At 44.4% G+C, this 440745-nt stretch overlaps 2 protein-coding genes across 4 annotated transcripts; one reads left to right on the forward strand and one right to left on the reverse strand.

Moving 5' to 3' along the window:
* Positions 1-84245: 84245 nt before the first annotated feature.
* LOC141127191 (uncharacterized) lies at positions 84246-96567 on the reverse strand. The gene is made up of 5 exons (XM_073613432.1): positions 93744-96567; positions 90781-91830; positions 89732-89887; positions 88723-88815; positions 84246-84686 (listed from the first exon to the last, which is right to left on the reverse strand). Exons 2-5 carry the CDS (start codon positions 90937-90939, stop codon positions 84384-84386), a joined length of 711 nt encoding a protein of 236 aa, XP_073469533.1. The 5' UTR covers positions 90940-91830; positions 93744-96567; the 3' UTR covers positions 84246-84383.
* A 14144-nt stretch (positions 96568-110711) lies between these two features.
* Positions 110712-347226, forward strand: MIPEP (mitochondrial intermediate peptidase). 3 transcript variants are annotated; one of them, XM_073613434.1, is made up of 19 exons: positions 110712-110908; positions 141768-141941; positions 148555-148643; positions 150179-150265; positions 154809-154872; positions 156022-156204; positions 166660-166816; positions 176609-176657; positions 177450-177510; positions 187833-187885; positions 208552-208705; positions 210786-210863; positions 220660-220864; positions 240617-240726; positions 242072-242146; positions 243788-243907; positions 297867-297988; positions 307231-307304; positions 346871-347226. In XM_073613434.1, the coding sequence occupies exons 1-19, from the start codon at positions 110879-110881 to the stop codon at positions 346966-346968; spliced, it is 1983 nt and encodes a 660-aa protein (XP_073469535.1). In that variant the 5' UTR covers positions 110712-110878; the 3' UTR covers positions 346969-347226. The 3 variants fall into 3 exon arrangements, 2 of the variants coding, with proteins under 2 accessions (XP_073469535.1, XP_073469534.1); XM_073613433.1 differs by lacking the exon at positions 110712-110908 and adding an exon at positions 127425-127694; XR_012241497.1 differs by lacking the exons at positions 110712-110908; positions 297867-297988; positions 307231-307304; positions 346871-347226 and adding exons at positions 127424-127694; positions 251035-251137; positions 251243-252193.
* Positions 347227-440745: the final 93519 nt, after the last annotated feature.

A 440745-nucleotide genomic window follows, 5' to 3' on the forward strand; every position in this document is an offset into this window, starting at 1 on the left:
GGAATGGGGTCTGGACCATCGCTCTCAGAACCAACCGCGCTCAGAGAGGTCTTCATTGCCGCAGTGACACTGAACCTCCCCGAGATGGATCATCACCTCAGTGTCACTGAACTTTCCCAATGGCTCTACAAATGTTTTTACAGGGCTGGTTTGCTGTCCCAGCACCCAACCCTCCTCTTTTTGCAGCACGGGCTTGGGACCGGCCATGGCAGAGTTAAAAAAAATTCAAGCGCACTGGTAAGCAGTCTTCCAGTTTCGGAAGGGAGCACAGAGTTCCCCTGCACTTTACGTGTGCTTGCACACAACCTTCACGCGCAACCTTTGGACCAGCTCTATACCGCAATGAGCATCTTCCAAGTGTTATGGAATGGGGTCTGGACCATCGCTCTCAGAACCAACCGCGCTCAGAGAGGTCTTCATTGCTGCAGTGACACTGAACCTCCCCGAGATGGATCATCACCTCAGTCTCACTGAACTTTCCCAATGGCTCTACAAATGTTTTTACAGGGCTGGTTTGCTGTCCCAGCACCCAACCCTCCTCTTTTCGCAGCACGGGCTTGGGACCGGCCATGGCAGAGTTAAAAAAAATTCAAGCGCACTGGTAAGCAGTCTTCCAGTTTCGGAAGGGAGCACAGAGTTCCCCTGCACTTTACGTGTGCTTGCACACAACCTTCACGCGCAACCTTTGGACCAGCTCTATACCGCAATGAGCATCTTCCAAGTGTTATGGAATGGGGTCTGGGCCATCGCTCTCAGAACCAACCGCGCTCAGAGAGGTCTTCTTTGCCGCAGTGACACTGAACCTCCCCGAGATGGATCATCACCTCAGTCTCACTGAACTTTCCCAATGGCTCTACAAATGTTTTTACAGGGCTGGTTTGCTGTCCCAGCACCCAACCCTCCTCTTTTCGCAGCACGGGCTTGGGACCGGCCATGGCAGAGTTAAAAAAAATTCAAGCGCACTGGTAAGCAGTCTTCCAGTTTCGGAAGGGAGCACAGAGTTCCCCTGCACTTTACGTGTGCTTGCACACAACCTTCACGCGCAACCTTTGGACCAGCTCTATACCGCAATGAGCATCTTCCAAGTGTTATGGAATGGGGTCTGGACCATCGCTCTCAGAACCAACCGCGCTCAGAGAGGTCTTCATTGCCGCAGTGACACTGAACCTCCCCGAGATGGATCATCACCTCAGTGTCACTGAACTTTCCCAATGGCTCTACAAATGTTTTTACAGGGCTGGTTTGCTGTCCCAGCACCCAACCCTCCTCTTTTCGCAGCACGGGCTTGGGACCGGCCATGGCAGAGTTAAAAAAAATTCAAGCGCACTGGTAAGCAGTCTTCCAGTTTCGGAAGGGAGCACAGAGTTCCCCTGCACTTTACGTGTGCTTGCACACAACCTTCACGCGCAACCTTTGGACCAGCTCTATACCACAATGAGCATCTTCCAAGTGTTATGGAATGGGGTCTGGACCATCGCTCTCAGAACCAACCGCGCTCAGAGAGGTCTTCATTGCTGCAGTGACACTGAACCTCCCCGAGATGGATCATCACCTCAGTGTCACTGAACTTTCCCAATGGCTCTACAAATGTTTTTACAGGGCTGGTTTGCTGTCCCAGCACCCAACCCTCCTCTTTTCGCAGTACGGGCTTGGGACCGGCCATGGCAGAGTTAAAAAAAATTCAAGCGCACTGGTAAGCAGTCTTCCAGTTTCGGAAGGGAGCACAGAGTTCCCCTGCACTTTACGTGTGCTTGCACACAACCTTCACGCGCAACCTTTGGACCAGCTCTATACCGCAATGAGCATCTTCCAAGTGTTATGGAATGGGGTCTGGGCCATCGCTCTCAGAACCAACCGCGCTCAGAGAGGTCTTCATTGCCGCAGTGACACTGAACCTCCCCGAGATGGATCATCACCTCAGTGTCACTGAACTTTCCCAATGGCTCTACAAATGTTTTTACAGGGCTGGTTTGCTGTCCCAGCACCCAACCCTCCTCTTTTTGCAGCACGGGCTTGGGACCGGCCATGGCAGAGTTAAAAAAAATTCAAGCGCACTGGTAAGCAGTCTTCCAGTTTCGGAAGGGAGCACAGAGTTCCCCTGCACTTTACGTGTGCTTGCACACAACCTTCACGCGCAACCTTTGGACCAGCTCTATACCGCAATGAGCATCGTCCAAGTGTTATGGAATGGGGTCTGGACCATCGCTCTCAGAACCAACCGCGCTCAGAGAGGTCTTCATTGCCGCAGTGACACTGAACCTCCCCGAGATGGATCATCACCTCAGTGTCACTGAACTTTCCCAATGGCTCTACAAATGTTTTTACAGGGCTGGTTTGCTGTCCCAGCACCCAACCCTCCTCTTTTTGCAGCACGGGCTTGGGACCGGCCATGGCAGAGTTAAAAAAAATTCAAGCGCACTGGTAAGCAGTCTTCCAGTTTCGGAAGGGAGCACAGAGTTCCCCTGCACTTTACGTGTGCTTGCACACAACCTTCACGCGCAACCTTTGGACCAGCTCTATACCGCAATGAGCATCGTCCAAGTGTTATGGAATGGGGTCTGGACCATCGCTCTCAGAACCAACCGCGCTCAGAGAGGTCTTCATTGCCGCAGTGACACTGAACCTCCCCGAGATGGATCATCACCTCAGTGTCACTGAACTTTCCCAATGGCTCTACAAATGTTTTTACAGGGCTGGTTTGCTGTCCCAGCACCCAACCCTCCTCTTTTCGCAGCACGGGCTTGGGACCAGCCATGGCAGAGTTAAAAAAAATTCAAGCGCACTGGTAAGCAGTCTTCCAGTTTCGGAAGGGAGCACAGAGTTCCCCTGCACTTTACGTGTGCTTGCACACAACCTTCACGCGCAACCTTTGGACCAGCTCTATACCGCAATGAGCATCTTCCAAGTGTTATGGAATGGGGTCTGGACCATCGCTCTCAGAACCAACCGCGCTCAGAGAGGTCTTCATTGCTGCAGTGACACTGAACCTCCCCGTGATGGATCATCACCTCAGTGTCACTGAACTTTCCCAATGGCTCTACAAATGTTTTTACAGGGCTGGTTTGCTGTCCCAGCACCCAACCCTCCTCTTTTCGCAGCACGGGCTTGGGACCGGCCATGGCAGAGTTAAAAAAAAATTCAAGCGCACTGGTAAGCAGTCTTCCAGTTTCGGAAGGGAGCACAGAGTTCCCCTGCACTTTACGTGTGCTTGCACACAACCTTCACGCGCAACCTTTGGACCAGCTCTATACCGCAATGAGCATCTTCCAAGTGTTATGGAATGGGGTCTGGGCCATCGCTCTCAGAACCAACCGCGCTCAGAGAGGTCTTCATTGCCGCAGTGACACTGAACCTCCCCGAGATGGATCATCACCTCAGTCTCACTGAACTTTCCCAATGGCTCTACAAATGTTTTTACAGGGCTGGTTTGCTGTCCCAGCACCCAACCCTCCTCTTTTCGCAGCACGGGCTTGGGACCGGCCATGGCAGAGTTAAAAAAAATTCAAGCGCACTGGTAAGCAGTCTTCCAGTTTCGGAAGGGAGCACAGAGTTCCCCTGCACTTTACGTGTGCTTGCACACAACCTTCACGCGCAACCTTTGGACCAGCTCTATACCGCAATGAGCATCTTCCAAGTGTTATGGAATGGGGTCTGGACCATCGCTCTCAGAACCAACCGCGCTCAGAGAGGTCTTCATTGCCGCAGTGACACTGAACCTCCCCGAGATGGATCATCACCTCAGTGTCACTGAACTTTCCCAATGGCTCTACAAATGTTTTTACAGGGCTGGTTTGCTGTCCCAGCACCCAACCCTCCTCTTTTCGCAGCACGGGCTTGGGACCGGCCATGGCAGAGTTAAAAAAAATTCAAGCGCACTGGTAAGCAGTCTTCCAGTTTCGGAAGGGAGCACAGAGTTCCCCTGCACTTTACATGTGCTTGCACACAACCTTCACGCGCAACCTTTGGACCAGCTCTATACCGCAATGAGCATCTTCCAAGTGTTATGGAATGGGGTCTGGACCATCACTCTCAGAACCAACCGCGCTCAGAGAGGTCTTCATTGCTGCAGTGACACTGAACCTCCCCGAGATGGATCATCACCTCAGTGTCACTGAACTTTCCCAATGGCTCTACAAATGTTTTTACAGGGCTGGTTTGCTGTCCCAGCACCCAACCCTCCTCTTTTCGCAGCACGGGCTTGGGACCGGCCATGGCAGAGTTAAAAAAAATTCAAGCGCACTGGTAAGCAGTCTTCCAGTTTCGGAAGGGAGCACAGAGTTCCCCTGCACTTTACGTGTGCTTGCACACAACCTTCACGCGCAACCTTTGGACCAGCTCTATACCGCAATGAGCATCTTCCAAGTGTTATGGAATGGGGTCTGGGCCATCGCTCTCAGAACCAACCACGCTCAGAGAGGTCTTCATTGCCGCAGTGACACTGAACCTCCCCGAGATGGATCATCACCTCAGTCTCACTGAACTTTCCCAATGGCTCTACAAATGTTTTTACAGGGCTGGTTTGCTGTCCCAGCACCCAACCCTCCTCTTTTCGCAGCACGGGCTTGGGACCGGCCATGGCAGAGTTAAAAAAAATTCAAGCACACTGGTAAGCAGTCTTCCAGTTTCGGAAGGGAGCACAGAGTTCCCCTGCACTTTACGTGTGCTTGCACACAACCTTCACGCGCAACCTTTGGACCAGCTCTATACCGCAATGAGCATCTTCCAAGTGTTATGGAATGGGGTCTGGACCATCGCTCTCAGAACCAACCGCGCTCAGAGAGGTCTTCATTGCCGCAGTGACACTGAACCTCCCCGAGATGGATCATCACCTCAGTGTCACTGAACTTTCCCAATGGCTCTACAAATGTTTTTACAGGGCTGGTTTGCTGTCCCAACACCCAACCCTCCTCCTTTTGCAGCACGGGCTTGGGACCGGCCATGGCAGAGTTAAAAAAAATTCAAGCGCACTGGTAAGCAGTCTTCCAGTTTCGGAAGGGAGCACAGAGTTCCCCTGCACTTTACGTGTGCTTGCACACAACCTTCACGCGCAACCTTTGGACCAGCTCTATACCGCAATGAGCATCTTCCAAGTGTTATGGAATGGGGTCTGGACCATCGCTCTCAGAACCAACCGCGCTCAGAGAGGTCTTCATTGCTGCAGTGACACTGAACCTCCCCGAGATGGATCATCACCTCAGTGTCACTGAACTTTCCCAATGGCTCTACAAATGTTTTTACAGGGCTGGTTTGCTGTCCCAGCACCCAACCCTCCTCTTTTCGCAGCACGGGCTTGGGACCGGCCATGGCAGAGTTAAAAAAAATTCAAGCGCACTGGTAAGCAGTCTTCCAGTTTCGGAAGGGAGCACAGAGTTCCCCTGCACTTTACGTGTGCTTGCACACAACCTTCACGCGCAACCTTTGGACCAGCTCTATACCGCAATGAGCATCTTCCAAGTGTTATGGAATGGGGTCTGGGCCATCGCTCTCAGAACCAACCGCGCTCAGAGAGGTCTTCATTGCCGCAGTGACACTGAACCTCCCCGAGATGGATCATCACCTCAGTCTCACTGAACTTTCCCAATGGCTCTACAAATGTTTTTACAGGGCTGGTTTGCTGTCCCAGCACCCAACCCGCCTCTTTTCACAGCACGGGCTTGGGACCGGCCATGGCAGAGTTAAAAAAAATTCAAGCGCACTGGTAAGCAGTCTTCCAGTTTCGGAAGGGAGCACAGAGTTCCCCTGCACTTTACGTGTGCTTGCACACAACCTTCACGCGCAACCTTTGGACCAGCTCTATACCGCAATGAGCATCTTCCAAGTGTTATGGAATGGGGTCTGGACCATCGCTCTCAGAACCAACCGCGCTCAGAGAGGTCTTCATTGCTGCAGTGACACTGAACCTCCCCGAGATGGATCATCACCTCAGTGTCACTGAACTTTCCCAATGGCTCTACAAATGTTTTTACAGGGCTGGTTTGCTGTCCCAGCACCCAACCCTCCTCTTTTCGCAGCACGGGCTTGGGACCGGCCATGGCAGAGTTAAAAAAAATTCAAGCGCACTGGTAAGCAGTCTTCCAGTTTCGGAAGGGAGCACAGAGTTCCCCTGCACTTTACGTGTGCTTGCACACAACCTTCACGCGCAACCTTTGGACCAGCTCTATACCGCAATGAGCATCTTCCAAGTGTTATGGAATGGGGTCTGGGCCATCGCTCTCAGAACCAACCGCGCTCAGAGAGGTCTTCATTGCCGCAGTGACACTGAACCTCCCCGAGATGGATCATCACCTCAGTGTCACTGAACTTTCCCAATGGCTCTACAAATGTTTTTACAGGGCTGGTTTGCTGTCCCAGCACCCAACCCTCCTCTTTTTGCAGCACGGGCTTGGGACCGGCCATGGCAGAGTTAAAAAAAATTCAAGCGCACTGGTAAGCAGTCTTCCAGTTTCGGAAGGGAGCACAGAGTTCCCCTGCACTTTACGTGTGCTTGCACACAACCTTCACGCGCAACCTTTGGACCAGCTCTATACCGCAATGAGCATCTTCCAAGTGTTATGGAATGGGGTCTGGACCATCGCTCTCAGAACCAACCGCGCTCAGAGAGGTCTTCATTGCCGCAGTGACACTGAACCTCCCCGAGATGGATCATCACCTCAGTGTCACTGAACTTTCCCAATGGCTCTACAAATGTTTTTACAGGGCTGGTTTGCTGTCCCAGCACCCAACCTTCCTCTTTTCACAGCACGGGCTTGGGACCGGCCATGGCAGAGTTAAAAAAAATTCAAGCGCACTGGTAAGCAGTCTTCTAGTTTCGGAAGGGAGCACAGAGTTCCCCTGCACTTTACGTGTGCTTGCACACAACCTTCACGCGCAACCTTTGGACCAGCTCTATACCGCAATGAGCATCTTCCAAGTGTTATGGAATGGGGTCTGGACCATCGCTCTCAGAACCAACCGCGCTCAGAGAGGTCTTCATTGCCGCAGTGACACTGAACCTCCCCGAGATGGATCATCACCTCAGTGTCACTGAACTTTCCCAATGGCTCTACAAATGTTTTTACAGGGCTGGTTTGCTGTCCCAGCACCCAACCCTCCTCTTTTCGCAGCACGGGCTTGGGACCGGCCATGGCAGAGTTAAAAAAAATTCAAGCGCACTGGTAAGCAGTCTTCCAGTTTCGGAAGGGAGCACAGAGTTCCCCTGCACTTTACGTGTGCTTGCACACAACCTTCACGCGCAACCTTTGGACCAGCTCTATACCGCAATGAGCATCTTCCAAGTGTTATGGAATGGGGTCTGGGCCATCGCTCTCAGAACCAACCGCGCTCAGAGAGGTCTTCATTGCCGCAGTGACACTGAACCTCCCCGAGATGGATCATCACCTCAGTCTCACTGAACTTTCCCAATGGCTCTACAAATGTTTTTACAGGGCTGGTTTGCTGTCCCAGCACCCAACCCTCCTCTTTTCGCAGCACGGGCTTGGGACCGGCCATGGCAGAGTTAAAAAAAATTCAAGCGCACTGGTAAGCAGTCTTCCAGTTTCGGAAGGGAGCACAGAGTTCCCCTGCACTTTACGTGTGCTTGCACACAACCTTCACGCGCAACCTTTGGACCAGCTCTATACCGCAATGAGCATCTTCCAAGTGTTATGGAATGGGGTCTGGACCATCGCTCTCAGAACCAACCGCGCTCAGAGAGGTCTTCATTGCCGCAGTGACACTGAACCTCCCCGAGATGGATCATCACCTCAGTGTCACTGAACTTTCCCAATGGCTCTACAAATGTTTTTACAGGGCTGGTTTGCTGTCCCAGCACCCAACCCTCCTCTTTTCGCAGCACGGGCTTGGGACCGGCCATGGCAGAGTTAAAAAAAATTCAAGCGCACTGGTAAGCAGTCTTCCAGTTTCGGAAGGGAGCACAGAGTTCCCCTGCACTTTACGTGTGCTTGCACACAACCTTCACGCGCAACCTTTGGACCAGCTCTATACCGCAATGAGCATCTTCCAAGTGTTATGGAATGGGGTCTGGACCATCGCTCTCAGAACCAACCGCGCTCAGAGAGGTCTTCATTGCTGCAGTGACACTGAACCTCCCCGAGATGGATCATCACCTCAGTGTCACTGAACTTTCCCAATGGCTCTACAAATGTTTTTACAGGGCTGGTTTGCTGTCCCAGCACCCAACCCTCCTCTTTTCGCAGCACGGGCTTGGGACCGGCCATGGCAGAGTTAAAAAAAATTCAAGCGCACTGGTAAGCAGTCTTCCAGTTTCGGAAGGGAGCACAGAGTTCCCCTGCACTTTACGTGTGCTTGCACACAACCTTCACGCGCAACCTTTGGACCAGCTCTATACCGCAATGAGCATCTTCCAAGTGTTATGGAATGGGGTCTGGGCCATCGCTCTCAGAACCAACCGCGCTCAGAGAGGTCTTCATTGCCGCAGTGACACTGAACCTCCCCGAGATGGATCATCACCTCAGTGTCACTGAACTTTCCCAATGGCTCTACAAATGTTTTTACAGGGCTGGTTTGCTGTCCCAGCACCCAACCCTCCTCTTTTTGCAGCACGGGCTTGGGACCGGCCATGGCAGAGTTAAAAAAAATTCAAGCGCACTGGTAAGCAGTCTTCCAGTTTCGGAAGGGAGCACAGAGTTCCCCTGCACTTTACGTGTGCTTGCACACAACCTTCACGCGCAACCTTTGGACCAGCTCTATACCGCAATGAGCATCGTCCAAGTGTTATGGAATGGGGTCTGGACCATCGCTCTCAGAACCAACCGCGCTCAGAGAGGTCTTCATTGCCGCAGTGACACTGAACCTCCCCGAGATGGATCATCACCTCAGTGTCACTGAACTTTCCCAATGGCTCTACAAATGTTTTTACAGGGCTGGTTTGCTGTCCCAGCACCCAACCCTCCTCTTTTCGCAGCACGGGCTTGGGACCAGCCATGGCAGAGTTAAAAAAAATTCAAGCGCACTGGTAAGCAGTCTTCCAGTTTCGGAAGGGAGCACAGAGTTCCCCTGCACTTTACGTGTGCTTGCACACAACCTTCACGCGCAACCTTTGGACCAGCTCTATACCGCAATGAGCATCTTCCAAGTGTTATGGAATGGGGTCTGGGCCATCGCTCTCAGAACCAACCGCGCTCAGAGAGGTCTTCATTGCCGCAGTGACACTGAACCTCCCCGAGATGGATCATCACCTCAGTGTCACTGAACTTTCCCAATGGCTCTACAAATGTTTTTACAGGGCTGGTTTGCTGTCCCAGCACCCAACCCTCCTCTTTTTGCAGCACGGGTTTGGGACCGGCCATGGCAGAGTTAAAAAAAATTCAAGCGCACTGGTAAGCAGTCTTCCAGTTTCGGAAGGGAGCACAGAGTTCCCCTGCACTTTACGTGTGCTTGCACACAACCTTCACGCGCAACCTTTGGACCAGCTCTATACCGCAATGAGCATCGTCCAAGTGTTATGGAATGGGGTCTGGACCATCGCTCTCAGAACCAACCGCGCTCAGAGAGGTCTTCATTGCCGCAGTGACACTGAACCTCCCCGAGATGGATCATCACCTCAGTGTCACTGAACTTTCCCAATGGCTCTACAAATGTTTTTACAGGGCTGGTTTGCTGTCCCAGCACCCAACCCTCCTCTTTTCGCAGCACGGGCTTGGGACCAGCCATGGCAGAGTTAAAAAAAATTCAAGCGCACTGGTAAGCAGTCTTCCAGTTTCGGAAGGGAGCACAGAGTTCCCCTGCACTTTACGTGTGCTTGCACACAACCTTCACGCGCAACCTTTGGACCAGCTCTATACCGCAATGAGCATCTTCCAAGTGTTATGGAATGGGGTCTGGACCATCGCTCTCAGAACCAACCGCGCTCAGAGAGGTCTTCATTGCTGCAGTGACACTGAACCTCCCCGTGATGGATCATCACCTCAGTGTCACTGAACTTTCCCAATGGCTCTACAAATGTTTTTACAGGGCTGGTTTGCTGTCCCAGCACCCAACCCTCCTCTTTTCGCAGCACGGGCTTGGGACCGGCCATGGCAGAGTTAAAAAAAATTCAAGCGCACTGGTAAGCAGTCTTCCAGTTTCGGAAGGGAGCACAGAGTTCCCCTGCACTTTACGTGTGCTTGCACACAACCTTCACGCGCAACCTTTGGACCAGCTCTATACCGCAATGAGCATCTTCCAAGTGTTATGGAATGGGGTCTGGGCCATCACTCTCAGAACCAACCGCGCTCAGAGAGGTCTTCATTGCCGCAGTGACACTGAACCTCCCCGAGATGGATCATCACCTCAGTCTCACTGAACTTTCCCAATGGCTCTACAAATGTTTTTACAGGGCTGGTTTGCTGTCCCAGCACCCAACCCTCCTCTTTTCGCAGCACGGGCTTGGGACCGGCCATGGCAGAGTTAAAAAAAATTCAAGCGCACTGGTAAGCAGTCTTCCAGTTTCGGAAGGGAGCACAGAGTTCCCCTGCACTTTACGTGTGCTTGCACACAACCTTCACGCGCAACCTTTGGACCAGCTCTATACCGCAATGAGCATCTTCCAAGTGTTATGGAATGGGGTCTGGACCATCGCTCTCAGAACCAACCGCGCTCAGAGAGGTCTTCATTGCCGCAGTGACACTGAACCTCCCCGAGATGGATCATCACCTCAGTGTCACTGAACTTTCCCAATGGCTCTACAAATGTTTTTACAGGGCTGGTTTGCTGTCCCAGCACCCAACCCTCCTCTTTTCGCAGCACGGGCTTGGGACCGGCCATGGCAGAGTTAAAAAAAATTCAAGCGCACTGGTAAGCAGTCTTCCAGTTTCGGAAGGGAGCACAGAGTTCCCCTGCACTTTACGTGTGCTTGCACACAACCTTCACGCGCAACCTTTGGACCAGCTCTATACCGCAATGAGCATCTTCCAAGTGTTATGGAATGGGGTCTGGACCATCGCTCTCAGAACCAACCGCGCTCAGAGAGGTCTTCATTGCTGCAGTGACACTGAACCTCCCCGAGATGGATCATCACCTCAGTGTCACTGAACTTTCCCAATGGCTCTACAAATGTTTTTACAGGGCTGGTTTGCTGTCCCAGCACCCAATCCTCCTCTTTTCGCAGCACGGGCTTGGGACCGGCCATGGCAGAGTTAAAAAAAATTCAAGCGCACTGGTAAGCAGTCTTCCAGTTTCGGAAGGGAGCACAGAGTTCCCCTGCACTTTACGTGTGCTTGCACACAACCTTCACGCGCAACCTTTGGACCAGCTCTATACCGCAATGAGCATCTTCCAAGTGTTATGGAATGGGGTCTGGGCCATCGCTCTCAGAACCAACCGCGCTCAGAGAGGTCTTCATTGCCGCAGTGACACTGAACCTCCCCGAGATGGATCATCACCTCAGTGTCACTGAACTTTCCCAATGGCTCTACAAATGTTTTTACAGGGCTGGTTTGCTGTCCCAGCACCCAACCCTCCTCTTTTTGCAGCACGGGCTTGGGACCGGCCATGGCAGAGTTAAAAAAAATTCAAGCGCACTGGTAAGCAGTCTTCCAGTTTCGGAAGGGAGCACAGAGTTCCCCTGCACTTTACGTGTGCTTGCACACAACCTTCACGCGCAACCTTTGGACCAGCTCTATACCGCAATGAGCATCGTCCAAGTGTTATGGAATGGGGTCTGGACCATCGCTCTCAGAACCAACCGCGCTCAGAGAGGTCTTCATTGCCGCAGTGACACTGAACCTCCCCGAGATGGATCATCACCTCAGTGTCACTGAACTTTCCCAATGGCTCTACAAATGTTTTTACAGGGCTGGTTTGCTGTCCCAGCACCCAACCCTCCTCTTTTCGCAGCACGGGCTTGGGACCAGCCATGGCAGAGTTAAAAAAAATTCAAGCGCACTGGTAAGCAGTCTTCCAGTTTCGGAAGGGAGCACAGAGTTCCCCTGCACTTTACGTGTGCTTGCACACAACCTTCACGCGCAACCTTTGGACCAGCTCTATACCGCAATGAGCATCTTCCAAGTGTTATGGAATGGGGTCTGGACCATCGCTCTCAGAACCAACCGCGCTCAGAGAGGTCTTCATTGCTGCAGTGACACTGAACCTCCCCGTGATGGATCATCACCTCAGTGTCACTGAACTTTCCCAATGGCTCTACAAATGTTTTTACAGGGCTGGTTTGCTGTCCCAGCACCCAACCCTCCTCTTTTCGCAGCACGGGCTTGGGACCGGCCATGGCAGAGTTAAAAAAAATTCAAGCGCACTGGTAAGCAGTCTTCCAGTTTCGGAAGGGAGCACAGAGTTCCCCTGCACTTTACGTGTGCTTGCACACAACCTTCACGCGCAACCTTTGGACCAGCTCTATACCGCAATGAGCATCTTCCAAGTGTTATGGAATGGGGTCTGGGCCATCGCTCTCAGAACCAACCGCGCTCAGAGAGGTCTTCATTGCCGCAGTGACACTGAACCTCCCCGAGATGGATCATCACCTCAGTCTCACTGAACTTTCCCAATGGCTCTACAAATGTTTTTACAGGGCTGGTTTGCTGTCCCAGCACCCAACCCTCCTCTTTTCGCAGCACGGGCTTGGGACCGGCCATGGCAGAGTTAAAAAAAATTCAAGCGCACTGGTAAGCAGTCTTCCAGTTTCGGAAGGGAGCACAGAGTTCCCCTGCACTTTACGTGTGCTTGCACACAACCTTCACGCGCAACCTTTGGACCAGCTCTATACCGCAATGAGCATCTTCCAAGTGTTATGGAATGGGGTCTGGACCATCGCTCTCAGAACCAACCGCGCTCAGAGAGGTCTTCATTGCCGCAGTGACACTGAACCTCCCCGAGATGGATCATCACCTCAGTGTCACTGAACTTTCCCAATGGCTCTACAAATGTTTTTACAGGGCTGGTTTGCTGTCCCAGCACCCAACCCTCCTCTTTTCGCAGCACGGGCTTGGGACCGGCCATGGCAGAGTTAAAAAAAATTCAAGCGCACTGGTAAGCAGTCTTCCAGTTTCGGAAGGGAGCACAGAGTTCCCCTGCACTTTACGTGTGCTTGCACACAACCTTCACGCGCAACCTTTGGACCAGCTCTATACCGCAATGAGCATCTTCCAAGTGTTATGGAATGGGGTCTGGACCATCGCTCTCAGAACCAACCGCGCTCAGAGAGGTCTTCATTGCCGCAGTGACACTGAACCTCCCCGAGATGGATCATCACCTCAGTCTCACTGAACTTTCCCAATGGCTCTACAAATGTTTTTACAGGGCTGGTTTGCTGTCCCAGCACCCAACCCTCCTCTTTTCGCAGCACGGGCTTGGGACCGGCCATGGCAGAGTTAAAAAAAATTCAAGCGCACTGGTAAGCAGTCTTCCAGTTTCGGAAGGGAGCACAGAGTTCCCCTGCACTTTACGTGTGCTTGCACACAACCTTCACGCGCAACCTTTGCACCAGCTCTATACCGCAATGAGCATCTTCCAAGTGTTATGGAATGGGGTCTGGACCATCGCTCTCAGAACCAACCGCGCTCAGAGAGGTCTTCATTGCCGCAGTGACACTGAACCTCCCCGAGATGGATCATCACCTCAGTGTCACTGAACTTTCCCAATGGCTCTACAAATGTTTTTACAGGGCTGGTTTGCTGTCCCAACACCCAACCCTCCTCTTTTTGCAGCACGGGCTTGGGACCGGCCATGGCAGAGTTAAAAAAAATTCAAGCGCACTGGTAAGCAGTCTTCCAGTTTCGGAAGGGAGCACAGAGTTCCCCTGCACTTTACGTGTGCTTGCACACAACCTTCACGCGCAACCTTTGGACCAGCTCTATACCGCAATGAGCATCTTCCAAGTGTTATGGAATGGGGTCTGGACCATCGCTCTCAGAACCAACCGCGCTCAGAGAGGTCTTCATTGCCGCAGTGACACTGAACCTCCCCGAGATGGATCATCACCTCAGTGTCACTGAACTTTCCCAATGGCTCTACAAATGTTTTTACAGGGCTGGTTTGCTGTCCCAGCACCCAACCCTCCTCTTTTCGCAGCACGGGCTTGGGACCGGCCATGGCAGAGTTAAAAAAAATTCAAGCGCACTGGTAAGCAGTCTTCCAGTTTCGGAAGGGAGCACAGAGTTCCCCTGCACTTTACGTGTGCTTGCACACAACCTTCACGCGCAACCTTTGGACCAGCTCTATACCGCAATGAGCATCTTCCAAGTGTTATGGAATGGGGTCTGGACCATCGCTCTCAGAACCAACCGCGCTCAGAGAGGTCTTCATTGCTGCAGTGACACTGAACCTCCCCGAGATGGATCATCACCTCAGTGTCACTGAACTTTCCCAATGGCTCTACAAATGTTTTTACAGGGCTGGTTTGCTGTCCCAGCACCCAACCCTCCTCTTTTCGCAGCACGGGCTTGGGACCGGCCATGGCAGAGTTAAAAAAAATTCAAGCGCACTGGTAAGCAGTCTTCCAGTTTCGGAAGGGAGCACAGAGTTCCCCTGCACTTTACGTGTGCTTGCACACAACCTTCACGCGCAACCTTTGGACCAGCTCTATACCGCAATGAGCATCTTCCAAGTGTTATGGAATGGGGTCTGGGCCATCGCTCTCAGAACCAACCGCGCTCAGAGAGGTCTTCATTGCCGCAGTGACACTGAACCTCCCCGAGATGGATCATCACCTCAGTGTCATTGAACTTTCCCAATGGCTCTACAAATGTTTTTACAGGGCTGGTTTGCTGTCCCAGCACCCAACCCTCCTCTTTTCGCAGCACGGGCTTGGGACCGGCCATGGCAGAGTTAAAAAAAATTCAAGCGCACTGGTAAGCAGTCTTCCAGTTTCGGAAGGGAGCAAAGAGTTCCCCTGCACTTTACGTGTGCTTGCACACAACCTTCACGCGCAACCTTTGGACCAGCTCTATACCGCAATGAGCATCTTCCAAGTGTTATGGAATGGGGTCTGGACCATCGCTCTCAGAACCAACCGCGCTCAGAGAGGTCTTCATTGCCGCAGTGACACTGAACCTCCCCGAGATGGATCATCACCTCAGTGTCACTGAACTTTCCCAATGGCTCTACAAATGTTTTTACAGGGCTGGTTTGCTGTCCCAGCACCCAACCCTCCTCTTTTTGCAGCACGGGCTTGGGACCGGCCATGGCAGAGTTAAAAAAAATTCAAGCGCACTGGTAAGCAGTCTTCCAGTTTCGGAAGGGAGCACAGAGTTCCCCTGCACTTTACGTGTGCTTGCACACAACCTTCACGCGCAACCTTTGGACCAGCTCTATACCGCAATGAGCATCTTCTAAGTGTTATGGAATGGGGTCTGGACCATCGCTCTCAGAACCAACCGCGCTCAGAGAGGTCTTCATTGCCGCAGTGACACTGAACCTCCCCGAGATGGATCATCACCTCAGTGTCACTGAACTTTCCCAATGGCTCTACAAATGTTTTTACAGGGCTGGTTTGCTGTCCCAGCACCCAACCCTCCTCTTTTCGCAGCACGGGCTTGGGACCGGCCATGGCAGAGTTAAAAAAAATTCAAGCGCACTGGTAAGCAGTCTTCCAGTTTCGGAAGGGAGCACAGAGTTCCCCTGCACTTTACGTGTGCTTGCACACAACCTTCACGCGCAACCTTTGGACCAGCTCTATACCGCAATGAGCATCTTCCAAGTGTTATGGAATGGGGTCTGGGCCATCGCTCTCAGAACCAACCGCGCTCAGAGAGGTCTTCATTGCCGCAGTGACACTGAACCTCCCCGAGATGGATCATCACCTCAGTGTCACTGAACTTTCCCAATGGCTCTACAAATGTTTTTACAGGGCTGGTTTGCTGTCCCAGCACCCAACCCTCCTCTTTTCGCAGCACGGGCTTGGGACCGGCCATGGCAGAGTTAAAAAAAATTCAAGCGCACTGGTAAGCAGTCTTCCAGTTTCGGAAGGGAGCACAGAGTTCCCCTGCACTTTACGTGTGCTTGCACACAACCTTCACGCGCAACCTTTGGACCAGCTCTATACCGCAATGAGCATCTTCCAAGTGTTATGGAATGGGGTCTGGACCATCGCTCTCAGAACCAACCGCGCTCAGAGAGGTCTTCATTGCCGCAGTGACACTGAACCTCCCCGAGATGGATCATCACCTCAGTGTCACTGAACTTTCCCAATGGCTCTACAAATGTTTTTACAGGGCTGGTTTGCTGTCCCAGCACCCAACCCTCCTCTTTTCGCAGCACGGGCTTGGGACCGGCCATGGCAGAGTTAAAAAAAATTCAAGCGCACTGGTAAGCAGTCTTCCAGTTTCGGAAGGGAGCACAGAGTTCCCCTGCACTTTACGTGTGCTTGCACACAACCTTCACGCGCAACCTTTGGACCAGCTCTATACCGCAATGAGCATCTTCCAAGTGTTATGGAATGGGGTCTGGGCCATCGCTCTCAGAACCAACCGCGCTCAGAGAGGTCTTCATTGCCGCAGTGACACTGAACCTCCCCGAGATGGATCATCACCTCAGTGTCACTGAACTTTCCCAATGGCTCTACAAATGTTTTTACAGGGCTGGTTTGCTGTCCCAGCACCCAACCCTCTTCTTTTTGCAGCACGGGCTTGGGACCGGCCATGGTAGAGATAAAAAAAATTCAAGCGCACTGGTAAGCAGTCTTCCAGTTTCGGAAGGGAGCACAGAGTTCCCCTGCACTTTACGTGTGCTTGCACACAACCTTCACGCGCAACCTTTGGACCAGCTCTATACCGCAATGAGCATCTTCCAAGTGTTATGGAATGGGGTCTGGACCATCGCTCTCAGAACCAACCGCGCTCAGAGAGGTCTTCATTGCTGCAGTGACACTGAACCTCCCCGAGATGGATCATCACCTCAGTGTCACTGAACTTTCCCAACAGCTCTACAAATGTTTTTACAGGGATGGTTTGCTGTCCCAGCACCCAACCCTCCTCTTTTCACAGCACGGGCTTGGGACCGGCCATGGCAGAGTTAAAAAAAATTCAAGCGCACTGGTAAGCAGTCTTCTAGTTTCGGAAGGGAGCACAGAGTTCCCCTGCACTTTACGTGTGCTTGCACACAACCTTCACGCGCAACCTTTGGACCAGCTCTATACCGCAATGAGCATCTTCCAAGTGTTATGGAATGGGGTCTGGACCATCGCTCTCAGAACCAACCGCGCTCAGAGAGGTCTTCATTGCCGCAGTGACACTGAACCTCCCCGAGATGGATCATCACCTCAGTGTCACTGAACTTTCCCAATGGCTCTACAAATGTTTTTACAGGGCTGGTTTGCTGTCCCAGCACCCAACCCTCCTCTTTTCGCAGCACGGGCTTGGGACCGGCCATGGCAGAGTTAAAAAAAATTCAAGCGCACTGGTAAGCAGTCTTCCAGTTTCGGAAGGGAGCACAGAGTTCCCCTGCACTTTACGTGTGCTTGCACACAACCTTCACGCGCAACCTTTGGACCAGCTCTATACCGCAATGAGCATCTTCCAAGTGTTATGGAATGGGGTCTGGGCCATCGCTCTCAGAACCAACCGCGCTCAGAGAGGTCTTCATTGCCGCAGTGACACTGAACCTCCCCGAGATGGATCATCACCTCAGTCTCACTGAACTTTCCCAATGGCTCTACAAATGTTTTTACAGGGCTGGTTTGCTGTCCCAGCACCCAACCCTCCTCTTTTCGCAGCACGGGCTTGGGACCGGCCATGGCAGAGTTAAAAAAAATTCAAGCGCACTGGTAAGCAGTCTTCCAGTTTCGGAAGGGAGCACAGAGTTCCCCTGCACTTTACGTGTGCTTGCACACAACCTTCACGCGCAACCTTTGGACCAGCTCTATACCGCAATGAGCATCTTCCAAGTGTTATGGAATGGGGTCTGGACCATCGCTCTCAGAACCAACCGCGCTCAGAGAGGTCTTCATTGCCGCAGTGACACTGAACCTCCCCGAGATGGATCATCACCTCAGTGTCACTGAACTTTCCCAATGGCTCTACAAATGTTTTTACAGGGCTGGTTTGCTGTCCCAGCACCCAACCCTCCTCTTTTCGCAGCACGGGCTTGGGACCGGCCATGGCAGAGTTAAAAAAAATTCAAGCGCACTGGTAAGCAGTCTTCCAGTTTCGGAAGGGAGCACAGAGTTCCCCTGCACTTTACGTGTGCTTGCACACAACCTTCACGCGCAACCTTTGGACCAGCTCTATACCGCAATGAGCATCTTCCAAGTGTTATGGAATGGGGTCTGGACCATCGCTCTCAGAACCAACCGCGCTCAGAGAGGTCTTCATTGCTGCAGTGACACTGAACCTCCCCGAGATGGATCATCACCTCAGTGTCACTGAACTTTCCCAATGGCTCTACAAATGTTTTTACAGGGCTGGTTTGCTGTCCCAGCACCCAACCCTCCTCTTTTCGCAGCACGGGCTTGGGACCGGCCATGGCAGAATTAAAAAAAATTCAAGCGCACTGGTAAGCAGTCTTCCAGTTTCGGAAGGGAGCACAGAGTTCCCCTGCACTTTATGTGTGCTTGCACACAACCTTCACGCGCAACCTTTGGACCAGCTCTATACCGCAATGAGCATCTTCCAAGTGTTATGGAATGGGGTCTGGACCATCGCTCTCAGAACCAACCGTGCTCAGAGAGGTCTTCATTGCTGCAGTGACACTGAACCTCCCCGAGATGGATCATCACCTCAGTGTCACTGAACTTTCCCAATGGCTCTACAAATGTTTTTACAGGGCTGGTTTGCTGTCCCAGCACCCAACCCTCCTCTTTTCGCAGCACGGGCTTGGGACCGGCCATGGCAGAGTTAAAAAAAATTCAAGCGCACTGGTAAGCAGTCTTCCAGTTTCGGAAGGGAGCACAGAGTTCCCCTGCACTTTACGTGTGCTTGCACACAACCTTCACGCGCAACCTTTGGACCAGCTCTATACCGCAATGAGCATCTTCCAAGTGTTATGGAATGGGGTCTGGGCCATCGCTCTCAGAACCAACCGTGCTCAGAGAGGTCTTCATTGCCGCAGTGACACTGAACCTCCCCGAGATGGATCATCACCTTAGTCTCACTGAACTTTCCCAATGGCTCTACAAATGTTTTTACAGGGCTGGTTTGCTGTCCCAGCACCCAACCCTCCTCTTTTCGCAGCACGGGCTTGGGACCGGCCATGGCAGAGTTAAAAAAAATTCAAGCGCACTGGTAAGCAGTCTTCCAGTTTCGGAAGGGAGCACAGAGTTCCCCTGCACTTTACGTGTGCTTGCACACAACCTTCACGCGCAACCTTTGGACCAGCTCTATACCGCAATGAGCATCTTCCAAGTGTTATGGAATGGGGTCTGGACCATCGCTCTCAGAACCAACCGCGCTCAGAGAGGTCTTCATTGCTGCAGTGACACTGAACCTCCCCGAGATGGATCATCACCTCAGTGTCACTGAACTTTCCCAATGGCTCTACAAATGTTTTTACAGGGCTGGTTTGCTGTCCCAGCACCAAACCCTCCTCTTTTCGCAGCACGGGCTTGGGACCGGCCATGGCAGAGTTAAAAAAAATTCAAGCGCACTGGTAAGCAGTCTTCCAGTTTCGGAAGGGAGCACAGAGTTCCCCTGCACTTTACGTGTGCTTGCACACAACCTTCACGCGCAACCTTTGGACCAGCTCTATACCGCAATGAGCATCTTCCAAGTGTTATGGAATGGGGTCTGGACCATCGCTCTCAGAACCAACCGCGCTCAGAGAGGTCTTCATTGCTGCAGTGACACTGAACCTCCCCGAGATGGATCATTACCTCAGTGTCACTGAACTTTCCCAATGGCTCTACAAATGTTTTTACAGGGCTGGTTTGCTGTCCCAGCACCCAACCCTCCTCTTTTCGCAGCACGGGCTTGGGACCGGCTATGGCAGAGTTAAAAAAAATTCAAGCGCACTGGTAAGCAGTCTTCCAGTTTCGGAAGGGAGCACAGAGTTCCCCTGCACTTTACGTGTGCTTGCACACAACCTTCACGCGCAACCTTTGGACCAGCTCTATACCGCAATGAGCATCTTCCAAGTGTTATGGAATGGGGTCTGGGCCATCGCTCTCAGAACCAACCGTGCTCAGAGAGGTCTTCATTGCCGCAGTGACACTGAACCTCCCCGAGATGGATCATCACCTCAGTGTCACTGAACTTTCCCAATGGCTCTACAAATGTTTTTACAGGGCTGGTTTGCTGTCCCAGCATCAAACCCTCCTCTTTTCGCAGCACGGGCTTGGGACCGGCCATGGCAGAGTTAAAAAAAATTCAAGCGCACTGGTAAGCAGTCTTCCAGTTTCGGAAGGGAGCACAGAGTTCCCCTGCACTTTACGTGTGCTTGCACACAACCTTCACGCGCAACCTTTGGACCAGCTCTATACCGCAATGAGCATCTTCCAAGTGTTATGGAATGGGGTCTGGACCATCGCTCTCAGAACCAACCGCGCTCAGAGAGGTCTTCATTGCTGCAGTGACACTGAACCTCCCCGAGATGGATCATTACCTCAGTGTCACTGAACTTTCCCAATGGCTCTACAAATGTTTTTACAGGGCTGGTTTGCTGTCCCAGCACCCAACCCTCCTCTTTTCGCAGCACGGGCTTGGGACCGGCTATGGCAGAGTTAAAAAAAATTCAAGCACACTGGTAAGCAGTCTTCCAGTTTCGGAAGGGAGCACAGAGTTCCCCTGCACTTTACGTGTGCTTGCACACAACCTTCACGCGCAACCTTTGGACCAGCTCTATACCGCAATGAGCATCTTCCAAGTGTTATGGAATGGGGTCTGGGCGATCGCTCTCAGAACCAACCGTGCTCAGAGAGGTCTTCATTGCCGCAGTGACACTGAACCTCCCCGAGATGGATCATCACCTCAGTCTCACTGAACTTTCCCAATGGCTCTACAAATGTTTTTACAGGGCTGGTTTGCTGTCCCAGCACCCAACCCTCCTCTTTTCGCAGCACGGGCTTGGGACCGGCCATGGCAGAGTTAAAAAAAATTCAAGCGCACTGGTAAGCAGTCTTCCAGTTTCGGAAGGGAGCACAGAGTTCCCCTGCACTTTACGTGTGCTTGCACACAACCTTCACGCGCAACCTTTGGACCAGCTCTATACCGCAATGAGCATCTTCCAAGTGTTATGGAATGGGGTCTGGACCATCGCTCTCAGAACCAACCGCGCTCAGAGAGGTCTTCATTGCCGCAGTGACACTGAACCTCCCCGAGATGGATCATCACCTCAGTGTCACTGAACTTTCCCAATGGCTCTACAAATGTTTTTACAGGGCTGGTTTGCTGTCCCAGCACCCAACCCTCCTCTTTTCGCAGCACGGGCTTGGGACCGGCCATGGCAGAGTTAAAAAAAATTCAAGCGCACTGGTAAGCAGTCTTCCAGTTTCGGAAGGGAGCACAGAGTTCCCCTGCACTTTACGTGTGCTTGCACACAACCTTCACGCGCAACCTTTGGACCAGCTCTATACCGCAATGAGCATCTTCCAAGTGTTATGGAATGGGGTCTGGACCATCGCTCTCAGAACCAACCGCGCTCAGAGAAGTCTTCATTGCTGCAGTGACACTGAACCTCCCCGAGATGGATCATCACCTCAGTGTCACTGAACTTTCCCAATGGCTCTACAAATGTTTTTACAGGGCTGGTTTGCTGTCCCAGCACCCAACCCTCCTCTTTTCGCAGCACGGGCTTAGGACCGGCCATGGCAGAGTTAAAAAAAATTCAAGCGCACTGGTAAGCAGTCTTCCAGTTTCGGAAGGGAGCACAGAGTTCCCCTGCACTTTACGTGTGCTTGCACACAACCTTCACGCGCAACCTTTGGACCAGCTCTATACCGCAATGAGCATCTTCCAAGTGTTATGGAATGGGGTCTGGGCCATCGCTCTCAGAACCAACCGTGCTCAGAGAGGTCTTCATTGCCGCAGTGACACTGAACCTCCCCGAGATGGATCATCACCTCAGTGTCACTGAACTTTCCCAATGGCTCTACAAATGTTTTTACAGGGCTGGTTTGCTGTCCCAGCACCCAACCCTCCTCTTTTCGCAGCACGGGCTTGGGACCGGCCATGGCAGAGTTAAAAAAAATTCAAGCGCACTGGTAAGCAGTCTTCCAGTTTCGGAAGGGAGCACAGAGTTCCCCTGCACTTTACGTGTGCTTGCACACAACCTTCACGCGCAACCTTTGGACCAGCTCTATACCGCAATGAGCATCTTCCAAGTGTTATGGAATGGGGTCTGGACCATCGCTCTCAGAACCAACCGCGCTCAGAGAGGTCTTCATTGCCGCAGTGACACTGAACCTCCCCGAGATGGATCATCACCTCAGTGTCACTGAACTTTCCCAATGGCTCTACAAATGTTTTTACAGGGCTGGTTTGCTGTCCCAGCACCCAACCCTCCTCTTTTCGCAGCACGGGCTTGGGACCGGCCATGGCAGAGTTAAAAAAAATTCAAGCGCACTGGTAAGCAGTCTTCCAGTTTCGGAAGGGAGCACAGAGTTCCCCTGCACTTTACGTGTGCTTGCACACAACCTTCACGCGCAACCTTTGGACCAGCTCTATACCGCAATGAGCATCTTCCAAGTGTTATGGAATGGGGTCTGGGCCATCGCTCTCAGAACCAACCGCGCTCAGAGAGGTCTTCATTGCCGCAGTGACACTGAACCTCCCCGAGATGGATCATCACCTCAGTCTCACTGAACTTTCCCAATGGCTCTACAAATGTTTTTACAGGGCTGGTTTGCTGTCCCAGCACCCAACCCTCCTCTTTTCGCAGCACGGGCTTGGGACCGGCCATGGCAGAGTTAAAAAAAATTCAAGCGCACTGGTAAGCAGTCTTCCAGTTTCGGAAGGGAGCACAGAGTTCCCCTGCACTTTACGTGTGCTTGCACACAACCTTCACGCGCAACCTTTGGACCAGCTCTATACCGCAATGAGCATCTTCCAAGTGTTATGGAATGGGGTCTGGACCATCGCTCTCAGAACCAACCGCGCTCAGAGAGGTCTTCATTGCCGCAGTGACACTGAACCTCCCCGAGATGGATCATCACCTCAGTGTCACTGAACTTTCCCAATGGCTCTACAAATGTTTTTACAGGGCTGGTTTGCTGTCCCAGCACCCAACCCTCTTCTTTTTGCAGCACGGGCTTGGGACCGGCCATGGTAGAGATAAAAAAAATTCAAGCGCACTGGTAAGCAGTCTTCCAGTTTCGGAAGGGAGCACAGAGTTCCCCTGCACTTTACGTGTGCTTGCACACAACCTTCACGCGCAACCTTTGGACCAGCTCTATACCGCAATGAGCATCTTCCAAGTGTTATGGAATGGGGTCTGGACCATCGCTCTCAGAACCAACCGCGCTCAGAGAGGTCTTCATTGCTGCAGTGACACTGAACCTCCCCGAGATGGATCATCACCTCAGTGTCACTGAACTTTCCCAACAGCTCTACAAATGTTTTTACAGGGATGGTTTGCTGTCCCAGCACCCAACCCTCCTCTTTTCACAGCACGGGCTTGGGACCGGCCATGGCAGAGTTAAAAAAAATTCAAGCGCACTGGTAAGCAGTCTTCTAGTTTCGGAAGGGAGCACAGAGTTCCCCTGCACTTTACGTGTGCTTGCACACAACCTTCACGCGCAACCTTTGGACCAGCTCTATACCGCAATGAGCATCTTCCAAGTGTTATGGAATGGGGTCTGGACCATCGCTCTCAGAACCAACCGCGCTCAGAGAGGTCTTCATTGCCGCAGTGACACTGAACCTCCCCGAGATGGATCATCACCTCAGTGTCACTGAACTTTCCCAATGGCTCTACAAATGTTTTTACAGGGCTGGTTTGCTGTCCCAGCACCCAACCCTCCTCTTTTCGCAGCACGGGCTTGGGACCGGCCATGGCAGAGTTAAAAAAAATTCAAGCGCACTGGTAAGCAGTCTTCCAGTTTCGGAAGGGAGCACAGAGTTCCCCTGCACTTTACGTGTGCTTGCACACAACCTTCACGCGCAACCTTTGGACCAGCTCTATACCGCAATGAGCATCTTCCAAGTGTTATGGAATGGGGTCTGGGCCATCGCTCTCAGAACCAACCGCGCTCAGAGAGGTCTTCATTGCCGCAGTGACACTGAACCTCCCCGAGATGGATCATCACCTCAGTCTCACTGAACTTTCCCAATGGCTCTACAAATGTTTTTACAGGGCTGGTTTGCTGTCCCAGCACCCAACCCTCCTCTTTTCGCAGCACGGGCTTGGGACCGGCCATGGCAGAGTTAAAAAAAATTCAAGCGCACTGGTAAGCAGTCTTCCAGTTTCGGAAGGGAGCACAGAGTTCCCCTGCACTTTACGTGTGCTTGCACACAACCTTCACGCGCAACCTTTGGACCAGCTCTATACCGCAATGAGCATCTTCCAAGTGTTATGGAATGGGGTCTGGACCATCGCTCTCAGAACCAACCGCGCTCAGAGAGGTCTTCATTGCCGCAGTGACACTGAACCTCCCCGAGATGGATCATCACCTCAGTGTCACTGAACTTTCCCAATGGCTCTACAAATGTTTTTACAGGGCTGGTTTGCTGTCCCAGCACCCAACCCTCCTCTTTTCGCAGCACGGGCTTGGGACCGGCCATGGCAGAGTTAAAAAAAATTCAAGCGCACTGGTAAGCAGTCTTCCAGTTTCGGAAGGGAGCACAGAGTTCCCCTGCACTTTACGTGTGCTTGCACACAACCTTCACGCGCAACCTTTGGACCAGCTCTATACCGCAATGAGCATCTTCCAAGTGTTATGGAATGGGGTCTGGACCATCGCTCTCAGAACCAACCGCGCTCAGAGAGGTCTTCATTGCTGCAGTGACACTGAACCTCCCCGAGATGGATCATCACCTCAGTGTCACTGAACTTTCCCAATGGCTCTACAAATGTTTTTACAGGGCTGGTTTGCTGTCCCAGCACCCAACCCTCCTCTTTTCGCAGCACGGGCTTGGGACCGGCCATGGCAGAATTAAAAAAAATTCAAGCGCACTGGTAAGCAGTCTTCCAGTTTCGGAAGGGAGCACAGAGTTCCCCTGCACTTTACGTGTGCTTGCACACAACCTTCACGCGCAACCTTTGGACCAGCTCTATACCGCAATGAGCATCTTCCAAGTGTTATGGAATGGGGTCTGGACCATCGCTCTCAGAACCAACCGCGCTCAGAGAGGTCTTCATTGCTGCAGTGACACTGAACCTCCCCGAGATGGATCATCACCTCAGTGTCACTGAACTTTCCCAATGGCTCTACAAATGTTTTTACAGGGCTGGTTTGCTGTCCCAGCACCCAACCCTCCTCTTTTCGCAGCACGGGCTTGGGACCGGCCATGGCAGAGTTAAAAAAAATTCAAGCGCACTGGTAAGCAGTCTTCCAGTTTCGGAAGGGAGCACAGAGTTCCCCTGCACTTTACGTGTGCTTGCACACAACCTTCACGCGCAACCTTTGGACCAGCTCTATACCGCAATGAGCATCTTCCAAGTGTTATGGAATGGGGTCTGGGCCATCGCTCTCAGAACCAACCGTGCTCAGAGAGGTCTTCATTGCCGCAGTGACACTGAACCTCCCCGAGATGGATCATCACCTTAGTCTCACTGAACTTTCCCAATGGCTCTACAAATGTTTTTACAGGGCTGGTTTGCTGTCCCAGCACCCAACCCTCCTCTTTTCGCAGCACGGGCTTGGGACCGGCCATGGCAGAGTTAAAAAAAATTCAAGCGCACTGGTAAGCAGTCTTCCAGTTTCGGAAGGGAGCACAGAGTTCCCCTGCACTTTACGTGTGCTTGCACACAACCTTCACGCGCAACCTTTGGACCAGCTCTATACCGCAATGAGCATCTTCCAAGTGTTATGGAATGGGGTCTGGACCATCGCTCTCAGAACCAACCGCGCTCAGAGAGGTCTTCATTGCTGCAGTGACACTGAACCTCCCCGAGATGGATCATCACCTCAGTGTCACTGAACTTTCCCAATGGCTCTACAAATGTTTTTACAGGGCTGGTTTGCTGTCCCAGCACCAAACCCTCCTCTTTTCGCAGCACGGGCTTGGGACCGGCCATGGCAGAGTTAAAAAAAATTCAAGCGCACTGGTAAGCAGTCTTCCAGTTTCGGAAGGGAGCACAGAGTTCCCCTGCACTTTACGTGTGCTTGCACACAACCTTCACGCGCAACCTTTGGACCAGCTCTATACCGCAATGAGCATCTTCCAAGTGTTATGGAATGGGGTCTGGACCATCGCTCTCAGAACCAACCGCGCTCAGAGAGGTCTTCATTGCTGCAGTGACACTGAACCTCCCCGAGATGGATCATCACCTCAGTGTCACTGAACTTTCCCAATGGCTCTACAAATGTTTTTACAGGGCTGGTTTGCTGTCCCAGCACCAAACCCTCCTCTTTTCGCAGCACGGGCTTGGGACCGGCCATGGCAGAGTTAAAAAAAATTCAAGCGCACTGGTAAGCAGTCTTCCAGTTTCGGAAGGGAGCACAGAGTTCCCCTGCACTTTACGTGTGCTTGCACACAACCTTCACGCGCAACCTTTGGACCAGCTCTATACCGCAATGAGCATCTTCCAAGTGTTATGGAATGGGGTCTGGACCATCGCTCTCAGAACCAACCGCGCTCAGAGAGGTCTTCATTGCTGCAGTGACACTGAACCTCCCCGAGATGGATCATTACCTCAGTGTCACTGAACTTTCCCAATGGCTCTACAAATGTTTTTACAGGGCTGGTTTGCTGTCCCAGCACCCAACCCTCCTCTTTTCGCAGCACGGGCTTGGGACCGGCTATGGCAGAGTTAAAAAAAATTCAAGCGCACTGGTAAGCAGTCTTCCAGTTTCGGAAGGGAGCACAGAGTTCCCCTGCACTTTACGTGTGCTTGCACACAACCTTCACGCGCAACCTTTGGACCAGCTCTATACCGCAATGAGCATCTTCCAAGTGTTATGAAATGGGGTCTGGGCCATCGCTCTCAGAACCAACCGTGCTCAGAGAGGTCTTCATTGCCGCAGTGACACTGAACCTCCCCGAGATGGATCATCACCTCAGTGTCACTGAACTTTCCCAATGGCTCTACAAATGTTTTTACAGGGCTGGTTTGCTGTCCCAGCACCAAACCCTCCTCTTTTCGCAGCACGGGCTTGGGACCGGCCATGGCAGAGTTAAAAAAAATTCAAGCGCACTGGTAAGCAGTCTTCCAGTTTCGGAAGGGAGCACAGAGTTCCCCTGCACTTTACGTGTGCTTGCACACAACCTTCACGCGCAACCTTTGGACCAGCTCTATACCGCAATGAGCATCTTCCAAGTGTTATGGAATGGGGTCTGGACCATCGCTCTCAGAACCAACCGCGCTCAGAGAGGTCTTCATTGCTGCAGTGACACTGAACCTCCCCGAGATGGATCATTACCTCAGTGTCACTGAACTTTCCCAATGGCTCTACAAATGTTTTTACAGGGCTGGTTTGCTGTCCCAGCACCCAACCCTCCTCTTTTCGCAGCACGGGCTTGGGACCGGCTATGGCAGAGTTAAAAAAAATTCAAGCACACTGGTAAGCAGTCTTCCAGTTTCGGAAGGGAGCACAGAGTTCCCCTGCACTTTACGTGTGCTTGCACACAACCTTCACGCGCAACCTTTGGACCAGCTCTATACCGCAATGAGCATCTTCCAAGTGTTATGGAATGGGGTCTGGGCCATCGCTCTCAGAACCAACCGTGCTCAGAGAGGTCTTCATTGCCGCAGTGACACTGAACCTCCCCGAGATGGATCATCACCTCAGTCTCACTGAACTTTCCCAATGGCTCTACAAATGTTTTTACAGGGCTGGTTTGCTGTCCCAGCACCCAACCCTCCTCTTTTCGCAGCACGGGCTTGGGACCGGCCATGGCAGAGTTAAAAAAAATTCAAGCGCACTGGTAAGCAGTCTTCCAGTTTCGGAAGGGAGCACAGAGTTCCCCTGCACTTTACGTGTGCTTGCACACAACCTTCACGCGCAACCTTTGGACCAGCTCTATACCGCAATGAGCATCTTCCAAGTGTTATGGAATGGGGTCTGGACCATCGCTCTCAGAACCAACCGCGCTCAGAGAGGTCTTCATTGCCGCAGTGACACTGAACCTCCCCGAGATGGATCATCACCTCAGTGTCACTGAACTTTCCCAATGGCTCTACAAATGTTTTTACAGGGCTGGTTTGCTGTCCCAGCACCCAACCCTCCTCTTTTCGCAGCACGGGCTTGGGACCGGCCATGGCAGAGTTAAAAAAAATTCAAGCGCACTGGTAAGCAGTCTTCCAGTTTCGGAAGGGAGCACAGAGTTCCCCTGCACTTTACGTGTGCTTGCACACAACCTTCACGCGCAACCTTTGGACCAGCTCTATACCGCAATGAGCATCTTCCAAGTGTTATGGAATGGGGTCTGGACCATCGCTCTCAGAACCAACCGCGCTCAGAGAAGTCTTCATTGCTGCAGTGACACTGAACCTCCCCGAGATGGATCATCACCTCAGTGTCACTGAACTTTCCCAATGGCTCTACAAATGTTTTTACAGGGCTGGTTTGCTGTCCCAGCACCCAACCCTCCTCTTTTCGCAGCACGGGCTTAGGACCGGCCATGGCAGAGTTAAAAAAAATTCAAGCGCACTGGTAAGCAGTCTTCCAGTTTCGGAAGGGAGCACAGAGTTCCCCTGCACTTTACGTGTGCTTGCACACAACCTTCACGCGCAACCTTTGGACCAGCTCTATACCGCAATGAGCATCTTCCAAGTGTTATGGAATGGGGTCTGGGCCATCGCTCTCAGAACCAACCGTGCTCAGAGAGGTCTTCATTGCCGCAGTGACACTGAACCTCCCCGAGATGGATCATCACCTCAGTCTCACTGAACTTTCCCAATGGCTCTACAAATGTTTTTACAGGGCTGGTTTGCTGTCCCAGCACCCAACCCTCCTCTTTTCGCAGCACGGGCTTGGGACCGGCCATGGCAGAGTTAAAAAAAATTCAAGCGCACTGGTAAGCAGTCTTACAGTTTCGGAAGGGAGCACAGAGTTCCCCTGCACTTTATGTGTGCTTGCACACAACCTTCACGCGCAACCTTTGGACCAGCTCTATACCGCAATGAGCATCTTCCAAGTGTTATGGAATGGGGTCTGGGCCATCGCTCTCAGAACCAACCACGCTCAGAGAGGTCTTCATTGCCGCAGTGACACTGAACCTCCCCGCGATGGATCATCACCTCAGTCTCACTGAACGTTCCCAATGGCTCTACAAATGTTTTTACAGGGCTGGTTTGCTGTCCCAGCACCCAACCCTCCTCTTTTCGCAGCACGGGCTTGGGACCGGCCATGGCAGAGTTAAAAAAAATTCAAGCGCACTGGTAAGCAGTCTTCCAGTTTCGGAAGGGAGCACAGAGTTCCCCTGCACTTTACGTGTGCTTGCACACAACCTTCACGCGCAACCTTTGGACCAGCTCTATACCGCAATGAGCATCTTCCAAGTGTTATGGAATGGGGTCTGGACCATCGCTCTCAGAACCAACCGCGCTCAGAGAGGTCTTCATTGCCGCAGTGACACTGAACCTCCCCGAGATGGATCATCACCTCAGTGTCACTGAACTTTCCCAATGGCTCTACAAATGTTTTTACAGGGCTGGTTTGCTGTCCCAGCACCCAACCCTCCTCTTTTCGCAGCACGGGCTTGGGACCGGCCATGGCAGAGTTAAAAAAAATTCAAGCGCACTGGTAAGCAGTCTTCCAGTTTCGGAAGGGAGCACAGAGTTCCCCTGCACTTTACGTGTGCTTGCACACAACCTTCACGCGCAACCTTTGGACCAGCTCTATACCGCAATGAGCATCTTCCAAGTGTTATGGAATGGGGTCTGGACCATCGCTCTCAGAACCAACCGCGCTCAGAGAGGTCTTCATTGCTGCAGTGACACTGAACCTCCCCGAGATGGATCATCACCTCAGTGTCACTGAACTTTCCCAACAGCTCTACAAATGTTTTTACAGGGATGGTTTGCTGTCCCAGCACCCAACCCTCCTCTTTTCACAGCACGGGCTTGGGACCGGCCATGGCAGAGTTAAAAAAAATTCAAGCGCACTGGTAAGCAGTCTTCTAGTTTCGGAAGGGAGCACAGAGTTCCCCTGCACTTTACGTGTGCTTGCACACAACCTTCACGCGCAACCTTTGGACCAGCTCTATACCGCAATGAGCATCTTCCAAGTGTTATGGAATGGGGTCTGGACCATCGCTCTCAGAACCAACCGCGCTCAGAGAGGTCTTCATTGCCGCAGTGACACTGAACCTCCCCGAGATGGATCATCACCTCAGTGTCACTGAACTTTCCCAATGGCTCTACAAATGTTTTTACAGGGCTGGTTTGCTGTCCCAGCACCCAACCCTCCTCTTTTCGCAGCACGGGCTTGGGACCGGCCATGGCAGAGTTAAAAAAAATTCAAGCGCACTGGTAAGCAGTCTTCCAGTTTCGGAAGGGAGCACAGAGTTCCCCTGCACTTTACGTGTGCTTGCACACAACCTTCACGCGCAACCTTTGGACCAGCTCTAAACCGCAATGAGCATCTTCCAAGTGTTATGGAATGGGGTCTGGGCCATCGCTCTCAGAACCAACCGTGCTCAGAGAGGTCTTCATTGCCGCAGTGACACTGAACCTCCCCGAGATGGATCATCACCTCAGTCTCACTGAACTTTCCCAATGGCTCTACAAATGTTTTTACAGGGCTGGTTTGCTGTCCCAGCACCCAACCCTCCTCTTTTCGCAGCACGGGCTTGGGACCGGCCATGGCAGAATTAAAAAAAATTCAAGCGCACTGGTAAGCAGTCTTCCAGTTTCGGAAGGGAGCACAGAGTTCCCCTGCACTTTACGTGTGCTTGCACACAACCTTCACGCGCAACCTTTGGACCAGCTCTATACTGCAATGAGCATCTTCCAAGTGTTATGGAATGGGGTCTGGACCATCGCTCTCAGAACCAACCGCGCTCAGAGAGGTCTTCATTGCCGCAGTGACACTGAACCTCCCCGAGATGGATCATCACCTCAGTGTCACTGAACTTTCCCAATGGCTCTACAAATGTTTTTACAGGGCTGGTTTGCTGTCCCAGCACCCAACCCTCCTCTTTTTGCAGCACGGGCTTGGGACCGGCCATGGCAGAGTTAAAAAAAATTCAAGCGCACTGGTAAGCAGTCTTCCAGTTTCGGAAGGGAGCACAGAGTTCCCCTGCACTTTACGTGTGCTTGCACACAACCTTCACGCGCAACCTTTGGACCAGCTCTATACCGCAATGAGCATCTTCCAAGTGTTATGGAATGGGGTCTGGACCATCGCTCTCAGAACCAACCGCGCTCAGAGAGGTCTTCATTGCTGCAGTGACACTGAACCTCCCCGAGATGGATCATCACCTCAGTGTCACTGAACTTTCCCAATGGCTCTACAAATGTTTTTACAGGGCTGGTTTGCTGTCCCAGCACCCAACCCTCCTCTTTTCGCAGCACGGGCTTAGGACCGGCCATGGCAGAGTTAAAAAAAATTCAAGCGCACTGATAAGCAGTCTTCCAGTTTCGGAAGGGAGCACAGAGTTCCCCTGCACTTTACGTGTGCTTGCACACAACCTTCACGCGCAACCTTTGGACCAGCTCTATACCGCAATGAGCATCTTCCAAGTGTTATGGAATGGGGTCTGGGCCATCGCTCTCAGAACCAACCGCGCTCAGAGAGGTCTTCATTGCCGCAGTGACACTGAACCTCCCCGAGATGGATCATCACCTCAGTGTCACTGAACTTTCCCAATGGCTCTACAAATGTTTTTACAGGGCTGGTTTGCTGTCCCAGCACCCAACCCTCCTCTTTTCGCAGCACGGGCTTGGGACCGGCCATGGCAGAGTTAAAAAAAATTCAAGCGCACTGGTAAGCAGTCTTCCAGTTTCGGAAGGGAGCACAGAGTTCCCCTGCACTTTACGTGTGCTTGCACACAACCTTCACGCGCAACCTTTGGACCAGCTCTATACCGCAATGAGCATCTTCCAAGTGTTATGGAATGGGGTCTGGGCCATCGCTCTCAGAACCAACCACGCTCAGAGAGGTCTTCATTGCCGCAGTGACACTGAACCTCCCCGAGATGGATCATCACCTCAGTCTCACTGAACTTTCCCAATGGCTCTACAAATGTTTTTACAGGGCTGGTTTGCTGTCCCAGCACCCAACCCTCCTCTTTTCGCAGCACGGGCTTGGGACCGGCCATGGCAGAGTTAAAAAAAATTCAAGCGCACTGGTAAGCAGTCTTCCAGTTTCGGAAGGGAGCACAGAGTTCCCCTGCACTTTACGTGTGCTTGCACACAACCTTCACGCGCAACCTTTGGACCAGCTCTATACCGCAATGAGCATCTTCCAAGTGTTATGGAATGGGGTCTGGACCATCGCTCTCAGAACCAACCGCGCTCAGAGAGGTCTTCATTGCCGCAGTGACACTGAACCTCCCCGAGATGGATCATCACCTCAGTGTCACTGAACTTTCCCAATGGCTCTACAAATGTTTTTACAGGGCTGGTTTGCTGTCCCAGCACCCAACCCTCCTCTTTTCGCAGCACGGGCTTGGGACCGGCCATGGCAGAGTTAAAAAAAATTCAAGCGCACTGGTAAGCAGTCTTCCAGTTTCGGAAGGGAGCACAGAGTTCCCCTGCACTTTACGTGTGCTTGCACACAACCTTCACGCGCAACCTTTGGACCAGCTCTATACCGCAATGAGCATCTTCCAAGTGTTATGGAATGGGGTCTGGACCATCGCTCTCAGAACCAACCGCGCTCAGAGAGGTCTTCATTGCTGCAGTGACACTGAACCTCCCCGAGATGGATCATCACCTCAGTGTCACTGAACTTTCCCAACAGCTCTACAAATGTTTTTACAGGGATGGTTTGCTGTCCCAGCACCCAACCCTCCTCTTTTCACAGCACGGGCTTGGGACCGGCCATGGCAGAGTTAAAAAAAATTCAAGCGCACTGGTAAGCAGTCTTCTAGTTTCGGAAGGGAGCACAGAGTTCCCCTGCACTTTACGTGTGCTTGCACACAACCTTCACGCGCAACCTTTGGACCAGCTCTATACCACAATGAGCATCTTCCAAGTGTTATGGAATGGGGTCTGGACCATCGCTCTCAGAACCAACCGCGCTCAGAGAGGTCTTCATTGCCGCAGTGACACTGAACCTCCCCGAGATGGATCATCACCTCAGTGTCACTGAACTTTCCCAATGGCTCTACAAATGTTTTTACAGGGCTGGTTTGCTGTCCCAACACCCAACCCTCCTCTTTTCGCAGCACGGGCTTGGGACCGGCCATGGCAGAGTTAAAAAAAATTCAAGCGCACTGGTAAGCAGTCTTCCAGTTTCGGAAGGGAGCACAGAGTTCCCCTGCACTTTACGTGTGCTTGCACACAACCTTCACGCGCAACCTTTGGACCAGCTCTATACCGCAATGAGCATCTTCCAAGTGTTATGGAATGGGGTCTGGGCCATCGCTCTCAGAACCAACCGCGCTCAGAGAGGTCTTCATTGCCGCAGTGACACTGAACCTCCCCGAGATGGATCATCACCTCAGTCTCACTGAACTTTCCCAATGGCTCTACAAATGTTTTTACAGGGCTGGTTTGCTGTCCCAGCACCCAACCCTCCTCTTTTCGCAGCACGGGCTTGGGACCGGCCATGGCAGAGTTAAAAAAAATTCAAGCGCACTGGTAAGCAGTCTTCCAGTTTCGGAAGGGAGCACAGAGTTCCCCTGCACTTTACGTGTGCTTGCACACAACCTTCACGCGCAACCTTTGGACCAGCTCTATACCGCAATGAGCATCTTCCAAGTGTTATGGAATGGGGTCTGGACCATCGCTCTCAGAACCAACCGCGCTCAGAGAGGTCTTCATTGCCGCAGTGACACTGAACCTCCCCGAGATGGATCATCACCTCAGTCTCACTGAACTTTCCCAATGGCTCTACAAATGTTTTTACAGGGCTGGTTTGCTGTCCCAGCACCCAACCCTCCTCTTTTCGCAGCACGGGCTTGGGACCGGCCATGGCAGAGTTAAAAAAAATTCAAGCGCACTGGTAAGCAGTCTTCCAGTTTCGGAAGGGAGCACAGAGTTCCCCTGCACTTTACGTGTGCTTGCACACAACCTTCACGCGCAACCTTTGGACCAGCTCTATACCGCAATGAGCATCTTCCAAGTGTTATGGAATGGGGTCTGGACCATCGCTCTCAGAACCAACCGCGCTCAGAGAGGTCTTCATTGCCGCAGTGACACTGAACCTCCCCGAGATGGATCATCACCTCAGTGTCACTGAACTTTCCCAATGGCTCTACAAATGTTTTTACAGGGCTGGTTTGCTGTCCCAGCACCCAACCCTCCTCTTTTCGCAGCACGGGCTTGGGACCGGCCATGGCAGAGTTAAAAAAAATTCAAGCGCACTGGTAAGCAGTCTTCCAGTTTCGGAAGGGAGCACAGAGTTCCCCTGCACTTTACGTGTGCTTGCACACAACCTTCACGCGCAATCTTTGGACCAGCTCTAAACCGCAATGAGCATCTTCCAAGTGTTATGGAATGGGGTCTGGGCCATCGCTCTCAGAACCAACCGTGCTCAGAGAGGTCTTCATTGCCGCAGTGACACTGAACCTCCCCGAGATGGATCATCACCTCAGTGTCACTGAACTTTCCCAATGGCTCTACAAATGTTTTTACAGGGCTGGTTTGCTGTCCCAGCACCCAACCCTCTTCTTTTTGCAGCACGGGCTTGGGACCGGCCATGGTAGAGATAAAAAAAATTCAAGCGCACTGGTAAGCAGTCTTCCAGTTTCGGAAGGGAGCACAGAGTTCCCCTGCACTTTACGTGTGCTTGCACACAACCTTCACGCGCAACCTTTGGACCAGCTCTATACCGCAATGAGCATCTTCCAAGTGTTATGGAATGGGGTCTGGACCATCGCTCTCAGAACCAACCGCGCTCAGAGAGGTCTTCATTGCTGCAGTGACACTGAACCTCCCCGAGATGGATCATCACCTCAGTGTCACTGAACTTTCCCAACAGCTCTACAAATGTTTTTACAGGGATGGTTTGCTGTCCCAGCACCCAACCCTCCTCTTTTCACAGCACGGGCTTGGGACCGGCCATGGCAGAGTTAAAAAAAATTCAAGCGCACTGGTAAGCAGTCTTCTAGTTTCGGAAGGGAGCACAGAGTTCCCCTGCACTTTACGTGTGCTTGCACACAACCTTCACGCGCAACCTTTGGACCAGCTCTATACCGCAATGAGCATCTTCCAAGTGTTATGGAATGGGGTCTGGACCATCGCTCTCAGAACCAACCGCGCTCAGAGAGGTCTTCATTGCCGCAGTGACACTGAACCTCCCCGAGATGGATCATCACCTCAGTGTCACTGAACTTTCCCAATGGCTCTACAAATGTTTTTACAGGGCTGGTTTGCTGTCCCAGCACCCAACCCTCCTCTTTTCGCAGCACGGGCTTGGGACCGGCCATGGCAGAGTTAAAAAAAATTCAAGCGCACTGGTAAGCAGTCTTCCAGTTTCGGAAGGGAGCACAGAGTTCCCCTGCACTTTACGTGTGCTTGCACACAACCTTCACGCGCAACCTTTGGACCAGCTCTATACCGCAATGAGCATCTTCCAAGTGTTATGGAATGGGGTCTGGGCCATCGCTCTCAGAACCAACCGCGCTCAGAGAGGTCTTCATTGCCGCAGTGACACTGAACCTCCCCGAGATGGATCATCACCTCAGTCTCACTGAACTTTCCCAATGGCTCTACAAATGTTTTTACAGGGCTGGTTTGCTGTCCCAGCACCCAACCCTCCTCTTTTCGCAGCACGGGCTTGGGACCGGCCATGGCAGAGTTAAAAAAAATTCAAGCGCACTGGTAAGCAGTCTTCCAGTTTCGGAAGGGAGCACAGAGTTCCCCTGCACTTTACGTGTGCTTGCACACAACCTTCACGCGCAACCTTTGGACCAGCTCTATACCGCAATGAGCATCTTCCAAGTGTTATGGAATGGGGTCTGGACCATCGCTCTCAGAACCAACCGCGCTCAGAGAGGTCTTCATTGCCGCAGTGACACTGAACCTCCCCGAGATGGATCATCACCTCAGTGTCACTGAACTTTCCCAATGGCTCTACAAATGTTTTTACAGGGCTGGTTTGCTGTCCCAGCACCCAACCCTCCTCTTTTCGCAGCACGGGCTTGGGACCGGCCATGGCAGAGTTAAAAAAAATTCAAGCGCACTGGTAAGCAGTCTTCCAGTTTCGGAAGGGAGCACAGAGTTCCCCTGCACTTTACGTGTGCTTGCACACAACCTTCACGCGCAACCTTTGGACCAGCTCTATACCGCAATGAGCATCTTCCAAGTGTTATGGAATGGGGTCTGGACCATCGCTCTCAGAACCAACCGCGCTCAGAGAGGTCTTCATTGCTGCAGTGACACTGAACCTCCCCGAGATGGATCATCACCTCAGTGTCACTGAACTTTCCCAATGGCTCTACAAATGTTTTTACAGGGCTGGTTTGCTGTCCCAGCACCCAACCCTCCTCTTTTCGCAGCACGGGCTTGGGACCGGCCATGGCAGAATTAAAAAAAATTCAAGCGCACTGGTAAGCAGTCTTCCAGTTTCGGAAGGGAGCACAGAGTTCCCCTGCACTTTATGTGTGCTTGCACACAACCTTCACGCGCAACCTTTGGACCAGCTCTATACCGCAATGAGCATCTTCCAAGTGTTATGGAATGGGGTCTGGACCATCGCTCTCAGAACCAACCGTGCTCAGAGAGGTCTTCATTGCTGCAGTGACACTGAACCTCCCCGAGATGGATCATCACCTCAGTGTCACTGAACTTTCCCAATGGCTCTACAAATGTTTTTACAGGGCTGGTTTGCTGTCCCAGCACCCAACCCTCCTCTTTTCGCAGCACGGGCTTGGGACCGGCCATGGCAGAGTTAAAAAAAATTCAAGCGCACTGGTAAGCAGTCTTCCAGTTTCGGAAGGGAGCACAGAGTTCCCCTGCACTTTACGTGTGCTTGCACACAACCTTCACGCGCAACCTTTGGACCAGCTCTATACCGCAATGAGCATCTTCCAAGTGTTATGGAATGGGGTCTGGGCCATCGCTCTCAGAACCAACCGTGCTCAGAGAGGTCTTCATTGCCGCAGTGACACTGAACCTCCCCGAGATGGATCATCACCTTAGTCTCACTGAACTTTCCCAATGGCTCTACAAATGTTTTTACAGGGCTGGTTTGCTGTCCCAGCACCCAACCCTCCTCTTTTCGCAGCACGGGCTTGGGACCGGCCATGGCAGAGTTAAAAAAAATTCAAGCGCACTGGTAAGCAGTCTTCCAGTTTCGGAAGGGAGCACAGAGTTCCCCTGCACTTTACGTGTGCTTGCACACAACCTTCACGCGCAACCTTTGGACCAGCTCTATACCGCAATGAGCATCTTCCAAGTGTTATGGAATGGGGTCTGGACCATCGCTCTCAGAACCAACCGCGCTCAGAGAGGTCTTCATTGCTGCAGTGACACTGAACCTCCCCGAGATGGATCATCACCTCAGTGTCACTGAACTTTCCCAATGGCTCTACAAATGTTTTTACAGGGCTGGTTTGCTGTCCCAGCACCAAACCCTCCTCTTTTCGCAGCACGGGCTTGGGACCGGCCATGGCAGAGTTAAAAAAAATTCAAGCGCACTGGTAAGCAGTCTTCCAGTTTCGGAAGGGAGCACAGAGTTCCCCTGCACTTTACGTGTGCTTGCACACAACCTTCACGCGCAACCTTTGGACCAGCTCTATACCGCAATGAGCATCTTCCAAGTGTTATGGAATGGGGTCTGGACCATCGCTCTCAGAACCAACCGCGCTCAGAGAGGTCTTCATTGCTGCAGTGACACTGAACCTCCCCGAGATGGATCATTACCTCAGTGTCACTGAACTTTCCCAATGGCTCTACAAATGTTTTTACAGGGCTGGTTTGCTGTCCCAGCACCCAACCCTCCTCTTTTCGCAGCACGGGCTTGGGACCGGCTATGGCAGAGTTAAAAAAAATTCAAGCGCACTGGTAAGCAGTCTTCCAGTTTCGGAAGGGAGCACAGAGTTCCCCTGCACTTTACGTGTGCTTGCACACAACCTTCACGCGCAACCTTTGGACCAGCTCTATACCGCAATGAGCATCTTCCAAGTGTTATGGAATGGGGTCTGGGCCATCGCTCTCAGAACCAACCGTGCTCAGAGAGGTCTTCATTGCCGCAGTGACACTGAACCTCCCCGAGATGGATCATCACCTTAGTCTCACTGAACTTTCCCAATGGCTCTACAAATGTTTTTACAGGGCTGGTTTGCTGTCCCAGCACCCAACCCTCCTCTTTTCGCAGCACGGGCTTGGGACCGGCCATGGCAGAGTTAAAAAAAATTCAAGCGCACTGGTAAGCAGTCTTCCAGTTTCGGAAGGGAGCACAGAGTTCCCCTGCACTTTACGTGTGCTTGCACACAACCTTCACGCGCAACCTTTGGACCAGCTCTATACCGCAATGAGCATCTTCCAAGTGTTATGGAATGGGGTCTGGACCATCGCTCTCAGAACCAACCGCGCTCAGAGAGGTCTTCATTGCTGCAGTGACACTGAACCTCCCCGAGATGGATCATCACCTCAGTGTCACTGAACTTTCCCAATGGCTCTACAAATGTTTTTACAGGGCTGGTTTGCTGTCCCAGCACCAAACCCTCCTCTTTTCGCAGCACGGGCTTGGGACCGGCCATGGCAGAGTTAAAAAAAATTCAAGCGCACTGGTAAGCAGTCTTCCAGTTTCGGAAGGGAGCACAGAGTTCCCCTGCACTTTACGTGTGCTTGCACACAACCTTCACGCGCAACCTTTGGACCAGCTCTATACCGCAATGAGCATCTTCCAAGTGTTATGGAATGGGGTCTGGACCATCGCTCTCAGAACCAACCGCGCTCAGAGAGGTCTTCATTGCTGCAGTGACACTGAACCTCCCCGAGATGGATCATTACCTCAGTGTCACTGAACTTTCCCAATGGCTCTACAAATGTTTTTACAGGGCTGGTTTGCTGTCCCAGCACCCAACCCTCCTCTTTTCGCAGCACGGGCTTGGGACCGGCTATGGCAGAGTTAAAAAAAATTCAAGCGCACTGGTAAGCAGTCTTCCAGTTTCGGAAGGGAGCACAGAGTTCCCCTGCACTTTACGTGTGCTTGCACACAACCTTCACGCGCAACCTTTGGACCAGCTCTATACCGCAATGAGCATCTTCCAAGTGTTATGGAATGGGGTCTGGGCCATCGCTCTCAGAACCAACCGTGCTCAGAGAGGTCTTCATTGCCGCAGTGACACTGAACCTCCCCGAGATGGATCATCACCTCAGTGTCACTGAACTTTCCCAATGGCTCTACAAATGTTTTTACAGGGCTGGTTTGCTGTCCCAGCATCAAACCCTCCTCTTTTCGCAGCACGGGCTTGGGACCGGCCATGGCAGAGTTAAAAAAAATTCAAGCGCACTGGTAAGCAGTCTTCCAGTTTCGGAAGGGAGCACAGAGTTCCCCTGCACTTTACGTGTGCTTGCACACAACCTTCACGCGCAACCTTTGGACCAGCTCTATACCGCAATGAGCATCTTCCAAGTGTTATGGAATGGGGTCTGGACCATCGCTCTCAGAACCAACCGCGCTCAGAGAGGTCTTCATTGCTGCAGTGACACTGAACCTCCCCGAGATGGATCATTACCTCAGTGTCACTGAACTTTCCCAATGGCTCTACAAATGTTTTTACAGGGCTGGTTTGCTGTCCCAGCACCCAACCCTCCTCTTTTCGCAGCACGGGCTTGGGACCGGCTATGGCAGAGTTAAAAAAAATTCAAGCACACTGGTAAGCAGTCTTCCAGTTTCGGAAGGGAGCACAGAGTTCCCCTGCACTTTACGTGTGCTTGCACACAACCTTCACGCGCAACCTTTGGACCAGCTCTATACCGCAATGAGCATCTTCCAAGTGTTATGGAATGGGGTCTGGGCCATCGCTCTCAGAACCAACCGTGCTCAGAGAGGTCTTCATTGCCGCAGTGACACTGAACCTCCCCGAGATGGATCATCACCTCAGTCTCACTGAACTTTCCCAATGGCTCTACAAATGTTTTTACAGGGCTGGTTTGCTGTCCCAGCACCCAACCCTCCTCTTTTCGCAGCACGGGCTTGGGACCGGCCATGGCAGAGTTAAAAAAAATTCAAGCGCACTGGTAAGCAGTCTTCCAGTTTCGGAAGGGAGCACAGAGTTCCCCTGCACTTTACGTGTGCTTGCACACAACCTTCACGCGCAACCTTTGGACCAGCTCTATACCGCAATGAGCATCTTCCAAGTGTTATGGAATGGGGTCTGGACCATCGCTCTCAGAACCAACCGCGCTCAGAGAGGTCTTCATTGCCGCAGTGACACTGAACCTCCCCGAGATGGATCATCACCTCAGTGTCACTGAACTTTCCCAATGGCTCTACAAATGTTTTTACAGGGCTGGTTTGCTGTCCCAGCACCCAACCCTCCTCTTTTCGCAGCACGGGCTTGGGACCGGCCATGGCAGAGTTAAAAAAAATTCAAGCGCACTGGTAAGCAGTCTTCCAGTTTCGGAAGGGAGCACAGAGTTCCCCTGCACTTTACGTGTGCTTGCACACAACCTTCACGCGCAACCTTTGGACCAGCTCTATACCGCAATGAGCATCTTCCAAGTGTTATGGAATGGGGTCTGGACCATCGCTCTCAGAACCAACCGCGCTCAGAGAAGTCTTCATTGCTGCAGTGACACTGAACCTCCCCGAGATGGATCATCACCTCAGTGTCACTGAACTTTCCCAATGGCTCTACAAATGTTTTTACAGGGCTGGTTTGCTGTCCCAGCACCCAACCCTCCTCTTTTCGCAGCACGGGCTTAGGACCGGCCATGGCAGAGTTAAAAAAAATTCAAGCGCACTGGTAAGCAGTCTTCCAGTTTCGGAAGGGAGCACAGAGTTCCCCTGCACTTTACGTGTGCTTGCACACAACCTTCACGCGCAACCTTTGGACCAGCTCTATACCGCAATGAGCATCTTCCAAGTGTTATGGAATGGGGTCTGGGCCATCGCTCTCAGAACCAACCGTGCTCAGAGAGGTCTTCATTGCCGCAGTGACACTGAACCTCCCCGAGATGGATCATCACCTCAGTGTCACTGAACTTTCCCAATGGCTCTACAAATGTTTTTACAGGGCTGGTTTGCTGTCCCAGCACCCAACCCTCCTCTTTTCGCAGCACGGGCTTGGGACCGGCCATGGCAGAGTTAAAAAAAATTCAAGCGCACTGGTAAGCAGTCTTCCAGTTTCGGAAGGGAGCACAGAGTTCCCCTGCACTTTACGTGTGCTTGCACACAACCTTCACGCGCAACCTTTGGACCAGCTCTATACCGCAATGAGCATCTTCCAAGTGTTATGGAATGGGGTCTGGACCATCGCTCTCAGAACCAACCGCGCTCAGAGAGGTCTTCATTGCCGCAGTGACACTGAACCTCCCCGAGATGGATCATCACCTCAGTGTCACTGAACTTTCCCAATGGCTCTACAAATGTTTTTACAGGGCTGGTTTGCTGTCCCAGCACCCAACCCTCCTCTTTTCGCAGCACGGGCTTGGGACCGGCCATGGCAGAGTTAAAAAAAATTCAAGCGCACTGGTAAGCAGTCTTCCAGTTTCGGAAGGGAGCACAGAGTTCCCCTGCACTTTACGTGTGCTTGCACACAACCTTCACGCGCAACCTTTGGACCAGCTCTATACCGCAATGAGCATCTTCCAAGTGTTATGGAATGGGGTCTGGGCCATCGCTCTCAGAACCAACCGCGCTCAGAGAGGTCTTCATTGCCGCAGTGACACTGAACCTCCCCGAGATGGATCATCACCTCAGTCTCACTGAACTTTCCCAATGGCTCTACAAATGTTTTTACAGGGCTGGTTTGCTGTCCCAGCACCCAACCCTCCTCTTTTCGCAGCACGGGCTTGGGACCGGCCATGGCAGAGTTAAAAAAAATTCAAGCGCACTGGTAAGCAGTCTTCCAGTTTCGGAAGGGAGCACAGAGTTCCCCTGCACTTTACGTGTGCTTGCACACAACCTTCACGCGCAACCTTTGGACCAGCTCTATACCGCAATGAGCATCTTCCAAGTGTTATGGAATGGGGTCTGGACCATCGCTCTCAGAACCAACCGCGCTCAGAGAGGTCTTCATTGCCGCAGTGACACTGAACCTCCCCGAGATGGATCATCACCTCAGTGTCACTGAACTTTCCCAATGGCTCTACAAATGTTTTTACAGGGCTGGTTTGCTGTCCCAGCACCCAACCCTCTTCTTTTTGCAGCACGGGCTTGGGACCGGCCATGGTAGAGATAAAAAAAATTCAAGCGCACTGGTAAGCAGTCTTCCAGTTTCGGAAGGGAGCACAGAGTTCCCCTGCACTTTACGTGTGCTTGCACACAACCTTCACGCGCAACCTTTGGACCAGCTCTATACCGCAATGAGCATCTTCCAAGTGTTATGGAATGGGGTCTGGACCATCGCTCTCAGAACCAACCGCGCTCAGAGAGGTCTTCATTGCTGCAGTGACACTGAACCTCCCCGAGATGGATCATCACCTCAGTGTCACTGAACTTTCCCAACAGCTCTACAAATGTTTTTACAGGGATGGTTTGCTGTCCCAGCACCCAACCCTCCTCTTTTCACAGCACGGGCTTGGGACCGGCCATGGCAGAGTTAAAAAAAATTCAAGCGCACTGGTAAGCAGTCTTCTAGTTTCGGAAGGGAGCACAGAGTTCCCCTGCACTTTACGTGTGCTTGCACACAACCTTCACGCGCAACCTTTGGACCAGCTCTATACCGCAATGAGCATCTTCCAAGTGTTATGGAATGGGGTCTGGACCATCGCTCTCAGAACCAACCGCGCTCAGAGAGGTCTTCATTGCCGCAGTGACACTGAACCTCCCCGAGATGGATCATCACCTCAGTGTCACTGAACTTTCCCAATGGCTCTACAAATGTTTTTACAGGGCTGGTTTGCTGTCCCAGCACCCAACCCTCCTCTTTTCGCAGCACGGGCTTGGGACCGGCCATGGCAGAGTTAAAAAAAATTCAAGCGCACTGGTAAGCAGTCTTCCAGTTTCGGAAGGGAGCACAGAGTTCCCCTGCACTTTACGTGTGCTTGCACACAACCTTCACGCGCAACCTTTGGACCAGCTCTATACCGCAATGAGCATCTTCCAAGTGTTATGGAATGGGGTCTGGGCCATCGCTCTCAGAACCAACCGCGCTCAGAGAGGTCTTCATTGCCGCAGTGACACTGAACCTCCCCGAGATGGATCATCACCTCAGTCTCACTGAACTTTCCCAATGGCTCTACAAATGTTTTTACAGGGCTGGTTTGCTGTCCCAGCACCCAACCCTCCTCTTTTCGCAGCACGGGCTTGGGACCGGCCATGGCAGAGTTAAAAAAAATTCAAGCGCACTGGTAAGCAGTCTTCCAGTTTCGGAAGGGAGCACAGAGTTCCCCTGCACTTTACGTGTGCTTGCACACAACCTTCACGCGCAACCTTTGGACCAGCTCTATACCGCAATGAGCATCTTCCAAGTGTTATGGAATGGGGTCTGGACCATCGCTCTCAGAACCAACCGCGCTCAGAGAGGTCTTCATTGCCGCAGTGACACTGAACCTCCCCGAGATGGATCATCACCTCAGTGTCACTGAACTTTCCCAATGGCTCTACAAATGTTTTTACAGGGCTGGTTTGCTGTCCCAGCACCCAACCCTCCTCTTTTCGCAGCACGGGCTTGGGACCGGCCATGGCAGAGTTAAAAAAAATTCAAGCGCACTGGTAAGCAGTCTTCCAGTTTCGGAAGGGAGCACAGAGTTCCCCTGCACTTTACGTGTGCTTGCACACAACCTTCACGCGCAACCTTTGGACCAGCTCTATACCGCAATGAGCATCTTCCAAGTGTTATGGAATGGGGTCTGGACCATCGCTCTCAGAACCAACCGCGCTCAGAGAGGTCTTCATTGCTGCAGTGACACTGAACCTCCCCGAGATGGATCATCACCTCAGTGTCACTGAACTTTCCCAATGGCTCTACAAATGTTTTTACAGGGCTGGTTTGCTGTCCCAGCACCCAACCCTCCTCTTTTCGCAGCACGGGCTTGGGACCGGCCATGGCAGAATTAAAAAAAATTCAAGCGCACTGGTAAGCAGTCTTCCAGTTTCGGAAGGGAGCACAGAGTTCCCCTGCACTTTACGTGTGCTTGCACACAACCTTCACGCGCAACCTTTGGACCAGCTCTATACCGCAATGAGCATCTTCCAAGTGTTATGGAATGGGGTCTGGACCATCGCTCTCAGAACCAACCGCGCTCAGAGAGGTCTTCATTGCTGCAGTGACACTGAACCTCCCCGAGATGGATCATCACCTCAGTGTCACTGAACTTTCCCAATGGCTCTACAAATGTTTTTACAGGGCTGGTTTGCTGTCCCAGCACCCAACCCTCCTCTTTTCGCAGCACGGGCTTGGGACCGGCCATGGCAGAGTTAAAAAAAATTCAAGCGCACTGGTAAGCAGTCTTCCAGTTTCGGAAGGGAGCACAGAGTTCCCCTGCACTTTACGTGTGCTTGCACACAACCTTCACGCGCAACCTTTGGACCAGCTCTATACCGCAATGAGCATCTTCCAAGTGTTATGGAATGGGGTCTGGGCCATCGCTCTCAGAACCAACCGTGCTCAGAGAGGTCTTCATTGCCGCAGTGACACTGAACCTCCCCGAGATGGATCATCACCTTAGTCTCACTGAACTTTCCCAATGGCTCTACAAATGTTTTTACAGGGCTGGTTTGCTGTCCCAGCACCCAACCCTCCTCTTTTCGCAGCACGGGCTTGGGACCGGCCATGGCAGAGTTAAAAAAAATTCAAGCGCACTGGTAAGCAGTCTTCCAGTTTCGGAAGGGAGCACAGAGTTCCCCTGCACTTTACGTGTGCTTGCACACAACCTTCACGCGCAACCTTTGGACCAGCTCTATACCGCAATGAGCATCTTCCAAGTGTTATGGAATGGGGTCTGGACCATCGCTCTCAGAACCAACCGCGCTCAGAGAGGTCTTCATTGCTGCAGTGACACTGAACCTCCCCGAGATGGATCATCACCTCAGTGTCACTGAACTTTCCCAATGGCTCTACAAATGTTTTTACAGGGCTGGTTTGCTGTCCCAGCACCAAACCCTCCTCTTTTCGCAGCACGGGCTTGGGACCGGCCATGGCAGAGTTAAAAAAAATTCAAGCGCACTGGTAAGCAGTCTTCCAGTTTCGGAAGGGAGCACAGAGTTCCCCTGCACTTTACGTGTGCTTGCACACAACCTTCACGCGCAACCTTTGGACCAGCTCTATACCGCAATGAGCATCTTCCAAGTGTTATGGAATGGGGTCTGGACCATCGCTCTCAGAACCAACCGCGCTCAGAGAGGTCTTCATTGCTGCAGTGACACTGAACCTCCCCGAGATGGATCATCACCTCAGTGTCACTGAACTTTCCCAATGGCTCTACAAATGTTTTTACAGGGCTGGTTTGCTGTCCCAGCACCAAACCCTCCTCTTTTCGCAGCACGGGCTTGGGACCGGCCATGGCAGAGTTAAAAAAAATTCAAGCGCACTGGTAAGCAGTCTTCCAGTTTCGGAAGGGAGCACAGAGTTCCCCTGCACTTTACGTGTGCTTGCACACAACCTTCACGCGCAACCTTTGGACCAGCTCTATACCGCAATGAGCATCTTCCAAGTGTTATGGAATGGGGTCTGGACCATCGCTCTCAGAACCAACCGCGCTCAGAGAGGTCTTCATTGCTGCAGTGACACTGAACCTCCCCGAGATGGATCATTACCTCAGTGTCACTGAACTTTCCCAATGGCTCTACAAATGTTTTTACAGGGCTGGTTTGCTGTCCCAGCACCCAACCCTCCTCTTTTCGCAGCACGGGCTTGGGACCGGCTATGGCAGAGTTAAAAAAAATTCAAGCGCACTGGTAAGCAGTCTTCCAGTTTCGGAAGGGAGCACAGAGTTCCCCTGCACTTTACGTGTGCTTGCACACAACCTTCACGCGCAACCTTTGGACCAGCTCTATACCGCAATGAGCATCTTCCAAGTGTTATGAAATGGGGTCTGGGCCATCGCTCTCAGAACCAACCGTGCTCAGAGAGGTCTTCATTGCCGCAGTGACACTGAACCTCCCCGAGATGGATCATCACCTCAGTGTCACTGAACTTTCCCAATGGCTCTACAAATGTTTTTACAGGGCTGGTTTGCTGTCCCAGCACCAAACCCTCCTCTTTTCGCAGCACGGGCTTGGGACCGGCCATGGCAGAGTTAAAAAAAATTCAAGCGCACTGGTAAGCAGTCTTCCAGTTTCGGAAGGGAGCACAGAGTTCCCCTGCACTTTACGTGTGCTTGCACACAACCTTCACGCGCAACCTTTGGACCAGCTCTATACCGCAATGAGCATCTTCCAAGTGTTATGGAATGGGGTCTGGACCATCGCTCTCAGAACCAACCGCGCTCAGAGAGGTCTTCATTGCTGCAGTGACACTGAACCTCCCCGAGATGGATCATTACCTCAGTGTCACTGAACTTTCCCAATGGCTCTACAAATGTTTTTACAGGGCTGGTTTGCTGTCCCAGCACCCAACCCTCCTCTTTTCGCAGCACGGGCTTGGGACCGGCTATGGCAGAGTTAAAAAAAATTCAAGCACACTGGTAAGCAGTCTTCCAGTTTCGGAAGGGAGCACAGAGTTCCCCTGCACTTTACGTGTGCTTGCACACAACCTTCACGCGCAACCTTTGGACCAGCTCTATACCGCAATGAGCATCTTCCAAGTGTTATGGAATGGGGTCTGGGCCATCGCTCTCAGAACCAACCGTGCTCAGAGAGGTCTTCATTGCCGCAGTGACACTGAACCTCCCCGAGATGGATCATCACCTCAGTCTCACTGAACTTTCCCAATGGCTCTACAAATGTTTTTACAGGGCTGGTTTGCTGTCCCAGCACCCAACCCTCCTCTTTTCGCAGCACGGGCTTGGGACCGGCCATGGCAGAGTTAAAAAAAATTCAAGCGCACTGGTAAGCAGTCTTCCAGTTTCGGAAGGGAGCACAGAGTTCCCCTGCACTTTACGTGTGCTTGCACACAACCTTCACGCGCAACCTTTGGACCAGCTCTATACCGCAATGAGCATCTTCCAAGTGTTATGGAATGGGGTCTGGACCATCGCTCTCAGAACCAACCGCGCTCAGAGAGGTCTTCATTGCCGCAGTGACACTGAACCTCCCCGAGATGGATCATCACCTCAGTGTCACTGAACTTTCCCAATGGCTCTACAAATGTTTTTACAGGGCTGGTTTGCTGTCCCAGCACCCAACCCTCCTCTTTTCGCAGCACGGGCTTGGGACCGGCCATGGCAGAGTTAAAAAAAATTCAAGCGCACTGGTAAGCAGTCTTCCAGTTTCGGAAGGGAGCACAGAGTTCCCCTGCACTTTACGTGTGCTTGCACACAACCTTCACGCGCAACCTTTGGACCAGCTCTATACCGCAATGAGCATCTTCCAAGTGTTATGGAATGGGGTCTGGACCATCGCTCTCAGAACCAACCGCGCTCAGAGAAGTCTTCATTGCTGCAGTGACACTGAACCTCCCCGAGATGGATCATCACCTCAGTGTCACTGAACTTTCCCAATGGCTCTACAAATGTTTTTACAGGGCTGGTTTGCTGTCCCAGCACCCAACCCTCCTCTTTTCGCAGCACGGGCTTAGGACCGGCCATGGCAGAGTTAAAAAAAATTCAAGCGCACTGGTAAGCAGTCTTCCAGTTTCGGAAGGGAGCACAGAGTTCCCCTGCACTTTACGTGTGCTTGCACACAACCTTCACGCGCAACCTTTGGACCAGCTCTATACCGCAATGAGCATCTTCCAAGTGTTATGGAATGGGGTCTGGGCCATCGCTCTCAGAACCAACCGTGCTCAGAGAGGTCTTCATTGCCGCAGTGACACTGAACCTCCCCGAGATGGATCATCACCTCAGTCTCACTGAACTTTCCCAATGGCTCTACAAATGTTTTTACAGGGCTGGTTTGCTGTCCCAGCACCCAACCCTCCTCTTTTCGCAGCACGGGCTTGGGACCGGCCATGGCAGAGTTAAAAAAAATTCAAGCGCACTGGTAAGCAGTCTTACAGTTTCGGAAGGGAGCACAGAGTTCCCCTGCACTTTATGTGTGCTTGCACACAACCTTCACGCGCAACCTTTGGACCAGCTCTATACCGCAATGAGCATCTTCCAAGTGTTATGGAATGGGGTCTGGGCCATCGCTCTCAGAACCAACCACGCTCAGAGAGGTCTTCATTGCCGCAGTGACACTGAACCTCCCCGCGATGGATCATCACCTCAGTCTCACTGAACGTTCCCAATGGCTCTACAAATGTTTTTACAGGGCTGGTTTGCTGTCCCAGCACCCAACCCTCCTCTTTTCGCAGCACGGGCTTGGGACCGGCCATGGCAGAGTTAAAAAAAATTCAAGCGCACTGGTAAGCAGTCTTCCAGTTTCGGAAGGGAGCACAGAGTTCCCCTGCACTTTACGTGTGCTTGCACACAACCTTCACGCGCAACCTTTGGACCAGCTCTATACCGCAATGAGCATCTTCCAAGTGTTATGGAATGGGGTCTGGACCATCGCTCTCAGAACCAACCGCGCTCAGAGAGGTCTTCATTGCCGCAGTGACACTGAACCTCCCCGAGATGGATCATCACCTCAGTGTCACTGAACTTTCCCAATGGCTCTACAAATGTTTTTACAGGGCTGGTTTGCTGTCCCAGCACCCAACCCTCCTCTTTTCGCAGCACGGGCTTGGGACCGGCCATGGCAGAGTTAAAAAAAATTCAAGCGCACTGGTAAGCAGTCTTCCAGTTTCGGAAGGGAGCACAGAGTTCCCCTGCACTTTACGTGTGCTTGCACACAACCTTCACGCGCAACCTTTGGACCAGCTCTATACCGCAATGAGCATCTTCCAAGTGTTATGGAATGGGGTCTGGACCATCGCTCTCAGAACCAACCGCGCTCAGAGAGGTCTTCATTGCTGCAGTGACACTGAACCTCCCCGAGATGGATCATCACCTCAGTGTCACTGAACTTTCCCAACAGCTCTACAAATGTTTTTACAGGGATGGTTTGCTGTCCCAGCACCCAACCCTCCTCTTTTCACAGCACGGGCTTGGGACCGGCCATGGCAGAGTTAAAAAAAATTCAAGCGCACTGGTAAGCAGTCTTCTAGTTTCGGAAGGGAGCACAGAGTTCCCCTGCACTTTACGTGTGCTTGCACACAACCTTCACGCGCAACCTTTGGACCAGCTCTATACCGCAATGAGCATCTTCCAAGTGTTATGGAATGGGGTCTGGACCATCGCTCTCAGAACCAACCGCGCTCAGAGAGGTCTTCATTGCCGCAGTGACACTGAACCTCCCCGAGATGGATCATCACCTCAGTGTCACTGAACTTTCCCAATGGCTCTACAAATGTTTTTACAGGGCTGGTTTGCTGTCCCAGCACCCAACCCTCCTCTTTTCGCAGCACGGGCTTGGGACCGGCCATGGCAGAGTTAAAAAAAATTCAAGCGCACTGGTAAGCAGTCTTCCAGTTTCGGAAGGGAGCACAGAGTTCCCCTGCACTTTACGTGTGCTTGCACACAACCTTCACGCGCAACCTTTGGACCAGCTCTAAACCGCAATGAGCATCTTCCAAGTGTTATGGAATGGGGTCTGGGCCATCGCTCTCAGAACCAACCGTGCTCAGAGAGGTCTTCATTGCCGCAGTGACACTGAACCTCCCCGAGATGGATCATCACCTCAGTCTCACTGAACTTTCCCAATGGCTCTACAAATGTTTTTACAGGGCTGGTTTGCTGTCCCAGCACCCAACCCTCCTCTTTTCGCAGCACGGGCTTGGGACCGGCCATGGCAGAATTAAAAAAAATTCAAGCGCACTGGTAAGCAGTCTTCCAGTTTCGGAAGGGAGCACAGAGTTCCCCTGCACTTTACGTGTGCTTGCACACAACCTTCACGCGCAACCTTTGGACCAGCTCTATACTGCAATGAGCATCTTCCAAGTGTTATGGAATGGGGTCTGGACCATCGCTCTCAGAACCAACCGCGCTCAGAGAGGTCTTCATTGCCGCAGTGACACTGAACCTCCCCGAGATGGATCATCACCTCAGTGTCACTGAACTTTCCCAATGGCTCTACAAATGTTTTTACAGGGCTGGTTTGCTGTCCCAGCACCCAACCCTCCTCTTTTTGCAGCACGGGCTTGGGACCGGCCATGGCAGAGTTAAAAAAAATTCAAGCGCACTGGTAAGCAGTCTTCCAGTTTCGGAAGGGAGCACAGAGTTCCCCTGCACTTTACGTGTGCTTGCACACAACCTTCACGCGCAACCTTTGGACCAGCTCTATACCGCAATGAGCATCTTCCAAGTGTTATGGAATGGGGTCTGGACCATCGCTCTCAGAACCAACCGCGCTCAGAGAGGTCTTCATTGCTGCAGTGACACTGAACCTCCCCGAGATGGATCATCACCTCAGTGTCACTGAACTTTCCCAATGGCTCTACAAATGTTTTTACAGGGCTGGTTTGCTGTCCCAGCACCCAACCCTCCTCTTTTCGCAGCACGGGCTTAGGACCGGCCATGGCAGAGTTAAAAAAAATTCAAGCGCACTGATAAGCAGTCTTCCAGTTTCGGAAGGGAGCACAGAGTTCCCCTGCACTTTACGTGTGCTTGCACACAACCTTCACGCGCAACCTTTGGACCAGCTCTATACCGCAATGAGCATCTTCCAAGTGTTATGGAATGGGGTCTGGGCCATCGCTCTCAGAACCAACCGCGCTCAGAGAGGTCTTCATTGCCGCAGTGACACTGAACCTCCCCGAGATGGATCATCACCTCAGTGTCACTGAACTTTCCCAATGGCTCTACAAATGTTTTTACAGGGCTGGTTTGCTGTCCCAGCACCCAACCCTCCTCTTTTCGCAGCACGGGCTTGGGACCGGCCATGGCAGAGTTAAAAAAAATTCAAGCGCACTGGTAAGCAGTCTTCCAGTTTCGGAAGGGAGCACAGAGTTCCCCTGCACTTTACGTGTGCTTGCACACAACCTTCACGCGCAACCTTTGGACCAGCTCTATACCGCAATGAGCATCTTCCAAGTGTTATGGAATGGGGTCTGGGCCATCGCTCTCAGAACCAACCACGCTCAGAGAGGTCTTCATTGCCGCAGTGACACTGAACCTCCCCGAGATGGATCATCACCTCAGTCTCACTGAACTTTCCCAATGGCTCTACAAATGTTTTTACAGGGCTGGTTTGCTGTCCCAGCACCCAACCCTCCTCTTTTCGCAGCACGGGCTTGGGACCGGCCATGGCAGAGTTAAAAAAAATTCAAGCGCACTGGTAAGCAGTCTTCCAGTTTCGGAAGGGAGCACAGAGTTCCCCTGCACTTTACGTGTGCTTGCACACAACCTTCACGCGCAACCTTTGGACCAGCTCTATACCGCAATGAGCATCTTCCAAGTGTTATGGAATGGGGTCTGGACCATCGCTCTCAGAACCAACCGCGCTCAGAGAGGTCTTCATTGCCGCAGTGACACTGAACCTCCCCGAGATGGATCATCACCTCAGTGTCACTGAACTTTCCCAATGGCTCTACAAATGTTTTTACAGGGCTGGTTTGCTGTCCCAGCACCCAACCCTCCTCTTTTCGCAGCACGGGCTTGGGACCGGCCATGGCAGAGTTAAAAAAAATTCAAGCGCACTGGTAAGCAGTCTTCCAGTTTCGGAAGGGAGCACAGAGTTCCCCTGCACTTTACGTGTGCTTGCACACAACCTTCACGCGCAACCTTTGGACCAGCTCTATACCGCAATGAGCATCTTCCAAGTGTTATGGAATGGGGTCTGGACCATCGCTCTCAGAACCAACCGCGCTCAGAGAGGTCTTCATTGCTGCAGTGACACTGAACCTCCCCGAGATGGATCATCACCTCAGTGTCACTGAACTTTCCCAACAGCTCTACAAATGTTTTTACAGGGATGGTTTGCTGTCCCAGCACCCAACCCTCCTCTTTTCACAGCACGGGCTTGGGACCGGCCATGGCAGAGTTAAAAAAAATTCAAGCGCACTGGTAAGCAGTCTTCTAGTTTCGGAAGGGAGCACAGAGTTCCCCTGCACTTTACGTGTGCTTGCACACAACCTTCACGCGCAACCTTTGGACCAGCTCTATACCACAATGAGCATCTTCCAAGTGTTATGGAATGGGGTCTGGACCATCGCTCTCAGAACCAACCGCGCTCAGAGAGGTCTTCATTGCCGCAGTGACACTGAACCTCCCCGAGATGGATCATCACCTCAGTGTCACTGAACTTTCCCAATGGCTCTACAAATGTTTTTACAGGGCTGGTTTGCTGTCCCAACACCCAACCCTCCTCTTTTCGCAGCACGGGCTTGGGACCGGCCATGGCAGAGTTAAAAAAAATTCAAGCGCACTGGTAAGCAGTCTTCCAGTTTCGGAAGGGAGCACAGAGTTCCCCTGCACTTTACGTGTGCTTGCACACAACCTTCACGCGCAACCTTTGGACCAGCTCTATACCGCAATGAGCATCTTCCAAGTGTTATGGAATGGGGTCTGGGCCATCGCTCTCAGAACCAACCGCGCTCAGAGAGGTCTTCATTGCCGCAGTGACACTGAACCTCCCCGAGATGGATCATCACCTCAGTCTCACTGAACTTTCCCAATGGCTCTACAAATGTTTTTACAGGGCTGGTTTGCTGTCCCAGCACCCAACCCTCCTCTTTTCGCAGCACGGGCTTGGGACCGGCCATGGCAGAGTTAAAAAAAATTCAAGCGCACTGGTAAGCAGTCTTCCAGTTTCGGAAGGGAGCACAGAGTTCCCCTGCACTTTACGTGTGCTTGCACACAACCTTCACGCGCAACCTTTGGACCAGCTCTATACCGCAATGAGCATCTTCCAAGTGTTATGGAATGGGGTCTGGACCATCGCTCTCAGAACCAACCGCGCTCAGAGAGGTCTTCATTGCCGCAGTGACACTGAACCTCCCCGAGATGGATCATCACCTCAGTCTCACTGAACTTTCCCAATGGCTCTACAAATGTTTTTACAGGGCTGGTTTGCTGTCCCAGCACCCAACCCTCCTCTTTTCGCAGCACGGGCTTGGGACCGGCCATGGCAGAGTTAAAAAAAATTCAAGCGCACTGGTAAGCAGTCTTCCAGTTTCGGAAGGGAGCACAGAGTTCCCCTGCACTTTACGTGTGCTTGCACACAACCTTCACGCGCAACCTTTGGACCAGCTCTATACCGCAATGAGCATCTTCCAAGTGTTATGGAATGGGGTCTGGACCATCGCTCTCAGAACCAACCGCGCTCAGAGAGGTCTTCATTGCCGCAGTGACACTGAACCTCCCCGAGATGGATCATCACCTCAGTGTCACTGAACTTTCCCAATGGCTCTACAAATGTTTTTACAGGGCTGGTTTGCTGTCCCAGCACCCAACCCTCCTCTTTTCGCAGCACGGGCTTGGGACCGGCCATGGCAGAGTTAAAAAAAATTCAAGCGCACTGGTAAGCAGTCTTCCAGTTTCGGAAGGGAGCACAGAGTTCCCCTGCACTTTACGTGTGCTTGCACACAACCTTCACGCGCAATCTTTGGACCAGCTCTAAACCGCAATGAGCATCTTCCAAGTGTTATGGAATGGGGTCTGGGCCATCGCTCTCAGAACCAACCGTGCTCAGAGAGGTCTTCATTGCCGCAGTGACACTGAACCTCCCCGAGATGGATCATCACCTCAGTGTCACTGAACTTTCCCAATGGCTCTACAAATGTTTTTACAGGGCTGGTTTGCTGTCCCAGCACCCAACCCTCCTCTTTTCGCAGCACGGGCTTGGGACCGGCCATGGCAGAGTTAAAAAAAATTCAAGCGCACTGGTAAGCAGTCTTCCAGTTTCGGAAGGGAGCACAGAGCTCCCCTGCACTTTATGTGTGCTTGCACACAACCTTCACGCGCAACCTTTGGACCAGCTCTATACCGCAATGAGCATCTTCCAAGTGTTATGGAATGGGGTCTGGGCCATCGCTCTCAGAACCAACCGCGCTCAGAGAGGTCTTCATTGCCGCAGTGACACTGAACCTCCCCGAGATGGATCATCACCTCAGTCTCACTGAACTTTCCCAATGGCTCTACAAATGTTTTTACAGGGCTGGTTTGCTGTCCCAGCACCCAACCCTCCTCTTTTCGCAGCACGGGCTTGGGACCGGCCATGGCAGAGTTAAAAAAAATTCAAGCGCACTGGTAAGCAGTCTTCCAGTTTCGGAAGGGAGCACAGAGTTCCCCTGCACTTTACGTGTGCTTGCACACAACCTTCACGCGCAACCTTTGGACCAGCTCTATACCGCAATGAGCATCTTCCAAGTGTTATGGAATGGGGTCTGGACCATCGCTCTCAGAACCAACCGCGCTCAGAGAGGTCTTCATTGCCGCAGTGACACTGAACCTCCCCGAGATGGATCATCACCTCAGTGTCACTGAACTTTCCCAATGGCTCTACAAATGTTTTTTACAGGGCTGGTTTGCTGTCCCAGCACCCAACCCTCCTCTTTTCGCAGCACGGGCTTGGGACCGGCCATGGCAGAGTTAAAAAAAATTCAAGCGCACTGGTAAGCAGTCTTCCAGTTTCGGAAGGGAGCACAGAGTTCCCCTGCACTTTACGTGTGCTTGCACACAACCTTCACGCGCAACCTTTGGACCAGCTCTATACCGCAATGAGCATCTTCCAAGTGTTATGGAATGGGGTCTGGACCATCGCTCTCAGAACCAACCGCGCTCAGAGAGGTCTTCATTGCTGCAGTGACACTGAACCTCCCCGAGATGGATCATCACCTCAGTGTCACTGAACTTTCCCAATGGCTCTACAAATGTTTTTACAGGGCTGGTTTGCTGTCCCAGCACCCAACCCTCCTCTTTTCGCAGCACGGGCTTGGGACCGGCCATGGCAGAGTTAAAAAAAATTCAAGCGCACTGGTAAGCAGTCTTCCAGTTTCGGAAGGGAGCACAGAGTTCCCCTGCACTTTACGTGTGCTTGCACACAACCTTCACGCGCAACCTTTGGACCAGCTCTATACCGCAATGAGCATCTTCCAAGTGTTATGGAATGGGGTCTGGGCCATCGCTCTCAGAACCAACCGCGCTCAGAGAGGTCTTCATTGCAATGAGCATCTTCCAAGTGTTATGGAATGGGGTCTGGGCCATCGCTCTCAGAACCAACCGCGCTCAGAGAGGTCTTCATTGCTGCAGTGACACTGAACCTCCCCGAGATGGATCATCACCTCAGTGTCACTGAACTTTCCCAATGGCTCTACAAATGTTTTTACAGGGCTGGTTTGCTGTCCCAGCACCCAACCCTCCTCTTTTCGCAGCACGGGCTTGGGACCGGCCATGGCAGAGTTAAAAAAAATTCAAGCGCACTGGTAAGCAGTCTTCCAGTTTCGGAAGGGAGCACAGAGTTCCCCTGCACTTTACGTGTGCTTGCACACAACCTTCACGCGCAACCTTTGGACCAGCTCTATACCGCAATGAGCATCTTCCAAGTGTTATGGAATGGGGTCTGGGCCATCGCTCTCAGAACCAACCGCGCTCAGAGAGGTCTTCATTGCCGCAGTGACACTGAACCTCCCCGAGATGGATCATCACCTCAGTCTCACTGAACTTTCCCAATGGCTCTACAAATGTTTTTACAGGGCTGGTTTGCTGTCCCAGCACCCAACCCTCCTCTTTTTGCAGCACGGGCTTGGGACCGGCCATGGCAGAGTTAAAAAAAATTCAAGCGCACTGGTAAGCAGTCTTCCAGTTTCGGAAGGGAGCACAGAGTTCCCCTGCACTTTACGTGTGCTTGCACACAACCTTCACGCGCAACCTTTGGACCAGCTCTATACCGCAATGAGCATCTTCCAAGTGTTATGGAATGGGGTCTGGACCATCGCTCTCAGAACCAACCGCGCTCAGAGAGGTCTTCATTGCCGCAGTGACACTGAACCTCCCCGAGATGGATCATCACCTCAGTGTCACTGAACTTTCCCAATGGCTCTACAAATGTTTTTACAGGGCTGGTTTGCTGTCCCAGCACCCAACCCTCCTCTTTTTGCAGCACGGGCTTGGGACCGGCCATGGCAGAGTTAAAAAAAATTCAAGCGCACTGGTAAGCAGTCTTCCAGTTTCGGAAGGGAGCACAGAGTTCCCCTGCACTTTACGTGTGCTTGCACACAACCTTCACGCGCAACCTTTGGACCAGCTCTATACCGCAATGAGCATCTTCCAAGTGTTATGGAATGGGGTCTGGACCATCGCTCTCAGAACCAACCGCGCTCAGAGAGGTCTTCATTGCCGCAGTGACACTGAACCTCCCCGAGATGGATCATCACCTCAGTGTCACTGAACTTTCCCAATGGCTCTACAAATGTTTTTACAGGGCTGGTTTGCTGTCCCAGCACCCAACCCTCCTCTTTTCGCAGCACGGGCTTGGGACCGGCCATGGCAGAGTTAAAAAAAATTCAAGCGCACTGGTAAGCAGTCTTCCAGTTTCGGAAGGGAGCACAGAGTTCCCCTGCACTTTACGTGTGCTTGCACACAACCTTCACGCGCAACCTTTGGACCAGCTCTATACCGCAATGAGCATCTTCCAAGTGTTATGGAATGGGGTCTGGGCCATCGCTCTCAGAACCAACCGCGCTCAGAGAGGTCTTCATTGCCGCAGTGACACTGAACCTCCCCGAGATGGATCATCACCTCAGTCTCACTGAACTTTCCCAATGGCTCTACAAATGTTTTTACAGGGCTGGTTTGCTGTCCCAGCACCCAACCCTCCTCTTTTCGCAGCACGGGCTTGGGACCGGCCATGGCAGAGTTAAAAAAAATTCAAGCGCACTGGTAAGCAGTCTTCCAGTTTCGGAAGGGAGCACAGAGTTCCCCTGCACTTTACGTGTGCTTGCACACAACCTTCACGCGCAACCTTTGGACCAGCTCTATACCGCAATGAGCATCTTCCAAGTGTTATGGAATGGGGTCTGGACCATCGCTCTCAGAACCAACCGCGCTCAGAGAGGTCTTCATTGCCACAGTGACACTGAACCTCCCCGAGATGGATCATCACCTCAGTGTCACTGAACTTTCCCAATGGCTCTACAAATGTTTTTACAGGGCTGGTTTGCTGTCCCAGCACCCAACCCTCCTCTTTTCGCAGCACGGGCTTGGGACCGGCCATGGCAGAGTTAAAAAAAATTCAAGCGCACTGGTAAGCAGTCTTCCAGTTTCGGAAGGGAGCACAGAGTTCCCCTGCACTTTACGTGTGCTTGCACACAACCTTCACGCGCAACCTTTGGACCAGCTCTATACCGCAATGAGCATCTTCCAAGTGTTATGGAATGGGGTCTGGACCATCGCTCTCAGAACCAACCGCGCTCAGAGAGGTCTTCATTGCTGCAGTGACACTGAACCTCCCCGAGATGGATCATCACCTCAGTGTCACTGAACTTTCCCAATGGCTCTACAAATGTTTTTACAGGGCTGGTTTGCTGTCCCAGCACCCAACCCTCCTCTTAACGCAGCACGGGCTTGGGACCGGCCATGGCAGAGTTAAAAAAAATTCAAGCGCACTGGTAAGCAGTCTTCCAGTTTCGGAAGGGAGCACAGAGTTCCCCTGCACTTTACGTGTGCTTGCACACAACCTTCACGCGCAACCTTTGGACCAGCTCTATACCGCAATGAGCATCTTCCAAGTGTTATGGAATGGGGTCTGGGCCATCGCTCTCAGAACCAACCGCGCTCAGAGAGGTCTTCATTGCCGCAGTGACACTGAACCTCCCCGAGATGGATCATCACCTCAGTGTCACTGAACTTTCCCAATGGCTCTACAAATGTTTTTACAGGGCTGGTTTGCTGTCCCAGCACCCAACCCTCCTCTTTTCGCAGCACGGGCTTGGGACCGGCCATGGCAGAGTTAAAAAAAATTCAAGCGCACTGGTAAGCAGTCTTCCAGTTTCGGAAGGGAGCACAGAGTTCCCCTGCACTTTACGTGTGCTTGCACACAACCTTCACGCGCAACCTTTGGACCAGCTCTATACCGCAATGAGCATCTTCCAAGTGTTATGGAATGGGGTCTGGACCATCGCTCTCAGAACCAACCGCGCTCAGAGAGGTCTTCATTGCCGCAGTGACACTGAACCTCCCCGAGATGGATCATCACCTCAGTGTCACTGAACTTTCCCAATGGCTCTACAAATGTTTTTACAGGGCTGGTTTGCTGTCCCAGCACCCAACCTTCCTCTTTTCACAGCACGGGCTTGGGACCGGCCATGGCAGAGTTAAAAAAAATTCAAGCGCACTGGTAAGCAGTCTTCTAGTTTCGGAAGGGAGCACAGAGTTCCCCTGCACTTTACGTGTGCTTGCACACAACCTTCACGCGCAACCTTTGGACCAGCTCTATACCGCAATGAGCATCTTCCAAGTGTTATGGAATGGGGTCTGGACCATCGCTCTCAGAACCAACCGCGCTCAGAGAGGTCTTCATTGCCGCAGTGACACTGAACCTCCCCGAGATGGATCATCACCTCAGTGTCACTGAACTTTCCCAATGGCTCTACAAATGTTTTTACAGGGCTGGTTTGCTGTCCCAGCACCCAACCCTCCTCTTTTCGCAGCACGGGCTTGGGACCGGCCATGGCAGAGTTAAAAAAAATTCAAGCGCACTGGTAAGCAGTCTTCCAGTTTCGGAAGGGAGCACAGAGTTCCCCTGCACTTTACGTGTGCTTGCACACAACCTTCACGCGCAACCTTTGGACCAGCTCTATACCGCAATGAGCATCTTCCAAGTGTTATGGAATGGGGTCTGGGCCATCGCTCTCAGAACCAACCGCGCTCAGAGAGGTCTTCATTGCCGCAGTGACACTGAACCTCCCCGAGATGGATCATCACCTCAGTCTCACTGAACTTTCCCAATGGCTCTACAAATGTTTTTACAGGGCTGGTTTGCTGTCCCAGCACCCAACCCTCCTCTTTTCGCAGCACGGGCTTGGGACCGGCCATGGCAGAGTTAAAAAAAATTCAAGCGCACTGGTAAGCAGTCTTCCAGTTTCGGAAGGGAGCACAGAGTTCCCCTGCACTTTACGTGTGCTTGCACACAACCTTCACGCGCAACCTTTGGACCAGCTCTATACCGCAATGAGCATCTTCCAAGTGTTATGGAATGGGGTCTGGACCATCGCTCTCAGAACCAACCGCGCTCAGAGAGGTCTTCATTGCCGCAGTGACACTGAACCTCCCCGAGATGGATCATCACCTCAGTGTCACTGAACTTTCCCAATGGCTCTACAAATGTTTTTACAGGGCTGGTTTGCTGTCCCAGCACCCAACCCTCCTCTTTTCGCAGCACGGGCTTGGGACCGGCCATGGCAGAGTTAAAAAAAATTCAAGCGCACTGGTAAGCAGTCTTCCAGTTTCGGAAGGGAGCACAGAGTTCCCCTGCACTTTACGTGTGCTTGCACACAACCTTCACGCGCAACCTTTGGACCAGCTCTATACCGCAATGAGCATCTTCCAAGTGTTATGGAATGGGGTCTGGACCATCGCTCTCAGAACCAACCGCGCTCAGAGAGGTCTTCATTGCCGCAGTGACACTGAACCTCCCCGAGATGGATCATCACCTCAGTCTCACTGAACTTTCCCAATGGCTCTACAAATGTTTTTACAGGGCTGGTTTGCTGTCCCAGCACCCAACCCTCCTCTTTTCGCAGCACGGGCTTGGGACCGGCCATGGCAGAGTTAAAAAAAATTCAAGCGCACTGGTAAGCAGTCTTCCAGTTTCGGAAGGGAGCACAGAGTTCCCCTGCACTTTACGTGTGCTTGCACACAACCTTCACGCGCAACCTTTGGACCAGCTCTATACCGCAATGAGCATCTTCCAAGTGTTATGGAATGGGGTCTGGACCATCGCTCTCAGAACCAACCGCGCTCAGAGAGGTCTTCATTGCCGCAGTGACACTGAACCTCCCCGAGATGGATCATCACCTCAGTGTCACTGAACTTTCCCAATGGCTCTACAAATGTTTTTACAGGGCTGGTTTGCTGTCCCAGCACCCAACCCTCCTCTTTTCGCAGCACGGGCTTGGGACCGGCCATGGCAGAGTTAAAAAAAATTCAAGCGCACTGGTAAGCAGTCTTCCAGTTTTGGAAGGGAGCACAGAGTTCCCCTGCACTTTACGTGTGCTTGCACACAACCTTCACGCGCAACCTTTGGACCAGCTCTATACCGCAATGAGCATCTTCCAAGTGTTATGGAATGGGGTCTGGACCATCGCTCTCAGAACCAACCGCGCTCAGAGAGGTCTTCATTGCTGCAGTGACACTGAACCTCCCCGAGATGGATCATCACCTCAGTGTCACTGAACTTTCCCAATGGCTCTACAAATGTTTTTACAGGGCTGGTTTGCTGTCCCAGCACCCAACCCTCCTCTTTTCGCAGCACGGGCTTGGGACTGGCCATGGCAGAGTTAAAAAAAATTCAAGCGCACTGGTAAGCAGTCTTCCAGTTTCGGAAGGGAGCACAGAGTTCCCCTGCACTTTACGTGTGCTTGCACACAACCTTCACGCGCAACCTTTGGACCAGCTCTATACCGCAATGAGCATCTTCCAAGTGTTATGGAATGGGGTCTGGACCATCGCTCTCAGAACCAACCGCGCTCAGAGAGGTCTTCATTGCTGCAGTGACACTGAACCTCCCCGAGATGGATCATCACCTCAGTGTCACTGAACTTTCCCAATGGCTCTACAAATGTTTTTACAGGGCTGGTTTGCTGTCCCAGCACCCAACCCTCCTCTTTTCGCAGCACGGGCTTGGGACCGGCCATGGCAGAGTTAAAAAAAATTCAAGCGCACTGGTAAGCAGTCTTCCAGTTTCGGAAGGGAGCACAGAGTTCCCCTGCACTTTACGTGTGCTTGCACACAACCTTCACGCGCAACCTTTGGACCAGCTCTATACCGCAATGAGCATCTTCCAAGTGTTATGGAATGGGGTCTGGACCATCGCTCTCAGAACCAACCGCGCTCAGAGAGGTCTTCATTGCTGCAGTGACACTGGACCTCCCCGAGATGGATCATCACCTCAGTGTCACTGAACTTTCCCAATGGCTCTACAAATGTTTTTACAGGGCTGGTTTGCTGTCCCAGCACCCAACCCTCCTCTTTTCGCAGCACGGGCTTGGGACCGGCCATGGCAGAGTTAAAAAAAATTCAAGCGCACTGGTAAGCAGTCTTCCAGTTTCGGAAGGGAGCACAGAGTTCCCCTGCACTTTACGTGTGCTTGCACACAACCTTCACGCGCAACCTTAGGACCAGCTCTATACCGCAATGAGCATCTTCCAAGTGTTATGGAATGGGGTCTGGACCATCGCTCTCAGAACCAACCGCGCTCAGAGAGGTCTTCATTGCTGCAGTGACACTGAACCTCCCCGAGATGGATCATCACCTCTGTGTCACTGAACTTTCCCAATGGCTCTTCAAATGTTTTTACAGGGCTGGGTTGCTGTCCCAGCACCCAACCCTCCTCTTTTCGCAGCACGGGCTTGGGACCGGCTATGGCAGAGTTAAAAAAAATTCAAGCGCACTGGTAAGCAGTCTTCCAGTTTCGGAAGGGAGCACAGAGTTCCCCTGCACTTTACGTGTGCTTGCACACAACCTTCACGCGCAACCTTTGGACCAGCTCTATACCGCAATGAGCATCTTCCAAGTGTTATGGAATGGGGTCTGGGCCATCGCTCTCAGAACCAACCGTGCTCAGAGAGGTCTTCATTGCCGCAGTGACACTGAACCTCCCCGAGATGGATCATCACCTCAGTCTCACTGAACTTTCCCAATGGCTCTACAAATGTTTTTACAGGGCTGGTTTGCTGTCCCAGCACCCAACCCTCCTCTTTTCGCAGCACGGGCTTGGGACCGGCCATGGCAGAGTTAAAAAAAATTCAAGCGCACTGGTAAGCAGTCTTACAGTTTCGGAAGGGAGCACAGAGTTCCCCTGCACTTTACGTGTGCTTGCACACAACCTTCACGCGCAACCTTTGGACCAGCTCTATACCGCAATGAGCATCTTCCAAGTGTTATGGAATGGGGTCTGGACCATCGCTCTCAGAACCAACCGCGCTCAGAGAGGTCTTCATTGCTGCAGTGACACTGAACCTCCCCGAGATGGATCATCACCTCAGTGTCACTGAACTTTCCCAATGGCTCTACAAATGTTTTTACAGGGCTGGTTTGCTGTCCCATCACCCAACCCTCCTCTTTTCGCAGCACGGGCTTAGGACCGGCCATGGCAGAGTTAAAAAAAATTCAAGCGCACTGGTAAGCAGTCTTCCAGTTTCGGAAGGGAGCACAGAGTTCCCCTGCACTTTACGTGTGCTTGCACACAACCTTCACGCGCAACCTTTGGACCAGCTCTATACCGCAATGAGCATCTTCCAAGTGTTATGGAATGGGGTCTGGGCCATCGCTCTCAGAACCAACCGCGCTCAGAGAGGTCTTCATTGCCGCAGTGACACTGAACCTCCCCGAGATGGATCATCACCTCAGTGTCACTGAACTTTCCCAATGGCTCTACAAATGTTTTTACAGGGCTGGTTTGCTGTCCCAGCACCCAACCCTCCTCTTTTCGCAGCACGGGCTTGGGACCGGCCATGGCAGAGTTAAAAAAAATTCAAGCGCACTGGTAAGCAGTCTTCCAGTTTCGGAAGGGAGCACAGAGTTCCCCTGCACTTTACGTGTGCTTGCACACAACCTTCACGCGCAACCTTTGGACCAGCTCTATACCGCAATGAGCATCTTCCAAGTGTTATGGAATGGGGTCTGGGCCATCGCTCTAAGAACCAACCACGCTCAGAGAGGTCTTCATTGCCGCAGTGACACTGAACCTCCCCGCGATGGATCATCACCTCAGTCTCACTGAACTTTCCCAATGGCTCTACAAATGTTTTTACAGGGCTGGTTTGCTGTCCCAGCACCCAACCCTCCTCTTTTCGCAGCACGGGCTTGGGACCGGCCATGGCAGAGTTAAAACAAATTCAAGCGCACTGGTAAGCAGTCTTCCAGTTTCGGAAGGGAGCACAGAGTTCCCCTGCACTTTACGTGTGCTTGCACACAACCTTCACGCGCAACCTTTGGACCAGCTCTATACCGCAATGAGCATCTTCCAAGTGTTATGGAATGGGGTCTGGACCATCGCTCTCAGAACCAACCGCGCTCAGAGAGGTCTTCATTGCCGCAGTGACACTGAACCTCCCCGAGATGGATCATCACCTCAGTGTCACTGAACTTTCCCAATGGCTCTACAAATGTTTTTACAGGGCTGGTTTGCTGTCCCAGCACCCAACCCTCCTCTTTTCGCAGCACGGGCTTGGGACCGGCCATGGCAGAGTTAAAAAAAATTCAAGCGCACTGGTAAGCAGTCTTCCAGTTTCGGAAGGGAGCACAGAGTTCCCCTGCACTTTACGTGTGCTTGCACACAACCTTCACGCGCAACCTTTGGACCAGCTCTATACCGCAATGAGCATCTTCCAAGTGTTATGGAATGGGGTCTGGACCATCGCTCTCAGAACCAACCGCGCTCAGAGAGGTCTTCATTGCTGCAGTGACACTGAACCTCCCCGAGATGGATCATCACCTCAGTGTCACTGAACTTTCCCAACAGCTCTACAAATGTTTTTACAGGGATGGTTTGCTGTCCCAGCACCCAACCCTCCTCTTTTCACAGCACGGGCTTGGGACCGGCCATGGCAGAGTTAAAAAAAATTCAAGCGCACTGGTAAGCAGTCTTCTAGTTTCGGAAGGGAGCACAGAGTTCCCCTGCACTTTACGTGTGCTTGCACACAACCTTCACGCGCAACCTTTGGACCAGCTCTATACCGCAATGAGCATCTTCCAAGTGTTATGGAATGGGGTCTGGACCATCGCTCTCAGAACCAACCGCGCTCAGAGAGGTCTTCATTGCCGCAGTGACACTGAACCTCCCCGAGATGGATCATCACCTCAGTGTCACTGAACTTTCCCAATGGCTCTACAAATGTTTTTACAGGGCTGGTTTGCTGTCCCAGCACCCAACCCTCCTCTTTTCGCAGCACGGGCTTAGGACCGGCCATGGCAGAGTTAAAAAAAATTCAAGCGCACTGGTAAGCAGTCTTCCAGTTTCGGAAGGGAGCACAGAGTTCCCCTGCACTTTACGTGTGCTTGCACACAACCTTCACGCGCAACCTTTGGACCAGCTCTATACCGCAATGAGCATCTTCCAAGTGTTATGGAATGGGGTCTGGGCCATCGCTCTCAGAACCAACCGCGCTCAGAGAGGTCTTCATTGCCGCAGTGACACTGAACCTCCCCGAGATGGATCATCACCTCAGTGTCACTGAACTTTCCCAATGGCTCTACAAATGTTTTTACAGGGCTGGTTTGCTGTCCCAGCACCCAACCCTCCTCTTTTCGCAGCACGGGCTTGGGACCGGCCATGGCAGAGTTAAAAAAAATTCAAGCGCACTGGTAAGCAGTCTTCCAGTTTCGGAAGGGAGCACAGAGTTCCCCTGCACTTTACGTGTGCTTGCACACAACCTTCACGCGCAACCTTTGGACCAGCTCTATACCGCAATGAGCATCTTCCAAGTGTTATGGAATGGGGTCTGGGCCATCGCTCTCAGAACCAACCACGCTCAGAGAGGTCTTCATTGCCGCAGTGACACTGAACCTCCCCGAGATGGATCATCACCTCAGTCTCACTGAACTTTCCCAATGGCTCTACAAATGTTTTTACAGGGCTGGTTTGCTGTCCCAGCACCCAACCCTCCTCTTTTCGCAGCACGGGCTTGGGACCGGCCATGGCAGAGTTAAAAAAAATTCAAGCGCACTGGTAAGCAGTCTTCCAGTTTCGGAAGGGAGCACAGAGTTCCCCTGCACTTTACGTGTGCTTGCACACAACCTTCACGCGCAACCTTTGGACCAGCTCTATACCGCAATGAGCATCTTCCAAGTGTTATGGAATGGGGTCTGGACCATCGCTCTCAGAACCAACCGCGCTCAGAGAGGTCTTCATTGCCGCAGTGACACTGAACCTCCCCGAGATGGATCATCACCTCAGTGTCACTGAACTTTCCCAATGGCTCTACAAATGTTTTTACAGGGCTGGTTTGCTGTCCCAGCACCCAACCCTCCTCTATTCGCAGCACGGGCTTGGGACCGGCCATGGCAGAGTTAAAAAAAATTCAAGCGCACTGGTAAGCAGTCTTCCAGTTTCGGAAGGGAGCACAGAGTTCCCCTGCACTTTACGTGTGCTTGCACACAACCTTCACGCGCAACCTTTGGACCAGCTCTATACCGCAATGAGCATCTTCCAAGTGTTATGGAATGGGGTCTGGACCATCGCTCTCAGAACCAACCGCGCTCAGAGAGGTCTTCATTGCTGCAGTGACACTGAACCTCCCCGAGATGGATCATCACCTCAGTGTCACTGAACTTTCCCAACAGCTCTACAAATGTTTTTACAGGGATGGTTTGCTGTCCCAGCACCCAACCCTCCTCTTTTCACAGCACGGGCTTGGGACCGGCCATGGCAGAGTTAAAAAAAATTCAAGCGCACTGGTAAGCAGTCTTCTAGTTTCGGAAGGGAGCACAGAGTTCCCCTGCACTTTACGTGTGCTTGCACACAACCTTCACGCGCAACCTTTGGACCAGCTCTATACCACAATGAGCATCTTCCAAGTGTTATGGAATGGGGTCTGGACCATCGCTCTCAGAACCAACCGCGCTCAGAGAGGTCTTCATTGCCGCAGTGACACTGAACCTCCCCGAGATGGATCATCACCTCAGTGTCACTGAACTTTCCCAATGGCTCTACAAATGTTTTTACAGGGCTGGTTTGCTGTCCCAGCACCCAACCCTCCTCTTTTCGCAGCACGGGCTTGGGACCGGCCATGGCAGAGTTAAAAAAAATTCAAGCGCACTGGTAAGCAGTCTTCCAGTTTCGGAAGGGAGCACAGAGTTCCCCTGCACTTTACGTGTGCTTGCACACAACCTTCACGCGCAACCTTTGGACCAGCTCTATACCGCAATGAGCATCTTCCAAGTGTTATGGAATGGGGTCTGGGCCATCGCTCTCAGAACCAACCGCGCTCAGAGAGGTCTTCATTGCCGCAGTGACACTGAACCTCCCCGAGATGGATCATCACCTCAGTCTCACTGAACTTTCCCAATGGCTCTACAAATGTTTTTACAGGGCTGGTTTGCTGTCCCAGCACCCAACCCTCCTCTTTTCGCAGCACGGGCTTGGGACCGGCCATGGCAGAGTTAAAAAAAATTCAAGCGCACTGGTAAGCAGTCTTCCAGTTTCGGAAGGGAGCACAGAGTTCCCCTGCACTTTACGTGTGCTTGCACACAACCTTCACGCGCAACCTTTGGACCAGCTCTATACCGCAATGAGCATCTTCCAAGTGTTATGGAATGGGGTCTGGACCATCGCTCTCAGAACCAACCGCGCTCAGAGAGGTCTTCATTGCCGCAGTGACACTGAACCTCCCCGAGATGGATCATCACCTCAGTGTCACTGAACTTTCCCAATGGCTCTACAAATGTTTTTACAGGGCTGGTTTGCTGTCCCAGCACCCAACCCTCCTCTTTTCGCAGCACGGGCTTGGGACCGGCCATGGCAGAGTTAAAAAAAATTCAAGCGCACTGGTAAGCAGTCTTCCAGTTTCGGAAGGGAGCACAGAGTTCCCCTGCACTTTACGTGTGCTTGCACACAACCTTCACGCGCAACCTTTGGACCAGCTCTATACCACAATGAGCATCTTCCAAGTGTTATGGAATGGGGTCTGGACCATCGCTCTCAGAACCAACCGCGCTCAGAGAGGTCTTCATTGCCGCAGTGACACTGAACCTCCCCGAGATGGATCATCACCTCAGTGTCACTGAACTTTCCCAATGGCTCTACAAATGTTTTTACAGGGCTGGTTTGCTGTCCCAGCACCCAACCCTCCTCTTTTCGCAGCACGGGCTTGGGACCGGCCATGGCAGAGTTAAAAAAAATTCAAGCGCACTGGTAAGCAGTCTTCCAGTTTCGGAAGGGAGCACAGAGTTCCCCTACACTTTACGTGTGCTTGCACACAACCTTCACGCGCAACCTTTGGACCAGCTCTATACCGCAAGGAGCATCTTCCAAGTGTTATGGAATGGGGTCTGGACCATCGCTCTCAGCACAGAGTTCCCCTGCACTTTACGTGTGCTTGCACACAACCTTCACGCGCAACCGTTGGACCAGCTCTATACCACAATGAGCATCTTCCAAGTGTTATGCAATGGGGTCTGGGCCATCGCTCTCTGAACCACGTTTAGAGAGGTCTTCATCACCTCTTTCCATGCTGAGCTGATCTGATGTCCTATGTATAACGCTGAGGGTGTCAATGTATACTCCTTTCTAAATAGGATTTTGGTGTTCATACAATATGTCTCTGGTGTAATTTTTCGTTTGTCCTAATTATTACCCAAGCCTCGTACACGGTCGGATTTTCTGATGGGAATTGTGTGAAGACAGGCTGTTGGCGGAAAATCCAACCGTTTGTACGCTCCATCAGACAATTGCTGGCCAACTTTCCATGGACAAATGTTGGATGGTAGGTTTATAAATTTTCCACGGACAACGGTGTGTTGTCGGATTTTCAGAGTGTGTACACAAGTTCGTCGGACAAAAGTCCAATGTACAAACACGCATGCTCGGAATCAATGCTCACCAAACACAACATTAGCAGAAGGTGCCCAAAGGGTGGTGCTAAAGAGATGAAAAACCACATAGTACTTCACTACGTTTGTGTTTGTTGGCCAACAATTGTGTGCCGTTTGTATGCAAGACAAAAGTTCTTGACCAACGCCCTTCCTGCGGAAAATCTGAACGTGTCTCAGGCTTTGCCCTGCAACTTTGGTCCAACGTTGATCCGACTTCCATGTGACTTTAATGAATGGGATCTGATTTTGATCCAACTGAGAAAATAAAAAATGGCATGGGGGTTCCCCCCAAAATCCATACTAGACTCCTAATCTGAGCATGCAGCCTAGCAGGCCAGGAAAGAGTGAAACAAGCGAACGCCCCCCTCCTCCTGAACCATACCAGCCTCCCATGGTAGCTCCAAAATCAATCACGATGTCAGCTGCTGAGTCCATTAACCCTTTCACTGCCAGGTTCGTACGCTATACAGACCTACAGAAGTGCCTGCAGGTACAGCCCTCTTTTCTACCTCTCCTATAAGCTCATGGTCACTTCAATTATTTCAAACTTATATCAGAATTGTTCAGCAGACTCTGCTGAACAATTCTATAACTCTGATTAGCGGATTACAATCTGCTGATCAAAGTTATTAACCTCATGTGACCACTGCCATGCTGCCGCTTCCATGTTCCCAACCTCTCCACTCCCTCTACTCTCCTTTCCTATCCCCTTCACCCCAGCACTGATTACCTCCCCCCTCCACACCCGCAAACCCAATCTTTTGCAGCTACCATCATAAGCCGGCATCCCTCCTCTGCCACTCTTGCCACCTTCAGGTGCTGCATGGGGCTTGGGGGGACCCAGACATGTCCCCCCGCCAGTCAGATCACCCTCCCGGTACTGCTTCTGCACCCTGATCCAATCCTGGTGAAAGCGGCATCCCTCATGCTGCCTGCAGCTGCTGCCCACACTGAACTCCAGCAATCTGTCATGCTGAGAGCTCAGGGGAGGAGGGTGGGGGTGAAGTTGGGGCTTGGTAAACGCACTCAGCCTCTCCACGGTGATGCTCCCCATCCCGCACTCAACTCCTCCATGGTGATGATCTTACCCCACACTCACCCATCCTCAGCTTCTCCTTCCGGCCAACCTGATCAACCTCCTGTCCTGGTTGGCCAGGAGGAGAAGCCAGAAGACAATAGCGAATATTAATTCACTATTGTTACAAGTGGGTGCAATGCTCTGCACCTCAAGCCCAACCATTTTCAAGCCAATTAGAGTCTCAGGCTCTAATCATGTGGCATGTGCAGGGGGGCAGCACCCATAATGGGCCGGCCGCTCCTGGTAAGACCTGAGGCATTAAATCTCACTGGCTTTGCTGGGGCTTCCGGGAGCCACTGGCTCCCAGTGCTGTCAATCAAAGTCAGTGACGAGAGAGTGGGGGCGGGGCAGAGTCCCGCTGTCTGTGTCAGAGTCAATGGATTCAGCGGCAGGGCTCGGATGCGAGCACACACAAGTGCCCCCATTGAAAGCGGCAGCGCCGGTGGGGGACCCGAAAGGAGGAGGAGGAGGTTCTCTTGAGTCTGTCTCCTTATTGGCTGTGATACAGCTGTGGGAGCTATTAGCTGTCAATCACAGCCGGTGGGTGGGTGGGGCTGAGCTACACTCTGTGTGTCCCATAGACACACACAGGTAGCTCGGAAGTGAGCACATATGACTGCCCTCAGAGGGGCCAGAAGCACCACCAGAGGACCTGAGAAGAGGAGGATCGGGGCTGCTATGTGCAAAGCCATTGCACAGAGGACGGAAGTAATGTTTGACGTTGCTTCCGCCATCCAATATGTGGAGCCGAGCGGGGGCCATCTGTCCCTCACTTGGCATCCAGCCTGTGAAGGGAGAGGACCACCGTAAACAATAAAACCCCTCACTCTTTTTGTACTATAAAGGGCTATTTTTTATTTATTTTTTTAACTCATTATGTTATTAAACATCTTAGGCCTGGTTCACGCCTATGTGTTTTTTGCAGAAACGCACTACAGTTCATTTAACGGTCACATCTATGCTTTTTTCAGCTGCTGCATATTAGGAAAGGGTCAGGGACTTTTTTCATTGCAAACACTGTGCTTTTTTGGTTCAATATACTTCAATAGAAAAGATGCAGAAAAGCATGTAATGAGTTTTTTGCAGCAATTTGTGTTTTTTTTTAATCTGCCCAACAAATTGGCCAAAAAAAGTCATACAAAAATGCAAAAACGCAAATCGCCGCAAAATCACGTGCGCAAAAAATCAAAAAGCACAGCAAAAAGCACTGCAGAAACAGATCAAAAGCAAACTGCATAGGTGTGTACCGAGCTTTATGCTGGCCACATCGATCAATTTTCAGATGAAAATATTCACACGAAAAATCTTTTTACATTTGCTGAATGAAAGAATGTTGTTTGAAATTTTCACTTGCTTTTAACATTCTGTTTTAAAATGAATGTAATTTCTGTATGTAACCACATACACTGTCTGAAAATTCCTTTGACCAAGAAGTTTTTTATTATTCCTAAATTTTTCCGTCACTGTGGTTGAAAACAAACGTCGATTTGACCCCACTAACGATTAGAAAATCAAAAGAACGTTCTTAAAATGAATTTTTTTTGAAGGAAGACATTGCTTTTGTATGGCCAGCATATAATATATTACTAAATTACTGTTCTGTTTGAAAATCTGCAAAAAACATTCTGACTTTTTTTTTCTTTTAAATAAAAAAATTGATCTGAGTCTGATGATATTTACTAGATTCAACCTCCAATAGTATATACAGTATACTTTCTCTAATAGTATATCTCTTCTAATAATGCATATACAGTATATCTCTTCTAATAGTGTATATACAGTATTTATCTTCTGCCCGTTATTCTCAGAGTGGATTAAATTTTACTCCCTAACCATATAGTTGGTTATTTATATTTACCACTGCATAGAGATATTTAAGAATAAATTGCCTTTTTTTTTTTAAACTTTACATATTACAAAAATTATACACCACACTTTAAGGTTATTAACCGATTAATCTAAACAATAATCGGACAATTAATGGATTATGAAAATAATCATTACTTGCAGCCCTAGCAGTGTGTTTCTGAAAAACTGAAAACGCACTAAAAAATGCATAGCTGTGAACCAGGCCTTAAAGCGCACTGCATCGTGTGTCGAAGACAAATATTAGCACATCAGCAGAACAATGTGGTAGAGAAAGGAAGATGAGTGTATATATAGCTGGGGAGAAGGAAGGGGGTCATTCAAGCATAAGCAAAGTCATCAAACCGAAATTAAGCCAAGGCCCCATCCCCTTCTCAAGTTACTGTACATTAAATTTTAACTTTTAAAAAAATTTTAAAAACCTTTTTATTTTAAACGTTCACTCACCTGACCATTTTGATCGCTTTCTTCCTACTTTTCCCTATTGTATGGCCGGTAGCAGCTCAATGGCATCATCACAGATTGCACCTGTGCTGGGGACCACAACTCCTTGCACCTCTAGCTGCAAGATGCATCTCACACTTCTTCCTTTGGGTGTGACTAGCACTGCCATTAATGCCATTGGCCTGCCTATACAAAATGTTGATACAGCGAATACGAATGCAAGTTGGTGGATTTTTTTTACCAGAATTTAATATCATTTTAAAGAGGTTATTCAGCCTAAGCCAGCTCTCTTTAGCCCATGGCACAGTACTATGCTACATTCGCTTACACGCTCCCTCATAATGCTGGATAGAGATGAGCTTGGGCATCCTCTGAACCCATCTCTAGCCACACTCATTCTCCTTTTTTTGCTCCAACGAGCTGCAGGCTGGGTCATTCTCACAGCAAAGAGGTGGGCTGTGAATCAGGAATGACCCGACTCGCCACTCAGAGTAATAAAGAGCAAGTTTGGCTAGAGATGACTTCAGGAGATGCCGTGATCGATTGATTACCTGGGAAGAACTCCCTAGATTATGGGTCGGTACTTGTCACTTCCAATAATATATGCCTAGTAATCAAGCATAACGTGAAAGCTAGTGTAACTGTTTGAAAACATAATTGACTATGCAGAGTCCATACATATAGAATAAGAACACAACATCCATACAACAAATGCAAACACTCCCATAAAAAGTAGATCTGGAAAAGTCCTACCATTCGTAGAGGATCACCGTCTTCCTTGCTTGAGCTGAGCAGATTCATCCAGCTTTTCTGAGGGAACATCCCACCTTTAACTCCAGGCTCTAAAGGAAGGTTTACTGGTTCCCTGGAGTGTGTTGGCCTCCCCTCCTGAACGTCTTTGAGTATTAATGGTTTGAACTTGTACACAGAGAAAAGGTGCAGAGCTTCATCTCAGATTTTCCACACGTAGCTCACCCGAAGTGTGACACTGCTCTGGTTGGCCAGGTGCCGACCGAGACTCCCTCAGTGTGACATGCAGATTTATACTGCCCTCCCACTACGAAGTATCAATGCCGTGCTGCTCAGCAAATCAGATGCCAGCATGCAGCCCCACTTGTCAGAGCCAGACGTGCCCCCTCAGTCCTGTTTGTTTATCGGTTGCAAGTGTGCAACTTCTAGCCAAAGCTGCCTCGCTCATGCAATTTAGTTGTTTATCAGGTATGGGAGCATGATCCTGCCTCTCGTAGACGTGGCCCCCTATTTATCCCAAGAACTGACCCCTTCGGTCCTATCTTCCATCCGTGATTGTAGAATATATAAAGATGGTGGGAGGATTCAATAAAACTGCTGCATCACTTTTGTGATAGATTGATGAAGCATAAGTTCAATCATGGCCAGTGAGAAGGTAGCAGGGGCGGGGCTAATCCATGCTCTGTATGTCCCATACACACAGAGCTGAGCATGTGGAAAACAGGTCCATCTCCGCTCACGGTGCAGAGATGGACCTGTCAGAGTCCCGCTCTCCTCTATGGGGAGATCGCAAGAAAACAGACTGCCTGTCCGTTTTCATCCGTTCCGGGAGACGGATAGAAAATAGGGTCACCATCCACCTGGATTTGCCGGACAGGATCGAATATCAGCGGGTGTCAGCGGACATATCCCTGCTGACATCCGTTACCCCATCGGGTTGAATGGAGTGCAGTGGCAGCTGGTGCTCATAATTTTTGGGGTGGCGCAAACAAATTGAAAAGAAAACCCCATCAAATGCAGCCACTGTGCCCATTAATTGCCGCCACTGTGCCATCAAACGCACCCACTGTGCCCATACATTGCCACCACTGTACCATCAAACGCAGCCACTGTGCCAAACGCAGCCACTGTGCCCATTAATCCAATTCCTTCACCCCTCAGATCAGTCCCAATTCCTGCCCCATTAAACATCAAATCCTGGTATATAGCATTTCTCACAAATCCTGGTACTGTATATAGAGTCAGGTCCTTAAATATTGGGACATTGACACAATTTTAATCTTTTTGGCTCTATACACCACCACAATGGATTTAAAATGAAACCAACAAGATGTGCTTTAACTGCAAACTTTCAGCTTTAATTTGAGGGTATTTACATCCAAATCAGGTGAACGGTGTAGGATTTAAAACAGTTTGTATATGTGCCTCCCGCTTTTTAAGGGACCAAAAGTAATGGGACAATTGGCCGCTCAGCTGTTCCATGGCCAGGTGTGTGTTATTCCCTCATTATCCCATTTACAGGGAGCAGATAAAAGGTCCAGAGTTCATTTCAAGTGTGCTATTTGCATTTGGAATCTGTTGCTATCAAGTCTCAATATGAGATCCAAAGAGCTGTCACTATCAGTGAAGCAATCCATCAATAGGCTGAAAAAAATAAAATAAACCCATCAGAGAGATAGCAAAAACATTAGGTGTGGCCAAATCAACTGTTTGTAACATCCTTAAAAAGAAAGAACGAATCGGTGAGCTCAGCAACACCAAAATACCCGCAAGACCATGGAAAACAACTGTGGTGGATGAACGAAGAATTCTTTCCCTGATGACGAAAACACCCTTCATAACAGTTGGCCAGATCAAGAACACTCTCCAGGAGGTAGGTGTATGTGTGTCAAAGTCAACAATCAAGAGAAGACTTCACCAGAGTGAATACAGAGGGTTCACCACAAGATGTAATACACTGGTGAGCCTCAAACAGGAAGGACAGATTAGAGTTTGCCAAACAACATCTAAAAAAGCCTTCATAGTTCTGGAACAACATCCTATGGACAGATGAGACCAAGATCAACTTGTACCAGAGTGATGGGAAGAGAAGAGTATGGAGAAGGAAAGGAACTGCTCATGATCCAAAGCATACCACCTCATCAGTGAAGCATGGTGGTGGTAGTGTCATGGCGTGGGCATGTATGGCTGCCAATGGAACTGGTTCTCTTGTATATATTGATGATGTGACTGCTGACAAAAGCAGCAGGATGAATTCTGAAGTGTTTCAGGCAATATTATCTGTTCATATTCAGCAAAATGCTTTAGAACTCATTGGACGGCGCTTCACAGTGCAGACGGACAATGACCCGAAGCATACTGCGAAAGCAACCAAAGAGTTTTTTAAGGGAAAGAAGTGTAATGTTATACAATGGCCAAGTCAATCACCTGACCTGAATCCGACTGAGCATGCATTTCACTTGCTGAAGACAAAACTGAAGGGAAAATGCCCTAAGAACAAGCAGGAACTGAAGACAGTTGCAGTAGAGGCCTGACAGAGCATCACCAGGGATGAAACCCAGCGTCTGGTGATGTCTATGCGTTCCAGACTTCAGGCTGTAATTGACTGCAAAGGATTTGCAACCAAGTATTAAAAAGTGAAAGTTTGATGGATGTTTGTTAATCTGTCCCATTACTTTTGGTGGGTATTTGGTATATAGCATTTCGCACAAAGCCTGGTATATAGCATTTCTCACAAAGCCTGGTATATAGCATTTCTCACAAAGCCTGGTATATAGCATTTCGCACAAAGCCTGGTATATAGCATTTCGCACAAAGCCTGGTATATAGCATTTCGCACAAAGCCTGGTATATAGCATTTCGCACAAAGCCTGGTATATAGCATGTGTCACAAAGCCTGGTATATAGCATGTGTCACAAAGCCTGGTATATAGCATTTTGCACAAAGCCTGGTATATAGCATTTCTCACAAATCCTGGTATATAGCATTATGCACAAAGCCTGGTATATAGCATAGCATTTCTCACAAAGCCTGGTATATAGCATTTCTCACAAAGCCTGGTATATAGCATTTCGCACAAAGCCTGGTATATAGCATTTCGCACAAAGCCTGGTATATAGCATTTCGCACAAAGCCTGGTATATAGCATTATGCACAAAGCCTGGTATATAGCATAGCATTTCTCACAAAGCCTGGTATATAGCATTTCGCACAAAGCCTGGTATATAGCATTTCGCACAAAGCCTGGTATATAGCATTTCGCACAAAGCCTGGTATATAGCATTTCGCACAAAGCCTGGTATATAGAATTTCTCACGTCTGGTATATAGCATTTCTCACAACGCCTGGTATATAGCATGTCTCACAAAGCCTGGTATATAGCATGTCTCACAAAGCCTGGTATATAGCATTTTGCACAAAGCCTGGTATATAGCATAGCATTTCACACAAAGCCTGGTATATAGCATAGCATTTCACACAAAGCCTGGTATATAGCATGTCTCACAAAGCCTGGTATATAGCATTTCACGCAAAGCCTGGTATATAGCATTTCACGCAAAGCCTGGTATATAGCATGTCTCGCAAAGCCTGGTATATAGCATGTCTCATAAATCCTGCACAATTACCCCCCACCCCAGGCTGCACAATTACCCCCCCCAGTCTGCACAATTACCACCCCCGGTCTGCACAATTACCACCCCCGGTCTGCACAATTACCACTCCCGGTCTGCACAATTACCACCCCCGGTCTGCACAATTACCACCCCCCTTTGCATAATTACCACCCCCCATCTGCACAATTACCCCCCCATCTGCACAATTACCCCCCCATCTGCACAATTACCCCCCCATCTGCACCCCCATCATCAGCACAGACCCCCCTGTCACTCACTGAGTGAGTAGAGAGAATGAGAGGGGGCAGAGCACTGCAGAGAAGCACAGGGAAGGGAACCAACTGACAGTGAGGAAAGGGGCAAAGGATTTGCAACCAAATATTAAAAAAGCTGAGTTAGACTTACCGGTAACTCCTTTTCTGAGGGTCTTCCAGGACAGCCCATGAGACCTTGGGCTCCTCCTACCAGGACAGGAAACACGTCACCCCCACCAGATAAAAGGGCGGTCCTCCAGGCCCATGTCAGTATTCTCAAGAACCGTAGGACCCTGCAAAACATATGCATAATACACATAACTTCAGACAATACCGGGTGGGAATCCGGCTGTCCTGGAAGACTCTCAGAAAAGGAGTTACCGGTAAGTCTAACTCAGCTTTTCTCCAAGCGTCTTCCAGGACAGCCCATGAGAGGATGAGCCAGAACTTACCAGTCTAGGGAGGGACAACTGCCTGAAGGACCTTACGACCAAACGCCTGCTCCTGAGCTGATAGGAGATCCAGGCGATAATGTTTAATGAAGGTCGAGTAACTGGACCAAGTGGCAGCCCTGCAAATTTGTTCCGGTGAGGCACCAGCCCTCTCAGCCCAAGACGTAGACAAGGCTCTAGTTGAGTGCGCAGTAACAAAAGGTGTAGGGACCTCCCTAATTGTGTAAGCTTCCAAGATGGCTTGCTTTATCCATCTAGCCAATGTGGCTTTAGATGCACTATTCCCCTTGTGAACTCCAGAAAAGAGGACAAACAAGGCATCAGTTTTCCTAAAGGTCTTCGTGACCTCAAGATAGACCAAGAGAATCCTTCTTACATCTAGAAAACTAAATTTTCTTTCTAAGTCACCCTGTGGCGAACTACAAAAGGTTGGCAATACAATGTTTTGAGATCGGTGGAATGTACTTGCCACCTTGGGCAAAAAACCTGGATCGGTTCGTAACACAACTCGATCCTCAAAAATCGTGAGGAAGGGCTCCCTAACTGATAGGGCCTGCAACTCACTTACCCTACGAGCTGAGGTAACAGCTATAAGGAACACAGTTTTTAATGTAAGTAATTTAACTGACATACTTTCCAGAGGTTCAAACGGAAATTCTACCAGAGTTTAAAGTACTAGGGACAGATCCCACGTTGGACAACTTCTCACTACTACTGGTCTGGCCTTAGAGATAGATTTGAAAAATCTGGCTATAGTGGGATTTTCCAGGAGAGAAAACTGGAGGAACACACTAATAGCTGCCGCCTGTACCTTTAGGGTACTAACAGAAAGACCTTTGTCGACACCCTCTTGGAAAAATTCCAAAATAGACGGAATATCATGAGTTAATCTATCATTTTCAGATAACCATGAGTTAAACCTTTTCCAAACTTTGGAATATATGGCTCTAGTAACTGGCTTCCTGCAATTAACTAGAGTCCTGACTACTTTGTCAGAGAACCCTTGGGCGCTCAGTATCTTTTCTTCAGATACCAGGCCGTCAAGTTTAAGGAAACCACCTGAGGGTGTGATGCTGGACCCTGCAATAATAGGTCTTCCCTTTTCGGAAGACTCCACGGAGGCTCTGAAACCAGAGACTGTAGCAGGGAAAACCATGGCCTCTTGGGCCAAAACGGGGCAATTAGAATCAGATCTGTCTCTTCCAGCCGAAACTTCCGGAGGACTTCTGGAATCAGCCTGATTGGCGGAAAGGCATAACATAGGCCTGGAGGCCATGGGTTCGCCAGAGCATCGATCCCCAAGGCTTGGTCTGCCGGGTTCATGGAAAAGAATATCTCCGTCTTGCGGTTGTTTCGGTTTGCGAACAAATCCGCTACCGGATAACCCCATCTCTTGGTGAGGTCTGCAAAGACTTCGGGATGAAGGGACCAGTTGTCTCGGTCTATCCTGTGACGGCTGAGATAATCTGCCAGGCAATTGTTTTTCCCCTTCAGGTGTACAGCAGAAATGGAGGCTAGATTCCCCTCTGCCCATGAAAGGATCTCCTGGGCAATGGACTGAAGCCACCGGCTTCTCGTGCCTCCCTGCTTGTTGATATACGCGACTGTCGCTATATTGTCTGACAGGATTTGGAGGTTGTGACCCCTGATCTCCATCTGAAAAGACTGGAGGGCTCTCTGGACTGCAAGCAGCTCTCTTTGATTGGATGAGGCCCTTGCCTCCTCTGGGGACCACTCTCCTTGTGCTACTGCATTGCTGAGGTGGGCCCCCCATCCCCTGGAACTCGCATCCGTGGTAATCCTTCGGGAAATGGGAAAGGACCATGGGAGACCTCCTGCTAGGTGCTGACCAGCTCTCCACCACCACAGGCTTCTTTTTATCCTGTCGGGAAGCCAGATCCTTGACTCCAGGGACCTTACGTCCCCGTCCCAGTTTCTTAAAAGAAACCTTTGAAACGGACGCTGACGGAGTCTCGCCCATGGTACTGCGGGAAAACATGAGGTCATAAGACCCACTGCCCTCGACACCTGTCTCAGAGAGACCGACTGGTTGGTCTGCAATGTAGACATAGTCTGGAACACTTTGGTAATCTTCTCCTGAGGAAGAAAAACTTTTTGGTTCACGGAGCAAAAATCGTAACCCAGATAAGTTACTTTCTGGGCCGGAATCAAGGACGATTTTTCTTTGTTTATTAGCCAGCCTAGGGACTGTAAGAAGTCCTGTACAGCCTGGAGATCTTCCAACAGCCTTTGGTATGATTTTGCCACTATCAGGAGGTCGTCTAAGTAAGGGATAACCGTTATTGCCTTTAATCTTAGAGGAGCCAGCACTTCCCCCAACACCTTCGTAAAGATGCGTGGGGCTGAGGAAAGACCGAAGGGGAGGGCCTGAAATTGAAAATGTCGGGTCCCCATACCCGTCTTCACTGCCAATCTCAAAAACTTTTGGAAGGCTGGATGGATAGGGATGTGAAGATAAGCATCCCTTAAGTCCAACGTGGCCATAAAGCAGTTTGGGTATAGTAGGTTTTTGATTGTAAAAACCGTCTCCATACGGAAATGTTTGTATCTGATGGACTTGTTTAAGGTCCGGAGATTCAGGATAAGTCTAAACTTTCCTGCTGGCTTTCTGACCACAAATACATGGGAATACAATCCCTTGCCCCGCTCCGATCGAGGAACAGGAATCAGGACTTTTTGATCTAATAAGTCTCCGATCTGGAGACCCAGGGCCCTTGCTTTCTCCCGATCTTGTGGAGGAAATGTGACCAACAAACGTTCTGGTGGTTGGTGAACAAACTCCAGCCTGTACCCGTTGGTCACTAGGTCCAGGACGAAGGGGCTCAGAGTGACTGCTGCCCACTGTGGGATGAAGGTCCTCAATCTCCCTCCCACCGGGGAACACAAGTCACTGCGGCTTGGCGGGCTGTTGAGGAGGGTTAAATAGCACTCCCCCTTTGCCTCTGCCTTTGTGCCCAGTCCAATGCTTTTTCGGCCTGCTGTCCTTTTCTCTAGGACTCTGTTGCCTGTTTTGGCCACGAAAAAATTTTCTGGCTGTCTGAACTCTCTTTTTCTCTGGAAACGCCTTTTTCTTATCAGCCGTGCGTTCCAGTGCCTCCTGTAGACCTGGGCCAAATAAATGATCGCCAGTTAAAGGAAAGCCACAAAGGCGCAACTTGGAGGCCGAGTCCCCTGACCAGGTCTTAAGCCAAAGGCTTCTCCTGGCCGAGTTCACTAGAGCCGAAGTCCTGGCTGACATTCTTACCGACTCAGCGGAAGAATCTGCCAAAAAACCCACTGCCTGAAATAGGAGAGGAAAAGACTTTAAAATTTGCTCTCTGGAGGTACCTGCTGACAGATGTGACTGAATCTGAGTCAACCAAACCTCCAGATTTCTGGCTACACAAGTGGAAGCCAAAGCTGGTTTCAGGTTTCCAACTGCTGAGTCCCAGGCTCTGTGGAGAAGGATATCCCCCCTCTTGTCCATCGGATCCTTAAGCGTACCCATATCATCAAACGCCAGGTCCGAGTTTTTTGAAACCTTTGAAAGAGGTGCGTCTAACTTGGGATTCTTATTCCATGGCTGCGCAGTGTCCTCATCAAAAGGAAACCTCCTTTTTAGGTTACTGGAGAAGAATGGTTTTCTCTCAGGATTATCCCATTCCAGTTTAATAGTATCAACCAAAGAACTATGAACTGGAAACACTCTTGATTTTCTCTTATGTAATCCTTTATACATAAGATCATGTTTGGATAACTGAACCTCTTCCTCTTTTAATTCAAGGGTAGTATAGATAGCCTTTAATAAGTCATCTACATCCTCCACAGATAACTTAAATCTTGAGCCTCGAGTGGATTCTCTATCTCTGGGCTCTGTATCTGACCCTGATTCTTCCAGAGAAGAACGGGTAGATCTGACCTCAGCCTCAGAGTCTTCACTCTCTGCCTGCTGCGGAGTGCTTACTGACGCCTTCAGTGAAGACGGACTCTCTGCTGGAGTCTGGAGCTTGTCAATAAGCGTTCTAAAGGAACTGAAGGTGGACGCAAGCTCATCCCTAACAGAAGTAAGCATCTTCTGGCAAGAGGCAACTGGGTCATTCTTTACTAGGCCTTCTATACAGGTGCGACAAACTGCTTTGCTCCATGAGGAGCTCAATTTGTTTGCGCAAACCGCACATTTCCTTTTAAGTGGCTGCGCTTGGGCCTTATCCTGAGTCTTGGTCTGCAAGACAAAATAAATGCCCCACAATGTAATTAAAGCCACACAATCACTCCGTAACACCACGTGCAGGAGGGAGGAAATGTGTCTCCTTACACCCACTACTACAGAGGGGGGAGGGGGAGGGAACACTCACAGGGATAGTAAGGTGGTGACAGAACACCCCAGGCTTACCTGTGAGGTGCTGGTGTTGGGAACTGCATCCGCTGCCTGTGCAGGTACTGCAGGAGGATCCATTCTGCCCCTCTTGGTCATCCGCAGCCTGGCTGCTTAACACCAAGAAACACCAGCAGCCAGCGTTCTCTGTTCGCGCCGTTTATGAAGACTGGAACCTCGTCTCCGGCGCCCGATGATGATGTCATATGCCCCGGAAGTAACCCTCTCCAGGCACTTCCTGTGGGCCAGCTTGGAGCGCAATAGCTCCGCCCCCTCGAACGCTGCGGCTTCCTCCATTCCTTGCTCAGATCAGCCAGGCTGTCGGCAGGGAAGGACAACCGAAGCTCAGCTGAGCTAGAGTGCAATGCACTGCGCTAGGGGCACAACCTCACACCGATCCTGGCCCTCTCCAGGCACTGAGGACAGAGAACAGCAACACAGCCAACCTCCCCAGCGGTGTGCTGCTTCTGGCAGAGGAAGAGGTAAGTGATATGCCCCAGAAAAAGGCCATACAAAGCCCCTGCTTATAAGGCCTATGGGAGCAGGTTCCATGAACATGTTACCCCCGTCCGGAGGAAACACAAATAACTGACATGGGCCTGGAGGACCGCCCTTTTATCTGGTGGGGGTGACGTGTTTCCTGTCCTGGTAGGAGGAGCCCAAGGTCTCATGGGCTGTCCTGGAAGACGCTTGGAGAAAGTGAAAGTTTGATGGATGTTTGTTAATCTGTCCCATTACTTTTGGTCCCCTAAAAAGTGGGAGGCACATATACAAACTTTTGTAATTCCTACACCGTTCACCTGATTTGGATGTAAATACCCTCAAATAAAGCTGAAAGTCTGCAGTTAAAGCACATCTTGTTCGTTTCATTTCAAATCCATTGTGATGGTGTATAGAGCCAAAAAGATTAGAATTGTGTCAATGTCCCAATATTTATGGACCTGACTGTAGCATTTCTCACAAAGCCTGGTATATAGCATTTCGCACAAAGCCTGGTATATAGCATGTCTCACAAAGCCTGGTATATAGCATTTTGCACAAAGCCTGGTATATAGCATTTTGCACAAAGCCTGGTATATAGCATACACTCTAAAAACTAATGCCTTGGCTCAACAAAAAAAATTAACGCAACAGTTTGCATCAAGCTTTTTAAGTTATGACAATGTCAGGTAAAATTAAGTGGAAGCAACAACCTACATTGTGTTGAGGTAATTACCTTTTCTGCTAGATATAAATGCATTTTTATTTACCACCCACTTAATTACTTGCATTATAAACACATGTTTTTAAGTTGAGTACTCAAAAATATTAAGTTGCTCCAATTAGTTTTCCCAGTTTCTACAAGACATTTTTAAGTCACATGTACTTAATTGCTACAATTATGAGCTTACTTTCTTTAGGTTAATAAACAGCTAAAATCAAGTTGGTCCAAAGTTATTTTTCTGTATTAGTGTTTAGCTTTGTTCTTATACTAGCTTTCACAAATAAATTCATTCAACAACGCAATTGTTAAACAATTAACTTTATTACACAAAACAGTTGTGTTTTTCAACATAAATATTAAAGTCAACATAAATAGAAAATAAGTTTCAAACATAAAGATCTGTATGTATCAGGCCTAATATATTTAAAACCACAGTGCCAAATTGACTTAGGGCCAGCTCACACCGGGAATTGCACAGGAATGCTCTGTATGTTCACATGCGATTCACATGCCGTTCTTTGTGGTGCGATTTCAGCCCATTCATTTTGGATGGGTTGAAATTGCACTGCACTAAGGGCCCTTTCACACTGGGGCGGTTTGCAGGCGCTATTGCGCTAACAATAGCGCCTGCAAACCGACCTGAAACAGCCGCTGCTGTCTCTCCAGTGTGAAAGCCCCGAGGGCTTCCACACTGGAGCGGTGCACTAGCAGGACGGGAAAAAAAATCCTGCTAGCAGCATCTTCGGAGCGGTGAAGGAGCAGAGTATATACCGCTCCTTCACCGCTCCTGCCCATCGAAATCAATGGGACGGCACTTTGCGGTGGTTTTTAACCCTTTCTCGGCTGCTAGCGGGGGTAAAACCGCCCCGCTAGCGGACGAATACCGGCGGTAAAGCTCCGCTTACAATAGCGGCGCTTTACCATCTACGCCGCCCCCGCCCCAGTGTGAAAGGGCCCTAAAAATAGTGTATCTACAATTGAAAACTCACTGCAACCGGATCACATGGTACATCTGTACCATGCGATCCAGTGCGGGCAAACACACTGTGTTTGTGATCTACATTTGGGGTGTCATTAGCTTAATATTGACACCCACTGCAGAACACAGCTTCAGTGCATTTTGAACACGGTGTGGGAAATGCTCATGGAACGTGGGTTTCCTGCACTGCATTCTGGTGTGAACTGGCCCCAAAAGTACATCATTTTTAATTTTTTTGTAATCTTTATTTTTTTTTGTCAGTATACAAACAATAAAATAATATTATCAACATATACATTTCCAAGGCTACTTTCACACTTTTTTTTTCGCACTTTGCAGGTGCTATAGCGCTAAAAATAGCACCTGCAAAGCGCCCTGAAAGAGCCGCTCAATTCACTCCAATGTGAAAGCCCGAGGGCTTTCACACTGGAGCAGTGCGTTGGCAGGACGGTAAAAAACGTCTTGCTAGCGGCATCTTTGAGGCGCTGTAGGAGCGGTGTATACACCGCTCCTACAGTGCCCCTGCCCATTGAAATCAATGGGCAACGGCGATTTGCAGGCAGTTTTAACCCTTTTTCGGCCTCTAGTGGGGGTTAAATGTGCACCCACTAATGGGGCCGAATAGCGCCGCAAAAACAACGTTAAAGCACCACTAAAAATACGCCTCAGTGTGAAAGCGGCCTTAGGGTAAGTAGGAAGAGGAAGCTGAAAAGGAGGAAGAGCATCAAACAAAAAAAAAAAAAAAAGAGACAAATACAAATACCACAATAGTGGCCATAGGCTGGAGGGGAGAAAGGAAAACAGTCCCTCTGACTCCAAGGAAAGAAGACAATAAACAATCAGACTATGGGGTTTATTTACTAAAGGCAAATCACCTTTGAACTGAAAGTTCACTTGGAAGGGCAGTCGCTGTAGATCTGAGGGAAAGATCTGAAATGAGGGGAAGCTCTGCTGATTTTATCATCCAATCATGTACAAACAAAATTGCTGTTTTTTTATTTTCCTTGCATGTCCCCCTCAGATCTACAGCAACTGCACTTGCAGTGCAAAGTGGGTTTGACTTTAGTAAATAAACCCCCGTTTACTGCAAACACAGGGGGTTATTTTTCTAAAGGCAAATCCACTTTGCACTGCAAGTGCAGTTGCTGTAGATCCGAGGGGGACATGCAAGGAAAATAAAAAAACAGCAATTTTGTTTGTACATGATTGGATGATAAAATCAGCAGAGCTTCCCCTTATTTCAGGTCTTCCCCTCAGATTTACAGCGACTGCCCTTCCAAGTGTATATGTGCAAAAATCCTTATTTTGACTGAAAAAAAAACATTTCAAATACAAAATGCCATCAGAGAACAATATGACAATGGAATGGCTGTGGAATGCATAGGTTCTTCAGAAAATACTATGCTTGAGACTCATTACTTTAGAACAGGCTTTCATTCCATCAAGTTCAAGAAACAGTTTCTGAAAAACTTCAAACGTGTATTTAAGTTCCTTGGGATAGCAGAGATTCAGAGCATATATTATGCCCATCAGCATAGCACAGCATCTTGAGATGTTATATCTCTCCAGGATTTTGGTTCCCTCAACCAGAATTGTTGCTGTCTTGTAGTCATATACTGAGGTGGGCTGGTTACGGATGATAGCAATTTTCATAATTTGCATGTCTAGCTCTGCTTCAAACATTTCCAAGTCCTTGTAAAAGGAATTAAAGCAAAGGTTAGCTTGGATATTGTATAATTACTGCTGACTTTTTAGACTGTTTCTTTAAATGACAAGTTGTTCAAATGAAACACCCGTTATTCTATTGTAAGTCTTAAGCCAGCCATAGAAAGTTCAAATCTTGTCCAGTTTAGCAGGAACTGGCTGAGAATCTATGGATCTATGAATCTATGGACAGGCTGAATTTACCAAAGACAATCCTTCGATCGACCTGAGTACAACCAGCATGTTGGATTTTTACATGCGATTACTGCCAGCAGCTTTAGCCACTACCAATAATCAGCAGGGACGGTTCGATATATATGTGGGGAAAAAACTGTAACACAAACTTCAGCTGAGTTGGGGTTGATTTACTAAAACCTGGTGCAGCTCCTCATAGAAACCAATCAGCTTCTATTTTTTTTTTAATCAAAGCTTAATTGAACAAGCTGAAGTTAGAAGCTGATTGACTACCATGCACAGCTGCACAAGATTCTGCCCTCTCCAGTAAATCGACCCCACAAAACTGGATACACACTGATCAAGTGAATGCTAACTCAGTTTAGTGAATAAGGTGAAGCTGGGCTCATTTTCTATACCCAATCATGTGCCAGTGAAATTAAAAATGTACAATTTATGCCTGCCTATGATCGTAGTGAGCACAGCTCACACTTCGGTATTAGTAAATCAACCCCAATGTGCTTAAGCTAATATAGCACAAACAATTATACATTTTCCTTCATTGAACACTCCCACTAAACAGTCAAAGGTGAAAAAGTAAGTGAACCCTTCAATCATCTAATAACTAGTTAAAGCCACCTTGGCATTATTTACGTTAAACAATTTCTTCCAGTATCTGAGGACCAGACCTGCATATTGTTTAGGAAGACCATTTTTCCTCACAAAGCAGCTTTAGGTCAGCCATATTCTTAGGATGTCTGTTGTCAATTGCTCCTTGAAGCCCCTGGAATGCCACAGCTTCTCAGTTGGATATTAGCTTAAGCACATTGTGTTTGTCTATACTTGTGACTAAAGCATCGTTCGTACACACAATCAGATTTTTCGCAGGCAAAGCGTCAGACTTTTGTCCGAAGGACCTTGGCCAGGAACTTGTCTTGCATACAAACGGCACACAATTGTTGGCCAACAAAGACGAACGTAGTGACGTACAACGTGGGTTTTCAGCTCTTTAGTACCACCCTTTGGGCACCTTCTGCTAATGTTGTGTTTGGTGAGCATTGCTTCTGAGCATGCGTGTTTGTACTTTGGACTTTTGTCTGACGGACTTGTGTACACACGATAGGAAAATCCTACAACAGACCGCTGTCCGCAGAAAATGTATAAGCCTGCCATCCAATATTTGTCGGCCGAAAGTTGGACAACAATTGTCTGATGGAGCGTACAAACGGTCAGATTTTAGGCCAACAGTCTGTCATCACACAATTCCCATCAAAAAATCCGATCATGTGTATGAGGCTTTAGAATAGATGAAGATTGTATTACATTATATGACCTATTTTTGTAGAAAACCAAGCCATTCCAAATGGTTCTTAACTGCTTGCCGACCGCCGCCTGTACATTTACGTCGCCAGAATGGCATGGCTGCGCAAATGGGCGTACCTGTACGTGCCTTTAAATTTGCCGCCGTACAATCGCATGCCCGCCGCAAGCTCCGTGAGTAGGATCACGGGTCCCACGGACTCAATGTCCGCGGGGATACCCACGATCGTCTCACGGAGAGGAAGAAGAGGGAGAAGCTAATGTAAACAAGCATCTCCCCATTCTGCCTAGTAACACTGTCACTAATCACAGCTCCCTGTGATCGGGAGCGGTGATCAGTGATGTGTCACTCGTAGCCCCCTAACAGTTAGAATCACTCCCTAGGACACACTTAACCCCTTCCTAGCCAGCTAGTGGTTAACACCTTCACTGCCAGTGTCATTTTTACAGTAATCAGTGCAATTTTATAGCACTGATCGCTGTAAAAATGACAATGGTCCCAAAAATGTGTCAAAATTGCCCGATGTGTCCGCCATAATGTCGCAGTCCCTATAAAAATTGCAGATCGCCGCCATTACTAGTAAAAAAAAAAAATATTTAATAAAAATATTAATAAAAAAACTATCCCCTATTTTGTAGATGCTATAACTTTTGCGCAAACCAATCAATAAATGCTTATTGCGATTTTTTTTTACCAAAAATATGTAGAAGAATACGTATTGGCCTAAACTGAGGAAAAAAAATTTTTTTTAAATATTTTTTGGGGATGTTTATTATAGCAAAAAGTAAAAAATAATGCATTTTTTCAAAATTGTCGCTCTTTTTTTGTTTGTAGCGCAAAAAATAAAAACAGCAGAGGTGATCAAATACCACCAAAAGAAAGCTCTATTTGTGGGGAAAAAAGGACATCAATTCTGTTTGGGAGCCATGTCGCACGACCGCGCAATTGTCAGTTAAAGCGACGCAGGGCCGAATCGCAAAAAGTGCTCTGGTCTTTGGCTAGCCAAATGGTCCGGGGCTGAAGTAGTTAAGCCCCATACACACTATTAGAGTTTCTGCAGATTTTTGTTTTCAGATTTGGCAAAACCATGTAGTGGAAGGGCTGGCCTGATTACATACAAATTGAAACTCTTAAGGTTTGACCTCATATTATATGGTTTTGGGAAATCTAAAGACAAAAATCTAATAGTGTGTATGGGGTCTCACTTTTTCTTTTGACTGTATATACTGTGTTTTGAGGGTTAATGCCTATAATTTACTCTGCTGACAAGTTCATATCTAAAGCACATTTGCATTCAATGGAATTTATTAAATTACCCTGTTGTCCATCTTATCAGGCACATTTAAAAATATTAAAAAGGGTCTGCTCAGACACTGGTTGATAGCGGCAAGATTGGTTATTCCACGATATTGGCGATCACCACAATCTCCATCAGTGAATAAATGGGTAGTGGAAATGGACTTTATTGAGAGGATGGAGACCCTCCTGGCACATGAATTGGATATAAATGAACAATGCCGTCAGACATGGGCTCCCTGGAGGATCTTCAGGGAATCAATAGGAAACTAGTAGGTTTAATGGGAACCAGAGTAGAACCTAAATGCAACATAATAAGGTTTTAATATATGATGTCTATGTGTTGTCATCTTTTGCCATCTCCCCCCCCCCCCCCCTTTTTTTTGTTGTTGTTTGTTTGATGTTTTGGTTATATTAGTTTAATGTATTTGTAAGATGTTTTGATGGTATGATAATACCATTAAAGTATGTATATTTGTCTATTTGTACAATAATTCTCCAAGAAAGCTGAGATTGAAGAGGAAATGGAATTGATGGTTTATCCCAAAGTCTTAGTTTTGAAGTTTTGCCCATAATTATCTTTGGTTGCCAAAAAGTACTCAGGCAACTAAGGGGTCTTCTGAGGTGAAGGGTAACGGGGACAAAGGTATCCCAAGACTGGGTGGATGCTGCCTTCCTCAGATGGGGTGATCCGATGTAAACTATGAAAAAGACAAGAATGGAAGGCACGCACACCTAGTGCATTACCAATGACAATTTAATTCATAAAAATCCATAAAAAGTGGGTACTCACAAAGCACAAATCTCAAATGAGCCATAAAACCACACACAGTGTGTAGACATGTGCAGGAACACAACACAGGGTATATCTGACACGTTTCGGGGGCACACCCCTTTCCTCAGAGCTAGGCCTGAGGAAGGGGGAGTGCCCCTTAAACGCGTCAGCACATGTCTACACACTGTGTTTTTTATGGCTCAATTGAGATTTGTGCTTTGTGAGTACCCACTTTTTATGGATTTTTATCAATTAAATTGTCATTGGTAATGCACTAGGTGTGCGTGCCTTCCATTTTTGTCTTTTTCATAACTAAAAAAAAAATTTAATTTAAATAATCAATCAATAATTATCAGCTTAAGTTCAATAACTGAATATTTGAATAGATACAGAGACTACCGGGAGCGGTTCTTATACAGCATGTTTCAGTGTTTTCGCTATATGTTCTGTTTACTTACGTTAAACTCCTTGAAAAGGTCTTCCTCCCTCTCTCCAAGGTACACGATAAGGCAGCGGATGGCTACTTCTCTGCGTGTTTCAATTGTATTGTGCTAATAAAGAAAAATGGTGTAAAAAGAATCAGGGGGAAATCCCTTAAAGTAATTAGACAGCTAAAATGTTTACATTTTTAAAATGCTGTAACAAACATTTTATACTTACCTGCTCTGTACAATGGTTTTGCATAGAGTAGCCCCAATCCTCCTCCTCTTCTAGGGTCCCCAGCTGGAGCTACCGGCTCCCCCCTTCTGAATTCCCCCATAGTAAAACCACTAGCTATGGGGGCACTCATGTGGGCTCACTCCCAAGCCGGGCTCTGTGCGTCCATTGACACATGATTCGGCCCTGTCCCCAGTCTCTTCTCACTGGCTGTGATTGACAGCAGTGGCAGCCAATGGCTCCCGCTGCTATCACGGAGCCAGTGAAGAGAGAGATAGAGAGAAGCCATGCTGCTCTCACACACAGTGCTGAATTGGGCCGAGGTAAGTATTTGGGGGGGGGGGCTGGAGAAGGGATCTCATGCATAGAAGGTTCTTTTGTGTCTTAATGCAGACAATGCAGTAAGGTGAAAAAACCTTCTGCCTTTAAAACCACTTTAATCAATATAAACTGAATGGGTGACAACCAACAACCTTGAAGTAGTAAAGACTATGAAAAAAAAAGTTTCCCCCTGCAAGGCAATATCAAAATGTGCTAGTATGTACTGAATACTAGCACATTATGAAAGACCCTCCAGCGATGTGCTATCAATGCTGCAAATGCTTCTATCTTCACCCGGTCTTCCTTCCTGGTTCGCAAACCCCAACCGTCTGATTGGCATGCCGCAATGGTATCACTCCCATGCATGTTTAGGAGATATTCATTTTACCTATAGGTAAGCTTTATTATAAGCCTACTTGTAGGTAAAAATAAACAACAAGCATTTACTATCACTTTTATTTAAGAGATAAATCTAAACATTTGTCATACCAGAAGAAGCATGTCTTTGATCTGCTTAATTCTCATTCCAGCAGCTCCTCCTCGTGATGATACTACGTTCATCAGTTTTGGGGTGCAATAGTCAAGTTTTGCCATAAAGGTGGACTCAAGGCTTGTGGCCGTAATTCTCTTGAATTCCTCATTTATCTGTTGGGTACAAAAGAGGATTAATTAAATGTTTCAGATCATTAGCTGTACACCACTAATTCATATCACAGCACAAGAGCTAAGGAGAAACAGCCCATAAAGTGTTACTAAACTCTTTTTTAAAATTATTATTAAAATAACAAACGTGTTATACTTACCTGCTCTCTGCAGTCATATTGCTCAGCGTGGCCCTTGTCCTCCTCTTCTGGGGTCCCCGGCATCAATCTTGGCTCCTCCTCTTTTTCTGCGGGACTACCATAGCCAGCCGCTGGCTATGGGGAGAGGTAGTCCCCACGCTCCACTTCCTCTGATTGACAGCAGCAAGAGCCAATGGCTCCTGCTGCTGCTCTATTGCAGTGTGAAGAGGAAGTAAGAGGAGAAAAGATGCAGCCGTGCACAGAACTGATCTCTTATCCCCTCTCTTCCTCTTCACACAGGGAAGGGGGGCACAGGGAAACTGAAAACATTTTTTACCTTAATGCAAGCAAGGCATTAAGGTTAAAAAATATTTTTAGGTTTAGTAATAGTTTAAATCTGTGTAAGCTCTCACACTGTCTAAGTAGGGGACCAAAATTACTCCTTGTTATTGCCTGGCGAAGAGGTCAACACAGACTTTGACCTATAACCATTTAATTTAAATCTATGTATGCTGAAATATCATTACTTGCATGTATGAGGATTGTTATTACAAAACAAAGAATTATTACAGAACAAATGAAAAAATAAAGACATTAAGTAAATTTGTAAACATTTACTGTGATGAATTACTTATCTGTATGTTTGGGTAATTCCAAGCTAATTTTTAATAAGTCTCATTGTGTAAACAATGACTGCCTACAGATGTGGAAATCAATATCAAATTTTAACTTAAAAACAGCAGAACTTTTATTTACCTGGGTAGCATCAAATAATGCAGGCCAGCGTTCCTTGAAATCCTTGATGGCAGGGGCCTCACAAATGACTTCTTGTCTGCGAAGAGATAAAGTCTTGGCCATCTTCTCAGCAACCAACTGGCAATTATCTTTTTTTGTCACTTCATGTAGGAGGTCCATTCTCTCTCTTTCCAAACTATCAGTGGTTTCTCCTTTTTGGATGAGGAGGTAGGTAGTTCACTTCAGCCTTTCTAGGTTTTTTAACATTCTTGGCAGGTGTTCGGTCATGTGCTTGTTTTCTCTTGAGTGAGTTCACCTCAATTTCTGGGAAGCCAAGGCCCCGAAGTTTGGACCTGAAGTTGTTCATTTTGTATTTGAGTCTCTGTATCCATCCATAACATCCATTAAAAGATCCTGGTTCTTTAAGGCAGGGATGTGTTTTGACCAAAGCCTCTGCTACTTGGCTTGGTTGAGCACTTGAAGGATAGGCAGTGTACTCATAAATTACCTCAGCTAATCTTCCAAGAATGTCTGGCAGTAGTGATATGAGATCTTTGATGCTAAAAAGAGTCCCAGACTCACTAAAGTTTTCATTGCCAGACTGAAGTAGCATCTCTGTACTGTGAGAGAAACGGGGAATTGTAAATTCTAAGGGCCAACCCTTTAACCGCTGGGCTAGGTTTTCTTTCATTGGTTCTGGAGAAAGAATCAAAGTATCATTGGAGGACACCACTGAGCAGCTATCATCAGAAGCCCGAAGAGAATCCCCAATAATGCTTGAGAAGGAGTCATCTAATACTGTCAAAGTTACTGTAGAGGGTGGCTGGATATACACAACCTTGACAGTGTCCTTATTCTTGATGTCAGTGGTTGAGAGCAAGGAGAAAAAGTCATTACCAAAATCTGCATCCTTAAAATGCAAACAGAAATCGGCAGTAAGTCCAAATGTGTTTTGAACCACTAATTGAAGTTCTCCAACTGTCTCAGGAATTCCAGATGGTAATGTCAGTTTCTGGACATCATGGTCCGAAAGTATTACTCGTCGATGGGCTGGCTGTGACATTGATCAAGCTGTAATGAACAAAATGTTCAAAATATTTTAGTGAGTATCATAACTACAAATGTTGGTAAACCATGCAGAGAAGTATTGACAAGTCAAGAATATGTTCACAATCTATGGAACATAAATGAAGTGTTTTAGGGTTACTATGCTTTTTCCACCAACAGTATATGGTGTTAAAGGTAATATATCTGACAGTTCTGTGGGATCTAGAACTTTCACTGTGCGCATTTTCTCTAGGACATAGATCCTGAGATGCTCAACTGACCAAGCACTTAAGCATTTCACAATGAATGCAAGAGAACCCTTCACAACAACAATTTGGATCAACTCTCCAAACTCTGTCAGACCACCTGTTGAGCCATTAGCCAAAATCATTCCAACTGCATACTTTGTGCCATTGTAATACACATTGTTGGCTATTTGAATACTTTTCTGTTCAGGGAATTTAGCTTGCAGGCCTTCCTGGATGTCTTCTGTTAACAGAGTAACATCAACAGTAGACAGTTTTGAGGACTGCTATACAGGTTTCACAACACTGGGGCCATGCTGGTGATATGCAAGCATCAGCTGATGCTTTGTGGAAAGTGAAAGCAGAATATTTCGAAAGCTGTGAGTATGCCTAACAACACGCTTAAAAAAACTGTGTTTGGCTTCAAACCGCATTGTCCACAGTAACACCAAGGGACCAAAAGCTCTGATGAGTTGTGGATAATGTTCCAGATAATGATGTTTAGGGATAAGTTTTTCCTGAGGAAAAACCTGGAGAAATCTGTACCTGTGTTCTGAGATTTTACTGTCGAGGTAGCAAATAGTCTCCTCTGTGTGAACATGACTTACAACAAGCTCAACAATGTCTTTAAGGACTAGAAGCAGTTCCCATGCTGGTTCACCTTCTGGGATCTTTGTTCCGATTAAGAGGGGCAAGAATCGCAGCAGTGACCAGTTTTCATGAGCATTCCCTCCAATACTTTTCCGTGCTGCAAAATTCAAAGGGACTTGTGGAGCATCTGTCTTGTCTGACCATTTATATGGGAATGTTTTGATGCATTTGTTGAGCTCATCAAGGGTAAAGTATTTACTCTTGATAAACATTTGAAGACACAGGGCCAATTCAAGGGGCACAATACCTTCAAACAGATCATGCAGTACATCAGGTGGGTAACCTGACAAAACATTGAAATATTTCAGCTTTTTTGTAAGTGCACACTGCTTCTTGACTCCACAGACATGAGTCAAAGCAGTATTTTGCTGCACGGCTTGGATATGCATGTCATGCTGTTCTTTGGTTCTGCATTGGAAAGCTCCTGATCTCACTTCTTTTACCTGAAACTCTGAATGCTCACCCTGACAAAATCTACACACATGAGAACTGGAGAAGCTTTCAACAAACCCACCGAGAGAATGGGCCCCAAGATTATCTGCAACAACACTAAAGACTGTTCCTTTCACCTTTTTGCCTAATGTGGGGACATACAGGCCCTCCTCCTCCAAGCTCACAAGATCTTTAAGCAGTGGCTCCAGTACAGTACTGTAACCAAATCTTTTCACATCCTCTGCCCTGCAGAGTATTGCTAAGAAGATGGATGTAAGTGAAGATCTGAGCAGTGCAGGAACATCAGCCAACACCCAGTACACAGCTGTGATTTTGTGTTTTTTCCTGGATGTGCCCAGAGGATTGCATATCTCAAAGTCATCAACATAGAGAATGAGAGCAATTGTAGGATCACTTCCGGAAAACAATGTATTTGTTTTATAATAAAAGCCATCAGAAAATGCCCTATACTGAGTTTCACCATTTTTTTGAGCTACCCTCTCGTGCAATATAAAATCAAGGATCTCTTTCTGGTTTAAAACCTGAAGAAGTGACTTCAGGATAGGGACATACTGGAAGTTTCTGTCTTCTTCCTTACTGAGTACATACCCTACTGGTTCCACCACAGCAAACTGTTCCTTAAAGTAAGCCCTTCTCTTGTAGGCAGAAGAAAGTGGTCCACCACTGTTCAAGGCAGAGGTAAATGGATTGCCATCACAAAGATTTGTCACTATGTCTGACACAACAGCCTCATCGATCTCACAGTTATGCCTTTTCAAACAGGACTGTAGAATATCTTTAATGATGGGACCTGCTGCTGAATGAGAGATAAAATTTAATTCTTCAACCACCTCATCAATGCACCTGTTTGACACATTAAACATACTCTCCAGTTTTAAAAATAACAAAGCCAAGTTTTTTTCAATGAGATTTGGTAGATCTCTCACATCATTATCATCTTGATCATCATCAGCAGATAGTTGACAATCCTGAACATCCTTATCACTGCAATCATCTATATTTGAAGAACCTATATACCTTTTTAGAAGTTCTTCTTTAAAATCTTGCAGTGAGTGAGGAGTATGCTTTCTACTTCTGTGGGAGGCAAATGTTCCATAAATATTAGTGCTAAAATTGCAGTTCTTAAAAACACAGATGACAGTCTCATTTTTTTTCAAATGTTGACCAAGGTGTTCAAAGAACTCTCTTTCTGTTAATATTGTGCTTGCACCACAACACTTGCAAGTGAAAGAGAGAATTTCAGCAGATTGGACTCTTTCCATACTTTCCTGAGAATGATTTCTGGATAGATGTGATCTAAGACTACCCCATGTTTTGAAGGAAGAAAAGCAGTCATAGTAAAGACAGGGCAAAGGTTGCCCACCATGATTATGGTGCAACCTGTAATGTTTTAGAAGCACTGCTTTTGTAGGAGTTGTAAATGTACATATTTTGCAGCCCCAGCGCATGCTGCTGAATAACAGGACTATTAAAAACCTCTAATCAGACATATCCTCTAAGTGCAGATACATGTAGGGCTGGGAAATCCAATTATATGATATCATAATTCATACCTTCTCCTGTAGCAGTTTTTTTGTCACAAAAGCAACACTGGAGAAACTAACAAGAGATCTGTGGAAAAATAATTGACAGTTATTTTATGCATTACACAGATATGTCCAAAAATACTATTGATTTAGTAAAGGCAAATCCACTCTGCACTACAAGTGCACTTGGAAGTGCAGTCGGTGCAGTTCTGAGGGGAAGCTCTGCTGATTTTATCATCCAATCATGTGCAAGCTAAAATGCTGTTTTTTTTTTTTTTCTTGCATGTCCCCCTCAGATCTACAGCGACTGCACTTCCAAGTACACTTGCAGTGCAAAGTGGATTTGCCTTTAGTAAATAACCCCCTTTGTCTAAATTTGAAAATATGGTAATCTATGTGAATAACAGCAAATTTTAAACAAACATGAAGTCTTGAATGCAGTTTGCCATATAGAAGCTAAAATCTATACACTGATTCCCCTGGCACAAAAAAACAAAAAAAAAAAAACTTTTAAGCTTAGCAGATTTCACAAACGGCACACTATCAATCCTATCCACTGACATGAGGCAATCTTGGTTAGTTCACAAGGCTAAATACAACCAGCACTATATTAGGTCAACATTTGTTTGTTTGTGTTGCCTTTTAACCCTTAGTTCTCTACCTATAGGCTATCAGGGATCACAAATAGTAATAGTTCCAAATTTCTTTGTAAAGCAAATTATTCTCACCTTTAAAAATGTATTTTATATCTCATGTGCAGCAGATCTTCCTTCCAACATGCCTTGACTTGATCTGTGTTATGTTGGTGGGGGTGGAGACTTGCAATAATGCACTCAAGGTAGAACAAAATTGAGTTACCAAGTCCATTTTATTAAGTTACCACAACTTAAATTTCTTTTTACATCAATGAATGCAGAAAGGGTACTGTGCATGACACACAAAATTAAGTTGCTTTAATTTCCAACATTATAATATCCACACAACTTATTAAAATAGGTTTTCAATGTAAAAAGTTTATTTAAAACAATAAATTAGAATTTTTATCTTGGAAATATGCATTTAATTAAGTGGTGGCAACAGGTCTCTCGAATTACTTTTTAGAGTGTAGCATTTGTCACAAAGCCTGGTACAGGGGGTCCCCGGGTTACAAACAAGATAGGGACTTTAGGTTTGTTCTTAAGTTGAATCTGTTTGTAAGTCGGAACAAGTACATTTTTTAAGTGTAGCTCCAGCCAAAAAATCTATTTTTAAGTTTTGTAGATAGCATAGGGAAGGGTTATCACCCCTGTAACATTTGTTTTGCTGTCTGTGCCCCTGTTCAGAAGATTTCACCTCACTTTCTGTCCCAATGACAATTGGATTTTGAAAATTTGGGGTTATTAGGGAAATAAGGATAGGTGATAAAGCATCAGTGGAGACATCTTTTTCCCATATTAACACTTAGAGGAGTGAATTTCCCTTCCTAGGGGTAGATTTCCTCTCACTTCCTGTTGTCTCCCTCCGTTTGTAAGTAGGAGTCGTTTGTAAGTCGGATGTTTGTAAGTAGGGGATCACCTGTATATAGCATTTGTCACAAAGCCTGGTATATAGCATGTCTCACAACGCCTGGTATATAGCATGTCTCACACAGCCTGGTATATAGCATTTAGCACAAAGCCTGGTATATAGCATAGCATTTGTCACAAAACCTGGTATATAGCATTTCGCACAAAGCCTGGTATATAGCATGTCTCACAAAGCCTGGTATATAGCATTTCACGCAAAGCCTGGTATATAGCATTTCACGCAAAGCCTGGTATATAGCATGTCTCGCAAAGCCTGGTATATAGCATTTCTCACAAATCAGGGAATATAGCATGTCTCATAAATCCTGCACAATTACCCCCCACCCCAGTCTGCACAATTACCCCCCTCAGTCTGCACAATTACCCCCCTCAGTCTGCACAATTACCCCCCTCAGTCTGCACAATTACCCCCCTCAGTCTGCACAATTACCCCCCCCAGTCTGCACAATTACCCCCCCCAGTCTGCACAATTACCCCCCCAGTCTGCACAATTACCCCCCCCAGTCTGCACAATTATCCCCCATCTGCATAATTACCACCCCCCGTCTGCACAATTACCCCCCCCAGTCTGCACCCCCATCATCAGCACAGACCCCCGTGTCACTCACTGAGTGAGTGGAGAGAATGAGAGGGGGCAGAGCACTGCAGAGAAGCACAGGGAAGGGAACCAACTGACAGTGAGGAAAGGGTCCACGGTCCAGGCCTCCACAGCCTCCAGGGATTAGTGTGTACGGAGCAGAGAGGCAGCTCGCTTGCCACAGCCACATACAAACTGACTGAGTCAGTCAGCTAGAAGCTAGCTAGGAGAGGGGGAGAGAGAGACACAGTCTGTGACAACAGACGGCCCGCGATGGTTTATATACCTTAGAAGCCGCCAGCAAAGCTCAGGAGTCCATCAGGCTTTCTACACTCCAGTCACCACGCGCCGCCAAACACAGTGAGCCAGAAACTGGAAGTGACGCAGTGCCGCGAAAAGCACCGCCCACCGTCCTCCACGCTCGGCCATTAAAATAAAAGAACAGGAGCTGCAATTGCAAATCACTGGAGATTTGAAAAAATATATAATTAATTCCCCGCTTAGGATAAAGAGGTATGCAGCCTCCCCTAATTACACCCCCTAAAAGGAGGGTAAAAATGAAATAGAAAAAAATAAGGGGTAATTGGCGTTCTCTAAAATAATGTGGGTGGAACCCTAAATAAACCAAATTACACCTGTGTGTGTCATGCTATAAACCACCTAAGGTGATAAGGTGACAACATATATATGATTAGGGATATATGTTTTAATATCACAGTGCCACATATAAGTGAATGTGCGTATAAATATCCCAATAGACGTATATAAGTGAATATGTATAAAAATTCCTGGTATTGCAAATTTATATATTTTAACACTACCTATGATATAAACAATACATTGGGAAATAGCCAAGATGTTCCCCTGCTAGCGCCAAATATTAGCAGTCAGAAAATAACCATGATATAGCAAAAATACTGAAAAATAAATGAATACAATAAAATAACAAAAATGATAGTCCAAGTGATAGGTGCTCAACTCAGTAAAAAACAACAATGTGAAAAATCAAGCAAATTGATGTTCTAAGTGATAATATGAAAAAACGAAAAAAAAGGATAAAAACAAAAATAGAATCAAGTGAAGCTCCAAAATGCTGATTGGACACAGCCGCCCTGTCTTTTCCTATGAGGATGTGACTACAAGGAGCCGATGTAAACTTTTTCCCAGACACGATGCTGGAGGCTGTGGTGAATAGAGGATCAAGGTGGACGCACTGACCGGATACAGGAGGCCATCTACCTTTACTGATACATGCCTGTCACCCCTGTAGGGGTACCAAGAGCTGGTGAGTGGGGACCCTTAAGGGGGATCACAGAAGTCACTAGATTTTGATGAAGCACAAGAGTCACATTCCTGTATGAACATTTTGCCATTTTGGAGCTTCTCTTCATTCTATTTTAATTTTTATCCTTTTGTTCGTTTTTTCATATTATCACTTACAACATCAATTTTCTTGATTTTTCACATTGTTGTTGTTTACTGAGTTGAAAACCTATCACTTGGACTATCATTTTTGTTATTTTATTGTATTCATTTATTTTTCTTTTTTTTTTGCTATATCACGGTTATTTTCTGGCTGCTAATATTTGGCGCTAGCAGGGAAACATCTTGGCTGTTTCCCCATGTATTGTTTATATCATGGCTAGTGTTAATATATATTAACTGCAATACCAGGAATTTTTATATATATTCACTTATATACGTCAACTGGGATATTTATACGCACATCCACTTATATGTGGCACTGTGATATTTATACGTATATCCCTAATCATATATATGCTGTCACCTTATCACCTCAGGTGGTTTATAGCACGACACACACAGGTGTAATTTGGTTTATTTAGGGTTCCACCCACATTATTTTAGGGAGCGCCAATTACCCCTTATCTTTTTCTATTTCACTGGAGATTTGAGAATAGGGGAGTGTTTGCGGGTGCATCACTTGCACCCCTGACACTCCCGAAACGTGGGCAAATCAACTTTCCAGCTTGCAATCAGCTGATTGCAGGCTGGGAAGATTCCCATAGACTGCCGCATGTCCGGCGCTCGGTCACTCTTAAAGTGACAATTTTTTTTTTTTTTTTTACACATGGGGTGGGGGTGTTTTAAAAAACATTTTTGGGATGTTTATTATAGCAAAAAAAAAAAAAATTTTTTTCAAAATTGTCGCTTTTTTTTTTGTTTATAGCACAAAAAATAAAAACCGCAGAGGTGATCAAATACCACCGGTCTTCCAGTCCTTAAAGCAGAGTTCAACCCAAAAATGGAACTTCCACTTTAAGTTCTGGTGACCCCCTGACATGCCATATTTGGCATGTCATTTTTTTGAGGGGGAGCGGGTACCCTGTTTTTCCAGGCACCCAGCTCCCACTTGCTCCCCTAACGTCACAGCGCCGGAAGGAAGATCACCTCTCCCCCCTCCCTCCCTGCAATCTTCTGGGACACGTCACAAGTCCCAGAAGATTGCCCGGCCATTCATGGCTCACGCCCACAGTTTGAATGCTGGCGCTGCGAAGAAGGGCGGGAGAGGAGTGGAGCTTCATACGCCCCCATCGCTGGACTGTGGGACAGGTGAGTGTCTGATTATTAAAAGTCAGCAGCTACATTTTTTGTAGCTGCTGACTTTTAAATGGGTGGAACTCCGCTTTAAGCGGTTAATATACAGTAACATGCTGACGATTGGAAGATGCCAATAATAATTAGATGGATGCTAATAATAGTATAAATACATAATTATAAACATAATTGTAATCTATTATGATTCGCTTCTATTACTATTTATCAATATCTTCTATTATTATCATTTGTTATTAGCCAGTCTTATATTGATCATTATTATTAGAGAATACAGATAATGACAGGGCCTCTTTCATGGTGAATATATAAATGATCAGATTGGGGAGTTACCTCTCTTCACTGTCAGTGACACATGGACTTTGTTTTTTTCTTACACTGTTGACATCGGTGGGTGGCACAGCCGGTGATCTGTCGGTTGGTGCCCGATATCGAGAAGTGCCCGGGTTGTACGGCGCATGCGCCGTACGGGGCAGCACAACAGCTGATTTTACGATCAGCTTTTGTGACGGCGCATGCGCACAAAAGCCATGGTTTCCTCCAATCCCCCAGTAAAAATGTCCGACTCGGCTTCAGTAAATGCCACGCCCCTCTCTCTCTAAATCCCCTAGTGACAATCTCCGCCCTCTTAGAGTCCAGCTGTGATTCTGTAGGAAGACATTAAAGTGGGCGTGACAGAGAACAGCCAAATCGTAGGCCTCCTCTAGCTGGGCGATTGCAGACTGATCCTCCGAGTGACGCAGTAAGGTAATGCCCTTCCGCCGCGAGCTCGCACTTGATTGGCTATCTCTTTCACTGTCTTTAGAGCAGGCTCCGCCCCCTCAACCCAGCTATCAGCTCTGCTATTGGTAAGTAGGCGTGGCCTGTATACTCTTGATTGACAGCTTCAACATCCCCGGCTCCCCCCCACATTCTCCAGCCGGAGATAGTCACAGTACCTACATGTAAGCCTTATTATAGGATTACCTGTAGGTATATATGTAAAGCGCTGCGTAAATTCACGGCGCTATATAAGTACCTGAAATAATAATAATAATAATAATAATAAATGGGTAAAACGCCGTTTATAACCACTTTAATAGAGAATACAGATAATGACAGGGCCTTGCCCATGTTGAATATTACATATAAATGATTAGATTGGGGGAGTTACCTCTTTTCCCTACACTGGTGACATCGGTGGGTGGCGCAGCTAGTCTAGAACCGCCCATAATTACCTCGGATCCTGTAATAAAAATGTCTGACTCGGCTTCAGGAAATGCCCGCCCCTCTCTCTCTCTAGTGACAATCTCCGCCCTCTTAGCGTGCAGCTGTTATTCTGTAGGAAGACATTAAGGTGGGCTTGATGGAGAACAACCAAATCGTACGCCTCCTCAGGCTGGGCGATCGCAGACTGATCCTCCCACCGAGTGACGTAGCAAAGTAATGCCCTTCCGCCGTGCGCTCGCACTTGATTGGCTGTCTCTAGAGCAGGCTCCGCCCCCTCAATCCAGCTATCAGCTCGCGGCTCTGCTATTGGTCAGTAGCCGTGGCCTGTATATCATGATTGACAGCTTCGGCATTCCCGGCTCCTCCCCCACATTCTCCAGCCGGAGATATTTACAGTACCTACATGTAAGCCTTATTATAGGATTACCTGTAGGTATAAATGGGTAAAACACAGTTTACAACCACTTTAACCACTTGCCGACCGCCTAACGTATATATACGTCGGCAGAATGGCACGGGCAGGCAGAATCACGTACCTGTACGTGATCTGCCTCCCGCGGGCGGGGGGTCCGATCGGACCCCCCCCCGGTGCCATCGGCGGTCGGCATCTGACTGGGAGCGTCGGGAGGCGAGGGGGAGACCATCCGATCGTGGCCCCCCCCTCGCGATCGCTCCCAGCCAATGGGAATCCTCCTCTGCCTGTGTGTAGTTTCACACAGGCAGAGGATGTGATGTCATCTCTCCTCGGTCTGGCAGTTTCCGTCCAGCGCCGAGGAGAGAAGACATGTAAGTGCACACAACACAAACACACACAGTAGAACATGCCAGGCATACCTTACACCCCCGATCCCCCCCCGATCGCCCCCCGATCCCCCCCCAATCACCCCCCCCCCCCGTCACAAACTGACATTAGCAGTATTTTTTTTTTTTTTTTTTTTTTTTTTTCTGATTACTGCATAATGTCAGTTTGTGACAGTTACAGTGTTGGGACAGTGAGTATTACCCCCCTTTAGGTCTAGGATACCCCCCTAACCCCCCCTAATAAAGTTTTAACCCCTTGATCACCCCCTGTCACCAGTGTCACTAAGCGATCATTTTTCTGATCGCTGTATTAGTGTCGCTGGTGACGCTAGTTAGAGACGTAAATATTTAGGTTCGCCGTCAGCGTTTTATAGCGACAGGGACCCCCATATACTATCTAATAAATGTTTTAACCCCTTGATTGCCCCCTAGTTAACCCTTTCACCACTGATCACCATATAAGTGTTACGGGTGACGCTGGTTAGTTTGTTTATTTTTTATAGTGTCAGGGCACCCGCCGTTTATTACCTAATAAAGGTTTAGCCCCCTGATCGCCCCGCGGTGATATGCGTCGCCCCAGGCAGCGTCAGATTAGCGCCAGTACCGCTAACACCCTCGCACGCAGCATACGCCTCCCTTAGTGGTATAGTATCTGTACGGATCAATATCTGATCCGATCAGATCTATACTAGCGTCCCCAGCAGTTTAGGGTTCCCGAAAACGCAGTGTTAGCGGGATCAGCCCAGATACCTGCTAGCACCTGCGTTTTGCCCCTCTGCCCGGCCCACCCAAGTGCAGTATCGATCGATCACTGTCACTTACAAAACACTAAACGCATAACTGCAGCGTTCGCATAGTCAGGCCTGATCCCTGCGATCGCTAACAGTTTTTTTGGTAGCGTTTTGGTGAACTGGCAAGCACCAGCCCCAGGCAGCGTCAGATTAGCGCCAGTACCGCTAACACCCACGCACGCACCGTACACCTCCCTTAGTGGTATAGTATCTGATCGGATCAATATCTGATCTGATCAGATCTATACTAGCGTCCCCAGCAGTTTAGGGTTCCCACAAACGCAGTGTTAGCGGGATCAGCCCAGATACCTGCTAGCACCTGCGTTTTGCCCCTCCGCCCGGCCCAGCCCAGCCCACCCAAGTGCAGTATCGATCGATCACTGACACTTACAAAACACTAAACGCATAACTGCAGCGTTCGCAGAGTCAGGCCTGATCCCTGCGATCGCTAACAGTTTTTCTGGTAGCGTTTTGGTGAACTGGCAAGCACCAGCCCCAGGCAGCGTCAGGTTAGCGCCAGTACCGCTAACACCCACGCACGCAGCATACGCCTCCCTTAGTGGTATAGTATCTGATCGGATCAATATCTGATCCGATCAGATCTATACTAGCGTCCCCAGCAGTTTAGGGTTCCCACAAACGCAGTGTTAGCGGGATCAGCCCAGATACCTGCTAGCACCTGCGTTTTGCCCCTCCGCCCGGCCCAGCCCACCCAAGTGCAGTATCGATCGATCACTGTCACTTACAAAACACTAAACGCATAACTGCAGCGTTCGCAGAGTCAGGCCTGATCCCTGCGATCGCTAACAGTTTTTTTGGTAGCGTTTTGGTGAACTGGCAAGCACCAGCGGCCTAGTACAGCCCGGTCGTAGTCAAACCAGCACTGCAGTAACACTTGGTGACGTGGCGAGTCCCATAAGTGCAGTTCAAGCTGGTGAGGTGGCAAGCACAAGTAGTGTCCCGCTGCCACCAAGAAGACGAACACAGGCCCGTCGTGCCCATAGTGCCCTTCCTGCTGCATTCGCCAATCCTAATTGGGAACCCACCACTTCTGCAGCGCCCGTACTTCCCCCATTCACATCCCCAACCAAATGCAGTCGGCTGCATGAGAGGCATTTTCTTTATGTCCTCCCGAGTACCCCTACCCAACGAACCCCCCAAAAAAGATGTCGTGTCTACAGCAAGCGCGGATATAGACGTGACACCCGCTATTATTGTCCCTCCTGTCCTGACAATCCTGGTCTTTGCATTGGTGAATATTTTGAACGCTACCATGCACTAGTTGAGTATTAGCGTAGGGTACAGCATTCCACAGACTAGGCACACTTTCACAGGGTCTCCCAAAATGCCATCGCATTTTGAGAGACCCGAACCTGGAACCGGTTACAGTTATAAAAGTTAGTTACAAAAAAAAGTGTAAAAAAAAAAAAAAAACACATACAAAAATATAAAATAAAAAAAAAATAGTTGTCGTTTTATTGTTCTTTCTCTCTCTATTCTCTCTCTCTATTGTTCTGTTCTTTTTTACTGTATTATATTCTGCAATGTTTTATTGTTATTATGTTTTATCATGTTTGCTTTTCAGGTATGCAATTTTTTATACCTTACCGTTTACTGTGCTTTATTGTTAACCATTTTTTTGTCTTCAGGTACGCCATTCACGACTTTGAGTGGTTATACCAGAATGATGCCTGCAGGTTTAGGTATCATCTTGGTATCATTCTTTTCAGCCAGCGGTCGGCTTTCATGTAAAAGCAATCCTAGCGGCTAATTAGCCTCTAGACTGCTTTTACAAGCAGTGGGAGGGAATGCCCCTCCCCCCCCAACGTCTTCCGTGTTTTTCTCTGGCTCTCCTGTCTCAACAGGGAACCTGAAAATGCAGCCGGTGATTCAGCCAGCTGACCATAGAGCTGATCAGAGACCAGAGTGGCTCCAAACATCTCTATGGCCTAAGAAACCGGAAGCTACGAGCATTTTATGACTTAGATTTCGCCGGATGTAAACAGCGCCATTGGGAAATTGGGAAAGCATTTTATCACACCGATCTTGGTGTGGTCAGATGCTTTGAGGGCAGAGGAGAAATCTAGGGTCTAATAGACCCCAATTTTTGCAAAAAAGAGTACCTGTCACTACCTATTGCTATCATAGGGGATATTTACATTCCCTGAGATAACAATAAAAATGATTAAAAAAAAAAAAAAAACGAAAGGAACAGTTTAAAAATAAGATAAAAAAATAATAATAATAAAGAAAAAAAAAAAAAAAAGCACCCCTGTCCCCCCTGCTCTCGCGCTAAGGCGAACGCAAGCGTCGGTCTGGCGTCAAATGTAAACAGCAATTGCACCATGCATGTGAGGTATCGCCGCGAAGGTCAGATCGAGGGCAGTAAGTTTAGCAGTAGACCTCCTCTGTAAATCTAAAGTGGTAACCTGTAAAGGCTTTTAAAGGCTTTTAAAAATGTATTTAGTTTGTCGCCACTGCACGTTTGTGCGCAATTTTAAAGCATGTCATGTTTGGTATCCATGTACTCGGCCTAAGATCATCTTTTTTATTTCATCAAACATTTGGGCAATATAGTGTGTTTTAGTGCATTAAAATGTAAAAAAGTGTGTTTTTTCCCCAAAAAATGCGTTTGAAAAATCGCTGCGCAAATACTGTGTGAAAAAAAAAAATGAAACACCCACCATTTTAATCTGTAGGGCATTTGCTTTAAAAAAAATATATAATGTTTGGGGGTTCAAAGTAATTTTCTTGCAAAAAAAATTATTTTTTTATGTAAACAATAAGTGTCAGAAAGGGCTTTGTCTTCAAGTGGTTAGAAGTGTGGGTGATGTGTGACATAAGCTTCTAGATGTTGTGCATAAAATGCCAGGACAGTTCAAAACCCCCCAAATGACCCCATTTTGGAAAGTAGACACCCCAAGCTATTTGCTGAGAGTCATGTTGAGTCCATGGAATAATTTATATTGTGACACAAGTTGCGGGAAAGAGACAATTTTTTATTTTTTTTATTTTTTTTTGCGCAAAGTTGTCACTAAATGATATATTGCTCAAACATGCCATGGGAATATGTGAAATTACACCCCAAAATACTTTCTGCTGCTTCTCCTGAGTACGGGGATACCACATGTGTGAGACTTTTTGGGAGCCTAGCCGCGTACGGGACCCCGAAAACCAAGCACCGCCTTCAGGCTTTCTAAGGCCGTAAATTTTTGATTTCACTCTTCACTGCCTATCACAGTTTCGGAGGCCATGGAATGCCCAGGTGGCAAAAAAACCCCCCAAATGACCCCATTTTGGAAAGTAGACACCCCAAGCTATTTGATGAGAGGTATAGTGAGTATTTTGCAGACCTCACTTTTTGTCACAAAGTTTTGAAAATTGAAAAAAGAAAAAAAAAATTTTTTTTTCTCGTCTTTCTTTATTTTCAAAAACAAATGAGAGCTGCAAAATACTCACCATGCCTCTCAGCAAATAGCTTGGGGTGTCTACTTTCCAAAATGGGGTCATTTGGGGGGGGTTTGTGCCACCTGGGCATTCCATGGCCTCCGAAACTGTGATAGGCAGTGAGGAGTAAAATCAAAAATGTACGCCCTTAGAAATCCTGAAGGCGGTGCTTGGTTTTCGGGGCCCCGTACGCGGCTAGGCTCCCAAAAAGTCCCACACATGTGGTATCCCCATACTCAGGAGAAGCAGCTAAATGTATTTTGGGGTGCAATTCCACATATGCCCATGGCCTGTGTGAGCAATATATCATTTAGTGACAACTTTGTGCAAAAAAAAAAAAAAAAAAAAAAAATTTGTCACTTTCCCGCAACTTGTGTCAAAATATAAAACATTCCATGGACTCAACATGCCTCAAAGCAAATAGCTTGGGGTGTCTACTTTCCAAAATGGGGTCATTTGGGGGGGTTTTATGTCATCTGGGCATTTTATGGCCTTCAAAACTGTGATAGGTAGTGAGGAGTAAAATCAAAAATGTACGCCCTTAGAAATCCTGAAGGCAGTGATTGGTTTTCGGGGCCCCGTACGCGGCTAGGCTCCCAAAAAGTCTCACACATGTGGTATCCCCATACTCAGGAGAAGCAGCTAAATGTATTTTGGGGTGCAATTCCACATATGCCCATGGCCTGTGTGAGCAATATATCATTTAGTGACAACTTTTTGTAATTTTTTTTTTTTTTTTTTTTTTTTGTCATTGTTCAATCACTTGGGACAAAAAAAATGAATATTCAATGGGCTCAACATGCCTCTCAGCAAATTCCTTGGGGTGTCTACTTTCCAAAATGGGGTCATTTGGGGGGGTTTTGTACTGCCCTGCCATTTTAGCACCTCAAGAAACGACATAGGCAGTCATAAATTAAAGGCTGTGTAAATTCCAGAAAATGTACCCTAGTTTGTAGACGCTATAACTTTTGCGCAAACCAATAAATATACACTTATTGACATTTTTTTTACCAAAGACATGTGGCCGAATACATTTTGGCCTAAATGTATGACTAAAATTGAGTTTATTGGATTTTTTTTAGAACAAAAAGTAGAAAATATCATTTTTTTTCAAAATTTTCGGTCTTTTTCCGTGTATAGCGCAAAAAATAAAAACGGCAGAGGTGATCAAATACTATCAAAAGAAAGCTCTATTTGTGGGAAGAAAAGGACGCAAATTTCGTTTGGGTACAGCATTGCATGACCGCGCAATTAGCAGTTAAAGCGACGCAGTGCCGAATTGTAAAAAGTGCTCTGGTCAGGAAGGGGGTAAAACCTTCCGGGGCTGAAGTGGTTAATAGAGAATACATATAATGACAGGGCCTCCTCCATGGTGAATATTACATATAAATGATTAGATTGGGGGAGTTACCTCTTTTCTCTATATTGGTGACATCGGTGGGTGGCGCAGCTAGTCTAGAACCGCCCATAGTTACCTCCGAGCCTGTACTAAAAATGTCCGACTCGGCTTCAGGAAATGCCCGCCCCTCTCTCTCTCTCTAGTGACAATCTCCGCCCTCTTAGCGTGCAGCTTTTATTCTGTAGGAAGACATTAAGGTGGGCGTGACGGAGAACAGCCGAATCGTACGCCTCCTCAGGCTGGGCGATCGCAGACTGATCCTCCCACCGAGTGACGCAGCATTGTAATGCCCTTCCGCCGCGCGCTCGCACTTGATTGGCTGTCTCTCTCACTGTCTCTAGAGCAGGCTCTGCCCCCTCAATCCAGCTATCAGCTCGCGGCTCTGCTATTGGTCAGTAGCCGTGGCCTGTATATCATGATTGACAGCTTCGGCATCCAGTAGCCATGGCCTGTATATCATGATTGACAGCTTCGGCATTCCCGGCTCCTCCCCCGCATTCTCCAGTCGGAGATAGTCACAATACCTACAGGTAAGCCTTATTATAGGATTACCTGTAGGTATAAATGGGTAAAACACAGTTTACAACCACTTTAATAGAGAATACATATAATGACAGGGCCTCCTCCATGGTGAATATTACATATAAATGATTAGATTGGGGGAGTTACCTCTTTCCTCTATACTGGTGACATCGGTGGGTGGCGCAGCTAGTCTAGAACTGCCCATAGTTACCTCCGAGCCTGTACTAAAAATGTCCGACTCGGCTTCAGGAAATGCCCGCCCCTCTCTCTCTCTCTCTCTCTAGTGACAATCTCCGCCCTCTTAGCGTGCAGCTGTTATTCTGTAGGAAGACATTAAGGTGGGTGTGACGGAGAACAGCCGAATCGTACGCCTCTAGCTGGGCGATCGCAGACTGATCCTCCCACCGAGTGACGCAGCAGAGTAATGCCCTTCCGCCGCGCGCTCGCACTTGATTGGCTGTCTCTCTCACTGTCTCTAGAGCAGGCTCCGCCCCCTCAATCCAGCTATCAGCTCTGCTATTGGTCAGTAGCCGTGGCCTGTATATCATGATTGACAGCTTCGGCATCCAATAGCCGTGGCCTGTATATCATGATTGACAGCTTCGGCATCCCCGGCTCCTCCCCCACATTCTCCAGCCGGAGATAGTCACAATACCTACAGGTAAGCCTTATTATAGGATTTCCTGTAAGTATAAATGGGTAAAACACAGTTTACAACCACTTTAATAGAGAATACATATAATGACAGGGCCTCCTCCATGGTGAATATTACATATAAATGATTAGATTGGGGGAGTTACCTCTTTTCTCTATACTGGTGACATCGGTGGGTGGCGCAGCTAGTCTAGAACCGCCCATAGTTAACTCCGAGCCTGTACTAAAAATGTCCGACTCGGCTTTAGGAAATGCCCGCCCCTCTCTCTCTCTCTAGTGACAATCTCCGCCCTCTTAGCGTGCAGCTGTTATACTGTAGGAAGACATTAAGGTGGGCGTGACGGATAACAGCCGAATCGTACGCCTCCTCAGGCTGGGAGATCGCAGACTGATCCTCCCACGGAGTGACGCAGCAGAGTAATGCCCTTCCGCCGCGCGCTCGCACTTGATTGGCTCTCTCACTGTCTCTAGAGCAGGCTCCGCCCCCTCAATCCAGCTATCAGCTCGCGGCTCTGCTATTGGTCAGTAGCCGTGGCCTGTATATCATGATTGACAGCTTCGGCATCCAGTAGCCGTGGCCTGTATATCATGATTGACAGCTTCGGCATCCCTGGCTCCTCCCCCGCATTCTTAAGTCGGAGATAGTCACAGTACCTACATGTAAGCCTTATTATAGGATTACCTGTAGGTATAAATGGGTAAAACACAGTTTACAACCACTTTAATAGAGAATACATATAATGACAGGGCCTCCTCCATGGTGAATATTACATATAAATGATTGGATTGGGGGAGTTACCTCTTTTCTCTATACTGGTGACATCGGTGGGTGGCGCAGCTAGTCTAGAACTGCCCATAGTTACCTCCGAGCCTGTACTAAAAATGTCCGACTCGGCTTCAGGAAATGCCCGCCCCTCTCTCTCTCTAGTGACAATCTCCGCCCTCTTAGCGTGCAGCTGTTATTCTGTAGGAAGACATTAAGGTGGGTGTGACGGAGAACAGCCGAATCGTATGCCTCTAGCTGGGCGATCGCAGACTGATCCTCCCACCGAGTGACGCAGCAGCGTAATGCCCTTCCGCCGCGCGCTCGCACTTGATTGGCTGTCTCTAGAGCAGGCTCCGCCCCCTCAATCCAGCTATCAGCTCTACTATTGGTCAGTAGCCGTGGCCTGTATATCATGATTGACAGCTTCGGCATCCAATAGCCGTGGCCTGTATATCATGATTGACAGCTTCGGCATCCCCGGCTCCTCCCCCACATTCTCCAGCTGGAGATAGTCACAATACCTACAGGCAAGCCTTATTATAGGATTTCCTGTAAGTATAAATGGGTAAAACACAGTTTACAACCACTTTAATAGAGAATACATATAATGACAGGGCCTCCTCCATGGTGAATATTACATATAAATGATTAGATTGGGGGAGTTACCTCTTTTCTCTATACTGGTGACATCGGTGGGTGGCGCAGCTAGTCTAGAACCGCCCATAGTTAACTCCGAGCCTGTACTAAAAATGTCCGACTCGGCTTTAGGAAATGCCCGCCCCTCTCTCTCTCTCTAGTGACAATCTCCGTCCTCTTAGCGTGCAGCTGTTATTCTGTAAGAAGACATTAAGATGGGCGTGACGGATAACAGCCGAATCGTACGCCTCCTCAGGCTGGGAGATCGCAGACTGATCCTCCCACCGAGTGACGCAGCAGAGTAATGCCCTTCCGCCGCGCGCTCGCACTTGATTGGCTGTCTCTCTAGCAGGCTCCGCCCCCTCAATCCAGCTATCAGCTCGCGGCTCTGCTATTGGTCAGTAGCCGTGGCCTGTATATCATGATTGACAGCTTCGGCATCCAGTAGCCGTGGCCCGTATATCATGATTGACAGCTTCGGCATCCCCGGCTCCTCCCCCGCATTCTCCAGTCGGAGATAGTCACAATACCTACAGGTAAGCCTTATTATAGGATTACCTGTAGGTATAAATAGGTAAAACACAGTTTACAACCACTTTAATAGAGAATACATATAATGACAGGGCCTCCTCCATGGTGAATATTACATATAAATGATTAGATTGGGGGAGTTACCTCTTTTCTCTATACTGGTGACATAGGTGGGTGGCGCAGCTAGTCTAGAACTGCCCATAGTTACCTCCGAGCCTGTACTAAAAATGTCCGACTCGGCTTCAGGAAATGCCCGCCCCTCTCTCTCTCTAGTGACAATCTCCGCCCTCTTAGCGTGCAGCTGTTATTCTGTAGGAAGACATTAAGGTGGGCGTGACGGAGAACAGCCGAATCGTACGCCTCTAGCTGGGCGATCGCAGACTGATCCTCCCACCGAGTGACGCAGAAAGGTAATGCCCTTCGGCCGCGCGCTCGCACTTGATTGGCTGTCTCTCTCACTGTCTCCAGAGCAGGCTCCGCCCCCTCAAACCAGCTATCAGCTCGCGGCTCTGCTATTGGTAAGTAGGCGTGGCCTGTGTACTCTTGATTTGTTGCCCTGGCTCCTCCCTTCACACTCTCCGATCAGGACACCGGCACGGCTTCGTAATAAATGCAGAGCTTCTCAATCTCTTTCTGATGTCCTCATTCACTCCGCTTCTAGGGAAGACAGCACTACAGCTGCGTCTTGTATCCCCCTCTACTGGACCTGTGTCCTCCAGGCGATGTGCCTCTCCTCCTCGGGCGGCTGCCGGGTGAGTAGTATGTCGTTTACTGAGCCAGGCTTCCCTTCCCCCTCACCTCTGATAACTTTCCGTAAGTGTATATGCTGCTGCAGAAATTAGAGGGGGAGGGGCGGGTGTGCTGGGTGCTGTAGTGCAGGGCAGTGTTTGGCAGATGTGGGATTCCCAAATACCCCCCTCCCCTTCTCCACCCGAAATAATACCCTCCTCTCCACCCTCAACACTAACCCCCGTGTTTAATAATGGGGCAGTATGGTAGAGGGGGTCCTGTGCAATTATGGGGGGGGGGGGAACTATTTAATAATGGGGATAGCATGGGAGGGGGAGGGAGGGAGGGAGGGGGGGGGGGGGGACCGGTGTAATGATAGTAGGGATGCTGAAATTAATTGATGCATCACGATTTGGGTGTCCCCGATGAGGCATCGATGCATAAGGACCAGAAAATCAATTTTAATAAATGCTGTGTTACAATGGATGATGTGCTCCGCTGTATGTGCTTTTTAAAAAAGCTGTCACTTCATACCGAATTTCACAGTAGTACGATCTATCCCGCTCATGTGACTCCCGCTCTCTCCGCTCTCCTGAGGCCTGACGTCAGCGGGGAATTCTCAGTCCCGCCTGCCTCTTTTGATATGATATCTATAGTTAGCGGGCGGGGCTGAGAATTCCCCGCTGACGTCAGGACTCAGGAGACGTGAGAGGGAAGGGCGTCACATAAGCGGGATATATCGTACTACTGTGAAATTCGGTATGAAGTGACATGGTTTCTTAAAAAGCACATACAGTACAGTGGGGCACATCATCCATTGTAACACAGCAGTTATTACAAGAACTTAATTTTAACAGTAAGAGCACGAATGTGTTTGTACTCTACTTACACCTCTCGCTCCATGCTGACAGGTCCCTGGCTATCCTGTGCACATTCCACTGTTAACTCCTAGTGTGCTGGAAGGTGCAAACAGGAATGCCAAGGAACTGTCAGCACCAGTGGTGGCCCGTGCATTGTGGTCGGGTGTTGGCGAAGTGATGGCTGCGTTTGACGGGCACAGGTGGCTGCGTTTGACGGGCAGTCGGGCACAGGTGGCTGTGTTTGGGCACAGTGAAGCTGCATTTGATGGGGGAGGTTCAGTATTTTTCAGTTTGTTTGGGCCCCCCCAAAAAATTTTGAGCACCAGCTGCCACTGGTCAGCAATAAAGAAAAAAAGAAAGGAAGGGGACCTATGGCTCATCCAATTTAGCGCAAATCCGTTGGGGTAAAGATATTGGCCTAGAAGTTGCCTACCTGATTCAGAGATCTGTTTACACAGTCAGCCTGAGGTATGTAGCACAATGGGTTAAACCTCAAGGGGTGGTAGTCCTCTGAATTATAAGTCATGCATACAAAAAAAAATCGGAAAGGCCCAACAGTAATTCATCAGAGAGGACAAACCGGTGAAAGCTAAATGTCTTTATTGATAATCCAAGTTCAAATAAACAATATAGAAATCTACACCCACCTCCAACACATGGTTAAAATTAAGACTAACGTCTTAATAGGACACAGGTGGCCACCACACCCAATTCAAACGCCTCATACTCGTCTCACACAAACAAAAGTATCCTAGAGCCAGATCTGGAAATAAATACATAGTGAACTTTCAACGATCGATCATTTATGTGAATAATAAATGAAAAAAAATCCTATGATAAAGATGTTGGAGCGCTCAGATAAGTATTCCAATAGGGATGTATAGTCAATTACTCTTTAACAACTTGAATATTTAAGTACGGACCCTGAATGACTGCGCATGCTCTGAGGAAGCTTGGATTCAAGCGAAACGCGTAAGCATAACACCGTCACGTTGTTTGTGGTGAGGACACAGTGATCTCCATCATACACCATGATCCACCTCCATTAACCTCAAACCGCCACACAGCTCTACCAGCTGGCGTGAATTACTTGCAACGCTACTCTGGTCTGTGGTTCCTCAAACAGCCTTGCGATACTGGAAGCCTGGGTGCCTTGGACTTTACCATCCATCATCAATTTCGGTTGGAATCCACTCCGAGCTGACAGTCACGACCTGGCCTCCAGTGCGGTCTTCAATACGGTGGGGTTAACGCTACAGGGATCAGACTTCTTGGGGCAAAGACTTCATACACAAGACGTCAAACGGTGAGCTGTATCCTGCCCCAAGCATTTGAAGGGGAGCATCACACATAGCATATCCCATTTGTTTTCCTTGTGCAATGTCGCCCCAATGTCTACCTGTCTTCTACCCTTGATCCCCACCGGCATCCCTTTTTTGACATACATTCTGCTGGCTTAGAACCACGTTATCATCAGTTTCTATATTTGAGGGAATTCTCATATCTCAAGAAGCTCAAGCACTTTCTCTATACATCCCTATTGGAATGCTTACCTGAGCGCTCCAACATCTTTATCCTAGGAATTTTTTTCATTTATTCACATAGTGAACTTTCAAAGATCAATCATTTATGTATTTATTTCCAGGTCTGGCTCTAGGATACATTTTTTGTTTTTGTGTGAGACAAGTATGAGGCGTTTGAATTGGGTGTGGTGGCCACCTGTGTCCTATTAAGACGTTAGTTTTAATTTTAACCATGTGTTGGAGGTGGGTGTAGATTTCTATATTGTTTATTTATTTGAACTTGGATTATCAATAAAGACATTTAGCTTTCACCGGTTTGTCCTCTCTGATGAATTACTGTTGAGCCTTTCCTATTTTTTTTTTTTTTTTTTTTTTTTTTTTTTTTTTTTGTATTCCACTGGTCAGTACAGGGAACTTCGCAGGGCCGCTTGTCATCTGTGGATTGTAATCCCTTCTGACCTCCAAGCAGCAATGTGTGTGAATGCCTGTACCCTGTAGTGCACCAGATTAGTGCACTTTTTAAGGGAGTGAGGTTATTTTTAATTCAAAACGGAGTTCCAGTCAATTTTTTGTTTATTAAAAGTCAGCAGCTACAAAAAAAGTGTGTCTTCTGACTTTTTAATAAAGACACTCACCTGTCCCACAATCCAGCGACGTGGCCACCCAAACCCTCCCTTCTCTCCCTTCTCTACACAGCGCTGGCAATACTTCTGTGGGCATCCGGCTGTGACAGCTCGCAGCTTCACAGCCGGGTGCGCATGTCTCACTGTGCTTTCCTGCATAGCTGGGCAATCTTTTGGGAACTGTGATGTGTCCCAGAAGATTGCAGGGTGGAAGGGCTGCCTGGGCGGCCCAAGCGGAAGTGGGAGCTTGTCGGTAATGGTGATGCATCGCGGAATCGAATCGTTGACCAGATAATCGTAATCGAATCGCGAGACCAGTGAAGATGTGCACCCCTAAATGATAGGGGGGCCAAATTAGACAGAGGGCCTAATAAAATGTCTTTCCAGGGTCCAATCAATATTAAAGATGTCCCTAGCTGCGCCTGTCACGAAGTGCATACAGCACCCAGGGGCGGATTGAGCATTCAGTGGTCAGTGAGGGGCCCCATGAGAGGTTCCTGTTGGCGGTTGATGCATTGGCCCTGGGAGAGGAGGAAGGACTTGTGCTGGCTGGGATGAGAGGGATGGTGGAACCATGCGAATGAGAGCAACCGTTCCTGTAACTTCTCCACCTGAATGGCTCTACAGACGCACACCGCCTACTGTCCCCCTCTGTGTTCATGGAGGGCCACAGTCCACATCTGCGCTGTGGGGAACAGCAAGTCGATGCCAAGAAGAGAGCCGGACGTGGCAAAGTGTACAGAGCAGCAGTCTGCCTTGTGTGGAGCTCCGTGATCTCCCTCAGCTTAGTGTGTGCTTCATTCTAGAACAGGCTCAGTGTGACAGTGACTGATCATGTAATACGTGTTATAACCTATACATAACACTGATCTCTATACACTGAGTGCTATTACCCATCTCAGTGTACAGATACCATTGTTGCATACAGTCAGGTCCATAAATATTGGGGCAACGACACAATTCTAATATTTTTGGCTCCATACACCACCATAATGGATTTGAAATGAAACAAACAAGATGTGCTTTAACTGCAGACTTTCAGCTTGATTTGAGGGTATTTACATCCAAATCGGGTGAACGGTGTAGGAACTAAAACAGTTTGCATATGTGCCTCCCACTTTTAAGGGACCAAAAGTAATGGGACAGATTAACAATCATGTGGTATGCATAAACATCACCAGACGCTGGGTTTCATCCCTGGTGATGCTCTGCCAAGCCTCTACTACAACTGTCTTCAGTTCCTGCTTGTTCTTGGGGCAGCTTTGTCTTCAGTAAGTGACATGCATGCTCAATCAGATTCAGGTCAGGTGATTGACTTGGCCATTGCATAACATTCCACTTCTTCTTTCCCTTAAACTCTTTGGTTGCTTTCGCAGTATGCTTCGGGTCATTGTCCATCTGCACTGTAAAGCGCCGTCCAATGAGTTCTGAAGCATTTTGCTGAATATGAGCAGATAATATTGCCCGAAACACTTCAGAATTCATCCTGCTGCTTTTGTCAGAATTCATCCTGCTGCTTTTGTCAGCAGTCACATCAATAAATACAAGAGAACCAGTTCCATTGGCAGCCATACATGCCCACGCCATGACACTACCACCACCATGCTTCACTGATGAGGTGGTATGCTTTGGATCATGAGCAGTTCCTTTCCTTCTCCATACTCTTCTCTTCCCATCACTCTGATACAAGTTGATCTTGGTCTCATCTGTCCATAGGATGTTGTTCCAGAATTGTGAAGGCTTTTTTTTAGATGTTTGGCAAACGCAATGTTTTACATCTGGGGGTGAACCCTCTGTATTCACTCTGGTGAAGTCTTCTCTTGATTGTTGAGTTTGACACACATACACCTACCTCCTGAAGAGTGTTTTTGATCTGGCCAACTGTTGTGAAGGGTGTTTTCTACACCAGGGAAAGAATTCTTCCGTCATCCACCACAGTTGTTTTCCGTGGTCTTCTGGGTCTTTTGGTGTTGCTGAGCTCACCAGTGCGTTCTTTCTTTTTAAGGATGTTCCAAACAGTTGATTTGGCCACACCTAATGTTTTTGCTATCTCTCTGATGGGTTTGTTTTTTCAGCCTAATGATGGCTTGCTTCACTGATAGTGACAGCTCTTTGGATCTCATTGAGAGTTGACAGCAACAGATTCCAAATGCAAATACCACACTTGAAATTAACTCTGGACCTTTTTATCTGCTTTTTGTAAATGGGATAATGAGGGAATTGCACACACCTGGCCATGGAACAGCTGAGCAGCCAATTGTGCAATTACTTTTGGTCCCTTAAAAAGTGGGAGGCACATATACAAACTGTTGTAATTCCTAAATGCCCTCAAATTAAAGCTGAAAGTCTGCAGTTAAAGCACATCATGTTTATTTCATTTCAGATCCATTGTGGTGGTATATACAGCCAAAAAGATTAGAATTGTGTCGGATGTCCCAATATTTATGGACCTGATTGTATAGGGAATAGCACTCGGTGTATAGATATCCGTAATATATGAACGCCCCACTTCTGTTCTACACATAATACCCACCGCTATACACTCTATACTCCTCTCCTGCATATACTACCCACCTCCATACTCCTCTCCTGCACATACTCCGCACTCCTCTCCTGCACATACTACCCACCTCCCATACACTCCTGCACCCCCCGATCCGTTCCTGGTGAGAGCAGCATCCCTCCCGCTGCCTGCAGCTGCTGGCCGCACTTAACTCCAGCAATCTGTCATGCTGAGAGCTCGGGGGGGGGGGGGGGTGAAGTTGGGGCTTGGTAAATGCACTCAGCCTCTCCACGGTGACGCTCCCCCTCCAGCAATCACCCCTCCACGGTGATGGTTTTACCCCGCACTCACCCCTCCCGGACTTCTCCTTCCAGGCAACCTGATCAACCTCCTGTCCTGGTTGGTCGGGAGGAGAAGCCGGAAAACGATAGCAAATTTTAATTCGCTATTGTCACAAGTGGGTGGGTTCAGAGCGCAATGCTCTGTGCCTCGAGCCAACCTTTTTCAAGCCAATTAGAGTCTCCGGCTCTAATCATGTGGCATGTGCAGGGGGGCGGCATCCCTAATTGACCGGCTGCTCCTGGTAAGACCTGAGTCTTTGAGTCTCGCTGGCGCACCCAGGAGCCACTGTCAAAGTCAGTGGCGAGAGAGTGGGGGGGGGGGGGGCGGGGCCGAGTCCCGCTGTGTGTGTCAGTCAATGGATGCAGGGCTCGGATGCGAGCATGCACAAGTGCCCCCATTGGAAGCGGCACTGGATGGAGGGGAGGGGCCAGCAGCGCCAATGGGGGAACCGAAAGGAGGAAGAGGTTTGCCTGAGTCTGTCTCCTCATTGGGAGCCATTAGCTGTCAATCACAGCCTGTGGGTGGGGCTGAGCTACACTCTGTGTGTCCCATAGACACACACACAGGTAGCTCGGGAGTGAGCACACATGACTGCCCTCAGGAGGGGCCAGAAGCACCACCAGAAGACCTGAGGAGAGGCAGATCGGGGCTGTTCTGTGAGTAGGTAAGTATGACGTGTGTTTGTGGGTTTTTTTTTTTTTTTTTTTTTTTTTTTTTTTTCTTCTTATAACAAAGCTGAACTTTTTATAACCACTTTCAGTTCTCCACCTCTGCTCACTATCAACAGGCATAAGGGTATGCAGAATAAAATAAGAGGGCCCATTGCATAAAACCACAAAGATTTAACATTATAATTATAAAAAAAACATCTGCAAGTATGCATACTCAAATTTTTATATGCTTCCACAAAACCAGCACAACTAACACTAACTTTATCATGTACAAAGAACTTCCGCTTTCTGGTCCAGTCGAACGCACACCAGCTCCTTGCAGATCATGGCGGCAGTGTTCTTAGTACATGATTAGGTTTGTGTTACTTTGAGCTTGGCATTTAAAAACCATGTCACATGCTATAAGGCCTGGTTCACACCTATGCAGGTTGCAGTTTGCATATTCCAGGTCCATTTTGCATTTTCAATATACGTTTTTGGACCTTAGAAGTCTATGGAACCAAAAGCCAGAAAAAAGTCCCTGGCCCTTTCCATAAAATGTAGAGATGTGAACGTGATCCATAGGAAACCATGTTAAATGGACTGTAGTGTGTAGGCCTGAAACAACTAATCGATTATGAAAATAGTAAATCAATTCATTTCATAATCGATTACTCAGCCAGTAACATAATGGGGTTAAAAAAAAAAAAAAAAAAATTGGCCCTTTAGAGTACAAAAAGAGCAAATAATTGCTACTGTAAAGATTACTTTCACTGTTGCACAGTAAAAAAAAATAAACCCTTTATAGGAGCGCAGGAGCGATTATTTGCTCTTTTTGTACTATAAAGGGCTATCCTCTAGGTTTTTTTTTTTTTTTTTTTTTTTTTTTTTAACCCCATTATGTTACTAAACGTCTTAGGCCTGTGGTTAACACCTATGTGTTTTTTGGTGCTTTTTGCAGAAACTCACTACAGTTCATTTAACGTTCGCATCTATGCTTTTTTTCAGCTGCTGTGTATTGGGAAAGGGTCAGGGACTCTTTTCATTGTAAAAACTGCTTCTTTTGGTTCAAAATACTTCAATGGACAAGCTGCAGAAAAGCATTTAATGCGTTTTTTGCAGCAATTTGTTTTTTTTTTTTTTTTTAATCTGCCCAACAAAAAATTGGCCAAAAAAAGCATACAAGAATGCAAAAACGCAAATCGCCGCAAAATCAAGACGCACTGCAGAAACAGATCAAAAGCAAACTGCATCCTGGCCACATGGATCAATTTTCAGACAAAAATATGCATACAAAAAAAAATCTTTGTACATTCGCTAAGAGAATGTTGTTTGAAATTTTCACTTGCTTTTAACATTCTGTTTTTAAAATGAATGTCATTTCTGAACGAAAACCACATACACTGTCTGAAAATTCCGTTGACCAAGAAGTTTTCTATTTCTAAATTTTTCCGTCACTGTTAGAAATTGGAACGAACGTCCTTTTAATTAAAATTTTTTTTTTTTTTTTTTTTTTTTTTTTTTTTCTCCAGTGAGCTGCAGGCTGGGTCATTCTCACAGCAAAGAGGTGGGCTGTGGATCAGGAATGACCCGACTCGCCACTCAAAGTAATAAAGAGCAAGTTTGGCTAGAGATGACTTCAGGGGATGCTGTGATCAATTGATTACTTGGGAAGAAGTGAATTTACTCCCTAGATTATGGGTCGGTACTTGTCCTTTCCAATAATATATGTCTAGTACACTAGCTTTCATGTTATGCTTGATTAACTGATGGCAAACATAATTGACTATGCAGAGTCCATACACATAGAATAAGAACACAACATCCATACAACAAATGCAAACACTCCCATAAAAAGTAGATCTGGTCCTACCATTCGTAGAGGATTGCCTTCTTCCTTGCTTGAGCTGAGCAGATTCATCCAGCTTTTCTGAGGGAACATCCCACCTTCAACTCCAGGCTCTAAAGGAAGGTTTACTGGGTCCCTGGAGTGTGTTGGCCTCCCCTCCTGAACGTCTTTGAGTATTAATGGTTTGAAGTTGTACACAGAGAAGAGGTGCAGAGCTTCATCTCAGATTTTCTACACATAGCTCACTTGAAGTGTGACACTGCTCTGGTTGGCTAGGTGCCGACTGAGGCTCCCTCAGTGTGACATGCAGATTTATACTGCCCTCCCACTATGAAGTACCAATGCCACACTGCTCAGCAAATCGGATGCCAGCATGCAGCTCCACTTGTCAGAGCCAGACATGCCCACTCAGTCCTGATTGTTTATCGGTTACAAGTCTGCAACTTCTAGCCAAAGCTGCCCTGCTCATGCAATTTAGTTATCAGGTATGGGAGCATGATCCTGCCTCTCGTAGACCTGGCCCCCTATTTATCACAAGAACTGACCCCTTCAGTCCTATCTTCCGTCTGTGACTGTAGAATATATAAAGATAGTGGGAGGATTCAATAAAACTGCTGCACCACTTTTGTGATAGATTGATGAAGCATTTGTGACCCTTTTGGTTCTGACAGTGACTCTTGCCACAAATTCAGGTCATTGTGAAATGCTTCACTTTTACATTGTGACGCAAGGAATATGCCAAATTAAAATACAGACCGTATGAAAGTGGAGCTAATTTACACTAATGCTTCTGGCATACAGAGAGAAACTGGCTCAGACAGATTTTGCTAAAGTGTCTGGTGCATTGTAAAAGTGGCGCAGTACAAGTTCTAGACGGGTAGAAGAATTTTGCATCACTTTTAGAACACATAAGGGACAGTTTTGCAAAATCAGTGTCCTGACAGAGAACAAGAAGACCACATGGGTGTTGTCTGAATGTGATGTCTAACATCAGCTCTTCTCTCCCAATCCCTTTATTTAACTACTTAAGGATCGTACCCATGTTTCAGATTTGGTGTTTACAAGTTAAAATCTGGGGGGGGTTTTGCTAGAAAATTACATAGAACCCCCAAACATTATTATACAGGCGTTCCCCGGGTTACAAACAAGATAGGGACATAGGTTCTGTAGGTTTGTTTTTAAGTCGGAACAAGTAAATTTTTTTTTTTTTGAAGTTTAGTTACAGCCAAAAAAATGATTTGTAAGCTTTTTGGATAGCATAGAGAAGGGTTAACACCCCTGTAACACTTGTTTTCCTGACTGTGCCCCTGTTCAGAAGATTTCACCTCACTTTCTGTCCCAATGACAACTGGAATTTAAAAAATTTTGGGTTGTTGTGGAAACAACCCATGGTGATAAAGCTTCAGTGAAGGTACTTCCCTCCTCTCTCCCCCCCCCCCCCCCCCCCCCCCCCCATAATAACTCTTACAGGAGTGAATTTCCTTTCCTGTGGGTAGATTTACTCTCTCTTAAATTTAGTCTCCCTCCGTTTGTAAGTAGGAGTCGTTTGTAACTAGGGGAGCGTGCGTGTGTGTATAAAAAATATATATATTAAATTTTTTTTATTTTTTTTTTTTTTTCAGGCACCCTAGAGAATAAAGTGGTGGTCGTTGCAATACTTCGTATCTGTGCAGGGGTCTTACAAGCAAATTTTTTGGGCAAATAATACCCTTTATTTGAATTAACAAATAGGTAAAGTTAGCCCTTTTTATTTTCTGAAAGATAATGTTACGCCGAGTAAATTGGTACCCAACATGTAACGCTTCGATATTGTGCCCGCTCCATAGGCGACTTTTAAAAATTTCTACAGGTTACCAGTTTTGAGTTAGAGGTCTTTTGCTAGAATTATTGCTCTCAAGGATCGCGGCGATGCCTCACATGTGGGGTTTAAACACTGTTTTCATATGCAGGCGCTTTAAAAATATTTTTTTATTTTACTTTTTTACACTGTCCTTTTTTAAAAATAAATTTTGGGTCACTTTTATTCCTATTACAAGGAATGTAAACATCCCTTGTATTAGGAAAAAAAGCATGACAGGACCTCCTTAATGTAAGAGCTGGGGTCACTTCCGCCATCCAATGGTGTGGAGCCGAGCGGGAGCCATCTTTTCCTCACTAGGCATCCAGCCTGTGAGGGGAGAGGACCACCCTAAACAAAACACCCCTCACCCCCTCTCCACCCTAAACAATAACACACCTCACCACCTTTCCATCCTACACAATAATCCCCCTCTCCACCCTAAACAATAACACACCTCACCACCTTTCCATCCTACACAATAATCCCCCTCTCCACCCTAAACAATAACACACCTCACCACCTTTCCATCCTACACAATAATCCCCCTCTCCACCCTAAACAATAACACACCTCTCCATAAGTGTCGCCTCATCAGCGCACATCAGTAAAGGAGAAAAATTTACTGACAGAAACTAAAACACTTGTATTTGTTTTCAATATTTTCAGTCCTTTTTTTTTTTTTTTTAAATTTTTTAGTAAAAAAACCCAGCAGTGATTAAATACTACTAAAAGCTTTTTGTGTGAAGAAAATAATAAAAATTTCACATGGTTACAGTGTGGCATGACTGCGTAATTGTCATTCAAAGTGTGACAGTGCTGAAAAATGGCCTGGGCAGGAAGGGGGTGTAAGTGCCATGTATTGAGGTGGTTAATGGGAGTGGACACTGAACAAACAATCTGAAGTTTCCCCTCACCCCCTTTTTACCTGAGCCCTCATTTGATCCAGCGCAGTGCACGTCTGCAGCTCTTCTCTCCCCTCACTTCTGAGTCTCACTGGCTTTGCTGTGGCCCTGGGAGCCATTGGCTTCCGCTGCTGTCAATCAAAGAAAAGTGACTAGGGGCTGGGCTGTGTCCCGCTGTCTGTGTCAGTGGATGCAGTAGCGGGGCTAGGTAGCGAACATGCATTAGTGAACCCAGGGGACGCGGCTTCCTGTGGGGGACACTGGACGGAGGGGCGGAGCCAAGAGCGCTGGCAGGGGACCCGAGAAGAGGTTTGCAGCCACGCCACGCCACGCCACGCCACTCAATTGTATAGACTTGTTTCTAATCTTAAAATTTAAGAAAAAAAATCTTTGTCAATGCAAATAATTTTCCTTCAAATAAAATACAACGTGCAAAAAAACAAGTGCTTAATGTCCTATAAATAAAGTGCAAACATGCAAAAAATGAACAGTATCTGTGTCTTTTGTTCTTCAATATCCTCCAGATGATAAATAATGTGCAACTGTACCAAAAAAGTGCCAAACATTTAGTGCAAACTGATTATCTTCAAAAGACAGTTCTTCAGGCAATTAAAATACTAATTGCACTCCTTCACCAATATTTAAGTGCTTCCCATGATAAAGTGCCAGGTACTCATTCCACCCCCTAGGCTAGAATGACTTACAAAAATTAAGGACCTCTTTGATTAGAAAAAGGTCTATAAGCGCTTAGGAATGTGATCTGTTATCAGCCTTCAAGTGGTTTGAAAGGCTGTAGATTGTTTTTTTTTTTTTTTTTTTTTTTTTTTAAAATCTAACACCTTTAGAGTGCAGCCCCGCCCCCTAATACTTGCCTGAGCCAGTGATGTGCACGAGGGTGGAGGCTCTCTTGAGTCTCTCCTCATTGGCTCAGACACAGCAGCGGGAGCCATTGGCCCTACTGTCAACCACAGCCAGGGAGCAGGGGGCGGGGCTCAGCCATGCTCTGTTTGTCCCATACACACAGAGCTGAGCATGTGGATGATAGGTCTGTCTCTGACAGGTCCATCTCTGCACCGTGAGCAGAGTCCTGCTCTCCTCTATGGGGAGATTGATGAAAACAGACTGCCTGTCTGTTTTCATCAGTTTCGGAAAACGGATGGAAAATAGGGTCACCATCCGCCTGGATTTGGCGGACAGGCTCGGATGTCAGCGGACATGTCACCGCTGCCCCATAGGGGTGAATGGAGTGCAGTGGCGGTTGGTGCTCAAAATTTTTTTGGGGGGGTGCAAACTGTAAAATTTATGAAAACAAAACCTATCAATTGCAGCCTCACTGTACCATCAAACGCAGCCACTGTGCCCATCAATCCAATTCCTGGCCCTTTGCCCCTCAGATCAGTCCCAATTCCTGCCCCATCAGACCTCAAAGCCTGGTACATAGCATGTCTCACAAAGCCTGGTACATAGCATGTCTCACAAAGCCTGGTATATAACATTTCTCACAAATCGGGGTATATAGCATGTCTCACAAATCCTGCACAATTACCCCACCATCTGCACAATTACCCCCCCCCCCCCCCCAGTCTGCACCCCCCCATCATCAGCACAGACCCCCCCTGTCGCTCACTAAGTGAGTGGAGAGAATGAGAGGGGGGCAGAGCACTGCAGAGAAGCACAGGGAAGGGAACCAACTGACAGTGAGGAAAGGGTCCACGGTCCAGGCCTCCACAGCCTCCAGGGATTAGTGTGTACGGAGCAGAGAGGCAGCTCGCCTGCTGCGGCCACATACAAACTGACTGAGTCAGTCAGCTAGGAGGAGAGAGAGTGAGACACCGTCTGTGACAACAGATGGCACGCGGAGGTTTACATACCTTAGAAGCCGCCAGCGAAGCTCAGGAGTCAATCAGGCTTTCTTTACTCCAGTCACCACGCACTACCAAACACAATAAGCCAGAAACCGGAAGTAACGCAGTGCCGTGAAAAGCACCGCCCACCATCCTCCGCTCTCGGCCATTAAAATAAAAGAACAGAAGCTGCAATGGCAAATCACTGGAGATTTAAGAATGGGGGAGTGTTTGCGGGCGCATCACTAAACATGGGCAAATCAACTTCCCAGCTTGCAATCAGCTGATTGCAGGCTGGGAAGATTCCCATAGACCGGCGCTCGGTCACTCTTAAAGTGATAATTTTTTCTTTTACAGATTGGGGGGGGGGCGCCCCCTATGGACGGGCCGCCACTGATGGAGTGTCCACTCAGGTCTGCCTGAAAGACTGACAGGCAGACCTGATCAGAAAGCCCTGTGAAAGGGCCCTTAGTAACGTGGTACCAAAGCTGAGCTTATCCTTGAGGGAGCATACAGTCTAAAGGCCTTGCCTTACATATATACATGCACACACACTGACTCAAAGGGTAGAGCTCCACCTGCCCTCACAAACAGGGAAGGTGAGGGTGTAGAGACACTGACAGTGGCTGCTGTGCAATTGAAGGATTTGGGGCTACCATCACACCACTCAGTACACTTATTGCGATTTTTTATTTTTTTATTTTTTTTTTTTTACCAAAAATATGTAGAAGAATAAATATTGGCCTAAACTGATGAAGAAATTTGTTTTTTTAAAACATTTATGGGGATGTTTATTATAGGAAAAAGTTAAAAAAAAATCAAAATTGTCGCTCTTTTTTTGTTTATAGCGTAAAACATAAAAAACGCAGAGGTGATCAAATACCACCAAAAGAAAGCTCTATTTGTGGGGAAAAAAATGGCCTGGTCATTCAGCAGGAAAATCTTCTGGTCCTTAAAGCAGAGTTCCACCCAAAAATGGAACTTCCACTTTAAGCTCTGGTGACCCCCTGACATGCCATATTTGGCATGTCATTTTTTTGGGGGGGGGGAGCGGGTACCCTGTTTTAACAGGCACCCCAGCTCCCACTTGCTCCCCTAACGTCACAGCGCCAGAAGGAAGATCACCTCTCCCCCCTCCCTCCCTGCAATCTTCTGGGACACGTCACAGGTCCCAGAAGATTTCCCGGCCATTCATGGCTCACGCCCACAGTTAGAATGCTGGCGCTGCGGAGAAGGGGGGGAGAGGAGCGGAGCTTCATACGCCCCCATCGCTGGACTGTGGGACAGGTGAGTGTCTGATTATTAAAAGTCAGCAGCTACACTTTTTGTAGCTGCTGACTTTTAAAATGGGTGGAACTCCGCTTTAAGTGGTTAATATACAGTAACATGCTGACGATTGGAAGATGGCAATAATAATTAGATGGATGCTAATAATATAAATACAGAATTATAAACATAATTGTAATCTATTATTATTCGCTTCTATTATTATTTATCAATATCTTCTATTATTATCATTTGTTATTAGCCAGTCTTATATTGATCATTATTAATAGAGAATACAGGTAATGACAGGGCCTCTTTCATGGTGAATATATAAATGATCAGATTGGGGGAGTTACCTCTCTTCACTGTCAGTGACACATGGACTTTGTTTTTTTCTTACACTGGTGACATCAGTGGGTGGCACAGCCGGTGATCTGTCGGATAGTGCCCGCTATCGAGAAGTGCCCAGGATGTACTGCGCATGCGCCGTACGGAACAGCTGTTGTGACGGTGCCTGCGCACAATACCCGAAGGAAGAAATGTTTCTGTCAGATTGTGCCTGGCGCTGGCGAGGCGTGTTCATGTCGGTGAGGGGCGGATTTGTACATGTTGGGTGCAGATTTTTAAAAGATGGGCACGTCCTGCAAGCGTCCAGGAAAAATAGCAGAATAAAATTTGTTCTACAGCACTGCCCATCATTTAAAAATCCGCCCCCAACATGTACAAATCCGCCCCTCACTGACATGAACACGCCTCACCAGGTACAATCTGACATAAAAATGTCTTCCATTGGCCATTGTGCGCAGGCGCTGTCACAACAGCTGATCGTAAAATCAGCTGTTGTGCTGTTTCATACTGCGCATGCGCTGTACATCTCGGGCACTATCTGACAGAGCACCTGCCTAGACCCACCCAGGCTTTCCTCCAATCCTTTAGTAAAAATATCAGACTCGGCTTCAGTAAATGCCCGCCCCTGTAACGACATATTCGGCGACCCATCGCAGTTTGTTACGGAAGTGACGTTCCGTCGCCGCCATCTTGCTACACCCCAAACTCGTCCACAGTAAGGATACACTAAGAAAGGGGAAAGTGGACATGTTGTTACACCCACCGGAGTTTTGCATTTTACACGTATTTATAACAGTAAAATCAGTTTATATAGTGAAATACAGTATTTACAACTCCTTCTGACTACTTAGATCTTGAATTTTAAAAGCAGCGGATCATCTCACAGGTTTGCTAATCTGACAGAAGTTTGCTGCTTTTAAAATGCAACATCTAAGCAGTCAGACGGAGTTCTAAGTACTGTATTTCACTATATAAACACACTTTACTGTTAGAAATACGTGTAAAATGAAAAACTCCAGTGGGTGTAACAACATGTCCGCTTTCCTCCCTTCTTAGTGTATCCTTACTGTGGACGAGTTTGGGGTGTAGCACGATGGCGGCGACGGAACGTCACTTCCGTAGCAAACTTTGATGGGTCGCCGAATATGTCGGTACACCACTCTCGCTCTAAATCCCCTAGTGACAATCTCCGCCCTCTTGGCGTGCAGCTGTGATTCTGTAGGAAGACATTAAGGTGGGCGGGACGGAGAACAGCCGAATCGTACGCCTCCTCTATCTGGGCTATCACAGACTGATCCTCCCAGCGAGTGACGCAGTAAGGTATTGCCCTTCCGCCGTGCGCTCGCACTTGATTGGCTGTCTCTCACAAACTCCGCCCCCTCAACCCAGCTATCTCCTCGCGGCTCTGCTATTGGTGGCTTGGCTTGGCGTGGCTTGTGTACTCCTAATTGACAGCTTCGGCATCCCCGGCTCCTCCCCCACATTCTCCAGCCGGAGATAGTCACAGTACCTACATGTAAGCCTTATTATAGGATTACCTGTAGGTATAAATGGGTAAAACACAGTTTACAACCACTTTAATAGAGAATACATATAATGACAGGGCCTCCTCCATGGTGAATATTACATATAAATGATCAGATTGGGGGGAGCTACCTTTTTTCACTACACTGGTGACATCGGTGGGTGGCGCAGCTGGTCTTAGACCCGCCCATGGTTTCCTCCGATCCATAGTAGTAAAAATGTCCGAATCGGCTACAGAAAATGCCCGCCCCTCTCTCTCTAATTCGTCTAGTGACAATCCCTGCCCTCTTAGCGTGCAGCTGTGATTCTGTAGGAAGACATTAAGGTGGGCGTGACGAACAGCTTGATTGGCTGTCTCCAGAGCAGGCTCCGCCCCCTCAACCCAGCTTTCAGCTCGCGGCTCTGCTATTGGTCAATGGGCGTGGCCTGTGTACTCTTGATTTGAATGTCAACTCTATGCACCACCCCCGTGTCTTCTCCCTCTCCACACACATTCGTCATTCCCGCCCTCTCTCCGGAGGTCACATGACCGCGTTTCCACCTCCTCTCTAGCGGGTCACCCAGAGCCGGGTGTCATTAGGCAACATGCTGTCCTTGCGGCGCCTTCTCTACAGCCTGTCCCTACAAGTCCGGGGGGGATCCGGGCATCGCTCTGTCAGTACCGGCTGGGCTCCTGTCGGTGCCGCTTTCAATGTGAAGCAACAGAGGAGGCTGGATGTGTTCGGGAAGAGGACGGTGAGAGGCGGCCGGGGGGTGTGAGCTGTGCCTGGTGCTGATCCATGACCCCACATCTTCTGACCCCAGCCCTCGTCTCCTAATGCTGACCTATGACCCCAGTCCTCGTCTCCTAATGCTGACCTATGACCCCGCATCTCCTGACCCCAGCCCTCGTCTCCTAATGGTGACCTATGACCTTATATCTCCTGACCCCAGCCCTCGTCTCCTAATGCTGACCTATGACCCCAGCCCTCGTCTCCTAATGCTGACCTATGACCCCAGCCCTCGTCTCCTAATGCTGACCTATGACCCCAGCCCTCGTCTCCTAATGCTGACCTATGACCCCAGCCCTCGTCTCCTAATGCTGACCTATGACCCCAGCCCTCGTCTCCTAATGCTGACCTATGACCCCGCATCTCCTGACCCCAGCCCTCGTCTCCTAATGGTGACCTATGACCTTACATCTCCTGACCCCAGCCCTCGTCTCCTAATGCTGACCTATGACCCCAGCCCTCGTCTCCTAATGCTGACCTATGACCCCAGCCCTCGTCTCCTAATGCTGACCTATGACCCCAGCCCTCGTCTCCTAATGCTGACCTATGACCCCACATCTCCTGACCCCAGCCCTCGTCTCCTAATACTGACCTATGACCCCGCATCTCCTGACCCCAGCCCTCGTCTCCTAATGGTGACCTATGACCTCAACCCTCGTTTCCTAATGGTGACCTATGACCTCAGCCCTCTCCTAATGGTGACCTATGACCCCGGCCCTCGTCTCCTAATGGTGACCTATGACCCCGGCCCTCGTCTCCTAATGGTGACCTATGACCCCGGCCCTCGTCTCCTAATGTTGACCTATGACCCCGGCCCTCGTCTCCTAATGTTGACCTATGACCCCGGCCCTCGTCTCCTAATGTTGACCTATGACCCCGGCCCTCGTCTCCTAATGTTGACCTATGACCCCGGCCCTCGTCTCCTAATGGTGACCTATGACCCCGGCCCTCGTCTCCTAATGGTGACCTATGACCCCCTATTCTGACTCCACGCCTCTGGACCCTCATTTCCCACATCTTCTGGCACTGACCCATGTCTCCCAGCACCAACTCTTGTCTTCCAGCTCTGACCTGTAAACCCCTGCTCTGACCCCACATCTCCGGACCCTGACACTCATCTCCTGATGCTTGTCTGCTGACCTGTGACCCCTCGATCTTGCCCTCATCTCTTGACCCCAGCCCTCATCTCCTGATGCTTGTCTCCTACCCCGTCCCTCATCTCCAGATGCTGACCCGTGACCCCTAATCTTGCCCTCATTTCTTGATGCTCATCTCTTGACCCCAGCCCTTGTCTCCAAATACTGACCTGTGACCCCCCCTGCTCTGACCCTCGTCCCCAGATGCTGACCTAACCCCTGTTCTCACTCTTATCCCTCAGTCTCCTAGGCACTGTCTTTCTTTTCCTGACCAGTGTCTGCCAGTGCCAAACCTCATCTCCTGGCACTGCCCTTCATCTCCCACCCTTATCTATAAATCCCAGCACCAATTCACGTCTCCCTTTGCTGACCCTTGTCACCTAGTGCTGACCTGTGACCCTCTGCACTGACCCTCATCCTTAAGGCCCCATTAACACTTGAGCATTTTGTAGCTTGAAGCCACGAAACGCTGGAGGGGAAAAAGAGAGATCAATTATTCACTATGGAGATGGTTTACATCTCCACTCCAAAACGCCTGATGCTCAAACAGGTTCTGGGACTTTTTTTAGGTAGATTTGGGCGTTTTTCTGCTTTTTACATTTGGAGACCTTTTGACCTGTACAAAATCGCACAACTTTCTGCCTGCAAACGCTACGCTCAGGTGTGAATAGGGCCTCGATTTTCTTGGCACTGCCCCTCATCTCCCAGCCTTGACTGTCTTCTCCCGACCCTTCTGGTGCCGATTCCTCATACCCCAATCCATGTCTTCCCTATGCCAACCTTTGTCTCCTGGTGCTGACCTGTGACCCCCTGCTTTGACCCTCATCCCCAGATCTCCCAGCTTTGACCCTCATCTCCCAGCACAACTCTCTTCTCTTGACCCACGTCTCCCAGGACTATCCTGGTCTTCCAGCTCTGACCCCCTGCTTTGACCCTTGTCTCTCGACCCTGGCCCTCATTTCCCAACACTGACCCACATTCCCAGATCTCTCGGCACTGACCCTGTGTCTACCTGCTCTAACCCACTTTGCCATTTCTTCTGCCGCTGACTCTTGTCTCCTGGCACTGAACCACAATCCCATGTCCCCCTGGGCTGACACACTTAAACCCCTTTCACACTGGGGGGGTTTTCAGGCGCTTTAGCGTTAAAAAAAGCGCCTGAAAAAATTCTCATCTACAATTGCAATGTGAAACCCCGAGTGCTTTCACACTGGGCTGCTGCGCTGGCAGGGCGTCAAAAAAAGTCCTGCAAGTAGCTTCTTTGCAGCGCTTTCGTGTTTTTGCCACCAGGCTGGGTGCGCTGATGGCCCGAGACCTTTCACACTGCCAGTGCCCGAAAAACGTCCCAATGTGAAAAGGGTCTTAAGCGGCGCTTTACCAGCGTTTTTCGGGTGCTGGCAGTGTGAAAGGGCTCGGGCTTTTACAGTGGGATCACAGATGAGGCTTCTTTCAGGCGCTTTACAAGCGCTTTTTTTAACGCTAAGGCGCCTGAAAAATGCCCCAGTGTGAAAGGGGTCTTACCGGTTTCTTCCAGCACCCCCTTCTCTGGCCCATGTTCCCTTGTCTCCCACCACTGGACGGTCTGTTTCCTTGCATCCCCCAGCACTGACCCACATCCTATTGCCCTGACCTGAGCACCCGGGGCTTACCCACTTTGCAGTGTTCCCCCAATGATGACCCACTTTTATGCACTCTTCATTTCCGGCCCACTTCCCTACATCCCCCGCCACCAACCTGCATAACCTGTAACTGCACAGTCACTGCCATGTAGACTTTAGTTCAGATTTAAAGATCGGTTGACACTTGGGCAGTGAGTTGTGGTATGATCACACATGTTGTGCTGAGGCAGAGTCTGTTCTTTTGAATAGTCTGCCTAACACACCCCAGTGGACCTATAATCCTACCTCCTGCATTTTCTGTATCTTAGTGTGGATGTGTTCAACACACATAATGCGAGTGACCATGGCACAAAGGTGTAAACGGGCCCTAAGTAATAAAATCTATACATTGCAAATTACAGGTAAACACAGAACCTGACTATTGATAGAAAATGCAAGATTCTGCAGTTCTCTAAATGATCACCCCAGCATAAATCTGAATGATGGATGCAGTAACTGTTTGGGGTGAGAACTGATGTACTAGAGATATAAATAAGCCTAATACACCAATTTTCAGTGAAGCAGCATGTTATACATGGAAACTGTCATTCCCCTCCAAAATAATCGGGAATAATAAAAAAAAATCTCCCAAGCCAACATTAATGATTGAAGCATGTGATGAAACCGGTATGTACATTTCTTCAGTATGAAAGCAGCAAAATCACACTTTTCCCTCTAATGTTTATTCATGGAGGGAAAAAAAAGTGGTTCAGGAAAATACCAAATCTTTACCACTAGATGGTGCTGAAGATCATCATAAATAAGTATACATGGTGCCATCCAGTATTTTTCCGAGCCACTGGTTTTTCCTTGAATGGGGAAACATTCGACCTGTAGATGGAATAGCCTGATAACATTTGGGGTTTGCCCCATTCACACTGAACAAATGTACCTGCCAGTCTCACCAGACCAATAGCTATGCATTTTTTTTTTTTTTTTTCAATAAATAGACCCCCCTGGAGTCAGGCCTTCTAGCATTACTTAGCAATACTTATGCTGTAAGGCTAATTTGGAGCATTGTAAACCCAAGTTTCCAATTTTTTTTTTAAATTTTTTTCTGAAATCTGTAGATCAGCCTTTCTCAACACGAGGAACCCTTGATATAACTTTCCAGTCTCAGGGAACCCCTGCTAATAATTACTATAGCTACAACTCATGATACATTAGTTCAGTGGTTCTTAACTCCTGTCCTCAGGATCCACTAACATGTCAGGTTTGAATGATAACTGAAATACATCACTGGTGATGTCATTTGCTGCTAAGTGATTGCAGTATTCGGCCTCATGCACACTGGACGTTAAAATAACGTTATAAAAACGCCAGTAGCTTTGCAGTGAGTTTTTCAACTTTTTTCAACGTTTTTGCAATTTGTAGCGTTTATTAGTGTTTTTCCACGTTTAGCGGTTTTTTGGGGGGGAAAATTTTTTTTTTTTTCAATAGATTAAAAATGTTAAACGCTGGTGAGCGACGTTTTTGAGCGTTTATCAGCGTTAGATCGTTTTTACAGCTGAAAAACGTCTCTCAGCACCTACTAGTTTTGTGTGTTTTTTTTTTTTTTTTTTTTTTTTACTGCTCAAAAACGTTACTGCCCAAAACTGCTGATAACAGCCTATGTGTGCATGGACACATAGAATAACATGATGGAGAGTTTAATGACTAGAAAAAAACGTCTACAGCCAAAAACAGCTGCTGTAAAAATGTCCAAAAACGTCCAGTGTGCATGAGGCCTTCTAGTATGCATCTCCCCAAAGTAAGTCCTCATGCACACAGACGTTTTTACAGCTGCTTTTTTGAGCTTTTTTGCAGCTTAAAAAGGCCTGTCTATGTTAGTCTATGGCTTCATGCCCACCTAGGCGTTTTTGAGCTGCAAGTGGCATAGGCGTTTTTAAGCTGTAAAAAAAACCCAGGTCCAGTGGGTTCTGAGAGACGTTTTTCAGCTGTAAAAACGCTCTAACGCTGAAACGCTCAAAAACGTCATTCACCAATGTTTTTTAGCGTTTTTGATCCATTGGAAAAAAAAAAAAAACATTTGAAAAAAAAAACGCTCAAAAACGCTAACGCGGAAAAACGCTCAAAAACGCTATTGCAAAAACGCTGAAAAACGCTGAAAAAAGTTTAAAAAAAGCACTGCAAAGATACTGGCGTTTTCATAACGTTTTTTTAACAGCCTATGTGCATGAGGGCTAATACTTAAAATCTGGCCTGTTAGTGGGTCCTGAGGACAGGAGTTGAGAACCACTGCATTAGTGTGATGGTCAGTGGGAAGAATGCTCCTTAAACTTGTAGTCACTGGGAAATTTACCCCTTTACAGATAGCTAAAAAGATCATTGGTGCCAGTGGGAACTTACCTAAGGGGCAGAATTTGGTAATTGCTGAGGGAACCCCTAGCCACCTCTGGAGGAACCCTAGGGTTATATGTAACCCCGACTGAGAAACCCTGCTGTAGAGGATATATGAGTTAAAGTGCTTGTAAACCCTATAAACATATACCCAGTGAAGTGACTGGCCTCAGGTGATACACAGAGATGAAACCAATCCTCCTACATAAGTTGTACCTGTTTATCTGCTATCATCTCTACATCCGTTCAAAGTGCTGAATTTATAAAGCTTGTCTGAGAGCTCAAAAAAAAGGAGGGTGAAGAGCTGAAGTTACACCCTGCTGAGCTCAGTGAGGAGAGAGCTGATTGGAGGGAAGGGACGCAGCCCTCCTTCACACAGGAACATAGCTGAGGCTAGCAATCAGCTAGAGGTCCCTCCCCTGGCACCATTTTTCTCTTGGTGTCAGGAAAACTTGTCAGAAGTGATTTATGAAGATAAGAGAGGAAGAAAGCAGGAGACAGAAATGACACTTAGTGCTCTTAAGTGAGACAAGTACACACTATAGAGCAGTGATGGCAAACCTTGGCACCCCAGATGTTTTGGAACTACATTTCCCATGATGCTTAACTACACTGCAGAGTGCATGAGCATCATGGGAAATGTAGTTCCAAAACATCTGGGGTGCCAAGGTTCGCCATCACTGCTATAGAGGGATATGCTTTGTTTACATTTCATGTCTGAGGTTTACAACCACTTTAAGATGTCACTTTCATTTAATGGAAGTACAGGGAGAGTGGCTCTGACAGTTGCGGTCTGCAGTGTTATATACCGCCCTTTCTCCCCTTTCCCATTCACAGAAGGCTTTGTATTCCAGCAATGGGTTCATAGTAAACAAAGGATCCTGTGAATGGGCAAGCGGCCAGGCAATAAAAGTGAAAATATTACAGTAACATACACATATTAACACTAAGGGCCCTTTCACACTGGGGCGGGGGCGGCGTCGGCGGTAAAACGCTGCTATTATTAGCGGCGTTTTACCGTCGGTATTCGGCCGCTAGCGGGGCGGTTTTATCCCCCGCTAGCGGCCGAGAAAGGGTTAAATACCACCGCAAAGCGCCTCTGCAGAGGCGCTTTGCTGGCGGTATAGCCGCGCCGTCCCATTGATTTCAATGGGCAGGAGCAGTGACGCTCCTTCACCGCTCCAAAGATGCTGCTAGCAGGACTTTTTTTACCGTCCTGCTAGCGTACCGCTCCAGTGTGAAAGCCCTGGGGGCTTTCACAATAGATACAAAGCAGTGGCACTTTCGGGTCGGTTTGCAGGCGCTATTAGCGCAATAGCGCCTGCAAACCGCCCCAGTGTGAAAGGGCTCTTAAAGCCTAAGTTTAGGTAAATGAAAAAAAGCACAAGGGATAGCACTTACATGTAGGCTCCATTCACACCTGGGCGTCCTGGAATCGTGGGCAGAATTGGGCGATTCTCCCTGCGATTCCAGAATCACAGCAAAACACGTGATGTGTTTGCGATGTCATTACTTCTTAATGGCACCCCTTTCACAGTGCAATTTTGGTGTGCGAAGCTTGTCGCTCAAAAAGGAGCCAGAGTTTTATCCAGGTGACAGCGTCGCGCGTTGCACTTTGCCACGATTGCAGCATGATTTATCGCTCCACAACAGTGGCAAAGTCGCACCTCGATTGGGGTGACATTACAATGTCCCGCGTTTTGCCACGTTTCTGGAATCATGGGCAGAATCGCCCAATTCTGCCCACGATTCCGGAACGCCCAGGTGTGAATGGAGCTTAAAGTGGATGTAAACCCGATTCATGAAATCTGATTTAGGCACATACATTATCTCACAAAAGTGAGTACCTCCCTCACATTTATATTAAAAATATTTTATTACACCTTTTCATGTGACAGCACTGAAGAAATTACAGGTTGCTACAATGTAAAGTAGTGAGTGTACAGCTTGTATAACAGTGTAAATTTGCTGTCCCCTCAAAATAACTCAAAACACACCAATTAATGTCTAAACCACTGGCAACAAAAATGAGTACAACCCTAAGTGAAAATGTCCAAATTGGGCCCAATTACCAATTTTCCCTCCACGGTGTCATGTGACTCGTTAGTGTTACAAGGTCTCAGGTGTGAATGGGGAGCAGGTGTGTTAAATTTGGTGTCATTGCTCTCACTCTCATGCTGGTCACTGGAAGTTCAACTTGGCACCTCATGGCAAAGAACTCTCTGAGGATCAGAAAAAAAGAATTGTTGCTCTACATAAAGATGGCCTAGGCTATAAGAAGATTGCCAAGATCCTGAAACTGAGCTGCAGCACGGTGGTCAAGACTATACAGTGGTTTAACAGGACAGGTTCCACTCAGAACAGGCCTCGCCATTGTCGACCAAAGGCGTTGAGTGCCCATGCTCAGCATCATATCCAGAGGTTGTCCTTGAGAAATAGACGTATGAGTGCTGCCAGCATTGCTGCAAAGGTTGAAGGGGTGGGGGGTCAGCCTGTATCAAATTGGTCTGCATGGCTGTCGTCCCAGAAGGATGCCTCTTCTAAAGATGATGCACAAGAAAGCCTGCGAACAGTTTGCTGAAGACAAGCAGACTAAGGACGTGGATTACTGGAACCATGTCCTGTGGTCTAATGAGACCAAGATAAACGTATTTGGTTCAGATGGTGTCAAGTGTGTGTGGCGGCAACCAGGTGAGGAGTACAAAGACGCATCTTTGGGGCTCCTCAAACGGAAGGTGGAGGAGCACAAGGTCTCTAACATCCACCAGCTCCGTGATGTCATGGAGGAGTTGAAGAGGACTCCAGTGGCAACCCGTGATGCTCTGGTGAACTCCATGCCCAAGAGGTTTAAGGCAGTGCTGGAAAATAATGGTGGCCACACAAAATATTGACACTTTTTGGGCCCAATTTGGACAATTTCACTTAGGGGTGTACTGACTTTTATTACCAGCGATTTAGACATGAATGGTTGTGTGTTGAGTTAGTTTGAGGGGACAGCAAATTTACACTTATACAAGCTGTACACTCACTACTTCACATTTCGTGAGATACTGTTATCTGTATTGTTTACTTCTCTCTCGTGTGTTTCTGCTGTTTTGTTTCTCTGTGATCAGCATGATAACTTCTGACAAGTTCTCAGAGATGGGAGATAAAAGCAGCTGAAAATGTGTGTCAGGGTGGGTGCTATAAATAGATTTGCAGAGAGCTTGTCTTGTCACAGCACAGCTCTGAAAGTATCTTCATTTTTCTGCCTGTGTGGAGGGGGTGTGTGTGCCTTTTCTCCAATCAGCTGTCACACAGTTTAAGCCAAGAATAAACTCCCAGTGCTGAATGAGAAAGTGAAAATTCTAACACGATGTAAGAATTCTAAAAAATATAGCAAGCTAAAGACAGCAGATATACATGTAAAACTTATGTAGGGAGATTTGTTTAATCTCTGTGTATCATCTGAGGCTCTTCACTTCACTGGGTATAGGAGAGCGTTTATATCCACTTTAAATGAGAAATTTCTTGTGTTGGTTCCAGCTGGTCTGAAGTCCTCTGCCCCACAACCGCCTCCACATACCCCCCACAGTTGCGATCTTCCAGTGCTGAGGGGGTTAAAAAAAATTCCAGGTATGGATATTTCACACATGGCTACATTAGTCCAGCTTGTAATAATGTAACAGTATATACCATACCTTTAGGGCTTGACAAATTTGCTTTTAACTAACAAAGCTTACAGGTGGAACATGTTACATGTGCCGTTTATACAGCGATCAGTGCATTTTTAAAGCAATGATCACTGTATTGGTCTCACTGGTCACCAAAAAGTGTCACTTGGGGTCAGATTTGTCCGCCGTAATGTCGCAGTCCCACTAAAAATCGCCACCATTGCTAGTAAAAACAATAGAAAAAATAAAAAGTCCCTAAAATCTTTCCCCTATTTTGTAAATGCTATAACTTCAATCAATATACGCTTATTGCGATTTTTTTTTTTTTTTTTTTATGTAGTCTTTAACCACCTCAATACAGGGCACTTACACCCCCTTCCTGCCCAAGCCATTTTTCAGTTTTCAGCGCTGTCGCACTTTGAATGACAATTGCGCGGTCATGTTTCACTGCACCTTAATTACATTTTTATCATTTTTTTTCCCCACAAATAGAGCTTTCTTTTGGTGGTATTTGATCACCTCTGCGGTTTTTATTTATTGCGCTATAAACAAAAGAAGAGGGACAATTTTGAAAAAACACAATATTTTTTACTTTTTGCTATAATAAATATCCAATTTTTTTTTTTAACAAATTTTTTCCTCAGTTTAGGCCGATACGTATTCTTCTACATATTTTTGGTAAAAAAAAATTGCGATAAGCGTATATTGATTGGTTTGCGCAAAAGTTATAGCGTCTACAAAATAGGGGATAGATTTATAGCATTTTTATTATTTATTTATTTTTTACTAGTAATGGCGGCGATCTGCAATTTTTATTGTGACTACGATATTGCGGCGGACACATCGGACACTTTTGACACATTTTTGGGACCATTCACATTTATACAGCGATCAATGCTATAAAATTGCATTGATTACTGTGTAAATGTGACTGGCAGGGAAGGGGTTAACACTAGGGGGCGCTCGAGGGGTTAATGTATGACCTAAGGAGGTGATTCTAACTGTGGGGGGAGGGGACTGACTGGGGGAGGTGACCGATCGCTGTCCCTATGTACAAGGGACACGCCATCGGTCTCCTCTCCTCTCTGACAGGACGTGGATCTGTGTTTACATGCACAGATCCACGCTCCTGCTCTGTTACCCGGCAGTCGCGGGTGCCCGGCGGACATCGCGGCCGCCGGGCACGCGGACTGGGTCCCGAGTGACGCAGCGGGCACGCGCGCGCCCCCTAGTGGCTCGGGAGGGCGAGGACGTCATATGACGTCCTCCCAGAACAACAGAAGCCTCGTCCAGCCGTCATACGACGGTGGGCGGTGGCTTAGCGGTTAATATGTAGCAGAATATATATTGGCCTAAACTGATGGATGAATTCATTTTTTAAATTTTTTGCATATGTATTTATAGCAGAAAGTAAAAAATATTGTTGCTCCTTTTTTTTATAGCGCAAAAAATAAAAACCGCAGAGGTGACCAAATACCACCAAAAAGCTCTATTTGTGGGGGAAAAAAAGGACGTCAATTTTGTTTGGGTACAACATCGCACGACCGCGCAATTGTGCCGTAGTGCCGTATCACAAAAAATGGCCTGGTCATTAAAGTGGTGTTCCGGCCGAAATTATAGTTTTTAAATAAAAATACCCCCATAATACACAAGCTTAATGTGTTCTAGTAAAGTTAGTCTGTAAACTAAGGTCTGTTTTGTTAGTTTATGGCAGTAGTTTGTTATTTTATAAACTTACAGCAGGCCGTGGCCATCTTAAGTGTGGGCATCTGAAGCCAGACTGTATTTCTTCCTGGATCTCATCCTTGCAGATCTCGCACATGCTCAGTGCAGCACAAGCAGTGTAATAAGTTTCAGGTCAGGTTTCCTTAGCAACAACAGTGTCAGAGGAAGTTTCCGCCCCTTCCCAGAAGGCATTGCAAACAGGAAATGATGCGATGGGCCGCGGCCAGGGAGGAGGAAGTGAAAAATGAATACAGCAGATATACAGTAAGTGCTGAGAAAAAAAAATTAAAAATATCCAATTCGTTTACGGTGAACAGTTTAGTGAGGGATGCTGAAGAGTTGTAAAAGTGGGTGGAACTCCACTTTAACCACTTTGCGCCCGCGCTATAGCCGAAAGACGGCTACAGCGCGGACTCCAATTGCCGGGAGGGCATCCCTGAATGTCCTCCTGTTTACTTCCGTGATGCGCGCTCCAGCGGGCGCGCATCAGGGAAATTCTGTGCCGGCCGTGTCCCTTGGACACAGCCAGTCACAGATCGCTGTAAATGGCCAATCACAGCGGCCGTTTACAGTGCGATCGGAGCTTCCAATGAGAGGTGATCTCATATGTAAACATATGAGATCATCTCCCATTACCAGCTCTCCCTCGTCACACAGAGACAGCGTGTGAGGAGGGAGAGTGAACGGCTGCATCGGTGAGTGTAAAAAAAAAAACGGAAAATAAAGTGACCACACTGCCATTTGTCGTCAGTGCCATCTGTCCCCAGTGCCACGTATAAGTGCCATCTGTCAGTGCCACATATTAGTGCTATCTGTCATCAGTGCCAAGTATCAGTTCCATTTGTCATTAGTGCCACCTGTCAGTGTCACGTGCCATCTGTTATCAGTGTCATGTGTCATTAGTGCCGTCTGTCATCAGTGCCACGTATTAGTGTCATCAGTGCCATGTATTAGTGCCATCTGTCATCAGTGCCACATATTAGCGCCATCTATCATCAGTGTCACGTGTCATCAGTGCCACGTATTAGTGTCATCAGTGTCACGTGTCATCAGTGTCACGTGTCATCAGTGCCACGTGTCATCAGCGCCACATATTAGTGCCATCTGTCATCAGTGTCACGTGTCATCAGCGCCACGTATTAGTGCCATCTGTCATCAGTGCCACGTGTCATCAGTGCCACGTCAGTGTCACGTGTCATTGTCCTGGTGCTCTAGGGCCTTCAAAAGTGTAATAGGTAGTCAACAATTTAGATGTGTAATTTATGCTCCTAGAACACGTAATGGTGCTCCCTGCATGTTGGGCCTCTCTATGTGGCTAGGCTGTGAAAAAGTCCCACACATGTGGTGTCGTAATACTCCAGGAGGAGTAGCAGACTGTATTTTGATGTGTCATTTGTGGTATACACTTGCCATGTGAGAGAAATAACCTATTACAATGACAATTTTGTGGGGGAAGAAAAAAATCTTCTTTTTGCAAAGAATTGTGGGAAAAAATTACAACATCAAAAAGCTAACCATGCATCTTACTAAATACCTTGGAATGTCTACTTTCCAAAAAGGGGTCATTTGGGGGGTATTTGTACTTTCCTGGCTTGTTCGGGTCGCAAGAAATGAGATAGGCCACCAGTACATCAGGTGTGATCAATTTTTTATGATTTGCACCATAACTTGTAGACTCTCTAACTTTCCCACAGACCAAATAATACCCATTAATTTGGGTTATTTTTACCAAAGATATGTAGCCGTATAAATTGTGGCCACAATTTCTGAAGAAAAATTAATAATTTTCTAAATTTTATCACAGAAACTAAGAAAATTGGGTTTAGTTTTTTTCAAAATTTTCGGTCTTTTTTTCATTTATAGCGCAAAAAATAAAAAACCCAGAGATGATCAAATACCACCAAAATGAAAAAAAAAAAAAAAAAAATTAATTTGGGTACAGTATTGCATGACTGAGTAATTGTCATTCAAAATGTGAGAGCGCTGAAAATTGGTCTGGGCAGGAGGGGGTTTAAGTGCCCAGTTGTCAAGTGGTTAAAGCGGAGTTCCACCCATAAAATTTACTTTACAGAAATAAGCATCATAATCCTTCAGCAACAACAATTGGACTTTTTTTTATTTCTTGCCCCTTCTTCATTGTTGCTATGGGGTCCCATGTATTCTGCCTCTTTTAGCTCCACGGTGATTTAGGTAATTTCCCTCGGTGCCTGTGCTCGTTAGGGCTCCTGGGAGATGTGTGTCATTTTTTCCCAGGAGTCAGTGGGCAGCACGAGGGCTCTCATTGATGCGATGTGTGCTTACTGTGTATGCACGAGAATGGGCAGTGCATGCTGGTCATTCAGCAGCACCGTAAACCAGGAAGTTTATGCTTGTGGGCTTCGCCTGCCCATAAGCAAGATGGGAATGCCCGAGCAGGAGGAATATAAGGTATGTTTTTTTAATAGAATACTAACAAAAGTGGCGCTAGTTATCAGCCTAACGAATACAACATTAGCATAATATGATAGTAACAGATGGATTAAAAAAAAAAAAAATCATATATGTGGTTGGAACTCTGCTTTAAGGGGGTAAATCTTTCTGGGGCTGAAGTGGTTAATGCTTTTCACTGCTAGAGCTGTTCTTGTGATAATTTTAGACCTGAAAATTACAAAAAAAAAACAAAACATTTAATATTTTCTGAAAGCAGACACCCTAGAGAATAAAATATTGGTAGCCCCAATTTTTTATGTCACACGATATTACCACAGTGGTCTAGGAAACACATAATTTCAGCACTAAAATGCAATAAATTACCCAATTTTTAAAAATTTATCAAAGCCATGGTTGCAACGAGTAAATAGATACCCAACATGACAAACCCTAAATTTGCGTGTGCCCGTGAAATGGCGACAAACTTCAGCACCCTATATTTTCCATAGGCGACCCTTTAAAATTCCCCTATAGGTCATATAGGAGCCCGGGATATATAAGGGGGGGGGGGGTATGAAAGCATTTGGGCGGCAGCCCAGGCGCCAGGAAGCAATTTCTTGTTGCCATGGCAAACTGGCGCCTGGGATTCATCAAGCCCCATACCTGCACGGTGCCCCTGGAAGTTGGCCATTACTGTAGTAGACACCGCTACTTCAGTGATTTCCACTTGCCTCTGGGTTCCATGTTGAGCTGCTGCCCTGATGTATTTTGAACACAGGAGGCTGACTGCATGGCATCGGTGCCAATGAGAGATTGTTTTGCATTTTCTGAATGGCAAATCGTTCTGATTGGATGTGGTGGAGAGGTGGGGCGTATTATTATAATCTCCACCTCATCCAATCAGAGAATGATGTGCATTCATTCGGAGCATGCAAAACATTCTCTGAATGGCGCCCGTTCCAAGCAGCTGACCTGTATTCAAAATGCAGCAAGGCAGCTGCTTGGTGCAGCACAAGGATGTTATTGGATGGATGTTATTTATAAAGACTGCAGCTGTGATCATTATGTGAGGCCGCCTTCAACAGTCTTTTAACGTTACTTGTATTGTCTACCACAGGGCCTGTTTGGAGTTCCTGAGTTAAGTTCTCCAGAAGGATTCCAGTTAGTTCAAGATAATGCCTTAAGAAATTCGGAGTCCCTAGTGGAGAAAGTGTGTACTGCTCCTCCAAGTGCTGAGACCGTGAAGCTTTTTGACCAGCTAAGTGATGAGCTGTGTAAAGTTGCTGATCTGGTGAGAACAAAAGCATGCATTCCATGTCCTGTCTAGGCTATGTGTACAGGGGACAGAGGATGCAAGATGGTGAGGGATTTTGGCATAATGATTTGTATGCCCTACTGAAATAAGAGTGAATTTAAAAAAAACATTCCAACTAGACATAATTGGTAAAACCAGTAGATAAACCCAAGGCTCTGTTGTACAGTTGTGCTTATTTCTTATAGGGCACCAAAGCAATTAAAATGGAACTAATGTCATGTATAAGAAAAATTGCTAGCAGGAAGGGTTTTATGGCAGTGAATACTCTGTATATCTCTTCTGTCATAGAAGCTGTTTTTTCTGGGCTGCACATGCATGGCATGCTGTAGGTACCAGAAAATAATTAACCCTGTGTGCACTTGTTGGAGTTATATCTTCCCTGGAGTTGGCTGGAGGCTCCAGATCCGGTGAATATGACGGCAAGAGTGATGATGGTTTTGCATCATTGGATTTTTCCACGTTGGAATGTAAGTGTGCCATAATATGCAAATATACCATTACTTGAACATTATGGCAAGAGCCCTGAGGGAATCAAGTATAATATTAATTTTTGTTTTGTAGAACTGCTGGAGTCTTGGATTTAGTTTTCTCCAAAGACTAGAGTTGTGTGAAGTTTTGTGTTTTCCCTTGTTAACATTGGTTTCCTGGAATGCTTTGGTGGCAATCCATGCAAAACAGTGTAATATGCACTACATCTATACTAGGGTTGTCCCGATACCACTTTTTTAGGACCGAGTACAAATACCGATACTTTTTTCAAGTACTCGCCGATACCGATACTTTTTTTTTTTTTTTTATGTCACGTGAGAGTTTTTTTTTTTTTTTTAACAGGGTTTTTTTTTTTGTTGTTGGGGGGGGGGGGGGGGGGGGTGAATGGTGTATGTGTGTGTGTGTGTGTTTTTTTTTTTTAATTTACAATTTTTAACAATAATTTTTTTTTATTCTTTATTGCAATATATATATATATATATATATATATATATATATATATATATATATATATATATATATATATATATATATATATATATTATATAAAAATTATTTATTTTTTTTTTTTTATCAGCCCTCTTGGGGGGCTTTGGTGAGATATCAGGGGTCTTAACAGACCACTGATATCTCCCCCTTGAGACAGAGGATAGAGATTCCCCAGTCCCTTTCTCTGCAGCCTCAGCTGCACTGAGAATGAATGGAGAGAAGACAGCGGCTCCTCTCCATTCATAAACTGAGACATCGTAATCACAGGAGATTACAATGTTTCAGTTATGTGAATGGACAGAGTCAGCTGACTCTGTCCATTCACAAAGGAAGGAGGAGGAGGACGGCGGAACGGAGGGGGACAGAGAAGGAGAGGGTAACGGAGGGGACAGCGGAGAGGCACAGAGAAGGAGAGGGGAACGGAGGGGAACGGAGGGGACAGCGGAGAGGCACAGGGAAGGAGAGAGGAACGGAGGGGACAGCGGAGAGACACAGAGAAGGAGAGAGGAACGGAGGGGACAGCGGAGGGGAACAGAAAAGAAGAGAGGAACGGAGGGGGACAGAGGAAAGGAGGGGGCATGGTGGAGGATGCAGTGACATACAGCGGTGAGCGATCACCGCTGTATGTCACTAAAGCAGCTGAAAGCCGCTGGGGGAGAATCTTGTAACTACCCCATGCACCGATCACAGCTGACTTCTAGGTATCGGGGGAAGCATCGGGAGCATTTGCCCGAGTACAAGTACTTGGGCAAATGCTAGGTATCGGTGCCGATACCGATACTAGTATCGGTATCGGGACAACCCTAATCTATACAATACATGCATGATTCCCTGTGATTATCCCTGCTGACCTGTAAGAAATGCACGTTTCTCCCGAATCCCGTTGTGGGCTGACAGCACATAGCATTTTTACGGTTGGGGCTGTCAGCCCTGCCTAGTTTTTTGCTCAACTACTGAATCACATCCCTTCTGATCCTTGTGAAATAAGGACTACCCATACACTATATTACCAAAAGTACTGGGACGCCTGCCTTTACACGCACATGAACTTTCATGGCATCCCAGTCTTAGTCCACAGGGTTCAATACTTAGTTGGCCCACCTTTTCGGCATTAACAGCTTCAACTCTATTGGGAAGGCTGTTCACAAGGTTTAGGAATGTGTCTATGGGAATGCTTGACTGTTATTCCAGAAACGCATTTGTGAGGTCAGGCACTGGCTCGCAGTCTCTGCTTTATTTCAACCCAAAGGTGTTCTATTGGGTTTAGGACTCTGTGCAGGCCAATCATGTTCCTCCAGCCAAACACGCTCATCTATGTCTTTATGGACCTTGCTTTGTGCACTGGTGTACAGTCATGTTGGAACAGGAAGGGGCCATCCCCAAATTGTTCCCACAAAGTTGGGAGCATGAAATTGTCCAAAATGTTTTGGTATGCTGATGCCTTAAGAGTTCCCTCCACTGGAACTAAGGGGTCAAGCCCAACCCCTGAAAAACAACCCCACACCATAATCCCCCCTCCACCAAATGATTTGGACCAGTGCACGAAGCAAGGTCCATAATACATGGATGAGTGAGTCTGGGGTGGAGGAACTTGACCCGATAGAACACCTTTGGTATGAATTAGAGCGGAGACTGCGAGCCAGGCCTTCTCGTCCACATCAGGGCCTGACCGAACAAATGGGCTTCTGGAAGAATGATCAAACATTCCCATAGACACACTCCTAAACCTTGCGGGAAGATAAAGTTTACATATATATAAGTGGATTTTAGTCAAACAGTCTTATTTCATATACAGCGGGGACGGAAAGTATTCAGACCCCCTTAAATTTTTCACTCTTTGTTATATTGCAGCCATTTGCTAAAATCATTTAAGTTCATTTTTTTCCTCATTAATGTACACACAACACCCCATATTGACAGAAAAACACAGAGATGTTGACATTTTTGCAGATTTATTAAAAAAGAAAAACTGAAATATCACATGGTCCTAAGTATTCAGACCCTTTGCTCAGTATTTAGTAGAAGCACCCTTTTGATATAATGCAGCCATGAGTCTTTTTGGGAAAGATGCAACAAGTTTTTCACACCTGGATTTGGGGATCCTCTGCCATTCCTCCTTGCAGATCCTCTCCAGTTCTGTCAGGTTGGATGGTAAACCTTGGTGGATAGCCATTTTTAGGTCTCTCCAGAGATGCTCAATTGGGTTTAAGTCAGGGCTCTGGCTGAGCCATTCAAGAACAGTCACGAAGTTGTTGTGAAGCCACTCCTTCGTTATTTTAGCTTTGTGCTTAGGGTCATTGTCTTGTTGGAAGGTAAACCTTCGGCCCAGTCTGAGGTCCTGAGCACTCTGGAGAAGGTTTTCGTCCAGGATATCCCTGTACTTGGCCGCATTCATCTTTCCCTCGATTGCAACCAGTCGTCCTGTCCCTGCAGCTGAAAAACACCCCCACAGCATGATGCTTCCACCACCATGCTTCACTGTTGGGACTGTATTGGACAGGTGCATGGTTTTCTCCACACATACCGCTTAGAATGAGGGCCAAAAAGTTCTATCTTGGTCTCATCAGACCAGAGAATCTTATTTCTCACCATCTTGGAGTCCTTCAGATGTCTTTTTAGCAAACTCCATGCGGGCTTTCATGTGTCTTGCACTGAGGAGAGGCTTCCGTCGGGCCACTCTGCCATAGATCCCCGACTGGTGGAGGGCTGCAGTGATGGTTGACTTTGTACAACTTTCTCCCATCTCCATCTCTGGAGCTCAGCCACAGTGATCTTTGGGTTCTTCTTTACCTCTCTCACCAAGTCTCTTCTCCCCCGATAGCTGAGTTTGGCCGGATGACCAGCTCTAGGAAGGGTTCTGGTCATCCCAAACGTCTTCCATTTAAGGATTATGGAGTTCACTGTGCTCTTAGGAACCTTAAGTGCAGCAGAAATTTTTTTGTAACCTTGGCCAGATCTGTGCCTTGCCACAATTCTGTCTCTGAGCTCTTCAGGCAGTTCCTTTTGACCTCATGATTCTCATTTTCTCTGACATGCACTGTGAGCTGTAAGGTCTTATATAGACAGGTGTGTGGCTTTCCTAATCAAATCCAATCAGTATAATCAAACACAGCTGGACTCAAATGAAGGCGTAGAACCATCTCAAGGATGATCAGAAGAAATGGACAGCACCTGAGTTAAATATATGAGTGTCACAGCAAAGGGTCTGAATACTTAGGACCATGAGATATTTTAGTTTTTCTTTTTTAATAAATCTGCAAAAAATGTCAACAATTCTGTGTTTTTCTGTCAATATGGGCTGCTGTGTGTACATTAATGAGAAAAAAAATGAACTTAAATGATTTTAGCAAATGGCTGCAATATAACAAAGAGTGAAAAAGTTAAGGGGGTCTGAATACTTTCCTTCCCCACTGTATGTGTAAATGTGAATTATTCAGTATTCTCTGTAAAACTTTGTGGAATATGTCAGTGCTTCACAGGAAATAAATACAATCTAATTTCAAACATCCATACGTTCCTATATAGGTAATAGCTGTGTATTCAAAAGATTTTAATTGGCTATAGGTGGGCACCTGTAGTTCATTGTATCAGTTCTTGCCACTGCATTGTGTGAAGAATGGGATGCAGCTTTACTGTATACAATGTGCTGATTTTGTACGTTTGCCCACTGACAAGGAAATGATCGCTTTATAATTTTAATGGTAGGTTTATTTTAACAGTGAGAGACAGAATAACCACAAAAATATCCAAAAAAACACATTTAAAAAAAGTTATAAATTGATTTGCATTTTAATGAGTGAAATAAATATTTGACCCCCTATCAATCCACAAGATTTCTGGCTCCCAGGTGTCTTCTATACAGGTAACAAGCTGGGATTAGGGGCACTCTATTAAAGGGAGTGCTCGTATCTCAGCTTGCTACCTGTATAAAAGACACCTGTCCACAGAAGCAATCAATCAGATTCCAATCTAGCAAAGACCAAAGAGCTGTCCAAGGATGTCAGGGACAAGATTGTAGACCTACACAAAGCTGGAATGGGCTACAAGACAGCCAGCAAGAAGCTTGGTGAGAGGGTAACAACAGAAACACAAAATAACTGTCAATCTCCCTCGGTCTGGGGCTTCATGCAGGATCTCATCTCGTGGAGTTTCAGTGCTCATAAGAAAGGGGAGAAATCGACCCAGAACAACACGGGAGAATCTTTTCAATGACCTCAAGGCAACTGGGACCATAGTCGCTAAGAAAACAATTGGTAACACACTAAGGACTGAAATCCTGCAGCGCCCGCAAGGTCCCCCTGCTCAAGAAAGCACATGTACAGGCCCCATCTGAAGTTTGCTAATTTGCTAATGAGCATCTGAATGATTCAGAGAACTGGGTGAAAGTGTTGTGGTCAGATGAGACCAAAATCAAGCTCTTTGGCATCAACTAAACTCAGCCGTGTTTGGAGGAGAAGGAGGAATGCTGCCTATGACCCCAAGAACACCATCCCCCACCGTCAAACATGGAGGTGGAAACATGCTTGGGGGGTATTTTTCTGCTAAGGGGACAACTTCACCGCATCAAAGGGATGATGGATGGGGCCATCGAATCTTGGGTGAGAACCTCCTTCCCTCTAGCAGGGCATTGAAAATGGGTCGTGGATGGGTATTCCAGCATGACAATGACCCAAAGCACACAGCCAAGGAAACAAAGGAGTGGCTCAAGAAGAAGCACTTTGAGCTCCTTGAGTGGCCTAGCCAGTCTCCAGACCTTAATCCCATAGAAGCTGAAGGTTCGAATTGCCAAACCTTAATGACTTGTAGAGGATCTGCAAAGATGAGTGCAACAAAATCCCCTCCTGAGGCAGTGGGGGCAGTAGCTAGTTTTAGCGGCGCTTTACCACTGTTTAAGCGGCGCGCTTTTAAACCCCCCCCCAAAGGGGTTTAAAGCACAGCTGCCGAAGGCGCTTTGCAGGCACTTCGGCAGCGCTGCCCATTGATTTCAATGGGCAGGGCCGGTTTAGGAGCGGTGTATACAACACTCCCACACCGCCCCAGAGATGCTGCTTGCAGGACTTTTTTTCTCCTCCTGCAAGCGCACCGCTCCAGTGTGAAAGCACTCGGGCTCTCACACTGGGGCTGCAGGTGAGGCAGTTTTCAGGCGCTATTTTTAGCGCTAAAGTGCCTGAAAAACGCCTCTTTGTGAAAGTGGCCTAAACGTCTGACCTCTGTGATTGCCAACAAGGATTTTGGCCACCAAGTACTATGTCATGTTTTGCGAAGGGGTCAAATACTTATTTCACTCATGAGAATGCAAATTGAATTTATAACTTTTTTTGAAATGCTTTTTTCTGGATTTTTTATTTTATTCTGTCTCTCACTGTTAAAATAAATCTGCCATTAAAATTTCTTTGTCAGTGGGCAAACATAAAAAATCAGCAGGGGATCAAATACTTTTTTCCCTTACTGTATTAGTGAAATGGTAGTGATGCAGTTACTGTAGACTGGTGCTCTGTTTATTACATTCTAATTGAAATTTTTTTTTTTTTCTTGCGTCCTCCATTTTAATAGATCTGTTTTTTATGTTTTAGTTTCTTTCATGACTAATAAGATGTTCTGATCTCTGCAGGCTGACTTTGTCAAGGCCGCTCACCCTGACTCCTCATTCAGAGATGCAGCTGAGGAAGCCTGTAGGAACATAGGTACCATGGTGGAGAAGTATGTCACCTATGTCTCTGCCACATTTTGCTCTTTAGTCTGCTATGCATTGTAACTACTGCTTTGACTGGGTGCCAGTGGTTCTGTTCTAACAGATTGCTTCAGCTTTCAGTACCATTCTCATCTTTTGAAAGTTGCTTAGAATGTCTTTAACTGCTGTGAATAGAAAACTCAGTTTGCAGTATGTGATTTATATCCTTAACACTTGTACATTTATTAATGTTAGCTTTTGAAGTTTAGTTTAGAAAGCATCAGATTCCGCACGTTTTTTGGAAAGCATTTAATAAGCTTAAAGCTGCTGTATTTAAGCCCTTTAGGGACTCTTGAGGTCCAGGCTAGAACTACCTAATAGAGGTTTTAAAGAGGAAGTAAACCCTGATTTCTTCCTTTCTTTTTCCCTGCAAAATGAAAGCATAATGTGCTAGTATGTATCACATACTAGCACATTATGTGACGCTTACCTGCAAACAAGGCCCGCGCCGTCCCTGCTGCAGGCCGCATCCATCTTCACCCCTCTTCCTGCCGGGGCCGCGGACTCTGGCTCTGTGACTGGCCGGAGCCACATGATGTCACTTGCGTGCGGGAGCCGCCAGTCACGGCACTCGCTCCTGAATAAACAGCACAGGAGGCCATTTCTACACAGCGCATGCGCCAATGACGTCATTGGCGCAGTATACAGTAAATATCTTCAAAACTGTGCACGTTCAGGAGATATTTACAGTACCTATAGTTAAGCCTTATTCTAGGCTTACCTATAGGTACAACTTGCACAGAGCGGTGATTGTAAACCTTTTACATAAAGCCAGTGAGGTGACTGGACTTAGGTGATACACAGAGGAAACAAATCCTCTTACACAAGTTGTACCTGTTTTACTTGCAGTCTTCTCTTCTCTACATCTGTTCAGAGTTTAAAATCTTGTCTGAGCTGTCAGAAAATAGGGGGTGGAGAGCTGAAAGTAAAGTCTGCAGAGGTGTAGAGCTCTCTCAGCTGATTGGAGGGAAAAGACCCCCCCCCCCCCCCCTTCCCCTTTACAGCACATAGGAACAGACCTGAGGCTGACAATCTGCTGGAGCTCCCTCCCCTGTCACCTATTTTCTCTTGGTGTCATGAAAACTTGATAGCCATTGCTGACCCTTTTCTTCTAAAACTGCTAGTTTCCTGGCCATATACTGATCCATTGATTTTAATACTGAAGACCTCCTGTGTTTACTATGCAACAGGGTAGGTGCTTTGCATGAGACCTGGAAGCTAGCAGTGATCACTGTAGTAACAATGCTTAACAGTGATCAGCTCGTTTGTGCTCAGACTCTGGTCTGAACCCACATTTGCAAGCAGGCTAGAAAGCTATCGGTCATACGGGCCAGTCATCTGCAGCTAGAACATTCGCCGCGCGCCGCAGTCAAAAAGAACATAGCCCCAATTCCAAAAAAGTTGGGATGCTGGTTTTGGGAAACCATTAAATCAATGGGTTTTGGTTGCCCTTTAGGTTTTGAAGAAAATATTTATTTCAGATGTTGCTTTTATTCTGTTGAAGGTTGAACACCAATGTGGAATTATGTCAAAGTTTGAGAGAACTTCTGCAAAACAAAGCTCTTATGGATTCTCTGGATCCTGAGACCAGGTATATTGTATATATTATATCACCCTATAGAGTGGTTGTAAACGTGTGTTTGTTTTTTTTTTATTTTTTTTTTTTTTTTTATCTTTTTTATTAAACTAACAATCCTGGTATACTTCCCTCCTCCGTGTAGTAGTTTTGCTCAGAGTGGGCCAAAACCTCTTTTGGGGTCCCCTGCTGGCACTGTCCGCTCCCCCTTTTCTGTGTCTGCCCCCCCCCTCCCCCCCCGGCAAGCCTCTTGCTAGGGGGGCAGACATCCAGACTCGCTCCCAAGCCGGGCTGTGTGCATCCCTTTTCACACACAGCGAGATTTGGCTCCCTCCTCGTGATATGCCTGACATCAGTAAGAACAACAAGTCTGTGGGGGAAGAGAAATGATAACTGAAGCTAGGCACAGTGCTGGATCCATACAGGGCTATGGTAAATGTTTAACCACTTCAGCCCCAGAAGGTTTTACCCCCTTAATGATCAGAGCATTTTTTGCAATACAGCACTGCATCAATTTAACTGAAAATTGCGCGGTCGTGCGACGCTGTACCCAAACAAAATTTAACTTCCTTTTTTTTCCACAAATGGAGCTTTCTTTTGGTGCTATTTGATCACCTCTATGGGTTTTATTTTTTGCGCTATAAACAAAAAAAAAAGAGCGTCAATTTTGAAAAAAAAACTTATTTTTTTTACTTTCTGCTATAATACATATATATATATAAAAAAAAAATTGCAATAGGCATATATTGATTGGTTTGCACAAAAGTTATCGTGTCTACAAAATAGGGGTTAGATTTAGAGACTTTTATTTATTTTTTATTGTTTTTACTGGTAATTGCGGCGATCTGTGTTTTTTTAGTGGGATTGCGGCGGACAAATCTGACCCAAAATTACACTTTTTGGGGACCAGTGACATTATTACATTGATCAGTGCTATAAAAATGCACTGATCAATGTAAAAATTACACTGGCAGGGAAGGGGTTAACACTAGGGGGCGATCAAGGGGTTAAGTGAGTTCCCTCAGTGTGTTCTGATTGTAGGGGGATGGGCTCACTACAACATGACAGATCACTGGGAACGGTAGATCCCGGTCATGTCACTAGGCAGAACGGGGAAATGCCTTTTTTACATAGTTCCCCGTTCTGCCGCGATCGCGGGTCACCAGCGGACATCAAGTCCACGAGACCCTCAGGCACGCTCCCACGTGTTCGCTATCCTGCTTTTACGGACTGACTTACAGGTACGTCAGTTTGCGCAGAAGAGCCATTCTGCCTACATATATCGACGTGAGCCGGTCGGCAAGTGGTTAAGGGGGCTGGTAGGGGCACTGCTATTGTAAGTGTTTTGTTATTTTCTTTACCATTAATGCAGATAATGCATTAAAACCTTTTTCACTCTTGCAACCATATTAAGGCGACACAAAAGTCTTGTATTTTCTCATGAGTCAAAATAAGGCGTTGCACATATATAATATAGTAATAAGTAACAAAACACTGCGTTCTATAAAGGACAAAGGTGAGTAAGCAGCAGCATACGTTGTGACAAACAACTGAAAATATAATTTAAAAATGCAGCACTAAACAATAATATAACTAAAACAACCTACATAAGTCCATGTAAGAGTATTGGTTGAACAATGTGATGAAAAAAATTAATATCCTTGGCACCCACCGTGTGTTCCTTGGCGTTCCTGGTGACGGAAGTTCATCTTGCCTGCTTCTACACCTTGGATTTCCTCTCCTAGCCCGATGGGGCCAATTGCCTGATTGACTCCATGTCACTGACAGGGGAGTCCACCTCTTCCGGTAAGAGTACCCATCTTCTTCATTGTTTGGATGTTTAATATCGTTGATGCCAGCGTAGCATTACGGATCTACACTACACTCACCGGGTCCTGTGGGTCTCCAACCATCCATTATCGTCCTGCTTATTATGTATGGACATGCGTTAACACTTGTTTCATTCACTATTTTTACATTTTGGACTTATCATTTTTTTCATCACATTGTTCAACCAATACTCTTACATGGACATATATAATATATATATTCAGTAAAACCTTGGAGTGCGAGCATAATAGATTCCGGAAACATGCTTGTAATCCAAAGCACTCGTATAGCAAAGTGAATTTCCCCACAAGAAATTATGGAAACTCCAGACGATTTGTTCCACAACCGTTTATTCATAAGTCTCTCAGTCTATAGTCCATATATAACGATTATAGCAATGTGACTTCAAGGCAACTTCAGGGAATGCCTGGGTAATCTTCCTGTAATGTCGGATCCAAATCACATCAATTAAGATGAGGATCTGACTTAGGGCTCATGTACCCTGCAGCTCCAAAAAAAAAAAAGCTGCTTTTACAGGCATTTGAGCTTTTATTTCAGCTTGAGGAAGCTTGTTCATTTTTTGTGCACATTTTTATTAAGCTTTTTTGAGCATAAGCATTTTTTTTTTCACAAACCCTCCTTAGTCTATGGGCACAAGTCGGATAGAAGTCGCCTTGAAGTAGTGCAGGAACCTTTTCTAAAGTTGGGGCAACTTCAGTAGTGCTAATTAACCACTTGCCCACTAGGCACTTAAACCCCCTTCCTAACCAGACCAGTTTTCAGCTTTCGAGCTCTCACATTTTGAATGACAATTACTCAGTCATGCAACACTGTAACCATATGAAATGTTTGTCCTTTTTTTCACACAAATAGAGCTTTCTTTTGGTGGCATTTAATCACCGCTGGGCTTTTAATTTTTTGCGCTATAAAAGAAAAAAGACTGAAAATTCTGTAAAAAAAAAAAAAATGCATTTTTCTTCCTTTCTGTTATAAAATTTTGCAAATTAGTAATTTTTCTTCATAAATTTTGCCCAAAATTTATACTGCTACATATCTTTGGTAAAAATAACCCAAATTGGTGTATATTATTTGGTCTTTGTGAAATTTATAGAGTCCACAAGCTATGGTGCCAATCTCTGAAAATTGATCACACCTGAAGTACTGACAGCCTATTTCTAATTTCTTGAGACCCTAACAAGCCAGAAAAGTACAAATACCCCCCAAATGACCTCTTTTTGGAAAGTAGACATTCCAAGGTATTTAGAAAGGGGCATGGTGAGTTTTTTTAAATTGTCATTTTTTTCCCACAATTCTTTGCAAAATCAAGATTATTTATTTTTCCTTTTTTTCACAAACTTGTTATATTAGCAGGTTATTTTTTCACACAGAGCATATGCATACCACAGATTACACCCCAAAACACATTCTGCTATTCCTCCCGAGTATGGCGATACCACATGTGTGAGACTTTTACACAGTATGGCCACATGGAGAGGCCCAGCATGCAGGGAGCGCCATCAGGTATTCTGGAGCATAAATTACACATCTAACACTTTTGAAGGCCCTGGAGCACCAGGACAATGGAAACGCCCCAAAAATGCCCCCGTTTTGGAAAGTAAACACCCCAACGTATAATCTATGAGGCATAATGAGTCTTTTGAATATGTCACTTTTTTCTACAATTTTTTGGAAAATGTGGAAAGAAAATGAAAACGCATTTTTTTTTTTTTTTTTTAAATATAAAGTTGTCCATTCATACAATATTTCTAACATATAGCATGTACATACCAAAAATGACACCCCAAAATAAATTCTCCTACTCCTCCTGAGTATGTTGATCCCACATGTGGGAGACTTCCACAGCCTGGCCACATACAGAGGTTGAGTACGGCTGGGTATGGCCGAGTATGGCTGAGCATGGCAGGGTACAGCGCGGTATGGCTGAGTACGGCTGAATATGGCTGGGGGTGGATGGGATGGCTGAGCATGGATGGATGAGTATTGCTGAGTATGGGTGGATAAGTATGACAGAGGGATGGCTGAGCGTGGATGGCGGGTTGGCTGAGTGTGGATGGCTTATACAGAGGGATGGATGAGTGCTGGATTTGTCACTGAGCAGCGCTGTGGGCACTACACATTCAGCCCACAGCGCTGCTGCATCCGATCTCTCCCCTCTCTGCTCACACTGTATGGAGAAGGGAGAGAGAAACCGGATATCACGCCGGTTGGTTTACATGTGATCGCTCACGTCATCACGTGGTAAACGGCGGCTGTCAGCGGCCATTTACCATGATCCGTGATGCGCCGGGTCCAGGTCACGGATGCTCCCGTGTGCGCGCCCCAGGGGGCTCGCGGGAGCTTGATTCTGGGAGGACGTCATAGTACGCCCTCCCAGAGTTATCGAACCGCCCTGTAGCCATCATTCGGCTATGGGCCGGTGGTTAAGACAGCTCTTATTGACCAAAATGGGATTTCACATGTCACGCGACTTGGAGTCCCACAAGTCGGATCCCAAGCTACTTCTATTGCAAAACTTTGCTCATTTTATTAAGTTAAGATTTATAAAAAGAATTTGCTCTTCTTGTAAAAACCTTGCAGACCAAGTTATTTGCAATTCAAGGTGTTACTGTATATAATATTACAGTGATGAATTTTGTTGTAAGTAAAGTATCTTTGCTGACGTAAAAAAGGTGAAAGTTCTGTACTGTTTTTTTTTTTTTTTTTAAAGGCGAGTAGCTGAATTGTTTCTATTTGATTTTGAGATCAGTGGAATCCATTTGGACCGGGAGAAGGTAAATGGTGATTTCAGCATTACTGAAGACCTTTGTTGTACATAACACAATTACGAAAAATAGCTGAGCAGGTTTACTACATAACCTTTTTGTTCCACGTTTCCTGTTTTACTCTTTAAAGTAATGCGGTTGATCTATGTATTGATACCTTAAAGGGTAATTTCACGCAGTATTTAACCCCCCAAAAAATGTAATATGTTGCATCTTGTCCATCCTTAAATGTGGTTTATTAGTTTTCTGTTTTTAAAACTTTTTTTTTTTCCCTTTCCTTTTACCTGGTTATCTGACCAGTAACATACTTCCTGTTTTATGGTGTCTCCATTCTGGATGGAGGAACAACAGAGACACCTTTAGACAACAGCTTTGTCAATTTGGGGAAAGGGTGGTATTAGATGCACATACAGATTTAAATGCACTTCAGGTGGCAACTGGCTCTATCATCAGGTGAAAATAGAGGAAAAAAGACCACAAAAGAAAACCAATGCAGTTACTACATCTATGGATTAGTAAGCAGCAGTATAATTAATTTTGTTTCTGGGTTAACGTTTTACTCTGCCAAAATGATTTCCAATTCTGCTTAGACAATCGTGTATACCGCACACTTCTGTTGTATTGCATAAATAGGGAGATAACTCTACTGTTTCCTTTTTCAATTTTAAAGAGACCATAGGTATTGTCCGTTCAGGAACAAGCTCCATCACATGGGTGAGGGTATGCTCCCACATACCTGGAAACAGTGCTCAAATTGGCAAGGATTGAGGAGTGTACCTTGCTGGGGTGGAGGGGGACAATCGGGAGACAGTGCCAGGAATAGATAGAAGTCTCCAGTCTGCTGGTGGTGATGCTGAATAATTGTCCTTTGTACAGGCTGAGAGGTGAATTGGGAATTTTTTAAAGCTCATCCAGGATAGTCCTCTTTCTGACTATGCAGTGTGGCAGAGTTGTGCAAATCACAAAACTGGCTGACCAGAATTACAAATCATTTGGCAATTGTAATTTAACACACACACACGCCATCCGATTTTAAAGCACTAGGACATGTTACACATTCACTCGGCATAAAAAAAGAAAAAAATACAGATATCTGTTGCTAGGTTCGTATTCCTGCGTTTGTCGTGTTTTAATATATCAATTGTTTTTTCTTTGCAGCGTCAGAAGGCCGTCAACCTAAATGTTGTCATTGCAGACCTGAGCAGCGACTTCTTGCTTGGATCCAACTTGCCCAACAGGATTGAGAATAATGCTATACCTGATCACATTCGATCTCACTTTGCCTGGGATGGGAAGTACCTACAAATCGGTGGCTTGTATGCAGATTCTCCCAGTGATCTGGTAAGCGGAGAGTAAATGCTTTTTGCAAAGGCTTAGAATAAGATTTTTAAACCTGAGGCGCTTTTACACTCTTTAATAAAGAGATCACAATGGCAGCTGCTGTTTACTTTCATGCAACACAAGCTAATTCCATATGGCAGTAGATCTTTTGTCTGTGTATAACGTATAAATAAGTACCTGGAAGTAAACAAAAAAACGCGGCTCTAGTGCTTCAGCCTAAACTAAGAGTTAGGGTAATACTGTATGCTATAGTCTCTATAAAAGAAAAACATTGTGAAGGATCAAGGTGTCATCCATTGCTTAAATCTCCTTTGAAAATACTAATCTCTTGTCATGCTGAAACTTTGGCTTATAATGGTATCTAAGTCACTGACCTGGAGCAAGTATAGGAATTCTGGCACTTATTTACAGTATGCTAGCTCTGGATCTGTTACTCAAAAGTACTTGAATCAGAAACTGCCAGGTAACTAGCATTTTCCTCAGGAGGCTGGCAATGGTAGCTCCCTGTTTTTCCATTGTTACTGTGTCACAAATAATACTCCAGCCATTGATGCTTTCCTTCGCCATCACAAGAACACGCTCTCTTGATTTCAAACACTGCGTATGCACAGTGCACAATCTACCTCATATCTGTGGAGCTGAGATCAGGGCTACTGCAATGAAAGAGAAAATGCATGCATGGGTTGTTGAATCCGAAACAGGGCATGAGAGAAAGCAGAAGCCTCATAGCAATGTTTTTCTCGTTTCTTCTGATTTTCTTATCTCTTTTTGGACTACATGTTTATCTGGCCACCAGGCGTAGTCCTGTTTTGGATGGTTACACTATTTGCATTTCTTTTCTGATCTGGTTTATCAGTTTAATCCAAGGCCCTTTATTAGTGGGCTTTTTGTGTAGTTATACACAATCGTGTGGCTGGTTTCATATGCTATATTGTGACATGAATCCAGAATTGTTTTGATTGCACCTTTTTATAATGCTACGGTGGGGCAAAAAAGTATTTAGTCAGCCATCAATTGTGCAAGTTCTCCCACTTAAAAAGATGAGAGAGACTTGTAATTGCCATCATAGGTATACCTCAACTATGAGAGACAAAATGTGGAAACAAATCCAGACAATCACATTTGTCTGATTTTTGAAAGAATTTATTTGCAAATTATGGTGGAAAATAAGTATTTGGTCACCTACAAACAAGCAAGATTTCTGGCTCTCACAGACATGTATCTTCTTCTTTAAGAGGCTCCTCTGTCCTCCATTCATTACCTGTATTAATGGCACCTGTTTGAACTTGTTATCAGTATAAAACACACCTGTCCACAACCTCAAACAGTCACATTCCAAACTCCACTATGGTGAAGACCAAAGAGCTGTCGAAGGACACCAGAAACAAAATTGTAGACCTGCACCAGGCTGGGAAGACTGAATCTGCAATAGGCAAGCAGCTTGGTGTGAAGAAATCAACTGTGGGAGCAATAATTAGAAAATGGAAGACATACAAGACCACTGATAATCTCCCTCGATCTGGGGCTCCACGCAAGATCTCACCCCGTGGGGTCAAAATGATCACAAGAACGGTGAGCAAAAATCACAGAACCACACGGGGGGACCTAGTGAATGACCTGCAGAGAGCTGGGACCAACGTAACAAAGGCTACCATCAGTAACACACTACGCCACCAGGGACTCAGATCCTGCAGTGCCAGACGTGTCCCCCTGCTTAAAGCAGAGTTCCACCCAAATTTTGAACAATATCTGTATGTATTCTCTTCCTTGCCTAGATGCTGACATGCCGTTTAAAAAAATTTAAATCGCCATAATTACCTTTTATTTTTCTATTCTTCTTTGCACTTCCTGGTTCTCCTCCCGTGGGAGTAGGCGTGTTTCTAGCCTCTCCCAGACTCCTGGGAGCTAGTCTCAGGCTTCCCAGGATGCCACTGAGCATGTGCGGGAACGAGCGGTAAATGCTGGGAGCACAGCATTCACCACATCCAGGAAATAAATGCTTGTGGGCTTCAAATGCCCACAATGAAGATGGAAACCGCCTGCAGTGAATAATATAAGTTATTCTTTCCGACAAAATCTGACCCAGGCGGACGTATTACACACAATATGTGAGTATGTAATGCTGAGAAGAAAAGTTTGTGAATGAACTCAAAAAAAAAAAAATGATAGATAGGTGGACCCCCACTTTAAGCCAGTACATGTCCGGCCCTGTCTGAGGTTTGCTAGAGAGCATTTGGATGATCCAGAAGAAGATTGGGAGAATGTCATATGGTCAGATGAAACCAAAGTAGAACTGTTTGGTAGACACACAACTCGTCGTGTTTGGAGGAGAGAGAATGCTGAGTTGCAACCAAAGAACACCATACCTACTGTGAAGCATGGGGGTGCCAACATCATGCTTTGGGGCTTTTTCTCTGCAAAGGGAACAGGATGACTGATCCGTGTACATGAAAGAATGAATGGGGCCATGTATCGTGAGATTTTGAGTGCAAACCTCCTCCCATCAGCAAGGGCATTGAAGATGAAACGTGGCTGGGTCTTTCAGCATGACAATGATCCCAAACATACCGCCCGGGCAACGAAGGAGTGACTTCATAAGAAGCATTTCAAGGTCCTGGAGTGGCCTAGCCAGTCTCCAGATCTCAACCCCATAGAAAAATTTTGGAGGGAGTTGAAAGTCCGTGTTGCCCAGCGACAGCTCCAAAACATCACTGCTCTAGAGGAGATCTGCATGGAGGAATGGGCCAACATACCAGCAACAGTGTGTGACAACTTGTTAAGACTTAAGAAAACATTTGACCTCTCTCATTGCCAACAAAGGATATATAACAGAGTATTGAGATGAACTTTTGATATTGACAAAATACTTATTTTCCACCATAATTTTCAAATAAATTCTTTAAAAAATCAGACAATGTGATTGTCTGGATTTGTTTCCACATTTTGTCTCTCATAGTTGAGGTATACCTATGATGACAATTACAGGCCTCTCTCATCTTTTTAAGTGGGAGAACTTGCACAATTGGTGGCTGACTAAATACTTTTTTGCCCCACTGTATATGCGGTGAGGCAGTAAGCCTTGAAAATGTACGTCTACTTGACATACTCGTTTGTTATGCATTGTAACTATCCACTTGTTGGCTCTGTCTGTTTAACTGATTATTAACAAAAAAATATGTAAAGGAAGCCTCATATCAATGTCAACAATTGGGCAGGGCGATGTAATGCTGGCCTGAGCAAGTTTTTTGGCAGCTTACTGGAGGAGGGGTGAAAATGGAATACCTTAATAGCAGGCACATTATTCAACATTGTTCATAGCAGCACATTTTTTTTTGTCTACTGGTGCACCTTAACTGCAGGTAGTGTTGTTTTTGTTTTGTTTTTTCTGTTTTTGTTAAAGTGGAGTTCCACCCAAAAAAATTATGGCATTAATATGCATGAAATAAATTAAATTAAAAATAAACATTTGGAGAAATTTTTTTTTACTTTTTTATGCCTGTTGCTATGTGGTCCCTCGAAATCTGACTCCATCACCTCGGCTCCTAACGTCCCTTCCCTCTGCGCCTCCGCTTGCTACTGCTCCTGGGAGATGTGTGTCATCATTTCCCAGGAGTCAGTGGGCTGCGCCAAGGGCTAGGTTGCCATAACAACGGGACGGGCACTTCCGACGATGCCGCCCGTTGTTATGGCAACCTGTATACTTTACAGTGCCGCTACGGCGCATTACTGCACATGCACGAGAACAGGGCGGTGCATGCTGGTCCAGCAGCAGCACCGTATCCGACAACAGGATGCTTGTGGGCTTCATTGGCCCACAAGCAAAATGAGAACGTACAGAACAACAAGATCAAAGTTATTAAAACAGATAAAACCGGACATCGAGAGAGAATTTTAATAGAAGACGTGAGTGTTACAATGCCTTATTAAATGCTTTTCAAAGGTTTAAAAAAAAAAATAGTTTGTAGTTGGAACTTCGCTTTAAGTTTTAAATAGAGTAGGGAAGGGTGTAATTTAGTTTTTTGACATCTGCATCTCTCTGGGGAGATTTCCCTTTGCTTCCTGTCCTGGAGATGGAGGATGAAGTGAGAGGAAATATCTATAAAATGAGAGGTCTTCACCTCTACTCATTTACCTTCACCTCCTATTCTGGTAACCTATGTAAAATTTTATATTTCCCATCACTTTGTGTTAATGATAGTTAGTGATTACCTCGAACCCCAAAATGGGACAACGAAGTACTTTCAGGTATAATAGTTTTGATTGGTTGAACTATATCAACACTGAAGAGCTGTATTTCTGCGTAATGCTGAAGGACTTGGACCCTGTTCTAGAACTGAATTTTCTGATGCACGTGGTGGGTCCCAGGTCTCGGCTATAAAAAACAATGCAGAATTATTGCAGTTTTTCTCTCATCTGTATTCTGCTTGCTTTACATACGGTGAGGGTGCCTGTGTTGTTCCTCTATAGCAAGGGTCTCCAAACCTTTTAAACAAAGGGCCGGGTTACTGTCCTTCAGACTTTATGGGAGGCAGAGTATGGCCAGAGGGACTAGTGTCAGTGGGAGTAAACCAATGCCCCATCATTGGTTTTAATGAAAGTAATAGCGCTCCATTGTTGGTATCAGTGGAAGGAATAGCACCCCATCATTAGTGTCAGGGGGAGGAATGGTACCCCATCATTAGTATGAATTGTGGATGGAATAGTGCCCCAAGGACCGAATAGAGGCAAACAAAGGGCCTCACTGTACTTGTCAATTGCAGGCTCACTGTGCCCGTCCATTGCAGACTCACTGTGCCCGTCCATTGCAGACTCACTGTGCCCGTCCATTGCAGGCTCACTGTGCCCGTCCATTGCAGGCTCACTGTGCCCGTCCATTGCAGGCTCACTGTGCCCGTCCATTGCAGGCTCACTGTGCCCGTCCATTGCAGGCTCACTGTGCCCGTCCATTGCAGGCTCACTGTGCCCGTCCATTGCAGGCTCACTGTGCCCGTCCATTGCAGGCTCACTGTGCCCGTCCATTGCAGGCTCACTGTGCCCGTCCATTGCAGGCTCACTGTGCCCGTCCATTGCAGGCTCACTGTGCCCGTCCATTGCAGGCTCACTGTGCCCGTCCATTGCAGGCTCACTGTGCCCGTCCATTGCAGGCTCACTGTGCCCGTCCATTGCAGGCTCACTGTGCCCGTCCATTGCAGGCTCACTGTGCCCGTCCATTGCAGGCTCACTGTGCCCGTCCATTGCAGGCTCACTGTGCCCGTCCATTGCAGGCTCACTGTGCCCGTCAAATGCAGAGTCACTCCTCTACCAGCAGCACAGGGACCGAGAGAGCCGTGACTTTAATCTTACTATCGGCAAATGCGGTCAGTGTAAATCAGCATAGGAGCTGAAATAGAAAAAATAGTCACTACAGTCTCCCGGCCCTCTGGATGAACTGATGACCCCCTCCTCAACCCAGGAGTCTCCCCTTATCAGCGGCCCTGAATAGAGCAGTGGATGGATGGCCAGTTGGCCACCTACCTGTATGCAGACCGGGCAGCGATCGCCCCCCAAGCACTCCACTGTCCAATCTGTGTGTTCTCCAGGCTAAGTAGCGGCAGGCTGGGAAGGTGTACAGAAGTCTCTGATGGCTGGCCGCGGGACCGGAACAGGTTGACCAGTGAAATGGGAAGTGACGCAGTTCAGCTAAAAGCACCGCCCTACATGCTTCATGCCTCCGCCATTTATAAACCACCACACAAAGAATAATTGTGCAGTGGGAGTGTTCAGGCACACAGCTCTGCGCCCCGAGGAAACGCTAAAGAAAGTCAATCAAGCTTCCCAGCTGCAGTCACATGATTGCAGAAACGTCATGCTTCCCATAGACATGTGTGTCCGGCGCCCACACACACTTAAAGGAACTTTTTTTTGTGATCACTAGCTTTGGAGGGGGGAGGCCAGACCCTTCATCACATGCCTGTCTAAGGGGTCCTCTATGGAACCGCTATGGGAGCCTGACTAAGGGGACCTCTATGGAACCTCTATGGGTGCCCCATGGGCCTACACCTGCCTCCATTTGAGGCACTGGGAGGTGGAGGTGGTATACTGTTCAACAATGTACCTTAGCCAGGTGACCCTCTGGCTAAGGTATATTGACGATGTACTGATGCTGTGACAGGGAGACACTGATACGCAATTTATGGCTGAATTGAATCAAAATAACAGGAATATGCAGTTAACCTTTAACTACGATCCATATCAGATTTCCTTTTTGGACCTTCAAATCCAGAATTGAGAATGGACACCTATTTCCAAAACATACCGTAAAGAAACAGCAGTCAACACGTTACTGGAGGCGACTAGTCATCATCCAGGATTCTTAATAAAGGGTATTCCGACTGGGCAATTTTTAAGGATATGTCGCAACTGCTCTCTGGAATCTGAATATCAAGATAAGGCTGCTCAGCTCTATAAATGATTTTGAAAACAAAACTACCCACATCGCGTGCTGAAACGCTCTAGGAAAAGAGCATCCCAGAAGAAACGTGAGGAACTGTTGGTTCTGGATAGGTGCCAGGTTTCTCGATCTTCTATTCCGGATCCAGTTAGAATCATAACTCCGTTTGATAACCAATGGAACCAGGTTCGGGCCATCTTGACACGATGCCCACAGTTGGCGTCCATTGTTGGCCAAAAACCACTAATGGTTGCAAAACGGGCCAAGAACCTCTCTGATGGATTTAAGCCACGTTATGATTGATTTACGCTCATCAGTCACATGCTGTCTGGAGCGCTGTTTATCTGCATGATACGCATGTTCACATTCAGCTTGGACATTGATTGCAATCACCTCTACCAATCCTAGAATTCTGTCAGTATCTCAGGTCCGTGGAGACTCCACTGCATCCTGCATTTATTCACTGAATCACCTGACAGGGTTTATGACTACCATGTATGGGTCCTATTTGGGCCTAGCTGACCATTACTAAGGCGCACGCAGCAACTCATTGGCTAGTGCATAGTACAGTTTCCTAGGACCCCCAGTGACCCTATTCACATTGCTTTATATGTCTGACAGTTTATGCAGATGTTTTGAATGGTTTGGCGTGTTTGGGATCCCAAAGATGTGCATTTTAATAGACAATTTTGTTTTTTTTAACCCTTTGCAGTTGCCTATTGTAATTGTTCTCTGTCAAATTTTGTAATTTTTGAATAAAACATTTTTGGAGTATACCACTGACTATTCCCACTCCTCTTTTGAGGTATGGACCTCTTTTGGGACTTTCTATTGTTTCTAACCCCTCCTCCTTTTTTTTTTCTCTGTACTGATCTGTGATATATCGAGTATCCAGCTAGTAAACACTACAGCATCCACTACAGATGAGCCTGTAATCCAGGAATGTGTGTGATGGGAATATAGACAAGACTTCATTGTTCTTTCGACTAATAACTATAGAATGATTTAGAGAATATTTTATTACTTAGTACTCAAACCCTCTGAGGCAGATCCACTCCAGGAGACCATAGAGCAATGTGATAGTATCCTTATATTTGGGAAGAATCCATTGTAAATTTTTGCATGCTATCAACAAACTGCAGATCTGGGCATTGAGTCAGCCTGTGTTAGACTAAGGTTGCATAATTGGATTTCATGATTCCACTTTGTCTATTAGGATAACTTTTTAAAGTGTAATTCTCGGATAAAACCGGCTAATCTTTAAACTGCTTCCATTGCTTGTAAATCCTATACAAACTACACTGTAGAAGAAAGATACACATTCTTAGTTATTTTCAGGCCGCTCCAGTCCAGGCACGTGATGGGCTCCTCTGTCAGCTAGCAGTGGCTTGAGGAGAGAGGAGGGAGAGCCGACAGTGGATGGCCCAAAGTAAGCCCATGGGTGACAATGGATGAAATGCTCAGGCATTCCATCCATTGTCAGAACACTCCCTCCTCTACCCTGTATCTGATGGCTGACACTGGGAAGGTCAGGTGACCAAACCAGAGTGCCCTGAAAATGGCTAACTATCTGCATCTTTCTTCTTCAGAGTAGTTAATATAGGTGTTAGAAGGGGGTGGGAGCAGATTAAAAATTTAGATTAAGTTTTAGTCCGGAATTACACTTTAAGCTTTTCTCTTTACCTTTTAAAAGACTATATGGCCAAAAGCTTGTGGATGCCTGCTATATGGATGTGACATAAGATGTTTCCAGTGAATGGAGCTGTTAATACGATCTCATGCAAAGACATTTAGGCAATTGTGTGTTTCCGGTCTTCTAGCAACAGTTTTGGGAAGGTCTGGTAATTATTTTACTAAAAATAATAACCTATAAGTACCTTTTTCCTAATCGATATACAGATGTTACATTACCCAGATCTTTCCCAACCTGTCTGCAGGGAAACTTCTAGTCCTCTGCTGCTGGTGACATGTTAAAAAAAAAACACAGCCTTTGAGACAATAAATGATTAGTAAGTAGTAAATTTGTGTGCGAATTTCTGCCAGTCACCGGCTGCGTCACACCCCTTCAGGCTGCGTCTTTGAACAACAGGAAGGTGAAGTCTCCAATCAATATGTAATGTCCCGCCCCCATTGTATCTAGCTGGTTAGTGGGCATGGAGGAGGAGGGAGGGAGTGGGCTATCATTTACCACTGTGTATATGCCCACATGTATGACTCTCTGGTCACATGGGCTGCTCAGATGTGATAGGATAGAATGCTTAGCATAGAAACTCACTGAAAACCCAGCATGTGCAGAGCTGGCAACACTGCTCTGCAAAATACCCAACTACAGTGGGGACATGGTCAGTAAGGAGAGACAGAGAACCGCAGAAAACTAATCCCATAGGGACTGAGTATGAACAGAATGTAGTACACAATCTATTGATAGTTTTTAATGATGTGGGTTTAAGTTAATGACACTTTTATTTTGCACTGCAGAAAGTGTAAACTTTTTTTTTTATTTCCTTGTTGATTGTGACTTAAATAAAGGTCTGAGTATAGATGTATAGATACACTAGGGCCCAAAAGGATTTCAGCTACAACCACCATGATGCTGCTGTAAATGGGGAACAGTGCAATTGGTCAAGCTGTGCACCAGCCTGTCCGTTCATAAGAGGAAAAGCATTTGTAGCCATCTGTTGTCTGATGGGACCTTGCGTTCTGCCTAGTGACAGGACACTGATCACCGGTCCCTGTAATCGGGAGCGCTAATCAGTGTCGTGTCACACATAGCCCCTCCCCCCCCACAATTAGAATCACTCCCTAGGACACACTTAACCCTTACAGCGCCCCCTAGTGGTTAACCCCCATTCACTGCCAGTCACATTTACACAGTAATCAATGCATTTTTAATCGCGCTGATCGCTGTATAAATGTGAATGGTCCCAAAATAGCGCCAAAAGTGTCCAATCTGTCCGCCATAATGTCGCAGTCACGATAAAAATTGCTGATCGCCGCCATTACTAGTAAAAAAAAAAAAAAAAATAATAAAAATGCCATTAAAACTATCCCCTATTTTGTAGACGCTATAACTTTTGCCCAAACCAATCAAACGCTTATTGAGATTTTTTTTTACCAAAAATATGTAGAAGACTACGTATCGGCCTGAACCGAGGAAATATATTTTTGGAGGATATCTATTATAGCAAAAAGTAAAAAATAATGCGTTTTTTTCAAAATTGACGCTATTTTTTTGTTTATAGCGCAAAAAATAAAAACCGCAGAGGTGATCAAATGCCACCAAAAGAAAGCTCCTATTTGTGGGGAAAAAAGGACGTCAATTTTGTTTGGGAGCCATGTCGCACGACCGCGCAATTGTCAGTTAAAGTGACGCAGTGCCGAATCACAAAAAGTGCTCTTGTCTTTTGCCAGCCAAATGGTCCGGGTCTGAAGTGGTTAACTTTATGGAAGCAGTGTGTGGTTCTCTACCACACGCTTTCAGACTCCTACGGTTGTTTGGATGGTTGTTGATAATCTGGAGGCAGGTGGCGCTTTTGTCTTTCTCATTATCTCATGTTCATTACTAAAGGTGAGTACAGATGGATCAAAAAGGCCCGTTCAGCAGGGCCTGGCCAAATTCCAATCTGTGTGTGGCCCTCCCTGTTCGGCAGAAGGTGCTCTATAGATCTACTTCTGTCAAATTAAATCATTACAAAAAATTACATTCCATCAGTTGCAGCACTGATCAGTGTATTCTAACAGCAAGAGAGTCCCCGCTGTCAGAATACTATAGCACAGCTGCGAAGATTCCTCCATACACCTCGCTTGTGTGAATGGATGGGAGAACCCATTCATTTTTTTTTTTTTTCGCTCAATTTGCGGGCTGAATAAAGAAAAAACTTAGCATGTACATCCAGTTTTAATTATGTGTGAAAAGTTGGTAGTATTTGATATCTATCTATATATATATATATATATATATATATATATATATATATATATATATATATATATATAACGTTATATATATTTATTTTTTTTTATAGGTACGGGAAGCAGCCTACAAGATATTCCTTTACCCAAATGCCAGGCAATTGACATGTTTGGAGGAATTGCTCAGTAGTAGGAATGATTTGGCCCAGCTTGTTGGATACTCAACCTTTGCACACAGAGCGCTGTTGGGGACCATAGCTAAAACTCCAGGTAAAGTGGTCTGCTAACTAAATTAAAAATAATTGAACACCAGGAAAGATTATTACTACAAAGTTGTACATATTATTAATAGTCAGTTACTTTATAGCAACCATTTAGCATTCAGGCTTTGACAGATCTAAGCTGTGGGCATCTGCTTCTGATTAGTTGATTTGGTTCACTGCAGTTGCACTTAAGCTCTCATCATGGGGTTGATTTACTAAAACTGGAGAGTGCAAATTCTGGTGCAGTTGTGCATGATAGCCAATCAGCGTCTAACATCGGCTTGTTGAATTAATCGTTGACAAAAAAAAACCTGGTGCTGTTTGGTTTGTATGCAGAGTTGCACCAGATTCTGTACTTTCCAATTTTAGTAAATCAACCCCCATATGACTGATTTTATATAAAACACTGTTGAAGGTATTAAAGTTCTAAAACCAGGTTTAAACTGATTCTTTTCTTGAATCATGTAAAAAGTGGAAGAAAAGATTTTAAAGTGAAACTAAAGTCTACTTAAACGAAAAATGTGCAGTCATTGCAGTACAGGCATACAATCCATGGAATTCATAAAGACTGGTGCAGGCAGATTTTGTGAAAGTGTCTCCTGCATTCTCGAAGTAGTGAAGAATGCCTCAAATTCATATACCTGTCTAGAACTTGTACTTCGAATTTGGCTCATGCTGCACCACTTTTAGAATTCACCCTAGACACTTTTGCAAAATCTGTCTGAGCCAGTTTTTCTCTTAGTATGCTGAGAAAGTTGGTCTTAATTAGCTCCACTTTTACATTTGACGCATTCAGTGCAACACAATGTAAAAGTGGTACATTTTAGAACTAGATGAACTTGGTGCACGAGTTGTCGCTGTCAGAACCAAAAGTGTTGCAGATCCTTCAGTAATTTGGCGCAGTACATTAACAAGAAGGATTAACGCCAGAAAAGTGCCGCAACAGCTTTGTTGAATTCCACCCCAATGTCTCTTCTACAACAAAATAAACGTATCTGTCTGTCTGTTTACAGTCCTTTTTAGGACTCTGTTCACACCTACGCAGATGCGACGGAGCACTCGCATTTTTACGTTCTTTCGCACAGCCCATTCCTTTCAATAGGCTGCCCTACATGCGAAAAACAGAAGTGCCATAAATGTATGATGATGGGGACACAAAAATCAGTGTGCATCAATGCTGACAGGCAGGGAGGTGGGTTTATGACAATAGGGTCTCTTTAGTCATAAATCCTTTCTCTCCACAGTTTTTTACTTTGGTACTACTATGGTACTGCCAACTGTGCTCACATTAATCATCCCAACATGCGCAAGCAAAAATGCTGTTTTCGTCATAATACATCACAGGACACAGAGCATCTTGATATCCATAATGATATGGTTATGCTGCCACCTTCAGGTGATTGGACACAGCCAAAAAAAAAGACTGGAAGTCCTCTCCTAGGCAGTAACTGTTATGCCAAGCTTCATTTTTTTTTTTTCTTTTTTATTGCTAGTGTCTCTAAAGGGCAAAGTGCCAGAAACAATGACGACAATGATGACAGGGGAGGGACCTCCAGCTGATTGACAGCCTCAGCTCTGTTCCTGAGTGCTGTGTGAAGGGGGGCATCCCTTCCCTCCAATCAGCTCTCAGAGCTCTCCTCACTGAGCTCTGCATGGTGTAACTTCAGCTCTCTGACCCCTTTTTTTTCTGAACTCTCAAACAAGCTTTATAGTTCAGCACTTTGAACAGTTGTAGAGAAGGGCTGCAGATAGACAGGTATAACTTCTGTAGGAGGATTTGTTTAATCTCTGCGTATCGCCTGAGGCCAGTCACTTCACTGGATATATGTAAGGGTTTATAAACACATTAACCACTTGCTTACCGCAATACGTATATACGTAAGTGGTTTACAGGGGATGTGGCTGAAGCTATCAACCATAACCCTGGGATTTTTTTTCAGCCAGGGATTCTCGTTCTCATAAAAGTGGTTTGAGCGACTAATTAGCTGCTGGATTGCTTTCAGATGCAGCGAGAGGGGTCGTGTTGCCTCCTACCGCTCGCCAATGTTTCTTGGGCTTACCGGCAAGCCCGGGAAATGATCAGATGGTTCGCGCAGCTGGTCACAGAGGTGAACAGAGACCAGATTGTCTTTGATCAACTCTATAATCTAGGAGGAATGGAGCGACGTCACTTCTGATCTAGGGCGGAAGCAAACAATTTTTTCTTTACCGTACATCACGGGACACAGAGCAGCCATAGTAAGGACTGTGGGTTATACACCACCTATAGGTGAATGGACAATGGCAGATCAATCAAACAGGAAGTCCTCCCTTATATAACCCCTTCTAAACAGGAAGTACCTCCATTTTTTCACCAGTGTCTGTAAGGTTGGTGGTCACTGATGTGATACATTTGCTCTTGGAGCATACTTGGAGGTCTGGAACGTTTCTACCGAGAATCAAGGACTTAAATCGGATCCATTTGAAAAAGCTGTCGGACAAAATGGATGGTACCCGAGCCTCATTGAAAGGAGAGAAGATTCCTTGAGGTTTGCCTGTAATGCAGCCTTACGGTTCGGGAACCTGCGTAATGGAACCATGTGCATTGTTTGCTCTGACCAAGGTGCTTTCCTGCAGGGTGCTATACAGGTCCAGTGGAGTGGATCCCACATTAAGGGGGACCCAGTCCCTGAAGGTCTTTTATGACCAAGCCCGCCATAGTGGGTGAAGATTGGACTCCTGTTATGCTCAGAGTCCTGCAGCAGGAATGGTAAGTCTGCATTTTTTTTGCAGTTTCTCTTTTTAAAAAAGACCGGCGGGCTTGGTCATAAAAGACCTTCAGGGACTGGGTCCCCCTTAATGTGGGATCCACTCTGCTGGACCTGTATAGCACCCTGCAGGAAAGCACCTTGGTTGGAGCAAACACTGCACATGGTTCCATTACGCAGGTTCCCGAACCGTAAGGCTGCATTACAGGCAAACCTCAAGGAATCTTCTCTCCTTTTAATGAGGCTCGGGTACCATCCATTTTGGCCGACAGCTTTTTCAAATGGATCCGATTGAAATGACACCCGCAGAAATATCTGTGTGGGAGGTTTTCTCTTTCTTTCTCCAGTCAGTAGGGGAGAGGAGATTGGCCTTAAGTACTGTTATGCCCTGTACACACGGTCTGATTTTCCGACGGAAAATGTGTGATAGGACCTTGTTGTCGGAAATTCCGATCGTGTGTGGGCTCCATCACACATTTTCCATAGGAATTTCCGACACACAAAGTTTGAGAGCTTGCTATAAAATTTTCCAACAACAAAATCCGTTGTCGGAAATTCCGATTGTGTGTACACAAATTCGACGCACAAAGTGCCACACATGCTCAGAATAAATTAAGAGACGAAAGCTATTGGCTACTGCCCCGTTTATAGTCCAGACGTACGTGTTTTACGTCACCGCGTTCAGAACGATCGGATTTTCAGACAACTTTGTGTGACCATGTGTATGCAACACAAGTTTGAGCCATCATCCGTCAGAAAAAATCCATGGATTTTGTTGTCGGAATGTCCGATCAATGTCTGACCGTGTGTACAGGGCATTAGGGGTCAGAGTTCGTGCCTATCCATTTTTTTCCCAGAGGCCGTTGTTTCTCACTCCTTGATGCATACAGCGTGTAACCTAGACAGTCCCGCCTGTCAGGCCACTCTTGTGTCCTCGGGACTTGAATTTTCTCTTGACTGTCCTTGCAGAGGCCACTTTTTGAACCAATTGTGAGACTGTTAGTCCTTTTATCTTGGAAGCTGGCTTCTTTGGTTGCTATCCCTTCTCTAAGTGGAGTGTCAGAGCTGGCGGCTCTTTCATGCAAGGACCCCTGCTTGATCTTGCATCATAAGGTGGTGATACGTCCTCATCCATCTTTATTACCTAAAGTGGTTTCTAGTTTTCACTTGAATCAGGACAATATCTTGCCTTCTTTTCTGATCTTCTTCATTTGGCAGGAATAAGATCGCTGCATACTCTGCAGATAGTTTGGGCAGTCAGGATTACTTGGATTGTTGTTACAGGTCAGGAATCCTGGTTTAACAAAGAAGGGACACAGAGGAGAGGAAAAAGGAATGCTGCTCACCCCTGTTATTGAGAACAAAAAAGAAAAAAGGGTTTCCCCAGGGTGGGGTTTTTTGACAGCAAAATTCAAAATATTAAACCAATGTTGTATAAAAAAGAATTGTATTTTATTGTACAGAAATGATTCAACATCAAGGTTAAAAGATGAGCTCTGATATAGAGTGTTTACAGACCTTATAGGAACAGACACACAGTATACAGACATATTTCCATAACAATATTTAACAAATATTGTCAACATCAAACAATGAAAACTGACGCATTTCAACCTATATATCCAAGGTCTTCTTCAGAGGTTAGTCTGTTGAGGAATATACAAGAGAGGTATATGTGTAAGAACTTAATTCCGTATAGTAAGACTAATGTGCAATATTCTATATGATATAATTACCCAATAATGCGTGTCCTAAAAGTAGAAGGCTTACTATATAGGGGTCCCCTTTTAAAACCAAATGCCTATTCTCTCTCCCCAAGAGGTCACATGACACCTCCACTGGTGCGGCCACCAGCACCGGAGCAAACAATCCACTGATGTGGCTTACGAGAAGTCACACTATAAGTCTCCCCCCATCCGGCCAGTCGATCGGTCGGGGAGCAGACAACACCTGCAGCGAAAACCCAAAGAACACACTTAAAAAGCACACCCATAACATGTATCAAAGCATTATATCGAGATATATTCCCTTAATTAAATAATCAAGTACAGGGCACTCATCAGCGTGCATATCTTATATGCAGACTGGGGCCTTATAATATTAGCGTGTATGTTTAAATGAGGATAGTGAGTGCAAAAGTTCACAAAGCGATTAGGAACCATTAGTGACAACTTGAGTAATATAAAGAGTCCAAGTAGTGTGCAACAGCTCGTTTAAATAGTATAATAGGAAGTGAAATAAGGAACAAATGGTGTATGGGTGATAGTGAGTACTCCAAACATTGAGAGTGAAATGGAAATACGTGCAGTATGTGCTGCACATCCTATGGGGCAAACAAAGACCGAATGTGCAAAAACTGTGACTAAATTAGAAAGAGAAAAAGGAAAAATGGTGCCCACAAAAGAAACATGCATAATTGTGACAAAATAATCATGAGTGTTTACCTCAGCTGATGTGAAAGCAAATATGAGGCTGCACCGTATCTCCCTATATGATCGGACTCAGTTGTGGCCTAGCCCGGGATTGGCTGCAAATTATGTCAGGCTCAGTGGACACTTATCCAAACCGAGTAGACAAGTCTGAAATGTATGTATAAAAGAAATAATATTATATAGGATGTAAAGCATGTATTATAAGTGCATAATCAGTATAGTAGACCGATTGCAAATATATAGGGCTACAGCGGTGCAGGGACATATAGCAGAAGAGTGTACTTACGGTGTGGGAGCTGCAGGGACATCAAACCAATCCAAATAGGACTGCCAGTATGAGGTGTTTGAAGTATATATATATATATATATATATATATATATATATATATATATATATATATATATATATCCTTACCTATGGGCGTGTGCTCATCAGAGCGGATCCGCGCAGGTGTGGGTGCCTCCCCCCACTAAACCGATCCACCGGACCGTCATGAAGGGCATGGCCGCCATTATGGCAGCCTCATGTTGGCTCCCCGCGTTCGGGACGAGCCGAAGCCCCGCACTAGCACCATCTCCGTCGTAACCATGCGATGCACCCACGTCACGTCGCATGCGCGGGGCCCTGCGCATGCGCAGTGATCGGGGACGTCCGAGGATGTTCCCGAACTCCGCCGGCAAGGGGGAAGACATCCCCAATGTAACAACCAGGACCAGCCTGGATGTCCAATGGGGAAGAGGGGGGAGGAGCCAGTCACAAAGGACGGCTCCCCCCCCCCCCCCCTTGCCGGGAAGGCACATTGGCGGAGAGACCCCCGGTCCAGAGGCAGCAGCAGCAAGGCTATTGGACCTTAATGAGAAAGAGGGCAGGCAAGAGAAGGGGAACACGATAGTCATTTATATTTGCCTAAAGCCTACAGCCAATAAATATATAAGAAAACTGGTGATCAGTGACCTGCATGGGTGTATTATCCCAGGCTGATATATTTATTGGTTTTAGTATATATACACACGAAACATCCATGCGTACAAGAAGAAATCACATATCTCGGTAAATCCATAATATTAATCAAAAAATAAATCAAAATAAAGTAATAGAGTATATGTATAATATATAATGGGAGAGAAACAAAAAAAAGAAAAAATGGTCAAATAATGTATATAGAATACAGTCAGATATTACAAAACTAACAATCAAAAATATTCAAAAGGGGGAGAAAGGAAGAAAGAAAAGGGGAGAGGGGGAATAAAAATATAAAAGGGACCATAGTATTTAAACAGTTCTTTATTGTTTGGGGAAAGCCAGGGAGACTCTGAGTTTTTCCAGAAACGAAACCTTTAAGAATGGGGCAAATGAGATAGCCTCATTCAGTCCCGGGAACGAGGTGGCATTCAATTTGAATATCCACCTCTGTTCATATTGTAACAGAATTTTGTTCCAATCACCACCTCGATTCGGTATGTGTATCCGATCGAGTGCAGTGAAGGATACCTTGGGCATCTTATAGTTATGTACTGTCACTACATGTCGTCCTAGTGGTAAATAGTGATGACCGATTTGCATGTGGTAAATATGCTTAGACATCCTGCGATTAAATTCTTGTTTTGTTTTACCAACATAGTATGCGCTGCATTTGCATGACATGAGGTATATTATCCCTCGTGTCTGACAGTTGGTAAAATGCATAGGCTTGAACAGCACCCCGTTCGGAAGGCGCAATGTTTTATCCCGTCTTATATATTGACAGAACAATGTCCACGTGGGAATGATCCAAGGATTGAACAATGTTTTGATCTTTGTTCGTCCTTGAACTCACTTTGAACCAATTTGTTTTTTAGCGAAGTAGCATGTCTATAGGTAATCGATGGGCTGTTAGAAATGAAGCCACAAACTTTTGGATCGTCCATAAGTATAGGCCAATGTTTTTGGATGATATTCGGATGATTATAAGGCCCCAGTCTGCATATAAGATATGCACGCTGATGAGTGCCCTGTACTTGATTATTTAATTAAGGGAATATCTCTCGATATAATGCTTTGATACATGTTATGGGTGTGCTTTTTAAGTGTGTTCTTTGGGTTTTCGCTGCAGGTGTTGTCTGCTCCCCGACCGATCGACTGGCCGGATGGGGAGACTTATAGTGTGACTTCTCGTAAGCCACATCGGTGGATTGTTTGCTCCGGTGCTGGTGGCCGCACCAGTGGAGGTGTCATGTGACCTCTTGGGGGGAGAGAGAGAATAGGCATTTGGTTTTAAAAGGGGACCCCTATATAGGAAGCCTTCTACTTTTAGGACACGCATTATTGGGTAATTATATCATATAGAATATTGCACATTAGTCTTACTATACGCAATTAAGTTCTTACACATATACCTCTCTTGTATATTCCTCAACAGACTAACCTCTGAAGAAGACCTTGGATATATAGGTTGAAACGCGTCAGATTTCATTGTTTGATGTTGACAATATTTGTTAAATATTGTTATGGAAATATGTCTGTATAATGTGTGTCTGTTCCTATAAGGTCTGTAAACACTCTATATCAGAGCTCATCTTTTAACCTTGATGTTGAATCTTTTTTGTACAATAAAATACAATTCTTTTTTATACAACATTGGTTTAATATTTTAATATTTTGAATTTTGCTGCCAAAAAACCCCACCCTGGTGAAACCCTTTTTTCTTTTTTAGGAATCCTGGTTTGTGCTGCCAGTAGAGCCCAGGAAGGGCAGGAGGCATCCAAGTTAACTATTTTTTCATTGGACCTGCCAGTTAATTATTCAAGCTTATGGCTTGTTGGAAGTGCCCTCTACCAGGTGTGGGGGGACTTCTTGGGCCACCAGGTGTCAGTGGCTCAGGGTTTTAAGGCCACTACATGGTCTTTGGTTCATACATTCACAGGATTTTACCAGATGGATATCAAAGCCACAGAGCATATTGCTTTGTATGTTACAAGCGGCAGAATAAATCCTCCTCAGGTAGCAGTTTCTGTGATTGTGTCTCTCTCCCCTCAAGGGCATTGCTTTAGGACATCCCACATAGTCATTACTATGGCTGTTCTGTGCCCCATGGTGTATGATAAAGAAAATTGGATTTCTCTTTTCTTGGAGTACATCACGAGACACAGAGATCCCCTCCCATCTTCCTGTGTAGGAGGGGTTATATAGGGAAGGACTTCCTGTTTGATTGATCTGCCAGTGTCCATTCACCTATAGGTAGCGTATAACCCACATAGTCATTACTATGGCTGCTCTGTGTCCCGTGATGTACTCCAAGAAAAGGATTTTACAGGTAAGCTGTAGGAAAAATCTATATTTTTTTTTGTTTGTTTGTTTTTTAAAAGCAGATCTTTTTTTTTTTTTTTTTTTTTTTGTCCTTGATCTTTTGCATTCAAAGGTAGAGGAGAGATTCGGGACCCATATTCATAAATCGTACCCGTCATCCCTTATTTCTATTACAAGGGATGTTTACATTCCCTGTACTGGGAATAAAAGTAAAAAAAAAAAAATTTTTTTTAAAGGGACAAAAAAAAATTGTAAAAATAAAAAAAAATTTTTAAAGCTCGCAGAAGCAAACGCATGCATAAGCCAGGGACGCATATGTAAACGACATTTGCACCACACTTGAGGTATCACTGCGAACATTAGAGCGAGGGCAATAATTCTAGCACTAGACCTCCTCTGTAACTCTAAACTGGTAACCTGTAAAAAAATGTCAAGCGTTGCCTATGGATATTTTTAAGTATCATAGCTTGTCACCATTCTACGAGCGCGTGCAACTAAAAGCGTGACATGTTGGGTATCTATTTACTCAGCATAACATCATATTTGATATATATATAACTGCTGCACAAATACTGTGCATAAAAAATTGCAAGGATCATCATTTCTGCTTTGACCTGATACAGACCTGCAGTAGATGAAGTGGGAGTAATGTCAGAACTCTCGATCTGCTTACTTGTTCCACTTGCGCACTTTGAGTTAGCATTAGGGCCAAGCAAGAAGCATTTTCAGAAGCAATTGCAGTCTCTGTATTTATATATTTATAGGTTTTCTTTAAAGTGAAACTTTGCCCAGACTATGCATATTGAAGTATTTAGATATTCTGAACAAGCAGTAAAAGCTTTTAAAACAAGTCCTTATTCACCTTTATACAGTAGGTATAGACCTTGTGCAGATATTTTAAAAATTCACATCAGGGGCAGAGAAATCACTTTTTTCTATGACCGCCAGCCCTCTAACCAGAGGGTGTTAATCTGACATTGAATTAAACCTGAGTTTTGTGATCTTTGATCTTAGCTACTTGCAGTAAGATGAAAGCAGTGATCAAACAATGGCAAGTGTTAAACAGTAACTGAATTTAAACATACTTGGGACAAACCTAGATCTATACACGGACTAAAGTTTAAAATAAAATTTAAAAAAAAAAAAAATCAAAGAGGCAGATGTGATAGGCTACTTGTTCATTTTCTGCCATCACTTTTCTGTGTTTCCTGCCATGCAGCCAGTCTTACTTTTTCACTTCAGGTCCACTTTACCTTTAACCATTCTTGGCTAACAGTGACCAAGGCAAACATGTTGCACTAAGGTTTTATTTTATTTTTTCAAATTCTTGACAGAGACCGTGATGTTATTCCTTGAAAAATTATCCAGCAAATTACGGCAGCGGTAAGTTGTAGTCTGAATGAAAATACAAAGCATTGATCGCTCAGTGAATGTCTGTGTTGCTGGTGTTGGTACTTATCTGTACAGTATGGACTCGTTCACACGGGTGGTCCGCCCGTCGGACTCCGCTTGCTCAGCAGGGATCGATCCGCTGATCCCCGTTGAGCAGGCGGATGACAGGTCCCTGTGCAGAAATTAACCTATTAGAGCCCCACTCTCCTCTATGGGGAAATCGGATGAAAATGAACCACCTGTCTGTTTTCATTCGATCCGCCAGATGTATGGAAAATAGGGTCTCCATCCATCTGGATTTCACAGACAGGATCGAATAGCAGTGGGTGTCAGCCTATTTCTACATGGGATCGCACGTCAAAACTTTTTAATGACCTGTTTTATATTTTATGCAAAAGATTGAACCATGCCAGAGGAATTTACAATCTAATGTGAGAGTAATTCAGACACACCTACCTGTTTAGGCTAAAAGTTGAATACCTGCCTGTATGTTTTTGGACAGTGGCAGGGACCTAACGCACCTAAACGACTGCACAAATCGGCAGAAAATTGAAATGACATAATGCCTTAGCAGGAATATAACCCAATACACCAACAGCACAACAGGAGCTCAGAACCAAGCAACCATGCTATTTTGTTAGTAAAACAAAAAAAGTAAAATGTATTTATCACGGAATAAAAGAAGTACACAAAGGATTCATGTTTTGATGTTCGACTTTAATTGTTAGTATGTCCATTTTTTCTACACCTTGGCACACTGCTAATTTTACTGTATGTTTTCAGTACCTTGAAAGACTTTGAAATGATGATGGAGATGAAACTAAAGCTGAATCCCACTAACCCGGTAAGAAAGAAAGTTGTATTCGGTTGATATTGTTCCAGGGGAGTCCCTTTTGTACATAATGCAGTTACTGTGCTTCTAATAATCGAAATATCCCACGTTGTTTTCATGCTGTTATTGTAGTAAAGCAGATCTAGCTGTTCTACAAACATATTTTACCTTCATTAATTAGAAAAGAATGCAAAGTGCAGGCATTTCCTCTACCTCTACCCTGCAGGTTCCAGCTGTCATGTTTTTGGAGCAAGTTACACAGTTAAAGCGGAGTTCCACCCAAAAGTGGAAGTTCCGCTTAAGGAATCCTGGCCCCCTGACCTGCCACATTTGGCATGTAATTTTTTAAGGGGGGAACCTAGTTTTGACAGGTACCCAGCTCCCACTTCCGCTTGGGTCGCCATTCTGGACGCGCAGCGTGGCCGGGTGCCCACACTAGTGATGCCGGGGAGAGAACAGAGGTTTCGGGCAGCTGCATCGCTGGATCATGGGACAGGGTAGTGTGTGTTTATTAAGAGTTAGCAGCTGCAGTTTTTGTAGCTGCTGACTCTTAATAAACACAAAAACAGCTAGAACTCCGCTTTAAAGCCTAATGCTGCGTAGACACGATCAGAATTCTCGTCGGAAAAAGCTATGATGGTTTTTCCGACGGATTCCGCTCAAGCTTGTCTTGCATACACACTGTCACACCAAAGTCCTACCGTCCAGAACGTGGTGACGTACAACACGTACGACCGGACTAGAAAAGATAAGTACAGTAGCCAGCGCGCCACCCTAATGGCTCCTTCTGCTAATCTCGTGTTTATCTCGTGTTAGTAGAAGTTTGGTGAGAGACGATTCGCGCTTTTCAGACTCTTGCTTTTTTAGATCATTTTACTGCTGTTCAGTTTGTGCTTGTTGGTTTGTATTTGTTTTTCAGTGCATGAAGTCAGTTTGTATCTGTTTTTCAGTGCGTTCTTGTCCGCTCGTTACTGCTTTTCAGCTTGCTCTTCACAGGCCTTGCTGTTCTTCAGTGCGTTCTGTTTAGTTCGTTCTGACCAGCCAACTGTTTTAAAGCCATGTTGCAGGTACGTGCTCGTCATAGAGTTCGTGCTGTGCGGGGGGCTTGGTGTTGGGCTTTTAGCTTTGACCTTGGTGTTGGGCTTTTAGCTTTGACCTAAGCCCAGTCCATGAACAGGGCCAGGAGGAGTTCATGGACCAAGAATTGGTTGCACCAGCGTGACCAATTCTCTCATATGCCTTTGTTGCGGGAAATCCAGGAGAGTAACCCTGATGATTTCAGGAATTATCTCCGGATGACAGACCCCATTTTTCACCGTTTGTTGACTTTGCTGTCCCCTTATATCAGCAGGCAGGACACCTGCATGTGGCAAGCCATCACTCCTGAACAGAGGCTCGTCGCCACGTTGCGGTACCTGGTGACTGGGAGAAGTCTACAGGACCTCAAGTTCTCAACAGGCATCTCCCCCAGGCTCTGGGGATCATTATTCCAGAGACCTGTTCTGCCATCATTCAGGTCCTGCAGAAGGACTATATTAAGGTAAGCTTTCTCCTTTAACATCACATTCTATGTATTTAATGTATGCTAATGTATTGTATTTCTTTCATCATTCCCTAATTACTATGATTGTAATATGCTGTGAATGTCCCCTTTGTTCTCATGCATGCTTGAATTTTTTTTTTTATTTTTTTTTTTTGGCCTACATGCATATTTGCCTTTACTAACCTCCCCAGCATGCTATCCTGGGCCCATATCCACCTAACCTATTCACTTAACAATGTATTTTGTCAGCTCCATAGTAGTGCTTTACCCTAAACACCCCCTAAAATGTGTCCAAATGTTATTTGTGTCCTTAAATTCAAGGAGGATTTGCCAGAGGCATTTTTTTGGGGGGCCCAAAATCATTTGAAACCCTAACCCCCCCCAACCACTAAATCAACCGATACCAATCCTCTATCTGCTGACTTTGCCAAACCCATACACACTATACCTACCTCTTTTGTGTTCATATTTATGGATGAATTCCCCAAAGCATGTAGTGAAAGGGCCTGCCAGAATACTTTCAAATGGTACTGTTTAAAGTTTTGTTCTCCTATTATTATCTTAATAGGTAATTGCAGAATGTAAAAGTGTGCTTCAATCTATACAGTGTGTATTTTTATTTTTGTATTATGACATTTCTTACCTGTTCTGTAGGCTGCCAATAGTGTAAGTAAGGAGGGGCTGGCCAAAGTAAAACACATTATTTATGCATTCAGCTCTTAATGAAGTTGAGAGGGTTACCTGTCCAAAACATACCACCCCCTTAAAATTTTTACAATGGGCCATCAGAGGGGGTGAGGAATCTGATAAATGGACCTTATATTTTTGCCTTTAAATACTCCTTAAAATAAATTTTATACTGATGTTGGCCAAGAATGTTTGTGTCTAATCTGCTTGCAATGTTTATGTGCAAAATGACTATTTTTTTTCTTTTTCACTCCACAGTTTCCTTCAATGCCACAGGAATGGCAGACTGGCATCCCACTTTGCCCAGCGGTGGGACTTTCCTAACTGCGGAGGGGCAATCAATGGGAAGCACATCCACATCGTCCCACCACCCCATTCGGGGTCATACTATTATAATTACAAGGGGTTTAATAGTATTGTGTTGATGGCAGTGTTGTCTGCGACATATGAGTTTTTATGTGGGGAGGAATGGCCAGATGGTGGAGTATTTGCCTGGACCAAGTTCTACCGACGTCTCCAGAGTGGTGGCTTGGGATTGCCACCTCCGGAGGAGAACGTGGAAGGACTGCCATTTGTCTTCGTCGCAGATGAGGCATTCGGTCTGGGTGACCACGTGATGAGGCCAATCCCCCAGAGGATCCTCACCTCGGAGAAGAGGGTTTTTAATTACCGGCTGGCCAGCGCCAGGAATGTCATGGGGAATGCGTTTGGGATCCTGGCCAGCTGGTTCTGCCTATTTCAAACAGCCATAAATATGGCGGAATACAAACTAAACCATATCATCTTTTGTTGCTGCATCTTGCACAATTTTTTAAAAAGACATAATGCAAGTTATGTTGCCTCCGTTGGGCCTGAGGCCGGACTTTCAGAAACTCCAATGACGGCCCTGGAAGCTGGCTGTCCTGGCCTGCCCCCCCCCCCCCCCCCCCCCAAAGTGCCCGTGAACTGCGAGAAAAATATGTAGAATATTTTACGGGTAGGGGGGCCATTGCTATGCCAGCGCATTTTTAATAAATTTTCTCTTTTATCAGATCAAATCTTGATTTTCATTTACTGCTTGGGTTTCTTTTTGCTGTCTCCTAGGTACTCCGAGTGCACTGGTAGTGCCAAGTGGTTTTTCCATTATTAAATAACACCCATTGTCACTGTAAACACCAACTTAACACAAAAAATGGTATTGATCATTGAAAGAAGAAGCCACACATTGTTCAGTATAAAACCTTTTACTCCGTGCACATTCACATGTGCGTTTTATAAAACATTTGGCGGTAAAAAAAAAACACATCTTTTTTTTTTTCAAAGTTTTACCTTGAAATTTATGAAAAAATACAGAAACAGGCATGTTTACAAACATAACATACACAACTCTGGAACAATATCAGACATTTTGTAGTGTGAAAAAGGTCTTGATATTGCCTTTATCAGATTCGGTGAAGTCACCCCTGTAAAAGCCAAATTTGGAAGATGCACACAAATTGTGAGTCAAATTCTGATCCCATACCTAATGTCAACATGTGCTATCTCCCATCATGGGGGATCAACATGTGCTATCTCCCATCATGGGGGATCAATGGACGTGTTTTTGGGGTGCAACCACTTCCTCTCACCTAATAGAGTTGGGAGGAAGGGGTTGCACCCACAAAACGTGTACATTGAAATCCCCTGATGGCAGATAGCACATGTTGACACACTGTGTGCATCTTCCAAATTTGGCTTTTAAACTGTATTGACCACATGCCGACCGGGCCATAGCCGAAAGATGGCTACAACGTGGTTGGCTTATTCTGGGTAGGCGTCCATGGACGCCCTCCCAGAAATCGCGCTCCTGCGCGCCCCCTGGGGCGAGCACCCGGGAACATCCGTGACCGCCGGGTCCCACGAATCACGGTAAATAGCTGCTGTTAGCGTCCGTTTACCACGTGATCGCTCTGTCAAATGACGGGGCATCACTTGTAAACAAACCGGCGTCATGTCATGACGCCGGTTCCTCCCTCCCCTCTCTGTACCAATCGGTACAGTGTGAGAGGGAGAGATCGTTTGCAGCGCTGTGGGCACTACAGGTCCAGCACACAGCGCTGCTCAGTGCCCATACTCTGCCAGTACTCTTCCATACAATGCAATACTATGCAATATTCTGCCAATACTATGTAATACTCTGCAATAAATTTTAACAGAAACAAAGATTTTTTTTTACTGAATTTTCAGTCTATTTTGATTTATAGCGCAAAAAATAAAAAACCCAGTGGTGATTAAATACCACCAAAAGAAAGCTCTATTTGTGTGAAAAAAAGGAAAAACATTTCAAATGGGTACAGTGTTGCATGACTGAGTAATTGTCATTCAAAGTGTGAGAGCACCGAAATCTGAAAATTGGTCTGGTTAGGAAGGTGGTTTAAGTGCCCAGTGGTCAAGTGGTTAAAACTTTAGATAATATATATAAAAAAAAAAAAAAAATCCAGGAATCTTTTTTTTAGGATTTAAATTCTCCCTAGTACATCAATCATGTTCTTTCGTCTTTGTTCAATCTCCTTGTTTTTTCTTTGATAATGTCCAAATCACGACTACAAAACATGATTTCATGGATAATCCGTTGTGCACTGTCACTGGTGAAATGACTGGATTTTGGTACCACAACCTGAACATCACCTAAAAAAAAAATACACACCATGTATTAAAAATATGCAAGCATACATCTATTACCTGAATCTGTGGTGTCCGACACTGACCTGTTGTGGTGCTAAATTTGAGCACTTCTTCCACCTCTCCTTCCTCCACATCCTGAGGTACCACAATACTCTACTCCCCTTCTTCATGAGGTGGGGGGTCCCTGTTGTCCTCTGACGGAGCGAGTCTTTTCTCCCCTATGAGAATGAAACAAAAGTTATATTTAGCACACAGATATTTGTGGACAGAAATATGAAACATTGCTTGGAAGTGGTATACAATTGTCTGTTTGGGCAGAGTTCCAAGTTGAAGACATGATTAATTCCCTAACCAAGCTGGAATACTTACATTTTTTTGGACAAGTTTCACACATGGAGACACCCCAAGTATCCACTGGAGCACCTGTGTGTGTCACCCTAAAAAAAGGGGTTCTGGTGTCCCACACTAGTGCTCCAGAGTCCAGATGTGTAAACAGCTGCTGAGTGTCCTCTCCTTACATTCCACTGAATCAAGTTTGCAATTCATTCTAGTTTCAAAGACATCCTGACAACAATGTCCTAAACTACTTTTTATACAAATTATCATGACCAAATGTAGTTAACCCTGTATCTGGAAAAAACATTGTATTTAGTTGGCAAACGAACGATGTTTCCTACGACCGATTACTGTGCCCACGAACATGAAAGTAGCCATTTTAAACTGTCCAACAATAAAGAAAAGCACATGGAGCAGCATGCAAGTAATAAAAAGAATAGGAACACACGACAAGTACTTACTTTTTAGAAGCACTTTCTTGATCCTTCTATACTGATCCTGATCCCTTGTATCGCCGTACCCCAAAATTCCGGCGCAGACTTCACAACTTTAGTCATGATCTTGGACTCTCTCACATTTTGGGTTTAGGTACGGTCCATACTTCCCATCATAGTCGGCCCTCTTCAATATGTCGACCATCTCCACCATCTCTTTAAAGGACATATTTTAGGCCTTCAATCTCCTCCTCCTGGATCGGGATGTTTCTTGCCCAGGGCTTTCCTCCTCGTTACTGCTATTAAGCACCTGCTGTGTCTCCGCCATGTTCCTCTCCCACTGTGACGAAAGAGACGGGGTAATATTCTAGAAAGAACATCAGAGGCAGGTGACGCGGGCGTAGTTTCACGCATGTGCAGTGTATATAAAGCGTAACATGCGTGCGTCGTACGTACGATCTGTGAGCGGAGGAAGGAAGAACGGAAGCGACGAACATAATAACGAAGGTAACATTTCAAATTGGGACATGAGTGGCCTATACTGATTCTAGATTGAGGCCTATATTGGGATAAGAGTAGGAGAGTTTAGCCTGATATTAGTGTTTTTGTCTTTTGTTTGGTCTTGCAGCAAAAATGAAACAATTTAAAGACCCAGACTTCCTCAGCGAATTCATAGACAGATACAGGGATATGCGCAATTTGCGGGAGGTGAAAAACCCCCTATATCGCAACAAACCAGCAAGGAAGGCATCGATGGAGAAACTGCTGGAATGTGTGAAGATTCGGGTCCCCGACGCAGACATCAAGTTTGTGGATAAGAAAATTGGTAGCTTGAGAAGCACGCATAGGAAGGAGCTTCTGAAGGTCCATTAGGTCAGGAGCAGCAGCAGAAGACGTGTATGTACCCAGTCTGTGGTACTTCAACAAGATGCGGTTTCTAGAAGACCAGATTGAAGCCAGGGAATCACTTTCGACTCTTCCGGCCCCCATTCCATCCACCCTTCCCTCAACCCCAGTTGAGGCTTCCGAGGACCAACCTGGGCCTTCCATCCTGGAAGAAATTGAGGAGCCCAGATGGAGCCTGGTATAGTATCTTTAAACATATTTTTTGTGGGAAAATAATTGTTGTTAACTAGATGTTATTATTAACAAATGAATGATTTACCAAAAAGTGTTTTACTTATCAATAGACAGTAGGGGCCAAAAATGATTGAGACAAGAATAAAACATGCTGGGCTCAGAATGATAGTCTTTTCTATTTATTAACATTTAATTTGCAACAGTCATGAGCTGAAAATTGTGTGTGATTGATGAACCAAAAACTAAAACTATGTCCCTTTTTCATACACAGGAAGACCTCAGCCAGGACGAGGCTCTGGAATGTGGCACACAGGAGGAGATGGGGAGGAAGTGTCAGCCAGGAGGTGGGGGGGGGGTTAGTGTCAGCCAGGAGGTGGCGGGGCCCAGTCTCACCCAATCCCTGGTCCCTCCTCTCCGTCTTCCACCCAAAAGGCCCAGGAAGGAGAGGAACGTGGAGGAGGCAGCACTTGTCCTCATTAATGACGCCCTGAAAGCCCCCCTCAACGCTGTAGAGGCCTATGGCATCTATATAGCCTCAAATTTGCAGCAAATGGAGGAGGGCCCATACCGCAAATGTGAGAAAATCATTTTTGAGGCCATTCATAAGGGGTTGAGTGGCCAAATGACGGATGACGTCCACTTAAGTACACTCGCCCATTCTCCTCCTGCCACAAGTCCACCTCCAGAGCCACAGCCTGCAGGAAAAGCTGCAAGGAAGGCTGCAGGGCAGCATGGAGGGAAGGTTGCACGGAAGACAAGAAAGTGATTGCCTGGCTTCAGTCTGGTCTGACAGAAGACGCAGCCTGTTGTAGTACCACAGCCTGGGGACATACATGTCATCTGCTGCTGTTCCTGATCTCTGGGAATCCTGGACCAGATTGTGCTCCCTTTTATATGGACTTCTCAAGCTACCAATTTTTTTATCCACAGAGTTGATGTCTGCCCTGGGGTCCAAAGGCTTCGCAAATTCAGCTGTTTCTCCAGCGTTTCCTTCCCTCTTTTATTTTGTTATTATGAGCCAGAATAAATGGAGATTTTTTTATATGAAAATACTTGCCGATGTAGGCAGGTACATGTCAAATTAACAAGGGACACCAGGCAACCTCCTTGAGGTTTACAAAACGTTGTGGAAACGTGACCTACAAAAAAATAAAAAATATGGAGATCACTATAAAATAATAAAAATTAAAAAAAAACAACAGGTCTTGATTAAAATAAAAATGACTATAAAAAAAAAACATTATTATGGAGATCTGGCTTTAAAAACAAAAGATTAGTCATGAGATCACGAGAAATAATAAAGAAATAAGTTTGTGAGATCTCTGTGTGAATATTAGCAGCAAAACAACTTCATTCTTCTAGCATTATAAAGAAGAGAATGCGCTGCATTGAAAGATTAAAAAATTTGCAGTGTGATGAATGTGCCATCTCAATTACGTTTTACCAGACTGAGCGGCTCTGTCTCGTACTTGATTCTGAGCATGCATGTTTTTTTGCGTGTCGGAATTGCATACACACAAACGGAATTTCCGATAGAAACGTTTTCCTCAAAAAAATTGAGAACATGCTCTCAATCTTTTGCTGGCGGAAATTCGGCTAGCAAAAGTCCGATGGGGCATACAAATGGTCACATTTTCCGACCAAAAGCTCTCATCGGTCTTTTGCTGGCCGAATTTCCGATCACGTGTACGCGGCATAACTCTAGTCAAGCAGCTAAATACATAGTTAAAATATATAGCTTTTGTTAACTGTCTTATCTGCCAAAGGATTTGTATTTCTGTGCTGCTAGTTTTTTGATCTGGACAGCACAGCTAGGTGTTGTCCCTCCACTGCAACACAGATCTAGAACAAACCCCTAGCCCACTGATTGGTCAGTTAGGGAGCAGCAGCACATTTATGAGTCAACACCTCTGCCTACTGTGCTTTCTCCTTCTGATGGCACATGTACATGCAGCAAAGGTCGATTGGCTCATATTACTGACCTTCCTTCTGCCATTGGGAGTGCTGCTTTACTTGAGGTATGGCAGGCGGATATCAGGATAAATTCAGGTTCTTATATAATTACGCTAAATAATGATTTTTATGAATTGATAACTACATTAAGTGGAGTTCACCTTTTATGTAGAGCAGCAGAAAGATAGAAAAAAAAAACTCTGAAGTCCTGTTTTTTAATTTATTAAAAAGTAATTAAATGTTTTATAAGATATTTCTAATGTAAAGTTCTGTCTAACAAGTTTCAGCCATTGGGGAAAGATGATTGAAGTACCTAGTCTAATAAACAGCAGGGTGCACAGACCGCTGCAGTAGTGAATGGCATTGTCACCCTTTTGTCTGTTTTAACTTCTTCTTGCCCGGGCCATTGTAAAATGACATTGAGGCGGGAACCCTGTTCTGTCAGGACGTTATATGACATCCTCCTGAAAATGCGCCTCTGGGCCGAGCTTCAGTGCAATTTGTCACCTGCTGTGTCTACCACCGGTACCACGTGATCGCTGTGACCAATCACAGTAGATTACATGACAGTTGTAAACAATGGCTTCTTTTTCATGCCATTCATTGTATAATTGCGTTGCTAGCTGTGATTGCTCACAGTGATCACATGGCACAGACCGGGCCAATCAGAGCCCATTTGTACCATGTGATTAGGTGTGGCTAATCCCAACAATACATAGTGTCTACACACTGTTATTCAGTAAAAATATTTGCTTATAGCAGTGAAATTCACTGCTATAAGCAATCATAATATGTAAAAAAAAATCCTGATCAACTTCCCTGAGTGCTACAGAGTTACTATGGCAACACTGTATTTCTCTGGTCAAAGTATGTAAAAAAAAAAAAAAAAAATCTTGCTCTCACCAGTCAGTGTCCCTGGTCACTGCCACACCAGCTATATGATGACGCTGTACTGCACTGGTGACAGTATATGGAAAAAAAACTTTTTTTTTCTTGATTCTTCCAAAATATTGTGACAAAATCACAAATTCAAAAATCGCGCCATGCCTCCTACTAAACACCTCAGACTGTCTACTTTCCAAAAAGATCATTTGGAGGATATTTGTACTGTCCTGGTGTTGTCAGGTCTCAAGAAATGGCATAAGCTGTCAGTTCATCAGGATTGATCAATTTTTTTTAGATATATACAGCATATAATAAGTATTGAACATGTCACCATTTTTCTAGGTAAATATATTTCTAAGGCTGGGTTCACACTGCTGTGCGGAGCGGCTCACTGCAGGGGTCCGGTGCGTGCCTGTTCACCGTTTCAGGTCCGATTTCAGTCCCAATTTTTGACTGAATTCGGACCTGAAACGGACCAGATGACGCATAGTACTCTTCTGAAATTCACTCCGCAGCCGTCCTGGAGATGTGTGAACCAGCTCCATTGAGAGCCAATCACAGTCTCCTGATATGTGAATTAGATGCAGAGAAATCCACATCCAATTCGCAATAGTGTGAAGCCAGCCTCAAGGTGCTATTGACATGAAATTTTCACCACAGCTTCAGCTAGGACACAGACCTTCAAAATTGTACATAAAGAACCATGTATAAATGTTTAGGACAGTGAAGAAAAAAGTTTTCTTTTGATTTACATTTATTTTTTATTTTTTAAGGAACTGATGCCTTGGGACCCACCTTATTACGCTGGTGTTTTACGTGCTGAGAGGTAAGTTCTATTTCAATATGTTTATTGAAAGTTTTTCCAAAAAGGCCACAAATTGTAAGCAAATCATGACATCAAAAGTAAGGCCCACAACGCAGTTGGACATATCAAGAAATCAATAACAGAAATGTAGAGATCCAGCTATAATACCACACAGTCATCTACAACCCAGCGGATCGCTATATAAAGTATAAGTTCAACATAGTGATAAGGAGCTCTTGTAAAAACGTATAACAATTCTACGCAGTGACCCCAACAAGGGAGGGTAATAGAATCTCTGCATCTCCACCACCCCCCGGCCAGTTGACGTGGTTCATGAGTATACAAAGTGCTCTACAAAAAGTGCTATAGAAATAACTAGGTAGGATGAAAGAATCAAAAGAAAGATAAAAAGGGGGAAGAGAGGGGAAAAAATGGGAAGGGGAGAAGAAAAAGAGGCAAAGAATAGAAGAGCAAGAAAGGAAAAGGCCGTCCAAACGCCCACCTAACCCACCAGCATTCCTCAATCAGCTGGAAGTTGGAGGATTTTGATCCAAGGATCCCAAACACGGTCAAACTTGGCAGACCTATCTTTCAATATACTGACCAGCTTTTCATTGAGCGTGATCCATGACAGTTTAAGTTTCATAACATCTATTGGCGATTTTTGCCACAAGAAACGGCAATGGGTTAAAGCAACAGGCCCATTAATAAGAGCTTCTCTGGGGTTTTTAACTATATTCACCATTGTCACAGAATAGATCAGGGAGTGATCTCTTATCCAAAACCGATGCACTTTGGCTACAGGTCCACCACGTGTGGAACATCGTACCAGGTTGACTGCACGAAAGCATAAAGAGGAAGCCCCCCCCCCCCCCCCAGTACATTTTCGAGAGGCGGTCTGGCACCAGGTATATGTAGGTGTAGCTGCACTTACCCCTCCCCACCCCTTTAAATGCTGTCAATACAATCCAATAAATCACAGGATTTATCAATAATATAAAGTGCTAACAGTCCACAATCGCAAATATTAATCAGTGCAATCCAATGTTACTCCTTAATGTCCATATAACATTGCCTTCTTATCTTCAATCCATGCTTAACATGCATTTCACCACCAAACCAAATGTGCTTATCCAGATGACCATATATAAAAAGCTTTGGTAATCTCCTTTGCTCTCTCCAATTCTCCAGGTATAACTTATTTAGTGAGATAATGTACCTCTCTCATTCATTCATTCATGCAATTAAAAAAAGCCCATCATTGCGCAACATGTTTATTAAGATTAAAATCCACTGCCATAAGTAAAATGCTCACTCACACATTGATGTACAAAAAACGAAAACCTATGAACCAAAAAGGCCTTGCTCAATTCAATATAAGTAATAACAGGTGAGGGAAGTACCCTTGTAACATCTGTATACACATGAAGCTAATTGCAGACACCCAGATGATCTATCAATCACAGAAGGGTGTGTTCCTCTGAATTAGGGAGCATATCAAAAAGGGGGACACAAGGGGAAGGAACGGGATGAGGTACCAGTTCCACCCAAGGAAGAAAGAATTCTTCAACAAGGAACCAGCCAAATAGCAAAAATATCAATGAATTTATTTTAGAAAAATGATACCACATATACACCAAACAAAGTCAAATACTCTGACAAAAAAATGAACCAAAAACCACCATTGAAAAAAATATTAAAATAGACAACGTTGTCTAAAAACAGGACAACACACAGATGGCCACCACTAAGCACATACATACGCCCAGCTGAATCAATTAATGGAAGGAAACTAGACATTACAGTCTCATTAGTATATGTCTAAAAATTACTGGTAGGGGTCAGGGGGTAAGTGTGTGCAGCCGTTGATAAGGGGAGTCCGCCTTGCAGGATGCCAATAACAGATCTAGGTAAACCTAGTGATATCAATCATAGGGATAGCTGATAATAGCAATAGCCGCTTAGTATCCCACAGTAGTTGGTAATGTGGGTTAGATGCTGTGCAAAGACTGTGCGTGGATGAGGATAGGAATGTTCCTGCATCGGTAATAATCGCACCGTGATTACTGAGCTGTGAAGGGAGACACCTGTGTTGCTGTAGTGACAGCGGTCACATATTAAGGAATAAGCAAATACAGTCTCACCGATCCGTAGACACCGAAGTACGGCAGGCATACGGGGCATTCCAGTCCTACTCAGTCCATCTCGGGCAGTGCGGAGCAACTTAATCCTTTTCAGGCCGCGTTAATGTGGCTCATGGGTCTGTGTAAGTAGATACCAGCAGGAATTATGGGGAGTGGAGGCATGTTGAGGCGTACCGCCTATGTGCGGTGTAGGTCAACATCCACTTCCTGATTCCATGCAGCGGGGCTTCACAGGCGGGCGGACGGGATACCCAGGGCTTGTGGGTGGGTCCGTGTGTTTGCTAAGTTGAGCGTGATGACGTCATTCTGACGCGTTTCATCCGTCACAGGGATTTCTTCAGAGCATGCGCCGTAGCCAGAGCAGACGACTTATATAGCCCTCCCACTTACAAATGTGGATACGCTGGCTATCTGTTGGCCAGGCAACAGTACAACAACTGGACTGCCATTCATACCATAAGACAACAGAAAATATGGGTAGAGCGGGCCCGTCCGTGGGTGCAACACCCACTGAAAATTATGCAGAAAATATATTAAAAAGAAGGGAAGAAAAAAGAAGAAGAAATAATAAGAAATAGGAATAGAATAAAAGATGATACTGAAATAAAGCAATAGAAAGTATGAATAAAAGTAAAAATAGAAATAGAAAAGGGAATCAGGTATATATAAATATATATGCCTCCTGGTTAATAAGGATAGGAAAACATGAGAAGTCTTAGTAGGGGACTAAGGTGTTAGGAACACTGACAGATTACACTCGTTATTTAACCCATGGGGGGACATACTGTCAAGGGTATATATCCACATTTTTTCTTTCTGGCATAGAATTCTGTCGAAATCGCCCCTTCTGAGAGGAAGATTTAACCTGTAGATACCCTTGACAGTAAGCCCAGTAGGGTCCCCACCGTGGAATTTAAGGAAATGTAGGGGGATGGGGCGTTTGTCATCTTTACTGAGAATGCTTTGGACGTGTTCACCGATTCTGATCTTGAGTTTACTTTTTGTCTTACCCACATATTTTTTGCCACATGGGCAAGTGAGCATATACACTACTCGTGTGGTGTTGCAGTTAATAAAATTATACATTTTAAACTGTCTCTTACTGTCAGAATCGGTGAACACGTCCGTGCGTTCAACATACTTACATATAGCACATCTACCACACTTAAACATACCTTTCAGGGGTGGAAGTTGGGTAAGCCAGTTGTGGGTAGGGGATCTTTGGTATTCGGAGTGGATCAAGTGATCCCTCAGATTCCGAGAGCGTTGAGCAGTGAGAAGGGGGCGTTCTCCCACTATCTCACCGAGAGCAGGGGAGTCAGAAAGGATATGCCAATGGTTGTTAAGAATGGTCCTAATCTGTTCCCATTGGGCACCATATTTGGTAATAATCCTGAGGGGTTCATGTCTATCTTTGGAAACCGTGGGGTCCCTTCTAATAAGGAGTTGCTGACGGTCTGTCTGGAGAGCTCTTTTCTTAGCTGTTCTAATAGATGAGTGGGAGTAACCTCTATCCCTAAACCTTCCCTATAGGTCCCTAGCTTCCGTATTGAAATCTTGTTGTCTAGAACAGTTCCTACGAATACGGAGGAACTGACCTACAGGTATACCTCTAATTAGGGATCTTGGATGGTCACTTGTGGCCTGGAGGAGTGTATTCGCTGCCGTAGGCTTCCTATGGGTTTTGGTACTGATCTTCCCATTGTCAGCTATCAGGGTCAAGTCTAGAAAGGAGAGGGTAAGCTTGATGTTATGGTCATTTGTATTAAGTTCATCCATGAACAGCACTAACTCCTGCTCTGTGCCCCCCCAGATCATGAGCACGTCATCAATGTACCTCAACCACAAGCGACTATGGCGGAGGTACATTGGTGACCGATAGACAAATTCCTCCTCCCACATGCCCAGGTGAAGGCAGGCATACGAGGGAGCCCAGGGTGCCCCCATCGAAATACCCCTGATTTGTTGGTAGTAAGTCCCCATAAACTGGAAGCAATTATGTTCCAGCAGAAAGGTAAGTATATCGCCTATGAACTCATTTTGATGTCCCAGAAGTGGGAATTTCTTATCAAGAAAAAATTGGACAGCTTTAAGGCCCCATACGTGGGGAATCGATGTATATAAAGATTCAACATCTATACCCACCATAAGGGATCCTTCCGGTAGAGCCACGGTGTCCAGTTGGGATAATACATCCCCTGTGTCCTGCACATAGGAAGGCAAGTCATGAACCAGCTCCTTAATTAATGCATCGATGAACTTGCCAGTTTTTTCAAGGGGGCCATTCACCGCAGACACAATGGGTCTACCGGGTGGATTTTGTAAGGATTTATGGAGTTTCGGAATGATATAGAAGGTAGGTGTGTTAAACTGAGATATCCATAAGAAGTTAAACTCCTTTCTGTTGATTAATTTTTCCTCCAGTGCTAAACTCAACAAGAAGTTTAGTTCGTTAACAATATCGGGAAATGGGTTTGACTCAAGTTTGCGATAAGTGGATTTATCACCGAGAAGTCTAAGTACTTCATTTTCATACTGGTCCTCAGTAAGAAGAACCAAGTTACCTCCCTTGTCACTGCCCTTGATTATAATACCGGGATTCTCCTCTAGTTCTTTAAGAGCCCTTTTCTCTTCCCTAGTGAGGTTATCTATGCCCCTATACTTCCAGTTTACCTTAGACAGATCTCTCTTGACTTGTGCCAGGAAGAATTCAATAGACTTGTGTTTGGATAACGGGGGAATTTTAACTGATTTAATGGACAGATTGGCCGAGCGTGTCTCTACAGTTTGCTCAGTAAGCGTCTCTGTATCCAAATCGGAATCCTCATTCTCTTGTAAAAGAGAGATGAGTGCATCTAAGGCCTCCAATTCTTCTTTATTTTGTTATTTTGATTAATTTCAGTATGTTTAGATGAATGCCAATATCTAAAAATTACTTTTCTGAGGTAAAGGGAAATATCCTTATATACTTCAAACTCATTCATCCCTGATTTAGGAGAGAAAGAAAGGCCCTTGCTGAGCAGGGAGAGATGATGTTGATTCAAAGGGAATTCAGTGAGATTGACAACCTTCATATCCGTGGGGGAACTAAGTGAGGGTGTTGCCAGTAAATTCTCACTATTTATGTCCTGTGTGTTCTCTTCCTCAGTTGTCGCTGACTTTTGCGTGTTTCCCTTTGTCTTCCCTGATGACTTGGGGGCGAATCTGGTGGTGTTTTCCCCTTTCCGCTTGGTTTGGTTTTTCCCTGTCATGATTGTGGGGTTGTCTGTTGGTGACTGATCCCTCTCTAAAAAAGTCACTGATAGGTCTCTGTGTTCACTATCACTGTCAGTGGATGAGTATTGTTTGCGGGTAGTCTTTGTGTTAGCTGAACTATTACTCCTTCCTCTATTCTTACGCGATCGACTCCTTCCTTTATGAATTGTAGGATCAAACAGGTCACCGCGTTCAAGATCCAGTAAATTTTGTTTGAATTTATCTTGTTTATGAATTTTTAAATTTCTTTGAGTTTTTTCTACTTCCTTTTTAAGGAGCTCGTTATGTTTTTCAAAGGAGGGATCTGTTTTGAAGGGTTCAAGTAGACCAACACTAATATCTATCTCAGCTTTTATTTCATCCAATTGTGCCTGTTCCTCATCAACAATCAACTGCATAATTTCAAGACCTCGTCTTACACAGCTGGCCTTCCAAGCCTCAATAAAGCGAGGTGTGTGAAGATGTCCAGCTGGGGTAACCCGTTCTCTCAGACCCCTGGGGATAATCCCATTATCAATATGGGATTTTAATGAGGAAATATCCCATTTCCTATTCAGAAATTTGATGGTCAGTTTCTTATGATTCTTGAATAGGGTCTGGAGAGAGTCTTCAGATTGATTCGGAGCTGATTGTTGAGAGGAGAAGGCAGACTGAATTTCTCGGTCAATATCAGCGTCTAGAAGATATGCCATATCAGGGAGAAGGACTGGATAGAGATGAGAAGAAGGGAATTAGAAATGTGAAGGCAAGGTAAAAAAAAAAAAGAAAAGAAGGGGAGAGAGAAAAGAAAAAGAAGTGAAGTGCACCCACGGGCGGGCCCGCTAGTATAAAGTGTGTGGTAAAGGAGCAGTTTGGTGTATGTGGTCGCAAGGTGAGGTTCATAAGGGGAAGGGAAGTATAATCCCGCATAAAATTTTATAAACAAAAAACGAAAACCTATGAACCAAAAAGGCCTTGCTCAATTCAATATAAGTAATAACAGGTGAGGGAAGTACCCTTGTAACATCTGTGTACACATGAAGGTAATTGCAGACACCCAGATGATCTGTCAATCACAGAAGGGTGTGTTCCTCTGAATTAGGGAGCATATCAAAAAGGGGGACACAAGGGGAAGGAACGGGATGAGGTACCAGTTCCACCCAAGGAAGAAAGAATTCTTCAACAAGGAACCAGCCAAGCTATTTGGCTGGTTCCTTGTTGAAGAATTCTTTCTTCCTTGGGTAGAACTGGTACCTCATCCTGTTCCTTCCCCTTGTGTCACACATTGATGTGCCTTTAGACCGCCACTCAGTCTTTCTAGCATTCCAATGCAAATCTCCAACCCGGCGCTAACTCTGTGCATCTGTGCCAGCGTGTGTTCCAATTCACTGCATGTTCATTGACCAGGGATTGGATATGACGCGCGTGTCGCCCCGCTATGTCGCAACGTGTTTCGCTTGAATAATGGGTCACCAAATCTTGACAGTTCTTGCTTGAGCTAATAGGGGAAACTGATGCATTCTGGGCTAAGGTATTTTCTTTTCAGTTTTGACTGTGATTATGACTTTGGTTCCACTTTAAAGCTCAACTCCAAACAAAAGGCAATGCCAGCTGTTATTTCCAGAAGACCGCTATAAGTTATTTTATTTATTTATTTTTTTTAAGAGTGCCATCATTTGTATGTAGTGCCTGATTTTTCTGTGTTTTCAACCTGGTTGGTACTAAACTGTAGTGGTTGCCTAATGTAGATTGCTGTATAATTAAATCCTTACTGAGACATGTAATTTTGTTTGTGATTCCTCCAGAAATTAATGCACACATCTCTATTGCAGCTCATGGTAGAATATGATATACATTCATTCTGCGTTCTGTAATACAACATTATTTTTGTACTGAATGTTTGACAGCAGATGGCGCTAGCATATTGCAAGAACACAGAAGGGAAATTAGATGTAAGCAAGCAAAAGTAAAATGCGTTTTACTTTTTCTAACCTGCACCTCGGCTGTGTTTCCGAACCGTGTCAAAGAAATAAGTCCCCAATTCAGAATACATAAAGCCAGCAGTATTCTATTTCAAGGCAGGTTTTTCAAGCTGTCAGTAATTAACTTCACTTAGGGAAGCATGTCACTTTACATATTTAACGTATTAAAGTAGGGAGTCTGTAAAAAAAAAAAAAAAAAGTTTGTAAATCTGAAAATCAGCAGAACTGTAGTTGATCATTATTTATAACACATAAGTATGCTGTCATGTTTTGGGGGTTTTATTTTAAAGGTAATCTATCGGCAGGATAACAGTTGGACACAAAGCAGGTACGTAGTTAGAATTGTTTCTGCTAAATTTGTCAGTCCTTCGACCAGTCCTAAAATGTGATGAAAAATTCACACTAAGGCACTGTAGTGCTAAATAATAGTTATAGGCTATGTCCAGTCATTGTTAAGAGTCAAAAGTTCAAGTGCTGCATCTATCCAGCTGTCTGCTACAGTGATGGAGAAGATTTAAATAGTTGTATAGTGTTTTTCTACAGATTGGTCAGGGTCCAGTAATCTCAGACTGTGGAAAGAAAAGACCATACCTGGCCTGGTTGGCAAACCGTGAGATTGTTGACTGCCATCCTCCACAATAGAGAACAGGTGGAAACCTTGGAGATAAGGAAAGAGGAGTTGATTTATTTAATAAGTTCCAATAACTTTTTGTGCAGCACATCCTAAAGATTGCAAAAATTTTTAATTTATTTATAATATATATATATATATATATATATATATATATAATAATAATTTTTTTTTTACTATTGATTTATTTATTTAGGAATACATTTTTTTATTTACACTTTCCAACACTGATATACCTAAGTCTGCAGGGGAGGGAGGCGGGCAACCCCTTCAAGGGTTACATTAAAATCTTTGAGGTAGGCACATTGTAAAGCATAATGCAATGGTGTTTACTAGTATTACAATGTTTATCAAACAACCACAGTGTGTGATATTCCTAAAGGGCTCAACCCTCCCACCAACACAATGTTTATTTTGTTTTTTAATCTAAGAGCATTTCATGGTAAGGAAAAGGGTATATTTTAACAGCATTAATGCATACAAAGACAGACTGTGATAGGACATAAGACCTACAAAGTGATAAGTAGGAGTAGTCTTGTCGATATAGCATATACATGAAAAATATGTTATACAAACGTTTGGTGAGCAATGAGTCATAAAAACAGATGGCATAAGAGTCCTAGTTGCAGACTATACACAGAAGTGCAAGCTAGTATAACCAAACCTATATGATTAGAATATAACCAGTTTGAAAAACTACTAAAACTATAACCAAATCTGTCTTGCACCACATCTAATACAAGAACATGTAAAACTCATCAGTACCCAAAAACATAGCAGAGCAAGAGAGAGTACAAGACACTGTTCCCACCACTACATTTAAACAAAGGAGGTAACAGACAGACAGTGCAGAAATGGAGAAGAGGGGAAAGGGCATGGAAGGGGTCCAGCAGTGACAATATTTATACCTGTGTTATACCATGCAAGTTTGAAGATGAGCAGAGCTGGGAAATTTTAATTCAGGTACTCCATGTTGCAATGAAATTCCTGTACCGATCATATAAACCCGCTTTCAGATTTTCTTGAGATATAGGATGTGGCCATATACACAATTGGATAGATCCGCATGATTGTAGAGAAAAAAATGGGGAATTGGAAAGAATGTAGGTAACAAAAAACAGTCTGGAGTGGGACAGAGTGAAAAAAAAGCAAAGCGAGCGAGTGGGAAATGGCCCAGTGTATGAAGGCATCTGATTACAAGAGGGCAATGGAACAGAATGCAGGAATCTGAGAAGAGGGAAATGGGACAAAACGTAGTGGACAAAGAACTGGGACAGAACAGGGGAGATGGTCAACAAGAGAGGAAACATGAAAGGAATGTGACAGAGTACAAGAGTAGGTGACCAAGAGGAGAATGAGGCAAAATGCAGGAATTAGAACAAGATGGGAAGAGACAGAATGCAGATATCTAAGAACAAGAAGTTAAAGGGTCAGAATGCAGGAATTCGAGAACAGGCGGGACATGGACAGAATGCAGGAATCCGAGATTAAAAGGGAAATGGGACAAAATGCAGTAATCCAAAAACAAGAGGGGAGTGGGATAGAATGCAGGAACTGGAGAACAAGGGGAGAAGACAATGCAGGAATCGGAGAGCAAGGATAAGATTGGGACAGAATGCAGAAATTAGAGAACAAGGGGAAATTGGAAAACAATTGAAAATAGGACAAAATGCAGAAATTGGAGAACAGGGGAATGGAAGAAATGCAGTAATAGAACAGGGGGCGAATCGGACAAAATGCAGGAATGAAAAAGCAGAAAGGGAAAGACAGAATGCAGAAATCAAGAAAAGAGGGTAATATGTTAAATCCATGGTACAACATAGAATGGAATACCGGTGGCTGGGAACAAGACCAGATTAAGGTGGTGTTGTATGTAGGCGCAAAGAACAAGAGGTGAATGGGATGGAGTATGGATGGCAAAGAAGTGGCGAGAGAGGTTAATAGGCCATATAGGCAATTGAGAAAATGTCTAGTGTGGGTTGATGTACAAAAAATGTGCAGTATGCTCATTTATCAAAGAGTAGTTGTTATAGCTACACAAAAATTAAAGGAAATTTGAAGCGACAGTGAAGGAAACCAGACCCAAGAAGTAATGTGTCAAGAAATAAGTCGAAGAATCTACATCTAAACAAACTAAGCCTGTTTCATCTTTTCTGTAGATGCTTTTTTCCACCTTCCCCACCTCCATCGTCTTAATCTGAACCCTGAGGCGGAAAGAGGGATCTATAGCAAATGATTCATTTACTGTACAAGTTATACAACCCTGCTGATTCTCCGCATGTCAATTTCAGTAACTATTCTAGCTTGAAGCCTCTAATCCTGTAACTGCATGTTTAACAAACTCTGGAGGCAGACAGGCAAGGCCGGCACAATCAATGTTACAGAAAAGTTACAGTAATTGCTTGGCCTTCGGGAACACTGACAGCCATCTGCTAAGAGCCCTGAAAATTAGCCTATGGGAGGCAGTGAATGCAATATACAGTGGGGACGGAAAGTATTCAGACCCCCTTAAATTTTTAGCTCTTTGTTATATTGCAGCCATTTGCTAAAATCATTTAAGTTCATTTTTTTCCTCATTAATGTACACACAGCACCCCATATTGACAGAGAAACAGAGTTGTTGACATTTTTGCAGATTTATTAAAAAAGAAAAATTGAAATATCACATGGTCCTAAGTATTCAGATCCTTTGCTCGGTATTTAATAGAAGCACCCTTTTGATCTAATACAGCCATGAGTCTTTTTGGGAAAGATGCAACAAGTTTTTCACACCTGAATTTGGGGATCCTCTGCCATTCCTCCTTGCAGATCCTCTCCAGTTCTGTCAGATTGGATGGTAAACGTTGGTGAACAGCCATTTTTAGGTCTCTCCAGAGATGCTTAATTGGGTTTAAGTCAGGGCTCTGCTGCCACCACCACGATTCACTGTTGGGACTGTATTGGACAGGTGATGATCAGTGCCTGGTTTTCTCCATACATACCGCTTAGAATTAAGGCCAAAAAGTTCTATCTTGGTCAGAGCAGACCAGAGAATCTTATTTCTCACCATCTTGGAGTCCTTCGGATGTTTTTTAGCAAACTCCATGCGGGCTTTCATGTGTCTTGCACTGAGGAGAGTCTTCCGTCGGGCCACTCTGCCATAAAGCCCCGACTGGTGGAGGGCTGCAGTGATGGTTGACTTTCTACAACTGTCTCTCATCTCCCTACTGCATATCTGGAGCTCAGCCACAGTGTTCTTTGGGTTCTTCTTTACCTCTCTCACCAAGGCTCTTCTCCCCCGATAGCTCACTTTGTCTGGACGGCCAGCTCTAGGAAGGGTTCTGGTCGTCCCAAACGTCTTCCATTTAAGGATTATGGAGGACACTGTGCTCTTAGGAACCTTAAGTGCAGCAGATTTGTTTTTGTAACCTTGGCCAGATCTGTGCCTTGCCACAATTCTGTCTCTGAGCTCTTCAGGCAGTTCCTTTTGACCTCATGATTCTCATTTGCGCTGACATGCACTGTGAGCTGTAAGGTCTTATATAGACAGGTGTGTGGCTTTCCTAATCAAGTCCAATCAGTATAATCAAACACAGCTGGACTCAAATGAAGGTGTCGAACCATCTCAAGGATGATCAGAAGAAATGGACAGCACCTGAGTTAAATATATGAGTGTCAAAGCAAAGGGTCTGAATACTTAGGGCCATGTGATATTTCAGTTTTTTCTTTTTTAATAAATTTGCAAAAATGTCAACAATTCTGTGTTTTTCTGTCAATATGGGGTGCTGTGTGTACATTATTGAGGGAAAAAAAAATGAACTTAAATGATTTTAGCAAATGGCTGCAATATAACAAAGAGTGAAAAATTTAAGTGGGTCTGAATATTTTCCGTCCCCACTGTACATCTCTCATGCAGTTTCATTTCTGTAGGAAGTAGAAAAATAATGCCTTTTAATATTGGGTGCCTGGAGAATTGGACTTGTTTGCCAAAGCTTTACCAATTTGTTCCTTTGCCTATGTTTCTGGTGCGTTATTGAAAATTGGTTACGCTGGTTGCTCCGAGAATCAAAGACTGTGCTTTATCAGTTTACATTTTATGTATGTTTTACGCACATAATCCATGCCGTATCCTTTAGATTTACCAACAGCTGCAGTAGCTATGATAGGGGCCTACCTGAGTAAATTGTTTAGTTAGGCTTGGGTAGAGATTTTCTTCTTTTAGCTTTTTGCGTATATCTCAAATGTTTGATGTCAGGTTTTATGCCCCCAGGTCAGGGTCACTAATTCCATGCCCCTTATTTAGTTTTGCCCTCTGATTTCCTGCTGTTTTTTTTTTTTTTTTTTTTTTTACTTGCATTTGCGGTTTTTCATTTCTATACATTATGGTTTTGACATGCCTGTTAACAAAAAATGCTGAGGCAAATACGTTGGCATTGGTAATTGCTTCTGAGAAACACATTTTAAGAGGCGCTGTGATTTCAGTGCTCCTTCAAACCGTTTAGAATGCAAGAAGATTTGCAAATAAACTCGCTGGTTCTGGTATGAAAGCCCTCAATCAGGCCTCCCTCAATGTGTACCCAGAAGCAACTCCTACTGTAGAAATGATGGACGCCAAAGCAAAAAAAGTCCCAAGATGCCTTGAACTATTCATAATTCAATCAAACAAAAACAGATGATGGGGGAGATTTACTAAAACTGGTGCACACGTGATATGGTGCAGCTGTGCATAGTAACCAGTCAGCTTCTAACTTCAGCTTGTTCAATAAAGCTTTGACAATAAAACCTAGAAGCTGATTGGCTACTATGCACAGCTGCATCAGATTCTGTGTGCACCAGTTTTAGTAAATCTCCCCCATGGTGTTTCAGGGACAAAAGAACTCCTTCATCAGGGCTTAGAATGGGATAAGAAATTGTCATACACACACACAAAAAATCCCATTGTGATCATTCCTGTTGGCTTGTGAAGTCTAATTTTTCTTATCCAGAATATTCACTGGCCACTTTATTAGGTACACCTGTTCAATTGCTTGGTAACACAAATTGCTAATCAGCCAATCTCATAGCAGCGAGTCAGTGCATTTAGGCATCTAGACGTGGTGAAGATGACTTGCTGAGGTTCAAAATGAGTATCAGAATGTGGAAGAAATGGGATGTAAGTGATTTTGAACGTGGCATGGTTTTTGGTGCCAGACCGGCTGGTCTGAGCATTTCAAAAAATGCTTATCTACTGGGATTTTCACGCACAACCATCACTAGGGTTTACAGAGTATGGTCAGAAAAAGAGAAAATATCCAGTGAGTGGCAGTTGAGGACGAAAATGCCTTGTGGATGTCAGAGGAGAATGGGCAGACTGGTTTGAGATGATAGAAAGGCAACAGTAACTCAAATAACCACTCGTTACAACCAAGGTATACAGAATACCATCTCTGAATGCACAACACATTGAACCATGAAGCAGATGGGCTACAGCAGCAGAAGACCACACTGGGTGCCACACCTGTCAGCTAAGAACAGGACACGGAGGCTACAATTCGCACCGGCTCACCAGCACTGGCAAATAGATTGGAAAAACGTTGCCTGGTCTGATGAGTGTCAATTTCAGCTGCGACATTCTGATGGTAGGGTCAGAATTTGGCATAAACAAAATGAAAGCATGGATCCATCCTGCCTTGTATCAACAGTTCAGGCTGGTGGTGTAATGGTGTGGGGGACACTTTGGGCCCCTTGGTACCAATTGAGCATCGTTTAAACACCACGGCCTACCTGAGTATTGTTGCTGACCATGTCCATCCCTTTATGACTACAGTGTACCCATCTTCTGATGGTTACTTCCAGCAGGATAATGCACCATGTCACAAAGCTCAGATCATCTCACCACTGGTTTCTTGAACATGACAATGAGGTCACTGTACTCCAATGGCCTCCACCGTCACCATTTCTCAATCCAATAGTACATCTTTGTGGATGTGGTGGAACAGGAGATTGCATCATGGATGTGAAGCCGATAAATCTGCAGCAACTGCGTGATGCCATCATGTTACTATGAACCAAAGTATCTGGGGAATGTTTCCAACACCTTTGTTGAATCTATGCCACAAAGAATTAAGGCCGTTCTGAAGGCAAAAGGGGGTCCAACCCAGTACTAGCAAGGTTTACCTAATAAAGTGGCCGGTGAGTGTGGTTTCAGGCCTGGTAATTTCAGAGCTTTATTGCCTCTGGAGGGAAGGCAGGGTGAATGCTATTACATGGTCCTAGCTGGATATCCTTTAGGTTGCAAGAAGAGTATATAAGAAGCAATTGCCATCTGTTGTGGGTTTTTATTTATTTTGAAAAAACATCCTCCAGCATTTTGCAGAGGTTTTCTATCTATGTGCATTCATTCCAGCAGAAGCTGCATGTCCTTGTTCAGGGCAGGTTTTCTGATGGCACAAAATGCCTGGGTAGTGAGCGTTGGCCCAACCACTAATAATCCCCAGTAAGAGGACATGGGACAAAGCAGAAGAGCATTGTAATTTTCTAACAGGAAGTGCTTGAACAAGAACTTTAATGGCAGGATTACCATGTTGTGTTTTAATAGACAGTGCTGACATTGTGATATAAATTACAGTACTATGGTAAAGTAAACCCTAACGATGAACTTTCACTTTTTGCTATAGTTTTGGTCTGTTAAATATACCAGTAAAAAAGTATACTTAGAACTTTTTATGCTCTCAGATGCTTATTAGTTATATTATTTCCAGCTACCTCTGTGGACTACAAATAGTTATAGTTAGTCAGGTTGAAAAAAGACACAAGTCCATCTAGTTCAACCAAAAAAAAAAAAATACAATCCCATATACACAATCCTTCACCTATAGTTGATCCAGAGGAAGGCAAAAAACCCCAGAAAAGCATGATCCAATTTGCTACAGCAGGGGGAAAAATTCCTTCCTGATCCCCTGGGAGGCAATTGGATAGTCCCTGGGTCAACTTTACCTATAAATGTCAGTACCCAGTTATATTAGGTACATTTAGGAAAGAATCCAGGCCTTTTTTAACCACTTGAGCCCCAGAAGGTTTTACCCCCTTCCTGACCAGAGCACTTTTTACAATTTAGCACTGCGTCGCTTTAACTGATAATTGCGCAGTCATGCAATGTTGTACCCAAACGAAATTTGCCTCCTTTTTTTCCCACAAATAGAGCTTTCTTTTGGTGGTATTTGATCACCTCTGCAGTTTTTATTTTTTGCACTATACACAAAAAAAGAGCGACAATTTTGAAAAAAAAAGTTTTTTTTTTTGCTTTAATAAATATCCCCAAAAATGTTTTTAAAAAACAAATTTCTTCATCAGTTTAGGCCAACATATATTCTTCTACATATTTTTGGTAAAAAAAATCAAAATAACCGTATATTGAGTGGTTTGCGCAAAAGTTATAGCGTTTACAAACTATGGGAAAGATTTATGGCATTTCTATGATTTTTTTTTTTTTTTTTACTAGTAATGGCAGTTATCTGCAATTTTTAGCGGTATTGCGACATGCGACTGACAGATCGGACACTTTTGACACATTTTTGGGACCATTAACATTTATACAGTGATCAGTGCTAAAAAAAAAATGCACAAATTACTGTGTAAATGACACTGGTAGGGAAGGGGTTAACACTAGGGGGTTAAATGTGTGTTGGCGAGCAAGGGGTTAAAGCAATCTACTGAGCTGGCCAGAACCACCTCTGGAGGGAGTCTATTCCACATTTCCACAGCTCTTACTGGGTTGTTCACTATGTGGACAACTTATGTATTTGTACATGTTGATCATATCCCCCCTTATTCTCCTCTTCTTAAGATGGCATAAATTCAGTTTCTCTAATCTATCCTTATAGCTGAGCTCCTCAATGCCTCTTATCAGTTTGGTTGCCCTTCTCTGCACTTTCTCCAGTTCCAGAACTGGTGCTCCAAACTGAATTGCATATTCCATATGTGGTCTTACTAATGATTTGTACAGGGGAAAATTTTTATCTCTATCTCTCTGTCTCTATCTCTGTCGCTATCTCTATCTCTCTGTCTCTCTATCTCGAAACCGCAACTTGGCATTGAATGCTGCTATTGAGCTTATGATCTAACAAAACCCCCAGATCCTTCTCCACTATAGATTCCCCCAGTTGTATCCAAGGTTTAACTTACCTCATAAAATAATCAGGTTTGTTTGACAACTTCTGTCTTCATGAATCCATGCTGTCTGTTGCTTAAAATATTTTTTTCCAGCAAGAACTTTTATTAAACTTTCCAATATCTTCCTGGCTATAGAAGTTAAACTAACAGGCCTATAGTTACTTGGTAAACTCTTTGATCCCTTTTTAAATATGGTCACCACGTTGGCCCTTTGCCAATCCAGGGGTATCATTCCAGTCATTAACGAGTCTCTAAATATTAGAAACAGTGGCCTTGAAATGAGAGAGCTCAATTATTTTAGGATCCGTGGGTGGATGCCATCTGGTCCAGGTGCTTTATCCTCCTTTATTCTATCCAAACATTTCTGGACTATATCACTTTTGAGCCATTGTGGATCATTTGGAGCTGTGTCAATACCACCCTCCTTTATGGACATGAACTCCCCAGTGCTTCTTTGTATACACAGAGCTGAAGAAAGTATTTAATAAATTTGCCTTCTCTTTGTCCCCAGTCACCCACTCTACATTATTTTGTAAAGGGCCTACATGCTCAGACCTGACCTTTTTACTATTACTATAGTATTACTATTACTTTGCAATCTGTCGTTTGTTTTGAATTTTTGCATCCTTGATTTCCTTTATACATATTTTGTTCTATTCTTTGTAACATTTAAACGATGATGACGTTCCTTCTTTTTTACATTTTTAAAAGCTCTTTTTTTTATTATTTATAGTCATTTTAACTTTGGCCGTGAGCCACATAGGTTTTATTTTTAGCCTTTTAATCTTGTTGCCCATGGGAATATACTTTGCAGTGAATTTACATACAGTCACTTTGAAGAGTTCCCATTCCCGGAGAACCATGTCCCGGAGAACAGCCCTAATCCATAGAAAATTTGCTCTCTTAAAGTTGTGTTTTTATCTTGCCCGTATGTGTTTGTTGCTTAAATAAATAAACCTAAATAAAATAATATATCCGCGCTTAGGCCAAAGGGGAAATTAGGTGTGCTGCCTACCCTGCTAGGTCCCCAATAGGGGACTAGAGTCATAATAGTGCAAGTATGAGAGTAAATGGCGCTACCTATATAATGAAAGGCGACAGACCCTGTTCACTTGTTAGGTGCTATGTGCCTCTAAATATTTTATATTTGTCCTACACTTTTGGGACTATTTACTATTTTTATTTGATTTTTATTTACTTTATTTATTTTCACATACCTGTATTTTTGTTATTGTAGTATCACTTTTTTGTATCACTTCTAAACATTTTTTTATATCTAGTTTATTTGGCAACCTAGTGAGGTTTGCAACATTAGCACATGCACATTGGTAATTTATTAGGAATGCACTATTGGTATATGTACATTTAATAGTCACTATAGAAGCACATAGCACCTAACAAGTGAACAGGGTCTGTTGCCTTTCTTTATATAGGTAGCTCCATTTAACCTCATACTTGCACTATTATTAAATTAAATCATGTTATGGTCACTGCTACCCAGATGTTCTTTTATATTAATATTATAATAAGCTCTGCATAATTTGAGATTACCAGGTCCAGCAGAGCTTCATTCCTAGTCGGGGCCTCAATAAACTGGACCATAAAGTTGTCTTGTACTAGGATCATACATTTTTGCCTATTTAACTGTCCCAGCAGTGCCATTACTCCAGTCAATTTCCGGGTAGTTAAAATCCCCCATTATTATCATTATTATTATATGTCCCAGCCCTTGCAGCCTCACTAACACTGGGAGGTCTATAACAAACTCCAATTTTATCAAGAAAAAAGATGAAGGTCTTCTGTAGTCTTGTTCTAAGGTGACAATGCTGCTGCCCGTACAGTGTGGTCAGTGATGTTTGCCTTGGGCAGGAAGTGTGCTACTGGCAGGATCACTTGGTGAAAAAAAATGAATACACTTTAATGGTTATGATCATTTTGTTTGGTTTACATCTACTTGATGGCAGCTCATTATTGTATTAACGCCTGTTGCACCCAAAGATTATGGCAGGGGTGGGGTCATGAAGGGAGGAAGATTTTCAAACAGAAGAGAAATCAGCACAAGGGACACATGCTATTGACTGTAAGTCATGTCCCTTGGGCTGATTATTTTGTGATTTTGGCTGCATTTGGGCTTTAAATGGACTTTCAGTTGTGGTAGAATGAGCTTTGTGCTATGTACAGTATATGTTATTTTATTTGAATAATAGTGTCCCGAATAATAGTGTGCCTTTTAGTATCTATTAAAAAGAATCTTTATTGTGTGAGTACATGAGGTTTTCTTTTAAGTCTACCCTTGACCTTTTGTAATGATGGAATTCTGAGTTCACAATATAAGGAGGGGGAAAGATCTATTTTCCTGGCATCGGAACAAGCGCAGAGAGAAGTAGCACAGATGTCAAACATCTTGAGGTTGTCTTTTGCCAACCAGAAGCCTGGGCAACACACTAGCTGTAATTATTATGACAGTCAATGATCATATGCTTACAACTAGTTCTGAGATGCTGAAAACTGACCTTCATATGGTGAAATAATGAAATTCACGTGAGACACAAAAGAAGTATGGTTGTTTCTTGTCCATTGAGGGGCACAAGAATTTCCACAGGAGGACTAGACACTTGCAAACAAATTGCAGATGAGTCAAGTATAACATGTCCTCTGCCCACCTGGCTCAGGAAAAGAAAAGTCTACCTTTTTTTTTATTATTATTTTTTTTTTTTTTACTAGCTGTTGTTTTTTCCTTTAGTCAAGATCCCTGCTACATTGCTGCTGAGCTGGTCTCCTATATGCACCTATCATGGTTGGCCCTGCCACACAGTCTGGCTTTGGAGGCCATACCCAGACCCCACTGGACTGAGTGTTGTGAGTTTATCCTGGAATGTGACCTTTGGCCACTAGGCTCTGCATTTCCAGACCTGTGTGTTCTGGTAAAGCTTAGCCCAGTGTTTCTCAACTTTTTTTTTTTTTTTTTCCTAGTCATGGCACCCTTTTAAAAGTAGACAGTAATCCCAAGGCAACCCAGTCTGCAATGTAAAAAAAAGTTATTGTTACTTTGCAATGGGAAAACTGAGCCTGGGACGATGCCCACAACTTCCTTGATGAAATTAACTTCACATCACAAGCCTCTATTCATATCAGGGGATTTTCGTATAACGTCAGAGGCTCCCCATATAGTCCCCCTATATGTCAGAGCCCCCCTCCCCAAAATCACACAGTTTCTCCATCACATCAGAACCCTACCTTTTGGTTCCAGCAGTGCAGTAGAGAGTGGGTTGCGGAGCATGTCTGGAAGAGCCAGACTTCTGTCCTCTTCTGAATGCTGGGAGAGGCCCTGCATGCTGCCTGGCCTAGATCAATGTCCTATGTTACCGTTACATGACGCCATCTTCACCATGGTAATTCGTGATGCTATTTCGGGGCAAACTGGGTCCCATACCTGCAACACCCCAGGAGACAAGACAATAAATAAGATTTTTGTACTTGCTGTGAAATCTATTTCTTGGAGTCCTTTTAAGAGGCACAGGTTCCACCCCTCTGAGTTTATGCTCATGCACCTTTTGCTGCTTTACCATAAAACTGGGGCATGCTGGGAGTAGGAGAGGTTATACCGGGCTGGCCCACAATTTCTCTTTGCCAGTGTTCAATACTCTTGTGGGCAGTAGTATACCCAACAGTCTCTGAATTCCTATGTGCCTTAAAGTGGTTGTAAACATGTCATACCTATCTGCTCTGTGCAAAGGTTTTGCACAGAGCAGCCTGGATCTTCCTCTTCTGGGGTTCCCTGTCGGCGTTCCTGGGTACACCTCTTCGGCGAGTTCCCCCATAGGAAACCATTTTCTGTTGGGGCACTTGTGCGGGCTAGATCCCGAGCTGAGTCGATTGCGTCTAAGCACACAGATATCATGGCTTGGCCATGCCCCCTGCTCCCTCATCACAGGTTTTGATCGACAGCAACAGAAATTTTGCTATGTAGAAAATTGCTTTAATGTAATTATTTCATTTAGTGAATGTTAATTTGCTCCCCTGTGTACTATAAAGTAAAGAAATCCATGTGACCTGCTTAGGACATTGGAAAATGTTGCTGTGTTTGGCTACAGTAACAGATAAAGGTAAATGGTGTGGACTTCAATTATACAGATTTTAGGAGTTTTTTTTTTAGTTTGTTAGCTGATTTGGTTTTTACTTTTGTATAAAAGCCTTATATACTAATTACAATTCTGCTTCATCCAAATTCTGGGTTCCATTGGTCTGCATCCCCTTCCTTGCCAAATTCAGTATTGGACCTTAATATCTTCACAATATTTATGGAAACCAAATGGGTCTAAAAAAAAAAAGCAGATGTATCTTTGGGATACATATCTGATGCATTTCCCTGCTCTTCCCAGTACAAGAAACTGTGATCTGTTTCTGAAATTACTGTTTCTTTCTGGGCCTGGTGCAGAGCAGATGCTCCTGCATTTAGATACATTAGAATATTGTACATGTTGCTCATTGATTTTTGTCCATTGATTTATGTTTTCCAAATCTAGGTCTGTTCTAATGATCATACTACTTTTGTGTCTTCCTTAGGTATAATATAGAGCCAAGCTTATATTCACCATTCTTCTCTCTTGGTGCCTGCATGGAGGGATTAAATTCTCTTTTTAACCAACTCCTTGGAATCTCTCTGTATTCCGAGCAGCCAGAGAAGGGAGAAGTGTGGTCCGAAGATGTCAGGAAACTGGTAACATTTCAATCATCTCTATGTTGTAGAATCTGAGTTAAAAATAAAAAAACTAAAATAATGTGGTTGCATAAATGTGCACACCCTCTTATAACTGGGTATGTAGGTGTGTTCAGAATTAAGCAATCACATTCAAACTTATGTTAAATAGGAGTCAGTATACACCTGCCATCATTTAAAGTGCCTCTGATTAACCCCAAATAAAGTTTAGCTGTTCTAGTAGGTCTTTCCTGACATTTTCTTTGTCACATCCTAAAGCAAAAGCCATGGTCCGCAGACAGCTTCCAAAGCATCAGAGGGATTTCATTGTTAAAAGGTATCAGTCAGGAGAAGTGTACAAAATAATTTCCAAGGCATTATAGATCAGACCATCATCATCAAGTGGAGAAAATATGGCACAACGGTGACATTACCAAGAACTGGACGTCCCTCCAAAATTGATGAAAAGTATAAGACGTTTACTGGTCAAGAAGGCTGCCAAGAGGCCTACAGCAACATTAAAGGAGCTGCAGGAATATCTGGCAAATACTGGCTGTGTGTGGTACATGTGACAACAATCTCCCGTATTCTTCATATGTCTGGGCTATGGGGTAGAGTGGCAAGACTGAAGCCTTTTCTTATGAAGAAAAACATCCAAGCCCGGCTAAATTTTGCAAAAACACACCTGAAGTCTGCCAAAAGTATATGGGAAAATGTGTTATGGTCTGATAAAACCAAGGTTGAACTTTTTGGCCATAATGCCAAAGGATATGTTTGGCACAAAAACAACACTGTACATCACCAAAAGAGCACCATACCCACATTGAAGTATGGTGGTGGCAGCATCATGCTTTGGGGTTGTTTTTCTTCAGCTGGAACAGTTAGCCAAGGTAGAGGGAATTATGAACAGTTCCAAATACCAGTTAATCTTTGCACAAAACCTTCAGGCTTCTGCTAGAAAGCTGAACATGAAGAGGAACTTCATCTTTCAGCATGACAATGACCCAAAGCATACATCCAAATCAACAAAGGAATGGCTTCAGCAGAAGAAGATTACAGTTTTGGAATGGCATAGCTAGAGCCCAGACCTGAATCCTATTGAAAATCTGTTGGGTGATCTGAAGAGGGCTGTGCACAGGAGATGCCCCTTCGCAATCTGACAGATTTGAAGTGTTTTTGCAAAGAAGAGTGGGCAAATATTGCCGTCAAGATGTGCCATGCCGATAGACTCATACCCAAAAAGACTGAGTGCTGTAATAAAATCAAAAGGTGCAACAAAGTATTCATTTATGGGTGTGCGCATTTTTGCAACCATACTATTTTATTTTTACTTCCCTCCACCTAAGAGATTTCAGTTTGTTGTTCAGCTGAGTTGTACAGTTTATAGGTTCTGAAATTATTTATCTTTGTCTCATTTTTTTTTATATCACAGAAACGTGACATTATAACAGGGGTGTGTAGACTTTTTATATCCACTGTAAATATTCACAATTTAACCATAAACAGACTGATTGTGTGAACATAGATGTCCATCAATTTTTGGGGGCAAGAGCTATAAATGTAATAGTAGGAACAGCAGCTCCCCTTCACTATGTTTTAATTGCAGGATCTTCTTACTATGGGCTACAAAGGCAGTCCCCCCCTTTTAAAACTTTGGAAAGTCTAAAATAATTATTTTGCCAAGCTTTCTGCTCTGGTCTGGATAGCACAAAAATAAATATAATTAATGCCATCTAGAATGTCTTTTTTAAAATAGATCCTGAACAGCAGCCAGGAAATAATTGTTTTGTTTATAGAGTTAAGTCTGTGCCATCGTCTGAGACAGTATGAGTAGTCCTGGTACGGCAAGGAGAGCAAAAGGCCCCAGAATGCCCACTACTGAGATATGTTCATATACAGTATTGACTTTCTAATGCAAAAGCTACTTATAGTACATGTGATTTCATCACAGTGGAACAGTAGACTGAAATATGCGTAGCATTGTTTTATTGATGAGTGGCCAACTGTGCTTCAGGGACCACTGGTTTCTAGTATGGATGACACAAATATGTAGTCATTTATCCAACTTTCTTAAAATAAGACTTCTTTCTTTTTTTGCTAGGCGGTTGTACATGAAAATGAAGGCGTACTTGGTTACATTTATTGTGACTTTTTCCAGCGTCCAGAAAAACCTCCACAGGTAATTGTCCTATATCTTTTAGGGTCAATCCATACAAAACTCTAATTCAAAGCGATATTAAAATTTTGTTTTTCATTTAAAAAAAAACAATATTTAGTTATATTTATCTGCTCTGTATAGTGGTTTTGTATAGTTTTATATAGGCCAATGGCTCCTGCTGCTGCCAAAAGAAAATCAGGAGTGCGAGTCCCCAGAGAAGCAAGGCTCTCCTGAACATCGCTGAATTGAGAGGGAGCTCGGGTAAGTATTGGAGGGGGGGGCTGCTGCACACAGGTTTTTTTTTACCTTTACCTGCATAGAATGCATTGAGGTAAAAAAGCTTGTGCCTTTACAACCACTTTAAGTTTGTGGGAAATGCCATACAGGCTCGGTTCACACTCTTGCAATTTAGGATCTGACTTGTGAGGTGAAAGTCGCAGGACATGTCAAATGCCATTTATCTCTATGAGCCATTCCAACTGACACTACTGAAGTCGCTGCTACTTCAGAAAAGGTTCCTGCACTACTTTGATGTGGCTTTAGTGCCAGAGAGTGTAAAAGTTGTATCAAAGTTGGACTGAAAATCACGTGACTTTGGAGTCGGCTAACGTGAACCAAGCCTAAATCACAAAAAATTTGCTGGATCTCTCAGGGGCTGTGGTGATGAAATCTTGCACATGAGTTCCCAGGTCTGCATGTCAGCTGCAGCCATTACAAGGGAGATCTCTTGGATTTTTGATTATTTATACCAGGGAGAATGCAAATAAAGATGTGGAACCGGTGGCAAAAGATCCTCCACATGTGTTGCCAATAGATATTAGAAGCCAGTGGTTGATTCATGCTACTAAACTCTACTTTAACGGAATTATCACTTTTAAATGGATTGAATTTTATTTTATATTCTTTTACATTAAGTAAAATGCTTTGTGCTTAAAGTGTGTTTGTTTGTTTTTTTGTTTTTTTTTATTATTATTATTGTTTTTGTTTGTTCTGTTCTCTTTGTCAAAAGTTTATGGTTAGTATGTTATTTTGTAACAAAATTGTGTCCAAAATAAATATTTAAACGCTAATAACGCTTATATATTCTGAAAGTATTTCAAACTTTATACACAGTCCACTTTTGACAAAATAGGCAGCCAAAATGTGAAAAAGATGAAGGAAAATCCACTCCAAAAGAGAAATGTTCAGGGTAAATTATAATTACCCGTATTTATCGGCGTATAACACGCGCCCCAAGTTTAGGAGGGAATTTTAAGGAAAAAAACTTTTAGGAGGAAAGTTTAAGGAAAAAAAACTTACATTTAAATGCCCTCAATGCAGCCTCATCAGTGTCCATCTGCAGCCTTGTCCGTGTCCATCTGTAGTCTTGTCCCCCTTTGCAGCCTTGTCCCCCATTGCAGCCTTGTCCCCCATTGCAGCATTGTCAATGTCCATCTGTAGTCTTGTACCCGATTGCAGCCTTGTCAGTGTCCCTCTGTAGCCTTGCCCTGTGTCGTTTGCGTCTTTGAAAATGGCGCTGCCGTTCTCGGCCACTTTCGGCCATTCTTGGCGGCTCTCGGACGCACTCCTCTTTCGGCGGCTCCCGCGGGACTGCGAGAGCCCCCGAGAATGGCCGAAAGCTGAGAGCAGCCGAAAAGCTCACAATCGACGGGGGATCGGCATATAACACGCACCCACGATTTTCCCCTGATTTTAAGGGGAAAAAAGTGTGTGTTATACGCCGATAAATACGGTACTTACTCCAGATGATTAACCATCACCGCGATGCTTGAATGACACTCCCCAAAAGAAATTTACTTACCAGATATTACTGGATTTATTGCATATCTCTGGGTATGTTGTTATCAGCAAGCCTCTGTGAATCTTCATCCAATAGTGGGAAGGTGTGTGGATGTCAGGTGGCTAAAATCAGCAATCACTGCATCTTTCCATCTGTATATTGCTTGTGACAAGCAAGAAAATAAGGGTGCACATAGCGTAATCCAATTTTCCAATAGGTTTGTTTATTTAATAAACCCTCATAGATGTACACTTACAATAAAAACATAAGTTAAAAGCATAAGTAAAATTATACTTGTGAAGTCACTCCCTCCTGATGTACCTCTTAAACGCATGCTTCCATAGATGCATATTGCTTAAACGCATTCTGGCATGTTTTCATTTGTACCGCATGCATATGTTTATTTACATTAAGCTGTATACATCTGTACTTGTTTTCCTGGGACTACATGCATATGTGCTTATTTGCATAGGACTACATGCATATGAGCTTGTTTGCCTGGGGGTATATATGTGTGTGCTTATTGACTTTGTACTGCATACATAAATGCATGAATGGCAAGAATACTTGTATACCTCCATGTTTACATACCTAAGGGGTTGCATAGAGGCAAACCAACATTGGTTAAGGCCTGCATCCTTGGAGGGCTGTATATTAGGTTGGATAATATAGTTGCTGCATTATTTCCCTGTTATACCAGTTAAATAGTTCCAGAAAAGAGAGGCAACCGGGGCACCGCTCTCAGGTTCAGGGATCTGGCGGTATCTACATCTCCCGATGGACAGTGATTTTGGGTGCATCTGAGCCACTGTGGTTGGCATTGCAGTGTTTCCTGGCGCATTCATTTTTCGTCAGACTGCGGCTGCATCACCTTGATCATGCCTAATCTCGGTTGATCGAAGCCTAAGCAGGATCAAACCTGGTTAGTATATAAATGGGAGACTGCCCAGGGATACCAGATGCTGTAAACTTTCCCCAGCCAGGTGAAGGAGGATTCTAAGGCTGCTGGGTTTTGAGAGTATTTTGGGCCAGAAAATGTTAGGGCAGTCTCTGAGGTGGTTTGTTACATCTTTAGCCGGCAGAAACCTGGTAGGTTAAGTGCACCTTTTGAGACTGTCTGGGTCTGTCAGAGTCATCAGTCTTTTGCCTTGCATTTGCTCTTGGAGCAGAAGTTATGGGCTCATTATTGTGAGACAATTAAATGGTAGCAGTTCCAAGGCCAAATGGGGACATGAGGTCTATCTTAAGATCTCAAGCCGCTGAACACCCTTCTGTTTCAGATAGGCTAGACTGTTCAGTGATTGACCTCAGATCTCAGGATCCATAATCACCTGTAAATGGACATTTTCGTGTGGCGGTTTGTTTCCAGGCTCATCAAAGATTTCTGTAATTGCAGTGGAAAGCCGTCTTTTTTTTTTTTTTTTTTTTTTTTGTGTGACTCTTCTTTTTGGGTTGGCCACACCTCCGGAGGGGCTTCTCAAAGCGTCTAGTCCCAGTGCTGGGCTTGCTGAAGACACCTCAATACTCTTTACCTCAATCTTTTGCTCAGGAAGCAGTCAATTCCACGGGTTTCCTTCAATATAATTCTAAAGGAGGAAGCTGTGTTTAGGTCAAAACACGTTCTCTACATATAGCCCTAATCCAGGTCTTGGTAGAGGTTCATTCTCTGTCTGGAACTTGAAGATCCAGGCATTGCATTGCCAGAAGGCTCTGTTTCCGGGGTATTGCAGAGAGATATATATATAGATATATAGAGATATATATATATATATATATATATATATATATAGATATATAGAGATATATCTATATATATATATATATATATATAGAGAGAGAGAGAGAGAGAGAGAGAGAGAGAGAGAGAGAGATAGATTTATTTATTTATTTATTTCAGGTACTTATATAGCACCATCAATTTACGCAGCACTTTACATGTATATTATACATTCACATCAGTCCCTATACCCTCAAGGAGCTTACAATCTAAGGTCCCTAACTCACATTCATACCTATACTAGGGCCAATTTAGACAGGATCCAATTAACCTACCAGCATGTCTTTGGAGTGTGGGAGGAAACCGGAGTACCCGGAGGAAACCCACGCAGACACAGGGAGAACATGCAAACTCCAGGCAGGTAGTGTCGTGGTCGGGATTCGAACCAGCGACCCTTCTTACTGCTAGGCGAGAGTGCTACCCACTACACCACTGTGCCGCCCATATATATATACCACCAGGGTGGTACTAGATGTCAGTGGCCCAAGTATCGGATGTCAGTGGCCCAGGTGTACAAGACCACTATTTGGTCTTTTGTTTATACATCTACAGGGTTTTTACCAGCTCGATGTCAATAACGTAGAAGATACTGCCTTTGGCCTCAGCATATGACAAATAGGAGAGTAGGTCCTTCTTTGGTGGCAGTTTCTATGATGGTGTCTCCTTCCCCTCAGGGGCATTGCTTTGGGACATCCCAGATAGTAATTACTATAGCTGCTCTGTGTCCTGTGATGTACGATAAAGAAAATAGGATTTTTCCTACAGATTACCTGTAAAATCCTTCTCTTGGAGTACATCACGGGACACAGAGGTCCCTCCCCTCTTTTGGGAATTGCTTGCTACAAAACTGAGATACTTCCTGTATAGGAGGGGTTATATAGAGGGGGGGCTTTTTGTCTTTTGATGGATGGACCCCAGACCTACTCTCACAGGGGCCGATATTCCATCCTACCTTGATTAATGCAATGAAGCCAGCTTCCAGAACTATATATTATAGAGTCTGGAGGGCTTATGTTGCCTGGTGTGAATTCAAGGGTTGGCACCCTCGGAGGTATATTATAGGCAGAATTCTTGCCTTTCTACAGTTAGGGGTAGAGATGAAGTTGCCCTTGAGTACTATTAAGGGCCAAGTCTCAGCTTTATCGGTCTTATTTCAAAGACCACTTGCTACACATTCTTTAGTCCGAGGTTTTATGCAAGGGGTGATGCAGCTTAATACGCCAGTCAAACCTCCTTTGAACCCTTGGGACTTGAACTTAGTTCTGTCAGTGTTATGAAAACAGCCATTTGAACCGATACAACATATTCCTTAAGGCTTGGTTTCCACTAGTTTGGCTTTTCATGCGACTTGGGACTGAAAAGTCGCATAACAAGTTGTACCCCATGATTTCCAATGAGTACCGTTCATATCTGTGCGACTTCAAAGTAGTCCCTGCACTACTTTGGTCCCACTTTGATGCATCCATAGACCTCAAGAATACACAGGCATTGCTACAAGTTGCGGCAAAAATTGCGCTACTTTGGTGTTGCCATAGTGGAAACTGTGTGAAACTGAGTGAACTTCTAGTATTGGGTATACCAGTGTCCATCACCTGAAGGTGCCTATATACCCATTAAGTTATTACTTAGGCTCTGTGTCCCGTGATGTACTCCAAGAAAAGAAATTTACAGGTAAGCTGTTATAAAAATCCTATTATTTCCAACCTAAAGATAAGGTATTAAAGGTAAGTTTAAAAAAAAAAAAAAAAAAACATTTCTTACTTACCTGTTTTGTGCAGTGGTTTTGCACAGAGCAACCGCCCTCCTGGCCCCTCCCTCCTGCCAAGTGCCCCCACAGCAAGCAGGCTCGTTCCTGAGCCGCTGCTCTGCATGTTCATTCAGACACAGCCTTGGCTTGGCCCTGCCCCCCTCTTCTCATTGGCTGTACTTAGCAGCAGTGGTAGCCATTGTCTCAGTCAATGAGGAGGCTTCACTGCTGGTTTCCCTTACACAAGATGGCGGTGCCAACACCCAAGAGCCGATTCAAGAATCGGCTTGGATGAGGACACCGCGAGATCCCTTAACAGGTAAGTACCCTAATAGTAAAAGTCAGCAGCTACAGTATTTGCAGCTGCTGACTTAAAATGTTTTGGTTGGGGGGGCTCTTTAAGCCCTGATGAAGGGGGATTGTATTTGGTCCCTGAAACGCATTGACTTTATTCTGCTAATAATTAGGGTTGCACCAATACCGTTTTTTGTTTTTTTCACTGGAGAGCACAAGTACCGATACTTGTGCTCAAGTATCTGCTGATACCTTTGTGGTGTGATTTGAACCCATACAAAATGAATGAGCTGAAATCGCACTGGAAAGAATCCTGTCCAAATCACATGCGGTTTCCCACACTGCTCCAGTGTGTACCCAGGCTGAAGTCACTATGAAAAGCCTGGGTTCACACAGGAGCGGTGGGGGAAAACGGACAGGAATCGCACCAGATTCTTGTTCAAATCATTTGCAATTCTTTGCAATGCGATTTAAGCTCATTCATTTTGTATGGGTTCAAATCACGCCGCAAAGGTATCGGTTTCAGGTATCGAAGCATTTGTATGAGTACTAATGCTTTGTAGAAAATATTAAATTGTGGGAATCAAGCATTTCACAAATGATAGCTGTAGTATCTGATCTAATCCCTCAACATGTCTATGGGGAGCTTCCATAAGCCACAGTTTTGGCTGGGTGCTTTATTGGGTTGTAGCACCCTCTACCTTACGTAGGTAGGTGCTTGTGTAGGTTTTTTGTGTAAGCTGCCAGCACAGGTACATTTATGCTGTGCGCTAGGCCTGTTTTGATCTGGGGGCAGGGGAGTGGTTTAGTATAGCAGTAGGTGACTGACATGTGCTTCAGCTCCTGGGCGCCTCCTCTGTTTCCAGGGAGAATGTTCTTGAGAATGGGGCAGGGCAGATAGCTGGAGCAACATGGGGTGCATGTGGGAGCCCTGACCAATCCAACTGGGATTGGCAGGGGGCAGGCCTCCTATATATATCCATGGTCAGCCTGCTGGGGGAGGAGTTGTCAGCTGGATGATGGAGTGTTGGATTGTTGTGTCTGAGGGGAACCCCCTTTCGGGGGGGGGGGGGTACCTCAGGCGGGGAGCTGGGAGGGAGTCTTTCCTTACACGGTCATGGAGAGGTGTCCTGGAACAGGAGCTGGATGAGAGGAAAGCACAGTGGAATGATCTGGAAGAGACATGCTAGGGGAGCTTGATGTAGAGCCAGAGGGAGGGACTGGAAGTTTGTGTCAAGTCGCTGCAGCCAGGAGGGAAGCCAGGATTTGCAAGTCAGACTTGCTGGGATCAGTAGTCCATCTACACAGACCAAACTGCAAAAACTCATTTTAGGGAGGTGGCGCCGCGCTGCGTTTTGCGCAACCCCCCCACCATCAGAGTCCCCCTTTACATCAGGGCAATGGAAAAAGCAGATGGGCTCAGCCAACCTGCCAACAGACATTGGGAAGGGTCAGTGTGATCTGGATGCATACAAAGAAATGGGGAAATCACATGAAATTTAACCCCCCCCCCCCCCTTTGATCAGTGTCCCCTGCCCCCAGACAAGGTTACCTGGTAGAATAAATGACCAATCAAGATTTCCCATAAAATTATTTCACCTGCCTCCCAGCTACCAGCACTCCTCTGTAGCTCCCATGCTCCCACCATGTGTGTACACCACTCAGGGGCTGCCTACACGGTCACCAAGTTTTGTGTGGAAGCACACAGAGAGCCAGCCAGGAACACATTGCTGCCAGAGAAGACATTGCAGTGAATAACAATAATGAATGCCGTCCTCACACTCACCAGCTCTCTGTCTCTCACTCGCTCCTGAACTCACTCCTCCCTCTGTTGAATCCGACACAAGCTCCCTTCACACAGCTGCTGCTCACCTCCCATTGGCTGTCCCGGCCTCCTAACTCTCTTTGAGCTGGACTAGCGGAGGGCGGGGCGCTCATTGATTGGGGGAGCTGGAGGGTTACGAGAGGAGGGCGGAGTAACAGTCTGGGACACATAGGAAGTCCCATGCTGCACCTACTTTGGCACAATTGATCCCCATAGCGATGCCACTGCCTCCCCTGGCTGGGAGGAGGGGGCGGCTCGGGCTGCTGCGGCTGACAGGCGGGAGATCGTGCTGCACTCGCGGGTTTCCGTGAGCTCGTCGTCAAATGCGGGAGACTTGGGATGTCTGATCTACATTTATTCTTCGCAAGTAAATCGGTTGCTACCACAAAGGGGCTGCAGACCCCTGCCTACAAAGGGCCATCAAGTAAAGACACTGGGACTTATTCAGAGTGAGGCCTAGTCATGTTCTGATGGTGTGACAGGATTACTAAAATTGGACGGTAAAGTAGCGTGCTGGAAGAAGTGTTTTGAGGTAAAAGTCTGTCAAGTTTAGGTTCAGCCATCTTGTTCTGCTGAGAAGTGTGACGCAGTTACTTTTATTCTACAAAGTACTAATTCATCATATGGGCATCCCATGTCCCCTTTCCCCAACCAAGTTCAATCCTGGAATAAAAACAACAACAAAAAAACAAGCAAGAGACTGTTCATTGACTGAGAAGTGTATCTAATGGATGTCTGGCAGCAGGGTGAAATGTGTGGATGCTGTAACTTGTAGCAATCCCGCAGGGTCATCGCTACAGGGGTATCAATCAGACCAGAATGTCAGCCCCCGACCATCCCATAACTGAGAGAAATATTATTAGCTGTTTCTTCCAGGACTGATCACCTTTTCCCTCTTCCATTCACATGAGCAGGCACTTCTTGGCAGGTTTTTCTTCACATGAACCTGTCAGCTAGTTGGCTTGGTGAGGGTCATGTCATTCATGTAAAGGTCTGCAAGAGACCCATGGTTTCCTAAACAGGTGCCCTCTACATAATGTTATCTCTTTACTCCTGAAATTATTGTAGCTATGGATTTGATTGTGTACATGAGTGCTGGTAGCTGAGACCAATAGTACAGTACACCTCAGAGCTCTTGAGTTGCAGTGTTAGCGTCTACACTACTCTGCAGTCTAGGTTAGTATTGAAATTCTTAGACACCGCTTGAACAACTTTTAGGACCTCATTGGCCTCATGCACCCTGGACATGTTTGGTGCTGCTCTTAGAGGCGCCTGGCATTTGTTTTTTTATTGTTTCTAAACACTTCTGTGTGTTAGCCTTTGTGTTTATACCTTTGCTGCTAATCACAGCCAGTGAGCCAATGAGAAGAGGGGGGCAGGGCCAAGCCAAGGCTGTGTCTGAATGAACATGTAGAGCAGCAGTTCGGGAACAAGCCTGCTTGCTGTGGGGACACTTGGCAGGAGGGAGGGGCCAGAAGCGTGGTTGCTTTGTGCAAAACCACTGTATAAAGCAGGTAAGTATGAAATGTGTTTTTTTTTTTTTTTTTTTTTTTTTTTTTTTAAACTTACCTTTAATACCTTACCTTAAGGTTGGAAATAATAGGATTTTTCCTACAGCTTACCTGTAAAATCCTTTTCTTGGAGTACATCACGGGACACAGAGCAGCTATAGTAATTACTATCTGGGTTATACGCCACCTATAGGTGAATGGACACTGGCACACCCAATTGTGTCCTGGAGCAGCAGCATTTTGGCAGAGAAAATTATTGACACGCCTACGCACATGTATACTCACTTGGCGATTGAGACAATTTTTTTAATTTCAATGGCCAGAATTAATTGCATGCATTTATAAACATCAAGCGTTTCTTTGACAAAACACCGCTGCCTGGAGGAAAAGTATCTGGAAGAGATAGCAAAAATGTCCAATGTGCACGAGGCCTTAGTCTTGTCCTCTGTCTGTGATTCAGAAATGTCCCAAATTGGCTAATTTTGTGTAATAGGACTGAAAAAAAGCAAACTATTGGTGCAATAGAGCATTAGTTTATGCCTAATAAAGTTGCATTGTAAATAGGAGACTGGTAGTGTCACATGCTGGTCTTGAATATATGCAGAGAATGTGTACTGCTTTGTGCAGAATCACACTGGGGCCTCCTACTTAAAATATTTCCATTTTTTATGGGATTTTTTTTGCTTCTTAGAGCAAATTCATCAAGCAAGCTTTGGGGACAAGCTGTAAAAATTAAACCAATTTAATTTATTACTTCCAGACCAGTCAATGAGCGGAATGACAGACTGAGGCTGGCCATTTCTCTTTCTAAACCAAATCTCGCCTAAATGTAGTCCATGTTAATATGTGTCCATTTACAAAATGTTTTTGTTGTCTACATTAGGACTGTCATTTCACAATTAGAGGAGGCCGGCTTAAAGAAGATGGTGAATATCAGCTGCCACTAGTGGTTCTCATGCTTAATTTCCCACAGTCCACCAAGAGTTCACCAACACTGTTAACTCCTGGTATGATGGAGAACCTCTTCCATGAGATGGGGCATGCCATGCATTCCATGCTGGGCAGAACACGCTACCAGCATGTCACAGGTAAGGACCATAACAGAAGTAGATATGGGGGGGGCAATGCATGCATAGGCAAGAATGACCATATACTGCTCATATGCTCTCTGACTGACTCAGTCATTTGGGTCCTCCAAAAAAAAAATACAATATCATTTAGTATGAGAAAAAATATTTTACCTCAAGCCAGTTCCCAAAAGTTTACCATTTTTACCTAAAATGGATTTTTCAGTTTGGGTTTACTCACCTGCCGGCCTCTGAGATTTCTCAGAGACTGCACTGGGGAGATTTCCTTAGATTGGTTTTAATCTCTGTTTCTCTCACAAGGCTACATTACAGCTTTCTCTCACAGCTGAACTGCAGATAGGAGAAGCAGAATGTTTTTCTCTGAACTATCACCCATTAGCTCCCCTTTCTCCTGATGCCTCCTATGCAGCATAATTTTACTGCCAATTGCTAACGTATTGTCATGAACTGGGTGAGAGTGCCAATACTTGCAATGGGAAAGACACATATGAAAGAGACCAAAGGAGCTGCGCACCCAGAGAATGGTTTATCCAACAAAAAAAAGAGAAGGTTTGCTCCCCAGTGGGGCTTTAAAACAGCAATGTACAACATCACATAAATTATTTCTAGATGGTATTGAAGAGACAATTTATTAACAAGATGTCCAATAAAATCATTTGGTTGAATACAGTATGTGCATATAACAGTCTGATCCAATGATAGAGTTCATATTCCATAAAACGGTAGGAAACACATTCGACACATCATTATATTACATGGTGTTGTATAATATGCAAGTCCCGACGCGTTTCGACCTAAATACGGTCTCTTCAGGGGGCACATTTGAATCTAAAAGATATAATACATGTATTCAGAATTTATAGAACTTATCGTCATTCATCATATTAAATAAATCATAGTAGTGGGTTTTACCGTTAGAATTTGAAACACTTATTTCATCCTTTAAGATGGTCGGAGCCATTGGAGAATCCGAAGAGGGCGCAGGCTGCCCCCACCTTCTCAGGAAAGAGGAGCCACCCCAAGGGGCTTACAAGGAGCCACACTAGTACACGCCTCCCGGGGGGGGCGAAAGAGTACACACCTGCAACAAACACCCATTGGTGGCCATTAGTAAATTATTAAATTAAATTAAGTGCTAATACTTTTATTCCTCTAAAGTCTTGAGACATTCTTTTATACAAAGAACACCACACTGATCCTGTATATTGTAGTCAAGGGCACATCATTTTCCTTTTTATCCCCCTACCCGCCGAGCGTATGCAGATGTGCGTACTCGGCTTTCCGGGGTTATACCGGGATGATGCCCGCAGCTGCAGGCATCATCCCAGTACCATGTTGTAGAGCGGGCAATCGGCTATCCATGTATAACAACCGATGCGGCTAAAAGCCGCTCGGCTGTTATACCGGAGCAGCGGGAGGGGACATCCCCCGCCTCTCTTACCGGGCCTCTCGATCCACCGGGAGGCCCGATCGATAATCCGCCGCCTCCAGCGGCTGCTGACAGTCTGGAACAAAGCCGTGTACAGCTTCGTTCCAGCCTTCTAATTGTAAACGCGGAAGCGACGTCACAATGTCACTACCCGTTTACTCGGCTGCCAATGGCGCCGGTTTTAAAAAAAATATACTGTGTTCAGAATCGCCGTTTTCGGCGATCTGAATACTATGAAGTGCAAAGGAAGGATCGGGGGTCTTTTAGACCCCCGATACCTCCATAAAGAGTACCTGTCACCACCTATTACTGTTACAAGGGATGTTTACATTCCTTGTGACAGCAATAAAAGTGATCAAAACATTTTTTTTTTTTTTTAAATAAATAAGAAAAAAAAAATTATTTAAAGCGCCCCCTTCCCCGCGGGCTTGCGCAGCAAACGCATACGGAAGTCGCGCCCGCATATGTAAACGGTGTTCAAATCACACATGTGAGGTATCGCCGTGATCGTCAGAGCGAGAGCAATAATTCTAGCACTAGACCTCCTCTGTAACTCTAACCTGGTAACCCGTAAAAAAAATTTAAAGCGTGCCTATGGAGATTTTTAGGTACCGTAGTTTGTCGCCATTCCACGAGTGCGTGCAATTATAAAGTGTGACATGTTTGGTATCTATTTACTCGGTGTAACATCATCTTTCACATTATACAAAAAAATTGGGCTAACTTTACTGTTTGGTTTTTCTTAAAATTCATGAAAGTGTCCCTTTTCCCAAAAATTTGCGTTTAAAACACCACTGCACAAATACCGTGTGATAAAAAATATTGCAACAATCACCATTTTATTCTCTATATTCTCTGCTAAAAATATATATATATATATATATAATGTTTGGGGGCTCTAAGTAATTTTCAAGCAAAAAATACGGATTTTAACTTGTAAACACCAAATGTCAAAAATAGGCTTAGTCATGAAAACGTTAAACTATTACAAAGTTATTTTAGTGTGAGTATTTATTTATCAACATGTCTGCAAAAGAAATTATCCTAATTTGTCAAAGTATTTTCTGTCTTGTATTCTGACATATTATGCAGTACTATACATAGGGCATAGATCCACTCACATCAGTCCCTCTTTTCTGATAGAGCTTACAATCTAATCTCCCAACCCCACACATACAGAATAGAAGTTTAATTTGGGAGGAAGCTTGGAGGTAGCCTGTCTGTACAAATATTCAGAGAAAACCTACTCAGACATAAGGATTGCATAAAAGCTACATGCGGATACAGTCCCAGGAGACACTGTCACTCACACACACACGCACACACACACACAGATTTTATCTACACATACACAGATCCATTGGCCAGTCTGATGGGGGCACTGTCTGTAAGGGGGCATTTTGATGGGGGGTAGTAGATGTAAGGGGACACTCTGATGGGAGCAGTAGATGTAAGGGGACACTCTGATGGGGGCAGTAGATGTAAGGAGACACTGATGGGGGCAGTAGATGTAAGGGAACACTCCAATGGGGGCAGTTCCAGGGGGACTGGGGGGCATCAGTGGGGGCACATCAGGGGGCGCTGTCACAGGGACACATGATACAAGGAGGCGCTCTGATGGGAACATAAGGGGGCAATATTATGGAGACTCCGATATTGACCCAGACGTAAAGGGGGCTCTGATGAGGACTCCTGATACTAGGGGGCACAATTTCTGTTTAATCACCCTAATCTATTGACCGTCTAATACATAGTTGTGTGATCCCTGTCAACTTCTGTACTGCATTTGCACTACCGGTTTTTGACATTGCTTTCTAAGTTGTGACTTGTGATACTAGTTCTCTGCATCTTTGTCACACTGTGCTACAAACCTCCAGTGATTTCACATGCACGGCGAGATTTACTAAACATAGAGCACACAAAATCTGGTGTAGCTATGTATAGTAACCAGTCAGTTTCCAGGTTTTTTCTTTTTGTCAAAGCTTAACTGAATAAGTTGAAGTTAGAAGCTGATTGGTTACTATGCAAAGCTGCATCTGCACCATTAAATCCCCCCTTGTGTTGACATTATGCCCCTGGAATGTTTCTTTATTGCTCCCCCAGATCAGATAGCGTGGATTTCTACTCAGGAACCAAGCTAATAGCTTAGCCATTGTGCTGCTGAATTACAAACTGTGTGTACTGCCCCACCAAAACGAGTCACGTTCAAATCTGCATTTTGAATAAATAAAAAAAAAAAGCCCAAAAAAGAAATATAATGCAGCCACCACATCTACTGTATAAGGACTGATGAGCTACAATGTACTACATTTTTGTGTTTGGGTTTAGGTCAGCTTAAAGCGATTGTTAACCCCAAAAGGATAAAAAAATGGATCCTGCTCCTTTAAAGCATGTTGTATGACACAGTGCTTGTCCTGTGTCATTTGGCCCCCTGTAACACCTTAAAAACATGGCTGATCCTGCCAGTTTCTCCCCACCACTCTGTAAACTGACCATGATGTATCAAGGCTGCTGAGCCCTGACACCCTGGTCAGTTTACGTGCCTCTGTCATTAGTAAGGTTGGGCTCGGGCGTGTTCGCGCAACCCATGTGCAGAGCCCACCAGGGAGTGCGGCTGCAGAGATCGGGAAATGTCTTACTGCCTGTGATTAGCGCAGCGTCGTGCCGACTTCCTGGCGGGCTCTGCACGTGGAGTGTGCGAACACGCCCCGAGCCCATCCTTAGTCATTAGCAGCCTGCTATCTGCTCCCCTCTCTGCTCCTGTGTCGTCGTCCCCCTCCTCTCTCTGTCTGTGTGTGAGCTGCCCCTCCCCCTCCTGCTGCTCTCATAACACTAACCTGTATACACCATCAGCACTGCCTCCTATTGCAGTGTCCCCCTCTGTGAATGAAATAAATATAAAGAGCTGAGATTGCGATCACATGACCAGCCAGCTCGCTCCTCCTCCCCTCCAGACTGACATCAGCAGAGGCATCTCAGCCCCACCCGCTGCATCTCTGAGGAGGAAAGGAGAAAGCTGGCCAGTCATGTGATCGCAATCTTGGCAGTGAAATTAGGTATTTGCAGCATTTATTTTTATAAATCACACACAGAGGGGGATACTACAAGAGGAGGCAGTGCTGATGGTGTATACAGGTTAGAGTGGCTTAACAACCACTTTAAGTCCCGGTTCACACTGGTGCACTGTGGGATACCGCATGTGATTCGCAACGCCCTTCCGTGCCAATCACATGTCATGTCTGTGCGATGCGAATTCAACCATACACATTGTATGGCTGCATTCGCATTGCATTTGGACTAAGCTCGCGCAGGACCCTTTTTTTGGTCCGCACCATCATCGGATCTCATGGGTGTTCACACCCATGCGATCTGATTCACGTCCGAATTGACAGTTTGCACTGCAATATGTGAACCGATCTGGGGGTGTCATTAGCTTTGTATTGACACTCCCAGCGGTTCGCATGTGGCAGTGTGAACCACTGTGCGATTCAGGTGCAATGCGGGAACCCGCACTGGATTTTCATGGTTCTCGCATCGCACCAGTGTGAATCAAGCCTTAATATTTATCCTTCCAATACTACTGCTTGGCTAGTGTTATGAATCCCTTTTAACTTGGAAAAACAATATTTTCCTGATTCTTATGGATTTATAGTAATTTCTATTACATCCCAACTTCAGGCAAAATCTGTTCTTTTTCCATCAACAAAAAACCTATCCTGCCGGCAAAATTTTCCTTACCTGGTAAAGACCGTTATTTCCTTACTTGGTGAAGACCGTTGTTTCCTTACCAATCAGGTCCCTTGCTGATTTCTCCTGCCAGGACCACTAGTCCAGTGCTACACATTATTCCTCACTAGATTTGGGCTTTAAGAAAGGAGAATGTGGATTCTTGTATTTGGTGTCACTGCACAGGTTTTTTTACTATAGCTTAACAAAACAAAGCTCCACTTCCAAGTACATAATTGTCAATTGATATTTTTTGAATGTGGCGGAATGTGCCTAAGCTGCAACCACCGCTGAAGTAACTTTGCTGGGGCAGAAAGTTGTCACAACATACATCTGTTTTGGACTGTCATTCTTGCTGACAGCAGGTGACAATGTGTGTTCTTATATACTGTCAGCATATGTGTAAGAATAGCGGCAGCCTGATCCCATAGATGCAATGGTGTCCAGTGAGTGTAAGGAATATTTAAGCTTGTACCAGTAAAAACTGACATTTAGCACTGTAGCGTAGCTCAGTGTTTCTCAACTCCAGTCCTCAAGGTGCCCCAACAGGTCATGTTTTCAGGCTTCCCATTATTTTGCACAGGTGATTTGATCAGTTTCACTGCCTTAGTAATTACCACAGCCGTTTCATCTGAGGAAAATCCAGAAAACATGACCTGTTGGGGGCGCCTTGAGGACTGGAGTTGAGAAACACTGATGTAGCTGGTTCAGTGTTTAATGCTGGGCCAGTATTGGAGTGTCCTGCTGGTGTTTGTGAAGGGTGCGATCAGCTGTGTTAATAGGCCTACTTTCTTGCAGCTGTGCAAATATAAGATTTTCACCTTTTACAGAAATGTACCGCTATACTGTGGTAATTACTATTTCTCTCAAATGTTCTGAGAAATGGATCATTTAGAAATGTTTCTAGTATCCAACAAGCGTCCTTTATGTATGAAATGTAGCTTTTTCTAATTTAATTGGATGCAATTTTGCTTTTCCTTGTTTTTTTAACTTGAAAGTAAAGGATTATTTTTCTTTAGATGCCTTTTAAAGCGGGAGTCTGGCGACCAATCTTTTTTTTTTTTTTTTTTTTTTTTTTAGGTCATTGAGACACTTTGCTAACCCCAAAATAATACTCACAGTTTGGGTGTAAAATTTCTGCCTCTGTCTGTTTTCATACTGAAGAATAACTTAAAAAATGTGATGTTGGCTGTTTCCATCTTGCTTGTGGGCATGTGAAGCCCACAAGCATTGATTTCCTGGCTGCGGTGAATGCTGTTCATTCACAGCTTGTTCACACGCATGATCATGGTTTCCGCACTGAATCTTGGGAAGCCTGACACTAAGCTCCCAGGAGACAGTGCGGCGCCAGGGAAAGGCAATAAAAAACGCCTACTCCCATGGGAGGAGAGACAGGAAGTGCCACAATAAAGTACAATATAAAGGTAATTACAGCGATAAAAAAAATGTTTGTGCGGCATTTGAACATCTATGCAATTAACTGAAGGGGGTAAGATTAAGTTAAAAATTTGAGTGGAACCCCGCTTTAAATAGCATGTTGTAACCTTTACCGAAATGCATAATTTAAAGTATAACTAAAGGTAAACCTCTTCTCTGAGGGACACCTGTAAGTTTTTGTTGCTGTCTGTGCCCCCATTAGGGAAATTCATTCATTCTCTGGGATTGATTTACTAAAACTGGAGAATGCAAAATCTGGTGCATCTCTGCAAACAAACCAATCATCTTTCGTGTTTGATCAAAGCTTAATTGAACATGCTGAAGTTAGAAACTGATTGGCTACCATGCACAGCTGCGTGCTGATTTTGCACTCTCCAGTTTTAGTAAATCAACCCTTTTTTATCAGGTTTACAAGGTTATATCTTCCAGTGGGGACACTAGTTCTGGTAATAACTAGGGATGCCTTCACTTTGGAGGGATTTCTTCTCCCTTCCTGTTTTGGCTATGGGACAGAATGTGAAGAAAAAACTCCCCTATGGGACACAGATGGCAGAAAAAATTGACAGCGTTTATAACCCTCCATTACCCTATCCAAAAATGGAAAAAAAAAATGTCCCTATAGTTCCACTTTAAAATGCAGTGAAGTAATACTTGCTCTTCCCAGTTGCAGGCACACTTTTTCTACTGCCGACTTGGCACTCATCAACAGTACTTGGCCTGTACTGTTTTCCACTGCTTCAGCTGCATACGTAATGTCCACAGCTTAGAATATCTTCCTTCTTACACCAGTTCCTGAGGAAACCTTTAACAGGCCCAGCACTCCGGTCATTGGGTTTCAGCACCAGTGCATTGGGGCAGGGCAAGTGTACTGTAGAGTGTAGTTTAGTGTTTTGAATAACTAAAGTAAAAGTAAGGATTGTAATTCCAGTTACCAATTAAAGGGTACCTATAGTGTCCTCAGAGATACTTTGGTGCAGGGCTAACTGATATCAGTGCAGCACAAGCAGGATGCACAGGACATTAGCAGCTGACAGGATTTCTGGCAGAATCAAGAGGTATTGTTTTTCACTTATGAAACAGATATACCAAAACGCTTTAGAGGTGGATTAATAGAATCAAATGATAGAAGTATATTGTTAGGGATTACATACATTTTAAGGGCTCTTGCACAGGAGCCTGAGCCCATTTGGCATCCTGCCCAGTGTATTTCCTCCATCCAGGACACCCAGATGCAGCATGCATCCTGTCATTAACACGAATCGCTGTGCACTGCAGTACTCCCGTGCTATAATAAACACGAGTACAGCATACGAGTATTTACAAAAAAAAATCTATTCTTTGCAGACGCTTATATGCTGTACTCATGTTTATGATAACATGTGCAAGAGCCCTTTGTGTAAAAGGGGAGGTTGTCAGTTTAGTGTTTTTTTTTTTTTCAAGGGTTAGGTTGAGTTATAAAGTACACTTTCCATACGATGATTATGCAGACTGCTATTGCTAACCTCACCTTTTGAGAGTGTTATTTCCCTGGCTGTCATGATGAAGCTTTGGCTTGAGTTATTATTAAGTTCCTGACTTGAGTATTTAAAGACACAAGTAATTTACATTTACAGCATGCTTGGTCAAAGTTTATGACTAAAATGTGTTAAAGCCAGACAACTCAAACTTTTGGAAGGGAACCAGCTATGGCAACCATTCTACTTCTCTTGTTTGATTAAAGTGATTGTAAAGGCTTGTTTTTTTTCTTTATTTTTAAATAACAAACATGTTATACTTACCACCTTTGTGCAGTTGGTTCTGCACAGAGCAGCTGGATACTCCTCTTCTCGGGTCCCTCTTCTGCTCTCCTGGCCCCTCCTTCTGGTGGGTGCCCCCTCAGGCAGCAGCTTGCTACAGGGGGCACCCAAGCCAAGGCAGAGCTCCCTGTATCCATTCTGACACAGAGCCGCGCCCCACCTCCCCTGATTGGCTGACTGATTTTTATTGACAGCCGCAGGTGCCAGTGGCGCCACTGCTGTGTCTCAGCCAATCGGGAGGAGTGTCTGGGACAGCTAAGACACTCGTGGACATTGTTGGAGAGAGAATGGGCTCAGGTAAGTAATTAGGGGGTGCTGGGGAGGATGCCACACACAGAAGGTTTTATATCTTAATGTATAGAATGCATTAAGATAAAAAACAAAAACCTTCTGACTTTACAACTCCTTTAACCCAAAGCCTCATGCTGAGAAATATGCTGAATACGAATGTGCTGCATCATTCTGTGTCAAGCCATCCATACTGCCTTTCTCTGTGGTCAGCCTCCACCCTGTGTACCTGAGAGCAAACACCCCTCCGGAGAATAAAATTGGTCTCAATGGCTCTTTACAAAGAAAATACCTTCTCCCAACTCTTCACCAAACATCATGCTAGTTCTAGTTTTTTGTGTAAGCCACACTGATTCACGCTTTAGGTAAAATTGCCATTCAGTGATAAGTTTATTGTTTAGGTCATGTGGGTTTCCTTAAACGTTTGTATGATCACGGTAGAGGTAACATAGAGGGGCCGATGTACTAAAACTGGAGAGTGCAAAATCTAGTGCAGCTCTGCTTAGAAACCAATCAGCTTCCAGGCTTTTTTTGTTAAAGTTTAATTGAACAAGCTGAAGTTAGAAGCTGATTGGCTACCATGCAGAGCTGCACCAGATTTTGCACTCTCCAGTTTTAGTAAATCAACCCCAGTGTATCCTGTATAATTTCCACATTTGTTTGTGTGATATTTCCTACAGTTGCTTGAGGCAGTCGCTCTGAAGCTGAAGAATAATAAGGACCAAAACAACCATTCCTTAAAGGATAACTAAACCCAAGAACAAAAATGTAATTTCTTATCGTACATCACGGGACACAGAGCCATAGTAGTTACTATGTGGGTTATAGGCCACCTTCCGGTGATGGACACTGGCACGCCCTAAGATAAAAAGTGCACTTCCTATATAACCCCTCCCACAACTGGGAGTATCTCATTTTTTTCGCCAGTGTCTAAGGTGTTTGTCACGAGTAAAGATGTGCTGTGCTGAGCTCCACTGGAGCAATCCTTGCTGGGGCTAGCCATGCAGCCGGATCCATTCAAAGTGTCTTTTAGGCTGAATTGAATGGTACCCGGGCCTCGTGTCCGAAGAAACGAGGTCTTGCCTGTAATCGCTTCTCTTTTAGAGAGCTAGACCCCGGGATCCAGTACTTTTGGTAGTAAGGCCATAAAGTTTTACTGGTGGTGGTTCTATTACATGTCCAGGATTGTGGGTTTCCTCGAGGATCCTCAGCTCCTGAAGGTTTAACGGAACCCACCGTGAAGGGTGAAGATTGGGTCTGTTGGTTTTACCACAGAAAACCCTGCGGCGGGAATGGTAAGTGGAGTTTTCCTAAGAAATTTTTTAATTTTCTTATGAATGTCTCCTTTAAGTTAGTAAATGTTGTCATGCTTATGTGTCACCACTGGGGGCTGTATAGAGGACATACCTTCTCACGCTTCCTCAGAGAGCTCACTATGTGTTTGGAGCAGCAGCTTCCATTTCCTCCAGCCAGCAGCACACCTCCGGTAAGTCTGGGGGGATTTCCTCCCTACCAGACGCCCCCACCTGTGATATTTGCTACCCCTCTTCAAGAGGAAGAAGCACTAAAAAAAAAAATTAAAAAAAAAAAGGCACACCGCACTACTCGGCGGCTTCCATGCTCTCCTTGCCATTTTCTCCCCTCTCTGTAAGATCCCGTAGGGTCAGAGGCCCGCGCTCGCGCAGGAAAACTCTTTTTTTTTTTTTTAAAAAAAGAGGGGGGCAGGGCTTGGCACGGCGTTGTTGTCCTTCAACACCCAGCGCAGGAAATAGTGTTTTTAAAAGCGTTATTGCTGCAAGCTGCGGAGGGACATGAGCGTAGAGGGGCATGAAAGAGGTTGGTGTCACAAGCATTCTTTTTGACACATTTACTATTGCATCAGGCTGAGCGTAAATAGCAGCGGCAGTGGCTGACTATTGCTCAAGCAATGGATGGGATTTTTTCTGGTAGTACCTCTGCTTTGTGCATCGGGCTATATTCAGCGGGGGGGTTGAAGCACCCCCAAAAAAAGGAGCTAAAAAGGTCTCCCTCAAGCTCTGGAAATCCTACTCTTCAAATGGCACCCTCCCCTGAGAGGGGGTGGCTGGTCAGAGTGAGCATCGGGGCCATGAAATGTTTGCAACCATTTTCAACACTGCAGCCCCTGTTCATTTTACTCAGCCATGATAGGTTTTTAAAAGAAGTTTAGTGACTTTAATCGCATCCCAGAGTGACAAGATGCATCAGGTTCTCTTCCATTTTCTTAAGACCCTCAGACTGAGGAACTAGGGGCAGGAGAAGACGATTCCCTCAGGGGACCATGGTGAGGCTGATGACTCCTCTTCTGAGGTGTCAATTGCGGGAGAGTCTGCTTCACAATCTGTAAGATGGATGGTACAATTTCTTGCTGAATGATCAGCTCCACATTTATGTACCCTTAACTGAGTGTTTGGGTTCGCTAAAGCCTCCTCAAGCTGTGCATGCTTTTTCCTGTCCTTTCTTTGTTGGAAAAGTTTTTTGTTACTGGAGGATCACCCAGATAAGCATTATTTTCCATTCTAAAAAGTTTTCACACTTTATCCTTTGGTAGAGAAAATTCACTAAGCGGGGTATACCAGCAATTAACTCTACTATATCCTTTGTGAGTAAGTTTGACTTGTCCGGCAGACATTATTCAAATACTTAGGGATCCAACGGATCCAATTTTGGGTATATCCAAAGAGTTTCTAGCAAAAGAAAGATACCCCTGTTGCCTTTTAAGTGAAGGAGTAAATATGTTTTTTATTTCAAAGCTGCTTCTGTGCCAGGGGCATCAGCCTTCAGGCAGTCATGACGGCCTCTGCCATCAGGTTCAAAGGGTAATCCTCAGTGTTAACCCCGGGACAAAAGAGGTCTTGAGGGAGGAAGCCTACAAGATACTGTAGCCTCCTTAGGAGGTGCCCCCGCTTGCTCAATAGGGAGAATTTTCTACAGTTCTCAGGGATCTGGCAGAAGGAATGTCAAGACGAATGGGGGACTTCCTCAATAGCTCCAACGTACAAACTGGAGTTCCAAGAGTTTCCATCTCCTCGTTTTCTCAGATCAAACGTTTCTAAGGATGCAGAGAAAAATAAATTGGGGGGCATGGCCTGGAGCCGTTCTAAGATGGACGATTGAACTCTCAGCTCCTGTTCCATGAGGTAAAGTTAGCTGACTACAGCGCACATCCAGCGAACAAAAGATGAGAAGCACACGTAGGAGTGCTTCTGCAACCCGACACCGCTCTCTCAGAGACCTGGACACTCAGCTAAGCCGCAATATATCGGAGATATTCTGGTCACAGCGTCATGGAGACACGCTGCCATCACAGGCCTCTTCCCTCACATCCCCCTCAGACAGCCGAAATCAGCATAGAGACCGGAGCCGCAGCCCCCCTCCGTCACCTAGAATGCAGGCTGACTAAGCAGTAAGTCTAGCCGACCTTCGCGCAGTGGCAGCAGACATTAAAAATACATTGTCTGCTGCTATTTCTGACCTACAATCAGACATTCAGGCGATGAACCTGAGAATGGAGGAGGTTGAAGAAACTCAAGCCCGCCATGACGCCTCACTGTGTCAAGTGCAGCAAGTGACAGAATCTCATGCCGCCCACCTCAGAGACATAAACAGGCATATGGAGGATCTGGACAATCGCGGAAGACGCCACAACTTAAGGGTAAGAGGCCTCCCTGAATCAATTGACTCTGCCCAGCTCTCTCGCATGGTCACTGCCCTTTTCAATGAGCTTCTAGAAAGACCACCAGACACCCCTATAGCTATGGAACACATCCATAGAGCGCTACGCCCAAGAGGAAGGGATACTGACCCACCCAGGGACATCATTTGCTGCCTGACTTTCTCCTGAAGGAAGAAATCCTCTGCAAAGCTAGAGGCCGCATACACTTCTCCTTTCAGAGCTCTGACATTAAATTATTCCAAGACTTATCCAGCATAACTATGCAGAGGAGGAGAGAAGTGAGACCCCGGAAACTTCAGCATCCGCCGCCGCCGCGCACATCCTCCACCCTCACCATCCCAAGCAGCAGGGATCCCGAAAAATGGCAGCCCTACAGCATCCCCAAAGCACCACAGAGCTCGCCACTCATAAACTAGATTAATCCCCTACCTCTCCAATCGTGGTCTAAAACCTGAAGATTGTATGCAAGAGGAAGAAGATAGATATAGATTGCACACTGACTTTTTCACATAAAGTTACCAATGTAAACAACCGTAACTTCAGTTTAATTGCCCAATGGTGGCCCTGCTGTTGGCTAAAGAAGAAATGTACATGTACTGTACTGTTCAGGAACATATACGCTCCCTTTCATCCAATAGTCAGAAGGCCAAACAAGCCTTCCACCTACCCCACCTGGAGATACGCACCCCCTCAAAACATAATTGAAACAGACATAGAAAAAGAACACAGACAGTTTAAAGTGACTGCCTTTCTCAGACTACACCCCAGGAAGCAGATCTACTGGAAACGTCTCCGATTTTTTTTTTTGTTTGTTTTTTCTCCTCCTTTTTCTACTGCCTGAGCTAGTGGTGGAAATTTCACTTCTTTTTTTTTTTTTTTTTTTTTTTTTTGTTCTTTTACTTTTTTTATTTATTTATTTTGTTTATTTTCTCTTCTTTCTCTTTACTTTTTTTTTTTCTTCTTCTTTCTTTTTTCCACAGACTTTAACGTTTACCACTAAAGTGTAAGAAGGTGAACCCTCACATAAGGTAACTGGTAAGGACTATTTTACCTCCCTCAGATGAGAAAGAGTAAACCAATGTAACTACTCCTCAGTTCTGTACTGCCACCATTTCTCCTAACTGTCAATTATCAGAAAGACAGGCGATAGGTCAGAAAGGTAATGTCATACCTGCAAATGTTTAAAATGTACATGCTACTGAGACACAGATGAGGGCGGCACTCTCCATGTGGACCCATATCATTGCAGAACCCTCTGTAGAAATGATGAGTTGGATCTCACGCACACTTAACCAAACTCTCTATGGAGTGACTACAGGAACTGAAACGTCTGCTAGAAAGAACCCTTTCCTAATTACATTTAACTATAACTCGGTGCCGCCATCATCTGACTCGCTCTTTCTCCCACACCCTGAGCGTAAATGACAAGTATTTCCCTGATTACCGCCGAAACTAAAGTTATTCTTGAGCTCATATTGACCTACTAACACATCTCCTGAGCCTGCTAGACACAAAAACAGTAATATCATATCATATTTCCCCGTTCCAACTACTAGATCTCCAAGTAGATTTATTATGCCCACTGTAGACATGTTACTCCAGACTCGGCCCTAGGGTCGTGGATTCACAACCCCCCATCCCCCCACCCCTCTCCAGGGTTACTAACACAGATTAGCCACGACAGGATTACCATTGTTGTTACCACATTTGGTTTTTCAGTTAAATAAGTTCTGTAAACTCAATGAATTCATAATACTGTTATGCTTCTACTTTGTTATATACGTTTATAATTTTTTGTGTACTATGTTGAACACATTGATTCACCACATTAACCCCAATGATGTCACATCACATGACACATACATGGCCTCAAACCACTCCACCTGAAGTATCAAACCAAGCATATCATCCAAAATTCATTACCCTACACACACTCATAGCTTGGCTCAAATCCGCTAAATGCTGGATCATTTGCCCTCCTAATAGCAAGCGATAACCGCACTAAACACCAAGACCTCACTGGAACAAGAGTACCACTCCATCTAGGAACCTCACCCAACCACGCACAGCTGACTTTGAGAGTGCCAACTGATCTCTACTGGATTCACTATACGTGATTAGAGAAAAAGTTCCTAATCACCGCCAGTCAACCTAAGACCACAACTCTCATCACCTACACCCCACTCCCACCCTTTACCAACAGCTTACACACAAGCTCCCCCCCTCCCCCCGCCTTCCTTACCCGTTACCTCCCCTTCACACCCCTCCCCCATACTACCACCCCTCACACCCCTCCCCCATACTACCACCCATCCCCCTCCTTTTGGTCTCTCTCTTGCTTCCCTCCTCTAGGAGACCTACCCCTAGTGCAGTTACACCTCGAGACATCATGGCAGACACCAGAACCACAACAAAAAATGTCTCCCTTAAAGTAGTTTCACTTAATGTCAAAGTCCTCAATATACCCGAAAAACGATCCCATGTACTAACATGCATGGAAAGCATGAAGGCGGATGTTGTGCTCTTACAGGAGACTCACTACTCCTCAGCAGCAATCCCTAAATTCTCTAACCGAGACTTTCCGACAAGCTACCATGCATCAACACCGAACTCCAAAACTAAAGGAGTCACAATCCTCATTTCTAAGAACACCTCTCTTAAAATAACAGATTCACTAATTGACAAGCAAGGGAGATATGTCTTCCTAAAAGGGGATTTCCAAAAAACCAATTACGCTTGCAAACATCTACTGCCCCAATGTTTCACAATTCCCATTCATTCGTAAAACACTGCGATCCCTCGCCTCTTTCCAAACTGGCATACTCATATTGGGAGGAGATCTCAATGCCCCACTTGATCCTATCCTAGACACATCTACAGGGCGTCCAGCCTACCATACAGGGCACTACGCCAAATAAAACTGAGTATTCAATCTCTTCTTCTTCATGACACATGGCGCACCCTCAGACCACAGGAAAAGGACTTTACCTTTTTATTAGCACCACAAAAACCCATGACCATCTCGGACCATCACCCGATTACGCTAACGCTTTCCCTGATAAGATCACGTACACCAATATCTGGAGACTCGACCCCATAATACTGACGGATAAATCCAGAATCTCAACAATTAACAATTGTTTAGATAACTACTTTAGAGAAAATTACACACCGGAGACCTCCAGTCTAACCCAATGGGAAGCACATAAATGTGTGATAAGAGGCAGACTCATCTCAATGGCGGCGACAATTTAAAAAGAAAGGCAACGATACCTCGCAGGCCTATACCATAAACTTAAGACATTGGAGGCCCTCCACAAACAGACTTTGACCCAGAAATCTTTCCAAGATCTCACAGACACACGCAAACTATTACAGGAAGAACTAAGTCGCACAGTTAGGAAAAAATTCATGCTATTTCACAAGCTTTTATGAATCGGGAAACAAAAGTGGACACTTGCTCGCCCAAGCACTACACTCGAAGAGAGCCAAAACGACGATACGTAGGATACTCCCCAACAGGTCAAATACACACAAGCAATACGGCTATAGCCCAGGAATTTGAGAGATTCTACACAAAACTTTACAACATAGATAAGTCTAACAGACCAACTTCCTCCATTGCGGAACGCCAAGCTAAAATTAAAAGTTTTTTAGAACTGCACTGTCCCAAGGGGATCTCTCAAGAATCCGCCAGCATACTAGAAAACCCCATTACCCAACAGGAACTTAAAGAAGCCGTTAAAAGCCTGAAGTCCGGAAAAAGCCCAGGCCCTGATGGTCTATCTGCTGTTTACTTCAAAACATTCTTTGACACGCTTAGTGCACCCTTCTTAAAAGCTCTTAACTCCCTATCAGAATCCAACCCACTCACGCCAGAAATGCTACAAGCACACATTACAGTTATACCCAAAGATAATAAAGATTCATTACAACCGGCAAACTACAGGTCGATTTCACTACTTAATGTAGATATTAAGATTTTTTTCCAAAATTCTAGCCAATAGACTTCTTCCACTACTCCCATCAATCATCTTCCGAGATCAAGTCTGCTTTGTCCCTGGCAGGGAAGCCAGGGACAATACTATAAAAGCGATCGACTTACATAGGCCCACACATGCTCAGTCTCATATTTTCATTGTATGCCCAAGCTTCAGCCAGAATTAGAGTAAATAACACCCTGTCGAATGCCTTCCCTATCCACAACGGAACGAGGCAAGGATGTTCCCTTTCCCCCATCCTCTTTGTCCTCACGCTCGAACCTCTTCTATGCTCTGTACGTCATAACCCAGACATACGGGGAGCATCCACTGGCCAAAGAGAATACAAATTAGCTGCTTACGCGGACGACATTCTCCTATCCCTCACTCATCCACATATCACAATCCCAGTACTACTCAAAGAATTTCGTACATTTGGTCTGTTATCCAACCTCAAAATTAACTTTACTAAATCTTTTTCTCTTAATGTCTCCCTACCTTCATCCCTAGTTGATCACTGCAAAGCAAATTTCCCCTTTCAGTGGCAACCAGATGAACTCACCTATCTAGGAATACAACTACCCACAAAACTATCAAACCTGTATGCAAAAAATTACTTGCCAATACTAAACAAACTTACAGAAGACCTCAAAAAGTGAAACCAGACGATGTTCTCATGGTTCGGTAGAGCTGCAATTCTAAAAATGAACGCTCTACCACAAATCCTCTATATCTTGCAGACTGTTCCGATCCACATACCACCGACCTTCTTCAAATCCTACAGACACATCAGCTCTACCTTCCTCTGGGGGGGCTGCAAACCTAGAATTAAATATGCACAACTAGCATTACCCAAACACCTAGGAGGCATAGGCTACCAGATCTTACCAACTACTACAAAGCTGTACATATGACCAGAATCCTGGATTGGAACCTCCACAAATCCACAAAAGATTGGGTTGGACTGGAAGACTCCTTCACGAATCTCTCACTAGCATCGTTGCCTTGGATTTTGGAAAGCCACTTTCCTACCGAACTAAAGCCCCACCCTCTAATCAGACTAACAATCCAATGCTTTCACATGACTTGCAAATGCTCCTCCATCTCGACAATCCAAGGCCCAATGACTCCAGTCAGACTGAACCCAGACTTTCCCCCAGGTATGCACGCTTACTTCCTAACTCAAAATTCACCTGACAGAAAGATCTTGGCTCACGAATTTTACAACCAAGAGAAACTCTCCTCGGCATCTCAACTTTCCTCTAAATTTGACAAACCTCAGATACCAGAATGGACATATCTCATGATCACACATTTCTTAAGAAACCTAGACAGGAAATGTTCCTGTTGCATACAGTTGACTCCTTTTGAGCACCTTAGCTCCCAGAAAACACCCCAGCTGATATCAGCTACACACTCCCTTCTCTTCACAGACTGTAAACCTAATAACTCGACAATGTGTACCGCTTGGGAAAGAGATCTGTCTATAGCTCTCTCGCCGGAAGAGTAGGAAAAAATTTATCTCAACATTCACAAGGGAGTCCTTGATTTTTTTCTGCAGATGGGGTGAGAAATAAAGCTGGCCTTGAGTGCTTTCTAAGGACAGGTCTCAGCCTTATCGGTATTATTTCAGCGACCACTTGCTTCGCATTCATTGGTCCATAACTTTATCAAGGGAGTAACCTGGCTTAATTTCCAGTTAAGTAACCCCTGAACCCTTGGGACTTGAATTTGGTTTTGTCTGCATTACAAAACAGACTTTTTTGGGCCTATACGACATCCCTTGGTCCTTTTTTGTCAAGGAAACTATTTTTTCTGGTAACCATATCTGCTGCAAGAAGGGTATTAGTATTGGCTGCTCTTTCTTGTAAAGAGCTTATTTTTGTTGCTCACAAAGATGAGGTAGTATTGCGTCCTCATCCTAACTTTTTACCAAAGGTAGTATCAGGTTTTTATCGAAACCAGGATATTGTTCTACCGTCTTTTTTCCAGAACCCTATTCTTTGGAAGAAAAATCACTACTTTTTTTGATGTGGTGTGAGCAGTCAATGTCTACTTAAAGGCGATTGCTCAGATTCTGAAAATGGATGTTTTTTTATTCGTGTTGCCTGAAAGTCCTAAAGGAGGACAGGCAGCATCGAAATCTATTATTCTAAATGGATTCAACAAGAAATCGTTCAAGCTCATGGTTAAAGAGGTGGATTCCACCAAATTCCAAATCAAAACGCACTCCTTTAGGGCTGTTAGTGCTTCCTAGTGCATCACCAAGCCTCCATGGCTCAAATCTGTAAGACCGCAACTTGGTCTTCAGTCTATACATTTACCATATTCTATCAAATAGATGTAAAAGGTTATGAGGATATCGCCCTTGGGTGCAGGGTACTGCAGGCTGCTATATTAGTCCTCTAGTCTCTTATTGCCCTTCTTTTTGTTTTGTCTCCCTCCCTTCAGTTGGCATTGCTATGGGACATCCCACATAGTAACTACTATGGCTCTGTGTCCCGTGATGTACGGTAAGAAAATTGAATTTTTAAAACATTTTACCTGTAAAATCCTTTTCTTTGAAGTACATCACGGGACACAGAGGTCCCTCCCTTATTTGGTATACACGTGTATTGCTTTGCTACAAAACTGAGATACTCCCAGTAGTCGGAGGGGTTATATAGGGAGTGCACTTTTTATCTTGGGGCGTGCCAGTGGCCGTCACCTGAAGGTGTCCCATAACCCACATAGTAACTACTATGGCTCTGTGTCTCATGATGTACTTCAAAGAAAAGGATTTTACAGGTAAGCTGTTTTAAAAATCCTATTATATTGTACCTAACAGTCCTTTGCTGTGGTGACTGCATTCGTTTTGTTTTTTGATCGTGCCATCAGTGTCATTTTCACTTACTGTGATCTGCACAGAATATCTTCCTTCCTGGCTATCTTCTGTACACTACCAATTGCCCTACTCCCCATGTAATGCAAATGAAGAGATAGGATATGTTTGTAGTCAGTATCAATAGAGCAGCCTAGGGTGACAACCATGACTCTTTATATAAATACAGTAGAGGAGTGACATAGCCACTCATGGATGTAAGGTGTGTTATTTGCAGGATTACCAGGTAAAAATAAAGCAAAGGGAGTGTTAAAAAACAAATGCAGCCATCCCAACAAGAACTAGTAAGCTGCAGTATACTAAATGTTGGGTTTTGATACTTTAACAACCAGTGATGGAGCTGGTTTACCACTTAAGCTGCCATTGGCTGCTTCACCTCTCATATTATGTTTCTAAAATGTTCCTGGTTCAAGCTACACCAGCTGACTGCATGTGTACAGCATAAGAAGTGTTTTATATTTACAGAATAGTGGCTTCCTTTGTGAATTACTATAACTTTTTGTATCCCATCTGTTTTTTAGGAACCAGATGTGCTACAGATTTTGCTGAAGTACCTTCTATACTTATGGAGTACTTTGCAAGTGATTATCGGGTGGTAAACCAGTTTGCACGACATTACCAGACTGGACAGGTAATAATAGACTAGGAATATTGACTGGAAAAGAAAGACAATTGTTTTACCCTTAGACAATCAAATATAATTCCCCAACTGGCTTTAGTTGGATTAGTTGCGGTTTTCACATATAATCCTCAATGTCTCCATTTTTTTTTTTTTTTTTAACCCCCTTCCCCACTTTTTGGCTCTGCAATAAAAACCGCTATATTTGGATATTTGGATTTAAAGCTAACCTTGGCACCCATTAATGATAGTGAATTTCATACACCTCTTTGTATTTATAAAAAAGTAAAATAAAACAGAATTGTACTATTTAAAGGAGATGTGTGGGAATACAAAAAAATAAACATTCATACTCGCGTCCTCTGCTGACTCTAAGCCTGAGAACTGATTGATGAGCGATCACATGACCACTGACCGCTCAGTTCTCAGTCTTCCTGGATCAGAGAGCTGTGACTGTCAGTCACCGGCTCTCTGCTCTTTCCCTCTAGCACTCACTGGAGCGCTAGGATAGGGAGGGGGCCGGAGCAGTTGGCTCAATCCCAGCGGTGCGCAGCTCTGTGACGTCACATGACTGTGAGCTTTAACCCACTGTTTGCTGATTCTGGGTCACAGAAGAACACAAGTAAGTGCACTCCTGTGACCCGCAAGAGAAGTATGACCAAAAAAAGCATAAACCATACTTTTAAGTCAGGATATTGTTCACTTTATGCACAAAAGTCCTACATTGAGGCAGTCTGGGTAGCCACATGCATCATGCTATAGACCTACTATCTCCTGCTGTATGATTTAACTTTCATTGTCCAGACTTGGCAGGAAAGAAAAAAAATGTAATTACTTAAAATGTTTACCGTATTTTGGTAGTGTTCCTCCTACCCCATAACTCACTGCACCAGGCATAGGGCCATTTTGTACCTGCTAGTACGATTTCTAGTGTATTTTTTGATAGAGCCATTAGTGTTTTATGGTAAATGCAGCTGTTTACTTAGCAAGTTTGTGTCTGGCCAATCAGTTATGTTAGTTGAGTACTTACAAAAAACGAAGCCACTCCGAAGACCTCTTCAATCTTGATTTGCAGCTCCCAAGTGCTCACACCTCTTGTGTCTGTTTTTCCCATACGCTATTTAACAAAGTCTTGGAGCCACTCACTGTAATACCAGTTTTCGTCAGCAGGGTACTGTGCATGTAATATGAGTTATGAGATCTACCAGTCCCCATAGATAAACCACAGTTTGGAAAGTTTAAATGGCTTAGTGGAAGTTGGTTGTAACTGAAGATGAATTTTGTACATTGTTGGATTTGCAACTTTACCTTTTTTAAAGTAGTCATATTTATTTATTTTTTTATTATGTTGTTGTAGCCATTATCCAAACCAATGGTATCTCGTCTATGCGAATCTAAAAAGGTTGGTGCTGCTTCGGACATGCAGCTTCAGGTATGGATAATCAGTTCATTTAACTTTTTAAAACCAGTGAACATTTCACACTGTAGTTAAAGCTTGACCGAGGGGAACTGCAGCTACCTATCCGTCCTGTAACAAAAAATTTTAATGCGTTGCAAAGCGCTAAAAATACGCTTTGACCTTAAGGAGGCTGCAGACGTCAGGGGAGGTTAAATATGCTAACACAATATGATTGCCCTAAGATGTCTTATTTTTTCAGCCTGTACCCGCAAACACATCAGGCTTTACTCTACATGTTTAGATATGTGGAAATTGGTGGGGACGTGTTCTGCTGAAAACTCTATAACCTCCTGGCTAGCTGGCTGTCACAAAATTTTGTACTTACTAAGTCAGCCAGAGCAAGCATGCAGCCAGTGACATCAAAAAACTTCTGATCTGCTTGCTTGTTAGGGCTCATTCACACTGGTCAGCCAGACAGCCAGCCAACTTGCATTTTCAGATAAGTATAAGCAATGGCAAGTAGTGTACTTGCCTCAGAGCAGGCTTTGCTTAATGGGCTGTTAAAAGAAGTTTTTTTTGGTTTTTTTTTGTCTTGTTTTTTGGCTATTCATACTTACCTAGGTGGATGCAGCATCGGACCAATACTGCATCTGTCTCCCTGCTATCTCCTGGGACCTTTGTGTTTCCCAGTAGACAGCGCAGAGGGACGGGAAGAGGCGTAGACTCCCGTGGGAGTCTATGCCAGGAAGTGGGTGCAAATACCTGTCTTAGACAGGTATCTGCACCCCCCTCCCCCCTGAAAGGTGCCAAATGTGACACCGGAGGGGGGAAGGGTTCCGAAAAGCGGAAGTTCCATGTTTGTGTGGAACTGCGCTTTAAGTTGACCATACACAGCTCAAACTTGGTCGAGTCAACTGTAGGTGGCCCTTTTGGCTCTACCTGGCTCCCCAAAGTTGATGGGAAAATAGGAGCCAAGTGCAATATTATCAGCTGAACAGTGACTTCAATCAATTCAAATCCATGTATGGCCGGCTTAACACTCACTCTTTTTATTAAATTAAGTGTCATATACAGGCCAATTAAGCTCAGAATGAATGGTAGAATCAGTGAAAAAGCCAGGGCTGCTCTCATGTACGTGTATTTATCATTTTTTTGTTATTTTTTTTTCTATTTACTGTGAGATTTGGAGCTAGATTTGGTAAGATCTACTGTACTGTTTACTCTTCTCCTTGCTGGAGAGAAAGCTGTACCTGGAGAGGCCTGCAGTGCAAGGCTGTCCCTGCTCTCAATTCATTCATTCTGTAGATTATTGCTCCAACTCCCCTTCTGCTGCTTGGATATTGCTCCACCTATCATCAGAGAGGCAGATCTGATATGATGAAGGAAAGTCCTACTCCTCTACCCCTCCAAGATGGCCACATCCTTTGACAGACAGTGTGGTATATGTCGGTACAAGTCAGTAATGGAGAGAGAAAATCAGCAGCTGTAGGAAGCCTACAGACATTACCAATGATTCGTGTTTTACCCTTCACTTGCTTATGCAGTATAGGTCCTCTTTAATCAGAGTCGTAATAGTGGATAGACCAAATAGTAATCTTCACACAGTGGGAAGGTTGTGAAAAATTTACTAAAATATGGGAAGCATTTCTTTTAAAGTACATTTTTTTCTCCTAGGTTTTTTATTCCATGTTGGATCAAATGTATCATGGAGAGCACCCCCTGAAAAGCTCAACAACAGACATTTTAAGGGAAACCCAGGAGAAGTTCTATGGATTACCATATATACCTCATACAGTGAGTACATTGTTTTGCAAATGTTCCTGTTGTGCCTTCCTTCAGTATTACATCCTTCACATCATGTGTCTGTTCTGATACCTACAGTCTTTTCTGTTTAATCACTTCCGGACCACCCACCATCGCTATACTAGCTGGCTGCCATAACCCCGGTATCCTCTTCTTCAGTGAGTGGTCCGGTTTAAGATAAAAGTGGTCTCCGCAGCGGATTCGCCATTAAATCACTTTTATAGGCGGCGGGAGAGGGGCCCCCCTCCCGCAGCGATCCGGTGCTCTCCGCCGCTTACCAGAGCCGGCGGAGACGATCGGATCTTTCCTGTGGCCTGACATGGAGACAAGTGAGGGGAAGATGGCCCCCACCCGTCTCCATATCATAGCAGGGCTAAAAAAATGTTTTTAAATCAATCAGATTGTAACGTGTATGGTTAGATTAGGAGCTGGAGAGCCTGCACTGTAAGCAAGTCACTGGGATATGTAGGATAACGTAAGAAGTGGAGGGGGGGGGGGGCTCTACTTGCTTTCTCCATAGAATTTGCTGCTATCTCTCTGTGGTGCAACATCTGTTAGAAAATAGGAAATCAGACATCTATTCTTTCTAACCACCTTAAATGATTGTAATGTAGGAAATACACAGCCAAGTCTGTCAGATAACCACTTGTATGTCTGAAGTGTAATCTGTAGTAGTTGTCATTTAGAAGAAATTCACTGATTGATTGACAGATCAATCGGGCAAAATATGCAGAAAAGACAATACAAGTGAGGTTTGTCACTATGGTTATTTAACTTTACACTTTTCTGTGAATTGTATGCTGAAGCTGTGCAAACTAACGGTAGTCCTCATAGCAAGTGTACTAATGTTGGCTGGCTAAAGGATTTTTCTTTTTTTTCCATTGGCCTATCTCTGCAATAGTAAACAAATAGTTGTGCTAACCCTTTAAGTGAAAAAAAAAAAAAAGAAATGGTGTAAAATATGCATCAATATCAAATACAAAGCAATTAGTAAACAGAATATAAAGTGAATAAAATAAAGTCCCCTTTAACCACTTAAGGACCGCCTAACGCCGATTTACGTCGGCAAAGCGGCACGGGCAGGCAAAATCACGTACATGTACGTGATTTGCCTTCCGCGGGTGGGGGGTCCGATCGGACCCCCCCCCCCCCCCCGGTGCCCGAGGCGGCTCGGTAGTTTCCGTTCCAGCGCCGAGGGGAGAAGACATCAATGTGAGTGCACAACACACTACACACACAGTAGAACATGCCAGGCATACAAAACACCCCGATCTCCCCCCGATCACCCCCCCCCCCCCCGTCACAAACTGACACCAGCAGGTTTTTTTTTTTTTTTTTCTGATTACTGCATAGTGTCAGTTTGTGACAGTTACAGTGTTGGGACAGTTAGTATTACCCCCCTTTAGGTCTAGGATACCCCCCTAACCCCCCCTAATAAAGTTTTAACCCCTTGATCACCCCCTGTCACCAGTGTCGCTGAGCGATCATTTTTCTGATCGCTGTATTAGTGTCACTGGTGACGCTAGTTAGGGAGGTAAATATTTAGGTTCGCCGTCAGCGTTTTATAGCGTCAGGGACCCCCATATACTATCTAATAAATGTTTTAACCCCTTGATTGCCCCCTAGTTAACCCTTTCACCACTGATCACCGTATAAACGTTACGGTTGACGCTGGTTAGTTCGTTTATTTTTTATAGTGTCAGGGCACCCGCCGTTTATTACCGAATAAAGGTTTAGCCCCCTGATCGCCCGGCGGTGATATGCGTCGCCCCAGGCAGCGTCAGATTAGCGCCAGTACCGCTAACACCCACGCACGTAGCATGCGCCTCCCTTAGTGGTATAGTATCTGATCGGATCAATATCTGATCCGATCAGATCTATACTAGCGTCCCCAGCAGTTTAGGGTTCCCAAAAACGCAGTGTTAGCAGGATCAGCCCAGATACCCGCTAGCACCTGCGTTTTGCCCCTCCGCCCGGCCCACCCAAGTGCAGTATCGATCGATCGCTGTGTCAGGCCTTATCCCTGCGATCGCTAACATTTTTTTTGGTAGCATTTTGGTGAACTGGCAAGCAAGCACCAGGCAGCGTCAGGTTAGCGCCAGTAGCGCTAACACCCACGCACGCACCGTACACCTCCCTTAGTGGTATAGTATCTGATCGGATCAATATCTGATCCGATCAGATCTATACTAGCGTCCCCAGCAGTTTAGGGTTCCCAAAAACGCAGTGTTAGCGGGATCAGCCCAGATACCTGCTAGCACCTGCGTTTTGCCCCCTCCGCCCAGCCCGGCCCGGCCCACCCAAGTGCAATATCGATCGATCACTGTCCCTTACAAAACACTAAACGCATAACTGCAGCGTTCGCAGAGTCAGGCCTGATCCCTGCGATCGCTAACAGTTTTTTTGGTAGCGTTTTGGTGAACTGGCAAGCACCAGCCCCAGGCAGCGTCAGGTTAGCGCCAGTACCGCTAACACCCACGCACGCAGCATACGCCTCTCTTAGTGGTATAGTATCTGAACGGATCAATATCTGATCCGATCAGATCTATACTGGCGTCCCCAGCAGTTTAGGGTTCCCAAAAACGCAGTGTTAGCGGGATCAGCCCAGATACCTGCTAGCACCTGCGTTTTGCCCCTCCGCCCGGCCCAGCCCAGCCCACCCAAGTGCAGTATCGATCGATCACTGTCACTTACAAAACACTAAACACATAACTGCAGCGTTCGCAGAGTCAGGCCTGATCCCTGCGATCGCTAACAGTTTTTTTGGTAGCGTTTTGGTGAACTGGCAAGCACCAGTGGCCTAGTACACCCCGGTCGTAGTCAAACCAGCGCTGCAGCAACACTTGGTGACGTGGCGAGTCCCATAAGTGCAGTTCAAGCTGGTGAGGTGGCAAGCACAAGTAGTGTCCCGCTGCCACCAAAAAGACAAACACAGGCCCGTCGTGCCCATAATGCCCTTCCTGCTGCATTCGCCAATCCTAATTGGGAACCCACCGCTTCTGCAGCACCCGTACTTCCCCCATTCACATCCCCAACCAAATGCAGTCGGCTGCATGAGAGGCATTTTCTTTATGTCCTCCCGAGTACCCCTACCCAACGAACCCCCCCAAAAAAGATGTTGTGTCTGCAGCAAACGCGGATATAGGCGTGACACCCGCTATTATTGTCCCTCCTGTCCTGGCAATCCTGGTCTTTGCATTGGTGAATGTTTTGAACGCTACCATTCACTAGTTGAGTATTAGCGTAGGGTACAGCATTCCACAGACTAGGCACACTTTCACAGGGTCTCCCAAGATGCCATCGCATTTTGTGAGACCCGAACCTGGAACCGGTTACAGTTACAAAAGTTAGTTACAAAAAAAGTGTCAAAAAAAAAAAATATATATAAAATAAAAAAAAATAGTTGTCGTTTTATTGTTCTCTCTCTCTCTGTTCTCTCTCTATTGTTCTGCTCTTTTTTACTGTATTCTATTCTGCAATGTTTTATTGTTATTATGTTTTATCATGTTTGCTTTTCAGGTATGCAATTTTTTATACTTTACCGTTTACTGTGCTTTATTGTTAACCATTTTTTTGTCTTCAGGTACGCCATTCACGACTTTGAGTGGTTATACCAGAATGATGCCTGCAGATTTAGGTATCATCTTGGTATCATTCTTTTCAGCCAGCGGTCGGCTTTCATGTAAAAGCAATCCTAGCGGCTAATTAGCCTCTAGACTGCTTTTACAAGCCGTGGGAGGGAATGCCCCCCCCCCCCCCACCGTCTTCCGTGTTTTTCTCTGGCTCTCCTGTCTCAACAGGGAACCTGAGAATGCAGCCGGTGATTCAGCCAGCTGACCATAGAGCTGATCAGAGACCAGAGTGGCTCCAAACATCTCTATGGCCTAAGAAACCGGAAGCTACGAGCATTTTATGACTTAGATTTCGCCGGATGTAAATAGCGCCATTGGGAAATTGGGGAAGCATTTTATCACACCGATCTTGGTGTGGTCAGATGCTTTGAGGGCAGAGGAGAGATCTAGGGTCTAATAGACCCCAATTTTTTCAAAAAAGAGTACCTGTCACTACCTATTGCTATCATAGGGGATATTTACATTCCCCGAGATAACAATAAAAATGATTAAAAAAAAAAAATATGAAAGGAACAGTTTAAAAATAAGATAAAAAAAAGCAGAAAAATAATAAAGAAAAAAAAAAAAAAAGCACCCCTGTCGCCCCCTGCTCTCGCGCTAAGGCGAACGCAATCGGCGGTCTGTCGTCAAACGTAAACAGCAATTGCACCATGCATGTGAGGTATCACCGCGAAGGTCAGATCGAGGGCAGTAATTTTTGCAGTAGACCTCCTCTGTAGATCTAAAGTGGTAACCTGTAAAGGCTTTTAAAGGCTTTTAAAAATGTATTTATTTTGTTGCCACTGCACGTTTGTGCGCAATTTTAAAGCATGTCATGTTTGGTATCCATGTACTCGGCCTAAGATCACCTTTTTTATTTCATCAAACATTTGGGCAATATAGTGTGTTTTAGTGCATTAAAATTTAAAAAAGTGTGTTTTTTCCCCAAAAAATGCGTTTGAAAAATCGCTGCGCAAATACTGTGTGAAAAAAAAAAATGAAACACCCACCATTTTAATCTGTAGGGCATTTGCTTTAAAAAAATATATAATGTTTGGGGGTTCAAAGTAATTTTTTTGCAAAAAAAAAATAACTTTTTCATGTAAACAATAAGTGTCAGAAAGGGCTTTGTCTTCAAGTGGTTAGAAGAGTGGGTGATGTGTGACATAAGCTTCTAAATGTTGTGCATAAAATGCCAGGACAGTTCAAAACCCCCCCAAATGACCCCATTTTGGAAAGTAGACACCCCAAGCTATTTGCTGAGAGGCATGTCGAGTCCATGGAATATTTTATATTGCGACACAAGTTGCGGGAAAGAGACACATTTTTTTTTTTTTTTTTTTTGCACAAAGTTGTCACTAAATGATATATTGCTCAAACATGCCATGGAAATATGTGAAATTACACCCCAAAATACATTCTGCTGCTTCTCCTGAGTACGGGGATACCACATGTGTGAGACTTTTTGGGAGCCTAGCCACGTACGGGACCCCGAAAACCAAGCACCGCCTTCAGGCTTTCTAAGGGCGTAAATTTTTGATTTCACTCTTCACTGCCTATCACAGTTTCGGAGGCCATGGAAAGCCCAGGTGGCACAAAACCCCCCCAAATGACCCCATTTTGGAAAGTAGACACCCCAAGCTATTTGCTGAGAGGTATAGTGAGTATTTTGCAGACCTCACTTTTTGTCACAAAGTTTTGAAAATTGAAAAAAGAAAAAAAAAAATGTTTTTTCTTGTCTTTCTTCATTTTCAAAAACAAATGAGAGCTGCAAAATACTCACCATGCCTCTCAGCAAATAGCTTGGGGTGTCTACTTTCCAAAATGGGGTCATTTGGGGGGGTTTTGTGCCACCTGGGCATTCCATGGCCTCCGAAACTGTGATAGGCAGTGAAGAGTGAAATCAAAAATTTTCACCCTTAGAAATCCTGAAGGCGGTGATTGGATTTTGGGGCCCCGTACGCGGCTAGGCTCCCAAAAAGTCCCACACATGTGGTATCCCCATACTCAGGAGAAGCAGCTAAATGTATTTTGGGGTGCAATTCCACATATGCCCATGGCCTGTGTGAGCAATATATCATTTAGTGACAACTTTATGCAAAAAAAAAAAAAAAAAAAGTGTCACTTTCCCACAACTTGTGTCAAAATATAAAATATTCCATGGACTCAATATGCCTCTCAGCAAATAGCTTGGGGTGTCTACTTTCCAAAATGGGGTCATTTTGGGGGGTTTTGTGCCACCTGGGCATTCCATGGCCTCCGAAACTGTGATAGGTAGTGAGGAGTAAAATCAAAAATTTACACCCTTAGAAATCCTGAAGGCGGTGATTGGTTTTCGGGGCCCCGTACGCGGCTAGGCTCCCAAAAAGTCCCACACATGTGGTATCCCCATACTCAGGAGAAGCAGCTGAATGTATTTTGGGGTGCAATTCCACATAGGCCCATGGCCTGTGTGAGCAATATATCATTTAGTGACAACTTTTTGTAAATATTTTTTTTTTTTTTTTTTTTGTCATTATTCAATCACTTGGGACAAAAAAAATAAATATTCAATGGGTTCAACATGCCTCTCAGCAATTTCCTTGGGGTGTCTACTTTCCAAAATGGGGTCACTTGGGGGGGTTTTGTACTGCCCTGCCATTTTAGCACCTCAAGAAATGACATAGGCAGTCATAAACTAAAAGCTGTGTAAATTACAGAAAATGTACCCTAGTTTGTAGACGCTATAACTTTTGCGTAAACCAATAAATATACGCTTATTGACATTTTTTTTACCAAAGACATGTGGCCGAATACATTTTGGCCTAAATGTATGACTAAAATTTAGTTTATTGGATTTTTTTTATAACAAAAAGTAGAAAATATCATTTTTTTTCAAAATTTTCGGTCTTTTTCCGTTTATAGCGCAAAAAATAAAAACCGCAGAGGTGATCAAATACCATCAAAAGAAAGCTCTATTTGTGGGAAGAAAAGGACGCAAATTTCGTTTGGGTACAGCATTGCATGACCGCGCAATTAGCAGTTAAAGCGACGCAGTGCCAAATTGGAAAAAGACCTCTGGTCCTTAGGCAGCATAATGGTCCGGGGCTCAAGTGGTTAAATGTGATTCAAACTGCAGAGTTCATCAGTGAAATCCAAAGATATATATTCTTATAAACGTGGCTTGTCCAAATGCACCGAAGTCAACATGTGTTAAGGAATAAAAGTGATCCAAAAAATTTTTTTGAAGAGACAGTGTTAAAAAAAAATAAAATAAATAAGAAAAAAAAACTTAAAGCATCCCATCCCTCCGTGCCCAAGTGCAGAAGCAAACGCATATGTAAGTCGTGCACGTGCAGTTGTGCTCATAAGTTTACATACCCTAGCAGAATTTATGATTTCTTTACCATTTTTCAGAGAATATGAATGATAACACAAAAACATTTATTTCACTCATGGTTAGTGTTTGGCTGAAGCCATTTATTATTAATCAACTGTTTTACTCTTTTTAAATCATATTCACAACAGAAACTACCCAAATGACCCTGATCAAAAGTTTACATACCATGGTGATTTTGGCCTGAAAACATGCACACAAGTTGACACGAAGGGGTTTGAATGGCTATTAAAGGTAATTATGCTCACCTGTGATCTGTTTGCTTGTAATTAGTATGTGTGTGTATAAAAGGTCAATGCGTGTCTGGACTCCTGACAGACCCTTGCATCTTTCATCCAGTGCTGCACTGACGTTCTGGATTGTGAGTCATTGGGGAAAGAAAAAGAATTGTCAAAGGATCTGTGGGAAAAGGTAGGAAAATTAAAAAAAAAAAGAAGTGGAAAATTTAGGGGTTCTGTTGAAACCAAACCACATTTAGGTAGACCAACTAAAATTTCAGCCACAACTGCCTGGAAAATTGTTCGGGATGCAAAGAACCCACAAATAACTTCAGGTGAAATACAGGACTCTCTGAAAACATGTGTTGTGGCTGTTTTAAGATGCACAATAGGGAGACACTTGAAGAAAGATGGGCTGCATGGTCGAATGCAAATGCCACAAAGTATTCCCTTTATAATACACCAAACAGCACAGGAACAAGCCTCAAACCTTCTGGCACAAGGTCATTTGGAGTGATCAAAATTGAGCTTTTTGGCCACAACCATTAACGCTACATTTGGAGAGGAGTCAACAAGGCCTATGATGAAAAGTACACCATTCCTACTGTGGAACATGGAAGTGGATTGCTGATGTTTTGGGGATGTGTGAGCTGCAAAGCCACAGGAAATTTGATCATAAATTGATGGCAAGATGAATTCAGTATGTTATCAAAAAATACTAGAGGAACATTTACATTCATCAGCCAGGAAGCTGTGCATGGGACGTACTTTGACATTCCAACATGACAATGATCCAAAACACAAGGCCAAGTCGACCTGTCATTGGCTACAGCAGAATAAAGTGAGGGGTCACAGTCTCCTGTCCTCAATATCATTGAGCAGCTTTACCATTTGAGGAGATAAAGAGCCTCATCTACAAATAACACAAAACACTTCAAGCTCTAAAAGTCATTGATGTTAAAGGGGACAATACACGGTATTAGGAACTGGGGTATGTAAACTTTTGATCAGGGTCATTTGGCTAGTTTCTGTTGTGATTATGATTTAAAAAGAGTAAACGCAGTTGATTGATAATAAATGGCTTTAGCCAAACACTAACCATGAGTGAAAGAAAAGTTTTTGTGTTATCATTCATATTCTCTGAAAAATGGCCAAGAAATCATAAATTCTGCCAGGGTATGTAAACTTAAGAGCACAACTGTATGTGTAAAAGGTGTTCGCATCACACATGTATGGTATCGCCGAGAACGTTAGAGCAAAGGCAAAAATTCTAGCACTAGACCTCCTCTGTAACGCTAAACAGGTAAACTGTAAAGGCGTTTAAAACTTCACCTATGGAGGTTTTTAAGTACCATAGTTTGTCGCCATTCCATGAATGTGTACAATTTTAAAGTTTGTCATGTTAGGTATCTATTTATTCGGTGTAACTTCTTTCATAAAATATAAAAAAATTGCAATGATCGCCATTTTATTCTCTAGGGTCTCTGCAAAAAAAAAAATATAATGTTTGGAGATTCTAAGTACTGTATTTATCGGCATATAACACGCACTTTTTTCCCCTGAAAATCGGGAAAATCGTGGGTGCGTGTTATAGGCCGATCTCCGCCAATTTTGTGTGGTCGGAGCGTGTTATAGGCCGATCCCTGCCAATTTTGGTGGAGGCGCCGACATACACAGCCATGTGTAAATTCAAATATGGCGCCGAGACTGCAGGGACTCGGCGGACCCGAGATACACATACCCGAGAGTCCTCGGCGCCGCTTACAGTCCCGCCATTGGACCTGTGTGATGTCCATCATAGGGCGGGACTGGGCGTGACTGTGAGCGGCGCCGAGGACACTCGGGTATGTGTATCTCGGCTCCGCCGAGTCCCTGCAGTCTCGGTGCCATATTTGAATTTACACACGGCTGTGTATGTCGGCAGGGATCGCGGCGATCACACAAGGCTGCACTGGGGCAAAGCTGCACTGGGGCAAGGCTGCACTGACATGGCTGCACTGGGGCAAAGCTGCACTGACAAGGCTGCAATGGACACTGGGGCAAGGCTGCACTGACATGGCTGCACTGACAAGGCTGCAATGGACGCTGGGTCAAGGCTGCACTGACAATTCTGCACTGGGGCAAAGCTGCACTGACAATTCTGCACTGGGTCAAGGCTGCACTGACAATTCTGCACTGGGGCAAAGCTGCACTGACAAGGCTGCAATAGACACTGGAGCAAGGCTGCACTGACACTGACAAGGCTGCAGATGGACACCGATAACGCTGCATTGATGGGCATTTTAATGTAAGTTTTTCTTCCTTAAACTTTACTCCTAAAAGTTTTTTCCTTAAAATTCCCTCCTAAACTTGGGGTGCGTGTTATACGCCAGCGCGTGTTATACGCCAATAAATACGGTAATTTTTTAGCAAAAAATACTGATTTAAACCTGTAAACAAGACCTGGTCTTCAAGTGGTTAAAGGGGAGGATTGTCTGGTTTGGGGTGGGGATTGCTCAGTATAGGTCCACTTTAAACTCCATCTTCTGTGCATATATTGTATTGTACATGGAAGCTATTATATTTATTTTTCTGGAGTGCACCATTCCAAAATAACATTATCCTACTGGTTTGCTTTTCTCCGCATTCACTTTCTATATTTGTTATGATATGTTGATCTCTTTGTAACAAGCCTGATTAACTGCTTGGGTTTGGTAGATCCCTCGAGAAAGTCACAATAGTAGTAAGCCACAAATAACTGCCCAACCACCTGGCTTATGTCTGGAACCACGTAAGTGGTTAATTGGATGTTAAATTCCGATCCTCTTCCCCCTGAGTAAATAGGTTCTAAATATTTACCTTTCCTGCCATCCTATATGTATTGATGACAGTTTTGCACAAACAGTGAAGTGTCGCAAACTAGACCTTTTAATCTTTTGTTATATCCTGCAAGCATAACGAAAACAGTCTCTCAGCTGGTTTATTTTAGTCTTCCAAATCAAACACATTTCTAGCTGCAGACAAATTATTTGGCAGTAGGGCCCTGGCGTTTGTATTTTTTTTTCCCCCCCCCCAAATCTGCTGAACTCTGTAACCAAGTTTAAAAGCTGAAACATAAAAGAGAATATCTATCTGAAATGTTCTTTCCAGTTTTGGATAGAAAGGGAAGACTTTGAATTCTGTTGGGTTTCTATTGTTGCCTCTATCACCTGCAGGGAGATTTATCACCACTTTCTGCTCTGGTGACACAATCGGAAGTGAGGAGCAATCTCTCCTGTTAGGATACATATAACAAAAACCTGAAACCTGTAAACAAGGCAGATCTCTGTTCTGATGGGGGAAGGGATGGATTGTGTGCCCCTGCAAAGCAGGGAATAAAATCCATCACTTCCCTTAGTAAAAGCAGCACACATAGTACAGTAAAACACAAGCTAGGCACACAGTCAACCCTTTGATTGCCCTGGATGTTTAGCTCCTTCCCAAACAATGTCTTTAGTACAGTAACAGTGCATATTTTTAGCACTGATGACTGTATTAGTGTCACTGGCTCCCACAAAGTGTCAGTAATTGTCAGCTGCAATAAATTTTATTTGGGTACAGCATTGTCAAAGTAACGCAATGCCATATTGCAAAAAATTACCTGGTCATGAAGGGGGTAAATCTTCCGGAGGTCAAATGGTTATTTGCTTTTTATGTACCCATTCTCTTCATTTTCTGTCCCAGTGACACAGCAATAAGTGAAAGATGAATCTATCCAAGAAGGTCACTCATAGCAACAAAAACCTGATTTAAGTTTAAACCCTAGCCATGCTAGTCCATGCTAGTGTTGACTGCAATTTTTGCATTAAATCAGAAATTTACCCATAACAACTTGATACAAAATAATGTTATTTAGAAAGGAACATACATTCAACAATAATAATTCTGCTACCAAAATGAGTGTGTGCTGTAAATTGCCTACAGCATTGCTCATTTTTCTTCTTGCTGGATGCTGCCATTTTGCTGAAGCCCAGAGCCCCTAAACAGCAGTAAATCATAAGGTGGGACTAAACCCATCGATTTAACCGTTTCAGAAAACTGTTACATTCCTTGAATGCCGGGACTGCTAACTGTCACATTTGCTTTAGTCTTCAACCAAACTGTCAGACCATCAAATGGCTGGTGTGATAACTGATCACATGTGCAGCACCATGGCAGTTGCAGATCTAACTGGCTTTTAAATGGAGAGCAACTTAGCATGTGCAGAGCAGGGTGAGTCAGTGCATTACTGGATTTTATTTTTATGCCTCTACACTCGGCCAGGGAGTTCTTTTTAGTGGTGATGCTCCAACTCAAATTGCACATGTACAGGTGCATCTCAAAATTAGAATGTCATCAAAAAGTTTATTTCAGTAATTCAATTAAAAAAAGTGAAACTCATATATTATATAGATTCATTACACACAGAGTGATATATTTCGAGCATTTTTTTCTTTTAATTTTGATGAATTTGGCTTACTGCTAGTGAAAATCCAAAATTCAGTATTTCAGAAAATTAGAATATTCCATAAGACCAATTTAAAAAAAAGGATTTTTAATACAGAAATGTTCTGTACCATGTACAGTATAGTATGTACTCAATACTTGGTCAGGGCTCCTTTTGCATGAATTACATCAATGCGGCGTGGCATGGAGGCGATTGGCCTGTGGCACTTCTGAAGTGTTGTGGAAGCCCAGATTGCTTTTGATAGCAGCCTTCAGCTTGTCTGCTGATGGGTATGGTGTCTGTTCATCTTCCTCTTGACAATACCCCACAGATTCTCTATGGGGTTTAGGTCAGGCATGTTTGCTGGCCAATCAAGCACAGTGATACCATGATCATTTAAACCAGGTATTGGTATTTTTGGCAGAGTGGGCAGGTGCCAAGTCCTGCTGGAAAATGAAATCGGCATCTCCATAAAGCTGTTCAGCAGAGGGAAGCATAAAGTGCTCTAGAATTTCCTGGTAGAGGGCTGTGCTGACTTTGGACTTGATAAAACACAGTGGACCAACACCAACAGATGATATGGCTCCCCAAATCATCACTGACTATGGAAACTTTATACTGCACCTCATTTTGTGCCTCTCCACTCTTCCTCCAGACTCTGGGACCTTGATTTCTAAATGAAATGCAATATTTACTTTCATCCAAAAAGAGGACTTTGGATCACTGAGCAACAGTCCAGTCCTTTTTCTCCTTAGCCCAGGTAAGACGCTTCTGACGTTGCCTCTGGTTCAGGAGAAGCTTGACACAGGGAATGCGAAAGTTGTAGCCCATGGCCTGGATCAGTCTGTGTGTGGTGGCTCTTGGAGCACTGACACCAGCCGTAGTCCACCCCTTGTGGGAGCACTGACACCAGCCGTAGTCCACCCCTTGTGGAAGCACTGACACCAGCCGTAGTCAACCCCTTGTGAATCTCAAACCCCGTCCAAACTCTTAAATGGCCTATTGCTTCACAATCCTCTCAAGGCTGTGGTTATCCCCGTTGCTTGTGCACATTTTTCTATCACACTTATTCCTTCCACTCAACTTTCCATTAACATGCTTGGATACAGCACACTGTGAACAGCCAGCTTCTTTAGCAATGGCCTTTTGTGACTTGCCCTCCTTGTGGGTGGCTGTCATTGACTGTATTCTGGACAACTGTCAAGTCAGCAGTCTTCCCCATAATTGTGTAACTACTGAACCAGACTGAGAGACCATTTAAAGGCTCTTAAAGGCTCAGGAAACCTTTACAGGTATTTTGAGTTAATTTGCTGATTAGAGTGTGACACCATGCATGTACAATATTCAAATTTTCGGAGATACTAAATTTTGGGTTTTTACTAGCTGTCTGCCACAATCCTCAAAATTAAAAGAAAGAAATGCTTGAAATATATCTATCTATCTATCTATCTATATATATATATATATATATATATATATATATATATATATATATATATATATATATATATATAATGAATCTATATAATATGAGTTTCACTTTTTGAGTTGAATTATGGCAATAAATTAACTTTTTGATGATCTAACTTTTTTAGATGCACCTTTAGTTGGCCTCGTCCAATACTCCCTTGAAGAAGCAGAATTTACTTCCAGGAAATGTGTTGTCATGTTTCCACCCTTTTGCCTGTTGTATCATCAGAATTTGATATGGAAATTTATGAAATGGTAGACATGAAATATACAGCTAGGCATGGGTGGGGACATTGTTGAACATGGAAGTAATATGCTAGAGCAGGGGTTTCCAAACTTTCTAAACAAGGGGCCAGTTCTTCAGACTTTAGGGGGGCCAGACTTTGGGCAGTGGAAGTAGAAAACGTCCCAGTGTCAATGGGAGTAAACAACAATGCCACCTTCAATGGGTGGATTAACACTCCATCATTGGTGTCAGTGAAAGGAATAGTGCCCCATCATTGGTGTCAGTGGGAAGAATAGTGCCCCATCATTGGTGTCAGTGGGAGAAATAGTGCCCCATCCTTTGTGTCAGTGGGGGGACTAGTGCCCCATCGGTGTCAGTGGGAGGGAATACTGGCTCATCATTGGTGTCAGTGGGTGGGAATACTGGCCCATCATTGGTGTCAGTGGGTGGGAATACTGGCCCATCATTGGTGTCAGTGGGAGGGAATACTGGCCCATCATTGGTGTCAGTGGGTGGGAATACTGGCCCATCATTGGTGTCAGTGGGTGGGAATACTGGCCCATCATTGGTGTCAGTGGGTGGAAGGGTGCTCAACATAGATATCAGTGGAAAGAATTGTGCCCCATTGTTAGTGTCAGTGGCAAGAATTACTCCCCCTTTGTTGGTGTTATTGTAGATATTATGTCTATGTCTAATATGACTTTCTATACATTTTTAATTAATTTTGATGTTAACAGTGATTCGATTTTACTGTATAAAATGAGTTCTGTACTAAAAAAAAACTCCATATATATATATATATATTTTTTTTTTCTTTTGTGAATGAGGCTCTTTATTTTATTTATTTCTTATTTAAGTCACATACAGCTCCCTTCCCTCTGATTTCCCCCCCCATACCCCCCCCCAAAAAAAACCCCCTAATATATAAGTAAATAAATAAATTATTCCCCTCCTCCTCATCCCCCTCCCCTCTCCTCCCCACTCTCCCTACCCTCCATTATTAGCATGTACCTTTCTGAACTCTTGAATGCTATACAGTTTCGCCAGACCTTATAATAAATCCTCAATTTGTCTTCTGTCATGTGTATTAATTCCTCCTTGGACCCCATCCCATCCAACCCTTGCTACACACCCCTTCATCTTCGGGATCTCCTGGGTTATCCAAAGGCAGGGAATCAAACCTTTAGCTGCATTCAAGAGATATGGGGCAAGGGTATTTTTGTAATGGGGCACCGTATTCATAGTATCGTGAAACAAACATGCCCAGGGGTCTTTTTTGATCAGTTCGCCTGTTATGTAGAAGATTGCCTCTATCATTTCTTCCCAGTAAGTTTGTATTTTAATGCAATCCCATTAAAGATCCGCAAAGGTTCCCGGAACGTCACAGCCCCTCTCCCCCATATCTATGCGCCACTTAGCAAGCAGTTTGTAACACATTTCCATTGTTTGAGCATCTCTCTCACAGGAAAACAGGCTACCCTTAATAACTTATTCCTGTCTTCCTCATCTCTGAGGGGGCCTAATTATTCTTCCCATTTCCCCAGGTAAGGTGGAAATTCATATTCTGCTTCCCTTATCAGGATTTTATATATTTTAGATATACTTCAATTTAAACTTAAGGGCGAGCTAAGTAATTTCTCAATTGGCCACAATTGTCCCTTTCCCCGTAGTGGTTGTGGTAGTGATTGTGTAAAATGTTGTAATTGGATTCCATTTATCTAGTGGTTTATTACCCTATTCACGTGTAATTTCTGTGTAAGTGTATAGCCTATTTCCCTTCATCACATCTTTTAATAATATTACCTCCTTTTTCTCCATCTAGTGAAATATGTGTTCTTTCCCTGGTTTGAAATAATTTGTATCTAATAGCGACATTAATGGTGAATTATAATCCCAGTGATATCTTCTACCTAATCCATCCCATATTTTCAAAGTGTTTCTGGTTAGTGGGTTTATGCTGGAGCCTAAATCTCGAAATTGTGGTGGTATCCATACCATCTTCCCAATATCTGTTTTACTCTGTGCCATTTCTACATATACCCAGCTTTTCTCCTCTTTATTATAAATCCAGTCTGCGAATTGAGAGACAGAAATCGCTTGATAATATTTTTTAAAATCTGGTGCTGCTAATCCCCCCTCTCTTTTTCATTAAGTAATGTAGTATAAGCAATCCTGGGACGTTTGCGTGCCCAGATATATTTTAATACCATTGATTTTAGTTTCCTAAAATAATCCTGGGGGAGTACTATCGGGATCATCTGAAAAATATATATCAGTATCTGTAATATAAACATCTTTACTGCTTTTATTCTCCCTGTCCATGAGAGAGTTTTATATGTCAAAGAATTGAGCTGATCCTTGATCTTGTTCAGCATAGGAATATAGTTGGCTTTAAACATAACACCCAGGAATGCCGTCAATTTTACAGCAAGGTATTCCAACTCCTCCTTACACCATACAAAAGGGAACTTAAGTTGAATTGCCAGCTGCTCTTCCCTTGATGTAGTTATATTCAGAATCTCGGATTTAGCCATATTTATTTTAAAGTTTGTTAACTTCCCATACCGACTCAGCTCCTTTAAGACTATCGGGATTATTGTCCTGGGGTTAGAAATCTAAAAAAGCAAATCACCCGCATATGCGGCTACTCTATACTCCTTTTCTCTGACTCTGATTCCTTTAATATCCGCGTTTTTACGGATTGCGGCCAATAGTGGTTCTAATGCTATTATGAACAACATTGGAGAGAGGGGCAACCCTTTCTTGTCCTGTTAAATAATTCAAGGGGAGAACGTTCCATGTATTCTGATTTTAGCCGTTGGGTGATGGTAAAAGGACGAGATCCATCTCTTTATCCTCTCACCAAACCCCAAATATCTCAATGTTTCAAACATGAAGCCCCAATCCACTCTATCAAAAGCCTTTTTGGCATCATTTGACAAAAGGACAAACGGAGTCTCTCTCCTCATTGCTTCATGTATCAGGAAGATGGATTGCAAAGAGTTATCCCTCTCCTCCCTCCCTGACACGGACCCTACCTGTTCGTTATGGATCCACCTTGGTAACACAGGTTTCAGTCTTTCTGCTATTATTTTGGCAAAGATCTTAATATCCATATTTAATAGTGATATTGGCCTATAACTCCCTGGGCATGCTGGATCCTTCCCCTCTTTTAAAATAAGAGTAATATGTGCCAGTAATGACTCCTCCCGGAGCCTCTCTCCTTCTGCCAGTGCGTTCAAATAATCGCACAGCTTAGAGACTAAGAATTTTGAAAATCTTTTATAATACACAATGGAGTATCCATCAGGGCCCGGGCTCCTTCCCAGGGTCATATTCTTTATTGCTCTATCCACCTCTTCTTGCGAAATTGGGGCTTCTAGACATTCAGACTCCTCCTTAGATGTCCTGGGAAGGTCTAGGCCCTGTAGATACTCCTGAGCTTCAAATTTCCGCGTCTCTCTATCTTCTCTCTGACTCACTTTGTACAGAGCACTATAATAAGAATGAAATGTATCTGCAATTTCAGGGGAAGAATACACCATCTCTCCCTTATCGTCCCTGATTTTAAAGATCCTGGACCTATTCTTTTTTTCCTTTACCTTCTAGCCATCCATTTCCCCGATTTATTACCCCATTGGTATCTTTCCTTATTAACTAAGTGAAAAGCGCAATTTCTCTCCTGCTCTAACAATTCCTCTAACTCTTCTCTTTTTACTATTAATTCTTGCCTCTCTGAGATACCTTTGGGCCTCGTTACTTGCTCTAATTCCTGTATCTCTTTATATAAAAGGGCCATCTTTTTCCCCCTTTCTTTCTTTTTCCCCGCCCCTATCCCAATCAGAATTCCCCTTACAAAGGCCTTATGTGTTTCCCACAAAATTGGCCTCGGGACATCTGCTGTGTCATTGGCCTCAAAAAAGGCCTCCAACTCCTGCTCAATCCTTTTAACTATTTCAGGGTCCTGAATAAGGGAGACATTCAGTTTCCAGTTTTTCCCCATCAGGAGGTCCCCTAATATTTCTAGTTGGATTATAACTGGGGGATGATCAGAGAGGGTGATTGCTTTAATCTGCTCCTTTAAGACATGAGATCAGTTGGTGTTCTATTAAGACAGTCAGTCCTTGAGAATGTCCGATGGACAGGGGAATAAAAAGTATAGTCTTGTTTCCCTGGATGCCTAACCCTCCATGCGTCCATCAGCTGAAAGTCCAATAGCACTTCTTTTATTGCTCTTTGCCTTTGAGCTGTGAACCTGGAGTAGCTCCCTGAGGTATCTAACCTTGGATCTATGCTCCAGTTTAAGTCACCTGCAATTATTAATTTCCCCTCTTTGAAAGCATCAAGTTTTTTCAGTGTTCCCTTTAAAAATTTATCAGGGTCCTTATTTGGGGAGTAGATGTTTGCAATTGTACACACCATATTATGAAAAGGAACCTTCCCTCCGGATCAGCCAGACGCCCCTCCACCATAAACACCATCGACTTATCGAAACCAATGGCCACTCCTCTTGAGTGCTGTGATGTTGTGTCTCCATAGAACCATACAGGAAACCGGTGTGACGATAGCCTACACCCTGAAGCATGTGTAATATATGTTTCCTGGAGACACACCACGTTCGCTCCCAACAAATGCAGCTCTTTATTTATTTTGTACCTTTTTTTTTGGAGTGTTTAGTCCCCTCACATTATAAGTGACTTTACCAGGACCATGATTCAGTACAGGTACCGGCGTCTGCTCGTCCGGAGGAAGCAACAAAAGAGCATAGAGGAAGGAGAGAGAGGGAGAGAAGGAGGAGAAAAAGAAAAGGGGGGGGGGGGGGGAAACACCCTCCGCCACTAGAGCTCCCAATTTCCCCCCCCCCCCCCCTCTGGAACAGATAGCCTAATAAAGGCTGGACAGGTTCCCCCCTCTCTGTTCAATATATGGGCCCGGCCAAGAAAAAGGGGGGGAAAAAAAAAAAACACCCTCTGCCACTAGAGCTCCCAATCCCCCCCCCCCCCCCCTCTGGAACAGATAGCCTAATAAAGGCTGGACAGGTTCCCCCCTCTCTGTTCAATATATGGGCCCGGCCAACATCATCCCTATGTCGCCTCATCTCCATATCTTCCATGGGGCACCTGCATCTGCACCTACCAGTACATCCACCCCCCCAATAACCCCGCTCGCCCCCATCGCTATCCTTTATTTACATTTTACCTTCAGTGTTTCCCCGCTCTTTCCCCTAGCAATCAGAGCTTCCTCTATGTGAGACCCCCCCTCCCCCTACAGTCCATCTCAAGTTGCCTTGGGGTAGCAAAACCCTTTCCCCCTTCCCCCAACCTGATAAGGGGTCCAGTTTATATCAGAAGTCTGTCAACTCTTCTGGAAATCTTAAGACTGCCATTCGGCCATCTTTCTTTCCTTTGAGGCAGGCTGGAAAACCCCATTGATATGATATATTCGATATCCTCATTAGCTCCGTTAAAGGATTAAGGAGTTTCCTTCGCATTAAAGTCTCTGTTGATAAATCAGAAAAAATCTGAAGCTCCACTCCTTCATGAAAAATTCCTGATGAATTACGCATTTTCCCCATAATTTGAGATTTTTATTCCACATAGTGAAACCTCACTATGACATTTCTTGGACTGTTTGTCCTCTGGGTAGGATACCTAGTAATCCTGTGCACTCTATCGATTTTCAATATCTCTGTTGTTTCTCTCTCCAGCAAGGGGTTAAACAGCTCTTGCATCACTTTTAACAGTTCCTCATTACCATGCTTCTCTGGGAGACCTTTTATTCGCAGATTTTTACGTCGACTCCGGTTCTCTTGGTCCTCCAATTTATATAGGAGCGCTCTATTTGTTCTCTGCAGGGTTTTAATCCATTTGTTTATATTCTATATTTCCAATCTTTGATCATGATCGTCCAGTCTCCCCTCTAACTCTTCCTAGGACTTGCCCAATATCTGACCTTAATGCGCAATGTCTACTTTTAACGATATTTCCATTTTTGCCAGCATCTCTTTATATGCCAAGACTTCCTCCTGAGCTCCCATTGATTGTGGTGTTTCTTCCTTTGATGGTTTGCCTCCTTCTTTCTTCTTCTGAACCCCACTCTGAGCTTTAGGGCCTCCCTGGGGGTTACTCCCATTGCTTTTTAGCCCGGCTAGAAACTGAGTCATTTAGTTTCCCTGCCTTAATTTCCTCCTCCTGTGTTTTTTACCTGCTTGTTCCTGTTTGCAATGCAATCCCCTGCTTGGGGCTGCCATGTCCATCCTCTACTATACTAGTGTCTGCGGACATATAACGCTGTATACCTCCTGGGCTTGGAGCAGGCGGGGCTCCTTTGCTTGCTTTATTTGTTTTCCACCTCATTTTAATCGATTTATACACCAGCTGGACAACTGATTTTCCCAATTCGACATTAGTACTTGAAAATGCTCATATGATGGACAAAAGGGATAGAACATATCCCACCGTATATTGTAAGTATAAGTTTAGCATAGCGTTTGACATAACCTTTGTTTGACCTTCCTGTAATATATATAGCTTTTCTTGTATTCATATCCAGCCATAAACAAGAAAACTGTGTTGATTTCCAGGATATATACCTTAAATAAGCTAGGAGGCGACTAAACAGTTCCAAAGTACACTCCAGGTCGCCTATAATCCTGCCATGTTACTAAGAGGGAGACATAAGCTCAATACAAGTCTATTTCAATCTGATGAGAGCATGTAATTGAATTGTTGTTTAAAGATACATTTTCCTACCGGAGTCCGGATAGTCTACTACCCCTTCTTTAAATGGTTCTGCAGGGATGACATCTCTCCTGGGGACCGACAGCCTTGCCTTCATCACCCCTCCTTCCCATCAACACAGAGGGGAGAGTCTGTGCCACAGCCGGCGTTAATCTGCCCCTTGATTTGTCCTTTATTTACCCATCTCCAGCAAAGCCAGCTGTAGTCTCCAGTCAGGGCTGCGGTGGGCCCAAATTGCTCCACCGATATCCGAGCCGCAGAGCGGTGACCTCAAGAGATCCGGGGGACGGAGAGAGGGAGTCAGAGCGGGTGGGGGATCTCAGGCAAGCCCCTCTAAGCTGAGCCAGGGACTGGGCTCCACTGGCCGCCTCACTGAGATCCAGAGCGGGCGTTCCAGGTGAGGAGGATGCCGACAGCCAGCGCTGTTGCCTCAGTGTCTCAGCATGTCGGCTCCGGGTGAGACAAAGATCACAGGCGGGGCCAGGGCTTCTGGCGCGAATCTACGTGTCAGCGCTCCACCCCCACATCTCCCATCCCCCTTCTTATATATTCTTATTGGAATTTGGTACATTGTATTGAATCAGCACATTACTTAATATTACTTACTGTATATAGAAGTAGTTTTTCCTGTCAAATAATTTTTAGTTCATTGATCTACTTAGTGGTTTGCTCATAGTGCAACTTTAAAGAAGCTAACTAGGTGTAAGAGGTTCAGTGTGATCACAGCAGCTCCTGTCCTATATGAGGAGGGCACCCAGACAACAGACTGCCCCAGGGATAAAGGGTTTTGTTTTAAGTAAAGTGGATAACTCTGATTTAAGTAGGCGGTGTTCTACTTTTGTGGTTGGCTCTATAAATTTCAGCTTTCACTATTACAGGAATTACCATTACTTTCACGCTTAATTCCCATTTATGAAAAAGTGTGTTGGGTCGCAGCCTAGTATTACAATGATTGACGTGCTACTGTTTTCTCATGTAATTACACTGTCAGGTAAACCTGGGATGTTTCAGTTCTGTCACATAAATCCGACTGTACCGTCCTCGCCTTCACAATGTAATGGAATAGGGTGTCACCTTTTTGGCTGCTTCTGGGGATTTATTTTTTTCTGCATGTATTGAAGCTTTGTTACATGATGTAACCCGTATTTCAAGTCTAATTTTATTAATTTATGAGACGTATAAAAATGCAATCTCCGGATGAAAATCATTCAAGGAATGATGTTATGGTATTAACGAACCATATGATGTGGCAATTAGTGTGTAATGTGTAATAGGTAATATTTCCCGCCCCCTCCATAAAAATTAAGTTTTGTAGCTTAAAGGCAACCCATTTTAGCACTAAACTTAAAGTGTTACTAATACCAGGACCCTGCATTCACTATATCTGGTCTCACACAGTACACAGAACATGGAAATGCAATAGTTTTAATAAAGATAAACTGCTAAATATCTTTTTCATCAGCAATTAGCAGTCTTGTGACTTTAATCAGTGTCTGGTTAAAACGTGTAGGAGTTTTCATTCTGCTCCATCTGTCCTATGAGGCTGCACGACCTCTGACCCTCTATCTGAACAGTGCTGATTGGCCCTGTGCTGATCACACGCAAAAGAAAGAAAAAAACTCTCTAGCAATAGACACCAAACTGAGCATGTGCAGCTTGTCCCATAGCCTCTGTTCTATCAGGAGATGGTTTGGGGACTGTGGAAGAAAGGGAGGAACAGAGAAGACAGGATCTAACAGCCTTTTTACACAATGCAGAAGATAAACCTCTTAGGTTCCACAGTGAGTATAACAAGCATGCTTTACTGCATATACAAACTGATTTTACTTTTGTGGGTTTAGTAACACTTTAACCGCTTCAGCCCCGGAAGATTTTACCCCCTTCCTGACCAGAGCGTTTTTTGCGATTCGGCACTGCGTCGCTTTAACTGACAATTGCGTGGTCGTGCGTCGTGTCTCCCAAACAAAATTGAGGTCCTTTTTTCCCCACAAATTTGGTGGTATTTGATCGCCTCTGCAATTTTTATTTTTTGCGCTGTAAACAAAATAAGAGCGACAATTTTGAAAAAAACGCACTATTTTTTACATTTTGCTATAATAAATATCCCCCAAAAATATATAAAAAAACTTTTTTTTCCTCAGTTTAGGCCAATCGTATTCTTCTACATAAGTGTTTATTGATTGCTTTGCGCAAAAGTTACAGCGTTTACAAAATAGGGGATATTTTTATGGCATTTTTATTTATAATTTTTTTTTTACTAGTAATGGCGGCGATCAGCGATTTTTATTGTGACTGTGACATTATGGCGGACATGTCGGATATTTTTGACACATTTTTGGGACCATTGTCATTTATACAGCAATCGTTGCTATAAAAATGCACTGATTCCTGTGTAAATGACACTGGCAGTGAAGGGGTTAACCACTAGGGGGCGGGGAGGGGTTAAGTCAGTACTAGGGAGTGATTTACTAACTGTAGGGGGATGGGCTAGCAGTGTCACTACACTGATCACTGCTCCCAATGACAGGGAGCAGAGATCAGTGACACTTGTCACTAGGCAGAACGGGGAGATGCTGTTTACATCAGCATCTCCCCGTGCGTCCTCTCCGTGAGGCGATCGCGGGTATGCCCGCAGCGATCGAGTCCGCGGGACCCGCGACCCGACTCGCGGAGCTCCCGGCCGGCGCGCACACAATGGCACGACAGGGAATTCAAATGGACGTACCTGTAAGTCCATTTGCCCAGCCGTGCCATTCTGTCGACTTACATCGGCGTGGAAGGGGAGGGGTCGGGAAGGGGTTAAAGCACAGATTACAAAAATTGAGCATATTGCCACTTACTAGTACTTAGATGTACATAGTTACATAGTCAGGTTGAAAAAAGACACAAGTCCATCTAGTTCAACCATAAAAATAAATAAAAAAATATCAAACAATCCCATATACCCAATCCTATACCCACAGTTCCAGAGGAAGGCAAAAAACCACAGAAAAGCATGATCCAATTTGCTACAGCAGGGGGAAAAAATTCCTTCCTGACTCCCAAGAGGCAATCTGATTTTCCCAGGATCGACTGTACCTATAAATGTCAGTACCCAGTTATATTGTGTGCCCTTATGAAAGAATCCAGGCCTTTCTTAACCACTTCCCGACCAGCCGCTGGATGGCACGGGTGGGCAAAACGACATTACCTTACGTCGGGCGCGTGGCCGCGACGTTCAGATTAGTTTTAGAACCGATCAGTCTCCAGGCCCAAGCCAATGATTTCTGGCCTGGACCTGCTGATTGGTCCTGACGAATGAAATCCTCCCCTGCCTGTGTAAGTGTAAACACAGGCAGGGGAAGTGATGTCATCTCCCCTCGTGGAACTCCTTTTCCGTTCCAGAGAGAGGACATCCAAATGTGAGTTGCACCATCACTACACTGACACAGTTCACACACATTTCACCCCCCGATCGCCCCCCCCCCCCCAAGTTAACCCCTTCACTCCCTGTCACTGTCACCCAGTACAGTTTTCATATTTTTCTTTGATCACTGTACTGGTGTCATTTGTGACACTAATCAGCGTTGGGGTACTTAAGAGTAGCCCCAGATACATCTAGGGACCCCCTTAAACCCCCCTAATAAAGGTTTAACCCCTTGATCACCCCCTGTCACCAGTGATCACCATATTCGTGTTACGGGTGACGCTGGTTAGCTAGTTATTTTTTTTTATAGCGTCAGGGCACCTGCCGCATATTGCCCAATAAAGGTTTAACCCCCTGATCACCCGGCAGGTTTTAGCGTCAGTCAGGGACTGTGTTGCCCCAGGCAGCATCAGATTAGTGCCAGTAGCGCTAACACCCACACACGCATCATACAGCTCCCTTAGTAGTATAGTGTCTGAACTGATCCATATCTTTGATCTGATCAGAACTATATTAGCGTCCCCAATAATTTAGGGTTCCCAAAAATGCAGCGTTAGTGGGATCAGCCCAGATACCTGCTAGCACCTGCTTTTAGCCCTCTGCCCAGCCCACCCAAGTGCAGTATCAGTCAAACACTGTCACTTACAAAACACTAAACACATAACTGCAGCATTCGCAGAGTCAGGCCTGATCCCTGCGAACGCTAACAGTTTTTTTATAGCGTTTGAAGCAGTCGCGGACAGTCAGGTGCTTTTTTCTCTGAGTTTCACTAGTGTACCAGTAAATTTAGAGGCTAAAATGTCCAATCGAAGGTACACTAGTGAAGAGGCCTACACGATTCTGAGCATGACAGATGAGAGTGAAGAGGAACTCGCCCATCTGTCAGATTCAGGCTCAGAATACGAACCTGTAGACAGCAGGGACACCCTGACAGATAGCTCTGACGATGGAGTAGTGCTCCCTGCCAAGGTCAGGCAAACCCGATCCCGTTCTTCTGCTGTAGTTGAGGTGCAAGAACCACAGGGCTCTCGTATGGCGCAGAGAGCCAGTACTAGTGCCCGCTCATCCTTCTGGTGAACTAGCAAGCACCAGCGGCCTAGTACATCCTGGTCGTACATCCAGCACTGCAGTAACACGTGGTGACGTGGCAAGTCCCATAAGTGCAGTTCAAGCTGGTGAGGTGGCTAGTGCAACTAGTGTCCCACAGCCACCAAGAAGACAAAGACAGGCCCGTCAAGCCCATAGTGCCCTTCCTGCTGCATTTGCCAATCCGAATTGGGAGCCCACTACTTCTGCAGCACCCGTACTTCCCCTATTCACTGGCCAAACCTGAATTCAGGTGGAAACAGTTGATTTTATGTCACTTGATTTTTATTCGCTTTTATTCGTTTTTCACAGAAGATCTCTATAGATCTATTGTGGACCAAAGCAATTTGTATGCTGGTCAATTCATCGCCGCTAATCCCCAATTGACCCTTGCCAGAGATTGGAGACCTATTATGGTCTCCGAATTTAAGACCTTCCTGGGCCTATCTCTCCTCGTGGGCATAACTAAAAAAAAGTGAGTTGCGGTCATATTGGTCCACTAACCCAATTCACCATATGCTCATGTTCTCTGCCTCCATGACCAAGACACGATAAGAGCAGATGCGGTTCATGCATTTCAATAACAATGAACTCTGTCATCCTCGGGGTGACCCTAAATACGATCAGCTCTACAAAATTCGGCCCCCTGTAAACCACTTCAACCAGCAGTTTTCAGCCTTGTTTACTCCCGATCAAGTTTTCTGCCCGCTTGTCATTCTAACAGTATCTTCCCAGCAAGCGTGCCAGATATGGGGTCAAGATGTATAAGCTCTGTGAGGGCAACAGGCTATACATATAGTTTTATGGTTTACGAGGGAAGAGATAGTTATGTAGAGCCGGAGAACTGCCCAGACTACATAGGGAGTGCTGGTAAGATTGTGTGGGACTTGGTGTCACCCTTATTCGGAAAGGGGTACCACTTGTATGTGGACAATTATTACACAAGCGTGCCACTTTTTAGTCACTTGCTTGATCATGGAATTGGCGCATGTGGCACCGTGTGATCTAATCGCCAGGGCTTACCCCAGCAGCTTGTAGATTCCCGTCTTAGGCTGGGGGAGAGAGCCTGCTTGAAGTATAAAAATTTGCTCGCTGTGAAGTGGAGGGATAATTAGAATGTTTTCGTTCTGTCCTCCCTTCATGCAGACACGACGGTCCAAATTCAAACGGCGACTGGTGTTGTGGAGAAACCCCTCCGTGTCCAGGAATATAACCTTAATATGGGAGGGGTGGACCCCAACGACCAGTTGTTGGCGCCATACCTAATTGCCCGTAAGGCCAGACGCTGGTATAAAAAAGTGTCTTTATATTTATTCTAATTGGCTCTGCTGAATGCTTATGTGCTAAACAAAGCTTCAGGACTAACTGGATCCTTCCTTAAATTCCAGGAAGAGATCATCACAGCCCTTCTGTTTCCAGACTGTGCTGTGGCCCAACTTCCCAATCCAAATGCAGTGAGCCGGCTGCATAAGAGGCATTTTCCGTATGTCCTCCCTGGTACCCCTACCCAAAGAAATCCCCAAAGAAGATGTTGTGTCTGTAGAAAGCGCGGAATTAGGCGTGACACCCACTTTTATTGTCCCTCCTGTCCTGACCAACCTGGTCTCTGCATTGGTGAACGTTTCGAATGCTACCACACACTAGTGGAGTATTAGCGTAGGGTACAGCATTGCACAGTCCTAGGGCACACTTACACAGGGTCTCGAAAGATGAGATGGCCATCACATTTTGAGAGACCCTAATCTGGAACGTTTACCGTTTTTATAAGTGCAAAAAAAAAAAAACACAAACAAAATTAAAAATAGTTGTGGTTTTATTTTTCTTCTCTCTCTATTGTTCTCTCTTACTGTATGTTTGCTCTCTATTGTCCGCTCTATTGTTCTCTCTCTCTATTGTTTTTTTTATAATTTATTTATTTTTTCCTTTTATATAACAGGAGAAAAATGAACAATCCTTCTGTATATTACATTCCATTTCTGCACATACAGCCAGACAAGAAATAAAAAATAAATAAATAAATAAAAATACATGATAATAACTCATTACATTCCATTCCATCTACTGTACTCCTGTCTATTTCTAATATATTATGCAATAAAGATGGATAAAAGAATGAACCCAAAGAAACATAAAGAAGTCACAAAAGAGGCAAAGAAGACAAAGAAATAAGTAATCTTCCTCTCTCATTTCCGCCCACCATGTTGTTACTCCTTGCCGCGTCAGAAGGGGGCACTTCCCCCAGACCCGGCCATAATGCTCCAACTACCTCTCAGTATTCCGACTGCAGTTCCATTTCCCCCTCCTTTACCCCCCTCCCAAAACAAAACAAAAAAAAATAAAAATTGAACTTTCCTCCATCCCCCCTTTAATTTGTATCAATTTGTTTTTTCCCTTCCTCTGAAGAAATAAAACAGTTCCATGGCGACCACATTTTTAAATAAATTTCCCTTTTTTTCCTAGTTGTCCAGACTAGGTCTTCCATCCTGTTTACTTCCTCTACTTTCCTAAGCCACATACTCACTGTAGGGGGTTATGCCTGTTTCCACTTAAGCGGAATGCATGCTTTAGCTGCATTCACCAAATGACACAAAATAGAGTTCCTATATTTTCCCCGGAATCTCTGACAGATGCAAAAGGAAAAAAGCTGGGTCTTCCTGTATTTCCACATCGCTAAATTTTTTAATTGTCTCCCGGACCTCCCTTCAAAACGTCCTCACTCTGGGACAAGACTAAAATACATGTAGCAAAGTCCCCTGTTCTATCTGGCATAGCCAGCATCTATCTGATGCATTCGGGAAACATTTTTGAAGTTTATCTGGGGTTCTGTACCATTGTGAAATGATTTTATAATTAGTTTCCTGTATTTTGGTACATATTGCTGTCTTAAATATTGAATGTATCATATTAGTCTTTTGTTCCTCCGAAAAGGTCCTCCCTAAATCTGTTTCCCATTTCCGGAGGACAGGTAACTGATAGTTCTCCGATGGTTTAATCAACAACGCATACATTCTGGAGACAGCATGCTTTATTGGTTCAGTCTCCATACAATATTTCTCGAGTGGTAACAGAGTCCGATCCAGAGGACTTGGCGGTACTCTAGTACATAGATAATGTAGTTGTACCGCCGACCAAAAATCTAATTGGAAGGGGCCATTTCTGTCTACCAATTCCTGCACTGTTGGCCATCTACCAGATCTCAAAAAATGCGATGCCTGATACAGTCCCCGTTTGATCAGGACGTCAAAAGGTCCTTTTTGTGTACCTAATATGAATTGCGGGTTCCCCAATATAGGTACTAAAGGTGATTCCTGTGTTGATAACTTACCCTTAAATAAGAGGTTATAACAAACATGGAGGGTAGGTCCTATTGTTGAGTGTGTCTTAGTTTTAGATGCCAAGTCCTTGAAACACCAGGGGGCCATATACAGTAACTCCCCACTCTGCGCTTGCTCCAATCTTGGCCAGATTTTAAGTTCTCCATGTCGGCACCAATCCAACAGGCGGCCCAGATGTACTGCCTGGTAATATTTATATATATCTGGGAAGGCCAGCCCCCCGTTTTGTTTTGGTAGGGACAACAGTGTCCTCCTGATCCTAGGATGTTTGTGTGCCCAGATGAATTTTGTAAATAATATTTGTATATTTCTAAAGAACTTCCTAGGGATTGCAATTGGGACTGCCTGAAGGAGGTACAGAATCTTTGGTAGAATATTCATCTTAATTATATTGCTTCTTCCAAACCAGGAATGTAATCCCTTATGCCATCTCTCCAATAAACCTTGCACCTTTTTTAACGCTGGCGGGAAATTAAGCTCATATGTTTTATTTTTTTTTTTAAATCTTTATTTAAGGAATGCAAAATGTACAATTAGACAAGGAGTACAACATGGCAGTTATTTGTATGTTTCTGTTAATAGTTTTTTACGAACAATTCAAGTATACATCGGCATGATAACGGAAAAGGTTCCCTTAAAATTTACCATTGAAGTAGGAAGTCGTAATTTGACGACTCTGGCCTGTACTTTAAAGCAATGTTAAAGAGAGAACCCTTTGTCCGAAGTTGCCAAACATATTTTGAACATACATCCAATGGGGGTGTACCAGCAAAGCAGTTAGACTAACTAGTAAACAATAAACTCCCCATGGGGGAATATGCGCTTATCTCTATTGGCCAATTATTTTGTTACTATCTTATGGTTAATTAAATCTAAGTGTTGTATTCTATATATAATATGGTTCTCAATCCTATTGGTATAGGAGTGGCACCAAAGTGGGGTACTGCAATCCGGGGTTTTTCCTTAATAATGGGGAAACAGAAAGAAAGGGTGGATGACACTGTTGGTGTCATTAGAGGTAAAAAGGGATAGAAATAAGAAGGAGCAGATGTGGGGAAGTAGGAGGGAAAGGGGGGTGGGTATGGGGTTCTGGCGAGGCCGACGACCCGTGGGCCCCAATTAACCAGAGTTTGAATGCCTACAGATAGGCCTTGTATTCATCTGAAAAGCGAAACCGATCCCAATGTGTCCATCTAGTGCTATGTTCCTCCTCCTTTTCCCTGAGGGCAGCTGTAAGGCGTTCCATTCGCTGAACATCACAGACCCTTCCAAACCATTGTATCACTGTCGGAGGGGATTGCTGCCTCCACATGCTGGGGATGCACGCCCTGGCCGCATTCAAGAGGTGTTTCAGTAAAGATTTACGGTAGCGTTTGCTGGACATTGGAGTCAGATTCAGTAGTATTGCTGCTGGATTATCCTGAAGGGCCACATCAGTAAGTTTGTGAATGATTCCCAAAACCTGGCTCCAAAAAGGAGTCAAGGCCGGGCACTCCCAGAAAATGTGAAGTATTGTACCTCTTTGTGTGCCACATCTCCAGCATAAGGGGCTGTGTCCCGGAAATATGGACGCTAGCACAGAAGGGGTCCTGTACCATCGCGTCAATATTTTGAAGGTGATTTCTTGGTATTTGCTACATAAAGATGATTTATGTGCGAAAAAAAGGATTCGGGTCTTTTGATCTTCTGTAAACGTGATGTTAAGATCTCTCTCCCACTTCTTAAGGTATGGGGGGTCCTGTTGGGACGTATGGGTCATTAATATATTGTAAGAGTGAGAAAGGGATTTCCGTATTGGCTCCTCGCCCAGGCATAACTCTTCAAAGGGAGTGGGTTGTCTGCAGAAACCTTCGATCTCTGGAAGGGATCTGAGAAAGTGTGACAATTGTGCGATCCTCCATCTGCCCAGTGTGGAGGAGTTAAAGTTAGGATAAATGTTAGAGGGTTCTCTCCAATCTGAAGGCCCACAAAAAGAGGAGGCTCTAACTAGACTCCGATCTGGGTGGAGCCGGAAGGATCTATCAGAGAGGCCTGGTAAGAAGTCCGGATGCCCAATTATGGGAGTCAGTGGAGAAGGATAGCTGGGCTTTTCCGCTATCTTGAAGTATCTGCGAAGCTCTTGTAGGGTTGGCTCAATCAATGGGTGGGAAGAGGAGGATCTGGAAGAGTGAGATCCACTCCAGGGCAGACCCCCAATGGGGAACGGTACTGTATCCTGTTCTAGCCCAACCCACAGCTTATGAGAGGCGTGCCTGCACCAGTCCACCACTCTGTTCATGTGAACTGCTGTGTAGTATAGAGCCGGGTCAGGGAGACCAACGCCCCCTCTGAATTTCGGCCGTTGTAGAAGAGTTCTCTTGAGCCTTGGGGGTTTGCCCTGCCAGACATATTTAATAAAGATTGAACGTAGCCTACGAAAGAAGCCCTGTGGGATCCGAACAGGCAGTGCCTGGAAGAGGTAGAGCAGTCGCGGCATAATATTCATCTTTAAAACATTGCATCTACCAAACCAGGAGACCGCCAGACCCTTCCATCTTTCTAAGTCTGAGGCAAAAACGCTCAGGAGTGGTTGGAAGTTAAGTTGATATGTGAGGTGTATGTCAGCGGGGATTTTAGTGCCTAAGTATTGGATGGCCTGGGAAGTCCACCGGAAGGGAAAGTTGCTGCAAAGGGAAGCCCGAGAACCTGGGGTAAGGGTGACATTCAGCGCCTCTGACTTTTGAAGGTTGATTTTAAAATCCGATAACTCCCCATATTGGCGTATTGCTGATAATAAGATTGGTAGAGATGTAAGTGGTTCAGAGATGTAAAATAACAGGTCGTCCGCATAGGCGGCAATTTTATGATGATAGGTGCTCGTTTCGAGTCCTCTGATGTCCGGGTTAAGCCTGATATGTTGTAATAAGGGCTCTAGGGAAATTATGAAAAGGAGCGGGGAAAGTGGACACCCCTGTCGCGTACCGTTACTTATTTTAAAGGGGCTAGAGGTCGTCCCATTTACTCTTACTGTTGCGGAGGGGGAAGAGTATATGGAGGATATCCAGGATAGGATGGTGGCCGGCATGCCAAGGCGTCGCAGGGTGGCCAAGAGGAAAGTCCAGTTCACCCTGTCGAACGCCTTTTCGGCATCTGTAGACAACAGGATGAAAGGGATGTTGAGGCGTTTGGCTTTTGCCACCACATTTATTGTCCTAATAGTATTGTCTCGAGCCTCTCTGTTGCGAATAAAGCCCACTTGGTCTAGTGGGATTATGCGCTGTATAACAGAGCCTATACGTTCAGCTAGAATTTTCGTGAATAATTTCAAATCGCAGTTAAGAAGGGAGATAGGCCTGTAGCTTGCGCACAGAAGTGGGTCTTTCTCAGGTTTGGGGATGACAGATATGCTGGCTTGCAGGATATCTGGCGGGATGGGATGACTATTTACTATTGCATTGAAGGCAGTAACAAAGTGAGCTGTCAGTTGAGTTTGGAAGTTTTTGTAATAAGAGATTGTGAAGCCGTCTGGGCCAGGTGCTTTCCCTGTCGGAGTGTCAGCCAAAGCTTTCGTAAATTCGTCTGCAGTAATAGGCTGTGATAGTAGCTCTATTTCCCCCTCGTTGAGAGAGGGCAGATCTGCAGCCGCAAGGTAGGTCTCTATGGCTTCTAGTTTATTCTGGTTCTGTTCCTCCAAAGGGTGGGAATGTAAATTGTAAAGTGCTTCATAGAACACCCTGAAGGACTCTGCCATTTCTGCAGAGTCATGAATTTTAGTTCCTGTGGTGGAGGATAAGGCGGGGATGTAGGATCTGTTACATTGGGTCCGTATGGCATTTGCTAGTGTTCTGCTGCACTTGTCTCCGAACTCATAAAAGGTTCTGCGAGCTTTTAAGAGGCTATTTTTAGCATGGAATAGGGAGTGTTCTCTGATTTGCTCCCTAAGGTTGGTTACCTCTGCCTCAGTGGCCCTATCTGGGTGATTTTTATGACGTCTTTCACAGTCATGGAGTTTTGCGAGTAATTCGGATAGCGTTTTTTCCCTGGCCACTTTGAGTCTGTGTCCATGTTTGATGAATATACCTCTTATATAGCATTTATGTGTTGACCAAATAGTCAGCGGATTCGGGACTGATTGCTTGTTACTCTCGAAGAAAAGACCCAATTCTCGTACAATGTCTGCTCTAACTTCAGGGTCTTGGATCAGGGTTTCATTTAGTCGCCATGTGGCCGATTTGGGAGGCGAACGTTGCGAATTTAAAGTCAACGAGATCGGGGCATGGTCTGAGAGTGCAATATGCCCAATCTGTGCACCTGAGACAGATGGGATTGTAGCATGGGAAACCAGGAAGAGATCGATCCTGGAGTATGAGTTATGAGCTGCCGAGAAATAGGTGAAGTCCCTCTCTTGTGGGTGGAGAATCCGCCATATGTCAACCAATCGATGGGAATGCAACAGTTCCCTGATTCGGTTCCTGGATCTAGATGACAGGGCTGAAGAGCCCGTCGATGTGTCTTTTTGAGGATCCATGGTGATGTTAAGGTCTCCCCCCAACACCAAAGTTCCCTCTGTGAAAGACGCCAGGGCGTCCAAACATGTTTCAAGCACTGGAAGCTGGTCCACGTTCGGTAAATACAGATTTGCGAAGGTATATGTCTGCGACTGAAGGGTACCCTTGACAAAAAGGTATCTACCTTCGGGATCAGCATGGAGGTCCCCCAGCTGCCATGGTAAAGTTTTGGCCAGGAGGATACTCGTCCCTTTAGACTTAGAGGAGGGTGAAGCACTGTGGTACACTATTGGGAAATGTTTACTGTAGAGTTTTGGGATGCTATTCGCCCTAAAGTGGGTCTCTTGCAAAAATACTACCTGAGGTCTTTGCCTCCATAGTTCCGTAAGGCAGCTGGTTCGCTTCTCTGGGGCGTTAAGGCCCTTCACATTCCAGGACACAAATTTCAGAGGCATGTCGAGCAGGGCGGGGTCGGGTCGCCGGGCCTCGCCAGCAACTAGGACTGTTAGTGGGGTGGGAGAGGGGGGGGAAGAAAGCGGGTTAGGATAGGAGAGGAGCAGGCAAAGGGTAGGAGGGGACACAAAAGTGAGGCTAGAAACAAGAAAAAGAAAGAAGTGGCAGACAAGGGAGGTGGGGAGAGGGAAAGCTAAATCTCCAAATGGAGGGTTACTGCCTATTTGGGCAGCTAGGGCCTATTGGGGGAAGAGGTAAGGCACTTCGGAGTTCGGGCTCCCGGAGCACAGGGCCCCCCCAACCCAATTCTCAGGGGAAGCGATGCCTTCCGGCGTCGCAGTTTAGCTTTTAGCTTCTTTTAAATGCAATAGATCCACAAAGACATATGCGATATCACTTTGTAACCAGCAGATTAACATAACATTTCTTAACATTTGGAACATAGCAAAACAAACAAAAAAAAAAAAAAAAAAAGGGAGGGGGGATGGGGGAAGGGAGGAGGGCCAAGGAATGGAAAGGGGAAGGGAAAGGGGGGAGGGGGGAGAGGAGGGGAGGGACAATGGGGGGACCACCGACAACACAACACCAGCACCAAGTAGGCACCCAACCTTAGAGGTCATTAGGACTGAATATAAACAACCAGGTGTTATACCCGAACATTAAACTTTAAACCATTGACTGTACCCTTTTACTATTAACCAGCTCCTCCGAGTCCCATCTTAAGGATTACTCTCCCACCAGTCGCGGACCCACAAGCAAAAAATATTACGGCATAGGAAAACCCATGATTTTGTGCTGAGATTCTGGATTAAGTAGAGGGACGCAACGGGTGGGAGGGCCCAGAGCAGATGTGCGTACAGCCTGTTTTCTCTGGACCGTAGTGATAGGGCCACACAATTCTGTCTCTTCTCAAACATACACCCTCAGGTGAGTCTAGTCTGTAGGACTATATGTTTTGCCCTTTGACTCAGAAACAGCAGTTCAGGGCAATGGGTACATGGTGCGTTTCCATGAGGCCAACGGCCAAGGAGAAACTAGGAAGTCAGATCAGTTGTGTCGGAGGCCATTTTCCCAAAAAAAAAAAAAAAAAAAAAAAAAAAAAAAAACATTTCTCTCCCTTCTTTTTTCTCTTCTCCCTTTCCTCCCCACCCTCCTGAGGAAAAAAGATTTTCCAGTTGGCTGAACCAGTGGAGAGCCAGCAAGACAAGGTTAGGTAACTCTCACATATGCAGAAGGGACAACAGGCAAGATGTAAGACCGTCATCCATCTAGAAAACAATTCAACTCCTTGGGATCATATCTCGTTGTCTTGAGGAGCCTGAGGTCTTCTGCGTTGGGATCGGCGATTGCGTCGGTGCCTTTGTGGCCTGCCAGAAGGATCCACCCCTGGGGTATTGATGTTGGGAGTCAGTACGAAAGCCAGCCAGTTGGGCAGTGACAATGAGGGCAACCCAAGGGAATTGAGGAAGGTGGGAACCTCTCTGGGGTGTCGGAGGACGTATGAGCGACCTCCCTTCCGTGCGATCAAATGAAAAGGGTGGCCCCACTTATAGGTGATTCCCTGCTCGCCAAAACTCTCCAGCAGGGGTTTCATGCATCGGCGCATCTGTAGGGTCCTCCTTGAGACATCTGGCAAAAGAGAAATCTGAGCTCCGTCAAAGTCGATGTGACCTCTATGCCAGGCCCGTTGGAGAATGTCCTCTTTGATAGAGTAGTTATGCAAGCAACAAAGGACGTCTCTGGGTCTGTCTTCCTCTGTGTTTCTGGGGCCGAGGGTTCTGTGGACTCTGTCAATGGCAATTGGTGTTTCTGTCGGGCGCTCTAGGCAGGCATTGAAAATGGCAGTCACCGTCATTTTTAGGTCTGCTTGCTGAGTGGCTTCAGGCAAGCCACGGATTCTGATGTTGCGTCTGCGGTTGCGATTCTCCAAATCGTCTATCAACAAGTGCAGCTGTGCGATTTGGTCTATAAATGCTTCCTGCGCATCTTGTATGGTGGTGACATCCTGCCGAAGGGTTGTAGTGTCTAATTCCACATTTGCGACTCGTGTGGAAACTTCTGCTACTGTTTGTTTAATCCCTGTGATTTCCCCTCGGAGCGCTGCCTCCATTCTAAGTGCAACAGAGTCCAGGTCATCTCTGGTGGGCAATTTTTGTAGAAGTGTCCACAGTGCCTGCTCTCCAATAAGCATGGATGAAGGCTCTTGTGAGGGCAGAGAAAGTGGGGCAGTGCTCTTGGAGGCTTGCAGTGAGGTAGGCAAAGGCACACCGAGTGTCAGGCTCTGCTGCTGGGAGCGCTGTATGTCCTGTGAAGCCCACTGGAGCGAGTCACCGGGTTCCCTTCCTGGACTATCAAAAGATGTGAGGGACAATGAGCGGGGGAGGCAGGGGGAGAGGTCGCTAGTCGGAGAGAACGGCAGCATGTCATTACCGTTGTTATGTCTTTCTCCTCGTCCTGCAGGCGCGCTAAGCTCTGTTCCTTCCTCCGCTCCCGGCGCCATCTTGGAAGGGTCCGGGGTTGATACCGCCGGCTGCTTCGGTTTGAGAAATCTCTCCATGGATGTTCCGAGGCACGTAGGTCTGCCGTGTAGTCTTCTCAGTTGCTCTGGTGTGCTGAGAAGCCAAAAAATATGTGGTAAAGCTGTGCGGATGGGCTAGTAAGGAGCCGCGGACCGGGAGCCCTCTGTATATGCGGCTTCACTCCTCCATGCCGAGACCACGCCCCCTCTAAGCTCATATGTTTTAGAAGGGTCCACTGCTATACAAGTCCCTAGATACTTCAGGAATTGATCTGCCCATTTAAATTTATAATTTGCTTTTAATGACATCATCATTTCTTTCGGGACAGCTACCGCCAATGCCTCTGATTTAGAGAAATTTATCTTGAAAAAGGGTAGTGTACTGTATGCCTCAATTTCTCTAAATAAAATTGGGAGCGAGATTATGGGATTGGTCATTGGGAAGAGCATATCATCTGCATATGCTGCAACTTTATGTTGGGTTCCTCCTACCGTTATTCCCCAAATATCCTTATTAAGCCGAATTCTACGTAACAGAGGTTCCAGTATCAGTGCAAACAATAAAGGGGACAATGGGCATCCCTGCCTTGTCCCGTTCCTTATCGCAAATGGGGGGGAGACTACTCCATTTACCTTCACTTGAGCTTTGAGTTCTTTATACATGCCTGCAATCCATCTAATCATTTTCCCTCCCAGTTTTATGTGACGAAGGACTGCAAACATGAACCCCCATCCCACCCTATCAAATGCCTTCTCCGCGTCTGTTCCTAGGAACACACACAGAGTCTTAGTTGAGTTTGCTATATGCATCAAATTCAGGGTTTTGATGGTATTATCCCTTGCTTCTCTTGTTGGAACAAACCCTACCTGATCCTGATGGATCAGGAAGGGTAATTGCTGTTGTAGTCTTAGGGCTATAATCTTACTGAATATTTTTAGATCCGCATTCAATAAGGATATTGGCCTATAACTTCCACATTGCTTTGGGTCCTTTCCTTCTTTTGGAATCAATGCTATCTTAGCTCTTAAAGTCTCTGGATGGAAAGAGGCTCCCTCCCCCAGCTCATTAAACATTTTAACCAGATAGGGTCCCAATATTGATGAGAATAACTTATAGTACTGGGCTGAGAGCCCATCTGGTCCTGGTGCCTTCCCCATTTTTGCTAATCTTATTCCTCTCTGTACCTCTTCTAAAGTAATTGGCGAGTCCAACTCCTCCTGCACACTAGTAGTCAGGCACGGCATTCTACTTGCTTTTAGATACTCCTCCATCACTGTTCGATCTGGTGCGTCTATATTCAAATTGTAAAGTGAAGAGTAGAACTCGCCAAACACCTTGGCTATCTGTCCAGGCATCCCAACCTCCTCCCCATCTCTTTTCCTCACTGAGGGAATAAACGTTATTGCATGCATTTCACGTAATGCGCCTGCAAGTTGCCTGCCAGTTCTCTCTCTATTGTTACTGTATTTTAGAACTGTAATGTTTTTTATTTTTACTATGTTTTATTGTATTTACTTAGCAGGTATGCCATTCAGCTGCAGAACTGATTTATTTATCTTGACAGCAACAGCGTTTGCTCTCACAATACGTACATCAGCGACTCCATCGCTGTAGGAGGTGATTTAACCACCACAGTTAAAACAAAAATGGTGCATGTATGCCCATCATTAGTGGCTGGATGAAGGACGGTATTCTGATGGTGGGCATACCCACCGATCAATCTTTTTTTTTTCGTTCAGCCCACAGGCTGCATGAAAAAAAGAACATTAAAATATATGCCAAACAAGGACCAACAACGTACTGGTATGTTGCTGGACTTTGGTTATACCAGAATGATGCCTGCAGGTTTAGGTATCATCTTGGTATCATTCTTTTCAGTCAGCAGTCGGCTTTCCTGTAACAACAGCTGACCATACAGCTGATCGGAGACCAGAATGGCTCCAATCATCTCTATGGCCTAAGAAAGCGGACGCTACGAGCGTTTCATGACTTAGGTTTCGCCGGATATAAACAGCGCCATTGGGAAAGCATTTTATCACGCCGATCTTGGTCTAATATTTTTTTTTTTTTTTTAAAAAGTACCTGTCACTACCTATTGCTATTATAGGGGATATTTACATTCCCTTAGATAACAATAAAAATGATTTAAAAAAATGAAAGGAACAGTTTAAAAATAAAATAAAAAAAAAGCAAAACTAAATAATTAAAAGAAAGAAAAAAAAAAGCTTTCCTGCCCCTGTACTCACGCACAAAGGTGAACGCAAGCGTCGGCCTGGTGTCATATGTACTAAAATCGCATTTAAAACGCTGCGCTATCAGGGGGTGGAGGAAGATACGAAATTCCCTTGTATAGACACATGTAGGGGAAGGGGACAGGACAGCACGCTTAGCAGATCAGCTGAACGATCAGCATACCATCCCGTTACCGTCCGGTTTCAACTATTCGTTTTTTGCTTGATGTAGAATGGCACACTGAAGCGCCTGGATATTGTGAGTACCCTGTGTGGGTCCTGTTTTTTTTGGTTCAATAAATTGCATAAACATACTACACTATGAGATCCTTTTTTCATTGATTTACTGAGGCACATTGGCGATTGATCCAGGATCCCGGACACACTGTTGAACCCTGTAGTGGTTCCAAAGCGTGTATTGACCAAGCTTAACAGCAAGGTCACACACCTTAAGGTGAGCCTTCATTACATGGGGGGAGCACCTGAGTGAGAACACAGCGTCTGATTATCGCATCACTTTCACAGCATACTGAATGGAGTGTGGAGCACCTGTAAATTGGATCAATTTGAACTTTGCACAGTGCCCCTAAGCACTTTTATAATTCCAGTATTTGGATCTATTTAAATTTCCACGGACTTATTTGCTTTAAAAAAAAAATGTATCACTATATAAATGCACATTGTCACTTTATTATTTGGTTATTAAGCACGTGTCATTTTATATATTTTTCATTATATATTTTATACATCATTATTACCACGGTGTAGAGGATATATTTTTACCAGTTCAGAGGCTTTTTGCTTATACCTTTGATAGTGCAGCGTTTTTAATGCGATTTTAGTACTTTTACATGGTTTATGAAACATGTTTACCGCTTGCAGCTGATTCAAAGAGGATTTATTGGTTTATTATTGTTAGTGGAGGCTCACAGGATGTTCTATATAATTTTGGTGTCATATGTAAACAGCAATTGCACCTTGCATGTGAGGTATCACCACAAAGGTCAGATTGAGGGCAGTAATTTTAGCAGTAGACCTCCTCTGTAGATCTAAAGTGGTAACCTGTAAATGATTTTAAAGGCTTTTAAAAATTTATGTAGTTTGTTGCCACTGTACGTTTGTGCACAATTTTAAATCATGTCATGTTTGGTATCCATGTTGTCTGCATAAGATCATCTTTTTTATTTCATCAAACATTTGGGCAACAAAGTGTGTTTTAGTGCATTAAAATAAAAAAAAGTGTTTTGGTTTTTTTTCCAAAAAAATTGCGTTTGAAAAATCGCTGCACAAATGCTGTGTAAAAAAAATTGCAACACCCAGCATTTTAATCTGAAGGGCCTTTGCTTTAAAAAAAATATATAATGTTTGGGGGTTCAAAGTCATTTTCTAGAAAAATAATATATTTTTTCATGTAAACAAAGTGTCAGAAAGGGCTTTGTCTTCAAGTGGTTGGAAGAGTGGGTGATGCGTGACATAAGCTTCTAATGTTGTGCATAAAATGCCAGGACAGTTCAAACCCCCCCCAAATGACCCTTTTTTGGAAAGTAGACACCCCAAGCTATTTGCTGAAAGGCAGAGTCCATGGAATATTTTATATTTTGCCACAAGATTCGGGAATTTTTTTTTTTTTTATGTCATTTTTCAATTACTTGTGACAAAAAATAAAATATTTTATGGGCTCAACATGCCTCTCAGCAATTTCCTTGGGGTGTCTACTTTACAAAATGGGGTCATTTGGGAAAGGTTTGTACTGCCCTGCCATTTTAGCACCTCAAGAAATGAGAAAGGCAGTCATAAACTAAAAGTTGCGTAAATTCCAGAAAATGTACCCTAGTTTGTAGACGCTATAACTTTTGCACAAACCAATAAATATATGCTTATTGACATTTTTTTTTTACCAAAGACATGTATGTGGCTAAATACATTTTGGCCTAAATGTATGACTAAAATTGAGTTTTAGATTTTTTTTTTATAACAAAAAGTAGTAAATATCTTTTTTTTTTTTTTTTTTTTTTTTTTCAAAATTTTCAGTCCTTTAATCACAGAGGCAATCAAATACCATCAAAAGAAAGCTCTATTTGTGGGGAAAAAAAGGATGTAAATTTCGTTTGGTTACAGCATTGCATGACAGCGCAATTACCAGTTAAAGCGGCGCAGTGCCAAATTGTAAAAGTGCTCTGGTCATTGAGCAGCCAAATCTTCCGGGGCTGAAGTGGTTAAAGCAATCTACTGAGCTGGCCAGAACCACCTCTGGATGGAGTCTATTCCACATTTTTACAGCTCTCACTGTGAAAAAACCTTTCTGTATTTGGAGATGAAATCTCTTTTCCTCTAGGCGTAAAGAGTTCCCCCTTGTCCTCTGTGTTGACCGTAAAGTAAATAACTCAACACCAAGTTCGCTATATGGACCCCTTCTATATTTGTACATGGTGATCATATCCCCCCCTTAATCTCCTCTTCTCAAGAGAGAATAAATCCAGTTCCTCTAATCTTTCCTTATAGCTGAGCCCGTCCATGCCTCTTATCGGTTTGGTTGCCCTTCTCTGCACTTTCTCCAGTTCCCCTATTATCCTTTTTGAGAACTGGTACCCAAAACTGAACTGCATATTGCAAATGAGGTCTTACTAATGATTTGTACAGGGGAAAAATGATATTGCTCTCTCTGGAGTCCATACCTCTCTTAATACAAGAAAGGACTTTGCTTGCTTTGGAAATCGCAGCTTGTCATTGCATGTAGTGGTTGCAATAGTTTTCTTTTTTTTCAAGCTGTTTTTTTTTAACTTTCTTCTTAAGATAATCATGCAAATGGAACACTTTCTACCTGGCTACTCTCACTCCTTTGCTGTATCTATGGAGGGAGCCATTGTAACAGACATATTTGAAGTCAAGTCTATGTATTTGTTCATCTCGATTAAACTGTGTATTTTGGCATTTCTGATTTACGCAATCACATGAATCACGAACTATTATTCTAATTAAATTTGTAGGTTTAAAATTATTGAAAATAACCTTTGAAATAAACATATTAACGGTTATATGAGATTTTTGATAGTTTGGCAACAGGTTGACATTTTTTTATCCTGGCATCAGAAACTGGCTGTTAACAGTTAGAAAGTGGGTATTTTGAGATGCCCAGATTTTGCTGGGATACTGAGCCTACACCCCTCCATCATGTACACATCTCGTAAGGCAGCACTGTTGTAATGGGTCAGATAGGCTCTTCTCATGGTCCTCTGGTTTAAGTCAATGTGCTTCCTTGTATGAATGCAGCATACACAGAATATTCTCATTCCTGTGCCAGCTGGTATCAGTATTTATTTTCGACATTTAGTCCTGCTGTGTACCACCCAGAGTATATTCATACACCAGCACTGGTTCCCATCCCACAGTATGAGTAATACAATGTGAATAGCCAATTCTGGATATTACAATGTAAAAAAAACTGTACATAGGCTTTCAAAACATACAAATGGCTGTATAGATTAGGAGAGCAGAGCAGTGGCATTATTAATCCCATCCTAGTCACCGCTGCACCAGAGACACTCAGCTGTCAGACCCTGTTCATATCTTACATGCCTGTTACCCATGCCTAGGATGCCCGGAACACTTTTCTTGTTTCAATAATACTGCTCTGCTCCACATAAGCTTTTATGTGATCACCCAGCTCCTGCACACTCTGCCTAATGAACGATCAATGCAAGATGAAGGTAAAGTACAAAACAATCAATGGCTATGTATAGAGGGAAAAGCTCACTAACAAGGTCTGCATGTAACTGCGGGGGGGGGAGTAATCTATTGGAGGGGGAAGGCAGGTACAGGGTGTGCGTTAATGAGGTCAGCTGGTGAACTACTTCCTTGTAACAGTTTTTCCATCTCAAATACCGAATTTCAGAACAAAGCAGGAAGTAATGGAAACGTTTTCTGTGGAACACACTGGAGGCTGAAGTAAGGCCTGTACTAAAATACAGAGAAAGGTTTTTCTTTTCTGCAACAAAGGTACATTAAGGATATTGGTGCATAGGGAAGCTGGAACTTAAGAAAAAATAAGAATGAACTTAGCCTTTAAGGCAGAATAAAATAATTATCAGGGCTAGAAATAGACTGTGCCAGATTCATTTTACCTGCTTACTTAAAGAGACAGCCTAGGGACATGTACTGAGCATAATTATGCTGTAGATTGGAAGTGAAATTCTTCACATGAAGGCTTGGAGGGGAGCTGACATAGGCTTCTGCAGCCAAGAGCTGTATTAGTTCTCTGTTTCGGAACATGTTGTATTCCTGTAGTATCAGTACACAAATAACATAGCATAGCAGTGAATATAGGCAACAGTTGTGCTATTTCATATGAACTTTACATGAGATTTACAAGTCCATTTAATATTAAAAGGATGCATTTTTGGTCATGAAAACATATATGTAATTTTCCACAAAGCATATAAGCTTCTTGTGGTGTACCTTTTTGTTAATACTCCTTGTTTCCTATGCAACTTACAGATTTACTTTAATAGTCATCTTTTTTGATGGCTGCTTGCAAGTTGGCTTGTCAGAGTTTCTAGTTGTGACATGCTCAGTATGCCCAGCAGTCATTACAAAGCCAAATGGTGGTGCACCGTGTCCCCAAAGTATTTTCAATACTGTAAAATAAATAGTAATTGTGGAATTCAGCTGTAAGTGTGACACTATTGATATGGATTATTGGGGAGATACTGGCTATTGTAGAAAATGTTGGCAGTAGTGTCAACAAAAGATGCAGTATAAGAAGCCGAATGTTGATCATGCCCATCATTGATGACTGTAAAAAAAAAAACTTGGGTAGAGGTTGTAGTGGAAGGGGCTCTTGTGCTCATCAACATGGGGACAAGGTTCTTTGGGGGGGACAGAGCTCCCTCTGCCCAAAGCACACCCCCCCATGTTGAGAGAATGTGGCTTGGTATGGTTCAGGAGGAGGGGGTGGGGGGGGGGAGCTGCATGGCTCAGATAAGGTATGGATGGGTTTTGAGGGGGACCCCCTACCCCATTTTTTAAAAAAATGTTGGCACGTGGTACCCCTTAAATTTGTACCAGACCTGAAGGGCCTAGTATGGATTGAGGGGTGGGGGGCATACAGTTTTTTTCTTTAAGTTTTCGAATGCTGGCATTCTTTGGTTTGCAAAGAAGCAGGGAACCCTGTTGACAGCTGATGAATGATTGGCTGTTAAGGACAATGCAGCCGCCTGCTTCTTAACAACCGGCTATTTACAGTTCACAGTTTTTAGTGTGGGGCCATTGAAGTCTATTACACACAAAACGCAGTCTGCTGCAGGAGAAAAAGTCCCTAACACTTTCCAAAAATGCAGTGGCTGAAAAATGCATACATGTGAACATGTCCATGACTGAATGAGTTGCTACATCACGGACAACTGCCTTCTTGAGCCCATACAGTCTGGCTTCCATCCACAACATTCCACTGAAACTGCCCTACTAAAACTCGCCAATGACATACTAACTGCTAAAACCAATGGCCATTACTCCATCCTTATACTCTTAGACCTCTCTGCTGCCTTCAACACAGTCGACCACCTGCTCCTTCTCAGCAAACTACACTACTACCCATCCTCTGGAACTCCCTGCCCCAGTATATCCAATCAGCCCCTAACCTGTCCACCTTTAGGAGATCCCTGAAAACTCACTTATTCAGGGAAGCCTATCCCACACCCACCTAACAACTGTCCCCGAGCCACCCCCATCAAATCATTCCCCGCATCTATTAACTTTTGTACCACCACCCCCTCCCTTTAAAATGTAAGCTCTACGATCAGGGCCCTCCTGTCCCTTCTGTATTGAACTGTACTGTAATTGTGCTGCCCTCCCTCTACATTGTAAAGTGCTGCGTAAACTGTTGGCGCTATATAAATCGTATATAATAATAATATTTATAATGTCCCATAGGAAGCCAAGTTAAATGGACTGTAATGCGTTTCTGCAAAACGCACTAAAATGCATAGGTGTGAACCTAGCCTTAGGTAGAACCAAACAATGACCACAGTGAAGTAATGAAAAGACATACATACAGTACAAAGCCAGCATCCATAAGTATAGTAGGGGAATGGCAGATCACGAATTGATACTTAACAGTTCCATGATCGTGTCATCCTGAGAGCCAGTAATGGTCCTGGAAGGAAACTGCCGGACCAGTTTCGCCGGTATAAACCCTTTCTATAGGGGTTGGTAGTCGAGTTAGGTTCTTTTTATTCTTTGAGTGGATTCATACATCAGCTTAACTGCATAGATCTTGCAGTCAGAATTCCCAAGAAACAAAATTTTTCGAGTTGAGTGACCTTTATCTATACAGTCATATTAAAAGCTTTATAGTCTTGATGTTATGTATTAAATCAAGATCAATCAACACTGATTGGTAAATCTCCAGGATTTCTGGTGTTATCTTTGTTTGCCCTACCTTTTTTGCATCCAGTGCATTTTCTATTCTAAACAAAAACTGTACTATATAGGCAAAAACTGACTTGTGCTCACTTTACATTACAACTAATAGCAGCATCAGCACATAACAAACACATTATAAACACATCGCCTATACTTTTTTTTTCTTTTGTTTAGAAAGCCCAAGCATACTTTTATAAGTTGTGCAGAAATCTACCAGCACCATTGTTTTTTGCTGTGCCTTCTAAGATATTTGCAGGTGTAAACAGAACCCTAGACTTCTTTCAGGTTTTTGATAATAACAAAAAAGTTTTTTCCTCATGTACTTTTAATTAACGTAAAACTATCACAAGCAATACTGTGGCATTTCTTTTGACAAGGTAATCATCCTAGATTGTCAGGATGAGTCAAAGGAGCCATCTTTGATTGCATATTCTGCTTACCTTTGAGCTTGTGTGCACTATAGGCAGGCAGTGACAGGACCTGCAGATGGCACGTTATCAGAAGCCTCTGGGCCATTCTGCACAACTGTTCTTATTAAATGGATGGAATGTCTGTGGAAGATTTCCTGAAGTGGTTCCAACTCTGCTGTTACAGATAATAGTGTAGACTTTACTCCATCAATCCAGTCTTACCTGTAATGTAACCTCCAGCCAAGACCAATTTTTTTTAAAGGGTAACTCCACTTTCGTGGGGAAAAAAATGGCAAATAAAAAAAAAATACTATAGCACGTATAATTGCGACACTAATCATATTGTAATTGAATGTTATTAAAAATTACCTTTACTTTTCAATCTACAGCCATTGTAATTTTCTGAGAATGCATTGCAATATGGCTACATGGAGTTGTTCTGTACACAGAGTATGTACTGACCATTCCTCAGAAACATTTCATGCTTGTGTGATTGGCTCACCAATTTTCCCAGAAGTCTGCCTAGGATACAAGTCAGATTTCAGGCATACCCTGCAACAAAAATTTCATTTTTTAGTGAGATACTTTCAATAGGAGCACGTCTAAAGGTATGCAGGCCCAGCAGATTTCCTCATTAGTGCCCTGCAGCTGCACACCTGACAGTTAATTATGAACCTACTCCCATTAGACCCACTCAGTAAAGAGGCACAGACAAACACACATGGATTACTTCAGAATAACAAAAGGTAGGAATCTGCAACAAAGATTGTTATAATCCTTGCAATGTACATAGATCACCCAGAGGGGAATGTTTTTTTTTTCCCCAACAAAAGTGGAGTTACGCTTTAAGTGTAGATGTTTAGCCTTTGTTGTGCATTTTTTTTCTCTTCCTTGGAAAAAGTGTTTTAGTTCATGTGGAATATGTCATGAGCCCGTATGATCCAGAATATTACAGAAAATGTTTATTTTTCCCACCACTGTCCTATATGCTATAATTTAGTAAATTAGCAAATAATTGTCGTAAGATTTTAAAAAGTAAATTTTGTTTACATTCTTTAACTGTGATTGTGCTGTCATTAAATGTATTTCTTTCTCCTTCATTGGGGGACACAGGAATACTTTGACCTTTAGGTTATAAAGGACTGGACACTGATAAACAAAACTGTAGACCAGCCCAGGATAACCCATCCCACTACCAGCATGCCTCCGTTTTTGTGCCCTAGAAGGGTGAACATCTTTTGTTCAGCTCCACTGTGTGAAAAGACTAACTTTAGCTAACACCCTTTTTTCTTACTCTATAGAAAGGTGTTTTTTTGAGGGGGGGGTTGTTTTGTTTTTTCAATAAAATCTCTTCTCTGCATCCCTGCTTGAGCCGGTCTCCTCGGTTCCAGCCAACCTCAGCCAGCCTTAATTTTGGAGTGTCATGTCCGTAACCTGCTACATTGGAGGTTGTGGGATTAGGCTGGAAGAGACCTTCAGGCACTGGGTTCCTCATTGGGTATTTTCCAGACTCCATACTGGCAAAAGTTAGCAATGGAATGATTTCTAGGCCCAGAGCTATTGACATTAACTAAAGTGATTGTAAAGTCTATTTTTTTCCTATAAAAATAATAAACATGTTATATTTGCCTGCTCTGTTGCAGCGGATTTGCACAGATTAGCCCGGATCCTCCTGTGATCCTGGCCCCTCCCTCCTGTTCAGTGCCCCCACAGCAAGCAGCTTGCTATGGGGGCACCCGAACGGAGTCACAGCTCCCTGTGTCCATTCAGACACGGAGCCATGACCTGACCCGGCCCCGCCCCTCTCTCCTCTGATTGGCTAGCTGACTTTGATTGACAGCAGCTGGAGCTAATGGCGTCGCTGCTGTCTCAGCCAATCAGGAAGGAGAATCTCGGACTGCTAAGCCACTCGTGGACATTACTGGACAGAAAGGGACTTCAGGTCAGTGTTAGGGGGGGCTGAGGGGGGCTGCTGCACACAGAAGACTTACGTTGTGAATAGGCTGGTCGTGCTGAGTACTGGGATCTACCTTAATTACATAGGTCATAGGACTCTGTTAAATTACCCTGCTACAGGCCAGCTTTCACTGCGAAATGAGTTAACACTGTGGGACTTCATCCCCTGGATAGATTGTTGTGCACTGGCATATGGTGTCAAGGAAGCATTTCCCCAATGTTGCCCCTGCTTGCAAAGAGTCATTTAAAAACTTTGATCTATCTTTGCTGCCTGACTACAGTAGCTTTAGTCACCTCCTGCCATCCAACCATAACCTGCTACCAGTTGTCCAGGATTCATTAGTACCTAAGGCCTTGCATATTACCTTGAGACTTATTCTGCCCTAGAGGCACACGGTTGCAGAATGTCTGATTCTAGACACAGGGTAGAGGGGTATGAGAACAGTCCTGCTGTAACAGGTGCCCCCAGCTCAAATTTTACTAATAGCTTTTAGAGCTGGAGCTATTGGTGAATGTGGGGCGTTTGCCTACTGGATGTTTAGAGTTTAGTCTGTCATTAGAGTCCGTATGCTTGATGTGGCTGGTTCCTTTTGCCTCTTGCAATGCATTCAACTATGAGATGATGCATTGGAAAGCCATACAAAAAAATGAGGATTGAATATAGAACATCAGGCATTGAACAGGCCAAATAACCATGTTGTAACAGGTAGCAGTTGTCTGTGTATAGTCCATCAGCAAGTATTGAGCAGCATTGAAAGAAATTTTGTGTAACAAACAAAGCCTTCGCCAGTCATGTGAAGGCCCAGTAAGCCAAAGGCTTAATTCCAGGCCATAGTAACATATCAAGAGATGAATAGCCCAAGAAGAGTACGGTAAATTTCAGGTAAAAAAGGAAAATAACAAAAAATGGAACAAAGGGGGTGGGGGGGATTGATGGAGGGTAGAGAAATGTAAGTGGAAGGGATGACAGGTCAAGTGTTATCATTGCACCCAGGAGGCTCCCAAGGAGAGGTCTTAATCATGAGTATCAGGACTCAGGTATCCCATACTCATTCATATTTAGTAAGAGTATTGTTCATTGTAGCTATGAGGGATTTCAAGTGTTTAACTTCTCAAAGGTGAATAAATAAGTCAAGTGTGTTCAGCCCGTGTGTCCGATTCCATTGTGAGGCAATTAAACATTGAGTGACTATTAGAACATGTAGAAGTAATTTTCTGGAGTGCTTGGATATATTTGACGGTGGGAGGATCTAGCAGAGATGGATTGTAAAAAAGAGCTTCAATGCCTGCCGGAAAGGCTGTATCTTAGGGCAGCTCCAGAAAATGTGAAATGATGTTCCTGAGTGTTTTAAGGCACCTCCAGCAGTGATCAGGAATGTTATGGTTGAGGTTATGTAAAAAAGTGTGATTATGATACCAGCAGTACAGGATTTTGAACTGGTTTTCTTTGTAAGCTCCCTCCTTGTTGGCCTATGTTTCCACATAAGCTGCTATGCCCCTTCAGCCCATCATGAATGCTGCTGCCAGACACATTCACCTTACCAGCCGTTCAGTGTTTGCTAGCCTTCTTTGCAAGTTCCTCCCCTGTCTGTTTCTTCCCAATGAGTAAAATTCTAATTACTAAAAAACCTCATACAAAGCCATCCGGAACTTTGGCCATAGCTAAATTACCAATATATTCTCAAAATTTCACCTAATTGACCTCTTGCTCTCCAACTCTTTTTGCCACTTCATTCCATGCTTGCCTCAAGGATTTCTTCCAAGTTTTTCCCATCTTTTGAAACCGCTTACCCCAATTTGTCAAGCTCCTACTCTGTCCACTTTTAGGCGATCCTTATAAACTCATCTCTTCAGAGAAGCCAATCCTGTCTCCACCTAATAAAATTAAAGTTTACTTTGTCCTTCACCTCATTCCTCCCAGTTATTACCTTTTATACAACCCCTGGCAAAAATTATGGAATCACCAGTCCCTGAGGATGTTCCTTCAGTTGTTTATTGTTGTAGAAAAAAAGCAGATCACAGACATGGCCAAAAACTAAAGGCATTTCAAATGGCAACTTTCTGGCTTTAAGAAACACTAAAAGAAATCAAGAAAAATAATTGTGGTGGCCAGTAACAGCTAGATTTATAGAACAAGCACAGGGAATAAATTATGGAATCACTCAATTCTGAGGAAAAAAATTATGGAATCACCCTGTAAATTTTCATTACAAACACTAACACCTGCATCAGATTAAATCTGCTTGTTAGTAGGTAGGTAAAAAGGAGTGATCACACCTTGGAGAGCTGTTGCAACAAGTGGACTGACATGAAGCATGGCTCCAACACCAGAGATGTCAATTGGAAAAAAAGGAGAGGATTATCAAACTCCTTAAAGAGGGTAAATCATCACGCAGTGCTGCACAAGATGTTGGTTGTTCACAGTCGGCTGTGTCTAAAACGTGGACCAAATACAAACAACATGGGAAGGTGGTTAAAGGCAAGCATACTGGTAGACCAAGGAAGACATCAAAGCGTCAAGACAGAAAACTTAAAGCAATATGCCTTGAAAACAGAAAATGTACAACAAAACAAATAAGGAACAAATGGGGGGAAACTGGAGTCAACATCTGTGACCGAACTGTAAGAAACCGCCTAAAGGAAATGGGATTTACATACAGAAAAGCTAAAAGAAAGCCATCTCTAACACCTAAACACAAAAAAATAAGGTTACAATGGGCTAAGGAAAGGCAATCGTGGACTGTGGATGATTGGATGAATGTCATATTCAGTGATGAATCTCGAATCTGCATTGGGCAAGGTGATGATGCTGGAACTTTTGTTTGGAGCCGTTCCAATGAGATTTATGCAGACGACTGTCTGAAGAAAACATGCAAATTTCCACAGTCAATTATGATATGGGGCTGCATGTCAGGTAAAGGCACTGGGGAGATGGCTGTCATTAAATCTTCAATAAATGCACAGGTTTACATTGAAATTTTGGACACTTTTCTTATCCCATCTATTGAAAGGATGTTTGGGGATGATGAAATCATTTATCAAGATGATAATGCATCTTGCCATAGAGCAAAAACTGTGAAAAAATTCCTTGAAGAAAGACACATAAGGTCAATGTTATGGCCTGCAAACAGTCCGGATGTCAATCCAATTGAAAATCTGTGGTGGAAGTTAAAGAAAATGGTCCATGACAAGGCTCCAACCTGCAAAGATGATTTGGCAACAGCAATCAGAGAAGGCTGGAGCCAGATTGATGAAGAGTACTGTTTATCACTCATTAAGTCAATGCCTCAGAGACTGCAAGCAGTTATAAAAGCCAGAGGTGGTGTAACAAAGTACTAGTGATGTGTTGGAGTGTTATTTTGTTTGTTTGTTTTTCATGATTCCATAATTTTTTCCTCAGAATTGAGTGATTCCATAATTTATTCCCTGTGCTTGTTCTATAAATCTAACTGTTACTGGCAACCACAATTATTTTTCTTGATTTCTTTTAGTGTTTCTTAAAGCCAGAAAGTTGCCATTTGAAATGCCTATAGTTTTTGGCCATGTCTGTGATCTGATTTTTTTCTACAACAATAAACAACTGAAGGAACATCCTCAGGGACTGGTGATTCCATAATTTTTGCCAGGGGTTGTACTACGAGACCAACCTTTTTAGATTGTATGCTGTCATCAGCAGGACCCTTTGATCCCTCTTGTACTGAATTGTATTGTAATTGTACTGCTTTATTTTGAACAGTGGTGCACAAAATGTTGGTGCTATGTAAATCCTGTATAATAATATGTGAAGATAGGAGTTTTGTGAGCGGTGACCCATATGTTGCCCCATTCCTTCTTGGTAAATTCTCTTTTTAAAATACATGGCCAATTGAGCAAATGTGTTTTGAGGGAATTTCAGAATGTGGGGTTATCAGAAGCTTGTTAATGTTGGAGATTACTCCGTGGCATGTTACCTCCCATAATGCAAATGGTTTTAAAGGGTGTGGGGTGAAAAAGGATTCAACTAAGAGAAGTATATTATGCAAAATGTTTTATTTGAAAATGCTTCATAACGCTGAGGATGTTAGTTGGTATTGTTTCTGTAGAGTAGCAAAGGGTAGAAGAGTTTTGGTCCATAAATTAAAAATGTTACCTATGTGAAAAGGAGATTAACACTTTCATGGCATCGCCTTGTGGTGTGTGAGAGCAAGGAGGTACAAAGGACCAGGGCTATCCATAGTTTTTCCATCTCTGACCATTTATTGTAACAGTATAGCATTGTTAGTCTCAGGTGAGATGCATACTTATAATTTAGGAAATCTGTGAATGCTAGCCCCCTTTTGCGTTTTAAGGACTGTAAAAAATTTTTTGCAACTCTATGGTGTCTGTGGTATCCCCAAGTAAAAGGAGAGACGGTCCTGTTGGAGTTTATTCAGATTAGTTAATGGGATTTGGGAGGCATTGGAAGCATTAAAAAGTAATAAAGTAATTTAAAGCGGGGGTCCACCTATCTATCGTTTTTTTTTTTTTTTTTGAGTTAATTCACAAACTTCTCTTCTCAGCATTACATACTCACATATTGTGTGTAATATGTCCGCCTGTGTCAGATTTCGTCGGAAAGAATAACTTATATTATTCACTGCAGGCGGTTTCCATCTTCATTGTGGGCATTTGAAGCCCACGAGCATTTATTTCCTGGATGTGGTGAATGCTGTGCTCCCAGCATTCACTGCTCATTCCCGCACATGCTCAGTGGCATCCTGGGAAGCCTGAGACTAGCTCCCAGGAGTCTGGGAGAGGCTAGAAACACGCCTACTCCCACGGGAGGAGAACCAGGAAGTGCAAAGAAGAATAGAAAAATAAAAGGTAATTACGGCGATTTAAATTTTTTTAAACGGCATGTCAGCATCTAGGCAAGGAAGAGAATACATACAGATACTGTTCAAAATTTGGGTGGAACCCCACTTTAAGTAACATTGAATGGATGTGATTCTGCCTATCCAGGAAATGTGGTGAGTCATCCAACTACGTAGGGGTTGTCTAATTTCTTGTGAGCATGTAAGGTAGGGATGGTAGTCAGGGGCTGGGTTACAGTTGTTTTGTCAACCCTGAAGGGAGTTTGTTTAAAGTAGTGATTGTTGATGGAAATCCCTTGTCCTGAGTATTGTGGATCACACAGCCCAAACGACATCTAAACAATGAAGTGCAATTTCTTTAGAATGCGTTGGTTGGCCGAATGAAAGAGAGAGCCGAATTCCACTATGGCCTGATTTTGTAAAACAGATTTACTTTTTGTAATCTTGAAGGTCTCTTGCAAAAGTCAGGCAGCCACCTCAGCCACCATCCTGTGATGGATTAGACAGACTTTTGCTCATGCTTACCTGAGACGTCAGTCACCTCCTTTTTCCCGTTGTGACCCATTCCACTAAAGCGTTTAGAAGGTCCTGGATTTTTCGCCATCAGACACCTATTTCCCAGATTTGCAAGGCAGCCACATGGTCGTCATTTCATACTTCAACAAAATTTTACCAAGTTGATGTTGCTGCTCCTGCTGACCCTTGTTTTGGGAACAATGTTTGGTGCCTTAAATAACATAGTGCCAACCTTTTGGGACAGAACAAAGATAAATGCTTTGAGAAGGCAGTGCGATCTCTTTGAGATGTAAGAACTACCTGCAGGTGGTACACATTCACTTTGCTATATAGAAATGCAGCATGAAGAAGCACATCTTGCACTGTCTGAATTTTGAAGTCTTTTTTGCTTACAAGTGGGAGAGCTGGTAGTGAGAGTGAAAGAAAAATATGTATTTATTATATGTGTTGTTTAAAAAATGAGTGTAATTGTTGGAACATTTTTTACTGGGTTCTTAACAGTCCTTATACAGTGGGTACGGAAAGTATTCAGACCCCCTTACATTTTTCACTCTTTGTTATATTGCAGCCATTTGCTAAAATCATTTAAGTTCATTTTTCTTCCTAATTAATGTACACATAGCACCCCATATTGACAGAAAAACTCAGAACTGTTGACATTTTTGCAGATTTATTAAAAAAGAAAAACTGAAATATCACATGGCCCTAAGTATTCAGACCCTTTGCTGTGACACTCATATATTTAACTCAGGTGCTGTCCATTTCTTCTGATTATCCTTAAGATGGTTCTACACCTTCATTTGAGTTCAGCTGTGTTTGATTATACTGATTGGACTTGATTAGGAAGGCCACACACCTGTCTATGTAAGACCTTACAGCTCACAGTGCATGTCAGAGCAAATGAGAATCATGAGGTCAAAGCAACTGCCTGAAGACCTCAGAAACAGAATTGTTGCAAGGCACAGATCTGGCCAAGGTTACAAAAAAAAATTCTGCTGCACTTAAGGTTCCTAAGAACACAGTGGCCTCCATAATCCTTAAATGGAAGACGTTTGGGATGACCAGAACCCTTCCTAGAGCTGGCCATATGGCCAAACTGAGCTATCGGGGAAGAAGAGCCTTGGTGAGAGAGATGAAGAAGAACCCAAAGATCACTGTGGCTGAGCCCCAGAGATGCAGTCGGGAGATGGGAGAAAGTTGTAGAAAGTCAACCATCACTGCAGCCCTCCACCAGTCGGGGCTTTATGGCAGAGTGGCCCGACGGAAGCCTCTCCTCAGTGCAAGACACATGAAAGCCTGCATGGAGTTTGCTAAAAAAACACCTGAAGGACTCCAAGATGGTGAGAAATAAGATTCTTTGGTCTGATGAGACCAAGATAGAATTTTTTGGCCTTAATTCTAAGCGGTATGCGTGGAGAAAACCAGGCACTGCTCATCACCTGTCCAATACAGTCCCAACAGTGAAGCATGGTGGTGGCAGCATCATGCTGTGGGGGTGTTTTTCAGCTGCAGGGACAGGACGACTGCTTGCAATCGAGGGAAAGATGAATGCGGCAATGTACAGGGATATCCTGGACGAAAACCTTCTCCAGAGTGCTCAGGACCTCAGACTGGGCCGAAGGTTTACCTTCCAACAAGACAATGACCCTAAGCACAAAGCTAAAATAACAAAGGAGTGGCTTCACAACAACTCCATGACTGTTCTTGAATGGCCCAGCCAGAGCCCTGACTTAAACCCAATTGAGCATCTCTGGAGAGACCTAAAAATGGCTGTCCACCAACACTTACCATCCAACCTGACAGAACTGGAGAGGATCTGCAAGGAGGAATGGCAGAGGATCCCCAAATCCAGGTGTGAAAAACTTGCTGCATCTTTCCCAAAAAGACTCATGGCTGTATTAGATCAAAAGGGTGCTTCTACTAAATACTGAGCAAAGGGTCTGAATACTTAGGACCATGTGATATTTCAGTTTTTCTTTTTTAATAAATCTGCAAAAATCTCAACAATTCTGTGTTTTTCTGTCAATATGGGGTGCTGTGTGTACATTAATGAGGAAAAAAATGAACTTAAATGATTTTAGCAAATGGCTGCAATATAACAAAGTGTGAAAAATTTAAGGGGGTCTGAATACTTTCCGTCCCCACTGTATATGTGATCCTGATAGATAATCTGTAATTCATTCATATATTACCTTACTCCTTTTCTTTTGGCAGGCCTGGCAACTGAGATTTAGTCATCTTGCTGGATATGGAGCCAAGTACTATTCATATCTAATGTCTCGGGCTGTTGCATCCATGGTGTGGAGACAGTGCTTCATGAAAAACCCATTTGACCGGTAAGGGATCCATACTGCTTCATTCTCTAATGGGAGGAATATATAGGGGAGCCATCACTTGTGTAGCCACACTGCAGTTATTTTAGATAGCCTGTCATTTTAGTAACATACTGGGTACCTGTCCATTTTTTTCCAGTCATTAACTTATCATAATCACAGATTTTTTTAAAAATGCAGCTACATTCAAACAGCTAAGTAATAGCAGAAATCTATCTAACTATAGACCCAACCAATATTTTGTATTTGAGCTTTAAAGCTGGACTCCAGGCAAATGCCTAAATATTCAGTTAAAATACATATATGGAAGCTGTGTATCTGCAAAGGATTTGTATTGTCCATTAATCCCTGCAATTTTCACTTTGCTCCCATACAGTACAACCAGTTCAATGACACAACATACAGTGGAGGAATGCAGTGTTGACTGAACAGTGAATGAGAACATCACTCTGCTCATTCTGCTCTCACCTATTGGCATGTTCTTTGTCAGCACAAAAAAAAGTGCATTTATTATTATTGTTTATTTTTTTTAGAAAGGTGAACCTATCCTTTTGAAACTTCTCCCTCTTCCCCTTCTAACACTTTATTCTAACTACCCTGTAGAAGGAAGATGCATATGCTTACCTATTCTCCGGGCAATCCTTTCCAGTCACGTTTTTGGCTCCTAGTGGCTGGCTTTAGGTGAGATCAGGGACAGCCATTAATGAATGCCTCACAATCAACCTATGGGCAATGTCACCTTCCAAGCATTCTATCCGTTATCTGTGCTCTCTCCTCACTCCTGAAGCCGCCGCTGAGATCACGTGACAAGACCAAAGCGCGCTCTGAATAGGTAAGTATATGCATCTTCCTTTTACACGGTATTTAGAAGGGGGTGGGGCCAGTTTTAAGCTTAGTTAGTTAGTTCTAGCCTTGAATTCCACTGTAACAATGCCACATCAAACGATATTAAAGCGGTAGCAAACTGTAAAATAAATAATTAAAAAAAAATCTTCTCCCTGCATAATGTGCTAGTGCCCATCACATACTAGCACATTATGAAAGACTTACCTGAAAACAAAGCCCTCCAGCGGTGCTCTGTCACCGCTGACAAGGCTTCCATCTTCACCCGGTCTTCCATCTGGGTTCGCGAGCTGCAGCCGTCGGATTGCCTGAGCAGCAATGTCATCACTCCTATGCATGCGGAGTCACGGCACTGCTCTCTAAGTGGACGGCACATGCAGCGTGCATGTTCCGGTGACATCACCGGCGCTGCTTAAGCAAATGTCTCCTAAACTGTACACATTTAGAAGATTCTTACTGTACCTACAGGTAAGCCTTATACACCTTTACTATCACTTTAATCTGACTCCCAGGTCATTTAAACTAATACAAAATAACTGCCAGCACACAAGGCTCCAGTACAAAGATGTTACTGGAGTTCCATATTACATATGTATTAGAACCTGGTGTGCTGGCAGTTATTTTGTTATACAATTTTGCACAGCAGCCTACTTTATTTATTTCTTTTATTCTTGATTAAGGCTTCATGTAGACTGCTGCTGGTAAATGGACGTTTATACCCCTTTCACACCGAGCCGCCTATAGCGCCGGGGATAAAACGCCGCTGATTTTAGCGGCGTTTTACCTTCGGATTTGCGGCGCATTTCTGCCACTAGCGGGGCGCTTTTACCCCCCCACCCCACCCCCCGCTAGCGGACGAGAAAGGGTTGAAACCGCCCGCAATGCGCCGCAATAGCGTCGTTTTGCCTGCGGTATCCCAACGCTGCCCCATTGATTTCAATGGGGAGCGGTAAACACACCGCTCCTTCACTGCTCCAAAGAAGCTGCTGGCAGGACTTTTCCTGACGTCCTGCCAGCGCACCACTCTGGTGTGAAAGCCCTCAGGTTTTCACACTGGAAACAATAGAGCAGCTGTTTGAGGGCGGATTGCAGGCGCTACTTTTAACGCGATAGCGCCTGCAAAACGCCCTCGGTGTGAAAGGGGTCTTAGGAGCAGTTGGACATTTTTTTCAGCTGCCCCTGAACTCTCCTCTGTTATCTTATCAGTACATGTACACTGGGTCATTTACAGTAGTTTCTAGGCACTTGAGTTTAGAAGCATTTTTTGGAAAGCAAAAAAATGCGTTCAGGATGGATGTTCAGAGGCATTTGAAACGCCAAATGCCTGTAACAGCTTGTAAATGCTGTAACTCTTGTTTAGCCGCGTTTCGTTGACAGGCGTTTTTCATTTTTGACTATTTATATGTATGTGTATATGTATATATATATATATATATATGTATATATATATAATATGTGTGTGTAATAATTGAATTTTGAACAGTGATTTACACCTCATGCGCGCGTTTGCATGCAAATGACCATCAACATATTGTGAACACGAAAATTGCGCGAACACATATGCGTGAAAATACATACAAAAAAAAACAAAAAAATACTGGGCTACCTATAGAAACTATCCCCCCAAAAAGCAGCAGTTAAACAGTGAGATGTGCACTAAAATAACTAATAAAAAAGAAGAAATAACCGCGCTAAATATAAGTGAAACACGTGAAGCAATCTCAAAGACTTCCGTGAGGAAGTACATATATAAATACAAAAACGTTGAAAAATATTAAAAATCAAATTATGAAAAGTACATGGGTCAACACATGTATGTATGAATCAAACATGAGTGTCCATATGTAATATTTGCGAATAAAAATAAGTGTCCATATATAGTAACAGAAAGTAAAAATGGTAAAGTAATGATCTGAAAACAGTCCAAGAAAGACCCCTTGGGTGAATCCAACCAGAGTCAATGGTGTAAAAAATTTGAGTGACAACCCATACAGTATCCGCAAATACCCAATAATTGCGCTTACCGCAAGGCAAGCGAACACCAGCCTGTATAACGTCTTGGTGTGGAGAATCCAGATGGTGCTCTTAGACTGTATACATCGTAGCTGAAAAGATGTAATGAGGACACCAAACTTCCATCTCATGGACCTGGAAAAAACAAAAATTGTGCCCGTGTCCAAATATATATGGACCTAACGATATGAGAATGAGAGGTGTCCTTCGAGATAGGATTATCTGCGACAAAGTACCCCGAATTAGTGGGTCCTACACTAGTAATAGAATGGAAGATCCTTTGTCTCAACCATGGGAGCTGAACTCCTCTATGTGGGAGAACTGTGTTCTCCCACATAGAGGAGTTCAGCTCCCATGGTTGAGACTAAGGATCTTCCATTCTATTACTAGTGTAATCCTACACTAGTAATAGAATGGAAGATCCTTTGTCTCAACCATGGGAGCTGAACTCCTCTATGTGGGAGAACACAGTTCTCCCACATAGAGGAGTTCAGCTCCCATGGTTGAGACTAAGGATCTTCCATTCTATTACTAGTGTAGGACCCACTAATTCGGGGTACTTTGTCGCAGATAATCCTATCTCGAAGGACACCTCTCATGCTCATATCGTTAGGTCCATATATATTTGGACACGGGCACAATTTTTGTTTTTTCCAGGTCCATGAGATGGAAGTTTGGTGTCCTCATTACATCCTTTCAGCTACGATGTATACAGTCTAAGAGCACCATCTGGATTCTCCACACCAAGACGTGATACAGGTTGGTGTTCGCTTGCCTTGCGGTAAGCGCAATTATTGGGTATTTGCGGATACTGTATGGGTTGTCACTCAAATTTTTTACACCATTGACTCTGGTTGGATTCACCCAAGGGGTCTTTCTTGGACTGTTTTCAGATCATTACTTTACATTTTTATTTTCTGTTACTATATATGGACACTTATTTTTATTCGCAAATATTACATATGGACACTCATGTTTGATTCATATATACATGTGTTGACCCATGTACTTTTCATAATTTGATTTTTAAAATTTTCAACATTTTTGTATTTATATATGTACTTCCTCAGGGAAGTCTTTGAGATTGCTTCACGTGTTTCACTTATATTTAGCGCGGTTATTTCTTCTTTTTTATTACATACAAAAAAACGCCTGAAAAAAAAGATGCTCAAATGGGAGTATCGTGTGCAAGAGGCCTAATGGTTTAACAAGTCAGGTTTACAAGATCGTGGACTTTTATTTTTCTGTAATGCCTTTGTATCTTTTTAAACCAGATTATATCTATTTATATTACTGCTATAATTACAACTCTTTACAAAAGACTCAGTACCCTACAGTAGATATAATTGTGCTCAGTACAGTATATTATTTTAATGATTGTATCTGTTTTCTAATGTAATGGAATACTTTAATACACATGACTCAGGAGCATGATTACAATACAGTTTGACATCTGTTATTCATAATAGCTGGTTCAAATTCAGATCTTTCTTCATCAACAAATGACAAAGCTGCACAATCACCGAATTCCAAAATATCAGTTTATTTTTTAAAAAATGGCCGCATCTCCTGCCAGAAGATGGGGTTCACTAATGATGCGTTTTGCCCTCAACAAGGCCTTTGCCCTTAAAATTGGTATTTATGACTAAGCTCCGTTTGGGGTGAAAGGCATCAAGTCAAAGTCTGCGTCCAATGGGAGATTTGTCCATCTTTTAAGTAAACTTCTAATCTTCTGGAATTCAGCTGTTGTGACGCTTTTCTTTTTTTCGTTGCTGTGGACTTCGATGTGGGAAGGATCCTTACATACCAGAGCACTCACCTCCAGTTCCTGTACTAAATGCCAACCTGGAGTGGTACTTTCTGCGGAGCACCAACAATTGAGAACTATATAGATATGCATGAACTGTTTTTCTCCTGAGGTGGCTGTTAGCTGTACTGTGCATGAATTTAATTGAGGTGGTTGTTAGAGTGATATCTTGATTAACACTGATCAGCCATGACATTATGACCGCTGACAGGTAATATGAATAACTTTACAATGGAATCTGAAAGTGGGTGCAATATGGTAGGCAGCAGGTGAGCATGTTGTCCCTGAAGTTGATGTGTTGAAAGCAAAAAAAAAAAAATGGGCAAGGGTTAGGGTCTGAGTTTAGTCATTATTTTAAGACAATACAAAAGGGAAAAGAAATCTGCACTAGTTACAATTACATCATGGAGCAGCTTGCACAATACCCTGATACCAGATATTTTGTAAACCTTCTTAAAGTGCAGTGCTTTATAGTGAATTAAAAAATATTGGAGTATATACAAAAATTAATAAAATGTGTAGTTTTCTAACAAAGTTTTCTGTGTTAAAAATCAATAATAAATACAGTAAGACCTTGGATTACGAGCATAATTTGTTACGGAAACATGCTTGTAATCCAAAGCACTCATATATCAAAGCAAATTTCCCCATAAGAAATAATGGAAACTCAGATGATTTGTTCCACAACCATATTCATATAAAAATTCATACAGCAATACAAAATGTAGTATAAAGTATACTGTAAAAATAAAACCAATTAACAATATCCAACATTAAGGAGTCTGGTGCTCATCCACCTTGATTTCGAAGCGTAAAGCAGTTGGTGTATACGGCCAGAGGTCTGGGGGCGCTGGTGGCTCCCAGCACTTCCTGGAGAACTTGGAGATACTGGGGAACTGTTGACGTCACTTCCAGGTGGGGTGGGCATGGCGTTCGGAGCACCCAGAAGTGACGTCAACAGTTCCCCAGTGTCCCTGAGTCTCTTTGAGCTCTCCACGGTGGATGAGCACAACACTCCTTAACGCTGGATATTATTTTTGTGTGTCATCGTGAGTGTCGTTCCACTTTTTTTTACATTAAAATTGTGATCATATTACACTTTCTTTGTTTCTACACTTAGAGGCGCCTCTCTTCTCTTGTATACTCAGTTGTGATGTGACGTTACTCGTATTGCAAGACGTCGCTTGTTTATCAAGTTAAAATTTATTTTAAAAATATGTTCATCTTGTAAAACACTCACAGACCAAGTTACTCGCAATCCAAGGTTTTACTGTACATTTGCAAAGCCAGAGATTACCCTGTGAAAATTTCTCATTTCCCATTGCGAAGATTTCCCTTCACTTCCTGTCTCATTGCCAAAACAGGAAGTGAATGGAAATCTATGCAAATTAAGGGAATTCCTTGGGGCATGCCCAGGTCACCAGCACTAGTGACCCCATTGGAAAATTTCCCCTCTATTTTTCTGGGGACAGCCCAAAATATGGGATTTTCTTCTACTTTCAATGATAATGGTGAACAAGACAGAGAGGGTGACTCTCCTTAAAGTGATTGTAAGGGTATTTTTTTTTTTACATATCATACTTGCCTCCACTGTGCAGCTCGTTTTGCACAGAGTGACCCCAAACCTGCTCTTCTGGGGTTCCCCCAGTGGCTCTCGCGGCTCCTCCTGCATCAGGTAACCCCCTGGGAGAAGCACTCTCCTGGGGGCTACCTTGCGGGCGTGCTCCCGAGTCCAGCATTCGGCGTCCATAGAGGCCGAATGCAGGACTCAGCCCCGGCGCCTGCATCATTGGATTTGATTGACAGCAGCGAGAGCCAATGGCTGCGCTGCTATCAGTCTATCCAATCAAGAGCCCGTGGAGAGAGACAGCGCATCCCCGCCGACTAAATGAAGGGGTTCAGGTAAGTAAACAGGGGGGCGGTGACTGCCAGGTGTTTTTTCACCTTAATGCATAGCATGCATTAAGGTGAAAAAACACGAAGGTTTACAACCCCTTTAACAGGAGCACAAACAGCAATAAAAACTTGAGAAGTGTTCTAATCCATCTTCACTCTAAAAGCAAACCTTTTTTCAAATCTTGGATATAATTTAACCACTTCAGCCCCGGAAGATTTGGCTGCTCAATGACCAGAGCATTTTTTGCGATTCTGCACTGCGTCGCTCTAACTGACAATTGCTTGGTCATGCGACGTTGTATCCAAACAAATTTTGAAAAAAAACACAATATTTTGTAACAAATATCCCCATTTTTTTTTTTTTAATAAAAAGCACATTTTTTTTTCTCAGTTTAGGCCGATAGGTATTCTACATATTTTTGGTAATAAAAATCGCAATGAGCGTATATTGATTGGTTTGCACAAAAGTTATAGCGTCTACAAAATAGGGGATAGATTTATGCCATTTTTATTATTATTATTTTTTTACTAGTAATGGTAGCGATCTACGATTTTTATCGTGACTGCGACATTATGGCGTACACATCGGATACTTTTGACACATTTTTGGGACGATTGACAATTATACAGCGATCAGTGCTATTAAAATGCACTGATTACTGTATAAATGTCACTGGCAGGGAAGGAGTTAACTGTGTTCCCTGACTGTGTGTTCTAACTGTAGGGGGAGGGGGCTGACTAGAGGGGATGACAGATCTTGGTTCCTTGCTATTAGGAACTCTTGATCTGTCTCTCCAAACAGAAAAGAACAGGGATTTGTGTGTTTACAAGCGGTTAAGTACATATAGAAAGAAATCCCAAGAAAAGAAAATTTGTGTAGAAGAAAGTCCCAATTTCCAAAGTGACAACTATCAATCCCCCATGCAAACAGAGAGAGGCTTACCAGAAATGTTTCCACGGTCGGAATCCCCTTGCAAAGGTTTAATCGGTCATGAAAAAAAAAAAAACACACTCTCTATAGTGATCCAAAAATGTATTTAGGTTAAAATTGCACTTAATTAAAATGACATTACAGTGCTGTGTATAGCAAGACCTCAATGTTGCCCACATCCAAGATGGCTGCTGTTCAGCACACATGCGTGGTGATGTACACCCTGGCTCCTACCAATGCGTTTTGTCAGATGTGACGTCATCCAGGTGTTCATTATTGAGTTATTTTTTTTTCTCAAATATTCTGATTGAAAATTTGCAATTTACAAGCCTCAAACAGGAACAGAAAGTGGTAGATTTATAAGCTTGTATCTAACCCACTACCAATGTTTCCTTTTACTGTATTGATATTATGTGTTTGTGCCTAATATCATGCAGTTTTGATCACATTAACATATATGTAAATAGGTAACTATTACCAAATTATTCATTTATAGTGGAAGCATGTATGAGTAACTTGCATATAACTGATAATACAGCAAAGTAATCTGCATAGAAGATCTACTATAAAATATAGAAAAAGAAAATTATTGATTTTTAACACAGAAAACTACACATTATTTTAGGTTGCCACCAGGTATAGTACTTACATGAATGACAAGTATCCAGTGTGCTAGTGGCTGCTCTGTTCTTTGAAATCTTCTGTCCTTAGCCCCCCCAATACCCCTACAGCTGTAATCTTCCAGTGCCGCAGGTTTTAATACGAGCAGCGCCACCTGTGACAGGCAGTTGTCATAAGTGCTGAGTAGAGATGGGCTCTGGCCTGTTCGAAATCCCACATGCCCGATCCCACTAGGAAGCCAAAACTGCACATGGCTAATCACAGGCAGTGAGACATTTCCCGATTCACAGCTGCACAGATCGGGAAATGTCTCACTGTCTGTGATTAGCCCTGAGCAGTGTTGGCTTCCTGGTGGGATCGGGCACGTTCGATTTCGAACACGCCCGAGCCCATCTCTAGTGCTGAGTATGCTGACTATTTCGGCATCCTCTCCTTCCACCATTCACAGAAGCTGTACTATCTATTCCCACAGTAAAAAATGCTTTATGAATAGAGAACAGGACAATGAAAGAAAGGTCTGCCTCCTCCATTCATAGAGCAATTTTCATTGTGGGATCTGATAGTATAGTTTCTGTGAATGTAGAAGAGGGTTGGAAAGGACAGGCATAGTAGGCACTTTTTTGACGAATGCCTGAGACAGGTGAAGCCACTCGTATAAACCCCTCCACAGCCTTGGAAGATCACAGCTGCGGGGGTATCCAGGGGACCGAGGACAGAAGGTTTTAAGCAATAGAGCAGCCACCAGCCCATAGGACACTCGCCCTTCATATAAATACTCTCTCTGATAGCGATGAAAAAAATCCCTAAACTTCAGCTTTAATTCTGTGAATTCTTCTGCATAAAGTTTACATTTTATTGACTCCTACAAAGGAAATGTGAGCTTGTTCCTTTGTTGGTTGTATGCAAATGAATCTGCACATTTTGGGACCCAGTACAGTGGCCATCATTCAGCAGAGAGTTTTTTGAGATGGCATGAACTCTTCCCCAGGTCTCTGAAGAATGAAGGCTGTCATTGTGTCATGGGGGCAGGCTTCATTAAATCTGTATCAGTCAGGAAACGAGAGACTTATCACAGCATGTCCTTATGAGAACCAAGTATGCAGGTGGCAGTAACAGGATCTGTCTTGTCCGCAGGGTGATGGGAGAGCGCTATCGCAGGGAGATGCTGGCACATGGTGGTGGAAAGGAGCCCATACTCATGGTAGAAGGTAAAGTGAAAACAAGAGACATTTGATCTTCTGGTCTTTTTGTCTGTTCACTCGACCAGGGTGTATGTTTAGCAAACAACGGCTGCTGATGTGATGGTTATCAATAGTTCAGATGTTCCCAGTGCTGGCCTTTTTTATGTGAACAAAGCCCTGTTAGTAGATTCTCATATTAGAGAAGAAGCTACTCACAGAACTTGGGAAACTGGACCTTCATTTTGGTGTTCTTTTAAACTGGGAGATGTCGTGAGCACAGCTTTGTACCATTGCATATATTGACATAAGATAGCAGCCTTAAAGTGATTGTAAAATCTTGTTTAAAAGATAACAATCATGTTATACTTACCTGCTCTGTGCAGTGGATTTGAACAGAGAAGCCCGGATCCTCCTCTTCTCTGGTCCTTGGCTGGAGCTCCTGGCCCTGCCCTCCTGTCGAGTGCCCCCACAGCAAGCAGCTTTCTATGAGGGGGCACCCAAGCTGAGCTGCAGCATCCTGTATCCATTCAGTCACGGAGCTGCTGTTGCCCCCCCGATTGGCTAACAGACTTTGACAGCCATGGGAGCCAACGGCGACGCAGCTATGTCTGAGCCAATCAGGTATGAGAGTCTCGGACGGCTGAGGGACTCGTGGACTTTGCTGGACAGAGATTGGGCTTAGGGAACTATTAGGGGGGCTGCTGCACACAGAAGGCTTTTTATCTTAATGCATAAAGATAGAAAAAAACCTTCTGCCTTTACAACTCCTTTAAATTATATCTAAAAATAGACCTTTGTTGTAAAAAAAAAAAAAATCGGGAGTGGAAATGGTTTAATACCTGCCCCACCCTATTAGATTGTAAGCTCTTCTGAGCAGGGCCCTCTTAATCCTCTTGTATTTTATTGTATTATAACTGTATTGTCTCCCTTTTATATTGTAAAGCGCTGCGTAAACTGTTGGTGCTATATAAATCCTGAATAATAATAATAATAATATGTTGTGTGTGGGAAGGGGTTGTCCCATTGTAGAGATTTCCCTTCACTTCCTGTCCTAGGGACACAACAGGAAGTCAGTGGAAATCTTATTAAAGGGGTTGTAAACCCTTGTGTCACTGACCGGCCTCCACTAAAAAACACTAGAACAGGTGTCCAATTTTGGAAGATCCACTCACATCCTGTTCAAGCGACAACTGTAAAATTTTGGATTTCTGTCTCTGGTGACCACCTGGTCTAATTGGGGGGTGAATCCTTCCTGCAGAGACAGACAGCAATAAAAAGAAAAAAAAAAAACAGACCTTTCTAATTCTTAAATTTTTCCCAAATAAAAAATAAACAAGTTTTGGTTTTTGGTACACTCTTTAATTACTTGATTAAAAAAAAAAAAATAGAATTTTCTGCCATAGTTGGTATGTTGGGAATATAGCCTTACAAAAAAAGGACATTACTTCTTAGACTTAGTGTCATTAAGGCATTTTTTTTAAATTTTGGATAGAATAAGGGAGGGTTATAACCCATCAGATTTTTTTTTTTGGCCATCTGTGTCCCATTGCAGAGCTTTCCCTTTTGCTTCCTGTCCTGTAGCCAAAACAGGAATTGAGAGGAAATCCCTCCAAAGTGATGGAGTCCCAGGATGTCACCAGAATTAGTGTCCCCATTGGAAGATTTTGCCTATTACTGTTTTGATGTCAACACAAAATTCAGGATTTTCCTTTTCCTTCCTCTTTCAATGATAATAGTAAGCAGGACAAATGGAGAGGATAAATCTCCCTAATGGGGGCACAGCCAGCAAAAAAGCTGACTGATTTTCTAATACCTCTTCACTCTATCCAAAATAAAAAATTGCCTTTAGTGACAATTTATAAGCTGTCGACTCCAGATTTGTACTTTTTTTTTTCTTTTCTGTGTGCTTTTTGTGAAATTCAAACACACACACAATGCAAAATGCATTTCTTAACCACTTCAGCCCCGGACCATTTGGCTGCCCAAAGACCAGAGCGTTTTTTGCGATTCGGCACTGTCGCTTTAACTGACAATTGCGCGGTCGTGCGACGTGGCTCCCAAACAAAATTGACGTAATTTTTTCCTCACAAATAGAGGGGACCTCTACGGTTTTTATTTTTTGCGCTATAAACAAATAAAGAGCGTCAATGTTGAAAAAAACGCAATATTTTTTGCTATAATAAATATCCCCAAAAAATATATAAAAAAAAAACATTTTCTTTCCTCAGTTTAGGCCGATACGTATTCTTCTACATATTTTTGGTAAAAAAATGGCAATAAGCGTTTATTGATTGGTTTGCGCAAAAGTTATAGCGTCTACAAAATAGGGGATAGTTTTATGGCATTTTTTTTATTGGTAATGTCGGCAATCTGGGATTTTTATCGTGACAGCGACATTATGGCGGACACATCGGACACTTTTGGCGCTATTTTGGGACCATCCACATTTATACAGCGATCAGTGCGATTAAAAATGCACTGATTACTGTGTAAATGTGACTGGCAGTGAAGGGGTTAACCACTAGGGGGCGCTGTAGGGGGTTAAGTGTGTCCTAGAGAGTGATTGTAACGGGGGGGGGGGGGGGGCTACGTGTGTCACACGACACTGATCACCGCTCCCAATCACAGGGAGCTGTGATCAGTGTCTGTGTCACTAGGCAGAACGGGGAAATGCTTATTTACATCAGCATTTCCCCATTTTTCCTCTCCATGAGAGGACATCGAGTCCGCGGGACCCACGATCACACTCACGGAGCTTGGCGTGCATGCGACCACACGGCGGGAAATTTAAAGGGACGTACCTGTTCGCCCATTTGCCTGTCCGTGCCATTTTGCTGACGTAAATGTTCGTGCGGTGGTCGGCAAGCAGTTAAAGTTGTTGTAAATCATAAAAACATATATCCAGTGAAGTGACTGACCTCAGGTTATGCATAGATGAAACAAATCCTTCTACATAAGTTGTACCTGTTTATTTGCAGTCTTCTCTTCTCTACATCAGTTCAAAGTGCTGAAAGAAAAAAGCTTGTCTGAGAGTTCAGAAAAAGGTGGCAGAGAGCTGAAGTTACATTCTGCAGAGCTCAGTGAGGAGAGCTGATTGGAGGGAAGAGACACCCCCCACCTCCACACAGCACACAGGAACAGACCTGAGGCTGTCCATCAGCTGGATATCCCTCCCTTGTCACCATTTTTCTCCTGGTGTCTGGAAAACTTGTCTGAAGTGGTTCATTCTGATGGCAGAGGAATTCAGCCACAAACAGAAATTACATGTAGTGCTCTGGATTGAGACAAACACACACTATAGAGGGAAATGCTTTGTTCATATTTCATGTCTGAGGTTTAAAACCACTTTAAATGGTAACTCCCCCCCCCCCCAAAAAAAAAACCTCATTGGTTGATGATTGGCTCACTGATTTTCACAGAAGTTTACAAGATACAAGTCAGATATCAGGCATCCCCTGCAACAAAAATGTCATTTTTGGTCAAAAACTCCCAATAGGAAATCAGGTCTAAAGGAATGCAGAAGCTGAAATTTCAGACTCTGCAGGTTCAACAGCTGGTTGATAATTATGAAACCACTCCCATACAGATTTACTTTCCACATGGACAAAGAAAAGCACACAGGGATTTCTTTAGAATAACAAAAGGTAGGACTCTGGAACAGTTTGTTATAATCCTTGCAATGCACACACATCACCCAGAGGGGGATGTTTTTTTTCTCAACAAAAGTGGAGTTACTCTTTAAGCTAGGATGCATGTTTTTCACCTATAGTGTCACTTGGGTATTTTTGTAAATGTGTAATTCTCTCAGTGAAGCTGACCATATGCATTAGTCTAATTGAATAGATTGTTTAGTGTAAGGGCCTCCCTAAATAGTTTTGGAATTTTTTTTTAAAAGCAAAGTATGGGATTTTTTTTATTGTAGAAGTCATACTTGCCTCAGACCGAGGCTGCATCTGTCCCCCCACCAGTTCTAAGACTGAAAACAGAGCGATCAAAATAGGGCTGCAACTAACAATTATTTTCCTAATCGATTAGTTGGCCAATTATTGTTTTGATTAATCGGTTAATAAACTTAAAAGTGTGGTGTATAATTTAGTTAATATGTAAAGTTTAAAAAAAGGCAATTTGTTCTTAAATATCTATATGCAGTGGTAAATATAAATAACCAACTATATGGTTAGAGAGCAAAATCTCTAATCCACTCTGAGAATAACAAACAGAAGAGATATACTATTAGAGGAGATACCGTATTTATCGGCGTATAACACGCACCCTAAGTTTAGGAGGGAAGTTTAAGGAAAAAACGTACATTTAAATGCCCATCTATGTTAAAAGCAAGTGAAAATTTCAAACAACATTGTTTCATTCAGCGAATGTACAAAGATTTTTCATATGAATATTCTCATCTGAAAATTGATCCATGTGGCCAGCATAAGGCTCAGTACACACCTATGCAGTTTGCTTTTGATCTGTTTCTACAGTGCTTTTTGCTGTGCGTTAAGTACAGTATAGAGTGCCCCAATAGCAAGGTAAAGAAAACTTCTGCCTTTAGAACCACTCACTTCCTGCCCAGGACTACATGTCCCATGAGTCATTGCTCCTCACACATTCACAAGTTTTCAGGCACTTACTGACATGTATGGATGGTGTACTGAGCTGTATGTGTGCTGCACTGTATTTCCTGATATGTAAACAAATAATGCATTCTGTATGCAGGCCAACTAGTCGGCTGACCTATTAATCGATTATGAAAATAGTAATCGATTAATTTCATAATTGATTAGTTGTCGATTAATCGATTAGTTGTTTCAGCCCTATATCAAAGCCACTGATCGCTTGGTTCTCAGAGCTCCCTGAGCAGAGAGCTGGTGACTATCAGTCACCACTGTCTGATCTTTCCCCAGCCTGGACCGTCTCTGTGATGTCAGCTGACAGATGTCTGCTAAAAACTGGTCACAGGAGTGCAGAACAAATTGCATTCCTGTGATCCACAGGAGAAGTATAGCCAAATTAGTTTTGGCTGTACTTCTCCTTTAAAGAGGGTTTTACAGCAGTTATACAGTCATATTGTATAGTGTATGACCAGCTTTGTGTAAGTTCTTAATGTTTATAGAACAGTTTTTTGTGGTAAACTGTGCATTGCCACAGTTCATCAAGCACTGCCTGATAGATAACCGAACACAGAATAAGCACTGTTTCTATAAAAACTGGGAACATACATCAATGAGCCATAACTCTACAACCACCCATCCTAATATTAGGTAGGTCCCCTTTTGCTGCCAAAACAACCCTGACCTGTTAAGGCATGGATGCCACTAGACCTCTAAAGATATCCTGTGGTATCTGGCACCAAGCCGTCAGTAGCACATCCTAGAAGTCATGTAAGTTGCAAGTGGGGCCTCCATGGATTGGACTTGTTTTTCCAGCACATCCCACAAAAGCTCAATTGGATTGAGAGCTGAAGCATGTGGAAGCCAAGTCAATACCTTATCCTGCTGAAAGAGGCCACTGCCATCTAGAATATTGTTTCCATGATGGATTGTATTTTGTCAGCAACAATGTTTAGGTAGGTGGTAATGCAAGGGCCTGCCTGATTGCATACAATTTGAAAGTGTTTCGGTTTGATCTCATATTTTATGGTTTTGTTAAATCTAATGGAAAATTGTACAAGAAAATTGTATGATGTATGGCCAGCCTAAGGCCTCATCTACACTGGCTGTTTTGGCCCACATGCATCAATTCTGGCACTTCGGGCACCCCAGAGGCACAAGTTCATAGCGGCACAGGTCTAGCCTCTGAATAATTCAGCCTGTCATAGATGTTTACAGGCTACTGGCAGTAGGACCGGTGGTTGCACCTTTGCACAAATGTGTTAAATGACCAGTGTGCATGTAGCCAACCATTTTTCCATTAACCACTTCAATACCAGACACTTGTACACCTTCTTGCCCAAGCCAATTTTCACCTTTCAGCGCTGTCGCAATTTGAATTTCGCGATCATGCTACACTGTACGCAAACAAATTTTTTATCATTTTGTTCCCACAAATAGAGCTTTCTTTTGGTGGTATTTGATCACCTCTGCGATTTTTTTTTTTTTTTTTTTTTATTTTTTTTTGTAAATAAGTATGTTTTCTTCTTAAATGACGGGCACTGATATGGCTGCACTGATGGGCACCGATGAGGTGGCACCAAAGAGGTGCAACTGATGACGGGCACTGATAGGCAGCACTGATGGGCACTCATAGGCGGCACTGATGGGCACTCATAGGAGGCACTGATGGGCACTCATAGGTAGCACTGATGGGCACTAATAAATGGGCATGGATGGGCACTGATAGGTGGCACGGATAGGTGGCACGGATGACACTGATGGGTGGCACTGATGACACTGATGGGTGGCACTGATGACACTGATGGGTGGCATTGCTGAGCATCACTGAATTTTTTTATGTTCATAATGCTGCCAGTCAGTGCTCATTTGTGGGCACTGATTGATATTGATTGGGCATATGTTGGTACATGTGGATGGCCAGGGGGGATGTACCTGGCCATCCACATATTATCTGCTTCCCTGGTGGTCCTGGCGGCTTCCCTGGTGGTCTGAAGTGGGCATCCGAGGGGTTCTGTGCTGATAAACAATCAGCACACAGCTGCCGATCGGCTCTCCTCTACTCGCGTCTGTCAAATGCAAGTGAGGAAAAGCCGATCAACAGCTCTTCCTATTTACATCATGATCAGCCGTGATTGGACACGGCTGATCACGTGGTAAAGATCCTCCGCCTGAGGCTCTTTATCGAGATCGGTGTATCGGTGTGTCAGACTGACACACCGCACCACCGATCGCCGTGGTGCGCGCCCCCACGGGCACGCGACGGCTGTTAATCCTGCAGGGCGTCATATGACGCCCAGTCAGGATAACTGAACCACCGCCCTCATTCTGCTATAGGCCAGGCGGGAAGTGGTTAAACATCTAAAAGAAAACTTAACAAAACTGTGTCCCCAGATTCCTAGCTGAAGATCTATGGGTATTGCACCTCAGGTGTCCCAACTGCTGAGTGCTCCTGAAGGCCCCTATAGACCATGTAAACGCCACCTGAGCGCTAAGGGCTTTATTAGTATTAGGCAGCTGACTTGTTGGTCTCAGATCTATAGGTTTATATTAACGTGATGTTTTGCACCTTGCACATTGAAAGATGTGTTCGATAAATACAAGACATTCTCTTAAAGTTCGTTATAGCGAGGCTGCTGTTTTCTGGTTTGTAATCAGTCTGCTTGTTCTAAGTTGCTGTCATTCTGCCTCTAAGGAGCTGGAGCACATTGATTCTTTAGTGGGGAATTTGTACCGTAGTGTCTGGACTAGGCTTGAGGAACTGGTGTAGCTATATTTATATATTATTGTAAGGCCAAGTCTGATGAGCAGGAAACCTTTGATCAATTTACACTCTCACATTAGATACTTTTATTTTGGCTTCTTCTCCCGCACGTCTCTGCCGACATCTGCTCCATCCTGTTGTGCATTTCTCTAGGAACTTTGGATTTGGACTTTTGTTTGTATGGGCAACTTGAAGGCTCTTCAGCTGGTAAACCTTAGCATGCACCGGCAGCCAGGATGTGAAAGGAAAAGACTTATTGGTTGATATAGGCCGCGCTGAAAGGTCTTCTTTAGACACTCAACATCAAATGGTGTTGTCTACATTTTTCATGAACTTATTTGCCTACAACAACACGGTAAATGGGTTGTTCCTGCAAACACTTATCCAGCATTGTGTTTATTCATAATGTACCATGGAGAATTCAACCTTAGGAGTGAGATTTTGCAATGGGCCGGAAGTGAGTCACATATTTTGATGCGCAAACTAGTTTAATTAAAACGCTCAAGATATTTAGAAAAGGTAAACACCCGGGACAAAATGGACTTATCCCAATAATGACAAATCACTCTTGTTTGTGCAGATCATTGGCACCCCTACTTATTGCTGTTTTCTTGTAAGACATATAAACAATATAGAACTTGGTGGGAGATTCCGGTTTTTAGCATAAAGCCAGGCCAGATATGTCAGGAGTTGAGCTGATCGGGAATGACCCTTATGGTAATCCCCAGGACATCCAAGAAGCTGAGATGGGATTAAAGTTGAGCTTGTATTTAAAACTGAGAAATCCGCTTTGAGTATTAGGCCTAATTGACAGGAGGCAGATCCGCTGAGCGGAGTCCGAGGCAGATCCGCTGAGCGGAGTCCGCCAGCTCAGCAGGAGATCTCTCCGTTGATCTCCGCTGAGCCGGCGGATGACGGGTTCCGTCTCTGCTCACTGAGCGAGAATGGGCCTGTCAAAGCGCCGCTGATTCCTATGGAGGTATCGCACGAAAACTAACATGTCCATTTTCATCAGATCTCATCCAATCCATCAGGACGGATGCGAACGTATCGCCATATGTCTGATTTTATCGGATGTCAGCGGACATGGTCACCACTGACATCCGTCGCTCCATAGACCTGCATGGAGCGTCCGTTCAGGTCTGCTTACACAACTGTCAGGCGGACCTCGACGGTCTGTCAGTGTGAAAGGGGCCTTATTTTCCATGGCTAAATAGTACATGTTCCCACTTAGATGCTTAACACTGTGATCAGTTAAACACACATTGTGACTAGTGCTCATAGGGGTCAGAAGTTTGGGTCCAGACAGCCTACTTCAGCTAAAGCAAAAAACATTGAGTAAACCTGCAGTAAGTAAAATAGCAGCTCTTGCTGTAATAATCACGCTATCTCTAGCACTGTTCTTTGCAATTTCACCAATCTGCGGTCCAGCGGCAGTCCTGAGACCGTTTCCCTGAGAGTAGATTATCAAGCCACCCTGTGCTTACAGGAAAATGCTGCAGAGTGGGGCCACATATTGACCAGCCCACTGCTGGAGGAAAAAGAACCAAGACATCACGTGGCTGGATTGCAGACCAATAAAACCTTTTCAAACAATGATAGGAGTGGAATGCACCAAGGGGGCTACCATAAAGGCTGGCCATAAATTATACCATTTTCTTGTACAGTTTTCCTTTTAGATTTATCAAAACCTTAGAATAGGAGATCAAACCTAAAGGCAGGCAATATTTATGGACCTGAAAATATATATATATATATATATATATATATTTTCAGGTCCATAAATATTGGGACAGCGACACAATTCTAATGTTTTTAGCTCTATACACCACCGCAATGGATTTGCATTGAAACGAACAAGATGTGCTTTAACTGCAGACTCCCAGCTTTAATTTGAGGGTATTTACATCCAAATCAGGTGAACGGTGTAGGAATTACAGCAGTTTGTATATGTGCCTCCCACTTTTTAAGGGACCAAAGGTAATGGGACAGATTAACAATCATCCATCAAACTTTCACTTTTTAATACTTGGTTGCAAATCCTTTGCAGTCAATTACAGCCTGAAGTCTGGAACGCATAGACATCACCAGACGCTGGGTTTCATCCCTGTTGATGCTCTGCCAGGCCTGTACTGCAACTGTCTTCAGTTCCTGCTTATTCTTGGGGCATTTTCCCTTCAGTTTTGTTTTCAGCCAGTGAAATGCATGCTCAATCGGATTCAGGTCAGGTGATTGACTTGGCCATTGCATAACATTCCACTTCTTTCCCTTAAAAAAAACTCTTTGGTTGCTTTCGCAGTATGCTTCGGGTCATTGTCCATCAGCACTGTGAATCACCGTCCAATGAGTTCTGAAGCATTTTGCTGAATATGAGCAGATAATATTGCTCGAAACACTTCACTGATGAGGTGGTATGCTTTGGATCATGAGTAGTTCCTTTCCTTCTCCATACTCCTCTTTTCCCGTCACTCTGGTACAAGTTGATCTTGGTCTCATCTGTCCATAGGATGTTGTTCCAGAAGTGTGAAGGCTTTTTTAGATGTTGTTTGGCAAACTCTAATCTGGTGAAGTCTTCTCTTGATTATTGACTTTGACACACATACATCTACCTCCTGGAGAGTGTTCTTGATCTGGCCAACTGTTGTGAAGGGTGTTTTCTTCACCAGGGAAAGAATTCTTCGGTCATCCACCACAGTTGTTTTCTGTGGTCTTCCGGGTCTTTTGGTGTTGCTGAGCTCACCGGTGCATTCTTTCTTTTTAAGGATGTTCCAAACAGTTGATTTGGCCACACCTAATGTTTTTGCTATCTCCCTGATGGGTTTGTTTTGTTTTTTTCAGCCTAATGATGGCTTGTTCACTGATAGTGACAGCTCTTTGGATCTTATATTGAGAGTTGACAGCAACAGATTGCAAATGCAAATAGCACACTTGAAATTAACTCTGGACCTTTTATATGCTCCTTGTAAATGGGATAATGAGGGAATAACACACACCTGGCCATGGAACAGCTGAACAGTCAATTGTCCCATTACTTTTGGTTCCTTAAAAAGTGGGAGGCACATATACAAAGTGTTGTAATTCCTACACTGTTCACCTGATTTGGATGTAAATACCCTCAAATTAAACCTGAAAGTCTGCAGTTAAAGCACATCTTGTTCGTTTCATTTCAAATCCATTGTGGTGGTGTATAGAGCCAAAAAGAGTAGAATTGTGTCGATGTCGCAATATTTATGGCCCCGACTGTATATATAGTATTAGTAAGTGTCCTCAGTTGTTTCAAGCTGACTTGGGGCCCTGAACCAGCATACATTACATAACTGCAGTGTAGTAACTGGCTGTGTGGCAGGCATGTTGGGATGAACAGAACTACAGATGGATTATATTTATGCATTACAGCTGTGTATTTAGTTAGCTGCCTGCATGAGGTTCAGCTTTAAAAGTGTAATGGTTTATTTAAAGAGACTTTATAAAAAATAATCTCTCTGAAAGGGGTTGTAAAGTCTCGTGTTTTATTTAAAAAAAAAAAAAAGTCATACTTACCTCCGATGTGCAAGCTTGGCCCCGATCCTCTGCTTCTGGGGTCCCTCCGCGGTGCTCCTGGCTCCTCCCCTTCTTGAGTGCCCCGACGGAGAAGAGCTTTCCCTGGGGGTATTCATACGGGCGCACTCCCTAGTCCTGCTGCTGCGTCCATTGACACAGACCACAGGACTCGGCCTGCCCCCGTCTCCCGCGTCATTGGATTTGGTTGACAGCAGTGGGAGACACCGGCTGGAGCTGGTGTGCTTGTCCCCATCACTGGAAAGACCGGATTCAGGTAAGTACAAGGGGTGCTCTGGGGGGGCAGCTGCAGGAGGTTTTTCACCTTAATGCATAGAATGGTGGAAAACCCTGAGGGTTTACAACCCCTTTAAATGTATTAAATGTGCCCATTTTATAAGGTAGTTGAGAATAGGTGACCCAAACCAGGGTGTGTTTGGGAATACTCTGGCCTTTTTAAAAGCTGGGGAACACTAATCAAAGATATTTGCTTACCTAAGTCTTGCAAATTTAATCTTGTTAAAAAATACAGGAAAAAATCTTTTGATTTGCCAAAACTGCACATGCAGTATCATGGGCTCAAAACACTGGCCCTACTGGCTGCCTATAGACAGGTGCAGTCTACTTTCTCCACGGCTGGTGGCGCTCTCCACAGCAGTACTGTTGCTGGAGATGAAGTCAGGAGGAACAAGGTTTCACTTTGGTTTCCTGGGTCACTGAGGAAAATGGATCCTATTTGATGCCGCCACCCCATGTGACTTACGCAGCCATCTTGGATCAGGAAGAGCCTTTTTAAGGCCCTGGCTCCCGACTTTTGGGGCGCTTTGGCGAGTGGGCAGGGTAGGGACAGGTACCCTGTCTGTGCGGGACAGTAACTGTGTTAGGGAAAGGTTACCGACGAGGAGGGTTAGAGTAGGGCCTCATCTCTTCAGGACATTCTCACGATTGAGAACCAGATGGCCAAGGCCGCATTCCATTCTCCTCGCAACAGACACTGTCATTCCAGCTGTAATCTACTCCTGTCCTGCTTCTGAACTGTGTGTGCGCCCAGCTGGGTGGATTTCCCACCGGGCCTGTTGTGTACTGTTGCGCAATTTCTTCAGTACAAATTTTTTTGCACTTGCCTGTGGGAATTATTGATGCTGCACCCAACCTTCATGCCTCCCACACGACATCGCTCAAATGAGAAATCAAAGGAGTTGGGTAGAAAACTGATGGCAGAGCAGCAGCTGTATCCAGTCTGATGCGTGCACTGTTCGGGTATTTTGACAGTTGGGGGTCCGGATTTCAAAATACAATAGCCACAATGCGAGTTTTTGTCCAAGCATGCGGTGTAGTGTGAATTGAGGAACCCTTTTAGATTTCTTTCCATTGAGATTGCAGGCTGAATAGAAAAACATTGTGTGTATTGCCAGTTTAAAGCCTAACTTAGTGTCCATATACATATTTTGTTTGGGCCAAGCTGCCCACACTAGCAGGTGTGCTTGCTGGGCAAACTGTATTAACTGTACCTGTACTTTCCATCCCACTCCTTGAACAAAATAATTGGGCTGATCGCTGTTCAGCCATTCATTTCCAACTTAGGGAAAGGCCCGATTCATTAGTTGTTTCAATTATTAGCAGATTGGTGTTCAGTGCCAAAAAGCAAAGGCTCTAGAGCAGATTTTAGAGTTCCAGAGGTTTCCCCCGAAAAATCCAAAATAAAATGAACACGCTACCTTATTCAGCAAAGTAGCACAAGTCATCTGTTCTCAATCTGACTGAGAAAAGAGCAGCCAGTCATCTGCAATCGTACTGTGAGTGAAAAAATCTGACACAGTAAAAAAAAAAAGTGTCGCCACGCCCCCCTCCTGTGACTGGCACTAAATTAGTAATGTCATACACGAGCAAGGTGCCATGTCTCCCGCAGCCACATCCACAAATATCCCTCCCCCTGACTACACCCGCCATGTGCACTGCTATACCGAGCCAGAGAGACTTGTGTGGGCGTGTGCAGCTAGGAGGGGAGTCCGGTGATGCCACGACCAATTCCACCTCCTAAGCTTTGGGCCGTCGACACGCTCACAGATCGGAGATCTTCAGCTGCTCGTAACAAAGTCAGCAGGAGTGGCTGGTCCATTAGGGGCACCGCCCCCCTGCAGGGTGCTGGACTCATACGTTCGTATGAGTTCTTTTTTTCATAGGCTCTTATTGGCTTGAAAAAGGTGGGGCCACCCACTTATGACAGTAGCAAATTACTATTCGCTATTGTCCTACAGCTTCTCCTCCCGGAGACAGGACAGGAGGCGGATCAGAGGCTTGCCTGGAGGAGAAGCCAAGGATGCCGTAAAGAGGTAAGTGCAGGTGGGGGGGTTACCTTGGAGTGGCTGAGTGCGGGCAGACCTGGGGGGGGGGGTTGTTTTCCTGACGCCGCCCCCCCCCCCAAAAAAAAAAAAGTTTAGCACCAGCCGCCACTGGAAGACAGAATGCTATAAGGTAGAAAAAATGCAATTTACTTGCTTATGGTACAGACTTCTAAAATGTGTTGGGTTTACAACCACTTTAAGCAATGAGCAATTAATGCCTAGGTTGGCCATATTGCAATACATGTTTAGGCTAACCAACTGCGTCAAAGTAATTCCTCTTATGGGCTAGGCAGTCCTACACTGTTTTGCCACTGCAAATGCTACTGTGGACACATGTCAACCTGGGGCATAGAGACACAAGGTGGGGGGAGCTACTAGATTTAGGTCTGGTCACTGACCTGCATTACAACAGAGAGTAACGAGGTATTTCTCTGTGGCGGGGGAAGCTGTCCCCGCTGGGAGAACACAGTGATTATTGCTAGTGGCTATAACAGCCGCTAGCAATAATCACATGTAGAATCCAACAAGCTAGTTTTACCCAGTTTGATTGATCAATCAACTTGGGTACATTTAGCCTGCCCATACATGGTTTGAATCTCAGGCTGGTTCCTGCTGAACTGACCAAGATTTGAACGGTCTATGGGCCAGCTTTAGATAAGTAGCCGCTAACAATCATATTTTTAGCCATGTGTAAAGGGGGGGGGGGGGGGTTTTGTCCCACTGACCACAAATGTAAGGAGCATTCTTCCTGCTGACCATTATGCTAACATACTGTGAGATGAAGATATAGTCTCTATCCGCAAGTGTTCCCTGAGACCAGAAAGTTATTTTAAAGATTCCTGCACATTAAAAACTTTGAGAATTCTCAAACAAAAAAAAAAAAGAAACCCTGATCTACAGAATTCCAAGATGAGAACAAATTTCTCATATGTCATTTTAATTAAAGCTAAACTCCAGGAAGGAAGTAAATATTAATCCTGCCCACCCCTTCCCAAGCTAATTAAGGTTCTCATGCTGGTTTTGTCTAGAGATAAGGCAAAGTGTTTTGTACCACTCTGTTCCTCTTCTCACCAGCGCTGGCATGTTGGGCGAGCCTTCATAGATCATAACATACAATGCTGGACCAGCAGTGGCTGCTGATCTTGCCTTGTACAAGGTAACACCAGCGAGAAGGGTGTGCACAAGTTTGGTCAGAGACCGTCAAGAGGAAGGGCTTCAGGCTGGGTACTGGTTGTCCCAAATGAAAAGCCACTGAACCTTGGATTATGGGAAGTAATTCTCCATTTTATTTCATCCACTAAAAAAAAAAAACAAAAAAAAAAAAAAACATTAGATCCTTTTATTAACTTGGGGGGCAATTTTAATGATTTTGATACTGTCTGGAAGTATGCAATTACATAAATCTAGAGAAAATTCCAGCACCTGCATTTAATCAAAATAAATGGTGAAACAACAAATTGTTTTATAAAATCAGGCAACATGACCTCACAATCATATTTTAATAGATAAAGCCTTATGGCTCCACAACCTTTGTCTCTGCTGTTTGTGTTTTTGTACGTCACTATCTTTTATCTTCATTTATATCAATTCTGGAAGAAATGCATGGTTTTATTACATACAGTATATTCTTATGAAGATACAGTATGTGTTCCAAAGTAAATACAAATATGTTCTGTGATGTGACACCCATAAGTTTGGGAGATCTTTTTATTGGCGTAACCACAATCATCTAGTGATAATCCATCTGTGCTGACATAATCTTAACTGACAGTTTAAAATCCCCTGGTTTCCAAATGGTAAACACAACAAATGCTGCGCTGTCTTAAACTGCTAGTCTAAAACCATAAGTGGCCCTTCCTTGTAATTAACAGATGTGTAAGTAATTCCCAAGCCTTGAGACAATTCAAAGTATATCTAAAGCCAGACATTTTTTTTTTTATTCATTTTAGAGTGGGTTAGGCTTAAAACATCCATCTGGTGGTACTGTTGGGACGATTTTCTTTACTTCCTGTCTTGTAAAACTAAGAAGTAAGAGAAAATCTTTCCATGGTAAAGGAAATGCCCTCCAAGAAAGTTGTCACCACAATAACTGCCCCATTGAAATATTCTCTGACTATTCCTGTCCTAGTGAAAACGCAACATTTTTGAATTTTCCTCACATTTTATTTCAATGACATTGGACTCCAGAATAATTAGAGAGAATGAAGTGAGGACAGAAACCTAGAGAAAGAGACATAAAAGATTGATAGATAAAACTAAACTGCAGTCAGACAACTAAACACAGTTGAAATACATATGTGAATGGCTTTACCTATAAAAAAATGTTTGTAGTTCTGTTCAGCCAGTGTTGTGATCTTGGCACCCTTGCCAGACTGCATTGCCAAAACGATTACTTCTTCCTCTCTGCAGTACATCTTGGCCACTAAATTGCCCACAGAACACTGATGAGGTCATCATTATGTCTACTCTTTCTACTGATGTCAGCAAGCTCCCAACATTAAACCGGCTATAGATAGAGCGATTCCCCCATCAACACAGTCAGTGTTGATGGGGAAACCCCTCTCGCGGAGCTATTGTGTTCTCCTGGCGAGGGGGTACCGGGAGCTGTCCTGGCCCAGGAGAACACAGAGTGATTTTTGCTATTGCCTATAGCCGCTGGCAATAATCGCATAAAAAAATTGATCAACTTGAGTACAATCAGCCTTGCCCTTACATGGTTCAAATTCCAGCTTTAAACTTTCATCAATGTGCAATGTATAAAAGCCTGGGTAGCTCAGAGTGTAGCCTCACCACCTCCCAGTCCTGCTGTGAATTGGATTAACGAAGCTAGTTTAAAGTGGAACTTATAGTGATTTTTTCAACTTTCCATCTATTAAATCTTCTGCCCATGTTTTAACTTTGGATAGTAAAACCTTTTTTTTTCCTGCCAGTAAATACCTTATACAGCCCACTTCCTGTTTCTTGTCTAGTAAAAAGCCTAGGCTTATGGCATCATGCACAGCTCTCTCTTTCACTCTGGTGAGAGTTTGCCAGGGAGGGAAGGGGAATGAGTCATAAGAGGGCAAATGAGAGCTGCAGGTGTGCCTCTGTGTGCCTGCGTAAATCCAGGAGGTGAACAGGCAGCAGCTTCAGCTGCCCACAGTTAAAATGGTTGCAGCCAGACTTCGTAGAGGGAGATTTCTGCGGCATATTTGGCAAGTACAGAATCACAGTATTTATAACATAATATGCAAAGTGGTTGGAGGGAAGCTTCAGAAAGGCAAAGATGTTTTTATTACAAATTATGTGAGGAGACTTTCAGCAGTGACATTGTGGCGCTGGGTGGCTTCGTTCTAAGGTAAGTTTCTCTTAATGGGCTAGTATGCGGTGCATACTAGCCCATTATGATATTGCCTTGCTGGGAATATTTATTTATTTTTTTACCACCTGCGGTTTACTACCGCTTTAAAGAGCAACTCAAAGCAACAAGAAAACTGCAATAGTGCTAGTCAGTCCATGTATTTAAGTGTTGCATATAATCACATGCAGCCAGATTCAGCAAGACTTTCATAGTTAGGCCCCTTTCACACTGGGGCGGTGGGGGCGTCGGCGGTTTAACAGCGCTATTTTTAGCGCTGCTGTACCGTCGTTCATGCAGCGGTATTCGGCCGCTAGCGGTGCGGTTTTAACCCCTGCTGTCAGCCGAAAAAGGGTTAAAATCCCTCGTACAGTGCGGCTATAGCCGCGGTATAGCCGTGCTGTCCCATTGATTTCAATGGGCAGGAGCGGTGAATACACCGCTCCTTCACCGCTCCAAAAAAGCGGTTTGCAGGACTTTTTTCACCGCCCTGCCTGCGCACCGCTTCAGTGTGAAAGCCCTCGGGCTTTCACACTGAACAAACAGCGGAGGCTGTTTAGGGGCGGTTTGCAGGCGGTATTTTTAGCGCTATACCGCCTGCAAACCGCCCCAGTGTGAAAGGGGTCTTAAAGTGGAAGCATGCTTTGCACCTAGGATGTTTAATGCGTTCAAATAGAAGTACACATACAGTATATAAATAACTGCTGCAGTTAAATGTGTATGTTATAAAGCACAAATTAATTAAGAAAAAGGTAAAAAAAAAAAAAAAAAAAAAAGTGTATATCCTAAAACATACAAATTTGATATACAAATCTAAAATAAAAATAGAAATTGCAAAAAAAGGGCAAAAAGTCCCAATATTACAGTCTCAATGTGATGATTTAATTTTAAGCGTCGGTGCTCTTATGTACTCCTTGTAATGCAAAAAAGTGCTGGTGTTTTCTTATGGGCATAACACAGTGCTCCACTCCACAGTGCTTTTTGTGCCCCACGTGGACTAACACTCACCATATACGTTTGACCAAATATCTCTAGTTTGTGGGGCATTCCCCTGGCTGTTCGATGCCCTTTAACCTTGCCAGATAATATTCACCATACCCGACAACGTTGCTCAGAGGTAAGGATGAGAACAGGAGAATTTCATGGCGTAAAACCACTCCAGTAAGTGTGTTGATTAAAAGAAATGTACAGAAAGGCGCTCACTTGCTGCGGTGCCCTATTACCCAGCACCTGGTGTAAACAGCTTTATGTGTATAAGGGGATGATGACCGCCACTTGTTCCTCAGGTTAAAATGCATCTAGGCTTTGGTCATGTGGGTGTGACACAACGTCCACTGACGTAATTTCCGGGCGGTGACTTGTACCTCACTTCTGGTATCAGGTGGCGGTCATCATCCCCTTACTCAAGGCCGTTTACACCAGGTGCCAGGTAATAGCGCACCCTAACAAGTGAGTGCATTTCTGTACACCTATTTTAATCAGTAAGCTTACAGGAGTGGTTTTAAGCTATTAATATCTCCTTGTCATCCTGCCCTCTGAGCAACATTGTCGGGTATGGTGAATATTATCTGGTGAAACTTAAACAGCATCAATCAACCAGGGGACTGCCCTACAAGCGCTATTGACCATACTAGAGATAGTTGGTCAAACGTATATTGTGAGTGTTCATCCATGTGGGCACAGAAAGCACTGTGTTGTGTCCATAAGAAGTACCAGCACTTTTTTGGCATTACAAGGAGTCCACAAGAGCACTGACACCTAAAATTGTCATGTTAGGACTGCAATACTGGGGCTTTTTGCAGTTTATGCAATTTCTATTTTTATTTTAGATTTGTATATCAAATTTGTATGTTTTATGATATGCGCGGCTTGTGTGACGTTTTTCCATAAAGACTTTCATAGTGATTTTGTGCATCCTCCAGTCACATGATTCAGTGGTGCATAGTAGTGGCGGCCACTCCACCTAATCCATGCGCTCAGCCCCCTAATCTACATGGGGTGCGCTGGATGCACGGATTCCAATGGGTTGTTTTTTTGGAAGCATATGATTAGAGCCTGAGTGGGTCTAATTGGCTTCAAAAAAGGGTGGGTTTGGGTCAAGCACTGCGCCCTGAGCTCACCCAGTTGTGTGACAATAGCAAATTAATATTCGCTACTGCCTTCCTTATTCTCCTCCTGGCCAATCAGGAATCGGGTCTTAAGATCCGATTGACTGAGAGGAGAAGCGACTGTATTGCCGCAGAGGAGGAGGAGACACAAGAAGGAGCCGAAGCTGCCCGTGACCTAGATGGGGTAAGTGTGGTGCTGGTGGGCGGACAAGCAAGCAACAGGGGTGGGGGGATCGACTGACTGACCCAACAGGGTGTGGGGGGTAGGTCACGGGCTAAAGTTGGCCATACACCAATTGACATGGATGTTTGGATTTCAATCAGTATGTGGCGGTCCTTGCTGGATCGTTTGGCTTGTAATGAAGGGAAATGTTGGAAAAATGTTCTCCATTAATATATTCTGGCAACAGTGGGTGCAGCTATCAGAATACAGTATAATGTCCTGGTTTTTCTATGTTCAGCCCACTGGCCAGCTTAAGAAGGGGAGTTTCCCATGGATCCTCTTTTAAAGCACTTGATATGGTTCAGAGCCATGCAAGATTTTTCGAAAAGCATTGTGACTTGACATACTGGGAATTGTAGCTTCTCGACTGTCAGAAAGACGAGTTGCCTACCCCAAGCATAGCATTAGCTTAGTCGCTGCTTGGTATATGGTTTGTGCCTACAATAGCTTGCAGGTCAAAGGTGAACCTTATAGTGCACTGTCACTCAGCAATATGTACATCAAGACAGTACAGTGCACAAAAGTACAATCTAAGGATGCAAAATGTCATGGAAAATCTATGAGCCATGAGAACTGGTAAATCTAATTCCTGTAAATGTTTAAAGAGCTCTGTTGAAACACATGTGATTGAATGTGTCAAGTGCAAGACAAAGATCAACAAGTATTAAGGGCTATATTCCCTGAGGCACAATTGAGGCATAAACCAAAGATGTCAGCTTAAAGAAGACAGACCTGTGCTTAGCAGCCATGGAGAAGATGACACTGGGAGGAAGTTAAAGTGTCAGCCAGGATAAACATTACCAGTGAACTTACATAATATCAGGTTGTGTGTACTTGGTCTCCCTTTCACATTGTGACCTGCAGCAATCAGTACATGGTCAACTTTGCAAATTCCTTCACAGAAAATGAGAACAATTTCCTCTAAACAAAGGAAGTAGAATGGGAGGTTTCAGTATTGAAGTACTTTGTAGTGGCTAAGGACTGCTATTTTGTCTGCAACCTGCTAAAGCAGGATACCATATGGGACTTCATATTCTACTACAGGCCAAAAGCTTTAGGGAACATTTTTTTTTTCTTAAAGCAGATCTTCACCCTCAAATATAAATGGCCTCTTCTTCACCCATCCTCCACAGAAAATGAGAACAATTTCCTCTAAACAAAGGAAGTAGAATGGGAGGTTTCAGTATTGAAGTACTTTGTAGTGGCTAAGGACTGCTATTTTGTCTGCAACCTGCTAAAGCAGGATGCCATATGGGGCTTCATATCCTACTACAGGTCAAAAGCTTTAGCCTGGTTTCACACATGTGCGGTGCGAATTGAAGCTCAGGTTTCACTGGGGAGATAACAATCTCCTGTTCAACGGATTCATTGCGTTTTTGCTCAGGATTAGAGAGCAGGGAGAGGGGGAGGGGGGGGGGGGGAGGGGGAGGTGTAGTGAGGAGAAAGAGAAAATCCTTGTTCAGAACGCAATGCATCTGCGAATCAGATGCGTTCCCATAGGAGATAATAGGCTTGTAGTTCGCACCGCAATGCCCAAAAAACGCACACGTTTTTTGTGCAATGCGCAGTGCGAATGCAACGCACATATGTGAACCAGATACATTCATATGAATGTATTTTAAAATGTCCTGCGAATTAGATGCGGTGTAAGCCGCATCTAATTCGCATAGGTGTGAACCCGGGCTTAGGGAACATTTTTTTTTTCTTAAAGCAGATCTTCACCCTCAAATATAAATGGCCTCTTCTTCACCCATCCTCCCCTCCTCTTCATACGGAGCACACTTTTTTTTTTCTTGTTTACCTTTTTCTCATGAACAACTTTGGGATTGCCCCCCATGCACCTCCCTCACCTAGGAGAATGACATGCAATGTGCCCGCTGTGCCTCCTGGGATGTATAACATATCCCAGGAGGCATAGTCCTTCATTGAGAAAAGAGGAGGGGGCGAGCCTAGCACCATGTCATGGTGAGGCCTGATAGCTAAACCCAAAAGAGCTGGTGAGACTCTCAATGACGTCACTTAAAAAGTTGGCGGCATGAGTGGGCACAGAATTCTGAGAGAATTCTGCAGGGCATCGCTTGATCCACTGGGTTGGTGAGTATCTGAGAAGGTTACAACCTGCAATAATTGGGATTAAAAAAAAAAAAAAAAAGAGTGCAGAGGCTGGAGATCTGCTTTCATTTTTTATTTTTTTGCATCCAAAATCAAGGCTACCATAGGGCTAAAGGGGCGATTAAAATCACTTTTTTACCCGCCTGCTCTCAGTCACTTCATTCATAGCAGAGATCTGCTGATAAGCAGTATTTGGAAGCTCCTGAAAAGTGTAATGACACTATACTGTCAAACGTTAGTTCTCCTTTAATGTGTCCTTTGTGTTGACTGTCAAGAAACTTGCCTATATAACCTATATTGAATAAAACTTAAATTATATCATTTTACCATCACAAGTAAAAATGATCATACACGCTTGAATTTCACTTGTTCTGCTCAGTGAATGAAGGAAAACCACTTTATTCCCCATCTACGTTTAAAGCACGTATAAATGAATCTCAACTGCCAGCAATTGGACAGCGAACACCCACAACTGCCTAAATACCTAGTGACTGTAACTGGCTGCAGTCACTGTTAGACCAACAATTTTCCACCCAGCTCCTTTACCCGAAGTGTGTCAATGTTGACAAACCTACCCAATAGTTAGAATTTTGGCCATTCCGGAGGAATCAGGCGAAATATTAACAGTGTATAGCCAGTTTAAGAATACGTTTTTGCTTCTTTGCATGGCCCTTTTATGAAGAGCAAGGAGACTGGCACAGGTCAGTTTGTGGAGGCTTGACTTGGTTTGTTCTAGTTTTTCAGATGGGATATTTTGAACATGAACTTTAATGGCATCCCAGTCTTATAGGGCGTACACACGGTCGGACTTTGTTCGGACATTCCGACAACAAAATCCTAGGATTTTTTCCGACGGATGTTGGCTCAAACTTGTCTTGCATACACACGGTCACACAAAGTTGTCGGAAAATCCGATCGTTCTAAACGCGATGACGTAAAACACGTACGTTGGGTCTATAAACGGGGCAGTGGCCAATAGCTTTCATCTCTTTATTTATTCTGAGCATGCGTGGCACTTTGTCCATCGGATTTGTGTACACACGATCGGAATTTCCGACAACGGATTTTGTTGTCGGAAAATTTTATCTCCTGCTCTCCAACTTTGTGTGTCGGAAAATCCGATGGAAAATGTCCGATGGAGACCACACACGGTCGGAATTTCCGACAACACGCTCCGATCGGACATTTTCCATCAGAAAATCCGACCGTACGGGGCATTAGTCTGTAGGGTTCTATATTGAGTTGGCCCAATCTTTGCAGCTATAACAGCTTCAACTCTTCTGGGAAGGCGGTCCACAAGGTTAAGTGTGTCTATGGCAATGTTTGACCATTCTTCCAGAAGCACATTTGTGAGGTAAGGCACTGATTGGTGGACAAGAAGGCCTGGCTCGCAGTCTCCGCTCTAATTCATCCCAAAGGTGTTCTATCGGGTTGAGGTCAGGACTCTGTGCAGGCCAGTCAAGTTCCTCAACCCCAAACTCGCTCATCCATGTCTTTATGGACCTTTATAGCCTACATTAGTAATGATTGTGGTTTAGGCATTGTGATGCTACCTTGGGGTAACAAAATAAAATTTAAATGGTTACTCATTTATAATGTTCAACCACATTTTCTTCATAGCTTCCTTATTTCAATAAAAGCTATTTTATTTATTCAGCTGCCTTTGGGAGAGACAAAGGGAATAATGGCACAAATGAAGAGCTTAGCATTGTAGTGACATGGCGTGGTTTCTGTTTAGAGCGTGAGTGGGACACGTCTAAATATTTACCCTTTTTGTTTTAAATATTTAGCCTTATTTTCAAATGGGAATGTGGCTCCATTCCAGTTATGCGCTGGTGGAGATTACTGCAACTGACCTCAGCTTATCATCTGGTTGTGGCTCAACTGCTCACTGTAAACAAGTGTAAATGTAATACACTATACAGTGATTGATTATTCCATTTCTTGCTATATGTTGACCTGTGTGAGATATTTGGTGTGTTCTACAGCTGTGTTAATCGTAAGGACTCTGAACCCTCACACAGAATTGTGTAATTAAAGCAGAACTCCTGCCAGATACTGTACATAAATTCCATATCTCACTCTTGTGGGTTCCAGTGCCTCAGAAGCTGCACCCGGCTTCTTGTTTAGTGTCAAGGGACTGATAAGTATTGGTTTTCTATGGCTAAATAGTATGAGGACACCATGTCAGCCATTCTTTTTCCAGTAAATAGAAGGAAGGTATGGAGCTCTGGATCTTCCATAGTTGTGGGTATTTTCAGAGTCAGATCTTCTGGTAATTGGAGCAGATGCTCCGGTAGTTCCATGGGGCCAGTACTCCCTGATTTATGCTTCCTTTCGATCCCTCTCCTTTCACATTTGTTGTGCAGGATTCGGAGAGACGGGGTTCCAGTCATTCTGGTGGCACCAGCCTGGCCCAGAAGGCCCTGGTTCCCAGAGAGTGTTAAATTGACAATAGACGGTCCTATATTCCACCCCAATTTACATTCTCTAAATTTGACAGCATGGCTATTAAAGCCATGGTGTTGAAGGACTGTGGCACCTCGGGACCAGTGAATGCTAGAAAAGCTCACTAGGAAGAGCTATCATAATGGCAGCACAGTGGTGTAGTGGTTAGCACTTTCACCTAGCAGCAAAAAGATTAGCTGGTTCGAATCCTGACCACGACACCATCTGCCTGGAGTTTGCATGTTCTTCCTGTGCCTGTGTGGATTTCCTCCAGGTACTCCGGTTTCCTCCCACATGACATGCTGGTAGGTTAATCGGATCCTGTCTAAATTGGCCCTAGTATGTATGAATGTGTGTTGGGGACCATAGGTTGTAAGCTCCTTGAGGGTAGGGACTGATATGAATGTACAATAAATATGTAAAGCCCTGCGTAAATTTACGGCGCTATATAAGTACCTGAAATAAAAAAAAAACATAAGGTCTGGAAGACTTATATTGCTTGGTGTGAAGCCAGAAAATGGCATCCCCGGAAATATGTGATTGGGAGAATTCTCTCTTTTCTACAGTCAGCTGTGGAAATCAGATTGGCTTTGAGTACAATCAGAGGTCAGGTTTTGTCCCTGTCAGTATTCTTCCAAAGGCCTTTAGCCTCCCATTCGCTAGTCCGAACCTTTATGCAGGGGGCAACTCTTTTGCTTCCGCCCATTAGGTCACCTATGTGTCTTTGGGACTTGAACTTGGTGCTGTTTGTGTTACAGGAACAACCATTTGAGCCTATCAAGGAAATTCCATTAGACTTGCTGTCACGCAAGCTAGCCTTCTTGATGGCCATCACCTCGGCTAGAAGGGTGTCGGAGTTGGCAGCCCTTTCTTGTAGGTAACCATACTTGATCCTTCTACAAGCTGTTCCATCTTTTTTGCCAAAAGTGGTGTCAGCCTTTTATTTAAATCAGGACATTATTTTGCCTTCTTTTTTTTTTTTCTCAGCCTCGTTCGGCGGAAGAGAGACGACGTTGCCCGGGCAGTCAAGGTTTATTTGTCTAGATCTGCGGAGATCCGAGGATCAGACTCCTTTTTTGTTTTACCAAAAGGACCCAAGAAGGCGCAGGCAGTAAGGATGAGCTCCGGCGTGTTCGCATGGCGCACGTGCCGAGCCCGCCAGGAAGTCCGCACGGCGCAGCGCTAATCACAGGCAGGGAGACATTTCCCGATCTCTGCAGCCGCACATCGGGAAATGTCTCACTGCTTGTGATTAGCGCTGCGCCGTGCCGACTTCCTGGCGGGCTCGGCACGTGCGCCATGCGAACACGCCGGAGCTCATCCCTAGCAGGCAGCTTCCAAGGCTTCCATTGCCAATTGGGTCCGTCAATTGGTCATTCAGGCCTATGGTCTTAAATGTAAAGCTCCTCCCTTTAGGGTGAGAGCCCATTCTACCAGGGGTGTAGGAACCTCCTGGGCTTTTCGCCATCGGGTATCTGTGGCTAAGATTTGTAAGACTGCTACTTGGTCTTTGTGCAAACATTCACAAAATTTTATCAAGTGGAGGATTTGGCTTTCAGCCGCAGTGTACTGCAGGCTGCCGTATAAGGTCTGATGGCTATTGTTTGGAAGGGTGTCTCCCTCCCCTCAAGGCTATTGATCTGGGATGTCCTAGTAGGTAATGAATATTAGCCTAACTCTGTGTCCCATGATGTATGAAAAAGAAAATAGGATTTTTTTTGTCATACTTAACTGTAAAATTCTTTTCTTTGAGTACATCATGGGACACAGAGATCCCTCCACTCTTTTTTTGAGGATTCAGTGCTTGCTACAAAACTGATGTACTTCCTGTATGGGAGGGGTTATATAGGGGATCACTTCCTGTCTAAGACTTTGTCTACCAGTGTCCATTCACCTAGAGGTGGCTTATATCCCAGTAGGTAATGAGCATTAGCCTAACTCTGTGTCCCATGATGTACTCAAAGAAAAGAATTTTACAGATAAGTATGACGAAAAAATCAGATTTTTCATCGTTTTGTTATAAAATTTTGCAAACCGGTAATTTTTCTCCTTTACTGATGTGCGCTGATGAGCTGCACTGATAGGCGGCATTGATGGGTGGCACTGATAGGTGACACCGATGGGGAGGTACTGATGGGCACTGATTGGCAAAACTGGTGGGCACTGTTGGAACTGCACTGATAATCAAGACATGTCCCTTTTACACAAGCCAGTTATCAGCTCTCGGCTCTCTTCTCCTCTCATGCTGTCAGCATGAGGGAAGGAATAATCGGCTTTTGTTTACATTGCGAACAGCTGTGATTGGACACAGCTGATCACGTGGTAAAGAGCTGCTGCTTGCCTCTTTACCTCATTCTGTGATCAGCAGTGTACGGAGAACACTGCAATCACAGAGTGCCACCAGTGCGCTGCGGTGAGCGCGATCACGGAATGACGCCCTCCCAGAACTGGCCAGCCACTCTGTAGCTGTCATTCGACTATAGTGCGGTTGGCAAGTGGTTAAAGTAGAACTATGGGCAAAACTTTCATTTTGGATAGAGCAAGGGATGGTTATAACCCCTGTCAGGTGATTTTCGCCATCTGTCTCATTGCCGGGATTTCCCTTCACATCCTGTCCCTTAGCCAAACAGGAAGTTAGAGGAAATCCCTGTAAATTAAGGGAATTCCTTGGGTACCCCCAGATCACCGGAACTAGTGTTGTCATTGGAAGGTTTCCCCTTTATTACTTTTCTGGGGACAACCCAAAATTTGGGATTTTCTTTTACTTTCACTTTCAATAATAATGGTAAACAGGACAAAAAGAGAGGCTGAATTTCCTTAACGGGGGCACAGACAGCAATAAAAACTGACTGTTCTAATCCCTCTCCCCTCTAACCAAAACAAAAAAAAAAGTTTTGCCTTTAATTATACTTCAACAATTGTTTAGTCTTGCAGAGATACACATTTTGACAAGTGACCTACATGAGATTTACAAGCCTAAGTGCAATAGGTGGTAATGACAAACGGTTATTAGTGCATTAGACCTTCTAAGTATTCTCATGGATCTGCAATAACTAATAGGACTTGACCTCCCTTAAAGGGGTAGAGGAAATTGTGGCATTGTTCCCCATCCTTGGTAAAAAATATTTAAATACCATTAAGGCTTTCAAGAATAAGGCATGGTCTGTAAGGGTACCACCGGCAAAACAAGAAACCTAATGTAAAAAAAAGATATATATCTTCGAGTGTAGACATAAGCAAAGAGATAAAAGACAGAGGGGTGTAGGAAGGGGTATAGCTTGTTGTTGGGCCAGAGCGGGCCCCCATGCAAAGGATGAACCTCCAACCTGGTCAGCTTCAGAGAGTTAGAGCGACCATAGTGTATCTTTGAAAGTTCCCCCAAAGTAGTTGGATATCCAAGGGTGCCATATTTTAAAAAAATTATATATATATTTTTTTTTATCATGCACAATAAATAAATACAATGCCATTTTTTGTTTCACCTGTGCAATAGTCGGTGCTCCAGATTTCTATGCTGTTGCTACGGTTTGCTTGGCTGTGGTGAAAATGAAAGACACTCATTTTAAATGGTTGGAGGTACATGAGAGAGGTTTAAGATTTAATAAGGCTTCCTAGGGGTTCTTAGGGAATCTGTCTCTCAGACTGTATAGACCAATTGTTATATCCTCATCCAAAATATTTAGATTCACGGGCCTTCCCACCAAACTTGTATCAATGTGCCAGCTGAACCATAGCACTGGCAATTGTGCGGTCATGCAATACTATATGCAAATTTAATTTTTATCGCTTTTTTTACACAAATAGATCTTTCCTTTGGTGGTATTTGATCACTACTGGGCGTTTTATTTTTTGCAATATAAATGAATAAAGATCGAAAATTGTGGGGAAAAAAACAATATTTTCCACTTTGTTATAAAACATATCCAATAAAAGCTAATTTCTTCATAGGCCAAAATGTATTCTGCTACATGTCTTTGGTAGAAAAAAAAATCCCAATTGGTGTACTGTATAATAATTGGTTTGTGTGAAAGTTATAGCGTCTACAAACTATGGTGTACATATATTTTAAAATTTATCAATCCTGGTGCACTGACATCCTTTATCATATCTTGAAGCCCTTAAAATGCCAGGACAGTTTAAATAACCCACAAATGACTTCTTTTTGGAAAGTCTGAGGCTATTAGTAAGAGACATGGCAAGTTTTTTTGAAGTTGTAATTTTTCTGTCACAGTTTTTTGAAAATGTAATAAATATTTTTGAGAAATTTTAATAAGTTTTTTTTTCCCCACATTTATATATATATATATATATATACTGTGTGATAGCTGTGGGCCAATTACAGCCTAGGAAACACAACTGTTTTGAATGATTTCACTCATAACCACTTTTTTGACATTGTGATCATTTGATCGCATAATGATCACATGATCATCGGGCCGCGGGTACCGGGATCAACAATCTGCTGTGTCCAATGGAGCAACACACTGGGCACCCCCTAACTTTGATGACGTACATGTACTTGATCCAGCCTGCCTATACCGCCCGCCCGCAGTAAAAGTACTGTGGGCGGTTGGCAAGTGGTTAATATATATTATTTCTTTATTATGATCAGGACTGAAATGTTCAAAATATATTTTTTCTCTAGCCTTTTTATCTTTGTTGTTTTCTCCTTACTCCCTGAGCTCAGTAGTTAAAGCTAAAATTTACAACCATGAATGACTTCAGTCAGAGTAGTGGTTTCTTCCCCTTACTGCTCCTCCCTCCCTGCTGTGATGTCTGTTTAGAACACCAATTGTGCTTTGGGAATCCTTTCTCATACACTATCTGTAAAGCAAAAATTGTACACATACAGTCAAAAAAATTTAACGCAATAAAAATATTTAAAAAAAACAAGCCATAACTCCAAGGCCTCATGCACACTGGACGTTAAAATAACGTTATGAAAACGCCAGTAGCTTTGCAGTGAGTTTTTTCAACTTTTTTCAACGTTTTTGCAATAGTGTTTTTTAGCTTTTTACATCATTGTCCCGCGTTAGCGTTTTTTAGCGTTTTTTTTTTTTTTTCAATGGATCAAAAACGTTGGTGAGCGATGTTTTTGAACGTTTATCGATGTTTATCAGCGTTAGAGCGTTTTTACAGCTGAAAAACGTCTCTCAGAACCCACTAGTTTTGGGGTTTTTTACAGCTTAAAAATGCCTAGGTGGGCATGAAGCCATAGACTAACATAGACAGGCGTTTTTAAGCTGCAAAAAACGCTCAAAAAAGCGGCTGTAAAAACGTCCGTGTGCATGAGGCCTTATCGATTCCCTGTAAATCAAATCTGTTTCATGAAGTTAGGTTTTATTTTACAGCAGTTGAAAATAAAGCATTTGTACATGTGAAATCAGACTGCTTCTTAGTAAACAGATTTTTGGCATCAATCTCTGCTTTTTGGCTCATATTTATTTAGTTACACACAGTGGCAAGAAAAAGTATGTGAACCCATTGAACTTAACTGGTTTTCTGCAGTAATTTACCATAAAATGTGATCTGATCGTCATCTAAGGCCCGCCATACGCAGTTCGAATCTTGGCCGGTTCAGCAGATTCAAACCGTTAATGGGCAGGCTGAAGGTACCAAGTTGATTGATCGATCAACTTGGTACAACCAGCCTGCCGGATTCTCTTGCGATTATTGCTAGCGGCTGCTATAGCCGCTAGTGATAATCACTGACTTCTCCCGGTGGGAGCAGACAATTGCTTGGCAGGAGAGTTTCCCCTGTCAGCACTGTCTGTGTTGATGGGGGAATCGTGCAAATTTCTTTCCTGCAACCCGTGGTTGCAGGAAAGAAGTCTGCACTGTGTATGGCTTGGCCTTAGTCACAACAATAGACAAAAACAATGTGCTTAAGCTGCTAACACACAAACCATTCTAATTTCTTGTGTCTTAATTGATATATAAAGCAGCCCATAGATGATACTTATTTTTTTGCGGTTAAACCACATCCACCCCCATCCACATACAGTAATAAAAAAAAGTTTTTAAATAAATTTTGACTTGATAAAAGAGCAATGTCTTGATATACAAGTAGTTATTTCACAACTGAGTATAAAAGAGAAGAGAGTGGCGCAATATGGTTAAATTTAATCAATGTACAACATTTAGCAACATCTAAGTATGCAAGAATCTGTGGTAAAGCTGTTCACATAGACCATCCTCTGCACCGCGCCATCGACGTCATCCCTTCCACTCTGCACTCCACAAGCGTTTGAAGCCTCACTTTCAGATCACTTAGTCTTCACAGTCAAGATTGCAGACCGACAGTGGTGAGAGCCGGCAGTGCGGAGGTTGGTCTATGTGGACAGCTTTACCCCAGATGCCTGCATACTTAGATGTGCCTCTTTTAATTGCTAAATGTTATACCTTCATTAAATGTAACCATATTGCTACACTTAGAGGCGCCTCTCTTCTCTTTTATAATCTGTATCTCCTGCTGGATTTTGCTTCTAATCTCCTTGTGGAGGCGGCCATTTGTGGATGGACATTTAATTGGTTACACAACCCATCACATTGCTATAATCTTTTTATATGGACTATGAACTGAAGGACTTATGGATAAATAGTTGTGGAATGAATCATCTGAGTTTCCATTATTTCTTATCGGGAAATTTGATATACGAGTGCTTTGGATTACAAGCATGTTTCCGGAACGAACTATGCTCACAATCCAAGGTTTTACTGTATTTGAGGCAGATGGGGGAATCCTCCCCACTGAACTGTTGTATTCTGACAGTAGGGAGACTTCCCCATCATCATCAGAATATTATAGCCTGCAGCACTAATTGCACTGGGAAAATTCGACAGTCCGGCCGATCAGTAGACTGACTTCTGTACAACCACAGTGCCTAAACACGGATTGAAATTCTCCTGGTTCCTGCTGAACTAGCCAGATTTTGATCCATGTATGGCTGCCCTATAGCGGACTCTGCATTTTACTGCAATGTCCATGTTAAGTACTGGTTTTCTGTAACATGAGTACTCTGCATTGCTCTCTATGAATTTGTCCTGCGGCTCGCAGTCACTGTAGAAAATGGCAAGGGTGAGCGATCGACACGTTTTGAGCACACTGTCGTTCAGGCTCTTTCACATGTCTCCAACACATAAATCACCATTTCATTGCAAACAGTCAAGAAAGAAACACTTATTGTCACTGACATCATTTAAATGAAATTGTTTTCCTTTTAAGAAGGCAGAAACATCAAAGTGGGTAAGGTGAGTCTGACAATGGCCCAGGGCTGGGGAGAGGCCTCTCTACAGTGACTCCTGGCTTCCAAACTATGCTGTCAATAACCTAGTGATTCTGTAGTCAGCGGCTAATTAACATTTCTAGGGTGATGGGCAGTAAACACGCTTTACAGTGTTACAGATGCATTTTGCAAAATTAATCTCTATATAAATATGCAAACAGACTACACTTGGAAGGTTCTTGTGTATGAAGTGAACTTTCCTGTAATGATCCCAAATAGTGATCTGTGAGTCACATGTGGCTTTCAGCTCCCTTTTGATGACACCTTTGGCAGCGTCTGAGCAGGTGCTGAGCATTGATGTACTGGTCTGCTTGAACATCTGCTCCATGTACGCTTCTCGTGAATCCAGCAGAAATTATGTCATTTATATCAGTGGCTTAAAGAGGAAGTAAACCCTGATCTGTTTTACTTCCTCTTTGTTCCCTGCAAAGTAAAAGCAAAATGGGCTAGTATGCATCGCATACTAGCCCATTATGTGCAACTTACCTGCAAATGAAGCCCACGATGTCCCCGTCGGTGGCCGCATCCACCTTCACCCCTCTTCCTTCCAGGACCGTGGACTCCGGCTCTCTGACTGCTCGCGGGAGCCGATGGTCATGGCACGGGCCCTTTAGAAACAGCACGATCCTGCCCTTGTTTCAGTATATAAGTATCTCCTAAACTGTGTAGGTTTAGGAGATATTTCCAGTACCTACAGGTAAGCCTTATTCTAGGCTTACCTGTAGGTAAAAGTGGTGTGTAAAGGGTTTACAACCACTTTAAGGTGGTTAACAGAGGTGATTAGAAAAAATGAACTTGCACAACAGATCTAAAAAATATAATCATATTTTTTCAAATATTCACACAGATATTAAAGACAAAATGAGAGAAGTTGCTCAGATCAGTCACAGCACTTGTAAACATTGTGCCATATATCACTGATCATACATTGTTTAGTTTTTTTTTTTCAATCAATGCAAATAAAAATGTTATTTATGCATATTAGCCACCTAATGCTATTATACTAAAGCCCAACTTCAGACAGTTCCCATAGTTTTAAATAGGTAGGAGTTAGGCCAGCCATACACGTTTCGAATCTCAGCCGGTTCAGCAGGAACCAGCCAAGATTTGAACCAGTAATGGGCAGGCTGAATGTACCAAGTTGATCGATCCATCAATTTGGGTACAACCAGCCTGCCGGATTATTGCTAGCAACTGCTATAGCCGCTAGCAATAATTACAGTCTTCTCCCAGCAGGGACGGCTTCCCTGCTGGGAGAAGACAATGGCCCGGCAGGAGGGGTTCCCGTATCAAAACAGTGGTTGATGGATAGAAATTTGCTCTGTGTATGGCCAACCTTTGTCAAGATTTAATTGCGGTCTATGATCCCTAATTTTTTTATTGTTTGGCATTTGGACACCAATTACAGAGTTTTGTTGATTCCCCATTGGAGAAATTCTATGTCATTTCCTGTTTGTGCCCTCCCTGTAACTTGAACAGGACATGAGAGAAAATCTCCAATTTAGCACACAGATAGCATTAAAAGCCCATAGAAGCTCTAACCTTTGTAAAAGAAGTTCCAAAAGTTTTCACTGTAGTCCATATTTTAGATATCTGCCATTTTTTGTTAAAATTTAGGTGGGTTTGGAGGTACGATTGTGATAATCAGAGGAGGATCCCTTTGAGCTATTAATAACAAATCTGTTCATACATAGGAGGATATGCTTGCATGGTATGGATGATTCCTAAGCTTGACTGATTTATTGGGCCTAATTAGCACAGTTTTTATTATGGTTAAACAGTTTAAAAAAAAAAAAAAAAGACGTCTAATAAATCTCAGTTAAGGCGGCCATACATAGATTGAAATTCAGCCGGTTCAGCATGGACCAGACAAATTTTGATTGTATGGGCAGACTGGTTATACAAAAGTCAATCAATCAACTTCTATACAACCAGCTTACTGGCTACAGTCAACGGCACTGATCTCCCTGCTGTCAGAATACAATAACTCAGTGGGAAGGATTCATCACATTGAATGCGTAGATGGGGGAATCAGCTCATCTTTTTTTTTTTTTTATATTCAACTTGCTGGTTAAACAAAAATGTATGACCTGTCTTTGAGAAAACAGATCACTTCCACTGAGCCCCAGGAACACTCCCTTCAACTAGCCTTTTGAGTGCTTGTCAAGACTCTGACGGTATCGGAGGCATACCTCACCCATCCCTGCCTCTGATAACTGGATTACACTGATTGTGTGATCAGGGGTACAAGTGTAGGAACAAACCCCAGAACAGCCTAGGTCTGCTTTATTAGATCGTCACCTGAACTGGAAGTTTGGTCTCATTTTAGAATAGGTTCCTTTTATATAAATGAGTAAAATAAAAAAACAATATAACATAGCCTTATAGCAAGTTTTATTCTGCATGGAATGTCTAAGTACACATTCTTATGGCATTCCTTCCAATGGTGATCCCACTCTATTCCAACCTGGTAGTTTCATTTTTAAACTATATAGAATCTTCATGCTGACACTTGCACAATACATTCATTTTCGATTCGAGCAGCAATGGAGCAATTCGTAGAACAGCTCCTGATTGCCTGCGGCTCCTCTGCTTGCTGCTGATTCAACTGTCAGAGCCGTAGGCTCCTGCCATAAAGAGAGCTCACAAAAGCCAAATGGCTCCAGCAGTGTTTATTCAAGGATGTAGGGCAAGGTTTGTGTTCCTAATAAGCGTTGCCTATAATTATTCAGAGGCAAGCTGAATTGTTGAAGGCATTTTTATTTTGCATGATGTACACAAGGTGTGTCAGTCCACAGCCGGGTCATATTTGCTTTGGCAATGGAAGTACTTGAGTAAAAAACCACTTCAAAGCAGCAGAGGAGTCTGGGGAGTACAGAAGGTTCTGGCTTTGGGTACAGAGCTGGCAAATGCTGAGCTTCATTATATGTGTGTATTTGTATGCACTGCAATATGCCTTCCCATAGACATGTGAAAGTCTACACAACAGTTTTTCTAAAGGTGCCAATTAACATTAGATTTTAGTTAGCAACCCAACTGCAAAGAAAAAAAAATTGCATATTTGATTCAGCCAAGCATGTAGGTTTATTTCAATGGATTGGAGAGGAGAATGACATCCCTGCGCCTAGGCTGGTGAAAGAGAGCACTTCCAGTAAACAAACCTGTGTACATATTCCCAGGGGGATGTCATGAGGGGTCTGAGTGTGTTCGTAAACTTATGTTCATTTCCCACAAAACACAGCCAGCCAGAGATTTGCCTGCTTCTATTCTGTAGTTACTACGATAGGTGGTTGAAGTAACTGTCTGAAGCATACTGCACTGTACAGTGGTTTGTCTACTACATTTTCCTAATTCGTCTCAGTGTTGCAAAATGAAGACCTAAATTGTGACATCCATGAAAATATGTGAAATCTTTCACCTATAGACCTCTAACTTACTGCAGAAAATTCAAGTACTGCACTGAAAGTGCCTGAAATTTGACTTCAAGCTCTATACAGAATTCTGAAAAAACACAAGCCAATCATACAAGCAGGGAATGAGAATCTTTGAGGTGTTCTGTACATGGTGCACTTTTATGGTGCCTTGGCTGCATGGAATTCACAGCATCAGACCGTCATAGGTTCTTGTTATATATGTACCTGTACTCATAATATGTAGGCTGTGATCGCTGACCATTCTGCAAATTTTAGTTGATTGTTTGTCTTGCTGATTGTCTTTAGGTTTAATAAGTTTTTATTGTTTTAGCACATTTTTAAACATAAAAGAACAAGAACGCGACCAGACAGAAGGTGTTCTGGTCAAATAGAATTGAAATATGTGAACAATAATATAATGCATTCCATTACATACATATAGATGACTTCGAAGAGTGTCAATGAAATGTTGTTTACAGCATAGTGCTAACATTCGGGTGGTCGCCTTCCCCGACGGTCTGGACACCCCTATGGGAGCCTGCTGCGTCCAGAAACTGAGGGAATAGGTGTGTCTGAACCAACCATTCTTAAGTGTCATAACCCAGGTTCAGTGTACTTTCAAGTCTCTTAACTATCTGTAGTACTCATTGCTGATTGTCTTTAGTACTTCCTAAGGTACTGACACAGAAAAAATATGCAGACCTGGGGTTTTGACCTCTCTTGAACCCATCCTGGACCCACCCTGCATACTTCAGGTTAGTATCTCAGGTATTGGAACCAAAAACAGCCAGACAACTGGCATTTTCAAAAGTGGATGAGCGATAACAACCTACATATTTGTCAGTGCTGGTCCTTCATTTCACATATTTTAAAGCCAATGACTTGTGTCTGTTTCACTTTTGAAATCTCCTTGAGTATTTTGCTTTTATAAGGACTAGCAAATGTGTGCTCATCCATTAGTGGTTCGTTTCGGCTGAATGTTTTTTAGCCTTTGAATGACTTATAACTAACTGGTATGCATTACTGCAAATAAAAAACAGGTCCTGGGAGCATCTTGCTGAAATGAAGGCGTATTTATATATTTCAGATCCACGACATACACCACCACAGTCAGACTCTCTGGGCTTAATTCACACCAAAAAGTTCTTACTCATCGGGTATACATTACTGCTGTTGTGCATTACCACACACTAGCAAGCCTAGTACACACTAATAGGTTTTTTTTTTTTTTTTGTTCAACCCAGCATGTTCAACTGACTATGAGATATTAGTACAGCGATCTCCCCTGCCAGAACACTCTGGTCACTCCAGTCAGCGCTCAGCCATTGGCTGAGGGCGCTGATCGGGAGCCAATTAGCAGACCTTTTTCAGTCATGCCCCATCGACAGAAGGCGGCCAAACAGGCTGCAGTACACATGGGCCGAATGTCGGCTGGTCCAACCTGCCAATGCCGCCCGACATTCAACCTGTGTGCACTAGGCTTTAGAAAATGTTTGGTCAAATGTGCCATCATGTGAGAGATGAGTATAAGATACTGTATTTATTGGCATATAACACTCACTTTTTCACCATGAAAATTGGGTGCAAATAGCGTGTGCGTGTTATACGCCAATACTTCAATTTCAGCTGCCTCGGAGGCAGCGGGGGGGGGGGGGGGGTGGACTAATAAGGCTGCATTGATGGCACTTGTGAGGCTGCAGGTGGGCATTAATCAGGCTGCATTGATGGCAATGGTGAGGCTGCAGATGGGCACTGACCTTTATTTTGCTTCAAAGTTCCTTATTTAAAATTTAAGTTTTTTCCTAAAACTTCCCTCTTAAAATGAATGTGCGTGTTATACCCCTGTGCGTGTTATATGCCGATAAATACGGTAATCATGGGGGTAGGGCGGGAGCTGATCGTAGACTACTGTCTGAGCTGATTATGGAGGAAAGAAAAAATAGAATAGCAGCTGGTATGGATTGGTTGAGGGGAGGGGAGATGGAGACAAAATGAACAATGGCTGTGGACCCAGGGAACTTACAGTGCCTTGCAAAAGTATTCACCCCCTTGGCATTTTTTGTGTTTTGTTGCCTCACAACCTGGAATTAACATGGATTGTTTGAGGATTTGCATAATTTAATTTACAGAACATGCCCACAACTTTGAAGATGTTTTTTTTTATTTTTATTGTGAAGTAAACAACAAATAGGACAAAATAACAGAAAAAGTCAATGTGCATAACTATTCACCCCCCAAAAGTCAATACTTTGTAGAGCCACCTTTTGCGGCTATCACAGCCCCAAGTTGCTTTGGATACGTCTCTATGAGCTTGCCACATCTTACCACTGGGATTCCTCTATGCAAAACTGCTCCAGCTCCTTCAAGTTGGATGGTTTGCGCTTGTGAACAGCAATCTTTAAGAAACTAATAGCTCCGCGCTTAGGTAATAAAGGAACTGCAGCCCCCCAACGTAGAATCACACCAAAGTGAGATTCTAAATAGAATAGAGTCAAAAAAAAAAAAAAGGGGGGTGATTGGCGCTGTTCCACTGAAATTGTCTAATGTGCAAAAAGCTAATGTGATGTATCAAGTAAACTGTGAAAAACATTAAACATAAATATCAATATGTAGGATGGAAAAAAACACAACCGTGTGGGAATTCCTGAAGTGTGTGTGACAAATGCCCACATACATATAAAGTGCAGCGTGTATTAACTCCTTATTAAACAAAAGGTGATCTAAACCTTGTAAGTGAGTATAAAAAGGTGATTTGAATACCCAAAAAATCTATCAGAAAATCCTTAAAAAACATATACTATGCATAAAGAACACCAATTGTGCATAAATTAGAACAAAAATAAAACTAAAAATATGAAAATAAAAATAAACATAAAAACCTATAATCGTGAATGCACATAAAGAATTTAAAATTAATCATAAAATCTTCAGTCCACAAAAAGTCCCAAAAAAGGGAAAATATAAAAATAAAAAAATAAAAATGTTGAAAACGTTCTTCCTAAAGTGCAAGTAGTGAGTCTCTTCAAACCATCTAGCAGTGCTCTTAGTGACGTGAAATCTTCCAGCCTTCCAAAGGCCCCCCAATGTGCCCTCACTCACCGGAAGAAATCACCCCTGCAGGGGTATCAAGCCTGTCAGCTGTATCCTGCAGCAATGGTCCTTGGTGAAAGCTCCTTATTCGAATCTCCGCTCCCGGTATCCGGGCTGGCTCCAGTCAATCCCCGCAGGCCCATCCATCGACTCAAAATGCCTCACACTCTCGTGTTTTGGCAAAAAAGCATGGGTGTATAGTTGATCATCTACAGATATATATATTTTCCCTTTTTTGGGACTTTTTGTGGACTGAAGATTTTATGATTAATTTTAAATTCTTTATGTGCATTCACGATTATAGGTTTTTATGTTTATTTTTATTTTCATATTTTTAGTTTTATTTTTGTTCTAATTTATGCACAATTGGTGTTCTTTATGCATAGTATATGTTTTTTAAGGATTTTCTGATAGATTTTTTGGGTATTCAAATCACCTTTTTATACTCACTTACAAGGTTTAGATCACCTTTTGTTTAATAAGGAGTTAATACACGCTGCACTTTATATGTATGTGGGCATTTGTCACACACACTTCAGGAATTCCCACACGGTTGTGTTTTTTTCCATCCTACATATTGATATTTATGTTTAATGTTTTTCACAGTTTACTTGATACATCACATTAGCTTTTTGCACATTAGACAATTTCAGTGGAACAGCGCCAATCACCCCCTTTTTTTTTTTTTTTAACAGCAATCTTTAAGTCTGACCACAGATTTTCTATTGGATTGAGGTCTGGGCTTTGAAAAGGCCATTCCAACACATTTACATGTTCCCCCTTAAACTACTCAAGTGTTGCTTTAGCACTGTGTTTGGGGTCATTGTCCTGCTGGAAGGTGAACCTCCGTCCTAGTCTCAAATCACACACAGAGTGGTACAGGTTTTGCTCAAGAATATCCATGTATTTAGCACATCCATCTTTCCCTCAACTCTGACCAGTTTCCCAGTCCCGACTGCTGAAAAACATCCCCACAGGATGATGCTGCCACCACCATGTTTCACTGTGGGGATGTGTTCTTTGGGTGATGTTATGTGATGGGTTTGCGCCAGACACAGCGTTTTCTTTGATGGCCAAAAAATTCAATTTTAGTCTCATCAGACCAGAGCACCTTCCTCCATACATTTTGGGAGCCTCCCACATGCCTTTTAGCAAACTCAAAACGTACCATTTTGTTTTTTGCTGAAAATAATATCTTTCTTCTGGCCACTCTGCCATAAAGCCCAACTCTGTGGAGCATACGTCTTATTGTCGTTCTAGGTACAGATACTCCAGTCTCTGCTGTGGAACTCTGTAGCTCCTCCAGGGTTACCTTAGGTCTCTGTGCTGCCTCTCTAATTAATGCCCTCCTTGCCCGGTCCGTGAGTGTGCGACCATCTCTTGGCAGGTTTGCTGTTGTGCCATGTTCTTTCCATTTGGTTATGATAGATTTGATGGTGCTCCTAGGGATCATCAAAGATTTGGATATTTTTTTATAACCTAACCCTGTACTTCTTACAACGTTGTACCTTACTTGCTTGGAGAGTTCCATGGTCTTCATGGCTTTGTTTGGTTAGTGGTGCCTATTGCTTAGGTGTTGCAGCCTCTGGGGCCTTTCAAAAAGGTGTGTATATGTAATGACAGATCATGTGACACTTGGATTGCACACAGGTGGACATCATTTCACTAATTATGTGACTTCTGAAGGTAATTGGTTGCACCAGAGCTTTTTATGGGCTTCAAAACAAAGGGGGTGAATACATACGCACATGCCAATTATCATTTTTTTATTTCTGAAAAATTAGTTTTATGTATATATTTTTCTAATTTTACTTCACCAACTTAGACTATTGTGTTCTGATCTATCACATATACCGGTAATTCAGATAGAAAAAAAACATTGAACTAAAGGCTGTAATGTAACAAAATAGGTAAAAAGCCAAGGGGGTGAATACTTTTGCAAGGCACTGTAGAGTAGGTAACATAAGGGGTATGAGTAGTTGATCATGGCAGAGGGCAGAGTGTGCAACAACTGACCATGGGACGTTGGGAGAAACCGCTAACTGGGGTGGCATGAGAAAGAAGCAGTGTGTGAGCTGAACTTGTATGGGGGGGGGGGGGGGGAGCAAAAAAAAAGAACATTGGTGGAAGAGTGAGGAGGCAGAGTGTGAGCTGATCAAAAACAAGGGGACGTCAAAGACAGGTAGCAGTAGGGGAGGGAAAAAGAAGGCAATGGGAATTGATCATGAACAGATGATAGAATAATACAGAATAAAAAATGGGATGTGCTATCCAGATCAGACATTTTAACCGTGCTAATGTTGCTTATGTTTGTCCACAGGCATGCTACAGAAGTGCCCCTCGGTGGATGACTTTGTTGATGCCCTAGTTTCAGACTTGGATCCCGACTTCGAAACCTTTTTAATGGACTCTGAATAAAGCCATGCAACAATTTGCAGTGCAACAGTCTGCTCCTTTTACTTGGTGCCATTTTAAAATAATCCTGCTGGTAATGTTCTCCAATATTCCTGTATAAACTTGTGCTGACCTGCAAATTCTTGACTTTCTGAGACTACAACTATAATGTAAATACTCTTGTGAGTATTACTTAAAGTGCCTTCCCTTACCAGGGAATCTTGTATTTGAATTTTGTTGTTCAGTAATTGTTACATTGAATTAATTTATTTTTTGTTAATATATGACTGTTTTATTTCACTTATTTCTAGCTTTTGACTGCACTGCAATGCAATCTTGTTGTATAAGTCCTAGATCCTACTTGTCTCCTGAACACAGTGGTCACAGATGTGTTGAGATCTGCACCAGTATGAACAGTGATACAGCCTGTCAATTTACTAGTACTACTCACCAACATTGCAAAATTATTGTCATGTATTAGCCAAGAAGTCTAGCATGTTAGATTATTGTAAACTCACTTAACCAAATTCGAGAAAGGTTATGTGAGTGTGTTATGTAAAGAAATCACATGCTTCCTTCTTTCCAAACCGTCAAATTTAAATTAGGGGCCATATCAGAGAAGAAGTCCTGTTGCTGGAACAACTCGATAACTGGCTTGCCACGAGACAACTTGTCTTGTCCTGTCCTATAAAGCCACTCACGTGCAGGACCATTGAGATATCGCTCCCCTTCTGCAACCTGAGATTCTGCAGCATTCTGTGCCAGCGAGAGAGTAGCTTCATAGTGAGTTATCTTGCAATCTGTTTTTGCTGTTAGACCCACAGTAATCTATTTCTGACCATACCTAATGACAATTCAATAGCAGCATTACAGCTTTTGTTCAGAAATATAGAAGGGTTAAAGGCAACTTATTACTGCCCTACCTTTTTATTTATGTAAACTTTAAATCTGTTATTGGTTCATTATACCATTTTTGTAATCAAAAGGCAGTTATATGGGCAGCATGAAGGTGGCAGAAGTCATAACAATCAACAATAATTGGGCCAAGTTTAGTCTTCAATTCTGGAGTCTGTGACCATCTTCAGATTGCACCAGACATCCTCAGATGACACATACTGTGACCGTGACAGCTCACGTTTTGCTTTATTTCAGCCAGCCCAAGTGAACTCACCATATATTTCCTTGGCCAATCTATTGCACTGAGGTACTTTTAAAAGGTAGTGGCTGGTAAGCATTCTAATTTAGCTATCTAAAAACAAATTATATCATCTGAGATTAATGTATATAAACAAAAAAAATCACGAGGAGCAAATATCAAGAGGAGCTTGATAAATGCCAGGGTTTACTTGGTAGACAGAGACCAGAAGGCTTAATAAACTTTAGGAGCACTACAGTATAATTTACTAGTGGATTCTCCAAAGGAAAAACAGAGAACTTACACAGGTGCAGGGGCTTTGCTAGGTCTACAAAAGATCTGGGGCTAGAGCCCATAGCAGCGTAGTAAAGAAGGTCATACGCTTGGGCGAGCATACACATGTATATACAGTAATATACGTGTGTGTATATATATCCCCAGAGAGCCCCCCACTTACATCAGGGTCCCCAGAGAGCCCCTTACATCAGGGTCCCCAGAGAGCCCCCCTTATATCAGGTTCCCCAGAGAGCCTACTCCTTACATCAGAGTCCGCAGAGAGCCTCTCCCTTGCGTCGGGGTCCCCAGAGAGCCTCCCCTCAGGAACCCCTGCAGAGACTCAGGGCTATTGGCCCCAGATTTGGGGGTTTAGCCCCAAAAGCCACCCCCTAGTGACGCCCCTGCACAGGTGGCACAGGAAGATTGCCACAGCAGTCTCAGGGGTAGGGATTTCCCTGTTGGCATTCTGGAGAATAATAGGTGTATAAAGAATACTGCGCTAACAATCAAAGTAAAAAATAAAGCTGCAACTAAGGAGTGTTTTACGACACCAATCAAAGTAATAAGAAAATAAAGTCACGCTAATAAAAGGTGTGGTGAAAACTGCAAAGTTAGGTGCCACAAATAGTAATGATAATAATGAATAACAAGGTAATATTGAATGCAAAAATAAAAACAATTGTAATCAAACAAACGTGCGGACATAAAAAAGTACTGTTGAAAAATTGTCCATATAATGAATGCACAGAAGGGTGAAGTTGAATGTAAATTGATTAATACATAGGAAAGTCCATAAAGTGAAAAACAAATCCCAGAGTGATGGGTGGTGTGGATTCTCATTAAAGTGAGAAGTGCATTGATGGGACCTCCACCTTAGGAAAACACTGCCGCTTACCGAAAAGCGATGGTCCCTTATTACAGGGGACCACGCTGAGCAGATGGCTGTAATCCCAGCCCGGGATCTCACAGGTAGGCACTAGATAACACAGCGTCCGTGGGGATCCTCACCATGAATCACAGCAGAGTGATGTGTTTACCAGAAAAAACACAAAGTGCTCCACATAGCATAAATCCTTTTACATTTAATAAAATAATAAAAGCCAAATGAACACTTACAGATCGGCGAAATAATAACAGCAAATAAAATTGGGAAAGCCGGCCGGCTTCAGATCAGCCCGTAGCTTCCGGGACTGGACGTGCAGCGGTGACGTCAGGACGTGGCTCCTTCCTACGTCGTTTCGTCACTAGCGGACGTGGTCACAGGATACGGGCGGTGTCCTGACGCACCACTTATATACAGAAAAATCCCGCCTCACTCAAATGAGACACACCGGGCGCCAAGTGATTAAACCTCATAGCCCATATTATACAAGCATAAGTGGAAATTAAATATAAATTTAGAGTTAAAAATTATAAATTAACATATAGGAGGCCACAAACACATCTACATTAAATGGGTGTCTGGAAAGCATCAAATGTATAACTTATAAAAAATATGGGAAAATGCCAAATAAAACGCAAAAATAAAAAAGACACCGCTATCAATGCAGATACATCATAAATAGCAGTCCCTGAAGGTCTAAGTGCAATTAAAATGACTCAGTCAGTCAAACCAAATCATTAATTAAATAATTACAAAAATATACCATAAGGGCTCAATTAACTATCATGATGTATAGTGATGGAGTATCTAAAAAATGTGAAAAAAATTGAAAATTATAGTATCTTCCCGAAATGGAAGAGCGCCCCCTACAAAGTGAGATGGAATCGGATGGCAATAACACTATCAGATGATAAATCATAACGTAGCAATCAACAGTAGATAATTAGAGTGGATAATCGAGGACATCATGAGACCCACAAGAAATAGGCAAAAAGCACAGATCAGATACACAGGCATAATAATAAAATCAGAATAGATCATGCAGTGAACCGGAATACCTAGGAATTATCGATAAAGGAATTGACGTCTACATCAATGTTGAGGCCAAAAGGGGTATAAGTTTTTAACTTGTGAACCCAAGCCATCTCCAATCGTAAGATGCTTCTGACAAGAACACTGCCCCTCCAATGGGGCCTGAATTTGTCAATTCCCCAAAAAATGGTGCCTGAGGGATCTCTTCCGTGGGAGGTGAGGTAATGTTTTGATACAGAGTGCTTGGTGAATCCCCTCCTTATGTTGTTTCCCTTAAGTGGGATGGCGCCCAGTGTGTCTCGTCTGAGTGAGGCGGGATTTTTCTGTATATAAGCGGTGCATCAGGACGCCGCCCGTATACCGTGACCACGTCCGCTAGTGACGAAACGACGTAGGGAGGAGGAGCCACGTCCTGACGTCACCGCTGCACGTCCAGTGCCGGAAGCTACGGGCTGATCTGAAGCCGGCCGGCTTTCCCAATTTTGTTTGCTGTTATTATTTCGCCGATCTGTAAGTGTTCATTTGGCTTTTATTATTTTATTAAATGTAAAAGGATTTACGCTATGTGGAGCACTTTGTGTTTTTTTCTGGTAAACACATCACTCTGCTGTGATTCATGTTGAGGATCCCCACAGACGCTGTGTTATCTAGTGCCTTCCTGTGAGATCCCGGGCTGGGGTTACAGCCATCTGCTCAGCGTGGTCCCCTGTAATAAGGGACCATCGCTTTCCGGTAAGCGGCAGTGTTTTCCTAAGGTGGAGGTCCCATCAATGCACTTGTCACTTTAATGAGAATCCACACCACCCATCACTCTGGGATTTGTTTTTCACTTTATGGACTTTCCTATGTATTAATCAATTTACATTCAACTTCACCCTTCTGTGCATTCATTATATGGACAATTTTTCAACAGTACTTTTTTATGTCCGCACTTTTGTTTGAATTCAATTGCTTTTATTTTTGCATTTAATATTACCTTGTTATTCATTATTATCATTACTGTTTGTGGCACCTAACTTTGCAGTTTTCACCACACCTTTTATTAGCGCGACTTTATTTTCTTATTATTCTGGAGAATAAGCATTGGTCTGGTAGTGATAGTTGTTTTCCATTTTTGATGGAGTTCATAAGCTATATGTCGGTCAGTTACATATATAAAAGCACATCTGCAATTTAAACAGTAGCTGATATGTATGTGGGACCAATTAACTACTAGGGAATGTCAGGCTTGTATATTCGTAATTTAAAGTGTTTTACTTTTTCATTTAATATTTTTTTGCGTTTAATAAAAACTAGTAAAGTATGGAAAATGTTCAAATTAAAAACTTGAAAACTGTTGCACTACTTAGAATTATTATACGAGTAGAAATACATTTTTGCAATTTTATGAGTCTGACTCATAAAATTTGAGGCAAGCATTAAAAATGTATTTAACTCCTTCAGTGTCTACATCCTTCTTTGACAAATAGCTGACACTATAGAGAAGATTTACTAAAACTGATGCACAACAAATCTGGTGCAACTGTGCATAATAACCAACAAGTTTCTAACTTCAGCTTGCTCAATTAAGCTTTGACAATAAAACCTAGAAGCTGACTGGTTACTATGCACAACTGCACCAGTTTCAGTAAATCTCCCCCTGTGCTTTGCTGGTAGATGTGAGGGCAGGCTGTCACAGCTCAGGTCTAGACAGTGTTTCCTGATCATCTGATCACTGTCACCTATAAGCTTAATATATACAGTAGGTGACCGCGATATTGTGTCAATCTCGCCACTGTTATCGGCGAGATTGACACCTGCGAGCCCCGTTGCGGGAGCCAGCGCTGAGCTGGCTGGCTCATCGGGAAAGGAAAAATGTGTTTTTTCCTTTCCCGATGACCGACAAGCATTGCTGACAGGTGTTTGGTATGAATCATGAGGGGGAACTCCACGCCAAATTTTAAATAAAAAAACGGCATGGGTTCCCCTCCAGGAGCATACCAGGCCCTTAGGTCTGGTATGGATTTTAAGGGGAACCCCCTACGCCGGAAGAATGGCATGGGGGTCCCCCCAAAATCCATACCAGACCCTTATCTGAGCACGCAGCCCGGCTGTTCAGGAACGGAGGGGGGACGAGCGAGCACCCCCCCTGAACCGTACCAGGCCGCATGTCCTCAACATGGGGGGTGCTTTGGGGAAGGGTGGCGCTCTGCGGCTCGCCCCACCCCAAAGCACCTTGTCCCCATGTTGATGAGGACAAGGGCCTCTTCCTGACAACCCTGGCCGTTGGTTGTCGGGGTCTGCGGCAGGGGGGCTTATCGGAATCCGGGAGCCCCCTTTAATAAGGGGGCCCCCAGATCCCGGCCCCACACCCTATGTTTCACCTGGAGAAAAAAAGTGTCAATAAAAACAAACTAGACAGGTTTTTAAAGTAATTTATTAGGCAGCTCCGGGGGTCTCTTGTGACTCCTCCGACCTCTTCTCCCGCTTTCCAGCCTCTTCTCCCGGTCTCTGGTTCTTCTCCCGCTCTCCAATTCTTCTGCTGGGCTCCTCCGCTATCTTCTGCTCTTTTGCTAGCGGTGGCCCGGTCTTCTCCGTCGTCTTCTTCCCTCTTCTCTTCTTCTGATGTTGATACGACGCTGTCTTCCGTGCGTGGTGCGCAACAACTTATATAGGCATGGGGCGTGGTCACTGGGTGATGTCACCCAGTGACCCCGCCCCTTATGACGTCACAGTCCCACCATGCCCCAGGCGGTGACGTCATAAGGGGCGGGGTCACCGGGTGACCTCACCCATTGACCACGCCCCATACCTATATAAGTCATTGCGCTCCGGCACACGACATTACAGTGGGAGATAGCGTCTTGTCAACATCGGAAGAAGAGAAGAGGGAAGAAGACGACAGAGAAGACTGGGCCACCACTAGCAGAAGATAGCGGAGGAGCCCGGCAGAAGAATCGGAGACAGGGAGAAGAGGCTGGAGAGCGGGAGAAGAGAGCAGAGGAGTCACAAGAGGCCATCGGAGCTGCCTAATTACTTTAAAAACCTGTCTAGTGTGTTTTTATTGACACTTTTTTTCCCCAGGTGAATGGGTAGGGGTACGATGTACCCCCATACTCATTCACATAGGGTGGGGGGCTGGGATCTGGTGGCCCCTTATTAAAGGGGGCTCCCGGATTCCGATAAGCCCACCGCCCGCAGACCCCGACAACCAACGGCCAGGGTTGTCGGGAAGAGATCCTTGTCCTCATCAACATGGGGACAAGGTGCTTTAGGGTGGGGGGCCGCAGGGCGCCCCCCTCCCCCAAAAGCACCCACCCCCCCTGGTATGCTCTTGGAGGGGAGTGCCTTCTCACTCTCCCTGCAATAGAAAAATGCGTTTTTCCTATTGCAGCCAGCGCGAGATGTACAGTACCCTGTCGCTGAGAACCAGCGCGATGGGATCGCGCTGGAAACACATTCTCGCGCGCAGGTACTGTATGTTTACATAGTTAATCAGGTTGGGTAAAAAAAGTCCATCTTGTTCAACCAATAGAGTGAAAAAAACCTTCTGTATACACTAACCTTTGCCTACAGTTGATCTAGAAGAAGGCTAAAAAAGCATGATCCAATTTGCTCCTTTCCGATCCCCCAATTTTTTGTGCATTTAGGACTGCATCCAGCTCTTTTTTTAAATAAACAATCTACTGAGCTAGCCAGAAATGTCTTTTAAACATTTTCATAGCTGAAGAAGCCTTTCCATATGTGGAAGTTAAATCTCTTTCCCTCCAGATGTAATGACCTGAAAGTGAGTAATTCAATGCCAAATTCACTATATGGGCCACCTATATATCTGTATAAATATATAATAAACATCAACTCAAATCACTTTTTCTACATTTATACAGTGGGGACGGAAAGTATTCAGACCCCCTTACATTTTTCACTCTTTGTTATATTGCAGCCATTTGCTAAAATCATTTAAGTTAATTTTTTTCCTCATTAATGTACACACAGTACCCCATATTGACAGAAAAACACAGAATTGTTGACATTTTTGCAGATTTATTAAAAAAGAAAAACTGAAATATCACATGGTCATTAGTATTCAGACCTTTTGCTGTGACATATATTTAACTCAGGTGCTGTCCCTTTCTTCTGATCATCCTCGAGATGGTCTTACACCTTCATTTGAGTCCAGCTGTGTTTGATTATACTGATTGGATTTGATTAGGAAAGCCACACACCTGTCTATATAAGACCTTACAGCTCACAGAGCATGTCAGAGCAAATGAGAATCATGAGGTCAAAGAAACTGCCTGAAGAGCTCAGAGACAGAATTGTGGCAAGGCACAGATCTGGCCAAGGTTACAAAGAAATTTCTGCTGCACTTAAGGTTCCTAAGAGCACAGTGGCCTCCATAATCCTTAAATGGAAGATGTTTGGGACGACCAGAACCCTTCCTAGAGCTGGCCATCCGGCTAAACTGAGCTATCTGGGGAGAAGAGCCTCGGTGAGAGAGGTAAAGAAGAACCCAAAGATCACTGTGGCTGAGCTCCAGAGGTGCAGTCAGGAGATAGGAGAAAGTTGTAGAAAGTCGACCATCACTGTAGCCGTCCACCAGTCGGGGCTTTATGGCAGAGTGGCCCGACGGAAGCTTCTCCTCAGTGCAAGACACATGAAAGCCCGCATGGAGTTTTCTTAAAAAAACACCTAAAGGACTCCAAGATGGTGAGAAATAAGATTCTCTGGTCTGATGAGACCAAGATAGAACTTTTTGGCCTTAATTCTAAGCCGTATGTGTGAAGAAAACCAGGCACTGCTCATCACCTGTCCAATACAGTCCCAACAGTGAAGCATGGTGGTGGCAGCATCATGCTGTGGGGGTGTTTTTCAGCTGCAGGGACAGGACGACTGGTTGCAATCGAGGGAAAGATGAATGCGGCCAAGTACAGGGATATCCTGGACAAAAACCTTCTCCAGAGTGCTCAGGACCTCAGACTGGTCCGAAGGTTTAACTTCCAACAAGACAATGACCCTAAGCACACAGCTAAAATAACAAAGGAGTGGCTTCACAACAACTCCGTGACTGTTCTTGAATGTCCCAGCCAGAGCCCTGACTTAAACCCAATTGAGCATCTCTGGAGAGGCCTAAAAATGGCTGTCCATCAACGTTTACCATCCAACCTGACAGAACTGGAGAGGATCTGCAAGGAGAAATGGCAGAGGATCCCCAAATCCAGGTGTGAAAAACGTGTTGCATCTTTCCAAAAAAGACTCATGGCTGTATTAGATCAAAAGGGTGCTTCTACTAAATACTGAGCAAAGGGTCTGAATACTTCGGACCTTGTGATATTTCAGTTTTTCTTTTTTGATAAATCTGCAAAAATGTCATCAATTCTGTGTATATGGGGTGCTGTGTGTACATTAATGAGGAAAAAAATGAACTTAAATGATTTTAGCAAATGGCTGCAATATAACAAAGAGTGAAAATGTAAGGGGGTCTGAATACTTTCCGTCCCCACTGTATATGTAAAAAAAACCTGGACCCAAAGACTGGTGGCTGTGCAGCATAGTAAAGCGGCATAGGTAAGCAATGAACTGAACTCAAGCCCTGTTTATTCCAGTAACCAGTATTGTGTTGGCAAAACTTCATCTATCATGTCCAGCTTGGAATCATATCCAGAACCTTAGTGCTACAAGGTAAAAACACTAACTGCTGAGCCACGTTATTGTCTTAACAATAAAAACCCTATGCAGAAATAGCTTCTTTGTGGCAGTAAATATTTCATCCAGACTATTTCTCTCTGTATAATTGTACTGTAGAGATCATCTAAACTGTGTGTGACCCGCTGGGTTTTGGTGGTTGTACTATGTAATGAGCTAGTTTGTTTCCACGGTCTGCCCTTCCGTGCAGCTTGTCAGCAATGAAGCGCTGGTGGTTTCACTCATCATAGTAAATTACAGAGCTTGTCACTGCGCTGTCTGTGAAGAATTTTGAAGCTGATCATATCGTGTGCACACCCGGCCCATGAATGGGCCAATTCACTGCAGTCCAGTCCACTGACTGAAACCTCTTCTGGTTGCTGGTTTAGGTCATAACCATAGACCAGAACACTATAGGGAGAGGAAAATGTGAAAAAAAAGGTACACCCTATAAAAACTGTTGAATTTTTGAACAGGCAAACTTTAGGTCTTCATTCAAACAGCACCTGCAGATAAAGCTTGATTAACCGCTTGCCAACCAGCCTCCGCAGTTACACTGTGGCAGGTTGGCTCGGCTGCTCGAATCGCCGTAGTGGTACAGAGGTCCCTTTAATGGCTATAGCAGGCGTGTGCGCGCCACCGGAGCTGATGCGCTTGGCCGGCGGCCGTGATGTCTGCCGGCCACCTGCGATCGCTCCACAGAGAGCCAGAACGGGGATCTGTCAATGTAAATAAACAGATCCCCGTTCTGTCGGGAGTAGAGAGAGATCTCTGTTCCTTAGGATTAGGAACAGCAATCCTCTCTTTGCTCCCAATTAGTCCACTCCCCCCACAGTTAGAAACACCTCCCAGGAAACACTTAACCCCTTGATCGCCCCCTAGTGTTAACCCCTTCTTTGCCAGTGTCATTTATACAGTGATCAGTGGATATTTTTAGCTCTGATCACTGTAATAATGTCACTGGTGTCAAAAGTGTCCGATCTGTCCTCCGCAATGTCGCAGTCCTGCTAAAAAGCGCTGATCGGCACCATTACTAGTAAATAATAATAATAAAAATGCCATAAATAGATCCCCTATTTTTATTATATTACGCTATAACTTTTGCGCAAACCAATCAATATACGCTTATTGCTTATTATTTTTTTTTACCAAAAATATATAGAAGAATACATGTTGGCCTAAACTGATGACAGTTTTTTTTTTTTTTTTTTTTTTTTTTTTTTTTTTTTTTATTCTTTTGGATATTTTTTATAGCAAAAAGTAAAAAATATTGTTTATTTTTTTTTTTCCAAAATTGTCAGTCTTTTTTTGTTTATAGCGCAAAAAAAAAAACAGAAGTGATCAAATACCAGCAAAAGAAATCTCTATTTGTGGGAAAAAAAGTACTTCAATTTTGTTTGGGTAAAGGGTCGCAGGACCGCGCAATTGTCAATTAAAGCGACACAGTGCCGTATCACAAAAAATGGCATGGTCATTAAGGGGGTAAATTCTTCCAGGGCTGAAGTGGTTAAAAACCAAAGAATCATTTTGAGAAATATAATAATGGATGTAATTGTGTGCTGTTGAAAAGTAAGTATGCCTTTGGCCTCAGAAACTGGTATTGCCCTCTCTTCTTGGCTTTTTAAAGATCCATTTCTGGTTCAACATCAGCTTTCAGACAAATGGTTTCACATTCCTATGAAGCACACTTAGATATGATGTAGAGTTCATTTTTGACCCAATTGTAAGCTGCGTAGGACCAGAAACAGAAAAGCAACCCCACGTGATAACATTTCCACTACCATGCTTCACAGTTGTTATGAGCTTCTTCTAAAATGCTGCCTTTGCCTTTCACCAAACATACTGTTGCGGTGGCCAAACAGCTCTGTATTTGATTCATTGGTCCACGGCACATTGTTACCTAATATTATCTTGCATGTTCAATAGCAAACTGTAGTTTTGCTCTAATATTTTTGGACAGCAAAGGCTTTTTCTGGGAACACACCCCTTGCAAATTGAATTGATGCCATTTGTTTTCTTTGTAGATGCATGCACCAAAAGTTGCAGGAGATGCCTGCAGAATCCACAATTAAATTCTGAGATCTTGGAACCTTCTGTTAGCATTGAACATTGGGCTGACTTTGCTTGGACAGTTTAAAATCTAGGGAAAACTTTTTTAAATTTTGGATAGAGTAAAGGAGGGTTATAACCTCTGTCAGATTTTTTTTTTTTTGCTATCTGTGTCTCATTGCGGAGATTTACCTTCACTTCCTGTCCCCATAGCCAAACAGGAAGTGAGAGGAAATCCCTGCAAATTAAGGGAATTCCTTGGGGACCCCCAGGTCACCAGAACTACTGTCCCTATAGGAAGATTTCCTCTCTATTACTTTTTTGGGGACAACCCAAAATTTGAGACTTTCTTCTACTTTCAATGATGATGGTAAACAGGACAAATAGGATGGATCTCCTTAACAGGGGTACAGACAGCAATAAAAATTGACAAGCATTTTAATCTCTCTCCACTATATCCAAAATGTAAAAAAAATCTTATACTTTACCTCCCTTAAAATTAGATGATTTAAAATAATTTGGTCATCTTTTTAAATCCCTTGCCAGACTCATAGGCATCTTGTCATGACACCACACACACATCAATATCAAAGAGAACAGCAGACCTTAGATGTCTAAGGTTTGAATAATACTCCCTAAGGAAGTTCTATTTATTGACAAGCAATATGGAACACAGTATGGATTTGAACTAATGGTAAATGTAGAGCTGTACTACTAAGTAACAAATCTACTTTTTTGTTTATTTAGAATAAGACTGAATACAACATGTGAATTTTATATGTCATCTGTTCATGTATATCACCTTTGCAGGAATTTTCTAAATGAAGAGTTTAATGTATGCCTGTTACAATACGTTTCAAAAAATCACTTGATTTTATAATATTACAGCTTTAACGTGTAGTGCTTTATCACATGTTTTAGGTGTGTGACATTTGTTGTTTAATAAAATCAGCAATTCATATCTGAACTAGAGCCCCCCCCGTCACTTTGCTTGGTGGGAATGTGTAGAAGTCAGAGGTTGTAAACCCTTACATATACCCACTGAAGGGACTAGCCTCAGGTTATACACAAATGAAACAAATCCTGCTTCATAAGCTGTACCTGTTTATCTGAAGACCTTCTTATAGCCTTCTAACACAGAGATCAAAGGCCATTTCTCAATTTCAGCAGGCAGGGGGCGGGGATCTGATGTCACACACTGCACAGCATAAAAAGGAGAACTGTGTGTAATCTGAGACCTAAGTGGAGGGAATGGACACTTCCTTGTAAAGCTGATCTTCGGGAAAGTGGTGGAAAATATATGCCCTTACAGAGTGACTCCCCCCTCCCCACAGTGTAAAAGTTCAATGCTCTTTTTTTTTTTTAACTCTCCTTACCTTATCCCTTACTCCTGCAGTTTTCTACTTCCACGTGACAGCCTCTTCAATTCAGCTGCTGTGAGATTTTAATGTACAATGTAGGGCCATTAGTTCTGCATGAGTGAGGATGCTGAGACAACTAAAATGTTTTTACTAGGACCCTAGTAAAAAAAAAAAAAAAGTAAGAAGTGAGATCCCCACTGCATAGGTAGTTTTTTTTTTTTTTCATATTCCCAGAGTTGAGCTATAAAATGGGCCTAGACTCAAACAACTTTATCCTTTTAAACCGTGTGAGACAATTCAGTTGTGAGTTGTTATAGCACTTATAATTATTTATAGTGGGCATTCTGCAGCAGTTCTATTGTCTCACAACACTTTTTTATAGCAGTCACCATGATCATGCAGTTGAGCATAGGAGGAGATGAGAGCTAGCGAGCAGGAGGTCTTAGGAGGAGCAGAGAGGGTGGTTTGGGTGATATATTTGGACACAAGATTGGTGATGTAGCTTGTGCAGAGTTGTGAATGGCTTTGTATGTTGCTGTTAGCATTTTGAATTCAATTCGCTGGGCAATCGGAAGGCAGTGGAGGGACTGACAGAGAGGTGTTGAGGACACTGAGCGGTTGGAAAGGTAAATGAGTCTGGCAGCAGCATTCATGAATGACTGAATGGGGGATAGCCTGCAAAGAGGTAGGCCTAAAAGAAGAGAGCTTGAATGGCCAAGGTGAGAGATAAGGGAGTCAATGAGTAGCTTGGGTGTTTCATTCGTTTTAAAGGGGTGCATTTTAAAAATGTTAGAGGTGAAGTCTAAAAGCTTTTGACAGTTATGCCTAGTAACTTGGCAAGAGGTGAGGGATTGATAGTTTTATTACTCCTCTTTATGGAAAAGCCAGAAAGGAGGAGGGCGAGTCAAATATAAAAGCCGGTTTTAGAATGATTTAGTTTGAGGAAGTGGCATGATATCGTAATATGAGAGGAGACTGAAGGATTGAGGTGAGGAGTAGAGAGATAGATTTGGGTGTTGTTGGCATATGGATGATATTGGAAGCCGTGGGAAATTATCAAGTGACCAAAGGAGGAGGTGTAGATAGAGAAGAGGCAGTGAAGAGGAGGAAACAGAGTTGTAGGTAACACTGAAAGAGCACTGTGATAGATAGGAGGAGAACTTGGAAAAAGCAGTGGAGTTTGAGGAAGAGCGGGTGGTATCATCAGTAACAAAGGGCACAGAAAGGTCTGATAGTAAAAGTATGGAGTAGTAGCTGTTGGTTTTAGCAATTAGTAAATCATTAGTGAGTTTTAGTAGGACCGTTTCTGCGGAGTGCTGCAAGTAAAAGCAAAAATGTAAAGGGGTCAAGAAGGTTGTTTTTAAGTGAGGTAGGAGCTCAGACGGTTGTAGGCTAACAATTCTAAAAGTTTAGCGGTAAATGGGAGCAAGGAGATAGGTCTTAGGTTGTTCGGGTTGGTGGGGTCCAGTGAGGTCTTCAGGTTGTAAAGGTTAGTGGGATCTAGTGAGGGCTTTGTAAGTATGGAGGTGATCTGTGCATGTTTTAGAGGTGAGTGGAAGGTGCCAGTAGAGAGGGAGAGAGCATAGGATAGAATAATGCCCCGTACACAAGGTCGGACATTGTTCGGACATTCCGACAACAAAATCCTAGGATTTTTTCCGACGAATGTTGGCTCAAACTTGTCTTGCATACACACGGTCACACAAAGTTGTCGGAAAAGCCGATCATTCTGAACGCGGTGACGTAAAACATGTACGTCGGGACTATAAACGGGGCAGTAGCCAATAGCTTTCATCTCTTTATTTATTCTGAGCATGCGTGGCACTTTGTGGTTCGGATTTGTGTACACACGATCGGAAATTCCGACAACAGATTTTGTTGTGGGAAAATTTTATAGCCTGCTCTCAAACTTTGTGTGTCGGAAAATCCGATGGAAAATGTGTGATGGAGCCCACACACGGTCGGAATTTCCGACAAGGTACTATCACACGTTTTCTGTCGGAAAATCCGACCGTGTGTACGGGGCATAAGAGTGTGACTGTAGTAGTTGCAAGGGAACAGGATCCATGGCACAATTGGTTAGGTGGGCATCTGAGAAAAGTTTGGTAACCTCTTCAGTGGTGGCAGAGTCAATAGAGAAAAGTATTGAATATGCTGTTAGACAGGGTGTGTTAAGTGGGGAAGATATCTGTACAGTGGAGATGTCCCCATGAATTGCATCAATCTTGTTTTTTAAGTAATTGTCAATCTCTTGGGCAGTGAGTGAGTCAGTGGGTGGAGGTGGTGGGGGACAAAGTAGAAAGTTAAAAGTAGAGATAAGCCAACGAGGACTGGATGACAAATTATTAATAAAGTGACAAAGTAGGTTTGTTTGGCAGCATGGAGACAGGAATTCTATTTTAGGAGGGCAGATTTGTATAGGTTGAAGTCTTGCAGAGATTTAGTTTTACATCACAGTCGCTCAAGATCATGGACATGTCTCTTTAAATTTCTGGTGTCGTCAGTTTGCTGAGGTTGTAATGGTCGGGACTGGATTCAGAGTTTAGTTAGAGGAGCAAGTGCATCCAGTGAGGATGAGCTTGAACTCTTGTAGACAGAGGTGGCCAGGTTAGGACATGACAGGTGTGAGATTTTATCATAGAGGTGGTCAGTAGCAGAATAGAAAAGTGAAAGGTTAAAATGATGAAGGTTTCTACGAGCAATCATTTTCTACTTGGAAGGATAGGTGGTTGAAGACAACGATGTTGTGAAACTGATGAGGTTGTGACTACAGAGAGGAAAGGGGGGTGTTAGTGGGGTTGCCAGGAGTGCAGTGAGAATGAGAGAATACAAGGCCAAGGGTGTTACCATCGGAGTGAGTGGAAGTGTGTGTCTATTGTGTTCAAAAACATGAAGTAGAGATGTAGCTGGACAGTTAAAATTAACAGAAATATTAGTCGTCAAGAATGATAGTGGGTATTTCAGAGGAGAGAAAGAAGGGTAACCAGGCAAAGCAGGCCACCACTGGGTCTGGGTGAGTCTGGTGGAGGCCAGAGAGGGCAGTAGGAAAAGCAGAAATTATATACTAAAGGTATATTTTTGTTTGCTCTGTCACAGCTATCTATAGACACAGGGCAAGGCTGGCTAAACGTGAGGCAAATCTGTCAGAACATGGTTCCAAAAAAATGATTGTTGTACATTTGCGAAATACACATACTACGTCACCAGGTAATATGTTTTTAATGCTCCCTTGCTGTGCATTGTCCAATCATTCAAATTTCTTAAGATGAAAAAAAAGTCAGTCTCTGATTTTGGACAGTTGCTGATTTTAATGGCAGAAAAGAAAAAAACATTGGAAATTGCATTGCACTGAGCATATGTGGTCTTTGCACAAATACAGTTAGGTCCATATATATTTGGACACGGGCACAATTTTCATATTTTTGGCTCTGTTTGCCACCAGAATAAAATTAACCACTTCAGCCCCAGAAGAATTGGCCCCTCAATGACCAGAGCACTTTTTACAATTTGGCACTGTGCTGCTTTAACTGGTAAGTGCGCGGTCATGCAATGCTGTACCCAAACAAAATTTGCTTCCTTTTTTCCCACAAATAGCTTTCTTTTGATGGTATTTGATTGCCTCTGCGATTTTTATTATTTGGGATATAAACGTAAAAAAAAAGACCAACAATTTTGATAAAATAATTATTTTTTCTACTTTTTGTTAAGCATGTTGAGCCTATTGAATATTTTATTTTTTTGTCACATTGATTGAAAAATGACAAAAAAAAATTTACACAAAGTTGTCACTAAATGATATATTGCTCACACATTTTATGGTTTATATGTGGAATTAAACCCCAAAATATGGGGATACCACACGTGTTTGACCTTTTGGGAGCCTAGCCGCGTAGAGGACCCCGAAAACCAATCACCACCTTCAGGATTTCTAAGGGCGTACATTTTTTATTTCACTCCTCACTACCTATCAAAGTTTTGAAGGCCATAAAATGCCAAGATAGCACAAACCCCCCCAAATGACCCAATTTTGGAAAGTAGACACCCAAGCTATTTGCTAAGAGGCATGTTGAGTCCATGGAATATTTTATATTTTGCCACACGTTAGGGGAATATTGCCCCTTTTTTTTTTTTTTTTTTTTTTTTTTGTCACTAAATGATATATTGCTCAAACATGCCATGGGCATATGTGAAATTACACCCCAAAATACATTCTGCTGCTTCTTCTGAGTACAGGGATACCACATGTGTGAATTTTTTTGGGAGCCTAGCTGTGTACAGGACCCCGAAAACCAATCACAGCCTTCATGCTTTCTAAGGGCGTAAAATGGTGATTTCACTTCCTCACTACCTATCACAGTTTCGGAGGCCATGAAATGTCAAGATAGCACAAAACCCCCCCAAATGACCCCATTTTGGAAAGTAGACACTTCAAGCTATTTGCTGAGAGGCATGTTAAGTCCATGGAATATTTTATATTTTGCCACAAGTTTTGGGAAATTTGTTTTTTTTTTATTTTTTTTATTTACACAAAGTTGTCACTAAATGATATATTGTTCAAACATGGCATGGTTATATGTGGAATTACACCCAAAAATACATTCTGCTGCTTCTCCTGAGTATGGGGATGCCACATGTGTGGGACTTTTTGGCAGTCCAACCGCGTACAGGCCCCCGAAAACCAATCACCACCCTCAGGCTGTCACAGATCAGCTGCGGAGCTGATCTGTATCTCACCTTTACTTCTGTAGGCCGGCTGGCACCTGTTGTTCCACTAGCTTGTGTTCAGCTCTGCTGCACTCTGCAGCTATGGGTGTAGCTGATATCTGCCTGTGTCTGGGGCGGAGAGACAGCTGCGGACACGCTCGGCTTCAGTGTCTTCTCAGGAGATCTTCACACTCCACTCACCTCCCTCCATCCTCCTCAGTACAGGACAGCACTCTCCCAGGAGGACGCAGACAGGCTGAAATCTCTCCTCTATCCAGCCCGTGACAGGTCCACACCATCCTACAATCCTAGCTCCACAATTTAAAGGAGAACACATATACCATCAACCATCACATAGAACGCTTGAACATGGACTGGTATGGAACACAGAAAAACGTATCTCCCATTTCAGGCCACTCTTTCAAACTAGCCACCATGTTTATGTACATATGTTGGCCTACTGGCCCATAGAGACTGCGCCCTGGTTCTCAAAGGCTCTGATGAAGAGGTTATCCTCGAAACGCGTCAGACGACTCAACATGGGCTTATGCTACTTTTAACCCATTTTTAATTTCCATGTTTTCTACATTTTGTTACCTGTTTGCATGATAGGTAGTATTGGTATTATTCATTTGGTTTTATTTGCTTTTATTTTCATATGAATAAATGTTATACTTTTTGATGTGAGCAATTGATCACGCTCCCTTCATCCATCACTCTCCATTCAGCTTGTGTTCAGCTCTGCTGCACTCTGCAGCTATGGTTGTCACCGGCTTCACCTGTTGTCGCCGGCAGAGTGTCTTCGGATGCTGGGGCCCTCCTTTGTCTTCGTCAGCAAGGAAGGACAGTCTGCCAATACGCAGTTCAATTCCGTGCGCTGGCCGCTGATTCAAATGAAATAATGAGGCCCTTACTGCTACCTTCTGGCAAGGCCTATCTGAGCGTGTCAAGGATGAACTCGCTGGACGCACCATTTCTACCACATTGGATGATTTAATCGCATTGAGGATTCAAATAGACATTCGCTTCGAGGAGCGGGCCCTGGAGAAATCCAGATCCAGTCATTCCCCTGCTAGCCGTCCAGCACAGGTACTCCAAAGACCTGTGGAACCCTCTCTGTCTTCAACCTCTCAGACGTGGGAAGAACCTATTCAGATTGGGCGAACTCCTCCCGAGGAATGTGCCTGACGCATGGGATTGGGCTTGTGCCTTTATTGTGGCAATAAAGGACATCTTTTGAACTCCTGTCCAGTCTGTCTGGGAAACTCCAGGGTCTAGGTCACTCGGAGGGAGATGATCTAGACCGATCCTTTAATTTTGTCCGCTTCCCTCGTTTCACCCTTCCTGTGGCTATCCACTGGGCTAAAAATGTCTATCAACTCTCTACATACGTGGATTCTGGTGCTGCCGGGTATTTCATTGAACAATCTTTAGCTTCTGAGTTGGGCATTGCCTTTGTTGCCTTGGCTATACCCCTCTCCGTGACCGCTGTAGATGGCTCCTTTTTGCCTATGAGCCCCATCCAGTATAAAACCCCTCCTATTGTCTTACGCATTGGGGTTTTGCATGGTGAGGATATCTCTTTCCTAATTCTGCCTAAATCCTCCAGTCCCATCATCCTGGGCCTTCCATGGTTGCAGAAACACTCCCCGCATCTTGAATGGAATTCTGGACAAATATTGGCTTGGGGTCCTCCGTGTCAACAATGTATTTCCAAGGTGCTACCTCCTCCTTCCATTCTTCTGGCTGAGACCTCCACAACTCCCATGTTGCCTTCCCAATATCAGTCTTTCCAAGATGTTTTCTGCAAAAAGTCTGCTGATCACCTTCCTCCTCACAGAGACTGACTGCTCCATTGATCTGTTACCTGGGACCTCTCCTCCCCGAGGCCGAGTGTACCCTCTATCTATTCCCGAGACACAAGCCATGTCTGAATACATTCGGGAAAACCTGCAAAAGGGTTTCATCAGAAAATCAAACTCACCTGCCGGAGCCGGGTTCTTCTTTGTAGCTAAAAAAGATGGTTCACTCCGTCCATGCATCAACTACAGGGGCCTTAATGCCATCACCGTAAGGAACCGATACCCTTTTCCTTTCATTTCGGAACTCTTTGACAGACTGCGAGGTTCTCATGTTTTTACCAAACTGGATCTTAGAGGGGCCTACAATTTAATAAGAATCCGGGAAGGAGACGAATGGATGATCGCCTTTAACACCAGGGATGGACATTATGAATATCTTGTGATTCCCTTTGGCTTATGAAATGCCCCAGCGGTCTTCCAAAATTTGGTTAATGAGATCTTCCGCGACCTTCTGTATCTCTGTGTTATTGTATATCTGGATGATATTCTTATTTTTTCACCAGACTTACCTACCCATCACCTTCATGTGAAAGCTGTGCTACAGCGTCTACGGGACAATTGTCTATGTGCAAAATTGGAGAAATGTCTATTTGAACAAACACAAGTTCCATTTTTGGGCTACATAATCTCGTCACAGGGCCTCCTCATGGACCCAGCCAAACTTCGGGCCATCTCTGAGTGGCCCCAGCCCTCTGGTCTTAAAGCCACCCAGCACTTTTTGGGTTCACCAATTACTATCGCCAATTAATTTGTAACTACTCCACCTTGGTGGCCCCTATTACATCTCTCACCCATAAGGATGTCAATGCCCGGCTCTAGTCCCCTGAAGCCATTGATGCTTTCCTCAAACTCAAGGAAGCCTTCCTCTACGCCCCAATTCTCCTTTGTCCAGACATTGCGAAACCCTTTTCTTTGGAGGTTGATGCCTCTTCTGTAGGAGTCGGTGCCGTCCCACTCAAAGCTCAGAAGGGCAAGTCTCAGCCTTGCGGATTCTTTTCCAAGAAGTTTTCTGATGCGGAGCAGAACTATACCATTGGGGACCGAAGCTACTCGCTATTAAACTAGCTCTTCAAGAATGGCAACATCTTCTAGAGGGTTCTCCCCATTGTATTACCATCTATACTGATCATAAAAATCTGCAGTATTTACAATCCGCGAAACGCTTGAACCCACGTCAAGCTCGCCTCTTTTTTTGCCCGCTTCAACTTTAACATTACTTTTTGTCCAGGTGCCAAAAACCTTTGAGCTGATGCCTTGTCCAGGTCGTTTGATGTCAACAATTCTGAGAATCACCTAGATCCTGGTCCCCTCATCCCCCTGCACGGTATTCTAGCCACTACTCAGCTCCGGTCTACGCAGCCCCCTCCAGGTAAAACTTTTGTAGTTCCCGCACTTCGTCCCAAACTCCTTGCTTGGGCACATGACTCCAAGTTCTCTGGACATCCTGGCATACCTTGTACTTGTGACCTTCTTCAGCATCATTACTGGTGGCCTTCTCTTCTTAAGGATGTCAAGGAATACATTCAAGCTTGTACAGTTTGTGTACTATCCAAATCTTCCACGTCGGCCCCTGCTGGGTTGCTTTTGCCCTTACCAGTTCCCGATAAACCTTGGCCTTGTATTTCCATGGATTTTATCTCAGATCTGCCCCCCTCAACTGGTTTTACAGTCATCTGGGTAGTGGTGGATCGGTTCTCCAAAATGTGTCACTTGATTCCTCTCCCAGGCCTACCTTCTGCTCCCAGTCTTGCCACAACTTTCATTAAGGAGATCTTTCGTCTTCATGGGATGCCTTCACATATCGTCTCTGACAGAGGAGTTCAATTTACTGCTCGGTTTTGGAGAGCCTAGGCCAGCTCCTTTGGGATTAAATTGGATTTTTCATCTGCCTTTCATCCCCAGTCCAATGGGCAACGGAACATGTCAATCAAAATGTAGAACGTTTTCTCCGTGCCTTCATCTCAGCCCACCAAGATGACTGGGTGGACCTTTATGCCCTTGGCTGCGCTTGCCTTAAACCATCACTCCAATGCCAGTTCTGGAAAATCTCCCTTCTTCACTGTTTATGGGCAGCATCCATCTGTTCCCTTTCCTGTTCCCATTTCTCCTTTTGTACCAACAGCAGCTGAAACCCAAAGTTCCTTTAATTCAATCTGGAAAGAAGTCTCTGAGAATCTTCATCTAGCTGCTTCCAGGCATAAAACGGCAGCAGATTGTCATCACCGTCCGGCTTCTAAGTTCCTGCCTGGGCGATAGTTTGGCTCTCTACCAAGCACATCCGACTCCGGGTGCCCTCAATGAAATTTGCCCCTCGCTTCATTGGTCTATTTCCTATTCTCTGTCAGATCAATCCGGTTGCTTTCAAGCTCCATCTGCCCTCTCATCTCAGGATATCTAACGCCTTCCATGTCTCCCTGCTCAGGCCACTGGTCCTTAATCGCTTCTCTCGCCCTTCTTCTCACTCCGCTCCTGTGGCTGATACCACGGATCAGTATGAGATTAAAGAAATATTGGACTCCAAGTACTCCCGAGGGAGGCTACTCTGTCTGATTGATTGGAAGGGTTATGGTCCGGAGGAGAGGTCTTGGGTTCCTGCCACCGATGTCTCAGCCCCACGTTTGACCAGATTCCATTGGAAATTTCCCTCCAGGCCAGCCCCAGACGTGTAGGGGGACCTCGTAAGGGGGGGGTACTGTCACAGATCAGCTGCGGAGCTGATCTGTGTCTCACCTTTACAGCTGTAGGCCGGCTTGCACCTGTTCCACTAGCTTGTATTCAGCTGTGCTGCACTCTGCAGCTATGGGTGTCGACGTCTTCACCTGTTGCTTAATATATGATTCCTTCCTGCTACTTCCTGTCCAGCCCCTCATGCGCTTCTCTATTTAGATCCTTCTCAGACCAGTACTGGTTGCTTGAGCAACATTTGTTTCTGAGCTCCCTTCTTGTAACCTGCCTTAACCTGACCTCTTGTGAACTGATCTCTTGTGTACTGACTCGGCTTGTTCTGATTACGTTGTCTGCAGCCCGCCCTGACCTTGGCTCGCTATTCGGCTCTCCTTTGCTTCATCCATCCATCCTTGTCTGACAGTGTCTTCTGGTACTGCCCCGGCGAGCAGGGTGAACCCAGGGGTCGTGACCTGGGGTCAGCATGCAGCTAAGCCCAAACCCTCGTGAGGGGGTCCCTGGCAGAATACCGGCTGGCCCTTAGACTCCACGCCCTGGGGGATCCCCTGTCACCTGCTCGCCTGCGGGCTCACTGTAAGTAATACTGTGACACAGGCTTTCTAAGGGCGTAAATATTTGATTTTACTCCTCACTGCCTATCACAGTTTTGGAGGCCATGAAATGCCCAGATAGCACAAAACCCAACCCGCCCCCCCCCCCCCCCAAGTGACCCCATTTTGGAAAGTAGACACCCCAAGCTATTTGCTGAGAGGCATGTTGAATATTTTGCAGATCTCGCTTTTTGTAACAGTTCTGAAAATTGAAAAAAAATAAAATAGGATTTTTATAACAGCTTACCTGTAAAATTCTTTTCTTGGAGTACATCATGGTACACAGAGCAGCATAGTAATTATTATGTGGGTTATAGGCCACCTTCAGGTGATGGACACTGGCACACCCAAGACGGGAAGTTCACTCCCTATATAACCCCTCCCATACCGGGAGCACCTCAGTTTTTGAGCAAAGCAATATACATATATCCCAAAAGAGGGTAGGGACCTCTGTGTCCGTGATGTACTCCAAGAAAAGGATTTTACAGGTAAGCTGTTATAAAAATCCTATTTTCTTTATCATACATCACGGGACACAGAGCAGCATAATAATTACTATGTGGGACGTCCCAGAGCAATGAGGGGAGGGAGACACAAAAAAATCAGGGCGTCATCAGATTTGAGGACCTATACTGCTGCCTGCAGCACACTGCCCAAAGGTGGCATCCTCATGTCTTTTTCACATCCACCTGATAGAATCTAGTGAATGTATGGACCAAAGATCGAGTTGCGACCTTGCAAGTCTGAGTCATAGAGGCTTTGGTGATACACTGCCCATGAAGCACTTACTGCTCTGGTAGGGTGTGCACTAACTCGAAAAGGCGGAATCCTCCTTTTCAAACCATAAGCCTGGATAATAACCTGCCGAATCTACTCAAAATAGTAGATTTCGCCGCTGCCTGCCTCTTCCTGGGCCCTTCTGGCAGCACAAACAAAGCATCAGTCTTCCGTATCTGAGTAGTTATTTTCAGATAGACTTTAACCACTCTCACTTCATCGAGAGAGTGTAATAATCTTTCTTCTGCAGAACGGAGTTCTGGAAAAACTAGATATTACTTTAGGTAGAAAAGGATGGTGAGGACGCTTTTTACAAGAAAAAGCTGCCAACTCTGGAACTCTTTTTGCGGAAGTTACCGGAACCAAGAACACCAATTTCCCTGTCACAAGGATCAAGGAGACATGGTGCAAGGGCTCAAAAAAAGGCTGACCTTGTAAAGCCGACAAAACCACACTCAAATCCCAAGGGCACAAAGACAACCTATCTGGCGGAATTAAACGCGTTACCCCTTGTATAAAGGCTCGGGCCAAGAATGCGAAGCAAGCGGCCGAGATTTGACCCTTGATATTATTCACGGCTAACTTAATTTCTACTCCTAATTGTAGGAAGGCAAGAACTACTTATGACATACTTCTGAGAATGCCATCTTTTGGTTTCACACCAAGAAACGTAGGCATTCCAGACCCTATAGTAAATGGTCCTAGAGGCCGGCTACCCTGCATTAATCAGGGTAGTTACTACTGAACCTGAAAACCCCCTACTCCTTAGGATGTGTATTTCAATCGCCAAACTGTCACATTTAGCGTTTGTAAGGCAGGATGGAACACCGGCCCCTGAGAAAGCAGGTCTGGGCGAGATGGAAGAGACCAAGGGTCCCCTTACTGCCATCTTTAAGATTCCTGCATACCAAGATCTGCCGGGGCCACTAGAATTACTGGCTTCCGTTTCTCCCTGAACCTGCGTAACAGTCGCGGTAGCAGCTGAACTGGCAGGAACGCATAGATCAGCGAGAACTGATCCCAAGGAGTCATTAAAGCATCAATCCCATAGGTGAACGGATCCCTTGTCCTTGAAACAAAGTTGTCCAACCTCTTGTTGAACTTAGATGCTAATAGATCTATGTCCGGGGGTACCCCCTTTCTGGCATATGGGTAGAAAGACATCGGGATGTACAGACAATTCTCCCGGGCACAACTGTTGGCGGCTCAGAAAAATTTGCCTGCCAATTCTCCACCCCTGGGATAAAGATTGCAGATAGGCAAGGAACATGTTCCTCTGCCCAAGAGAACATGGTTCACCTCCCTCTGGGCTGCGTGAGTTTTTTTTTTTGTGCCTCCTTTTTGGTGATTGAGATAGGCCACTGCTGTGGCATAGTAGGACTGTATCCTGACGGGACCATTCCGCAAACTGAACATCCAGGCTGTTAGAGCCAGACATACTGCCCAAATCTTCAGGATGTTACTGGGCTTCGCATATTCTGACCATTTCCTTTGAAAAATGGTCTCTTCTAGGACTGCTTCCCAGCCCCATAGGCTGGCATCGGTTGTTACTACTTTCCAAGTAACCGGAATGAAGGATTTCCGGTTACTTGGAAAGTAATGAGTGACTTCCTGAAAATCCCTGGTTATTAACCACCAACTGAGACTGGCGCACCCTTGGGGCCAGATTCATTGGATAATCCAAGGCTTAGGCCTTCCTGTTCCGAGCAGACAGAATACTGTATTGCACCAATCTTGAAACTGGACATAAGGACCTACTTCGAATGAAGCCAGCATCTTCCCTAGCAACCTCATGCCAAGGCAAATGGAAGAACCCTTCCTCGCCTTGACCACCTGGACCAGCTTCCTTATAGCCTTGATTTTGCCTGGGGCAAAAATAATCCTTACTGATTGCAAGGATGATTTCTCTAGGTTGAGAATCCAGCCCAGGTGTTCCAGATTACCGACTATACTGGACACCCTTGGTTTAATCGTGCCAAGGACAGACGAACTGCTGCTGTAGATCAAGGTATGCCATTACCGCTATACCCTGGCCTCTTAGTCTTGCTAGTACTGGGGCCAGAACCGTGGAGCGGTGGCTAACCCGAAGGCAAGGCCGCGCACTGAAAGTGGTGCTGTTCCACCGCAAAAAGCTGAAATTTCTGATGAGCTGGGAAAATTGGCACATATAGATATGCATCTTTGATGTCTATTGATGCTAAAACTTCTCCTCCCCGTAGGGTGGATACGACTGACTCCATGCGACAGGAGCGGATGCTTAGGAACTAATTCAGATCTTTGAGATCTAAAAATGGGTCTGACATCTCCAATCTTTTTCGGTACCGTGAAGAGATTTGAATAAAACCACTTACCCTGCTTCTTCTGAGGGGGTCTCTGTGATTACACCCTAAGACATCAATCCCTCCTAGGCCGTGAGCATCCGGGCTCGAGGCTTCCAAACCTTCCGAGCCTCCTCCGTCCCTCCCGAGTAAGGGGCGGCGGGGCCCATGCAGTACCCGGCTCGGTTGGCTGGCGAGCGGGTTCCCCGTTGCTGGAGGGGAGGGACGCTCAAAGCGATTTAGCGCCAGACATAACTGCTTACTTTCATAGGGTCTTTGGGGAATAGCCTAGAGCTACCACAGAGATGACCGATCCATCAAGGATCTCTGCTTGCCAAGCCCCTAAAAAAAAAACATAGAAGTCTTCCCCCACCTTGATCGAGGGGGGGGGGGGCGCCCCATCATAAGTAGGCCTTGGGACTCTGTTTTGTAGGCTTCTCCCCTCAGGTAGTTCCGTAGTTTTATGCAAATAAACATAGGTAAATAGTTCCAAAAAAAGCAAGTACATACGTATACAGCTTTAATGTATGCAGCATGTATCAAAGCAATATGCCTTTATGGAAGCGTGCATTCACGGAAGCATGGTCCATACAAATATGCTTGTAGACAAAAAATGAAAAGTGCACGCTGTACAACCGCATCCATGTAACACGTGCCATGGAACAAGCATCTTTGCAAAGTAAGCAAGCGTTTATGAAACTTTATGCAACAGGTATCTATGCAGACATGCATTCTTATGTGAACATGAGGAATCCTGTATATTTTAAGTAAACATGTATTAATATGTCTCATGCAACCATGCATGTTTAGGCAATCATGCAACTTTAGGCGAATTAAGCCTCTCTCCGTGATCAAGCATCCTTGTGCGCTCAAGCACCCTTGTGCTATCAAGCATCTTATGCCATCAAACATCCTTGTGCGATTAAGCACCCTGTGCGATTAAGCATCTTGTGCAATTGAAACCTCTTTTGCAATCAAGCATTTTGTGCGATCCAGCATCTTGTGTGACCAAGCACCCTTGCGCGATCAAGCATCTTATGTGATTATGTAAATACCACACACATCCATTCAAACATTCATTTATATGATCATGTTATGCGATCACATGTTTTTATGTGATCACTGCTGCTCCCTTGCTTGAGGGCCCAGTGTGGGGAAGGGAGATCTATTGCATTTCTTTCCACTCCAGAGAAGAGGATGTGATTAAACAGCTCACCTCTATAGTAATCCAACCAAAGCTGAAGACAAATGTCTTCAGTAACATAAACAGGGGCTGGAAGATTGGAAACAGCTGCAAATGACAATCCCAACAGTTCACCCTTATTAGCCACCTTTGGTCTCTCCGGGGAGGAAGGTACTGTGGAGACATGACTAGACTCCTCAGAGCCTTAATAGAGGTGGTGTGGGAGCCTTTCTTTGAGGTGTCTGTACCCTTCTTGGAAGGCATAGTCCTAAGCACCAGAGCAGAGGTACTAAAGTATCCAGCACACCACCAGCTGAGCTATAGTCCAGCAAAGAAAAGCTGCTATTAATGATCAGCCTGATGCTGAGTAAATGTGTACTGGGAATGCCTGTATGCACCAGCTTTACGTGACCTTACTGCTCCTGTGTCCATTCAGCCAGCTGCACTGTATGCTCCAAGGCTGTCTTATGGGCTCGGCAACCCTGGCTTGTGTCATGTGATACACGTGGACACCGTGCTAAGCCACGTCCCATTCCATCCCCAACACGCCCCTCGTTCCTTTTAAAATTTACAATTCCCATAGGCGCCGTTTGGATCTGCCATTCGGCGGGTCTGGCGTGAGGGGAGAGGATAGAAGGGGAAACATATAGCAAGAAACTCGGCGAGCCAAGAATCCCCCCCCTGTAATATCCTCCTAGTGACTGAGACTAAGCATGCTGTCTGCTGCTGACACAGGGTGAGATCTGAGCAGCATGAAAAAGGTATGTATTTTACCCCTCAAGTAGAGAAATTAGGCATGACAACATTTACTCACAGAAGAAATCCATAGGTGGACTTAAAAGTTCCTAGGATTCTTCACTCACCTGATCCCCGCCGCAGGATTCTGCTATCAGACAGATTCAACCTTCACCCATACGGCGGGCTGGGTTTAGTAAATCTTCAAAGACCAGGTCCCTTTTTATTGGGGTTCCACTCCCTTGGACCTGTATAGCACCCCGCCAGGAAAACTTTATGGTAATGTGAGCATGACCAAAGCACTGGGTCCTGGGGTCCAGCCCTCCAAAGAGAGGCGTTACAGACAAAACCTCATTCTTCTAATACGAGGCCCGGGTACCATCCACTTTAGCCTCAGTGGCACTTTGGATGGATCCGGTCTGTAGAGGCTGTTTAAATCCAGTAAGGATCCCTTCATAGCACATCTTCACTCGTGACCAACACCTTAGACACTGGCAAAAAAACTGAGGTGCGCCCGGTATGGGAGGGGTTATATAGGGAGTGAACGTCCTGTCTTGGATGTGCCAGTGTCCATCACCTGAAGGTGGCCTATAACCCACATAGTAATTAGTATGCTGCTCTATGTCCCGTGATGTACGATAAAGAAAATACATTTTTCTTTTCTTTTTTCATTTTCAAAAACAAATGAGAGCTGCAAAATACTCACCATGCCTCTTAGCAAATACCATGGGGTGTCTACTTTCCAAAATAGGGTCATTTTGGGGGGGGGGGTGTGCTATCTTGGACATTTCAGGGCCTCCGTAACTCTGATCACAATCACAATATTAGTCCTTCAGAAAGCCTGAAGGCGGTGCTTGGATTTTGGGGTCCTGTACGCGGCTAGACTCCCAAAAAATCTCACATGTGGTATTCCCATACTCAGGAGAAGCAGCGGAATGTATTTTGGGGTGTAATTCCACATATAACCATGCCATGTTTGAACAATATATAATTTAGTGACAACTTTGTGTGAAAAAAAAAATTGTGATTTTCCCGAAACTTGTGGCAAAATTTAAAATATTCCATGGACACAACATGCCTCTCAGCAGATAGCTTGAAGTGTCTACTTTCCAAGATGGGGTCATTTGTTGGAGTTGTGCTATCTTGACATTTCATGCCTTCAAAACTGTGATAGGTAGTGAGGAAGTGAAATCACCATTTTACGCCCTTAGACAGCCTGAAAGCGGTGATTGGTTTTCACTACTGCACAAAAACACACTATATTGCCCAAATGTTTGATGAAATAAAAAAAGATGATCTTATGCCGAGTACATGGATGCCAAACACGACATGCATTAAAATTGTGCACAAACGTGCAGCGGCGACAAACTACATACATTTTTAAAAGCCTTTAAAATCCTTTACAGGTTACCACTTTAGATTTACAGAGGTCCACTGCTAAAATTACTGCCCTCGATCGGACCATCGTGGTGATACCTCACATGTATGGTGCAATTGCTGTTTGCATATGACACCAGACCGACACTTGCGTTCGCCTTTGCGCGTGAGCACGGGGGGGACAGGGGTGCTTTTTTATTATTATTATTTATTTTGCTTTTTTTTTTTAACTGTTCCTTTAATTTATTTATTTATTTTTTTTTTTTTATCATTTTTGTTGTTATCTCAGGGAATGTAAATATCCCCTATGATAGCAATAGGTAGTGATAGGTACTCTTTTTTTGAAATTGGGGTATATTAGACCCTAGATCTCTCCTCTGCCCTCAAAGCATCTGACCACACCAAGATCGGTGTGATAAAATGCTTTCCCAATTTCCAAATCGGGCTGTTTATATGCGGCGAAACCCAAGTCATGAAATGCTCGTAGTTTCCGGTTTCTTAGGTCATAGAGATGATTGGAGCCATCACCTCCAACAGCGCTGGACTCGCGGCTTTACGTATCGTGGGAGCAAACGCTGTTGCTGTCAGAATAATTAAGCCCATGCTGCAGCTGAATGGCGTACCTGCTAAGCAAATGATGGGTAACAATAAAACAAAGTAACATTACAGTATAACAGGAAAACATACCATACCTGCAAAGCAAATACAATAAAACATTGTAAAAATAAAACATTACCATTCTAAAATACAGTAACATGAGGGAGAACAATAGAGAGAGAAGAAAAATAAAACCACAACTATTTTTGGCTTTTTTATTTTTTTGTGTTTTTGTGTGCTTTTTTTTTTGTTTTGCACTTTTATATAAACTGTAAATGTTCCAGATTAGGGTCTCTCAAAATGTGATGGCTATCTCATCTTTCAAGACCCTGTGTAAGTGTGCCCTAGGACTGTGCAATGCTGTACCCTACGCTAATAATCCACTAGTGTGTGGTTGCGTTTAAAACAGTCACCGATGCGGAGACCAGGTTGGTCAGGACAGGAGGGACAGACAGCGGGTGTCACGCCTAAATCCGCGTCTTCCTGGAATTTAAGGAAGGATCCAGTTCGTCCTGAAGCTTTGTATAGCACATAAGCATCTAGCAGAGCCAATTGGAATAAATGTACAGACACTTTTTTTGTACCAGCGTCTGGCCTTATGGGCAATTAGGTATGGCGCCAACAGCTGGTCGTTGAGGTCCACCCCTCCCATGTTAAGGTTGTATTCGTGGACAGAGAGGGGTTTCTCCACAACACCAGTCGCCGTAGGAATTTGGACAGTCGTATCTGCGTGAAGGGAGGACAGAACTAAAACATTCAGCGTATCCCTCCATTTCACTGCTAACAAATTATCACATTTCAAGCAGGCTCTCTCTCCCCCCATCTAAGTCGGGACTCTACAAGCCATTGGGGGAAGCCCCGGCAATTAGATCGCACGGTGCCATATGTGCCAATTCCACAATCAAATAGGTGACTAAAATGTGTCACGCTTGTGTAACAATTGTCCACGTATAAGTGGTACCCCTTTCCGAATAAGGGTGACACCAAGCCCCACACAATCTTACCAGCACTCCCTATGTAGTCTGGGCAGTTCTCAGGCTCCACGTGACTATTTCTTCCCTCGTAAACCATAAAACTATATGTATAGCCTGTTGCCCTGTCACAGAGCTTATACATCTTTACCCCATATCTGGCACGCTTGCTGGGAAGATACTGTTTGATAGACAAGCGGCCAGAAAACTTACTCAGGGACTCATCAACGCAGACAACTTGATCGGGAGTAAACAAGGCTACAAACTGTTGGTTGAAGTGGTTTACGAGGGGCCGAATTTTGTGGTGACGATCGTATCCAGGGTCACCCCAAGGACGACAGAGTTCATTGTCATTAAAATGCATGAACCTCAAGATCTGCGTGTATTGTGTCCTGGTCATGGAGGCAGAGAACACGGGTATACGATGAATTGGGTCAGTGGACCAATATGACCGCAACTCAACCTTTTTGGTAATGCCCAGGAGGAGGGATAGGCCCAGAAAATGGTTTTAATTTCGGGCACATGATAGGTCTCCTATCTCTGGCAAGGGTCAACTGGGGATTAGCGGCGATGAATTAACCAGCATACAAATTGCTTTGGTCCACAATAGATCTATAGAGATCTTCCGTGAAAAACAGCGAATAAAAATGAGGTGATGTAAAATCAACTGTTTCCACCTGAATTCCAGGTTGGCCAGTGAATAGGGGAAGTACAGGTGTTGCAGAAGTGGTGGGCTCTCAATTCAGTTTGGCAAATGCAGTAAGAAGGGCACTATGGGCTAGACGGGCCTGTGTTTGTCTTCTTGGTGGCTGCGGGACTCTACTTGTGCTAGCCATCTCACCAGCTTAAACTGCACTTATGGGATTCGCCATGTCACCAAGTGTTACTGCAGTGCTGGATGTACGATCAGGATGTATTAGGCCGCTGGTGCTTGCCAGTTCACCAGAAGGATGAGCAGCACTAGTACGGGGTCGGGTACGCCTGACCTTGGTAGAGACCACTACTCCGTCGTCAGAGCTATCTGTCAGGGTGCCGCTGCTGTCTACCGGTTCGTATTCTGAGCCTGAATCTGACAGATGGGTGACTTCCTCTTCAGGCTCAGAAACGTGTAGGCCTCTTCACTAGCGTACCTTCGATTGGACATTTTGGCCTCTAAATTTACTGGTACACTAATACGACTCACAGGAAAAAAAGCACCTGACTGTCAGCGACTGCTTCAATTGCTACCAAAAAAACTTATAGCATTTGCAGGGATCAGGCCTGACTCCGCAAATGCTGCCGTTATGCGTTTAGTGTTTTGTAAGTGACAGTGATCGATTGATACTGCACTTGGGTGGGCTGGGCGGAGGGGCTAAATGCAAGTGCTAGCAGGTATCTAGGCTGATCCCGCTAATGCTGCGTTTTTGGGATATCGATCAGTTCAGATACTATTGTGTATAGGTGTATGGTGCTTGCGTGGGTGTTAGCACTACTGGCACAAGTCTGATGCTGCCTGGGGCGACGCAGACCCTAACTGATGTTAAAACTGATATCAACCGCCAGGTGATCAGGGGGTTAAACCTTTAATTAGGTAATATACGGCGGGTGCCCTGACGCTATAAAAAAAATAACTAACCAGTGTCACCTGTGACACTAATACGGTGATCACTGGTGACGGGGTGATCAAAGATTTAAACCTTTATTAGGGGGGTCCCTAGACCTATCTTGGCCTACTACTAAGTACCCTAAGAATGATTATTGTCACAAATGACACCAGTACAGTGATCAAAGAAGAATATGAAAACTGCACTGGGTGATACTGTGACAGTGAGTAATGGTGTAATGGGGGGGGGGGGGGGGTGTGACCTATGTGTACTGGTGTTAGTGTAGTGTTGGTGCAACTTACTGTGAGGTGTCTTCTCTCTCTCTGGAACAAAAAGAGTTCCACGAGGGGAGATGACATCACTTCCCCTGCCTGTGTTTACACTTACACAGGCAGGGGAAGGATTTCATTCACCAGAACCGATCACCAGGTCCAGGCCAGAAATCATTGGTTCTGAAGCTAATCTGATCATTGTGGCCACCTAGGGGGCGCGTGCGCCCAGCGTAGAGTAATGTCACTTCCCCCAGCCAAGCCGACCTGCTGCAGTACAGCTGCGGCAGCTGGTCCGGAACTGGTTAAAACGAAACAATCCAAATGAATTTGAAGTGCAGACTTTCAGCTTTAATTCAAGGGGTTGAACATAAATATCAACAACAAATTTTAGGAACTGCAACTATTTGTATCCACAGTCCCCCCATTTTCAGGGGCTCAAATGTATTTGGACAAATGAATATAATATGTTCATTTTTTATATTTTGTTGAGAATCCTTTACTGGCAATGACTGCCTGAAGTTTGGAACCCATGGACATTACCAAAGACTGGGTTTCCTAATTTCTGATGCTTTGCCAGGCTCTAACTGCAGCTGTCTTTAGTTGTTCTTTGTTTATGGGTCTTTCTGCCTTTAGTTTTACCTTCAGCAAATGAAATGCATGCTCAATTGATTGGAAAGGTTGTAGGTGTGGCGCTAATATTGATGTTGAAATAAAATATATGCCAATGAAATCATGTGATGATTTGTGCTGATCGTATTGCACCAGCTGCAAGGTCCTGCTTAAATACCCATGAAATTGATAGAGGACATTAATTAAAGTGATAAGTGCTGGTCCGTTACACCCTCTGTAAAGTGCAGCCTTAGATGAATGACTTCAAAAGGTGAATTATATTGCTCCTACTGCAAAAGTGCTACTTGAATGCCCATAAAATTGATAAAGGACTTTAATTAAAGTGATAAGGGCCAGTGTGTTACACCCTCTGTAAAGTGCAACCTTAGATAAATGCCTTCAAAAAATAAATAGTGAAACTGGTGCTGGTGCTGTTAATGTGTATGAGAGTAATAGTCCACTCTCATACGCTTGCTAATTGTTCCCTTATGTGGGGAAAAAACAAGCGTTTGACCCTCTGTCACAGTAAAAAATATAAACAAATATAATGAATATACAAACAATATAGCCGGTGGAAAAAAAGAGGAAGAATTGTACCACTTTTAGAGAAAAAGTACCAAAATAAACTAAAAATATTATTATAACAATTGATACAACAGTAAACAAACTGACTTGTGCTATCAAAAAGTGTTTAGTACTAGCGGGGTTAATACTGCTTTTTATCCTTTTGAGTGACGCTTGTGCTGGTGATCTTATCCATGCTCTTAATGTAATTGCACTCCAGATGCTCTTACCCCCCCCCCCCCCCAGGGGTATTGCACAGTCACAGTATATGCCACTGTGTAGCACTCTGGAGACATTCTGCCAGGTTACCATGCAGGACAAAGAGGCATGCCCATAGCAAAATACTGCTTATAAAACCTCTTTATTGTTAAAAAGTAAGTAAAAGTAAGTAAATGTACTCACATTGTGGTTAAGAATTACAGGCAAAAAGAATTAATGATGCAGGCGCCGGATAAACACACATCAGCGGCCTTGAATGGAAGTGACGCAAAGACGTCCTGTAACTCCACCATACGCGTTTTGTCATTCAAGACGTCATCAACATTTGCAGCACCTTAAGAACCTTAATCAGGCCTCTTAAGAGGAATAGTGCCACACCTACAACCTTTCCAATCAATTTACTTTACTCCATCTAGGTGGTAGTAATATGTAGGGGCAGCAATTCTCTTTTATGCAATTTTCTTTCTCCAGTTTCTATTATATATTTTTTCATCTGCCTTCTACACTCCATGGCGCGGTACCATACATTATTTTTCATGCTCAATTGGGTTGAGATCAGGTGATTAACTTGGCCATTGCAGAATATTGCACTTATTTTCCTTCAAAAGCTCCTCGGTTGCTATTTCAGTGTGTTTTGTCCATCTGTACTGTGATGCGCCATCCAATCAACTTTGCTGCATTTGGCTGAATCTGGGCTGACAGTATGTCTCTAAACACTGCAGAATTCATCCGGCTGCTTCTGTCTTCTGTCACATCATTAATAAACACCAATGACCCTGTGCCACTGGAAACCACGCATGCCCATGCCATCACACTGCCTCCACCATGTTTTACAAATGACATTGTGTTCTTTGGATCATGAGCTGTTCCAAGCCTTCTCCACACTTTTTTCTTCCTGTCATTCTGGTACAGATTAATGCTTTTCCTGAACTGGTCTGGCTTTTTTAGATGATTTGTTAGCAAAATCTAATCTGGCTTTTCTATTCTTCAGGCTTATGAATGGTTTGCACTTTGTGGAACCCTCTGTATTTGCTCTCGCAAATTATTCTCTTGATTGTAGACTTTGACAATGATACACCCACCTCCTGGAGAGTGTCCTTCACTTGTCTGGATGTTGTGAATGGGTTTTTCTTTACCATAGAGAGGATCCTGCGATTATCCACCATTGTTGTTTTCCCGTTGACGTCCAGGCCTTTTTATGTTGCTGAGCTCACCAGCCAATTCTAATGTTGCTGCTAGCTCTCTGATGGATTTATCCCATTTTTGAAGCCTTACAATGGTCTGTTTCACTTGCATGGAAAGCTCCTTTAAAACGCATGATCTAGGTTCACAGCAATAGATTCTAAATGCAAATACCACACTTATAATATACTCCAGACCTTTTACCTTCTTAAATGATGAAGAAATAACGAAGGAGTAGCCCTCACCTGCCATGAAACCGCTTTTGATTCAATTGTCCAATTACTTTTGGTCCCTTGAAAAAGGGGGGGGTAGCCATTCTTAAGAGCTGTAATTCCAAAACCCTTCCTCCGATTTTGGATGTACATACTCTCAAATTAAACCTGAGAGTGCGCACTTTCAGCCCGAATCCATTATATAACTATAGCTTGAATATGTTTTGGTAAATACCTGAAAAAAAAAAATTGTGCCTGTGTCCAAATATATATGGATCTAACTGTATATGTTTGCACAGATGTTTGCAATTTTTGTCAATCTTTTCCTCAATTTTATGACATTTGTACACATGAATTTCAGTCCCTCCCTCTCTATCCTTCTCTTCTTTCGAGATGCACTGTATTCGTCTATTTTCTCCCATTTCTCTGAGGATTGCAGCAATTTATCAGCCTCCTGGACCGGTATCACGCTTTCTTGATGACTTTGCTGCCTGGCTACCCTACTTTCTCTCCTCTGAAATACCCACTATCATTCTTGGTGACTTCAACATTCCTGTCAATGTTAACAGCCCAACTACAGCTAAACTTCTCGACTTAACCTCATCATTTGACCTAACCCAATGGACACATACTTCCACTCACTCCAATGGTAATACCCTTGACCTTGTATTCTCCCATCTCTGCAACCCTGGCAACCTCACCAACACCCCTTTCCTCTCTCTGATCACAACCTCATTACTTTCACTGTATCCTTGCCTCCAACTACCCATCCCTCCAAGCAGCAAACAACTGACCACCTATATGACATAATCTCTACCCTGACCTGGCTACCTCTGTCTACAACAGTTCTCATCATCACTAGATGCACTTGCTCCTCTAACCACACGCAGAATCAGGCCCCAACCGTTACAACCCTGGCAAACTGACAAAGTCAGGAAATCTCAAGAGACATTGCCGTGCTCTTGATTGTCTGTGACGTAAAACCAAATGCCCGCAAAACTTCACCCTATACAAATCTGCCCTTCTAAAATACAATTTCTGCCTCCATGCTGCCAAACAAGCCTACTTTGTCTCTCTTATTAATTCTTTGTCATCCAGTCCCCATTGGCGCTTCTCAACCTTCAATTCTCTGCTTCGTTCCCCACCCCCTCTACCCACTAACTCACTTACCAAGAGATTGTCAATCACTTCAAAGACAAGATTGATGCAATTCGATAGGACACCTGCACTGTGCGTACATCTTCCCCACCCAACATACCTTGCCTAACAGAACATTCAACACTCTCCTCTTTTGAATTGGCTACCACTGAAGAGGTTACAAAACTTTTCTCAGATGCCCACCTAACCAATTGTCCCTTGGATCCTGTTCCCTCACAACTACTATGGTCACCCTCTTCTTCTATCCTATGCTCCCTCACTCACATCTTCAATCTCTCCCTCTCTAATGGCACCTTCCCCTCCCCTCTAAAACATGCGCAGATCACTCCCATACTTAAGCCCTCACTGGACCCTACCAACCTGAACAACTTAAGACCCATCTCATTGCTCCCATTCACCTCTAAACTTCTAGAACGCTTAGTGTACAACTGTCTTAGCTCCTATCTCAGTGAAAATGACCTTCTTGACCCCTTACAGTCTGGCTTTCGCTCGCAGCACTCCACGGAAACTGCCTTACTAAAACTCACTAACGATTTACTAACTGCTAAAACCAACAGCCAGTACTCCATACTCCTACTACTTGACCTCTCTGCGGCCTTTGATACATCTCCTCCTCTCCAGTGCCCCTTTCTGTGAGGGTCCCCCAAGGCTCTGTTCTTGGACCTCTTCTCTTCTCTATCTACACCTCCTCCCTTGGTCACTTGATAACCGCCCACGGCTTCCAATACCACTTATACGCTGATGACACCCAAATCTATCTGTCTACTCCTCACCTCACTCCTTCAGTCTCCTCTCACATTACTAACTTACTAACTGACATATCAGCATGGATGTCGCACCACTTCCTTAAACTAAATCTCTCTAAAACTGAGCAATTAATATTCCCCCCCGCCCGTGCCCCCCTCCATGACTTTTCCATCAAAATCAACAATGCAACCATCAGTCCCTCCCCTCACGCCAGGGTACTAGATTTAATCCTAGACTCTGACTTGTCATTCCAGCCTCAAGTCCAATCGTTGTCAAAAGTTTGTAGAATTCACCTCCGTAACATCTCTAAAATTCGCCCCTTTTTAACAAATGAAACCACCAGGCTCCTCATTCATCCCTTGTTATCTCTCGCCTTGACTATTGCAACTCCCTTCTCATTGGCCTGTCTCTCCATAGGCTATCCCCTCTTCAGTCTATCATGAATGCTGCTACCAGACTTCTACACCTTACCAACTGCTCAGTGTCTGCCAACCCTATCCTCCAATCCCTACACTGGCTCCCAATCACTCAGCGAATTAAATTCAGAATACTAACCACAACATACAAAGCCATTCACAACTCTGCCCTGAGCTACATCACCAATCTTATCTCCAAATATCACCCAAATCGTCCCCTCCGCTCTTCTCAAGACCACCTACTCGCAAGCTCTCTCGTCTCCTCCTCTCATGCTCATCTCCAAGATTTCTCCAGGACCTCTCCCATCCTCTGGAACTCGCTACCTCCACCTGTCCGGCTATCCCCTACTCTTGCTACCTTCATGCGATCCCTGAGAACTCATCTCTTCAGGAAAGCCTATCAAGTCTCTAACTAATCTTTTACCACTTCCATCAGCTCATTCCCCACAGTTACAACCTTTTGTACCACCTGCCCCGCCCTATTACATTGTAAGCTCTTCTGAGCAGGGCCCTCTTAATCCTCTTGTATTTTATTGTATTATAACTGTATTGTCTCCCTTTTATATTGTAAAGCGCTGCGTAAACGGTTGGCGCTATATAAATCCTGTATAATAATAATAATGAATTTATTTATTCAAAATTGATTTATCTATAAGGCTCCATGCACACTGGAGCTCAAAAAAAGCTTTTTCTGGACGCCAGATTGCTGGCAGAAAACGCTGGTTGAAAAACGCGCTTTTAACAATGTTTTGTACTAGCTTTTATGTGCGTTTTTTAGTGTTAGCATCTATGGGCGTTTTTAATAAAAATACACTCCAAAAATCCCACAATGCATTCCCAAACTCCCACGATGCATTGAAAAAATAGAACGCCGAATGCTAATTAACACACGTTTATGCGTGTTTATTGGCATTTAGTGCTTTTTTTGTGGTCAGAAAAACGGCACTTTGAAAGTGGTTTTATGGCATTCAGAGAACAGCCCATAAACTCCACTGCTGATAAAAGCTAAAAAAACGTCCATGTGTGCATGGACACATAGGATAACATAGAGTGGAGTTTATGGGCTGTTAACAAAAACGTCCAAACTCCAAAAAATGGCCGTTTATGAGCTCCAGTGTGCATGGAGCCTTAATCTTATATATATATAAAACAAATGAATATATATATATATATATATATATATATGAATATATATATATATATATATATATATATATATACACACAGTATCTCACAAAAGTAAGTACTTCCCTCACATTTTTGTAAACATTTTATTATATCTTTTCATGTGACAACACTGAAGAAATGACACTTTGCTCCAATGTGAAGTAGTGAGTGTACAGCTTGTATAACAGTGTAACCTAGCTGTCCCCTCAAAATAACTCAACACAGCCATTAATGTCTAAACTGCTGGCAAAGTGAGTGCACCCCTAATTGAAAATGTCCAAATTGGGCCCAATTAGCCATTTTCCCTCCCCGATGTAATGTGACTTGTTAGTGTAACATGGTCTCAGGTGTAAATGGGGAGCAATGGGGAGCAGGTGTGTGAAATGTAGTGTTATCGCTCTCATTCTCTCATACTGGTCACTGGTAGTTCAAAATGGCACCTCATGGCAAAGAACTCTCTGACGATCTAAAAAAAAGAATTGTTGCTCTACAGAAGTTTGCCAAGATCCTGAAACTGAGATGCAGCACGGTAGCCAAGACCATACAGTGGTTTAACGGGACAGGTTCCACTCAGAACAGGCCTCGCCATGGTCGACCAAAGGAGTTGAGTGCATGTGCTCAGTGTCATATCCAGAGGCTGTCTTTCGGAAATAGACGTATGAGTGCTGCCAGCATTGCTGCAGAGGTTGAAGGGGTGGGGGGGTCAGCCTGTCAGTGCTCAGGCCATACGCTGCACACTGCATCAATTGGTCTGCATGGCTGTCGTCCGAGAAGTAAGCCTCTTCTAAAGATGATGCACAAGAAAGCCTGCAAATAGTTTGCTGAAGACAAGCAGACTAAGGACATGGATTACTGGAACCTGTGGTCTGATTAGACCAAGATGAACTTATTTGGTTCAGATGGTGTCAAGCATGTGTGATGGCAACCAGGTGAGGAGTACAAAGACAAGTGTGTCTTGCCTACAGTCAAGCATGGTGGTCGGGGTGTTATGATCTGGGGCTGCATGAGTGCTCCCGGCACTGGGGAGCTACAGTTCATTGAGGGTACCATGAATGCCAACATGTACTGTGACATACTGAAACAGAGCGTGATCTCCTCCCTTCAGAGACTGAGCCACAGGGCAGTATGCAAACATGATAATGACCCCAAACACACCTCCAAGATGACCACTGCCTTGCTAAAGAAGCTGAGGGTAAAGGTGATGGACTGGCCAAGCATGTCTCCAGACCTAAACCCTATTCAGCATCTGTGGGGCATCCTCAAACAGAAGGTGGAGGAGCGCAAGGTCTCTAACATCCACCGGCTCTGTGATGTCGTCGTGGAGGAGTGGAAAAGGACTCCAGTGAAAACCTGTGAAGCTCTGATGAGCTCCATGCCCAAGAGGGTTAAGGCAGTGCTGGAAAATAATGGTGACCACACAAAATATTGACACTTTGGGCCCAATTCGGACATTTTCACTTTTGAGGGGACAGCAAATTGACACAGTTATATAAGCTGTACACTCACTACTTTACATTGTAGCAAAGTGTAATTTCTTCAATGTTGTCACATGAAAAGATATAATACATTTTTTATAAAAATGTGAGGGGTGTACTCACTTTTGTGAGATACTGTATATATACACGGAGCACTGTTTTTTTTATGAGATATACACCGATCAGCCATAACTTTATGACCACTGACAGGTTAAGTGAATATAATTGGTATTCTTGTTGCAATGGCATCTGAAAGTTGGTGGGATAAATTAGGCAGCAAGTAAACATATTGTCCATGAAGTTGATGCGTTTGAAAAAAAAAAAAAAAGGCCATCACAGTTTGTTGTGTATGGGGCTGTGTACCCATGCTGACCCGTGTCCGAAACTTAAATTGCCTTCAGTGGGGACGTGAGCATCAGAATTGAACTACGGAGCAGTGAAAGAAGGGCGCTTGATCTGATGAATCATATTTTCTGTTACATTATGTGGATGGCCAGGTGCATGTGCATCGCTTACCTGGTGAAGAGATAGCACAAGGATGCAGTATGGGAAGAAGGCACACTGGCAGAGGCAGTGGCAGTGTGATGCTTTGGACAATGTTCTGCTGGAAAACCTTGGGCCCTGCCATTCATGTGGATGTTACTTTGACACGTACCACCTGCCTAAACATTGTTGCTGACCAAGTACACTCCTTCAAGGAAACAATATTCATTAATGGCAGGGGTTTCTTTCACCAGGATAATGCGCTCTGCCACCCTGCAAAAATGGTTTGAGGAACACAACGAGTTTATGTGTTGACTGGCTTCCAAATTCTCCAGATCTTAATCCAAACAAGCTTCTGTGGGAAGTTCAATCCATGGAGGCTTCACCTCGCAACTTACAGGACTTAAAGGATCTGCTACTGACAGCTTGGTGCCAGATACCACAGCATACCTTCAGAGGTCTAGTGGCATCTATGCCTGGACTGTTTTGACAGCAAAAGGGTACCCACTTAATATTAGGTGGGTAGTCATAATGCTATTGCTGATTGGTGTATATCAATAGAGAGAGAAGCTAGAGTGTTTTTTTTAAATCTGCATCAGCAGTTTGTCTTTCTAGTTAACTGAATAAAGACCTACAAAATCACAACTAAATGCAACTGAAAATGCACAGCAATGTGCATGGTATGTTCATTTTTGGTTATTTTCCTTTCCTTGGAGTCCTTTCTCTTGTATCTTTTTACCTATAATAAAACTGAATTCCAGGATCAACAAATATTGGCACCTATGCCTGACCAAATTCTGCTTAAACAGACATGATAGAAACTCCAGTCATAAGCTGACTGCACCGTTCCATGTTTACTAAGGTTCACCAAGTCTTTAACCACTTTAGCCCCAGAAGGATTTGCCCCCTTAATGACCAGGCCATTTTTTTGCAATACGACACTGCATCACTTTAACCGCTTCCCGACCAACCGCCGCAGTTATACTGTGGCAGGTTGGCTCCCCTGCGCGAACTGTCGTAGCTATACGTTGGCCGACGGTCGCGATGATGCTACGAGCAAACCTGACCAGGAGACATAGAACAGGGACGAGTGTGTGTAAACACACACTTCCCTGTTCTGTTCTGACAGGAGTGACAGATCGTGTGTTCCTATTAAAACGACACAGTGGTGAATCACAAAAAGTGCTCTGGTCAGGAAGGGGGTAAATTCTTCTGGGGCTGAAGTGGTTAATGTGTGACGATGTACCCAAACAAAATGTATGTCTTTTTTCCCACAAATAGAGCTTTATTTTGGTGGTATTTGATCACCTCTGCGGTTTTTATTTTTTGCTCTATAAACAAAAAAAGACCAACAATTAAAAAAAAAAAACATTATTTTTTTTCCTTTACTTTCTTCTATAATACATATCCAAAAAAATCTATAAAAAAAACAAATTTATTCATCAGTTTAGGGCGATGTATATTTTTCTCCATATTTTTGGTAAAATAAATCGCAATAGGTGTATATTGGTTGGTTTGCGCAAAAGTTATCATATCTACAAACTACGGGATAGATTTAGGAACTTTTATTTATTTTTTATTGTTTTTACTGGTAAGGGCGGCGATCTGAGATTTTTAGCAGGACTGGCATATTGCGGAGGACAAATCTAACCCCAAATGACACTTTTTAGGGACCAGTGACATTATTACATTGATCAGTGCTATAAAAATGCACTGATCAATGTAAAAATGTGTGTAAACACACACTTCCCTGTTCTGACAGGAGTGACGATCCACGATCCGTCATTTCCTCTAGTCAGTCCCTTACCCCTTTAGTTAGAATCACCTCCCAGGGAACACAGTTAACCCCTAGATCACCCCCTAGAGTTAACCCCTTCACTGCCAGTGACATTTTTACAGTAATCAATGCACTGATCGCTGTATTAATGCCAATGGTCCCAAAAATGTGTCAAAATTGTCCAATGTGTCTGCCATAATGTCACAGTGATGATAAAAATCGCAGATCGCCGCCATTACTAGTAAAAAAAAAATAATAATAATAAAAATGCTATAAAACTATCCCCTATTTTGTAGATGCTATAACTTTTGGCAAACCAATCAATATACGCTTATTGCGAAAAAAAATATAGTAGAAGAATACATATCAGCCTAAACTGAGAAAAAATGTCCTTTTTTAAAAAAAAAATGAGGATATTTATTATAGCAAAAAGTTCAAAATAATGTTTTTTTTCAAAATTGTCGCTCTTTTTTTGTTTATAGCGCAAAAAATATAAACCACAGAGGCAATCAAATGCCACCAAAAGAAAACTTTATTTGTGGGGAAAAAATGACGTCAATTTTGTTTGGGTACAATGTCACACGATCGCACAATTGTCAGTTAAAGCAACACAATGGCGAATCACAAAAAGTGCTGTGGTCAGAAAGGGGGTAAATTCTTCTGGGGCTGAAGTGGTTAACATGCGACGTTGTACCCTAACAAAATGCATGTCCTTTTTTCCCACAAATAGAGCTTTCTTTTGGTGGTATTTGATCACCTCTGTGGTTTTTTTTTTTTTTGCGCTATAAACAAAAAAAGACCAACAATTTAAAAAAAAAAAAAAAAAAAACATTTTTTTTTTTTTTTTACTTCCTGCTATAATACATATCCAAAAAACATATATATATATATATGAAAAAACAAATGTATTCATCAGTTTAGGGCGATATATTCTTCTACATATTTTTGGTAAAATAAATTGCAATAGGCGTATATTGGTTGGTTTGAGCAAAAGTTATTGTGTCTACAAACTACGGGATAGATTTAGGAACTTTTATTCATTGTTTATTGTTTTTACTGGTAATGGCGGCGATTTGTGATTTTTAGCGGCACTAGGATATTGCGGAGGACAAATCTAACCCCAAATGACACTTTTTAGGGACCAGTGACATTATTACATTGATCAGTGCTATAAAAATGCACTGATCAATGTAAAAATGTCACTGGCAGGGTAGGGGTTAACACTAGGGGGGCGATCATGGGGATAAGTGTGTTCTAACTGTAGGGAGGATGGGCTTACTGGAACATGACAGAGATCACTGTTCCCGATCACTGGGAACAGTAGATCTCTGCCATGTCATCTCTCAGAACGGGGAATCGCTTTGTTTACAAGGCAAGGCAGGCAGTTTCCCGTTCTGCCTCTCCTCACCATGCGCCCGCTATCCTCCTCCTTGCACGTACCAATGTCGCAGGTACGTCGGTTCGCGCAGGAGAGCCGACCTACCGCAGTATATCTGCATGAGCTGGCTGGCAAGTGGTTAAGTTTTAGATATAGAGGTCTGTTAAAGCCTCCGACCTTAAATTGGCTTCTTCCTCTCCTCAGAAATTGCTGACATGTCTTAAAGCGGTTGTAAACCCTTACAGACCACTTTGTGCTACAGGTAAGCCTATAATAAGGCTTACCTGTAGCTATCCAGGATATCTTCTAAACCTGCACAGTTTAGGAGATATCCCCTGTATTTGCATGTGCGAACGTCATCGGCACATGCGCACTGACACAAACTGAAGCAATGGCATGTACGTGAATGTGCCATTACCGTGCACATGCACGAGAGTGACGTCATCGCGGCTCCGGCCAATCACAGTGCCAGAGCCGCGATACCCAAAAGTAACCCCGGGAGTGATGCCGGCTGCCGGAGCGGTGTACGGGCACCACAGCGAGGGCTTCGATCTCAGGTGAGTATTACATAATGAGCTAGTATGCTATGGTCAAATGGTTGACCATTTGACCATAGCATAAACCTCATTTGTCATGTAGTTACCCACCCCATTAATTTGTTCAGATCTTTTTGCAAGGTTTCCACATCCTGCGGAGAAATTATTGCCCTGCTTAGCTTAGAATCGGCCACAAATACAGAGATTGAACTATTTACGCCATCCTCCAGGTCGTTTATGAACAAAATAAATAGCATTGGTCCCAGCACAGAACCCTGGGGGACCCCACTACCCACCTCTGACCATTCCGAGTACTCCCCATTTATCACCACCCTCTAAACTCGCGCTTGTAGCCAGTTTTCAGTCCATGTACTCACCCTATGGTCCATGCCAACGGATCTTATTTTGTACAGTAAACGTTTATGGGGAACTGTGTCAAATGCTTTTGCAAAATCCAGATATACCACTTCTACGGGCCTTCCTTTATCTAGGTGGTAACTCACCTCCTCATAGAAGGTTAATAGATTGGTTTGGCAAGAACGATTCTTCATGAATCCGTGCTGATTACTGCTAATGATACCGTTCTCGTTACTAAAATCTTTTGTATATAGTCCCTTATTACCCCCTCCAAGAGCTTGCATTCTATTGATGTTAGGCTAACTGGTCTGTAATTCCCAGGGATGTATTTTGGGCCCTTTTTAAATATTGGTGCTACATTGGCTTTTCTCCAATCACCTGGTACCATTCCAGTCAGTAGACCGTCAGTAAAAATTAGGAACAATAGTCTGGCAATTACTTGACTGAGTTCCCCAAGTACCCTCGGATGCAAGCCATCTGGTCCCGGTGATTTATTAATGTTAATTTTCCCAAGTCTTATTTTAATTCTGTCCTCTGTTAACCATGGAGGTGCTCCCTGTGATGTGTCATGAGGATAAACACTGCAGTTTTGGTTACTGAAGCCCCCCGATTCCCTTGTGAAGACTGAGGAGAAGAATAAATTCAATACCTTCGCCATCTCCCCATCCTTTGTAACCAGATGACCTTCCTCGTTCTTTATGGGGTCAATATGGTCTGTCCTCCCTTTTTTACCGTTTACATACTTAAAGAATTTTTGGGGATTTTTTTTGCTCTCCTCCGCTATGTGTTTTTTCGTGTTCTATCTTACCTGCCCTAATTGCACCCTTACATTTCTTGTTGCATTTTTATAAAGTCTAAATGCTAATGATGATCCCTCAACCTTGTATTTTTTGAAGGCCTTCTCCTTTGCTTTTATATACATTTTTACATTGGAGTTAAGCCATCCAGGACTTTTGTTCGCTCTTTTAAATTTATTACCCAATGGGATGCATTGGCTAATGCCCTTATTTAATATACTCTTAAAGCAAACCCATCTATCCTCCATGTTCTTTGTTCCTAAGATTTTATCCCAATTCATGCCTTCTAACAAGGTGCATAGTTTAGGGAAGTTGGCCCTTTTGAAATTCATTGTCTCTGTATTCCCCTTATGTTTCCTATTTGTGTGATTTATACTGAAGCCAATTGACTTGTGATCGCTGCTTCCTAAATTGCTACGTATTTCCACATCTGTGATCAGGTCTGTATTGTTTGTAATCAGTAGATCCAGTAACGCTTTATTTCTAGTTGGTGCGTCTACCATCTGAACCATGAAATTGTCCTGCAAGACATTTATGAACTGGCGAGCATTAGACGAATGCGTGGTTTTCTCCGCCCAGTCTATGTCTGGATAATTAAAATCCCCCATTATGATAACGCTTCCCATCCTTGCTGCTAATCCAACTTGTGATAGGAGATCCATCTCCCCCTCCTCCCTCAGGTTAGGGGGCCTATAGCATACTCCCAGTAATATTTTTCCCTTAGCTTCATCCCTTTGGAGCTCTACCCATAAGGATTCCACCTCCTCCCTAGCTCCCTTAGTGATGTCATCTCTTACATTCACTTGAACATTATTCTTGATATATAGGCATACCCCTCCCCCTTTTTTACCCTCTCTGTCCCTGTGATAAAGGGTATACCCTTGAATGGTTGCCAGCCAAGCATGAGAGCTGTTGAACCAGGTCTCTAAAATTCCCAAAAAATCCAAATCCACCTCGTACAACAGTATCTCTAGTTCACCCATCTTGTCCGCCAAGCTCCTGGCATTAGTGAACATGCCACATAGTTTAGACCGGTTGCATACTATCCTCTTATTGAGTGTTCCGAGATTGCAACTAGGACTTTTTACTATACTTACCTTGGGTTTATGTGCTTTAGTCAACTTACCACTAATGCCCCCAATACTACCCTCTAGAATATGTTCTGCGCTGACTATCTCTACCTCTGGGCCCCCCCCCCCCATCGCCTAGTTTAAAAACCCTTCTAACTTTTTGGCCATCTTTAATGTGGTTGCCAACACAGAAATTAATAGGAACTCTCTCCCATAGGGGCAGTCTCAATGATAATAACACATTTCTAGTAGAGTGGGGAGGGTTAGAACCTCTTTGAGGCTTTTTATCATAGTCTTTATCCCCACTGGACAGATTTCTACACCTCACTGCAACAAACGATCTAACCCCCCCCCCCCTCCGTGCCCAATTTTAAAAATCTAAGAACTTGGCTGAAGTTTCACTTTAAAGAGAAGTTAAGTCTTTGTGTTAGTTGATCTATCCTTCAACTCAATCCTGTGATTTTCACCAAAAAAAAAAAAAAAAAAAAAAGCTTCTCTCTACACTTAATCAAGTTGTCATTTTCTCTATGAAGAATGGCCAACCTCCTGAAGGGGAATATAATTATAAAGTACTTTGGAAAGAGGTTTGTGTGGTTTGGACAAGAGCGCAAACCAAAATTACAGGAAAACCCAGACTGCTGTCCTCTTTGGCGCCTTGTGTTCTTACTACTGACAGTTTATGATGCAGACTGGGAGCAGCAGGGCTAAAGCCTGCACTGGGAACTGGGAAAGAATATTCAAATCTGTTGCTCATAGTAATCCAGCCAATGAAATTGTTGGTTACAATTTTGGTATAGTTTTTTATCGGTGAAATTGCTTCTTTACATGGTCCACACCACAGGTCCCAACTTCAGCTATATCCAAATATAACAAGGGGTGGGAAGACACACTCTGTAGTCGCTCAAAAACTTTAATTATTGACATTAAGTATTTTAAAGGAATAATATACACTGATGATGACTTAGGTGGTGGCTACCACTCTTGCCTTGCAGCTCTGGGGCCCCAGGTACTATTACTACGCCATGTGTGGGAGATCTCCTAGGGCTCTTTTTTCCACAATCCATAATGTTGTTTGATTAATTCCCTTTCTAGAAACACTGGCCATTTATACCAGTATAACAGTGATAGTATCATAACTTTAAATTCAATAAAAGTACCTGTTAAAAGATTAAAAAAAGATTAACAAAATGTAAAACTAAGATTAATTCATATTACTGAATTTAACCCTCAATATCTGTATTTCCTTTGCATTCTTCAGTTCTCTCTTTTTTTAGTGAGGCAGGATTGGTAGCCTCAGTGCTAACATGACAAAGTCTCCTGATCTCCTGGCAACCATTTGACCAGAGCTTTACAGGAATCAGCTGTCGATGCTGTGATGCGACCGTCTGCAAGACACCGCTTTGTAACTGCTTGTGCCTGAAACTTCAGGCTCTGCCACCACTCCAGGTGGCTGGCCCAGTGCAACACACAGTAAGCTGCACATGAACCATTGGGGCTGTGGGTTGAGCAGCAGGACTCCAGAGTTACAATGTAAATAGAGTTGAATTAAAGAACAGTGTTTATAAGACACAGTATAGTGTGCTGAAAAATGTTTTCAAAGAAATTGAGCGTGCCGATTTTGTAACAAAAAAATGTCAACTTCAAACTCTCAATCACGAAAAGGATTTTTGTATAAAGTAAATGCTGTAAAATACTCTAGTAGTGAGAAATTAACATCCTGCACTCTCACGCCTCAGTTCAGCCCCAATTCCTGTAACTCCACACCTCAGATCACTGGCCCCCCTGCAAATCTGTTTCACCACTGTACCCCCCTGCTCATCTGCCCCACCACTGTACCCCCCTGCTCATCTGCCCCACCACTGTATTACCCTGCACATCTGCCCCACCACTGTACTCCCCTGCTCATCTGTCCCACCACTGTACCCTCCTGTACCCCTTTCTCATCTGCCCCATCACTGTAACCCCCTGCACATCTGCCCCACCTCTGTACCCCCCTGCTCATCTGTCCCACCACTGTACCCTCCTGTACATCTGCCCTACCACTGTACCACCCTGCTCTTCTGTCTCACAACTGTAACCCCCTGCTCATCTGCCCCACCAATGTTCCCCCTTTCTCATTTGCCCCACCACTGTACCTCCATGCACATCTGCTCCACCACTGAACCATCTTCTCATCTCTCCTAACACCGAACTTATCTGCCCCACCACTGTAACCCCCTTTCTGCCCCATGAGACTGTACCTCCTGCTCATGTGTTCCACAAATGTACCTCCTCTGCACCCCTCTGCACATCTGCCCCACTGATGTAACCCCCTGCTCATCTGTCCCACTAATGTACCTCCTTTCTCCTCTGCCCCAACACTGAAACCCCTCTGCTCATCTGTCCCCCCACTGTAACCCCCTGCTCATCTGCCCCATCACGGTACCCCCCTAATTTTCTGTCCCACCGATGAACCCCCTTCTCATGTCTTCCACCGCTGTACCTCCTGCACATCTGCCCTACCACTGTACCCCCTCTTCAGTTTCACCACTGTAACCCCCCTGCTCATCTGCCCCATCAATGTACCCCTTTTCTCATCTGCACTGTACCTCCCTGCCCATCTGCTCCCCTGCCATATCCCCATGTTCTGCTGTCTCACTACTGAATCACCTTCTTATCTGTCCTAACACTGAACCCATCTGCTCATCTGCCGCACCACTGTAACCCCCTTTCTCATATGCCCCACCAATGTATCTCCTGCACATTTGTCTCACCTCTGTACCCCCCTGCTCTTCTTCCCCACCTCTGTTCCCCCTGCTCTCCTGCCCCACCACTGTAACCCCCTGCTCATCTGCCCCACCAATACAGCTCCTTTCACTGCTCTACCCCCCTGCTTTTCTGCCCCAACACTGAACCCCCCTGTTCATCTGGCCCAACACTGAACCCCCCTGCTCACCTGGCCCCTCACTGTACCAGAAAAAAAGGGGGGGGGATTAACTGCGCATAAGTGAGAATGTGTAATCAATGAGAAAATTAGAAAAGCTGCGGATTCCTATATGTAACACAAACAAATAAAATCATATAAAACTATTGAATCGCGCTGATGAGAAACTGGTGTACATACAAGTGACGGTCAGTTCACCTTTAGGATACATTCAAATAAATGTGTAAACATGGAAATTATATATATTATATAGATATATAAATGGCAAATAAATAAATCAATCATCAAAAGTGCAATCTTGATGTGCAACAGTGAGCAAAATATTTGTGTGAGTCCATATGTGATAATATAATAAAACACCCAGGTGTTGATTAGAATAGAATAGAGGTCCTGCCTGCTGGATGAGGACAAGGTGCTTTAGTCCACCACCACATACAGAGTGACTGGCCGCTTACCAGAAACTCATGACCCCCCCCCGTTACAGAGGGTCTGAGTGAGCTGTTAGATCTGATTGCTCCGAACCACCACCGAAAAACCGAGATTGGCGCTGGGATGGAACGTCAGGGACCTTGGTGTGGATGGATGGATCAGCGGGAAGTCAGGCTCTCAGCAGAGTGATATAACCATGTACGGAAAAAAAGGGGGGCTCCAATAGTGTAAAATATTAAGGCTTTATTGAGTTAAAATAAAATATACACTCACATGTAAATGAGCGCCTTTGGAAAGAGGTCTGGAGCATCGGCCGGATGCTCACAGACAGCCTGTCCTGCTGGTATCACAACATCGGTGGGAGGTGATGCGAACACGTCGCTCAGCCCTACGCGGCATTTTGTAAGCAAATTACGTCTTCCAGGGGTCCTCACTGTACCCCCTGCTCATCTCTTCCACACTTGTACCTCCCTGCACATCTGCCCCACCGCTGTACCCCCCTCCTGCTCTTCTGTTCCACCTCTGAACCCCTCCTGCTCATTTTCCCCACCACTGTACCCTCCTGCTCATCTGCTCCACCTCTGAACCCCTCCTGCTCATTTTCCCCACCACTGTACCCTCCTGCTCATCTGCTCCACCGCTGCACCCTCTTCTCATCTATGATATGCAGAGGTGAAAGGAAGCAGAGATGAGACACGTCTACCTGTCCTGGCACACTCATCCTGCTGATCCACCTCTCGCATCCAGCCCACGTGCTTGTATGTGATGTATGTGTATGCGATACAAACATATGGAATGGATGTGCAATGATGAGGTCAGGGTCATTTTCTGAAAGCAGTGGGCCTGTGTGCAGGACCATAAGTTGAGCCCCCGTAGCTGAGAAAAAGTTGTGTGTGATTTTCATTGCACTGAATACTGGCTCTGGCTTAAAGGGACACAGAGTCCAGGGGTTCAGTAGTAAGTGACGCAAAGGTTCAGGAATAATTTCAACAAAGTTCCCAGAATCTCAACAGTAATTCCACAAATTGTCACCTGATTGTGGTTTTCTCAATCACAGTGAAATCCCTTCTTTCTGAGATTGGTAGTGGCAACCAAGTGAATCATCTTCCTCCAGATGGTGGACGGGGCTAGCAGGACTGTGATTGGCTTTAGCAGTGGCCAATGACAGTCCTCCTCCTCCTGTAAACAGGGACCACCCCCCCCCAGCAGAACTGCACCCAATCTCTTCCCATCACAAAAGCTCACAATCGCAGCTACAGCAAAGTTAGAGAACCAAACAGTGTTTCCTATATTTTACAATGTGTGGGGGCACAGTGCAGGTGTGGCATGGGGAATTCTGAAATTGGAATGCATTAGTGTCTCGTTGACACTTCCCTGTGCTGCTCTGCTGATGGGGAAGGAGCTGAGTGCCGGCAAAAGAGGCTTTGAGTGCTGGGGGTTGCCTACCCCTGCTTTACGTTGTACTTTCAGATTTATAAAAGTGCTCTGCCGACACCTTATAACTAGTCTGGGGATTCGGCTATGGGCCAGCCAATATTTTCCCTATTCCTTTTCTTCCTCTGCCTTCTTCCCCCTTTTTTTCTGATTTTAATTTTGCGTACTACCTCCTTGATTGGGAACGTTTACCATATATCATTATAACCAAAAGGGGGCAGGGTTTCTGTTGCTGTAAATCAGGTTGTGTTGAGACGGCCTGAGGGGAACTCGAGGCAGCACCCTGTTGGATGTAGTATATAAATGGACTACTGATTCTTTCTGTTGACGGTTCTTCCTAGACTGCTTTATTACTCTCCTTGATCAATTTTATTTTATGTACTAGTATAATAGGAGCACTTGGTCACAAGTGGTCCACCTGATGGTATGCCTGAGAGTTTACCCGATCTTTGAACCTAACCGGAATAAGATTTGTCACCGTAACCTACAGGTGCATCTCATAAAATTAGAATATCATCAAAAAGTTAATTTATTTCAGTAATTCAATTCAAAAAGTGAAACTCCTATATTTTATATAGATGTGTTATGCCCCGTACACACGGTCGGACTTTGTTCGGACATTCCGACAACAAAATCCTAGGATTTTTTCCGACGGATGTTGGCTCAAACTTGTCTTGCATACACATGGTCACACAAAGTTGTCGGAAAATCCGATCATTCTGAACGCGGTGACGTAAAACACGTACGTCGGGACTATAAACAGGGCAGTGGCCAATAGCTTTCATCTCTTTATTTATTCTGAGCATGCGTGGCACTTTGTCCGTCGGATTTGTGTACACACGATCGGAATTTCCGACAACAGATTTTGTTGTCGGAAAATTTTATATCCTGCTCTAAAACTTTGTGTGTCGGAAAATCCGATGGAAAATGTGTGATGGAGCCTACACACAGTCGGAATTTCCGACAACAAGGTCCTATCACACATTTTCCGTCGGAAAATCCGACCGTGTGTACGGGGCATTACACACATGATATATTTCAAGCATTTCTTTCTTTTAATTTTGATGATTATTGCTTACAGCTAGTGAAAACCTGAAATTCAGTATCTCAGAAAATTAAAATATTACATAAGTCCAATACAAAAAAGGATTTGTAATACATAAATGTTGGCTTACTGAAAAGTATGTCCATGTACAGTATAGTATGCACTCAATACTTGGTCAGGGCTCCTTTTGCATGAATTACTGCATCAATGCGGCGTGGCATAAGGCGATCCGTCTGTGGAACCACTTAGATGTTATGGAAGCCCAGGTTTCTTTGATAGTGGCTTTCAAGCACATCTGTATCATTGGGTCTGGTGTCTCTCATCTTCTTCTTTACAATACCCCACAGATATTGTATAGGGTTTAGGTCAGGCGAGTTTGCTGGTCAATCAAGCACAGTGATACCATGATCATTTAACCAGGTATTGGTACTTTTGGCAGTGTGGGCAGGTGCCAAGTCCTAAAGGAAAATGAAATCAGCATCTCTATAAAGCTGGTCAACAGAGGGAAGCATGAAGTGCTCTAGGATTTCCTGGTAGAGGGCTGTGCTCACTTTGGACTTGATAAAACACAGTGGACCAACACCAGCAGATGACATGGATCCCCAAATCATCACGTACTATGCAAAATTTTGCATTTCATTTGAAAATCAAGGTTCCAGAGTCTGGAGGAAGAGTGGAGAGGCACAGAATCCAAGTTGCATGAGGTCCAGTGTGAAGTTTCCAGACAGTGATGATTAGGGGAGCCATGTCATCTGCTGGTGTTGGTCCACTGTGTTTTATCAAGTCCAAAGTCAGCGCAGCCCTCTACCAGGAAATTCTAGAGCACTTTATGCTTCCCTCTGCTGACCAGCTTCACGGAGATGCTGATTTCAATTTCTAGCAGGTCTTGGCACCTGCCCACACTGTCAAAAGTACCAATATCTGGTTTAATGATCATGGTATCATTGTGCTTGATTGGCCAGCAAACTCGCCTGACTTAAACCCCATAGAGAATCTGTGGGGTATTGTCAAGAGGAAGATGGGAGACACCAGACCCAACAATGCAGATGCGCTTGAAAGCCACCATCAAATAAACCTGGGCTTCCATAACACCATAAACGGTCCCACAGGCGGACCGCCTTATGCCACGCCACATTGATCTAGAGAATCTGTGGGGTATTGTCAAGAGGAAGATGTGAGACACCAAACCCAACAATGTATATGAGCTGAAAGCCTCTATCAAAAAAAAAGCTTCCATAACACCTCAGAAGTGCCACAGGCTGATCACCTCCATGCCACGCTGCATTGATGCAGTAATTCATGTAAAAGGAGCCCTACCAAGTATTGAGTGCATACTATACTGTACTGTACATACTTTTCAGTAAGCCAACATTTCTGTATTACAAATCCTTTTTTTTAATTGGTCTTATGTAATATTCAAATTTTCTGAGATACTGAATTTTGGGTTTTCACTAGCTGTAAGCCATAATCATCAAAATTAAAAGAAAGAAATGCTTGAAATATATCACTCTGAGTGTAACGCATCTATATAAAATATGTGTTTTACGTTTTTTTTTTTTTATAATCTCCATTTTATTAATTTTCTATTTTAAACAACATACACAAAATAAAGTTGACAAAAAGAAATGGATATTCTGTACAATAAACATATTATATTGAAAATATCCCTTTCCATTCTCAATTTTACATTACCATATTGAAACTTACAGTGGATCGATTTCTCCAGGTTCGAAGTAGTATCAAGCTTCAAAAAAATACAATATCAAAAAAGATACAATCTTTCAATCTAAATATATAACCATGAAGCCTATGTCTCTCTACAAACCTCCTACCTAAATAGGGTATATCTAGCCCATTTCAATATCAATAATTGATACCTTGTACTCGGGCAAATGCTTCCGCCGATACCTGTACAGTCAGCAGTGATCGGCGCGTGGGGGAGTTACAAGCTTCTCCCCCCGCGGCTTTCAGCTGCTTAGTGACATACAGCGGTGGCGGTGACCGGTGCTTGTAACTCCCCCACACGCGATCACCGCTGACTGTCACCGCATCCTCCTTCATGCCCCCTCCGTTCCGCTGTGCCCCTTCGCTCTCCCTCTTCGTTCCGCTGTCCCCCTCCGTTCCTCTGTCCCTGTTCGTTCCGCTGTCCCCCTCCGTTCCTCTGTCCCGCCGTTCCGCTGTCCCCCTCTCTTCCTCTGTCCCCCTCCGTTCTGCTGTCCCTCTCCGTTCTGCTGTCCTTCTCTCTTCCTCTGTCCCTCTCCGTTGTGCTGTCTCTCTCCATGTCCTCCTTTGTGAATGGATAGAGTCAGCTGACTCTGTCCATTCACATAACTGAAACATTGTAATCTCCTGTGATTACGATGTCTCGGTTTATGAATGGAGAGGAGCCGCTGTCTTCTCTCCATTCATTCTCAGTACAGCTGAGGCTGCAGAGAAAGGGACTGGGGAATCTCTATCCTCGGTCTCTTTATCTGTCTCAAGGGGGAGATTTCAGGGGTCTGTTAAGACCCCTGATATCTCACCAAAGCCCCCCAACAGGGCTAATTAACCACTTGCCGCCCGCCCTATTGCAAATTGACGTCGGCAAAGTGGTTTGAGAATCCTGACTGGACGTCAATAGACGTCCACAGGATTCACCGCTATTGCGCGCCCCCGGGGGCGCGCACCACGGCGATCGGGGATGACGCTTGTCCCTCGGACACAGCGCATCCCCGATCAGGGTAAACAGCCAATGAAATTGGCTGTTTACCATGTGATCGGCTGTGTCCAATAACAGCCGGTCACATGACATAACAAATCGGATGCGCGCGCAATGCGCTCCGCCAGAGGCGCGCAGCGCGCCGATCGGAGATGCCGAGTGTCCCTTGGACACAGTCCCATCCCGATCAGGGTAAACAGCCAATGAAATGGCTGTTTACCCATGTGATCGGCTGTGTCCAATCACAGCCGGTCACAAGTATAAACAAAGTAGCGGTTTCCAGGGATCTCTCCTTCTCTCTCCTCACACACCGATCGTGTGAGGAGAGAGAAGGAGAGATCCCATCAGTGAGTGAAACACCTTTTATAACACTTGTCTACTGTCTACTGTCTACAAAACACGCACCCAACCCCACCAATAAAGAGAACCTGTCACAGCCCATCAGGATCTGTCACAGCCCATCAAGATCTGTCACAGCCCATCAAGACCTGTCACAGCCCATCAGAACCTGTCACAGCCCATCAAGATCTGTCACAGCCCATCAGAACCTGTCACAGCCCATCAGAACCTGTCACAGCCCGCCATCAGCACCGCCATCGGTACCGCCATCAGCACAGCCACCGCCACCATCTGGATCTGACAGCCCATCTGTCACACAGACCGCCATCAGTACCACTAACGGTACCGCTATTAGTACTGCCATCGGTACCATCTAGATCTGACAGCCCATCTGTCATTGCCCATCTGTCACACAGGCCCGCCATCACTACCGTCGCACAGTCCCGCCATAAGTATTGTCACACAGGTCAGTCAGTCACACAGGCCCACCATCGGTGAGCTGTCAATAGCACCACCAGTTCCGTCACACAGGCCCACCAAAAGTACCACCATCATGTCCCAAAGAGGTTACACAGTTGAGGAGGCATATAACATCCTTGCCATGTCGGATGATGAGAGCAGCGGGGAGCTCGCATTATCTGATTCTGGTTCGGAATACAAGCCAGTGGAGGGTAGTGGATCGGAGTCCGAGTCAGCGGAGGAAACCGCCCCTCCTAAAAGAGTAAGGAGATCAGGACCAAGATCAGAACACCTGCCTACCACCAGCAGGGCCAGACCCCAGGAAGAGGAGCCCAGTACTAGTACTGGAATTGCACACCCAACCCAAAGAATCCGGGCCCAGTCCTACCTTCCCGATGCCCTGGCAAACCCCTTATGGTTGCCTGCCAATTCAGGATCCGCTACAATCCCCCCTTTTACTGCACAGCCAGGTGTGCAGCCCAGCACTTCGAATTTTTCATATTTGGACTATTTCTATTTATTTTTCCCGGAAGATTTGTTGCAGTACATGGTGGACCAAACATATCTCTATGCAGAGCAATTTATTGCTGCCAACCCCAGTTCGTCCTATGTCCGTATGTTCCATTGGCGACGTCTCACACTAGACAAATTCAAATTGTTCCTGGGCCTTACTTTTAATATGGGGCTTACAAAGAAAAACGAACTGCATGCCTACTGGTCCACCCACCCCATTCACCACATACCCCTATATTCTTCTGTTATGTCCAGGACACGGTACGATATGATAATGCGTTTCCTACATTTTAATGATAATTCGCAGTGCCCTCCCCAAGATCATCCCAACCACGACAAATTATATAAGCTTCGCCCCCTAATAAATTCTTTTACCAAGCGATTTTCTGAAGTCTTTATCCCTGACCAAAATATTTGTGTAGACGAATCCCTTATCCACTTTACTGGCCGGCTCAATATCAAGCAGTATATCCCAAGTAAGAGAGCCAGGTACGGGGTGAAAATGAACAAATTATGTGACCGAGCCACTGGATACGTGTACTCATTTCGCATTTATAAGGGGAAAAGACTCCCAGCTCCAGCCCTGTGAGTGCCCCACATACATAGGAACCAGTGGTAAAATTGTGTGGGACCTTGCATACCCCCTGTTCAAAAAAGGTTACCGCTTATATGTAGATAATTACTACAGCAGCCTGCCCTTTTTCCATCACCTGTATCGTGAAAAAACCCTGGCCTGTGGAACCTTCTGAAAAAATAGGAAGGGCTTCCCACAGAACTTACTTTCAAAACGGCTACAAAAGGGGGAGGCCGCATTCATGAGGAATGAGGAGGTGTTGGCCATGAAGTGGCGGGACAAGAAGGATGTTCACATGATGACTACCATTCACAATGACACCTTGGTGGAGGTTCAGAGAAGACGTGGCCCCGTAGTAAAGCCTGAATGTGTCCATGACTGCAATCTGTATATGGGGGGGGGGTGGATTTAAATGATCAGATGCTGCAACCATATTTGTCAACCCGCAAGTCCAAATATTGGTATAAAAAAGTTGCATTTCATCTGTTTCATATGGCCATGTTCAATTCATTTGTCTGCTATCAAAAATCACCCAAAAACCAACCCATCACCTACCTCAAATATCTTGAAAATATTATCACTGCCCTTATTTACCAGCAAGGACCCACCCCAGGAAGCATTCGCTCTGATAGTGTGAGTCGACTTCATGAGCAACATTTTCCCTATACCATTCCCCCTGCAGAATCCGGAAGAAGACGCCAAAAGAAATGTCGCGTATGCTCAAGTAGAGGAGCCAGAAGAGATACAATTTATTATTGTCCCGATTGTCCCTCCCAACCTGGCCTGTGTATCGGTGATTGCTTCAAAAATTATCACACATCCATCAGATATTAGTTCCCCTTATTAGTAACAGACTGCCATTTCCCCATTTCAATTACCTGTGTGCATCATTTGCCTTCCATGTTAACTGACCCTGGCCTGTTTACCGACAATGTCTTTGCCTGCCGTTTTAACCACGTTTCTGACTACCACGTGCACCGACCTCAGCCTGTTTACCGACGATGCCTTTGCCTGCCGTCTTAACCATGTTTCTGACTTCAACGTGCACCAACCTCAGCCTGTTTACCGACGATGCCTTTGCCTGCCGTTTTAACCACGTTTCTGACTTCCACGTGCACCGACCTCGGCCTGTTAAATCGACCATGTTTTTGCCTGCCACTTGGACTGATCTTTTGCCCTTCTACTTCAGTACACAGGGGTCTCACATATGTGAGGGGCTTCAGAATAGCGTTCTGTGTAGAGAAAATCAGTTTTTGGTTTTCTGTGTTCCCAGAACAGGGTCTGGTTGCCCGGAGGCTTCAAAGAGATTTGGGTGGGAGAAGCCTCTACCCCTGTCCCCCTGGCCCTAAGCTTGATGGTCCTTCCTGCTGCCTGGACCAATACTTTGGCTGTGCTGACCATATCGCTGCCTGTAATGACCCAGGACTTTATGGACTGTGTTTATTTCTGCTGCCTGGACCAATATTTTGGCTGTGTTGACCATATCTCGGCCTGCTGCCTCTACTGACTATAGACAGTATTTCTGCCTGGACATCTCTGCCTGCTACCTGGACCAATGCTTTGGCTGTGCTGACAGTATCTTTGCCTGAACTAACTATGGACAGTATTGCTGCCTGGACGATTGCTTTTGCTGTTGCTGACCACATCCCTGCCTGCTGCCTGGACCGATGCTCTCCTCTGTGGACCACTACACTACTAAAACCACAGGTAATCTTTTGTTATTTGGTATTTACATGTTATGTGTTAGAAATATGAAGGGCCTTCAAAAATACGCTCGGTAGTCATGAAATTATATGTGTAATTTATGCTCCAAGAAAGACTGGAGGTGCTATTTGGATGTTGGGCTTCTGTATGTGGCCAGGCTGTGTAAAAGTGTCACACATGTGGTATCGTTAAACTCAGGAGGAGTAGTAGAATGTATTTTGGGGTGTCATTCTTTCTATGTACATGCTATGTGTTAAAAATATCTTATAAATGGACAACTTTGTGTAAAAAAAATGCGTATTCATTTTTTTCCCATGTTTTCCGAAAACTTCTGGAAAAAAATGAACCGTTCAAAAGAGTCATTATGCCTCATAGATTATACGTTGGGGTGTTTGCTTTCCAAAATGGGGTCATTTTGTGGGCGTTTCCATTGTCCTGGTGCTCCAGAGCCTTCAAAAATGAGATAGGTCATCATGAAATTATATGTGTAATTTTGCTCTTAGAACGCCTGGAGGTGCTACTTGGATGTTAGGCCTCTGTATGTGGCCAGGCTGTGTAAAAGTCTCACACATGTGGTATCGCCATACTCAGAAGGAGTAGTAGAATGTATTTTTGGGTGTGGTTGCAAGTATGCGCATGCTTTGTTCAAGAAATAACCTGTCAATACAATAAGTTTGTGTAAAAAAAAAAAAAAAAAAGTCTTCATTTTCCCAATAATTGTGGGAAAAAATTACAACTTCAAAAAACTCACCATGCCTCTTACTAAATACCTTGGACTGTCTACTTTCCAAAAAGGGGTAATTTGGGGGGTATTTGTACTTTCCTTGATTGTTAGTGTCTCAGGAAATGAGATAGGCCTTTAGTACATCGGGTGTGATCAGATGTGATCAATTTTCAGTGATTTGCACCCTAATTTGTAGACTCTATAACTTTCACACAGACTAAATAATATCCACTAATTTGGGTTATTTTTACCAAAGATATGTAGCAGTATAAATTTTGGCCCAAATTTATGAAGAAAAATGACTTATTTGCAAAATTTCACAATAGAAACTAAAAAAAAGTGTTTTTTTTTCAAAATTTTTGCTCTTTTTTCGCTTATATCGCAAAAAGGAAAAAACCCAGCAGTGAGTAAATACCACCAAAAGAAAGCTCTAATTGTGAGAAAAAAATGATAAAAATTTTGTTTGGATACAGTGTAGCATGACAGAGTAATTGTCATTCAAAGTGTGAGAGTACCAAAAGCTGAAAATTGGTCTGGCCGGGAAGGTGTTTAAGTGCCCTGTATTGAAGTGGTTAAAAAAAAAAAAAAACACATTTCAATAAATAATAAAAAAAAATATATTATTGTAAAAAATAATAAAAATGTGAATAAAAAAAACCACACAGACACCGTTCACCCCCCCCCCCCCCCCCCCCTAAAAGACAAAAAAAAAAAGCATTGTTAAAAAAAAACACTGTCACATGACATTAAAAAAAAAGTATCGGTAATCGGTATCGGCGAGTAATTGAAAAAAAGTATCAGTACTTGTACTCGGTCCTAAAAAAGTGGTATCGGGACAACCCTATTCCAAAAACTAAGTATTGGAATTGTCTTTACCCTAACCTCAGTTATTATTATCCACATCTTAAAAATTATACCAAATTTCCTTCACACATACAGTTGTGCTCATAAGTTTACATACCCTGGCAGGATTTATGATTTCTTGGCCATTTTTCAGAGAATGTGAATGATAACACAAAAACATTTCTTTCACTCATGGATAGTGTTTGCCTGAAGTCAATTCTTATCAACAACTGTGTTTACCCTTTTTAAATCATAATGGCAACAGAATCCACCCAAATGACCCTGATGAAAAGTTTACATACCCTGGTGATTTTTACCTGATAACATGCACACAAGGGGTTTGAATGGCTATTAAAGGTAACCATACTCAGCTGTGATCTGTTTGCTTGTAATTAGTGTGTGTGTGTAAAAGGTCAATGAGTTTCTGGACTCCTGACAGACCCTTGCATTTTGTCACCCAATGCTGCACTGAAGTTTCATGGGGAAAGCAAAAGAATTGTCAAAGGATCTGCGGGAAAAGGTAGTTGAACTGTATAAAACAGCAAAGGGATATAAAAAGATATCCAAAGAATTGAGAATGCCAATCAGCAGTGTTCAAACTATAATCAAGAAGTGGAAAATGAGGGGTTCTGTTGAAACCAAACCACGTCAGGTAGACCAACTAAAATTTCAGCCACAACTGCCGGGAAAATTGTTCGGGGTGCAAAGAAAAACCCACAAATAACTGCAAGTGAAATACAGGACTCTCTGAAAACATGTGGTGGGGCTGTTTCAAGATGCACAATAAGGAGGCATGTGAAGAAAGATGGGCTGCATGGTCGAGTTGCCAGAAGAAAGCCATTACTAGGCAAATGCCACAAAGTATCCCGCTTACAATACGCCAAACAGCACAGAGACAAGCCTCAAACCTTCTGGCACAAAGTAATTTGGAGTGATAAGACCAAAATTGAGCTTCTTGGCCACAACCATAAATGCTACTTTTGGGGAAGAGTCAACAAGGCCTACGATGAAAGGTACACCATTCCTACTGTTAAACACGGAGGTGGATCGCTGATGTTTTGGGGATGTGTGAGCTACAAAAGCAGAGGAAATTTGATAAAAGCTGATGGCAAAATGAATGCAGTATGTTATCAAAAAATACTGGAGGAACATTTGCATTCATTAGCCAGGAAGCTGCGCATGGGACGTACTTGGACATTCCAACACGACAATGATCCAAAACACAAGGCCAAGTCAACCTGTCATTTGCTACAGCATAATAAAGTGAATTTTCTGGAGTGGCCATCTCAGTCTCCTGACCTCAATATCATTGAGCCACTCTGGGAAGATCTCAAATGTGCAGTTGCGGGCTATGACCATACGCGCTGCGGTAACCAAATGTCATAAGATGCCTTTTTTAATGGATCTCATTGATCCTTAAATAATTGATAACACAGAGATACATATGTCCGGCTGCATAGTAGATTCTGTAATTTTCCAATAGATGTTAAAGATCTTTGACCAAAATGAGAAAAACAAGCGGACAGTAATACCATATATGCAACTTTGTACCTCTTGCATTAAGACATCTCCAGCATTTCTCTTGATTATCAACATACATTTTATGCATATCCACCAGTTATTGATACCACCTAGCTAAAATGTTATAGTTTTCTTTCTTGATGTCTGGCTGATAGGGACAACTTATGTGTTAAAAGAAACGACTTTTCCCAATCTGAGATGGAAATTGTTGTCTCTAGTTCCTTTTCTCATTTAGTTATATATGTTAATTCTTCACCAGAACTTTTAGGAAGCAAATATTTATAGATAATAGAGAGAACATGAGTTGGTCTTTGTTCTTGTAATATTAATTGTTCAAATTCTGTTAATGGTCTATCTAATGGGGAGTTTTGTGTCAGGAATGAATATATGTTTAAAGTTGCTGATATTGCATCCATTTAGTTCTAAACTCCAAACCCCAAGAATTTAACGGGGGGAGTTTGCCATCCACCAAGGTCTGGATGAGTCTTACATCCCCACGACTATACCATTTCCACCAATGCCTCTGCCTTCGGTGGAAATTCAGGATTACAAAATAGAGGTGTCATAGGCCCTATCTGAGTAGATAAAAACTTTCATCTTCAACAGTGAATCCCGTACATTCAATGTTAAAGTGACCTAAAACGGCAAGTCCCTCGTCATAGGTCAAAAATTAAGAGCGACCCGTGGTAGTGATTTAAGTTTCATGGCAATGATATATATCTTCTTCTAATGTCACCCATTGCTTACAATTCGCATTATGAAACCAATGCACTATCCTAGTCATAAATGCTGAACGTAGATATATTGTAAAATCTGGAAGAACCAAGCCCCCATCCATTTTTGTCCTAATTAAAATATCTCTTCTAATTCGAGGAGATCTATGTGCCCATATAAATCTACCTACAGCTCTGCATAATTGACCTAAAAGAGCAGTTGGAAAGAATATTGGGACTGTTTGAAATACAGTGCCTTGCAAAAATATTCACCCCCCTTGGATTTTTACCTATTTTGTTACATTACAGTCTTTGTTTCAATGTTTTTTTATCTGCATTATATGTGATGGATCAGAACACAATAGTCTAAGTTGGTGAAGTAAAATTAGAAAAATATATACATAAAAGAATTTCTCACATACAAACCTCATCCTTAAGTAAATTATCATTTAATCTCCAGGACCAGTGTGCTGCACTATAACCCAGTAGAGAAAATTCTAGAAACACTGGGGCATGATCAGACCAAATAACACTTCCGATCTCAGTAGAAGGTGCCATTGTCAATCCCACTTGGCTAATAAGAAAAAAATCCAAACTATGATAGGTATTATGTATTTTTGAATAAAATGAATAATCTCTATCCATCGGATGAATAACTCTCCATATGTCAATCAATTGATGTTTATCCAAAATGCTTTTAAATGTATTTATTTGATTAGTAGCCTGAAATAGACAAGATGCAGTAGTGTCCAGACTTTGATTGAGAACAAAATTAAAATCACCCCCAATAAGGGTCACCCCTTCCACTCTTTTCATAAGCCCTGTTAATATTTGTATACCTGTTTTGATCTGATCTTGATTGGGTAAATATAAATTAATGAGAGTAAACTTCTTTCCATAAATGGACACTTAAGAGCAGAGGTCTTCCAGCTCTACTCTTCCAACTGTCCTCAATTTTATGAGGAAGGGATTTGTGAATTGCAATAGAAAACCCACTAGACTTAGAATAGGAAAAGGAATTATGGTACCATGATTACTGACCTTTTGTTTATGAAGAAAGTATAAAATGTGCGATCTTTTAGATGGAGAATTCAATCCTCTAGCATTAAAAGAACAAATCTTGACTGAACCCATAAAAAAAAAAAAAAAATACCAACATTTACACAAGACAACAAAAAATAAACAAATCACAATAAGAAGTTACTCTTTTGAGTCCAAACTTACTGGAGTAAGGTCCCTAGGTTGAGGGCACAAAAGAGACCTCCATTAGATCAGCTGTGTATTGTTGCACTTTATATATTTATACATGTTAAAACATATATTTCCCTGTTCTTTACATCTGTTCTACTAATAAAATCATATAAGGGGAGTTGGGGGGGAGAGGGGAGGGGCATCCAAAAGGGAGAGTTTAGAAAAAAAAGGGGGGAGTGGGGGAGGGACAGATGGAAGAAGAGTATTAAACCCGTGAATACCCCATTGTGAATACAAATCCCTGATGCTTCTATAGTACATTACACCAATATCGCAATATCACATTTGTGCCATATTCACCCTGTAATGTTTCATATTCCCATCGCACACGTTCCTGGTATAAGCTCTTAAAGGTCGGGTGCTGCAGCAACAACCAGCTGGGTACTGGTTCAAGTCACAATGTAGATATTTGCCAGCACACCAAGGATCAGCACGCGGTGGCGTCCAAACGGTTTAGTTTATTGCATGATCACAACACAAAAGGTGCAACGTTTCAGAGTCACGCAGGACCCCTTCGTCAGGCATGTGATAAATGTGAAAATATCAGTGATATTCACCCTGTACACCCTATACTCCCAATACACACTATACTCCCTTATCTTCCCTCAATTTCCAAAGGGGACACCCTCCCCGCTTAAAGAGGGGGAAGGGTTACCCCCCAGAAATATCAGGCAGTTTAAAAAAAAACATTCTTATCTAAATATTATTCATATTTATCAATTTGATTTATATTAAATCTACAGTGCATAATTCAAAATGACACCCATAAAATCCCCCATACCCTCCAAGTGCCCCCAAAGCTTAATCTGTATCTTCCTGTGACTGTTCCCTCCCCTACCGTCCTCTATTAATCATTATTCAAATACCCTATTGATTTAAAACATACAGTTCTTGCAAGATAAGTCCAAATAGACCGTGCAGTGTAATACCCCTTAACTACAATCGTATATTGTGTCCCTTCTACAAAAATGCCAAGAGAAACCCCCCACAGTTGACTATTTAACTGCTACCTCAAAATTATCTTTGCAAATATATACAAATATATACAAATTTAGTGCTTTAAGTGTTCTATGTGCTTGATCCAATATAAGTTCGGCCATTGGTGGGCACTGTAACAGCATATTAACCACTTGAGCCCCGGACCATTATGCTGCCTAAGGACCAGAGGTCTTTTTCCAATTTGGCACTGCGTCGCTTTAACTGCTAATTGCGCGGTCATGCAATGCTGTACCCAAACTAAATTTGCGTCCTTTTCTTCCCACAAATAGAGCTTTCTTTTGATGGTATTTGATCACCTCTGCAGTTTTTATTTTTTGCGCTATAAACGGAAAAAGACTGAAAATTTTGAAAAAAAATGATATTTTCTACTTTTTGTTAAAAAAAAATCCAATAAACCAAATTTTAGTCATACATTTAGGCCAAAATGTATTCGGCCACATGTCTTTGGTAAAAAAAATGTCAATAAGCATATATTTATTGGTTTGCGCAAAAGTTATAGCATCTACAAACTAGGGTACATTTTCTGTAATTTACACAGCTTTTAGTTTATGACTGCCTATGTCATTTCTTGAGGTGCTAAAATGGCAGGGCAGTACAAACCCCCCCCAAATGACCCCATTTTGGAAAGTAGACACCCCAAGAAAATTGCTGAGAGGCATGTTGAACCCATTGAATATTCATTTTTTTTGTCCCAAGTGATTGAATAATGACAAAAAAAAAAAAAATATTTACAAAAAGTTGTCACTAAATGATATATTGCTCACACAGGCCATGGGCCTATGTGGAATTGCCCCACAAAATACATTCAGCTGCTTCTCCTGAGTATGGGGATACCACATGTGTGGGACTTTTTGGGAGCTTAGCCGCGTACATTGCCCCGAAAACCAAGCACCGCCTTCAGGATTTCTAAGGGTGTAAATTTTTGATTTCACTCTTCACTGCCTATCACAGTTTCGGAGGCCATGGAATGCCCAGGTGGCACAAAACCCCCCCAAATGACCCCATTTTGGAAAGTAGACACCCCAAGCTATTTGCTGAGAGGCATATTGAGTCCATGGAATATTTTATATTTTGACACAAGTTGCGGGAAAGTGACACTTTTTTTTTTTTTTTTTTTTTGCACAAAGTTGTCACTAAATGATATATTGCTCACACAGGCCATGGGCATATGTGGAATTGCACCCCAAAATACATTTAGCTGCTTCTCCTGAGTATGGGGATACCACATGTGTGGGACTTTTTGGGAGCCTAGCCGCGTACGGGGCCCCGAAAACCAAGCACCGCCTTCAGGATTTCTAAGGGTGAAAATTTTTTTTTTTTTTTGAAGAAAGACAAGAAAAAACTTTTTTTTTTTTCTTTTTTCAATTTTCAAAACTTTGTGACAAAAAGTGAGGTCTGCAAAATACTCACTATACCTCTCAGCAAATAGCTTTGGGTGTCTACTTTCCAAAATGGGGTCACATTTGGGGGGGTTTTGTGCCACCTGGGCTTTCCATGGCCTCCGAAACTGTGATAGGCAGTGAAGAGTGAACTCAAAAATTCACGCCCTTAGAAAGCCTGAAGGCTGTGCTTGGTTTTCGGGGTCCCGTACGCGGCTAGGCTCCCAAAAAGTCTCACACATGTGGTATCCCCGTACTCAGGAGAAGCAGCAGAATGTATTTTGGGGTGTAATTTCACATATTCCCATGGCATGTTTGAGCAATATATGTGTCGCAATATAAAATATTCCATGGACTCGACATGCCTCTCAGCAAATAGCTTGGGGTGTCTACTTTCCAAAATGGGGTCATTTGGGGGGGTTTTGAACTGTCCTGGCATTTTATGCACAACATTTAGAAGCTTATGTCACACATCACCAACTCTTCTAACCACTTGAAGACAAAGCCCTTTCTGACACTCATTGTTTACATGAAAAAGTTATTTTTTTTTGCAAAAAAATTACTTTGAACCCCCAAATGCCCTACAGATTAAAATGGTGGGTGTTTCATTTTTTTTTTTCACACAGTATTTGCGCATCGATTTTTCAAACGCATTTTTTTGGGAAAAAACACACTTTTTTAAATTTTAATGCACTAAAACACACTATATTGCCCAAATGTTTGATGAAATAAAAAAGATGATCTTAGGCCGAGTACATGGATACCAAACATGACATGCTTTAAAATTGCGCACAAACGTGCAGTGGCAACAAAATAAATACATTTTTAAAAGCCTTTAAAAGCCTTTACAGGTTACCACTTTAGATTTACAGAGGAGGTCTACTGCAAAAATTACTGCCCTCGATCTGACCTTCACAGCGATACCTCACATGCATGGTGCAATTGCTGTTTACATTTTACGACAGACCGCCGCTTGCGTTCGTCTTAGCGCGAGAGCAGGGGGCGACAGGGGTGCTTTTTTTTTTTTTTTTTTCTTTATTATTTTTTTTGCTTTTTTATCTTATTTTTAAACTGTTCCTTTCATTTTTTTTTTTTTTTTAATCATTTTTATTGTTATCTCGGGGAATGTAAATATCCCCTATGCTAGCAATAGGTAGTGACAGGTACTCTTTTTTGAAAAAATTGGGGTCTATTAGACCCTAGATCTCTCCTCTGCCCTCAAAGCATCTGATGACACCAAGATCGGTGTAATAAAATGCTTCCCCAATTTCCCAATGGCGCTATTTACATCCGGCGAAATCTAAGTCATAAAATGCTCGTAGCTTCCGGTTTCTTAGGCCATAGAGATGTTTGGAGCCACTCTGGTCTCTGATCAGCTCTATGGTCAGCTGGCTGAATCACCGGCTGCATTCTCAGGTTCCCTGTTGAGACAGGAGAACCAGAGAAAAACACGGAAGACGGTGGGGGGGGGGGCTTTCCCTCCCACGGCTTGTAAAAGCAGTCTAGTGGCTAATTAGCCACTAGGATTGCTTTTACATGAAAGCCGACCGCTGGCTGAAAAGAATGATACCAAGATGATACCTAAACCTGCAGGCATCATTCTGGTATAACCATTCAAAGTCGTGAATGGCATACCTGAAGACAAAAAAATGGTTAACAATAAAGCACAGTAAACGGTAAAGTATAAAAAATTGCATACCTGAAAAGCAAACATGATAAAACACAATAACAATAAAACATTGCAGAATAGAATACAGTAAAAAAGAGCAGAACAAGAGAGAGAGAATAGAGAGAGAGAGAACAATAAAACGACAACTATTTTTTTTTATTTTATATATATTTTTTTTTTTTACACTTTTTTTGTAACTAACTTTTATAACTGTAACCAGTTCCAGGTTCGGGTCTCTCAAAATGCGATGGCATCTTGGGAGACCCTGTGAAAGTGTGCCTAGTCTGTGCAATGCTGTACCCTACGCTAATACTCATCTAATGAATGGTAGCGTTCAAAACATTCACCAATGCAAAGACCAGGATTGTCAGGACAGGAGGGACAATAATAGAGGGTGTCACGCCTATATTCGCGCTTGCTGCAGACACGACATCTTTTTTGGGGGTTCGTTGGGTAGGGGTACTCGGGAGGACATAAAGAAAATGCCTCTCATGCAGCCGACTGCATTTGGTTGGGGATGTGAATGGGGGAAGTACGGGCACTGCAGAAGCGGTGGGTTCCCAATTAGGATTGGCGAATGCAGCAGGAAGGGCACTATGGGCACGACGGGCCTGTGTTTGTCTTCTTGGTGGCAGCGGGACACTACTTGTGCTTGCCACCTCACCAGCTTGAACTGCACTTATGGGACTCGCCACGTCACCAAGTGTTACTGCAGTGCTGGTTTGACTACGACCGGGGTGTACTAGGCCGCTGGCGCTTGCCAGTTCAATAAAAAGCTACCAAAAAAACTGTTAGCGATCGCAGGGATCAGGCCTGACTCTGCGAATGCTGCAGTTATGCGTGTTAGATGCAACTGTTAAATAAGTTGCTTATAGTTTATATTGCTTTGCCAAATTATTGCTTCATATAGGAATTAAGACACAGAGTCAGAAATCCGTGTATCAGTTCTTGAGCATAATGGACTGCCGCTCTTTAATCTTTCCAAGGCCTTTTATACAAACAATAGCATTAGCACAACCCCCCCACACAGGGCAAGGGTAAACAACAACAGGAGTCACCTGGGTTACGAACACAAGCTTCAACACCATGGCAATATAGTTACAAGACAACAAAAGCAGCTTCAATTGGGTTCAACAGCCAAAAAGTTAAAAACAGATTTACATGTAGGCATCATATTAAGTGAGAACTCTAAATTAAATCCCTGACCTTATCAATTTCCCCCTTTGACATCATCCTCTCCTTCCCCCTGGGTCCTCATGAATAAGTTCTAGTCAGTTTTCCCCAGAGTCCTTTCCCTGACCGCGAGTTGTCAGAGGGGTAGAACCCATCTCCCTAGGTATTACCAACATCTTAAAATTCAAGAAGAGGAGTTTTATAGGAGTAGGGTGATGTCAATACACATTTATCGGTATGCCCTGTCTATTCTCCTAATTTTCCTATTTATTTTCCTGTATACACATATATTTGTGATTGTAAGTGATATTAATATTAGAATAATAATTACCATTGGACTTAACAACCAGTGAAAGGTATTGGTTGCTGTAGAAGACATTCCACTAAATATATCCCACCAATGTGGTGAAGTATCCTGTTGTATCTGTGAGGAAAGATGTACTAGTCTACCTTTGTCAATAATTGCAGATACAAGGTTATTCTGTAGGGTATGTTCTAGTGTTTCTATGTGTTGTCTTAACAACTCTGATTGTTCCAAAACCTGTTTTAGTGGGTCTAAAGAAATTATAAAGGGTGTAGTGTCAGTGAGATTATGTACCTCATAAACTGAAGAGAATACCTTATCGGCGTCTGGTTCAAAAAGATAGGTGTCGTTACCCCATTGTAATATTTTAATCTTTTTTATACATCCCGCAAACGGCGCCGATCTATTTAACGCTAACATGGTGCGGTTGTCATTAGTAATGATACAAATATGCTGGGGTCCTATTTCTATGAATCTATTGTTCACATTTATCGGTGTTCTTTGCATTTTGCATATGCTAGTTTGGTATTTTAACAAGCAAGGTTCATATACTGGGGAACTTCTGCCACATACCATTCCCTTATTAGTTCCTTCACATAGAGTTAAATCATGGGTTCTGTTTCCTTTATCTACATATTTCCCATATATTTCTGGATACCAAAACTCGTCATTAATTACTAATGGCATGACCACTATTTTACACATTTCCATTACATCTGCTACCCGGTATGCTTCAAACCTTCCTACACACCATTTATCCTCACATTCTATCTTATCCCCTTTTACTTGGAACCATACACCATCGTCAGTTAGACCTTTAAAATATTTCATCCAGGTATGATAATTTCCCAACTGAAGTTCAGTCCTGGCCCTATTTATTTGTATATGATAGGATAAGAGGTTAAAAGAGCACTGTGTGAAATTTACAAACTGTTGACTTTGATTCCACAGCTGGAGCTCTGCTCCTATCGTGTGATTTATTAACCCTCCCAAAAATTGTAATAGGGGTATTTCTTGCAGTTGGGTTTCAAAAGTGGTGGGTAACCATTTGCTTGTGATAGTCAAGCTGTCAGCTATGTGTCCCCCTGCATGCTTCCATCTGTTGTTCATTTCTTCTATCTCGACCGAGTTTAAAATTCCCATCCCTGTCCCCGTCAGTCCCAATAGTGTGTCGTACCATTCTCGTTTATACCTACACTCCGGTATAGAGGGAAAGGTGATATTGAATTTTATTTTTGTTTTCTGTTGTGATGTTGATACATTTATACAAGTGTTTGGTACGGGTGTTAATATGGAAGATTCAATTGTTGGCGTTACTTCTTCCTTCATTTGTATGTGAAACCCATAGGCCTCTGCACTCCAATACCACCCATCATTTCTCTCTTCCCTCCACCAAGATGCACAGAGGAAAGTACTGGATTGATTAACGGTAATATCTGTCAGATTAAACATCCCTTCGGTTATATTCCCTCCTTCTGCCATGACTGTTAATATTTGGTACATTTGTCCCACTACCCGTTCCCGGGCTTGTTTCCATGTCTGTGAAAGGGATATTTTATGACACCTATGGTTCTTATTATTGTTAAAGGGGAAACCCATATTATCGTTCCACTGGAAAGTTACAGTTACTTCTGAGAGGGGGTCTGCCTGTATCCATGCTATACCTACATCTACATGAAACGGTCGCCTATGTCCTTCAACAGTATAATTACCCACAGTGTAATCCTTATTTATCTCATATCCTGATACATTTGCTACTTTAGGATCATCTATACTCCATTCAAAAGTCATTGTTTCTTCTACGTCAAGTACATTAATACCAGGTGTCCATGCACATATTTGTAAAACAACAATCTTCAACAAAAAATATGTAAGTAGATATTTCATCATGTTGTTTTCTCGGGTTGTTTCTTGCAGTGTGATGCGTGTATCCAGGTAGGTTTTCCTTCCAGCTTTACTGAAGTGGCTGTGGTCAGAAGCACTTGATAAGGACCTTCAAACCTTGGCTCCAATGTCTTTCTGGTGTGTTTCTTTACATATACATAATCCCCTGGTAGCAGAGTATGTGTACCTGCTATTGAATTAGGGTCTGGAAGAGAAGAATACACACTTTTGTGGATCTTAGTTAGACGTTGTTGTAATTGTATCACATATGCAGTCAAACTATCACATTGCAATTGCATACTCTGTGGAAAGTATAGACCTAATCTAGGTGCATTCCCAAAAAGTATCTCATATGGGGATAATCCTGTCTTTCCTGTTGGAGTGTACCTTATAGAGAACAAAGCCAAAGGCAGGCATTCTGGCCAAGGCTTGTTTAACTCTTGCATGGCTTTTTGTATTTTTAACTTTATTGTCCCATTTACTCTCTCCACTGATCCTGAACTCTGTGGGTGGTAAGGGGTGTGAAAACTTTGTTGAACCCCTAACATGGTCATCACATTCTGCATGATTTCTCCTGTAAAGTGTGTCCCCCTATCTGATTCTATGGTTTCAGGAAGACCAAACCTAGGTATTAACTCAGTGATCAGTTTCTTAGCTGTGGCTTTAGCTGTAGCCGATTTTACTGGATAACTTTCGGGCCAACCTGAGAATAAATCGATACACACGAGGACAAATTCAAAAGGGCCGCTCTTAGGCATTTGTATGTAATCAATCTGCAGTCTCTGGAAGGGGTATTGGGCCCGGACCTGGTGTTTTCGTGGGGTTTTTACTCTCTGTCCTGGGTTATTCAGGAGACAGATTTGGCAGGCTGCACAGTAATTTCTTGCAGTGCTACTGAATCCGGGGGCGAGCCATCCTTGGTTCACAATCCTATACATGGAATTGGAACTGACATGTGTGGGTAGGTGAACTGCCACTGCCATTGCTGGGTACAGAGAGGCAGGCAGGCATATTTTGCCCCCTTCCCTCCATACATTGTCAAGGTCTGGTGCTGCTCCCATTCTGACCCACTTATCTTTCTCGCTCTCCCCTGCTTGCTCCTGTAATTTACTCAGCTGCTGCCATGTTGGTTCTGGGATACTCACCTCTACCGCTGCTAAGGTCTCAGGGCTTCCTTCCCCTAGAGCTGCCTGTTTTGCAGTCAAATCTGCAAATGCATTTCCTTTTGCCTCAATTGTTTTTGCGCTCGTGTGTGCCGCTACCTTCATAATGGCCACTCGTTTAACCTTTTGAAGATTGTTCAGGACTCTCTTAATCCCTTCTCCATGTTTTACAGGTGTACCTGCTGCTGTCAGATAACCTCTAGCCCTCCATATGTGGCCATAATCATGCGCTACACCATAAGCGTAAGCGGAGTCAGTGTAAATATTCCCTTCTCGCCCTTTTAAGTATTCTAGGGCTTGTTCTAAAGCTTTTAATTCTGCTTCTTGTGCTGACATGTGGGCTGGTAAGGGCTATGCTTAAATCACCTGTGTATCAGTCACTACGGCATACCCTGTGTGATATTTACCCTTGTCATCAGCAAACCTACTACCATCTATATACAAGGTGTGCTCAGCGTTTAAAATTGGTGTATCTGTAACATGTGGGAATCCCATTGTCTCCTGTTCCATGAGCTGAAAACAATCGTGCTCATTTACTTCCTTAAACAAAAGAGTGTTTAGGTACCTCATTTCCTTTCTCACTAGTACTATTAGCACTATCATTCCCCCTTGCCAAATCTGGTGACTGAAGAGGCAAAAAGGTGGCCAAATTTAAAGTTGTACAGCGCTGAAAAGTGACATTTGGAGGTAAGAGTAAAGTACACTGTAATCTTAATTGCCTAGCCATTGAAATGTGTTTGGGCTGTACCTGAGACAAGATTGCATGTATGTCATGTGTGGTATGCACTACGACTGGATTGTCTAGAACAATCTCTGATGACTTATCTATGATAATTGACACTCCAGCTACCGCCCGTACACAAGACGGTGAACCTCTAGATACTGGATCTAATGCTGCTGAAAAGTAAGCGACTGGTCTTTGTTTTACATGTGCCTGTGTCAGAACACCTGTGGCGTGTCCAGTGATCTCAGCAATGTACAGATTAAATATCTTGGTGTAATCTGGTATACCAATAGCCGGGGCAGAAATCAACAACTTTTTCAAAGTGATAAACGACTCATAAGCTATTTCTGTAAGCATATACGGTACAATTTTCAAACAATCGTATAATGGCTGCATCAAAGCGCTAGCATGTGGTATCCACTGTCTACAATATGACACGATACCTAAAAACATACGCAATTGTTTGAAATTCCGTGGGGGTAACATTCCCTTTATCACTTGAACCCTCTCCTCAGTGAGATGTCTCGTACCCTGTGATATACAATGTCCCAAAAAGATAACTTTTTCCTGACACACTTGTAACTTTTTCTTATTAACCTTGCAACCTTTTTCTGCCAAAAATCGCAACAAATTAAGGGTGGTGTGCAAGCTTTCAGTCTTTCACTTATCTGTGGAATTAATCCTTCCATAAACTGTCTATTGAAGGCTTGGATCGTGACTGGCAGCTCTAAATCCATTCTCTCATCTGCCATCATACTTTCCATAGACAAGTAAAATTCTGATACAGTCTGTCCTGGCATTTGTTTCATGGGTGATATTGACCCCCCCTCCTGTTGTTTTGCCTGACAAAAAGCTTCTAATCTAGCAATAAAAGGAGCCCTTGAGTCTATGTATCTGACGTCTCCTGTCTCCAGTATTGCCATCCCCCTCAGCTCGGTCTGCAGGTCAGTCATAAACTGGTTAAACAGGGTCAGAGTCATTTTTATGTCTGCATAGATCCTCCCCATCCTGCCAGGTCGCTTCATGTGTATTCATTAACTGTGTCACAAATCTACAAAAAAACAGCTGGCTTTACTATAATGCATGTATCAGTGCGTACGGGAGCTACAGTTTCTGAATGAAATTCTTGTGCCCCACAATGCACACATTCTACTGCCCATTCTGGGTTTTGTGCTCCACAATCCTGACAAACCCATCCTCTCCCCTCAAGTACCGGATATATCTTGTGTGGTTTGCGTTCTACGTCAGTGTATGGGGGTGGGATGGCTGAGCTGGGAGCCTCGACATTTTTTGTTCTTCTATCTTTCATATCCCAACCATCACAATCTGGATTATACTTCCACCCCTCTTCTTTCGCTCTATTTGAGACCTTAATTAAGCATTGAACCTGACGCATCCATTGCTTCTCTAACACCTCTCCTTGTCTGTCCCTTTTTATTTCACTCCATACATCCGGGTCTAAGCCCGCTGCTCCTTTCACCTTAAATTTACGAAGGACATCCTTTAAGTCCTGTGCTTCGGTTTTCCCATAAATGTTCTTAATTATCTGTGGCACCGTATAGTGCGCCACAATTCCCTGACGGGGTTTTGTGTTCCTCTGGCCCATTCTAACAGTCCTGCCTAGGTAGCGTGTGGGACACTTAGTGTACAATATAATGCGGCTACAACATATACAAGAATGAATAATTACTTTATATGCTAGCCCAATAGCAAACCAGCTAAGTTACACTAGTTCCTCGTTGCCTTCCTCCTAGGGTGCTAGAATTCTAGAAACCTCTCCGGAATGAGATTTCTGAAACCGAATTACTTTATATGCTAGCCCAAAAATAAATAATTACTTTATATGCTAGCCCAATAACAAACCAGAATGCGGCTACAACATATACAAAAATGCGGCTACAACATATACAAGCATTCCTTTAAGTGGCCAGGTATCCGACTAGATCTCGGGACTTTGTTGAGACCTTATTCCCCCCCTCGTATCTGGGAATCCCTCTCATACACTCTTATCCCTGCTTTATGGAGCAGACAGGGCTTATACTCTCAACCCGTCTATGGTTTATGAGTTAGATGTGAGGTTAAGCATAAGCGTCAGACCCCCAAGCTCACAAGCCCTCAGGTTCCCAATCGTGTGAGGTAAGGCGCATTCTGTTGCTTAGTTCGGCAATCCCCTGCTAACTCATACCATCCTTGACAAGGCTCATTCACTTTCTCAACAAGACAGACAAGACAAACACAGATAACAAAAACAAACAAATAATTCCAGCAATATAAACTAAAATATGCAGTAATTCTAGACTCACCACTACAGAGGCTGGTGTTTTAAAACCAGGAGAACCGTAACTGACAGAACGGATAGGCACAAATCAGGGGAGCACAGAATATAAGAAAAATAAAGCTTTTTCTTACCTGCGCAGGTTTTTTTTGATCTGTGATTCCCGGAATGCCTATTTCTTTTGTTCCGTCAGCGTAGCTCATCCACCTCTTGTAGTATCATCGGTGAGTTCCTCGTCCGGGCGCCAAAATGTTAGATGCAACTGTTAAATAAGTTGCTTATAGTTTATATTGCTTTGCCAAATTATTGCTTCATATAGGAATTAAGACACAGAGTCAGAAATCCGTGTATCAGTTCTTGAGCATAATGGACTGCCGCTCTTTAATCTTTCCAAGGCCTTTTATACAAACAATAGCATTAGCACAACCCCCCCACACAGGGCAAGGGTAAACAACAACAGGAGTCACCTGGGTTACGAACACAAGCTTCAACACCATGGCAATATAGTTACAAGACAACAAAAGCAGCTTCAATTGGGTTCAACAGCCAAAAAGTTAAAAACAGATTTACATGTAGGCATCATATTAAGTGAGAACTCTAAATTAAATCCCTGACCTTATCAATGCGTTAAGTGTTTTGTAAGTGACAGTGATCGATCGATACTGCACTTGGGTGGGCTGGGCCAGGCGGAGGGGCAAAATGCAGGTGCTAGCAGGTATCTGGGCTGATCCCGCTAACACTGCGTTTTTGGGAACCCTAAACTGCTGGGGATGCCAGTATAGATCTGATCGGATCAGATATTGATCCGTTCAGATACTGTACCACTAAGGGAGGTGTACGGTGCGTGCGTGGGTGTTAGCGGTACTGGCGCTAATCTGACGCTGCTTGGGGCTGGTGCTTGCCAGTTCACCAAAATACTACCAAAAAAACTGTTAGCGATGGCAGGGATCAGGCCTGACTCTGCGAACGCTGCAGTTATGCATTTAGTGTTTTGTAAGTGTCAGTGATCGATCGATACTGCACTTGGGTGGGCTGGACTGGGCCGGGCGGAGGGGCAAAACGCAGGTGCTAGCAGGTATCTGGGCTGATCCTGCTAACACTGCGTTTTTGGGAGACCTAAACTGCTGGGGACGCTAGTATAGATCTGATCGGATCAGATATTGATCCGATCAGATACTATACCACTAAGGGAGCTGTACGGTGCGTGCGTGGGTGTTAGCGCTACTGGCGCTAACCTGACGCTGCCTGGGGCTGGTGCTTGCCAGTTCACCAAAATGCTACCAAAAAAACTGTTAGCGATCGCAGGGATCAGGCCTGACTCTGCGAACGCTGCAGTTATGCGTTTAGTGTTTTGTAAGTGACAGTGATCGATCGATACTGCACTTGGGCTGGGCCGGGCGGAGGGGCAAAACGCAGGTGCTAGCAGGTATCTGGGCTGATCCCGCTAACACTGTGTTTTTGGGAACCCTAAACTGCTGGGGACGCTAGTATAGATCTGATCGGATCAGATATTGATCCGATCAGATACTATACCACTAAGGGAGGCGTATGCTGCGTGCGTGGGTGTTAGCGGTACTGGCGCTAATCTGACGCTGCCTGGGGCGACGCATATCACCGCCGGGCGATCAGGGGGCTAAACCTTTATTCGGTAATAAACGGCGGGTGCCCTGACACTATAAAAAAATAAACAAACTAACCAGCGTCACCCGTAACAGTTATACGGTGATCAGTGGTGAAAGGGTTAACTAGGGGGCAATCAAGGGGTTAAAACATTTATTCGGTAGTATATGGGGGTCCCTGTCGCTATAAAACGCTGACGGCGAACCTAAATATTTAGGTCCCTAACTAGCGTCACCAGCGACACTAATACAGCGATCAGAAAAATGATCGCTTAGCGACACTGGTGACAGGGGGTGATCAAGGGGTTAAAACTTTATTAGGGGGGGTTAGGGGGGTATCCTAGACCTACAGGGGGGTGATACTAACTGTCCCAACACTGTAACTGTCACAAACTGACACCAATGCAGTAATCAGAAAAAAAAAAAAAAAACTGCTGGTGTCAGTTTGTGACGGGGGGGGGGGGGGGGTGATTGGGGGGCGATCGGGGGGGGGGGATCGGGGTGTTTTGTGTGCCTGGCATGTTCTACTGTGTGTGTAGTGTTGTGCACTCACATACCTGTCTTCTCTCCTCGGGCCGGAAACGGAAATTACCGAGCCGAGGAGAGATGACATAATTTCCTTTGCTCCTGTTTAGCATACAGCAGCAAAGGAATGATGTGATTGGCCGGCGGCGATCGCGAGTGGGGGGCCACGAACGGATGGCCTCCCCCTCACCTCTGATCGCTGCTGGACAAAAGACGACCGCCTCGGGCACCGGGGGGGGGGGTCCGATCAGACCCCCCACCCGCGGAAGGCAAATCACGTATATGTACGTGATTTTGCCTGTCCGTGCCACCTTGCCGACGTAAATCGGCATGAGGCGGTCCTCAAGTGGTTAAAGCGGGGTTCCACCCAAATTTTGAACATTATCTCTATGCATTCTCTTCCTTGCCTAGATGCTGACATGCTGTGTAAAAAAATTTAAATCGCCGTAATTACCTTTTTTTTTTTCTAATCTTCTTAGCACTTCCTGGTTTTCCTCCCATGGGAGTAGGCGTGTTTCTAGCCTCTCCCAGACCTCCCACAGTCCCCTGGGAGCTAGTCTCAGGCTTCCCAGCATGCATTGTGCAACAGCGTCATCACAACATCTCGGTGAATGCTGGGAGCACAGAATTCACCGCATCCAGAAAATACATGCTTGTGGGCTTCAAATGCCCACAATGAAGATGGAAACCGCCTTCAGTGAATTTTATAAGTTATTCTTTACAACGAAATCGGACACAGGCGGACTTATTACACAGAACATGTGAGTAGATAATCATGAGAAGAAAAGTTTGTGAATGAACTCCAAAAAAAAAAAACGATAGATAGGTGGACCCCCGCTTTAAAGATGCCCCGTAAAGTTGGTATCAGTTCCTCAGGTCCAGTTGCTTCAGGCAGACTTCTTACCCTAATATTATTCCGCCTATTTTTGTTTTCTAGGTCATCTATGGTGGTAATAGCATACTTTAAACATTGATCTTGTTCTTGAGTATTCTGCAGAGATGTTTTCATTAGCTGCAATTATGTTTTATAAGAGGTTTTTAGTCTATACACATATCTGTCCAGGTCTTCTCTTGTCGGCAAGGATTGTATATATGCCTACATGTCCCAGGGCTCTTTCTCCATTCTCCCTGCTTCAATTTTATCGAGTTGTGTAGTTGATAAGGGGCTATTACTAGACTCCAACTCTTTCTCTATAGTTGCTGGGGTTACATTCGGGTTCCATCACATTAGATCATTCAAACTGATGGCTGTGATTGTTGGAAAAACCCTTTGTGCGTAGTTTGAGCTGATTGAGCCTTCGGGGGTTTCTGGTTATAGCCCCTGTTTACCCCCTCTTTCCTCTCTGTGACCGAGACCCTTTAGGTGGCACAATATTTCCTATTCCTGAATTAAATAGCCCAAATCAAAGCCTCACCTTGCTCCTTTCTCTTCTCCAGTCCTGCAATGTTCTCTCCCCCTTTTGGCTCAGCTGCTACTCAGGCTGCTAGTGTGTTTAACTGGGGCAGGCTTCTCCAAGCTCCACACAGCTGATACTGCCGGTCACCTCCTCCCCAGGCAGCTGGCAGTAAACTGACTCCCTGGCTGATCACTGCTTTCCACAGGGCACTCTCCCAGCCACGCGGTAGCTGTATATCCACACAGGGACATCTATCAAATCCCGCTGTGTTCTCCACAATTGCGAGTCTCCTGTCCCCGACACGGCAAACAGCACCCACAAGCACCCGCAGCCCTGGAAGAGCCATGGGGGAATCCCGCTCCATTCACGTACCCGCAGGTAGGTGTATCAGCGACGGCGTCCTCCACATCTGTGTCTCTCCACCCTTGTTCTGAGGCCACTGATTCGTTCAACCAGCCACTTGGTCTCTTAAGGCTCACCGTCAGCCTCTGTCAGCTCCTGGTCCGGGGTCAGCGCTCTGTATATTCAGAGGTTGCTTGAGCTGTATATCCGGGCGTGGAAAAGCAACCTCAATGCGTGGCCATCTTGGTCTGAGTTTCACTTTCTGAACTGAATTACTGAAATATATTAACTTTTTGATGATATTCTAACTTTATGAGATGCACCTGTATATGAATAATTTTATGTTGTACCTCCATTTTTCCTGATATGATGGTTTGAGTTACATTTGACTACTATTTGTCTATACCTTTAAATTTCTTACTTTGGAAAAAGTTAATAGGAGAATGGCACACCTGGTCAAAGCTGTGGATCTGCCTGTCCCTTACCAAGGGAAGATGCATTTGTAGACAGCTAGGGGTTGATTTACTAAAAGGAAACAGGCTGTTCAAAATGCTGCTTTTTTAATTTACTTGCCCATGATTTGGTAATCTTTGAAAAGTAAAACTTCATCACATTCATTAAGCTCTGGGGCAACTTGCAAAGTGTATAACCTATTTATCTTTAGCAATCACCCCCTTGGTGTTTAAAGGAAGTTATGCCAGTGCACCCAGTGCAAATGGGGCTGCTCCCCTGTGCCTATTGACATCCCTATTAGTGTCAGTTGGTGTTGGGAACTTGGCGCAAAGCGGCTACCCTGCCTACGACCACCATTTGCTTTAATTTGTCATGAAGTTAAATACGTCATAGAGTGATCAGACATGATAATAGAAGTGTTTTTTCTATTGTTAACCATATCTATTCTCTACAACAGTGGTTCCCAATCTTATTGAGACCAGGTCCTAGTAAATTCTTCCAAAACCTTCCATGCCCCATCAGTAAAAAAAGATTGTACTTGCCCAATAAAAGTATGGGAATATAAAAATGTTACACAAAAATATTTAACCACCCCAATCTATAACTAACTTTTAAAGTAAGGTGCACATGGAAGGGCTTTCCACAACACAAACAAGCAAAACATTTTCGAGCACAATTACCAGCTAGCCTGCAAATAAAACAAAATTGCACTGTTTAACAGTTTGCCTTCAAAACAGAGGTTTTAGTTGCACACATTTGCAATTATACGCTGAAGCCTCACTGCCTTGTCAAGGCTTCTCTGTAGTGGTCCTAACTCTTCTACATATGCTCCAATATGGAGACTCTTAAATACTTAAGACCCAGACTATTTGGCTGGCCAAAGACCAGAGCACTTTTTGCGATTCGGCACTGCGTTGCTTTAACTGACAATTGCGCGGACGTGCGACGTGGCTCCCAAACAAAATTGACGTCCTTTTTTTCCCACAAATAGAGCTTTCTTTTGGTGCTATTTGATCACCTCTGCAGTTTTTATTCTTTGCGCTATAAACAAAATTAGAGTGACAATTTTGAAAAAAACGCATTATTTTTTACTTTTACTACTAAAAATATATATAAAAAAAAAAAATTTTCCTCAGTTTAGGCCAATACATATTCTTCTACATATTTTTGGTAAAAAAAATCTCAATAAGCATTTATTGATTGGTTTGCGCAAAAGCTATAGTGTCTACAAAATAGGGTTAGTTTTATGGCATTTTTATCAATAATTTTTTTTTTTACTAGTAATGGTGGCGATCTGCGATTTTTATCCTGACTGCAACATTATGGCGGACACATCGGCCAATTTTGACACATTTTTGGGACCATTGTCATTTTTACAGCGATCAGTGCTATAAAATTGCACTGATTGCTGTTAAAACGACACTGGCAGTGAAGGGGTTAACCACTAGCCTGGAGAAGGCCCATTCCTCCTTAAAGGCACAGGGACACATTAGTATTACAGTAAGAGTACATTGACAGCCAAAGTCATCCAATGTATTCCCACGCCAGTTCAGAGCAAGCTTTACAAAAATGGCAACTGCCTCAATTTATAACAAGCATTTAACCACTTGCCGACCAGCCGCCGTCATCATACTGTGACAAGTCAGTACGATCTTGTGAACCGTCGTAGCTGTACACCGGCTCCGTTAAGCAGGATAGCAGGCGAGCGCACGCCCGCTGCATTGTGGGGGTGCCGGTGCTCGTGCCCATCGGTCGCAATGACCACCGGCCGCGGGCGATCGTGGGCATGAGAGGCAGAACAGGGACATGTGTGTGTAAACACGTAAATCCCTGTTCTGTGAGGAGGGGAGAGGCAGATCGTGAGTTCCTAATAGCTAGGAACCATGATCTGTTATCTTCTATAGTCCGTCCCCTCCCCCCACAGTTAGAACACACAGTCAGGGAACACAGTTAACCCCTTGATCGCCCCCTAGTTTTAACCCCTTCCCTGCCAGTGACATTTACACAGTAATCAGTGCATTTTTATAGCACTGATCGTTGTATAACTGTCAATGGTTTCAAAAATGTGTCAAAAGTGTCCGATGTGTTCGCCCCTATTTTGTAGATGCTATAACTTTTGCGCAAACCAATCAATATACGCTTATTGCTATTTTTATTACCAAAAATATGTAGAAAAATACATATCTGCCTAAACGGAGGTAAAAATTAGCTTTTTTTTAAAAAAAAAATTGGGGATATTTATTATAGCAAAAATATTGTGTTTTTTTTCAAAATTGTCGCTCTTTTTTTATTTAAATAAAAATAGCAGAGATAATCAAATACCACCAAAAGAAAGCTCTATTTGTGGAAAAAAAAAAGGACGTCAATTTTGTTTGGGTACAAAATCGCATGACCGTACAATTGTCAGTTAAATCGACGCAGTGCCGTATCAGAAAAAATCTTTGAGCAGTCCAATCTTCTGAAGTGGTTAAACTGGTATACAAAAAAAACAAAGCAGCTGCTCCCCAATAGTGTAGTGTATACTGTAAAGCAATAAAAAATGTGAGGGGGTGCTAATTTGAAAATATAAACATATGCCGTGGTGCAATTAAAAAATTAAATGCAAAGTGGAATAAGCCATTCAGTTCAATTCGTGACAATGTGAAAAGTCCTTAGTAATAAAGTTCATAATAAGTCTTCTAAGTCATTAAATTCCTTCTTTCTTCAACATGAGACACTGTTGTGAACCATCACCATCTATTGCTTGCTCACCCGATAGTGCCCAAATGAAAGTACACGCACCAAATAGACATGACCCCTTAAACTAAAAAGAATTTCTAAAATCACATTTCTTTTTTAAATTACAAATCAAGTAAAAAGGCTGCTTACATTGTATAGTGACCTCCCTGGCACTAGGATAGCTCGCATAGATCGCTGTAAGGGAACACCACCACGCTGCTCACACTTTCAAGCTGTTCACGTTCCAAAGTGAAAACCAGAAGGCAGGGACCCGGAAGTGACGTGACCGATACTCTACACCAGTGTTTCTCAACTCCAGTCCTCAAGGTGCCCCAACAGGTCATGTTTTCAGACTCAGCATTATTTTGCACAGGTGATTTGATCAGTTTCACTGTCTTAGTAATTACCAAAGCTGTTTCATCTGAGGGAAATCTTGAAAACATGACCTGTTGGGGCGCCTTGAGGACTGGAGTTGAGAAACGCTGCTCTATGCCTCGACGTATGTTTCCGTTGCCTGACGTTATCAGGAAGCGTCCCGGTCACTCGTATTCAGATATTTTATACCCTGGGGGGGGCATGTGATTTGTGGGATTTGTGATTCCCAACCCAGAGCAGAGCGGCGACGTTCCCTTACAGCAATCTATGCGAGCTGTCCTAGTGCCAGGGAGGGCACTATACAATGTAAGCAGCCTTTTACTTCATTTGTAATTTTAAAAGTAAACCTTCTTTAAGTTAAAGGGATCATGGCTATTTGGTGAGAGTGCCCAAATGGATGTACAATCAGGTGAATAAGCAATAGATGGTGATAATTCACAACAGTGTCTCATTATAATTGTATGCAGCTTCATATCACACAAAAATTGCATGGGTACACATGCACATAATTCTTTGTTCCATTAAACAATGAGAAACCACTTGAGACAGGTCTGGTTTATGTTCTGTAGTCTGGATAGGCATGTTCTCCACTTTGTTATCTCTAGCCTGCATTACAAACCCTTGATGGGATTATCTGCTGGAGTACAATGAGCATAAACAACATACAAAACACAGCATTTGATCTCATGATGAGAAAACATTTGAACTGGAGAGGTTACATTGAATCACAGTCAATTGAACTACACAAGGCTGAAGACTATTATGACTTTCACTGAATGTGCCATTTTAACACACACAGATGTGGACAAAATTGTTGATACCCTTTCACAAATAAAGAAAAATCCAGAATTATTTTATTATACAGGTTTTATATAGGGCCAACAGTTTGCGCATTGCTTAACAGTATAAATGGGAGACAGTACAGTTACAAAACAATAAAATACAAGAGAGTTACGAGGGCCCTGCTCATAAGAGTTTATAACCTAATAGGGTGGGACAAGTGGTACAAAAGGTTATAACTGTGGGGGGGGGGATGAGCTAATGGAAGTGATAAAAAGTTCAGTTAGTTGGAGTTGTCTTCTGGCTTTCCTGAAGAGATGAGTTTTCAGGGATTGCCAGAAGGCAGCCAGAGTAGGAGATAGCCGGACAGACTGAGGTAGAGTTCCAGAGGATGGGAAAGGCTCTGGAGAAATCCTGGAGACAAGCATGGGAGGAAAAGACAAGGGCACTTGAGAACAAGAGGTCTTGAGAGGACAGTTTGGGTTATATTTAAGGACAAGATTGCTGATTTAGCTTGTGGTAGATTTGTGAATGGCTTTGTAAGTTGTTATTAGTATTTTTAATTTAATTTGCTGGGAAGCCAGTGGAGGAATTGGCAGAGGAGTAGCAGACACTGAGCGGTTGGTAAGGTGGATGAGTCTGGCAGCAGCATTCATGATAGACTGAAAATAGGATAGCCTATGGAGAGGCAGGTCTATGAAAAGGGAGTGGCAATAGTGAAGGTGAGAGATAACAAGAGAGTGAATGCGTAGCTTGGTGGTTTCATTCGTTAAATAGGAGCGAATTTTAGTGATGTTACACAGTTGAAGTCTATAAGCTTTTGAAAGGGATTGGATTTTGGGCTGAGAGGACAGGTCAAAGTCTAGGTTTTCACCTAGTGCCCTGGTGTGAGAGGAAGGACTAATGGTTGCATTATTGATCTTGATGGAAAAGTCATGGAGGAGGGCACAAGCGGGGGGAATATTATCAGCTCAGTTTTAGAGAGATTTAGTTTAAGGAAGTGGTGCGACATCTATGCTGATATTTCAGTTAGTAAGGTGAGACTGAAGGAGTAAGGAGAGGAGTAGAGAGATAGAGTTGGGTGTCATCGACTTAGAGGTGGTATAGGAAGCCGTGGGAGGTTATCAAGTGACCAAGGGACTCGGCTGATCACAGATCGGGGTAAAGGGCCAATCACAGCGGGCCCTTTACCATGTGATCAACTGTCGGCCAATGACAGCTGATCAAGGAATAAACAGAAGCTGGTAATCAGCTTTTTATTATTTATTTATTTCATGTACTTATATAGCGCCGTCAATATATGCAGCGCTTTACATATACATTGTACATTCACATCAGTCCCTACCCTCAAGGAGCTTACAACCTAAGGTCCCTAACACACATTCATACATATACTAGGGCCAATTTAGACAGGATGTGATTAACCTATCAGCATGTCTTTAGAGTGTGGGAGGAAAGCGGCAGAAACCTACGCGGGCACAGAGAGAACATGCAAACTCCAAGCAGATGGTGTCATGGTCAGGATTCGAACCAGTGACCCTTTTTGCTGCTAGCCGCTGTCAGCCATTCCCCGGCTCCTGTTAGAGGGACATCGGTCCCCTTACTGCCCACCAGTTCTTCTAATCAGTGCCGCCTATCAGTGTTCATCAGTGCCCACCAGTGCCACTTATCAGTGCCCATCAGTGTTTCATCATCAGTGTCACTTATCAGTGCTGCCTACCAGTGCCTATCATTGCCCATTAGTGCCACCCATCAGTGCAGCCTCATCAGTGCCTTCTGATCAGTGCCCATCAGTGCATCAGTGAAGGAGAAAAAATATTTGTTTACAACATTTTATAACAAAATATGAAAAACGTTTACCCCCCCCCCCCCCCCCAGATTTTTGGTCTTTTTTTGTTTGTTATGCAAACATTTAAAAACCCAGTGGTGAATAAATACCACCAAAAGAAAGCTCTATTTGTGTGAAAAAAATGATAAAAATGTCATATGGGTACAGTGTTGCATGACCGTGCAATTGTCATTCAAAGTGTGAGAACGCTGAAAGCTGAAAAGCAAGTGGTTAACCAAACTGCTCCATCTGTCTTGGGTTTAAGGGATTCCTTCTCCAGGCTGCATGTTTTAGTGCTTTGCATAGATGTTCTATAGGACCTAAGTTTAGGACTCGTAGAAGGCCACTTCCGAATAATCCCATGAATTAGTCATTCTTCTGTGCCCTTAGCTGTGTGCTATGGATCATTATCCTGTTGGAGGACCCATGATCTAAGACAGAGCTTCCTGACACTGGGCTTTACAATTAGCTCCAGAATTCCTTGATAGTCTTGAGATTTCGCCCCGGAACAAATTCAAGGTACACTGTACCTAATGCAGCAAAGCAGCCTCAAAACATAACATTCTCCCTATTTCACAATAGGTTATGCCATTTTTGTTTCACCTGTGCAATGGTCAGTGCTCTACATTTCTATGCTGTTGCTACAGTTTGCTTGGCTGTGGTGAAAATGAAAGGCAATCAATTGGTTGGAGGTACACGAGAGGGGTTTAAGATTTAATAAGGCTTCTTAGGGAATCTATCTCCCAGACTGTATAGACCAATTGATATATCCTCATCCAAAATATTTTAGATTCACCAAACTTGTATCAATGTACCAGCTGAACCACAGCCCTAAAACAAGAATAAAGAATGATTAAGGGAATCTGGTTACAAAAGACAGAAAGATGGCGAATGTATTGAATTTATTCTCCTCCTCAGGCTTCACAAGGGAAACAGGGGGAATCAGTAACCAAGAATGAAATGTTTATCCTCATGACACGTCATAGGAAGCACCCTCATGACTAACAGAGAATAGAATTAGGAATAGACTTGATAAACTTAACATTAATAAGTCAACGGGACCAGATGGCTTGCACCCGAGGGTCCTTAAGGAACTCAGTCAAGTAATTGGCAGACCATTGTTCCTTATTTTTAAGAACAGTCTACTGACTGGTATGGTACCAGGAGATTGGAGAAAAGCCAATGTAGCACCAATATTTAAAAAGGGACCAAGATATATCCCAGGGAATTACAGACCAGTTAGCCTAACATCAATAGTTTGCAAGCTCTTGGAGGGGATAATAAGGGACTATATACAAGATTTTTGTGATAAGAATGGTATCATTAGCAGGAATCAGCATGGATTCATGAAGAATCATTCTCGCCAAACCAATCTATTAACCTTCTATGAGCAGGTGAGCTGCCATCTAGATAAAGGAAGTCCCGGAGATGTGGTGTATCTGTATTTTGCAAAGGCATTTGATACAGTTCCCCATAAACGTTTACTGTACAAACTAAGGTCTGTCAGCATGGATCAAAGGGTGAGTACATGGATTGAAAACTGGCTTCAGGGGCAAGTTCAGAGGGTAGTGATAAATGGGGAGTACTTGGATTGATCCGGTGTGGAAAATGGGGTCCCCCAGGGTTCTGTCCTGGGTCCAATCCTATTTAATTTATTCATAAAGGACTTGGAGGATGGGATAAGCAGCTCAATCTCAGTATTTGCAGACAATACTAAGCTAAGCAGGGCAATAATTTCTCTGCAGGATGTGGAAACCTTGCAAGAAGATCTGAACAAATTAATGAGGTGGGCAACTACATAGCAAATGAGGTTCAATGTAGAAAAATATAAAACGATGCATATGGGTAGCAAAAACATGAATGCAATCTACTCACTATGGGGTGAACCTCTGGGGGAATCTAGGATGGAAAAGGACCTGGCAGTCCTAGAAGATGACAGGCTCAGCAATGGCATACAATGCTTTGCTGCTGCACGCAAAGCCAACAGAATTTTAGCATGCATTAAAAAGGGGATTGACTTCAGAGCTAAAACGATAATTCTCCCAATCTACAAGATTCTGGTCTGGCCGCACCTGGAGTATGCCGTCCTGTTCTGGGGACCAGTCCTTAGGAAGGATGTGCTGGAACTGGAGAGAGTCCAGAGAAGGGCAACAAAGCAATTAAGGGACTGGAGGATCTCAGCTATGGGGAAAGACTGCAAGCACTGAACGTATTCTCTCTGGAGAAGATACGCTTGAGAGGTGATATGATTTCAATGTACAAATACCGTACTATTGACCCCACAATAGGGATAAAACTCTTCCGCAAAATTAAATTAAAAAAGACACGCTGCCATTCACTAAAATTAGAAGAGAAGCAGTTTAACCTTAAACTGCGTAGAGGGTTCTTTACTGTAGGATCGGTAAGGATGTGGAATTCTCTTCCACAGGCAGTGGTTTCAGCGGGGGGCATAGATATCTTCAAAAAAACTATTAGCTAGGCACCTGAGCGACCAAAGCATACAGGGATATACAATGTAATACTGACATAAAAACACACACACGTTGGACTTGATTGACTTGTGTCTTTTTTCAACCTCACCATTTATGTAACTAAGGATCTGAGGGGTTCTGTGAAAATGGAATCTACAGCTTTTTTTTAACCACCTCAGCTCCGGAAGGTTTTACCCCCTTCATGACCAGGTAATTTTTTTTCTATTCAGCACTGTGGTACTTTACCTGGCAATTGTGCATTCATGCAACACTGTATGCAAATGACATTTTTATCACTTTTTTCACACAAATACATCTTTCTCTTGGTGGTATTTGATCACTACTGGGCTTTTTATTTTTTGCAACATAAACAAATAAAGTTTGAAAATTGTGGGAAAAAAAAACAATATTTTCTACTTTCTATTATAAAATGTATCCAATAAAAGCAAATTTCTTCATAGGCCAAAATGTATTCTGCTACATGTCTTTTGTAGAAAAAAAAATCCCAATTGGTGTACTGTGTAATAAATGGTTTGCGTGAAAGTTGTAGCCAGGCCTAGGGTGGCACTTTGCGGGGGGTGGCAAATCACACTGTGTCCCTCTCTGCCCTCATCACACGGCGTCCCTCTCTGCCCTCACCACACTTCGTCCCTCTCTGCCCTCATCACACTGCATCCCTCTCTGCCCTCAGCATCCCTCTCTGTCCCCACTGCATACCTCTTTGTCCTCATTGCACTGCATCCCTCTCTGTCTGTCCCCAGTGTCCCTCTGTCCCTGGTGTCCCCCTCTTTCCTCGTCACACTGCATCCCTCTCTGTCCCTGGTGTCCCCCTCTGTACTCACAGCACTGCATCCCTCTCTGTCTGTCCCCAGCGTCCCTCTCTGTCCCCATCGCACTGTGTCGCTCTCTGTCCCTGGCAGAGTGAGGCTGCACTGTTAAGCCTGCACTGATGGGCCACACTGATAGGCACTGATAAGGCCGCACTGATGGGCTCTGATAAGGCCGCACTGATGGGCTGCACTGGTGGTGACTGATAAGGCCGCACTGATGGACACTGATTGGGCTGCACTGATGGGCTTTATGTTGATTTTGTTCAAAAGTTATTTATTATTAGAACTTAATTCTGCATAAAACATTTAACAGTGTAATTTCATGAGATAATTTACGAGGGCGTGTTTAGGGGTGGGGCACGGTAGGGTTGTATTTAAATTAGGGGGTGCATGAGTTTAGTCAGGCCTAGGGCAGCACATAACCTAAATACACCACTGCTACAAACTATGATGTATATATATTTTAAAATGGATCAATCCTGGTGTACTGACGGTCTCATTTTTTGAGGCCCTTAAAATGCCAGGACAGTACAAATACCCCACAAATGACCCTTTTTTGGAAAGTCTAAGGTACTTAGAGGCATGGCAAGTTTTTTTGAAGTTGTAATTTTGTCTTTTTTCCCAGTAAGTTCAGTATTTTTTGTCAATAGGACATAATAGTTAAAAGAGTTCAGTGGTTTGAAACACTGAACAGATATTTCTGAGTTTAAATAGGATTTATTTGGCAACTGATGAGAAAACCTCCTTTCTCACATGTCTTGCAGACAGCGGCAGATAACTCTCGTCCCTGAAGAGACCCAATCAAATCCTCTTACTGTCCTGCTACCATCCGAAAACATTCCCCTCCTAATCCTGCCATTGAGCACTGATGTGAAGAACAGCAGGACTGCTGGCAAATCCACTTGCCATTGTTAGAGGCAGCTGAGTGCAATGCATCATGGGATATAATCAAGATGGATCAGATGCACTGTGAAGGCCAAGTGGGTCTTGCCAACACTCATGCTTCAACTAAATATGGATTAGATTGCACCCTGCTAGCACAGAGCGTGCTTTGTGTTTCTTTGTTATGCGGTGCACAGACCGTGCTCTCCATCTTTGTGAAAAGAGCCAGACACTATATCCTTTGTTTTACCTTAAAAAAAAAAAACTGCCTCGATGTATGATGTGGAATGTGTGCTGCAGGTAGTAATCTTCAGTCACAAGAAATGGGGGGGGGGGGCAGGTAATTAATTTAATGCTTGAAGGTGACTCACAGGAATGCATGGTTAAGTCTCTTTAGAAGCCACTACAAAAACAAAGGCCTCTACAGTCTTAGCTGACAGAAAATAACCGCCATCTATTTACACATACTGACAAGTTCCAAGATATCATCTTAGTAAGACATCAACTGAAATTAGTTGGCGATATACATTGGCTCTACTTAGTTCCACACTGCGCTTTGCACTACCATGAAAGGCGCTACAATGAAAGTCTATATGAAAGGTAGACTACCATTATATGGTTATTCCGTGTTTCCATTCACACGGCATACCTAAAAAAATATATATATATATTTCTTACCCTATAGATATTTCTAAGAAGATGGTGTCATTACTGATTCTAAGACTTTCTGGACAGTCTCACAGTGCCTTTGACCCCCCACAGACTAAAACTGGCCATAGAAGGATTGAAATGTGTCCTGTTCAGCAGGGACCATAGGAGTTTCAATCCATGTGTGGCCACTACCACACAACAGAAGTCGATCTGTCGATCAACCTCTGTTAAATGGACCTGTTGGACTGCACTCAAGCAGCGCTGATTTGTGTATTCTGACAGAGGACACACACACACACATTATCAGAATACAATAACGCAGTGGGAAGACTTCCCCATCTACCTCGATTGTGGAGATGGAGGAATCGGTTCAGCTTTTTTGTTCAGCCTGCTGACTGAATTAAAAAAAGTGAGCCATATATAGCCAACGTAAGATATCCCTAATTGGTGTACAGTGCAGGAGGCCCCGCTGTTGGCAGCCTGTTGACATCTATAGCCAGTTAGCCACGTACACACAGACCCCTGTCAGAACACAATAGCTCATCAGGAAGAGTGCTTTACTAACATTGGATAGTTAGTACAGAGTGAGGTCCTCTCAAGCTCCTCAGTTTTTTAGCCAACAAAAGAAAATTCAAAAAAATAGTTTGATATAGTGTGATAGTGTGCACCTAACGTATGTTAGGCGGACAGCTGCTGCTGCGGATGGTGCACAAAATGGTAATTACATTTAGAGCAGTATCCACCCAAGGACAAATGCCTAGAACACAAGCAGTCTGTGTGCCCGGTATTCATCCCTTGGCGCATACTGCCCTAAACATTAGTATCACTCTGTGAAAGAAATTTTAAATTCTGTATAAAACTTTACTACATTTTCTATGCTCTACTTATGTTTTGCACACAGCACTAATAATGTCTTCATTACATATTTATATTCTTTAGATTCTGATCAGAAACTAGCCAGCCTGTGTACTGCATTAGTTACGTCCCTTTTTACAGGGAAAAAGGGGGGGGAGAAAGGGAAAATATGTGACCCCAAAGAGGGGGAACAGCAGATCCCCTCCACCTGTCAAAAAAGGGGGACTTAAAAAAAAAACATGGTACCATATAAAAAAAACAGGATATGCTAGTTAAATCAGGCTGGTAACATGTTACAAAAACACTGTACAAGTAAGCATTTCGAACTGACTCATTTCGCAAACAAATTTGAAATTTTGAATAGCTTTTTCAGGGTTAATGCTGTGATGATGACCAGCTGAAATATATAAAGAATGCTCACCACCAAAATAATACATCAAATACCTGCATGGTAATAGATATTCTCTACGACATATAAATAGTGCAATGAAATATGATGCAGGAAGAAAAGAAGAGAAAAAAGGGGGAGGGGAAGCAAAGGGGAAGGGGAACCAGGGATATAAATAACAGGGAGAAAGATCCTCATGGGCGACATATAAAAAAGAATACTGGTTGTCAGTGGCCACAGCTGTTAGTGGCTGTACGAACAGTCCGAGGTTATCTGCAGGGATCACGACTGGATGTACATATGGTGCTAGCCACTCACACCTGTCAAACACAGCACTGAGAATCAGAAAATTTCTGCCACTGGCATTTTCACCTTGCGAATATAGCATTCTGTAATTGATCATACCTGGCTATACACACCCCATCTCTTCTTCAGTACATTGGGTGTGGCTGTAAGCCATCTATGCAAGCATTCTGAGCCTAACACCGTTCAACTTCCTGTGACTGGAACCACGAAGATCCACTGCTGACTAGTGGAATACTGGAGTGAGAGGGCAGGAAGTGCAATTCTACTAAAGAAAAAGAGGGGTTCCAAGTGGAACATCATAAAACCCTTTCTGTGGGGGTCCCCCAAGGCTCTGTTCTTGGACCCCTTCTCTTCTCTATCTACACCTCCTCCCTTGGTCACTTGATAACTGCCCACGGCTTCCAATACCACTTATACGCTGATGACACCCAAATCTATCTGTCTAATCCTCACCTCACTCCTTCAGTCTCCTCTCGCATTACTAACTTACTAACCGACATATCAGCATGGATGTCTCACCACTTCCTTAAACTCAATCTCTCTAAAACTGAGCTATTAATATTCCCCCCCTCCCGCCCGTGTCCCCCTCCATAACTTTTCCATCAAAATCAACAATGCAACCATCAGTCCCTCCCCTCACGCCAGGGTACTAAGTGTAATCCTAGACTCTGACTTGTCATTTCAGCCTCAAATCCAATCGTTGTCAAAAGTTTGTACAATTCACCTCCGTAACATCTCTAAAATTCGCCTCTTTTTAACAAATGAAACCACCAAGCTCCTCATTCACTCCCTTGTTATCTCTCGCCTTGACTATTGCAACTCCCTTCTCATTGGCCTACCTCTCCATAGGCTATCCCCTCTTCAGTCTATCATGAATGCTGCTGCCAGGCTTATACACCTTACTAACCGCTCAGTGTCTGCCAACCCTCTCCTCCAATCCCTACACTGGTTCCCAATCACCCAGCGAATTAAATTCAAAATACTAACCACAACATACAAAGCCATTCACAACTCTGCCCCACCCTATTAGATTGTAAGCTCTTCTAAACAGGGCACTCTTAATCCTCTTGTATTTTATTGTATTATAACTGTATTGTCTCCCTTTTATATTGTAAAGTGCTGCGTAAACTGTTGGCGCTATATAAATCCTGTATAATAAATAATAATAAAACAACCATAAGACCCCTTTCATACTCAGGTGTTTTTCAGACGCTTTTGGGCTAAAAATAGTGCCTGTAAAGCACCTGAAAAACGCCTCCCCTGCAGTTCCAGTGTGAAAGCCAGAGTGCTTTCACACTGGGGCGCTGCGCTGGCAGGACGTTAAAAAAAGTAATGCAAGCAGCATCTTTATGGCGGTGAAGGTGTAGTGTATACACTGCTCCTGCCCATTGAAATGAATCGGCACCACTGCCGAAGCACCTGCAAAGCGCTTTGGCACAGCACGGGCGCATTTAAACCTTTATTCGGCCGCTAGCTGGGGTTACAGTTTCACTGTAGAAATGTTACAGAGTGTCTTCTGATTGCAGGAATATATCTATATCAAGCTACCTGCTACATATCTATGGTAAAAAGTTCAAATCATATATTAATTTCCACATTGTATTTCAATTATTTCTAGCCTACTCTTATTAATCCTAATGGTCTTGAAGTTTGAAACGTATTTTGTGAAGATCCCCACACTTTTGTTTAATTGAATTTTGTGACCCGTATTCACTATGCTCTGCGATTATGCACTTTCTGTCTCACACATTTCACAGAACCTGCCTTCTGAACTACAGAGATTCTGAGAGGAGGAGGCGGAGTCAGTACAGGAATCACAGCTTGCAAGCAACATGGAACCATGGGATATGTATGGGATAGGAAGATGGCAATGCAAAAAGCTACATTTGAAACAGAACACCAGCAATGCATTCATTTTTAGTATTTGGGTTTACAAGACTTTAATATTCTTGAACATTGTTCCCTGTGCATTTATCCCTATTTCATATGTGAACTAGAGCACGCTGTCTTCCAAAAGTGTCAGGTCTCAGAGCATGTTGTCTGAGACAGGCTTTGGTTCCCCTCGAAGACCACCTTTATGAAACATATTTCATTCCAAACATTGCATTCAAACACACCACAATAATGTATACCTTACATTAAACTGAATTCCGTTTTGCCAAGAATTCTGTTTTTATATAAGACTTGTGAAATCATATAAACCTCGCACACATTTAGGTTTTCTGGTCTTAGAGATGGATTCTACCTTCTAAGGAAACATGAAGTTAAATAAAATCCTTGCTTTCACTAAATCACTCTGTATAGGATGAAGTGTTTAGGATACATTTCAAGTGCCTGTTGCTCGGATATGTTACAAATACCGCAGGTAATCCTCTGCTTTCTTAAGCTATTGAAGGGATGTTAAGTTCAAGTTCGCAATGTTTATGTGTTTAAGCAGAGC

Source organism: Aquarana catesbeiana, linkage group LG02 (genome assembly GCF_042186555.1).
Source record: "Aquarana catesbeiana isolate 2022-GZ linkage group LG02, ASM4218655v1, whole genome shotgun sequence".
NCBI classification, from domain to species: Eukaryota; Metazoa; Chordata; class Amphibia; order Anura; family Ranidae; genus Aquarana; species Aquarana catesbeiana.

Excerpts from the sequence above, each read along its gene's own strand:
- LOC141127191 (XM_073613432.1), bottom strand. The coding sequence starts at position 90,939 with ATGGACCTCCTACATGAAGTGACAAAAAAAGATAATTGCCAGTTGGTT. Across the intron at positions 89,888-90,780 it reads CATTATTTGATGCTACCCAG|ATAAATGAGGAATTCAAGAG; the intron begins GTAAATAAAAGT and ends TGTACCCAACAG. Across the intron at positions 88,816-89,731 it reads TCAAAGACATGCTTCTTCTG|CACAATACAATTGAAACACG; the intron begins GTATGACAAATG and ends TTTCTTTATTAG.
- MIPEP (XM_073613433.1), top strand. The coding sequence starts at position 127,545 with ATGCTGTCCTTGCGGCGCCTTCTCTACAGCCTGTCCCTACAAGTCCGG. Across the intron at positions 242,147-243,787 it reads CTTCGGACATGCAGCTTCAG|GTTTTTTATTCCATGTTGGA; the intron begins GTATGGATAATC and ends TTTTTCTCCTAG. Across the intron at positions 307,305-346,870 it reads GCCCATACTCATGGTAGAAG|GCATGCTACAGAAGTGCCCC; the intron begins GTAAAGTGAAAA and ends GTTTGTCCACAG.